Source organism: Panthera pardus, unplaced genomic scaffold (assembly GCF_024362965.1).
Source record: "Panthera pardus isolate Hobbes unplaced genomic scaffold, ASM2436296v1 HiC_scaffold_3, whole genome shotgun sequence".
Classification (NCBI taxonomy): Eukaryota; Metazoa; Chordata; class Mammalia; order Carnivora; family Felidae; genus Panthera; species Panthera pardus.
In genome coordinates this window covers 53269870-53800457 of record NW_026526876.1, presented here as the reverse complement: position 1 = coordinate 53800457, position 530588 = coordinate 53269870, and the positions used below count along the sequence as shown (strand labels likewise).

At 45.8% G+C, this 530588-nt stretch overlaps 17 protein-coding genes across 50 annotated transcripts; 4 read left to right on the top strand and 13 right to left on the bottom strand.

Annotated features, from left to right (window-relative positions):
* Positions 1–1709: 1709 nt before the first annotated feature.
* SPATA22 (spermatogenesis associated 22) lies at positions 1710–60743 on the bottom strand. 2 transcript variants are annotated; one of them, XM_019429535.2, is made up of 9 exons: positions 60080–60743; positions 58569–58683; positions 56783–56911; positions 54578–54638; positions 54352–54447; positions 52597–52939; positions 50326–50455; positions 48409–48506; positions 1710–2106 (listed from the first exon to the last, which is right to left on the bottom strand). In XM_019429535.2, the coding sequence occupies exons 2-9, from the start codon at positions 58609–58611 to the stop codon at positions 1885–1887; spliced, it is 1122 nt and encodes a 373-aa protein (XP_019285080.1). In that variant the 5' UTR covers positions 58612–58683; positions 60080–60743; the 3' UTR covers positions 1710–1884. The 2 variants fall into 2 exon arrangements, with proteins under 2 accessions (XP_019285080.1, XP_053748150.1); XM_053892175.1 differs by lacking the exon at positions 1710–2106 and adding an exon at positions 45218–45539 and having other exon boundaries at positions 58569–60580.
* LOC109255110 (olfactory receptor-like protein DTMT) lies at positions 11682–14663 on the bottom strand. The gene has a single exon (XM_019429541.2). The coding sequence runs from the start codon at positions 14173–14175 to the stop codon at positions 13231–13233; it is 945 nt and encodes a 314-aa protein (XP_019285086.2). The 5' UTR covers positions 14176–14663; the 3' UTR covers positions 11682–13230.
* LOC109255111 (olfactory receptor-like protein DTMT) lies at positions 38406–39743 on the bottom strand. The gene has a single exon (XM_019429542.2). It carries the CDS (start codon positions 39366–39368, stop codon positions 38424–38426), a length of 945 nt encoding a protein of 314 aa, XP_019285087.2. The 5' UTR covers positions 39369–39743; the 3' UTR covers positions 38406–38423.
* Positions 60744–65360: 4617 nt separating the features above from the next.
* On the top strand, positions 65361–83958 carry ASPA (aspartoacylase). Of its 2 annotated transcripts, none has more exons than XM_019429544.2 (6): positions 65361–65755; positions 69436–69631; positions 71327–71420; positions 74537–74638; positions 78639–78748; positions 82421–83958. In XM_019429544.2, exons 1-6 carry the CDS (start codon positions 65520–65522, stop codon positions 82616–82618), a joined length of 936 nt encoding a protein of 311 aa, XP_019285089.1. In that variant the 5' UTR covers positions 65361–65519; the 3' UTR covers positions 82619–83958. The 2 variants fall into 2 exon arrangements, with proteins under 2 accessions (XP_019285089.1, XP_019285088.1); XM_019429543.2 differs by having other exon boundaries at positions 74531–74638.
* Positions 83959–86264: 2306 nt separating this feature from the next.
* TRPV3 (transient receptor potential cation channel subfamily V member 3) lies at positions 86265–122854 on the bottom strand. 5 transcript variants are annotated; one of them, XM_053892172.1, is made up of 18 exons: positions 122646–122854; positions 120084–120204; positions 113589–113693; positions 113329–113415; positions 112213–112367; positions 111292–111468; positions 106386–106526; positions 104333–104613; positions 102049–102225; positions 100940–101098; positions 100161–100262; positions 98166–98239; positions 95823–95988; positions 94280–94346; positions 92699–92973; positions 91550–91680; positions 90342–90421; positions 86265–86408 (listed from the first exon to the last, which is right to left on the bottom strand). In XM_053892172.1, the coding sequence occupies exons 2-18, from the start codon at positions 120200–120202 to the stop codon at positions 86395–86397; spliced, it is 2310 nt and encodes a 769-aa protein (XP_053748147.1). In that variant the 5' UTR covers positions 120203–120204; positions 122646–122854; the 3' UTR covers positions 86265–86394. The 5 variants fall into 5 exon arrangements, 4 of the variants coding, with proteins under 4 accessions (XP_053748147.1, XP_053748145.1, XP_053748146.1 ...); XM_053892170.1 differs by lacking the exon at positions 86265–86408 and adding an exon at positions 89345–89837 and having other exon boundaries at positions 122646–122853; XM_053892171.1 differs by lacking the exon at positions 86265–86408 and adding an exon at positions 89345–89837 and having other exon boundaries at positions 91550–91662; positions 122646–122851.
* A 3574-nt stretch (positions 122855–126428) lies between these two features.
* TRPV1 (transient receptor potential cation channel subfamily V member 1) lies at positions 126429–163644 on the bottom strand. 7 transcript variants are annotated; one of them, XM_019429525.2, is made up of 19 exons: positions 163317–163644; positions 162528–162602; positions 162064–162170; positions 154330–154406; positions 150151–150555; positions 149180–149346; positions 148950–149102; positions 148321–148461; positions 147875–148173; positions 147116–147295; positions 144972–145130; positions 143429–143524; positions 141658–141728; positions 137373–137538; positions 136876–136942; positions 134113–134435; positions 132562–132689; positions 131906–132021; positions 126429–127372 (listed from the first exon to the last, which is right to left on the bottom strand). In XM_019429525.2, exons 5-19 carry the CDS (start codon positions 150435–150437, stop codon positions 127200–127202), a joined length of 2526 nt encoding a protein of 841 aa, XP_019285070.1. In that variant the 5' UTR covers positions 150438–150555; positions 154330–154406; positions 162064–162170; positions 162528–162602; positions 163317–163644; the 3' UTR covers positions 126429–127199. The 7 variants fall into 7 exon arrangements, with proteins under 7 accessions (XP_019285070.1, XP_019285069.1, XP_019285068.1 ...); XM_019429524.2 differs by lacking the exon at positions 162528–162602; XM_019429523.2 differs by having other exon boundaries at positions 150151–150470; positions 162064–163644.
* Positions 163645–164278: 634 nt separating this feature from the next.
* Positions 164279–189851, bottom strand: SHPK (sedoheptulokinase). Of its 2 annotated transcripts, none has more exons than XM_019429532.2 (7): positions 189594–189851; positions 182938–183079; positions 174750–174933; positions 174060–174212; positions 172900–173075; positions 168897–169097; positions 164279–164708 (listed from the first exon to the last, which is right to left on the bottom strand). In XM_019429532.2, the coding sequence occupies exons 2-7, from the start codon at positions 182969–182971 to the stop codon at positions 164296–164298; spliced, it is 1161 nt and encodes a 386-aa protein (XP_019285077.1). In that variant the 5' UTR covers positions 182972–183079; positions 189594–189851; the 3' UTR covers positions 164279–164295. The 2 variants fall into 2 exon arrangements, with proteins under 2 accessions (XP_019285077.1, XP_019285076.1); XM_019429531.2 differs by lacking the exon at positions 189594–189851 and adding an exon at positions 188642–188920.
* CTNS (cystinosin, lysosomal cystine transporter) lies at positions 189097–207201 on the top strand. 2 transcript variants are annotated; one of them, XM_019429536.2, is made up of 12 exons: positions 189101–189452; positions 191980–192059; positions 195978–196056; positions 197633–197717; positions 200862–200965; positions 201080–201211; positions 201981–202080; positions 202164–202283; positions 203326–203496; positions 205344–205461; positions 205744–205858; positions 206197–207201. In XM_019429536.2, exons 2-12 carry the CDS (start codon positions 191999–192001, stop codon positions 206243–206245), a joined length of 1134 nt encoding a protein of 377 aa, XP_019285081.1. In that variant the 5' UTR covers positions 189101–189452; positions 191980–191998; the 3' UTR covers positions 206246–207201. The 2 variants fall into 2 exon arrangements, with proteins under 2 accessions (XP_019285083.1, XP_019285081.1); XM_019429538.2 differs by lacking the exon at positions 205744–205858 and having other exon boundaries at positions 189097–189452.
* A 974-nt stretch (positions 207202–208175) lies between these two features.
* On the bottom strand, positions 208176–213267 carry TAX1BP3 (Tax1 binding protein 3). Of its 3 annotated transcripts, none has more exons than XM_019429546.2 (4): positions 213041–213174; positions 209972–210091; positions 209496–209573; positions 208176–209186 (listed from the first exon to the last, which is right to left on the bottom strand). In XM_019429546.2, exons 1-4 carry the CDS (start codon positions 213077–213079, stop codon positions 209049–209051), a joined length of 375 nt encoding a protein of 124 aa, XP_019285091.1. In that variant the 5' UTR covers positions 213080–213174; the 3' UTR covers positions 208176–209048. The 3 variants fall into 3 exon arrangements, with proteins under 3 accessions (XP_019285091.1, XP_019285093.1, XP_053748543.1); XM_019429548.2 differs by lacking the exon at positions 213041–213174 and adding an exon at positions 210507–210911; XM_053892568.1 differs by lacking the exons at positions 208176–209186; positions 209496–209573; positions 209972–210091 and adding exons at positions 210951–211382; positions 212662–212874 and having other exon boundaries at positions 212986–213267.
* Positions 213268–213320: 53 nt separating this feature from the next.
* Positions 213321–214758, top strand: EMC6 (ER membrane protein complex subunit 6). 2 transcript variants are annotated; one of them, XM_019429549.2, is made up of 2 exons: positions 213321–213456; positions 213629–214758. In XM_019429549.2, exon 2 carries the CDS (start codon positions 213667–213669, stop codon positions 213997–213999), a length of 333 nt encoding a protein of 110 aa, XP_019285094.1. In that variant the 5' UTR covers positions 213321–213456; positions 213629–213666; the 3' UTR covers positions 214000–214758. The 2 variants fall into 2 exon arrangements, with proteins under 2 accessions (XP_019285094.1, XP_019285095.1); XM_019429550.2 differs by having other exon boundaries at positions 213364–213518.
* A 1335-nt stretch (positions 214759–216093) lies between these two features.
* On the bottom strand, positions 216094–244418 carry P2RX5 (purinergic receptor P2X 5). 10 transcript variants are annotated; one of them, XM_053892559.1, is made up of 13 exons: positions 243400–244418; positions 231591–232135; positions 227887–228037; positions 227166–227237; positions 226802–226877; positions 226618–226714; positions 226261–226341; positions 225791–225929; positions 225097–225233; positions 224548–224641; positions 224360–224425; positions 222314–222396; positions 216094–218761 (listed from the first exon to the last, which is right to left on the bottom strand). In XM_053892559.1, exons 2-13 carry the CDS (start codon positions 231725–231727, stop codon positions 218554–218556), a joined length of 1341 nt encoding a protein of 446 aa, XP_053748534.1. In that variant the 5' UTR covers positions 231728–232135; positions 243400–244418; the 3' UTR covers positions 216094–218553. The 10 variants fall into 10 exon arrangements, with proteins under 10 accessions (XP_053748534.1, XP_053748535.1, XP_053748533.1 ...); XM_053892560.1 differs by lacking the exon at positions 243400–244418 and having other exon boundaries at positions 216094–218246; positions 218513–218761; positions 231591–232587; XM_053892558.1 differs by lacking the exon at positions 243400–244418 and adding an exon at positions 232318–232585.
* A 3118-nt stretch (positions 244419–247536) lies between these two features.
* Positions 247537–320154, bottom strand: ITGAE (integrin subunit alpha E). 2 transcript variants are annotated; one of them, XM_053892556.1, is made up of 31 exons: positions 320057–320154; positions 294957–295077; positions 285018–285109; positions 283621–283688; positions 283105–283222; positions 282753–282884; positions 282226–282341; positions 281432–281583; positions 280305–280458; positions 279589–279733; positions 279042–279109; positions 278120–278255; positions 277394–277536; positions 276899–277039; positions 276002–276226; positions 274865–274995; positions 273139–273269; positions 271720–271886; positions 270211–270339; positions 266591–266664; positions 263077–263209; positions 261594–261692; positions 260971–261050; positions 260190–260267; positions 259620–259683; positions 259429–259536; positions 256000–256056; positions 255593–255688; positions 253740–253835; positions 249269–249373; positions 247537–247866 (listed from the first exon to the last, which is right to left on the bottom strand). In XM_053892556.1, the coding sequence occupies exons 1-31, from the start codon at positions 320091–320093 to the stop codon at positions 247771–247773; spliced, it is 3492 nt and encodes a 1163-aa protein (XP_053748531.1). In that variant the 5' UTR covers positions 320094–320154; the 3' UTR covers positions 247537–247770. The 2 variants fall into 2 exon arrangements, with proteins under 2 accessions (XP_053748531.1, XP_053748532.1); XM_053892557.1 differs by lacking the exons at positions 283621–283688; positions 294957–295077; positions 320057–320154 and adding an exon at positions 282537–282590.
* On the top strand, positions 256186–258817 carry HASPIN (histone H3 associated protein kinase). Its single transcript, XM_019429517.2, has one exon. It carries the CDS (start codon positions 256255–256257, stop codon positions 258601–258603), a length of 2349 nt encoding a protein of 782 aa, XP_019285062.1. The 5' UTR covers positions 256186–256254; the 3' UTR covers positions 258604–258817.
* NCBP3 (nuclear cap binding subunit 3) lies at positions 319096–351817 on the bottom strand. The gene is made up of 14 exons (XM_019429519.2): positions 351601–351817; positions 349438–349503; positions 347471–347576; positions 334333–334458; positions 332227–332355; positions 331942–332018; positions 331090–331198; positions 327692–327791; positions 327295–327398; positions 325217–325514; positions 323544–323698; positions 321880–322041; positions 320685–320847; positions 319096–320219 (listed from the first exon to the last, which is right to left on the bottom strand). Exons 1-14 carry the CDS (start codon positions 351781–351783, stop codon positions 320111–320113), a joined length of 1887 nt encoding a protein of 628 aa, XP_019285064.1. The 5' UTR covers positions 351784–351817; the 3' UTR covers positions 319096–320110.
* An 8446-nt stretch (positions 351818–360263) lies between these two features.
* Positions 360264–388399, bottom strand: CAMKK1 (calcium/calmodulin dependent protein kinase kinase 1). 3 transcript variants are annotated; one of them, XM_019429554.2, is made up of 16 exons: positions 388256–388397; positions 380526–380927; positions 379535–379582; positions 379032–379085; positions 378583–378634; positions 378195–378328; positions 377724–377760; positions 376901–376922; positions 375617–375705; positions 372208–372407; positions 370209–370262; positions 369341–369414; positions 367515–367602; positions 367165–367293; positions 364933–365036; positions 360264–362312 (listed from the first exon to the last, which is right to left on the bottom strand). In XM_019429554.2, exons 2-16 carry the CDS (start codon positions 380883–380885, stop codon positions 362240–362242), a joined length of 1518 nt encoding a protein of 505 aa, XP_019285099.1. In that variant the 5' UTR covers positions 380886–380927; positions 388256–388397; the 3' UTR covers positions 360264–362239. The 3 variants fall into 3 exon arrangements, with proteins under 3 accessions (XP_019285099.1, XP_019285097.1, XP_019285098.1); XM_019429553.2 differs by lacking the exon at positions 360264–362312 and adding an exon at positions 363346–364265 and having other exon boundaries at positions 388256–388399; XM_019429552.2 differs by lacking the exons at positions 360264–362312; positions 372208–372407; positions 376901–376922 and adding an exon at positions 363336–364265 and having other exon boundaries at positions 388256–388361.
* Positions 388400–392114: 3715 nt separating this feature from the next.
* Positions 392115–408448, bottom strand: P2RX1 (purinergic receptor P2X 1). 2 transcript variants are annotated; one of them, XM_019429733.2, is made up of 12 exons: positions 407779–408420; positions 398758–398905; positions 398394–398465; positions 397882–397951; positions 397537–397633; positions 397156–397236; positions 396755–396896; positions 394889–395016; positions 394389–394479; positions 393896–393961; positions 393452–393553; positions 392115–393338 (listed from the first exon to the last, which is right to left on the bottom strand). In XM_019429733.2, exons 1-12 carry the CDS (start codon positions 407913–407915, stop codon positions 393273–393275), a joined length of 1200 nt encoding a protein of 399 aa, XP_019285278.2. In that variant the 5' UTR covers positions 407916–408420; the 3' UTR covers positions 392115–393272. The 2 variants fall into 2 exon arrangements, with proteins under 2 accessions (XP_019285278.2, XP_053748271.1); XM_053892296.1 differs by lacking the exon at positions 397156–397236 and having other exon boundaries at positions 407779–408448.
* Positions 408449–413697: 5249 nt separating this feature from the next.
* On the bottom strand, positions 413698–448287 carry ATP2A3 (ATPase sarcoplasmic/endoplasmic reticulum Ca2+ transporting 3). 4 transcript variants are annotated; one of them, XM_019429556.2, is made up of 21 exons: positions 447966–448285; positions 438081–438098; positions 437718–437800; positions 436088–436192; positions 435761–435899; positions 435378–435458; positions 435201–435286; positions 433117–433581; positions 431479–431567; positions 431201–431303; positions 429808–429939; positions 429289–429414; positions 427878–428096; positions 427427–427762; positions 425186–425406; positions 424064–424266; positions 423387–423472; positions 419419–419552; positions 418880–418997; positions 418258–418375; positions 413698–415198 (listed from the first exon to the last, which is right to left on the bottom strand). In XM_019429556.2, the coding sequence occupies exons 1-21, from the start codon at positions 448081–448083 to the stop codon at positions 415179–415181; spliced, it is 3000 nt and encodes a 999-aa protein (XP_019285101.2). In that variant the 5' UTR covers positions 448084–448285; the 3' UTR covers positions 413698–415178. The 4 variants fall into 4 exon arrangements, with proteins under 4 accessions (XP_019285101.2, XP_019285102.2, XP_019285106.2 ...); XM_019429557.2 differs by having other exon boundaries at positions 413698–415195; XM_019429561.2 differs by lacking the exon at positions 413698–415198 and adding an exon at positions 417746–417906 and having other exon boundaries at positions 447966–448286.
* Between the last annotated feature and the right edge of the window lie 82301 nt (positions 448288–530588).

Sequence of the window (530588 nt, the reverse complement as noted above, 5' to 3'; positions counted from 1 at the left end):
AGTGCAGTAAAATGACAAATTAATAACAAACATGTGATATACTTGGATATTAAGCCTCTACTAAATGATTTTTACATCAAAGAACAAAGTAACACTGCTCTATTGAGAAGGAACATACTACACACAGAGTCATCGTGGAAAAAGAAAAATCTATGCCTCATTTTTACTAATAAGCTAGGAAAAAATAAAGTATTAAGCTGAAAAGGATAGAAAAAAGAATGGCAAAAATTCAAATAAAAAGGATTAAGAAATTTATAAACTTAAAAGCGTATCTTAGCAAAATGGAAAACATAAAAGCAGTAAAATGATAAAATAATTTGAGAGCTTTGTTTTCAAAAGGTCAACACAATAGACAAAACTGGCCAATTAAAAAATAAGTATAGAAGATTAGGAATAAAAAAAAGGATACAGTTACAGAGACAAATTTTTAAGTTTTCCTAAAATGTCTGAAATAAATGTGAAAATCTGGATGAGACATTTGCTAAACAAAAACAAATTGAAAAATTGGCTCAATAATAAATATACATGATATCTGAAGAGACCATTAAAATAAACAGTCAAGAAGTCGAAAAAATCAAAGACCAACAAATATGAAACAAACTGAAAAAAATAAGTATAATAAATTTCTTTAAGCCAACAATAAGCATATAAAAAGATGCCCAACATTATTATTCAAATTAAGATCATAAGATAGTACTGTACACCCACTAGAATGGCTAAAATGAAAAAATTGACAATATCAAATTTTAGTAATTAATATTCTCATATATCCCAGATAAGGATATAAAATAGTAAAACCACTTAGCAAACTGTTTGCAGTTCTTAAAGGTTAACATTCACTCACCCTATAGTCCAGAAAATTCATTCCCGAAATATCCCAAATAAATGAAAACAAATGTCCTCAAAAGCATGTTTAATAGAATTTTCCAAAGAAGCTCAAGTCATAAGAGCTAAAACTGAGAAACCCAGTGTCCAGGAGAATAGATAAAAAAAACTGTGGCATATTCATTTTAATGGTGTACTATATAGCAATGAAAAAGAATGAACTATAATGATTCAAACAACAGAATGGATAAATATCAAAAACATTACGTTGAATTAAAAAATCCAGACTCAAAAAAATGTGGGTTGATTCCATTCATACGAAGTTCATGAGCTAGCAAATCTAATCTATGATGATAGAAACAAGAATAGTGGTTACCTCTGGACATGCATGGGTACTAACTAGGAGAGGGCATAGGAAAACTTCTGGGATAATAGAAATGTTCTGTATCTAGATCAGTGCAGTGGTTACATGGGTGTAAAATTCAGCGAGCTGTACACAGAGATTTGTGCACTACATGTAAATTATATTGCAATTAAAAAAAATCATTGGGCCAGGAAGCTTTTTGGATTTTTCAAACTCTCAAGGAACGATAATCCCCAGGCTCTACATAAAGCATTCCAGAGCCTAAAATTAAATAGAAAGCTACATAATTTACTGAAACAGAGGGGGAGAAAAGACATGAAAATAGAATTATAGAACAATTCCACCTATAGAAATGGATATGAAAAGCCTAAAACACTAATAATTCCAAATTTTCATATTTGAAAAAAAGCTAATGTTTAATTAAAAAAATTAGTATTAATGAACCACAGCCAAAAGGCAATTGAAAAATATCAATACCAATTCCTGATCAAAGCTCAGAATAAAATAAGAGATTACTTCCTTAATATAATGTGCTAGGATCTGCCAAAATTGGATTGTGTCCCCTCTCCAGATGTGAGCATACTTTCATTCTCTAGATCACAGTGAAATGGAAATCATAGGACTCCATCAAGAGATTTAATCCTATCAAAAGATTTTGTTCTCCTTTAATTCCCCATTAACTGTAATGCCAGGTCTCAACCACACTGCTCCCAGCAAGGCTTCTTCAACTGTTCAAATACTTTCAGGGCCTCGGAACTCAACAGTGGGTTGCTTGCCCTACGTTTACCATCAAGTTCTGCTGGCAACACTGGGTGACTGCTGGCATCGGCACAGACTGTTCTCATATCTTCAACAGCTTTACTCGGAGCGGACCATGAGGACATCAAACACACTCTCATCTTGCCCTGTTCCAGACACTGATGGGACAATATAGGAAGCAAGTACTGTATTATTTTTAAACCAAAGGGACTCTGAACAGATTTACAATCTCTGCATATTCTCCTACTTCATTGCAAATATGAAGCCTGTTTTTTTTTTTTTTTTGTAGGACACTTAAAGACACCAGTGCCCTTGCTTAAGAAAAAATAGTTGGTCAGTTTTGACTAATTTAAGAAGAAACACAACCATTAAGTAGGGTGTCTCAGGACACACATAGGGCATTTTTCTGAGAATTCCCAAAAATACATAATAAAAAGATCTAACTTATCGAGAGTCAACATCATACATAATGGTAGAAATTTTAAATCCTCAAGACTCTGGAGGCAATCAGAATGAAGCATGGTGGTTAATCTAAAGCAGCACTGTCCACTGGCAATAAAATATATGCCACAAATGTGAGCTTTTTAAATTTTATATTTTCAATATAATTTTAAATTTTCAATAAACACATTTAACTTTTCAATAAACACATTTAAAGTGGCAATTTTAATTAAAAACAGAACTACCCTATGACCCAGCAATTGCACTAAGAGGTATCTATCCAAGAAATACAGGTATGCTATTTCGAAGGGGCACATGCACCCCAATTTATAGCAGTGCTATCAACAATAGCCAAAGTATGGAAAGAGCCCAAATGTCCATCGACGGATGAATGGATAAAGAAGATAATGGAGTATTACTCGGCAATCAAAAAGAATGAAATCAAGGGGAGCCTGGGTGGCTCAGTCAGTTGAGCCTCCGACTTCCGCTCAGGTCATGATCTCATGGTTTGTGGGTTCAAGCCCCATATGGGGCTCTGTGCTGACAGCTCGGAGCTTGGGGCCTGCTTCAGATTCTGTGTCTCCCTCTTTCTCTCTGCCCCTCCCCTGGTCATGCTCTGTTTCTCTCTCTCTCTCTCTCTCTCTCTCAAAAATAAGTAAACATTAAAAAAAAAGAATGAAATCTTGCCATTTGCAACTATGTGGATGGAACTAGAAGGTATTATGCTAAGCGAAATTAGAGAAAGACAAATATCATATGACTTCTATCATTTGAGGACTTTAAGACACAGAACAGATCAACATAAGGGAAGGGAAGCAAAAATAATATAAAAATGGGGAGGGGAACAAAACATAAGAGACTCTTAAATAAAGAGAACAAACAGAGGGTTGCTGGAGGGGTTGTGGGAGGTGGGATGGGCTAAATGGGTAAGGGGCATTAAGGAATCTACTCCTGAAATCATTGTTGCACTATATGCTAACTAACTTGGATGTAAATTAAAAATAAATTTAAAAAAATAAAAATAAAATGGCAATTTTAAATTTTCAATAAACACGTTTTATTTTTATTTATTTTTAATTTTTTTAACATTTATTTATTTTTGAGAGAGAGAGAGAGAATGGGAGCAGGGGAGGGGCAGAGAGGGAGACACAGAACCTGAAGCAGGCTCCAGGCTCTGAGCTGTCAGTGCAGAGCCTGATGTGGGGTTCGAACCCACAAACAGTGAGATCATGACCTGAGCCAAAGTTGGACACTCAACTGACTGAGCCACCCTGGCGCCCCTCAATAAACACAATTTAAAAGGCAAAAAGCAGGGTGCCTGGGTGGCTCAGTTGGTTAAGCGTCTGACTTCAGCTCAAGTCATGATCTCATGATTCATGGGTTCGGGCCCTGACTCGGACTCTGTGCTGACAATTCAGAGCCTGGAGCCTGCTTCAGATTTTGTGTCTCCCTCTCTCTCTGTCCCACCCCTGCTCATGCTCTGCCTCTCTCTGTCTCTCAAAGCTAAATAAAACATTTAAAAAATTATATGTAAAAAAATAAAAGAAAATAAAAAGGCAAAAAGAAACAGGTGAAGTTAATCTTTGTTACATATTTTATTAACGTCAAGATATCCAAGATACCATCATTTCAACACATAATCAATACCTGTACGCTAAAAACTCACACATCTATTTTCTTCGAAATCCAGTGTGGATTTTGTACATACAGCACATCTCAATTGGAACTAGCCACACTTAACTGCTCAATAGCAACATGTGGCTAGTGGTTACCAGATTGAACAATACAGATCTAAAGTATAGCTTCTCTATGGCATACTCTGTAGCCAATTACAACAAAATGTAAAAAACAAAACAAAACAAAACAAAAAAAAGTGAGTAGGAGTGCTGGAAAATGGTGTCTTGGCATGCCAGAAGTTTTGAGAACTGGATCATATGAATCAGTGGGAATCAGACTGAGGAAAAGTTCATCAGAGTAACTGACTCTCATGTAACACAAGCTATGGAGAGACCCGCCTAGAAAATAAATGGTCCATTTCTCCCAGAAGCACTAGAAAACTCTCAAATTCGTAGAAGAAAAAATTAGATCACAGGGACATTGGGAGGGTGGAAGGGAGTGTAAACAACAAATTCTGAGGAACACAGATGGGTCCCGGATATTAAGATATGAAGCACTTAGGGGTGCCTGGGTGGCTCAGTCAGTTAAGCATCTGACTTCAGCTCAGGTCATGATCTCACAGTTCTCGAGTTCGAGCCCCGTGTCGGGCTCTGTGCTGACAGCTCAGAGCCTGGAGCCTGCTTCGGATTCTGTGTCTCCCTCTCTTTCTGCCCCTCCCCCACTCATTCTCTCTCTCTCTCTCTCTCTCTCTCTCTCTCTCTCTCTCTCAAAATAAATAAACATTTAAAAAAATTTAAAAAAAGACATGAAACACTTGATCACAACCCAAACCTAGACATCATCCCAGGCATGCTGGCCTATTAAGTAACTGGGAGACTTTGCTGAGGCAGTCTCCTAATGAAGCCAATGGGGCCAGACACAGGGGGAGATAAAACTCTAGCAAAGGTCTGGTCACCACAGCAAGCACAGCAGTGAAGTCCCCTAATCTGAGCCTCCCCACAATGCTTTCTCCTTCACCTTCATGGGGTCTGTGCCCCTTGTGAGTCCACCATTGAGGCTGAAGAAGATTGTAGCCAGGGAGCAGTTGGGACGTAAACAGATCAAAGGGCCACCAGAACCCTGAGCACTCAGCTGTTCTCCTGAGCTTCCCCTCCACAAGCTTTACTTGGAAGAAGGCGTGTACAAAACCAAGTGGCGGCTCTACCCCCACCTACCCGTCAGCAGCCTCATCCGTCTCGCTGGTCGCACCCAGCACTCCTACTCCAAAGGAAAACCCATTTGTTTGTCCGCCTACCTGGCTTACACACCCTCTCAGCCACCCACCTCAGTGGGTGTAGGGAAAGAAATGATGAGCCCAGACTGATCTGAGCCCGTGTTGCATACCCGTCTCAGCCTGGGGGCTGTTTAGAACCAGGGGTCTGCCCAAACTGCAGAATGACACAAAGGTCTGAGTTGCTTCAGATTAGAAGTCAATAGATGTTCTCTCATCATCTGCAGGCGCTAGACCCCAACACTGTAGTTCCTAACACTGGAACTACTAGAAAAATGGCTACCCCAACCCACGTGAAAAGCTTGTCTCTTTTCCCTTTTAAGACTTGATTGACTCAGGAGACATTAGTCAGGGAAGCAAGAGTTAGAAGAGAGTAAGAACGAAATGGACATTCTGGGGACAGCAGCTGACGTGGCTGAGGCTGGGAGGACCCCAGTGTGTGTTTACAGTATTTAAGTGGTTGGCCCTGGAGCCAGGCAGCATGGGGTCACCTTACTACCCCCATACCTGCTTTGTGACCTTGGCCAAGAAGCTTAATCTCCCTTAGTCTGAATTCCCTAATCAGCTTAATAGAAACACAGCAGTACCTAATTTATCATGCCAAGGTAAGTTGAGACGAAGTGTGGTATTAGTAAGACCACTGTCATCATCAAGTTCTGTGATGAGGATGCAGTGTTTTCCCAAGTACCCCTGCCCTCATCTCCCTTTCACCCATGAGCCCAGCATGTTGGTACAGGTAGAGAAAAGGTAAAGGAGCACTGTGGGATAGAAGAAGCTACTGGCCCAGAAGGGACAAATATTTGGAACCCAATAGTGAGGATTTCCTCTCAAGTTATGAGCTAAAGATATTAATATTAGGATAACTCTGTGGAGAGTGAGGAAAGCCAGCTTCATGGAGAGGCGTTCCCCAAATGGTCTCTTATACCCTGTTTACCTCAGTCCCAAGCAAGATATTTAGGAACCAACAGAAGTCAGACTCCATCATTACAGGCTAGTAACCTTGGCAAACTGCTGAACTTTTGCAACCTTACACTCCATCATCAGTGAATCTTACACACCTTACAGAACTGTGGGTTTGGAATGACTGGCACTTGCAAAGGATAAAGGACTCCACAAACATACGATTTATTTTTTCCCATTAACAACAGCTCTGGTGATTCCCAGTTACATTTGGAGACGGGAATCACTGTTGAGAGAGGAAAACAATGAAGCTGACGACTTCTAAATCATCCTGCAAGAACTGCACTACAGAATTATGGAATCTTAACATCTGTTGCACGGGATTTTAAAGTAACTACCTCTTCTGAACTCCCTCCCAGCTTACCCAGCTTCTCTGAGTGTGGCTCCAGAACCTGCTTCCTGTTTGTTACTTCTCCATCATACATGTTAGGCTGGAGTCTCTGCCATTGTCTCCTGACTCTCTTCTATAATGGCCTGACTCCTGGGATCCCCGGGTCCCAAAGAAACTTATTAGTATCAAACCCAGTGCTTGCCCCCACCCTTGCGTCTGCATTTTTCTAAACCCTGAGACAGAACTCTGGGTTCACTCTAAGTCTGATCTTCTCAGGAAAGTTTTCCCCAACCATTAAAGCCCACACTAATATCTCCCTTCTCTATCTTTTGCAGGATCTGGCCTTCTACAATAGTTATCAGAGTCAAATACTGTGGCATCTGGCCACCGCTATTAGATGTTGTCCAATGACCGCTTCCATTTATACCAACCTTCTCTTCTCAGGTGGGCTTTAAACTCCATGATAGCAAGCATTGTGTTGACCCACCCAGGAAATACTTAATCTATTACATCATTAATGCATTCCTTCTAAAAATATTTACTGGGTAACTACCATGTGCAACGCTCTGAGCCACGTATTTCTCTTTGCCTGCCCTCAAAGTGCTTATAGTCTAGCCGGCAGACATGCAACTAAACAAGCTCCAACCAAGCATTACAAATGTCCTCACAGGGGAAATAAAAGATGTGATAAGAGCGCATATCAAGGACACCTTTATCTGTTAGGTCAGAGGAGACATGTTTTATTTTGTTTTGTTTTGTATTTTAAGGAAATTCAAGCGAATCTGAGGAGTTTTCCAGAAAAAGAAAATAAAAGTATCTAGAGAGGAAATAGTATATGGAAAAACTCAGGTGAGAGAGCCTGGAGCTTTTTAAAAATAAAGGAAGTTCAGTGTGGCTGAGGTATAGTGCATGCTCTGGGAGGAGGGTAGAAGATGGGGGTCATTGGGAAGGAGGAAGGCGAGTGGTACAGTCTGGTGATTCCTCAAAAAAGTTAAGCGTACAATTGCCATATGATCCAGCAATTCCACCCCTTGTGTTTACCAAAAACAAACAAATAAACAGAAGTTATAAAAAAAAATACTTGTATATGAATGTTCATAGCAGCACTATTCACAATAGACCCAATGTGGAAACTGCCATCATCTGATGACTGGATAAAGAGAATGTGATATATCCATACAATGGAATAGTATTCACCAATAAAGTACTGATACATACACAATATGGATAAACCTTGAAAACATTATGCCAATTAAAAGAAGCCAATCGCAAAAGCCACATATTATATGATTCTATTTATATGAAATATCAAGACTAGGCAAATCTATAGAGACATAAATGGATTGGTGATTTCTAGGGAAAAATGGGTAGTGATTGTTAATGGGATTTGGGGGGGTGGGTGATGAAAACGTTCTAAAATTAATTATGATGATGGTTGCACAATTCTGTGAATACATAAAAAATAGTTAATTGTATATTTTAAATGGGTGAATGGTATAGTATGTGAATTGTATGTTAACAAATCTCTAATAAAAAACAAGTCTTTTTCATTGGGAAATTTGTATGTAGATTGTATTAAATATATGTATATTAATGTTAAATTTCTTAAGTGTGATAATGTAACTATGTATGAAAATGTTCTTGTTTCTAGGAGATCCTGAATGCGGAATATAGTGGCTATGTGCTTTGATGTCTGAAAATTATCTCAAATATATCAGCCATTTTATTTTTTAAGTTTTTATTTTAATTCCAGTTAGTTAACATACAGTGTGATAGTAGCTTCAGGTGCACAACATAGTGATTCAACACAGATCAGTCATTTTAAAAAGAAGAAGGAAGGAAAGGAAAAGGGAAGAGAGACAGGCCTAAAGGTGCGGTGACGAGAGAATTACAAAGCAGGGGGCTAAGACTCCCCAGGAACAGAAGCACCGGTCCCCTGGCTCAAGCATATTTTTGCAATTTGTCTGATAACAGTGAGCACATACAACATGGTATTTGGCATCTGGACAGGTCATGCACCTGCAGTGTATTCCATACTGGGTCAGGAGTATGTCTGGCACCAGACAAAACATTCTTATCCCTGGCTTGGTGCCCATATGATGTCCTCCTGGAGGGGATGAGCAGTCCCTGTGGCTTTCCACCTGGGAATGAAACTGCTTTCAGTTCCTTGCTGTTCTGTCCTTTTCCTTCAGGACATTCTTACGGTGCCCCCGGCTTCTTGTTTTCCAACAGAAAAGAAAAAGGAGAGGGAGAGGGGGGAGGGAGTGAGGAAGAGAGAGTTTGATATTGGATGTAAATATGAACAAATGAAATATGAACAAATTTGAGCAATGGATGGAGTATAAGAAAAACAAACTAATTTGAAATTAAGCCTGGAGCTTTTGTTTTGAATGTCACAGGTGTAATGACATAGGATTTCATCTTTAAAATCTCTATCCCTGCATCTTGTTATAAAAATAGAAATTTAAAAAAATAAAATAGAAATTCAGTCATTTATAAATTTATCAATTATGTTTATTCTTTTTATTATGAATCAGCAGTTATTTAGTAAAATTATAACACAACATGTGTTTTTACCATGCTTTAGGACACAAGATGAGGTTGAGACTTGGAACAAGTATATATGGTAGACTAACTATATATGTGTGTTTTTCAATGTTTATTCATTTATTTTTGAGAGAGAGAAAGCACACACAGCAGGAGAGGGGCAGAGAGAGAGAGGACGAAAGAGAATTCCAAGCAGTCTCCAGGCCATCAGCGCAGAGCCCAACCAAGGGCTCATGAACTGTGAGATCATGACCTGAGCTGAAACCAAGAGTCAGCCACTCAACCAACCAAGCCACCCAGGCTCCCCTGTATGTTTGTTTGTTTGCTTTTTAAAGAAAAATCAAGATCTGAAACAAACTTGACAAATATTTGAAAATGCATAATGTTGGCACAGAGTTGGTCACTGTATTATCCTTTATAATTTTCAATATAATTGAATATTTTCATACTCATACTGTTTGTTCTTTATGAATTTTCTGTTAATATTTTTTATTTATTAAGTTTTTCTTTTAATTCCAGTAGGTAGAGTTAACATACAGTGTCATATTAGTTTCAGGTATATAATATAATGATTCAACAATTTCATACATCACCCAGTGCACATCATGACAAGTACACTCCTTAATCCCCATCACCTATTACCCCCATCCCTCTGTTCACCATCAGTTTATTCTCTATAGTTAAGAGACTGAATAATATTCCATTGTGTTTATACACCACGTCTTCTTTAACCATTCATCTATCAATGGACACTTGGGTTGCCTCCATATCTTGGCTGTTGTAAATAATGCTGCTTTAAACAAAGGTACATGTGTATCCCTTTGAATTAGTGTTTTGTATTTTGGGGGGAAATACCAGTACTGCAATTACTGGATCATAGAATACTTCTATTTTTATCTTTTTGAGGAACACTGATTTTGTTTTCCAGAGTGGCTGTACCAGTTTGCATTCCCACTAACAGTGCACAAATGTGGGGGCACTGGGTGGCTCAGTTGGTTAAGTGTCCGACTTTCGGCTCAGGTCATGATCTCACAGTTTGTGGATTTGAGCCCCATGTCAGGCTCTGTGCTGACAGCTCAGAGCCTGGGGCCTGCTTCAGATTCTGTGTCTCCCTCTCTCTCTTCCCTCCCCAGGTCATGCTCTCTCTGTCAAAAATAAATAAACATTAAAAAATTTAAAAAAAAAAACACAAAACAGTGCACAAATGTGCCTCTTTCTCCACACCCTCACCAACTCTTGTTTCTTGTGTTTCTGATTTTAGCCATTCTTACAGGTGTGAGGTGATATCTCATTGTAGTTTCAATTTGCATTTCCCTCATGATGAGTGATGTTGAGCATCTTTGCATGTGTCTGTTAGCCACCTGTACGTCTTCTTTGGAGAAATGTCTGTTCACGTCTTCTGCCCATTTTTTAACTGGATTATTTGCATTTTTGTGTTTTGGGGATTTTTTGGATCATCTGTTTCTTGGGTGTTGAGTTGTATCAATTCTTTATATATTTTGGATACTAACCCTCTATCAGGTATGTCACTTGCAAATATCTTCCCCCATTTAGTTTTGTTGATTGTTTCCTTCGCTGTGCAGAAGCGTTTTATTTTAAAGTAGTCCCAATAGCTTATTTTTTATTTTATTATCCTAGCCTCAGGAGGCATACTGCAGAAAAACGTTGCTATGGCAGATGTCAGAGAAATTACTGCCCACGCTCTCTTCTAGGATTTTTATGGATTCAGGTCTCACATTTAGGTCTTTAATTGATGTTGAATTTATTTTTGGGCATGATGTATGAAAGTGGTCCAGTTTCATTCTTTTGCATGTTGCCATCCAGTTTTCCCAATACCATTTGTGGGAAAAGACTGTATGTATTTTTCCCACTGTATATTATTTCCTCTTTTATTGAAGATTAATTGACTATATAATTGTGGGTTTATTTATAGGTTTTCTGTTCTATTCCATTGACTTGACTATCTATTTTTGTGCTAATACTATACTGTTTTGATCACTACAGCTTTGTAATATAACTCGAAATCTAGAATTGTGATGCCTCCAGTTTTATTTTCCTTTTTCAAGATTGCTTTGGTTATTTGAGGTATTCGGTTTATTTTATTCTTATATTACTTGTAGGTGTTCTTTGTATATTCTGAATTTTAATATTGTGTCTGTTAGACATGTAACTGTCACGTCTCTTTCAAGTTTGTTTGTGTTATCTTTTCTCCTAGATAAGTTTCTTATTTTTATGTGGTCAAATATGTCAAACACACATCAATATAAACTTGTCAGTTTCCACTAAAATAATTCCTTTGAGAATTTGATTTAGATTGTATTGAATGTATATGAGGAGAACTGATATTGTTAAAATATTGACATTTCAAAACTCATCAAAATGCACAATTTTAAATGGATTGATTTTAGTATATAAAATTTACTCCTCAAAAGCTGTTTAAAATGAGGCATCCTGGGTCACTGTAAATGTCCACTTATTGTGGTATTCTTTTATATCTTTCAGTAAAGTTTTAAAGTTTTCTTCTTATGTTCTTGCACATAATTCCCATTGCTATTGAGAACAGGATCTATTTTTCATTGTCTTTTTTAATGAAATTTTTGTTACGGATGGAAGTGCATTAATTTAATCTTTTTCTTGCCACTATATATTTGTTGTATGATGGCAATGAGATTTCAGAATTTATCCAGTATAGCAACTAGTGTTACCTTAGCTAGCTACCTCATAAATATAATAAAATATTTCAAGAAATGAAATATTAAATGAAAATGTATAATGCAAGATTATATAAACTATAATCGACTTTTATGAACATATATACATATACATAGGTGGCTGTTAAGGTAACTGGGTAGAAGGTGACATCAGAAATCAAGATGTAGAATAAAGGACAAAGAGCAGACCTGAGGGAACATAAAGAGTTTAATAATGTGCATGTTGAGCTTGAAGTGTTCATAAACCCTCAAGTAGAGACATCCAATGGATAGATGAGAATAATGGTCTGGAACTCTTGAGAAGAGTCTTGGCTTCAGATAGAGATGTGGAAGTCACCAGAACATACCTGAGGATCAAAGTGGTGGGTTTGGATGCCATAACTTAAGGGGACAGCTGAGGATACATATGGACCAAGGTTGGAAAACTAGTCCATACCATAAATGAAGCTAAGAGAGGTTTGTTTTGTCTTGTTTTTAATGGCTGCTCCCCTTCTTTCTAAAGTGAAAGAATATGAGAAGAAATTATAGAATTACTTAGTCTAGGATCTTCCATAGATTCAACAGTTGACATACTGTGTGACTTGGCAAGTAATTGAATGCTATATTTTTCAGTCTGTGAAACAGTAATAATATCTACCCCAATCCTTGGAATTGTCATGAGGGTGATGGTAGTGTAAACATACAGATATAAAGTTCTTTTATAAGGTCCAAAATATCAAACAGAAAAGAGGTATCCTTAAACTCTGAATTTGTCTACTAGCTTCCAGCTTCTTTCGCCATTCCTGGGGAAATCAGTTTTAGGTCCCCTGGGTATTAGTTATTCCCAGGTAAAGACAAAATACACTCCTGTAGCAAAGGGCTAGAAAACTCCATTTCAGGTCAGGCCAGGTCAGAAAACAGAGTAGACATGAAAATAAGTAAGAGGGGGAAAAGGTTGAGAGATAAAGTGATGTGAATCTTGTGCAGAGAGAGGTAAGTAGGAGATGTTTAGAGGGAAGCTGGGAGGTGGATATGGTGGAGCTTATTTAGTCTTGACCTAAGAATATAGAGAATTATTTTTAAATTATACCATAATCAAAGCAGAGTTCAGGCTTAAAAAAAACATAGTCTCCTATGATAAATTAGTTAAAGACTATAAGGCATGAAGATCATTTAAAACAGGAGTTTTTAAAGTACACTTTTTCAGGATCACTGAGGAAACACAAAGAGAAGGCTTAGCCAGCAGGTCACCAAGACCTCTCTTCCCTCCTTCAACTATACACCTCCACTTCATCTCTTTTACATATTGAATTTAGTATGTGATTTTAGCAGAAAGTTTCCATGGTAAGGGAAAAAAATCTGGGATAATATTCCAATATTATTATATCTACTAGATAGAAATATGTAAAAATACCAAATGTTACCATCATACAGAGAAGGGAATTTTCTTTCCACAAAAGACTCTTCCCAGGGCTCCCTTCATGTCTCTGTTCCTCAGGCTGTAGATGAAGGGATTCAGCATAGGGGTGACCACAGTGTACATCACGGCCATCACAGTCTCCTTAACAGCAGAATTATTAGCTGAAGGGCACAAGTAGAGGCCGATAACTGTCCCATAGAAAAGAGACAGCACAGAGAGGTGGGAGCCACAGGTGGAGAAGGCCTTGCGGATGCCCCTGGCAGAAGGGACCCTGAGGATGGAGGACACAATCCGTGCATAAGACATGACAATGAGTAGGAATGGGATGATGAGAATGAGCCCTCCCATGATAAATATCACCAACTCATTGACTCGAGTGTCAGAGCAGGCCAGCTTCAGCAGAGCAGACATGTCACAGAAAAAGTGGGGGATTATGTTGTCGGCACAGAAGGACAACTTGGCCATGAGCAGGGTGTGCAACATGGCATGGGCAGCAGTCAGCACCCAGGACAGCACCACCAAGGAGAGACAGAGCTTGGGGCTCATGATGGTGGTGTAGTGCAGGGGGAAACAGATGGCCATATAGCGGTCATAGGCCATGGCCACCAGGAGGAAGCTCTCCAGGTCTCCAAAAAATAGGAAGAAGTACATCTGGGTCAGGCAGCCGGCATAGGGGATGGACGGGACCTGGCTCTGCATGTTCTGCAGCAGATTGGGCATTGTGACAGAGGAGAAGCAGAGGTCAGAGAAGGACAAATTGCTGAGAAACAAATACATGGGCGTGTGGAGGCGGGAGTCCAGGCGAATGAGGACGATGATGAGCAGGTTCCCCAGGATGGTGGTAACATACATGAGCAGGAACAGGGCATAGAACTGGTCTCGCAGCTCTGACTTGATGGGCAGGCCCAGGAGGAGGAATTCTAAGACAACAGTTTGATTCTTTCCTGTCATGCTCTGTCTTCAGCATTTTAGGAAGAAATTATAGTGTCCATTAAAACCTGAATTTAAAAATGAACATATTTCTATGATACATGGCCTGCTGGGTGCTCTGCAAAGATACTTTACATCACTCTCATCACAATAATTACCATTCCTATACTCCAAATCTCTACAGTCAGAATGTCTATGATTGGAAATGACTTTTCTTCACTTCTCTTTAACATGTAACAATATCTCAACTTTTATAAAACAATCTTATCCATTACCTTCTGAGACACATATATTCATTTTCCTCATATCTACCTGACCAGGCATCCTCCGTAACTCTGATTTCTGTTTTGTCAATCTCTTCATGTTGATGTTCCAGGGCTTTCTCCTAAACACTATTCTCTTACAGTGCTACATATACCACCAAGAAAAACTCATCTACTCTAATGGATTTGATAACCATTTAATCCTCAGGTGTAGGTGACTTTGTAACCTAGTTACTTAATGATTATCTTCCCTGAGACTTATCACATGCATTTAAAGCTCAGCAGATCCCAAAAGAAACATGATGTTACCCTGGCCATCTCCCAGTCCCAATTCCCTCCCCCTGTAGGTCCCCATAGCTCACCAAAAAGGAATCCAGGTATACCAGTCGTACACCTGAGTTCTCTTTCATTCCCTCCTTTCTCTCATTATCAGTATCCAATCTGTCAACACATCCTTAAGATGCTGCCATGTAAATCTCTTTCTCATTCATCCACTCCTTATCTCCACCATCACTACCCTGGCTGGGCTAACATCATGTCTGCAATATTGGAACAGCCTCTTCACTCATCTCCCTGCATCCATGCTTGAATAATCTCCTTTAATATCCTTTGTTTGCACTGTGGCATTATAAGATGAAAATCTGATCATCATTCTCCCTAAAGTCTTCATAGATTCTCATTGCTCTTAAGATAAAGGCAAAATTCCTTTCAAAGGCACGAAAGGTGCTTCATGACCTGACCCTGGCCTACTTCCACCAGCTTCACCTGGCCCCGCTGTGGCACTCACACTCACCTCTCCAAAAATGCTGCACTTGAAAGTCACAATTTCTTGCCTCCAGACTTTTGCACTTGCTGTCCCCCCTGCCTAGCATCTTCCTCCCCCTGCTCCCTCTTCACCTGGTTTTCCCTACTTATCCTTCAGACATATTACATGTCACTTACTCAGCTATACCTCTCCTGTGCCCTCCAGACCAAGTGAGAACCTGCTGCTATGTTTCCACAGCATCCTGTGCTTGTCCCCAAAGCACTAAATGCCCAGGGGATTGTGTATAGCTGTCCTCCCCAGTGGACTGTAAACTTCATGCAGGAAAGGTCATGTCTGCCTTCATGACTTCATGACCACCTTCAGTGGTATTGCCATAAAAAAAATCTCATGTATAGACAGGTTTAGTAATTTGTGGAGGAAAGGAAAAAATAAAGGTAATTTCTACCCTTGAGACCTCATTCCAGTGCTTCTCCAGACACCCACACCTCAGAGAGTCCCTCAAAGCTAAGAAAGCTCAGTAGGAGCATTAAGGAATATTAAAAGTTCCCTCCCTAAAGAAGCATAACTGAGTCCAATGGCTAGAATTTTCACCCTGCTGATGCTGTTTGAGCCACATTAAAATTTTTTATACGTGGACATATGTGCTGGTGTTGCAGCAGATAATGACATCAAGTGAAGTTTCATACACCTCATTTATCAGAATTTTTCTCCTCTGGAAAATGAGCGGGCACCATCCCTGGTGCGAACGTCTCATTAGGAAGCACAGACCAGAGAGCTAGCAGACACTGCCACGGATCAGGCGTAGGAGCTTCAGCTGCTCCATTAATGATGCCTCTCATCTTGTTCACATGGCCAATCAATGGTTCTCAGTCTGGGAGGCCTAAGAGGCAGTGCTTCTAAAAATCTACATATGAACTGCCTAGGGGTCCTGTGAAATGCTAATTTTGATGTTGTAGATTTGCAGTGGTGCCTAAAATTCTACATTTTTTTAGGCACTAAATTTTATATTTTCTGATGCCAAGTCTGCTGGTCTGTGGACCACTTTAAGTAGTAAGGACGCACATTTTTAAAATACTGATTACTGTACCAGTAAATGTAATCAGATTCGTGAGGGGAGAGGGCTATCCAAAGTATTTTAAAGCTCCTAATGTAATTCAAATATATATTCCAGCGTTAAGAACCTGTGTATTAAATGCTTGCCTCAGGGGCGCCTGGGTGGCTCAGTCAGTTAAGTGTCCGACTTCGGCTCAGGTCATGATCTCGCGGTTCGTGAGTTCAAGCCCCACGTCAGGCTCTGTGCTGATGGCTCAGAGCCTGGAGTCTGCTTCCGATTCTGTGTCTCCCTCTCTCTCTGACCCTCCCCCGTTCATGCTGTGTCTCTCTCTGTCTCAAAAATAAATAAACGTTAAAAAAAAAATAAATGCTTGCCTCAGAGATCCATTAAAATGATACAATCTTGTGAGATGCATTATGTAGTAATATTTACGAATGCTATAATTAATAAAAAGACTCAATGTAACTGTGAACATCAATCAAAATAGTTCTAGAATGTGGGGAAGTCTTGGGAGCCAGGGAGGTAAAGAAAAGGAGGGTTATCATATCCGAAGCACCATCCTACAGAACATCATACAACCTGGGAAAGCAAGACCCTCAGGTTGAAAGGACCCTAAAAGACCAGCTCATTCACCCTCTGCCCAACTTACTTAGTGTGTCTGAGCACTCCAGGAGACTAACCTAAGGTCCTGTTTACCTTTATTTACAAAGATATGTAAAGTGACAGCCTCTGTAGTTGTCACTTGTGTCTGCAACATCCCTTCTCACATCTCCCGTTCTACACATCCCTGGGACTAAGGGGCTCTGGATCCCAAAGGAGTCTAGATCCTAAAGGAACTCATTAAAGACACAGAAATTACCCAGGACTCCTTAAGATAAATGCTCTCAGAGTCTTGGAGTGGTGATTGACTACATCACTGACCACACCTGACTAAAGGTGGCAATGGAGAGCAGCTCATATATGGATGAGTAGTCACTGCCTGTTTAGGGAATGGGCAGTAGTCCTGTGGGGCTGGAGCCTACAATTTGGGAGGTGAAGAAGGATGGTTGGAGAAGCCATGGAAATTAAGGGATCAGACTGAATAGCCTGAAACATCTTACAATGTAAGAGGCTTTATCCTATGGCCAAGAAGATGTCATCAGTGGTCTTTGAACAAAGTGCCATGAAAGACAAGTATTTTTGAAAGATTCCCAGGGTGGCATACTCTCTCACTACAACCTAGTTCCTCATAAACATTCTCAAGGGGAGAGTTAAACCTGCAGCTAACAAAAATTAGATCTCTATGACGCAACCATATGCAGGTACATAGAAAGTACTGGAATAAGAGAAAATCTAAACTCTCCCAGATTATGTTCAATTCTTCCTCATGCAGAGATAGAAAAAGAAACTCAGATCTGAATCCCACTGAGGTACTTCTACTTCATTACCTCTCTTGGAAAATCTCCATAGAACTCTGTCACCACCATCATCTCTACCACTCTTCCTATGTGTCAGATTACCTCTTATTTTCCAGTTCTTCCTTGTACTGTGATTGATCACAAGGCCATAGGTGACATTTATAAATCCTTCTTTCACTAACACATTCTATGTTCTCATTCGCCATTATCTCTGTCTGGATGGGAGTTTTTTCCATAGCAGTATCATGCAAACCTTCATTCCTAGGAAATCTGTACCCTCATTGGTCTTGCCTTTATTAGGTTGTTATAGTTTCCATTAAGATTTATTATTAGACAAAATCTTAAGTGGCACCCAAAGAATTCCCCAGAATTTCAGACATGATCCTAGCTGCACCTTTTGTGTACAGCAACCCAGATTCTCCTTAGTAATCAACATCACCACCTCAGGCAGAATGGCAACTCTTCTCTTTGTGCATCAGTTCACATAAGAACAGCAAAATGTCCAGATGGTGGGCTCAATTTCTAATTCAGTGAAACCATCGTTATGGAAAGCCACCCCCTGATAGAATCACTCCTCTCTTCAGAACTATATAAGACACTGCTTGTGCACCATTTTCAATTCTTCAGTTTCATTTTTTATTTTAGCCACAGCTTCAGTAACTGCACTGACTTCAATGAGCTTTATCAGAAGCTACCTGACAGCACGTTACCTCAATTCTGCTGCACATGCTCCTTGTTTTCTGCCCTGGGACTTCTCTTACCTCACGAAACAGGATGCTATGGGGGAACTTTCTCAGTACTCATATTTGTATGAGTGCATGATCCATTTTGAGTGAATTGTTGTAGAGATTGTGAGGTATGCATTGAGGTTCATTTTTATTTTTTGCATATGGAAATCTGATTTTTCCAGCACCGCTCATTGAAAAGATAATTTTCCATAAATTATCTTTGCATCTTTGTCAATAATCAGTGGACAACACTTGAGTGGATCTATTTCTGGACTCTATGTACTATCCTATACTGTTACACTCATCAATAGTTCTATATTTTCTCCAATACCATAGTTTCCTGATTATTTTAATTAACAGTAAGTCTGGAAACCAGGCAACATGAGTCCTTTTAGTTTGTTTACTTTTCCAAAATCAGTTTTAATTTTTAGTTTCTTTGCCTTTACATATGAATATTATAATCATATTGTTAATTTGTATCAAAAAACTGGGAATTTTGATTGGAATTGTGTTCAATTTCTAAATCAGTTTTGGAAGAGTTGACATCTTAACAATATTGAGTTTTCTATCCATGACCATTTTACATCTACCCATTTTTTTATTTGACTTCTTTAGTCAGTGTTTGGTAGTTTTCAAGATATAGTTCATTCATATATTGTGTAAGATTTATACCTAAGTATTACATGTTTTGCTGTTAGTGTAAATAGTACTTTAAAGAGTTTTTCTTCCACTTTACACATGTTTATTTCTAGGTGATATAAATATAATTTTAATATATTAATATTATAGTTATACACAGAAATGAAACTTAATATACTGACCTTGTATCCTATGTTATTACTAAACTCACTAATTCTAGAACGATTTTTTATGTTCTTTGGGACTTTCTAAATAGACAATCATGTTGTTTATGAACAGAGATGGTTTAATTTCTTACTTTCCACTCTATATACTTTTTATTTGTTTTCCTTGCCCTTTCTCACTGCTTAGAACTTCAAATACAATACTGAATAACAAGGGTGAGAGCAAACATTTTTACTTTGTCCCTGAACTTAGGGAGAAAGTATTCAATCTCTCACCATCAACTATGATATTAGCTATAGTTTTTTAGAAGTTGCTCTTCCATTAGGTGGAAGAAGTTTCCTCTATTTCCAGTTTGCTGAGAGTTTTAATCACAAACTGGTTACATTAATGTTGAATTTTTTGTCAAAGGCTTTTTCTGCATTTGTTCAGATGATTCTTTTTCCCAGGTAAATCTCCCTTTTTAATAACAAAGGGTCACTTGGTAACAACTGTACAATACACTTACCCACAGAATTATACTTTGGGACACAGCCTTAATTAAATGGTTTCTTTGAGGTTTAACACCATGCTGATTTTAAAATCATATGGCTTTTCCCATTTGCTTTATTGATTGATCATTTAGATTGATTGGTTTTTGAATGTTGAATGAACAGCTTTTCATTCCCATGATAAACCCCATTTGATAGTGATATATAACCCTTTTCATGTATGGTTAGATTCTGTTTGCATTAATGAGGATTTTAGTGTGTATGTTCGTGAGGAATATTGGTCTATAGTTTCCTTATAATTTCTTTATCTGGTCTTGATATCAAGGCTTCATAAAATGACTTGAGAAGTATTTCCTCCTCTTCTAAATATGGGGAGAATTGCATAGAAAGTATCCTTTTTCCTTCATATAATTGATCAGTAAAGCCATCTGAAGTTTTCTTTGTCAGAAGGCTTTTACCTACAAACTCTATTTCTTTAATAGAAACAATGATTCAGGTTATCTATTCTTTGTGAGTAGGCTTTGGAAATTGTGTTTTTCAACAAATTTGCCCATTTTATCTGAGCTGTAGCATTTATGGGCATAAGATTATTCATAGTATTCCATTATTATTCTTTGAATGACTATAGGGCTTTGTAGTGACATCTTATATATCTTTCCTAATATTTATGCTTTGTGCCTTTTCTTTTTTCTCCTCTTAATCATTCTGACTAAAAGTGTATTTAGTTTAGCTAGTTTTTCAAAGAACCAACTTTTGTTTTCAATTTTTCTGTCTCATTTTTCTGTTTGCAATTCATTGATTTCTGTTCTTTTTGTTATTTCTTTTCTTGTGCTTGCTCTAATTTCCTCTTTTCCTCCTTACATCTTTAGGTTGGAAGCTCAGATCATTTATTTGAGAACTTCATTCATTTGTAATATAAGCATTCAGTGCCATAGATTTTCCTTTAAGCACTGAGTTAGCTGTATCCTACTAATTTTGATATGCATCTTTCACTTTATTTTAATTCAAAATATTTTCTAATTTCCCTTGTGGTTTCCTACTCTACCTATAGGTTGTTTAGAAATGTGTTGCTTACTTTCCAAGTATTTGGATATGCCTATTCATACCAAATACAAAAATCATTTCCAGGTATATTGTAGATGCAAATATGAAAGATTTTCAAAATAGAATGGAACAGGGGCACTTGGGTGGCTCAGTTGGTTGAGTGTCCAACTTCAGCTCAGGTCATGATCTCCCCATGAGATCTTGCTGCTGTCAGCCTGTCAGCGCGCAGCCCGCTTCAGATCCTCTGCACACCCCACCCGCCCTCCCCACTTGCACTCTCCCAAAAATAAATAAATATTTTAAAAATAGAATAGAACATAAAATCTTCTAGAAGACAGTATAGAGTATCTTTAGTGTCTTGGATTTAAAATAATTTTGTTTGTAAAGAATTAAAATTATAAAGAGGATTGATTAAAAGCTCTACATTTAACAATTTTAAAAAATTCTGTCATCAAAAGACACCATTAAGACATCAAAAGATACCATTAAGGATAAAATTCAAGTCACAAATTGCAAGATATTTGTGGAGTGGTGTCATCAAGATAGCAACATAAATCATTCCCAACTTCAGTTCTCTCACCAGAAGACCAAACTTTCCATTGACAAGACACCATGTGAAAATATCAGGACATGAAGTTGAGGCTAAAGTACCACAGAGACCAAGAAGGACTGCATTAGAAGAAGAGGAATAGATGAATTCACTATTATAGTTGGAGACTTCAAAATCCATCCCTCGGAAATGTACAGATCCAACAGGTAGAAAATCAGTAGAAATACAGTTGAACTCAACACCACCACCTATCGACTGGATATAATGGACATCTACTGACTACTTCATTCAACAATAGCACAATACATATTCTTCTCAAGCTCATCAGGCATTCTGCCCACAAAACAGACCTTAACAAATTTAAAAGAATAGACATCATACAACGTCTGCTGTCAGACCACAATGGAATTAAACTAGACATCAATAACAAAGATAGCTGGAAAAAAATCCCAAAATAGTGACTAAGCAACACTTGTAAATAAAATATAGGTCAGAGAATAAATCTCAAATTTATTTTTAAAATAGTTTAAAAATTAAAACACAACTTATCAAAAGCAGTGCTGAATGGGAACTTTACCACATTGAAAGCATGTGAGAATCATAAAATGGAAATCAACTTACATCCACATTTGTTACAACAGACTTCTCAGACTCTAGCCTCAGCATAGACAAGAAAACAATTCATGCAATGCCACATCTTGTCTTAAACTGAGCATGTCACCACTCCTCACCTCTCTTGTGTTTTGTCAGGTTTTCCCAACTCTAACCTTCCTTATACAAAGAACCTACTGTCTACTCTCATTAAAATGTACTTAAGGCTCACTTATCCTATATATGCACAAACTTTTTATATCCTATTAGAAGGTGTGCAAAGGGGAAAGAGAACACTGGGATAGCAAAAGATTGACACCATGTCTTAAAGGAATCAGCCAGACTTAAATAAAATTGAGTTAAGCCTAGGTGTGATTTAGATTCTAAAGGTAGCATGTTAGAGAAACTTCACATATTCAAACTTACCTTGAAAATTCCCTTTCAACTTTTAATACCCCACTTACATCAGTAGACAGGTCATTATCCAAACAGAAAACCAAAAAGGAAACAATGGCTTTGAATGACACACTGAACCAGATGGATTTAACAGATTTATGCCATCCTAAAACAGCAGAATATACATTCTTTTCAAGTGCCCACAGAACATTCTCCAGAATAGATCATATATTAGCCCAGAAAGTAAGTCTCAACAAATTAAAAGACTGAAGTCATACCATGCATCTTTTCTGACCACAGTGTTATGAACTAGAAATCAGCCACAAGAAAAAATCTAGAAAGACCACAAATACATGAAGGTTACAACAACATGCTACTAAACATGAATGGGTCAACCAAGATCTCAAAGAAGAAATCAAAAAGACATGGAAATAAATGACATGAAAACACAATCATCCAAAACCTTTGGGTTGCAGCAAAAGAGGTTCTAAGAGGGAAGTTTGTAGCAATACAGGCTTACCTCAAGAAGCAAGAAAAATCTCAAATAAACAACTCAACCTTATACCTAAAGGAGTTAGAAAAAGAAGAATAAACATGAGAAGGAAGAAAATAATAAAGATTAGAGCAGAAATAGCTGATATAGTAACTAAAAAAACAATAGAACAGATCAGTGAAATCAGGAGCTGGTTCTTTGAAAAGAATTGATAAACAAAATTGATAAACCTCTAGCCAGACTCATAAAAAAAAAAAAAAAGAGAGAAGACTCAAATCCACAACTATAAGGCTAATAAATCTTTAGAAATCATGAAAGAACATCCAACGGGAAAAAGACAGTCTCTTCCAAAATGGTGCTGGGAAAACTGGACAGCAACATGAAAAGGATGAAACTGGACCACTTTCTTAAACCACACACAAAAATAAATTCAAAATGGATGAAAGACCTAAATGTGAGACAGGAAACCATTAAAATCCTAGAGGAGAACACAGGCATTAACCTCTGACATAGGCCATAGCAACTTTTTTTAAATGTTTAATTATTTTTGAGAGAGAAAGAGAGGCAAAGAGAGAGGGACAGATCCAAAGAGGGCTCTGTGCTAACAGTAGAGAGTCCAACGTGGGGTTCAAACTCACGAAATGCAAGATCATGACCTGAGCCAAAGTCGGACACTGAACCAACTGAGCCATCCATGCACTCCTGGCCATAGCAACTTCTTACTAGATATGTCTCCTGAGGCAAGGGAAACAAAGTCACAAATAAACTATTGGGACTACATCAAAATAAAAAGCTTCTGCACAGTGAAGGAAAAAAACCAACAAAACTAAAAGGCAACCTACTGAATGGGAGAAGATATTTGCAAATGACATATCTGATAAAGGGTTCATATTCAAAACATATAAAGAACTGATACAACTCAACACTCAAAAACCAAATAATCCAATTTAAAAATAGGCAGAACACATGAATAGACATTTCTCAAAAAAAAGACATACACAGGGCTAACAGACACATTAAAAGATGCTCAACATCAATCATCATCAGGGAAACACAAATCAAAACTACAATAAGATATCACTCACACCTGTCAAAATGGCTAAAATCAACAATGCAAGAAACAACAGGTATTAGTGAGGATGTGGAGAAAAGGGAACCCTGTTGCATTGTTGGTGGGAATGCAAACTGTGCAGCCACTCTGGAAAGCAGTAGGGAGGTTCCTCAAAGTTAAAAATAGAACTTCCTATGATCTAGCAATTGCAGTAGTAGGTATTTACCCAAAGAATAAAAAAATACTAATTCGGGGCTCCTGGGTGGCTCAGTCGGTTGGGCAGCCGACTTTGGCTCAGGTCATGATCTCGCAGTCCATGAGTTCGAGCCCCGCATCGGGCTCTGTGCCGACAGCTCGGAGCCTGGAGCCTGTTTCAGATTCTGTGTCTCCCTCTCTCTGACCCTCCCCCGTTCATGCTCTGTCTCTCTCTGTCTCAAAAATAAATAAACATTAAAAAAAATTTTTAAAAAAATACTAATTCAAAGGGATACATGCACCCAATGTTTATAGCAGCATTATCTACTATAGGCAATTATGGAAATAGGCCAAATGTTCACGGACTGATGAATGGATAAGGAAGATGTGGTATATATAACCAATAGAATATTATTCAGCTATAAAAAAGAATGAAATTTTGCCATTTGTAACAATATAAATGGAGCTACGGAGTATTATGCTAAGAGAAATAAGCCAATTAGAAAAAGACAAATACCATATGATTTCACTCATATGTGGGATTTAAGAAACAAAACAAACAAGTGGGCGCGTGGGTGGCTCAGTTGGTTAAGCAACTGACTTTGGCTCAGGTCATGATCTCACAGTGGGTGGGTTTGAGGCCCGCATCAGGCTTCATACTATTAGTGTGGACCCTGTTTGGCTCTCTTCTTCTCCCTCTTTCCTCTCTCTGCCCCTCCTCTGCTCACACTTTCTCTCTCTCTCAAAAATAAGTAAATAACCTTTAAAAAAATGAAACAAAGCAAACAACCATAGAGGAAAAAAAGAGAGAGAGGAAAACGAAGAAGCAGGCTCTTAACTGTAGAGAACAAACTGATGGTTACCAGAGGGGGGATGGGTTAAATAGGTGATGGCGATTAAGGAGGGCACTTGTTGTGATGAGCACAGGGTGTTGTATGGAAGTGTTGAATTACTAAATTGTACACCAGAAACGATATTACACTGCATGTTAACTAAATGGAATTTAAATAAAAACTTAAAAAAAGAAAATAAAAGAAAAGCTGGAGGAAAAAACAAAATAACCAAATTTAAAAATGGGCAAAGGAGACATATAAATGGCCCATAGGCATATGAAAAAAAAATGCTCAACATGACTAATCATCAGGGAAGTACAAATCAAAACCACAATGAAGTAACACTTCACATCTGTTAGGATGGCCATTATCAACAAACAAACAAACAAACAAACCAGAAAATAGAAAGTATTTGTATGGAAATGGAGAAATTGTAGCCTTTGTGCACTGTTGGTAGAAATATAAAATAGTGGAGCCACTATGGAAAACAGTGTGGAATTTCCTCAAAAATTATAAATATAATTCTCAAATGATCCAACAATCCCACTTCTAGGTATTTATTCAAAAGAAATGAAAACAGGATCCTGAAAAGATATGTGTGCTCCCGTATTCATTGCAGCATTATTCAGATTAGCCAAGAGACAGAAACACCCTAAACATTTATCAGTGGATGAATGGATAAAGAAACTGCAGTATATACATAAAACAATATTATTCAGCCTTAAAACAGAAAGAAATCTGTCATATGCTACAAAACATAAATTTGGAGGACATATTATGCTAATGTCAGTTACAGAGACATTACAGTTAGAGAGAGATAATTACTGCATGATTCCACTTACATGAGGTTTCTAAAGTAGTCAAACCCATAGAAGCACAAAGTGGAATACTGGTTGCTCAGGGCTGGGGAAGAGGGAAATGAAGAGTTGCTGTTCAGTGGGTATAGAGTTTCAATCATGCAAGATGCAAAAGTCCTAGAGATCTGCCCTACTACAAAGTGCATAGAGTTAATAGTGCTCTACTGTGCAATTACAAATTCACTAATAAGGTAGATCTCATATTATGTGGGGTTTTTTGCCAAAATAAAAAAAAAAAGAAAGAAAGAAAGAAAAAGAGAAGAAAGAAAAAAAGCTGGCTGGCTCCTGGAGCTAAGATGGCAGAGGAGTAGGGAAACCCTAAGCTTGTTTCATCCCTTAACACAGCTAGTTTTATCGAATCATTCTGAACACCAAAAAAAATCAGGGGTCTGAGAGAATGAAAGCTGCAAGACTAGAACAGAAAAGCAACCACCTTTTGGAAGGGAGAAAGTGCGAAGAGTTTACAGGAGGAGATATTGCTCTGGGTACAGCAGTAGGAGGGAGCTGGCTCACAGAAGCTACTGCAAAGTAATATAAGCAGGGGAGCACAAAATCTGAACTTTTAGCAGTCTGCTACCAGTGAGGGAAGTGCCTGGCTTAAAGGCGCTCAAGTGGTACAGCAGGAGAGAATCCCGGGAGTGACAGCATGGTCTGACGATCCCTTGGGTCACAAGGAAGATGGGTTGTGCAAATGGGCTGTGCAATTTCCAGGCATAAGAGAGGGGACTCCCTCAGGTTGAGGGCAGTACGCAGGGGTGCTGGCTTTCTGTTCTGACATAAAGTCCGAACAGCTGCACTGTCATGCCACTGCTTTTTTTGCACAGACCAGCAAAAGTCAAAAGCATGGTAAGACCCTCCCCTAGAGGAAGAGCATGGGTCTGTGCTGCAGGAATCCTTAAATTTGGAGTTTTGAAGCTCAGTCACGAACCTGAGATTAAAAAGTTGGACACAGGCAGGGGGAACGCAGGGTTCTGATGGAAATGACGTGTGATTAATTGCTCCTCTGTGAAGTTTTCCTGAAGAGGAAGGGGTGCAAACTTTCAGCTCCAGGGCTATAGAACTGGGACGCAGATATCAAAATACAAGGAGCACTGAGAAAACTCCCATTAAATTCAACAAAAGCCAACTATCACCAAGGCATATCATAGTCAAATTCACAAAATACACAGGAAAAAAAAATCATGAAAGCAGCAAGGGTAAAAAAAGTACTCAAACTACAAGTGAAGACAGATCTGTAAAGATCTGCCCACAGAAACTTGCCAGGCCAGAAAGGAATGGCAGGATATATTCAACGTGCTGAATGGGAAAAATATGTAGCCACCAATTCTTTATCCAGCATGCCTGTCATTCAGAATAGAAGGAGAGATAAAGAGTTTCCCAGACAGACAAAAAATAAGGATGTTGTGACCACTAAACCAGCCCTGCAAGAAATTTTAAGGGGAAACTCTTTGAGTGGAGAAAAAAAAAGACAAAAAAAGACCAAATGCAACAAAGACTAAAAAGGAACAGAAAACATCACCAGAAACACCAGCTCTACAGGCAACACAATGACAGTAAATTCATATCTTTCAATAACCACTCTGAATGTAAATGGACTAAATGTTCCAATCAAAATACACAGGGTATCAAAATGGATTAAAAAAAAAAGAGCCAACTATGCTGCCTACAAGAGACTCATTTTAGACCTAGAGACACCAGTAGATTGAAAGCGAGGGGATGGAGAACCATCTGTCATGCTAATAGATGTCAAATGAGAGCTGGAGTAGCCATACTTACATCAGACAAACTATATTTTAAAGCAAAGACTGTAACAAGAGATGAAGAAGGGCATTATATCATAATTGAGGGGTCAATCCATCAAGAAGATCTAACAATTAAATATATTTATGCCCCAGCTTGGAAGCACCCAAATATATAAATCAATTATTCATAAACATAAATAAACTCACTGATAATAATACCATAATAGTAGGGGACTTTAATATCCCACTTCCAACAATGGACAGATTGTCAAAGCAGAAAATCAACAAGGAAACAATGGCTTTGAATGACACACTGGACTGGAAGGACTTAACATATATTCAGAACATTTCATCCGAAAGCAGTAGAATACACATTCTTCTCAAGTGCACATGAAACATTCTCCAGAATAGATCACATACTGTTCACAAATCAGCCCTCAACAAGTACAAAAAGTTGAGATCATACAGTGCATATTTTTGGATCATGCTGTGAAACTTGAAGTCAACCACAAGAAACAATGAAAGCCCTCCAATACATGGGGGTTAAGGAATATCATACTAAAGAATAATGGGTGAACCAGGAAATTAAAGAAGAATTTTTTTTTAAATACACGGAGGCCAGGGGCACCTGGGTGACTCAGTCAGTTAGGCGTCCGACTTCAGCTCAGGTCATGATCTCACAGTTCGTGAGTTCAAGCCCCGCATCGGGCTCTGTGCTGACAGCTCAGAGCCTGGAGCTTGCTTCGGATTCTGTGCCTCCCTCTCTCTCTCTGCCCCTCCCCCACTCACGCTCTGTCTCCCTCCATCTCTCAAAAAATGAATAAACGTTAAAAAAAAATTTTAAATACATGGAGGCCAATGACAATGAAAACATGAGAGTCCAAACCCTTTGGGATGCAACAGTCCTATGAGGAAAGTATATTACAATTCAGGCCTATCTCAAGAAGCAAGAAATGTCCCAAATACACAGCCTAACTTTACACCAAAAGGAGCTTGAAAAGGAACAGCAAACAAAACCTAAACCCAGTAGAAGAAGGGAAATCATAAACATTGGAGCAGAAATAAACAATATACACACAGACAAACAAAAAACAGTGGAACAGATCAACAAAACTAAGAGCTGGTTCTTTGAAAGAATAAGCAAAATTGATAAACACCTAGCCACAGATATCAAAAAGAAATGAGAAAGGACCCAAATAGATAAAACCATGAATGAAAAAGGAGAGATCACAACCAGCACCACAGAAATAAAACAATTATAAGAGAATACTATGAAAAATTATATGCCAACAAATTGGAAATCTGGAAGAAATGGAAACATTCCTAGAAACTCACAAACTACCAAAACTGAAAGAGGAAGAAATAGAAAAATTCAAAGATCCATATCCAGAAAAGAAATTGAATCAGTAATAAAAAAATCTCCCGCCAAACAAGAATCCTGGGCCAGATGGTTTCTCAAGGGAATTCTACTAGACATTTCATGAAGAGATACTACCTATTCTCAAACTCTTCCAAAAAACAGAGATGGAAGGAAGATTTCCCAACGCATTCTATGAAGCCAGCATTACCTTAATTCTAAAGCCAGACAAAGACCCCATTAAAAATGAGAATTACAGGCTAATATCACTGATGAACATGGATGCAAAAATCCTCAACAAAATACCAGCAAATATAATTTAACAGGACATCAAAAAAATTGTTCACCATGAAGCTCAGAGCCTGGAGCCTGCTTCAGATTCTGTGTCTCCCTCTCTCTCTGTGGCTCCCCTGATTGCTCTCTCTCTCTCTCAAAAATAAATAAACATTAAAAAAATTAAAAATTAAAAAAGAATTGTTCACCATGATCAAATAAGATTTGTTCCTGTGCTGCAAGTATGATTCAATATTTGCAAATTAATCAATATGATACACCACATTAATAAAAGAAGGATAAGAACCATATGATCTTGTCAAAGATACGGAAAAAGAATTTGACAAAATATAGCATTCCTTCTTGATAAAAACCCTCAAGAAAGAAGGGACAGATGCAACATACCTCAACATCAAAAAGGCCATATACAAAAGAACCACAGCTAATATCATTCCTCAACGGAGGAAAACTGAGAGCATTTCCCCTACCATCAGGAACAAGACAAGGCTGTCCACTCTCACCATTACTATTTAACATAGTACTAAAAGTCTTAGCCTCAGCAATCAGACAACAAAAAGAAATAAATTGCAGACAAATCAGCAAGGAAGAAGTCAAACATTCACTGTTTGCAAATAACATGATACTCTATGTAGAAAACCCAAAAGACTCCACCAAAAAATTGCTAGAACTTGTACATGAATTCAGCAAAGTCGCAGGATATAAAATTAGCATGCAGAAATCTGTTGCATTTCTATACACCAGTAACAAAGCAGCAGGAAAAGAAATCAAGGAATCAATCCCATTTGCAATCGCACCAAAACCAATACGATATCTAGGAATAAAACTAACTAAAGAAGAAAAGACCTGTAGTCTGAAAACTAGAGAACACTTAGGAAAGAAATTGAAGAGGACACAAAGAAATGAAAAAGCATTCAATTCTCATGGGTTGGAAGAACAAACATTGTTAAAATGTCTATACTACCCAAAGCAATCTACACATTTAATGCAATACCTATCAAATACAATCAGTATTTTTCACAGATCTAGAACAAACAATCTTAAAATCTGTATGGAAGCACAAAAGATCTTGTTAGTCAAAGTAAAATCCTGAAAAAGAAAAACAAAACTGGAGGCATCACGATTTCAAGTTTCAAGCTATACTACACCTGTAGTCATCAAGACAGTCTGGTGCTGGCACAAAAAGAGACACACAGATCAATGGAGCAGAGTAGAAAATCCAGAAACAGACCCACAACTACATGCCAACTAATCTTCCACAAAGCAGGAAAGAATATACAATGGGAAAAGGTCCCTTCAGCAAATGGTGTTGGGAAAACTGGCGACATGCAGAAGAATGAAACTGGATTACTTTCTTACACATTACACAAAAATTCATTCAAAATGGATGAAAGACCTAAATGTGAGACAGAAAACCATTAAAAGTCCTGGAAGGGAACACAAGCAGAACATCTTTGACCTGGGCCAGAGCAACATCTTACAAGATACCGCCAAAGGCAAGGGAAATAAAAGCAAACATGAACTAATCGGACTTCATCAAGATAAAAAGCTTCTGCACAGCAAAGGAAACAATCAACAAAACTAAAAGGCAGCCTGTGGAATAGGAGACAATATTTGCAAACAACATATCTGATAAAGGATTAGTATCCAAAATCTATAAAGAACTTATCAAACTCAACACCCTCCAAAAAAAGTGTCTAAAGAAGACATCCAGATGGCTAACAGATGCATGAAAAGATGCTCAACAAAACTCATCATCAGGGAAATACAAATCAAAACCATGATGAGATACCACCTCGCACATGTCAGAATGGCTAAAATTAGTTAACACAAAAAACAACAGGTTTTGGTGAGGATGTGGAGAAAAAGGAGCACTTGTGCACTTTTGGTGGGAATGCAAACTGGTGCAGCCACTCTGGAAAGCAGTAGGGAGGTCTTCAAAAAACCAAAAATAGAATTACTCTACAATCCAGCAACTGCACTACTAGATATTTACCCAAAGAACACAAAAGTGCTGATTTGAAGCAACACATGCATCCTGATGTTTATAGCAGTATTATCAACAATAGCCAAACTATAGGGAGAGCCCAAATGTTCAACAACTGATGAATGGATAAAGAAGATGTGGTGTAGATATACAATGGAATATTACTCAGACACCAAAAAGAATGAAATCTTGCCATTTGCGATGACATGGATGGAGTTTGAATGTATTATGCTAAGTGAAATAAGTCAATCAGGGAAAGACAAATACCATACGATTTCATTCATACATGGAATTTAAGAAACAAAACAGGCTGATGTATGGGAAGCAGTGGGGCCAGGGGTGGGGGGGGGGGTGGGGAGAAGAGAGGAAACAAACCACAAGAGACTCTTGATGACACAGAACAAACTGAGGGTTGATGAAGGGAGGTGCGTGGGAGGTGGGCTAGATGGGTGATGGGTATGAAGGAGGGCACTTGTTGTGATGAGCACTGAGTGTTGTGTGTAAGTGATGAATCACTGAATTCTACTCCTGAAACCAATATTGTACTGTATGTTAACCAGCCAAACTTTAAATTAAAAAAAAAAGTTATTTCCAAAGAAAAGCTGGAGGCATCACAATTCCAGACCTCAAGTATATTACAAAACTATATTAATAAAAACAGTATGGTACTGGCATAAACATAGACACATAGACTAAGAGAACAGAATAGAAAACCAAGACATAAACCCACAATTATATGGTCAATTAGTCTTCAACAAAGGAGAAATTGAATGTACAATAGAAAAATACAGTCTCTTCAACAAATGTTATAGGAAAAACTGGACAGCACCATGCAAAAGAATGAAACTGGACCATTTTCTAACACCATACACAAAAATAAATTCAAAATGGATTAAAGACCTAAAGGTGAGGCCTGAAGCCACAAAAATCCTAGAAGAGAGCACAGGCAATAATGTCTCTGACTTTGGCCACAGCAACATTTTTTTAGATATGTCTCTGGAGGCAAAGGAAATAAAATTAAAAGCAAACCATTGGGACTACCTCAAAATGAAAACTTCTGCAAAGAAAAGGAAAAAAATCAACAGAATTAAAAGGCAACCTACAGAATGGGAGAAGATATTTCCAAACGACATATCTGATAAAGGGTTAATATCCAAAATATATAAAGAACTGATACAACTCAACACTCAAAAAACAAATAATCCAATTAAAAAATGAGCAGAAGACATGAACAGACATTTCTCCAAAGAAGACATACAGATAGCCAACAGAGACATAAAAAAACACTCAACATCAGGAAAACACAAATCAAAACCACAAGGAGACATCACCTCACACCTGTCAAATGGTTAAAATCTACAATACAGGAAACAACAAGAGTTGGCAAATGTGAAGAAAGGGGAACCTTCTTGCACTACTGGTGGGAATGCAAACTGGTGCAGCCACTCTGGAGAACAGTATGGAGGTTCCTCAACAAGTTAAAAATAGAACTATCCTATGATCCAGTAATTGCACTACTAGGTATTTACCCCCAAAATACAAAACATTAATTCAAAGGGATTCATGCACCCTAGTGGTTATAGCAGCATTATCTACAATAGCCAAATTATGGAAGCAGTCCATGTGTCCATAGACTGATGAATGGATAAAGAAATACACACACACACACACACACACACACACTGGAATATTATTCAGCCATACAAAAAAGTCATGAAATCTTGCCATTTGAACAACATGGATGGAGCTAGAGAGTATTATGGTGAGCGAAATAAGTCAGTCAGAGAAAGACAAAGCCATATGATTTCACTCATATGTGGAATTTAAGAAACAAAGCAGAGAAGAAAGCAAGAGAGAAACCAAGAAATAGACTCAACTACAGAGAACAAAGTGATGGTTACCAGTGGGGAGGCAGGTGAGGGGGATCAGGATAGCACTGTGTAATGTAAAGAATTGTTGAATCACTATATTGTACACCTGAAACTAATATAATACTGTATGTTAACTATATTGAAATTAAAAAAGAAAATCCCCCAGCAAGGGACCCCATTTTATAGTAATATTGTCTATCAGTAGGTCAAATGTAGCCAGTTTTTCCTTTCATTTTTTAAACAGCTAATACTTCTTTAGTACAGCACCAATGAAATGCATACCTGTATTTACACAAAGGGAAAAGATATGTATCTCTACACACTAGACTCTTACATGGCATGTGAGGTACTCATCATTCATTTATTTTCCCTTTTTCTCTCTCTCTCTCTGCCCTCTGTTGCTTTTTGAACATCTATGATCCCATTTATATAAACTAAAATTAAGATTATCATATATACCTGTGTTTCCTGTACAGTCCCATTATAGTCCCAGACCCCTTTTACTCTCAAAATATACTACAGTTTGAAGTATGAAGATGTAACACAGCAGACATCCTCTGTGGTGAGACAACAGTTCTGGAGTTTGATTTTGATGGTTATATGAATCCATATATGTAATAAATTATCATAAACTACACACAAAGACATCATCATCATCATCATCATAATCTTCATAAAAGAATGAGTGCAGCAAAACTGGTAGAATCCAAGTTTGTGGTCCAGTTCATTGTGATGTGCTAGTCAATTTCCTAGTTTTGTTAACGTGTTCTACTTATATACAATGGTACCACTGAAGGAACCTAGATGAGGTACAAATTATCTTTCTGTACTATTTTTTTAAATTTCTTGTGACACTGTAATTATTTCAAAATAATATCTATCTATCTAACTATCTATCTACATGGCAGTCTAGGAGGAAGCAATTTCTCACCACATCCCCTTATCCACCTTTTATCTAAGTTGAGCTATGTGGCTGAGTCCTGGAGAACAAAATGTAGGTCAAAGTGATGTATGCCATTTCTGGTTCCAGTTCATTGAACTCTTCACTGTCGTCCTCTACCCACTGTCTTCCTCGGGGCTGAATGTCAACACCTGAGGTGACTATGGAGCCTCCATCAACCTGATGACATGAAACATAGGGCTCTCCATGTGTCAATGCCAACTCAATTTTACATGAGCAAGAAAAAACATTCACTGTATCACACCACTGAAATTTCAGGGTTTATTTGTTACACCAACTACTGTACCTTAGGTAACACATGGAGAATATTAAAATAAATCAGCAAGCATAATAGTAAATGGAAAAAGAAAAACTGAATAATAACCCATTTTCATAAATACATAGACACACAAACAGTTCTTTGGGTAACTGGATGGAAGATAATATGAATCAAGAAATGAAATATCAGGGGCGCCTGGGTGGCTCAGTCGGTTGAGCGTCCGACTTCAGCTCAGGTCATGATCTCACGGTCCGTGAGTTCGAGCCCCACGTTGGGCTCTGTGCTGACAGCTCAGAGCCTGGAGCCTGCTTCGGATTCTGTGTCTCCCTCTCTCTCTGACCCTCCCCCGTTCATGCTCTGTCTCTCTCTGTCTCAAAAATAAATAAAAAAAACATTTAAAAAATTAAAAAAAAAAGAAATGAAATATCATTTGATGCAGTCCCACTTGTCTATGTTTAGGTTTGCTACCTAGGCTTTTGGTGTCAAATCTAAGAAATCACTGCCAAGATCAATGTCAAGAAATTTTCCCTATATATTTTCTTCAAAAAGTTTTACAGTTTTAGGTCTTCTGTTTAACCCCTTACTATTTAACCCCTTACTCTATTTTGAGTTGATTTTGGTGTATGGTGTAAGATAAGATATCCAACTGAATTCTTTTTTCATGTGGATATCCAGTTTTCACAACACCACTTGTTGAAGAGACTATCATTGCCCCATTGCATGTTCATGGTGCCCTATTTGAAAATCAGTTGATTGTATATTACATGAATTTATATCTGGGTCCTCTACTCTGTTCCATTGGACTGTATGTCTATCTTTACACCACTACCTTACTGTTTTGATTTCTGTGGCTTTGTAATATATTTTGAAATTAGGAACTATGATGCCTCTAGCTTTGTTCTTTTTGCTCAAGATTTCTTTGGTTTTGCAGAGTCTGATATAGTTTCATATGAATTGTAGGATTTTTTCTATAAAACACGCGATTGGGATTTTAATAAGGATTACTGTGAGGCACTGGGTGTCATACGTAAGAGATGAATCACATGGTTCTACTCCTGAAGCCAAGACTACACTGTATGTTAATTAGCTTGAATTTAAATTAAAAAAAATATTTTTTAATGTTTATTCATTTGGGGGAGATAGAAAGACAGAGACAGAGTATGAGTGGGGGAGGGGCAAAGAGAGCAGGAGACACAGAATCTGAAGCAGGCTCCAGGCTCTGAGCTGTCAGCCCAGAGCCCGACGCAGGGCTCTAACCCATGAACTGTGAGATTATGACCTGAGTTAAAACTGGAGGCTTAACCAACTGAGCCACCCAGGGGCCCCTAAAATAATTAATTAAAAAAGAGGAAAAAAATAAGGATTGCAGTGAATCTGTATATTGGGAAATATGGACATCTTAACAATATTAATTCTTCCAATCCATGAACAAGGGCTGTCTTTCCATTAATGTATCTGCTTTAAATTTTTTTACCAGTGTTTTATAGTCTTAATATACAAGTGTTCCACCTCTTGGTTAAGTTTATTCCTAAGTACTTGATACCTTCTGATGAGACATCAAACTTAAAAGCTTCTGCACAGCAAAGGAAACAATATGAAAATGCATCCTATTGGATGGGAGAAAATATTTGCAAATATCTAATTAAGGGTTAATATACAAACTATGTAAGATTCTCCTACAACTCAACAGCAAAATAAAAATAAATAACCTCATTAACAAATGAGTAAAAGACTTGAATAGACATTTCTCCAAAGAAGATGTACAAACGGCCATTAGGTATATGAAAAAGTTGCTCAATATCACTAATACACCAGGGAAATGCAGATCAAAAACCACAATGAGATATCACCTCATATCTGTTAGGATGGATATTACTTTTTTAAGATAACAAGTGGTCAAAAAGGAGAACCCTTTTTTTTTTAAATTTTTAATGTTTATTTATTTTTTGGAGAGAAAGACAGAACACGAGTGGAGGAAGGGCAGAGAGAAAGGGAGACATAGAATCCAAAGCAGGCTCCAGGCTCGAAGCTTCACAGCTTCAGCACAGAGCAGCATCAGCACAGAGCCCGACGCGGGGCTACAACCCAAGAACCGTGAGATCATGACCTGAGCCGAAGTCAGATGCTTCAAAGACTGCGCCAACCAGGTATCCCCGAAAAAGAGAACTCTTACGTATAGTTGAGTTCTATACGTTCTATAGTTGGTGGGAATGTACAGCCACAATGGGAAATTGTAAGGAGTCTCCTCAAAATAACTAAAAATAGAACTACCATGTGATCCAGCAGTCCAATGTGGGTATATATCCAAAGGAAATGATACCAGGATCTCAAAAAGGCATTTGCACTTCTGTGTTCATTGCAGCATTATTTATAAAAGCCAAGATATGTAAACAACCCAAATGCCCATCAACAGATAAATGGATAAAGAAAATGTAGTACATACATACAGTGGCTTATCATTCATCTTTTTTAAAAAAAGAGAAAGAAGTCTTAAAATTCATGACAACGTGGATGAAACTAGAGGATGTTATGCTAAGTGAAACAACCACAAACTGAAGGACAAATACTGCATGATTTTATTCTGGATAAGAGGTGTCTAAAATGGTCATAACCACATACAAGGAGAATTGAATAGTGTTTGTTGGGGGCAGAGGGACGAAGAAATGCAGAATTGGTTTTTCAATGGGTATACCTTTCTGTTACATAAGATGACTAAGTTCTAAAGATCTGCTGTACAATATAATACCTACAGTTAATAATATGGCATTGTGCACTCCAAAATATGTGAAGAGGATAGATTCCATGTAAAGTATTCTTATCAAAAAAGAAAAAAACACAAAAGAACACATGGAAATTCTTGGATATTATGGATATATTTAATATCTTGGTTGTGGTGATAGTATCATGGGTGTATGCATAAGTCTAAATTCATCAAGATGTCTACATTAAATGTGTGCAATTTTTATCAATTATACTTCTGTAAAGCTAAAAACAAATGGAGTTTAAGCAAAGTGGAAGTTTGGGGGGAAATATAAAAATTCAATTTTTTGTAGGTTAAGATTGAAGTGCTCATAGAGCATCAAGGGGAGAGGTCTACTGTGAAGATGAAAACAAAAATTGAGAACTTGTAAAAGATTTAGACTTCAGATAGATATGTGGAGGTAGGCAGTATTTTTGAGAGGATTAAAATAATGGATTTAGATGCTATCAGAGATAACAGGAAATGAACAGTCCAAAGTTAGAATTCTAGACAATGCTATACATGGGGCTGACTGAAAAATCAATGGCTTTTCCCTTATTTCTGAGGTGGGGGAAATGAGAAGAAATTCTAAAATTAGATAGTCTGAGATCTTAGGCTCAATATTGACCAATTCTGGGACTTTGGCAAGTTATCAAATTCCACATTTTCAATCTTTAAGATGGTAATAAGATTCCTTTGTGGAGTAATCATAAGAGTAGCATAAGTTCATGGATGTACTATTTGTTGAAAAAATTCAAAATACTAAGTAGGAGGAAGACAGCCTTAAACAGTAAGGCTTTAACCAGGCTCTGGCTTTCCCATACCTGTGTGAGTAACTTATAGAGTTCCAAGTATGGGTTAGCTCCCAGGCAAAAACAAACTATTGTAGCAAATGAGATAGAAAGTTCATTTTAGGTTCAGATCAGGTCAAAAAGACAATGTAGACATGAAAATAAATCAGAGGAGAAGAGGAGACAAAATAACGCGAACACTTGTTCAGGAAGAGGTACGTAAAAATCTGCGTTCAATAATGAAAGTCCAGTTTAGTGAAAGTAAGCAGAGGAGTGAGAGGCTTGAGTTTTAGTCAATATTGACCTGGGAGAGCAGGGCATTACTTAAAGCAGAGTTTTAGTTAAAAAACAAACAAAACATATAATATAAACTAATTTAATATACATAATATATTATAATAAAAATAAAATAAAATAAATAATAAAAATATATATAATATATAATTATATATAATATAATAAAAACTAATAACATATTAGTTGTTTCACAACTGGAAACAGAAAGCTCAATTAAAAGTTTAAAAATAATGTTTCTTCAGGGTCACCTGGGAAGAGCAAATAGAAAGAACCTGCTAGCAGGTCATTGGGATCCCCTTTCTGAGTGCAACCACATAACCCCACTTCATTTGTATTATGTACTGAACAATTATTTAGTAGGTCTTTTTAATAGAAAAATTCATGGTGAGAGAAAAAAAAGAAGCCTGGGTCAACATCAGTGTATCTACTTGATAAAATTATGTAAAAATCCTCAGCTTTACCATTATACAGAGAAGGAAATTTTCTTTTTGAAAAGGAGTCTTCCCAGAGCTCCCATCATGTCTCTGTTCCTCAGGCTGTAGATGAAGGGATTCAGCATGGGGGTGACCACAGTGTACATCACGGCCATGACGGTCTCCTTAACAGCAGAATTATTAGCTGAAGGGCACAAGTAGAGACCGATAACTGTCCCATAGAAAAGAGACAGCACAGAGAGGTGGGAGCCACAGGTGGAGAAGGCCTTGCGGATGCCCCTGGCAGAAGGGACCCTGAGGATGGAGATCACAATCCGTGCATAAGACATGACAATGAGTAGGAATGGGATGACGAGAATGAGCCCTCCCATGATAAATATCACCAACTCATTGACTCGAGTGTCAGAGCAGGCCAGCTTCAGCAGAGCAGACATGTCACAGAAAAAGTGGGGGATTATGTTGTCGGCACAGAAACACAATCTGGCCATGAGGAGAGTGTGTAACATAGCATGGAACATGGTCAGCACCCAGGACAGCACAACCAGGGAGAGACAGAGCTTGGAGCTCATGATAATGGTGTAGTGGAGGGGGAAGCAGATGGCCACATAGCGGTCATAGGCCATGGCCACTAGGAGGAAACTCTCCAGGTCTGCAAAAAACAGAAAGAAGTACATTTGGGTCAGGCAGCCAGCAAAAGGGATGGATGAGTCTTGGCTCTGCATGGTTTGCAACAATTTCGGGATGGTCACAGAAGAGAAGCAGATATCAGAGAAAGACAAATTGCTGAGAAACAAATACATGGGTGTGTGCAGGTGGGAGTCCAGGCAAATCAGGAAAATTATCAGGAGATTCCCCAGTATGGTGATAAGATACATGGCCAGGAACAGGACATAAAACGGATTTTGTTGCTCTGGCTCAATTGGCAGGCCCAGAAGGAGGAAGTCTGAGACAATAGTTTGATTTCTTCTTGTCATGGTCTGTGTCCTTTAGGAGGAAATAATGGTGTCCATTAAAAAACTGAATAAAAATGAAAATATTTCTAAGATACATGGTCTGTAAGCTGTTCTGCAACAGATTGATTTCATCCTTGTTATCCACAACACTCTATAACCACAAATATAACAATTCACTTAACCTAATCATTTTCTGGCTCAATTTTTTTTCTAGTTAATTAGCATTTAATAATATTGACTCTTCCATACCTTCTGAAACATTCTGATCCCTTCTGTGCAATCATCCTGTTTCTTAGCTCTTCTTTCTCAATAACTGTGATTGGTGTCTTCCATAACAGAATTTTATATATTGGTGTTTTCTTGGGCTTTTTTTCCTAAATCCTATTCTCTTATAATGCTACATAGACAGCCCTAAAAGAGTTGCTTACTCCCATGGCATAAATTACCATCTAAACCTCATGGATAGACCTCTATCACTGTCAGAACTGTATTCCCAACTGTGTAGTGATTATCTCATCATAGAATATCACAAGCATTTTCAGCTCCACAGACCGCAAATAAAGCTCATGATCTCACCCTGCTCCTCTCCTAATCTGTGCCTCCAAGTCTCTCATATCTCAGTAAAAGAAATCCAGGTTCAAGTCATACACCTGAGAGTTTTCTTTTACTCCCTCCTTTCTGTCATTATCAACATCCAGTCTATGAAGTCCTATATATTCTGACACGATAAATCTCTTTCTCATTTATCCACTCCTTATCTCAACCATCACTATCCTGGCTGGGCTGACATCATGTCTTGTCTGCACTATTGAAACAGCCTCTTTACTCATCTCCTTGTGTCCATGCTTGAATACTCTCCTTTAATATCCTTCGTTCACACTGCAGTATTCTAAGATGAAAATCTGATCATCATTCTCCCTAAAGTCTTCATAGATTCTCACTGCTCTTAAGATAAAGGCAAAATTCCTTTCAAGGGCACAAAATTGCTTCCTGACCTGACCCTGGCCTACCTCCACAGCTTCACCTGGCCCCATAGTGACATACACTCACCTCTCCAGAAATGCTGGACTTGAAAGTCACAATTTCTTGCCTCCAGACTTTTCCACTTGCTGGCCCCCATGCCTAGCATCTTCCTCCCCCTGCTCCCTCTTCACCTGGGTTTGCCCTACTTACCCTTCAGGCATATTAAACATCACTTTCAGCTACACCTCTCCTGTCCCCTCCAGACCAAGTGTGAACCTGCTGCTATGTTTCCATGGGATCCTGGGCTTTTCCCTAATACTGCCCAAGGTATTGTGTATAACTGTCCTCCCTAATGGACTGTAAACTTCATGCAGGAAAGGCCGTGTCTGCCTTCATGACTACAGAAGTGCCAGCACCTGGCATGGTGCCTGGATGTAGCCAGTGTTTCGTAAATATTTATTGGCTGTTCTTCAGGCTGAGACATGCATTCCTTCAACTTTACAGACAGCAAACTCCTATTAGAATATCTACTCCTACTAAATACTCTCAGAACAAGAACTTACTAGTTTTTGACATTTTATTATAGAATTCCCTGACATAATCTCTAACTCATGGAAAATTTGGACTACTTCAAGCACACTGCTCTTTAACTAAAACAGACAACCCAGTATACACATCCACACCATCACTTTTTCCTTGTGTTGTATCCATAGGATTCAGTGGTATTGCCATAAAAAAAATCTCATGTATAGACAGGTTTAGTAATTTGTGGAGGAAAGGAAAAAATAAAGGTAATTTCTACCCTTGAGACTTCATTCCAGTGCTTCTCCAGACACCCACACCTCAGAGAGTCCCTCAAAGCTAAGAAAGCTCAGTAGGAGCATTAAGGAATATTAAAAGTTCCCTCCCTAAAGAAGCATAACTGAGTCCAATGGCTAGAATTTTCACCCTGCTGATGCTGTTTGAGCCACATTAAAATTTTTTATACGTGGACATATGTGCTGGTGTTGCAGCAGATAATGACATCAAGTGAAGTTTCATACACCTCATTTATCAGAATTTTTCTCCTCTGGAAAATGAGCGGGCACCATCCCTGGTGCGAACGTCTCATTAGGAAGCACAGACCAGAGAGCTAGCAGACACTGCCACGGATCAGGCGTAGGAGCTTCAGCTGCTCCATTAATGATGCCTCTCATCTTGTTCACATGGCCAATCAATGGTTCTCAGTCTGGGAGGCCCAAGAGGCAGTGCTTCTAAAAATCTACATATGAACTGCCTAGGGGTCCTGTGAAATGCTAATTTTGATGTTGTAGATTTGCAGTGGTGCCTAAAATTCTACATTTTTTTAGGCACTAAATTTTTTATTTTCTGATGCCAAGTCTGCTGGTCTGTGGACCATTTTAAGTAGTAAGGACACACATTTTTAAAATACTGATTACTGTACCAGTAAATGTAATCAGATTCCTGAGGGGAGAGGGCTATCCAAAGTATTTTAAAGCTCCTAATGTAATTCAAATATATATTCCAGGGTTAAGAACCTGTGTATTAAATGCTTGCCTCAGGGGCGCCTGGGTGGCTCAGTCGGTTAAGCATCCGACTTCAGCTCAGGTCATGATCTCGCGGTCCGTGAGTTTGAGCCCCGTGTCAGGCTGTGGGCTGATGGCTCAGAGCTTGGAGCCTGCTTCCGATTCTGTGTCTCCCTCTCTCTCTGCCCCTCCCCTGTTCATGCTGTGTCTCTCTCTGTCTCAAAAATAAATAAACGTTAAAAAAATTAAAAAAAAATAAATGCTTGCCTCAGAGATCCGTTAAAATGATACAATCTTGTGAGATGCATTATGTAGTAATATTTACGAATGCTATAATTAATAAAAAGACTCAATGTAACTGTGAACATCAATCAAAATAGTTCTAGAATGTGGGGGAAGTCTTGGGAGCCAGGGAGGTAAAGAAAAGGAGGGTTATCATACCCGAAGCACCATCCTACAGAACATCATACAACCTGGGAAAGCAAGACCCTCAGGTTGGAAGGATCCTAAGAGATCAGCTCATTCACCCTCTGCCCAACTTACTTAGTGTGTCTGAGCACTCCAGGAGACTAACCTAAGTTCCTGTTTACCTTTATTTACAAAGAAATGTAAAGTGACAGCCTCTGTAGTTGTCACTTGTGTCTGCAACATCCCTTCTCACATCTCCCGTTCTACACATCCCTGGGACTAAGGGGCTCTGGATCCCAAAGGAGTCTAGATCCTAAAGGAACTCATTAAAGACACAGAAATTACCCAGGACCCCTTAGGACAAATGCTCTCAGAGTTTTGGAGCAGTGATTGACTACATCACCCATCATACCTGATCATGCTTTGGTGGGGGGGGGGGGGGGGGCGGTGAGGATAGACAGAAGCTCATATATGGATGCTCAATCACTGCCTGTTTAGGGAATGGACAGTAGTCCTGTGGGGCTGGAGCCTACATTTTGGGAGGTGAAGGAGGATGGTTGGAGAAGTCATAGAAACGAAGAGGGACCAGACTGAATATCCTAAAAGATCTTACAGTGTAAAAAGCTTTATCTTGTAGGCAACAAAATGTCATCAGTTGTCTTTGAGCAAAATGTCATGAAAGACATATTTTGGAAAGATTCCCAGGGTGGCATGATCTCTCACTACAACCTAGTTCCTCATAAACATACTCGAAGGGAGAGAGAAACCTGCAGCTAATAAAAATTAGAGCTCTATGACCCAACCATATGCAGATACAGAGAAAGTACTAGAGTAAAAGAGACCTCTCCCAGAGTATGTTCAAGTCAGCTTTGCACAAAGATAGAAACCTAGATTTTTCATTCCTTTGAGGTATGTCTAGCTTCTCACCTCCGTAGGAAACTTTAATAGCACCCCACCACCACTATCAACTCTATCATTCTCCATATGTGTCAGATTATCTCCTAGTTTCCAGCTCTTTCTTACACTGCATTGATCACAAAGCCACAGCTAGTATTTATAACTCCTTCTTCTATACTTCCTCTATATGTATGACTTCAGCTGGATGGTTTCTTTATATTCAACCTTCATTCCTTGGGAGTCCGAATCCTCAGTGTTATTGCCTTTATTGGGTTGCTGTAGTTTTCCATTATATTTTACTAAGTGGTACTCCAAAGAATCTCCTGGGTATCAGACAGTGCTTCCTCAATGTGTAGAGAAATTCATTTTTCTACTGTTAATTTGGATTGAATTACTCCAGACAGTATGGTAACTCCTTTGTTTGACTGTTGGTTCAGTAACATAAAGAACTTAAAATGGCCAAGTGGCAGTCTCAGCTTCTAGTAGAATAAAACCATTAAAGCACTCCTTGGGAACTGCACCAGACACTTCTTGTGCACCACTTCAGATTCTCTTCAGACGGTCTTTTATTCCAGCTACAGCTGCAGTAACCAGTTCTGCAGACTCCAACCAGCTCTATGGAGACACAATCTAACTGCATTACCTCAGGCCTGCTCCACCTGCTTATTGCGTCCTGTCATAGGGTTTTCCTGCTTCCATGGAGTAGAATACCATGGGAAGCCAGTTTAATATTCATCTGTACACAACCCGAAAGTGTAAGGAAGTTTAGGATCCGTGGGCCAACCCTTAAAAAACAAGTGGTCGCAGGGCACCTGGATGGCTCAGTTGGTTGAGCATCCAACTTTGGCTCAGGTCATGATCTTGCAGTTCATGGGTTCGAGCCCCACATCAGGCTCGCTGCTGCCAGCTGTCAGATCCCCTGTCCCCCTCTCTCTATCCCTCCCCAACTTGCACTTTCCCAAAAAATAAATATTAAAAAAAAAAAGTAGTGGGAGCTGATGAATATATGCTTCCCCCGTTTTCATTAAGGTGGATGATCCTATGATGCATTTCATCAAGTCTTATTCACCCCAGTAGTGGCCAACTTAAATAAGCCACCCCGGTTACTGGTTTTCCCTTCTTTGCTTCTGTCTCTTCCCCTGTGAGGTAACAGTCCCAAATAAACTACTAGTGAATAATAAGACTTCGTCTCAGTGTCTGCATTTGGGGCAAACCAGACTACAACAGAACATAAGATCTCTAAATTAGCAACCCAAAATTGTGGGGGTGGGAAGCAAAAATTTTGTGAGTACATTATTTGGTCTAATAATAACAAAAGTCAGTCCTGCTACCATCCTTTGATTCCTGGACCCATGAATCAAAGCTATGGAAGAAACAGCACCACATATAGGTTCCTGGTTCAAAGTATATACCATATTTTAAAGGAGCGTACACGAATCTTTCTGGATGTGATCTCCCAACTGGCATCACAACTGAATCTTTGGTATAAAGCAGTAACTACAAAGCTAGAAAGGAACTTGCTATCATCTTCTGTATCCTCCTTTCATGCACCTTCTGAGGGATTCCTCCACCCTGATTATTTTTAAAGCTGGAGATTATCACTCCCCTCCACTTGTTTGCTTCATAGACAGGTAAACAATAGAGATCCAAAAAATGAGGGCAGGGAGAGGATGTAGAGAGGAAAGACCAGAGTGCAAATGTATTTTAGAAAGACAGATATAAGAAGTAGAGAGAGAAATGCAAATTATATATATATATATAATTGTATGTATAATACATGCTTACTAAAGCATTTTATTACTTTAAAGTAATAAAATGAACTTCATAGACTAACAGCTCCAGTATAATGCCTGGTAACAGTACTGATAGTGGGCACCCTTGTCTTATTCCTGACTTTAGAGGGAATGTCTCTTTATTTCCCCGTTAGGCTTGATGTTGGCTTTTGTGCTGACTCAAATGCATTATTACTTCATGTTAAATAAGTATCTATTCCTATTATATTGAACATTTTTATCCAAAATGGTTAATTTTAGCAAATGCACCACTGTCATAAAAAAAAAAAAAACTCTTCCCACATTTAAAAGGACTGAAGTATTTTAATTCAACAAATGAAATACAGAAAAACAGTAGCTATAAAACCATGGAGATGATAACTTAATAACAAAAATGCTTTAAATTATACTATTTAAACTTCCTTCATCACTATTTAAATTTCACTCATTATATTAGTATAATACCTCATCTCAGCATCTGCAATTTTAACAAATGCTTGGAAAGTTTTTTGTTCAGAAACAGATGCTGGTCTGACAGAAACACATTTGAAAATATTCTTTTTCTGGTCATAATTTCCAACACACCTATGAACTCGGCCTCTAATCAGTCTTGGAAGTTCACGATCCTGTTTTTAAAAAAATAAATATCAATAGTTATTTTTTTACTTCATCTGAATTTCAATTTTTTGAAACTAAAAATATAATCAACTAAATATCAATCACCTCAAAATGCTGTAATTCCCTCAGCTGACTTAGAGCCCCACGGCTGACAAGACCATAATAGCTGGGCATATAGGGGTGCCCTGTCACAGAGGAAAGACCTTCACTTGCGTAGGGCTCCTTACAAGCTGGTGAGCTATTGCTTCTTAAAAGACTGAATAATTCCCACTGTAATGGCACATGAATTATTCACTTCTATTAGACTGCTAGAGTTCCACTTTTAGTAGATGGTAGACCAGGTAGTTTAGGCCAAGTCTCTAGCTAAGAACAACTAGAATAGCTGGATGAAATATTTATATCTTCTTGTAGACATTAGAGAGATACCAACGCAGTGGGGGAATACGGAGACACCCATTTGGGAGAAGACAGGGGTCCAGAATGCGGCCTGACATTTACGGATGTTTCTCACTGAGGTTCTGTATCAAGTATAGTCAAGGCAGTTAAGAGTCTAAAAAACTGAGCAGAGTTTCTGACAGGCTCCCAGGACCGGGAGATAAAAAACAGAGTCAGAGGTCCACAAGGAAAAGAGATTCTGGTCACTACCTCCACCATCACCCCCAGCTTAGAGTTAGGACCCAAAAGGACCCATGCCTTAATGGGACTAGTAAAACAGGAAAAAAAAAAACAGTAACAGGAAAAACACAGCCAGCATCAATTCCTTTTAACCATGAATAAAATTATTCTGGAATTGCTTTCACCAAATGGTCATAAAAAGCACTAGCTATAAGGGGTAATATTGATAATTGCTAAAAGGACTATATTAAAATGAAGAATTTCTGTTCCTCAAAAGCTACCATTAAGAAAAAGCAAACTATAGAGTATGAGAAAATATTTGCAAGACAAATAATGGACAAAAAACTTGTACCCAGAATAGTTACAAAAACAAAAACAAAAAAACAAAACCAAAACCAACTCCTCTAAATAAAGAAGGACAAAACAATAACTCAATAGAAAAAAAGAACAAGAGGCCTGAACAGACTTTATAGAAGGTATCTAAGTGGCCAGTGAACATATATAAGGTGTTCAACCTCATTAGTCACCCGGGAATGTAAAGAAGTAAGACAGCACTAAACACCCACTAGAATAGCTGAAACAAAAAAGACTGACAGTACTAAGTCTTGATAAGAATACAGAAAAACTAAAACTCACCTACACTGACTGTGAGTGTGTAAACTGGTACAACCCTTTGGAAAATTCTTTGGTGAATAACTACTATACTGGAATATACAGATACACAATGATGCAGTGATTTTACTTCTAGGTAGATGCTCAGCAGAAATGCGTGCATATGCATGAAAAACACAGAGAAGAATATTCCCAGAGCATTATTCCTAACAGCAAAAAATCTGGAAACAACTCAGATGCCACCAACAGCAGGAGAGAAAATTAAATTGTTTTACAACAGAATACTGTACATAGAAATATAAATAAATGGGCTATAGCTACATGCAACAACACAGATGAATTTTACAAACATTGTGTTGAGGGAAAGACATAAAAGATGTACCATATAATATTATTTATATAAAGTTCAAAACTAAGCAGAATTAATTTGTGATATTAAAAGTCAGGACAATAGTTACTTTTAGGTAGAGACAGGAGATAGTGTGAGGAGACACAAGGATACATAGGGTGACAATAATATTCTATTTCTTAACCTTGGTAATGTTCACTTTGTGACACTTCACAGATACTTCATAGAACTGCACAATTATGATTTTTACACTTTTAGGTATATATTATACTTCAATAAAAAATTTTAAGCTTATCAGACTAGAGAAAACTATTAAAAATATTACAGAAATTAATAACATAATTACTATTTCTTGATCATCTACTCTATGTCAAATGCTATACATTCATGTTTTATCATCTTATCTCCAAAATAACCTTTCAAAGTAGGAATTAGTCTCCCCATTTCACAGATTAAAAAACTCATAAAGTTGAAGTAGCTTTACTCAAGGTCATAAAACTAGTAAATGGTGGGAGTAAAAACTGGAATCCAAGTCTGATTTTGGAATCAAGGACAAGTTCAGAATTAATACCCAACTCTTCTATAATGTATGTAAGTTAAAAGTCTGCAGCCTCCTTTGTGATCTCCACCCTCCTTTGTCACCCTCAGCCTTCTTTGTCACAAAGAGTCTTTCCTATATCCCAGCCCACTCTTTGCCTTCCTTCAATTTTAAAGCCACTATCCTCACCCCCATCACTTACTGACTCCAGGCTCTGGTAATTATAAACTACTTGCAGTTTCCTCTACAATCCATGCTCTCTCTTAGCATATGCTGCCCTCCCATCTTAGAGTGCACTCCTCATGCTTCTCCCCTCCCCCAACACACTCTGGCTTTACGAGTCTTTAAATATATAAGATAAGATAGGTTACTACATTCTTCAAAAATCTTTCTGATCTGCCCCATCCTTCCTATCTACTTCTATAGCACACTGCACATTCCTCTATCATACCATTTATCATGCCACGGTTTAACATTTATGTAAGTCTCTCTACCTGAGATTGTAATAAACTCTTTGAAAGAAAGCTATTTAGCACTTATATTCCATTTTGTATCCTTTGTATCTACCACAGCACCTGGCAGGTGCAGGTAGTTTCTCTAGATTAGCTAAACAAATAAACTTTAATGTCAGAACTGAAACCAAACAAAATGCTGAAAGTACTACTAAATTGTTAACAGAATTTCTACCGCAATGGAATTACAGCCTACATTTGTATGTTTTGTTGGCACAGGCTTTGCAAAGAATATTTAAACAAATACTCACGATTTCGTAAAATACACAAGGCAGAGTATTTTTCCCATCTCTCATAAGGAAAGTCTTTGAATAATATGGACCAGGTGTAACAGCTGAATCAAGAACAGCTAAGCAACATTAAAATGGGGGAGGGGGGAGAAACAGCGTTGGTAAATGTAAATAAAACTTAACAGTGAGAAGTGACTTTTAAATACTATTCCTACACCAAGCTCTCCTACTTTTATTTATACAATAATAAAGACAACACTTTAAGAGGGAATGACATTTCTGAAACTGCTTTATACCAAGGAAAGCAAAATTTTTGGCCTTGTCTAACTCAGGAACAGGTTATGTGCCAAAGTTCATACCATGGACAATATTTGGCCATTTGATGCTTTTTTCTTACAGTGTGTTCTATAGAGTGGTTAAATCCTCAGACCATTCTATATTATAATAATAAAATACAAAAACATAATGAATAAGCATCATGGTTTAATGAAGGAAAAAACACTGAGTTAGAATCAGAAATCATTTATTTGCATTCCAGTTCAACTTAACTAAATTGAGCAAATTGTTTAACCTCTTTCAAATCTGTTTCATATATAAAATGCAAATAATATTTCATGTTTATTTCAATAAATTATCAAATGAGAGCATTATTCATTCTTTAATAACCACCTGTTGAGTACTGACAGTGAACATTTGTTATTTTGAGGTCTCCATTCCCCCTAATAATACCCAGATTTTCCTTTAGGAAACCTCTGCTATGTCATTCTTAGCCATATGATTTGGATAGGATCTGACGGACCCACAGATCCAGGAGACTAATTTAACCCATCAGCATATCCCATTCCCAGCTAGAGTTCAAGATTGGCTAGTCATTTGCTAGTTTCTGGAAAACACAATGAGAAGGAACTATCAACAAATGTGACAGTGTGGTATAAGCATGTGTGGTACAGAAAATTTTGATAGTCATCTTAATACCAAAAGGAAAGAGTCAGAAGTGCTGGAGAGACCACATTTGGAGCTTCAGGATGAAGCCAACACTGTGATAGGACAGAAAGATGGCTAAAATCAAAAACATAATTCTAGATGAATATGAATATGTGTATTTTAAAACACATAGAGCAAAAAATATAAATTGTGAAATCAAATGTGCATAGTAAAATTATAAAAGCATGGACAGGAAAGATACCACAGGGATTATCTCTAGAGAAGAAGAAACAAGGATGGGGGCTTCAAATAGATCTCTAACATAGGTATGTGGATATTTATATTCTCTATTTTTCTATATATTTAGAATATTAAATAATTTAAACAGTATTAAATATTTATTTTATTTGAATTAAAAGAAATATGTTTTGAGTCTCTACTTCTTGTTTATCTCTTCATTCTAGGTAAAATCAAATTCTGGAAACATTCTAAAAACTTTTAAGTAATAATTTAAGAAACAGATTAATCATAGGGTGTTTTCTCCTATCACTAAAGGATTCTTCATAGATGTTCTATTAGAGTATTTAAAATATGATTTAACTATATACGAAATTACTACTGGATTTAGTATAATATAGTACAAAGAACACCAGATTGAGAATAAAGGAGATTTGGTTTTTAGATCCATTTCTGCAGCTAACTTGCTTTGTTATAGTCAAATGTACTCTAATGAATTGCCCCATTTCTTCACCTACCTCAAGGATTAACTTAGAGCTCTTGTAACAATCTTTCCAGTTTTAACATTATAAATCAGAAGGATATTACCATAAATAACCAAATACATCTTAAGTCACCCAAATCAATGACAAATTCAGGAATTGAAGAAAATCCTAATAAAACATAATCTCCTTTTGCAAATTTTATTTTTCTTTAAGGTTCCCTAGGTATTCCTATTGACATTCAAAACTATCGTCCAAATAGTACTACTGAGGTTTTTTGAAGTACGATACCTACCCAATATTTCAAAAAGAAGTACAGTTTTCTGTGCATGTTCACACCAGTACTTCATGCTTTCAATAACTGCAGATATAATTCTTAAAGAATTATCTTTTTCCTTAAGCTTTAACTGATACAATGAGTCTTCCTTTTGAAAAAATAAAAACACAGCATTAGAAAATCCTTTCATTTTTTTTTTCATCATACTCTTTCACTTTCCATGTTAAAGATTCTAGGTCCCCAGGCATAAAATGTGTAATATATGCAACAAAACCCACTACTGATAATTTTAGTAGTTATTCCCCCAAATTAAAGACATCATTAGCACTTTATAGCAGGAGAAACTAGGATTACTTAGAGACCATTAATCAAGAAGAGAATTATTTATATGAACATTCATCACTCATTTATTCACTGAGTATTTTTAAAGCAAAGAATTATTCATGTGGACATTGATTCGTTTACTTGTTTTTAAAGAATCGTGTGCCAATCCTGTGATAAACACAGGTGAGTAAAACACAATTCCTTTCCCTAACGTGTTAATACTCTAAGAGGGGAGCCAGACACATTCACTCATTCATTACAAAAGTACTCATTGGCAGTTACTATGCACCAAATATTGTTAATGAGGAAACAACACTGAACAAAACAGACAAGATATCTACCCTCACAGATTCTGCCATCTAATGGACGATCCAGAAAATAAACAAATAAATACATAATTGAATGTCAGGAGTTGATATATCCTATGCATTTTTTAAAAACAGGGTAAAAGGATAAAGACAGACAGGAATTATTAAATACATTGATGAAATGAGAACTGAGGAACACTAAAGTATAAAGGCCCTGAGATGGGAATTGTGTTTGGCATTTTAAAAAATCAACTAAGAATACAGTGTGTTAAGTTATTAATTGGGGGGGGGAGGGTACTTTCCTTTGTGAGGCTGGGGACACATCAAAGAACAACTGATGGGACTTTTTTTCCAACTACAATTACCTTCTTTCTCCTTCTCTTCGTAACCAAAATACCAATGCCTGCCATTGAGAGCTACTGCCATAATGAACAACTGTTACTAAGGTAAACTATGTCATATCATTCTTGTATACAAGGAAACATAAGGTTGAAAGCCACTGTGATATATGCTATATTAGTCAGACTTCTAGCAAAAAAAAAAACAAACTTTCTGTTGAAAAGACTTCTTACGAGTGTATGTACAGAACAAGCACAGGGTACTTAAGCCCTCAAAGACTAATAACAATAAGAAACTACTGTCACTCCTAGGCTGAAAGGACAAAGGGAGGAAGTAAAATTACCACACCTGTGAAAGCTGGACTCATGGAGGGGCTGTATCATTTAGGATCAGCTACTGACTATGACACAACATTTAAACAGGGAGAAAATGGGAAACCCTAAACTTTCTCCCCACCCTCTAATTTCCTGCCAGTGACCCCAACTGGCTGATCCCTAACAGGAGCTAGCCTAGGGACCTCAGGATGCTGTACTGTGTAGGACAATTCAGCCTTCCAAAACACAGACAAGAGTAGAGTGTAAAGAATCTACTGAGCCAGGGCACAAGGGAAGGTAGTGAACAACCAGCACATAGAATATATTAAAGATATTTACAAAGAACAATTAGAGCAAAGAGTGGTGATAGGAGGAAATAAGGCTGAGGTACAGATATAGAGAAAAATATACAGAGTGCATATCATGGTCAGAGAATTGTGAAGGGTCTGAAATGGTTAGTGTATTGGAGAATTAGTAGATTATGGAATACGAAACTGGAAAGGTACAATAAATTCTGACTTGCAGTCCAAATCTATCCTGCTATTTTTGTAAATTTTCATTGGAACACAGCCAAGCCTATTCATTTATGTATTGTCTATGGCTGCTTGCAAGCTACAAAGGCAGAGTTGAGTGGTATAGCTAAGAGACTATATGACCCATAAAGTAAAAAATATTTACTATCTGGCCCTTTACAGAAGAACTTTGAGAATTTCTATACGTAATGGATAAACTCATCATCCCAACAATCAATAAACAGTGAAATTCAGAACCCGGTAGGATACTCTAAAGCAACCATGAACAGGAGCAGCCATTCACAACCTCTAAGAAAATATTTTGGAAATGAACATTCATCCACTCCAAGGGAACTAGATATTTGTGTTAACCAAGAAATGCATGCCATGGGATTGATTTTAAATGCTCTTATCGCTGTAAACTTCTAAATGTTTATCTCATTTTTTAAATGTAAATACAAAAATGTAAATAATTCATATTTAAAAGTTTACCTTGAGAGTGCTTTCTTCTGGAATATAATCCAACATTTTCTTCTTAAATTGGTTTTGTTGAAAATTAGACTTAAATGCCTGTAATGCACTGTTTTTGTCTAGACCTCTCATTGTGGAGCCAGGTATTTTTGATGAATGTGTTTGTCTGAGTACTTCAGTTTCTCTTTGATGAGATGAGTTAGGAGGTTCGGATATTTTCAACTGTTTCTGTTGTTGAGCTCCCCAACTCTTTGGACAAGAATTTATTCCATCATTTGCCACTAAGTTTGTCCTTTCACATTGAGGCCTAAAATCATTTCTATCCCAAGTTTTCCAGCTAGTATTTTTGTTGTCATCTCTGTAGCTGTAATAGTTTAAAATTAATATTAGTTTTTATTTCTATATACTTTTCCTTTTAAAAAATTAATAGTGAAAAATTGTGGTTTATAAAGTACCTTGTAACTACTGACTAGTTGGAAATTCCAAATGCATTATCATAACAACTCTACAATATATTATACCTCTCTTTTTAGGTGAGGAAACGGAGGGACAAAACAACTTGCGTGAAGTTATATAGCAAGTTACTATCAATCTGGAACCCAGAGAATCCTACTCTCCCCACGCAGATTCCAGTGCTATAAAGTATATTTTTAAACCATATAAGCCTTCATATGACAGTGGTTGTCTCTGAGTGTAAGATTTTAAGGACATTTTATTGCTTCTTTATACATTTATTTTTAAATTTTCTACAAAGTAAAATTTTTACAAGTTAAACTATGGCTTATAGATGATTCTAAATAACGAGAATAAATATAGGCAGTATAGGTAACTATTTAATTAGAAATTTTGTACTTTTACTACATAGCTTAAAAGCCCAATTTATGAATCTGTTGCAGGATTGTATTATATTAATCTAAGGGAGTTGGATTAATTTAATCTATAAGGAGATCAGAACTGATGAGAACATAATGTTAATGAGGCCAAAATCAAAAGTATAATTTCTGAGCATACTAGTTAAGAGTTCCACAAGGAGAAACTAGTCCAGGTCACAAATTCTCATTTCTGAATAATTTTTCTGAAAATATCACCAGGATCACAAGGGGGCAAATAACACAACTCATCCCTCGTTAGGGAAAATAATCCAAGAAAAGGTCCTGGTTTCCTAGAGACCAGGCACAAGTCCAGACTGTATGGGGCCTGAAGCTTGTATGATGTGAAGAGGCTTCTCAAGTAAATTAGGTGCAAAAGTAGGTATGAAAATAACGAGAAAAGAAATCACAAATAATTACAAAATTTTCAAAGGTGATAAATATCACAAACATCACAATATCCAGGAAAAAATGTTACTGGCATTTTTATTAATTAATTGTCTGATACACCTCTATAAAACTTTTCCTACATCGATCACCTCCTCATATGACAGCAATTTTATTTCCAATAGTGAGAACAGAAACATAATTTTGTCTTTCCATGACTATAGGATAACTTGTATTACTCAGTTTAGAAAAGTTTCTTTCAGCTTCCCAACTCCTTACTGGTAAACAACACATCTGCAACCTGCTCCAATGCTTTTGTCTAGGAGGTGCTCCTGGCCTGGGGACAAGCCCTGGAAAAACTACAGTCCTAGGTGAGCCCACACAGTTGGTTATTATTAAGTATAAAAATGTTCTAAATGTAATTTTGTCTAGGCAAGGACAAAGAGATGAAGGAGGAGGGAAAGAAGGGGAGGAGGAGAAGGGAAGGAGAAAAAGAAAGAGAAATCTTAAGTAAACTCACCTCCAACTACTCTTGCTTCTTTCAGTATTTGATTGAATAGACTTAGACATAGAATCTTGACTTCTCAGGGGAGGAGAAACTGAATGTGGCATTTGCCTTTAAAGGAAACATGTCTTATAAATATTAGTAGTTTGTTTCCAAATTGAGAAATGTAAAATGTACACAGAAAAATGACATCAGTCAATAACAGACACACACAGTCACTGGTGTCCATTTTTCCACATACCCTGTGTTCAGTGTTTTCATTAAAGGAGGCAACTCTGGATTCACAGCTTCCCAGGCCCAATCTCAAAAGATATAAATAACATAGATAAAAGTAAGATAGGTAACATTTTTAAAAAATAATTATTTCATACTTATTTAATTCGTGGGAAACTAAAAGCCTGAATAAGCAGTGGACTCGAAGATATGTATGTGTTCTTTAATAGCATTGTTGTGGAATTTGTCACAGCCTGCCTTATTAATTTTTATAGATGTCTTTCTTCTCCACTGTATTTTAAACAAGGATAATAGTTTAATCTGCATCTTTTCCACAATCAATCCTAGTATATACAGTACCTTGTATTTTGTAACATGAATTCAGCGTAATCAATGTTTCTTAAACTTTTTTGACCCCAACCCACAGCAAAAAATGCATTATAGCCCAGGGGCACCTGGGTGGCTCAGTAGGTTAACCTCCAAACTCTTGATTTCAGCTCAGGTCATGATCTCATGGTTCATTAGTTTGAGCCCCGCATCAGGCTCTGGGCTGACAGTGTGGAGCCTGCTTGGGGTTCTCTCTCCCGCTCTCTCTGCCCCTCCCCTGCTTGTGCGTGCTCTCTCTCTCTCTCAAAATAAATAAATAACTTGAAATAAAACTACATCATAGCCCAGAACATATATATATCTATATATATATACACACACACAAACACACACACACACACACACACACACACACACACGGTATGCATGTGTGTGCATGAGAGAAAGGAGAGAGAACATAAAACTGCACCATCAACTTGTATCCTTACTATCTGTGATGCACTCTCATATTTTTTATTCTACTTTATTCTCTTCTATTTCCTTCTTTAAAGATTAACTTTTTCCCAATCGGACTAACGGATCAAGACACAAATTTGAAAATCACTGATCTAGTCCCATCTTTTACCCAGTATAAGAATCTTATAGATCTCTGACAGATTGTAATCCTGGTCAGAGTTTGGACAGTTCAGTACTTCAGGAGGATGAACATTTCCCTATGGAGTAGCTCCAAATGTTGTTATTTTTCAAGTCCAACATTCATGCTATTTGTAAAAATATTTTAAACGTCAGAGAAATTTTTTAGATGGCAGAGGATGACCAGATAAATGCCCATTTATGTATATCCATGTGAATTTTTATCTTTTATCCATAAAAATGAGAGTAATATAAAATTCCTATTTTAAATTCCTCAAACGTGAAAGAAAATAATTACAGCTTAGAAGCAGACTAAGTAAGGTCTATGATAGCACATTGGATGAAATTAACAAATATATATATTTTATATTTATATGTGGCTACATATATAGATTTTAAAATTCCAGTTGCAAAAGAGCCTATTTAAGATTTTTAAAGTATCCTCAAAATTATATAAATGTATATAACCAGTATATACCAAGTATATTTCAGAATACCTGCCTATCCATGCCTTCTTCTTAAGAGAAATAAAAAGTCAGCAAACATTAAGACCTCTCTGCACCCACCACCACAGCTAATTGTTACAGAGATGAGAGGCCTAATCATAAAGCTAAACCAGAATTTTAATGACCTCTCTGAAAAAGATGTGCTGAACCAAAGGCTCTCTGTCTCTAGAATTTAATCAGAAGATACAGAAGGCAGTCAACAGTAGACTCTGAAAACTAGAACTAAAAAGGCTATGTTAACTCCCAGCAAGGGCAATTTAGTTCATGGGCTAGTTGAAGCTATAAGGAAGCCAACTGGATGAGAGAAATGAAGCATCAAATGAAGAAAGGCAAAAATGCTAAGAGAAGAGAAAAAAGCCAAGCAGCAGAAATGTTAGGCTTCTACCCTGCTACCCCCATTTTTCCTGTGTTCACATGCATACTTATCCCTATTCCTGACGCAACTTGAGTTTCTCCATTCTTTATCACCACATGCCTAAGTCACAATATCCATGTATCTTGAAAAAGAAAAACACAAATCTTTACAATGTGGGTTACAACTTCATTAGAACAAAGGCTCCAGATCTAAGATACTCCATTTAAATGCTAAGCCATCCTTGTAGACAAGGAAACTCAAACTACTGTACTGGAATGTTCAGAAAGAGCCAAGTAATCCCTGTATTTGGATGGTGGAAAGAAGAAAAAGTAAACTTTCTATTTCCATTATAATAAAATAAAAATGGTAATTTTCTATAATCTTCATTCTTATTTTCACCTTATTTTCTTACCTGTTGGTAAAGGAGGGAAGTCATAACTGTCAGAAGCAGTACTGATACTTGGATCATTTGTAAGTGGATTAGAGGTTAATGGCTGTCTATTCCTCTTTTTCTGATTGAACAATGGTACAGGCAAACAGCCTAAATTAAATATATCAATAAATTAGTACATAATAGGCAAATAGTCGATCTAGTTATAGAGTAACTGTATAATATACAACTTGAATTTGTCTACTTCTGTATGTTAATTTTATATTATAGATATATTTCTACATCTTTGGATTGATTTTTACATTCTTTTTAAGATCCCAAATAGCCTCATTTGTCTCTACAAAAACTCCTTTCTTGTTCTACATTAACACTGACTTAATTCCTCTTGTTTGGAAGTAATTCCCATCTCCTTCCTTACCCCCTGACCCTTTCTAAATCCACTTTTTGTTTTCCTTATTTCCCTCCTGTGCTTGCTTATTACCATGTCAACCTGCTTTCCAAAACCCTAACCACTCTTTAGACTATGATAGCACACTCTTTAGGGCCACAGTTCTCATTTGACTAAGATTTACACAGACTTGTGCTTAACATGCCAGCTCCTAGACCCCACTGTCATAGATTTTATTTCAGCAGATTTAGTTTGGAATCCAAAACTCTACAATTTTAACAAGCACTCCAGTTGTCTCTAATGCATATTGTCTGTGGGTCACTTTTAGAACGCCTTAAAGTGATAATATCCAGTCCACATAAGAATAAATAAATATCACCTCCAAGCTATCCAGATGGGAGGCCTGGGATCTCAAGTCAAGCCAAGAGTTAGAATTTATAAACACTAAAACTAGAAGGGATCTCAGAGCAAAAAAGGGATCCAAAAAGCTTGCACAGTGCCACAACGGAACTAAGGTTCCCAAATCTCAATTCAGGTATCTTGCCACTAGACCATACTCTAGCTGGTCCATCAACATGTACTATGGGAGAATATAGTCTCTGTGATAACTATCTGATGAAAAGCTGGTAAAATTATGTGAGCTCTGAAATCAGACTGCATGGGTTTGAATCACAACTTCAAAATATAAACTTGGGCAATTTCCTTAAACTCGTTGTGCTAATATGACATACATAGAGGCAGGATAATATAGTGATTAAGAGCACGGATGCTAGAGCCTAGCATCTAGAGCTAGATTCAAATGCTGGTTCTGCCACTTCATAAGTTACTGATTTAACCCTTCTGTGCCTTAGTTTCTCATCTGGAAAACAGGGATGTTAATAATAATGCCTATCCCAGAGAGCCAGTGTAAAAATTAAATAAAATAATACATATAATGGCCAGAATACAGTACATCCAACAGCTATTACTATCTTCACTATGCATTATCACCATTTCCCTGGTTCTCTTCATTTTTACCATCTGTCCTTTTACTAACTAATAAATTGGGAAAGAAGAAATGGTAAGGGAAGTTGTTACGGAGACAGAAGTGCTTCTGGAAATATTTTAAATAAGTAGGTCACAAATACAAATAGAAGTAAGCCTATTTTTTTGTTTTCAGTTTAAAAGTGCAGAACAACTCAAACACATAAGGTTGGTAGAAAGAACACTAGAGTAAATCCAGGAAAGTTTCATTTTACTCCCACTTCTGTCACTATTTTGCCTTGAGTAAGTTATCTTACTTCTCTGCACCTAAAAGAGGTTAGACTATATGTTCAGTCTTCCTTAAAGTTCCTTCCAAAATGTTCCCTCTATAAACTACACAAGATTTACATGGAATATAAAAATATAGAAAATTTAAAAATAAAAGTTGTTCAATACCTGCTGTACTTCGAGTTGAATTTTCATTTAGGTTTCTCTTCATTTCCTTCAATATTAAAATCTGTAACTTTGTCTTTAGCACTCCAAATTTACAAATGAAGTTGTCTGACTAAACCTTCCAAGAAATATGCAATTCACATTATATCAACAAAAAAATCAAATTCTCAGCCTACTAATTACTGAAATTTTGATTTAACACTATGGCTTCAAAATAAGGTAAACACTTTACAGAACCCTGCTTCCCGAATAAGAATTTACAACATGATCCATTTTTCCAATTCTGTTCAAAATTGGTTGGGACTGAGGTGGCTATAACCTTGCTGCCTAAACATACATTTTTTTTTTTCCACACAGTCCACATAACATGTTTCACAACCAAAAACCCACAATGAAGATTCTGAACCAGATTTATAAAAGAGGGAAATGGCTACAACACTGGCAAACTGATAGGCTCGCAGGGCCAGGGAGGAAACCTACACAAGTGAACTAACCACGTGAGAACACGCTCCAACTCACTTTAAAACACTGTGCAGATCACTTGCTTTGGCCATTAACTGGAGACCCCTGTATTACAGAATACCAAAGACTAAGGCCTCAATATCCAGATTAATTGCAATAATAAATATCTACTCAATCTATATAATTTCAACAAGTGAAACAAGGTTTTTCTTTGTTTTTTCTTCTACAACAAAATTTTTTGCAATTTTTTTCCATGTTTAGCCTCCTCCTAATATATTTCAATCCCAATTTAATGCAACAAACACCTATTACATGAAAAGGCAAAATACAAACCTAAATAAGGTAACCTCTGCTCCCAAATTCATTATCCAGTGAGGAAACAACTAAGTAACACCGCAAATCATACTGAGGTAAACACTAATTTCCAAATATCACTTAAAGAAATAAAAATGGGGAAACATAAGGGCAGGGACTGCCTCTGCTTTGTTTCCAAATCTTGGGCTTGAAACCGGATATCGCGGGCCCTTTAGAAAATATTCTTGATGTCATTCTAGGAAGCAAAACTGAGGTTATACGACGTTTTCTCCGCACAGAAATACCAACGCAACTCACACCATGAACCTAGAGCGGGGCTTACAAGGGTCATTACGTTTCTGAGTGCCAGCAAACAAAATCAACAAAAATGAGACATCCTCTCCCAGACCGGAGGGCCGGGGGCCCTGAGGTGCCCCCACCCCAGCTTCTAACTGGACTCTAACGGCAGTTAGGTGGTTGGCAGCGTCGACGTGCAAAAAGTTTGTTCAGTCAACACACACACACACGCACACACAGCCCCCAAAGGCCACTAGCTCAAATGGAGGCAAGGAGGGCCTATTTTGGCCACTCCTGGGCGGTCCAGTCAGGCCTACATTCTCTTTCCAACCACCTCTCCTGACCCAGGGACTGGGGCAGTTTGGTAACTAGAGACAATACACTCTTTCATTTCTTGGCCCTCGGGCCAACACGACACGCAACTTTAACCCTCAGGCTCCCAACCCTCCAACAACTGTCACCCGTTCTCTTCGCTCCGTCGTCGTCGACGTCGCCAACACAGCCCAGTCAGCTACCGCTGACTTCCCGGCCTCTGAAGAAGCGCGAGAAGTCGAGCTTTGCGCAAGCGCACCTGCACCCGCGCCGCCCACTGCGCAGGCGCAGGAGCCACCTGCCTCTGGGGCTCGGGTGCTGTGGCATAATCCTTTCAGTGGACGGTGAGAAAAAGATGTTCACGCGCCTGTCCTCCCTGTTCACTACTGTGAGGTACGAGGCGCCGGATGGCTCTAGGGACGAGCCGTACTATTCACCGCCGAGACGTACCCACGACTGGTGGCCCAACACTCCTCTTTACCCTTTCCCCAGCGCACACATTTTTTTAGGTTCTAAAACCTAAAACGTTTTTAAGACATTGGAGGTTCACCTAGAAGAGAATAACAAGGCCTTGGGCCTGAAAAGCAGGTCATAAGGTTTGTTTGACTTTGCTTCGTGTGGGCTGGGAATTAGTCATCTGGCGGCTGGCTGGCTGGAGAGCTGAGGCCCCGGTTAAGAGGAGGGCCCTGCAACTCTAAGAGCAGGGACTGCACTGTGCGAGAGCTCAGTGGAGGGAAAGGGCGTTCAAGGCCCGGGAGAGGAAATGGAATGCCGCAATGACCCGGAACTCTGGCGCTGGCCAGACACCTCTGATCTTGGGCAAGTTATTTACCCCCTCTACACCTACACTTCTCTTCTCAGTAAAGCAGGTATAACTATTTACTCAGTTCCCCTAAAACTATTAAAAGAGAAAAATGAACAGCCCTGGGGCACAGTAAATGCTCGGTAAATGTTAGCCCGTAATTAATAACAGTAGCTACCATCTACTGAGTCCTTACTATAGGCCAGGAATAGTAATTCTAGCTCTGTCTGAAGTCAAAGGCCATGCTATGTTGTTACTATATCTTCTGGCCATTTGAAGCCTGGGAGAGGTGAACAGAAATGTGCGGAGGGTCTACAGATGGAGGGAAGTTTGTTAGTACAGGCCTAGGACTATGAGACCATGAAACCTATTAGTACGGTTGACCCTTGAACGGTACAGTTTTCAACTGTACAGGTCCACTTATAGCTGGTTTTTTAGAGTGCTGTACTGTACATGTATTTTCTCTATGATTTTCTTAGTAACATTTTCTTTTCTGGAGGTTACTTTATTGTAAGGATACGATATTTAATACATATGTAAATTATGTGTTAATTGACTAGCGGTAAGGCTTCTAGTTAACAGCAGTCTATTAGTAATTTAAGTTTTAGGGAGTAAAAAGTTAGAAGGGATTTTCTGCTGCTTGGGGGTCAGCGCTCCTAACCCCTGCATTGTTCCAGGGTAATCTCTAGTTTCTTATAAGATTAGGTCAAAAGAAGGAGAATGAGTATGAATGCCAAACTCAGGAATAAGTTTGAAGTAATTGTGTCTTCATTTAATTTGGAAAAGAGAAGACTTCACAGCATAAGATGTCTGAAAAGACTTGTTAGTTGTCATGGTTCCAAAGGGAAGACTTTTATTTTTTATTTTATTATTATTATTATTATTATTATTACTATTACTATTAGAGTAAGAGAGAGAGTGCCAAGAAGTGGAGAGGGGCAGAGGGAGAGAGAATCCTAAGCAGGCTCCGGCTCAGTGTGGAGCCGGATGTGGGGCTCCATCCCACTACCCTGGAATCATGACCTGAGCTGAAATCAAGAATCAGATGCTCAATCAACTGAGCCACCCAGGTGCCCCCCTCAAAGAGGAGACTATTAGAAAATGAATAAAAGCTTTAGGGAAGCAGATTTTGACCTAACATATACATGCATGCATATATACATACACACACACATACACACATATATAACACCCACCCATGTGCCCCCCAAATGGATTTCTCATTTAAAGAAAATATTTTAAGCCCACTATGGACAACATGCTGTGCTAAATCTGCCAGAACTGCAGAATGAGCAATGTGGAATCTTTACTAGTTGTGTATAAACTTATCTATTTTATCCCTATCTTGTTTTTGGTGACATTTATTTATTACCATCTGGAAAGTTGGTCCGGATGGGTGACAGCAAGAGGTCCATGGGGGAAGGAAAAAATTTAAATAGAGTAGTTTGAATACATGACTGCTGGACAACCACATTATGTATGAGATACCTTATATGTAATATTGAGAGAAGATCTTCCTTATCCCTCAGCCATACTATTTTGGAAACAACATCTTAAATGCATCTGCCACAAAATTTCTTGCGTGGATTTATTGGACATCCAAGACTATGAAAAATTTATTCTCCCTTTGTTTTATACTACATTATTTTACTAATAATCAGGCACCGCTATCCCTACAAAACATTTATAGTGCTGGAAATTATTAGGTTTATTCTTTTAAATACTTCAAAACATTAAATATTCAACATGATAATGAGACAGTGATGAGGGAGCATGGGACAAGCTGACAGCAATCCCCACCGCCCGCCCCTCCACCCCCCAGGTGGAATATGTGTGATATTCCTTGTTCACTTCTGGCTACCCAAGAACAAAGGAAAGGGGTTTAAGTGCTTGCCATGGTGATGTGGGAAACTAAGACAAATGAAAAATTGAATTCCCTTACTGCCTACAGTCCATTGGCAAGTCCTTGAAACCGGCAGAGTAACCTCCCTCTAGGATCTCAGCTGCCTGAATGATGACACTTTGCTGGGGGCAAAAGGGAATCTTGGCTTAACATTATCCCAACCTTGAGGATCCTGTAAGTCTACTTTAGCATATAAAAATTCCTTTGGAAACTTCTTTCTCTCAACTCCCCCAAGATATGCTGGCAATCATACTCCAAGCTTATGGCCCCCTGATAGAATCTGAAGGGTCTCATGACTGAGGTTTTACTAAATGGTAATAAATGGCATTTCCCTAGCAACAGCTAGCCCCTCAAGGTCCTGGAAACTTTGCTTCCAAAATTCCTTAGAGAATTACTCTAACCCTGACCCCCTCCCAACCTGAAGGTATATAATGAGTTACCTGTCACTACCCGAAGTGCAACTAACTCTTTCCCCCCACAGGTCCTGTCCCCGTGCTTTAATAAAATCACGTTTTTGCACCAAAGGCGTCTTCAAGAATTCTTTCTTGGCCGTCAGCTCTGCCCCACCCCCACCCTGTCACCCCAAAACTTCATCAATAGTGATAACTAGAAACGGTTCTACTTTATACACCATCAGTTCTCTGAACTCTCAAAAAAGAATTAGACTAGTGAAAATGTGTAGTTTTTGTAGGGCTCAAAAATTTAGTGTGCTTTGGGAAACAGGGAGTTAAAAATCTTTCGGAAGTTAACTTGGTATAAGAGTATGAAAAGCCTCTGTTGCTCTAGTTCTAAGGAAATGCTCTCTTTTTTTTCTAATAAAGCTTTCCGCAGAAGACAAACTCTGTACACAATAAACAAGGTAAGTATAGGACAGAATTACTGCAATTCACTAGCTCGCAAAAAAAGTTATTCATTTTGACATGTAAGGGAAACTTTATTTCTGAATGTTAAATGTGCTTCAAAGTGCTGATCTGTTAAAATTCCATAAAACAAGCCTCGAAATGCAAGTCATTTGTGCCAGCTACGAGTAAATAACCAAAGCAGCATTTCCAGAGAGACTGGGCAAAGGACAGAACTAACCACAAATCAGAAAAGAAACAAAACCTAATCAAGTGTTAATAATTCACCATAGTTACAGTTTTTAAGACCAAAGTAAAAAATACAACCATAATTTGTTTACATTTGCTTTTGTTTTGAGCATCTCTACATTAGTGTTCAGTGTACATTGATGTGGATAGAAAAATCAAATGCTACATGGGCTTTTTCTTAGGTTAGAACAGTAATTTTAACGTGTAAATTTGGATTTTATTATTTTGCTTTCTCTATCTCTGCATTATAATCTCCTAAGGAAGAACATAGGGATTGGTTTATTAAACATTATGAAACATTCACATCTTACACTCTAGCATCTGTTTTGTTTGTATGCTTTTTGTTTCCTGAGCACGCTGTAGTAACTGTTTATGCGAATTCCAAAAGAGCAAAATTAGAACTTTGGGGAAGTCCAAAAATAACAGGAAGCACCCTGTTCTGTTAAAAACACTGGGCTTAGAATCAGAAAACCTGGGTCCCCGGCCCAGTTTTCTCCTGGTAGCTGAGGGACTTTTCCTTTAGCACTACAATGGCCATGTCAGTGCCTAACCCACCCTGTCTTATAATGTAAATATATGAATAAACTGAGGTAATGTGGGAAATTTAATTACAAATTAAACTTCTCTGAGGTTGTGAGGAATTACTCTTGTATCCCTATCAAACAATCTGGCGCTACTAGTACATGGTATTTCCAGAACTTGAACATATTTGTCTTTCTGGATGATCAAGCATGAAATCAAATCTGATTTGGTTCAGAGTCATTTCTCCAAAGGGATGTAATCATCTTAGTATTCTGAATAGTTTCCCCTAATAAGACCCCCCTGCTTGAGTAACACATTCCAGTGAAGAGTCTGGGCTTCTAGTAAATTAGACTGTATATTATAATAAACTCATAATTCGGTTAGTATATATAGCATGCCCCAAGACATTTTCAGGCATTATGAAGACTTGAAAATTATTCACAGTTGCTTTTCCTTTAATAGTAAGGCAAAACGTGGGAAAGATTCCTAAAGAAATTGACAGAGAATTACCGAAAACTTCATGAGAAGGAAATTAAGACATATTTCAAAGTAGCTTTTTACGTCCTAGTGATCATTTATTTGGTTCTTGTGTCTCTGACTATGAATAAGCATACTGAAAGAAATGGTGCTGGCTCCACAGGAGATCTCTCAGGATCTCTCCGCCTTTGGCTGTTTATGGAGGTGAGATTCAAATGTGCTCAGATAATGAAAAGGCTCTGAACTCATTTCAGAGAAGAAATGTTTTGAAATGTGAGTGGAAACATAAATAGCAAATCATAGCATGCATATTATGAGCCCCTTCTTTATTTTTTATAGATTTTTAATTTTTTTTCATATTTTTGAGGATTAGAAAGGTATAAACTATTTTTACTATTACAGATAGTCATGGAAGCACCATTAGGTGACATTGGCTATAGGTGAAAGGAAACCAGAATTTTTGTATTAGTATGAGAGGCTAATTTATTATTGCATTTAGATCTACTGACCATGTGAGGGAGTAAGAAGTTAAACAGCTGTATCTAGTTCATCTCTGCATATTTTAATCCAAATATGGTAAAGGGCAGGGCTAAAGGAAGGGAGTGTCCCTATAATAAACAGGGCTCAGAACTTGTAACAGAATATTAAATTATACTCCGCTCAAGAGAACTCTGCACTTTGCACTTTGGTTAAAGTACCATTTAGATTTAAATCTCTAAACTTTTCTTGAGAAATTAAGTTCTATTTGATTTCTTCTTTTCTGAATTGCAGAAATCAGGTAAAACTACTTGACAAAAATGACTTCTTGTCATGTTACTGAAGATCCTATAAAAAAGGTTGCTATCTTTGGAGGAACTCATGGCAATGAGTTAACAGGAGTATTTCTAGTTAAGCGCTGGCTGGAGAATGGCACTGAGATTCAGAGAACAGGGCTGGAGGTAAAACCATTTATTACCAACCCAAGAGCAGTGAAGAAGTGTACCAGATATATTGACTGTGACCTGAATCGAGTTTTTGACCCTGAAAATCTTGGGTAAGACTACATTTTGTGTTGTAGCATGTGTGCGTGTGTGTGTGTGTGTGTGTGTGTGTGTGTGTGAGAGAGAGAGAGAGAGAGAACACGTATATGTAGCACATGATATACGTATCCGTACGTATAGTCGCTGTTGTGAAACAGATCACTTTCACTTTTAATCATACTCCGCTATGAAGTACTCAATTACCTAAACTGGGCCTCCACATGCTCTTTTATAAACTTTTAAAAGTATCAGACTGTTCTTAACTGATTTTCTTTTTAAATGCATTCTGTACAGACTAAGACAATAACAATGGTTTTTATTTTTAAATCATATCTTTAAAAAAACAGATTTAATAGTCTTTTGTATTATATTAGTTTTGGCCTGTATGCTTGCATACATATTTGTTAGCTTCCTAGGTGGTTTGCTACTATGTTTTTATACAACTATATTCATGGCAGTAATAAAGTTCTAGTCAAAAAAATTGTAATATTTCAATTAATATTTGTTGAATATGAAAAAGTGAATAAATACCCATCATCAAAAACCATCACACCACCTTGTGAAATGAGGAGTAGATGTACTGGCTTCAGTGGTGGATCCCTGAGAGATAAAAGCACTTCACTTGCATATTCTGAATTTAAATTGCAGCTGGTTCATAATACATTGCATGCAGTGTATGCAATAGTAACACTCTAGGTATTACAATATAATACATAATATAAATAATGCTAATTGTTTTTGCCTTTGTTTACATCCTTATAGCTCCTAGTATAGATATATAGGCCTCTTAGTATTTATTTTTCACCACTTTCTTTTATTTACCTAAAAATATTATTAAACACCTACTCTTCACGGGGCACTGTGCCAGGTACTGTGGGAGTACTATGAACAAAATGGTTTCTATCCACAACGAGTTGGAAAACAACTAACTGAGATGGAACATGTGCAAAGGAACAACTCACACAGCAGCCACTGCCCTGTGTACTCATGTTCTAATGAAGGCTAACTTGAGTTTACAGAGTTACTTAAATTTAATCTCACAACAGATCAAATACAGTTACTACCTTTAGTACAAATATGCCTCACTTTATGAAGTAGATGTTTTAGGGAGAATTATACATGAGTCACATTTTGTGTATCAAAGCATATTTTTACTAGCATACATTTTAATTTCAGGAATGCTTTATCTTCATGACTGAGGTTTATGGTGATATAATTAAGATTTTATCTATTCAACTAGGGGTGCCTGGATGGCTCAGTCGGTTAAGCTTCTGACTTGGGCTCAGGTCATGATCTCGCAGTTCGTGGGTTGGAGCCCCATGTCGGGCTGTGTGCTGACAGCTCAGAGCCTGGAGCCTGCTTCGGATTCTGTGTCTCCTTCTCTCTCTGCCCCTTCCCCGCTCATTCTCTCAATCTCTCTCTCTCTCTCTCTCTCTCTCTCTCTCTCTCTCTCTCTCCCCCTCTCCAAAAATAAATAAAACGTTAAAAAAATCTTTTTAAAGATTTATCTATTCACCTAAAATAGCTTTTAACTAACTCTTATAAGAATTTGTTGAAGAATAATGCTTTTAGTCGGCATGTTAACTTCTTAAATAACTCTGAAATGGACTGGGGTGGGTTTTCCTATTATGACCATCAGTAGTATGCATTGTCCGTGAGAGCAGTCTTTAAAATTAAATTCGCTTTCTGCTTCTTATACTTTAACGCTATTCAGAAGCTAGGCAGTTCTCTCTCAGGGTAGTTATCACACTTATAAAATTTAATTACCTTCTCCTGACTTCCCTCTCCCAAATTTGCTCCTTTTCCTATATTCCCCATCTCAGTAATGTCACCATTACCCATCAAATCTTCTATGGAAATCAACTTAGAATCTTCCCTGTTCCTCAAGCCCCATGTCTACCAAGTTACTAAATCTTCCCGTTTATTCAAGCATTGAATATTTTGCAATCCAATACTCCTCTCCATTTTCGCTACCTTATTTCATTTCATCTGTGGACTGAGTAGCCTCCTAAAGAATCTTTCTTCATCTAGCCTTACTCCAATCCTTCCTGCCATTGACTCAGTTTAATAGCAGCCATAGGGATCATCCTGACAGACAAATCTTATTATGTCCTTCCCCAGCTGAAAATTCTTCAAAAATCTATCTGGCATAGATTTAAGTAACTTAGTGTGATTAAAGTGCCTTTTAGGATCTTGCCCCTGCCCATTCCTTCTGCTTCATCCCTTGAGACTCTTCCTATGAGACCTGGGCCACGGGCATGAGAACTCAAAGTGTCCATTATCTTTCAAGACTTCAAGCCTTGGCTCTGAGCAACTGGGTGGTTAGTGATGCCATTACCAACATGGGGGAGAATTAGAAGCAAATCACTTGGGTGTAGAGGAACCTCACTGAGTTGTTTCATGAATTAACGTTTAAATATTTATTTTGAGAGAGAGACAGAGCATGCAAGCAGGGGAGGGGCAGAGAGAGAGGAAGAGAGAGAATCCCAAGCCGGCTCCCGGCTGTTAGCACTGAGCCCTATGCGGGGCTCCATCTCATGAACTGTGAGATCGTGACCTGGGCCAAAATCAAGGGTCTGATGCTTAACCAACTGAACCACCCAGGGGCCCCCCATGAATTAACTTTTAAAATGCATACCTATCCATTAGGAACTATGGTTGCATATAATAAAAACCTGAAAACAGTGGCTTAAGTAAAGGTTTCTTTTTCACAAATCAATCTGGAGCTTGGCGGTCGAGGGCTGGTTGTAGTGGTTCAATAATAACATAAGCGCCACAGGTCTCTTCTGTCTTCCCACTGCACCTTCCTTAGTATGCAGCTTTTGTCCTCATTCTTTTTGCTTTATGGTCAAAAAATGGCTGCTCCACCTTCTTGATTGCATTTTAGGCAGGAATTACCCAGGTTCCAACTGTAGGTCCCTTGAAGACACTAGCAAAAATAGTCAGGGAACAGAAATAGATGGAAGTATAGAGAAGTGGTTGAGTTAAACCATTGTTTAATGAGGAAAAATAAACTTAAATTGTCAACATATACAGTAAGGGGGAAAAAAATATCCTAAAGAGTGAGGAGAGGTAGAGACTGATTTGAGAATTCAATAAAAACCTCATCCCAGAAAAAAAATATGTATGCATATGCCTGCAAAATTTTGCATTTTTGTGGAGTTTACAGACTTTGTAAAGCTTACCCTGGACCATAATGGTTCCTAGGACCTCAATTAGAATCCCTAATTAGGTAACATGATCACCTAAGTTTACTATTTTTGTGGACTAGAATTAGCTAGAGGACAAAAAAAATTTGTGTGTGTGTTTGATAGTCTAGCCCCAATAAATAGCCCAGTGCACATAACTATTTAAAAAAAAAAAACAAAACCAAACTATTGATTAAATTAATGAATACATTTTGTTAAACATTGAAGTCAAATGGTGAATTCTGTTTGAAATGTCCTCCCTGGGATCAGCCACATGAATGAACTACTGTTTGTGAGCATGCCGATGCACCATTACGTAAAATCAAATGGAGAAAAAAGAAGGAAGTCTTTATTTATGAAATTTTGAAATAAGTTTCCACTTGACTTACAGATTTTTCATATTAAAGGTTTGGCAACTGTTTCCTTATACACTGTGTTCTTATTGTATGTTTAATGTTATCTTAGCCACAGATGTTGTTAAATCTTTTTCTTTCTGCTAATAACAGCAAAAAAATGTCAAAGGATTTGCCATATGAAGTGAGAAGGGCTCAAGAAATCAATCATTTATTTGGTCCAAAAGACAATGAATATTCCTATGACATTATTTTTGACCTTCACAACACTACTTCTAACATGGGGTGCACTCTTATTCTTGAAGATTCCAGGAATGACTTTTTAATTCAGATGTGTCATTATATTAAGGTAATGTCAATGTTATTAATTAAAATTCTTTTTTTTAATATTTACTTATTTGGGGGAGAGCTCAAGCAGGGAGGGACAGAAAGAAGGGGACAGAGGATCTGAAGTGGGCTCTGTGCTGACAAGCTGACAGCAGCGAGCCCCATGTGGGGCTCAAACTTATGAACCGTGAGATCATGACCTCAGCCGTAGTCAGATGCTCAACCAACTGAGCCACCCAGGTGCCCCAGTGTTATTAATTTATAAGTTAGCATGGTACCTGTACTTTTAAGTCAATTGTAGATGTAGAGCCACCAGAAAAGGGTTGGAAGAGGGGGTCCAAGAGAGATGAGGGAGTGGGAGGAGCGCACCAGAATAGAGGTGGTGTTGACGGCAGGAGAAAAGTTGAGGAAATGAGTAAAATAATAAACACAGTGAACAAAATAATCAAACAGTTGCGGATTCTTGTGTTTATAAAATTATAACTCACTTATCCAGACAGCCACTAAACCATAAGCTGTTTGGTAAAATCAATACCCACACTTAAAATGGTGTAGTTGACATAGCTCAATGCTAGTTTTAGAAAACTTGAGAAATAGTCATTTAATATGACCAAAGACCAGTGATAAAAAGGCTGGCTCTTTTTAGTTCTGCCCTTGTCTCCATTTGACTCAGATACCCCAACACATGTCTGTTCTTTCAGTACTTGTATAGCTAATCATTTTAAGGCTCAGAAATTTACAAGATGAAAAATTCAGCAATCCAGGGCTGACAGCTAGAGGAAAATTGCTAGAAAGTAACAACAAAGCAAAAAACACAAATAATGAACTATGTGTTTATTTCTGTATAATAGCTACTCTTCCCGTCCAGAGGGCCAATATGCTTAAGTGGAAGGAGTTTGACCTATGTATCCAGGAGAACCTGGGCTTATATCCTCGCTTTCTCATTCACTAACCTTGGACAAGATACTCCACACCCCAAACCTTGCTCTCCTTGTATGCAATTGGCATAATAACACTTACCCATAGGAGTGTTAAAAGCCTTAAATGAGATACAGCATTGAGCCTTATACCTAGCAGACAGTAAAGATTAATTGTTAACTTCTGTTTCCCTTGAGCTTTTGACAATAACTGGCTAGCAGTTCTGGTGGGAGATCATAATGCAATGATTCTTTTTGCTCATTGAAGGGAGAGTTGAATGCTCTGGTTACCGGGCATAGAAGCAGCATGGCTGACAATGTTATCAAAATCCAGAGGCCTTATCTTGAATTCTCATTCAGATAAGTCGAGGTGGGGGGGGGGGGGTTACCTAACATCTGTACGGACCTGGACCATAAGGGTAGAAACGGAATTCTTTATGAGACCTATACTAAACTAAATAGGAAGTGTCACCAGTGGTGAAAACAAAAATAGCCAAATCCATTGAGAAGCAAAATTTATTTCATACATTTTTTATCATGGTTCTGGAGAATTGTTTAATGTACTTTTTGCCCAGAAAGCTATGTATAATTCAATTTTATATGTAATTCATTGATGTGTTTTCAAAGCTATAATAATAACACTGAATTTTAGAGTGTTTCATAAAGCTGTCTTACCTTTGTATTCTATTACTTAATTGATGGAGTAAAGCATATTGAAGACATTATTGACTCTCTAGTGGCAAAGAGAACAAAGCATATGGTCTTTACATAATAAGAAAGATGTTTTAAATTCTTTTCAGACTTCTTTGGCTCCATTACCCTGCTATGTTTATCTTATTGAGCATCCTTCCCTCAAATATGCGACCACTCGTTCTATAGCCAAGTATCCTGTTGGTAAGTCATATTTCCCATTGTCACAACTGCACAAAATATGTCCTGGATGAAACTCTGAGACAATTATTTTCTGGAGAATATTTATAGCTACCTTGCTTATCATTATGGCTTATAATTGTCAAGTAAAAGCAAACTAACTAACTCCAGGCAGGCTCTAACTATATCAAATGTCCTCAGTTTCATTGAGCAGTTTCTGCATTCCAGGAGAGAAACAGTGAACTGAGGGAACTCTAATCTTTTATAATATGCAGTAAACATGCCTGCCCTTGTGCCTAGAAAGAGATCATCTCTATCTTCCAAGACTGTTCACTGTAAAAACATTCTTGAAAAATAATCTGGAACCAAGGCAGTCAGTGTCTTACTGGCAAGACATGCAGAAACACCAGAGACCCATAAAAAATCTTTTCCCAACTTTCCTCTTAGCACCTGTTTTGTACTCATGTCTCCCAAGAGTTGTTTGCTATCTATCCACTCACTCGTTTCCGTGTCAGTTACTGAGCTGTGAATGCATCTTTACCCTCTGGCAAGTTCCAATATGGAGGCTTGCACACTCAGTCTCTTTTTTTCTATATTCCACTCTCTTTCCTGAATGACCTGCTAGCATAATTGTTTGCACAACTTAAAATCCTTTTTTGTGAGATCTAAGATGGTTTTAACCAAGAGTAATTTAATTTCAAAACAAGTTGTCAAACAGTATCAGCAAATTTAAAGTTATCTTGGTTATTTAATTGTTGGTAATTTTGGTGCATAATCGGGGATCTGTTGGGGCAAAGGTAAATATCTAAGTATAGGTAATTATTTGAAATAAACCAAATGCTTAACAATGAATGATAGAGATCCTGTTTTTCTGGGACACCAAATAAAGCTGAAGATTTCCACACTTTGAAAAAGCATTCTTGTTCTATGATATTTATGGGGAAATGCTGCTCTTAACTAGAACAAATATCTACCAATATATTTGCCCCTTTTATAGGGCCAAGCCTTTCAAATATTTCAATATGATAGAGTACTAAGATCATCATAAACAATTAGAAATACTGTATGTTATCCTGCCAACTTCATTAATTTGGAATATTTTTATACCATCCACTCACTGGGGGGAAAATACTTAAGCTCAGACAGAAACTATCTCCAACCCAACGTTTTACAATATATCTCTATTGTCTCATAGAAATTTGCTCTAGCTTCTACTAGCCCCCAAAAGGACCACCTTTGTATTCTATTACCAAGGCAGCTGAAATGTGGCAGGATCATTCTAAGTAAACTTTATTGTGGAAAGAAGCTGTTTTCTGCAGCCAGCCTTATGATCATTCACAGAATCTTCTTCATTTTCTGTCTCTGTTTCTCTGTCTCTCTCTCATGTGTGTGCATGCACACACATACACACACACCTACACATGTGCACACACACACAGAATACTCTAGACAGAATCTTCTCCTAAGTTAACTTTCCCAGATCAACCATGGCCTCATTTGAAACTCAGAAGATTTAAGTTTATGACCACTACTTCTTCAGCTCCACTTGGGACTATGCTGTGGCTATTTCCTAAAACTTTAAACATTCTTCTCTGACACAGGATCTTGTGTCAAGGGTAATTGTTGGTTTAGAAAATATGGCCACCCTGTTATCTTCCACTCACAATCAGGAAGGAAAAAATCCTTCAGTAACTGACTCTTCTGACTCAGACACCCTCTTCTACCAATCACAGCTGCTCTCCACACCTTCCATCTCCTCTCCAAACAAGAATATGTACAATCTTTTTGGCCGCACAAAGCTCAAATGGCTTAAACAATAAAACAGATTTATTATTTTACATTACAGCTCAGCACATCGTGAGGGGCCAGGTTCTTCTTATCTTTTTAGTATACCATCTTTAGTGGAGTTTTTTAGCAGCCCCCATGGCCACAAGATGTCCACTGTAGTTTTAAGCATCATATGCCAATAATACAATATCTAATGGGTGAAAGAAAAGTCTTAGGAACTCCCTGCAGACCTCTGTTATAATCACTTGTTCAGAACTGGATCACATATCCATTCTTAAATCAATCACTAGGATAATGGGAGTACTATAAACGACTTAAACTATTCCATATTTACACCTGGGCTGGAGAAAAGTTCACTTGCCTGGAAGACTGGATATCGAACCAAAATGAGGACTCTTATCAGTAAGGAAGAAGTGGAATGGCTTTTGGATGGGCAACCAATAATGTCTTCTACAACACACATATAGACATATCCTTGAACATGTTTTAACACATGTGTACAAATCATTTATACACAAAATGCATACATTAACCACATTTATACCACATACTTAAATGTGTGTCCAGACGTATATGCAAAAAAGCTAAGCACAACAAATAAAAAATAAATGTCAAATACAGAAAGATTTTGTGAATCAAGAAATAAGAGAACTGGGTAAAAATAGAATGGGTGAAAAAGAATGTATATGAATGGATATGAATTGGTTAGAAAAGAATGAATGATATTATTTTTGATAAATGGGGGATAACTGTATGGGAGACTGGAACAGGAGGGAGGTAACTAGATATTTGGTTTAGAGAGACTGTTTTGTAGGTGTGAGGATGGATTGTATTGGGGTGAGAATAAATGAATACAAATTAATCCTAGGGAAAACTAAAACTATTGCACTATCACATTAGAATTAGTTGTTATGTTAAGGGCAAGAATGTTGCTCTAGGGTCACCTAGATGGTCATGTTAACCATCCATGGCACCAAATCTCTGTGACTCAAATAGATGCATTTCCTCCTGTCAAGACTAAATGTTGACAATGTTGATAATATGGCAATATTGAAGGATATTTAAGCAAAAAATGACCCCAAGATCTTACTACTCTAATACAATTCTTTGATATTTTTTCATGTTTTCTCTCAGTTTTTATTCACTATGCTTATAATGTGTACATGTAAATCTTCTGCTTTTATGTTTTGCCTAACATTGTCTCAAATATTTTCCATGATGCTACATGGTCTACCTTTTTAATCATTTTAATGATGAGATTCTAGGTCTTAATATATGAACGTGCTCAGTTGTCTAATATATTGTAATATTTGTATAAATATTATATATACCCCTTCTGTACCGAGGTGTAGAAGTTGGTCCCCAGCCTCAAGGAGTTCTGAGAGCCGATATTTTGGATCAAATGAGAAAAATGATCAAACATGCTCTTGATTTTATACATAATTTCAATGAAGGTAAGTAGGAGGCAGGAATTATTTCCTTGTTAGTGTGTGTGTGTGTGTGTGTGTGTGTGTGTGTAAATCAGAAAAGTAGGATGAAATGAACACACATAGTGACCTAACCACTAAACGCTGATATAGCAATTGTCAAATTTGCCATGCTCATGATATTAGATGTTTTTAAAAATGTTATTCACTTCAGCCATTCCTCAATGACCAGAGTAGACACATTTAAGCAAAGCAGCTACTAACAAATCTCCCCAAATAAAATCCTCATTTTCTGCTAATCTACACCGTAAACAGCAAAGAACCACTAAGAAATACAAATATCCAATAAGCGCATGAAAAGATGTCCAACATTACTACTAATCAGAGAAACACCAGTTAAAGTGAGAAAATATTTTCTCCCACCAGAGTGGGCAGATATTAAAACCTGATAACATTAACTGATGGTAAGTGTAGGAAAAGAGGGTGCTCTCATTCCCTGCTGGTATAAATCCAGTAAGGACACTTTAGAGAATAATTTTTATAGTATCCACTCCTGAAAATGCACAAATCCTGTGACCCAGCAAGTCCATACCTCAGAGACATGCAAAAGCACAGGCACACCCGCTGTGTTGTCACATGCAAGGGTGGTCATCAGCATCATTGTAACAGCAAGACAATCGAAATGACCTGAATATTGATCCATTGGTAAACAATTAAATAAATTAATGTGAAAAGATCTTCAAAATACATTGTTAATTACAGAAAGCAAGCTACAAACCAAAACATACAGCACTATACCAGTTTGCTTCAGAATAATAATAATAAACACTTGCTAGAATACACATACATATATATGAGGAAAAAACAGGTTAATTTTATTTTAATTGTTTTCAAGGTGAACGATGTATTTGCATATTATTTGTGTAATTAAAAACAATTAAATGGGGCTGGTGGCAGGATGATATATGGAAGTCTACTATCTGCTCATTTATTTGATAAACCTAAAACAGCAAAAAAATAAAGCCTATTGATTATTAAAAAATAAATGTACTTGAAATTTAAAACTAAAGTATAATTGAAATAAAATCAAAGAAAGCTGAAACTAATATAACACTCTATGTTAACTATACTGGAATTAAAATTTAAAGAGTTAATAAAATTTGTAAAAATTTAAGAATTCCTGAGAGAGAGAGAGAGAGAGAGAGAGAGAAAGGGACATCCTACATAAATAATTACTCCAGCAGGCTTAATTGGAATTGTCGTTGAGGAATGAGTCATTATAGTGACAAAGCTGGAGAATAGTTCAGTGTCATGGGGGAGTATAATTCCTTAACCTCAGATTGTGCACCCTACTGCAGTCACAGGAATTTCTTCTGTGCTTGGGAATCCTTTGACTCCAGAGTCATAAAGACTGAAGATCAGCTTTTTACCACCTATGTCTGAGAACCGGTTCTATAACTGTCTCATGCACCTGGTATTGGGAAGGTCACCACTAATTGATAAGAAACCCTTCCAATAGTAAGTGGGGACTACCTTACATTAAGGAACAGTGAACCCAGGTACAAGACCACAGACATGAGAGGAAAGACATGTTTTTCAAATCATAGTCCATAGATTCCTATCCCCAGGGGTGGGGATCTCATGGCTGTCTTGTAGCTCCAGGACAGACACCCCTACCTCTGCTCCTACCAGACCAGTTCTTCTGTTTTATTGCTCTTCCGTGTAACGTTTTCTTTAAGCAAAGGATCCCGAAATTCAAAAATTTTAAACCACTATTAATCTTGACTTTCCAGTTTGGTGGATTTCTAACTAACATGGAAAGAACACCATTATCCAAAGAATGCTGACAAAGAGATAACCACCTAGAGAAAAACTCTCTAGAAATGTGCAGAAGAGCTCCATCCTTGGCTTTGTGCTACTCAAAATTATTACTAGTAAGTTGGATGAGGATATATGTGACATGCTTATATATAAATGAAAGGTGGCAGGAAGCTTGCAGGAAAATATCTGTGGTTAGAAGGTAGATCTAAAAAGTGCTGACAACCTTTAACAATTGTGTGAGGCAAATATTTTAGGTTAACTACATTTCAGGTTCAAAATTTGCTTTTATGTTTAAAAAAAAAAAATCCCAGAATAAGGGAAGTGATGGTCTCTTTTCTGCATTGAATAAACACCACTTGGAGAATGTGAATAAATTCTGAGTTCGTATTTCAGGAGGAACCTGTATGAAGTAGAGGTTAGCCAAGGAGAGAATTGAGAAGGCTGAAGAGTTTAAAAACCATAATATAAGAGCCATCCCTAAGATGCACGTAGAACTTCAGTTTACAAAGTATCTTCACATATAACCTCACGAATGTGACATATGTAAGTAGAGAAGAAGAATTCTTAGGCCAGCAAAAGGAGACTTTTTATATTAGAGTTTTAGACGTGTCATACTGGAAAGCAGCAATTAGACATGTTTTCTGTGACTCTGAGGACAGAATAGAATCAGTGGGATGAAGTCACCTAGAGACATAAATGTCTGATTAACAAAGCTGACTGACAGTGGAATGGACCACACTTTGTGAGGCCATCCAAGCAGGAGTAAGATGATCACTTGGCCAGAAAGACGTGGAGAATTCTCAAGCACTGATGAGGTTAGCCATTTGAGGCTTCTTCCAACTGTGAGATTCTAAGTAGCAAACTTAGAATGCTTCTTTACGTTCTACCACTTTTTTCTGTCCTTCTAATAGACCTTCTGCTTTAAAGAGATGACACCTGATAAGTTTCTATCTTCCCTTTGGAAGATGGAGTAGATTGTAAAAATGCCCACAAATTCTTCCCTTCCCTGTGTCCGTGTTCTCACAATGTGGTGTTTTAGATCCTTCTGCCAAGAAATGGAGTTTATTTCCCTACCTCCTGAATCTGGCTTGGCCACGTTACTTGTTTTGTGCCGCAGAAGAAACTCAAAAAGGACTTGCACACTGGAGCTTGCTCTCTGCTCCTCCTAGGAACCCTGTACTGCCAGTATGTGGATCAGCCTAGCCTAGCCTGCTGAATAATGAGAGGTTATGAGGCGGAGAACTCAGACACCCCAGCTCCAGCTGCCAGCCTGGCAAATGCCAGACATGAGAGTAAGACCATCTTAGATCATCCAGCCTCCAGCTGACCTACCAGCTCACCACAAATGCATGAGCAAGCCAGTCAGAAATCAGAAAGCCAGCCTACACCGGGGGAACTGCCCAAACATTCCACAGAATCATGAGCTAAACTGGGGGTGGTTGTTTCACACCACTCAGTTCTCGGGTAGTGTGTTAAGCAGCAAAAGCTAACTGATACAGAAGTGATCACAGGCTATCCACATTCCAACCCGGGCTGCACTTTCTGTTCTAAGGACAAAGGAAGAGCTTCCTTTGAGTTGCAACCATAGCACACTAAGGATCCTCTCTTGGATGAAAATTCATCCGGTTTACACAGAGCTGCCTGGTGTACATGTAAACTACTCCCTTTACACGTTTCTGGGCATTGGGTTAATGTTGCCTCATCTTTGGAAGTCAGGCTGCCTGCATCCTAAGGTCTCACATACTTAGTTAAGAGAAGGAGCACCATGCTGAAGTCACCTAACCTGCCGGAAGTCCCCCTGAGGATGTGCGGTCATAGAATGTCAGAGCTGGAAGGGCCCTCCGAGATATTGTCAAAACCTTCGTTTGACAAGTAAAGAAAGTGAGCCTCCAGAAGTTAAGCATCTTGCTCAAGATTACACAGCTAGACTGAAGCCCAGGTGTCCTGACTCCCAGCCTATCGTGGCTTTTCAAGTTCTGCTTTCTGCCTCTCCCCATTAGTGTACTTGTGGATGGTGTACCAATAGGAATAATTTGAGAACCTCTTTTGGCTGAATGTTGGTTAAGAATATCCTTAACTTAAAATGGTATGTTCTCCCTGTAACTGTCTTCCTTTTTGGGGTGTTGTTCTTCCCTTAAAGTTTCAACTTCCTTTTTTTCAAGAGATTCTTCTTAATCACTATTCATACACGTTGTTTTCACCATAGGAGAAGAATTCCCCCCCTGTGCTATTGAAGTCTATAAAATAATGGAGAAAGTTGATTATCCTAGGAATGAAAATGGAGATATTGCCGCTATTATCCACCCTGACCTGCAGGTAACATTTGCTGTTTCTTTAAAGTATTCAAATTAATGATGTCTCACTTTCAAATAGAACTTTACAATTCATAAACCATTTTACATACATTAGCTCGTTTACCTGCATTACCTACATTTACCCACATTAGCAGTGTAGGTAAGGTATTCAGACCTTCGTTCAATAAATATTATTGAGTATATCCTCTGCTGGCTCTGGGGATACATCAGTGAATATGGTCTATACTCTCATGAGATTTATAGATGTACTAAACTCTAAACTGTGGTTTAGAAATCAAGATAACCAGATGCCATAAAAGAATAATGAAGTGGGGAGGAAGAGGTCAGACAAGGCCTCTCAGGGAAGGTGAAATTCCTGCCCAAGTGCAATGGACAGGAATTATTGTATCTATTTTATCATAAGAAAACAGGCTCACACAGGTTTCTAGTTATGGAATGATTAAGTCACAGAGTAAAAAGGCACAGCATAGGGAATATAGTCAATGGTATTATAATAGCGTTGTAACTACACTTGTGGTGAGCACAGGTAAGGTATAAACTTGTCGAATCACTATGTTGCACACCTGAAATTAATGTAACATTGTGTCAACTACACTCAAAAAAAAAAGTTGTTTAAAGAAAATAAAATTTAGATCTTCCCCATAGTCTTACAGCTATCAATGGCACATCCAGAACTAATGTTCTTTGCAGTTGACCACATTGCTGCCACCTCCCTGTGATCACCACTGAATAAGTTAGAGCAAAACACTCAGAACCTCCTTCTCTGCGGTGTTTTCTACCACCACTCCCTGACTCTCCTCAGAACCCCAGTATCTGCTCCTTCTCTGGTTTGATCAATAATGGCATAGTTAAGGGGGAGAAAAGGCTCTTGGGAGAGCATAGGAGATTGAAATCTAGAAAAGGCAAAGGCAAAAGCAAGGAGAAGCAAATACTCCAAAAAGCTAAAATATCCATATCAATTGTGAGAACCCTATGCACCCTCAGACAGATGGAAAAGACTTGGCAGATTATCTAGTCTGGGGCTTTCAACTCTGGTCATACATTGCCTAGAGAGACTTTGAAACATAACAATGCCAGGATCCCACTTTGAGATAATCTAATCTTACTGGCCTGGGTAATCAGAGTGGAAAACTACTGAGGCAGTTCAGACTCCGATCTAATGACCCTAGTAATAGTCATCCAGACTTACAACTTAATAAAATAAGCTGTCTGTAGACAAGTGGAGCAAATCCTGCTTTCTGCCTTAGTGGGATCTGGGTGGAAACCAGAAGAAGGAGCCTTAGGCAATGTTTTAAAGGAAAGAAATATAAAGATTGAGGGAGAGAGGAAAGCACTACAGGTAACAAAAATAGCAAGTACAAGAAACAGAGGCCAAGGTGATGATGTCATAACTGGCTACAACACAGGATTTTTTTTAAGATTTGTATTCCTCAAGGATCCTTGAAGAGTACAAACATCATCCCGGTGAAGCAGAGAAGTGAGGTTAATGAGATCAGTAACAAACAGGGTTTGTGGTAGGTCTTGAAAGGAAGGACAGTATTGATTTGGTTGCTCAGTATTTACAAGGAGTGAGTGATTCACTAATTATTGCAATAAATATATTTGAGAGGCACCTGGGTGGCTCAGTCTGTAAAGCGTCTGACTTGGGCTAAGGTTGTGATCTCACTGTTTGTGGGTTCGAGCCCCACGTAGGGCTCTGTGCTGACAGCTCAGAGCCTGGAGCCTGCTTCGGATTCTGTGTCTCCCTCACTCTCTGCCCCTCCCCCCCTCGTGCTCTGTCTCTGTCAAAAATAAATAAATAAATATTTTTTTTAAAAAATACATATATTTGAATGACTACTAAGCCTATCCTGGGCCCTGAGGTTCAAGATAGACAAGATCCCTCACGGAGCTTCCATAGTAATCAGGGGATAATGGACCATGAATAAGTAAACAATACATAAACCAGATCATTTCAAATTGTAATGAGTACTATAAAAGAAATGAACAGAATAATAGAGGCTAACAGAGGGTTCCTATCAGATGGAATGGTCTGAAAGAGTCATCTCTTAGATGATGGCATTGAAGCTGGAGCCTGGGCAATGAGAAGTCATCCACGTGGAAAACAAGTCCAAAGGCCCTGAGGCTAGAACAAACTTGGAGTGTTTGAGGAATAGCAAGACCAGTGTCCATGGAGATCAGGGAGCGAACACTGAGGATAGTTGATCCTGGAGAGAGAGACATGGACAGACACCTGCTTGTGAGTCCAGGTTTTATTCAAAGAGAGACAGTTCTTGGTCATGGATGCTCACTGGAATGACCTAGAGGATGTACTCCCAAATGCCCGAAGCCTATTACAAAAGCACTAAAGTGGTGCTTCTCAAACTCAGGCCACAGGAGAATCACCTGAGGAGCTTTTAAAAAATCTTGATTCCCAGGCCCCTTCCCCAGGGATTCTGATTTAGTTCCTCAGGGTGCACACAGGAAATCAGTTAGGTTTACCAGGTGATTTTCATGTGGCTCAGGTTTGGGTATAGTTATATCTATAGTTATATATTTAGATATCTATAGATATAGATATAGAAAGTTTATTTATTTATTTTGACAGAGAAAGAGCACAAGCAGGGGAGGGACAGAGAGAGAGAAAGGGAGAATCTCAAGCAGGCTCTATGTTGTCAGCGCAGAGCCCGACTCGGGGCTGGAACCCATGAACCGTGAGATGAAACCATGAGATGACCTGAGCTGAAATCAAAAGTCTGATGCTTAAACAACTGAACCACCCAGGTGCCTCATACTCATCTATATTTTTTAAATAGCCCAGTCAATTATAGCGTGCAGGTAGGGTTGAGAAACTTACTGTAATGCAGAGCTTCCCAAACTTTAATACTATGCATGTGAATCTCTGGGGACTTGTTAACATGAAGGCACGTCTGCAGCGGGGAAAGAAATTGTGCTTTAATAATAAATTCCCAGGTGCTGCTGAGAAATGTTAGAAGTGCAGAATCACAGAACCCAAGACCTCTAGAATCAGAATCTGCATTTTAACAAAATCTGTACACAGTCTGAAAACATATCAAAGTGTGGGAAGAGCTGCTTTAGGGTTCTTGTGATGTGACAGCACTGGTATTTGAGGGCTCATGGTCTGGATCAGATAACTCCGTTGTTATCATGGAGAACATTCACCTTATCCTAAGACAGGCCCCAGCCCATCCCCACTTTGTCTCACTAAGCCCCATCAGAATAGAGTCCCTTGGTGGGCAGGCACAAGGACTCATTTTTTACATCCCTATAGTACAATGTCTTGCACACTGTTATTTCTTAAACTTTGCTGAACAAGATTTAACTTCTGCTAGCAACAGGTAGAACATACACTTAGGGAGACATGCATTTATTTGGCCCTTTAATATTCTGAATCTCTTTGGCAACATTCAAGGCAAACTTGGTATTGAAACAAACTCCAGTCACATGTATGCGGTATAAAAACTAAATGGGGAACTCTTAAAACTGCCGCCCAAATTAATGGTTCAGTCTCAGTTTGGCCAGATCACTCATGGGCCTCCCAACACATCTCTCAAGTATCTCTTTTGTTAGACACTGCTATAATTTGTTAGTTGTCTAGAGAGCCCGACATAAAACTTTTAAGGTGGGGAAAAAGTCTAAATGTAACTTACGTATTTTAATTGTTTCCTGAGAGGATCAAGACTGGAAACCGCTGCACCCCGGGGATCCTGTGTTTTTAACTCTTGATGGAAAGATTATTCCGTTGGGCGGAGGCAGTACTGTGTACCCAGTGTTTGTAAACGAGGCCGCGTATTATGAAAAGAAAGAAGCTTTTGCAAAGGCAACCAAACTAACACTCAACGCAAGAAGTATTCGCTCCTCGTTACCTTAAGAATCACTTCTAGCCCACCTGTGACACAGTATCTTGACAAACTCCACTAGGTTGTAACCTCTTGAAGGGCAGGGCTGTGGCTTCTTCGACTTCATATCCTAGTACCTAGTCCAGTGCCTTACCACAGTGGGCATTCAGGCAAGTTTTTGAATGAATGAATAAATTAATGCGTATCTTCTCAAAGTATCATAGTGGACACGTAGCTTATTCAAAGAAGTGCATTTCTTATTTCTGTATAACTTTTTATATATTATACTTTGAGAGTTTAACATTCTTAACAAACAGACTTTAAATTCAAATTTCAAAACTGAAATGGATACTATACCTTAAAAGTTATTAACTTGAGCCTAGAATTAAATGTGTTTTCAAGTAATGTATAAATGCTACTCGAAACTCATGATGCAGACTTGTGATTTTTAAATTTTTCATACCTGAATTAATGATAATATATTAAGCATCCCATCTGTAACTTTAGCAATAGTTGTGATATCCATAGGAGATTTGTAACTGCCCTTTTGAAGATGAAATGTGAACAGGAAATGAGGGCTGATTATAAAGGTGACACTAGGAATAAATCAAGGACCTGAATGGCCCTTTGTCTGCAGACAGTCGCCCACACAGCACAGCTGCCCCGACATGGCCCCTTGTTCTGCACTGACCTCGGGGAGCGGGGAGCCTCCTCCAGACATCTCATACTCCCCTTGGGAAGCTAACGTTCCTTCCCAACTTGGGAAAACCTGGAAGAGGCATATTCCTTCCAACAGTCGCTTCTCATTTTGAAAGAATGCGCTTGCCCTTGTTCCCAGCCAACACGTGAGGAAGTCTTTGGGCTCCGGCAGCAAAGGCGGTAAAGACAGAAATAGCAGACAGCAGCGGACACTAATGTGACCCAAAACCATGTCTCTGGTTCACAGATGCATTCTTTCAAAAAAGTGCCCGTGATCTAAATGCCCAAAATGCCTCCACACCCACGATTCTTCCCCTCAAAGGTCTTTGGGCTGAAATGCTGCCTCCCTCTCTCCCTCCAGCCCCTGCAGGAGCCTCCCTGCCTCCTCTTTTAGGCCCCAGCAGCCAAGTAAAGAGTGTTTTTATCCTGTGATTTGGACCCCAAGGAACCCATGTTTATGGTTTCAAATGTATGTACCAACCATCATACTGTTATCTGAAACAAAGATGTATGTAAATATCTCATTCTCCAGAGTAAACCCCATTAAACTAATTTCATTTTCATATTCAGTGTTTTATAAAGCACAAATAAACTGTTTCTAAATTTTTCTGCACCAATATTTTCGTACTTTGCCAAAATGATTTTTATTGGAATAAACTCTCTTCCTTCTGAATTCTGAGTGAAAGTTCAATTTATCAATCTTCCTTCTTCCACTGTGAAAGTTCCTTTGTGTTTTATGTCTGAGTCCAGTTTTTCTGGGTCAGTTTTTTCCAGATGTAAATTTTGGCAAGAGTACTTTATTCTTCTATCAAACTTTCGTTACCTATAAAATTTACAATGTAAATGTAAAGTCTTATTTCCTCTGACTCAATATTTACAGTATTCAGAGTTTCTAATTAAATGATTTTTTTAAAACCTAGAGCTATAGCCACTTTCAGTTACAGAATTGATGTTTGCATTTGTAAAATGGGGGTCATCATAATAGTGTCCCTTTCTTGGGATTACTGTGGAGAATAAGTGGGCTGATGCAGCTGAGCTCTTAGCACAGTGCCCAGGACAGAATAACAAGTCATTGAAGTTCAAATTCCTAACACAAGGGCCCTTTGTGATTTGCCCCTCCCTCCCCTACAACCTTTCTAAATGCATCGCCCTTCAGGTCCTCTCTGTTCTGGTCCGCTTCACATTGTTTTATTCCTATATGCCTTCACACAGACTGGTCCTCCCACCCAGAATTCTCTCCCTCCTTCCTCTGCTCCTTTCCCCCATTCAGCCCTCACTCTAGCTAATTCCTACTTCTCGTTCAAAATGCTCCTCAACTCTCATTTAATCTGTAAAGCCTTCTTGGCCTCTGCCTCTTTGCCCCTTCTGCTTCCATCCCATTTTGAAGATACTACCGATGTCTTTTCAGTATCTGCAATCTAATAAGTGCCCAATAAGTGTGCTCAAACATCCCTTCTCTGCTGAAGCATCTTCATAATCCACCAATATCCCTATCTTCTCTTTGCCTCCTCTCCTTCTTTCCCAGCCACATCCTCAGTATTCCCATCATTCCCAAGTGAAATTTACTTTTCTACACTCTTCAGATGTCACTACGTCCCAAAGGATGACACAGGGAAAAATACACCTTTTTAGCCTGCAACCCCATTGCAAAAACAGGGAAATGTTCACATGTAATAATTCTCCTGTGTAAAACCTTTTAGTAGCTTCCCCTAACCCTTGATATGAAATCTCAAAGCCTCACGACAGCTGGACAAGTCCTCTGCCTACCACTCCACCCCTATTTCATGTCACTTGTCCCCTTGCTCCCAGAAACTTGACCACACGGACTTCTCCATCCTCAGCTGCATCAAGCTCCCTAGTAACTTGAGGTCTCTGCCCACATTGTTCCCTCTTCTTGAAACCCTATCCCACCCCCATAGTCCCTTTACCTGGATGAGACCTATTCTGAAATGTGACTGAGGCCACTCTGTTATTCAAACTCATTGGCACTACTGACTCGCACTAATTACTAAACCTCAGGGAGCCTGGATCCTTGGCCCAGGAAAAAGCATCATGACCTTTATGTGTCCTTCTACCTCTCTCCAAGTCTCAATTTCTCTGCTTATTAAATGGGGATATAATACTTATCAACTCTATAAAACTGTGTCATTAAAACAATCAATGTGATTGGAAAAGCTTTATAAATAGGAAACATACACTCTTAAAGGCTTAAGTTACAAAATACCTTTTGGAAGGTAATTCTTCACAATATCAAGAGCCATAAAACTGTTCATACCGATTGACCGAGGCATCCCACTCCCAGAACATATCCTATGACAGGGGTCTCCACCTTTTTTTTCTATCAGTCCACCCAGTATGCTCCTGTGGATAGCACATTCCTAGATTACAGGCCGAAGCTTGTTTGAGCTAGGATGTAGATTATGTATAATTCTCATTTCTTTGCCACTCAAAAAGACCCATCCCAGGAAAGGGTGTTACTCTAGGAGTCATTTGAAGGAAGTAAAAAATTCACCAAATGCAGCGAATCACTTATTAATAGATTGTTTGCAAGTTTTGCAACCCATCAAGACCCAGCGGTGTCTTGGCATTCAAGTTAAAAACTGCCATCCTTATGAAGTAAAAGAATTTTAAACATGCATATACATTGGAGTTGGCGAATAACTATAGTAACATCATTGCCTCCTCACAAAGTTCCTGTGAGGTGGACAGAAGGGACTTACACTTTCTGGTCTCCACGTGGAGCCATGGTTTTGTAACCATGCAAAATAAGTGGAGAGCCAGTAGGGCATGATGGATAGATCACTGCTTGGGGGTCATTTGGCCTAACCCGCTAACATTTTCTGGCTGTGATTCCTTGAGCGTGTCATTTCAACTCCCTTGGTCTCCCTTTACTCAAACTGACCCCAGACTTGTCGAGTGGTTCAGATGGAATACTGGACATTCAGTGTACTGGGAGATATAAACACTGGGAGATGTACAAGGGTGACCTGTCTCAGCATACTGACTCTATCCCTGAGCTGGAACCAATAATAATGCTTCAGGTCCAAAAAGTGGGCGGGCTCCCCTTTATCCCTAGAGAAAGCAACTCTCCAGGATTCCCAGCTGGTCTTCATATTGGCATACCTAAGACAAGGATAAATCATGATCATGACAAGGCAAAATAAATATTTATTAGAAATAGTAAAAGCATTTCTTCATTGGCACTAAAACGTTCTCTATGACTTCTTTCTTAATTTAACACAGAGTTACACACATAACACTAAAATCAAGTATGTGAATTAAAATTTACAAGGATCAGGCACATTCAGTGAGAAGAAGGTAACAATTCTATGTTTGGGACCAAGATCACAGTATAAACATGTAAATCAATGCAAAAATCAAGTATGGCTTACAGGCCCGGATGAAGGCCCATCGACCTGGGCCCCGCCCAGAGCAAAAGGCCACAGTTCACCAGGCTTTGAGGAAGGAAAGGAACTTCAATAATACTGGGCTCTCTCAGGCAGGGGCCTTCTAAGAGCTTAATTACTTCACAGTACAACCTCATACCTTCTGCTACAACCCAGAGGGGAAGGTAAGCACCATTTTCATTCCAAACAGATACATCACATGATGTCTAGAATAATAGATTCCTCCTGAGGCAGTTTAGCTCAAGGAAAATTTCTAGCCAAAACCATTATCCAAGCATGGGAGATTCCATGCCTGGAAAATGCCTACCCCTTAAATTACTGAAATGTAAATCATGAAGTTTTAAGATGTCCTTATATGCCCATGGATTCAATGTGGCACGGTATGTGTGTGTGTGTGTGTGTGTGTGTGTGTGTGGTTTGGACACACCTATGTGCACACTTGAGTTTTAAATCTGTCATAGGGATCATTGGGACAATGCAGACTGCCATCATGAATCATCTGAGCAAAACCCCAGCCCTCCCTGACATAACATATGTGGCAACCACAAAGGCAGACTCAAGTTTACTGAATAACTGTGCTAAAAAAAAAAAAACAGAACAAAACAAAACAAAAAAAACGGAGCTGGGAGAGACCAGGAGTCAGAAACTCCAGCTCCAACAGCTCTGGTATGACTTCCTGCCTGGCTTTAAACAAATCCACTTTCCTTTCTGGGGTGTAGTTTCCAGGTGTAAAATAGGGGAACTGATCTTTTTAAACCAATGATCTCTGCTCTGACTCATTGCTTCCTTTTGCTTTGGTAAACCTACCGAGGCTCAGATGATCTAGGCTGAAAGCTTTTTAAGGGATGAATATCCAGGACAGAAAATGGTCCTGCCAACAAATTCCATTCAGACCCACAGAGAACAGCTCTCCATATGTGTGAGAAGACCAAGATCCCATTACTGATTTCCATTTGCCTCACTTCCCAGGTTTTGTTCAAGTGGGAAATGGAGAGCCATGTGGCTCTGTCCATTCATATCCAAACAAAAACAATTTTGGAATGACCAGACCGTGGCACCATGGATCCAAATGGCTGTACTTCAGATCAGGGCACCTGTTCGGGATGTATGCAAGTAGGGAACTCCAGATATAGGATGCTGATCTCCAGGCTAAAAGGACCTCGAAGTCCATCTGACCGTGATCTTTAACAACATCTCTAAAAAGTTCTGCGTAAACATCTCAAATATCTGGAGTAGTTGCTGGATGAATGGAACCAAAATCTTTGTCCTTGAAATTTCCAACCTTTGGCACCGGTTCTGCCCATCTGGAACACACGTGCTCCACCTACCTCCGTGACAACCCTCCTCCCCCAGCCTCCCCTTTCCAGAGGACATGTCAAGTGCCTGCTACTCCTGCCCACACAGAAACTTGACCCGAGCGCGGCTTAGAGCCCTGTTTGGCATCTGCTGGGAATACAGGGGCTGCCGCAGACTTTGCAGGTCTCAGGCTCGCCCTCGACCTCCTCTCTCAGCCCTGGCCCATCAGGGACACAAAGGCCAAGTGTCCACTCACCCAGGGTAGTTGCCACGCAGAGCAGCCCCAAGTGGAGAAATGTCCCCAGAGTGGACTGCTCGGCCTGCACTCCTCAGTTTACCTCAGCTCAGATCCACTAGCCAACTGCTAAGTTGTCTAAAAGCCAAATTTATTTTTATGCCCTTTAAAAATAAATTCATGATTAATATCACTGTAAGTCCACCCTCCAAGATTCCCACATGAATCCTTTTACCAGACACATAAGGCAGAGTAGATTTTCTGGCTGTCTAGGCTCCAGTGATCGGGAACAAGTCTTCTGTCTCCACTGCACCTCTGCCCCAGATGACCTTGTGTAATTTCTGGGGGAGGAAATTGGAGGACGAGGCTCTAAATACAAGCCCTGTGCCTTGGCAAACACTCCTTTCTCACACTCCTTCTCCTCAGCTTCAAAATTCACAGTTAACAAAAATATTAAATGCCAGAGCATTTCAGGTATTTTGTTAAATTCCTCCAACGAGAAATACTGTTGTATAATAGTAACCTCTGAGATTTAAGACCGTATAAACAGAACAGCTGCTATTTCTGTTTCAGATGAAGCCACGATCCCAGCTGGGAGGCATGCGTGACTGCAGGCCCAGGACAAGGACAAGGGCCAAGCTCTTCCCCCAGGTCGCAGCAGCCCACACGGGCCCTGCCTGGCATGTCTCATGTGGACTTTTGTGTGTGTGAAGAAAAGCCTTTTGTCCCTGCTCTGGCCACCCTGAGGCCAAGTATATAATACTTATAGCTGCCCCAAATCCCAAAATCTATTTTAAAACCACACACTTCATCTGAAGTAATTTTCAAAACTGAAATGTCTTTTCTCTATTGAAAATAAAAACCCTGTGTTAATTACTAAAAGTGTCTCTCAGTGTGAGACAGTTCGAGCCTTGCCGTGCCAAGGCTCTCATTCCAAGAGTAGTTTCCTGTTCCCTGAAGGGTCCAAAAAGGCATTTCCAGAGCTCAGTCCCCTCCTCCCCCAGGATGTCCCACTGAGTTCAGTCCCCTGTTTGTGCTGGGATGGGATCAAGAATCCCTTCAATTCTGGAGCCCAGTCACAGTGAGGGAGCCGGTGGAATGTGTGGGCCGGGATTGGGGCCGGGGGAGGGGGGGAGCGCGTCAAGGAGATGTTGGCAGGAAGGAAGTTCTGCTCCTCAGGCCTCTGTCCCTTCCCTGCCACGCTTCTCTCCCAGCCAAGATGACCTCCAGTTGGTGAGCCCAGAGACTTCACCCTGGATTTCAGGGACTCCCAGGCTCAGGACTGCCCACCATGGATTTACACAAACTCTTTGCTGAGTAAAAAAAGAAATCCAGGGTGTTTCCCACTCAGACTGACAGCAGCCTCTCTCAGTTCAGTCAGCCGCTCAGCGTGAGGATGCTTTCTGCTTGTAGGCACACAGAGCCAGGCTCCTCCACTCTGCAAAGCCTTCAGCACCAAGTCCAGGGCCAGCCAGCAGCCTCAGACGGCCCATGCCCACACCAGCTCTGCATTCTGCTCCTACACCGAAGTTTCCGGAAATTCATCTATTTCATCAAAGGCGTTCAGGGTGGTTTTGCTGTTGCTCCTGGAAGAATCTTGGATTTTGTTGAAATCTGCTTTCAAAAGAACCCCAAAATCCCTATTTTAGAAAGGCAGCGCTCTGTAACATGGGCTTCCATGTCCCAATGCACCACCTAATTCTTTTTTCACCACCTGATTTTTAAAAGTTATTCCAGGTAGGGTTATAAAATGTCACAGCTGAGGGGCATCTGGGTGGCTCAGTGAGTTAAGCATTTGACTTCAGCTCAGGTCATGAGCTCACGGTTTGTGAGTTTGAGCCCCACATCGGGCTCTGTGCTGACAGCTCGGAGCCTGGAGCCTGCTTCGGATTCTGTCTCCCTCTCTCTCTGCCCCTCCCCCACTCTCACTCTGTCTCTCTCAAAAATAAATAAACATTAAAAAAAAATTTGCTGCCACAGCTGAAGGGGACCTGAGAACCAATTTGCTTCAACCCTCCCATTTTGCAGATGGGGAAAATCGGGGCCCTCACACACGATTTGCCTAAGATCACATGGTCAGACAGGTGTGGTGGCCACACTTTCTGACAGCAACAGTACCTGTCCGTCTTACAGGCCCTGGATCTTCATTGAGGAAGGAGACATGCGTTTTCCATTCCGTCCACTTCACCTCATTGATCCTGCAAGTGTGATAGTCATCCTATTTCTCAACTGCACCTCATTAGGTGCAAACAAATAGCATGGCTTTTGCGGTGCCCTAGACAGCCCTCCTCTGCCCACCCCAGGGATCTGGGACTCCTACCTCACATGGTCATGTCAGCATTTTTAGGGTTTGAAATCTACCCAAGTCCCCATTTTCCCAGGCCTCAAGGGATTGGTCTCCTCCCAGTGTGTGGGGCCCCAAAACTCAGAGAGGTGTCAAGGGGACATCTTTAGACAGCTACAGCTGCTCCTTACTGGTCTATGGGGAAGGAGGGGAGGAGGGCCCAGGCCGAGATATGACAGTGTGAGGAGTAAACTTGTGGAAGTTTAGAAGTTTAGGGTTAAACTAGGGTTAAGGTCTCACTAGGTGAAGGTGGTTAGGGTTCAAACCCCAGTAAGAGTGGGCAGAGTCTAAGGTGCTAGATTATAAATGGAGGCAGTGGTTTGGCTGAAGTTCACATTCAGAGAACATCTCTAGAATGAGGGTGTCAAAATGAGAGACACTTGTTAGGCTAAGGATGACAGCCAGAAACGGTGGTTTCCGCGGTGTGGGATTCTCAGTCAGAGAAGCTGTTTCCGGTAAGGTGATACACAGAGGGCAGTGTGTAAGGTCAGGCAGTCAGACGGGGGTAGGATCGTCAGAAAAGTTGGTCACGGCATGAACAAGCACTTTCTAAAAACCAGACAGCCTGATATCTGTCGAAAGTAGCTGTCTCACTTTCCACTTGCCAGTGACGAAATGTGCCTCGGGTCCCCTGGTGTCACATGAACCCACACAGGATAGAGAGGAAGACAAAGAGTGCCAGGCCAGCAAATGTTTCCTAAACCAGACAGTGTCAGGGAGAGGCCATGGAGGCCCCTGCAGGGGGCAGAGAGGGGAACTGCAACCAGCAGTCTCCTTTCCTCTCCCTTCGGAAGCTCGAGAAACCTCATCCCAGGGCCAGCAACCCCACGAGAGCAAATTCCCTGTTCCAAGGAGGTCAGAACCGACGGTAGCTGTGGTTTGGGAAGCAAGCGGTGGCACCGTTTCTCCAACGTTCACCGCCTCATCTCTCTCTCCCCGCCCAAAGACCACCACCACCCGGGGGCCCCTCTCCCTTTGTTACCGCAGACACAGCCGGAAATCTTCCTCCGCTACCTTACACAGCTCTCCCATCCGGAACCTGCTTCTCAGCCATTCTGGTAACATTTTCTCAAACTCCAGAATCGTCCTGGCTCTCTGGGGACATAAATGAGCCTAAGCACATCAGTGAGGAGCCAGCCCAGGAAGACAGCTCCACAGGGATGTGCACCCACGCGCACGTGCACACGCGCACACAAGTACACGCACACACACCACCAAACAGCCAGCTCTCCCTCCACTGGGCGCTTAACGCATAGATCCTGAGGGTTCAGCTAATCCACAGATTTCAAAAATGAAAAACCAGTAAGTTTGGGGAAAGTGTTCAAATTGCTTTAAACATAACGTAAACAATGTTTCTGGAAGTCGAGCAGCTTCCTAAATGAAAATGTTAGGATCCTGGGATCCCACAGGGAAGAGAGGGGCAGACATCACGTAGTCCCACCTCCATGCCAGCCTTGGACTACCCCTCAGCAGTTTTCCTGTCAATAATTTGTCAAATCTATCCTGAATATAATCAACGAACCAATTAAGAAGGCCGTAATAATTAGAAACTTCCTGGTCATTGCCCCCAACACCTCAGTTCTGCCTTCTGGGGCCACAGAAGGAAACTGTCCTTCCACAAGTAGCTCTGCAGATATCTGAGGGAACCCTCACCTTCTTGAACTCTAGTTCCAATACCTTCTCTTGTGAGGCACAGGTTCCAGTCCTCTCTCAGGCCTGGTAACCGGTTCTGGACCATCCTGTGGGGTAGTGTCCTCAGTGTATAAGGCCCACAGCGTGTAAGAGGTGGCAGCCAGGGTCGAGGACAGCAGAATTGTCCTAGGCCCTATGCTGCTCCTCTCAATGCAGTCTAAGGTCACAGTTCAACATCCACATATCACATCATTAACTCTGAGCAGTACATGTCCATAAGCCTGGGTTTGCATCACATGTGCCGCTGTCCAGTCACACTGCCTAGACCCTCTACCCAGGGAACCTGGACTAAGACTTCCTCAAACCTGGCTGATCGCAGAGCGCTTATGCAGATTCCCAGGCCTCCACCCCAGATCCACTGGTAAAGACAGTTGTCAATACCGTGTGCTGAGCTTGGTCCCCGTGAAGGCCCCCGTGCCAGGGCCTCTGCCAGGCTCACCTGTAGACGCCAGATGCGCTCACTCTCCTTGGAGACGTTCTCCACGGTCTCTCCCATCAGGGCGATGAGCATGTTGAGGAGGAGGACGAAGGTGAGGATGACGTAGGTGATGAGCAGGAACAGAAAGAGGATGGGGTACTTGGAGTTCTGTTGTATGTTCAGGTCGCCCAGGCCTATAGTGAGCTTAAAGAGTTCCAGCACCGAATCGCTGAAGCTGCCATAGGAGCTACAGTCCTTGTTGTCACTGGAACACTTCTCGATCAATGAAGCCAGGGCTGGGAGGACATAACAGGGTGTTCTCCTCTGGCTCTGTGCCTGGCTAATTACCCAACAAGCTCATGCATACTTGCACGTAGACACATGCCCCCCCCCGCCACATACACACTGCAGCCCTACTGCCTCATTCTCTCTGGCCATTTAGATTCCACCTCCAGCCTCAGCTCCCGGAAGCTTCATCAGGCTGGTTCTTTGCCCTGACCTCCTGCAGAAAGCTCTTCCTGCCCAACAAAACAGGCTCCTCTACCCTGCCATTTGGCCCTTGATCACTCACAGACTTGCAGAGTTGTGAATTATAATCCACATGTATCCCTGGTTCCCCAACCAGGCTTTGGACTCCCAACTTCCTATAGCCTGGGCCATCCTCCAAGACTGTAAGGTCCTGAGTCTCTTTCTAATGCTCTGTAGGGAGACCCCCTGGCCAAGACCTGGCTTCTTTCTTCTCTTCTCTCCAACACACCATACTAGTGGCTCATTGTTGGATGGATGGATGGATGGATGGATGGATGGATGGATGGATGGATGGTCAAATTAATGAGTAAATGGATGGATGAATAAATAAACAAGTGAAGGAGGAAATAAATAAGCACATTGTGGTCCAGCAAAGATACCAGAAGATGGGAATGGCTGCCTAATTTCAAATGCCAATGATCCCTGGGGGTGGGGGGGGGGGGGCTGGTGGATGGGAGGAGGAGAACTGGCATGGGAAAATACAATGATATCTTTCTCTGCAGGAGTTGTAAATAAAATAAAAATAAAATCAGGTTGTACAAATGAAGAGATTTTAAGTGGGGCCTCCCTATCTCCAGTCCCCAGCAGACCAGAGGCTCTCATAGATATATCCGAAGTAAACAAGTAACACGATGCGTGGGGCCAAAGGAGGTTATCTCCATGCATTAATTTACTCCTATTTTTCAAAGACCATTGATGAGTCAAATTTCTGCAAACTTTAGTTTTCCTGTTTGTAAAATGGGGCCAAAACCACCTGCCCAGCCTACCTCAGGTTGTGGGGCCACATAACATGCTGGATGTGAATGTGGGTGGCATACCCCACAGTGTGGATGGACAAGAGTGACGGGTCTGCTTCTTAGCCTCAGTTACCTTATGATCAGGGATGATGACTCCCCCTTAGTCGAGATATTGGGAGAAGTAAAAAGACAATGCTTGGAAAATGCTAAGCATGGCAAGTGCTCCACTGGTAGGTGACATAAGTGTTGCTGAGGCTGCTCCTGTGCCTTATCATTTTGACATCTATAGAAGGTGCTTTACAAATGTGGGAGTTCCTATTATTTATAAATCAATTACCTACTCCAAATCCAAGTAAGAACACAATATATACAAACAAGAACTTCAGAACATCATGCAAAATGACCTATAAAGAAAGAAACATGATTCAAGGGTAAGGTTTGAGCACATATTCACTAGACCCTGATCTCCTTACTGCTTCCCCTCACCAGGCCCCTCACCCTAACCATGCCTTCCCTCAGGCTGTCCTCCCTTCCCCTAGACAAATCCCCCTGATGCTCCAAAGTTCAGCTCTAGGCCGACCTCCTCCAAGAAGCCTTCCTTCCCTTCCCTTCCCTTCCTGCTCACCTCCCTCCTCCCTCCTGGAACACAGTCTGTCTCAGTCCCTGATGATTCAGCCTGTATGGGAGCACCTTTCTTCACAGACTCACATCTGAAATCCTCATACTTCCTGGGGGCAGTGGTGTGCTGGAGCCAGCACATACACGCTCGTAAGAGCTGACGGTTACGTTTTCATGAATTTTGTAAGCTGGTGTTTAAACACAACCATTATTAAAAATTAAATCGCATAAGCTTATAATTAAGTAAATTATGTTCAAAACAAAGATAATATTCAACACCCATCACTTAGTTATTTTACAATTACCTATGCTCTTAAGGTTATTTACATCTACAGCAGTCATACGGTGTGCGTGTACTACATAATGTGTTACTGCACATCTCTTCCCGACTCTGTTTGATGATGTCATATTGGTAGCTGGAAATCAGCCATGGTAGGATTTACACCATGGAAATTGGTAAATGGTACAAATCAGAGACATTATTCTGCTGATTGTCTAGGTCTGGAATTAAGACAATGATAGAGAAAATGTTACGGCAGATTAAACTTCCGAATGTATCCTATCTGTAGCTGCTGTATGGTAAATTACACAATAACATTAATGAAACAGTCTTCCAGCATTTGAAAATTATCATCCGATTCAGCAAATAAGTGGCTCACATCATTGACAAACAAGGGAAGATCCCACATAGGGCTTCATCTCACACCTTCAAGTCAAGAAAAATACCAACCAGCATTTATGCTTGCAACAATACTTTTGTCAGTTGCAACCACAGATTGGCAACAGATGGAAGAGCTCAACAAAATCAACAAATCATTCTGCTGGATTCAACTTGCTATGTGGAATTTACAATAAAGAGCATAATTTATTTTATTATTTGTAAATGGTGTACTACTCATCCTTTGCATAGTAAAATTTATAATAAACATAATGTGTGTGTGTGTGTGTGTGTGTGTGTGTGTTTCCCAGAGAGCTGGTCGTTAAATATTTACCAGCACACCACTGCCTGGGTGTGAGCACACTTCATAAAGCGTTATTCCTTCCCTGTGTCCAACAAGCCAGGTGTTTTCGGGTCTGGACACTTAAAGCCTGACCAAAGGCAAAGAGAGACAGTGGGGTTTGGGAGAAAGAGCAGAGGCTGGCCCATGAAACAAGGCCCTTTTGTTCTCCAGACCTGTCTCCCCACCTGAAAATGGACATTCTCTGAGGGCTCCCCCGCTGCAGAGCCTGCCTGTCTGCGATGCTCAAAAGCTCCAACGCACCTTCTGGATCATGACGCTGTACATGCCCATGGACTGGAATCCCCGCGTGTAGTAGAGCATGTTGGCCCAGCCCAGGGCCATGGCCAGCACAAGGCAGGCGAGGTACTCTTTGTAGGCAAACAAGTACAAGAAGACAGACAGTATCACAAGCACAGCTTGGACAAAACTGTTCAGGAGACACAGGAGACAAGGGCCTTACTTACTCCTCCTCAGCATACGGGTAGATACTCAAACCCCCAACCTCCCGCACCCTGTGGGCTAATGCCAAAGAGACAGGCGAGGCTGCCCTGGCCCCACTCAACCATGTCTAAAATCCAGCCTTGCAGGAGCCATCAGCAGATGCGAGTCAGAGCCAACAGTGGGCTGGCTGCAGCTGACAGGGACTTGTTAAAAATACAGATCCCCAGGACTCAAGGAGATTCTGGTTCAAAAGCCCTGCAGAGCAGCCCAAGCGGTTGGATGTTTTTTAAATCACCCACGTGATTCCACGTGATTTCTGAGCCCCACATAGGTCAGGAAACCACTGGGGTAGACAGGATACAGTGAATAATTGCATTTTTAACAAAAATGACAAAAACTGACCATGTCTATACTTAAAAGCCATTCATAACAAAAGTCTCCCACGACCTACTTTTAAACATCTTTTTTGGGGTGCCTGGGTGGCTCAGTCGGTTAAGTGTCTGACTTCGGCTCAGGTCGTGATCTCACCGTTTGTGGGTTCAAGCCCTGCGTCAGGGTCTGTGCCGATAGCTCAGAGCCTGGAGCCTGCTTCGGGTTCTGTGTCTCCCTCTCTCTCTCTGACCCTCCCCTGCTCACACACACTCTCTCTCTCAAAAATAAATAAATATTAAAAATAAATAAATAAGTAAAATCTTTTTAAAAGCTATAACACATGCTAAACGATAGATACGCTAAACAGAGACTGGATGCACAACAAAATGAATATACTTAACGCTGTTGAACTGTACACTTATAATGGTTAAGATGGTAACTTTCATGTTACGTGTATTTTACCACAATTAAAATTATTAGGGTATAATATATAACAAACACACAGGATCAAAATTACTCCTAAACATCGCTAACCATCAGCTATGCAGACATCTGGATAAAAAGCTCTCTTGCTTATAACATCACAGTCTCCACGGTTATAAAATATCTAACTAGCCAAAGTAGGACACAGGCAACCTTGTTTTTCTCATGCAGTGAAAAGCAAATGTTTGGGTAATCGATACATTTTGGACTGAAGTGAGGAAGCGTGTATACACCCTCCTCATCACTGTCAAAGCACCTAGGAAGCAGAAGAGAAGGACAGTGCATCGGTGCCTTTTGTCTGCACTAAAGCCAGTGGCTGTATAAATGAATTCTTCTCTGGAATTATCTTATTTTCTCAAAGGGAAAAAGACTCCCATGTGGCTCCCATCATGGGGCAGTCCTGCACCTGGCCTACCACTCACTGAAGTATCTGGGCACCCCACCTGCCCGCAGGGATGAAGAATTCCGTTCGTGCCTCTAGAAGGCAGGTACATAGGTAACAAAACACCTAGGTATTTGGAAACATTGGGCCAAGATTCAAGGTCCTATAGAGACCCAGCTTCCCAAATGCTCAAAAGAGGGGACCTACAGAGCTATAGAGCCAAACATTCTTCGTCCCATGCTGCAAATCCTGCTCCATTCACAGGCAGCAATACCGAATCAGCCTCTGTTCATTTAGAGACAAGGGTCACGTAAGCCTCTGATGTCATCTGCATGTGACCTCATTCAGAAAGGCTGCTGGGCTGGGTTTTCTGGCTAGGGCCCTAAGGCAGCCAACCCTCCTCTAGCATAAGATGAAGATGACTGGGAGGCTGGGGTTGAGGCTCTGCATGACTCACTTCCATGCTCTGGGCTTTGGTTTTTCATGCTACAGATGAGACTCTATGATTTCTCCAGTGCTTTCCAGCCCTGATCTGCCGGAGTCCGACATGGTAACCTTGGACCCCCACACAACTAGAAGGAACTGGCCCAGACCATCCATCTCTTCATAAAGAAGTAAACAACACTACTAAGCCTCCTCCTGCCTTCTCTGCCCCATCTGCTGCCCAGGGCTCTATGTCAGGGTGAAGTCAGTCATCACTGCAGCCTGATGGTGGGCACTGTGGTAGGGTCTTCTGGTCCTCTCCATGGGCATCCATGGGCCTCTCTTACTAGAGGGGAGAAAGGAGGTCCCTGGCCACGAGACTATGGCAGGATGACTGAGACATGGTGACGTGGGAGGATGGTCATTCCAGAGGACACAGCACCCACAACACAGGACTTGAGCCCTGCCTGTGCGGTGCTGACCAATGGGATAGACCTACTTACAAGACAAAGTGAAACCAGGCATCAGAGAGAATGGACTGCAGATCTGAGGGTCTCAGCAGGAAGATCGCCATGCCCTGAGGCCAAAAAGGAAAGAAAAGTTGCACCCTCTTCATGCCTCTCACTGGAGGATCTGAGGAAGGCAGTGTCTCCCCAGGACTGAGACTCAGTGAGGGGGAGGGTGTGAAGGCCAAGCCGGAGCCCAAGTGAGGGATACGGAAGGGGATCTGTGCTGGCACGCAGAGGCAGCCCCAGGGTAAGCATGGCTGCACCCCCAAACTTCTCACACCTCTCACTACCCCCTTATCCCCACCCAGACTCTGCAAAGCAGTACAGCCACACAGCTCCCTGCCATTCTGCAAATGTGGCCCAGCTTCTAAAATCAACAACACAAGAAACAACGGGTACTGGCGAGGATGTGGACAAAAAGGAACCCTTGTGCACTGTTGGTGGAAATACAAGCTCGTGCAGCCACTGTGGAAGACAGCATGGAGGCTCCTCAAAAAGTTAAAAATAGAACTATCCTACAATCCAGTAATTGCGCTATTGGGTATTTACCCAAAAAATACAAAAACGCTAATTCAAAGGGATACGTGTACCTCAAAGTTTATTGCAGGATTATTTACAATCACCAAACTATGGAAGCAGCCCAAGTGTCCCATGATAGGTGGATGGATAAAGAAAATGCAAGATATATAGCTATATATCACAATGTGTATATATATATATATGTGTGTGTGTGTATATATATATATATATATATATATATATATATATATATATATAATGGAATATTATTCAGCCATAAAAAAGAATGAAATCTTGCCATTTGAAATGACATGGATGGAGCTAGAGAGTATTATGGTGAGCGAAATAAGTCAGTCAGAGAAAGACAAATACCATACGATTTCACTCACATGTGGAATTTAAGAAACAAAACAAATAAGCAAGGAGAAAAAAAAAAGAGACACACAAAGAGACAAACCAAGAAACAGACTCTTAACTACAGAGAACATACTGATGGTTACTAGAGGGGAGGTGAGTGGGAGAATGGGTGAAATAGGTGATGAAGATTAAGGAGTATACTTATACTGATGAGCACTGAGTAATGTACAGAATTGTTGAATCGCTATATTGTACACCTAAAACTAATAGAACACTATGTTAACTGCACTGAAATCAAAATTAAAAATTTAATTAAAAAAAAAAGACAAAAAAATTATACGGCCTTGCTTTGCCGCCTCTGAGCCTTTTTTGTATGCTGTTCCCCATGCCCACCCTGTAATGGCCTCCTCCCCAGTGTCCTCATGCCCAATCCTACCCTCGCACACTAAAGGCCATCTCTGCTTTCAAGCCTTCCCTCCCTCTCGTATCCCCAGATAAAAGTCATCTCTTTTCCTCTGAGCACTTGTCTGGACCCCACACAGGGCCCTTTTCGTAGCCTATTTTAAAGTGCAGATATTTATGTCTATCTGAAATCCCCTACAAGACTGTGAGCTCAAAGAGGACAAATTCCCTCCCTCCCTATCACCTCCCCCCAGGGCCCCACATACAGAAGGTGTTCAGCATGTATCTATTGATTCACTAGTTAGATGGATGGATTGATAAGTGATCAATTGATAAACAGATGGAAAGATGGAAAATGGATGAAGGATAGAAGGACAGTGGGGAGAAATGCTGTGAATTCAGATGAATGACAGGGTCAGTGACAGGTGACCGAATGTGTGGATGGAGGGACAGGAAGATGGGTCACTGAGTGGCTGGGAGGGTAGATAAATGGCTGATAGATGGGCAGGGGGGTGGAGAGGTGGAAAGTAGGTAGGACAGACCTGCTGATCTATTTATTCTCATTTTGTAACTAAGAATCCAAAGCTTAGAAAGGAAACGCCTCCCCAAAGCCGTTCAGTAGTAAGGCAGAGCAGGCTGGATCAAAGGCAGGCCTGCTGTCACTCTGCCTGCCTTTCAGGCAAGTCCAAACGGGCTCTGCGGCCCACTCACCTCTTTCACAGAAATGCACGTGGCCCAGATGAGCACGAACATCCTTCCCAAGAGCTGCAGCCACCCCATCTTGTGCGTCAGGGCCAAGGGGTGTGGGAGGGCCTGGGAGGAAGGGAAGGAATGGATGGGTGCAGAATGGGGAATGAGGAAGGCAGGGGTCATGCCAACTCTGGAGGGACCATGCACATACACATGCCTAACCCTCAAGTTGAGCCAGAGGCCAGCACGAAGCCTGATCTCTGTAGGGTGTGAGAGAAAGAAGGGCAGCTCCCTACCCCTGCCCCACTCACAGTGGGAGCCCGGAACTCTACAGTGAGGACACAATCCAGTCCATGTTAGCCCCTCACACCTCATGGCATTCGTTCGTTTCAGAACCCATCCGTATCCCGATACTCACAGCACAGGACACTCACAGCTGAAACTCTGGGCCCTGTGTAATGAATGGGAAACTGAGCCCCAGAGCGATGGGAAAGCTTGTTCAAAGTGACCTCCCCCTCCTCCCATTTCCTGTGGCCCTCACAGCAGAAACACCCAATCAGCTCTAGATTTAGATGGAGCCTGGGCAGGGTCTGGGTCTCCCAGCTCTCCAGATCTCCCCATAATAGCTAAGCACTGGAGACATATTCAGTTCCCTAGAAACTGTGAAGGATGACCCTTGGGGAATGCCATGCAAATGTCTTCGTCATTCTGGGCCTCAGTTTCCCCATCTGCACATGGGACTGCTCCCAGGTCTTGAAGCTCTGACCATCGCACCACCCTCCCTCCAGGCGCAAACGTACCTCCTCCTCCCGGGGGCGGTAGTAGGAAACGAGAGTCAAGGTGATGTTGTAGAAGAAATAAAAGCAGAAGGACAAGAAGAACATGTACTTGGCAAACTTCTTCCACTTCATATGCAGCAGCGTGTGCAGGGGCTCCAGGGTCAGCATCTCATGCCGGTTCTGGGGGTGGAACACCACTACCATTTTCAAAGGGCCTTCATTCCAGAGGGAGCTCTGAGTCAGCACCACCCCTGGCAGAAGGGCCAGTCATTGTGTCCCATGACTGGTTGGTCTGGGAATGTTGGGAAGGTAATTTCTGACTCTGTAGGCTCTTTCCCAGAGCCCCCAGGCAGCGGCCGAACCCCACAGGAGCCAGGTTTCCAGCAGGAGAACCTGCTGCTCAGTGGGAAGCAAGGGCTATGAGGGGGAAGGGCCATGACTGGGGTTATGGCCCCAACTTGGCCCCCTTCACTGTACGACCTTAGGAAAACCCCTGACCCTCCCAGGGCCTCAGTTTCCTCATCCATAAAGTTGATAGCAATCAAACTGCCCTACCTGTCAGGCTGCCATGAGGATTCCAGGGAGACCCCAGACAAAGCAGGCTCTGGGGAGCATGACTTTTGGTAACACGTGGAGGATGAAGATCCAGCCTGCTGCCTCACTTCCCCCAAAAGCCAAAAACCTCTCACTGCTGATCCTCTCTCTTCCCCTCCAGCTTTACAGATCTCCCCCCTCTTGCCTACTCCAGGAAGCCCTCCCTGATTGCTCCAGCTATGCCTTCCCAGAGGGTAAGGGGGTTTTTGGAACCATTAGGGAAGAGGGGGAGAAACAGGATAGATAAGATCAACACCAGTCATCCCACCCTCGCACCCCCACTCTCACACTGCCCAGGCCAAGATTCTGGGCCCAGGAGACCCCCACCACAAAAGTTTACAACCCAAGGTCAGCTGGGAACAGGCAAATACAGCACCTGCCCTACCCCTCCCCTTTCTGTGTCAACTCTGCCTGCTAAGGCAAAAGACTACAGACATGTCCAGCTAGTGGCATGGGTCTTCCCAGTGCCCCCTGAGCCCCCGGCCAGAGGCCAGCCTCCCGCCCCTACTCTTCCCCAGCCCTCCCAGGAGACCCACATCAATGTTGGTGTTGTAGACAATGATTTCCAGCACTGAGTTGTCTGTTGTAGTGTCCACGTTGGTGAGGTCATAGAGGGAGGACGACACAGGCCCATACGCCCAGTCAGTAAACTTCCTGGACAGACTCCGGAGTGGCTTCTCCTTGATCTCACGGCTAAGGATGTACTTCAAGATCTGGGGACAGGAAGAGAAACAGCAGTAGAGGAGGGCTGGGAAGATGCTCCCACCTGGATGGATTGAATCCTGCCCGTGCGTCTGCCACCAAGACCCCTGGGCTCAGCTTTATCTGTGGAATGGGTATGAAACTTGCTGCTCAGTCTGCTTCCAGGGACTGTGAATACCAGGGACGAAAGGTGTGGAGGCCCTTTGCACGATGCAGAAAGCTGCACAATCAGCTCGTAAATCCTCGTACCAGTTGGGGACCCCATTCAGTGAAGAGTCTGGGAATTGACAATTCTGAGAACTAATTTCTGTTTGACCCGGATGTGAGAAGATACTAGAAGTTTTTCTGGCTTCCCTATCCCTCAGTCAAGACCATGCCCATTGAGGCTCACTCGCTCACTGACTGTGGGCCAGATAAGGGGTGATACAAGAGTGCCAGCCTGGCAGAGAGGCCTCGGAAACCCACTCTCCAGGTAGTGATCCTCAAACCCCACTGCATGGTAGAGTCATGAGGAACACTCAACAATCCCTTACCACCAGCTGATTCGGTCCGAATCTCTGGAGGGGGGATGCAGAGATCTGTGTTTTGTAAAGCTCCATGGGCAGTTCCAAAGCGCAGGCAAAGTGGAGAGCCACTGCTCTCCAGCTCACTGCTTCCCAAGACAGGGGCCAGGGCTTCCTGGGGCACCAACCCAAGGCCCAGGAAGAGGGTCCTGCTGGGGAGAACAGCATCAGAGCCGTGATCTCACATATTCCCATGTCATCTCATATGGGAGCCTTGTCCCCACAGCCCAGGCAGAGAGCTCCCAGGGACAGGCAGGTCTCCCCATCCTGAGCCCCCAGCCTCGAAAAGCCTCAAGGAACAGGGTGTGTCTTAAGTGTCTCTGCACCCTCCACTCCTAGCATGGCGGCCACCTTGGGCATCGTCCAGAAAAGTTTTCCAAAAACACTGAATGAAGAAGAGAAGGGACCAGGAATGAGGGGGCCCCATCCCCAGGACTGGCCACAGGGGAGCACATTGTCCTCTAGAGAATCAAGGGGACATGGGGCCATGCTCCATGCGGACACAGCACTTGCCTCAGCGGCTGGCAGGGAGGGGGCCTCAGAGGAAGCTCCACTTGCAGCCCTAATCTGACTCTCCTCAAAGCCTCCCACAAACTGTGTCCCAGCTATGGGTAGGAGACAGTGGGGAGGGTGGGGACGCACACAATTCCTCCTCTGTCGAAGCCAATCTCCAACACCTCCTTCCCCCACAAGAGAATGAAAAGGTCCCTTGTGAGCCCCAGGCCTGACCACTGGGTCTAGACCCAAGGCCCTCGGGGCACCCACCTCCCTTGTCAGCTGCCCCGAGGCTGGCACAGCTGTGATTGTTCAACAGCCCCTGCACCCACCCAGTCCTCCCACAGCCTCCCGGGAGCCTCAGTTCCCTCCCAAGGATCAGACACCATGGAGGCTGAGGAGCAAGCTTCTCTGAGCCTTGCCCCCCACCAGAATCCTGACCTTGATCTCAGACCAGGCTGTGACTCCAGCCAGCCACAGAGATGGGAGCCCACCCCAGATCGATTCTTCACCAAGGCTAAGCCTTGAGTTCCTCAGCCACACCACCAGGGCACAAAGGGCCGCAAGCAGTCACACTCTCTGCTGGGGACTCGGCTCAGAGGTTCAACATGAGAGACTGAGGTCTCTCCAGATCCAGAGCAGCCATTCCAGGACTCCTATCCTCATGAGAGGCTGAAGGCCCAGAGGGTCAGGCCCAGCCTCCGCTTGGGTGCCTCGCCACCTGGGAATCCTCAGCCACAAAGCACATGAGGTATTGTGTCACTGTGGTCTTAAAGCTCCCTCACTCTGACCCCAGACAAAGGGTTCCAGAGCAGGGGATAGAAACAGAGTGTTAGGGACTGAAGTCCAGAGCAGGGGCCCCACACGCCGCACCTCAGTGGTCCTGTGTGGTCACTCACTCAGAACAAACCCAACTCAGGCCAAAATGCACTTCAAGACCTAAGGCCAAGATCTTCCCCAGGCCAAGGTGTAATCTGTGGAGTCCCCAGAAAGGCCCATGAGCTGGCAGAGTGGCAGTGAGCCTCCCCGCTCTCCTTCCTGCCCCCTCACCAGGCCCCACCTCGGCCTTGCCCATCTTGGCAGCCAGCTGCAGCGGCGTGAGGCCATCATTGTTGCACATGGTCTCCAGCTCCCAGGTGCCACTCCTCAGCAGGATCATGTCATACATGCGCTTCACAAAGTCATTCTGCGTCTTGAAGTCCTCAGCCACTGTCACCAGCGCGTGTAGGATGTTATTTCCCCGCGAGTCCTGCGAGGTGATGTCTGTCTGCTCGTTCTCCATCAGCAACTGCACAATCTCAGGCTGGTTGGTACATGCTGCCAGGGCCAGGGGTGTCTCTCCTGGAGGGTGGTAGGGGGAGCGCCAGAGCTCAGTTCCCTCTTAGACCAGAAGAGTGTTCCCCAAGCCCTAGGACTGAAGCCCATATCCTTAGCAGGACTGATCCCTCAGATTCCCTGTGACCTCTCCCCACACCTGCCCTGTATAGGGGAGGCTAAAGCTACATCACTTCTATAACCTAACTGGTCTCTCTTCTACCACTCTGGCCCTCCAACACTACCTTCAGCCTTCAGTACAGCAGCCAGATTGACCCTAGTAACACATGAGACTCACCTCACCCAAAATAAAAGCTCAGGTTAGAACAATAGCCCACAAGGCCCTACATGTTCTGACATCATCTTCTCTCTTACCCTCATAATTCCCCTCCAGGCACAACGACCTTCTTCCTTTTCCTAGAACATACCGGGCATTTTCCTACCTCAGGGCCTCTGCACAGGCCACCCGCTCTGCTGGTAGTGCTGTTTCTCAGTATCTACATTGTTCATTCCCTCACCTCCTCCAAATCTTTTGTGCAAGTGTCATCTTTTCAATTAATTACCCTAACCACACTATTTAAAATAGGAATCCACCTCCTTCCTGCTCTGGAACTCCCAATTCCCCTTCCCCTGCCTTACTTTTTATTTTTTCAATAGCACTTAGCATTTTCTAACATATTTTATGGTGTTCTTATTTATTATGTTTATTGTTGATGGTTTTCCTCCAGTGTAGAATATAAGTTCCATGAGGGTAGGGATCTTTGTTTTGTTCACTGATACATTTCCGACACCTAGAACACTGCCTGGTATATATAGTAAGTGATCAATAAATGCTTGTTAAAAAAAGAGAAGGCAGGTGACTCACACATGGTCACACAGCAAGCCTGGGATAGAACCAGGACTGGACAACAGGTCTCCTGCTGTTTTCTTTCCAATCTCCCTCCTGTTCCCTCTCTTCATCCCTCCTTACAGACATTTCCCAACACTGTCTCCAACGGGGTCTGATGCTGGGCAATGGACTGGACAAGACCCTGTCCTCCTGGCTGCTCAGACCCAGGCTGTCCTTATTGAAAAACCACTCAGAAGAGAAAATAGGCCAGAGGTTGTCAGTCAAGGGCTGGAGTGGGAAGACAGGTTGACAAAGTTGTGTGGGAAATTTTCGGGTGTGATGGAACTATTTATGTCCTGTCCTAATCGTGGTGGTGGTTACACAACTGTATGCATTTGTGGAGCTGAACAGAACGGTCCGTTAAAACTGTGAATTTCACTGTATCTAAAGGATATGTAATGATCTTTTCTTCACCCAGAGTTTCTTGACCCCAATTGCTTTTGGATTCTCTAACTTGTGAGTCAGGAAATTTTCCCCTCTTACTTTTGACTTCCTAGGTGCATTCCTGGAAGGCACTGGGCCCAGTGCCTGCATCAGCTCCTTACTACACGGGCAAATCATTCCCCTTCTGGGGACCTGTCTTTGCGCCTATAAAATAGGGCTTTGTCCCCCAAGTCTCGGTTCCCTACACAGGGCTGCTCAACTGGATGCCCAAGTGCCCTCTAAGATCACAGCTGACGCCCCCAGAATGCAGCTCTCCCATTCTCTCCCCACCTCTCCAGCCCCTCCCTCTCTGGTCCACCCTGGATGTCCGGTTCAGAAAGGTTTGCCCCTTGCGGCCTCCCCGGTCCCGGCTCTATACTGCTGGGCCTTGGACATGTTGAGCAGGCAGGGATCAGCAGTGGGGGCTCCAGGCCCTGTCCCCCAGCGCCGGTTGGGGCAGCCCGTGCCGGGCGGGGGCGGTACCCACCAAAGTAGAAGCCCTCGTGCTGGTACTTGGGGTTGAAGAAGACCCCCCTGGCGTGGGCGTTGACGTCGGCGCCAGCAGCGATGAGCAACGCAGTGACGTCTCCCTGCCGCCGCTCAATGGCGATGTTCAGTGCCGTCTGCCCTGCGGACAGGGTGGGGATGGGGGAGGGTCGCTCAGCGGCTGGGCCCTGGGTGACGCCTCCTCTGGGGCCTCCACACCCTCCACAGAGCCACAGCTAAACACTAGCTGCCTGTCTGGTCTTTGTCGCCCAGCTGTCAAGAATCCCAGCTTCATTCTTTGCTCCATTCATTCGCATGGACGCAAGGAATATTGATGGAGTGACTGTTCTGTGCTCCCGTGCCAGGCGCTGGGGACAGGGAAGTACATGGGGTGTGGTTTTGATTCTTTTCCTCGAGAAGCTCACGGTCTCACTGGGAATTAAGTGCTATGATACTGGGAGGGGCAAGGGCTGTGGTACCTAGAGCAGGAACTCTTAACATAGCCGGAGGGGGGCAGGGCCACGGTTCCCAGAAGTGACCTCTATGCTGAGACCGCTCAAGTTTATCAAGGCTGGGTGGGCTGGCTCAAGACTTCGTAGGCCAGGTTAAGAGGTTGGAACTTTATCCTGAGCACTGTGGGAAGTCATAAGGCATTGAAGCAGGCAAGTGACACGACCAGAGTTTGGGGTTTTCTACCTGTGTATTTTCCCATCACTCTGGGTGCAGAATTGGAGGATGCATTAGATTCAGCCCAGATTTGTGAGGAACTGTCGCTCCAGAGGAGAAAGAAATGCTGAGGCCCAAAGACCCTTAGGAGAAAGAGTCCTCAGCATGGCCTGAGGGAGTGATTGGGAGAGAAGGGGTGACTAGCCTAGGAGCTGGGAGAATGGTGCCCCAGGGACTGAGGAACAGAACAGGGGAGCAGTAGCAGGAAGGGGCTGGAGGGACCTTAACCCTGTTGGTGGAGGCTGTGGAGCCTCCAGATGGAAGGGACTGGAAGGCTGGGGGTGGGGAAGGGTCTCGGAATGCCCCACCAGAAACAGCATTTTCCAGAGAGAGGCCACCGTGCCATGCCATACACAAAATAAAGTCCTGGTGGATTAAAGAACTTGGCGTTTAAAAAAAATGGAAAGTTCATTTATAACTAATCTTTTGGCAGGGAAGACCTTCTTAAGCAAGTTATAAAATGCAGAAACAACCACAAAAGAAAAACAAACATGTTTGATAAGATAAAAACTAAAGCTTTCTGTATTTCAAAAGACATCTTAAAGAAGGTTAAAAGGCAACTGATAGGCTGGGGAAAATATCTGACATATAGAGACAGTATGTTTTTAAAAGTTTCTGATATATTAGCCAATAGACAAGCAACCTGATAGAAAACTGAGAAAAAAATTATTAACAAGCACCTCACAGAGAAGAAAATTCACAAGGCCAATGAAGAAAGTGAAACCTGTTTGGAATCACCGATAATCAAGAAAATGAAAGTTAGAATCTAACAAGTTAACACTTTTCCACTTTTCACCAGCCAGACTGGCAAAAACCCAAACCAAAACCAAACAAAAGGATAATTTCCAATATTAGTGAAGGGTGAGGGAAAGAGTATTTGGGGGAGAATAAAGCAGTACTTTTTGGAGGCAAATTTGGCAATTATCATTATACATTTCCTCGAACCCAGAAAATCCAAATCAAAGTATTTTCCTAGAAATGTGCACACTGAGCACAGGGTCATAGACAAGAATGTGCACTGTGAGATATTGGCGAGAATGCGGAAAAAGGGGAACACTTTTGCACTGCTGGTGGGGATGCAAACTGGGGCAGCCACTCTGGAAAACAGTATGGAGGTTCCTCAAAAAATTATAAATAGAGCTAACCCTATGACCCAGCAATTGCATTACTAGGTATTTATCTAAAGGATACAAAAATGCTGATTCGAAGGGGCACATATATTCCAATATTTATAGCAGTGCTATCAACAACAGCCAAATTATGGAAAGAGCCCAAATGTCTATTGACTGATGAATGGATCAAGAAGATGGGGTACATATATACAATAGAATATTACTAGGCTATCAAAAGAATGAAACCTTGCCATTCGCAACAATGTGGATGGAACTAGAGTGTATTATGCCAAGCAAAATAAGTCAGTCAGAGAAAGATAAATATCATTTGATTTCACTCATATGTGGAATTTAATAAACACAGCAGATGAACATAGGGAAAGGGAAGGAAAAATAAGATAAAAACAGAGAAGGAGGCAAACTGTAAATACACAAAACAAACTAAGGGTTGCTGGACGGGTGTTGGGTGGGGGTGGGGGATGGGTTGAATGGGTGATGGGCATTAAGGAGGGCACTTGTTGGGCTGAGCACTGGGTGTTATATGTAAGTGATTACTCACTGAATTTTCTCCTGAAATCATTATTACACTATATGTTAACTAACTTGAATTAAAAAAAAAAAAAAAAAGAATGTGCACTGTGCTATTGTCATCGTGAAAAATTAGAAAACATTCAGATAGCCATCAACAGGGGAATAGTGAAATTAGCCACAGGACAGCCATCCTCAGACTAAGCAGGTAAAAGGAGGCAGATGCTTCGGATTCTGTGTCTCCGTTTCTCTCTGCCCCTACCCGCCTCTTTCTCTCTCTCAAAAGTAGATATTAAAAAAAAATTTTTTTTTAAGTAGACAGACTTTCATACAGACTCATATTCTGAGATGGGAAGGTGTCTGAGGCATATAGTTAAAAAAAAAAAAAAGGCAAGTCGTAGAACAATGCAAACAGCACCATACTATTCTATGTTAAGGAGGTAAGTGAATAAATAAAACCATCTACTTCTATGTGCGCATAGACACATGTGTAGAAAGCCTAGGAAAGTCTTCCAAGTCTACACACCATAATAATCAGTTCTGGATTGGACCATAGGAAATAGGCAAAGGATTTTTTTTAACTTAATTTAAATATTTAAATGTTTGACAATGAAACTCTCTTCATGTGTTATTTATGTAATTAAAAATAGTTATGTTGAATCTCAACAATGGATATATAATGGTTCATTAAGCTAATATCTCAAATATATGGTTAAAACTTTTAATAATAAATGTTTTAACTACATAAATTGCCTTGGAAAAGGCACGTTTCTGAAGGCCTCTAATAAAATGCTAAAAATTATAATATTTTAAAAGTGGTCTTTGGATCGTCTTAGCAGCATATGGAGGAAATATTAGTTATCTTTGGATCCTCTTAGCAGCATATGGAGGAAACATTAGCCTCTGCCTGCCGGGGGAACTGAGACTCAGAAAGAAAAGCAAAGTAACATGCCCAGAGTGAGGAAAAAGAGGACACTGGTGGTGCTGGAGCCCCTTAGCCCCAGGCGGCAGGCAGCACCCAGGACTGAAGGAAAGGTGCCAGAAGATACCATCAGAGGGGAAAAAAATGGGGTGGGGTTGGTTTCTGGGAAGACAGAAATAAACGGCTCTTCCCACCATGCGGAGAGAGAGTGGGTGCTCACAGCCCCCAACAAGCCCACCAACAAAGAAGGAAGGGGTGAGGGGAGGCTGAGAAAGGACAGAAGTCAGGGGTTGCAGCTGGGACAGCAAAGCCTTAATACACTAATCTTCATTTATTCACCCATTCGAAAAGCATTTATTAAGGACATCTTATGTGAGACGCCAAGCATCCCAGGGAATCCACTATGGGCAAGATAGACCCCATCCCCACCCTCAAGGGGAACATGCTACTAGAAAAGGGAGTATGTAAGTCCCTGTAATGCTGACAGGAAGAAAGGGGGACAGAAGGGGACTGAAAGGGAGAAGAATCAGGACAGATAAGCCTGAGGCACTGGCCTAAACCTCCCTGGCTACAAGACTACTATCAACTCCCTGGTGGCAGGCTGAGAACATTTTATAGCTCATCCAGTTTCTCTCTTTGCTTTGGCCACCAGGGAGCTCAGTGTGCAGCTCAGCACTCAGTGGCAGCAGTCTTCCCTGGGTTTCCTCTCTTCTGATCAACAATGTGGAGTTTTCACAATCTTTGACTTTTTCCTGCATGTAACGAAAACCCTTTAGAGAGTCTGTAGTTTAAATAAATAAATGAATAAAAATTAAAATGACTTTCTCCCATGAGAAAAGTTGAGGGCCCGAGCTAGACCATCACCTGCAAAGAGCAATGGTTAGCGCCCCATGGCATATCAGCAGGATGGCATCCAGTAATTCCTGAGCCCAGCATCTCTGTACCTCATTAGACCCTAATGGGATGTGTACTGAATCCAAAAACTCCAGGGAGGACACATCTTACAGATTATTCACAACAGATTTGCTGGGCAGCGAAACACCATCTCAGATTTGATCTCCCTGCCCCTCTCCAGCCCATTTAAGAGAGAAACCACAACACTGAGACCCAAATGGGGTGGTTCATGGTAGCGATGACGACAGTTGCCATGTGTTGGCCTCACCCAGCTGTCTGACAGATTCTCTGGCCTTCTTTCCATTGCTCCAGTGTGTCGAACTCATTTCCATCTCAGGCTTTTGCCCTTGCCCTGCTCCAAATCTTTTGTCACCACGTAGACCGCAGGTCAAAGGTTACCTCCCCGCTTATCCACTCTGAAGTTGCCTGTCCCCAGTCACTTTTGATCCAATTACCTTCTTCTATTTTATTTTCATAGCATTTTCCATCTAAAATTACCTTATTTGGAGCATTGGCCTACATCTGTCTTGTTCACCACTGTACCCTGGTGCCAAAGGCAATGCCTGGCATGTGGTCTGTGCTCAAAGCTATCTGCAGAACAAAGGAACAGAGGCGTGCTTGCTATGTGGTGCTAATGCTAAGTGCTTTCTGCGGTGACAGCAGTGTCCCTGCGTGGCCTGGCTCCCACCGGACCCTCTGCAATCCCTGTCTGCACGGCAGCATACCTTCGTAGGCCTCCTCTGTGTATGCAGCGTTGATGAACCTGTCCAGGATGTCGTTCTCTTCAGCAAAAGCCAGCAGGATCCGCACGATCTCCTTGGTGTTGGGGTTGATGTTTAACAAGGCCTTCATCAGGCAGGTCTTCCCCGTGTCAGAGGCCGTCAGCTTGTGCATAAGGAAGTCTGCAGGGAGGGAAACAGAATGAGCTGCAGGAGGGGCCTGTCTGCTCCTGGTGGGGTTGGGGGGGGGTGGGCAGGGTGTGGGGGCTGCAGGCTCAAACCTCTAGACCCTGCTCCAGGCCCTCCCCTGCTGCACACTCCCCTCCTCCCTCTCCAGCTACTCCTCCCCCAAGGCCCCGGAGAGCCTTATCTGAGGCCTTTTGCTCTTTGCTTTCTGTACCCTCTCCCTTATAGGGGACAACCTCACCCACTGCGTGGCTTTCCACTGTCCACTTCAGTGCTGACACCCTGAAATCTCCAGCCTGCCTCCTCCTGGTAGCCTACAAATAAAGCTCATCACCTCCCCCTAACAAGCTACTCCCCAAGCTAACAGCTTGGGCCCCACCATCCACCAAGTCACCAATGGCACCACCCTAGACTCCTCCCTTTCTCTCGCCCTCCTTGTCCTTGAGTCCAGCCAATTCCACTGCTGAAGAGCTGGTCACCTTCCCCCACTCAGATGCTGCGGTCCCCACCTCGCCTGAATAGCTTCCTTCCCATCTGCCATGCAGGAGCCAGACCACGACCTTTACCTGTTTAAGCCCTTTCATGGCTCCCCATTGCCCCAGAGTCAGGTTTAAAGTCCCCAGCCCAGCATTCTGGGCTCCTCACACGCCCTCCTCACGGGCTGTCATGGGGGAAGGTTGACAGCAGGAAGCATGCAGGGCCCCCAGCCCTGTACCGTCTCTGCCGGAGCCAGGCACTGACCAGCCACTTCCAGGCCACGACGTCGCTTGCAAAGCTCCTGCAACTCCACCAGCAGCTCCAGCAGCTCCTCCACGCTGCCCTCTGACACGGCTGCAAAGATGCGCTTCTTCAGCCGCCTCTTTTTTCGCCTCTGCTCTTCCTTGGCCAGGTTTGCACTGAGGCCAGAAAGTGTTTCCAACTCACCACACATGCACCCCCACCCCCACTCACGCCCCTTCCCCCACCAGAGCCACGATGCCTGCAGGGTGCTGCAAAGCCCAGAACCCCCTCCATTAGTGCTCCGGGCCCCTGGGATCCGTGTCGCCCTATGCAGGCTTCCCTCCTAATCCAAATGCAATCACATTTTTTCAGAATATACGCTTGGGGGCTCCCGGGTGGCTCAGTTGGTTAAATATCTGACACTTGATTTGGGCTCAGTCATGATCTCACGGTTCATGGGATGGAGCCCTGCATCCAGCTCTGCACTGACGGTGTGGTACCTGCTTCAGATTCTGTGTCTCCCTCTCTCTCTGCCCCTCCCCCACACACTCTCTATTTCTCTCTCTCTCTCAAAATAAGTAAGCTTTTAAATACACACACACACACACACACACACACACACACACACATATTTAGATACACATAGTAAAGGTGATTAGGAAGAACTATTAATGGTGATTACCTAAAAAAGTATGAGAGTAGAGGAAGGAAAATCCCACTTTCATCTTTTGTGGTGTCTGAATTGTTTAAATCTATCTCTCTGGGCCCCCATACTCCGAATAGGCAACCATGGTAACGCACATTCTTTTGTTTGTGTGTGTTCTTGCGGAAATGCATATGATGTTTCATGGTTTATATGCATATATTTTTAAGTTACGTAGACGGGATTGTGTTAAAGTTCTCATTCTGCTTCATACTGTGGCTTGAATTCTTCACAATGAATGGGTAATACTTTTTATAGTTTATAAAATGTAGTACTCCCCTCCCCCCACAAAAATGCCTACATGCCACAGCCATAGGCCCAGACATTCGTCCCAGCCCCCGGGAAGGGAGGCTTCTTTCTCCTGGGTCCTGGTGCCCATGTCCCTGACACCCACCTGGTGGACACCGTGGGATGAGAGGAAGGGCCAGGCTCACCTGGGACTGTTGGGATTGGACGGCGTCTCTGTCACGTCGTCCTGAGGGGACTGCGGAGAGTCCATGTCATCACAGTTGCCAGAGAGGCTGGAGGGTGGGGGAAAGGAAGAGGGACACAGGAGTTTAAAACTGGACAATGGTAGCATGCCGCAACCGGGCCTGGCCACGTGGCCCAGAATGAGTCACCGCCCCCGCCCCCTGGAACTCAGGGCTGGGTTGGCAGGGGGTGGGGACGGCCGGGCAGGGGGGCCGGGACTCACCACTGCCGGATGTTGGAGTCCATAGGCTTGGAGAAGACGGGGGGAGAGGTCTTGGAGACTGTGGGGTTGGGATCAAACCCTTCTATCTCCAGGAAGAAGTGTGCACTGTGGGGACACCCAAGCAAGGCCATCAGAGCTGGGGCAGAGATTGTCCACCTGTGTGTCCTGCAACCCTGCTTCCAAGAGTGCCCAGCCACACAGAGCACTCGCTCTCAGCCGGCTCTGTGCTGGACCCCGTCCCTCGTGGCCTCACTCTTCCCTCACAGCAGCCCTTGAGGATGGGTACCATCCCAATCATCTACATTCCACAGGGGGCCTGAGGAGGCTCTGAGGTCAAGCGACTTGCCCAAGCTCACACAGCAGGCAGGCAGCAGAGCCAAGATTCAAAGCTGGGTTTGGGTGACTCTTGTCACTAAAAATACTGAGTAGATGAACACAGGGGTCTCAACCGGGGTGGCCTAACATCTTAGGGGACTTGCCTGTCTGCAGGTGCAAAGGACCCACCAGCGATGGTGAACGTGGCAACAAGAACCACAATTTCCCATCATGCCCCCCAACTGCCCCTCTGGCCTCAGATCTGAAGAGCCCTGCCAGGGAGAGGTCCCTAGATGCTGACATCTACAAGGGCCTTTCCTGGTTGCCAGGGCACAGTCCCCACCCCCACATTCAACCCCCTTTGACCACCTCTCATATTGTTTTGTTGGCACAGAAAATAGATCTAGAGCAGTGAGTGGATATAAAAATTCCGGGTATAGGGCTAAGAACCCCTTGTGGAGAAGGAAAACTCAGGAAAGCACTTTGGACAGTGGAGGCAAGGAGCAGTAGAGGGGCAAGTGAAGAGCATGCTTTCCCCCAGGGCCGGAAGAGAGACTTGGGCGCAGGGTCTGTGACCTGGATAAGCCCCAAGGAAAGGGACAGACTTACTGCCCCATGAGAGGCAAGACACAGACCTAAGATAGGACTCCCCAACCAGACATAGACCGGCCTCACCTTTAGACACGCCCACAAACACAGACACGCCCACTCTCGGAACCCACAGTCACACACTCAGGGACAAGCCTTCTCATGACATCCAGAGTAGTGAGGATCAGGCTGGCGGTCAGTTGTTGCAATACTCCCCACGCCGTGGCTGCTGCAGCACACCTGCCGGCTCGGTGACCTCACCTGGGAACGATGGCCTTCTGCCACCTGGCCTCTCTCCTCAGTGCCTTTGCTGCCTGCCTCTTTCAGGCCCAGAAGGATCAACACACTCCCTCCTTTTCTCACAAGACCACAGAAGAGCTCCCAAGGTATGATTCCAGCCATATCAAGTTCAGAAGGAAGGGCATCAGGGAAGGGATCATGGCCCCATTCTACAGATGAGGGAACTGAGGCTCAGGCTGGAGCAGCAGCTCATCCATAGTCACCCCACCAGGCTGGAAGCCAAGTTGGTCAGAGAACCTGACTCCTGATTCCAGCCTCAAAGTTTATACCAGTATCCATACTGCTCTCCCCTCAGCCCTCTGGATCTTCCAGCCAAAGCAGCTCTAGGGATTAGCTGCAGGTGGAAACTGCCCAACATAGGCACTTCCCAGGATGGGGCAGACAGGAGGGAGACTTGGGTCTTGCCTGGGGAATTCCTCTCCTCTCCAGGTACACACAAACCTGGAAGTCTCAGAACAAATCCAGTACTTGGGTGGGGACAGAAATGCGGTGGGAGACAGGGCTGGCTAGCACATTGGGCCTCACCCTCCTATCTTCTGCCCATCAGAGGAACGTTCTGATCTGACCTGAAATCAAATCCTTCTTCCAAAAGAGAAGTAAACCCCTGATGGGGAGCCCAAAATCTGGGTTCTAGTCTGCCTCGGTCTCTGCTTCTACCTCCTGTATGCCCCCAGGATGGAGAATAGTTGGGCCAGATAATCCCTAAGGCCTGGACTCTGGAGCCAGGACAGCTCTAAAATCATCCACGAATGGACTGTGCAGCTGAAGTGGGCATCAGAGGTCATCCAGTCTGATCACCACTCTTGGCATCCCTGGAGTGCCCCAGAAATGCCACCCTAAAGCTGTCCCTGCTTGCCTGGGCTCCTCAGTAGTGCATCTACTCAATAAACATTTATTGAGCACCCACAGTGTATCAGGCACTGTTCTAGGAGCTGGAGATTAAATGGTGCACAAATGGGCAAAGATCGCTCTGAAGAGCTACCGTTCTAGTGAATCGGTCAGAACTGGCCCCACGGATCGGACCAGGGCATAGCACAATGCGGCCATTTCTTTTCCTGCTCCAGACAACACACTGACCTTCAGCTGTAAGATCCTCAGTGGAAGGAACTATAACTGCAATGTCCTTGATTCTCCAGAACCCAGCACTAGCTTTGACACTCAGAAGACTTAACAGAGGAGCAGAACATGGACAGGTAACGTATGAAAGATAAATGCGAGGAAGGAAAAATGGCTGGTCAGATAGATGGACAGATTAGTTGGATGGGTGAATAAGGTGGATAGATGAGTAGATGGTGCACGAATGCATGAATACATGGAAGGCTAGATGAATGGATACATGGATGGCTGAGGAATGAGTACTTGGGTGGGCAGATCAGTGGGTAGATGCAGAGACTGGTAGACTGGCCCAATAAGCAGGTAGGATTAAACTTTAAACTTTAAATGTTGGGAGGTTGCATCCCTCAAGTGACTCCTGTTGGGCTCTCATTGCCCAAAGCTTTCTTCTCTTTTTCTCGGTCTTGCACATGAAGCTAAGGAAGGGTCCCCTGCCTCTCCTCTACCTCTCCTCCTTCTCAGGGCCTCCTCCCAGAGTCCAAAGGGGCCTCAAGGATGGAGCAGAAAATCAGATCATGACAGCATCTCTCTACTCCAGGCCTGGAAAACAAGGCCCCCAGGGAGGGGAAGAAATATTTCCTTATCTTACTGTGAAGTGTCCTCCCTCATGCCGAGGAACTGTGCTAAGCCACCAGGACACTTAATCATCAACTTACCCCCTCTGTCTCTTGTTGTCTCACCTGCTCCTTCACTGACTCACCCACTTACTTAAAAACTACTAGGGGCGCCTGGGTGGCTCAGTCGGTTACGTGGCCATCTTTGGCTCAGGTCATGATCTCACGGTTCGTGAGTTCGAGCCCCACATCGGGCTCTGTGCTGACAGCTCAGAACCTGGAGCTGCTTTGATTCTGTGTCTCCTTCTCTCTCTGCCCCTCTGCCTCTGGAGCTGTGTCTGTGTCTCTGTCTCTCTCTCTCAAAAATAAATAAACATTAAAACAAATTAAAAAAAAAAACTACTAATATGCTCAGTGTAGGAAACCTGGGGAGCAGGGAAGGAAGAGATGACCCTTCTATGGATCCTGTCCTCAGAGATTTCAACCAAAGCTAGGACATCATCCCAATAGGCACCTCAGTCTCTTTAGAGAGGAGCTGGGCTATGGGATCTCAGGGGAAGAGAAGGTTCTTCAGTTGAGGGCAGGGACAAGAATGGGCTTTGTGCTCTGTCACTGTGGGACTTGCTCTGGATCTTGGAGCAGATCTGTGGCTTAGAAAAATCCCCAGAAGCAGAGAGCACAACATGAGAAAAGCTTCCATGGCAGGAAGGCAAGGACTATGTCTGAGGAAGGAAGTCTTTGGTGGCAGGGAACAAAAGTGTTGAGAGCTGGGCTGCAAAGATTATTGACTGTGAGCAAGGACCCAATTCCTGGGATGGGGAGCTGCTAGATCATGAGGGCCATCCCACACCTGCCCTATTTGCCACTGCACATGCCACATCTCACCTGCCATCATGACAGATGGTGAAGTCTTGGCCATGTGCCATCCTAGCTCCTAATATGCAGCATATGCTGTTTGTTTGTTCCTACCTTTGATCCAGACCAGAGGGCACCACAAGTATGTTGTTAACTCAGGTGAGCATACAGCTCTGCACCATGTCTCCTGCATTTCTGTCCCTTTTGAAGATAATGAACTGCCCCTGAGCTGGGAAGGAGCCTGTGTGGCCAACCACTTTGTCCCAAGAAATGCCCAAGGGCCCTGGTCTCCAAAAGACCCGTTCCTCCATACCCTTCAACAGCCTGGGCCTCTATCCCAGGGTGTCACCTTGCCCAGGATTCAGTAAGGAGGCCATAGTGGTAGCTGTTCATGAGAAATAGCATGATGGTTGAGGAAAAGCTCCAGGTCCAAAAAAATTTCTCCCCACCTAGACCTCTTGGTGTCTTCAATCCCACCATTAGTACAGATTCACTTACTAATCAAACTGGCCTTCTTTATTTACATAGAATTTTTATTTTTCTTTCTAGGCTGAGTCTTATACTCAGTTTTGAGGGAGATGCTCAAACCTTTGGGGTATGGGGGGAAATAGGCACATGAGGGCCCTCAAAGAGCTCTTGGGAAGAAGGGGCTACCATTTCAGGAGACAACAGCCACACCTCACACCCAGGCCTTTGGCTTTTGAGGCCATAGGTAGAGCTGAGTCTACAGCTAAGTCATGAACAGGGATAGGCTCAGAAAAGGCAGTTTGGCTGTGGAAAGATCCTGGGATTTTCCTGAAACCCTGTCTGAAATCCTTCCCTGAGGTCCAAACCTCCCCTAGGAATGTGAGAGGGGGAAAGGGAAAGAGGCAGGAGGGTGGTATTTGGTGGCTTAGCTCAGGGATACCTCCGCCCTTACCTAGACAAGCAAGCCCACCCAGGTCCAGGCTGTCCCCACAGTCCCGCCAATACCTGTCTGAACTCAGTGTCCACTCAGTTTTCTCTCCTACAGTCCAGGATGGAGCCTCCACCTGGATGTCCCTCGGACACTTCTCAGCCAAAATTCACATCTGAATTTGGCTTGTCTCTCCTCATCTTGCTCTTTCTCCTGACATGAGCATGTCAGAGATGGCCCCATCATCCCTGCAGGTCCCCCCACCAGATGAAGGGGATGTCTCTTGGTCCTCCTTGTCCCCGACTTCTTATAGCTGATCCTGCAGACCCCATGATCCTGATACCTTTCTGACCCGACCCCCTCTTCTCCATCCCTGATCACCCAGGTTCAGACCTCACCACCTGTCACTCAGGCTTCCCAAGAGCTTTGTCATCTCCCTGCTCCCAGCCTCTCCTCCAAACCATCATCCACACAGATCACCCAGAGTATCGTTTCCAAAATGAAAATCTCACCATGCCCTCCCTCTCACACAAAATCCCTTTAGGCTCCCCACCGCCCTCAGGTTTGTCTAAATTTCTTAACCAATCCCCAAGACCCAGCTCCAATGAGACTCATGTTCCCCAAAATTCCTCCACCCACAAAGCACTTCAGCTATACAGTCCCTCACTGGTCTCCGCCCCTAGCCTCTTTCTGGGATGCTCTTTCCTTTCTTCTCCACCTGCCATCACCCATTTCAAACCACTTCATCCAGGAAGTGCCCTGAGACTTTCCACAGGATCAGAACGACCCACCCCTTCTCAGACCCCATCCTGCCTGGTTGTCAGGACACTTCCCACATTCTTCTGGGTGCCTTTCTCACCAGACTATGAGCAGGGATGGCATTCTTTCTGTCTCCCCAGCCTGGGCCCTGGTGCATAAAAAACTTCAGTGATTATTACTCAAAACAACAGACAAAAAGGAAAGCACCAACTTCACATCTGGCCCAAGAGGGGGCCTGGGATGGACACAGAGGAGGCAGGATGAATGAGCTGAACTAGACCTGGAGCTCACCGGCGTCTAGTGAAAGCACAGCTTGTGGGGAGGAGGGCCATTCGGGCTTGAGGGGCACCAAATCAGCTGAGGGTGTGGGGGACTGCCATGGAGGCATCTCAGGGGCCAGGGATGACCCTGGAGAAGTACTTTTCTTGCTCCTGCTTCTTCCACATCCCCATCTGGGAAGTAGTCATAGCCATCCCAGCCCCATCCGGTTCCCAGGGGTTCTTTGGAATAATAATAACAATGACAATGATGAAGATGAATCTCCAAGTAACAAAAACACTATCAACACTAGCATGTGCAGGGCACTGACTATGTGCCAGGCACAGAGCATTATGCCAACAACCTCAATTAACCATCATCCTATGAGCTGGTGCCTTTGCTGGTGTCCCCATTACACAGGTGGCATTAAAGGGCTTGAATAAGCTGTGGCTCAGCACCCACTGGACAGGAAAGTAGTTGGTGTATGTAAAAAAAGTACCCACTTGGGGGCCCAGACTACCTGAAATTTCCATGTGCTTTCTTGCTCCTTGTTTCAAGGATGGCTCCAGAAATCCCTTGCTTCACCCAGAAGCCTTCCTGAATATTTCTGCATCAGTGCCTCTGATACCTCCAGGGAGACCTCCCTGATTATTCTGGTTGTACTGACTTCCCCAGCTCAGCCCCCTGAGTATGCAGTGCTATTTCCCCACCCTCCCCCCATTTATACCTAGTTGGACACCAAGTCACCCCAGATGAACTGAGAGTCTTAGGTCTACCCCAGGCAAGTGATCCCTGAGGATGGACACCAGGATCCTTCCTGTGCCTTTACAACACAGTGACCAAGCCCTCCAGCCCTACCTCTTCTTGGTTGGCGTAATCTCTGCTGACCTCTTCTCCTGCAGGATGGCAGGGTTCCCACTGGGGACAGCAGCTCTTCTGCCCATGAGGGGCACCATTTCCTTAGTGTGGACATTCATGACTGGAACACAATCACAGGACAGATGCTTAGGTTGAGTAGGCATGGAGGAGCTTCAGGGGGCTTCAGACCCCCATGTGTCACCATGTGGCCCCTGATCATACCCCAGGATAAGGATCTCACTCTCCACCTTCCCAGGCTGCCAACTCTTCCCAGGGACAGGGAGATTGTCCCCACAATTTCTCCTGCTCCCTACTCCAGCATCCCTGCTCCTGTGCAGCCTAGGAGAGCCCAACAGAGCTTCTAGGTAGAGACCACCATGCCCTTAGCTTCTCTCAAGACATCATCTCCAGCCACCAATATTCAGGTGGACTCCCAAGAATTAGCTCTGCTTTTTCTAATGTCCTTATCAGATTTTGTGTTCAGAGCTATCCTCAACAGAATAAGACTATCACATCCTTTACTCCAGACACTATGCTCATAGTAATACAGCCTCCAGCCTCTCTGGTGTTTTGGATTTCTTAGCACCCTGGTAGTCTCTGCAGCTAACACACTGATTATCTTTGTGTCATCCACCCAGAGCTGAGTGCAACCGGCCTTGTAGCTATCTGTCCATTGGACTCCCTTCTCACCTGAAGGGAGCAGTGGAGCCCCCTCCCCAATGCAGAGGAGGCAGCCCCTCAGTCTTGAACTGTTTTACTGATGTTCATACTGATGGAGCTGGATGCCATGTTGGCATCCCTCTGAGGGATATGCTAAAGAGAGGGACTGACGTGTCTTTTGAGGACACTAAGGGGACCTTAGAGGTTTCTCTGTATAGGAAAGCCTGAATAAAGACCAGGGCTCAAGAAAGTTAGCAAGTGGCAAGAAGCTGGTGTGGTTGCAGAACCTGGGGAGTTCATGGGGACCACTGGCAGGGAAAGGCTCAGAAGTAGGTGGGGCCATGTTGTATGGGCCTGGAACATCAGTCAGGAGCTGCAGCTGGTCCCAAGGGCAGTGGGGCATGGGAGGGCCCTGGGTTACATAGGAGACAGCCATTTTAGAGGAAGGTGGAGTGGAGGATGGAGGAGACCAGGCCATGGGGCTGGGAGGAGGCTGCCGTGGAGGCCATTGGCATGGGTAAGCGTAGGCTGGCCATGTAGGATGAGATGGACAGGGCAAAGGGTTGTGTGGACAGGAGGTGACTGTACAGTAGATGGGGGGTCATTCTCAACTTGAACAGCCCCCAGAGAACTCCCTCAGAGTCATGGAGGTGGGGGCAGAGGACAAATTTCTATAGGAAGAGTCCAGGTGGGTGGGATGGAGCCAGGGCCACTGGTAACCTTGGTCCAAATAGGAAAAGTTCCTGGAAAAAGTGTCCGGAGCAGTTTGCCATCAGACCGCAGTGAGGTTGGGAAATGGGTCAGGCGTCCTCCCCCAAAATTAGCAGCCCTGGGAAAGGAGGAGTTATCCAGGGGAGGGCTTTGGTGTTGGAATGCAGGTACCTTGGGGCAAGGACCTTTGAAGAGGGGCCTTAAGGCCAGGTGGGTGGAGTATCCTACTGAGAGAGAATCATGATCATGTGAGTCCCTGACTATATCCACAGTTACAGGATGAGGCTGGGTGGCCTTTACCACCTTCCTCAGCCCACAGTGGCTTATGGCCAGATACGGCTAAAAGGTTGAGCTAAACCAAGAGTGAAGGAGAGGGATGCAGGGCATGTCTCTTACCCCTCTCTGGGCCTCTGTTTTCTCTTCTGATAAATGGACTGAATGGACCCAAGGACCCTATGGCTCTCACCTATGACAGCTGGCTGCTCCCTCCTCCCTGCCCTGGGCCCATGAGTTGGGGCAATTCTGGGAAGGTGGGCAGGAGAGGGTCAAGAAAACTCTGGTCTGAAGCTATAATTAGCAGTGATAATTAACTCCCTGAGTCACCCCACAAACCCTGCATTCTCACCTGTGGGACTCTCTCGCTGCCTTGCCCTCGCTGTCTCTGGGATTGGGCTTCCTCACCTGGGAAGTGCCTCCCAAGTCCTGATACTGACTGGAATGGCCTTCCCTGGAAGACAGACCAGGCCTGGGGGCCACGGGGAGCCCCTGCAGCTGCTGGCTCAGCACCTGTGAGTTGCATGGGCCTTGTCTCTCTCAAGCTCTGGGCTACCTCATCTCATCCTTACCCCCTTACACTCCTGCCCCAGAGAGCCACATCCCTGGGGCCTGCTGGTGGGGACAAGAACCTCACTTCTGCCCCTTGGAGGGTGTGAGCCCTTCCCCCTCTTCAAGATCTCCAAACCTCAGGGAAGTTTCCTGGGTCCATCAGAACCTGTGCTCTGGCACACTCCCTGGGCCAAGAGCTCACGTCTAACTTTGTTTCTCCTGCTAGAGATCCAAGCTTCTTCCCAACCCCTCCCCCAAGGCCTATCAGCAAAGGGTGGATGTGACCTAAAGGACCCCTTAGGTCTTTGCCCTAGGGTCCCCTAGGACCTTGGAGGGCACTGGTTGCCATGTGTGGTGAGGACTCACCTGGTAAGGTCCGGGTGGTGGTGGCTGCCCTTGCTCTGAGATCACCGCATGTCCCAGGCCCAAGGACCCCCAGAGGGACTATGGCTGAGGCGGCGGGAGGCTCTCATCATAGGCAGGGAGATGGCTGAAATGAGGCGTCGGAGGCAGAACTGGCTGGGCCACCTGCCCTAGGCGCCAAGCAGGCCACACCCACCAGCCATAGCTGCAGCGCCCGCCCACCCACATGCCTTGCCTGAGTCACCCCCACACCCACACAGCAGCCCAACCTGGAAGAAGGCAGGGGAGGCAGCAGGTGCCAAGGCTGAAGTTCTGGACCCAACTCTTTTCTCTCTTGTATTTGATGTATCATGAGCCTCAGTTTCCACAACTGAGAAATGGGAATTATAATACCTACTTCCCATGGATGCTGTGAAGAGTCAAAGAGATCATGCTGGTGAGAGAGCCTAATGAATGGTCAAGTGCTCTGCCCTGAGCTCTGGGAGGAAAGGCCACAGCCAAGCACTGGCCTGGTTGATCCAAAGGTGGCCAGCCCCGAGACTTGGTATCTGTCCGTCAAAGTCTGGGATCAGACCTTTCCAAAGACAAAGGAAGTCTCCCACTCAAAGCTTACAACCAGATATTATGTACTTCAGACCTTGGGGCCAGACAGCCTCACCCCTTTCTGGCTATATGACCTTGAGCCAGTCATTCCTCCCGTTTCCCACCTGTGAAATGTGCATAATAAATCCACCTTGCAGAATTACTTGAGAAAACACACAGAAAGGACTTGAACAAGGCCCAGAGCACAGAAAGGACTCAAGAAACAGTAACAGCTATTAATTCATATTGGCTTTATCATCCCAGTTGATTCTCCTGGACCACCTGGGCCACCTGCCAAGAGGCCAGACCATGGGGAAGACTCTGCCCCCCTCCTCACCCAGGCTGCAGCTGTGAAGGGGGTGGAGCTAAGGCTGGGGCAGCCATGCCTGTCTCTTGTCACTCAGGAATTGCATACCTGTTCCCGCTGGCAAGACAGGACTGGGAGGGAACAGGAAGTGTTGCCGACAGGGATGTAGCACCCATGACTGATGCAGCAGGGATTTTCCCAACTGTCATCTGGGGCAAGTCCCTCTGGCTCTCATCACCACAAATGGCCAGGCCTAGAGAGAGGCAGGAAGCAGGCTCAGGCTTCTGACCATGGGGCAGCAGGACCTGTGGCCGGTAAGGGGCAGGAAATCTGGCTTTGGGGCCAAGAGGCTTTAGTGTGGGTGAAGTAGGGTCCCCGCTCTTGCAGTTTGACATCAAGGGGGGCCCGGTTCCCACAAACATTGCCTGAAACTCCTTCATGAAAGCCTGATCTTGGATCAATCATCGTCTTCCCTCTAAGATTCAATTAATTGCCCCTCTGACTAGCCCCTTGTCCCTTTTAGCTTGCTTCTCACTGCCTCAGAACCCTAGGGGTGAAGCTGTTGCCAAATTTCTATGTTTACATTTTGCCTGGTGTTAGCACTTTTTCTCAAATACCAGGCTAGAGCTGCTCTAAAAGGCCCCTGTCCTCCACCCAAATACACTTACTCTGCCCAGCAAGGAGTAAGGGGAGCCTCCGCTGCTGTGCATGGAGCAGGGAGCAGGTCAACGACAGAGTCAGAGCCACTACCCCCCACCCTCCTACCCCAGATACAAGGAAACAGCAGCTCCTGCCATCTGAGCTGGTTTGCATTCAATCCCGTTTAAACCAACACATTGTGAGAGCCCACAGTAGGAGATAAGGCAGGGAAACAGGGGCCAGTGTAGGATTCAGAACTGGAGAAAGCAGTCTCCACCCTCAAGAAACTGTGGGCCACACAGGAGACAGGCTCAGGCAGGAACCATGGCCCCACTAGGCAGGTCATAAGGACAAAAAGGGCTGAGGTCACTGAGGGGGAAGGAAATCCCTCCCATGGGGAAGTCAGGGATGGGCTCAGGGAAGCGAGAGCATTTGGGCTGAACTTGGAAGGAGGGAGGACTGCCTACACAGGAAGAACAATAGGAGCAGGACTGGGAGGCAAGAGATCCAGGCACTTTCAAGGAGTGGTAATGAGCTTGGGTGACACACAAGCTCGGTGGGGTAGCAGACAGGAGCTGCAAGTCAGGCCCCAAGCCGCTGAGTCAGCCCTGACCCCTTAATCACAGAAGGCTGCGCTGGTCCAGCCTCAAGGGGGAAGGAGCCCTGTTGGGGATGTTGTCACCAGTGCGGTCAGGCAGGGAACTGACCCAGCTCAGCTGAGTCAGCACCCCAGACCAAAGACAACACCTCCACCAGTGGAACCCCAGGCTGCACTTGCTGGGGCTGCAGGTGAGACGGATTCCCACCCGTGTTTGGGGCCCTCATAGCACAGTGGAGCCAGGAGTCCTGCCTTCTTCTGCCAAGCCTGGAGCCCCGCAGAACCCAGTATTGCGCACTCAGCCTTGGACACCACATGGGTGACTTTTAGCACTCAGTCACTGCAGCACCGGGGCCTGGGAAACTGGAAGGACCAATAAACTGCCCTCCGCAATCCAGCTCCTCATTCCTCATAGCAGCCATGAGCCATGCTGTGCCCACCCTTTATCAGTGACTTCAGCTCCTTCTGTGACAGTGCGTGAAACAAGCAGAGCCTAAAAAAAAGAAAACAGTGACCAAAGGAACCTCCCAGATGCGCTGTGTGTGCGGAACAAAACACAAAGGGGAAATGCAGCCCGTGGCCCGGATGGGATGGGGCAGCAAGAGGGAAAAGGGCAGCCATTAGATATTCCTGCCCTAATCTCGCTCCCCAGAGGTCTGAATTTTAGGCAGCCCCTGGACATTTGCCCTACGTGGGGCCCCATCTCACCAGACTGGGGTCAGCGTCTGTCTGCCCTGAACTGTAAAACGACCACAAAGGACATACTGGGCAGGAATCAAGCACAACCTCACCTCCTCCCTACACCCCCCAAGCCCTGCAGACATCAGGCTCTGGTGGCAGGCACACAAGCTCTCCCCTGAAGAAAGAAGTGGAAGAGAAAGGGTGAGTGCACACAGGGATGGGCCAAGGCCTTGACCTGGTCTAGGAAATACACCATTTGGTATAGTGAAGAAGGAGGAAGGACTGAGAGCCAGGCAGAGCTCCATCAACTGCCTCAGGCCTGAACAGATCCACCCTGACAGTGGTCAGGAGAAGCCCTGTCTGCATCCTAGCAGGCCACAGATATCTCTAGGCTAGGAGAGCTCAGCAGCCTCCCCATTGGGGATTCTGGCTTGTGGCTCATCCTGCCTCCAGGTGATGGAGGGAGGGACACAGGGACAGAGAGAAATAAGGAGACAGTGACCACTACAAAGGGGAAAGAATGGGCTAGTTGCATGTGTCCTTCTTTAAACAACGCAGGTTTACACAAAAGGTTATGATCATTCATTTTACAAAAGGACACCCACAAGCTTCCTTCTAGCTCTGAGTAAGTCTGAAAGTTGCAAATATCTGACATCTACATGACACCTTCAGAGAAAGGCTTACAGATAAAGCGAGGGGTCTCAGGCCCACAAGAGGAAGCACGTCTCCCTTCCCCAGGGATGGACTGGCATGCCCCAGCACCTTCTCAGCCAGGTTGCCTGGCACCGCAGGCAAGTTCCAGGCTTTGGAGTCACACTGCCTGGGGTCAGACCCAGGCAATGCTCTTTGTTGACTGTGTAACCTTACTAACTGTCCCAGCCTCGGTAGTATGCACACACACACACACACACACACACACAGACCACAGAGCCAACTCGCTATGCTAGCCCAGTGACTGGCACAAAGTTCACAGTTGATATGATATTTACCTATTTATTTATTTACTTGCTTACTTACTTATGTATTTGATGGACAACAGGATGGATGGAGGTGGAGATACATACCACTGCAGGGGAGCAGGACGATGGTCACAACAAATAGAAGATCATTAAAAAACTCTTGCCACATGCTTTTGAGACAGGGTTCCATACTTTCATCTGAACAGCAATAGAGCTAAAATTTTTGGAACTGTGATGGATCACACAGAAGGAGGAAGTCACTCTGGAAAAACCTGATTCCACCAGAGCTGGGAATAGGGCCAGCCTCCCCCACCTTCTCTGAGGAATAAACGACATCACCCCCAGACCACTTTGTTCAAGGAAGGTATTAAACCCAATACTGAGAACAGCTTCGGCATTTTACATTGAAGGACATGTTCTAAGAGGTGTTTTCCTGGGCCTCATTCACTTTTAGTCCTAGTGATAGAAAATAAAATAAAATAGGGGCATCACATACGTCCACATAAAGATACATCATTCATGATACTTAACAAAGTCTGTAAAAAAAAAAAAAAAAGAGAGAGACAGAGAGCGAGCAAAATCCTTTCCTTTTAGGAGACTCACTTGGGGACAGTGAGGGTTGGATGGCTATCTCTTCCCAGGCATCCAACAATGCTTCACACAGCTTGTCCAGGGCAGGCGAGGAAAGTGCCGAGGCAGGCACAGACCAGGCCAGGCTGCTGAGAGTGCCGTATGGCAGCAGTGGCATATCCTGAGGCCCAATAGTGTTAAGAGAACCCTGTAGGGGTCACTCATTTCTCCCCTAAAGCAGCAGGATCCTTGACGACCTCAGCATCTTCTGGCTTGAGGGAACCTGCAAAGTGCCTCAGATGAACCTCCTCCGGCTGGCCAGGGTGCCTTTCTCTTGTACTTGTGTCTCTTAAGAGGGGAACCAGGGCAAAATTCTTCCAGTTTCTTCCTGAAACTGAAGGGTAAAACATCATTACTGCCTTGGATGCTGCAAGCAGCAATAAACACTTATTTGTTGGCCTTACCAATCTCCAGATGAAAGGAGACCCAGACATTTCGGTGCTTCCTGAGACACATGGATACATGCCATTGCCTCTTTCCTTACCCGCTTAAGGAGCCTCATCTTCTCTGGCACTTCCTAAATTCTCTTCCTTCAGGTTAACCTGACTTGCAGGGGCCTCATGAGAGCCCATTGCTTGCCTTTCCCAGCTTCCACTTCCCCCCTGCCCACATGGGAGGGAGACCAGGTCTCCACAGAGCAACACTGGGACCTGCCCCATGGTGGCTCCACATCACATCAGCTATAGGGTGATGGACACCAGCCAAAGAATCAGGATTTGGGGACCGGGCCCCACCAGGGCACAGCAAATTGGGAATAGTGCCCAGGAAACCATGATGATACCAGGCCTTAAATGGGGCTCTCATATATGGGCAGGAAGCTCCCGAAGGGGGTCCAGTTGTTTCCCCCATAGCCATCTCCAGGTTCCCAGCCACCTAGGCAAAATGACAGTGAAGAGGGAAAGCTGTACATGTTCTCCTCCCACTGCCAGAGCCCTGGTCAGCCAAGGCCTCTGGTTGGCCACCCTGGGTCTAATCTCTCTGGAAAATCAGCCTAAATTTATACCTCCCACTCTTAGGTCACAATTCAGGCTCCTTTGCTAATGTCAAAGGTGTCAGGAATATGGGAGGCTGGTCCATCATGACCACTCCAGCTGAAGTCTCCAGGTCTCAGTATTTACCCCAGGCCTGCAGGCTGACACTGGCCTGCCCCCAAACACAATCTAATACCAAGCATCAACTCCTGAAGGATGATCCCTTGGGGAACGCAGGCATAGAAGCTGGGTTCATGGGGATACAGGCCAGGTCTCATTGAGACACAATCTTCTGGTTGGCCTCACAGACTGCTTGGCCCAGCTCCAGCTCAAAGGCTCTCAAAGGAGGCAGGGGCTCCCAGTGCCCACTTCCCACAGTCCTAATGCCAAGACTCCCACACATGCCCTCCCTAGTGCCCTCCTTAGTGCTCAGCTACTAACCACTTTTCTTCCCTGGCCTTTCTCTTATACATTCCTTTACCCCTTCCCAATCACAACACACTTTGTGGGTGGGAGAGTTCCTTGTTATCTGAATTATATGACTATTCATTACTAAAGTGTCCATGTTACAAGGTTGTACAGGAAAGCAAAATCCTCAGGAAATATTCACTAATTAATTATAAATGTAAAATCAGGGAACCTCTAACCATCTCTGGCCCCAACCCCAAGTAACATGAATGAATAAGTGTGTCCCTGCCACTTAGCCAATATAATATCTCAGTGAATGTGTAATGTTAGAAGCAGCCAACAATGTCATGCAAACACAATGTAAATCAACTGCAAAGTGAAACACCAAGTCTCTTAAAGATGTGGGGTTTCACAAAATCAATAGGAGTGATGTCGGACACCTGCTCAAATTACAGACAAAGCCATCTTTGAAAAGTTAGACCAGGTAACAATTGAAGAGATAATCAATAAGTATTATGGCATGACACAGGAAGTGCTTCCAGTGAAATTCGTGGGAAAATTACGGGATTGCAGGAGGCTCTTGGGAAAACTGATTACGCCCTTAAGTAGTTTTCCAAAGTAAGCCTCTTGTTAAAATAGATTTCTACTTCCAGCTCTGATGGAGTGTCTAGTACTAGGCTAGCCACTCTGCTGTAAACAACCATAAAACAGGATAAAATACTTGCAATAAATGTTTCCAGACATAGGACACAGACTGGAAACTGTGATTGCTGAGAGAAGTGAAACTGACAAAGTGAGCCCCATGATTGCGCTGATACTTTGCTTAGGGACAATTTCTCTGACCATGGTGCAGCACACAGGAGTCCAAACAGAGTATGGCAGTGCCTCTGAGCTAAGGAAGAAGAGATCAGGGTTTGGAGCAGCCAAAGCAGCTAGAATCTGTGGGACAGGGTGCAGGAGAAGAGGAAGAAGGGAGCTGTAGGGGTGGAGGTCCAGAAGTCTCTGGGATGGGTTGCTGGATCATACCTGCACAGTGTGAGACCACATAAGGCTCACTAGGCAGTGGTCACTATGGGGCTGAAAGTGGGACAGAAACACTAGAAGCTGAGCAGTACTGAGTGGAGAGACCACCACATTAACACTTTTTTTTTTTCCTACTATGAGGATCAAGCTAAAATACCAGAAATACCCTATTTACTCTACATGCCTTAGAGTAAGGTCTACTCAAGACCCACCCACCCTAACAAAGTCTAAAACTAAGCCCTGACAAGATCCTCAGGGGAAACAGTTGGGAGGTTGAGTCCCACAAGTTTTATGGGATTGGCAAATAACTTGGCATTTCACATATCTACCATAATAAAGTTTAAAATTAAGTGTATACAAGTTCAGGGTGATTCATCATCAATAATTGAACTGCCAATTAAAACAAAAATTCGGGGCACCTGTATGGCTCAGTCGGTCGAGCGTCCAACTTCGGCCTAGGTCATGATCTCACGGTTTGTGAGTTCGAGCCCCACATCGGGCTCTGTGCTGACAGCTCAGAGCCTGGAGCCTGCTTCAGATTCTGTGTCTCCCTCTCTCTCTGCCCCTCCCCCACTCATGTCTCTCTCTCTCTCTCTCTCTCTCTCTCTCTCTCTCTCTTTCTCTGTCAAAAATAAACATTAAAAAAAATTGTTAAAAAAAAATTCAACCCAGAGTCTCTACAACATATTATCCATAATTCCCAGTATACAATTAAAAGTCACTAGACATGCAAAGAAACAAGGAAATGTGACTCACAGTAAGGGGGAAGAAAAAGCAGTCAATAGAAACTGACTCCAAGATGGCCCAGATGTTGGATTTAGCAGGCAGATAACTTAAATCAGCTATTATGAGTATGTTCAAAAAAAAAAAAAACAAAGGAAAATATGGTCTTGATGAGAGGACACTAGAGAATCTCAGAAAAGAAATGAAAACTACAAAAAAAAAAATAACCAAATAGAAATTTAAAAACCAATAGCACAATACTTGAAATGTAATAGTCACTGGATGAGCTTAATAGCGGTTTGGAGATGGCTGAGTATAGTATCAGTAAACTTGAAGAAAGATCAATAAAACTTATCAAATTTGAGAAACAGAAAAAATTAAGGAAACATGACCAAAATCTCAGAAACCTATGGGGTAATGTCAAGTAATCAAAAATACATGCAACTGGGGTCCCCAAAAAAGAAGACAGGGAGAGTGAAGCAAAATATATATGGTTTCCCAATTTGATGAAACACTGACATACAGATTGAAGAATCTCAGGCAAACACCAAACAGGATAAAACCAAAGGAAACCAAACCTGAGCACGTCTTAGTCAAACTGCTGAAAACCAAAGATGAAGAGAATATTTTGAAAACAGCCAGAGAAAAAAAGGCATATTACATATAGTAATGCAAATAATGAGCTACTTTCCATCAGAAACAATGGAGATCAGTGGAGAAAAATAGTGTTGGAAAAAACTTTTTTAAAAAAAGAGGAAAAATATCTGTTAACCCAGAATTCTTTATTCAATGAAGATAGTCTTCAAACATGAGAATGAAATGGACATTTTGACTACTTCACATCCATTAAGTGGCGAGGACAACCAATACACCACCACAAAAACCCAGAAAATAGCAAGTGTTGGTGAGGATGTGGAACCCTCATGTATTGCTGGTGGGAATGTACAATAATGCAGCTGCTATAGAACATAGTTTGGCATTCCTTAAAAAGCTAAACACAGAATTACCATATGACCCAGCAGTTTAATTCCAAAAGAATTGAAGGCAGGGAGTCAAACAGAATCTTGGACACCAATGTTCACAGCATTATTCACAATAGCCAAAAATGTGGAAACGATCCTAATGTCAATCAACAGATGAGTGGATAAATAAAACATGGTATATACATACAATGGAATATTACTGAGACAGAAAGTAGAATAGAGACAGAGGGAAAAATAGGAGTAATTGTTCAATAGGTAAAGAGTTTCTGTTTGAAATAATGAAAAGGTTTTGGAAATAGTGGTGAAGTCTGCACAAATTGTGGATGTAATTAACACCAATGAATTGAACACTTAAAAATGGTAACTTTTGTGTTACGTATATTTTACCGCAATTTTCTAAAATCTAAAAACAAAGAGTTAGTGCAAAATTGTAGTTATAACTCAAAATGTGTTCAATAAAAACTAGGTTTGCTTCATTCTTTTTTTTTTAAAATGTTTATTTACTTTTGAGAGAGAGAGAGAGAGAGAGAGAGAGACAGTGTGAACAGGAGAGGGTGACAGAGAGAGAGGAGGGAGACACAGAATCTGAAGTGGGCTCCAGGCTCTGAGCTCAAACTCACAAACAGTGAGATCAGACCTGAGCCGAAGGGGCTCAGGTTGCGGGGCGAAGAAGGCCTCCAAGGAACAAGGAACCCCAAGGCTTCACCTGCCCATCATCAGGCCACCTCTGTGCTACAGCACCCTTCCCTCACACCTCACCTCTGCCTGAGCGCAGAGAGAAGCTCAGGGTGCGCTTGATGCCCTCACAGTTGCCCGGGTCTTCATTGATGATGCCCACATTGGTGTTCCAGGTGGTCCAGTTGACCTCATCCACCCTGCAGGGCAAGGAGACAAGGGAGTTGGGAGCTGATGGCCTAAAAGCCATGCCTATCTTCCCGGTTGAGGGCTTGGTGCCACAGGCCAATCCCAAGAAGCCCATAGAGCAGGATAGGGAGACATAGCCGGTAAGGGGAAGGCTGCAAAGGGCCTGCGTTTTGGACACCACCCCCAAAGCTGTATTCTCTGACCATATCATGGGGCCCAAGGACTTTAAATATTGGATTCCTGGTTCTGACTCTGATCATTGGATGACCCCTTTTGGACACCTCATTTTCCAGTAGGTCTCCTATGCTCACAGCTCAGCCTTGGGATAGCCCTTTACCTAACTACAGATGGCCTTGGGAGAGTCCCCTATGCACATGACTGGTCCCAAGAGGCCCTGAGGAAGGCTTCTGTATCCACAGCTGGCTGCAGTGAGTCCCCTATGCCCACAAAGCCCTAGAATGGCCTCTGTGCCCATAGCTGGCTCTGGGTGGATCCCTGATATCTAGCTAAGCCCTTGAGCTCCCTAAGTTTGATTCCTGCCTGAACATTACCTGAAACACCACCTGTAGTCATCCTTGCCATCAGGTGTGTACCCCACTTGCAACAGCTTGCCTGAGCGGAAGGCCTTCCTCATACACTTAAGGAAGCTCTTCTCCGTGTCCAGGATGGTGATGGCTCTCTGTGGGAAGACACAAAGGGCTGAAGGGCAGAGGCTTGTCCAGGGGCTAGCTTCCAAGACCAACCTCTCCAGAGTTTCTCCCAGCCCCAGTGCCCCCAAGCTGGACCTCTAGTGCCTTCCATACCAGGCTTGTTTCCATAGCCCAACAGGTGCACACTCCAAGCTCAGCGCATCCGGCCCGGACCTGCTCAGGCACTGAGGTGCCTGCCAGGTTGGGGTTAGGGCAGGGCCTCCCATGAGTGATGTAGAGTGTCTCACCCCAGACTTCCCTACTCACAGAGGGGCAGATAGTGTAGTAAAGAACAGGGCCTCAAGATGAGACAGCTTGACTTGAATCCTAACTGCTACTTACTACAGACAGTCCCCAACTTATGATGGTTCAACTTAATGATCTTCAACTTTATGATGGTGCAAAAGCAGTGTGCATTCAGTAGAAGCCATACTTGGAGTTTTGAGCGTGCATCTTTTCCCAGGCTAGCAATAAATGATACAATCCTCTCTTGTGATGCTGGGAGTTCCCGGTCAGCAATGGGATCACAGGGGCTAACAACCAGTACACTTACAATCACTCTGTACCCATACAACCATTCTGTTTCTCACTTTTATTATAGTAGTCAACAAATTTCATGAGATAGCCAACACTTTATTATAAAATAGGTTTTGTGTTAGATGATTTTGCCCGACGGTAGGCTAATGTTAAGTGTTCTAAGCACATTTAAGGTAGGCTGGGCTAAGCTGTGACGTTCAGTAGGTTAGGTGTAATAAATGCATTTTCAAATTACAGTGGGTTTATTGGGACGTAATTCCACTATAAGTTGAGGAAGATCGTAGTTACCTTGGACACAGATGCCTAAGTGCTCAATGCCTCAGTGCCTTTATACAAAAATGGAGATAGTAATTGTAGCCACTTGACAGCATTGCTGTGAGGATTAACTGAGAGCATATAAAACACTTAGAACAGTACCTGGTATAGAGTCAATGCTACTTAATAATTAGAACGATGCTTTTATTATTAGGTGGGAAGGCAGATTAAGAACCAGGTGGCTCAAAAACGTAGCTGTCAGGATCAACCCCATTTTAGCTGCTCCCCCCCAAGTCTGGTGTCTGGGGCCCACCCTAGACCAAGCTCTTGTGAGGTGGGCATCCCATGGGGCTGAGCCTTCCGTTTCCTTCTCCTGGGCACTGCCCAGTCACAGTAAACACAGTGTCTGTGAATACCAGCTGGTGATGCGTAGCAGGGAAACCCTGAAGGAGGGGCCAGAAAGGAGTCAACTGGGAGAGATGCTTCTGCTTGATCCCCCAGGCCTGGCTGGGCTCTCTGCCCTTCCTCAAACCCTGCAGGGGCTCATACACCCCCGCTGTGTTAAGCAGCGACAGAACAGCCAGTGCCCTCCTGCTGTGCACACCCCACCCACCAACCCACCTGTAGCTTCCAGATGTTTTTGCTCTCCTGCGCGATCTTGTTGACGGTCTCACCCATGAGGGCGATGAGCATGTTGAGCAGGAGGATATAGGTGAGAATCACGTAGGCCAGCAGCAAGATGATGAAGACAGCCTTGAAGTCATAGTTCTCGGTGAACTCCAGGTCGCCCATACCAATGGTGAACTTGAAGAGCTCCAGACACGTGGAGTAGAGGCTGTTGTAGGAGCTGTCGGGTGGCCGACAGCCAGGCCCTCGCCACCTGTGCAATGTGGACTCAGCCGGCACAGAATTATTCTTCCCATCCTCAATCAGTGTCACCACCGCTACAGGGCAGGGGCAGGGACAGGTGCAACTGGATGGAAGCCAAGACAGACCCCCCCCAACAGACACGCCCCATCTCCCAGGATGTGTCTGCAGTAAGAATGCTGCTCGCCATATGGCACTTTTGTGTGAATTAAAAAAGAAAAAAAAACCCTCTTCTTCAGAACTATCAGCAAACCGTCATAGTACAGTTGACCATTGAACAACATAGGTTTGAACCGCAAGAGTCCACTTATACACAGGTTTTTTTCTGATAAATTCAGCATAGTTGTAAATGTATTTTCTGTATGATTTCCTTGATAACATTTTCTTTTCTCTAGCTTACTTTATTATAAGAATACAGTATATAATACATATACAAGATATGTGGTAAGGCTTCTGGTCAACAGTAGGCTATTAGTAGTTAAGTTTTGGGGAAGTCAAAAGTTATTTGCAGATTTTTGACTATGCAGGGAATTGGTGCCCCTAGCTCCCATTTTGTTCAGGGGTCAACTGTATACTGTTTTGTTACAGTAAGAACTTTATCATCATCTGCTAGGGGAAAAAAAATGTTTTAAAAAATATGCAAATGTACATATACAATGTGAATCTAGCTGCCTTTGTACAGTGCACAACCTGTCTAACTTTACGTATCAGTCCTGGATCCACACCCAGCTTCTCAGTCACCCTTGTCTTCCTGTCCCCCTTAGAAGGTGCCCCAAAGCCAGCACATTCCAGAATGATGGAGACTAAGCAGCTCAGAGCAGAATGGTCTCTTGCTGCATTCTACACTTTTCTTTGCAAAATGTAGTCTGGAGCCTGAGAGCTTCTGTAGTTGTTGTGCCCATGGTTACTGCACATCCAGTATCCATTAACCCATTTGGCCAAATCCCTTCCTGTGGGTACTGATAGACCAGGACCTTCACACAGGGTGCCAGAGCTCACACGCATCCCTATCAATCAAAGCTCCTAGTAAAAGCTGTCCATAACTCCAAGACAGAGATTCCAAAACAGGCTGTGGGGAGGGGGAAGGAGAGGGTATACATGTGAACCATGTAATTGCAGAACTCAGACGAGGATCAAAGCAGAGCCAGGTGCCCAGAAATTCTGTGGATGTGTCAGAAGGGCACAGGAGCCAGCTTGAAGAGGCTCCCAAAGATGATTTCTCAGACAATCTCAGCATCAAGATGGTGACAGTAAGATTATAACCCATTTAACAAAGTGAGATTCCACGAAAAATGAAACAAAAACAGAAAAGAATCTGTGAGGCCACACTGACATAAATAATAAATGAGTGTAAGAGAATGGAAAGCTCTTCCCTATAATAGAATGCCAGTGAATAAATGTAGAAGGAATGACAGGGTTAGAAAATCATCATTTGACAACCATTAGGATTAAGTGATTCAGGTGAGAATCATCAGTGGATGCTAAAATTACCGGTTGAAAGTGTGATGAGAAACAGGATATTTACCTAGTCTCAAAACATCTCCTCACAAATTACTTATCACACCCATCAAAACCAAGTAATTAAAGTTAACACCACCAGACAAGGGCTAAACAAACGTTACGGAAGCCCTGATACAATGCACTGAGGAAGACACACATTACTTCCTCCATAGTCTGACCAAAAATGCACACCTGGATCTAATTTTGAGGAAACATCAGACAAACCCAAATTGAGAGACATTGTAAAAACTAGCCTTTACTCATTAAAAATGCTGAGGTCAAAAAAACAAGGAAAGATTGAGGAAGCACTCCAGATTAAAGGAAACTAAAGAGGCATGACAACTGAATATAATGCATGATCTGGGATTTTTATTTCTACAAAAGACATTATTAGGACAATTGGTGAAATCTGAATAAGGCTGGTAGATTAGTTAATAGTACTGTATTGATGTTTATTTCCTTATTCTGATCATTATACATTGTTTATGTAAGAAAATATCCTTGTTTTTAGGAAATGCAGGCTTTATCCAGTGGTAAAGGGTTGATCATGTCTGTAGCTTACTCTTTTTTTTTAAGTGTGGTGTGTGTGTGTAGAAGGGAAAGTGATTTTAAAATGTGATAAAATTTGGGGATTGTGGGTAATATGTACAGAAAAGTTATTTGTACTATTCTTGCAATTTTTCTGAAAATCTGAAATAATATCAAAATAAAAACTTAAAAAAACTAAAAAAACCCTAAATAAATAAATAAATAAAATAAAAATAAAATGAAAACTAAGCCAAAATGCAGCTATACTGTAGGCAAGCAGCACTTCATACCTCTAAAATTGTTTACAATATTTTATGAATCACATTTCCAGGTTCTCCTGCTCATTTCTGTGCGTTCTTTATCCATCCACTCTGTCACCTGCAGATACACACCCCAGTGGGCCTCTCCCCACCCAGCCCCTGCAGAGACCTCAGGAAGCTGAGGGTAGCCGGAGCTCTGCCCGCCACCAGCCCTGACCAAGCCCATTACCTGTGGAAAACCCGAACAAGAAAACAAGGTAGACAAACATGAAGCGACACAGGTCTCTCAGGATCATCTGCAGGAGAGAGCAGGCTTGTCAGAACCAAGTCCAGTCCCCAGGCCGGCCAAGGGAAATGTCACGACTATGTCAGCCTGGGATTAATCTTGAGCCTAAGTAGAACTGGAGAACATGCAGAAGGGTCTGGTTTGGTGGTTTTCAGCTCCAGTGTCATAAGGAAGTCATCCACAGCTTCTCCCACCATGGCCTTTGTTCTGGTGGGAGAGCAGGGCCTGGTATGTAGGGGGTCAAGTTTCAGGGGAGCCCCCAAACCCAGGTCAAGACCAGATGGCCTGAATCTTGAGGAATTATCTGGGAAAGTGGGTGCTGAACTAAACCAGCACCTCTCCAGACATTACAGAGGATGGACAGAGTTTGTAGACCATGTCCCACATACCCATGAGGTAAACAGGTACTACGGATAACCTGCTTGGATGCTGGCACCCACCTTCTCAATCATAACAGCATAGATGCCCATCTGCTGGAAGCCGCGGGTGTAGTAGAGCATGTTGGTCCAGCCTATGGCCAGGGAGAACACCATGGAGGCCACGTACTCCTTGTGGTGGCAGAAGTACAGCACCACGGTCCCCAGCATGAACAGTGACTGCACAAAGCTGAGGGTGGAGGGATAGGAAGCTCTGTCTAAGAGCACCCAGGAGGCCTGGCACCCCCTCAGAAGCACAGACAACAGGCTGTTGCGGGAGCTAGGGTTGACTGTCCTGTCTCCTTTAGCCCGTGATTCTCAGTAGGAGTAATAGCATCCCCAAGGGGGAAAAAGTTGGTTATGGGAGTACAAAATCTTACTCTCTTTTTGTAGAAAGCACAAATAGAAATACATTGCATGGACAACTCTACAGTATATTTGTGGTATTAGATTTCATGGGAGGGGCAATTAGGAAAAAATGTCTAAAAAGGCAATAATGAAAAAAGTCTGGGAAACATTGCTTTAGCAGTGAGGAGGTACAGGCCATGCTCTCCTGAAAAATCACAGGTGGAGTCTGCTGGCCATACCATCAAACTCAGGAGGAGAGCCAGGAAAGATGTTCCTCAGCAACTTGGTCTGGTGGGGGCTGCCCAAGTAGGATCCATGGATAAGGTGTAGTAAATCTGATGATCCTATGACAGAGTCTGCCCAGTGGTCCTTTCTTTACATATTCACCCCAGGTCTCCTTGTTCATCATAGCCTCCTCTCGAAAGTACCCCCAGTTACATTTATACTGTCGACCACGCTGACAACCTCACTTCCCATTTCTGTGAAAGAACCAAGCAAAAAAACACCACTGTGATGATGTGAGTCTACTGAAAACTGATGTCAATAAACTGGCTCATCAATTGGAATTCTGCTGCGAAGGAAAACTATTCCTCTGTATTTTCAGAACCTTGGCGAAAATAAGAACTGACACCAGTTGAAATAGGTAAAGAGTTACCTTGGGTGGCAAATGGAGCCCCCACATATGCATTTGGGAAGCAGCAGACAAACAGAAACTGACTTAGCAGACCCAAATCCAAATCTGTACTGGGGAAAGCTGAGAATCGGCTCTTTTAACCAAGGAGCCTCAAAAGGGTTAGAGACCTCCAGAAAGGAGATGAAGAGACCTAAAATAAGGAAGAGTGGAGGTTTTGTCTCTGAAGAAGACAAAGGAGAGGATCTTTGGACCCACTTTCATCAAACAACAGTGAAAGCATTGGTATTTTACCAAAAGCAGATTATGTGATTTTTATATAATACAGATTACAGAAAGCCCTCTTCTCCACTCAGTTCTCAGAAAGCTAGCAGCCAGACTTCTTTCCTCCAGGCAGAAGACTGAAAAGATGCAATCGACTAACTTTGGATGTTTGCCAATAAATAGCTTAACCTAGACTAGTTTATAGTGAAGCTCAAAATTGATAAGCCCCATTCATACATTAAGAGCTCCCAGCAAGCTTTTCAGTCCTCCACTCTTACTCATGAGCAGATATAAAAAATTTCCAGAAAACAAAAAATTCCCAGGTATCTTCTAATATGAAAGATAGAGCAAAACAAGAAAATGGGAAACAACAACTTAGAGAAAATAAAGCCTATGCAAAAAGAAGAAAATTTATTTTATTTTAAAATTTTATTTCAATAGTCTTAGAGAGATAAAAGAAGATATTGCATCAATGAAACAAGAATAGAGTGCTATAGATAAGGAACACACAGAAATTAAAATGTGGTATCAAAAGTAATAAACTCAATAGAAGGGGTAGAAATTAAAGTTGATTTGAACTTCCCAGAAAGAATAGCCAAAGATAAAGAGAACACAAGTGAGAAGATATAAGAACTGGTTCAGGACTAAGTCAGGAGGTTCAATATACATATCATAAGAAATAATTCAAGAAAATATCCCCAAAATAAAGGACATAAATTTCCAGATTGAAAGAGCCCACCAAGTGCCCAGAACATTGGATAAAAACAAATCCAATCAAGACATATCATTAAGTTTCAGAACACTAGAAACAAACAGAAGATACCACAGATTTACAAAGAGAAAAACCAAACCAGGTATTAAGAGGATCCAGAATCAGAATAGTTTTGGACTTGTCATCTATAATACTGGAAGCAGGGAAACAATGGAGAAATATCTTCAATTTTTAAAAAATTTTTTATACCCAATCAAGATATCAATAAAATGTGAAGGTATAGTAGAAATATTCTCAGGCATGCCAGATTTCAAATAAATTTTACTCCCCCCTTCCCTACTATGTGCCTTTTTTCTTTAGCTGAGGATGTTTTTCCCTCAAAAAGGGAGTGAATCAGTAAAAAGGAAGACTTGGGGTTCAGAAAATAAGAGATCCAAATCAGGAGAGAAGTGAAAGGGACCTCTAAGGTGCTAGTGAAGGGATGACACCTCGGGTGCACATGTGGGAGAATGAGACTCAAGAACCAGACACAATAAAAGTTGTCATCACTGTGCCCTTCACCAGGAGACAATCCTTTTCACCAAATGACAATACTGAAGGAGGATAAAGGAGGAAAACCAAGAAAGAGACAGGAAGTCTAGCCCAGAATGAAAGCAGTGAGCATCCCAAAGATGGCAACAAAGAGGAGTCCCAGGATGATGGCTAAGCAGCAGGCCCAGAGAGCAACCAGCCCAGTAAGAAAGAGAGGACAGCACTCTAGGAGGAGATCTCTCAAGGAAAAAACTAGGAGCAGGGATTCCAATCATATAATTTATGTGATTGACTTTGAGAAAAATTTTACTGAGAGGCTTTGAGATGTGTGGGACAAGTTAACAACAGGTACAAAGAAAACTAAACAAGTAACAACAAGATAATTACAAATTTTAGGAGAAACAAACAAAAAAAGAAGTACAGTATATTATGAAGCTCAACTGTGAATACTACTTGTAGAGACATAACATAAATTACTCAATACCAACTAAAACAAAAATTACTTCAAACTATATTGGGAGGCTAGAGGAGCAGAAGCAGAGAGGAAGGAAGTAAAAGGATGCTAAATCCTCATCCACCAGGTGAGAAAACATCAGAAGAAAGAGCTGCAAGAATGAAAAGTGATTGTCCCTGGGAAGGAGAATTACAAGATGGGAAGGTTTAAGATGAGGAATTCATATACTGGCTGTAAGCGTTTTAGTTCTCTTCAATGTTTACCCATGGGCATGAGTAGCTTTGAAAAAGTAAAATAAAATCTATTTCTAACCTGCCTGCAGTAAGTCCTCCTAGGAATAGAATCAAGTTTATTGGCACAATGCTATGTAGGAGAACATTGTTTCTCTTAGTAAAGCAAACCAGCATTGCACTAACCCTATAGACCCAGCCCTTTGGAGTTAAAGTGCAAGTATCTGAAGATTATGGTAAACACATGGGACAAGCTAGCTACAATAGGATAAGAAATCAACTCCTTTCATTTGCCAGGAATAGAGAGGCCTCAGGAATGAAGGAAATTTGGGGATCAGAGTTAAGTCCTTAGTATAAATCCCAGGAGAACCCATCCCCATCTGAAAGCCCCCTTTGTGTATCCTGGGTCCTCCAAGGAAATTTCGTAAGGTTCCAGCTTATTTTGTGAAGGAAGGAGGGTCCTGGTGACATCCATGTTGTTCTATAACTATGGTTTTTGCTTATCTGTCTCCCCCTAAAGCAATGATTCTCAGTCTTGGGTGACTTTGTGCCTCCCCAAGTCGGGGACATTTGGCAATATCTAGATACATTTTTGGTCATCAAGAATGGGGGACAGAGAGAGTGCTATTGGCAGCTAGCAGGTAGAGGCCCGGGATGCTGCTAAACATTCTACAATGCATAGGACAGCCCCCATAGCAAAGAATCACCCAGTCCAAAATGTCCATGGTACCAAGGTTGAGAAACACTACCCCAAGGATCGGAAACTCCTTGAAGACAGGAGTCATATCTATTTCATCTCAGTATTCCAATGCCAACTCAGTAACTACCAGATGGTTGGACAAACGCATGAAAAAAAGTGACCAAGGGTATTCAGACTGTAACTCAGACTATAAGCCACATGAGCCCATGTATGTCATTTCCTAGCACCTGGTGCGTATATGACACAGAGTAGAGATTCAGTATTCATCCACACATGTATTGAGGGCCTTCTGTCATTCATTCAACACATTTGTGAGGTCCTACTATGTTCCAGGCTTAGCATAGGTGAGAGGATGGGTGAGAACTGATGGCTATAACTTTAGGACTGGGCCAAAAGATACCATCTGCTATCAAGTCATAAGAGTCAAAGCAACACTTACAAAAGCATCTCACTGTAGCTGTCCACAAACAAGGTCTTCAGAGACGGCCGCCTCTGCAGGAAATATTGAATCTGCAAACAAACAGACAGAGTAAGAAGCCAGGAAAGGTGAAATGGTGAGTGTACTTGCAATGCTCCTAAATGGCCGACGATGGAACAAATGCATCAAAGCAGAGGTTCTGAAAAGGGTAGAACATCGAGGGTCAGGTTCACAGGGTAACATTATGTGACTCAGTCAGGAGAGACTGTTAAAAATAGAGAGTGGAATTACGACTCTAGGTAGAAATAAAGACAGGAAGGAAAAGCACCAAAATATTATTAATTGCTGTGTTTGAATGATGAGATTGAGCAATTTCTTTTCTTCTTTCTAATTTGTGCATTTTCCCCTAGTTTTCTTCAAGAACTATGCATTATAGTAAAAATTCTTTAAGCAGCCTCCACTGCACTAAGTCACCAGATTAGCCAGTGCTGTCTACTCCCTGAAAACATTCTGACTGATGCCCACAGTGAGGGCTGGTGGCTAGGAGACCCTCTCCAGGATACCCACACACTTTGCTCCCTCCCACAGTTAATCCTTGTCATCAAGACTGCACTTGTTACTGTGGCTTTGTATCTTATTATAATATAAAATATGAGTACAAAAATAAAAAGACAGTTGTTTCTGTGAAGACAGCATCCAATGATTTGGAAAGATTCCTTAAAGGTAAGTCACTAAAAAAAAAAAAAAAAATCAGGTGTAGCTTAGATCAAAAAGATTAAGGGAGGGGCGCCTGGGTGGCTCAGTTGGTTGAGCATCCAACTGCAGCTCAGGTCATGATCTCACAGTTCATGGGTTCAAGCCCTGCATCGGGCTCTGTGCTGACAGGAGACTGCTTTGAATTCTGTGTCTCCCCTGTTCTCTGTCCCTCCCCTGCTCACATTCTGTCTCTCTATCTCTCTCTCTCAGAAAATAAAACATTAAAAAAAAATTTTAATAAAAAAAATGTTAAGGGGGAAAATCACCATAATCTCCAATTACTTGTATATGTAACAGTGGTTCCAATTTCAAAGAAAAGAGACTGTTCATATATTAGAAAAACAGCCAAGGAATGTACATGTATGAGTTTTCAGGCAAAATAAAATGATTCCAGTATATGTGTAGATTTCTTTCATTGTTTTGAGCTTTAACAGATGGTTTTAATTAAATAACCACCAGTCATGATCCTGTCACTTAAGAGACTTCCACTCTACTTCATAATTAAACATTACAGTTGACCCTTGAACAACATAGCTTTGAGCTGTGAGGGTCCACTTATATGCAGTTTTTTATATAAATACAGTACAGTACTGTAAATGTATTTTCTCTTCCTTATGATTTTCTTATTTTCTCTTACTTTATGGTAAGAATATAGTGTGCAATACATGTATCATACAAAATATGTGTTAATTGACTGTTTATGTTATCAGTAAGGCTTCCAATCAACAGTAGGCTACTGGTAGTTAAATTTGGGGGCAGTCAAATGTTATAAGCAGACTTTCAATTGTGTGAGAAGTTGGTGCTCCTAACCCCTGCAGTGTTCAAGGGTCAACTGTATGTCCGGTGGAAAGTCCTGACTATCTGTCTTCGAACACTTCGAACTGTCCTGAGTCTGCGGAAACCCACTGGGCACGAATGCCTCATCTTCACCTGGGCATCTCTCCCCTGAAGTCAAGAATGAGTGAGCAATGAGTGAGTCTCTTGGCTTTTTGTTTTGGTGATAATGGAAACTCACAGTGTGGGAAGGAATGCTTACCCCTCGGAAAAAAAAGTAGACTCCTCCTGATACAGAAAGAATCTCGCCAGTGACTCGGAAATAGTCCCCAACAGTGTGTTTCAGCTTATAGGGAGGCTGCAAGGTGCAGAGAAGTTAGTGACTCAATTCACTCATTCATTCACTCAACAAGCATTTACCAAGCCCTGTGATTAAGAGCCCACCCCTGGGGGCATGTGGGTGGCTCAGTTGGTTAAGTGTCCGGCTTTGGCTCAGGTCATGACATCACGGTTCATGAGTTCAAGCCCCACATCCAGCTCTCTGCTGTCAGCAGAGTCTGCTTCAGATCCTCTGTCTCCTTCTCTCTCTGCCCCTCCCCCACTCACACACTCACTTTATGTCAAAAATAAATAAACATTAAAAAAAAAAAAAAAGAGCTGGGCTGCCCAAGAGGCCCAGCCTCCATCAGGAGAGAGGCATCATTAAAGACAGTGCATTATTGGGGACACCTGCAAGGAGGCCCTTCTGTGGGAGCTGATTCCCAAAGTGGCATCTTTTAGGTGCCAAGCAGAGCATCCTTACAGTGCTGTGCTCCTTCCCAGATACTGTCCAGCCAGGAGCACCTATGGGAGGAGGTAGATGGCATAGGTGGAGACACTCATAGACGCTAATGCCATATGCTTCCTGCTGCTCCCACAGCCCATGGTGAACCCCTGGTGTCCCATGACTGTTGGGGTTTCCCCTGGATGGTGGGAGGTGAGATGTTCCACACACGTGTGTGTCATCCTTGTGTCTCAGATACATTCCTGGGGTGGGTTTCCTTTCTGCTTGCCATTGATGTTTGATAAACACTGCCTCACTAGCTTGTCTTATTAGCACATTTCTCTTTTCTCATAAAATGAAATGGTTAAATGGCCTTACTAGGTGGATAGAAGTCAGGTTTCACCTAACTAGGAAGTGGGGTTTTAAATCACATTTATAAGCAAGGCACCCTGGAAACAAAGGCAGCAAATTAAGTGCTTGCGTATTGAATGGAAAGGATTCAGTTTAGTAACTCAAAGGAGTCCATGGCTCTTGGTAGAGGAAGAAGTCTGGTCTCAAGCCGATTTGATGGATGGCCCAGGGCCTAGCACAGAAGAAATGCTCAAAAGTAGATGTCCAGGGAACAAACAATGAGCGAGTGAATGAACAAAAGTGGGCAGGCCAGTGGGATGGCAATAGGCTCAGGGCTCACGCCAACTCATGACCCTACAGACAGCCAACCGAGGGAAGAGCTGCTTCTAGAGCCCTAGTTCCTGCATCTTTTCTAACCCGTTGCCCCTCCTCAGCCATCAGGGACCTCATAGACCACACACTCAGCCTCACAGAACCAGGAGACCACAGGAAGGACTGAGAAGGGGGAGGGAGTGTTGCCAGGACAGCCTGAGACATGGAGGGTTGTGTACAGGGACATGAGGAGCTCCGGCTGATCCTTCCATGTCTCCAGTGAGCTGGGAAGGAGTCCAGGGCCTGGCCTGGGCCTGGGTCTCGGGGGTCTTCTAGAAATGCCCATCCCTCTCCCCAGTCCCCAAGCCTCAGGCCGCACCAAGCCATCCACAGGCCTGTAGTAGGCTGCTGTGGTGAAGATGATCATATACAAGCAGTAGACGAAGAAGTTGAAGTAGAAGATGCGCTTGACAAATCTGTCCCACTTGTCCTGCAGGAGTCGGTTCAGCGGTTCCACCAAAAGCATGTCGTGGCGATTCTAAGGGGAGCAGAGAGAGGTGAGGCTCACTCCCCAGCCAGGAATGACAAAGTCTCATATCCAAGAGATCTCTGTTGAAGTTCCAGTATATTCCTAAGATGGACAAGCCAAAATCATCCTCTTTTGCAGGTCATCGACCCAACCCCCAGCCCAAGCTCTCGCTCCCCCAGTAAGGTCCCGGTTCAATGTTTTCTTCAGTGCCTTTGGGATGGGAAGCTCCTCGCTGCCTCGAGCAGCCTGGGGAGAAATGCTAACTGTCAGGAAGATCAATTCTCTGGAGTAAAGTTGGTCTTACTTCTCTGCTTTCCACCAGTTGTCCCAGTTCTGCACTCAGGGACCCCAGTATTGCATTTCTGCCTGAGAGAGCCTTCCAAGACATGAAAATGGCAGCGTGGCCCCAGAGCCCTCTCCTCTCTAGGCCAAACACCTCAGCCTTTTTGAAGCTGTTTCCTACATGAGCCAGCTCTCTGGGGACACTCCATTCGGGATTCTGAATCCAATGCCCTGATCCAGCATGGCAGCCCAGGTGAAGGCTGGCGGGGCACAGCAAAACAGTCTAGACCTCTCTCCCCCACTAGACTTTGCCCCTGTAAACACAGCCTCTGCCCTCTAAGATACTGTGGTAGCCTCCTCACCAGCACAAACTCCAGTCTAGCCCCTGGGGCTGCCTCGGGGGCAGGTATACCTTAGAAAGAACAGACAGGGAAAGTAGCCTTTCAAAGCAGTGGGGGTAGGACAGGCTTTTCATTTAGTGGCCCTGGGACCCTCATGTGGAAACAAAATAATTAAGTAAGATGCCTACCTCACCCCTACACAAAAATAAATTCTAGACAAATTAAAGAGACAAACGTAAAATACCTACAAAGGAGCTAAACAAAAATATTGAAGGATATTGTATAACCTTATAGTGGAAAAGGACTTACAAAGCAAGATAAAAGTCACAGAAGTTATAAAAGAAAAAGACTAATTTGGCTCTCAAACTAAAAACCTTTCATAAGCAAACGATGCATTGACTGAAGTTACAAGAGGCAGACGAAGAAAATAAAATATTTGCAATATATGCAATAGAGAAAGGATGGATTCACTCCATACTAAGAGAACCTAGAAACAAAGAGGAATGGGGCAAACAGTTCAGCAGAAGAGATGGCCAAGGACAATGAATAGGAAATCTACCAAGGAAATATGAATGGCCAGGTAAATATATGAGAAAATTATTCACCTCATATTAGCCAAGAAAATGAGAATTAAGACATCAATAAGATAGCATTTCAGGCCCCAAGAACTTAAACCAGTTTTTGAGAAAAGACTGATAATACCCAGGGTGGCAAGGGCATGGGCAGATTTTCCCACTGGTGGGGGCAAATGCACTGATGGAGTCTGTGGAGGACAACTTGGATGTAGCTATTAAAATACTAAAACATACATACTTTTTGATTTAGCAATTCCATTTCCAGGCATCCTAGAAACATTCTCAAACCCATGCTAAGTGGCCCGCAGTACTGTAAGAGCGGAAAACTGGATATAACTCAAATGTCCTCCAATGGGCATTTTCCCCAGCCCTCCTACAGAACACTGCGGGGTTTTTTTTTAATGAAGCAGATCCATACCTACTCTGATATAAAATTATCTACAAGATACACCAGTAAGTAAAAAAACTGGTTGTTTTACATTTTGCATAGTTTGATCCCATTTATATAAACAAAATAAAGCTACATGTTTTTATATGGTATAAAAAGAAGGTTGTTTTTGTCTGTGTATATCTGAAATATTTACGCTTTTATGGGAATATCATTGTACACTGTATGATGAAGGAAAACATTCAGTGGGAACAAATGGGGAGATGAAGCTTCTGGGCCTAGACCCCACGCAGCAGGTTTTCAGTGATGAGAAGACAGGCAGAGCTGGATCGAGGGGCTGGAGTGGAGGCTGGGGGTGCAGTGAGACAAGAAGCCCACCCTGGCTGAGTCCCACCCCGGCCCACTCACAGGGGTGTCACTGCTGCTGTAGGCGATCACTTCTAGCACCGAGTTCTTCTCGCAAGTGTCGACGCAGGACAGGTCGTAGAGTGAGGAGTGCACAGGCCCGTAGGCCCACTCGGTGAACTTCCTGGACAGGTGCCTGCACTCAGGCTCCTGGATCTCCCTCTGAAGAATATAGGCCAAGACCTGCCATGGGGATATGAGAGCCTGTTAGAGACCATCCTGGAGCCCCAACCACAAGATGTGTCTCTACCAGGCTACCAACTCTGCCTCAGGAATAAGTCTGCTTCCCAGCTCAGTTGGAGACTCTACCCAAGCCCTAGGAGAGTCCTCACCTCTATGAGGCAGCCTCCCGACCACCATCAAGATCAACCCACCCATTGCCTCAGACCCCAAATGCGGCCACATCAGACCCATTGCCTGATCACACCTGGCTGATCACACTTGATCACATCAATTTCACCCTTGACTCAACATACTCCTATCCCCAGGCCCTAGCAGCCCCCATCCCCCCTACTCTGTGTCTGGCTAGTGCTGCTCACACGTAGAAATGAGAAACAGTCAGGTGTGATGCTGGCTTCTGCCCAGCATCTCACAATTCCTCTGGCTTCCTCTAACAGCCCCCTGCCCTACCCCTACAGGCTAGTGTCACAGTAGCAGGGCTCTGCGTGATGGTGATGCCAGGCATGCAGCAAGGCAGACCGTCCCTCCAACACCACCATCTAAAGTCACACTCCCTGCCCAGGCCCGAAGCCTCCCCCCTACCCCAATCTTCCCACTCCTGGCAGCCAGAGCCAGTGGCGTCAGCCCCTTCTTGTTGGTGAGCTCCTCCAGCTTCAGTGTAGGGTGGAGCTTGGCCCCCAGGATCAGAATCTCGTTGTACATGCTCGTCACAAACTTAGTGTTGTCGGCTGTGTTGTCGGCCACCTCCACCAGCGCATGCAGCACTGTGTTGCCCACCGAGTCCCGGGCACTGATGTCTGCTGGCTGCCAAGAGTTCTGCAGCAGGAACTTCACGATGCCCAGCTGGTTGGTACATGCAGCCAAGGAGAGGGGCAGCTCACCTGTGGCCAACACAGGCATATGATGGGCCTCAGGAATAGATTGGCTTGGTCCCTGGACCACCCGGCCTCCAAATCCCTCTCTCTCCACCCGATACCTCCCCTTGGCAATTGTCAAAAATCCAAGGGTCTACCCCATGGTCTCCCTACCAAAGTAGAAGCCGGGCCGCCCTTTGGTTTTCTTAAAGAAGTCCCCGTTGGCTGCAGCCTGGACGTCTGCCCCGTTCTCCACTAGGAGGGTCACTAGTGCCATGTTCCGCCTCTCAATGGCAATGTGCAGGGCCGTCTGGCCTGTGGAGGGTGTGTGCTGTTGGCTTTGTACTCACAGTCCTGTGGGGGTGCTTAGATAGGTGCAGGGGGAAGACCTGGGCAGAAAATGCCAGATGACTCCCCCATACAAGAGGGGAGCAGGCCAGAATGCCCAAAGGGGGCCTAGAGAGTCCCTGAGGCAGAAGTAGAGACCCCCAGGGAACACCAGACCATGACGACCATGACCTGGAATAGTCAAAACTGCCCAAGGTCAAGGAACAGTAGCAGGGAGAGTAGCCATGGCTTCTGGAAGCAAAGAACACCGAGTCCACAGAGGGGAGGATGGGACCCTCAGCACCAGGAAAAAACAAGTCCAGCAGGTGGGGGAGGCAAGGACCCCCCAGGACCAGGAGATGCCAACGCAGTGGCTGGTGCAGGGAGTACGAAGCTCAGAGGCTTGCCCAGGCATGCCACCTGGCTCCAGCTGTGCTTGTGCACAGAGTCATGCCAAACCCCGTCCCCCTCCTCACCCTTGTAGTAGCTGTCTGTGTAACTGGCGTTGACAAACTCCTTCAGGCTGTCCGTCTGCCGGGCAATCTCCAGGAGCAGGGGAATGGTATCATTCTGCCCATCGTGCAGGTTGAGCATGGCTTTCAGCAGACAGGTCTTCCCGGTCTCTGGGTCTGCAAGACAAAGTGAGGGTCAGAGCAGCGCATGACAGCTGGGGCCCGACCCAGGAGCCCGGCCCTGCAGGGGCCACCTTTGAACTCGCTGTCCATGAGGTGCTTCTGGCTCTTCTGCAGGAAGAGCAGCAGACTCTGCAGCTCCTCACAGTTATTCTGAGCGACAGCTTCAAAGATCTTCCTGCGATCATACAGCTTGAGGTTCTTCTCAGACCCAGCAGGAGCAGAGTTCTGGGAAGACTGCCTGCAGGCCAGAAAACACCTTCATCTCCTGCTCTGACTTCCCTTCAGCCCTGGGGCCTCCAGAGCTTGTCAGGGAGTATGACTAAATCCCAGGGCAAACCAAAAGGTGAAAAAACATGATATAAAACCCATCCCTCAGTCTAGATGACCGTCCAGGAAACTGATGTAACAGGGAACGATGGGGTGCATGTGTCCACACTCTGTCCCCTCCCTGCCTGTAGGCACCATCTAGAAAGTCTTTGCTGCCACCGCTTCCCCCAACACCCAAGCCACTCACTTCTCTGCCTACTCAGGAGCTGGGGCTCTGGGGGCAGTAGCCCGGAGGGGGCTGAAGGCGGGGAGTTGCAGCAGTTTGGACGGTTCCTGTTAAGTGAAAAAGTGTCTTCACACTGGCCTGGAGGTCAGCCGGCCCATGTACCTCCCTCACCTGCCTTGGAGGAAGTGAGAGGGCCCTTGGGCTTGTCACTGGAACTGTTCTGCGCTCTCTAAAAAGCATCCTGGCCCTGAGGTTTTCAACTTAAGAGTCTAAGTGTTTGGGGCTGGTGAGCATTTGAGGCCTGGAAACCTAGAGATCAGCCTGCAGCTAAGATCAGCAGACAGGCCAGCATCCATGACCATGTGTCCTGAGGCTCCTAGGAGTGCAGATGCTGGACCAGACAATTTGTGAAGCCTCCCCAGTTCCCTGGCTCTATGACCTTCAGCCCATAAGCTAGAGGAACACATGGTATCTCCATAGCTGGGGCCTCAGCTGGCAGAGCCAGTGGGCTCCTGGTGGGGAGGGGCTCAGGCTCCAGATGCAGCTTACCTGTCACAGGTGGGGCCATCCTCATGCTTCTGGATGATGACAACAGGGCTGACGGTGATGGCTGGGCAGGAGGCTAGCTGGCCTTCCTCGTAAGAGCAGTCCATAGGAGAAGCTTCCTCCGAGTCGCATTTCCCAAAAAGCCGACTGCGGCTCTTGGCCGTGGGGAAGATGTGGGGTTTGGCTGGAGCTGGCCTGGAGTTAGGGTCTCCATCCAGGGGGTCTGAGCAGGAGTCTTCTTGGGGTGGCTCCTCAGACTCCCCTGAGTCTGAGCTCCCCCATTTCTTCATCCTTGTCAGATCCGTTGTGGCCTGAGAGGCAGCCTGCAGGCAGCCACCAAGATCAGGTGTGTGCCCAGCTTGAGGACTCCACAACTCTAGCCCCCATCTGCCCTCCTTGCAAAAGCCCCTGTGAAGCAGGACACCCCAGAGATCCAACAGCTGCTGGCCCTAGCCCCCCAGAACTAAAGCTTCTAGGGGTGCTATACCTCCTACCTCAGAGGCCCCAGGGGTGAGCAGGCCTAGCAACCCCATGGGCATTGGGCTCAAGGGTGGATGTGTCCCCCAGCTTGAAGCCATAAGCTCTGAAAGACTTGAATGGATTGCTCTCCTCTCTGGGCCTCAGTTGCCTCATCTGTAAAGTGGGATCATAACTACTGCTCTGCCTCCCTCCAAGATCAGAATAAAGGAAACAATGGGAGTGGCTGTCAATGGCTGGGCATTCAGGGAGGGACTCGGGTGATGAGAATGGCTCAGCCTCAAAGAGCAGAACAGGCTGTGTCTCTGTGAACAGGGTGAGCGGCAGAGACTGACACGCTCACACTCCATGCTGCACAGGCCTTCTTGTGCCACGTGTCCCCGTCACCAGCCACGTGCTTGCCTGCTTTTGCTCTTCGACCTGGCAGCTGCAACTATTGAGTTGGTGGGGACTTTTTGCACTTTTTTGTCATTTTTGTGAAATTTCAAGCATCCCTGAATTTTTAAACTTTAAGAGATTAGAGGCTGGTGCAGGCCTTCCAGGCCTGAACATGTGGTGTTCAGCTGGCACTAGCACTAGCACATATGGCCGTGAACTTGTTTTGATAGTGTCTTCCACCCCCTTCCTAACCTTCTGTCCCACTCCTCCCTCCATCCAGCAGGGCATCCCCACTCCCTGGTACCCAGGGCTGTCCCACATCTCAGAGGCCTTTGCCTCTGCAGTGTTTCCACTTGGGGGGCATTTTCCTTCTCCTCTTCATGCCCAAATCCTATCACTTTTCAGAGGCCACCTCCCTTTGGGGTCCAACACTAATGCTGCCTCCTCCACACCCCCAGGCTCTGCACTGGCTGTGCTCCCTTCCAGTCCAGAGTGGCCCAGTTGGTTGTCCATCATCCTTCGTGGCCCTGTTAGCACCATCCATTTTGCAGTCTAGCAATTTCTATCTGGCACTGCCTTATCTCCCCCACATCCTATGACCTCTTCCTGAGCAGGGCACTTGCCTGATCCCCCTCTCTATGAAATAAAGCTGTGGTCACTGTCGGGGACATGAAAGAGATCAGATATAGACCCTTCTTGTTCCAATTTCCAAAGAAAGTTAGTGAGATTCATGTTCCAGCAGTGGTTGGATTCCAAAAAATAGCCAGTCAAGAAATGGGAAGCTGCTCACAACCTGCATTTTCAAGTGCAAGTTCAGGCAGTGAACACTCAGAGCACACAGCTGGGCCTCGGCAATAAATCAGCTATTATCTGATGCCCAGGTCCTTGGGGAAAAAATAAATGAGGCAGCCTCACCACTCTGCACCCTGCGAAGAAGACAGACAGCTGACTGCCGGCCCATTTTCCATCCTGCCTGCTGTTCCTCTCAGGGGGGCTTGACTCTCAGGGGGGCTCGAGTCTTTCTCTGGGTTATCCCTCAGATGGAAACCCTGTAGCAGGAAGTGTTCCTGGCCACAGGGAATCCTCCTTCCAACCACTCACCCATTTGTTCATCCCATCACTCAACAGCCATCTACTGAATCCTACTGGGTACCCAGGCCTGTGCTGGGGGCACAGAGAGGACTCGGCCCCATCTGAGACAGAAACCAGGTGCTGGCTGGGGCAGGGGTATCACAGGAGGGGCCAGGGTCCTGAAGAAGGCCTCATGGAGAAGGTGACAGAGGATCTGGGCCTAGAAAGAGATGAGGGTTGATCTGGGGCCAGGGGAGAGGATGGGGATCCCAAAGTAGCTGGTGAAGAGGAAGCCAGTGGGCCTGGAGGACAGGCAGCAGGGCAGAACCAGATGGCTATTGTCCTTGAACATCAAGGAACAGGATTTGGACTTTATTGTGTGGATGGTAGGAAGCCATGAGAAGCTTCAGAAGCATAAACACCAACACTCATCTGCGCTTTCGGAAGAGAACGTCTTATTATGTTCATACTATGTGGAGCCTGCTACCATTAAAAGGCACAGGAGGCTAGTAAGAACAAAAGTAACTAACGTGCTTGAGCACGTACTGTGCGAGGGTGGGTACCATTCTAACACTTCACATGTGCTCACTTCATTCTCACATCTCCAAGAAGTAAATATTTGACAGATGAGGAAACTCAGGCACAGTGGTTGCTGGAGGCCACAGTTAGGACGAGGTGGAACCTGGATTTGATACCCGGAAGCCTGACTGCAGAGTATCTCTAGCACTCCACCACAGGGGTCTTCTCAGCCATTAAACTCAGCCCCGGACTTCACACCAGGGTGAGGAACTGATCAGCCCAAAGTCCCCTAGCCCTGGGGCCAGGCAGGCAGGGACAACCCCCTTCTGCTCAGAAGCCCCAACCTGTAACACCTTCCTGCTCAAACAAGCATCCCAGGAAGCTCAAAGGCCAAAATGAAGTACAAGTAGGAACCAGGCCATCTGCCAGGGCCTGACTCTCGCAGGGCATCTCCCCTTGGTAGGACTAGCCACAAAACCAAGAATAAACCTGATGCCTGACTCACAGTTCTTAATATCCCAACCAGAGCACCCATTAGCAGGGGCCCCCACAAATCATTCCACAGTGTCACCTTTTGCCTCTCCCTCTGACTGGTCCAAATCTAACCAAACCCAATAAACATGAAGCAGCCCACACAGTACCATCATTCGGTCAGTCAACAAACCCCAAATCTGCACTGCATGCCTCACACTTGATTCCCTACTGGAAACTAAGCTTCTTCCAGAGCAGAGGGCAGGACAGGGACTGAGAGGCCATTTGCTCTGGGCTGCAGGGTGGACAGGGACAAGATAGTCTGCCACTGCCAGGCCCGGGTGTGTCTAGCACATGAGCCCCGTGGCAAGGTACCTATCACAGTTGAATGCCCTACGATGATGGGGGAAATTTCCAACTATGACTTGGGGTGTCTGATGGAGATGGCGGTTCTGGTTTAGGCAAGATTCACAAACCCACCAATGGAGACTAAAGGACTGTCCTGAAAAAAATGACCCTGCTCAGCAAAACTTGGTTTGGCCTCTGGATCTTTCTCAACTCCAGAGCCAGGAAGGAAACTTCCCACCACCTGGGCGAAGCCCCCTTTTTCTCCCTAATCTGGGATGTGACACATCCCGGGGCGCAGCTCTCCTGCCCCCTCTCTGCTCAAAGCATCTGTCTGCCTCCAGCTTCCCTACAGGCTCTTGGGAACTGGTCCAGGATCCACCCCTGATCATTCCTAAAGAGAAATTCCTACCTGAGCATTTCCTAAAGAGGGACGGAGATCCGGGGGCTACCCAGCCTATGGATGAAGAGCCACAGGAACCCTATCTAAAACAGAGAGCGAGTGGAGCCTGGGTGAGAACCCAGGACTCCTGCCACCCCACCCAGCACCCCTTCAGCCTGGAAGGAGCTATGTGGCGAAACCTCCGGCCACAAACCACTGGCCTCTTTGCTCCAGGAGAAGGGTCCAGGATGACCCTGATGCAACTCATACACAATGACAATAGCAACCTCCACAGTCACTTGCCAAGTGTTTACGATTAACCAGGCTAAGTGCACCACCGCTATAGTTTCACTTCAGCGTCACCATGACCTTTGAGGCAGCCACTGTTATTATCCCCAGTTTTCAGATGGGGTAACTAAGGTGCTGAGAGGCTAGTTGAACTGCTCATAGTCACGCAAGCGGACAGAGGCAGGGCTCAGTTTTTGACAGCTCCCTGTGCTAGCATTGGCACCGGCCAGCAAACAACAGAAAGGACTCACCAGTTAGGTGCAGCACACCCCGGACACAGCAGGTGCCGGCGAGCTCCAAGGCTTTGTTACTTGAAGGGAGAGCTGGACTGGTGTGGGGAGAAGAGTTGCCTCTGTGAGGGTCCGTGGCCCCTCCCTGGGCCGCGGTCACTCAGCACTGGCAGGGATGGGCTGTGGGTACACTCTGGCACTCAAGGAAAATGTTTCCAGCAATGGCAGCAGCTGCTGTTGCCGTGGTTCTGATTCCCAGAGGATCCCAGAGCTTTTCCCATCATTTTTTCCCTTTTTCAGAAACCACTTAGCTGCTGCCCCTCCTCCCACCATGCCAGGGCTGCAGTGCACTTAGCCACACACAGCCCAGAGCCAGCCAGAGCTGTGACCTCAGCTCTCAAGAAAAAGGAGGCCACTGCTCAGGCCTCTCAAACCCACCACTCTTACAGATAGGGTGGTCTGGGGAAAAAAACTCAACAACCAGAGAAGTAAAACCCAGCATCATGAAACTGCTCCAGTTTGAAAATGTGGAAGGAATGTAAAGGGTCACATCACCCATCACACAGTCCTGGCCTGACATTCAGGGACCTGGTTTTGAATGACAGCTTTGCCAACTCTGTGCAACCTTGGACGAATGCCTGCCTCTCTTGGGCCTCTCATTCTCTGTGGAGCCTCATGTAGGATTGAGGTGGAGGCTTCTGGGTCTGCCAGGTCCCAGCCTTACTCAACTGGGATTCCTCATGGAACCACAAAACACAGAAAATTATTTCCGTGTCTATTTTCTTATTTCTCCTAGTATGATTGTAAAAGCATAGGAGGAAAGTCAATACTGTAAGGCATAATTCCCTCCTGGAACATGGCTGAGAAAGGCTGCAAAGTCCTTCTGAGTGTGTATACAGTCTGCAACCTGAAATGCCCTGCAGAACCCATCCTGGCAGCAGCTGCCCGTAGGAACCCTACAGGACTCCAAAAAGCCGGGAGCCCTACATGGCCTGAAATGAGCAGCTATGTGCCAGAAAAGTCCCATCGTAGCCCTCCTTGGAGTAGCTCACAAGGTTGACCCCTGAGTCAAGACACTGAAGTGCAGACACTTCGTGGACTCTGCACGACATTTTACAGTTTACAGAGAAGCTGCACAAACCCACTCTCCCATGCCACACAACAACCCTGGGCATACTCATTTTACATATGAGAAATCTGTGCTGGGTGCCTGGGTGGCTCAGTTGGCTAAATGTCTGACTTTGGCTCAGGTCATGATCTCACAGTTCGTGGGTTCGAGCCCCACGTTGGACTCTGTGCTGACAGCTCAGAGCCCGGAGCCTGCTTCGGATTGTGTCTTCCTCTCTCTCTCTGCCCCTCTCCCATTCGCACTCTGTCTCTTTCTCTCAAAAAGAAACATTTTTTATTTTTCTTTAAAAAAATTTTTTTTAATATTTATTCATATTTGAGAGACAGAGAGAGACAGAGCACAAGCTGGGGGTGGGGGCAGAGAGAGAAGGAGACACAGAACCTGAAGCAGGCTCCGAGCTGTCAGCACGGGGCCCGATGCAGGACTCGAACCCATGAACCACGAGATCGTGACCTGAGCTGAAGTCAGATGTTTAACCGACTGAGCCACCCAGGCGCCCCCAAAATAAATAAACATGAAAGAAAAAAAGAAAGAAAGAAAGAAAGAAAGAAAGAAAGAAAGAAAGAAAGAAAGAAAGAAAGAAAGAAAGAAAGAAAGAAAGAAAGAAAGAAAAAAAGAAATCTGTGCAATTAGATGACTGCCCAGGTGAAGCTTCTGGCCTGGGCACACAGGAGCCACCATTTCAGCATGCCATACCATGTCCCTTGCTTGGACACTTTTTTATATGTGTGCCATTTTAGCTTCAATTAAAATGAACCTTGGGGGGTGCCTGGGTGGCTCAGTCGGTTAAGCGGCCGACTTTGGCTCAGGTCATGATCTCACGGTCCATGAGTTCGAGCCCTGCATCGGGCTCTGTGCTGACAGCTCAGAGCCTGGAGCCTGCTTCAGATTCTGTGTCTCCCTCTCTCTCTGACCCTCCCCCGTTCATGCTCTGTCTCTGTCTCAAAAATAAAAATAAATGTTAAAAAAAAAATTTTAAATGAACCTTGGAATTCATCCTTTTTTGAGAAATTTTGGTAAAATACCTATAACATGAAAAAATACCATTTCAACCACTTTTCAGTGTACAATTCAGGAGCATTAAGTACATTTATAATGTCACCACCATCCATCTCCGGAACTGTTTTCATCTTGTGAAACTGAAACCCTATACCTATTAAACACTAATTCCCCATTCTTCCCTTCCCCCAGCCTCTGGCAACCAGTCTACATTCTGTCTCTATGAATTTGATTATTCTAAGACCATCATGGAAGTGAATTTGTGCAGTATTTATCTTTTTATGACTGGCTTGTTTCACTTAGCATAATGTCCTCAAGATTCATCCATCTTGTAGCATACTACAGAATTTCCTCCCTTTATAAGGTTGTACGATATTCCATTGTATGTGTAGACCATGTTTTGTTTAGCCCTTCATCGGTCAATGGACACTTGGGTTGCTTCCAACTTTTGCCTGTGGAATATCGCTCTGAACATGGGTGTACAAATATCTCTTTGAGTCACAGCTTTCGATTCTTTTGGGCATATACCCAGAAGTGGGATTGCTGGACCATGGAATTCATTCTTAATCATGCATAACCATCTGTTACACATATTTTAAAAACTCACCAGCAGTGACCCTTCAACCTACAAGTTCTCTAGGGTCACTGTTCCTTCTAACCATGTGTGTGGGCCAGAGGTGCTGCAGAGAACACCTCTGTGTGGAGACCAACATGCTGATGCTGTGTTAGGGACAGCCTCTGGCTCACACACTGGCTGGGCCTGGTCCGGATCTCAGCCACAGCAGCCCTGGGGCATGGGTGGGAGACATCTGAGAAAGGCACTGAGAGAACTGGCCAGCCCAGAGCAACGTCCAAGAAAGGGGAGGGTTATACTTCTCTACCAGAGGTGTCCCCTTAGCTTCCAAGGTGATTTCTGCCTCCAGTGAGGACAACACATGTCACTAAATGTGTCCCCTTTGTAACATAGCCATTGGGCACTGACAACATCTCCCAGAGTCTACGTGGCACCATGCACGCTGCGAGGGCTACAGGGAAATCCTGGCCCTTCTCCTCCTTCCCTGACAACTTTTCCTCAATATAGGAAAAGGACCCTTATCTCCTCCTACCCCTTTCTGAGACCCCCCACTCCTCCAAGGACCCATCTGACATGCCCAAGCCAGGGACTCCCTCATCCAGGGATCCAGCCCCATCCTTTCCCCTGAGCTCTCCTGGTAACTCCAGGTAAAGACCACAAACCCCTTCCCATCAGCATGTCCCAAGATGAACCCCTCTGCCCTCCACACTCCCTCCCCTCAACATTACTGCCTATCAGACAGCAACATTTTAAAAAATTTGTTTTACATTTATTTATTTTTGATAGAGAGAGACAGCATACAAGTGGGGGAGGGGAAGAGAGAGAAGGAAACACAGAATCCGAAGCAGGCTCCAGGCTCCGAGCTGTCAGCACAGAGCCCGTCGTGGGGCTTGTACTCACAAACCGCGAGATCATGACCTGAGCTGAAGTTGGACGCTTAACCGACTGAGCCACCCAGGCGCCCCTAAGGCACCAACTTTCTTATGTCAAAGTCTGACATACTTTGTCATCTCCAGCCTCTCCTTCTCTGTTCTGTCCAGGCTACGTTTCTGTGGCTCATATGGATCCTCTGCGGCTGGCAGCTACTTCCTCTCACCTGAGGCACCAGAAGTGCCCAGCACCCTGACTCATGACCTCCCAATCCCCAGACCTAGAATATCCTCCTGACTGCGCCCCCTTACAGAATAAGGCCCTACCCCTTGGCTTGGTACCCTGAGCCGACAACCCCAGTCTCCACTCCCACTGTGGCCCAGCCCCTCCTGTTACCTGGACACATCTCCTCCCAAGCCATACTAACTGTGCTTGCCTCCACCCCCTTCCCCTGTCCTCTTTCTGCCCAACGTGTTTGCACTATGCATCCGCTTAACCTGTCTTTTAAGGACCAGGTGGCAGGTGGGACCTTTGGATGCTTAGGCTCTATCATTCAACTCCCACCTCTTCCAAAAAGCCTCTCCACCAAGGGCCCAGCCAAAGTGCTCACCTCTAAACCCTACAGAAATCTAGACCCGCACCTTCCTGCAGCAACCAGTGCATGTGATCACAAAGACAACGATAATAGCAGTGGATGCTTATTAAGACCATGCAGTGTGCCAGGTTCTGGGATAAGCACTTTATGCATTAGCTCATCAGGCTCTCACAAAGTTTCATGAGGAGAGTCTGATTTTGTCCCCCATTTTATGGATGAGGAAATGAAGTATAGACAGGCTATGTTACCTGCCCAAGGACAGTGACAACCATACTAGTCTTGTCTGAAGCTTCCTAAAGCTTGTATTGAGCTTTAACTGCTCTGAGGTTTGTGTCTTATTTGGCAGATTTTCATGGCTCCAGAGTGACAGGGCTCTTGCACCCTCAATTCTCCTTCTCTAAGCCTACCTAGCTCCACAACTTGCCCAAAGGAGCACAACATATACATTTATTGGCATGGTTTTATCTGAGCCAAACCTGCGCTGAGTGGTTCTACTAAGACTCAAGAAATGGCAGCAGACACAAGACCTTAGGGTTGAGCACTGCTGCCATCAGCCTGGTTTTCTGGGTGGTATTTTGCCAACAAGGTGTTCTTGAATCTATGTAATGATGTATCCATTAAAACTCTTTGTAAGTAGATCACGTTTCAGTGATGAATTCTGGGAGGGGGCACGTACCCCAAGCTCAGGTCTGATGGGAACAAGAGGCAGTGCAGCAAAGTGCTAGGGGCCACACCAGCACGTGGGTGGGCCAAGTGGGCTGGGCCCCAGGTCATCAATGGCTGCAGTTCTTTAGCATCACCACCAGGGGGGGCACATTGACTTAAACTCAGCCCTTGACCCTGGCAATGTGATCCTCATTTATTTTCTTCATCCATCTGGGTCCCTCATGGATTTGAAGCCAAACTTTCTGGTACAGCTAGAAACCAGCAAACTGTCGTGTGCTAATAAAAGCCTGATTACCCAAATCAGGAACCGTCAGCCCCTCATTTCTGGGAGGACCCAAGTAGGAATAAGCAGAGCTAGTTCCGGCCCCAGAGAAGGTGGTTAAAGCACCATCGCGAGTACCTGTAACCCACCCAAGGACAGTGCCAACTCTACCGGTCTTATCTTGGGATTGCTAAATCTTGTGTGGATTTTTAACTTCCTGACTTTTGTGTCTTGCTTCCCAGATTTTAAACGGCTTCAGGGATCCGGATACAAATGGCAAACAGCAGACTTAGAAGAAAACTACTTTCCTTTCTGCATTTGGTCTGTGCATTAGTGTCACCAGGTACCCACCTGAGTCAGTTCCCATGGAGGGCAGGGCTCTGTGAGAGGGGACAGCGCACTCCAGAAGTGGATGGAGCTGGCCATCTAAGCTGGGGAGGGATGAGGCATCCACTCAGCACCCGACAGCTGAGCCCCGCTCTGCAGAGCTGGGACCCAGGGTGGGTACTGGCAACAAGACAGAGAAGAGATTGGAGGGTCAGGAGCATGGGCAGAGAATAGAGGCAGGAGAGGAGACCCAGACGGGCCCAGCAGACACCCCGCTCCATAAATTTGGGCTGATAGCTGAAGCTCTGGGTCCTTATCCCCAAAATGGGTGAAAGCACCTGCCCTGCCTGCTTTATGAGGCTTTTCTGGGGATTAATAAGAATACTGGATGTGAATGAATGGTCTCTGTGAGCTGGTAAAGCTCTAGGCAAGCATGAGGGGTTACTGTGCTCATCATTTCAGAAGAGAACCGCATCTGCTGATTGTTGAGCTATCTCCGGCCATTAGCTCGAGGTTGTGACTAATTGTTTTTTAATGAAAAAAAAACAAGATTTGCTTAATGTTTCATGAGTCACACAGTGAACATCTCTAAACCCAGAATCTCTCAATTTCAAAGATGGGCTATCTGTCCATCTAATCGTGGCTGAGAGGTCAGGTGCAAACCACCCTCTTCCTTGAAGCCCCACCAAGCACTAGCAAACCACAGCAAGTGAGTAGGATGAATAAGATGGGTCTCTGACCTCGAGAAGGCCAGGACACATGAGGAAAAACTGCTAGGCTCTCTCTGACGCTTTACTGGGTGGGGCATGCTGTAACAGGCACAAGCCAGGAGCCAACAGGCCATGCCAACAGCAAACACTGAGTTGGGTCCCAGATGCCAGCTGCAATTATAATCCAGTCACAGATATGCTTCCAGGGAGACTGTGCAGCAGGAAGATAGCATCTGAGCTGGGCCTTGGACAAGGTATTGTGTTCTTCCCTGGGAGAAGGACATTCAAACATGGGCATCAGCCCAAGATTAAGGAGAAGGGCAGGGCAGAGAACACCTAAGAGGAAGCCTACCCTCAAGCAGCTTTCAGTCAGTTGAGAAGAATAAAGAACATGAAAGCCACATAAACATTATATGCATCTAGGCATAGTCAAGGGCCAAAAGAAGGGTATGTGTGGCAGGCTCTGCCCCCACATTGGTTCAGGCCTACTGTCTCTCACAAGCTGTTTTCTAGGCCCCTCCAATTGGGCCCCCACCTCCTGTAACACCCATTCTCCACTCTAAAGTCCCCATGGCTGACAGTTACACTCCTAAAGCTCATGAAGTCTGTCCTCCACTCTGCTGCCCACAGGAGAAAGTCTAAACCCCTCAGTCTGGCATCTAGGACCCTTCACAGTTTGGCCAACACGTCCAGCCACAAGTTCTATCACACCCTTTCATAAGCCCCGTGACCAAGTTACACCAGACAGTTCATCACACCCTGCTCATGCCAGTCACTTTCATGTGAATACACCTGCTCTCTCAGCCTACAATGCTAAAGAAAATGGGCTCTGGGGTTGAATCTTAGAGTTGTGATCTTAGGTAGGTTACTTAACTTGTGTCTCGGTTTCTTCATCTGAGAAATGAAGATAATAGTACCCACCTTCTAGGGTTACCATATAGATCAAATAGGTCCAAACAAGTATAGATTAGCTCTTACTACATAGCTCAAAAAATGTTAACTGCTGTTGGTATTGATGGACTGAAACTCTCCAAGGTTTAGCTTAATGTCACTTACATAAAGAATGAATTGTTCCTTCTTCTGCACACATGTGTTAATCTGTCCTAGTGTTGGCAATTTAGCCCTGTCCTGACAGAACACCCAGCTCCTAGTGGGTGCTCAATAAATGTCTGGGTCTGTGCTGGGTGCAGCTGAGACTTCTTAGACACAGTCTCTACTGTGGTTGTAGTGGTCAGGATAAACTAAGTTATGCTGTGGCAACAACCCCAAATCTCAGTGGCTTCAAACATCAAAGGTTTATTTCTCAGTCACATTTCATGTTGCACATTTGTTGGTGAGGGTTCTACACCATAGTGCCCTAACATGGAACACAGGCTGACAGAGCCTCCATTCTCTGGGACACCACCAGTCACTCCTGGCAAAGGGAACGGAGTGTGGAAAATCACACACTGGCTCCTAAGGGCCTCTGCTTAGAAGTAGAACACTTCTGGTCACATTTTGCTGGCCGAAGCAAATCTGGGGAGAAAGTGCAAGTCTACCACCTGCTCGTAAGATCAGGATATGGGCAAACAGTCCTAAAGGCCAGTTCCTCATCTGAGGATCACACTGGTATCAAACACTTACTGGTACCTCCAGGGAATGACGGCAAAAGCAGTGAGTGGTTTATGATTTCAGGCTGAAGAAATGAGGCCCTGGAAGCTGTGCTCAACCCCACTGCAGAGGCTCCAGGCCTGTGCAATAAAAACAGTAACAGAGCTTTTAGCTGGCAAGCTTGGACTGCGCAAGGCTCGGCCCTCAGAGATAGAGTGGACATGTGGAAAGGGAACAGAGAGTTCCAGCACCGCACTGGGCACTGGTATGGGCTACCTGGCCTTCCATCCAGTTCCTAATCTTACATTTACAGGCTCCATCCATAGCACCGTGAGAATACAAGACAGGCTGCCTCCCAGGAGTCAGAGGGCCAACTCCTCCTGATGGACAGGCTATCTGTTATCCTTTGGCCTATCCCAAGTTGACCTCTCTCACAGGCTTTCCATAGGGGCTCCAGAATAATGGTGTCAACTCATCTTGGCTGAGAGAAAACTCACATGACTTTCCTGAGTGATCTTCAGCTATTTGTCCTGGTACAATCATGGAGCAGGTGGGGTTTTCTGCAGAACAACCTACAAATGATCCTTATGTCCAACCTGCCAAACCAAGCCCTACAGCTATGCCATAATTTACAGTGTTCCCAAAGCAGACAGGGGTGTCTTATTAAAGGGACAAAGCTCTGAAAGAATGAGCTTTAGTATCTGAAATCCAATCAGCATGGCAAGGCAGATTAATCTAAGAGCTCAGACAACCACATAATTCATAAAGTGACCTTTACAAAGAAACAACATGGCCACTTCCCAAACTCATAGTTGCCTAGGAGTCTCAGAGTCAGGCCTGCCTGAACCTTGGGATCACTCTTAGGAGTCTGGAACTAGATGCAGGAATGACAGCCTTTTCCTGGAGCCATTCCATGGTCATCCCTACCAACTACAGAAAGGTTTAAGATGCTCTGGGACCCCCACATGGATGCTGACTCTAGTGGGATGTTTCTGCAGGCCAGAAACACATGGTAGGCCAGCAAGGCCGACACCAAGAGAAAGAAAATCTAGGGCCTGCAGGATAAGGGGTCCTCTCTGATTAAACTGACCATCCTCTCTGACAGGAGTATGCCCAGCTGCATCCCTTCCCTTGGGAAGGCCTCCCAAGAATGTGCAGGAGAAAAATACACTGCTGCCCAGACACACCTCCGAAAAAGGGTCCTGCCTGGTCAGACTATTGGGAACAATGTGCTTGAATGGTGGGGCCACATAGCATCCGTCCCCCTTGCTGGTCATGCCACCCACCTTTCCTTCCCTGTTCTGTGCCTTCGAGCCAGTTGTGTTAAGGATCTGGAGCAGCTCCAGTGCAGCAGGCTGTCCTTGGAGGGGAAGTGCATGGTGAGAAGGCAGCATGGATCCCTGCATCTTCATCTCAGCCAGTCTGCTTTACTGCCCTGGGTGACCCCCTGCCTCAGCTATAACCAGCTGTGGCCAAGGGAGAACAAGAGTGAGAAAGGGACCTCAGGGTCACATGGGACAATCCAGTAGGGAAGGACTTTTCCAACAGTGCATGGGACCCAAGCCTGGGTTTCATGTCCTTTTAAAAACAATCCAAAAAGCTGGATTGGGGGGGGGGGGGTCTTCTTTTCTTACTTTGAGCGCACAGTCACCAGACTTTTTGGTGCCTAAAGTCCATATTTATTTTCTGTTTGTCTACAGGTGAGTCATAGATGAGTCTGCTGACCGGGATGCTGGGGTACTGTTCCTTTTCTTTCTCTCTCTCTTCTCTTCACCATATTTATATTTGGGACCAGTTCCCAGGTGAGTCTCTTTTGGAAAGTACTGATTTGGGATCCAGTTGATGAGTCCTGGCTGCATTATTAGAGTATGCCCTGAAGGTAGGTTCTTGGTCAAGATGGTGCCCTGAGAACAAGCTTTGCTTAAAAGCTGCCCACAGGGGCACCTGGGTGGCTCAGTCGGTTAAGCAGCCGACTTCAGCTCGGGTCATGATCTCGCGGTCCGTGAGTTCAAGCCCCGCGTCGGGCTCTGTGCTGACAGCTCAGAGCCTGGAGCCTGTTTCGGATTCTGTCTCCCTGTCTCTGACCCTCCCCCATTCATGCTCTGTCTCACTCTGTCTCAAAAATAAATAAACGTTAAAAAAAAAAAAAAAATTAAAAAAAAAAAAAAAGCTGCCCACAAACGTGTCCAGGAAAAGGATGACCCCAAGGTCATGTGAGAATCGCTAATTAGATAAAATTTGCAAGTCCTTTGGCCAAAGAATGTATTAAGACTCCTTCTGGTTAAGGTTCCTCCGAAGCATGACCAGAGCTGCCCCCACAGCTGCGTCCACATCCTGCCCAAAGGACACTGGGAAAGGGAACGCCCTCTGCACCTCCTGCTTCAGAACCTCGTTCCTGGACAGCGCACTCCCACTGCCAATCACCCGCTCCACACCCCACTCCTTGAGCTGTTGAAATGGAAGCATGGAGTGCAGGTTTTGAACAATGCCTCGGCACAGGGCCCGGGTCACATGACCCAGGGAGAGGTCAGAGGAGGAGATTCTGGTCACTGAGGCCAGTTGGTCCGGCAGGTGCCTCTCGCCCCACACCGTTGGAGTGATAGTTAGGCAGGTGTCTCTCTGCTGTGCAGCTGCCTGGATCATGCACGAATATACAGTGGGTTCTTCGACCTCCAGACCTTCCAGGAACAGAAAAGACCTGTGTCAGTTCATGCACCCCACCTGTTGCTGCAGGCTGAGACAGTTTGGAATTCCCAGAGGGCAGGGATAGATCTACTTGCTGCTTCTCACTGAGGCTAGATGTTTCCTGGCTCAGGGACTCACATAGTCTGGCTAGCTGTGCTCTGCCCCAGACCCCAGACTAGACTTAAAGGAGAGATCTCATAAGTGTTGCTGTAAGCGCTAACCATCCTACAACTAATCATCCTACAACAATGCTCCCAAGGAGGACAAATGAATACACAGATCAAAAAGCATCGTCATGGGGCACCTGGGTGGCTCAGTCTTAAGCATCCAACTCATGATTTTGGCTCAGGTCATGATCTCATGGTTTGTGAGTTCAAGCCCCACATGGGACTCAGCTTGGGATTCTCTCTCTCCCTGTCTCTCTGCCCCTCCCCCACTTTCTCTCTCCCAAAAATAAACTTAAAAAAAAAAAAAAAAAGCATCATCACAGCTGCTACTAGACTTATTAGCAGTGTCATTGAAACCCCAGGATCACAGTGCTGATCACAATCCAGCCCAGCCTCAGCAGAGGTTGAAAACCACCAGTCTAGACCAATGCTTCTCACATTTGAATATGTATATGAATCACTTAGGGATCTTATTAAAATGCAGTTTCTGACTCAGTATGGCTGGGGCAGGCCCTAAGATTCTGTATTTGTTATTCACTTCTAAAAGCCAGTACTGCTGGCCCAAGGACCACGCTTTTGAAGTAGAATCACCTGAGGAACTTCTATAAAATGCCTGCCCCATCCCACCCCACAGCCAAATCACCAGCATTCTACAGGCAGGATGAAGACATCAGCATTGTTTTAAAAACTCCACAAGCATGGGCACCTGGGTGGCTCAGTTGGTTAAGCGTCCGACTCTTGATTTCAGCTCAAGTCATGATCTCCTGGTCATGAAATTGAGCCCAGTGTCAGTTCCACACTGCCCATGGAGCCTACTTGGGATTCTCTCTGTCTCTCTCTGCTCCTTCCCGGGCAGTGCTAAGTAAATAAATAAACCTTAGAAAAAAATTTTTTTAGAGAGCTTGGGTGGCTCAGTCAGTTAAGTGTCCAACTTTGGCTCAGGTCATGATCTCACAGTTCGTGGGTTCGAGCCCCGCGTCAGGCTGTATGCTGACAGCTCAGAGCCTGGAGCCTGCTTCAGATTCTGTGTCTCCCTCTCTCTCTGCCCCTCCCCCACGCATGCTCTGTCTCTCTCTCAAGAATGAATAAATGTTTTAAAAAAAATTTTTTTTAAAGAAAATTAAAAAAAACAACTTTTTTTTAATTCCACAAGTGGTTCCAGTGTGCAGGCCAGTGCTGACAGCCACCACCCCAGAGTCGCCATGGAGTCTCATTGGCAGCACATTTAACTTGTACAAATTCAACCATAGACACTCAGGAATGAAACAAAGAGGGAGAGAGAAATAATTAAATATTATAGCCAAAATGTGATCAGCAGGACTTTGGTTAAATATGTCAGAATGGGGACACCTGGCTGCCTCGGTCAGTAGAACATGCGACTCTTGATCTCAGGGTTGTGAGTTCAAGCACCACGCTGGGCATGGAGCCTACTTTAAACAAACAAAAAAAAAAACCCAGAATAAATGTCTTTCCTCTCCCTCTAAAAATTCTACTAAAATCTCAGAAAAATCATGTGCTTGGTGAATAACCTAGCATGTGTGTACAAGTGTATAAATATGTAGGACCGAGTCCTTGGAAGAGAACTTCTGGTTCAAAAGTTATGCACATCATACTTGCCCCTTAGAAGCAGGCCTGGTTTACACCAGCACTGCAATATGCAGGAGGGATTACCTCTCCATATCCTAGGAAACACAGTGTGTTAGAAACTTCTAAAAGAATAGATGAAGAATATAAAACCATGAAACTGATGGGAAGAAAAGGAAGGGAGATGAAATAGAAAAAAACAGATCAATCAAGTAGAAAGCAGAGAGGGGCGCCCAGCTGGCTCAGTCAGAGGAGCATGTGACTCTTGATCTCGGGGTCATGAGTTTGAGCCCCAGGTTGGGTGTAGAAATTACTTAAATAAATAAAAACTTTAAAAAAAAGAAAGAAAGAAAACAGAGAGACTAAGGAGATCGGATGATGAAATGCAATGTGGTATCCTGAAGTAGATCATGGAACAGAAAAACGACATGAGTGGAAAACTTTCAAAAGAAAAGAAAGTCTATAGTTAAAAAGAAAAAAAAACAATGAACCATGTGCTTGTATATCCTTAATAATGTTAAGAAAATGTTAAAATAAAGTGTTCTTCCTCACTGGGAAACACTTGGGCCACAACCCCAGCCTTGAGAAGCACCTGAAGGAAGGTCTATACCAGCTGGAGACTGGAAAGACCCGGCTTCTAGCCCTGTTTCTGCATCCCTTGGCTTACCACCTCATCAGAATCTAAATACTGAGTTGCCACATGTTCACATCATGGGCTTAGAAACACAGACCATCGGAACTGAAAAAACACAGAAGGGGAAAGGACTTGCCAAGGCCACATAATGACTTAGGACAGAGCTGAGAACTGAGGCCACTCTCCTGGGCAGCACCACCACACAAGCATTTGTATCACACTTATTATGCGCCAGACATCATTCTAAGCGCTTTGCAGTATAACTCATTTGATCCTTGCTGTCCTCTGAGGTAGGTACTAGCACCTCTTTTCAGATGAGGAAAGTGAAGAACAGACGGGATAAGGAACCTGCCCAAGGGCACAAGGAAGTGGTGGGGCTGGGATTCAAACCCAGGCCACCTGGCTCCAGAGTCCCTGCTCTAAACCACAGGAGGGTGGAACTGCCTGTTTTCCAACTTCTGGAAAACAATGCAAACCTAGGGTATTCTGAATAGAGAGAGAGAGTTTAATTTTTACACCTTATGCTTTAATATTTCCATTTCTGGTTAACAGATGTGATGTCTTTTATCTGAATAAACCTGTTGTATTTGCATCTATATACTTTTTAATCAAATGGCACAGTGTAGAAATTTCATAAAAGGTTAAGCTACCTATAATACTAACCTTCAAAGTACTCAGTTTCATGAAAATAAGAACCATGAAAATGCAAAAGACTTTTCTTCTTGAAAAGATCTTACAGAGAAATCAAGTATTACCATCTCTTTCAGGGGTAAAAATAACAGTCACTTCCGTATAAAGAGAAATACCAGTCAATAATTGATAGAGTCATCCAGTTAAACCAGTATCTAAATATAGGGCTTGCCTGAAGGTTCTGATGACTGGTTCTTGAAAACCTTTTCTGATGCAAGGGAAGACAAAATCCGAGTTCTGTTCTTTTAATGAAACATTCCTGAGGGGATCCGAGCCAAGGGGGCAGAATTCCCCTGAAATCCTGACATCCCTGGGCAGCCTGAGAGAGGACTGACACGGGTCAGTGACGCTTGTCTACACAACCAGTATGAGCTTCCTATGGGCTCCCTGCTGCTCTGCCTCACTTTGTTACTATGCTGAAAGTTCCCCAGAATGACCTGATTCAGAGCTCCTACAGGTGGACCAGTGCACCTGATGAACACGATTTCCCCAGATCTGCATGGCTGACCAGAAATTTCATTTCTACCTTAAGTGCTTGGAAAGGGAACCTCTTCTGAAAGAAGGAGGTTGCAGGTTTCCCTGCAAATGAAGAGCAGAGAGAGGTCTGATCGGTTCTATCCTGAAGAAAGCAGGAGGGCATCAGAGTTTCCAGGGATCCTTCTAAGAAAGGGAGTCAGGAACTACTTGCCAGGAATAAGTGCTATGAGGATTTTATAATACTGTCAAATACCATCCACATTTGATCATTTTATTTTCAGCTGTCTGAAGTCATTAGAAGGAAGACTTCAAATGCAAGGGACCCAGAGACTACTTGACAGAGAAGGTGACCAAGTGGGGCAGGGGAGAGCTAAGACACTATTATGATATTCCATAGTCAAGGTTAGGGGAGAAGATGCCCCCTCAAAAAAAAACCATAGGTGATGGCAGCTCAGAAGATGAGAGGAAGGAAGGCTATACATCCAGATCCCTAAGGAAGGAAGGAATGTGTTGGAGCCTGGCTGGGTCTGACACATGAATCTAGAAGCTTAAATAACACACTCAGCAGCAAGACACTGCTACATAGAAAGGACAAGCAGGAACACATCACTGTATGGGCAACACCTTACCTAGATCGGCCATCCACTGTACCAGCATGTGGACAAACGCGGCCAGCACATTGCCCCCATTGAGCGACGCTGCCACCGCCAGGTAGGTCCTGTCAAAGTATGGGAAGTAGGTGACTGGAGCTGTTGGGTCTGGAGTCTGTGCCGGCTGGAATCCTGGAGGCATGGAGGTTGCCAACTGAACAGAGGTGCTGATGTTGAGAACTAGGGTCCAAAGAAAGCAGAAGTTAGGCCTGTCAGGCTGACCCAGAGGTCACAAGTCACAAAAGGGCAAGGGGGAGAGTGTGTTGGTACACAAATTCTTTGGTACTCCTCCTTTCAGGATGTAGAGCCTAATTCCTGCGCACCCCACCCCCCCCATCACAACCCCCTGAGTGTGGGCTGGACTCGGTGACTTGCTTCTAGTGAAGAGAATAAAGCAGAAGTGACCATGTGTGACTTTGGAGATCAGGTCATAAAAAGGCACTGCAGCTTCTGTGTTGGATCACTTCTTCTGGGGAAAGGCAGGCACCATGTCATGAGCAGCCCTGTGCAGAAGCCCATGTGGCAAAAAACTGAGGCCTCCTGCCAAGAACCACATGAATGAGCTAAGAAGTAGATCCGCCAAGCTTGGTCAAGCCTTTGGATGACCGCAGTCCCAGGGGGCCAACAGCTTGATTGCAGTTTCATGAGAGACCTTGAGCCAAACCATCCAGCCACATGCAGACTCCTGACTCTCAGAAACTTTGAGAGATAATAAATGTTTGCTGTTTTAGGCCACTGAATATTGGGGTGATTTGTTACGCAGCAATAGAGAAATATTTGCAGGGAGAAAGAGCTCAGCCCAAGTATTTAACTCTCTGGTGAGGCTTCATTCATTTTTGGCAAGCACCACCTCCTTCCCATTTCCATGGCTCTCTTAACCTTCCTCTACCAGTGGGGGAAAAGGTCCCAGACCCAGCACGGAGGGGATGATTTTCTCCTCTGGATTGAGGCCAGGGCCTGTGGACTGTTCTAGGAGTCTCTTCTCTTCCACTTCTCACAAGACTTGGCCAAAAAGCCTGTGCTTCTCAGTCTATTGGGGTCTGAAATAACTGAGGTCAACGTTTAACTTTCCCATCTAGTGGGGGTTTGGAAGCAAGGAGACCAGAAACAAATCGCAGAAAGTCAATATCCTTTACCTTCTGCCACATCAAGCCTTTCCCCGTGACTCTTTACCAGAAGCAACATGCCCTCTACCTGTCCCCCGAAGTGGAGGTGTCAAGGATGGAGGCCAACCAACCTTGCCCTTAGACACAGCACAACTGACTACAGCCAGCAGCCACAATCTGGAACCAGAGACTACAGCCAGCTCACTGAAGAGGGAGCCTAATTCTTAGCTTCTTCCCACTTGACTAGCCCCTCACTTACTATGTAGGACACACATTTACATCCAGGCACAGGAGAGCCCTCTGTCGAGGGAACAGCCTATGATTTAAAAACCACCAGAGTAGTAAGAAAGAACCAAGCTCTTTACAGGCACCAGCCCACTGTGTCACCATAACCACCCCATGAGAAAGGTGTTGTCACCCTCATTTTAGATGATGACAAGGGCTCAGGAAGAAAAGCCACCTGCCTAAGGCCACACCAGAAGAAGGAGAGGGGCTAAATTCTAACCCAGGCCTGGGGACTGACTCCAAAGCCCACATGAGTTCCCTGACATTCACACTTTGAGATGAAATGATACAAGGCAAGAGCTGGTGTATTGGGAAAATTAAAAGCCACAGAACAAACTTAACATATTCCCAGAGCATTGATTTTAGATGAAAATTTGGGAGAAAAGAAGGTTTTGAAAAACTTCTGACCTTAAAAGACTTTATCACATATAAGTGCCAACAAAATGGGCAGAATTTCACTTTTCCCTCTCAGCTAATCTTGAATGAGGAATTGCTACCCCAAACAAAACAATAACAGTCCTTGAAATGTTATTTCTTAGGAATACCACAAAATAGGGGTGCCTGGGTGGCTCAGTCGGTTAAGCGTCTGACTTCCACTCAAGTCATGATCTCATGGTTTGTGGGCTTGAGCCCTGCCTCTCGGGCTCTGTACTGACAGCTCAGAGCCCGGAGCCTGCTTCAGATTCTGTGTCTCCCCCTCTCTCTCTGTCCCTCCCCTGCTCGTGCTCTGTCTCTCTCTCAAAAATAAATAAACATTAGAAAGAAAGAAAGAAAGAAAGAAAGAAAGAAAGAAAGAAAGAAAGAAAGAAAGAAAGAAGGAAAGAAAGAGGAAAGAAGAAAGAGAAAGAAAGAAAGAAAGAAAGAAAGAAAGAAAGAAAGAAAAAGAGAAAAGAAAAGAAAAGAAAAGAAAAGAAAAGAAAAGAAAAGAAAAGAAATGAAATGAAATGAAATGAAATAGGAAAAAACTACATAGAGAAGGCTGGTCAGACTTTTTAAAGTCAGGGTTGAAGTGTAATAGTTCTATCTGATGGATGAAAGAAGACGTGACTACAAAGAGAATTCAGGTAAGATGAATGAATTCTCCATTCCCCTTAGTAACAAGGAGGGGCTCCCAGAGTGGACTCACTTGGCCAAGCTGCCATGAGGGTCAAATGAAACCACCATCCTGCAACCACCTAGCTGGGCAGGTAGGCCCCAATTCTCCCCCTAGCCCGGGGAGGGGCAAACAACAGCCCACAGGCCATACCCACTCAGCCATGTGTTTTTGTATGGTCTGAGAGCTAAGAATGGCTTTCACTTTTTTTTAAAATAATAGCTTTATTGAGATATAATTCACATCAATTCACCATAAAAAACAACTTTTTAAAGGGTATAATTCAGTGGTTTTTAGTATATTCACAGTTGTGCAACCATCACCACTATCTAATTTTAAAACATTTTTATCACTCCAAAAAGAAACTGTACCCATCAGCAATCACTGCTTCCCCCGGCCCCTGGCAACCATTCATCTGCTGTCTGTCTCTATGGATTTGCCTGTTCTAGACTTTTCACAGGAATGGAAACATACGATACACGGCCTTTTGGAACTGGTTTCTTTCATTCCTCCCTTTCACTCCCATGTTGTGGCATTTCAGCTGTGTGGATATAGCACACTTTCTAAATGCATTTATCAGTTGGTGGGAGTTTGGATTATTTCTACTTTTTGAATTATAAGTTGTTATGAACAATGCTGCTAGGGACATCTGGGTGAAGTGTGGACACTTGTTTGTGTGGACACGTGCTTCCAGTTCTCTTCAGCGTGTGCACCTGGGAGTGGAATTGCTGGGTCATGTTTAACTTTTAAGGAACTGCCAGGCTGTTTTCCAAAGGGGCTGCAGCATTTTACAATCATAGTGGCATGTTCTTACATTTTTAAATGGTTGAAAAGAAATCAAAAGGAGAAGAAAATTTCATGACACGTGAAAATTCTATGGAATTCACATTTCAGTGTCTATAAATGAAGTTTTATTAGAACACAGCGGCACCCATTCATTTATGTATTGGCTATGGCTGCTTTCAGGCTCTAACAGCAGAGTTACATAGTTATGATAGAAACGACATGGCCTACAAAGCCTAATATATTTATTATCCGATCCTTTACAGGAAAAGTCGACCAAGCTCTGCCCTAGACCGCAGCCTCCATCTCACTGTGACTCTCTTACACTGAATACAGAAAAGACTCTGCACTTCTAATCAGATGAGATGGAACTTTCATTGAGAAACACAATAACAAAAACCCTAATCTACTAATCTATTTTCTTGGTCATGGAGTTACACAGCAATCAGCCAGCTAGAAACAGTCATTTCCCTTACCTGGCCATGGAAAGGAAAAGCACAGACTGTGGTCAGGGACAGAACTTGCCCTATAGGATTGCAAGCTCCCAGGGGAGGGGCTTCAGAACCTGTAGGAATGAGGCTGTTTTTCATGTTTACAGAATAAAGATCAACAGGATGCCGAGGCTTTGGTACATGTTCCCCTTGTACCCTCACACAGACCTGGAGCTTAGAAGGCACCAGTAGAAGTCTGAGGAAGGAAAAGAAGAAAGACTTACCCGCATCTGTCCTTTGGGCCATACAGGAATAGACGGAGGCCTGTAAATCACCCAAGGCCACGCCCACCCGCGTCCCCTTTGGGACTCCAAACCAGGCACGGGAAGTTCTGCCCGCCAAGCTGCCGGCCTCAGCGATGTCTGGGAGCAGGTGGATGGGAAAGCCTGAGGTCCTCAATCTGCAATCCAAAAATGGACAGTGTATTTACCTGGTGCTGGGTTTTTTTGGTCTTTGTTGTTTCCAGGAAACTCAACAAAGGAAAGCACTAGAGGATAACACATACAGGAAGGGAGGGCAGAATCCAGTGTTTTCAGAGAGGGCCTCTTTGGCTTTTTTTAAAACCATGAGAAGTAGACTTGTACTTTTTAAAGAATGAACACTGGCTTTCAAAAGCTTAGGATTAGCCTTCCAGGAAAGAAAACAACCAGTGTAAGCAGGGGTGATCAGGAAGGATTACACAAGAGCCAGATATCATCCCCACTCAGCCTCCTATGTTTGAAGGGAACACAAATACTCTGCAAAGGGAGATAGAGTTCCAACACAAAGTCACAATCAGTTAGCACAGGCCAAACCAAAGTCAAATCCATCAGTCTCCTGAATACCAAACGCATTCATCACTCGGGGTTAGTGAACACGGGCTGTCAATTTTATAAAACATGCTGGAAAGTCCTTTACCTGAACTACCAGGTGCTTTTTGTTTTATTACAGAGCTCAGAATTTGGACCCTGAAGGAAGTGAACTTACAGGGCACTGGATTTCTGGATCTGAAAAGGCAAAAGATTGCTTAAAAAGAACTTTTAAAAGACATCTCTCAAGACTGCTACTTCCATTTTTTAACCTTATTTTAAACTTTATTACAGTGAAAGTTATTCTTTGAAATCTATAGGCTAGGGCTGAGTCACAGAGAACTGGGGAAGCCAACCTAGGTCTGGGCAATTGTGGAAGAGCAGGACAGCATGGCGTACAGGGTAATCCCCTGCAAGGGTTCACTGACAGCTAGGCCCACCCATGCCTGGTGACTGAAACGGGCTGAAGGACATTGGAACTTGATTCCTGGCCTCTTGGAATCCTCCACTCTTCTTGAATGGGAAAGTCCCACTGAAGCTCTCACATTAGAGATTCTGACCTTTAGCCTGGAGCCGGCCTGCAAGGATATACTCACATCTCCAAGTTCCAGCTTTGGCTCTGAGTGTTGAAATATCCCCAGCTAGCAGCATTCTGGTCGCACATCAGGGATCTTGGCAAGCCACACAACATGGCAACCACATAGTCATGGATGGTGCCCACTGCATCATAGGACTTCAGGAACTCTGGGCTAGTTTTCATATCAAAAACAATTCAACATGGTCTAATAGCAACTTGAAAGCATGCACCATACCTAGCTGCAGGCAGTAGACTAGACATGGCATAGCTGGGTGGCAACCAGCACCCCACAAACAGCTCCCTGACAAGTAAACCTCCCGGGGTGAGGACCTCCCAGCCACTCAAAACACAGCTGGCTGGGGTCAGCCTTAGGGGAGTGGTCTCAGGGGAGAACGCTTGGGAAAACCGGACATTGGCCGTTCTCAGCAGCCCTGACCCTACCATTAACTCAGCACGTGACCCTTGGCAAGTCCCTTGTCCTCTCTGCCCCTTTCTTTCCGCCCCTGGTTAGAATCAGATAACCAAAACTTCTGAGAAATGAAGCAGCTCTGGACCAAGTCTAGGTCCTGTGACCACACTCTGTGCCAGGCCATCTCACTGAGGAACACTCCAGCATGTGGAGTGATGCTGACCAGCTGGAGGTATAGCCCTCTGGCCACTCTCATTTCCCCGGAAACCCAGAATCCAATTCAAAAACAGTTGTCCGTACCTATTCTTCGAAAGCCAGAAGATGGTTGCACAGCCAAACCCTGAGGCCACACTGAGATGGGACTCTGGCCGGGGCAAAGAAGCCAGGAACTCGCTGCTACACCGGCCATCCTGCCATGTGACCAGGTGGCTCACAGCTCTGGGCTCAAACACGGGGGAGGCCCCTCCCTCTGTCCATTCACAGCCTGAAACAAAGGAGATTACCAAACACAGAGAAAAGAGCCACTGACCAGCAGCAGCATGTCCGTGAGACCATTCTGCTAGTGAGGTTAAAGCACAACTTTATCACCCCTGATAATGCTTCACTCACACACCTGGGTTCTGATATAAGAGCACCTGGGTTTAATACCTGGCTCCATCACCAATGGCTGTGTGGCCCTGGGCAAGTCACCTACTCCCTCCATTTATCCCACTTCTTCTATATTCCTTTTTATTCATTTTTTACAGTTGATATTATATCCCCTTTCACCCTGTAAGGAAAGAAACTTAGCACACTCTCAAGTCCCCTAGTCTCCATCCTTCCAACTCTTACCATGAGGATACTACCTAGACTGGATTCTGGATGATGATGGATATATTTTCTCTTTGACTTTGGTCTTAGCTAACTGATTTTTAGGCATCAAACTTTATTCAGGAATCTAGCCATCTTTACTTCATTTATGTCATTTATCTCTTGAAATCTTCTGGATCTTTCTCTGCTCTTATTTAAATTGCTCAAAACTAGTTTCAGTATAGTTCGTTCTGTGGCAAAGCATCTAAAGGCCTATATGGCTCCAAATATCTTTTCATATCCTCATAATTGAAGGACAGTTGTAATATTCCAGGTCCTAAGTTCCTTTTCTTCAATACTTAAAAACACTTTGTAGATTTGTGATAGATTGCCACAAATTCCTTTCTACTCCTCCCATTAAGGGGCAGAATCTAAATCCTCTTTCCTTGAATCTAGGCTGGACTTGATGATTTGCTTGACCAAGAGAATGTGGGGGTAGTGACATCCTAGGACCCCCAAAGCTAGGTCATAGAAGTCTTGCGGCTCCCACCAGAGCCTTTTGGAGCACTCACTCTGGGGAAAGCCAGCCACCATGTAAGAAGTCCCACTACCTGGGGCACTTGGGTGGCTCAGTCAGTTAAGCATCTGACTCTTGATTTCGGCTCAGGTCATGGTCTCATGGTTCATGACATTGAGCCCCACATCGGGCTCCATGCTGACAATGTGGAGCCTACTTGGAATTCTCTCTCTCTGCCCCTCCCCCCACCAAAATAAATAAATAAACTTAAGAAAAAAAAAAAAGAAGTCCTAAGGCCACCATGCTGGAGAAACTACATGGAGAAGTCACATGTAGGCATCTAGAGGCCATCCTCCAGGCTGACTCCAGCCTTCCAGCCTTCCCTACCAAGGCATCAAGCATTGAGTAGAGCCACTCTTGAACCCTCCAGACCCATCTGTCCACTACACAAATACTTCCAAGCAACCTCCATCAACTCCATGTACAGTAGCTCTATCTGATATGCAGAAGTAAATTGTACAAGATATAATAAAATGTTTGCTGTTTTAAGTAACTGAGTTTGGAGGTAGTTTGCTATACACCAGTAGGTAACCAAAATACTATTCCATTGCACTTTTACATAGAATGTTGCTATTGAAAAATGTCTAGTCAATCTGCTTGTAATTCTTTTATATAGGATCTGGTCTTTCACTGTGTACGCTTTTGGTATTTTCTTTGTCTGAAATCCTTGAAAGTTCACTATATCTGGCTGTGAGGTTTTCCTTCTCTCCCTTCTTTGACATTCTATGCACCCCTTCAGTCTGGTGCATATTATTTTGTCAATTATGGTAAATTTTCTCCGTTAGTTCTTCAAATATTTCCTCCTCTACCACTTTTATTTTTCCTTTTCTAGATCTCCTATTATTCAGATGCTAGTGTTTCTATTTGTATCTTCAATATCTCTTACCTTTTCTTTTATATTTTCTACTTCTTTGTCCTTTTCTTCTTCCTTCTGAGAGATTTTCTAAATTTGCATCTTTTATTTTCAAATTTGTCCTGAAGTTCTATCCATTTTGTTATTAATCCCGTCTATTACATTCTTTATTTCAACCATTATATTTTTTCAGACCTAATAATTCTCCTTGGTCCTTTTTATGTTTTCTTGCTAATATTCTCCTTTCATACATTTTAGTAGGTATGTCAAGCTAATTTTAAATTAGACTGACCGTTCTAACAGTTGTTTCTCAAAGAATCTCCATCAAATCACCTGGCACAATGTTTTTCTTGTGAAACAGCTGTGCTCTTCAAATGTCTTATTGTCCTGGCCCATGAACTCATTTTGTGCTGGGACTATTGGCTACTCTGTCAGTCAGTGTAAACGGGCCAGATCTCCATCCCTGCCAGCCTCCAAGCGGCTGGAAAGGATGAATGAATCCTGGGGTAAATCTGCAGCTAATCCATCCCACCGTGCAAAACATCTCCTCAGGTCAGTACTTCCACTCTGCCTCCCAGGAAAAAACAATGTTTTGAGGATCCTTAGATTACAATGTCACCAGCCCTGGGATTTGGAAAGAGACTCCTGCTTTTCTCCACTGCCTTGATTTTATTCCTGAAGACACCTGAGCTGCTGAGGGTATGCGGACAATGCTGCTTGTCCCACAGCCATGGCAGTCCAGGGGACCAGCTGTTCCCCTCCTGATTTATCCTCTCACAGGCAAGGCTGGTTGCCTCTTGCCCCAGACCCAAGCCACTGTCAACCCACACATCCCAAATCAAAGCAGCCCCATCACCCCAGGCTCTCTCACAATGTTCTCCCCTTTCCTTGGTGTTTTTCTCTTATGATTCCTCTAAAACTGACCTTGGCAGACACAGCCAGCTGTCAAACTAGTTCAGCATCTTGGTGGCAACTGTATCCGGAAGCCCAGAGGTAAAGGACACTTATAATTCTTTCCTGGGTCCTGGTAGCTCTTCCTGCCATGTGTCGACTTCACTCTCAGACTAGTGGCAAGGGGAAGGATTAGAGTTAGGGTTAGGGTATGTAGTGTGTGTTGTGTGTGTAGGGTTGTAAGTATTAAATGAGTTAACACATGTAAAGCATTTAGAACAGTACCTGACACAGTCAGTACTCAATTAATGTTAGTGATGATAATGGTGATGCAAATGAATCTTTACCTTCTAAACTCTGTGTGTGGTCTAAGATTTGCAGCGGCCTTCAAGAAAGACAATACACATCCCTACATATGTTTTGTTTTCTCCTCTTCTCATATAAGGAATATATCTCACACTTCCACAGAATATAAATACAACCACTGTAGCAGAATGGGAAAAGAATCTTGAGTGCCAGCTGAGAAAGGTTATCAGTAACAAGAACATTCCGGATCTAATGGACAGAGATGAGAATTTGTTCTCCATATGTCCTGAGATGGCCTCCAGATGAGAACAATGCCTACCATAAAGCAAAGCAGGGCAAAGCCTCACATGCAGCTATTTTGTGGCTATGTCTGATCTCAGGCCCCAGATTTGGGAGCCAAAATCATTACATTTTCCTATAAATTTTTTTCATTAAGAACCAAAGAAAGAAACTTAACTGCCTCTCCCCTCTTTGTTCCAGACCATGAAACATCCATTTGTTCATTCATACGTGGGTGATTGAATGACATGTTTATTAAGTATCTAATATGTATTAGGCACGGGTTCTAGTCCCTGAGAATGCAGCAATCAACAAGAAAAAGTCACTGCTGTCATGAAGCTTCTACGCTAGGTATATAGAATATACACAAGCAAGTATATAATATCTGATACTTTTCATTGCTGTGAAGAAATAAACAGCAGTGATAGATTTTTGAAGGGTGATCAGGGAAGTCTTCTCTGAGGTGACGTGTGAGGAGGGACCTGGATGAAAGAAGAGAGTGAGCCATAAGAATGTCTGGGGAGGGGGCGCCTGGGTGGCTCAGATGGTTAAGCATCTGACTTTGGCTCAGGTCATGTTCTCACGGTTTGTGAGTTCAAGCCCCGCATCAGGCTCTGTGCTGACAGCTGGGAGCCTGGAGCCTGCTTCGGATTCTGTGTCTCCCCCTCTCTCTGCTCCTACCCTGCTCTCTGTCTCTGTCTCTCTCAAAAATAAATAAACATTAAAAAAAAATTTTTTTTAAAAGAATGTCTGGGGATACATGCTGCAGGTAGATGGGTCAGGGCAAAGGCTCTGAGACAGCTTGTCAAACTCTGGTTGGTATCCCCAGCCAGTAACCAGAAGAGCAGGGAGGTGCCTTACAGATCATGCACCTGAAGTGTATGAAGTTTCACTTGGGGTAGGGGTCAGGGCAAAGCAGTGCACCTCCACAACTACATACTGTATTTGTACCTACACTTAAAGCTGGAATTCTTTTTTTTAAAACATATATTTCTTACTTTTTAAAAATTCTTTTATTTTTTAGAGAGAGAAAGAGAGAGCAAGTGAGTGGGAGGGGGCAGAGAGAGGGAGAGAAAGAGAGAGGGTGGCAGGAGGGAGAAGGCTCCGTGCTCAGTGCAATGGAGTCCCATGACCCTGGGATCATGACCTGAACCAAAACCAAGAGTCAGATGCTCAACTGACTGAGCCACCCAGGTGTCCCTAAAGTTGGGATTCTTATTCCAGCCCTAAAGCCAGATTTCTACAGCTTTTTTTCAACCCCTTTATCTGCTTCCAAAACTCTTTGATCCTTTAAAAAAAATTTTTTTTGACTAACAGTTTTATTTTGTTTGTATGAGAAAACAAATATGGAATCCTTACTATGTACCAGGTATTCTTCAAAGCACTTCAAAAATAATTCATTTAATCTATATAACAGCCTTATAATATAGGCATGATAATTCTTCCCTTTTTACAAGAAAAATGAAGCAGAGAGAAGTTAAGAAAAATTTGCCAAAGGTCACATAGCTATTAAATGGTAGAACCAAGATTCAAATCCACTGTTTCAGAATTTGGTCTGATATTTGTTAACTTTTTTCTTTCTTCCTTCTCTCTCTCTCTCTCTCTCTCTCTCTCTCTCTCTCTCTCTCGGCAAAGAATTGATATGTTTTTAATTTTTTAATTACAGAAGTGACAAGTGAATGCATTCTCGGTATGAGATGTTCAGCTATTACAGATAAAGCCAGAGGTCCGCTTATACCCCTACCCGAGTCCTGGCCCCACTCCTGTCCCTGTTAGCACTTGTGGGGAACTATCTCAAGTTTTCACACTCACACAACATATTTTGTTTGGCTTGATTGACTTTATTTTGTTTTTGTCTATTTTTTTTTTTAAGCAAACAGCATTGTACTATATTTCTTCTTCTAGGGGTTGTTTTTAACATCCAGCAAATGTTCTAGAGGCCTTTCCATGTGAATGTATGTGAATGCACCTTATTCTTTTAGACTACACTGCATATCCTCCTACAGCCTGGGCATACCACCATTTATGCATCCATTCCCCAGAGCTTAAACGCCAGTTTTCGCTACCATAACAAGGTAATGAACGACCGTGATTACACCTCCTTATGCACATACATGGTAAAGTAATTTTCCTGAGCAGATACCAAGTAGCAAAGCTGCTGAGTCACAGCAGCCCCCTTGTTTGGAACAGGCCCCCGCCAAACTGCCCTCCAAACCGCCATGCTAATTTATACTACCACCGGCCATATTTAAAAATATCAATTTTCCACCCCATTTCCCAACCTTGACATTTTCAGACTTTGATTTCTTACAACTCAGTGGGTGGAAATGATTTCTCATTGTTGTTTTCATCTGCCCTGCCCTAATTACTAATGACATTGAGCCTCTTTTTATATGCTTATTAGCCACTTGTATTTCCTCTTCTAGGAACTGCCTATAGGTATCCTTTGCCCATTTTCCACAGGACCATTTGTCCTTTCTCTGTCCTTATTTCTTTATATGTACCCATATTATTCACACAAGCAAACATTTTCTCCCAGTCAGCCGCTTGCCTTTTAGCTTGGTCTTATCATGCCCACTTCTCTCCTGCTATTACTGACCCTCGAAATGGAGTCTACAGGCATAACCACAGGCCTCTCAGAAGACACTCTCACTGTTTTTCCTCTCCCTGCTGGCTGGCCTGTGCCCTCATGGAAGCAATTAGCTCTCCGCTCGGCTTACTGGTGCCTGTCTGTGTTGACTGCCTTGAGTGTGCCCTGGAAGGTGAGGGCTTCGTCTGCTAGTTTCTACGTCTCCCGTGGGGTCAAGTACTGAGCCTTATTCACTGTAGGTACTGAAGCTAAACTGATTTATGGCCACCATTAAAAACACAATGTCTTGATCCCAAGTACGATTTCACTCAACTCTGCTAAGCAAGTATTACCATCGTCAAATAGCGGTTTCCCTCCTTCCCAGAAGCAGAAAACAAAGCAAGGAGGCATGTGGGCTGACTCAATGAAATATTAAGCAGCTCTCTCTCCAACAATGTGGGCAATGGTTTGTGTGGTTGTTACAGAGTCCAGGAAATGGGCAGAAAGGGAGGCAGATGACCAGACCACAATCATTAGATCTCTGCTGTCCTCTTTGGGACAGGTTTTAGTATTAAAAGGACATTTATTCTCGTTAATGCAAAATTAAGGAGTTTAAAAAGTTTTTACAACCTAGACTCCCTCTGAGAGGTCAGCTCTAACATCCTAATTGGCCTTCTCCTCCTGCTACTGATTGGAGCCAAGCAGCTCCTGTGGTCCCAGCCAGCCTGACAACAGGCAGATGAGGAAGAGGGAAGAAGCAAGAGGTCCTACACTGGCTTCTACAGTCACCCAGCCCCTCCTGGGAACTGATCAAAGGATGCATCACTAGACACCAGTCATGCTGCTGAGAAGCAGGTCACCACTCACTTGGCCCCGGGGAACTGGAATCACTGACTCTCCAGGCAAAAAGGGGTGAATCTGGTGTTCAAATCCCCTTAACTACAGCCCCCAAAGTAGCCATCCATCCTCTACTTAAAATACCTACAGTAGGGGGTGCCTGGGTGGCTCAGTCTGCTAAATGTCTGACTCTTGATTTCAGGTCAGGTCATGATCTCCCGGTTCGTGAGATCAAGCCCTGAATCCAGCTCTACACTGACAGTGCAGAGCCTGCTTGGGTTTCTCTCTCTCTCCCTCTCTCTCTGCCCCTCCCCAGCTCGTGCATGCTCTCTCTCTCTCTCAAAATAAATTTTTTAAACCTTAATAAAAAAAACCCTGCAGTAAAGTAGCTGGGTAATGGGTGTGTGTTGGTCCATAATACTCCCTACTTTTATGTCTGTATAGAACTTTTTAGTTAAAAAAGTTTTTTAATGCTTGCTGTAATAGGAGCTCATAATATCCTAATCCTTCCTCAGACATTCTGTTGGGAAGTTCCTGGCTTCATTGAACTGTTGCACCCTCGTGCAGCTTTGGTTCTCCAAGAGGCCTTTAAAAGCTTAGTGTCTGAAGTCACACCAACCTGGGTTCAAAAGCTGGAGTCCCCACTTGCTGCCATATGAGCCCAGGCATATTAACTTCAGAACCTCCACTTCTCATCTGCACAATGGGGACAATAATGTAACCTATATCATGAAGATGTCAGGAATGTTCAATGTGATCATGCAGGTAACATCCTTAGCCCAACATCTGGCATGTAAATTACTCATCATTATTTTGCTGGCTTAATAAGTCTCTTCCTAGAGGCCAAAAAGAACAGGTCACCTGCACTGTGGCATTTAAGATATAAGGCAACCAACTAAATAATTCTTAGCCCTTGAGCCCATAAAAAGGACAAGCCCTGGAATTCAAAAATCACAAATGTCTGTGATTATGACAAACAACAAAAATTATGCCCAAATTCAAAAGTATTTCCACTGTGTCTTGGCATCTCCTATAACCACACTAATCTCTTAGTTGTCTACTTTGATGCTCTGAGACCCTGACACAAAAGAGAAAGCTGTGGAAAATCCACTCCACTGAATCCTACAGAGAATCAGAGACAAGTCACTCTTTTCCCTCACCCTGCTGATGGACGGTGTGTGAGTGGACAGTTCACTTACTCATTACACATTTGTACAAGATAGGAGGTACACAACATACAGGACGTACACAAAATACAAGAGACAATATGTGCCATTCCATTCCTACTGCAGGGTGACCCGATCCTTCAGAGAGAGCCTTCCTGCAGCACTTTGCTGTTCCACAGTGGTTGCTAGAAGCACATGATCATCCCTGGAGCCCAGCGTACCTTGGCCTGTTTTCCAAAACATGACTCCATGCATCTGTCCTGATACTCCAATGCCACAGACTTCCTGGAGCAACTGCTGAGGAAGGGCAGCAAGGCACTCATTTAGGGCTTGGATGATTCTACTTACATCCTGCTCCCGCCCCTGGAAACAGAACAGGAGGCGTCAGGCAGTGGCACACAGACAGGAGGGGGGGGGGGGGGAGGGGGGAAGGGCAGAGGCCCCAAGGGATTTCCTGGGTAGCGGCTGCCCAGCTAATTCCACTAGGGTCACTTCCAGGACCTGCTGACTAGGCTCACGGATGACATGTGGGACTGAGGGTTCTCCACCACCTCCAGCAGCACCTAGAGTAGGAATGTGGTGGACGAGATTCCACTCCCTCCCCGCACAGGTGAGGTGCTGGGGCAGATGAGGTTCCAAAATGGCTAAGACTCTGCCCTCTACTGTGGGCAAGTCTGAGCTGAGAAAAGCACTGCCTCTGCCCTATAGGAACTGACAGTCTAACATTAAGGATAGGAAAACACAAGACCAAGATGTAAGGAGAAATTAAGGGTCTATCTCAAGGGACACAGAGGATTGGGATAAGGGCAGGATGGAACACAGCAGGAAGGAACCTGGAAGGAAAGGTGTAGCCAGGAAAGGCCTCGTGGACAAGCCCTAGTGTTTGCTTCTACTTGGGACTTTAGTTCATCCATCCGACAAACGTTTCCTCAGTGCCTTTAGGGCCAGGCCTTAGACTTGGAAACAAAACACCAACGGGGCGGGGCGGGGGGGGGGGGGGGGGGAGGGGGCGGAGGGGCAGGGGCGCACCTGGGTGGTTCAGTCAGTTAACTGTCCAACTCTTGATTTTGGCTCAGGTCATGATCTCACGGTTCCTGAGATCAAGCCCTGCATCAGGCTCTGTGCTGACAGCGTAAAGCCCACATGGGATTATCTTTCTCCCTTTCTCTCTGCCCCTCCCTGGCTCTCACACACGAGCCTTCACCCTGGGCCACTTGCGCACGTGTTTTCTCTCTCTCAAAATAAATAAATAAACTTACCAAAAAAAAAAAAAAAAAAAAAGAATAAAACATCCACTAGGGGAGGCAGGCAAGAAGAAAGCCCAGAGAATACCTGGGCACAGCAACAGTGAGATGGTCCATGCAAGGGTGTGGTGGGAAATGAAGCTATAAAAGAGAGGCTGAGCCCAATGGCAGACCTTGAGCCCCAGAGTAAGGGGCTCCTCCTAAAGCCAATGGGGAGCCCTTGGGGCTTTCTGAATGGGACAGTATCATCATCAGAGCAGTGTTTTCAGAATATTAATTAGGCAATGAGATAAGATACCCAGAACGAGACTGATAGTATAGAAAGATTTTTAGGGGTGGAAATGAGATTCAAGAAAGTCAGGACCATCTTCTCCTGATTTGCCTTTTCCCCTGATTTGCCTCCTTACAAACTTGTCTAGGCAAAATAACCTTGAAAAACAAAGTCATGAGAGTTAAGAACATAATCAAATAGCATGCTAATATCTCTGGGTCCAGTGGTCTTAAGAGACAAGAATATGAATAGAATGCAGGATTTGAAAAAAGTTAGAGATGTCTGGAATCAGATGGGAAAACACATTTAGGGATCTTAGAGATAATGAAATGCCAAATCCAATCAAGCAGTACATCCAGATGGGTGGGAGGTAGAAACTAATATAACTTCAAAAGTAGGTGACTCACACCAAAAAATTTAGGTTTCCATGACCATCTCTTCTTCTAAATTATGAAGTCTCTGTTAAAGGCTAGAAATCAGACTCCAAGATCCCATCCCATCCCAGGAGATGCCTCTAATCAGTAAGAAGTCTCAGTAAGCTAAGGAGACCACCAAAATATATAGACTTGGAAAAGCAACCCAGATGACAGAACTGCTTCCTTGATCAAGAATTAAACATGCATGTTTAAAAGAGTCATACCTATGTGATTAACATTTGTGCTTAAGGAAATCTGAGCATTTGGTATTTTAGGTAAATTTATATGTTTAAGAGAATTTGGCCTAGGTTACCTCCGCAACTCCAAGTTAAAATGTGAAATTGAGTAACTGATCTAGATTTGTAATTATAAGTTCAAATCTCATTACTGTATATTTATAAAAGGATTTTAAACATATAAGAGCATTTAAAGTTTATGTAGTTATCCATTTAACTTATTAGATTTATAAGAATTATTTAAGTATTCTGAAAAGCTGTGGGTCAGGCAACTACAGTACCTAAATATATATATAGATAGATAGGTTTATAAATATATATAAATATAAATATATATAAATATAATATTTATAAATTTATAAATTTATTTATAAAAAATATAAATATAAATCTATATATAGATAAATATACATTTATCTAGTGTATATAGTGTATCTTAGTTATACACTAGATAAATATATATTTACCTATATATATAAATATATATATTTATATACTGTATAACTAAGATACTTAACTGAAATAGCATTAAGTATTATTCAAAGGCCCTCAAAAATGATAGTGACATGTTAGACTTATAAATGGAACCAGCTTTATAACCTAAATTTAAAAGTTTAAGAACCAGGGTTCTGAATTTAGTAAACTGAATACTTACTTTGATTTCAACCAAAGTGCAATGTTTCTGGCACACAAAAATCACCTCAAGGTATAATAAGCTTAACAACTAGAAGGACCCCTGGAAAACTCAGAAGAGAAATGTGGCTCCGTTCTTAATAAACGTCTGGTCTCTGGGGAACTGAGAAAGCTTCCGGTCTTGGAAAAGCATCTGAAGACTGAGCCCTCAAGCCCTAGGCTATCCTGCCCAGGGCAGAACACAGCCCTCCCCCTCCTTGGGACGACCCCTCACTTGTCCGTCAGCCTGCTGGCCTTGGGCAGGGGCAGTTCCAGGCTCCAAACAAGCGTGAACAAAGAAACAGAAAAAAAGGAAGGTGAGGATGAGTAGAATGGGGAAAAGAGTGCAGAGGGAACACAAATCATTTTCCTGAGGAGGCAGCCCCAGACCCTAAAGAGACTGTATATGGAAGAGACTACAGCAGAACTGGCTGGGCAGTGAGAGCCCAGCAGAGAGGAGGTGCATGGCTGGCACTGAATTGAGATGTGTTGCAAGTGTAAAATACATACCAGACTTCAGATTTAGTATGAAAAATGCACAATACCTTATTAATAAATTTATATTCATTATTATATATTGAAATGATAGTTTGTTGGATACAGGGAGCTAAATAAAATATGCAGTTAAAATTAATTTCAGCTGTTACTTTTTACTTTAATACTAGAGAACTGGAAATTCCAGGTGTGGGTCAGCTTCATAGCTAGAGTTTCTACAGGACAGTGCTAGTTTAAAGAGTTCCCACATGGCCAGCTGGTATATCAACCCAGGACAGAGGAGCCACTGTTTAAAATGGGCCCACTGGTGTGTGAGTTGTGTGGGTGGGACGGTGAAGGAGGGAAATGGGCCAGGTGGGAGCGAAGACAAGGAGGCAGTCAGTGTTCAGCAATTAGTTCGAGTTTCAGTGGTGAGTATGATGAGGGAGCAGCTCTCGAACAATGGGCATACCCACAAGGTAACAGGAAAGGCGCTGCCTCCATTTCTTGGTTCAGACTATCAATCACTCTATCCAGATCAAATCCTAGAACTTTAGATTTGAGAACAGAACTTAGAAACTCAAGTCAACCCTCCTCCTCCACACCCCTCTTTACAGATGAAGAAACTGAGGCCCAGAAAGGAAAAACTAACTCCGAAAGGGTCACAGAGATTCACTCAAAAATCCTGGTATTTTAAGGTTGCAAACACCTAAAAGCCTGACTTTCTATACAGCTGCCAAGCTTGGCCTTGTTCTACACAATACTTCTTAAGAATGAAAAGTATGGACATAGAGAGAACACAGGGACACCAGGTGTTTCTGTCCCCTAGGGTACATTTGGCAATATGGAGACATTTGGGGGTGTCAGAACTGGGTAGGAAGGGTCTACGGGCATGTAGTAGGTAGGGGTGCTGAACATCCTACAATGCACAGGACAGCTCCCCACAACGAAGAATCATCTGACCCAAGTATCAACAGTGCCAGGGTGGAGAAATTCTGCTAAAGATTAAATTACAGCAATGCCGTTTGTCCCAGAGCACAAAGCACACATGGAAGATGCAAGGGGGGTATTACTGGCCTCTCCGAAACCCCTCATTAGGCAGGTGTGGCACACTGTGTGCCTGTAAACGCGGAACAGCCTGCTGAACGCTGGGGGAAGCTGAGAAAGCAGTTTTCAAGAAGTGGCCCTATTGCAAGAGAAAGGGCACTGCCTAAACTCACATCCTCTAATCCCAGCTGCTCACCCCCACAGGGTCGGAGCTGAATTTGCCGTTTCACAGTCCATGAGGTGAAATAATCATTCTAAAGTACCCTGATGCCCCAACCAAACTAATTTTGAAAGTCTCTATGAAAATGCAAATGCAAAGGGCTATAAGAGACTCTTAAAAAATGAGAACAAACTGAGGGCTGATGGGGGGTGGGAGGGAGGGGAGGGTAGGTGATGGGTATTGAAGAGGACATCTTTTGGGATGAGCACTGGGTGTTGTATGGAAACCAATTTGATAATAAATTTCATATATTTAAAAAAAAATGAAAATGCAAAGTGCTCCTGTAATCTTTATCCTCTGAAATGTTTCTGAGCAAGACAGACTCTGAACTGTAAACAACTGAGTCCAGATAACTGGCAAGAGATTGTGAAAAACAAGCTCTTGGGAGTATGGCCCAGAAAAATCGGAGTTTGTGGCTGGAAGGGGCCTTAGAGGCCTCCTATTACAACTAGGAGAACAAGCAGAGATCCAGGAAAAAAAGTCCAAAGGTTACACAGAAAGTTCCTACATATTAATTTCTATTGTCAATTAACTGAACACAGGGAATTAATGGAATCCAGTTTTAGATTAAAGGTAGATTAGATTCCAGGTAGATTAATGGAATCTACCTTTTTCAGGGAATTAATGGAATCCAGTTCTAAGAACTGATGATGTTACTGAACCCAGAGCTCTCATTGTGGTGAAATTCTCCCCCATTTCTACCTTGTAACTCTCACAAGACACTAGTTTTGAGTATAATGATGAATCCAATCTTTTTCTAACATTTTAATCGGCTTCTCTCTCCTGTCTTTCTGTCTCTGCAGTCCTTCCTCCAAGGTGTCTCAGCTTTTGGAACCTGGTGTCTTTTTCTGACCAAGTGTTTCAAATCCCCAGTCCACATTCCACCCCTGCAGAATGAGAAGAGCCTCTTTCGCCCTGATTCTTCCTCTTAGTTCCTGAGGAAAATCCAGATTCTGCCCTGGGGAACAAACTGAATCCTAAACTTGACACCGGCAGGTGTGAGGTGCAGAGACAGCAAGAACAAGAGAGGCCTGAGGTCACTCCACAGACACAAGGAGAGAAATTTCCCGCAGGTCAAGTGGAGGGCTGAGAGCACGGGGATACAGCGCCATAAGCAAGGACACCAGAGGCCAGAGAGTGAGGAAGGAGATCGGTGCCAGCAGGTGGGAAAGCTACCGGGAAGAAACCTAACGGATCAGAGGGAGCTGCAGCAGACAGGCAGAGGTCAGGCAGGCTGGAGAAATCGGGGAGACTTCCTTGCAGAAAAGGGGTGGGGGGGGAGGCCTCCTTTGAGGAGCAAGAGAGTGGCTCCCCGAGGCGGTGCAACTCCAGGACGCTGCCTCACCTGGGGCCCTGCCGCAGCGCTCTGGGCCGCTGCCTCGGCCCGCGCAGCCCGGGCACAGCTCGCCAGTACCAAGAACCCGGATGGGTCGCCGGGCGCGGACTCCACCAGGGCCGCTTTCACAGACGTAGTGCCCAGGTCGATACCGAGAATGACCGACCGTGCAGCCATAGTCGGAGGGCGAAGCTGCCAAAGCTTCAAAGCGCGACACAGCTGACGTCGGAGGAGTAGCGCCCCCTCCCGCACCCTCCACCCGGCTTCAAGGCTCCGACGCGAGGCCTCTCCTGCCAATCCTTCAGCCACACCAACATGGAGGCCTCTCGCCTTCCCATTGGTCAAGAAAAGCGGAGCCCCGCGCCACCCCTCATGGCAGGCCCTGGCTATAGGCGGAGAGGCTATGGAAGGCGGGACCTAGAAGGCCCGTCCTGCAAGGCAGCAGTTCCAGGGCAGTGCAGCGCTGCCCGGGCTTCGTTTACCGAACTAGCGCAGGGCACGCCGACAGGCACTGGGCGCTCCAGGGGTCTCTGTGTCGTAAAAGGGGCTTAATCTTCCCTCACACCCGAGCCCTCATCCCTCCCCAGACGCCTGCGCCCCTCTGCTCCGCCCCCAACCCTTCCTGATGGTCGGGCTACGACTAAACTACAGTTCCCAGAGTGCATAGCGCCGAAATCTGTACCCGGAGAATCAGGTGGCTGGAGTCCGGTGACTTCTGGTCCGCCCTCACCCCAAGTCAAGCCGGCCGGGGGAAGCGGGTGCAGTCACAAACGGCTCCTGCGTGCCGTGTGTTGGGTTCCCCGGGCCTAGAGGATCTCAGGTGAGAGCCGGCGTGGCCCCAACAGCCTCCCCCCATTTCCCAGACGGAACCCCAGAGGGCTAAAGACTGGTACAGTAAGTCGGTTGAGATCTTGCAGCGCATCTAGTTTCCCCCCAGCCGCGCCAGGGCTCCACCACCTACCAGCAGTCCCGGCCTCGAGACACCGGACAGTCTCGAGGTTGAAAGGCCCGCTTGGTGGTGAGCAGAGGCAGGGGACGTTGGGCTGATGAGGCGGTGTGGGTGGCTCTATCCCAGTGCAAGTCTGAACCCCTTCCCCGCCTTCTGGTTAGTTGCCGCCTGAATCCAGGTCGCGGAGTTTGCAGTCTACTTTGGAGAGAGGAGATGCTGAGAAGGCCCTTCCAGAAACTCCAGTTGATGTGCTGAGCGCGGGTCTGGGCTCTGGGGAACTGGGTATGATGAGACCCTGCCCTGCATTCCGGGGCTTTCAGGCTGGAGGAAAGGATGACAAATGACTGGGCCCTGCCTTTTCAACAGAATTGAGAAAAAGTAACACCTATGCTTTATGAGAGCTTTCTAGGCGCCCTAGGCAACAGCAGTAATCATTTTACAACTTTGTTTCTCAGTCTTTTTTCCTAATCAGACCGTCCCCACCACCATGAAATTTTAATACCACGAATTAACTCTGTTTGTGAACTGTGGCTCTTTGGAAGGCCACAAGCCATGCTTTACTTTTCATTTCCTTTAAAAGTCGTATGATGTAGTCTCACTGTCCCTGTTTTACATTAGGAAATTGAAACTTGAGGAGGTTAAATAGCACCCCAAAGTAATACGGCTAATAAGTGGGGAGCTCAGGTTCAAACCTGTGCAGTCTGTCTGTAGGGTACACGTTCCTTGCCACTTTCTGTATTCTTCAAGAGGAGACGCAAGAAATTCCAGGTTATAAAACAGTTGACAGGACTAAATCAGATACCTGACAGGAGTTGGAGACCCCTAGCCACAGGTTTCTTCTGGAATGGATGGTTTGGGAGTGAGAGACCTCTTAAAGTGGTATCTGAGTGAGGCCTGGAAGATAGACCTTAACACAGGAAGAGGGGCATGCCTGACTGAGCCCATTGTCATGAAATTCTCCATTTCTACCTTGCAGCATTCACAAGACATAGTTTTAGTGTGTAGCTATGAATCTGACCTTTTTCTCACATTTTAATCGACTTACCTCTTAATGTCTATCTGTCCTGATGTCTTTCCTCCAAGGTATCTCAGCCTCTGAGCCTGGGAGACCTTTGCTAACCAAATATTTGAGTTTTTCAGCCCACATTCCATTCCTGCAGGATGAGAGAAGAGTTGGTTAGGCCTGATTTGTATCTGATTTCCAGAGGAAAATCTAGACTCTACCCTGAGGGACATTCTTAATCCTGAACTTGAGGACACAGGCAGGTGTGAGGAGCAGAGAGTGGCAAGAGTGAATGGGAGATGCATGGTCATTCCAGACACAGGAGAGCAATTCCCTACAGGTCACAGTACAGAAAGTGGGTGGTAGAGGGCACAGGGATGCCAAAGGCGAGGCCTCCAGAGAAGGCTAGAGAGAGGAGGTCAGTGCCAGCAAGGGGAAAAGCTCCGGAGATAAGACCTAACAGTCAAAGGGAGCTGCATCAGGCAGAGAGGCCCCTGGAGGAGGCAAGGACAAGCAGAAGTCAGGCAGGCTGGAGCAGTGAGGAAGACTTATTTGAAGGGAGGGGTGTATCAGGAGGCTCCTTGAGGCCTTTTGGGAAAACTGAAACCAAAGGGATGTTTCCACACAGACCTCTCCTAGCTGTCCCCACAGGGATCCCCAGAGGCTGTCAAGTGGGAAGGCCTGGGCTCTGTGTGCCAAGGCAACATGTATAGACCAAGTTACAGATATCCATGCTGACCTGCCCCATCTTGACACATGGTTCACCTGCTGTGCGTCGGGGATTATGGGTATTATGCAGTGCATCTCCCTCGCTTCACCAGTGAGTTTCTCCTGGGCTAATCAGGGCCTTGTCCCTCACTGGCTCCCCATCATGAGTGATCCCTGCTAGTCCTGGAGGGACTTAACCAAATGTCAGTTGGTGGCATTAGCCCCTTAGGCTTTTGTCTCCGGACGGGGAATGAAATTAATTTCCTTAAGGGTTTTAGGTTCGCAAAGTCAAATATCTGACTACAGTGTGAATAACTTTTTGAAAAAAAGGACCCTCAACCGGGAAGAGTGCATTCTTTCTTTTCGTTAACTAGGTTGCGAGAAGCAGTTGAAGAGGGGAAAAATTCAGTGTTTGTCTACTTCCTCAGAGTGGAACCTTACACAACACGCTTAGCCTCTCTGAGCCCATTTCCCCACATATCAAACAAAACTAAGTCTCCTCACACCCACTCACCCTAGAGTCTCCTCCTCTAAGCTGGTGATACAAAGCCCATGAGGTCACAGGTGTGAGGTGAAAGTCCTTTATGAACTGTCTATGCCATGGTTCCAAATGGCATATTGTCCACTTGTTGCTGAGCTGCTCCAACTTTAACCTGAACTTCTCTTGCTGTGTGTTCTTTTTCCTAGTTCTTTGAAATTGAAGAACATGATAAACAGTTGGCTGATGATTTCTATCCTTCTTCCCCTGAAGTTCATAGAGAAATGTGGTAAGTTTAGAAATGGGCCTCTTTGTAAAGAGGGAGATGGTGCTATAGAGTAAGTGGCCTGACCTGTTTGTAGCCAGTGGCTTAGGATTGTCCAGACTGCATGCGCCTGCCTGCCCGTGGCCAAACGACCACTCGGTGATGGAGCAGACCCAGGTCTGGAGTCCAGGAGTTTGACAGGGAGCCAGACGGTTCCAAGATAATTGGCCTTTTTCACAGGGTCCCTGTTACTTTTCCATGTCACCAAAGTCAAACTGTGGAACTCCGACAACTTCTTGCCCTGTAGACCTCACAGAGGAATTATGTGGGTCCTGGGAGATGCGCAGAAGCAAATGAGGTGGCCACCTTTTTGTACCTGGTTCTTCTCTCAGGTTCAGATACCTGAGGAGTCTGCCTGGCATCCCCTGGTAAGATGAAAAGACCTTCTCTTAGGAACCGAGGAACAGGGTGCCGCAGCCCAGGAAGGGGTAGGGCCTCACAGAACGCAGGCTGGTCGTCGAAAGATGCCTTAGGGTTTGTGCATCTTTGTGAAGCTTGATCTTCAGAGCAGGGCCCTTAGAGGGCTGCATCATTCTGTCAGTTCTCCTACTGCCTGAAACATTGCTGAGATTCCTTCATGAAAAGAAAAGAAAGTGTTTAGCACTCCTAAGATGGCAGGCCAGTTATTTTGATCATCAGCTTGGCTATCGTCAAGGGACAATAGCAAGGCTATTTAAGGGATATCTTCAAATCCCTAACAATTTCAAATGAACCTTATACAAGCAATACAAATCCTGCAGAGGCTTCCCAACCGTACACAGTGGCTGTACCATTACAGTTATCTGGCCTCTTGAAGGCTCTTCCAGGTTTATTAAACAATCAGTCATGTTACTTTGCAGTCACACCTTGTGGATAAACAATTTCCAAGAAAGGGAAGATTGCACCATCCTGGTGTTCCTCAATACGGATTCCAGAATCCCGCCCCAGACCTGTGGGATCATATTCTCGGGGCCTAAAAGGCTGAAGTGTATGTCACACCCGCATTAGCAGGCTTTAGATAAAGCCTTAGGAGAGAAGAGCATATCCAGCCACCACCATCTCAATTAAACAGAGGGGAAACTTAGGCCCAGGAGGGGGTAAAAGTCTTCCCCAAAGTCACAGAGCTAGAAAACAGCAAAGGTGGAACCTGCCTAGTATCCCTGCTCCATTTTATTACTTCACCTCCTTTCCTGAATCTCATTGAAAAAGAATGGTGGAAGCCACCATAAAATCAAGTGAGTGAAATTGGGTTTCTGACCTCATTCTGCCTTGCCTGTCTGCTCTTTACTTTGGGCGTCGGTCGTCCAGGACTGGATGAGATGATTGGCCTTCAGAGTTTGTGGTGTCTGACTTCTCCGGGTGGAATCTTGAGGTACTACAACCTAGTGGCAAGAACCTGGGCTTGAAACTTGGGTTTGAATCCTGCCTCCATCACTGAGCCGTGTGGGCAAGACACTCCCTCTTGGGATTCTCAGTTTCCTTATATCTGAATTGGAAATGAGAATACCCACCTCTCACTGTTACAATAATTAGAGAATGGGTTAACAGTGTTAGCAGAGTGGGTGGGGTGGGGAGCACAGTGGGCGGTGCCAACAAGTATTTCTTAAAAAAAAAAAACCCAGGTTTTTCTCAGGGGAAACTTGGGGTGGTTTCATTAAGACTTATTTGGTAATTCTGATGTGTCCAGAGACTCTTCCTCCAGGGCAAACTGTAAAATATGCTTTCCCTGGATATGATGCCTGCTTTGTAACTGCCTTCCATCTTGGGCTTAAAAATGCTCTGCAGTGTTTAAATGATGACGAGAATGGTCACCAGCAATTATTTAGCACTCAGGCCATGTGGAGGGTGGGTCGCAAACACCAGTGTTACATGTAGTGCCATTCTCCCCATTTTATGGGTGAGGAAAGACAGACCCATAGAGGCTCAGAACCTTACCCATTGTCACACAGCGAGGACGTGACAAAGCCAGGATGAACCGTGTGACTTCAGAGCCCAGTCTGTCAGCTGCTAAGTGCCACTGTCTTCCCTCGCTCTAAGTGAGGGGAGAGTAAACATTCCCTGATGTGGTTCTATGAGAGTTCACAGCCTCCTCTTTTAAAATGCAAAGACTGTGGATGAGCAAAGGCATGTTGATCTCTCACTCACCCTGACCACAGCCCAGCAGAACCCTAGGGCACCAGAGCTTATGGGTGGACCCAGAGGTGTGGGTAGCTGCCTGGCCTCACTTTCAGTATCCCTGTCCTGGGCACTGTCTCGTCAGTGGTTTTGCTTGTCTAGTGTGGCCCTCAACTCTAGACAGAAAGTAACATCAGGGACTTACACACTACTGCCCCACCCCGCTCCACCCCACCCCCAGCTGTGCAAGCCCAGAACAAGCCCAGAACAAAGCTTCGCGTTGACATCAGAGTGTGGAAAAGGGGCAGAGTTGCCAAAGCCGCCTCCAGGCCCTGAGGCTACACTTAAGGGAGGGATCATCTTACTCAGCTCTGAGAAGCTTGGCCTCTGAAAGGGCCAGCATGGGGACAGACCTACTCAGCGGCAGTCAGCCAGGCAGCTGTACTGAGAGCATGGAACTAGAGACCTCAGACTGTGGGAGTCTCAGCTTGGAGGCTTGCAGATGCAGGTGACAGAGCCTGGGTCTGCATTCATGTGTGCAGGGCTAATGTGGGCCCCTCAGGGGCCCCAGGCAGCAGAGCCAGGCCCGGGAGTACAAGTTCCAGGCTAGCCAATTCCTTTGCAGGAGATGAGGTTACTATTCCTAGAGATGTTCAGGCAGAGGAAGAGCACCTTCCAGGTAGGAGTCATGAAAAATGGGATCAGACAGTGGAGGTTAAATTAGGGAACTTTTATGTTCCCTTCCAATCTGAACACCTAAAAATCTCAGATCTCAGTTCCTCATCTTCTGCCCAGAGGGGAGTGGGGAGAGAGAAACCTGGGGCTGCCTACAGCTGCTCCCTCTTTAATCAAGTTGAGCTCCTTCTTTCCCCTGTGGACTCCCTTTCCTGCCCAGTCTAGATTAGTGACCACTCCTTAGCCCTTGCATAACCGTGAAGGCCTCGAGGTAAGGGAGGTGAGGTGGACAGGTGCCTGGGGCTTTGAGCACACCTGGGAGTAGGGGTGGGGTGTGAGTGTGGGCTGCCCAAAGAACACTGGAAGAGGTCGGGGAGAGGCTGGCTCACTCTGGTTCTATAGCCAGGTTGCTCTAGGGTATTTGGCCTTCCCAACCTGCTTCCGCCCTCACTCCCAAGGCCTATTTGTCTACTTTATCCTGCATCAACACCTTAATGCCAAGAAGAAATCCCTATGTGAGACTGTGGTGTTCACCATTCTCCAGCCCCCAGAGTCAGCCTCAGGAAGGGGATCAGTGAATGGGTTTAGCTAAGTTAGTATGGAGCCCAAAGGGGTTCTTTAGAAACAGGATAGCTGAGCCCTGTGTGTCTCTGAGAGTACAGGAAGGGGCTGGAGCAGTTCTACAGGGCCATTTTAGCTCCATGAACAGAGGAGACCCCTGTGCTTTCCCATCTGAAGAGGTGGTTCAAGTCCACATTTTCCAGTCCCGGATCGATCCTTGAATTCCTGCGTGACAGTTTTTGGGGCTCCTATCTCTGGGTAACTCAGCCCCAGAGCTTCTTGGTGTGGGAAAGAGGAAGCTACACTGTTTCCTGCTCAGGCCTGTGTCTGCCTCTGTCTCTCTGGTGTCAGAGGGAAAAGAATGTAATGAAGGCTCAGGTTTCCAGGTCCATCACTTATGCCCCCCAGGACGTCCACATCTTCTCCTAGAACATGGGGGTTGCCGTGAGTCAGCGCTCATGAGTTCAGATGTCAGGGATCCTTGTCTCAGCTTTTTCTTGTGGGCCTGAGTTCTCTGACCTGATGGCTTGTCATTGGTTTGGGCCCTTCCAGAGTCGACAGTCGATCTCACTGTTCCTCCCACTGTGAAGCTGGAAAATGGAAGTTCGGCCAACATCAGCATCACCCTTCAGTAAGTTCCCGGGCTCAACTCTACCATCAGCTGAGTTCATTCACCCTGTGGCTGGGTCAGAGCTGACCCCTGGCTCCATTCATATTTCAAGTGTGATGCCTTTGCCTCTTCACTTTAAGACAAACTATGGGGTGCCTGGGTGGCTCAGTCAGTTAAGCGTCCAACTTAGGCTCAGGTCGTGATCTCCCAGTTCACAAGTTCAAACCCCACATCGGGCTTTATGCTGACAGCTCAGAGCCTGGAGCTTGCTTCGGATTGTGTGTCTCCCTGTCTCTCTGCCCCTCCCCTGCTCATGCTCTGTCCTCACCACCCAAAAATAAGTAAACATTCAAAATAAAAATTAGAAAAAGACAAGCCAGAGAAGGGTCAGTGGATATGCTATATGGTATTCTATATGGTATTATCAAGTCCCTTCTCTCTTGAAAAAATAAAATTTTAAAAACAAAAACCAAAAGACAAGCCAGAGAAAGAGAGGCGATAGCAGGTGGTCTGCAGATTGAGGTCCTAGAGTCTTTCCCCACCAGCCGCTGAATCCTTGTTTCTGGTCAGAAGAGGAGGAAGGGGGATTCTCCATAGAGACGTGAACCTTTTCCCCTTCTGAGAGATGTCCTTAAGTGACCAGCAGTTGATGTCAGACCTCAGGGTGGTCCTTCCCAAGGCTCTGAGCATTTGATGACAGCCCTGAAGATCAGGGGGCAAGTTGCTGAGCTGCTCACCAACACTTCTGAGATCCCTCCTGAAAGCAGAAGTGAACATACTGGGTGAATCCCATTCATGGCAACCCTCATGCTTAGCCTTGTCTGAGAGTGTTCCTTGCTGACCTTTGCTGGTTTAGGGGTGAGGTGCTGGCTGAGTACAGACTGCCAGAGAGCCTGCCTCCTCTTCCATATTCTTCACTGCTTCTCTCTACTCTTGCCTCCCAGCCAGGAGGATTCCCCAGGATGAAGGTCTAGAACCCTGTCCTTTACTCTTTGCCCTTCTGCCTTTTCTTTACCTCTCCTGGGCAGTCTGATCTCAGACCAAAGCTTTGGTAGCAAGGCTCCCTAACAGACCTGCATTCCGTCCCAATTCCTGCCACCTCTCTATGTGGATACCTTATAAATCTGACAGGCCATCCCCTCACCACATCGTCCCTCTCCAGAATCCTTGAGTGGCATTCCATAGCCTTCCAAATTAACTCCAGGCCTGTACATCCACACTTGAGGACACCACCGACTACTCCCATCAGACACATCTCATGGCTTTCTAGGGACACACCTATCCCTGCTCACAATTGAGTCCTTGGAAGCCTTCTCCACCAGAGCAAATGGCATGGTCCTGTTGGCCTCTGGCAGTCACAGCCAGTTCCCCACCTTCTCAGGGTCTCACCTGGCCCCCATGGGCTTCTTGTCTCCTAATACAGATAGAAAGCTCCTAAGGAGCAAGGACCCCACCTGTCTGAGACTCAGGACCTAGCACATAGCACATTTAATGCTAATTGCTTGAGAAGTGACAGGCCTATGTGAAATCGAGAGGGTTGGTTGAGATCTCACAGTGTCCGGCTTCTCAGTAGTAATCAGACTCTTGTCCTCCACAGGCATCCGTTAAATGCAACTTTGGTGATCACTTTTCAAATCACATTTCGTTCAAAAAATGTTACTATCCTTGAGCTCCCTGATGAAGTAAGTAATGAATTTTAACTGATGGGTGGAGAACTGCTGGGTAACAAAATAGTCTTTAAGTGCGTACCTGTAGAAATAGGCCACCTTGTTTTTATACTGTGGGCCGCCCCTGTTCCATCATTCTCGAAATCTCTGATTTTGGCTTTGTTGGTCTCTTTGACGATGGGCATTTTATGCCACATAGATGGAATTAGGAAAGTGATGGTAAGAAATTTGAGGCAAAAATGGTCCTGGGAACGTAGAAGAAATTCATATGATGATTTTCTAAAATTGTGCTACTTAGAGGGTATTGGTGGACCAATACTATTGTCCCTTCTTGAAAACCTTTTAGAAATGCAGAATCATGGGCCCCATCCTAGACCTACTGATTCAAAACCTGCGTATGAGCAAGATCCCCAGATTATTTAGGTCCACACTGAAGTTTGCAAAGCATTATTCTGAGATTCCATTGGTTGAGTGTTATTTCCAAAAATCAGTGCCAAATGCTGTCTAATGATCACGATTCATAGCCCTTATGCATTTATATGTTAATATACACACTGCTTCTACCTTACCAACATTTGAGCCAATTACAAATTGACTAAGTAAAAAATACCAATAGGGGAGAATAATGTAGAGAATAAACAGTGGTTTAAAAAAAAAGACAAAATAAATGCAGGGATAACTCTGAGGCATGTCACAGGCCCTGTGTGGTTGTAGAAATGGGCTGCAAGTTGGCTCTGAGGCCCCTGGCAAGAAAACGGCACTAAAGCATGAGATCAGATAAAGCCTGTCAACCCAGAAGGGCCTTGTGTGGGAAGGGAGTCCCCTCTCACCCTTTGGTGAGCACCACGCCTCATTAGACTGAGCCACTTCTCACCACTTCCTCCTGCCCTGGGGTATGAAGCCTGCTGCAGGGTAAGAAAAGCCTGGTGGTTCTTACAGCAGGTTGTGGCACCCAGCTGACGTCTGGCGTGATCCACAGATCAAATTTAGACTCTGAGGAATGACATTGATCGCCTAGTTTCAGGTCAGACTGCTAAGTAAAAGTATCATCTTTTCGAAATCCGTGAAAGTCAAACATCATTTTAAGCAAAAGAAGCCTGACACAGTAAAGTAGACTGTATGCTTCTTTGTGCATAAAGTGCACACCCAGTCAAGGCAAATCTGTGGTGTTGGTCAGCATAGTGGTTTCCCCTTGGGGCTTAGGTGTGACTGGAAAAGAGCCGAATAGGGCTTCTGAATGCTGGAAGTGTTCCATTTCTTGACCCGAGTGCTTGATCTTGGTTTGTGGATATTATTTCATCAAGCTGTGATGTGTAAACTTTTCTGCACATATGTTATAATTCACTTTCATAAAAATGTTAATGGTGGATAACATTGTATGTCAACTATAATTAAAAAAAAAAAAAATCGGGGCGCCTGGGTGGCGCAGTCGGTTAAGCGTCCGACTTCAGCCAGGTCACGATCTCGCGGTCCGTGAGTTCGAGCCCCGCGTCGGGCTCTGGGCTGATGGCTCGGAGCCTGGAGCCTGTTTCCGATTCTGTGTCTCCCTCTCTCTCTGCCCCTCCCCCGTTCATGCTCTGTCTCTCTCTGTCCCAAAAATAAATAAAAAACGTTGAAAAAAAAAAATTAAAAAAAAAAATTAAAAAAAATAAAAAAAAGATAAATAAAAAAAAAAATCAATGGTGGGAGTCAAATCCAGTTTTAGAGTGATCCATATGAGTACCAACCCACTTTCCAGGAGCCAACCTATATGGCCCCTCCCATCCAACTCTAGCCAGTCCTGTCTCCTGCCTTTGGAAACTACTGGTTAGAACTAGGGGCCTGACCTATGAGCCTTGGACAAGGTACCCCACCCAGCACATCACAGATTCCTCACTTGTAGACATAAGGTTAATAATGTCTGCTTGACAAGGGTTATGAGGATTAAAAGCCATAGCGAGTATAAAATGTCTAGGATTGTACCTGGCATGCAGAAAAAAAGCACAGAGTGAAAGATAGTGGTAAATTTTGTGGACCTAAAACTGCTCTTAAAAATAAAGTTTATTAATTAAAAAAAAAAAAAAAAAGTGGTAGTTATGATTTCCTTCTGCCCTGTACCAGTTGATTTCCAGTTGACCAGTTTTCTTCCTTCCTAGTTCCTGAAGGGACGTAGTGGCCCACTTACAAATATACAAACAACATTGCCAAGAAAACCTGTTAAGAATAAGAAAAAAATAGCCAAAAGTAGTATGCATCATGAGGACGTGGCTTGCAAGAGGTGGGCCATGAATTAGACTCTGGGCTTTGCGGCAGCTGCTCATACCATTTTATTTGTTCCGCCAAAGCCCCCTGATTTCTAATGCTAAAAACATAAAGTCCTTCCAGGGTCCTCATAAAGAAGCCACTGAATTCTAATGACTGCATCCTCACAACGCCTGTGATATGGGTGGAGGTGTGGGGCCCAGAGCATTACCCAAGGAGCAAAGAGGGGGAGACAGTTTGGGTCAGCAAAGGTATCATCCTGCTCCCTGCCACATTCGGGGGATTTGAGAGTATCCAAGGAAATGACTGGGAGATCAGATGTTGCAGGCAAGCCTCTCTCTTTCTTGGAGAGAACTTTTGATAAACATAAAATGTTTATCAGAAATGAGGGTGGGAATGTTCTCCCTGACAAGTGTCTGTTGATTGTACCTCTTCTGTTTTGTCACTTGGCAGCCGCACTGGGCGTGGGGCAGATGTTGTTTGTGGATATTGAGGAGCCTTCCATAATAGCAGAAGTAGAAGTAATAACAGACATAGTATTTATGGACTTTATGTCATTCATAGCAACCCTGAAAGGTAGACACTTCTGTTATCCACTTGTACAGGTGAGCAAACTGAGGTTGAATAACTTGCCTGAGATCACATGGTTAGTGAGAGGAGAGCTGTCCCACCTTCCCTGGGAGTTGAGGCCTGAGGGCAGGGCTATTGTTCTGCTCAGAAAGTCTAACACACAGGTGGGGGGAGGGGGTTCTTGGGGGAGGGGTAGTTGGTCCAATGTTTCTCCCTTTTGTTAGTAAGCTCTTGGAAGGTCCGAACTGTGTGTGATCCGTCCCACTATTTCCTAGAGTGGAGCCTGGAGCTGGACACTCAGGTCCCAATAACTATGTAGCACTGGATCGAATTCAGTTTTCCTAACAGGTTGTGGTGCCTCCCGGCGTGACAGATTCCTCTTTTCAAGTGACGTCTCAAAATGTTGGACAACTTACTGCTTATCTGCACGGAAACCATTCCAACCAGACCGGGTAGGCTGGCCTCAGCCCACATAGGCTTAAATGATGAGATGGGAGGCGGGCATCGTTGGGCACATGGGGGCTTCCTTCGAGCCCAGCCTCCGCTCATCCCCAAATTCTTTCTAGCCCGAGGATCCGCTTCTTGGTCGTCCACAGCAATATCGTTAGCATCATAAACCAGGTGATTGGCTGGATTTACTTTGTGGCCTGGTCCATTTCCTTCTACCCTCAGGTGATCACCAACTGGAGGCGGAAAAGGTAACCAACTCACTGAGCTTTACTTGCAGTCACTTGGGGCTGGTAAGATGGGAGGCATCCCAGCGAGGCTGTAGGCAGCATGGGTTCAGACTTTCTTCCTCGGCTCTTCTCTCTTCCTGCCCTTTCTAGAAAGTTGTCCAGTATGAAAGCTCTAAGAGCCTGTGGCAGGACTTGCAGTGCTAGGCATTTGGTCTGTGGCCCAGTTCAGCCCCTCCCTGTGAAAGCAACGAATTGGGGCTTCTCAGGGAAGCAGAGAATGTGCTGGGAGGGAGGAGTCCACCACATCTGCGGTTCTTGGTCCATCCAGCCCTGCAGGAATTAGTGTCAAGTCCTGCTGCAGTGCTAGAGCTGGGTCCTTCAGCCTTGGAGGTTAAGCGACCCCACCCTGACTTTAAAGACAAAGTGGGCCTGGAGTTGTGTCTTTGCATAGCAAGGACCCAAGCTGTCCTGCAGTTACCCCAGCCACATGGGCCTCATAGGGCTGCTAAGCTGGGAGCCAGGGACGGAGATGCTTTCTCTCTGAAGGAGGCCTCCAGACTTCCCTCCGGGCCAGGACTTATGGAGGCAGAGACAGGGGAAGGAGGGAGGACACTGGTTCCCAAGAGGGTGGGATAGTGTGGCATCGATTGCGGTGTGCAAAGGGGCCTGAGGACAGTGCTCTCCTTGGGAGAGCTGGGCCCTCCTCCCCATGTGTTGGGAGCTCTGTCCCCTCCCATCTTTCCAGTCTCACCTTTTACCCTGCTTTGTCTCTTTGTCGCTCCCATGCCAGTGTCATTGGTCTAAGCTTTGACTTCGTGGCGCTGAACCTGACAGGCTTCGTGGCCTACAGTGTGTTCAACATTGGCCTCTTCTGGGTGCCCTACATCAAGGTAATGCCCACTGCAGCTTGGCCCCGGTTGTTTGGTAGCTTGGCTGCACCTCACCCCCAGGCTTCTCCCAACCCCTCAAACAGGAGCAGTTTTTCCTCAAGTACCCCAATGGAGTGAACCCCGTGGATAGTAACGACGTCTTCTTCAGCCTGCACGCAGTTGCCCTCACCCTGGTTATCATCGTGCAGTGCTTCCTGTACGAGGTGAGAGATGAGCTGGTGCCCACCCCACCTCAGGTGCCAACACCCACCACCACCAGCCGCCACCCATACCTCCTATTTTATAGAAGACACAGAAACTCGGCATCTGCTTACTGGGGCCGAGATAAGAGGCCCGGCCCCATGCTGGACACAGGGAACACCCATGAGCCCAAGCCCTCAGGACCCCCAGGTGTGGGGTGAGAGACACAGAGGCAGTGATGACCCAGCGGGTTGAGAGTTGAGTAGGACGGGAGGACACGGGCAGCTCATGGAGGCCCTGACACAACCAGAGAGGAGGGGGAGGGCGTCAAGGAAGTGGCTCTGAGTTGTGGTCCATAGTATAAGTGATGTTGCCGTGGTGGTGGGGCGGCCCCAGTGGGAGGACAGAACTCTGAAGGCCAGGGGGCAGTGAGAGGAACTATGACCAGATGTTTGTGGCTGGGGTTCAGGGTCCCGGTGAGGGGAGCAGGCTCCTGAGGGGTCCAAGGGTCTGGAGTGCCAGGCTGAGGAGAATGGCCTCCGCTGCACTGCTGGGGGCTGTTGAGTGCCTCAGCAAAGAAGGCACCATAAGGCCGGTTTTCAGGGGATCACTGACCTGCACGTCTTCTCTCACTTCCCTGTGGGTGCAGTGTTTCCTTCAGGGAGTTCCCTTTGCACATGCAAGGTCAGCCGGGGACTGCTTGGTTCCCACTGTCACGGACCTTCTAGGTTACCTTTCTGTGAAGCCTGGTGAAGGAGACCTGCTTTGGGGAAAGGTAGGGGTGAGGGATAGATTCCAGAGATGATCAGGCTCCACCTGGATCATGGAACAAGTCTGGGCTGGAATGGGGCACCAGGCCTCCAGTGTGTTGGGGGCCACGTTCCCAGCCCTTGGTGGCCTCTGAGAGGTACCCGTTCTGCAGTGTGGGAACAAGAAGCAAACGGGCTCTGGAAAGTCCAAGAATGACTGAACTAGAGATCCTGATAGCGACAGTGGTGTGCTTGGCACTGGACTCTCAACCCCCACCACCTATCCCCTTCCCTTCCCTCTCTCCATCATCCTCAGCGAGGCAGCCAGCACGTGTCCTGGCCTGCCATCAGCTTCCTGGTGCTCTCGTGGCTCTTTGTGCTCATCACCATGATTTTGGCTGCAGTCGGGGTAACCACGTGGCTGCGGTTTCTCTTCTGCTTCTCCTACATCAAGCTCGCGGTGACGCTGGTCAAGTATTTTCCACAGGTACCTCCAGGGCCCTCCTTACTTTGCACATGGCCATTAGAGTGAGAGGGATGAGATACAGACCCCAGGTCCTCCCACGGGGCAGCCCGTAGCCAGGGTGAGGAGGCATGAATGGAAGGTTGCAGTGGAAGCCACGAGCGCAGCCAGAGCAGGGCCAGGCAGAAAGCCGGCCGTAAGTACTGCTGCTCCTCCCTGGAGCCAGGAATCGCCTGAGGAAGTCAGTGGAGACTTCTCTGAGCTCATGCTCCACTCTGAGAGTCAGGTTGTGCAGGTCACTTCTCTCGCCATCCCAGTCTTTCCTAATGACTTCGTCTGCCCCCTACTCTCGCCCCCTGTTAGCACAACTGATGACCCTGAAGAGCAGCAGCCGGATACTTGGAAAAGATTAAGTGAGAGGAAGTGGCCCGGGGCTGCGACCTCTGACCTCCATCTCCCATCCAGAGATGCCTTCCTCAGAGGTCTCATCCAGGGTCCACTTTAGGGGCCTTCAGCATGCTCCCTCAAGTACTAAGGCCTGTTCAGATGCAGAGACCTAGAGTCAAACACATCTTGCCCCATAGCCCAATGGCCCAGGACAGGGGAAGGTGTGAAATAGCTGCTAATGGTGGGCTCCACCCCTGAATCTAGGGCCTCCTTTAACCTACCCCATTTCCAGTGCAAAAGCCCCCTTTTCAGTCTCCCTGGTGCAGAGAGGCTTGTATTTCCTGAGCTCAGGAAGGATAGCATTTTGCCAGAGTCAAGGTCCATCCTCTGGAGGGCACGGAAACAGATCAAGAGCCTTAAGGATGAGCAGGACTTAACTGTGTGGATGAGAGAGGAGGGGGCATTTGGGGAGGGGGGGGGTGGCAGCAAGGAGACCTTGCTGGCTGAGCAGTGTTGAAACTAAGAGGGCCCTAGGGGGCTGGGGAAGAAGGCTTCGCAGTTGAGGGGGATAGGTCTTGAGGGAACCGGGGCCACAGTTCCTGAGTGTGGGAAGGCTTGGGCCTGGTCAGTCTAGGAGGCAGGAGCCCCACCTGGAGACGCTTGGAATTGTCCCAAAACTGGAGAGGTGGCCGCAAGCATAAAAGAGGGTGGGAGAGGACAAAGGGGAACTCACAGGTGGCTGGCTGAGAGAAGACCACCACAGGGGCCATGCCCTCCCTCTTGGATGATAGGGAGGTTGCCCCAGTCAGAGAAGTCCAGAGGGTTCTGGTGTTGGAGGAAGGATGTGGGGCAGCGGCGGCAGGAAGTGGGGGGATGTCCACGTAGACCCACCCACTAGACCTAGGAAGCGGAGTCCCCAGAGCCCAGCCAGAGCTGTGGTGGAAGTCCAGTCCACTCTACCGATGGGGAAAACTGAGGTTAAGAGAACTCCAGTAACTCTCCCGAGATAACCTCCTTCCCGGGGTGGAGCTGGGGTACCAGACCAGACAATCAGACTCCTAGCCTATGTTGATAAGCACAACATGAAGTCCAGGCTGAGTTTAGGAAGACCCTTCAATGGAGATGAGAAGAAAAATCAGTTGCTAGAAAACCAGGGCAGGGTTTTGTCACAGAACAGGAAAGGATGAAGACTATGGAGAAGCAACATCCCCCACTCCTTTGCAGTTGCTAGGTGCAGGGATGGGAGGAGGAGGGCTGTTGGCCGTGCACCCAGATGAGACCCCCTGGACCCGCCCATACTGCTTCCTCTGCTGGCAGAGATTGTCAGAGCCCAAAGGTCACTGTGTTCTTTGGAGCTGAGGCCCAAGCACATGAGTGGGAGGAATTAGAGCTGCTCTTGTTTAGAGTGGCGGTCACAAGGTGCATGAGGCAGCCACTCAGCCCCCTCACTGCCGACCTTATGTCTGCCCATGTGTCTGACTCAGGCCTACATGAACTTTTACTACAAAAGCACCGAGGGCTGGAGCATTGGTAACGTGCTTCTGGACTTCACCGGGGGCAGCTTCAGCCTCCTCCAGATGTTCCTCCAGTCCTACAACAATGGTGAGTCAGCCAGCAGGCTTCCTGCCCGTTCAGCGGGCTGGAGGCACAGGGTGGGGGCCAGGCTTCCTGGGACACCCCTCCATCTGACCCCCAGTCCTTCAGCCTGGGAATCCAAGCCAATCCCAACACCCAAGGTGAGACTTACCTAGGGGCCTTGGCAGCTGGAGGATTTGTGGTTTCCTGGGCAGATGAGGACCCCCCACCCCCACAGCCCCATATGCTCCAGCTGCTTCAGGAGCTGCCAACTTAAAGCCAAACTCTGTCCCCTGTGGCTATTAACAGACCAGTGGACACTGATCTTTGGAGACCCAACCAAGTTTGGACTCGGCGTCTTCTCCATCTTCTTCGATATTATCTTCTTCATTCAGCACTTCTGCTTATACAGAAAGAAACCAGGGTATGACCAACTGAACTAGCACCCAGGGACCCAGCATAAATGGCCCAGGCCCTGCGCCCGCCACGAAGGCTGGGGCAGAGTCTGGAGTGCAGGGCTGGCGCCTTGTGCTGACAGTGTTGAAGCGCTCTCTTCCTCGGGGCCAAACGCCTTATGCGCAAACCAGCCTGCCTTCAGCCAGGATTCTCCCAGGCCGGGCTGGGGAGGAACCTCTCTCTGAGACAGACACCAGATTCTGCTCTGATACGGAAAACCACACTGCTGACGGCCCTTCCCAGGCCTTGCCGGCCAGGCATCTGGCCCTCCTGCATCTTGATGCCACCGTCTTTATTTTCTTTAAGGCTTCAGGCAGCACACACGGGTTCTGACAGCCGTCCCAGGCAGGATTGAGTGCTGAGCTTGGAGCTGAAGGCCTTGACCTAAACAACCAGTGTTTCTGGGAGCAGCTTGAAGGACTGACCCTGCAGTTGTGAACCAAGGGCGCTTTGCTGCCACTGCCGTGTTCCCAGAGACCAAGCAGCCTGGTGACGTGGCCAGTGGACTCAGAGGTGCTGGTGCTGGTGGCAGAGGGGATAGGATATTGGGGTCAGGCCTTTGGGGTCCCTTCTCTGAAGGCCACAATCTCTGAGCACTCACCGTCCTGACACTCCTACGTAATTCAACTCCCACAACTTAATCGCAGGTGGCCCCGGCCAAGGTCTGGCAAAGAAACTGTATTTCTGAGCCTTGAAGTGCCCAACAGATTGGTTCTGAGCTAGGCTTATGCCCAATCCCTCTGGATCTTTATCACACTAACCCCTTTTGGATTTTTTTGAGGGATGTTTTGGAAGTAAGTAGCTTAAATTTCTTCACCTTCTGCCTACCTCCACTTTCCCAGAGTCTGGGGCCCCACGTAATCCCCTCCAACTGCTCCTCATCCTGCATCTGGAGTATGGGATGGACGCGCGCGCGCGCACACACACATATACACACACACACACACACACACACACCTGTGCCTTAGAGGCCTGTAAGACCTGCCAATTGGTGAGTGTAGCTCCCCTACAGGGGAAAACTGGCCCCCTTCCCTCACTTCCCCCAGATTCCTACCTGAGCCTCACCAATTTTTTGGCTGTTCAGGAGCCTGAGCCTGACATACGGACTTGAAACCACCTCACACAATCCTCATGGGCCCAACCTTTATTCCAAACCCCCTTCTCTTCTATCCCAGGCAGCTCTCCTTCCTGTGGCAGGAGGGGAGTGTCCCAGGATGTGCCTTGTCAGTTCACTCTCAAGACTTTTTTACTACGAGATCAATGTGAGGTGCCTGTATCCTTAATTAAAACCTGATTTGTTTCCTTTCTGCACACTGAGCCTTTGCCAGATGCAGAAGGCAGGTGTGTTGGCTTCAGAAACAATCCTTAGGGCTTAGGGAGACAGCCCTACTCAACCCGTGAAAGGAAACGCCAGGGGTTGCAAAGTACACTGATCCCGAGGTAGCTGCATGCCGATCCTGCACTTCATCGGGGAGCCCTCGTGGGTAGTGCAAGATGCCTGCCTGCTCAGGGCCAGGTAGGTCCCACAGGTACCATGTCTCTCTATGACACTTAGACTGTGGTTGTGAGCACAGGTTGGGTGGGTTAAGTGTATACTCTTCATGTTGGCGGGGGTGGGGGTGGGGTCTTATCTTCCAGATTCTTCCTCTATCCAAATATCAAAGAATTTCAGATCTTGTTTCCCCAAAAGCAGAGATTGCAGGCTGACCAAGCCCACAGACCTGTTTTATTGGGTGCCACCCTGCAAAAATAGGAGATACCAAATTTCCAGTTTGAAAATTTGGAAAACTGGATTTGACGCTTGTAGGCAGATCCATGAATGACAGTAATCCCCAGAGCCGGTAGCACAGCAACACTGGGCCAGGCAGAGGCCCCAGTGTTGTCCAGCTTACCTCCATCTCCTCGGAGGACAGCCTCTGGAATGTGGAGCTGCACTCCTGCCTGCAGGAAACTGCATGCTCCCAAGAGTCTTGGCGGGGGGTGGGAGGGGTTCCCATGAACACCTCGGTGCCCATGAGTCCTCCCCCACCCCCCCACCCCCGCAAGGTGCAGCAGCACATAAATGACACATGGGAAGTTCGGAATTCCCTGCCCCCAGTTCCAGTGAAGGTGCTTCCAGACGTTCCCACAGAGGCAGCCCTGACCAGACAGCAACAGGCAGGCCTGGGAATAGCTGGGCTTCGTCTCAGAAGTGGACGGGGACCAAGCTAAGCCAGCCCGACGACCAGAGCTCTAGTTGTCATCCATCCCCAGATGTCCCTACCCCACGCCTCAGCGAAAACCCCTTATGAATTCCAGCACTTTATTTGGGCACAAGATGTCAGGTATGGGCAGCTTCATACTGCCCCATTTCCACAGGAACCAGAGCAATGCTTGTTCCCAGATGTGAATTAGTAAGCTAAATTCAGAAGTAGAATTGGCACCTCCAAACAGTAAGATAAAAATGCTTTTGTATCAAAGTTGTGATTAAAAAAATATAAAGTTAAACGCACAGGCATAGAGATGGCAATCCTCAGAACTGCCCTGAAATGTCAGCCTCAAATTTCGTCTAAGTCTCGTAAGCAGGTGAATCCTGGGGAGGTCAGCGCCCCTTGGGGAAATGGGGTGTAATGGGGTGAACTGTGAGCCTGCCTGGCTTCCACATGGGCAAACCTCTGTAGCACCTCTGGTAGTGTGTCGAGTCCCTGCCGGGGAAGGCAGGGAAAAACATGGGGCACGGTCACTGCAGAGCTGAGACACAGGGACAAGGCCAAGCCCTACAGTTGGGACTGAGTGTGGGAAAGGCCGGCCCCACCTGGCATCCTCCGACTTTGTGGTGGCTCTCATGAAGTGGGGCCTCTGCCCATCTGGTCACTGTTGAGGCCATGCAGCAGCAGAGTCTGCGGGCCAAACCTGTGGTCACTACAGACTGAATACAATTCAACTCCAGGCCCTTACTTTCCATCAGTGTCTGCAGGAGAGAGCTGGTCCCAGACGCTCAAGCCAGTGGTGGGAGAGGGGAAGGAAGGCCGAGTCAGGCCAGGGACAGGCCTCTGGGACCAGCTCTGGCCTTTCAGAGCTGGGGCCCAGCACACATCAGAAGCCAAGATGAGGGGCAAACAGAGCGTGGTGGCGTCAATGCAGGCAGGCAGGCACAAGTCAGGGACCGCAGCAGGCTGCTAGGACAGCATGGACTGCTGCACTGCCTTCTGCAGCGACTGCCGCGTCACCAGCAGACGCACCACCTCCTCCGAGCGCTTGGTGAGCCGCTTCCGGGCTTGGTCGTGCGTGACCATGGTCATGTCCCAGCCATTCACCTGGCCCAAGGAGAAAATAGAGCCTACCTCAGTTTTCTGCCCTCTCGGATCTGGAAGCAGGTTGGGTTTTGGGGTCCTGGGTCACCCAAGCAGGCTCCCAAGCTGATGTCTCTTGGCTGAGGGATCACCAAGTACCACAGTTGAGGCACACAGAGGAGAGAGCCAACTTCCTCTGGGGGCAACACCAGCAGGGGCTCCAAACAGTTTCAGGGAGCCTCCCAGGTGCCCCAGGAAGCAGGGGCAGCCCCCAACCCAAGTGCTTCAGACCCTGACCCAAGCGTTATTTTCCTCGTCTGGGACATGTGTTACCTGCATAATCTTGTCTCCAATCTGCAGCCCAGCAATTTCAGCAGGGCCTCCTTCAGATACCCGTGTGACATAAATGCCCTGGAAAGAGACAGCCTAGGTCATTAGACTGGTCCCTTACCCAGAAAGCAAAGCCCAACATGGCAAACTCCCAGCCAACTCTGCACAAGCCTGCCCCCAGCACAGGCTGTGCCAAGACAGCCTAGGGGAGAGCGGGGCTGCCCCACCATGCTCTGGCACCTCCTGCCGGCCTCTTCCTGTTCCTCCTGGACTCCTGAGTGAGTCTTCCTAGGGCTGGGAGGTCCACTCCCCCACCTCCATCCCTATGTATTCCCACCAGATCATTTCTTAAACCTTCTTAGGGAGGACTATTTGAAAGACAGAGGTCTGCTCCCTCTGTGAAGGCCCTGGAAGCAGAGACCCACCATCTCAGGCCTCTGAGCCCAATGGAGAGATCCCAGGCCCCTGGTCTCTCTCACCTTATCTGTCTTGTCTTCTGAGAAAGGATTCTGGGAGGGATCCTGGTCAATTCCACCTCCAATGCTGAAGCCCAGTATTAAATTCTCACCTTGACGCAGCTTGTGAATTTCAACTCTTTGCTGGCAAAGGGAAAAACATGTTGGAGGCAGGTGGGTATGTGGACAACAAATCTGATCTGTGTCCAGCAGTAGCCTCAGGCTGCTAAGCCAGCTCAGAGCCATGCCAAGGGGGTGGGGCCCAGGGCCCTCTTCAAGATTCCAGCTGGTCACCAGCCTGGGAGACGGGGGTGAGACTCAGAACTCAGCCACAACAATCCACCTACGCAAGCTGTCGGAGCCTTGTTCCCCTTCCTATTAGTCTCAGGCACCAACCTTAGTCAACATGCGCTTTAAGCCCCTCCTGGCCCAAGAGCCAGCATGCTATGGCTGCTATGGATTGGGAGGGGAGAGGAAGGGGGCTATGTCCCAGGGGAAGGAACACACAGGGCAGAAGGGGTCAGGCCCTGTGGGGGGAGGGGGGAGGGAATGTAGGTACCTTGCTGAGGCAGCTCATTGCTGAGCCAACGCTATCAAGGGCAAGACTGGAGATGCTCCAGAAAAGCAGAGAAGTTCAAACTTGCACAGAAAGGAGAGGAAGGGCTGTCCTGGCCAAGGGACAAGAGCATAGACTTGAAAGTGGTACAGATACATGTCCATGAGATGAGTGTATAGCATAGGTCTGGAACTGGGTGCTGAGGTAAGGCTGGGGCCAGATCAGAAAAGCTGCGGAGTGCGGGCCCAAGAGGCTAGCCCTGAAGGAAGGAGTTTCTCCCTAAGCCCCAGACCTTGCTGTTCATGCAGTGTAGGAGGCAGAAGAGGGTTCTAGGTCTGTGATCCCCAAACTGCCAAGCTCCTTTCAAAGCCCTCAGCAGGCACCCTTCAATCACCAAATAGTAGGGGTGGGACAAGATCACTGCCCGCCCCCGCCCCCTCCCCACCACTCCCCCTCACCCAAAGTTGAGTTCTAACAGGAAGGAAAAAAAACCAAAGTGACTTGATCTGGACGGAGGAAGGATCATTTGCAGCAGGCCTTGAAGGAGTGACAGGAGTCTGGACACCTGATTTTGATTCTGGGCCCACTAGGGCTCCCAGGAGTAAGGTTGGTCATGGTCAGGTTTGAGGCTAGAATGACCACTTGGGTAGTCAGGAGGGCAACGGGTGTATCCCAGAGGTGGGATGTGGAGGCCAGGGAACACGGCTACTTGGAAAATGAGGTCAACAGACTTGGGGACTGCCCATGGTGGAGAGGAGTCAAGGGAAACACGCAGCCACCTGGCCTGGCTGAACACAACCATCTCTCAGCTGGTGACCCTGAAGAAGCATTTTGGAGTTCCAGGAGCCACCCAGGCAAGTGTCCAGAAGGCAGAAGGACCTATGGAACCAGAGTTCAGAGGAGAAGCGAAAATGGTTTTAACATTCGCAAAATGGTAACTACATGGGAGGAAGCAGGAAGGAAGCCTCCTCTACCCCTTCCCCAATCCAAAACACAAGAGGGAGAGGCCAGACCCCCACCATGTTCAGACATGATCCTAGTGTTCCCAAGAATTGGAAGGTCATGGTCTTACAGTTTTGAGGAAGGCCTGCGGACCTGCCAGAATAGGAGAGAGGGGAAGCAGGAAGTATAACTAGGCCCACTAGACCTAGGTCCTTGTGCCCAAAAGTGTGAGCTCCTCCAGGCTTGCTCCCCCTCCTCCAAAACAGAACTTTGCACACCATTGACCCACCCTCAAGGTCAGAAGGGAGTACAGGCCCTTGGGCTGGAAGACAAGGCCCTGTCACTGACCCACTAGGTGAAGTCAGGAAGGTTACGGCCCCTTTCTGGTGCCTCCCGTACACCCCCTTTTTTCCATAAGAAGCAAACCTGGCCCCTTCTCTCTGAGGCAGCTAGGGATCTAGAAAGCCAAGGTTGGTGCGGCCAGGGTGAAGCTTAGGACAGCTGTCCCCAGATCCAGAAATGTACTTTCCCAGGCCACAGCTCGTTCTCTAAGCTCAAACTCACATGCCACCTTTATCAGCAGCTTCACACCCTGCCAACTTCTGACTGCAGGAGCTCCGCTGTACACCCATCTGAGATTCTGCGGCAAGTCCCATGGCCTCAGGACTGGGACTTCCATCTGACCCAATGCTGCCTGGCAGGCATTTCTTCTCAGAGATCTGGGTTTTTCCTGAGGACTTCCTTTAGGCGTGGACATGACTAGACTTCTCTCTGGGACTCAGTTTCCCCACCTCCGCCTTGGAGTTTGCCTCCAGGCTTCATTCAGCTTTGGCACTGGCTTCTGAGTCTAATGTCCCAGCCTGCCTTCTTCCCTCTGCCTAGTCTAATAGCATCTGGCACCCAAGACAAGGCAATGGGGTGGGGGTGGGGGGGGGGCTGTAGGCAGGGCCCTGAGCTAGCCCGAAGTGCCAGGCGAGGAACCTGGACTTTGCCCCAGGGCTAGGGATCCGGGGAAAGTTTGGAGCAGGAGCGAGCCAACTGCATGAGCCTTCACTCTGGAGTGGGCGGCGGAAGGTCCGAACAAGCAAGCCTGGATGGGAAGGATACTGGGCTGCTACTCAGGCTCAGGCCATCTCCACCCCCCAAGTTTCCTTCTGGGCGGCGGCGTCGGCTGCAGCGGAGGAAGCACTTCCTCATTCCAGAGGCTGCGACTCACGGACGTCGGGCCCGGTGCCCGCCCCCCTCGGCTGCTCAGCTGGGGACTCAGGCCTGGGAAGGGGGCGCTCTCCCGGTATTCCCACAGCTGGGGACTTTCTCCTCAGTCCTTCCCGCAGGAAGGAGTCCGACGCAGCGGCGGTAACGTGCGGGGTCCGGCCTCGGTTCAGGGTCTTCAGGAGGCGCTTGGGTCCCAGCCATCTCTGTTGCCTGGCTGGGGAAGACCGCGGTCCCGCTCAGGCAGAGCCGGGACCAGAGCCCTGGCGCCGGTTTGCAAGAGCCCTGGGTTCAACGCTTTGTCAACCTGTCTGGGGCGTCAGTTTACCTATCTGCAAAGTGGGGACAAGCCAAGACGAGGAGGAGCCCGCGAGCGCACTCACCACCACAGCGGTGACCGGCTGGCCGGGGATGTAGGACATCTCGACCGCAATCTGGCAACCAAGCTCAGCTCAGTGAAGCCCGCAGCGAAAATCCCAGCGGCCGCGCCCTCCTTGGTTAACAAAGGCAACCCAACTCGGCCCGCCCCCTCATGAATAGTTAGCAGATCCCCAGCCAGTCACCGGTCGGAGCGCTGTCCAGCTTTCGGAAGTCCCTGTGCGTGCGCAGAAGGACGGGGAGGGGGTGGAGCGTGCTCGGGGAGCCCGCCGCGTACGCGTCAGGGGGCGGGAGCGAGGTTTTGGCGCATGCGCAACCTGGGTCCTCCCAGCAACCTCCAGCGCAAGATGGCGTGGGGAGGTTGTCTGCCGCTGGCCGTCTGAGGGAACGCTAAGTGTCTGTGTCCGCCGCCGTGTTGCAGGTACCTGGGCGAAACTGGGCAGGGCCGGTCCGAACCCTCAGCCTCCTCTGCGTCTCGCGAAGGTCCGAGATCCGCGAATGGTGGGAGGTCTTGGAAGTCCCGGGGGGGAGGGGCGGCGTGAGCGCAACTCGCCAGGCTCCCGGGGCCACTTGTAACTTGGTTCCCTCTGCAGCTCCGCGAGAAAGCAGAGGCTGAGCCCCGGCGGGTGCGATGGCCGCTGTGGTGGCCAAGCGGGAAGGGCCGCCGTTCATCAGCGAGGCAGCTGTGCGAGGCAACGCCGCTGTCCTGGATTACTGCCGGACCTCAGTGTCAGCGCTGTCGGGGGCCACGGCCGGCATCCTCGGCCTCACCGGCCTCTACGGCTTCATCTTCTACCTGCTTGCCTCCGTCCTGCTCTCCCTGCTCTTAATTCTCAAAGCGGGAAGGAGGTGGAACAAATACTTCAAATCACGAAGACCGCTCTTTACAGGAGGTCTCATCGGAGGCCTCTTCACCTACGTCCTGTTTTGGACATTCCTCTATGGCATGGTGCACGTCTACTGAATGGGGGCAGGGATGACTTTTTTAAAAAACCAGATTGGGAGGACTGTCGCCAGGATTTAACACCGTGTACACTTAGTTTTTAAATTGTTGAATTCGCTGCTTGTTCTGTAACGTTATAACTTATATCTGAAGACGAAGAGTCTGTAATATTCTTCAGATTAAATGAAGCGTGAGACACTTCGTGGAGTTTTTTGCCTACCTTAACTCATACCCCATGTGTGCCGTGGGTGCAAAATTGGAGAGCTGGGACTGGCTTCTGTAATTTCCCTGCATTTACACATAGGCCACCCAGAGAGGGCCAGTAGGGCCTAAATAAAAAGAAAACTTACTGTTAACATCCTGAGAAGTAATAACAGTTAATATTTATTGTGTTTTCTATATGCCAAGCATTGTGCCTTGTACCTTTTACACCCATTATCTCGCTTAATTCTAGCAATATCCTTATGGGGTAGATACGTTATCCCTCGTTGATGAAGCTGGGGCTCTGGTTAAATATACCTCTGCCATTAGAGGCACAGCTAGAAAGAGGCAGAGCCAAATTTCAAATACAGGTCTTTTAATTCCTCTTGCTGTACTGGCGAGTGTACCTTTTCAGATTCCAGCCTTCCTTCCCAGTAACCACTGCTTTCAGGTATGAATGGTGCCATTTTAGTTCCATTTCACCTGGTTACAGCTGGCTGTCATTTCCATTTTAAATAAGTTCAAGCTCTTTTCTAGAATATGTCTAATGGAGATTAAACAGACAACATTGAAGCTAAACTTTGGGCTTGTTTAGAGTGTCTGTCTATATGCTAATCTACGATCCCTTCTTGTCGGGGTTGAGGGGTTACATCAGAATAAAGTGCATATACTTAATTGAGAAATATGTATTGCGTTAGAGTTATAGTAGCAAACGTGTTGCTCAAGGAATTTATAGTTAACTAGGAAGACCAGTATTACCTAATTTCACAAATATTTAAATTATGGTAAGTGCTGTGAAGAGAGCACATAGGAGCCCCAAACTGAGCTCAGGTTGGGGAGTGGGGATCAAGAAAGCCTTGAGGAGATAACATTACATTTGAGACCTCAGAGTTGAAGAACAGTGTTGAGGAACAAAGTTGAAGAGGCTTCTTGCAAGAAAGCACATGTGTGGGGGCCATTGGGCAGGAGGGAGTTTGACATGTATCTGGAGTTAGAGAAGAGGCCATGACCGGGACCTGGAAGGCTACGGTGGGGATTTTTTGGTCTTGGTCCTAAGAGCAGTTTGGGGGAGCCTTTGGAAGTTTTAGCCAGGAGTGATGTGACATTTGGATTTTCAAAAAAGATCAGATTTAGATCAGAAGATGATCTGAGAGCTTGAGTCCAAGTCTCCTTTGACACATGGTGTATGGTCTATGGCCAATAACGTAAATGGATCTGGGACCCAGGCCTCCTGAATCCCATTTGGGGCTCTGGACCACATGCTTGCACATGAAGGGAAGAAGCCGGTGAGGCCACAGCTTTGCCTCCCCCTCCCAAAGACCTCTAAACCCTTTCTCAGACCCCGACTAAAGAGGCTCACATTCATGATTTGCATACTCCCCCTTCTTAAACTCCCCCGTCCCCTCAGGGCCTTCTCTGGAGAAGGGAAGATTCACTCCTGATGTGGAGTAAAGGGAGAGTCCTACTGGATATGGGGGCGGGTGAGGGGGTGGAATAAGTGAACTGATTCACTTAACTATTTCTCTATCTCTAGGCAGTTAAGGTTGTTTGAAATGTTAACTGTTAGAAAAAAAATACTGCAAAGAATATCAATGTCTGTATTGTTTTCAGGGAACTTAATAAGCTCCTAAAACAAGATAAAAGCTTGATTCCAAATGCTTTCCTGAGTTTTATCAAATTACACTCATTGAATGAAAATTACCAGTTTTATCAGTGCCTTCCTAGTCCTTTAATGTTTGCTCATTTAAAGAGTTTCCTTATTTGCATTTGAATTTCTTTGCAAGAGAATAAGGAACATAATATATTGCTTACTAATTGTTTGTGTCTGCCTCTTTAGGGCTCACTTTCTCCTTAACATTTTCCTCTAAAACACGGGGTGACTAAGACTTGAAGGGAAAAAAAAATCAAGACATGTTTACAGTTAAAACTTTTTATTGTTTTATAACCAAATAAAAATATCAGAATACATTTATGGGGCAGGTCTCAGATATTGGCTGCCATCTTTCCTCCTTTAATTCTGTGCACTGGCCTGAGGGGAAACAAAGAGCTGGGAGAAAGGTGTGCCTTTTGGAGACGGTGCTCTTGGGTCCACTGGAGAGTATGCTCTGAGAAAAGTTGTGTCATCTGGGTGGAGGGGAGTGGGTAGCAACCAGGTGGAGTCCTTTTCCGGACATGCAAGATGCCATTCCAAGTGGGGTGATTTAGGGACTCTGCAGGGCACTGTCGTCCATAGCTGGGGTGCTTAGACACCTGGAGGAAGTCATGTTCCCCCTTTACAACTGGTCCCCCAGTAGGGCAGCAAGCCACGGAGAAAGAGCTGATGGGATGGTGGCAAAAAGGCAGCCATGACTGGGCAGTCCTGGTGACCCCTGCATCAGGAGTAGAGGGCGCTTCGCTCTTTCATGGCTGGTCCTCTTGATGGCACATTGGTAGCACCCAGTTTTCAAATCCCGTTAGCCAGCATCATGGCACTCCCAAGGCATGGAATTAATCATTAGGAAACTACTAGGTAGATAGCTTTAGGCCACAGCCTGAATGTGAGCATAGGCGACGGTTCAGGTGATCCTGTAATGTCAGCACAGACAGGAGCTCTGTAGAGGCTGGCGTGCTCATCTACCTGGTGAGGCAACTGGTGTCCTGAGAGAAAGGGACTCTCCCAAACAGCTCGAGTTCCCACTTCACTTGCCATTTCAAAGCCAGTTTCTGTAAGATTTATGAACCTCCCATTCATGCACCAAGATTATGCAAAGAAAGAGGGGGTAGTGGGGAGCTGTGCAAAAGCAAGGAAACTGGCAGTGTGCAGCACTATCCAGAAGCTGTAATGGGGTCACTGGCTTTTCTGAGCACAGACCCATGACATGTAGGGGAGGCCACCTGGAAAGCTTGGCTGGACTTGAAACCATTAGGTTAGGTCCTCTGTGGCAGTGAAGTTTAATGGGGCAGCCCTTAAGATTAAAGAGAGTTGATGGAAAGAAAGCCTCATAAAACCGGCTTCAGTCACACTATCTCCATCCAGCTCCTCAATTACTCCTCATGTCAAAGCATTTATTTTACACATGTGGTTCCCTTACCTGGAATGCTTCCCCCATCAACTAGACTGCTTTCAGATTTCGGCTTATATGTCACGTCCTGGGGGAAACCTCTGGCTACTCCACTGAAAATTCGGTCTGTGATTCTATGTGTGACCACTGATTAAGGCTCACCTCCTAGACTGTAAGCACTTGGGCAGGGACAGTTTCTGTGTTTCTCACAACTGTTACCAGATTTAGTCCATCACCTGACAACAGGTACTCAATAAATATTTACCAACTGAATGAAAACTGTAGGGAGACATTTTCATTCCAGTGTAAAACGAATAGTACAATTTCCCCCAGGTTATATGGCTGCCGCAAAGCAATTCCAAAAACAGGCTAAAAGAAATCAGACCAACTCCTAAGCAGTCATGACCCCTGCCCTTTCTGCTTCCTCCCAAATGTAAAAGTATATCAAATCCTAGGGTTTGCTTTAGTGAGGAAGTGAAACACCATAGTAGATCACCCAGATTTTTCACTTTCTATTCAGAGAGCAGGTGGGTTGTTGACAGGTTACCAGTCCAGAGTGAAGGAGCCACTTGCTCCAGAAGGAGCAAGCTTCCCGTTTCGGGGACCATGCCCTGCTCCAGTGGCAAAGCCTTTTGCAAGCCCCTCTGTCCCTCTCCAAAGGCCCCGGTCGGTGGAAGGATGCTTCCCGCCTCCTCTGTGTGCAGAGGAGAACCAAACCCTTCTGGCCTGAGGGAGGCCCAGAGAGAGCACTTCCAAAGAGGACACTCCTTAGCATCCGGGGAGCTGTGCAAACCAACCATGGAGCTTGCTGAGCCACAGGCAGCCCCACAGGCCTTTGCTACCGAGCAGACCAGACAACAGTTAGTGATGAGCTATAGGTCTCTCCCCTTGGGTTTACACGAGGACTCCTCAGACGGTGGGAGAGGGAGAAGGGAGCTAGCCCGGTACTTCACTGTATTCCATCGTGTCCCTTCGTGACAGAGGAGACTTGATGGGACGTTGCAGCCATCAGGAAAAGTTCATTTGCTGAGCGAGGGCACAAGCAACCAAGCAGATTCTCAGCAAAACAGTAGAGCCTCTTGGCATCAGTAACGTCGCCTTGGGGAACAGGGGTGGGAGGCAGGCTTTTCACTGTCTATTCTTTTGTACCTTTTGTTTGGTTTTTGAATCATATAAGTATTATCTAGTCAAAATATTTTACTTTAAATGCATTGAGCATAATGTCACCTTCCCGGGGGTGGGGGTGGGGTGGAATCCTCTTGCTCTCAAAGTAGAACGTGTGTAAGTCTGACCTGAAATCCGCAGCGGCTGCCAAAGCTGGCCTTCTCCTCCCTCAGAACCAGGCGCTGCGTATCTCCTTAACCAGTGCTCTCACACGGGAACGTTCGTACAAATCACCCGAAGTCTTGTTGAAACACAGGTTCTGATTTCGGAGGACGACGGAGGGGGCAGAGACTGCCGTTCCAACAAGCTCCCAGGTGATGCTGATGCTGCTGGTCCACAGGCCACACCTCTGAGTGAGTAGCGAGGCTCTGCAGCCACTAAATGGGGGAAGCAGCATAGTTCAGCAGTGTGGGGCTGGGAAGGAGGAGGGTAGGGAGAGAGGCTGGGGTGAGGGGCGAGGGCCTCCCTGTTAACAACTGCTTCCACCTGCCAAGTGAGCTCCACCTATTCTTATCTCCTTAGCCCTTCAGACCCCGCCTATGAGGAGAAAGGGAGGGAAGGCGGATAGGGACACTCAGCCCCACAGAACCACAAGGGAGAAACGACCCAGGCAGCTGGTCTCCCGTTTGGGGGAGACACTATGCCCAGAGCTTCCTGAGGCTAGGCAGGAGGACTGGAGCAGAAGCCTCCCTGCCTCCCCTTCCCCACCTTACCTGGAAACCCTCAGAGGCTGCCTCTCCCCTCAAGGGCTAGCTGCCTCTTTCCAAGGCCCAGTCCTTCCCTGGTTGCTTCCTTGGCCACCTATTATTTTATCCCTGAGGGCAAGGCCAAACGTCCCCTTGGATGCCGGCCAAAGTCTTTCTCTGAGGAGCCATCATTCTCAACAGGGATTTGTGAAAGTCTCAGCTAGAGGCTGGAGGAAGGCCAGAGTGGCTGAGCCGGGCTGTGACGTCTGTTGGCTCTGGAAGGAATTACACGTGTGCTCCCCGCACCCGGGGGCCAGGTCAGCATCTCATTTAAGCATCTCTTGGATAGAGCACAGCCCACAGCACATAGCATTCACTGTGTGAATGAATGAATGAACGGAGTTCTCGGAAAAATGACAACATTCGAGTACCACTCAGGCCCCTGGCCTTCCCCACTTCCCTCTCCAAGTCCTCCTCTTCTAGATCCGAGCCACACTGGCCACTAGGAGGCTTCCCTCCCCTGACACACAACGAAAAGCTTGCAGTAAGATCCCAAGGTGCAGAAGAGATGGCTGTGACCGGAAGCACCTCTCCCACGCAAACACAAAGAGTTTTCAGAGCTGCAGGCGGTTCTGCCGCAACATCTTCACCAAATCTGCTCTCAGCGAACACCTCTGGCTATGCCTCCGCTGTCTGCAGGTTCTGTAGCTGCTCCACATTCACCTTTCCATTCCCCGGGTGGCCAGACCTGTGTGGGGGGAGTAGGGGGCACACAGAGGACAACTGGGGACCCTGTGAAGAGGGCAGGCCTCCCTAAGGGCAGACTCCACCCGTGGCAGCCTCTCGCTGGTGGCACTGCAGACAGAGAGTTTGCAGAGACGGGCAGACTGGCGGAGTCCCTGGCCACAGCCCAGGTCTGTGTAGGTGCTCGGGCCGGGGCCTCCGGAGCTGTACCAGCAATGAGCAGCTGCCCTGTGGTGGCACCCTGAGGGCACTGGGGCCTCCCAGAGCAACAGGCAAAGCTGGTCCCACAGCCAACACCAGCGGGGTGGTCATTCTTCCCTCTCACAGGCTGAGGAGCTCAGGGAGCACATTGGGAACTGCTGCTGGGACCCCAGCCTCCCTGCCTCCATGCCCCAGCCCCGTCTCTGTCTTCCTCACTTCTCTCCCTCCTTTGCCTGCGTCTCCTTCCCAGTCCATTTCTCACTCCTGCCCTGCACAGGCCCAGCTCCCCACTGGAAGCTGCCAGTCCCTGAGTCAACAAAGAATGAAAGCTGGGAACCAGAGGAAAGTCCCCCAGTCCAGGCCAGTAAATGGATATGGTTTACAAAAGGAGAGTTAGCAGCCCAGCCTGACTGAGCAAGAGGATCCCCTGTGTGCAGCCCCCAGTTGGGGAAATAAAGGGCGTTTACAGGCCCAAAACGGACCACGTACCTGTTCAAGGACACACAGGCAGAAGGAGAGGCCTAAGGCCAGCCTCCTGACCCAGCCCAGGGCCACCTCCTGCACCAGGCTGAGGTCGCATCTGCAGATATGGCCAGGCTCCCCAGGGAAGGGCAGCCTGCAGGCCCACCTGTCAACATACCACCACCCTCCTAAGGCGAGGGCAGCTCCAGACTTTCTGGAAGGCATCTGATGAGGAGTAGGGGAATGGGGGGCTTGATAAGGCAGAAAAGCATCATGGAGAAGAACTGGATTCTAGAGACATACTGACTAGGTTCAAATCCCAGCTCTGCCATTTATTAGCTGTGTGACTTGAGCAAGCCACAACCTTTCTTGCCTCGGTTTCCTCATTAGAACAGGGACTGTGAGTGTCCACCTCATTAAGTTGCTGAAATGGGTTCATACAAACAAAGAGCTCAGAGAGGAGAGGTGCCAGGCAGAGGAAGCCTGAGGAAATGACATCGTACTCTTGTCTTAATTCTGGGATAGCACGGCAAGCAGACTGCTTTGTGGTAACTTAGGGGTGTTGAGGAAATAATGGGGATCACAAAGGAGCTAAAGCACCCCTGTCCCCCACAAAGTCCAGCTTGGGTGGGTGCTCCTGCGTCCCGGATGTCCTGCCTTGTGTCCAGGTCACCCTGGAGCAGGGAGGAGAGGAGAGGGCCAGGCCGTCTCTGCAAGGCTTGTTCTCGGGTCCTCAGCCCAGCAGCCCCTCACCTGGCGGGCAGCCATTCTCCTTCTGGCTGCCGCCTCCGTGCTGTGCCTCCGGCTGCTCGGCCAACCCAGGCCCCGCCGCCGCCTCCTCTGCCTCTGGGGTCCTGTCCTGTTGCGAGGACTCAGCCAGGACCCGTAGGACACTGGGCAGGACAGGACCCAGTTAACCCTGGCCTGCAGAGCCCAGCCCACCTTCCCCAGACTGGCGGGGTGGGGGCGTGGGGCAGGCCCTGTAGAGCCCCTCGCCCTGTGGGGGGCACCCCTCTTCCTCCAGCAGCTCAGCCAGGAGGCATGGGCAATGAGGGCTCCGTCTGCGACCAGGATCAGGGCTGAGGGCTCAGCCTGCATCAGGGCTGAGTTCAGTCCAGGCAAGTGATGTGGGCTGACCCTCCACCTGCTGTCCCAGGCTGCGGTGGGGTGGAGGGAGTGCCCAGGTGCCCATCTGGAGCCCACCATCTGCAATTGCCCATTCTGATCCCAGCTCCTCCAGAATGGCTGGGTCAGAACCCCTTTCCCCTTCCAGTATGCCCACAGACATCAGGATTTCCCACTCATACTATGTTCTGCTGCTATGAATACACGCATACACACCACCATGCTCAGGGCCCGAGAGAGCCTGGAAATGGCCCCCACAGGAAAAAACAAGAAATCTATCGTTTTCTTCCGTTACCACTCCAGCTACCCTCAACCCCAGCCAACCAGGACTACAAGTCCAAGAATCCTAAAACATAAGTGCTAGCATGCTCACGGAGAGAGAAACTGAGGCCCAAGGAGGCCTCGGACTTGTCTGAAGTCACATGGCAGATAGCGGCAGAGTCAGGCCTGGAAACCACGTCCCCTGCCCATGGCCTCTGGAGGCCTTTTCTTCTGCCAGCTGCTCTGAGGCTGTATCCAGCTCTGTAAAGCATGTTCTCAGAACATTCCACCTTCCGCGGCCCTTCCAGGGGGGCTCCCAATGGCCCTGCTGCCACACACCAAGCATTACCATCCAACCAGGGTAAAGTTTCTAGGCCAGGGAGGGGAGCTCTGATCAAGGGGGCCCCCACAAAGGTCCCCCCAGGCTGCAGGGGAAGAAGCATAACTGACCTCACTTCCTCGTACTTCTTGTCTCGGTAAAAGTGGCTCTTCTTGATTAAGTAGATAAGTACCAAGTCACAGAAGAAAGCCCCCTGCAGCAAAAGAGTTAGGGTTCCTGACTCAGAATCCTAGGTTTCCAGAAAGCACCCTGCCATTTGACACACAGTACCTTCCGTCGGACCCTATAACGACCCCTAAAGAGCACCATTATCCCCAATCAATAGATAGGAAACTGGGCTCAGAAAGAGGCACCTTTGTCCAAGGCCACAAAGTTTGTCCGTGGTACAGCCAAAGTTAGCCCAGAGTTAGCAGATGGACTCCATCTGCTCTATCAGGCCAGGCACTCCTGCGTTGCCCTGACCCCATCCAATCATGTCTTCAACAAATGTCTACTGAGCACAGGCATTGCAGAGGGAGCAAAGGAAATTCCAGAGGGCCCGTGTTGCAAAAGCAAGAGACACTTCTGGAGATGGGGATGGGGACATGGGGACCAGCCTGAAAATTTTCTTATAATGCCTTTGAGGCCTTGGTCTTAATCCCTCAGGGGGAGGCCTTGAATAGGGGCAGACACAGAACTGTGGCATTCTAGAAATTTCTAACTTTCTTTCTGGTAGTCAGTGTGAGAGACGGGTTGGAGAGGATCTGAAGAACAAGAACGACAGGGGTGGTCAGGGATGGGGCGAACGACAGGATGAGGTTGAGGACGGAGCTAACTCAGGGGAACCCACCCACACCTGTTCACAGGGGCTTCGGACCAGAGTGCATGGTGCACACGCCCGTCTCGTCCACCAGAGGGCCACTCCAGCCCATCACGGAGGGGATGAAGCAGGGGGGTGGGCCAAGGGAGACCTAGGCCTCTGACAGGGCACTGCACAACTCTTCCCCCGCCCCTGCCCAGATGCCCCAAATGTTATTTATCAACTCCTCCTTCCACAGAGAACACTCCACCCAACCCAGCCTCCGCCACCACCTTTCCCATTACCTTGATTTCACAGGTATGTACCCCATGCCCTCGTGTTCCGATTTACCCACATCATAAGAAAGTAATGACTGACAGTGGCCCCTCTCTAAGAAAGTTACATAAGCAAACACAGGATTCCCTAACAATGGTTGTTTGCAGTGAAGAGGAATCCTTTGGGGCTCACTGTCACCCACCACCTCTCAGGAGAACAGCCTTGCTGAATCCTGTGACTTGTTGATACTGTTACACGGTTTTCCTGGCCTCAATAAAAAGTCCATCCTAGGTCCTGCCAGAGGCCTCCAGTGGGGCCAAGAGGACGAGGCTGCCGGAAACCCTGGCAAGGAGCTTGCCAGGATGGGCAGGGGCCACCCACGGACAGCTCCCATGTCTTTAAAAAAAACTTCCAGAAGAAAAAAGGGGCATGACAAGAGATTCGGGGGAAAGCATTGCCCACCCTCCAGCAACTACTTTCCCTCCTGTGCGTCCCTCTGGGCCTAGCTGGACAGATCTGAGGAAGGACCACAGCCTGACTCCCTCGATGCTCATCTTTTTAGCCCCCGGATTTCCAACCGGGGGTGATTTTGTTCCCCGGGGGACATGTGGCAATTTCTGGAGACATTTCTGGCTTTCACAAGGGGGAGAGAAAGCACTGTGGGCATCTAGCGGGGAGGTAGTGCGATGCTGTTAATCATCTCACAGCACACAGGGTGGCCCCACACAGAAAAGCATTAGCAGTAGGGCCACAGCTGAGCAGCCCTGCATATAGCTGGATCCTGCTTCTTTTTAGCAGCAGTGGAGATGAAGCTTAGACGTTCGGGGTTGACCCAGGATCCCAGAGAACCCCAGCCCCGCCCCCAGCTCCAGAGCTCCAGGCAGATACCTCTCTGGCTCTGGAAAGAGAAAGTCAGTCAGTCAGTCACTGCCACCTGGGGGCTGTTGGCAGGTTTCAAGTCCCAGAAAGCCCTCTTTACCCGCATCCCACTGACCTCGCCCGTTCTTATTCTTTCTGAAGCATAAGGACAGCACCTCTGGAGCAGTGTCCCCCTCCCCGGCCAGTGCTCAGAGGGTGAAGGTGAGGGGAAGGAGGTACTCACAGCACCCATGAGCGCCACCCCAGAGCCAATGTTGATGATTGTGGGGATGATGTTGAACTTCCCTGCCTGTAGCACAGAGAAACACAGCAGGGTGAACAAGGAAGGGCGGACAGCAAGATTCCTAGGTACTCCCAACATGCCCCACTCCAGACCTGCCCGGCCTCAGGATGGGAGATACACCCACACACCTTGCCATTCACCATCACATCAAAGCGGATCCCATAGGCCTTCATGAGGGTGCGGAACTCCACTCCAGCTCCATCTCGGTAATATTTGGCGAACCTAGGGGAGACATGGCCCAGGGGAGACCTTCTGTGCTTGGCAACACATACCAGGCCGCTTTGGAGATTTATGAGCACCCCCGGGGAGGTTGGAGACCCTCTTGCTAACGTTATGGTAAAGACTCATCCAGATCTTTGAAATCCTTACAGACATCCCCCAAGAGGCAAGGGCTTTCCCACGACACACTGGGCCAACCCAGGGCCACTAAAGCACTGATGGAAGTGACCGAGCTAAGAAGCTAAGCCTCAGCTTCCTGGCGAACCCACAGGGTGACAGGAACTTCTCTCCTCTCCCAGTGATGCTCCCAGCTGGCACCCCTCACCTCTCCTCAGCTCCTTCTCCCTACACCTCCCACTCTGACAACCTCCCCCGAGTAAGGGGTGTCATAGTGCTGGCACCCAGAAAAGGACAAAATGTGGCCAGGATCACAAGACAGCAAGTCTAGCCCCAGTTACCTGAAGTTGTACCCAGAGGAGATTGAGTTTTCTGAAAATTTGTTGTCCAGACGGCTAAAAGAATAGCGAGGGTTGCATTCAGAAGAAGCTTTATCAAGATCACAATCCCATTCAATCTGAATTCCTATCACACCACCCTTGATGAAGAAGAGACAAGAATTAGTGCACAGAACTTTGTGGAGATGGGCAGAAGTCACAGACCGGCTCTTCACCGAGAGCTGGACAAGACGGGGAAAGTGCTCAGGCCACGGGTCAGCCCCGCCGGAGCATCCTCCCAGGAGGAAGGCAGAAGCTCCAGGTCCCTTTGGAGAGGCTGAGAAAAGCACTTTGTGACAGCCCCCACCCCCCAAGTCCCCTGTTTCATGCTTCCAAGGAGAAGGGAACTACTGGAGCCAGCACCTTACATGAGAGCCAGACGCACCAGTGGGGCTCCTTCGGGCTCAGTTTCAACTGATGCCCCCAAGGACTACGAACCAAACAGCAGGTGCTCGCTGTGCGTTTCACTGAGTGCCTGGGTTCTGACAGGCTGTGCGTCAGAGCTAATCCTGAAGACAGTGAGTCCCTGGGGCAGGGGACTCTGCACTACTACCCAACCCCAGGGGTCCCCCTCCTCACCACCCTCTTCCTGGGCCCAGGCCCAGAGCTCTTGGGCCCGCGAGCCCCCAGGCAGGGCTCCTGAGTGCACGCTACCCACCTGCAGGGCTATCTCCTGGAAGTTGCTCCCTGTCCAGCTGACCACAGACCCCAGTCGGAAGATGGGGCAGTAGGGGTTCTCGGGGCCAAAGTGACAGGACTTCAGGAAAGCCTTGTCTTTGGTGTCCAGCACATTGGTCCTGGATGGAGGCCACGAACAGACAGTGAAATGAAGCCGAGACTGGCTGTTCCCAGGCCAGACACAGCCTGACTGACGCAGGAGTCCCAGGGCCTTTACTTGGTCCAGGCTGAGTCCCCAACTTCAGCCCCTACTCAAGTCCTGGCTACTCCCCCTCAGCACCCTCCTCCATTCAAGGACAGAACGCCCCTCCCACAGCAGAGGGGAGGCGTGCCCCAGCATCACCCAGTGGTTCGTTCACATGCAGATGTCGCACACGCCCATGCACACGGGCCCACGCACAGTGAACAAGGAGGCAGGCCCTAGATCCCCAGGAACCAAGTCCCACATACTTGGAGAAGTTGAATTTGGGGAAACGGATGAAGTTCTTTATGTAAATGGTGAAGTCTTCAGCCTTGCCCAGGAGTGGCTTCCTGCAAATCAAGCCAGGACAGTCTGTCCAGGAGGCCCTGGCCCTGCTCCCTCTATACATCCCCCCAGGCCTGTGGCACGGCTGAAGCCTGCCTGCTCCCTGGGTCCCCTGGAGCCTTTGCCGAGGACCACCAATTTGTTCATGTTGGGGTGATCCTCAGGCCTTTGTGGGGCATCCTCAGAAAGAGGATCTCAGAGTACACATGTCTCCACCATCAGGCTGAGACCCGCTCACTGCCCGGGTAGTTCTTCAGGGTCCCCAGGCCATAGCCACTCACTCTGGCCTGGACTTTGTCTCCACTGGGCACCAGGCGAAGATCTCGCAGGTGCCCCTTTGCATGTTCCCCACCCGAAGGCAGCGGCCAGTCCGCACTCCTGCGAGATTGGGACAGGAACAATGCTATAAGCCTCCTGGCTCCAATCTCCCCGCTTTGCTCCCAAACCCGCCATTCCAGGCCTCACCATTTCCAGCCACAACGGGCTCCCCAGGAGGGCAGTCACTGTCTCTGTAACACAAGGCATCCGGAATGCTTTCACTCTGCCGGAAGAGAAGGGGCACCTGGCTGGGCGTTCCCCTGCAGGGGCTCCAGTTCATAACCAAGGCCCCACCCCAGGTGTTGGGACGGGGGTTCCTCCCCTGAGTGGGGCCACACACACCCTGGGAAACCTGCTTCTCTCCCCCAAAGCGATGCAGGTCTGTGCTCCAGTGTACATATCCTCCGGGCATTGGAAGGGGGCAGAAACCCCTACTTCAGGAGAAGGGTAGACCCCAACCACTGATGGAGGCTCACCCCCCCCACCCCCAGCTTTCTGCACCAAATCAAACCTCAGCACAGGTTTTCTGCTGCTGGTTGGGGGTCACGATCAAGTTGGTGATGACAAAGAAGACGTTCTCTCCCTGAGAAGCCAGAGAGGGGTTGAGGGATATCCTCTTACCCTCTCGGGGACCCTCCTTCCCAGGATTCCTGGCAGGGGTTGTTGAGGACAATGGGGCCACAAAATCAGTGGATCCCACCCATTTGCCCACTGACTCTGAAGTCCTTGAGTAGATGTCCTTCGATAGGTCCCTTTCAGGCCCACAACCCCAAACTGGCCCCATCCACGGATCCCTATTCTGACCTCAGCCCCTGGGATCTAAGCCCAGATCTGGGAGAAGAGGTACTGACAGGGTGGCCAAGGCCCTGGCCCGGGCCAGTTGTGAATAGGCCAGGGAGCCATTCCCAAGGGCAGCAGCTAATGTATGGGAGCAGTTCTCTGTGCCAGGCCACCTGACTCACACTGATCTGGAACTCCTTGGGGCCCCATTTGGTCTCTATAGGCTCAGGGTTTGTTGGGAAGGGAGCGGTCCCATAGGTGCAGTCAAGGAGGACAAGGGGTTGGTGTTGGGGGAAGGATCTGTGCAGGGTCTCCATCTGCAAACCCTGGCAGCTGTCCCGGGCCAAGGGAGAAAATCGATGAAGTCCCTGGGTACCTCAGCAGCTTCCTATGTGACCCACCCCGAGCCAAGCCCTACTAGCTGAGGTCCCAGTGCTGGGTGGGGCTCAGACCTGGGGTGGGATGACGTAGTCCGCAACATCCCAAAGTCGCTCTCCGAGCTCAGAGGTGTTGGTGAAGGTCACGCCCTTGACTTTCGTGATGATACTGCTCTGCAGGGAGGTGTCGGTGTCTTGGTAACCCTTCTTCACCAGGAACACCCACCTGTGGGAAGAGGGCCCGGCAGGTGGGCATCAGCGTCACTGCTACCCTCTGGGAATTTTCCCCGGGGTATTCACCTTTCCCCAGCTCCTGAGCAGGGGCCACGACGGCACTGCTGCCTGAGACCCGGTCCTGCAAGCAGCAGAGGCGACAAGCAACCCCGAGAGCAGGAAGATGGCTGCCCTCAGGGGCTAAGGCCTTGAAGCTGGCCCAGGCTGTGCCAGCCCGCTCACCCCTGCGCTGGTGATGTGACCTCGGGAGGGCTGATGAACTCCGGGGGTCAGCACAGGGACAACAGTGCCTCCCTCCAGGGGTGTGAAGACAGTTAAAGGAAATGGGGCACAACCTGAAACTAATCATGAGGACACCTCAGACAAATCCAACCTGGGGCATTCTACAAAACAAGAGTACAAAATCCTATACTCTTTGACACCCAAAACACATGCAATGAAAGAAAAAATAGATGAGTGGAACTTCACCAACATTAAAAACTTTTGTGCATCAAAGGACACTGTCGAGCAAATGAAAAGATAACCCACAGAAGGGGAGAAATATTTGCGAATCAGATAGCTGGTCAGGGTCTGGTACCCAGAACATATAAAGAACTCTTACAACTCAGCAATAAAAAACACAAATAACCCAGTTAAAAAAAAAAGGAAAATAACGAGTGTTGGTGAGGCTGCAGAGAAACGGGTACCTGCCACGGTACAGCTGCTGTGGCAAAGTCTGACCATTCCTCAAAAGGTAATGATCTGTCCTCGCAACTTCACTCCAAAATATACACCCCAGAGAACTGGAAACCCACGTGCACACAAAAACTTGCACACGAATGGTCTCGGCAATGTTGTCTGTGACAGCCAAAAGGGAGAAACAACCCAAATGTCTGTCCACACAGAACAGATAAACAAAATGCGGTTTATCCATACAGTGGGATCGTGTTCAGCCATAAAAGGAATGAATGACTGATATACGCGACAGCATAGGTAAACCTTGGAAACATTCTGTTAAGTGAAGTAAGGGAGAATGCCAACCCACTGCTAGCAGTTAGTTACGGGTTTCCTCCTGGGGTGATGGAAAGGTTCTGAAACAAGATAGCGGTGACAGTTGTAAACATGGTGAGTATTCTAAAAGCCACTGAATCGGATAATTTTAAATGCTTGAAACAGTGCGTTACATACTATGTGAATTTTACTTCAATTTAAAAACTGTAATAAAGTAAAAATCCTGCACTCTTCAAAAAACATCAGTGTCATGAAATACAAAGACAGTCTCAGGTACAATTACAGATTAAAGGAGACTAAGGAGATAAGACAAATGAATGCAAGGCAGGATTTGATTTTTTTTTTTTTTTTTTTTTTGTTATTAAAGGTAATTATTAGGGGTGCCTGGGTGGCTCAGTCGGTTGAGCGTCCAACTTCAGCTCAGGTCATGATCTCGCGGTCTGTGAGTTCGAGCCCTGCGTCGGGTCTGTGCTGACAGCTCGGAGCCTGGAGCCTGCCTGGGATTCTGTGTCTCCCTCTCTCTGCCGCTCCCCCACTCATGCTCGCTCTCTCTCTCTCTCTCTCTCTCTCTGTCAAAAATAAACTTAATAAAAACTTTTTTTTAATAAAATATAAATAAAGGTAATTATTGGAACCATTTACAAAAGGTCTGTAGGTTAGAAAATAATATTGATTCAATGTTAATTATCTAATTTCCGTAGCTGTACTTGGTTAAATAAGAGAATTCCTTGGTTTTAAGAAATACACACCAAAGTATTTAGTGGTAAAGGGGCATAATGTCTGCAACTTCCTCTTAAACAGAAAAAATTGCATATATACACACACATCACATGTGTGGAGAGAAAAAGGGAAAAGGACAACACAAACGTAGTAAAATGTTAACATCTGAGCAATCTAGGTGAAGGACGTTTCAAAAAGTTTATGCTACTCTTGTAACCTTTCTGTAAATCTAAAATTATTTCAAAATATCAAAAAAAATTTTGTTTTTTCAATGAGATGGCACATGTAAATTGCTTAGCACAGTGCCTGCCAGGCCAGGGAAGAGCTCAATAAATACAATTCATCAACTTACTGATGACATGACAGTTAAGGTTAGAGACTATACAGCTTGACCGCTTGGGAAAGTTGGGAGGCCAGGAGAGGGCAGGAAGCTGCCTGCCTGAGGTCATGCAGGAGTAATGGGGGATGGCCTTCACTTCCCATGATGCCAGTAAGGGGGATGGCCTTCACTTCCCATGATGCCAGTAAGGGTTCTTTGCATAGCAGGTGCCAACCAAAATGTGCCCACCCTCTTCATCTCTGGAGGCAGACCTGCTATGCCCTAAGCCCTAGATTCTCCTTGTCTCCAAGGAACCCTGAGAGGGCTGGGACAGTGAGCCAACATTAGTAGGCACAAACTGGGCCCAGCCTGGACAGAAACATTGAGCAAATTCTCAGGGAACAACACTCATTCATTCACTCATTCATTCATTCATTTCACACCTACTTCCTAGCAGTTAGGTGATGCCAGGCCCTGCCTGCCTTCATAGTGTCTCCAGAATGGACGGGAGTCAGGCATTAAGCAAACGATCCCTATGGAATGCATCAGTTATTCGAGAACGTGGGTCTGAAGCATGAGCGGGCGCTAACCAAGGAGAGGCGTAAAGGCGCACGTGGCTGAGGAACAGCGTGTCCAAAGGCCCTCAGGTGGGAGGCATGCAGGTGCCTTGGGATGAAGCTCCACGGGCAGTTGGGGCAGTGGGGGCATTTGGCCTCCTAGTGAGGTCAGGGTGGCGCTCCCAGGAGGAGCATCTGTTCCTCCCCCAGTCAGGAAATAGTAGGGACTCAACAGCATTTACTGAAGCAGCAAAAGAGGCACACCAGCCTCCCAGACATCTGGTATCATTTCCTCCCTCCACCTGTTCTCTCCCTCCTTGGGGGCGAGGGTACTGAACAGTGCCTGGCCCAGCAACTCCAAGGAGCTGCCCCCTCTGCCCATGGTGCCAGCTCCCGCCAGGTGGGAGGGGGGAAAGGTAGAGGCAGAAGGTCCGGCTGGGTGCCCGGTAGAGGGCCTCAGGGCAGGACCCCCAGCGGGACACCAGAGAGGCCGCCTGCCCGGGGTGTGCTGAGTTGACCAGAAGGGAGTGCTGGGACATACCAGGCTGCTGAGTTGTCCCGGCCAGGAGCTTGCCACTGAGCTCAGTGATTATAAATAACCCACCCGGTGCCTGGGCCTGCACCAAAGAGACCAGGGAGGCTCCCAGAGAGACAGCTGGAGCCAGGCCCCTGCGTCTTTGCCCCTTTCGAGTGGCCCCGACCCCAGGGCCCCGGCCCAGAGGAAGGAGCTGCCCACGGAGAGGCTGATAAATGAAGGAACGCAGATTTCCCTGCTCGCATCTCATCACCTCCAGAGCCGGTGGGGGAAGAGGGCTCTCTCCTTACCTGCCACCCTTAGACCTAAGAGCCCCTGGCCGAGCCCGAGGAACGCTCGTCCAGGTTCCAGGTCCCAGGTCCCTGGAGGGGGCAGCCGCGGCCCCGCGCCTCCCCCACCCCCCGACAGCCCCCGGAGAACTCACACCACCAGGTAGGTCAGGATGGAGACCTGCAGCAGCCGGTAGAGCAGGCCCACCTTCTTGTTCTTGGCGATGACATATTTCTCGGTCTTGTAGTCCAACAGCGACTGGGAGAGCCCCTTGCAGCCCGCCTGCCCCATGGCGCTGCCTCACCTGCGCCTGCGGCCCGGGCCTCCGCTCGGGTGCCGCATGGGAGTCGCCTCTCGCCGCTGCTCCCCGCGGGTCCTAGGAGGCTCGGCACTGCGGCTCCCGAGGGCGCGACTCCAAGCAGCGGGGTCGCCGGCCGGGCGTGCAGGGCGAGGAGCGCGCGGGGGCACCGGCCGCTGCGGGCGAGGCTGCGGAAGCCGCGGCCGGGGCCCGGGGGGTGGGGGTGGGGTGGGGGTGGGAATGGGGACGGGGGCGGCGCCGGGCCGCGACCTTGCTGCCACCTCGCCCTCTTCCTCCTCTGCTGACGGCGACACCCCGACCATCTGCCGGGCCACCGGCCGGCGAGGGCACTCCTGAGGCGCAGGACCGCACGTGCGGCGCAGGAAATCGGAAATCCGGCGCTGCAGGGGCGAGGAGAGGAGAGTAGGCAGGGCCGCTTTTCAAACCCACCTTTCTCTACTCCCAAAGAAATCCCAGGGGGCGTTGAATAGATGGAATAGATAGGGAAACTGAGGCCAGGGGAGGAGGGACCTACAGCGCAGGAAGTGAGGAGGGGTTGAAAAAAAGTTGGAGGCAAACACACCAGGTTTCTTGATTTTTCCTGCTCTCTGGGGAACCTTGATTCTCACCACTCAGGCTGAAAACACTGAAGACAGGCCCGACCCACGGCTCCCGTGTCCTCTGTGTTTAAGTGGGTGTTCCTGCTGCCGCAGCTGCCTCTCTTTTAAAACCCCACGTTCCCAGGGGGTCAGTTGGCAAGCAGGCCCCAGCCAGCGCCCACAGCATGAACTCCCCACCACATCTAGGACAGACGGATGGGCTGGGGGTGTGGAGATGCAGGCAACCGAGACCTAGGATCATAAAATATGCCAGGGGGGTGTTCAGACCAACTGTTTGAAAGGTTCCCCAAAGCAAGAGATGGGCCTAGTCTAGGGTGCTAACCCTGCACCCCTCTTCACAAGAGGTGAAATGAAATGAGAGGGTGTGAGCCCTGGGATGAAGGAGGGCATGTCCGAGATCAGTTTTAGAAGTTACGACAGCCACGGAGAGGCAGGCCCCTGGGGGAGCTATGTGTGCGCCCCCCTCCACCCCCTGCCTTGAGCTAACACAGTACGCCCACTCACTTTCTACATCCTGCCACCTGACCAGAAACAGTTTGGCTCCTCTCTCTACCCTGGCCTTTCATATACCTGTGAGAAGTTCCCTTCCCTGAACCACAGGCTGCAGGAGTTGGAAGGTTCCCGAAAGCTCACCAAATGTGCCTCTAAAAGTAAAAACTACAGGGGCGCCTGGTGGCTCAGTGGGTTAAGCATCTGACTCTTGATTTGGGCTCAGGTCATGATCTTGACGTTCGTGAGATGGAGCCCCACGTAGGGCTCTGTGTTGACCCAAGCACGAGACCTGCTTGGGATTCTATGTCTCCCTCTCTCTCTCTGCCCCTCCTTCCTAGGTTCCCCACCCCAGTCACTTTCTGTTCTATTACCCCTTCTTATTCCCTGAAAGCACTTGTCATTCTTGGATAGGATCTTGCTTACTTATTGACTGTGTCCCCCACTAAGACCAGAAAGCTCCTGGAGGATGGGGACCTTGCCTTTGACAGCTTTGTATACTATGCTCACTGCTGTATCTGCCATATATTAGTTCAATATATATATGTTGAGTGAGTGAACAAAATCAGGCCTGGTTTTTTTAAATAGGGAGGAGATTTGGAGCTGCCACCCTGTCCCAGTCATGACTAAGGATTTTAGAAGCTGATGTCATCCTGGGGGGGAGGCTTGGGAATTGTCACCAGACCTCCCTTCCACTCTCCTACAGGCCTCTTCCTCAGCCCTCCTCTCACATGGATCTCCCAATAGTCAGGGGAGAGGCAGCCTCAATGGAGTGACACCACATCTGTGAAGATTCCCATTAACCTGAGCCCACGAGGAGGGCTTTCAAGACGTCAAGATCTGGCCTGAAGAGTTCGAGGCTGGAAAGCATCACCCCCCACAGAGCCCCCTCACCCTTGCATAAGCCGCGTATAGGATGTGCCCCACTGGGTCTCTCCCCCCCACAAAGGGAGTTCCAGGCTTTGTGGCATGGCCTGCGTGTTCTCCTGAGAGATCCTAGAGGCCACGGCCTTCATTTTGCAGGTTGGATCACTGAGGCCCCAGGTCATAGGGCACAGCCTAGCACTAGCCCCAGTCCAGTGCACTCTCCCCTGTTCTCGCTATACCGAGTACCTACTGTGCGCTGCGGCAGAGGCTGAAATGCAAGGCTCCCTGCCCTCTGTGGCTCATATAACTGCCACTCTAGACCCTTCTAGAGAAGGGTCTCTGCACTTATTCGCCCACCAGTGTGGGCAGCTGCTCTCGAACCACCCCATGACTCAGCCAAGACCAGGCTGCGGTTTCTGACACAACTATCCTAAAGCTTTAGGGACCACATGAGGGAAGACTGAAGGGGAAAGGGCCACTCTTGGGGCCGGGCCAGACCCTTCCTGTGGATTCCCTTATGGCGCAGCTCCTTAAGACTGCTAGATCCAGACCCATCAGTGGGTCATGGTATCGATTTACAGGGTTACAACCAAGCACATTCAAAAAGAGAGAGAGAGAGACATTTCAAGAGTTGAAGAGTTCAAGAGCAAAAGCAAAAATGAGAGCGAAAATACCAGTGTAGAGTAGGTATAGTTTTCGTGAAACTTTTGTTTTTAGTATGAGTGTGTCCACGTGATGTGGAATGTATTTCTTCCTGGGGCTCATGGCCACAACACTGTGAAAAATGCTTCTAGAAAGCTGCAAACCCAAGTATCTTCAATCTGCCTCCGTATGGGGGAGGCCAGCTCCCCACTCCCACCAGTTCAGCCAAACACCCAATATACCCAAGGCAGGAGAAGGGGCCTATGCACTTTACATCTCCATCATTCAAATTCTAAGGGATGTTTCCAGATCCAAGATGAATTCTCCACTTGAAAGAAAATTGCCTACTGCTTTTGATTGATAGTTTTTCCAGCTTCTACCTAACCCTATCTCGTCTTACAAGCCCCAAGGCACCCTGCTCCAGTATCGTCACCATTACCAGATGTCTTAGCACTCACTACTTGCCGAGCACTCTTCTAAATGCACTATGTGTGTGGGCTCACTTAATCATCACCACCCTAACCACCTATGTGGTTGGTACAATCATTATCTTTATTTTTCCCTAAGAGGCTAGATGAGTCTACGAGTAAGCATCTGAGCCAGAATTTGAATCCAGGTGATCTGGCTCTCCAACCCCAGCGGTCATCTCCGTTTGTCACCATGAGCACAGTGCTTTACAGTTTCCACATCAATTCACTTGACTCATTCTGTGAACCCAGCCAGAGAGGTAGCTGTCAATCCCATTACACATTTGATGGAACAAGGTCCCAGGTCACCTAAAAAGCTAAAATTAGTCCTAGGTCTCCCAGCCATCCACTCAGGGCTCAGCCCTCTGGAACTGTGGCTTCCTCTGGATGACCTTTAATATGTAGCTCACACGTTTGCCCTGCTGCTGTGGAGGGAAGCCACTGCCAAGGCCCAGAAGTATAGAGCTCCGCAGAGGGCAATGGATTCTCTCATGATGCCATATTGGAGTGAGGGGTCCGTCAAGAGAATGGGCACCTTCTGCAGGAGCTCCCACTGCTGCGGGGGGTGGAGCGCATTCTGGCATGCCAAGAACTGACCGCGTGCCTTGAAACTTCACTTCCGGGGTCAGGGGTCAGGGGTGAATGGCCTGTCTTCAAAGTAGTGAAAACCCCTCCCTGGCTCACCACCACATCCCTTCCCTCCCCTCTCCCAGAGACGTCTACATGATGCTTCATTATAATGAGTGTTGGCAGTGAGTGAAGCATTCTCATCTGGTTCACAAGACTTTGTCCAGCTGAAAGAGTTAAGGCACCAGCAGTAAAGTGATAGGGAATTATAAGATGAATTTCTTTTTTTTTTTTTTTTTTTTTGGAAAATGAATTTCTAAAGGGCCTTTTTTTTTTTTCTTTTTATATCATCTCACTTGCTCCTAAGACTTGCCAACATTTTAAGCTTATTGTTCTGTGTGGTCTGGACCCCCTGCTGTGGCCATCTTGGTCTCCTCCGGGTCCTGGGATAATTTCTAGTTAAAAACATGATGGAGCCTCAAATGTTGAAGTTGACACAGACAGAGCCCTCACATGTCTCCCCCAAAGAAATGTGCTGGACTCTTTATTTAAGGGGAAACAGACCCTCATGATTCTGACTCCAACCTTTTCTCTATACCATTCTCTCTTCTTATTCCCACGAATTTTGTAGATCATAAGGGAGGGGGTATGGTGCAATAGAGTGGGCCCTGGAGGCAGGAGAATTATAAGGACATCACCCCTTTATAATCTTTTTTTTAAATGTTTAGTATCTTTGAGAGAGAGAGAATGAGACAGAGCATGAGCAGGGGAGGGGCAAGGAGAGAGGGGGCCACAGAATCTGAAGCAGGCTCCGTGCTTGTCAGCACAGAGCCCAACGTAGGGCTCAAACTCACAGTGCAGAGCCTGACGTGAGGATCGAACTCACGAACTGTGAGAGCATGCCCTGAGCCGAAGTCAGACGCTTAGCCGATTGAGCCAACCCAGGTGCCCCAGAAATCACCCCTTTAATCAAGAAAAACTCCCAATCTCTAGGAGATGAGGAGCTTCTAAGAGGGAAACCACTCTGCCTGCAGGTGGGTGGCTCCACAGGAGTAGCCAATAGCATCACTGCGTTTCCATCAGAGGCTTGGAGGTAGCACTTGGTCACCCTGTGGCCTCAGAAGACATACTTTTCCCTATAGCCCTAGCAAGGGTGGAAATTCCCCTAGGTACTAAAGCTTTCCCTTTAGCCCAAGGAGGCCAACAAAAACTGTTCTCCAAAACATTAAAGGAAGACAAAAAGAAATTTAAAAACCACAAATTCCATATAATAATATGGTTCTTGCAGCAGAGGTGCAGATATTACTTACACACAGCGAATGTGTTTCTATTTCCCACCCCTAAGAGAGGAGGGTTCACGCAAGGCCTAGAGGTAGATTTGAGTCTGTGCTGGGGCACAAGAGGAGGTCACCACAACATAAGGCCTTAGAGGGCCATCGGCAGACCTGGGTTTCCTTCTGAGTCCTGAGTATCCTGGATGGCCCAGAAGGGACAAGAGTGGGAAAGGTCTCACAATAAGAGTGGGTGTGGGAAGGGTTTCACAATAAAAGACCTTGCAAAGTAATCTGTCCTTTAGCTTTTCTTTTCCTCCGACAGTCCTTCTATGATAAACACATTCCATTAATAGACATTACTTGTCCATTTAAGAAATAGCAGATGCATTATTAATGCCATTTCAGTACAGTCAACAGGAAAAGGTGGCTCCTCTCTGTGGGAAGCATTTCTGAGTCCATCAGTGGCTTGTGTGACCCATCTTAATTGATGGGTTATTATTCATTACTTAGTTCTCAAAATGCAACCTGGGGAAAAACTCTACGGAGATATCAAGTACTTAAAAAGGGCAGAGTCAAGTGATGGTCTGCCGAGCACTAAAAAGGCTAAAGATTCACTCAAGTCAACCAAACCCTCAGAGTAGCGACATCTCTCACAAGGTGTGCCTTAGGGCAATCTCATCTTTTCCTTCCTCCTGCTCCCTGCACTGCTTTCTCACGTAACCTTCACGAAATTCCTCACAGCCATCCCTTCCACTCCCCTCCACTCTCCAGTTCACGTAACTGAGGTAGTAATGAAATGAGAACGTGCAGGAAATCCTCGTATGAAAAATACACCATGAGTAGTTGTGCTTCACGTAGTTCCTGTACACAAGGTGATTCCTTAGGTGATTCTTGATCGTACTTACTGTCCCCGCCTGCCTTTCCAGCTCACACGCCACATCATGCACACTCGGCTTCAGCCGAATTGGCTCACATGCTTTACCACATCTGTCATTTTCCAACCTCTGTGCCTTTGCCACGGCTGGTCTCCCCTCAGTCCTCCATGGCTTCAAGGCTCACCTTACAGGGGTCTGTCTCCTTCATGAAGGCTTCCAGGACCCCCTCTTCTTCCCTAAATACCCAAAGGACAGGATCTGTACAATTTAGGCGGTTACCATTGGATACATATCTGTCATATAGGACTATGAGTGCAGGAAAGGGATTTACCTTACTTTGTACCACGGGGCCTTCATCGAGTAGGTGGTCACGGAGGCTTGTAGAATGATAAGAGATGGGGAGGGGGACAGAAAGGAAGGAAGGAAGGAAGAAACGGAGGGAGGGAGGATGGACTGATTCCTGATCACCATGCCTCTGGCCATTAGCTGGCATATTTGAAGCGTCTGAGGACAGAGTGACTAAGCCTGTGCATATTCATAGATTTCAGAGATAATTCTGCCAGAGCATTAAGTTAAATTTGTCTTCTGAAGCAACTTCTAGGTCACCAAGGCTCCAAGTCTGTGCTAAGGCCTATCCATTGACAGAAGTGTAATCAGATGAACACATTTGATCTCATAATTAGCATCTCCCAGGGGGTGACCCTTGCATGAAAATCATCTGGAGGGCTTGCCAAAAAAGCAGATTTTTTCAGGCCCAAGCTGGGCCAGAGCATCACAGCCCTTAGTGGGCAAGGCCAAGGAACCTGAAGAACTGAGCCACCTGCAACTGTTGTGCCAGCAAAGTCTGAAAACCGCCACTCTGCCCAGGGCTGTCAGCTCCGTCTTGCCAAGCCGACGGGAAGCTTTTGTGGAAAAAAACCATTCGATTTGGAGATCCAAAAATCTGCTGTTGTTCCAACAGCTCTGCTATAACTAGACCTGTGGGGTTGTTTCTTCCTTCAGAAAACAGAGCTAAAACTCTCTGGAATGATCATTAAGATTAGCTGCAAAAGTACAAAGCCCAGGGTAGGACACTGCTTTTTTTTTTTCTTTAAGTTTATTTATTTATTTGGAGAGACAGCCCAAGCAGGGGAGGGGGAGGGAGAGAGAGAGGGGGAGAGAGAGAGAGAGAGGTGGGGAGAGAGAGAATCCCAAGCAGGCTTCATGTTGTCAGCACAAAACCTGATGCAGGGCTTGAACTTACAACCTGTGAGATCATGACCTGAGCCAAAATCAAAAGTCAGACACTTACCAACTGAGCCACCTGGGTGCCCCTAGGACACTGCGTTTATTAAATGCACCAGAACATATGAAGTAGGAGGTCTCTATATGTTACATTTTTTTTTTTACCACTCTTTGACTGAAATGTAACATTTCCTTTAATTATGAATGTAGGCAACAAAACATGGCCATGTTAGCAGTATCTGTATCTTCACACCAATAGAAATTACAGATATTTTCCCACATTACAGTTATTGCAGATATCTCAAAATACATTTTAAGCTCACCACTACTTTAAAAGATGGGTAGTTAAGGGGCGCCTGGGTGGCCCAGTCAGTTAAATGTCTGACATCAGCTCAGGTCATGATCTCACGGTTTGGGAGTTTGAGCCCCGTGTCGTGCTCTGTGCTGACAGCTCAGAGCCTAGATCCTGCTTCGGATTCTGTGTGTCCCTCTCTCTCTCTCTCTGCTCCTCCCCTGCTTGCACTCTGTCTCTTTCTCTCTCTCGAAAATAAACATTAAAAAATAAATAAAAGAAGGGTAGTTATTAGACCTGTTGCTTTAAAAAAGAAGCACATGAGTCTCCATAAGAATTTTTCAATATTCTGATTATTGTATTTCAATATAATTGGTTCTTTGTAAACTTTTTTTTTAATTTTTTTAAAAAAGAGAGAAAGACAGAGCATGCGCCGGTGAGGGGCAAAGAAAGAGGGAGACACAGAATCGGAAGCAGTTTCCAGGCTCTGAGCTGTCAGCACAGAGCCCGACATGGGACTCAAACCATGAACTACAAGATCATGACCCTATAGGCTAAGTCGGATGGACTCTTAACCACCTGAGCCACCCAGGTGTCCCTGTAAACTTTTATTTTTATGTACTTGAAAACAAGCTGATGGATGGACAGATGGGAAAATATGTGATAAAGCAAGCATAGTATAAAATGTTAATGGAAGAAACTAGATGGTGGGAAGACAGCTGTTCGCAACGCAGAATTCAACTTTTCATAATACAATGTTGGGAGAAATCTGAAAAGGGGTGCCTAGGTTTCACCAGACCACCAGAGGGGTTTATGGCCTAGGAAAAAAGTTAGAAACCCCTGACCTAGTGGTACTAGTGTCCTTTACTGGCTAGCCAGTCTTCACTCACTCACTAGGTGAGTTCTTCATCATTGGACAAAGCACCCCAAGCCCCAGTGTCGAATTCCAGGAGTTAGGCTGGTAACCTTTTCCTAGACTAGGAAATCTCAAAGTTTTGCAGAATCAAAGTGGGTCAGTGGTGTTTTCTCCCACCTCAGCCTTCCAACCTTAATCTTACACCTCACTCACAGCTCTGAAGAGAGAAAAGATTACCCCAAAGTAGGACAGTAGTCAAATCCCAGAAACCAAAGCCAAGATCACGAGAACATCTGCCGGCACACCAGGCAGGGCAAGTCCGGGCCCCTTTCCCAGGCCCTAGACAGAAGAGAAGACATTCCCAGAGACACGCCTTCAATCACCAGCCACTCGCCCCCCAACTCTGCCCTCAGGACTGCAACTGGCTATGGGGTCCCAGAACTTCTTTCAGGGAGGAGGGAGGGGGGAGGAACAGAGCCTCCAACTGGCTCCCCTGGACATTGGAACCATGGTCCTGGCTCCTTTGTGGTACTTGGGAAGAGTTCTTCTTTCAGACAGACCACCAGGAAGGACTAGTGCTTCCTGATGCCCACCGGTAAATCTGCACAACTCAGTTCTCCCATTTCTGGAGGTCACGCTGCTCCAATTCTATCTGAATCAAAGCATCCTTACTCACCCAGAGGCTCCAAAGTTCAGAGGGAGAAATACACCTCTTACTTCTATCCCAGAAGACGGTGCAGTCCAGAAGAGCTAATGAGAAGGAACCAGGGCCACATTTGAACTGGACAAGAAAGTAAAGCACAGAGGGCACAAAAAAGTCATCTTTTTTGTGGTTGTTGTTGTTTACTTATTTTTGAGAGAGAGAGAGAGGCAGGGGCAGAGAGTGGGTGGACAGAGGAGCCGAAGTGGGCTCTACACTGACAGCAGAGAGCCTGATGCAGGGCTCAAGCCCAGGAACCGCGAGATCATGACCTGAGCCGAAGTCAGATGCTTAACCGATTTAGCCCCGGGCGTCCCCCCCAAAAAACGTCTTCTTATTTCATGGGAAAGTACGTGGTCTTGCCGACAAAGTGAGGTAAACTAAAGCTATGATTATATATCCATTAAGCAAATAAGTCAAGTAAAAACAGAGATCCCAGGACATGTTCATGCTGCTGATACCATGTAACATGGCTCAGTCCTTCTGGAAAGCTATTTGGCATCCTATAGCAATTACAAAAATGTCTTTAATTCCACTTTTGGAAATGTTGAAAGGGTCTCTTTATAAACTGTAAAGAGCTCTGCACAGTTATTAATTCCCCAAAGACACACTAGACCAAGGTGTCACTTCTACCCATCCCCTCCACCTACATTTGTCAGCAGCATTTTTTTCTCTGACACTGGTTCCTTGAAAATGGTCACAAATTCTCACAAATGGCAAAATATATGGTTCTATTTATGTAAAAGAAAACAGGGGCGCCTGGGTGGCTCAGTCAGTTAGGCATCCAACTTTGCCTCAGGTCACGATCTCACAGTTCATGGTTCGAGCCCCACATCAGGCTCTGTGCTCAGAGCCTGGAGCCTGCATTGGATTCTGTGTCTCCCTCTCTGTCCCTGCCCCCTTGTGCTCTGTCTCTCCCAAAAATAAACATTAAAAAAATTATATAATGCTATTTAAAAAAAAAAAGAAGGAAAACAAAACAAAACCCCAAACCTATGTACTATATACGTATTTATGTGAATATTTACAAGTGCACAGGATAAAGCCTGGAAGGATGTACACCACACCAGTTCACCTCAGCTTCTAAGGAGGGCCACAGGGTGGGGCAGGGTGTGACAAAGGCAGTTTTTCACTTTTCACTGTGATCTTACTGTGAGAGTGTTATTAGTTATGTACTTTCCAAAATATACTTCCACTAATCAAAGTCAAGTTAACTGAAGTTGGAAATTGTCTATTTAGGTGCGTCCAGCTACTTCCTGACCTCTGATACTAGAACTACTCTTCCTAAAGTGATTAAATGTTTCCCTTGATTCCATTTACTAAATCTGTTTTGTTTTTTTTAATTTTTTTTAAGGTTTATTTATTTTTGAGAGACAGAGAGAGACAGAGCATGAGCAGGGGAGGGGCACAGAGAGAAAGGGAGACACAATCCGAAGCAGGCTCCAGGCTCTGAGCTGTCAGCACAGAGCCCGCTGTTGGGCTCGAATTCACAGACAGCAAGATTATGACCTGAGCCGAAGTAGGAGGCTTAACCAACTGAGCCACCCAGACGCCCCACTAAATCTGTTCTTAAAATAATGGTAGGGGTGGCTGGCTGGCTCAGTCGGTGGGTGGAGCATGCAACTACTGATCTTGTGGTTGTGAGTTCAGGCCCCACGTGGGGTGTAGAGATTTCTTAAAAATAAAATCTTTTTTTAAAAAAAAAGTAATGGTAAAATTCTGGCACTATTACAAGGCTTACCATTACTAATTATAGCTAGGAGACCCCAAAATACCTATATCCCTAAAATACCTAATTTCCCTTCTTGTAAGGGTACAGAAGATGTGCACAGACCTTTCACTATATACGGATAATGTAAGACTGCTGAGCTTTGCCATACGAAGCATCCTTTCTCAAAATTTAATTAGGCCTAACAAGCTTGCCAGATTAAGGTTTTCACATCTGCTTGATGTCATGCCTTCTTCAACAACCAAAGTTCAGATGTTTTCAGAAGAGAAAAAGGTTATTTGAATCTGTGCTCACTAGGTGTTAAACGGGGGAAATGAAAACAGAGAAATCACAAAGGGCATTTTCCCCATGCTAGTGTCAAGCTGACTTCATCTTGGTCCTTATCTGGTCAAGACAGCAGCCATAACCCATTGTCCTTGTATCTATACAAGCTTTGGCACTTCCTGTTCTCAGGGAGAGGACAATGAACAGGAAATGGAAAATGCCTGGCACTAGAAAAGCATCTTTTAGAATAAAGGCCTTGGCCCAAGCTATAGCAGATGAATTTGTAAAATCTAATCATGTCTCTGTTTATAATAGTCCTTTCCCTTCTCAGACTGGTCCCTTACACAGTCTCTTGACTACAAGTGCATTGGTTTAACTCCAATCAGATCAGCACAGCTCAGTCAATAGCTCATAGGTGGTCAATATAAGGCTTGACTGTTATAATGGGAGTAGGATCTTATTTGTAATAATAATTTTTTTTAATTTTTTCTTAATGTTTATTTATTTTTGAGACAGAGAGAGACAGAGCATGAACGGGGGAGGGCCAGAGAGAGAGGGAGACACAGAATCTGAAACAGGCTCCAGGCTCTGAGCGGTCGGCACAGAGCCTGATGCGGGGCTCGAACTCACGGACCGTGAGATCATGACCTGAGCCGAAGTCGGACGCTTAACCGACTGAGCCCCATAATAATAATTGTTTAAAAAAATATAAATCCAAGGGGTGCAACTCACCTAAAACACTGCAAACTTGGACATAACTCCTGGATCCAACAATAGGAAAATATCTAAGCAAACTTACCTCTTTCTTTGCCTTCAAAGACAAATCCTCTGAAGTAACTCAAGAAGTGTAAAGAGGGAAGAAGTCCATGGTAGCACTGGAAATTGAGAATGATACAATAAAGGAACCAAAAATATGAAGGAATTCTTGGAAGAAGTGATGCAGATGGAATCAGATCAGCAGAAAAGCTGATCACGCTAAAGAGCCAGTGATTTAACACAGGTAACATAAGAGGCTCCATGAGAAGTGGATGGGTTCTCCAATCAAGCCCCAGAAATTGCCAAAGGCAGAGTGGCAGGGAGTGAGACCATGGGCAGGCTGTGAGGCAGACAGTGGAGGGTACACACAGCAATCCCCTTAACATCAGGCAAAGTTAACTTCCCAGAGCTCTACAAGTTCTAGTCAAAGAAATAAGGGTGAAAAAGAGTACAAATACAAGAAAGACTCCACATCACCATTATTTCTTTTTTTTAACATTTATTTATTTTTGAGAGAGAGAGAGAGCACATGCATGAGTGGAGGAGGGGCACAGAGAGAGGGGGACAGAGTATCTGAAGCAGGCTCTAGGCTCCGAGATGTCAGCACGGAGCCTGATGTGGGGCTCAAACTCGTAAACTGCGAGATCATGACCTGAGCCAAAGTTGGACACTTAACCGACTGAGTCACCCAGGCGTCCCCCAAATCACCATTATTTCCAGACAGGATTTTCTCCTTTGAAAATCCAAGAGAATCAACTAAAAAGCTATTTAAAAAACAGAGTTCAGTAAGATGGCCAGATAAAATATTCAAAAGAACAAATTTTCTAAATACAAGCTCTATAATCAGCCAGGGGAAAAAGACATTTTTCACAGTAGCAATAAAAAATATAATATAGGGGAGCCTGGGTGGCTCAGTCGGTTAAGCATCTGACTCTTGGCTCATGTCCTAATCTCACAGTTGGGAATTCAAGTCCTACATCGGGCTCTGTGCTGACAGTGCAGAGCCTGCTTGGGATTTTCTCTCTCTCTCTCTCTCTCTCTCTCTCTCTCTGCCCCTCCACTGCTGGCATGTATGCACATGCGCTCTCTCTCTCAAAAATAAACTTAAAAAAAAAAAAAACAACAATACAGCTGAAAATAAAAGTCTTCATAAATTAAGATCTCTGAAAGAAATTATAAAACCTTGCTGCAGGGTGTTTTCAAAAATCTCAGCGAGTGGAGAAATATCTTATTTCTGAGTAAGAAAATAATGCTGTAAAGAAAGCAGTTCTCCTCAACGTAATCTGTACATTTATTTATTTAAAAAAATTTTTTTTAACGTTTATTTATTTTTGAGACAGAGAGAGACAGAGCATTAACGGGGTAGGGGCAGAGAGAGAGGGAGACACAGAATCGGAAGCAGGCTCCAGGCTCCGAGCCATCAGCCCAGAGCCCGACGTGGGGCTCGACCCACGGACCGCGAGATCGTGACCTGAACTGAAGTCAGACGCTTAACCGACTGAGCCACCCAGGTGCCCCAACCTAATCTGTACATTTAAATTAAAACCTCAAAGGTTTTCTTTTAGGAATCTGAAACACTGATATTAAGAATTATCTGAAAGAATAGAAGCAGTAGTTTTTCTTAAGAATGAAAATGTCCTATCAGGTATCACAGTTTACTGCAAAGTTATAATGAAAACTGGTATCAAAAACAGAATCCCATTTTCCACAATGATCAGGTTGGCAAAATAGTGAAAATGTGATGATGTCCAGCTGGTGGCAATGGACACGGTGGCACTTTGATATTCTCTGAGTGGGGGTGTCAACTGGTAGAAACCTTTTGGAGGTTGTGATCATCTATCAAAAACAACTGAATTGAAGTGTAGCTGACAATGTCATATTCGTTTCAGGCGTACAACGGTGATTCAACAACTCTACATGTTCTGCTGTGCTCACCACAAGTGTAGCTACCTGTGTCACCATACAGTGTTGTCACAATGCCACTGGTTACAATCCCCGTTCTGTACCTTTCGTTCCCATGACTTATTTCGTCTATCAAAATTTTAAATGCACGTCATCTCGGAGCCAGTGATTGTGCTGGGAACTTACCCATCGACATACTTGAAAAGCACACCAGGGAGGATACGTGTTTAGAGATGTTCATCACACCTTTTCTTTGTAATAAAAAGAAGGAAAGAAATAGAAACAACCTAAATATCCACTTGTAGGGATTTGTTAGGTAAATACAATGCAGTGTATCACGGAACTGTTAAAAAGGATGGGGTAGATCTGCAGAGGTTGCTACCGAAAGGTGCCTAAAATCCATTAGATGAAAAAGTAGGAGGGAGAACAATCTATACAATCTAATTCCTATATCCATACATGGATATGCATATGCTGGTATATGCAGAGGAATATTTTTAAAGAATATCTAAAAATGTATTAACAGTGGTTGCTTTTGGAAAGAGATTGGAGGTGGAGAGGAGAGGGAGACTAACTTTTTATTTTTTAGATACCTTTGTGCTGTTTAGAATTTATCGTTTGCATAATGCTAAAAAGTGTTCCTTCAATTGTGGTACTGGTACAGTAACAAACACATCAGTGAAACAAAATTAAATTTCCAGAATTTATATGTATTCATAGGAATTTCACGAGTAGTAACAGCAGAATTTTAATTTATTAAAAAAATTTTTTTTTTAACGTTTTATTTATTTTTGAGACAGAGAGAGACAGAGCATGAACAGGGGAGTGGCAGAGAGAGAGGGAGACACAGAATCGGAAGCAGGCTCCAGGCTCTGAGCCATCAGCCCAGAGCCCGACGCGGGGCTCGAACCCACGGACCACAAGATTGTGACCTGAGCTGAAGTCGGACGCCCAACCAACTGAGCCACCCAGGCGCCCCAGAATTTTAATTTATTAATGGACATTTCATTAATGACATAGAGACAGCTGTTATTCACTGGAAATAAAATAGTTGGACTCAAGGTCAACAGGAAAACAGAAACCACTCTAGATATTTCAAGCAGAAAGGGATTTACTAATAAGAGTTATGTTTCAAATCTGTTGGGAGGGCTGGGAGATAAAAACGGGAGAGTTGGTATCACCCAGAGGTCGGGAGTTGCAGGGAGGGGCCGCGCTGTCGCACTGCCGCTCAGGGGTCTGTACTCACCTGCCTCCACCACTGCTGCTGCAACCAAAAGAAAGACCTCCTATCTTTCCACCTTCCATCTCATTCAAGTGCCTCTCACTGGCAAAATCGAAATTAGAAACCCACCTCAAAGGAGTCTGGGAGATGTTTGAAGCCTTTTAGCCCCTGCGAAACGGGAGAGCGTGAATAAGCCAAAAGGAGGTGGTTATTTCAGTTAATGGTGCTGTGAAAGTTAGTTATGCTTCTGGGAGAAAAACAAAACAAAAAGCAAAACTCAGTCCCTAATTTGCACTTTATACATACACACATTTCAGAAAAAATTAAAAATTAAAAAAATAACGAAAGCATCTGAATTAGATCAAGAAGACAAGGATATCTTTCTACATTATATACTGATACACCGTTTAATTTATTGCAATGACTTTTATGATCCATGAAAACAAAGACTGTTCCATTGCAGGGTTAAAAGTGGGGAGATGGGGCCAAGTTTTGACAGCAAGGGATATAAAAATAAAATAAGATACTAAGAGCGAAGCCGGCCTGTAACTAGGCCCTCATCTCTGTGCCCCCAACTCCCAGGCCAGGTTCCATCTCCTCCTGTGGAAGAATGCTCTCTCCTGGTGACAGTATTTACCAAGGAACAGAAGTCTCCCTGAGCAATCCACTGATCAGGAAGCTGGGTAAGGATTAGCACAGTGCATGAAATAGATGTATTCATACATACAACAGAAATGAAACTACAGAACAGTGTTGCTTTTCTCCTCACCTCCTAGTTCCTGTTTTGGTGACCTCTGTTTTTCTACTTTTTACATTTGTTCCAGGCGTGCTTTTTTTGTGTTTTGATTTGAAGTAATAGGCCACATCTTAGGATCTTGAAAATGCCAGGATCACTTGACCACTGTCCCCCAAGATGTACTTTGTAGAACACTATGTTGGGAGACATCAATGGAAATGCCAAGAAAAAAGCATTCTTAGGCAAATAAGGTTGGAAATTGCTATACCTCCTCTTGGAGAAAAAAAATATCACAAAGTAGATTTCTGTATTAAAGGCACTTCTTTAAAGAAAAATTTAATTTTATTTAATTTCAAATGTTTCCCAAGTTTATTTTCTGCACAATACACAGACACTCTGGGGACAGTGTATGGTTAAAAAACAATGTTCCATTAACAATTTGTTAGATTCTGCTCTAGATCATCTTAAAAAAAAAAAAAAAAAGTAACGACACCAAGTCTCTAGAACTTGAAGGACTGGCTGATGTTCTCTCCCAATGGATGAGGAAGCTGGTCCTAATTTTCTTCTGTGAGCAGATTCTCTGATTTCAGCGAGGCCTTCCGTGTGCTGTCCAAGTTCAGATGCTGGTATTTTCTTTTAAAAAAGCCAAACTAAAACAAAGGAGGGGAAGTCCCATTATAGGCCTAAGATACCCATCTGTTTTAGAAAACCGTCATCTAGTTCTCTAGAACTTCTCACACCTCCTCTGAATTTCTCCCTGATAATCCAATCCTTCAAGATCAGTCTTAAAATGCTACCTTTCCACAAGTCTTTTCATTCTCCAGTCAGAAGTGATTTTCCACCTTCCTCTGAAACCCCAAACCTCCTTAACCTTTTTTTTAAAATTTGAGTGAGAGAGCATGTTTGAGTAGAGAAGAAACAGAGGAAGAGAAAGAGAAAGAGAAAGAGAAAGAGAAAGAGAAAGAGAAAGAGAAAGAGAAAAAGAGAGAGAGACACAGAATCTCAAGCAGGCTCCAAGCTCAGTGAGGAGCCCAATGCAAGCCTTGACCCCATGACCTAGGATCATGACCTGAGCCAAAATCAAGAGTCAGGCACTTAATGGGGCGCCTGGGTGGTTCAGTCAGTTAAGTGTCCAACTTCGGCTCAAGTCATGATCTTGTGGTTCACAAGTTTGAGCCCCGTATCAGGCTCTGCACTGACAGCTCAGAGCCTAAAGCCTACTTTGGATTCTGTGTCTCCCTCTGTCTCTCCCCCTGCCCCACCCCAGGTCACAGTCTGTCTCTCTCTCTCTCTCTCTCAAATAAATAAACATTAAAAAAAAAAAAGTCAGACACTTAACCCATTGAGCCACTCAGGTGCGCTGCTCCTTAACCTTTTTTTAACTTAACTAATTCTGCAAAATATTATAATTTTGGCTATAATGGATCTTAGTTATATAAAAATACTCAACCTACTACAGACAGTATGGCCTCCTACAGCAAGAAATGCACAATCTAGGGGCAGCTGGCTGGTTCAGTTGGTAAAGCATGAGACTCTTGATCTCAGGGTTGTTAAGTTCAAGCCCCATGTTAGGTGTAGAGATTACTTAATTATAAAAAAAAAAAATTGAGGAAAAAAATAAAAGGGAAACTCACAATCTACTAGGAACAGAAATAATTATAATACGGTGTGATGACTGACACTTGGAAGGGTTTCCAGAAAGTAGCTCACAGGAAAAGCACATAGCTCAGAGGACTGAGGAATCTCTGGGCTGGGTCTTAAGGAAAGAGTGTGAGCAAGGTGGGAAAGGGCATCGGGGTGGGGGGACGGCAGTATAGACAGCAAGCACACAGACACAAACCTATTTAGTTACACGTGTTTGGAGGAAAAAGCAAGACTTAAGAGTTGAGAAGGGTAAAGGCTGGAGAGTGAGGATCTTGAAAGCAGTAAAAAAAATGTCTGAACGTTAAAACAGGGGAAGGAAAGTAAAGGATTTAAAATAGGGGAATGACCATCAGATCCGTTTTAGGAAAATCTCTCTGTATCTTAATACTTCACATGAGTAGAACTGACCTTGAAAAGGGTGATTATAATCACAATCAAAACCAGAAGGCCACCAGCACTGCTTATAAAGATGAGGTGCAAATACTCCTTCTCTTTCAGGAAGATGATAGTGATCTAGAACAAGATACAGAGATCATCCAATAAGTCTCCTAAAGCAGATGAGAAAAAAATTCCACATGTTATTTTAAGGAGCAAAATATGAGAACTTGGCAACACTCTGTATATTGACCAAGACTGATGACAGTAAGGGAAAAAACTAAAGTTTCCTGATGCAGCATCTAAAATTACCTAACGAGGCTTTCAGTTTCTGGTTCTACATGTAGAGAGCGTGGTACGTGCCACTCTGTACTAACAAGTAAAAAGCTGAACAGACTGAAAAAGCAACAACTCTTCTTGGCGCCCTAAGAGAGGGGAGGATACTTGGCAAACTGCTGCCCCCAAGATTAGCGAGACAGATAGACAAATACAGGCAGTACAGGCTTCCCAGCGCTGGGGTAGGAAAACCCAATCTGTAATTCATGAATTAATCATAAGAAGTTCAGTACTGACAACTCTCAGACTTAAAACCTCCAGGGAACCCAGTCGTATGGGAGCCTCCACAACACTATAAGGTTTTCCTCTAGGAGCTTGACCAGATCCCTACGGTAAATGCTCGACAAAAATCCCTTGATGCTTCTGGCAAGGGGAGAAGAAAAGGAACCATTTTGAAATAGGCCAGAGCACTCTGGCCTGCCATCGGGGAAACTAGTTAATTGGAACGTAACCTGCTAAGAGCCTAACTGACCCAGGGTAAGAGAAATACCCAACTCTAGGTATCCTGTCCCACCTAAGGGGACTGAAAAAAAAATGAGAAATACTTCTGAGGTTCACAGCCCAGAGGTGTAGGTTCACAGCACAGGAGCATGGGCTCACTAAAAGACTGAAATCTGATCACAGGATGGTAGAGCACATAAGCACTTCCTCCTTCCCCTCCCCCACACCTCACCACCACATCACTGAAGACCTATTTACAACAGTTCCTTTACCTGGTCCATCGTATCTGGTTATCAGGAAAAAAAAAATTACCAAGAAAAAAGAAACAAATAAAAAATCATAAAACATATCCAGATGCAAAAAACATCTTGAAGAGACAAAGCAAGCCTCAGAAGCAGACACGGAAAGGTGTTTGAATTATCATCAGACTTGGAATTTACAACAACTATGATTAACATGCTAAGGGCTCTAACAGATAAAGTAGACAGCATGCAAGAACAAAGACAAAGAACAGATAGGCAATGAAAGTAGAGAGATGGAAATCCCAGGAAAGAACCAAAAAGAAATGCTAGAGATAAAAAAAAAAAACACTGTAACAGAAATGAAGAAAGCCTTTGATGGGCTCATTAAAAAAAAAAGACTGGACATGGCCAAAGAAAGAATCTCTGAGCCAGATGTACCAAAAACAAAAAAAAAAATCCTCGAAAACCAAAGAGAACAAAAACTGGAGGAAAAAAAATAACAACCCCCCCCCCCAAAAAAAAACAAAACAAAAACAAAAAACCAACAGCACAACAAAATTATGTAAAGAACAAAACACTTTACACTATTTTGGTCAGTCAGGAGATCTGCTAAGGATTATCTGACAGTTTAACAGAGGTCCCAAGGGACTGGTCTCTAGGTTTGAGAGAACACTGAAAGAAAATCAGTTTTACATCCAGCTCTGCCACTCTGTGTCCTTGGGCCCCCAGCTCATCATCTTCAAAATGAGACCTATTTTAAATGATCTCTAAGTCCTTTCCAACTCTGTTCTGACATCATTCTGACAGCTCTTTTTGACCTTGCACAAACCCCTAAAGTCTGATAACACGTTTGTCCCACATGAAATATGACAAAGACACTGGTCTGCTCTTCACCAAACTAAAGTATATGTTAAGATATGATAATGAATGCAATATGGCATCCATGTATACTACAGTTGACCCTTCAACAACACAGGCTTGAACAGTGTAGGTCCACTTATATGCAGATTTATTTGTGATATAGTACTATAAATGTATCTTTTATGACTTTAACATTTTCTTTTCTCTAGCTTACTTCATTATAAGAATACAGTATATAATAGAATAATATAATAAGACATCCAGTCAACGGTATACTATTAGTAGTTAAGTCTTTGGGGAGTCAAAAGTTATACATGGATTTTCGACTATGTGGGGAGCCGGCACTTCTAATCCTCAGGTTGTTCAAGGGTCAAGTGTACTTACAGAGTTCTTGTATTAGAAGCATCCCCAGCATTGTCGTCTAAAGGCTGTCTCAATCTCAAGAGTCTAAGCTCTCTTCTCACTAACAGGACTCAGCTGGAAAGCTCAGCGGATGTTGCTTCCTGAGACCCATTTATGGCCCTCCCAAGCTGTAGCCAGCATACAGACCATGCCCAGAGCATGTTCCCAGGACTTAAGTGGGGCCAGAAGGCCATGAAGACTTCTCTGCCTGCCCAAACACTGAGTCCTTTCATGCAAGTGTATAAGCAACAAGGTCAGGGATAACTGCTGTATGAGTTGGAAAGATGGACAAATATACTCCTTTAAGGCCTCCTCAATTAAGTTATAAATGCTGGTTACTTCCTAGGGTTGACCCTCCAGGCAACTATTTAATTCAGACGGAGCTGAGCTTAATAGGTGTAAGTTCTGGGCCTTGACAATAGAGAGGGAGCAAAGCAACAGACTGGGAGGAAGAACAGGAAGAGAGCTGGTTTTTCTTCTATGTAAGAGTGAATGGGGGGGGGGGGGGGGTAGCAGGGGGAAGGACTTGAGAGTATGGGTTTAGGAAAATAATGAAAGGAAATCCCAAGGTCATAGTGGTATAACAGGCCAGATCTGAGTAAAAGAAATGCTCCTCTTTCTCAAAGCCTCTTCCCCTTTTCCTCTTCTAAACCCACAGGTTCCAAAGGTACCCCAAAGCTACCCTGGTAAAAGTGAAGGAGAAGCGGGACACAGGGTACCTACTGCTTGCAGCTGAACACTGAATTTTTTAATTTTCTATCAGAAATCATGGCTGATCTAAGCTAATCATGACAGAGCTATTCCCCTTTGCCAGTGACTGACATGAGATCCAGTTCTCACTGACAAGATGTAAGGAGACAGCTGTTGGGAGTTTTTAGGAAAATTTCCCTTCCTACAAAGGGAAGTTTTGCTACTGATCTCTTGCTTCTTATTTTGTATCCTGACACATGAAAACACAGCACTTGGAGAGGTGGTAGCTTTGTGCTGGCCACAAGGGAAGGTATCACCAACACAGATGGAAGGGCACAAGATTCAAAGGAGCCAGGCCGTTGACCAGAGAAACAACAGATGCCCTTATGGTACCTTAGTGAGAGTTTTCCCTTACTTGCAAATGAAACGCACTTGGATACATAGGTATTTATACTCACAGGTTCATTCTACCCTTGTTGCTTATTGTCAGGAACAACTTAACACTTTGCTTAGAGTATTGAATTTAAAGAAAGGAAAATAATTATAAGGAATCTATGTATAGAAATAAAAGCCATCAGCAAGAGGAAGAAATAAATAATTTACAAATGTGCATATAAGAAACTGTTAACCATAACACCCTTTGGGAAGAAGGAGCTGGGGGCATGGGAAAGGGGGGGGAATGAAGGAACCATTATTTTTCATTTGATATTTTTCTGTAAGGCTTGGATTTTCTTGCTCTTCTATTTTTTTTTTTTAATCTAGGCAGTGGGACAATGGGGCACTTCTCTTTCCCCCATATAATTTTCTGTATTAGAAATAGTTAAAAAGAAAAGTGTTATTTCTGACATGTCTAGAGAACTGTTCGTTTCTCATACCCCAGGAAGGAAATCAGAGAGCCTAACATTTAGCAATCCAGCTCATTTTCTTGACATCCCCTCCAGTAATGATCGTGCCTGACTAAAGGGCCCACAGATGGATTCTCTCTCAAGCCAGGAGCACATCTAGGTTAAGTGTCAACAAGAATGACAGCTCAGAGTAGCACACACAGCATTGAGCCCATAGATCACAGACATTAGTATGATTTGTAGTCACACTTTTGCAAAAGAAACCACAAGTGTTCCAGTATTTAGTTTAAGATTTATAAAAGAATTATGCATTCCTGAGTATTGTAACTGGTTAATACCATAACTAAACAATACTACACACGAGGAAGGCAATTAATGTATACAAAAAAATAATTTCTCACTTGGCAAATTTTAAAAATACAATACACTCTCAAATCAAAGTATACATAGCTGTTGATTTCAACCTAGTTATTTCAGCTTAAGCCTCTTACTCAATTGCTTCATTTCACAGATGGAAAAATGGAGGTTGATGCTGGCTAATTCAAGGTCACAGAGGCAGCTCGTGGTAGAGGCAAGATCAGAGGTGTTAAGACTGAAAACAGGAAGAGTGCTGGTACAGGGGCTCTAAGGCTAGGCACAGTTTCCCCAGGATTCTGTCCAGAACAACAGAAAACAGCCAGGGATTACCTTAGTTCTGTGGTTCTCTGCATTCAGCCCCTCATACAGAGATTTGTTGAAAGTTATTTCACCAAGGATCTGCAGTTCATTTACATCTCTCTGTAACTATAAGATAGAGGGTAGATAAAACATATTTTAGACATGGACTTACTATTTTTGAACAGCATCTTTTCCTTTATATGTGTTCCTTCTCCTGTATTCCTTTGTCTAGTTAGTGGTCTTGGCAACCACAGTTACCCAAGCAAGTATCCTGCAATCGTTCCCCAACTGCTTTTCCTTTGCACTTTACCTCATGTCACAACACCATTCACCAGCCCCAAATCAGTTCCTGATAATTCTTTTTGTTCTTTCTCTCATCTGTCTGTTTTCTCCAACCCTCATTGCTACTCCTTCAGTTCAGATCTCATCATTCTCATCTGGATCACTGTGAGGTGTTACACTCGATCCTCCTATTTCCCACTTTAGAGTGAGTGATCAGGGAAGGCCTCCCTAAGGTAATGCCTGAGCTTACCTCATGCACATAAAGATACAGGGAAAAAGCACTGTCATGCAGAAGGGACAGCAAGTACAAAGATCATGTGGCCAGAACAATATTGGAGAAAGGACAATATCTGGAGTATAAGAAGTGGGGAGTGGCAAGGGGAGTGCCCCTGGGTGGCTCAGTTAAGCATCTGACTTCAGCTCAAGTCATGATTTCACAGTTTTGTTGAGTTTGAGCCCTGCTTTGGGCTCTCTCCTGTAAGCACAGAGCCCACTTCAGATCGTCTGTCCCCCTCTCTCTTCACCCTTCCCATGCTCGCTCTCTCTCTCAAAAATAAATATTAAAAAAAGGGGGCTGGGTGGCTCAGTTGGTTGGGCATCCAACCATTTCAGCTTGGGTCATGTTCTCAGAATTTGTGAATTCAGGCCCCGCATCAGGCTCTATGCTGACTGACAGTGTGGAGCCAGCTTTGGATTCTCTCCCTCGCTCTTTGCCCCTCCTCCTCCCTCCCTCCCTCTCTCTCTCTCTCTCTCTCTCAAAATAAATGAAAAAAATTTTTTTTAAAAAGTGGGAAAGAGGAGAGTACTAGGAGATAAAGTTGAAGTAGCAAAGACTTGATCACGCAGTACCTTGCAGGCCACTGAAAAAGTATGTGTTTTAGTCTAGAAGTATTCATTTTTTAATTAATTTGTTAAAAAATATTTTGGAGAGAGCACACGCACAAGTTGGGGAGAGGGGCAGAGGGAAGGAAAGAATCTTAAGCAGGCTCTATGCTCTGCGCAGAGCCCAACATGGGGCTCAATCCCACGACCCTGGGATCATGACCTGAGCTGAAATCAAGAGTCAGACCTTCAACTGACTGAGCCATCCAGGCGGCCCTAGTCTAGGTGTATTCAAATGTCACTTTTTTTGTTTTTGGAGAGGCGTGGCACAATGTTTACTTTTAAAATAGCTGTTATGTGAAGAAAGATTTGTAGAGGCCATGGCAAGAGCGCAGACAAGAGGAAAAGGCAGGTTACTGTAATAGCCGGGGCAAAAGATGGTGGCCAGAACTACAATAGTAGCAGTGGAGATGGAAAGAAGTGAATGGATTTAGAATGCATTTTTGGAGGTGGAATGATAGAGCTTGCTGCTGTAATATGGGGATGTAGGAAAGGAAGGAGAGAGTCACAAGTATTTCCTAAAATAAATAACTAGAGTAAGTTACCCTACTAAGTTACCCCAAGTAATTGAGTAAAGAACAGATTGAGGCAAAAAGTAGATCGAGACACCTGTTTTGGACATGTTACATTTGAGATGCCCTTAATTTTTCTCCGAAAGATAGGAGATGCACGTGAGGAACAAGTGAGTCAAATCTGGAGCATTTCACCATCTCAAGTACCTGCTGAAATTGACTCAAGTAGAGCTCTGCAGCCACCGTTACATTTTCCTTATTTGAAGTGATGACACAGCTCACTGAATGCCATTTCTTCCCATGCTGAAAAGGAAACTCTGGTTGTAATTAGCACAATCCCTTTTTGAGTGCAAAAGATGAAAGCTTTAACACTTAGCACGCAGGGCACCTTAAGATACCAGAATAGACGTGTATACAGTTTCAGCCCTCACCTTGGCTCAAGCAAAGCCACAGATATGGCTAACGTTACCCAGGGAAGAGGCTAAGGAGCGACTTGAGGCCGCCCTGCATACGTTTTCAGGAGTAAACGTCGGGGAAAGGAGCATCGGACCTCTCACGTCACCCGCTTCAAGCACTTCTTCCCTCCCTCGGCCTCTCGGGAAGGCCGCGCTCACCTGAACAGGATCGCTCCCGCACCTTTCCACCTGAGTCTGGCTGCACAGAGTGTGGTCCTGAAACGAGAGCCATTCCACGGCGGATATGAGGACGCCAAAGTATCAGTTATCCGCCCTCTCCCAGCCCCGGCGAGACCCATCGTGATGCGCATGCGCATGGCCGGACGCTAGGACCCAGCAGTCTAGCTGGCGAGCGCTTCTGCCTTCAGGAAGTCTCGCGGTGTTTGCATTTGAACCTCTGGGCGGGTGCCGACGATGGCGGCGTCGCTCCCGCGACCTGGGAATCGGCTCTTCCGAACGTATGGGGCTGCGGGCGGCGGGGGGCCGCGGCGGCGACCCGGCAGGGCAGCGGCGCAGTGGTTCCCGCCGAAAGACCGGAAGCGTTTATTCAGCAGCAGCAGTAGCAGCGACGCCAGCAGCGGCGGCCCCTCGCGCTCTATCGCTTCCGACGATCCCGACGACCCAGACTTCCTCGGCTTTCCGGTGGGTCGACGGCGGAGGGGCCCTGGCGGTCGAGTCTCCGAGGACCGGCCGAGTTTGATCGTGACCCCAAGACGCCTGAGGCTGCGAGCTCGGCCTCCGCAGAACTGCAGCACCCCCTGCGGGCCGCTCGAACCGCCGCCCTTCTCTAACGGCAACCCGTGCCTACTGAGCCCGGACCTCAGTGCATGCAGCCGGCCCGGGGACGGCGGCGAGCTGGGCACCAGTGCCTCCCTGTTCAGCAGTCTGGCCTCTCCTGGCCCCGGCCTCCCAGCGCCAGGAGACAGTGTCCTCGGGACCGGCCCGGCCGCCTCTTTGGATGCAGCCTCTGAAGTTCCGAGTGGCTTACACCTCCCAGCAGCCTCCCTGGACCCAGCATCCCTCCACCGCCTCCAGGAGGCAGCAACAGGAGGAGGCAGGTTCACTAGGTTGGCCCACCAAGCCCATGCCAACCTCAGGTCAGCTCTCTTTAGTGTCACGGACTCTGGAAACCCTGAGGATTCTGAGAGTGGGGCAGTTGGGAGGAATATGAGGGAGTCTTGCTGTGAAATGGAACAGAGGGGGGAGAGGCTGGAGAGGCCAGGTTTTTCAAGCATGGGTAAGAAGAGGGTCACAGACCAGGACTGTTGTCAACAGATTGGGTCTCAAGGGGCTGCCCAGATAGACTCCAAGGAGGCGGATGGTTGCAAGGGCTGTATTGTACCTGGGGAAATCAACAGGCCTGAGAGAACTGGGCCTAGTCGAAAAAGGAAACTGCAGGAAACAGTAGAAACCTCCCTTCTCCATTACCACCAGTTTAAGAGAGACCAAAAGAGGGAAAAAGACTCATCCCTCACCCAGGACCTGACTCATTTACAGAATGCCTCTTGGACCAAAGCCAGGGCTTCCTTCAGTTTCCACAAGAAGAAGATGGTGACCGCCGTGTCGGAAGTATGCAGTAGCTACACCGTTGCCAGTTCTCTCTCTGAGTCCCTCATCTCTGAATATCCAAACCCTCCTGTTACGAACAGAACAAATAGTGCTGTGTCTCCTTGGAACTGTTCTTCCATGTATTTGCTAACCCCGTTTAAGACACTAGGTGTCACAGACAAAAAGGTATCAGATGCTGAAAAGGTTTACGGGGAATGCAATCAGGAGGGCCCTATCCCCTTTAGCAATTGCCTTTCCACAGAAAAATTGGAATGCTGTCAGAAGATTGGAGAAGGGGTGTTTGGTGAAGTGTTTCAAACAGTTGTTAATCACACACCTGTTGCCCTAAAAATCATTGCTATTGAAGGACCAGATTTGGTCAACGGAGCCCATCAGAAAACTTTTGAGGAAATTCTGCCGGAGATCATCATCTCCAAAGAGTTGAGCCTTTTGTCTGATGAGGTACACAACCGTACAGAAGGCTTTATTGGTTTGAATTCGGTGCACTGTGTTCAAGGATCTTACCCTCCCTTGCTCCTCAGAGCCTGGGACCATTATAACTCAACTAAAGGGTCTGCAAATGACCGGCCTGACTTTTTTGAGGAAGACCAGCTCTTCATTGTGCTGGAATTTGAGTTTGGAGGGATTGACTTAGAGCAAATGAGAACGAAGTTGTCCTCCATGGCTACTGCAAAGAGCATTCTACACCAGATCACAGCATCTCTCGCAGTGGCCGAGGCATCACTGCACTTTGAGCACCGAGACTTACACTGGGGGAATGTGCTCTTAAAGAAAACCAGCCTCAAAGAGCTCCAGTATACCCTCAACGGGAACACGAGCACTATCCCCACCCGTGGACTACAAGTCAATATCATTGACTACACCCTGTCACGGTTGGAACGGGATGGGATCGTGGTGTTCTGTGACATTTCCATGGATGAGGACCTATTTACAGGTGAAGGTGACTACCAGTTTGAGATCTACAGGCTAATGAGGAAGGAGAACAACAACTGCTGGGGTGAATATCACCCTTATAATAATGTGCTCTGGCTCCATTACCTCACAGATAAGATTCTGAAACAGATGACCTTCAAGATTAAATGTAACACCCCCGCCATGAAGCAAATGAAGAGAAAGATCCAGCATTTCTATAGGACAATGCTGAATTTCAGGTCTGCCACTGACCTGCTCTGCCAACACAGTCTATTTAAGTAAGCCAGACATGCCTTACAGGCCCAAACTGAGAGGGTACTGGTCTTAAAGCCCTTGATGCTGTTTTCAGCCTTCATCCCCAGAGCAGGGTGGATTTCCCATTCTAAATGTTTCTAATCAACTTTTGAAACAAGAATTTTGTTTCCTAGTAGAAACTAAAATGTTTCTGAAGTTAACAAATGTTCTTTAAAAATAAACTATACATGGGAACAAGTGATTACAATTTAGAAGTCCTCTTTCTGTCAGCAGAGTCCATTCTATAAATGCCTTTCCATATATTCATTTCTGAGCCTTGACATTTCATGTACCTTGAGCTAAATAAATAAATAAGTAACTAAGGAAAGCCAAAGACCTCAACTTTCATACTGATGAGAGCCTGTGGCTGTAGGTACCATAAGGGAACCATACTACAGATGAAGAGTCAACTGAGAGTAAAGAGGCTGTAGCAAAGCAGAAATAGACTGGAGGGAGGAAAGGAAGATGGTAAATTTATAGGGAGAAGTGCAAGAAATATCTCATGTTTATCAAGCTCATTTGCCAGTCACAAAGAGAAACAGAATTTATCAGTTTCAGAGGGAAAGTAAGTATCTCCATGGGTATTAAAAAGGTTTGAATTTTTGCTTATTTTTCATCAAGGGGAGGAAAACAGAAGTGTTGCTTTAAGAGCTGAATGGTTGATATTTCTTGTGAACATGACTTTGGCAATGTGTTCCCAGGCCAACTAAACATGTTTTTACTCCTTTTCTAGAACTCTGGTTTCATACCTTTGAGAATCCATAGTCACTTTGAAAAGACGTGTGATCATGATAAAGAAATGCCTCTAAGTACCTGAATTTTTGTCAGGCTTTTCACTCTTATAATCTGGAGATCTTGTAATTTGATTGGAACACAAATTTGCAGCTGGAATTCGGCTCCAAAGAGATTTTCCCCATGTATCTGCAAAATAAAATCAGAGCGTGGGAAATCAAACTGGTGTTTTGCCACCTGTAACTTTGCAATTATAGGCACTAAGCACTTACACTGAAGAAGAATTCTTTGTAGACGGAAAGCCCCTGGCTTGTGTTCATGTATATCACTGACGGTCTGCAATTGAGACGATATTTGTTAGGCCTCAAGGCCCCCTTCTTTCAAAGGAGCCTGAATGCTACCAACTGTATACACTAAGAAAGAGGGTACCAGATCCTTAAGATGAATCAAAGCTGAATATCAAAATGTAGAGTGTCGGTAGGGCAGCTGGGATCAGGTAGGATATTTGAATTCTGTATATTAGGGCTGGTTCTGTGTGTGTCTAATTATCATTCCTCAGAGTGGCCTTACTTTTCTCTTTCCTTATTTCTCAATGCCACAGCTCCTCTCTTCCCTCCTTAGCATTACGTCAATAACGTTTGTAGCAAGACCAGCAGGCACTGCTCCCCCTTTGGTTACTACCATGGTGTTTCTAGGACCCAACTGTTAGTGCCCCAGAGATCAGTGGGAGCCTGGGCTTTAAGCAGCCTCCTATCAGTGAAAGACAAGGCCCACATCCACCCCGACCACCAGTTCCCACAAGAGAGAATTCCTGCAGGTGTTGGCCCCTCGGAAGTACTTACTTGGGAAGAACTGCAATGAAGGCATGCTTGAACTGAAGGCTCTGGGTCTTTGTGACCAAAGACTGTTTTCCATTGAAACTAGGAAATAAGAGTGTCAGTTGACAGCACACCTGCTTTGTACACAGCTACTTAACATACCTTGGCTTCTCCGGGTCAGTGAGGGTCAGGTAAGAAAAGACTCTTGAAGATAAGTAATTAGAGTGCAGAAGACCATACTTGGAGAAACACTGATTTTAAAAGAGTTTCTCAACCTTGACAATATTGACATTTTGGGCCAGACAGTTTTTTGTGAGAAGCTATCCTCTTGTATGATGTTTAGCAGCATCCCTGGCCTCTCTCCACTAGACAGCAGTAGCACCCTCCACCCCCTACTCCAGGTTGTGGCAACCAGAAATGTTTTCAGGCACTGCCCCTGAGGGGCAGAATCATCCCCATTTGCGAACCCTTCCCTAACACTATACCCTACACCCCCAAACATAGAAGTTTTGCAGATGACAGAACTTCTCCAAAGTTAAGTGAACCAGAATTAGAACTTGCGTCCAAGGCTCATTTACCAGACTGTACCATAGTTTTGCTTTGTGTGTCACTAAAAGAAGGTTTTCAGTGTTTCTGATAGCAAGAAGGGAAAGCCAGGTCACTGCAGCAGCATAGGTTCTTTTTGTGGGTTCACTGAGGCTCTTCCTGAGCAGTGAGGGAGCCATAACTCTTAACACACATGCACGGGATGGAGACTTCTTCCAGGGCCACAGCCTGGACCTGCTCTGACACAGACAGTACTTACTTGGTGGCTGTCACAGTGATACTGGCTGTCCTGTTTGGAAAGGCATTCTCTTCTAGCTGCCAAATTACTGAAAAGATTGCCTATTAAAAAAAAAAAAAAAAAAAAGTCACGTGGTTCCTCTCTATACCACCCTCAATTCTGATTGCTTCCTACTAACTAAACAGACCTGGGAAGCAATTCATATTCCTCACATTTTTGTAGCACAGGATGCTTCCACATCTATTATTCCATGTAAGCCTCACAATGTCAATATGGAATAAGCTGGGCAGACAGCATTATTCCTTCTGTACAGGTGAGGAAACCACTTCAGAGCTTGCCCACGGCACAAAGATCATCAGTGGCAGATCAGGGACTCCCTTCACAATAATAACGCTGGGTCTGCCGCTCCCCCCATACTACTCCCAACTTCACTCTGCTGTAATGGGGGTGAACCAGCAGTTTGCGGCTATATCTCCCACCCCACCACTCCCTACTTTGAGAGCAAACTTGGCAGCTCTAAGCTCTGCTGAAGGGATTGATTACAGTACAGTGTGGAGACCACAACTAAGAGATTCAGATGAGACCGGGAACGTGAGAGACACCAAGTCCAAGTTAGAAGAGTCAGCTGACCAAAACAGACTCACAGACGACCTCCTGAGTATAGGGTGACCAATCTTGCAGTTCATGACCAGCACAGAAGCAGTTGGCTTAGGGTCATCACACCAAATGTCTGGAGAAGGAGGCTGTTAACACAGAAAAGACCCTGTTCTTAAAGAGCAAAAAAGGAAGCAGTTGCCTCATACCAATTCACATATTCACTGATTTTCTACATGCCAGAGCTCAGGCTTTATCTGCCAGGAGCTCAGGACACAAATCAGATTTGGTCTCTGTCTTCCTCACAAGCTGGGCAAAAGGGATCAGTAGTAGGTAGTTGAGGAATTTAAATACAAGGCCCAGGGAGTGGTTCTGTAAAGCTGTGAAGGGAGTCCCTGATCTGCCACTGAAAAACAGTATCAAAGAGGTGAAATCCAACGAGGAGGAAGGAATCTGTGAAGTCTTCATTGGTAGCGAGGCATTTGAACTGGGCCTTGGACCAATGCAAACTTAATATCCTGAGATGGGCTGGAAGGCTAGCATGAGCCAAGCACTGCCACGGAGCCTTTCTCAACCATGGATCTTCATCTAGACCACTGAATACAGAAGGTGATTTCATGGACAATTTTCTTAATTCTCCCAAGGATAGTGCAACACCACTTCCACTCAAGAAGCTTATGAGATAATTTCATTATTTTCAGGTAATTGATGCTATCCTAGCTCAAATAGTCTAAGACCCCCGGGACAAACCTGTAGTTTGACAAAGGCAGGTTTAATGATTGCTTACAATGAGGAAAACTGCACCAGGGTATGTCTGTCTCACCAAACAAAAGCAAAGACAGTTAAAGGATTCCAGGAAAGGGTACAGTTCAGGTGAAATATAAGTAAAGCAGAGGTTTGACAGGCTCTACTAAGTGAAGTAGGGCCAGACCCAGGGACCCCTTCCTTGGAAACTATTAGGGTGGATTTGTAAAGTTGTGTCCAGAATGCTTTGTCTGAAGCGCTGTACCTCAGATGAAAGCTTCTCTTCAAAGTGACATATCCAATCAAGAGTGAGATGGTTTCATAATTACAGATATAACTTCAAGCAGCAAATTCTCTGATTGCCTATGATTTTAGAGAACACTTTTCAGCGTTACTTCACAGCTGCAGGATGTCCTTGGGAGAATTATTGTTTCCTAGTATCTTGCAGCTGGCTTTGAGTCTGTGATCCCAGGTTGATGAATGGCAGGGCAGACTTTTACTTTCCCAGCTAACTTAGAAAATATTTTCCTCTCAGAACCCTGGTTAAGAAAGGCTGCAGGCAAGGAGTGACTGCAGAACGGCATCACTGGTGGCTCTTTAGGCAGAGAATAGCACGACTGAACCCATAGCACAGCATGCGGTTGGACTGGAGGGGATCCATCTAGTTTATTGGATGGGCCTGGATGAGACTGGAGGCAGGGAGACCAGTTCAGAGGTTGCCATAAAAAAGCAGGTGTACAGGAAGGGACAGCCATGAGTGTATGTTTCCAAAACTGCCATCGTAGTTACCTTCTGTATCCTCTTAAACTGTAAGTTTCTGGGGTAATTCAAAGCCATGCTCGTCATGTAGGAATCTTCCCCAGAGTTAGTTAGGTTAATGTTCAGAGTCAGCTCCTTTGTGAGACCCACCACCAGTTCCTGCCTGCACAGCAGTAGGCAAATAGATACATGTTACCAATTTATTTGATCTGTAAAAACCTCAATGCAATACAATAGCACAATCTTAACTAACTTCTTAAATTGCCTAAAGGATACATTTAGCCTAGATTTTCTTCCCCCTCAACATAAGCAAACACCTGGACTGCTATACCCCCTCAGTTGCTATGTGAGACGGTGATAATGCTTCCCATTATTTGGTGCTTACTATATGGCAGGGACTGTGCTCGATGCTTCACATCATCAATTAATCCTCGTAATAACTGTATAAAATAGTATGGTTACTGCCCATTTCATAGAAAAGGAAACAGAAGCCAAGAGAGTCTAATTTGCCTGAGGTCTAACAGTCTCAAAAGGGGGTTGGGAAAATTATAATACTCTTTCTACTGCTAATTCACTGCAACCCTAAGCAAGGTACTTCATTACACAAATTCATCCATTTCATATATACTATGGAGTACTTTCTCTGTGCCAGATACTCTGCTCAATACTGGGGCGTCTAGGTGGCTCAGTTGGTTAAATGTATGGTTTAAAACAGTCTGTTCAGACTTGAGAAGACTTGGGATTTGTGAGAGCTTCCTTCAGCCCACTGAGGTGCTGTGGGGCCCCAGAGTATAGAACCACTATCCATAACCAAGATCTGCAGGAGAACACATTAGCAATATAAGGAAAATTTCCTAGCCACCTGGGAAATCTGTTCAAAAACAGAATATGAAGCTCTGGGAAGTATTGTGACATGTGTTTTGTTGTTGTGGTAGTATTCTTTTTGTTTTATCAGAACTGAGAAGAGGATAGATTGATTAGCAGGAGAGAGGGTGTGGAGACAACTAGAGCCTGCTGTGGAAATTCATTGAAGAGATGGCAAATGCCTGGGACACCTGGGCGCCCCAGATGGTTAAGCATCCAACTTCGGTTCAGGTCATGATCTCCTGGTTCATGGGTTGGAGCCCCACGTCGGGCTCTGTGCTGACAGCTCAGAGCCTGGAACTTGCTTCGGATTCTGTGTCTCCCTCACTCTCTGCCCCTCTCCCACTCACACTCTGCCTCTCTCCTTCAAAGATAAACATTTTACAAAATTAAAAAAAAAAAAAAAAGATGGCAAATGCCTGATGTAATACAGTAGTAGCGGGGATAGAGAGAAGGGATAGAAACCAGATATGGTAAGGCCACGCTTGTAACCAGAGCAGCAGAGAGAGGAGTCAAGGATGACCCCTGAATTTTCACACTGGATGACCAAGTGGTCCTATTCGTGAGGGAGAGAACACTGGAGGAAGACCAGAGGGTGGCAGCTGACAGATGAGTTCAGGCAGGGATATAAAGAGAGGTGCCTATGGCATAACAAGGTAGAGATGTTGAAACATCAGTTGGCTATACTGTTCTAGAGCCCACGAGAGAGATCTGAGAGCCACTGTTCTATTTCACAGGGGTTCTTAACCTGAGGGCCAGAGGCAGTTTCAGAGGGCCCCAAATGCAAACACTTATGTTTTATGCCCATGTCATCTTCTAGCTTTTTCCTTCGATTCTTTAAGAGATCCATGTCCATAAAAAGGTTGAAACCCCTGAAACATTTGGATGCTAACTAAGGATTAGACTCAATCATACTTTTTGAAAAAAGAAAAGACTGCTTACTATTTACACTAGGGGGTGATGTAGGGCCAGCTGTGTGTGCTATATATATCCCAAGGAGTTGGCTGGGAGGGAAGTTCTTGGCTGTAATTAATTCCTGTTGGAAACAGCTGCATCTGTTTATTAGGCTGGATTCCAAAACACTCAGAAGTCTTGAACTGGATCCTTAGCAATTGGGATGGGCCGCGCTAAGCCATCCACAATTCCTACAAATGTCTATGAAAAGGCTTACCAGGACTCAGGCAACAGCGTTCTTCCACCCAGATGCCAACTCCGGCCAATGGGCCATCAGTGCCATGTTATGTGTGCAGCACTACTAGCCAGGAAGGGCATTTTAAGACCGTCACGTGTCCAAAGTCAAACTCCTTATCCCTTTCTCTCCATCCTGCCTTCCAAAATCAGTCTTCTAAAGGCTTCCCCAGTTCAGTTCTTGGCATCGCCATTATTGTGGAGTTCAGTGTGATCCAAGGGAACTTTCGCAGTAATGGAAATAGTCTATATCTGTGCTATTCAATATCACTGGCCATATGTGGGTGTTGAGCCCTTGAAATGTGCCTAGTTCAACTGAGGAACTAAAATTTTAATTTTACTTAATTTTAATTAATTTAACTAGTTAAATGTGACTAGTGGCTACTGTATTGGACAGCACAAATCTAGATGTTCAGGATGAAACCATGGAAGCTGCCGTAGACCCTTCTTTTTCTCTTACTCCCCTGATCCAATCTGTCATCAAGTCCTGTGGGCTCTAACTTCAAAATATAGGCACTTTCCTGCTACCACTTTGGCCCAAGTCACCATCGCTTCTCACCTGAGTTATTATAATAGATCCTTACTATCTCCCTGCTTACACCTTTGTTCCTGCAGTCTACCACACAGCAGCAAGAATGAGCCTGTTAAAATGCAAGATCCTGTCATTCGTCTGGCTTCCCAGTTCACAATAAAAGCCCTTATGCAGGGCCTCAGAAGTCCCATATAACCTTTCTCCCTGCCCCCACATTACCTCTCCCTCATTCTACTGCAACCACACTGGTGTCCTGGCCATTCCTCCCACCTCCAGGTATGCTCCCATCTCAGGGAATTTGCAGCTGCTCTCCCTGCAGACACCCACAGAGTTCATTCCCCAATCTCCTCCTGTGTGTACCAAAATGTCACCACAGTGAGCCTTTTCCTGACCACTCCAAAACTTCAATCCACCCCCACCCGGCACTTTCTCCCGCCTTCCCTGCCTTTTCTTCATAGTACATCTCATCAACATAAAATGTACCTACTATCTTCTCCCCCTAAAACACCAGGAGGGCAAGGCTGTTTTGTCTATGTTGTTTGCTGACGTATCTCCAGCATGTAGAGTGCCTGGCACAGAGGAGATCCTCCATAAATATTTAATGAATTAGTTAAGTAATTGGGTTAAGAGGTGAGCCAAGGAAGAGGCTACCTCTACCTGGGGTAGTCCTAGGAGCAAGAAACACTAGGGTATGAAAATAGCAGTGTCCAGGGTGTCAGAGACCTGGGTTCAAGTCCACCAAATGAGCTCTGTGATCCCACACAGTCCCTCAGCTACTGAGTCTGTTCCATAATCTATAAGACAGAAATACAAATCTCTTGCCTCCCTCATGGTGTGGCTGAGGACCCAATGAGGTAATAGATTCAAAGCCCTTTGTGGGTCATGAGGAAAAGTCAAATTTTGATGAGGGGTTTGCCGGGTACACCTTCAGGAGAAAGTTAGTTGCAGTTGACAACTCACTGAGAGGTGGTGATGGCCATCTGTAAGTCAGCAACACAAAACAGCTTATTCATGCAGTTCTTCTCATAGGGCAGCTATAACCAAACAGAGAGAGGCAGGGGTCAGACCAGGGACACCACCATCCCTGGGAGCTTTGCCTCTTAATCTTCTCCATAGGACATACCTCTCCTTCCTTAGACTCTGAGAAGTGCAGGTAGAAGGACGTGAAGGCCAACAGACTGGGGTTGTACCCACTTGGCCAAGAGAGCTGTGACTGTGACGTTCCTTGACCTGTCAGGGGTACGGAGTGTGCTTGGTCTTACAACAAAGGTACACCGGGATTTAGGCCTCTGGCCAAGGTGAAAAATGGGGGGACCTTCATGGAATGGGGGGGTGCCTGTCACATTTATATCATGGGAATTAAGCAGCAGGCTTGCTCACAACTCACTAATCTGAACATTTTAGGGAGGAAAACCTAAGAGAAAAAAAGCTTCCTTAGTCCTTTTAAGTAGAGGCAGGAACAGCAGGAGCAGGAATGGGGGGACACCTAACCCAAATATTGTGAGGTCCAGTCCTGTGAGGTTCTTGTCCCCATGACTAGTCTTCTCTGTAGGATAAATATTCCCCTTGTAATTTTGCCTATACTAAAACAAAATCATTTGGAAAGTTACCTAATTTGCCTGGGTCCAAAAGGCCCAGGCAAGGCGAACAGCCCTAGTTAAGTTAAAAAATCAAATTTTCTAAAGGAGCTGGATCTATTTTTTTATTATGAAGGAAACAGCCAGCTCCTTAACTGGAGAATCTCTGTGTTTATCTCCCCAGCAGCCAGTGACCACCTCAGTAGCTTTCTGCAAGGAATGTTACCATGGCCTGGAGCTGGAATGGGAGCCCGAAGCTAGAAAGGGAACTTACTTCCCAGAGGAGGGAGATGTGGTTTGAAGAAGTCAGATCTTGGAGTTCTATCTGGCTAGCTTAACAGTCTGAGGCAGGTTTTTTTTAGTTTTGCTTTTAATATAGCCAAGTAGCCTGCTTTTTCACCCAGCCCCAGTGAGAGAGAGCAGGATTAAAGCATCTAAGCTCCCAGCTAGAACTCATTCTTTGGAAACATCTATGTGCCTAAGCTAACACCAAATAATTTCTCCTCACCCATTTCATTAGTGGAATAAATTTTTTTTTAAAAATCTCTTTGTTAGGGGCGCCTGGATGGCTCAGTCAGTTAAGCGTCTGACTTCAGCTCAGGTCATGATCTCACAGTTCGTGGGTTCGAGCCCTGCATTGGGCTCTGCGCTGACAGCTCAGAGCCTAGAGCCTGCTTCAGATTCTGTGTTCTCCCTCTCTCTCTGCCCCTCCCCCACTCACTCTCTGTCTCTCTCTTTCTCAAAAGTAAATAAACGTTAAAAAAAAAAAAGTTTAAAGATACTTATTAATTACAAAGGGAAATAGTACCAGAAAGGGACAGATCAACATGTTGTACCTCCTATGCTGTGCACTTAGGACACAACTTCACTTCTGTGATACTCCTGTCAAAAATGCATAACCTGAATGTAATCATGAGGAAACATATTCTACAAAATAATTGGCCTGTACCATTGAAAAATGGTGAGACAGACCGAGAAACTATTGCAGAGGAGGAGACTAAAAAAAGATGAGTAATAAAAAAATGTAATGAATGATTTTGGGCCAGAAAAAAAAAAAAATTGTTTTCTTTTGCCATATAGGACACTAATAGGACAACTGGTGATATCTGAATAAGTTTATACATTACATAAGAGCATTTTATCATTGTTAGTTTCCTGATTTTGATCTTCATACTGTGGTTTTATAAGAGAATGTCCTTGTTTTTTAGGAAATATATACTGAAGTATTGGGGTTTAAGAGGCATCCTATCTGTAACTTTGTAACTTACTCTCAAATGGTTACAAAATATAAACGTGTGATATATATACATACACATACATATATGGAATGTGTGATATGTATATATACACATATATGTATATGTGATATGTATACATTGTATATATGCACACATATATGGATGTGTGACACGTATATATTCACATATATATGTATATGTATGTGTGTATATATGTATATGTGTGTGTGTGTGTGTGTGTGTGTGTATATATATATATATATATATATATATATATATAATAAGAGAATGATAAAGCAAATACGATAAAATATCAAAATGGTAACTTTGGGGGAATCTAGATAAAGAATGCATGGGAATTTTTTGGACTATTCTTTCATTTTTTAGCAAGCCAAATATTTCAAAATAAAAAGGTTTTGAAAAACAGAATGTATATAATTAATTATAATCTACTTATTCATGAAATTTTGTTACATTAGTTCTCCTAATCTTTTCTGAATCATCTATTCTGTCAATACCAAAATTTTAAAAATTATTTACAAAATAAATATACTATTATAAATTTAAGATAAAATTTCTTGCCTGAAAGAATTAAGATGACAATCTTTGCTCATAGGGAGGCTGATTCTCCTTCCTGGGCAGAAGAGCAATGGAAAGAGTCACCCTAGTTATATTATCCTCTTATTTCTATTCACTGTTTGTGACTGATTCATTGGATACTGGCCAAAACTTAAGCCAAATATTTATTTAATTTATATAGAGCATTGTTGTAAAAATATTAGACAGTCATGAGTGTCCTATGATTACCTGGAAATATATGTATGCTACCTGAAGATTTTCTATGTCAGTATGAACTGCTTTTGGCGGCTTTTCCTTTTCATTCCAACTGACTGTAATTATTATTTTAAATGTGTATGTTGTCACTTTGATCTTGCTGATTTTTCTATATGCCATAAGACCCTCTAAATGAAGACTGACAGAATACCAATGGGGGCCAGGGTATGGAGAACCAAATCACCCTATATATCAAAGAATCAAGAAATTTGAGGGGTGCCTGGGTGGCTCAGTCAGTTAAGCATCCAACTCTTGGTTTCAGCTCAGGTCATGATCTCACGGTTTGTGAGATCGAGCCCCAGGGTGGGGACTGCGCTGCTAGCCCAGACCCTGCTTGGGATTCTCTCTCTCCCTTTCTCTCTGCCCCTCCACCACTTGTACTTTCTCTCTCTCTCTCAAAATAAATAAATAAATATATAAAAAAAAGAAATTTGTTTCTTTTTCCCTCTGACTTCTCTGAGTTATGAGAGAAGCTTCTTGTGACAGACACTCACCAAGTTTCTGGGTAGATCAGACATTCAGCCTGAAGGCCGAGGTCAGGGCCTGGGTAGGCAGATGCACTAAAGAGCATCCTATCTACAGGAAGGAGCAGGTTGGCCCAGTCCAGACTCCACACAGGACCCCCACCACACTATCACCAGAGACCCTTGCCTAGTCGGACAACAAATTCCTATGCATCATTAAATATGTAGCAAGCATGTTTTCTGTGAACATAAAGGAACTGACCTTGCATGTGGTTTGGAGACTTGTGTTACCCACCAGTAAGGCCCTGGGCAAATGAACACCATCTCAGGAACTCAGTTTCCCCCGTTTAAACAGCAATGGGCCCAAATACTGTCTGAGGGTACTCCTAACTTTAACATTCTTTAAAGTTAGAGGAACAGGTACTTTTTGGGGGATGGCTCCCAGGAGTCTCGCCTCGCTGCATCACCTGGAAGATGGTGAAGGGCTCAGTGTAGAGGTCCAAAACAGGGTGGGGATGGTCCCTCTGGCTCTCTGAGGTCTGGAGTTGGTAGCTGACCTTGACGCTGATGCTGGAGAAGCAGTCCTCCTCACAGAGCTACCACAGAGTCACCAAGTAATACAGGATTGGAGTGGCATGTGGGGGAAAAATGACAAGGAGAATACTTTTAAGTCTGATGTAGTCATAATAAGAAATAAACAATGAAAGTGTTGAGTCAGAAGTCATAAGCCTCTTCCACATAAGCCAAGCTGAAGGGAAACTTCCTTCAACCAAGCTGCCTAGAGCTTTGGAAAAATCTCACTTGATCTGCTACAACCTCAGGCCTGAAAACTCATGATGGTTCCCATCCCAAACACAAAGGGATTTGGCCATCAAGAGTTACAAACCAACTTGAATATTTTTTGGAGGGCAAATGGAAGCCACAGAAGGGAAGAATTGTGGTCACATCTATGTTCATAAAGGTCTTTCTCAAAGCAACCTGGAGGACTTATTAGAAAGGTAAAACCTGGGGCGCCTGGGTGGCCCAGTCGGTTAAGCGTCCGACTTCAGCTCAGGTCATGATCTCACAGTCCGTGAGTTCAAGCCCCGCGTCGGGCTCTGGGCTGACAGCTCAGAGCCTGGAGCCTGCTTCAGATTCTGTGTCTCCCTCTCTCTCTGACCCTCCCCCGTTCATGCTCTGTCTCTCTCTGTCTCAAAAAATAAATAAACATTAAAAAAAAAAAAAAAGAAAGGTAAAACCTAAAGATGAGGAGATTACCTAGGGTGCCATTGGCCTTAAGTGAGCCTTTCAGTGATGGTAGGAGCTTTGAACACCTGAGAGTAGGTGAGCATGATCCCTGGGTAGAAAATGTAGTTTTTATTTAAGGAAGGCATAGACTTGCTACAAACACTTTCTTAATCCAATTAACACCCTGAACAGATATGGGAACAGATACGTAGTGAGAAGCATAACTTATAAGTTTATTGGAATAAATGATCCTTATAGGTCCTTCTAAGGCTGAGTCCTGACAAACGCATGTCTTTTATGTCTCCAGGCACCTCTGTCAGGAGTAAACCTTTGTAAATGATACCTTTTGTCTTTATTTTATTTTCTCTCATTCAATGTTTCTGATGTTTACTCATATAAGGGCACTCAGCCCCACTGCTAGGTGAGATGACATGAGGCTGGGGTGGGGGGATCCACCGTTATTCCCGATTTGTTGCCAAGAAGAATGTCAGCCATTAGAGCATTTCCCTTTGTGTCCAGTTTCTAGGAAGCTCAGAGACATAGTGTTCAATTTCAGTAGATTTCTTTACTTTGGAGTTCTAGTATAGTTAACTCCATCTCCCATGCCATTATATGGTTCTTGATCTGCTAGGATTATTATAATTGTCTAGTTTGTTTTGGGTATATATCCTTCATGGCAAGCATCTCAAATCTTTTTTCTCAAGAAAACCCAGACCCATCATGACTCTCTTCTAAACTCCTCCACTTACCTTTCCCTCTGTGGGAATGAGCAGGAGGGGCTCACAAAGACGGGACACACTGCCATCCCATTCCCTAAGGTGGCTCTGACAAATATTCTTGTCTGAACACTGCAGTCTTTTCCTCTGCTTCATCACATCCACGTCCAATGTGAAGTTCAGAACCGTGTCTTTGAGGCCTGGGAATGAAGACCAGACCTTCCTGATAAGACTGGGATGGGTAAGCCCTAGACAGAGGGCCCCTAGCCTGCCTGCAGTTTTTATGAGCCCTTCCTGAGTGGTGTCCCCACCTAGTCCCTTGTGTTGGAATCCCAAGTTTCTTCATTTCAAAAGTACTTTTCTCATGGTCTTCTGGCACCTGGTTCTAGTCCCTCAGTGCCCCAGCCCCAAACCCAAAGCAGCACATTCCCAGGGCTATGATTGAAAGAGAAAACTATGAGGAAGAACAATTCAGAGACTGGAGAGAGAAACCAGAGTAAAACCTGAGGATAGCGGAGCTGGAAGCACCTTACAGACTACCTGGGCCAACTCTCTTACTGTACAGAATAGAAACCAGGGCCCAGAGAATGAAAGACACTTGCCCAGTGTCACACAGCCACTCAGAAGCTGCTATTCAAGCAATGTGACCTGAATCTTTCATCCTATACAGCTGGAACTGATAGGTCTGTCATTTTCTACCCCCAGATTTGATGAAGGCCTCCTTCTACAGGAAAGCCACTCCCACCTGGGAGAATGCTTTCTGACCTGCAAGAGGCAAAGAGACATCTTAGGTATTGTTCTGGAGAGATTAAACCTTGGGGACTGAGGGATTATTCTGGAGGGGAGCTCTTGGGTTAGCAATAAGTACCTGGGCTATGAAAACCATGCCCATCCTCTGCCTTCTGGAAAGGCACCCAACCAATGCCAAGTATGGGGATGGAAAAAGAGGCCAGGCTTCCAGCAGGTTATCTAATCCCACCTGCCTAGGGAGACACAGTGAGGAGGGAAGGAGGGAAGATGTGATCAGAGAGTAAGAGGAAAGGCACTTCTCAGGAGCCCCTACAAACACATGCACACACACACGGGCACAGGATAGGGGGATGGAGGCGTGGCTGCCTTTTTTCTGAGTCTTCTTTCAGAAACTCAATCCTTCAGCCTTGAGGAAGGGATCCAAAATCCTTCTGCCCAACAAGGGTCAGATAAATCCCTTCATAGTATGGATTTAACAGCAGACCGCTCTTTTCTGGGACAGTTCCCATTGGGCAGAACCTAACCTCAAGGGAACTAAGCTCTAATAGAGGGATTTCAAGTACCAGGACTTCATAACACTCCCGGCACACCACCACCCTCCCAGTCTTCTTTCTCTGTCCCCTACAGAAGCCAACAAGGAATGACCACAACACTGGGTGGGGGGGGGGGAGGGGGAGGGTGGTCAGCCAGGCTGTCTATTACCTTTCTCAGCAGCTGTAGTCACAGAGCTGATTTCAAAACACAAAAAAGCATTCACACTGCTGTTGAAGCCAATGGGCAGTGCCATGGGGGTGAAGGTCATGGACACATTCAGGTAAACCACAGGTCTTGAGCTAAACAAGATAGCAAAGAGAACCATGAGGAGTGACCACAAGACTTCAGTGCTTGGCTCATTCAATTATTCAATGAATATTTATTGAACATCTCCAGTATACCAAGTGCTGTTCTGCATCCTCAGGATGTAGTAGTTGGAAAAGAGACAAGTCCCTTCTCTAGTGAGAAAATAGACAACAAGCAAATAAGAAGAGACAGGAAAATCCTATGTACAGGTAATGCTATGATAAAAGTAAAATAGGGGGCACCTGCGTGGCTCAGTCAGTTAAGGGTCTGACTGTGGCTCAGGTCATGATCTCAGAGTTTGTGAGTTCAGGCCCTGTGTCAGGCTCTGCAGTGACAGCTTGGGGCCTGAAGCCTGCTTTGGATTCTCTCTCTCTCTCTCTCTCTCTCTCTCTCTCTCTCTCTCTCTCTCTCAAATATAAACATTAAAAAATTTTAAGAAAATAAAACAGGTTAGGGTAATAGAGATTGGGGGCTACTTAGTTGGGTGATCAGGGATGGCCTCCCTGATGAGACATTTGAGATGTGTCAACAAGAGCTAGCTGTGTGAAGAGAAGGGGAACCTCCTTCCAGGCAGAAAGCACAGCTAGTGCAAAGGGCATGTGGTAGCAATGAACTTGTAAGGAACACAAAGGTCAGCACGACTGGAGCACAATTAGTGAGACAGAAGGTAGTAAGAGGAGATGGGGATGGAGGGATGAGCAGAGACAAGCCATGGAGATGGTGAGCCACGGTAAAGAATTTGGATTTTACTCTCTAAGTGGGAGCCACTGAGGGGTTTTAAGCAGCAGGAGAAAGGGACTCCTCTGGCAGCCGTGTGGAGAACAGAGCACGGGGAGTGGAAGCAGGGAAGAACACCATGGCAGTGGTGCAGGTGAGAGATGCCAGCGTCTTATACCGGGAGGCATTGTGGAGGCAGAGCCAACAAAATCTTGTTGATGGGGTGGTGGGAGAAAGAAAAGAGAGGAATCAAGGATGACTCCTGGGTATTTGTCCTGAACAAATGGTGCCATTTACTTAGCTGGCAAGCCTGGGGAAGGGCAGCTTGGGGAGAATGAGGAGTGGGTGAGAATACGAAGTCCATTTTTAGACATGTTAACTTTGAGATGCCAGACAGCAACAGCCAAGAGGGGCGTTAAATAGGCAGCCAAGTTGGAGCTTAGTGGAGCGCACAGGACAGATAGGTGCTCTGCCAGATTATTTATAGCCACGGGATTTGATAATTCCCTCAGGGATGGAACACAGAAGTTCTGAAAATCATCATATCATCAAAATAATAGCTTTCAATGAGTACTGTACCAAATCTTTGCAAAGATTCTCTCAATCTTTATAACTCTGTGAGGGAGGTGCTGTTGTTATTCCCATTTACAGATCAGAAAACTGGGACTCAGAATACAAGAACCTGCCCAAGGGCAAATGGTTAATTGAGAGCTGAGGGTCAAACCCAGATGGGCAGATTCGAGAGCCAGTGCCCTCAACAACCACATTTACTCTCTCCCATCAGTGCCTGGTGTCTTCATGGGGTCACTGAAGACAGGGCAACTAGGTGAGGCTGGGACTTGGGACCCCAGGAGGCAGGACGAATCCCTACCGGAGCACAGCTGCCCGGCCCAGAGTGCCCACGGTGATGTCAGCAAGGCCGTCACCAGTGAAATCTAAGCCACCAGCCACTGACATGCCAAAGTAGTGGAGTCCTGAGGCCACCTCTGAGGCTCTGATCCGCTGTGGAGAGAAAAGCACAAGGCATGGAGGAGGAGAAGGGGAGCCCTTTTGGGTTTTATTCAAATCAGCATGATAAGCCTTGATCCCCACCCCAGTGAGCCCTCAACTGAGGAACTGAAAAGAGAAGGGCAAGGTTTTCCAGGGGGAATGGCAATTGAATGGAGCCCTGAAGGGCAGGTGGGACTTGACATGGCAAGTGATGAAAGCTGGGGTTGGGGAAGAGCAGGACATCTGAGGACATAGCTAGGGGTCACTGCAGTGGGAACAGAGGGGGTTTGGGTGCAAGGAGGCTTGATGAGGGGCTGGAGAATGAGGTGGGCCTGACTAATCAGACACAGGGTGGAAGATAGCGAGTAGGAGCAGCCAGGCCAGGGGTGGTAGGGATGGAGAGAGACAGGAGCCAGGCCAGGGCTGGAAATGGGAGAGAACCATTAGGATATGTGTGGGGGATAGGAGAAGGGGTCCAGAGGAGCAGCAGGTCTGGGAGGAGAGGATGCTTTGGGTTAGGCAGCATGAGACTGAGATGCCTGGGGGGCCATCCAGCAAGGTGCTCGGGACACAGCTGGACATACAAAACTGAAGTTAGGAGAACAACCTTGGTCTGAGATGAGTGAAAGTGCCCACAAACTATGTAACATGAGAGGCTGGCAATGGAGTCTTGGGAGATGAGGGTTAAGGCATGGATGGGGTTGGGTGGGGGGGCAGGAGCCAGAGAAGGGACAGAAAGTGAGGAAGGAGAATCTGAGGCAGGTCCATGGTCAGGAATGCCAAAAAAGGAAGATACAGGTCAAGAAACAGATGTTGCCACAACCTCTTACCCCACTGGAAGGGTCTGGGGTGAGGTCCTGGCCTGGAACCTCCAAGTGACTTCTGTCCTTCACTGGGCACTACTGACCCTTTGGGACTCGCCTGACACTTAGAACTGGAGCTGACTTGGGGCTCAGGCTATCACATCTAGGGAGGTCAGAATCTCATAGTAAAGGCTGGAGAGAGCCCTGCAGGTTACCTGAGAGGGGGTGGTAGAAAGGCCATCCCAGCGTCCATTGTAGATGTACACGCTGCCGAAGCTGGTACCATCATCTGCCCCAAAACCCTCCAGGGGGGCCCCAATGGCCACATCTGTGAGCTTATCCTGACTGATATCCCCCACTGTTGCCATGGCAAAGCCAAATCGGACATCGGTGAATCCAGGGTACCCACTCAGCGTGTGTGCCAAAGAGAAGGAACCATTCTGTAAAGCAAACAGGTAGCTCAGCCCTCAAGAGAGGGATGCAGGGTGCACAACCACAGCCATCCCAGAAGGCATGCTCACTGGACTTGTTTCTGATTCTCTAGCAGGGAGGCTTAGGCTCAGAAAAGGCAACGGACCTCCCCAAGGCTACACAGCAAGCGAATGGTAAGGCTAAGATCCTCCTGCCCAGAGCCTGCTAGGACCCAGAGCCTTCTCCCTCTACTCCCACAGTTAGGGGTACCGCACTGGCAATTGGGAGGCCCGGGTTCTAGTCTTGGCTCTACCACACACTCGCTATGTAAACCTTAGCAAGTCTCAACATCGTTGAGCCTCAGCTTCCTCATCTGTAAAATGGAAGTGACACAGTTAGTATGAGAAATCACAGTTACAGTTAGAAACAAGCGAGATCATAGACAAAACATGCTTTGTCGAGCGTGCAGCTATTTGGGATGTTATCATCATCAACATGGGATGATGGGGTGGGGAAAGTGAGAAGGTGGAGCAGGGGAACAAATGAAACAGCCGCCCCAGCTGTCCACCATCCACCCTGCGCACCTCCCCAGCACTGTCCTTCCAAGCAAGGCAGGGCCAGGGCGCTCCCAGCCTCCATCACCTCTGCAGCAGGCTAAGCACCCACAAGCTCAGCAAGTTTGCGAAGATGGAGACTCCCACCTGCTTGTTCAGATGGTACACGTAGACTCTGCCTTCCTCTCCGTAAATGTGGTAGAAAGGAGCAGCCACGAGCAAGAAGTCCGTGGTCCCATCCATGTCAACGTCCACAGGGCACAGCTCAGAGCCAAAATAGGATCCCATCTACAGCCCAGGAGGAGCTCAGCTCACAAGGATGCTGGGGAGGCCTCCTCTGATACCCCTCAGCAAGCCTAGACTCCTGATCCTGTTCTTCCTGGACTGCCAATTTGGGTCATTCCAGATCAATCTGTTCACCAGAGAAACCTAGAAGCCTGGGTGAGCGGCCATATGCCCCACAGCGGAGGAAGCCAGTTGATAACCAGACATGCAGAGCTGGGGCAGTGGCACTGCATTCTGTCTGAGTTCTGTCCAGGCTGAGGTGATGCCCCTCGGTGTGCCTTGGAGCCTGTCCCATTCCCTCTGGGACTTCCAGATCCTCCATCTATAATAATGGGGGCATCCTTCTCCAGCAAGTACCTGCTCTCCCTCCAGCACTGGCACGAAGTTGGTCTCTTTGCCCTCCTTCTGAAGCTCAAACACGGCCCCCCGCTGCTTGTACCGTGGAGCCCCTGCCACATAGGAGAGGCCACAGGCCTTGTGCAGCAGGGCCACTGAGTAACCTAGGAGGGAGGAGGTGGTGGTTGTCGTTGGGAGCTCCCAGGCCACTCCTTAGAACCCCCACTTTCCCAGCCAATCCTTCAAAGTAGCCTGGGCAGAGGGGAGCAGATCTGGAGAAACTGTCTTTCTCATCCTTTTAAAACTTGGCATCAGGGAGTGCTCCCACTTAACCACCGTGGCTGGTCACACACATGTGCCCCATCACACAGAAGTGATACACACACATTATCATATATACAGCTTCACTCCAAATATACTCCTTCACACACATTCACCACCCATGTTCATCATACACATGGTATATGAGGACCAAGGAGAGGGGTGAAGGGTTACCCACCACTACCGTTAGTGGCAAGGCCCCACATCCTCAGGGCCACCCTGAGCTTCAGTACCAAGGAGGCCTTGTCCTCATCCAAAAGGCCCTAATTCTCAGCCTCGAGCGTCCCTAACCAAGGCCCATCCCTCAGTCCATGTGACTGACCAGAGCCTGCCCTAACTGGGAAGCCTAGTGCAGGCTAATGCACAGCCTCAGTGTCCCTGTGTAGGCCCCACCCTCACTCAGGTAGTCTCCAGGCCCCGCCTCACCTAGATAGCTGTACTGTGCAGTCTTGGTATCTGCTGCAGTCTGGTTCAGGAAGCGACCCCGGCGGCTGTGCAAGTTGTAGAGCAGTGCTCCCCCTGACCAGTTAAAGGCCCCGACGGCACCGAGCAGCACCTGCCCCTATAGGGGATGAGGGTTGGAGGTCATCTGAGAGGGAGGGGCCGGGGCCAGCCACAGCAGCCATGGGCCTACCAGCCAGTGTCACAAACCTTGGGTTGGGGGTGGGGGATGTTCGGTGATCCCTGACCACCTGGCTGGAAACGCAGAAGGAAGGTGAAATGGCAAATACCCAGTTCCTACCTTGTACCCATGACCCTATCGGGGCAACTGTCTCTCCAGTGAGTGCCTCTCCAGATTTCCAGGGTGGAAATTTGACCCGGGCCAAAGACGTTGAGCATTAAAACAAAGTATGGTTGAGCAAGACAGAGCTCATCTCCTTCTGCACAGGTTGCTCAGCCTGTGCCTGACACCCAAGGCCTACCTGTGTTGAGTAATTTGCTAACCCCAATTCCACCTCCGTGCAGGGCTGATGTCCTCACCATGCCTGCATCTTTCCCCATCTGGGAGGAATAGTGCCTCCGGTGAGGAGTACTCAGCTTGGTAGGCAAGTGACCCGAGCCAAAGCTTGTGTTAGTAGCGTATATTAAGAGGGAACTGCTCAATCTTTGAGCACACAGAACAAAACTGACCCCCGTAATAAATATGGCCATTCTTTTGTCTACCTCAAAGGTCCAGATTAGGGCAAGCAAGTACAAGAGTTTTCTTTTATCCTAAACGGGCTCCTTCAGAGTCCTCATTACAGGAGGACAGAGCCCTGCACTGTGAGCCAGGGGTCCCTGAGTCCCTGGGTGTCACTGAGGCCCTTCCTCTATGGTGATCCTGCCTGGTGCTGAGTTCACCACATACCTCATCCAGGATCTGGGCACTGAACCCGATCTGTGCCAGTTGGTAGTGGAGGGCCTCTCCAACAGTGCCTAGAAGCCAAGAAGCCCAGTGAGATGCTGCTGTGGGCTGAGGTGAAGGGAGAAACTAAGTCAGGGAAGGGCCCAGTTTGACCTCATACCCAGAGGGAACGATGTTCGGAATAATAGGACATATACCAGGCTGAGAGTGGAGACCTGATCCTGCTTTAGTATCTACCCGCAGAGTAAGCTTGGGCAGCTTACTTCCTCTTTCTGGGCCTCAGTTTCCTCATCTGTGAGCTCCTGAGAGTGGGATCCATGTCCCAGTCATTCTTTCTCCAGCACTTAAGCTTCTCATCAGAGGTTCAGGTAATTCTGGGGAAGCGATGAGAGCTGGGGATATTGTTACCTTTTTAGAGATGGAACAGCTGAGGCTCAGAGAGGTCATAGGAGTTGCCCAGAGAACCATATGGAGGTAGGACAGGGGTGGGGCTGACACACAGGGCTTGGCCTCCTGCCAGAGGCTAAGTGGACCACACTGGAGCCCTCACCTTCCGTGTGAATGATATTCTGCTGCAATTTGCTCAGCAGTCCATCCAGGGCTGAATAATTGGTCACTGTGAATGCATGTCTCTCAAATGGGTCTGAGGCAATCAGCTTCAGTTCCTTGAGGGTCTTAGTACTCTCATTTCCCACCTGCACAGAAGCCCCGGGTCAGTGGGTCAGCACTGTGAGGGCTGGCTGGTTCCCAAGCCCAGGGAGCTCTCTAGGCTAGGAGAGGGCTGAATCTCTCTGCTGGCCTTCAGGGCCCTTCACCACCTGCCTCCTTTCCCTGCTCCCTGTTCTCCCACACATACCCCTTCCTTCTCACACCAGGTTCATTCTCACCTCTGCACATGCTGTGCCCTTTGCCTGCAGAGCCCTTCTACCTTCCCTGCACCCTAGGCCAGCTACTCCTGCTTGTCCTCCAACACTTAGCTTAGCACCATCTCCTCCAGGAACCTTCCCTGATGTTCTTCTTTTGGGATCCCTGAGTGTCCACTGCTCTCCCCATCACTGCTGGGTGAGTGAGCTGTGACCACAGTTGGGAAACAAGCCCTCTGTGTGAGGACCCGATATGGGATGGGGTAAGTACAGGACATAGGGACTGGGAGAAGTTGGTGAGAGTCTGTGAATAGAGCAAGCCCCTATCGGGAACCCTGGCTCCTCCCCACCCCAGGCTGAACAGGGTCAGAAGGTGCCCCCCGACCCAACTCCCAGCTCTTACCCTGATGGCAAAGCGCTCAACACCTTGCATCTTTGGGGAACTGATGACAGTTGTGAGGTTGAGTGGATCCCCAAATATGTCCCCATCAGTGATTACCACTATGACCTTGGGTGCATTTTTTCTGGAGCCGTGGCTTGGCGTGAAGATGTTGTCTCTAAGTAGGGGAGAGTGAATAAAGAGGAGAACTTTGCCAGAGGGATACTGAGCTCCGGGGAGATTTTACTCACTGACCTGTTTCAGAATTGGAGAGGATTAAGGAGCCCTCCAAAATGGGGGAACAAAAGCCAGAAGAGGGGTGGTGATGCCCCTGTGGCACACAGCAGGGCCAGGTGGAGGGGAGGCTGAGACATACCTAGCCCCTCACCTCCTCCCATAGAAAGGTGCTGGATAGCAGAGTCTATTCTGTGTGTATGTGTAGGAATGACAATGATATTAATAAAGAGTGGCTAATATTTACATAGTACTTATGTGCCAAGCACTGTTGTAAGTGCTGTGCATATTTTAACCCATTTAATCCTCACAAAATCCTATAGAACAAATAATATTATTTTTTCAAGTTTATTTATTTATTTTGAGAGACAAAGGGAGCATGCAGAAGGAGAGAAAATCCCAAGCAGCCTCCACCTGTCAGCGCAGAACCTGACGTGGGGCTGGAGCTTACAAACTGTGAGATCATGACCTGAGCTGAAATCAAGAGTCAGATGCTTAACTGACTGAGCCACCCAGGTGCCCCTGACAAGCATTATTATTATTCTCACTTTAAACGTGAGGCAACTGAAGCATTGACAGGTTAGGCAACTTACCCAAGGTGAGTACAAAGTAGAGATTGAACCCACGCAGCCTGGCCACGAAGCCCATCCCTGTAAGTAACGTGCTCTCCTGATGCTCACAGCAGGAGTCTTTGGAAGACTTTTTGGAGGATGTCTTGGGATGTCAGCCATTAACAAAGACTGGGTTGAAAGACCTCACACATTTCCCTCAGCCAAAGAAGAGCTAGAACCTGATCCTCTCCTCTTCACAACTCCATCCAGCCATCTCTCCAGGCATGAGGCCTCAGAACCTCTGGGCAGGGCCGTGAGCTGGCACCCAGTAGGTGCTCAGGTAATTCCCACTGCCCTCATACTTACAGGACATGCTGTATGGCAGAAGCAGTCTTGGTGACACTCTTCACTTGAGTGATATTCTGGACTCTGGCGAGGGAGGTCACCGCATCCTGGCTGTCCCGAAGATCAAACTCAGTCTGTATCACTTCCCCATATTGCACAAGGGCAAAGTTGCACTATAGAGGAGGAGCCGAGGTGGGGAGGAGGTTGGCAGAGTCGCCATGCCCAAAGCCGCCCCTGCCCCCTAGACGGTTCCTCCTGGAAGCAGTGGAAGAATCCACTCATTTCTCCTTGCCTCCAGGCAGGAGGAGATGTTAAGGCAGAGGGAAATCTCTAAGCAAGGAGAAGTGGAGGAAGGTATAATAGTACTGGATCACAGTGAATCATAGACTTGCCCCTGAAACCATGTCTTTGTGTAGTCCCCCTCCCACATACTGACTATGGGGTTGGTCATGTGACTAGCTTTGGTCAATGGAACATGAGCAAATGCGATACAGTCAGAAACTTGAAAAGTACATGCATGCGCTGGTTCTTGCCCTCTTGGAACACTGCAGCCATGAAAAAGTTAAGCTGGCCTGCTGGAGGCACATGGCCCAGACAAGTAAGGCCATCTTAGGCCATCCAGTCAAACAACAGGATGTCTGCAGCTGCAGGAGTAACCCCAGGCAAGGCCAGCAGAAGGACCACCCAGCTGAATCCAGCCCAAATAGCTGACCCACAGAACTGTGAGCAAATAAATGGTTGTTGTTTTGAGGTAGTTTGTTCATGGCAATAGAGAACTAATAGACTGTGTGAGTCTAGCTCTTAGGGAAGCCCACCTCAAAGCACTTGGCATAGAAGTTCTTCATCATGTTGGAGATGAAGTCTTTGGCTTTCTGGAAGTCAGGGGGATCAATGCTTCCTGAGCCATCTAGGATGATGGCAATCTCAGTGCCTGGCCAAAACAGGGAGCAGGTTAGAAGTGGACACGGAATTTGACACAGGAGTGAGGGCAGCATGTGCTGCCCTGCAGGGCACCCACCCCATTCAAGCCCTGAGGGCTCAGTTCAGGGAGGAAGCTGGTAAAGTTCCCAAGAGTGAAGCCTTTGTCTCGGAGGCATAGATAGCCACGGCCTACTCAGGCTCTGACCTGCTGAGTGAATCACTCCCATAGCTCCTGCTCCTCGGGCCTCAGTTTCCCCATCTGTAATATGGAGGGGGCGCAGAGCTGGGACTAACTAGGCCTATAGAATCCAGCCACTGCTTCCCATCTTCCGGCCCTCGGCACACCTCACCCCTGGAGGTCGCCAGCCTAGGGGTCAGCTCTGACAGCCTCTGGGAACAACCCAGATCTGCCGCTTCTCACCAGCTGCTTCGTCATCCTGCCCCTCTTGTGTCTTCAGAGCCCGGCGCCACCTGGCTGTCTTCTCTAGGCTGCCATTCTTGTTCCTATAGCAGTCTCTGGCATCCACATGTACATTGGGATCAAGGAGATTTTCTTTAAAAACACATACAGAAGAACTCAGAGTCAGATAGCCTCCTTGTTCACCTCCAGGCAGGCCCACACTTGTCTCTGCTCTGATTTTCTTCACAGGGCCTTAGGCTTGCCTTGCCCTCTCTGGGCTTCTGTGTCCCTCTAACATCTGCCACGCCTCTTCCTGGAGACCCAAGGAGATCTCTTTAGAGCTGTCTAAGGTCAGTCAGTGTCCAACCCTTACCAAGGTCAGAGAAGTAGACCTGAGCCTGGGGTTGGAAGTTGTTGGCTAATAGGCTGCAGGTGCCTGTGAGTTCTGGGCTGAGGCTGTGGGGCTTCCGGGACATCACTTGAATACAGACCTAGGAGACAGGGGGAGAGAAGAAGGGGAAAGCCTAGGTCATCTCCAGCACAGGCCCCCTAATCACAGCCACATCATCACCCCCATTACAGAATCCATCACCTCCATTACAGAATCAAGTGCCACGACCAAGTAGAAGATGCAGGAATAGTTTGCTCACCCCTCATCAGGGGTAGGAGTCAGTGCTGGGGCCAAAGCTGAAGTTAAGCACTTAGGTCAGTGTGCTGGGTCATGGAGTACCCAGGTCAGAGCCATGGTTAGCCCTGGGTTTGGTACCAGGGAGGCAGCTGGGCTCAGCCCTGAGAATATGCCAGTCAGACTGTTATCAACACCGGTCAACTACAGGGTAAGCTCCACCTTCCCTGAAGCCCTCCATCATCCCGCCTCATGCATACTCACCAAAACACTGTGGTGGTTCCGGACAACTGTCACTCCCGGTTGCCTTCCCTTTGGGATGGGGGCATGCTCTGAAACAGTTAAGCCTAGGTAAGGAGGGAAGGATGCTGGGAGGCAACCCTACAGCCAACATCAGAGGTCACATGATGGTCAGGGCCCCATAAAGAACAATCGGCCACTCAGAGCAGCCTCTAGAAGCTGGTTGGGGGGCCTTCAAGCACAGGCCTGGACATGTTCAAGGCAAAGTGCCTATTCCCTGGGCTTATTCACTGACTCATTCAACAAATGCCCTGTGATGTCTGCTCTGTGCCTAGCCTCATGGCAGATGGTGATAGGGATCTAGACATAACTGAGACCTGGTACTTTACTTACAGGGGATCCCAGTTTGGAAGGGCAGGAGGGTAGAGAAGAACTAGCCGGTGGTTGTGTGCAGCACTGGGGACGGGTGAAAGATGCTAAAGAACTGACTACATGGACCAATGAACTCTCCACTCTCCACGTTCTATTTCTGGGGACTCTTAATGCCTCAAGACCCCAGGGTGAAAGTGTAGCTCATTCCTCTCCCTCCACAAGGTGGGCCTCAGGAGACTCATTTTTGAGCCATAGAATCACCCGCTTATGCTGCCAGCCTGCATCCCCTTCTGAAGCAGAGACTGAGGCTGATCAACACCATGCCTTTCACAGAGACAAGAACCCTACCATACACAGCTGAGGGTTCATCAGCAAATGTGGGCCTTGAGTTGAACTGGATGGAATGAGTAGAGTTGGTTAATGTGTGAATTAGGTCCATTCACTTGTTCATTCATTCATTCAAACAGCATTTATTGAGTGCCAATCCCCATGCTAGATGCTAGGATGGCCACAGGTCGGGAGGGGTAAAGTTAGATGAAATGGAGGTGTGATGAATTGGGACATGTTGGGTTCTGGAATCAGATAGAGTCGGGTTTGCCAGCTGGAATCAGATAGAGTCGGGTTTGCCAGCTGTAGTACTGCCAACACTAGATGCATGCCCTTAGTCGTATTGGCAATTAAAGGACTGCTCTGAACTGTAGCTTCCTTTTCTATAAAATGGGAGTGAATTTGAGAATTAAAAGTGAACAAAGCACTTAGCAGAGTGACAGGCACTCTGCTACATTTTAGGTATCATTTAGGTAGCACTCGATACATTTTAGGTATCATTTTTGTTAGGACCAGATATGGAAAGGTGGGCTGGGGATTTGGGTTGGGTTGGGTTGGGATGGGATTGGGCTTTGGGATAGAAGGCCTACTGTGGGTGGTGGTGGAATTTAGGGTCGAGGAACTGGACTAAGTGCATCTGGGTTCAAATGGTTTCAGCCAGATAAGTGGGATTCCTCAAAAGGAGGTCCAGGGAACATTCCCTGGAGTGGTGGTTGACTTACCTACTGGTTGGCAAAGAATCTCATCCTGGATGAGGGAACAACGATGTAGGAGGCCTGCTGTCCCGTTGGTTTGAGGACTGGTGACCAGGAGCCTGAGTAGGAAGGTAGACAGCAAAGCTGAGCTGGCCAATGATTCCCTCCTCCTTTCTGCCTGCCCAGGCACAGTCTTCCCACTCCAGGCCCCACTCCAGGCCCCACTCCAGACTCACAGGCTCCCTATCTGGAAAACTAATGGAAGAGGTCCAGACTTGGGTCCCAGCCCAAAATGGCAGACTTTGCATTATGTGAAAAGCATTTGCTCAGCATTTACATTTACACAGCTCCAGGGGAGAAATAGTTAAATGCATCTGCTCTCTGCCTGCTGACCTACCCTGACAGAAATGGGAGTGGTATTGATGGTAAATAAAGACTCTCTGCTCTTTGGGGAGAGGGTGGGTAGATGCTAGGAAGCCATCAACAGGACAGCTGGTTCTGTCAGGGGCACTGCTGGCTTCCTAGTGGCTGCCAGGGGGACTGACCCACCTGGCCTCAGTGATGGTATTTCTTGAGAAGAGCATCCTGGCACTGCTATGCAATGGGTCAGTCAGAAATGGAGGTTTGATTCCAAACTCATTCTATGAAGCCAGCATTGCCTTGATTCCAAAACCAGTCAAAGACCCCACTAAAAAGGAGAATTACAGGCCAATATCCCTGATGAACCTGGATGCAAAAAATTCTCAGCAGTGTACTAGCAAAGCAAATTCAATAGTACATCAAAAGAATTATTCACCATGATCAAGTTGGGTTTATTCCTGGGCTGCAGGGCTGATTCAATATTTGCAAATCGATCAACGTGATACACCACATTAATAAAAGAAAGGATAAGAACCATATGATCCTTTCAATAGATGCAAAAAAAGCATATAACAAAATACAGCATCTTTTCTTGACAAAAACCCTCAAGAAAGTGGAGATAGAAAGAACATACCTTAATATCATAAAAACCATATATGAAAGGCTTACAGATAATATCATTCTTGATGGGAAAAAACTGAGAGCTTTGCCCCTAAGGTCAGGAACACGACAGGGATGTCCACTCTCACTAGCCTCAGCAAGTGAGGCTAGCAAGTCCTAGCCTCAGCAATCAGACAACAAAAAGAGATAAAAGGCATCCAAATTGGCAAGGAATAAGTCAAATTCTCACTCTTCACAGATGACATGATACTCTACATGGGAAATCTGAAAGACCACCAAAAAACTGCTAGAGCTGATACATGAATTCAGCAATGTCGCAGGATATAAAAACGATATACAGAAATTAGCTGCATTTCTTTACACCAATAATGAAGTAGCAGAAAGAGATATCAAGGAACTGATCTCATTTACAATTGCACCAAAAACCATAAGATACCTAGGAATAAACCTAACCAAAGAGGTAAAAGATCTATACACTGAAAACTATAGAATACTTATAAAAGAAAGTAAAGAAAACACAAAGAAATGGAAAAACATTCTGTGCTCATGGATTGGAAGAACAAATATTGTTAAAATGTCAATACTACCCAAGGAAATCCACACATTCAATGCAATCCCTATCAAAATAATACCAACATTCTTCACAGAGCTAGAACAAACAATCCTAAAATTTGTGTGGAATGAGAAAAGACCCAGAATAGCCATGTAATGTTGAAAAAGAAAACCAAAGCTGGAAGCATCACAATTCTGGACTTTTTAGCTACATTACAAAGCTGTAATCATCAAGACAGTATGGTACTGGCACAAAAACAGATACATAGATCAATGGAACAGAATAGAGGACCCAGAGATTGACCCACAAATATAGGGCTAACTAATCTTTGACAAAGCAAGAAACAGTATCCAATGAAAAAAAGACAATCTCTTCAGCAAATGGTGCTGGGAAAACTGGACAGTGACATGTGGAAGAATGAACCTGGACCATTTTCACCATACACAACAATAAATCAAAATGAATAAAAGACCTAAATGTGAGACAGGAAACCATCAAAATCCTACAAGAGAAAACAAGCAAAAACCTCTTTGATCTCAGCTGCAGTGACTTCCTACTTGACATATCTCTGGAGGCAAGGGAAATAAAAGCAAAAGTGAACTATTGGGACATCATCAAGATAAAAAGCTTCTGCACAACAAAGGCAACAATCAATGAAATAAAAGGCAACCAATAGAATGAGAGAAGATATTTGCAAATTACATATCAGATTAAAGGGTTAGTATCCAAAATCTATAAGGAATTTACCAAACTCAACACCCAAAAAATAAATAATCCAGTGAAGAAATGGGCAAGAGACATCAATAGACACTTTTCCAAAGAAGACATCCACATGGCTCACAGACACACGAAAAGATGCTCAACATCACTCATCATCAGGGAAATACAAATCAAAACCACAATGAGATCTCGCTTCACACCTGTCAGAATGACTAAAATGAACAACTCGGGAAACAACAGATATTGGTGAGGATGCCGAGAAAGGGGAACCCTTTTACACTTTGGTGGGAATGCAAACTGGTACAGCCACTGTGGAAAACAGTATAGAGGTTCCTCAAAAAGTTAAAAATAGAGCTACCCCACGACCCAGCAATTGCACTACTAGGTATTTATCCAAAGGATACAAAAATGCTGATTTGAAGGGGCACATGCACCCCAATGTTTATAGCAGCACTATCAACCATAATCAAATTGTGGAAAGAGACCAAATGTCCATTGACTGATGATTGGAGTAAGAAGACGTAGTGTGTATGTGTGTGTACATATATATATATATATATATATATATATGTATAAAACAGAATATATATATATATTGTTTGAAATATAAATGAAATATAAAATGAAATCTTGCCATTTGCAACAACGTGAATGGAACTAGAAGGTATTATGCTAGTGAAATAAGTCAGTCAGAGAAAGACAGATATATGATTTCACTCATATTTGGAATTTGAGAAACTCAATAGATGAACATAAGGGAAGGGAAGGAAAAATAAGAAAAAAAACAGAGGGAGGCAGACCATAAGAGACTCTTCTTAAAAAAAATTTTTTTAATCTTTATTTTTGAGAGAGAGAGCGAGAGCACATGCATGCATGAGCAGGGGAGGGGCAGAGAGAGAGGGAGACACAGAACTTGAAGCAGGCTCCAGGCTCTGTGCTGTGAGCACAGAGCCCAATGTGGGGTTCAAACCCATGAACTATGAGCCAAAGTGGGACGCTTAACCAACTGAGCCACCCACACACTCCACCATAAGAGACTCTTAAATACAGAGAACTGAGGGCTGCTGGAGGGGAGGTGGGTGGGGGTATGGGTTAAATGGGTGATGGGCATTAAGGAGGGCATTTTTTGGGATGAGCACTGGGTGTCATATGTAAAAGATGAATCACTGGGTTCCACTCCTGAAGCCAAGACTACACTGTATGTTAACTAACTTGAATTTTTTTTTAAAAGAAAGAAATGGAGGTTTGAGGGGTGAGCACCTCAGCCTCATTAAAGCAGCCTCCAGAAATAGTTCCAATGGCAAACTTTACCCCTTAGTCCAAGCCCAGAGAGACAGCAGAGTCCAGTGTTAACCTAAGCAATCTCCCTATCCACGCTGCCCAGGGATAACTGGTTTACCTCAAAACAGGGCTTTTGAGTAGGGGGTATTGAGGAAGTGACCCTGAGGCTGGGCTTGGTAACAGTGAACTACGTCCAAGATCTTTGTGCTGAGGGCATTAAGGGAGTCATGGAGGATTTGATAAAGGGGATTAGTCTGTACTTTCAAAAAGGTCAAGATGTAGCTATGGTGAATCAGGTGGCAGGAATGAGGTACCATCTCCACTTCCTTGCTTCCCATCACTCTATTGTAATTATAAAATAGATCATTTACTTACCTCCATGATTAATAATGATAATAATAATAATAATAATAATAATAATAAAGCCTATACCCCAACCCTCGTTTAACCCACCCCAAGCTGATTCCACAAGCTCTTGTCAAGGTCATCAGTGGTCTCCACCTTGCCAAATCCAATGGACACCTTTCCGTCCTCATCTTCTTCAACTTCTCAGCAGCCCTGGACATGTGACCATCTCCTCCTTGAAACACTTTCTTCTTGATTTTCCCCTAACTCTCTCAATACTCCTTCTGAGACTCTTATTGGCTTCTTCACTGTCTAACTTCTAAATGTTGTTGGAACCTTGGGGCTTGGTCCTTGTTTTCCTTGCCAGCACATTCTCCCTAGTGATCCCCTCCAATCCCATGGCTTCAATACACCTATAAATGCTGAACTTCTGTGGCCCTAGAATCCCTCCACCAGAAGTCAGACCAGCATAGCTGTAAGAAATAGAATAATGCCTCCACCACAGATGTCCATGTCCTAATCCCCAGAACCTGTGGATGTGCTTTTTATGGGTAAAGGGATGTTGTAGACTTAATTAAGTTAAGGATCTTGAGATGAAGGAAATAATCCTGGATTATCCAGGTAGACCCCATGTAATCACAAGGGTCCTTATAAGATGGAGGCAAGAGGGTCAGAGTCAGAGAAAGATCTGAAGATGCGACACTGCTGATTTTCAAGATGGAGGAAGAGGCCAAAAGCCAAAGAATGCAGGTAGCCTCCAGAAACTGAAAACAGTGAGGAAACAGATTCTCCCCTTGGGCCGCCAGAAGAAACACAGCCTTGCTAACACCTTGATTTTAGCCCATTAAGACCCATTTTGGGCTAACCTCCAGAACTGTGAGACAATATATTTGTGTTGTTTTAAGCCATAAATTTTGTAGTTGTTACAGCAGCAACAAGAAACAAACACAATAACCAACCCCCCACTGTCTAACAGGCATCTCAAACTTTAGAATGTTCAAACTGAGCTTGGGGTCTTGTCCTCCCAAGCCTGTGTTTCTCCATCTTCCCCAAGGCTATTAATAAATGGTAAAACCAACCACTACATTCTAAAGCCTGAATCCTGAGGGCATCTTTGCTTCATCTTTTCACTCATCCCTGCATCAAGTCCATCACTAAACCCTGTGGGGATCCTTCCTCCAAACTATTATCTATGGAGCATCTCTTCTCTCCATTTCCCCATCACCATCCTGGCCACCACCATCTTGCCTGGTCTATGGTAATAGCCTCCTGACTGGTAGCATTTGTTTTTGAAACTTACCCTTGTAGTTTACACCCTGTCACTCCCCTGCTTCAGTAGCTTCCCATGCGCTTAGAAAGAGTCCATACTCCTGGATACAGCCCACAGGGCCTTGCGGTCTGACCCCTCCCTGCTCTGAGACCTCCCCTCCCGTCTCCTTTGCTCTCCAAGCTCCAGCTCCAGATGGTTTCTGTTCCTTCACAGCCCCAGTTCTTTCCTACCTCAAGCCCTCTGCCTTGCTGTGTCCTTTGCCTGGAAACCCTGCCTTTCACTCCCCAAGGCTGGGTCACTTTCATCCCCTGGCTCTGCTTAACTGTCACTTCCTGATAAATGCTTTCTCCAGCCAGCCCCACCTCACAACATAGCTACTGTTTCATGTCACCCTGTTTTATTTCCTTTTCAGAACTCGTCATCATGTCTGATAATATCTTCTTTCCTTGCTTGTGTGCTTGTTATCTGTCTCCCCCACTAGACTGTAAGTTCCTCAAGGATCATGTCTACCTTGTTCACCATGGTATTTCCAGGGCATGGAAGAATGCCTGGCACAGAGCTAGGGCTCGGTAAATATGGTTAAATGAAGACTGAATGACAGCCCAGGCAGCAGGTAAGGGGGCTCATGTGGGGCAGGGCTGAAGAGCGGAGGGCAGGTGTAAATGAGCTCTGTGGGCTCTGCAGCTGAGCTCCCAAAATAGGTCACCTGCTCAGCAACCCTGTCTCTGCTCCAGACCCTTCCCCAGCCTGAGCCACAGCCCTCATCCCCTGTCTCCAACAAAGATGGGCTCAGAACTAGTCTCCACCCCAGATCATGTTTTGGTGGGTTAAGTCCAGGCCGGGAATAGCTTCGGCTCTCCTTCCTCCTTCATGCTGTTACCCAAGCTATTTCCTTTGCCTATAATTCCTTCCCACCTCCTTTTCCTGCCAAAGTCATTCTAAACACCAGCTCCTCAGGAAGTCTTCCCAAAAGGAGCAACTTGACCCCCTCCAAGCCCTCCAGGTAGCCTTGACTACTGGAACCCACTTCCATACTCACCTAGACTGTGAGTTCCCAAGAGACTACCATACGCAGCTGTCTGGGCTGTGCAAGGTTGCCATTCATGTCACAGTCATGAAGTGCTGTGGCCTGGGGCCCAGTATGAGCTGTCTCTGTTGTCTCCCATTTAATCCCTGCCCCGCCCCCCCATGGTGGGTAGTTTCTTGATCTCCAGGTTTGTTGACTGAATGATTGACTAACTAAACAATAATCAAACTATCATCAGCTCACAGCCTCAGGGACCCTATTATATGCTGGGCTGGAAGCAATCCATTTCCTGCCTTGACCCGCCTCCAACCTGTCTTCGTTCAGAGTCTATTCCCATACCTCGCAGGGGAAGGCCTTCTTTTTTTTTTTTTCCAAGTTTTATCATGTTTTTTTTTTTTTAGTTTGCTTTTTATGGTTTTATTTGCATTTTTATTGAAGTACAATTAACATACAATGTTATATTATTTTCAGGTGTGGAAGGCCTTCTTTATGTTCCACTTATCTCACCCTACAGCAACCAAACCCATGATGCGATGAGCCCTGGCTGTTATATTTTAAGGAGAAACAGGACAAGGGAGTGAGAGGGACATGCCACCCTCTCACAGGGCTTTCTGGCTGCTTTCTGTGGCCCTGGGGCAGCCAGCAGTGCATTTCCTGCCCTGCACAAGCCCGTGGTCTTAGGCTTCACCATTTGTGGCAGGAACCAAGAAGTGCCTCCCACCACATCCTCCCATGAGCCCTCTCTTCAGCAGGTATTCAGGGAGGTTTTCATGAGCCCAACTGGGCTCTTCCTGCAAGCCCGGGGTGGACTCAGAGCCTTCTGCTCCAGGAGCTTCAAGCTCCTCTCATCCACCATGTCCTCTCAGCTTGGCTTCTAAGAGGCAGGGCCCTGCTGAGGTACTGGTGGAAGGGGAATGGGCAAAAGATGGTCACAGATAACTGGGACTGACTCCTGACCTTCACGAACATATGGAGCAACCAGAACGCTCGTGCACTGCAAGTTCGCAAAACTGAATGTTGGCCCAGTGCGTATAATGCCTGATAAAAGGAAGTACACCTGCCTCTTGAAAGAAAGTGCACAGCAGCAAAATTTGTCCAAGGAAACTGGCCAAATGCTCATCATCAGCACCGTTCACATGATGGAAAACTCTACCAATGAGAATAAGTATCACTGTCTCAGGCAATACCACATTCAAAATTCACAGACTGTATATTGAGGGAGAGGAGCCTGACATAAGAGACCACATACGGCACACCTCGTTTATAAGTTCAAGAACAGGCAAAACTAATCCAGGGAGATGGAGGTCAGAGCACTGGTTATCTCTTGGCAGGGGATGTACCTGGAAGGGAGCACCAGGCTACAGAGGGCTTAGGTGAGGCTGGTAATGTTCTGCTTCTTCATCTGGGTGCTACTTACATAGGTGGTTCACTTTGCCAACATTCACTGGCCTACAGGCTTATGATGGGTGCATTTTTCTGTGTGGCAAATGTCCATAAAATTTTACCAAAACAAAAGACAACAAACAGCAACCTTTAATTCATCTTCCTGCAGCCAAAAACTTGCTAACAACCTTCTCACCTCCCCTCCCTGCTTCAAAGCTTCCTGGCTCCTCAAACCCTTGATGCCCAGGCAACAAGGCACTACCCACTTCTCCCAACCTAATGCTCATTACACTCAGCTTCAACCACCTGCCATTTTCTGTTCCTTGACTTTGCTCAGGCTAATTTCCAGGCTTCTGGCCACACTGCTCTCAGTTGGGATATCCCCCTCCCCAGCCTTCTCACACTAATTCCTACTCATCCCCTCGGTCCCAGTGTTGATGCACACCCTGTGGCTGAAGGGTACGCCTGCCTCTATGTCTCCAAAGCGTCCTGGACATCTCCACCAGAGCAGCCATCACACCCCTTGTCACTGCCTGCCTTGTCTGTCTCCTCCAGGAGCCAGGGAGTTCCATGAGAGCAGGGACTATGCCTGTTTCACTATCTTATCCTCACACTTGGCCTGTCATTGAGTAGATGCTCCATAAATACTTGCTGAATGAATGAATGAATGAATGAACGAACAAAATGTCCCTGCCTTCACCATTTACATGGTCACCAGCCTCTTTGCTGTACAATGAGGAAACTACAGTCCAGCAAGCGGTCCAAGCCTGCTAGGCTGGCAGGGTCATGGCCCAAGTCCCAGGGCTATAAGGCCACCTCAAGAGTTGCTACTGCCCACCCACGCTCCACCAAACAGAGCTTCTGCTCTGCTCAGCTCAGGAAGATGGGGAGCTCTGCTCAGCCAGAAACCTTGAGCACCTCATCTGGCTCTGCCCCAAGCCCATCTAGATGCGAGGCTCAAGGTTCATGTGTGCTGTGCAAGAAGGAAACCCTTGACCAATGACTAGAAGCAAAGCAGAGGGGAGGGGGAAGGGACTCGCCTGAGGCAGGGCATGAGCATGGCTGGGTCACAGAGCAAGCACAGAGAAAGCCATATAACCATTATGAACAAAAAGGAAAGGAAAAATTGCCCTAGATTAAAAGAATAAAGAGACACAACAGTATGTGACACGGGAACCTTGACTGGATCCTGGCTTCAAAACAAAGCAGCTCTAAAGGTCATTTTGGTGACAATAAGGGAAAAAACTAAAGACATGCTTCTACATTACCATCTCACCACTATCACCATCCGATACAACACGTATTTTGCTTGCTTGTTTATTGTCTATCTTCCCCGAGCCAAAGAATTTTTGTCTACTTTGCTCACTGCTGTGAGCTTTCAGGGCCTCTTTAGGGCTAGGCACATAGTAGGTGCTCCATACGAATATTTGCTGAGTAAATGACCATGGTATATATAATCCCACAACTTGCCTTTTTTTATCTTATGTTTCAGGGTTGATTCAACCACTATGCTCATTTCATTCATTTGACCTACTTCTAATATTGCATTGTATATGATTCATAACTTATTTCTTCCATTTACCTAATGAGGAACATTTCCAGTCTTTCACTATTCCAAGAAATGCTACGATAAATACCCTTACATGTGCCCGTTCATATCTTTAAGGTTGGTGTCTGTGAGTGGAATGGCCGGGTCAAAGGCATCTTCAACATTACTAGATATGGTAAAACTATTCTCCAGGTTGGTTATATCAATTTACAGTCCCACACGTCCCCACATCCTCACCAGTAGAATTTTCTCATGTTTAAAATTGGTGGCTTATCTACTGGGTGGGTATAGATGAGATTTTAAAAAAACATAAAGCAATGTTTAGTGAGCTTGATTTCGGCCAGAAACTGTGCTAAACCCTTTATGTGCATTAATGCAAATAGTCTTTGCAACAACCCTGTAAGGTAGAGAAATCTCTACCCCCGTAAAGATAAGAAACTGAGGCTATGGGTTGAGCACCTTGCTACAAATACAGAGAAAAGTTGTCACTGACCCATGGCTGAGATTCACAGCCTGCCCCTGAACCACGTTCCCTGCTGCCTCATATTTTCCATTTTTTCTTTGATATTTTTGTCACTGTCCAAAGTTTATATACTGAGCATGTGTTACTTCTGTAAGAGATAAAAGAGCCTTAAGAAATTTTATTTTAAACTAGTTTTGAGGTCATTCTCCCACCCCCGGCAGTGAAGAGGGCAAGGATTGGTCTGGTGCTCACAGCCTCTCTCCTGCACACCCTCTGTAGGTGAAGGGAGGTTGTCCCTAAACTGGGGGAGGGATGCCAAGGCCTCCTCGGCAGCTTTTTCAGGCTCCCCAGAGGCCCCCTCAATTATGCCTCCCATCTGCCAGGCCCTGCTCACCAGGTCCGGTTGGTGCTGGAGTCTTGGTGCAGAAGGGCGTTGAGCACGTAGGGTACGCCTCCCTCAGGAGTCACCCAGGTCCGGGCCACATCCACATTGAAGGCCACCAGAGGAACAAGGCCTGTGGAGAACAGAGGGACATTTTTTTTTTTTAATTTTTAACGTTTATTTATTATTGAGAGACAGACACAGAGCATGAGCAGGGGAGGGGCAGAAAGAGGAGGAGACCTAGAATCTGAAGCAGGCTCCGGGCTCTGAGCTGTCAGCACAGAGCCTGACATGGGGCTCGAACTCACAAACTGTGAGATCATGACCTGAGCTGAAGTCAGACGCTTAACTGACTGAGCCACTCAGGCGCCCCTAGAGGGACATTTAAGAGATGTCTGTTAAAGCCATGGCTGGCCCTTTGACTCCCATCATTCTGTCACATCTGGTGGTGTCATCATCCCCATTTTACAGATGAGAAAAATGAGATTCCCCAGGACCTTTTCCCTATGGGAATAGGACAGGAGTGCAGGCATGTCTGACCCAGAGCTCCTGATCCTCCTACTATGTCAGCACCAAGGCCCCTCCTGCAGCAAGCCTTCCCTGGTTCTCTCCTAGAAGTACTTCCCACCTTCTCACACCTCCCACTGTGCACTTTCTGTACCTGTCAGATAGCATATACTCATGACAGTGTCTTGTACCAAAGTTCAAATAGACTATGAGCCCTAGGGCTAGGATATACATTCATTCTGTCTATGAGGCCCCATCAGATGACCCAGGAGAAAACATGTCCTCAAACATGTACAAGAATGTTTACAGAAGCTTTACGTGTAATAGTTCCCGAGTGGAAACAACCCAAATGTCCATCAACTGGGGAAGGGATAAACTAACTGGTAGAGTCACACAATGGAATACTACTCAGGAGTAAAAAGAAATGAGCGATTGACACACACGACAAGATGGGTGAATCACAAAAATCATTATGCTGACTGAAAGAAGCTTTACATAAAAGAGTACTGTCTAATTCCATTTACATGATGTTCTAGAACCAGCAAAGCTAATCTATAATAAAAAATATTTCCTGGGGGTAAAGGGATGTGGCTTAACTGGGAAGGGACAGGAAGAAACTCTGTAGGCTTATGGAAACACCCTAGGTCTTGATAAGAATTTGGATGACGAAGGTGTGTGCGTTTGTCAAAAACACACTGAATGGTCAACTTAAAACTTGTGACTTTCACCGAATATAAATTTTCCCTCAAAAAAGAACGAGAAACAAACATTGACCTCTGGTTGATAGGTATGCGGAAGCATTTAGGGATGAAGTGTACCAACCTCTGCAATTTACTTTGGAATGCATCAAAATGTAACGTGGCTTGATGGATGGATAGATGGATATATGCAGATGGATATATAGATATATGTTTACATATGTGTCTGTGTGATGTTGCAAATATAACGAAATGTTGACAACTGTAAAATCTAAGTGTGGCATATAGTTTTCCACCGTACAATTATTTCAACTTTTCTGTATACTTGAAATTTTTCACTAAAAAGTTTTGGGGAAAAACTGATATTCACAGATTGCCCCCAACCTCAGAGGTTGTGCCAATTCATACCACAACAACAGAAGAGGAGAAGGCCTGTTTCCTCACAGCACTGCTTGAGGTGTGTGCAGACCATCCTTGTTTTGAAAGAGTTTCTTATCATTTTGTTCCAAAATATCTTTTTTTAATTCTGAATGAGGCCGAGTCCCTTATTTTAAGTTGTTTACTGCCTATTCATATACATTATCCATTTGTAGGACATATTGCTTTCTTATTAATTTGCAAGAGCGTTTTGAATCAGAAAAAATTACCAATGTGTTCAAGATAATACTTCACACTTAGCTATTTGATGTAGGTATCTTTTCCCACATCTAGAATTTATACGTAGTCAAGTTATTTTTCTTTTATGACTCTTCAGTTTTATGTCATGCTTCCCCATTCAGCGATTATTTTTTTTTAAGTTCACTCATGTTTTTGTCTGTATTTTGGAGGGTTTTGTTTCACTTCTTATACTTGAATCTTTGATTGATCTGCACTCTATTTTTGTGTACAGAGTGAAAGAGGGATCCAGCTTTTACCCTTTCTCCCCACAATTGAAATTGTCTCAACATTTTTCCTTGAATGGCTCGTCTTATCCCCACAGATCTGCAGTATCACCTTTATCATTCTCAGAATTCCCATATGCATTTGGGCCTCAGCTGGGACTCAGTTCTGCCCTACTGACCACATTGTCTCCCGCTTGGATATGTTCATTAGTCTCCTGACCTTTCTTTTCCAAGTCTTGTCCCTCTGGATACAACCTCCCCATATCAACTGCCAGAGAGATTTTAAAAGTATGTCCTGACTATGACACTCCACCGTAAAAACTCTAATGTATATTTACAGAGAAAAAGGGCAAGGTGAAGTTGAGTGTACAGAACTTATCTGTTCAATTACTGTTCAATGAACAACGTTTTGGGGGAAAAAAAGCTTTTTGGAAAACACTCTTTTTTAATGATGGCATAACGACTTTTTCATTCCTAAATATACCACATAAACATGCCATAAGAATGATGTTCTGACATCACACATTCATGCAAAAACATACTCACTAATTTACTTAGTAAAGCAGTTTTTAGCCCCACAATTCATAGGAAACAAATGTGAACTGCTCATCTTGTTTGGATAAATTCAAAATGTCTTGTTTAGCATGTACAAGCCAACTGAGACGGCTGAAGGGGTGTAGCTTCTGTGATTCTGCAGTCTGTTAAAATGTACAAACTATGCCATGTATTTTGAAGTGCTTTCAGGTTTAGCATTTATTTTTCCCTCAAGGTATGTTTTCTGTGCTATAACTATATTTAAACATTTTTTTAATGTTTATTTCTTTTTGAGAGAGAGAGACAGAGACAGAGAGAGAGACAGAGCATGAGTAGGGAAGGGTCAGAGAGAGAGGGAGACACAGAATCCGAAGCAGGTTCCAGGCTCAGAGCTGTCAGCACAGACCCCGATGTTGGGCTTGAACTCACGAACCACAAGATCATGACCTAAGCCGAAGCTGGACGCTTAACCGACTGAGCCACCCAGGTGCCCCAATGTGCTATAACTTTATTTTTAAAGGTAGTTTGAATGCAAGATAACCACGAGTACCCAAAAGACTGAAGAAACAGTGAAGAAATGGTGAATGAGAAATGTACCTTCTCAATAATGACTCCCTCACAATTATCCTCCACTACTCATCAAGTCTTCATTTCCTCTCTTAATGAGGACAGTAAACTTTTATTACAGTAAGTTGTATATGTAAATTATATTTTATATTCAAATTAATTTTTTTGGTATAAACTTGTTTTATCGGCCAGCTAATAAATTTTTCCATCAGTAAAAACTGTTTGGGTATATTGAGCTAGATGGAATGAACCACAGTTTTTCCAATGAAATTGATGGAAATAGTTTTTCCAATTAATGACTTTTCACTTAGCAGCACAGACGTTAAAAACAAATAAAAATCATTAGGCAAAGGATACGTTAACGGACTTTTAAGTAAGGAAGAGAAAGAAATATATACATATAAATATGCTGTTCTTCATTCACCAAGAAGATATAAATTTAAAATCTATATGTCTCCATTAACATCACTTCAAAATATATTTTAAAAATTGACTGAATGGGGCGCCTGGGTGGCTCAGTCGGTTAAGCGGCCGACTTCAGCTCAGGTCACGATCTCGCGGTCCGTGAGTTCGAGCCCCGCGTCGGCCTCTGGGCTGATGGCTCAGAGCCTGGAGCCTGCTTCCGATTCTGTGTCTCCCTCTCTCTCTGCCCCTCCCCCGTTCATGCTCTGCCTCTCTCTGTCTCAAAAATAAATAAAAAACGTTAAAAAAAATTAAAAAAAAAATTAAAAAAAATTGACTGAATTAAAAATACAAAAATCCACAACCAAAATGGGAGACTTTAATGCTTTAACAAATCTTTCATCAAGCTACAAAAGCACATTAAAGTATCAATAATGATATAGAAGATCTGAATATCACAACTAACAGAACACTGTACCTAACAATGGTAAAAGAAACATTTTTTCAAATGCACATGAAACATTTACCCAAATCAAATATATATGAAAGGTCAAAAAGCAAGCCTCAATAAATTTCAATGCATTGAAGTAATTCAGAATAGGTTCTCTGACTACACTGGAATTAAACTAGAAGCCAATAACAAAAGAAAACTATAATAACTTGAACTTCTCAGAAATCAAGCAATGCACGTCTGCATAAGTCAAAAATGAAATCGCCATGGATATTTTTTAGTGATAATTAAGATATGACAAATCAAAACTTGTGGGAAACAGTTAAGGCAGTGCTCAGAGGAAATGTGCAGCCTTAAGTGCCAATGTTAAAAAAGACAAAAAGCTAAAATCAATGATCTACACTTCCATCTCAAAAAGGTAAAAGAATAGTAAATCAAACCCAAAGAAAGTACAGGAATAAAGATATGAGTATGTATCAATGAAATAGAAAACTAACTTAGAGTAGAGAAATCAACAAAGCAAAAGTTTACTTTTAAAAAAGCTTAATGAAACCGATAAACTCTTAGCAACATTGTCAAGAAAAAAAGAGAGAACACACAAGTTACCAACATGAATGAAAAAGAAGCCATCAGAATAGATCCTAAGACATTAAGAAATAATGAGGATAGTATACACAACTTTATGCCACTATACTTCACAATTTTGTTGTAATAGACAAATTCCTTGAGATAAAGATTTACCACAACTGATGAAAGAAATGCAAGCTGAATAATCTTGTATCAAAAAAAGTAAATCCCATTATTAAAAATCTTAGGAAGAATTCCAACCCAGATAGCTTCACTGTGAACTCTTCCAAACATTTAGAGAAGAAATACCAAACTTACACAAACTATTCCAAAGAAAAGAATTGAGGGAATACTTTCCAATCATTTTACAGGACGAGAATAACATTGATATATGTTTTAAATGTTTATTTATTTATTTATTTTGAGTGAGGACAGAGAGAGAATCCCAAGCAGACTCTGCACTCTCAGTGCAGAGCCTGACACGGGGCTCTATCCCACAAACTGTGAGATCATGACCTGAGCCAAAATCAAGAGTCGGATGCTTAACCGACTGAGCCACCCAGGTGCCCTAACATTGATATTAAAACCTGACAAGAGCAAAGACTTAAAAAACAAACAAACAAAAATCAGAAAAAGTCTGACAGGAGCCGTACAAGGAAGGACAATTGATGATCTCTCTTGAACACAGATGTAGGAATCCTAACCAAATATTAGCAAATCAAATCCGGTGACATATAAAAATCATAATACATCACAACCGAGTGGAGTTTTTTCAGGAATGCAAGGGTGGTTTGACATTTGATAATAATTTATTTCTTTTTCACATTAACAGGAAAAAAATCATATGATCATTATGATAGAAGCAAGAAAAAGGCATTTGATAAAATCCAATACTGCTCTGTGATTTACAAAAATCATAGTAAATCAGAATAGAAGGAATTTATATAATCTTATCAAGAATATCCACAAAAAACCGTCAGCAAACATCATTCTTATTGGTGTGTTATTAAAATCTTTCCCTAAAATCAGGATTGAGACAGGGATGACTACTCTCACCACTTTTACTCAACATTTTACTGGAGGACTTAGAGCAGTGAGAAAAGGGGGAAAAAATGGAGCATAGAGATTAAAAAGGAAAAAATAAAACTGTCATTATTGGCAGGTGAAACTATTAAGTACACTGAGAAATCCAACAGATCTACAAACACTGAGAATTAACAAGAGCCTTTTTAGCAAGGTTACTGGATACAGAGGCAATATATGAAGAACCACTGTACTTCTATACACTATCAATGATCAAATAAAGAGTGAACAATTTTTAAAGATGTCATTAACAAAAGATAGAAATATCAAATGCTTAAAAATAAGTCTACTTAAAGATATGTAAAACCTCCATGCTGAAAACTATAAAAGATTAGGAGATATTAAAGATCTAGATACATGGAGGAATAGATCATGTTCATGAAGTTAAGACTCAATAATTGTTGTCAGTTACCACTCTATTGATCTATAGCTTCAATAGAATCCTAATCAAAATCTCAGCAAATTATTGGGGGGGGGGTGTTAACAAGCCAATTAAAAATTTATATGAAATTGCACAAGGCAAGAATAGTCTGGCACTCTTAAGGGAGAATAACAAACTTGTAGGACTTGATAACATTACACTATTATTCATCAAGACATTACAAAGTTATAGTCAAGACAGAATTATACTAGCACCAGACAGGCAGATAGACCAGTGGAACAGAGAGTACAAACACATATGATCACCTGTTTTATGACAAAAGTGACAGTGAAGAACAGAGAGGAAAGAATGATCTTTTAAATAAAAGGTGCTGGGTCACTGGAATATCAATATTGAAAAAAATTCATCTTGACTATTCTCACACGATCACACACACACAAAAGTTCTTGATGGGCTGAAATGTGAATTTAGATAGACTGTATATCTAAATGTGAAAAATGAAACAATAAAGTTTTTAAGGGAAAATGAAGGACCCTGGGGTAGACAAATATTTTTTTCAACAGGACACAAAACACACTAATGTAAAGGAAATAACTGATAGACAGATCTTCATTAAACTTAAGAACTTCTGTTTATCAAAAGACACCATTAAGGGAATAGAGGCAAGACAGAGTGAGAAGAGATATTTGCAACACAAATATCTGACAAAAGATTATCAGAATATGTATAAGATTCCTATAGATCAATAAGGAAAATGCATGTAAGCTAACAGAAAGACGTTTCACAAGAGATTATCCAATGGCTAGTAATCAAATGAAAAGGCACTCATTAGACTTCAGAGAAAGGCAAATTAGAACCACCATATAATACCACCACACAACTACCAGAATGGTTAAATGAAAAAAAACAAAATAAAACAAAACAAAACCCAATACCAAGAGTTGACACTGATTGGGAGCAACTAGAACTCTACTGGTGAGATACTGCTGGTAAGAATGTAAGTCAGTACAACCCCTTTAGGAAACCATTTGAGAGCATCAACTCAAGTTGAGCATAAACTGAATAGTCACCAATGGAATACTCTACAGCAGTGAAAATAACCTACAACAAGGTGGCTGCATTTCAAAAAACACAGTGTTGGGTGAAAGACTAGGAACAAACCAGATCGTATCGTATAATTCCAGTTATACAAAGTTGAAAACAGGCAAACTAATCTATGCTATTGAAAGTTAGGAGAGTGTTACCCTTGGGGGTAAGGTAATGAATGACCGGAGGGAGTGATAAAGGGTATTTCTGGGCTGTTAGTCATACTCTGTTTCTTGAAATGGGTGTTAGTGGCATGGATTTGGTTTAATTTGAAAATTCACTAATCTGAATTTGTCCATTGTATTGTGTAATTCAAAAAAGTTTATATAAAAAAATAATCGCAAGTTTCTGAAACACACGAATATATAAACATTCTATACGTTAATAATAATATTTTGGAGAGAGAAAAAAAACCAAAAATTTTAAAACTGCATTGGTTAGCATTGGAAGTAATGAGGGCAACCATCCCTTTACTCTGAAAATTGTTTACTAAAAGGAAAATATTAAGTAGTTTTCTTGTCTTCCCTATATAAATTGAATTTCAGGATCACCAAATAGTTCTAGTTGATGTGGGAAGAATAATAGAATCATAAAAACACAACTTGGCAAGCCATTATACAATAATTAATTCAGGCCATGACCATCAATGGATGAAACTAGTAGAAGAAAGTTTGGTAGAAAACTTTACAATTAGACTGACACCACCTGAGCCCACCAGTCAATCTTAATGTCCCCAGGAATACTGGGTCCTCAGACATATGTCCCTCTGAGTGTGATACCACAGGAAGATTATAGGAGCCCTAGACTCTGTGTTCCTAACAAGCTCCCAAGTGATGCCCACGCTGCTGGTCCTCAGACCACATTTTGAGTAGCAAGTCTTTAAAATACTTTGGCAAAAGAAACAAAAAGGGGGGAGTGAGATAAATCCAGGAAGGAAGTATGTCACAACCCCCCGAAAGTTTTAGAGTGTGTTTGCCAAAACAGTTAAACCTGAATTTAATGAAGTCATTGCCACCAACATCCAGGTTTTGGGAAATTCAGGGGATAGAAGACAAACTGCACCAAAAGGAGGAAACACACAAACCCTGAATGAAGCTGTTCTATAAGAAAAGTGACCAAGATCTGCAGTAAAGGAAAGACTTCAAAAAGACACACAAACCAAAAAATTGGCAAGGGGGCCACTCTAGACTAAGAGAGGCACAACAACCAAATGTAATGTGGACCTCGTTTGGATCTTGACTTGAACAAACTTATTGTTAATAAAAAGATAAATGGAGACAGGAAGATTTGAATGTGGACTGGGCATTAGATAATACCTCAAAATTATTTTTAACTTTGTTAGGTGATTAAAAAAACATTGTGGCTATGTGAGAAAATAACCACACAGCTCAGAAACCTGCACTGAAGTACTTAGGGGTGAAACGACACAATGGTTTTTTGGGTTTGCCTTAAAATAATGTTTCGGAAACATTAAAGTGCTAGTGAATCACCCAAGTTTCTTATTAAAATACAGATTCTGATTCAGTGGATCAGGAGTGGGACTGAGAGCCTCGTCTAATGAGATCCTCAGTGATGCCAGACTGCTGGTCACAACACCAAGTTTGAGCAGCACAGCTTTCAAGGAAACCAAAAGGGATAGTGAAATAATGCAGCCAGTGTGACGGTCTATCTGGGCAATGGTATATTGAGTTTGTGACTGTTATTTCCTCTGCTTTTGTACATGCTTCAAATTTTGTTCAAAAGTCACCTTCCAGAGGCTCAAGTAGGTGGCACAATGTGAGAGGGCAGTGTTTGAGCTCTCATTTCTCAATTCCCAGGCCCTCTCCCTGAACCCGCACAAAGCAGCCATCTGTACTTTATTTCGTTCCCTTTATACCTCGGCCTTGCCCAGAATGATTTGTGGCAACTCATAAAAGCATACAATGCATTAAGATAAAACTAATTTTGGGGCGCCTGGGTGGCTCAGTCGGTTAAGCGTCCGACTTCGGCTCAGGTCATGATCTCACAGTTCGTGGGTTCGAGCCCCGCGTCGGGCTCTGTGCTGACAGCTCAGAGCCTGGAGCCTGTTTCAGATTCTGTGTCTCCCTCTCTCTCTGCCCCTCCCCTGTTCATGCTCTGTCTCTCTCTGTCTCAAAAATAAATAAACGTTAAAAAAAAATAAAAATAAATAAAAATAAAAATAAAATGATTTCTTGAAAAACTGTATAAATGGATAAACTTCCTTGAAGCCAAAGTAAGGATGAAGATGATAAGCTATATTACTCACAGTGTCCACAAAATCAGAGGGAAAAACTTATCCCGGGGAAGCAGAAAAAAAAACAAAACAAAAAATTTCCCTGAGGATTCTCTTCATGAGACCACTGAATGAATGGGGGCAGAGTGGGGTTAAAAAAAAACAGCAGCAGCAGTGAATGAACAAACCTACATCCCAAGTTACCCGCAGCTGTTATTCGTGTCCTCCCTGCCATCACCCAAAGTACAATGCATAAAACACGACCAGACTGCAAGCTGTTCCCTGTCTGGGGGCCATGGATCACTTTGAGAATGGGATGAGAGCATCAGAGCCTTCCCCACCCACCCAGCTGTATCTATGCCCAAGTCTTAGCTCTGCTCTACTCCGAGGTGATCTCCTGCCTTGCCATCTTCACCATTCAACTCCTCCAAGAGGCCTTCCTGACCTCCAGACCCCTATCTGGGCCCTCTGTACCCCTGCAAACCTTCGATCACAAACTGAAACTCTCCTGCTTATCTCCTTGTTTATTTATTGCCTGTGACTCTTTCTCCCACCACCGGTGAGCCCCTCTGAGGGCAAAGACTGGGCGTCAGCCTTGTTCATCATGTCATCCCAGGGCCTGGTAGGTGGCCTACACCTAGTGCGTGCTAGATGAGTGAACAGGGCTCACAGGCACCTCTGTAGCCAACCCATGGATCCTCAAGGGTTCTAGATCAAGACCCTACGTGGGGAATGGGGAGCACTGTTCTCTGTGAATACAGGAGGATTGGGCTCAGGCTCCTTGGCTCATTTTACACCAAGCCCTGTGTTTGTTGGTCAGGCAGGTTAGGGTAAGCAAACTGAGTAGGAGAGAATTAAAAAGTAAGAACGAGCAGCTTCTTCTTGCAAGGAGTGATTAGGAGGCTTTCTTTCCCGTTTTACCGTGTAACTGATAGACATGGTTTGAAACCCCTGAGGTAAGTCCAGTCTCCTCACCTGGGCATCTGCGGCATCTCCCTGCCCAGCCCAGTGCCCCTTCTGCCAGGTCTGCTCTCCAGCCGCTTCAAGCTCCTCTACACCTCACTCCCTGAACACCATCCCCATACCTCCCACCTCTGGGCCTTTGCACAAGCAGTTCCCTCTGCCCGCATGCCTTCCTTGCTCTCACCTCTGCCCCGTCTTTGGGGACCTGCTCAGGCACTAATCCAGATCCTCAGCCAGAGTAACTCACTGGTCCCTGAGCCCCCACCACATCCCACAGTGTCTCTGTCTGGCTCTGACTAAGTCCTGTCTAGGTCAGAGTGATCTGTGATTAAGTCTGTCTCCCCCCAAAATGTGACCTAATCTGAGTCATCCATGACAACCCCCTAACCACAAAGCCCGGTTCAGCACAGGGCCGGGCCCAGAAGAGGTGTCCTGGAACTGTCAGAGTAGGTCAGAGATTCCTGTTCCCCACCCCACCCCTGTCCCCATTTTTGCTGTTTTCAACTGAGGGATCGTGGAGCAAGAACCCTGAGGGGTGGGAAAGGGGAGGAGACCAATCACAGCTACCCTCCCGGAGCACCTGATTCCTTCCAGGCACCACACTGGGTGCTGAGGCTCAGAGAAGTTGAATTATTTGCTTGTGGCCCATCAGCAGATTGAATACTTGTGTCTAGGGCCCAGGTCTGCCTAATTCCAAAAGCTTTAGTAAAAGCTGGAGGCACTGAGGGGTTGTTAAACAGACAAGAGGGTCACAAATGGTCCCAGAAGCTGGGCACAGCTCCCAGCTGTGCCAGCAGCTCACTGAGCCTGGGCAGAGCTCTGGGTTAGACAGTTGGTAATGAGGTCAGCGAGAACCTCCTGTGCAGGCACAGTGGCACGAGAACGTGTGTGGAGGGCAGCACCATATTCACTGAGCTTTCCCAGTTACCAGCACCCACCCTGAGAGCTGGCTGGTGCCTAGGATCTGCCAGCCGTAGGCCACCTTGCTAGAGCAGACTCCCTCCAGGCCCCTGGCATTTTACTTTTGCTTGGGCTGTCCCTAGATCAGGCAACTGCTTCCTTTCCTACTGAAACAGAAAAAATAGCATGGGTCCCAGAGGGAGACGGTCCTGTGTTCAAATCTTGCTTTGCCACCGAGTTACTTAAGGACCTTGGGCTTGTCACCTCACCTGCTTCCCCATCTGTGATAGAGGGCTGTGCTGTGCAGAGCAAATAGGGCAATGCCTGCCCAGTGTCTGACACACCGGAGGCCCAGTGTGGGCGCTGACGTCAGCGTAAAGCCACAAGGGAGGGCCTGTCATGCTCCCTCTGACAGCCTTACCCTCCATCTCAAGCCCCTCTTGTGTGCTGTCAGACATGAGAGCCCAGCCAAACCAGTGTCTGTCACCACACTACCCACAAGGCTGCCTCCCCTGAGCTGTCTCCAGCCACATAGGCCTTCTGAGTCAGAATAAGACCCTCCCTCCATCCTGTCAGCCAGCATCGCTTCCCCCTCAACCATCTATCTTCCCCCAACACACTGGGCATTTTAAATACACATTCTCACGCCACTAGTCTCTGTTTAGCAAACTCAGGCCCAGGGGGAATGATTTGCCCAAATTTATACTAGGAGCTGGCTGTAGAACTGGGACTAGAGTCAGGTGTCCTGACCCGCCACTCAGGACACCCAGAAGGGCCTTGGGGAAGCTCTTGCCTCAGAGCCGCCTGCAAGGTGCCTGTCCCACAGAGGAGCTCACTTTCAACCCACCCACCCACACCAGTCTTTCACACAGGAGCCTCATCGTCTCGCCTTTCTCCAGGACTCCACCTCCCAACGTGCAAGTCTCACTGTTGCCACCCTGCTCAAGATCTGCTGTGGCTTCCCGTTCCCCTCTGGGTGAGGTCTAAGCTCCCTTAGCCTGGTACTCTGGCCCTCCACACTGCCCACCAGCACCCTGGACCTCTCCAGCCTGACTGCCCCACATGCCCCCCATATATACCCTATAAGCCGACCTCCCAGCCAACGTTGGAGACATCTGGTTCCCAAGTGGCCTACAGTCCACACCTGGCTTGTCCACAAACACCGCACTTCGCAGATGTTTTTCCTCTGCTTGCAATGCCCTTTACCCATCCCCCACGCGGGAGACCTGAAGGAATCCTCAATGGATCTGCTGGCTGGGGCTAGAGGTTTCTCTGTGTGTGAGTGCAGCCGACTCTCTCTTCACACAGGGGACCCAGGACAGGGATTGGTACACGCTCACCCCCAGGGCTCAGCATGTTCTGGCTAGGGGTAGGGGGTGCAGGATAGACAATGTCAGAGCAGAGAGCCTTCTGCTCTCACTCAAGCCTTGCCCTGCATCTTCCTGAACAGACTCCTCACACTCCCCATCTTTGTCCATACTGTTTCTACACAGAAACACCCCCCGCCTCACTCCAGCACTCTATACTTGCCAAAGACCTCCTCCATCCTCAGGGCCACATTGGACACCGCGGTCCCCCATCCCTAACAACCAAGGTTTGTCATTATGTAATTGCACACAAATATAGGGGTGTTCCTGGGGCAGAACCAGGACTGACACCTTCCCAACCCCCCACAAAGGCCCAGCAGGGCCACAGGCCTCAGCCTGAAGTTGGTGCGACAGCACAGCGGGCCCTAGACTTCTGGCTCCTTCTTCACCATTGTAAGGTGACCCAGGGAAGAGAAGTTAAGTGGCTGGGGTCACAGAATGGCTCAAGTGTAAAAACTAACCTGGGGATAGCAGGCTGCATGGTAGCAGGATGAGATGGGGCTAGGGGTGTGGGTATGGGTAGCTCCAGCATCACAGTGTGTCTGTGTATCTGTTCCTGACTAGAAAACTCTTTGATAACTGATACTATCTCATCTGCTCCCACAGATGAGAAGTGGACACCACTGTGGGTGGCTTGGGAAGGGTGGAAGGTCAGGGTCAGGCCAGGAACAGTCTGGATTCTCCCCAGCCTAGAGAGGCCCAGCCTGGACCTGGAGTCATAGTCTGAGGGGTCCCTCCCACCTTCGCTGCATCTCCTCGTCAATTTCTCAGACTCTCCCCAGCCCTTAAGACTCAGCACCAGTCTCACCTCCTCCAGGAAGCTCTTCAGGATTGGTCCATCCCTCCATCCCACCTCACAGCTCAGAGCAGAACTGTCACAGCTTTATTTCTCCCACTCAGACTGGAGCCACTGGGGCCTTGCTCTTACACCCTTTCCTTAGCTTAGCCAAGCTGAGGGCTCAGTGACCTCATTGCAAGCCTGCTCCATCTTGCTCTCTGCTGTCCATTGGCCTGGAGACTGTCTAGGCCCCAGAAGGGCTTTGATAAATGTCTCCTGGATTGACATTACTGAAAAAGGTGCTGGGGCAATGGCTGGTCATGCCTTAGGCCACAGGAAACAGAGACTAGCAGGAGCCCCAAATGATGCCAGGGTTAGCATCCCAGGCCATTGGGTAGTCTAGAATTTGGGAGGCAGGACAGAGGCCTGAGCTTGAGCCCCATTTCTACTGGTACTTGCTTGTAACCCCCGACAGTCACTGCACCTCTCTGGGACCCAGAGTCTAGTCTAAGCACCTTTTTCAGACGTACTTGGTGATGGGGCATCAAAGCCATATGCCATAAAAAGTGTGAGATTTTCTCCGCACTATGTGACTGAAAATAAAGAGAAGTCTAAACTGTAAAATAAGGAAACGGAAGTTCAACAAAGTTTCGACCTTTTCATAATGACTATTTTGAACATCAAATATGAAAATGTGTCCAAAAATGTACGCTTTGCTGGTGCCGTGCCCTACATGTTTGGCCTGCCTCCTGGTGACCTGGCCCCCGGCTAGATGCTAATTTTGAGCTCCCTCCAACAACGGATTCAGCTTTCTCAGACACTGTCTAGTACTCACTTGCTTGCCCCTGCCCATCCTTCAGGGAGAACTCAGGCTCCCAAGAGCCTTGAAACTGTATCTGCCTGATGTCCATCTCATTCTTCTGTCAAGTTTCTGCCCAATGCAGGAGACCCCTGGGGAAGCTTGTCCAGATCACTAGGCTGGACCACCCTGGCTTGATCTGAGCGGCCTCCAGGGGCTCACTGACCATGTTGAATCTCAACCGAGGCCATCTGGGCAGTTGCCGGCTCATGGCTTGGCTTGCCCCAAGTGGTTTCCATGGTCTCCTAGAAATGGGACCCCCAATCCGGGAGAAAAGGAAGTGGCCCCCTCTGTCCACACACAGGTTCTCATACCGGCCCTAACATCAGAAACAGGAAGCAGACTCTCCCAGTACATTCGCCTTCTGCCACACAGACACCTGCCCCCGTCTCTCCTCCATGCTCACCTTCTCACAGGGCCCTCACCCTCCTCAGCTGAACCCATCTGTGATGGAAGAGGGTGCTCTACTGGGCAGGATGGGCATCATCAACCTCCATGCTCAGAACAAACTCACACAGACCCAGGGACCCACCCGTAAGGGGTGCTGTAGAGAGAAAGCCCAGGGCAGGGAGGGGAGGCTGGCTGGAGGAGGAACAGGGCGGCAGAGCTCTGGAATCTGAAGCCACAGGCTGTTGGCACCGTCAATAGCTTCAGAAGCCCTTCTGAGCAAGGCTGGGGATCCAGCAAGCAAGAGTACCTCCCTGAGGGATTCCCCACTTTCTCTGACTTCTGGCTCTGAGTGAGCCCCATTTAGACACACAGGCTGTGCTGAGGGCACAGCAGTCTCTCAGGGCAGGGGGTGAGGCTGACTTACTGGTCATGTAGAGCAGAGTGTGGAAGAGCCACATCCTAGCTGGAGCAGAGGCAGCAGTGTGGACCTCGGCCTATTCAGCTTCCCCTCTTCAGCTTGGGTAGCCAGAAGGCGGGGTCAGAGACACACAAAAGCAAGGACCCACAAGCAGATAAGCACTTTAAAGTAGACACGGAGGTTCCCACTTGTACACAGCTAGCTGTGTGGCTTCCTCAGCAGTTGTGGGCTGGGTTCTGGAAGCTTAGAGACATTCGTCAGCCCTGCTCCATCAGGCACGCTTCTGTGAACGATGAGCCCGAGGTTTGGCCTAGGAACATAGTTCTGGATATCCTCGTCAACAGATGTTTGAGTGTAGGAGTATTAACCTGGCCATTGTTTACCATTCATGTGTGAGAGTCCCAGTCCCCTCCCCTGTCCTAGTACCTACCACCAGATGCCTCAGCCCAACACCCAGCCTATGGTCCTTGGTGGTGTTTGCCTCAGCAGAGAGAATGAGGTCCCCTTCCCACTGCAAGTGCTCCCACAGCTAGAAACTGGGCTCTTGCACCTGGCTCCCACACTCAAGGCCCTGAGACTATGGAGGGCCTGGTAAGTTGAAAGACCCAATGCACTGACTGAAAACACTGGCTCAGTGAATTCAGCTTTGGCTACATTCTCTTTAAAACCTGACTACAGTACCATACTGTGGGGAGTAATTTAAAAGAGCTCTGAGGTGGGGTGCCTGGGTGGCTCAGTCGGTTAAGCATCTGACTCTCAGTTTCAGCTCAGGTCATGATCTCACGGTTTCGTGAGTTCGAGCCCCACATCAGGCTGTGCACTGATGGTGTGGAGCCTGCTTGGGATTCTCTATCTCTCTCTCTTTCCCTCTCTCTCTCTCTGCCCCTCCCCTAGTCACACTATCTCTGCGTCTCTCAAAATAAACTTTAAAAGAAATAATAAAATAAAATAAAATAAAATAAAATAAAATAAAATAAAATAAAATAAAATAAAACAAAACAAAATAAAACAGCTCTAAGGTACCAGGACAACAGATGAGGTAAAATTCCATAAGTCTTACCAGCATACCTCTGATCCAATCCAGCACCCCAACTGCCAATAGTCTGCAACCATATTTAAAAGCTAACTTCACAATTTGTCAGTTTTCCATGTGTGAGCACGTCTGTCGCTTAAGGAAGTGTCGCCTGCACCCCTACTTCCCAGTTGTTGGAAGTGCAGAGCATTGTCCAGCAGAACTATGATGTTCTAGATCTGCATTGTCCAACACAGCAGTCAAGAGCCACATGTGGCTACTAAGCCCTTGAAATGTTGCCAGTGCAACTGAGGAGCTGAATTTTTAATTTAATTTTAATTAAGTTACATTCAAAAAGGCAGGACATTCTGTCTCTCACATGTTTGCATCCCCGGGAAGAGCACTCAAGTGTTAATGTTAAGTGTTAAGGCAGACAAGGGTGTTGGCTTAATGACTATATAGATGAAAATCAATTTTATTTTGTTTCTCACACTGAAAGCTTACTTGGCCAAAGTCTTGTGGAGATCAATGACACTTAAAACATTTTTGCATTGTCTGCTTTGGTCTGACAAAATACCTATAACCTAATGCAATAGTTCCCCGATGCTATATGGTTGCTTGAACAGAGATTACAATGTATTCATTATTTGGCCTGCTAAAAAAGAAAAAGAAACAACAAAAAAAATGAAATTCTAGGTCTGATGCTCTGCCTGCCAGATCACAATGAAAACCATCCAAATTGGCTTAACCTTGTCACAGGTCAGAGGCCTGGCTGGTCTTCCTACCACTCCAGGGTTCAGTAACTCTCCCCCTATTCCACACTTGTTTGGAGTGCCAGGGGCACATGGCAGAGCCAGGAGAGGCTCCTCTCCCCACCGCTGGCCCAGAGCGGGGAGAGAGAGTAGCCCCAGGCCACGGAGTAGATCAGCGGTAGGGACAGGTTGGAACCCAGGACTGCAGCTTGCTCAAGATTTCTAAGAGCAGGACTTCATGTCTGGAGTGTAAACTTCAGGACACCTCAGGAGGCCAAGCCAAGGTGATGACCGGAGGAGGGTGGACAGGGCGCAGGGCCACTTCTGCATCTTTGGAGACTCCTAGAATGCAGACTCATCCTGCATCCCTCAAAGATGTTATTTATCCAAGCTTGGTGGTATCAGCATGGCAGACTCCTAATCATGAGCACACAAAGGCCCTTCAAGCCCATTTGACAGTAACTGCTGTCCCCACACATAAAAACTTAAGATCCCAAACAAAGAGCCAGACTGTGCTGTACAATGCTTCCACTCACACAGCCTCATACAGGCTTTAGACAAATGTTAAGGGACCAACTTGAGGGACATTCCACAACATAACTGGACAGAACTCTTCAAAAACATATCATAAGACAAAGGTTAAGAAATTGTTCCAGGTTAAAGAAGACTAAGGAGAGGACCCAAAATGCAGTGTGATCCTGGATTGGATCCCAGAGTAGGAAAAAAAAAAGAAAATGCTTTAAAAAACCTTATTGGGATAATTGGCAAAATTGAAACATGAACTAAAGATTAGATATCACTGTACTGACCAGATAAAATAACGTATTTCCTGAATTTGATAACTATATCATGGTCATATGAGAGATTATCCTTATTCTTAGGAAATGTATACTAAAATATTTAGGGGTAAAGGGGCAGGATGTATGCAAATAATTCTCAAATAGTTCATGTTTTAGAGGTGGGGAGCTATGGAGTGGGGGGAAGGTGGAAGGCACAGAGACAGAGGGGAGAAGGGAAAGAAGGAATGATAAAATATGGCAAAATATTCTTTGTCCTACCCTCGAAACTTTTCTGTAATTTTGGAATAATTTCAAAATAAAGTCTTAAAGGTTAAGAGAATAGAGAAGATCTGTTCAGCAAGAGGTAAAAAAACTAACTGCTCTGCCTTGAGAGCGAGTCAAAAGCTCCTGATGTCTGCACTCACCAGTGGATGCGGGGCTGTTCCTCATAGCCTCTAGGCACAGGTTTCTAACTACCCATTGGCCTTCTTGAGTTCTGGGAAGCTAGGAAGAGGGAATTTGGAAGTGAGGACTTATTAAGACAGGACTGCAGTAGAGGACAGAGCTGGCAAAGGGAGCTAGGGGAAGTCTGAAGAGCAGTAGGAATCACTACCATTTGAGTGCTAAGGAGGGAGTGCCAGACTCAATGCCAAGGGCCTTCCATGCAAGGCCCTCAGCTTATCCTAACAGCCACCCTACTTGGCTATCCTGATTTCCCAAATGAGGATGATGGATCGGAGAGGTTAAGTGACTTGCCCAAGGCCATATGGCTAGTAAGTGGAGAGTTGGGACTCAAGACAGGTGTATGTCCTCCAGAGCCAGGACTCTGAACCACTACAACCCTATTACCCTCACATCCATTGGTCTAAATCCTTCCCAGTTTGTGAGCTTTTAAAAGCAGAGACCTCATTTCACAAACATTTCACAAACCTGGGTTTTTTGCATTACTGGGTGTCATGGACTAAATTGTGTACCACCCACCTCCCAGCTGCCAAATTCACATGTTGAAGCCATACGCCCCAATGTGAGTAAGTACATTCGAGATAGAGCCTAAAGATCCTAAAGGAGATAATTAAGGCCATAAAGATAGGGCTTTAATCAATAGGCTTAGTGGCCTTAGAAAAGGAAGAGAGATCTCTCTCTCCACGTGCATGTACCAAGGAAAGGCCATGTGAAGACACCATGTCTGTCTACAAGCCGAGAAGAGACCTCACCAGATCCTGACCTATGCTAGCATCCTGATCTTGGCTTTTCAGCCTCTAGACTGTGAGAAAATAAATTTCTGTTGTTTAAGCCACTCAGTCTATGATATTTTGTTATGGCAGCCCAACCTAATACAGTGGACTACCTCCTAAAAAAACCAAAACACTGAATGGTGTGTGTGTGTGTGTGTGTGTGTGTGTGTGTGTGTGTGTTGGGGAAGGTGGGCTTAATGGGGAGGGAGCATGGAGGAGGATCCTCTTGGTTTTCCCTGAGGGGTTGGTTTACAGACCAAGGGTCCAAGGACTTGGGCCTCTTGCTCGCCCCTACCTCCTTCCTGTTCAACTTAGGTTCCTAATGGTCTTTGGAAAACTAGAGCAAAGATCCTAGAACACAACATTAGCACTACAAGGAAACCAGGAGACAATCCCAGTTGAGCCCTTCATCTGACAGAGAAACTGATATCCAGAGAGGTGAAGGGATTTGTTCAGTCTTTTCCAGTTTGTATGGGAGACAAAATGAGTCCCCAGGGCTTCAGGCCCAGCCTCTGGCACTCTATTTGACCCTCCCCAAAAGACACCCTACTTGAGCTAAAAGTGCTGCCTACTGCTCATAGGCCCTCTAATCCTTGCCAATGACAAGAGGGGATGTGTCACACAGGTAAACACACAACACCCAGGAAGGGACAGAAAGGTCATGTCTCCTCTCCTGCCAATGGTGTGGGCCTCCTGCCTTCACTAACTAACCTACACCAGTCAGGGGTGAGGGTGACAGACAACTGGAGATAACACAAAGTTTCAGCTACTGAAGAATCTGGTCATGCAGAGAGGGCCTCTAGAATTGCTCAAACAAAAACAGGTAAGAAGCCTAGGGCAGGTTACTGGTTTTGGCAGGTTAGTACCACCCATACTCTAGAGTTTTATTTATAGCACAGGAAAGTCCCACTTTAGTGCTCACAATCTGAAATAGGCTTTTGAGCCAGCATTTCCGTAAATGTTCCCAGGAACATCAAAGTCCTTTCAAATGTTCATAGAATTTCATTTTTAAAAAACGCTACCATATTTTTTCTTCTAAGATTTATTTAATAAACATGTAAGAAAAGTTCTGGATTTCTGTTGGTCAGATTATGCAATAACAATCTGCCTTGAGGCAAGTGTGATTTTCTCAAAATTATCAAAAACATTCTGTACTTTTAGTTCTTAAAGGAAAAAAAATGGTTTAACTTCTCATTTGTTTCCCATTATATAAAGTTTAAAAGCAACTACTCGTACACCAAATTTCTTTGTGCAGCGATGAATTGATCCGTGAAGCCATGATCTGCTGTTAATATGAATCCAAACTGCCCACTGGCACTTCAGCATAACTCTCAGAATGCCCAGACTGAGAGGTGGAGGGCTGCTGGAGGCAAAAGAGCTACTGCCCGAAAAGGGGTTCCTCTTCACCTTCTCTGGACTGATGTCACTTTCCTCTCCAACAGGACCCACCTAAGACCTGGCTCAGCAATCCCTCTTTGGGGCCTCTCATCCACCGGCCAGCTTCCTTTCCTGCTCTCCTGGGGCAGATGAATGCTTTCTAAAAAATATCCTCCACGATTCTCTAACAAATTCTTTACACAGCAAGTAAGCTTCAGCTCAGATATGGCCAGATCATCAAAATTTGAATTTTATGGAGATCGAATTAATGAGGTTTTTTTCCCTTATACAAGTACAGTTTATGCACTACTGGATCATCTTCCTCTTTTTGAATCTGGTAGTCTTACCTAGAATTTGACCAGCTTGCAGACAAAGGAGCCAGAGCTGGGTTGTTACCGTAATTCACTCATTTACCAACCACTCTTTAAGTACTATTTACTCTGAACTGGCATGGTGGGAGGACACAGAGATAACAACATGAAGACACCTGCTCGTTAGGAGCTCACAGGCTAACAGGGAAAATAAAACATGAACATCAAGTATTATGTGTACAGGGCAGAAAACAAGGACTAGCCTGTAATAGGACCCCAGGGCCTCAGAAAATGGAGCTGTTCCTGCAGCTGAAGGATTTATACATTCACCACATGTTTCCGGACGACCTACCAGGTGCCAGACATGTTCTAAGACTGGAGAAACCCCCATGAACAAACCAGACATGGTCTCTGCTCTCACGGAGCTTACAATCTAGCAAAAAAGACAAAGTAGGATCAGGGTATTACAATTCAGCATATAGGTGTGCTGACTCGGGGCGGGGGGTGGGGATGGGTACAGAGATTTGGCATCATACACACATTTCACTTAGGCAAACACAATGGTGTATTTTTCTGAAAAGTTAAAAAAAAAAGACAAGGAAAAAGGAAAACAATGTTAAGTCATTTGCGCCATTTCACCGGCGCCTCCACTCACTGAACAGACCGGCTGGAGGGCCTAAGGCAAGCTTGTGCCCCTGCCACTCCTTGTGGCCTGTTACAGTTCCCAAGAGCCCTTTCAAAAGTGAGCTGCTTGCCTAAGTGTAAGTCCAACACCTAAAAATATGTGGGTATTTTTGCACAATATGGCCCTAATTGCAGGCCAACCATTTTATCTGGAGCTCAACCAAAGAAACTCTGATGTATTCCCACACAGGAAGGAACCAACTGTGCTGGATCTTTCGATGCCGGTTTTCAACATGGCACCTTACTCAGGGTTTCCAAGAGGAATTTTGATTACACTCCATTTTTATCTTAGGTGTGACTGTATAACCCAACCGTGGAATGAGCCGAGTCTCGTCCAAGGCAGTACTGTGGGATACATAGCAGGGGCCCATAATCTGGCTCTGGAAGTTGGGAGGTAGCCTCCTGGAGGGGTCTCTAAGTCCTTGAAGATGAGCAAAAGAGAAGGCAAGGCTCAGATGGGAGAGAGAAAGGTCCGGGGGGAGCGCGTCACTGCTAGAGAAGAACAGCACCGAGCAGAGTTTGAAAGGCTGGTGAGATCAAGGTGGGTCCAGGGAACTTGTGGGCACAAGGGCAGGGGAGGATGAGAACACGAGCCTTGTGAGCTACCACAGTAGTTTGGAATTTATTCCAAGTGCAACAGTGAAGTCTGGAAAGGTTTTAAGCAGAGGAATAACAGGAATAACTTTAAGAAAGTTCATTCCGAAGTGCATGAAAAGATGCCCAACATCATTAGTCATCAGGGAAATGCAAATCAAAACCACAATGAGACACCAATTCACACTGCAAAATAACAAGTGTTGATGAAGATGCGGAAAAACTGGAACCTTTATACGCTAATGGGAAAAATGGAAAATGATGGAGCCACTTGGGAAAACAGTCTGGCAATTCTTCAAAAGGTGAAGACGGAGTTACCATATGACCCAGCAATTCTACTCCTAGGTATATAACCCAAGAGTAATGAAAACATCACCACGTAAAACTTGAACATAAATGTTCCATAGCAGCATTAGTCATATCAGCCAAAAATGGAAATAACTCAAATGACCATCGACTGGTGAACGGATAAATAAAATGTACTGTTCATACAATGGAATATCATTCGTTAATAAAAAGAAGTACTGACACATACTACAATACACCATGATCCTCGAAAATATGTTTAGTGAAAGAAGCCAATCACACATCACCACAAAGTGTATGATTCCATTTATATGAATGTTCAGAATAGGCAAATCCATACAGACAACAAGTAGTGGTTGCCAGGGTGGGAAAAGGGACTGGAGAGTGACTGCTAATGGGTACTGGGTTTCTTTAGGGTGATGAAAATGTTCTAAAATTGACTATGGTGATGGTTGCACAATTCTGTGAATAGACTAAAAGCCACTGAAGTGTATACTGTTTTTTTAAAGGTATTTTTAAGTAACCTAACATCCAACGTGGGGCTCGAACTCACAACCCTAAGATCAAAGTCACATGCTCTACCAACTAAGCTGGCTAGGCGCCCCTGAAGTGTATACTATAGAAGAGGGAACTGTATGCTATGTAAATAATATCTCAGTAAAGCTGCAAAAGACAACGAAAGTTCATCCCAGCTGCAGTGCACATAACAGAGGAAGGGATGGGGTACGGGCCAGAGACCGGGGAGGAGGCTGCTACAGGGATAGAGCAGGAGAAGATAGTGACTGAACTAAGGGGAAGATTTCATGGGACCAGACTAGAGGCCAGAGGAGCGCTTGTCACGGGCTCCACAAGTTCTCCTGGGTAGCTGGTGTGTCTCCCAAGAGGGAGAGTGGGGGCACAGAAATGAGGTATCTGCAATTACTATCAAGCAGCAAAACGTATTTGAAATCTCATGTGTAAAGACTAAGAAGAATACAGAAAAATGTGTAGCTCTCCTGCCCACATGCATAAGGAGCACCCAGGCACGCTGAGCTGCCACTAGGGGACCATCCTGACTATCCACCCCCACTCCCAAACTCCAAAGAGAGGGCCTGGGCATTCAAAGCTCCTGTAAGATGTTTCAAGATCTGAGTGCCTGAGTGTAGGCTGGAGAGTGAGACAGGAGGTGACCAACCATAACTTGGGGAAATAAAATCTTTAAGATACTTTTCTGGTTCTGTGTATTTGTAAGGATTGCAAGGCTGCTCAAGCGGGCATTTTTCTTGGTTAGATCAAAAGTCCAGTTTTCACTATACACCACCACCAACCTCCCAGAAAGCCTTCCCTGATCTCTAAAAGGAGACTGTCAAGGGCTTAAGGTCATGGGACAGATGGGCCTGAACTACTGGTGGAAAAGGTCATGACTGGGAAACACAGAAGCATAAAGAAGGGCATTTCTTGAACACTGCTGAGACCACATCAGTTAGGACCCTGACCACAAGGACATCTTTGTCATGCTTGAAGACCCACAGACTGTAATGGAAAAGGGATGGGGGTGAATCCTTGTCCACAACCTCATGGTGTCACAACCCTCAACTGTCTCTCTGACCTACCCCACACCTGTAACAGAAACCAGGGCTGGCCAGCCCACCACAACCATTGCTTCAGGAAGAGTAAAAACACCACAGAGATGCACCGATGAAGTCAGAAGCTGTGGTACCAGCCCATTCAGTTGCTAGATGGGAAAACTGAGGCCCAGGCCCGTGGACAGAACCAGGAGTTGGCACCCGGGTCTCTGACTCTCAGGTCCTTGTCCTTCTCATTCTACCAACTCCCTAAACCTTGCCCCTTCTCAAGAACCTGGCTTTCAGCTGTGTGCTTCACAGGACCAAAATAGCTGAGAAACTTCAGAAACATTAGGTCTCAACTGGCAGAGAACCATCTCTTTCCCAGAATCCTATCAGGAAGCAGAAACATACAATAGTTACAGGCTCCGATCTTTCTAAAGGGAGTGAAAAAAGCAGGTTAACCAACAAAACATGGTACAGTACAACTGTTGCAGCTCTTAAGTCCCACAGCCCTTTATTTTCTTTATTAGCAGCAGCATTCTGCATTCAATCATACCATACTGTAATCAACTATCAATGCGACCATCAGCTCAGCCACAAGTAAAGATCTCTAGAATCCAGGGCTACACTAGGTACTGAAACACGCCAGACAGGTGAAGAGCTGTGACATCACAAAGGGACAAAGGTTTATAATCTCTAACTCCTAAATTCTAGTGAATTGAAGAGAAACACTATTTTTAAGCCTGCAAAGGAATATAAACATTAAATACTTCAAGATAGAGATCAAACAGGAAGACAAAATAATCTACTGCCTTTAAAACAATCTGAAAGGAGTTTAGAAATAAACAAGAAATAAACAAACTAAAATTTCCATAACTATGATCTTATTAGCCAGTTTTAAAGATAACTTCAGGTGCCAGAACTTGGAAATAGAATAAATACCAACGTATCACTTCTGAAGTGATAATAAACAACAGGACCCCATCTCTGATGGATGGATTTTTTTTTCCTACAGTGGCCAAAAAACAAGTTGAATTCTATATACAACAGACAGACTATACAATTAGGATCATTTAAAAATAATGAGACTCCTCTCTTTGCCTTCTTCCAAAGTATATAATATATATTTAACAGCACACATAAGACACCACTTGAGCTTCCCTTGTAGCCAACAGGAAGTATTTTCACATATAAAAATTAAAAATTTTAACTTTTAAATCATTAATATTTTTAAACATAATACAGACTTAAAAATTGTTCAACATTAACCCATGACCCCACCCCTAGCACAAAAGTCCACCCCAAATCCAGAAGTCACAGTTTTTTGTTCCTAAAAATCCCACAGCACTGAACTTGATCTTCACTTCAAGCTGATTGCTACGAAGAGGCCCCTAACAGAAATCCCCAGGAAGGAATGGAAGCACGATCGACGCTGCATCTCTTATCTACCTGGGCGGCACTGGTGCACCTCTGTAGTCAGGTCCATGAGATTCGGCCCCGACACTAGGGTCCTGGAAGGGTGAGCTGGCAGCTTCCCTCATCTTCCCCCTCGAAGGCTGTCCAATAAGCACCTGGGAATTGACTTTTCTTGGGAAAAGGGTGCTGGTAACAGCTGTCAGGGCCAAGGCAATAGTGAGAAGTTCAGTTCTCTGCTCTTTGGATGAACTGTGTAAAACATTTCTTTAAAAGACACAATGTTAAAAATATTAAGAAAAACTTCTACAAAATCTGGAGGGCTGCCTTTCCTCAAAGGGTAAAGCTTGTGGGATAGTGGGAAAAAAGTTGAGGGCCCAGAACTCTAACTCTGCAGCAAAAGATAGATGCCCTTCAAAACACGTCACATTCTTAATATGTCTTGCTGAAGTAGCAAGAGCTGAGGGTGACTGTGTAAGAGCAGGAGAGGCGCCAACTCCTGCAGGGGGAGGGAGGGAAGGTTCCTACTGTGCACCCCACCCTGCACGAGAATGTCAGACTTTAGGGCAGCTGCCATTGGCCCCAAGGGCATCAGGACTCTGCCTCTGAACCAGAGCTGCTTTCCCGACTAACTTCAATCTGGAGAGATGGTAAGTTATCTAACCGGCTCTTCTTTTGACGAGACTGTTCTTTCTCCTTTATCAGAGCCCCCCATGCCCTTTGCAGCTCAGAGTCGTCTTCCTCAGTGCCCGGTGTTCTGTGATCCACCTTCTTCGTGTTCTTTTCTTTGGTCTTGGGTGCAGATCCTAAGCGAGTCCATAAACTACCTGTTTGGGTGAGAAGGCATTTCAGTTTTGGTGGTCAATGCTGAGAAGCAGGGGCACTGCCAACAACCTAATGTGCAAGAAACACGGGGGAGGGGGTCTGTGGCTCTTGGAACCTTTGTGCAGTGCTGGGAAGGTTATCTCCTTTCCCTGGCTATAGTCCCCTGCCTGCAAAGTGAGGGATCTGGACCCAATGGGAGACTCTCACAGCTAGGGACATGTGCCTCCCATATGCGTATCAGAATCACCTGCAAGGCTACTTATGCTACATCTCCCCTCCCTGGTGAGACTCACCATTCAGTGTAGAGCTTCATTCTGCCGGGAGCGGGCCATTCCCAGATCATTCCCAGCTATAAATTCTGCAAAGTGAGGGACCTGCTACACTGTAAACTTTCAGAGATTTGGCCCAATATCTATTCATTTTTAAAATATACTTTATTAATATCTCACAATAGAGAAATATGCGTTTAGAATTTCATAGCATACTATAAGGCAATTAAACATTTTATTTATAAAGAATTTTAACAACATGTGGGGCACCGGGGTGGCTCGGTCAGTTAAGCCTCTGACTTCGGCTCAGGTCGTGATCTCACGGTTCATGAGTTCCAGCCCTGCATCAGGCTCTCTGCTGTCAGCACAGCTGTCCCCCTCTCTCTGTCCCTCCCCTGCTCACGCTCTCTCTCAAAAATGAACATTAAAAATATTAAAAAAAAAAAAAAGAACTTAACAATGTGGAAAAATGATCACAATAAAATGAAGAAAGCAGGTTATGTATATGGACAAAGACTTTAATGGAGACTTAAGACTAAAAAGTATTTGTGCTAAACACAAAGAACCAAGGCTGGTTTTGTTTTTTTCTATTTTCTACATTTCCTATACTGTTATTATTACAATTATGACAATGACTATAACAGAAGAGGAAAAATAATTTAATTTTGACATATGCTATTTCCTGCCTTCAACTAACAAAGTATTTCTATGCTATAGTCTGCTCTTACCCAATTCCTATCTCCTTCAGTTTTAAGTGTTACCAACCTGATTTCTTCTCCCGAGTATCAGAGTAGAGGCCTTTAACATCTTGCCTGGGAACACCCAGTCTACTATGTACATCAGAAAAAGGCTCTCTCCGAAAGACTGGGTTACTACTAAAAGCCTTTTCTGGAGAATATGGTCTTTTTCCTAACCGCTGGCGTATATCTAGAAGAAGAAAAAAAAGTATTACTGTGACCAAGCTTGTGTGCTTTGTTATTCATACTGTCAACCTGAGATCTCGACAGGACCTAGTGCCAAATCTCCCCAAAGGAGGACAAAGAGCCTGACAAAATCAAGCTTCTAAAATTCTTCTGTGTAATCAGTCTGGATTCCCCTAGGAAAGTGCAGACATAGGGGCTTTCAATGGAAAAAAAGCCTCTCAGCTGACTGCTCCAGAAAGGAATTTCTGAGGCAGAATCAGCTGTTTGGTTTTTTTGGTTTTTTTGTTTTTGTTTTTTTGTTTTTAGTAGAACCAAGTATACCAAAGAATTTCCAAACATCTCAGCTAACAATACTATAAGTTCCCTGAGGGCAGAAGCCACAGTCTTTGAACATATAAGGAATTTTTAATAAACTTATTACATTTAACAATAAATGTAACAAGATGGCTAAAACCCAAAGGATCGAGAGAAGATATTCCAAATCAAATTTGCTTTTCCTCCCTCCCATCCCTCCGAAGTCTGTCCTGTTGAGTTCCCTCTAACAATATGCAGCAGCAGCAGCAGCAGCAGCAGCAGCAACAATAGGTTTATTCGCAAGTCATTGGGGTTTTTACCCATCCTGCTAATTGTCTCACAGAGCAGCATTCCCAACTTTCTGGTTCCTCAGGGCTGAGCCCTTTGGCTCCTTTCCCTTTGCTCCCTTCTTCCCAATGCTGAGTCTTCTATCTTCACAAAGTTTGATGTTCTCATCCATTCCGTCTCTACTTTCCCTGATCTAGTTCAGGTCCTTGTTACTTACTTAAATCTCTACCCTACCCTACCTGGCCACAAAATTATCTTTCTAAAATAGATATAAGATTAGGTTATCTCCCACATCAAAAAACTAGGTTTGCCAACTGAGATCCCACACCACCGCTACCAAGGCCTTGCACTAAAGCCACTTCCTCTGAGAAGCCTTCCACAATTCCCTCAGTAGACTCCCTCCCTCCGTGTGCCCACTGCCCACTGCTTACAGACCTATGAGAATACTTACACTCTGCTGTGGGGTGGGATTACCTGAATATGCACACTCACGTTACTACATCTGAGTCCTAGGATGACTCGGCAGACCCTCCAAAGATTCTAACACTCCCAGCACCTATCCCTGGCACACAGCAGGCATGCCCAAGTACCCACTCTATGTGTATTTGCACATATATACTATCTAGTTCAAATTCTTAACCATTTACACAACAACCCAATTTCTATTATCCTTATGTATGAAGTATATCAATGACATTCAGAGCAAAATAATTGTTTGGGACAAAAATATTGAAAGCCAGTATTGTAAAAGTATGATTATGTTCCATGTCTTAAGGTTCCAATGCCTAACCAAAAATTTAGAAGTGATGAAGCAGGATAACTAAATCAGTTCACTAATGGCAATGTTTTAACCAAGGACTTATCTCTGCCTGAATTCACTTTCTGGAGCTCAGAATGAAGCTGAGAAATGCAAATGAATACTACCTGATTTAGTATTGCTGCCTGGTGGCCGTGGACGTGTGTGCTGACGTTTTTCATCTAACAGATGTCGGACATCTACAAATTTCTCAGTCGGTAACTTGTTACCGATTCGGTTTTTGATATTGCTTGTGGATACAGTATCTGCCCTCATGGAGTTCCTTTAAAAAAAAAAAAAGGCACAATTAACCAACTTCAACTGTGGGACAACGCCTATGCAACAATCTCATATACTTTGGAGAAAACTTAAGATACCCAATTTAATATACCAAATATTCACTCACAAATACCATACACCAATAATTATTTGCTTATAAAAATCATGATCAGCTTGCTACAGAGAGACTAGTCAGGGCAAATAGGTTCCTGAGTTTTCCAGGGTGGTTTCCACAAATGATACCTGTAAACTATCACAGAATGTATAATTACAAGTTCCCTCCCTTCTGAGACAAACATTAAGTAAGGCCTGCAAAGCGCTCAGGGATCTCTGTTCATGCAGGCTGTGATTTCACAGTAGTCAAGATACAAGAGGATCTATAATCTCTTTCTTTAAAGAGCAGACTTCTCTGTCAAAGACATCTGCTACCATGCACCAGCATTATTCTGACAGCATTCAACACTGGAAAGTTCTCTAAAAACTAAAAATAAGGATGTGAACAAAGTCATACAAACAAACCAGATTGAACTGTTTTTCCTTTCCCCAAACACACCACCAAGTACACTTAGGGAGAGCAACTCTAGACCCCAACCAACCCTTTGAGCTGTACATCTGCCCTCAGGAATCTGCTCATCCCCACTAGTCATCAAAGAAATACACATTAAAATAAAATTTTTTTTTTTTTTTTTTTTGGCCCACAAAATTAGCAAAAAGTAGAGAGTGATAAGTTTGGCAAGTATATAAGTAATAGGTTATAAAGTGAGTAAAACCCTTCTGGAAAGATATTTAGCAACACCACATTTTTAAACACACATATTGTTTTGTACAATAACTGGAATTCAAGAAATTTAATTAGTGCAACAGTAAGAAAATAGAAACCTAAATGTCCATCAATAAGGGACCGGTTAAATAAATCATGCTCCTTTCAAACAATGGACTACATCTGGGTGAAAAATAACAGAGGTGTATATATAATATATGAAATGGAAAAAGCACACTGTAAAACAATATAAATCCAACTTCATTTTTGAAGAAATATATTTCTCCGTGTGTTATGTATACACATAAAATTATTCATTCAATTGCTTAGTCGCTATTTTAGGAGAGATTGAAACCATGGGTGATTTTCACTTAATATACTAACATTTTTATAACAAGGAATCAATTGTGTATTTAAAGAAACAAATGGATGCTTTTATTCAAATTCTTCATAAGACTGAAATTAGAACAGATAAAAGTGACTATAAAATTAAGAGGAGCTAAGAGGAAGTTAGGAATTAGTATTTAAAATCAAATTAAAAGCGAATGGCTCAGTCAGCTGAGTGTCTGACTTCAGCTCAGGTCATGATCTCGCGGTTTGTGAGTTCGAGCCCCACATCGGTCTCTGTGCTATCAGTGCAGAGCCTGTCTCAGATCCTCTGTCTCCCTCTCTCTCTCTCAAAAATAAATAAACATAAAAAAAAATTTTTAATTAAAAAAATCAAATTAAAAGCTCGCATTGATAAAAAGAAAAGGCTTTTACCTAATATTTTTCAACTGAGATTCCACTTCATCAGCGTACATGGTCATTTTCATGCTTTTCTTTGGTGAAGGAGTGGAAATCATTTTCAGTTCTAGATCATAGTCCATTTCATCGGAGTCTGAACTGCTGGCACTGGACTGCCTCGATGTGCTCCGCTCCCGGGTCTGCTTGAGAGCTGGGAGCTCCTCGTGGTACTCTACCACCACTCTGTCATCTGCATCCATGTCCTGGTCTTCCTCCTCCTCCTCCTCCTCCTCTTCCTCCTCTTCAATGGGTTCCTCCGGAACATTTACTAGTCCTAAGAAATTTAACCAAGAAACATTAGGAAAAGTATTAAAACTAACAAATCTGATTTTCTGCTCTACACTGGTGGCCTTTTTTAAAAAGGTGGGGTTCCCACGCCTGAGATCTTACTGGAGCATTATCTACATTAGTGCCAACCCAGTTGCCATTCCGATATCTACAACAGAAAAATGGCTAGGTAAAGTATGATCTAGCAAGCTGACGGATATTATAAAATTACCTACAATCTAGTCGACTGTCGTTATTCATGAGTTCTATATTTGCAAATCTGCCAAATTTATTTGTAACTCCAAAATCCACACTCACAGTGCTTTCATGATCATTTGTGGACATATGCAGAATGGCAAAAAAACCAGACAGGCATATTCCCAGCTGAGGTCAAACGAGGCAACACTCTGCCTTCATGGTTCAGGTCTCATACTATACACAAGTATCCTTTTTGCAGACTATTAAGTGTCATGTTTTTCATATTTTTGAGGCTTTTGTTGGTGATTTCACTGTTGAAAAGGGCTTCCAAGTGTAGTTCCAAAGCTGTCTAGTGTTTCTAAGCTCAAGAAAGCTGTGATATGCCTTATAGAGAAAATACGTGTTAAATAAGCTTTGTTCAAGCATGAGTTAAAGTGCTGTTGGCCGTGAGCCCAATGTTAATGAATCAATAATATGTATTAAATGTCTTTAAACAGAAACACACATCAGACAAGGTTATATATTGATCAGCTGATGGAAATGGTGTGACCAGAGTCTCTGAATGGTTTAGTATTCACTATATCAATTGTCACAGTGACTTTATAGCACATAACCACTGTGAACAATGAAAATGAATTCTAACTTCAAAGTTCATGAGAAGATGCTCATAAGTGGAGGACTATAAAATATATGTTCGTAGCGATTATATTTATTATGAAGAGACAAATAGGAAAAATGTAAAATTAAATCAGTTGTTATATTAGAGTGCTAGAATTATGGGCAATTTGCTTTTTAATTTCTTTAGTAATATATACATAAAGATTATAAAAATATCTTAGAGTAACTGAAATTAGAAGCCTATAACTGTGTAATAGAAAAGTATGTGCATTTTTAAGATGCAGATTTCAAATATACAATTTTGGATATACACATAAAATAAAAACGATAGACTTCACCTCTCCTTGTCCCTGTCACAATGATAAACATGTATGCATGTTATCCCATGTTTGTATGCTAACTTAGTTCTCAAAGCATGTAGAAGATTTCACATCTTTAGATTCAAAATAAAAACAAATCTTTATAAAACATAATGAAAATGGTTCTTCTATAATAAGCACCAAAGAAAGAAAGGAAGGAACAAACGAACAAACGAAATGAAACCCAGGTCACGATATCTCATTTAGCTGAGGCATTCGTGTGCATGAGCCAATAAGCATAAAACACCAGACACAGCAGCCTATTTTCATCATCAGACAAAAAAATAAAATCAAGTCATCTGATAAATTTTTTTCATTCAGCTTTTGATATTAATAGTAGAAAAATTAGATTCTTACAAAAAATTTTCACTTTTTCCTATGTCACATTTGGCCTTTTTTTGTTAGAACAGCTTTCATAAAATCATTTGACCTCTTTTGTATGGGCAATTTAAAATTAATTGTGACTTGACTTACTTTCCTATATGTTGGCAGAGGGTGAGGGCAAGGAAGAGAGGATGATAAAGTTTGGAACCTTAAAAGACTGTATTAAGAATAAGAATATGATTTCGGGAGCCAAACATGTGTCTACCCAAGAGCTGAGCAGGCAACTACCGGAATGTCGGTGTTTATAGGACGTCAAGCCAACGTCATCCCCAATCAGGGCTCTCTTCTTGATCACATCCCGCTGAATGCGACGGGAATGATACCTTCGCTTCCTGCAACGTTCCAAAATAAGCACATGATCAAAAACCAACAAGAAGGACTCTGAAATCCACTAATTGAATTCAACTATACACTGATGAAATGTTAGGTACTGAAACAGAGACATTTTACATGAAACTGTAACTCAGCCTTTCATACCATTTACCACAGTTAAGAATCCTGACTCCTTCTTGTCTTCCTTCAAGTCCACACATGGCACTGACACTGCACTGCAGAAGACCAACTGAAGGATTAAGGAAACCTTAAGTACTATTTAAACTACTGTATTTTAAAGTTTTGGACTCACCAAGAATTACTAAGAATTCCTTTCATGCCTCCGTAATTTGGATTCCCGTATTTCATGTAATACTGACTTCTTCTGGCTGCTCCAAGTTCCTTTTTGTCATCTAAAATTAATTACAACAGTTACCCAGGATTTCCCACTGGTGTGAAGACAATGTTGAATGGTTTAAAAAAATGTCTGCCGGGGAGCCTGGGTGGCTCAGTTGGTTGAGCGTCTGACTTCGGCTCAGGTCATGATCTCACGGTTTGTGAGTTCGGGCTCCACGTCTGGCTCTATGCTAACAGCTCAGAGCCTGGAGCCTGCTTTGGATTCTGTGTCTCCCTCTTCCACCCCTTCCCCCGCTCGCTCGCACTTGCTCTCTCTCTCTCAAAAATAAATAAAGGTAAAAAAAATGTTTTCTGTAGCTGGGATCACATCAGCACAATTTGCCAATAAAAGGGAAAGATGCACTACAAACATTCACTCTCAGTGCCTATAAAAGCACTGCAGTGTTCAGGGGGTGGGGCAAAAAACAGAGATGAATGAGGTTAAGCTGTTGTTAAGGAGCTGACTGACCTCACAGAGAAAATACTATTAAAAACAACAACACAGCATACAAGGTTCCAAGAAGCATAGGAGAACTTCAGTCATTAGAGCTGTTCAAAAACTAAAAGGCTTTCTAGATGAGGTAGCTTTTTTACTGGTCCCCTGAAAGGTATTTGTTTCTGAATGACAACACCGTAACACAGAATCTAAGTATTAAAGAAACAGATTATACATAATTCCATATATTTGGTAAACCAGTTTTTCCAATTTATTGTTATGTTCCTCAAAATGGCTTAAAGAAAATAGCCTAGCACCATTTATCTAGAATGCACTCCAATAAGCCACTCAAATGAACACAGAAAAGATCACTTCTGTCAAGTTAAAATGCCAGTTAACAGAAAGAAAAAGTGGGCAGTGATCTTTCATAACATAAACATCTCTGATGGCTTTCATAACATAAACATCTCTGATGTTTTCATCATAAACATAACATAACATAACTTTCATAACATAAACATCTCTGATGGCTCCTAGGGCACTCACTGACTGCAAAGGATGAAAACCAGTGCGAATGTATCCATCCAGTACTACAAGTAAACAGTGGCACAAGCTAGTATGTACACCCTTCAGAAAGACATGCCCACCAGCTCCTTGGAGAAATGGCTGATTCCAGATCTGGGACAGGAAAAGTACAAGTTGAGTCTGGGAAAACAACATGTTTCACTGGGCCACAAAGTAAGAAATTGCTCAAAGAATCATGGAGGCATGTCAAAATAATGTAACTTGAAGGGACTCCTCTGGCCCAATTCAAGAACATTTGTAAATCAAACAAATGATACGAATGAATGATAAACCACTGAATAAGACTCATGAGTCTAACTGATGTAAGTAAATAAACAAATGGGTACAAAAAGAAAGTTCTTCCTTGTAGCAGAATGCCAACTCATAAAGAAATGTAGAATTAAAAAGTCCTCAATGGGTGATAATTGGAAGTATGATGAGCAGAAAGAAGTTCACATAATCTCAAAGTACCTCCCTACAAATTTTAGATTTACAAATGGAAAAACAGGAGAAACCTGACAATCATTACTTTAACCAAGTGAGAAAAGTTAACACCTCCAGAAATGGGACAAATAAATATCATGTGCCTCCTGACACGATGCACTGAAAATGATAACAGCAGCACTTCTGTGGTACTCTTGCGAACACGCACAACCTGATTTAATCATGAGGAGGTAACAGACAAATCAACACTGAGGCAGAGTCGATAAAATAATGAGCCAATACTTTTTTTTTTAATTTTTTTGTTTTTACATTTATTTTTTTTTTTCAGAGACAGACAGAGACAGCGTGAGCAGGGGAGGGGCAGAGAGAGAGGGAGACACAGAATCAGAAGCAAGCTCCAGGCTCTGAGCTGTCAGCACAGAGCCCGATGCGGGGCTCAAACCCACAAACCGTGAGATCATGACCTGAGCCGAAGTCGGATGCTTAACCAACTGAGCCACCCAGGTGCCCCATTTTTTTTTTTTTTTTAAACTAGGCTCCATATCCAGTGCAGAGCCCAACATGGGGCTTGAACTCACGACCCTGAGATCAAGACCTGAGGTGAGATCAAGAGTCGGATTCTTAACTGACTGAGCCACCCAGGCACTCCAAGCCTATACTCTTAAAATATGTCTCAGTCAAGAAAAACAAACCAGAGTACTCCATATTCAAAATTCTTACATATTTTAATGTACACCAAAATCACTGTGCATAAAGAGACTTGCAAACTTAAAAGGCTTGGCGCGACTGAGTGGCTTAGTTGGTTAAGCACCTAACTTCGGCTGAGGTCATGATCTTGCAGTTGGTGAGTTCGAGTCCCACATCAGGTTCTCGGCTGTCCATGCAGAGCCCGCTTTGGATCCTCCATCTTCCTCTCTCTACCCCTCGCCCCCACATGCTCACATGCACACTCTCTTTCTCTCTCTCAAAAATAAATAAAAACATTAAAAAATTTACGAGGCTTTTAATTGGACTCCTTAGAGAATTAGAGCTGAATGGCACTATTAGCAATGTCCAGGAGGACACTGCTGTGATAAATTTAAAAGTATAATTTAAAAATGTTTTCAGGGGGGCGCCTGGGTGGCTCAGTTGGTTAAACCTCCAACTCCATCTCAGGTCATGATCTCACAGTTCATGAGTTCCAGCCCCACATCGGGCTCTGTGCTGACAGCTCGGAGCCTGGAGCCGGCTTCAGATTCTGTGTCTCCCTCTCTCTCTGCCCCTCACTCACTCACGCCCTGTCTCTGTCTCTGAGAAATGAATAAACCTTAAAAAATAAATAGATAGATAGATAGATAGATAGATAGATAGACAGATAGATAGATAATGTTTTCAGGGACGCCTGGGTGGCTCAGTCAGTTAAGCATCCGACTCTTCATTTTGGCTCAGGTCATGCATGATCTCATGGTTCATGAGTTCAAGCCCTACATTGGGCTCTGCACTGACAGCATGGAGCCTGCTTGGGATTCTCTTTCCCTCTCTTTCTGCCTCTCCCCTGCTCACTCTCTTTCTCTCTCAAAAATAAATAGAAACTTAAAAAAAATGTTTTCATAGTTCAGATGATAATTTGGCTGAAAAACACAGAGGGCAAAGTAGCTTTAACAGAAAATAACTTCCTTTAGGCAAAAATCACAAAAGTATACAAATAGCTAACATTCACTTTCAAAGTCTGAAATTTAACTTAGGCAGCAAGCCATCATTTTACAAGTACAGAATATTATACAGTTTGAATGGACTTTGAGATTACTTGACCGAACTTCCTATTCAAAAGAGAAGGATGTCACTGAAAAATAAATGACTTTGATTAAAACTATGCCAAGAATCACATTTACCTTTTGTAGCAAATCTCATGAATAACCTATTTCCTTTAGCAAGTTTGTTAGCTGGACGAAGATCGTTTCTTAGCAGAGACTCTTCTTCTACTTGAGACAATGTGTCCAACTTAAGAAAAAAGAGCATTTTCAATATAAACATTAAAGCTTCTTTAATATTTATTCAACAGCAAAGTCACCATTGATTGAGAAAGCATTCTTCAACAATTCTCAAAGCATGACAGCACTGTTCCTCTGAAGCATTGCTAAGTCAGATGTTCTCCCTGAACATTCTAAGAGTCTCCATCATTCTCTATCTGCTCACCCTTCTTTACTTTCCTCCATAGCACTCCTCACTTCCTGACATTATATTACATATCTGTGTATCTGTGCATTCTCTGTCTTCTCCACTAGAATGTATGTTCCAACAGGGGAAGGACTTTGGCTTGATCTATATCCATAGCACCTAGAATTTGGTATATAGCAGGTACTCAATAAATGTTCTTTAAATGAATACACTTTGATATTTCCAACAAAATACATGCTCCATCAGGAAGTAGTCCATCACTTGCTTCTTCTTAATTTTACGGATTAGACAAGTAACACTTCAAAGTATTTGTCAATAAAACCATTTTCTTTTATACAGAAGTATGAGTACAATTCTATGATCTCAAGAAGAATCACTCATTACAGCCACATGAACTGAAAGGCCAGGCACCTGGTGCACCCTCCAAAGGTCTAAAAGTGAAAGCCAGAGGAAGAATGCAACGCACTAAGTCTTTAAGACTTATATAAAAAGACAGCTTTTGCTGTCATATAAAAAGACAGCCTTTTGCACTCAAACCTTTAATATATCTTTGCCCTATTACTAACCTCTATATCACTGGAGTTCTCATCTTCAACTTCTCCTTCTTCGGCCTCATCATCATCTGAACTGTCTTCCTGCTTGTCTAAAACATAATGCAAGCGACAAGATGAACCTTAACATAACTCCATCTCATGTAATTTAAAAGTTCAAGATTTTCTCCCTCTTTGGATTATCATAGCTTATTTTAGAAACAACTGACAATGAAATGCTATATAATGCTCTGCACAGAAACCCAAACTAACTGTGTAAATAACAGGACTTTTAGCCCAAAAGTCCCTCCTTTGTGTTACCTTTTTTACTTTTCTCAGATGACCTGTCCTCATTGGCATCCCTGCTTCTTATCTTATCCAGGGCTGGCAAAGAGCTCATATTGATAAGGGCTCGTGTGGCTGTCATTTCATCCAGCCAGACAACATTACCTGAAACAAAATGTAAAAAACCTGACATCGCATCTAAATGGTAAGTTTTTTAAAAACAAAGACTGCAACATGTTCCTTGCTATGGCCTCATCTAGCTACAGATCAGCATCAGTAAATGTACAAACCAACTAATGAAAGAAGTACAGAAAGTGGTAGTAAAACCTCCTTGATAAAATCAGCCTAGAGCTGCATTCCCAAATGGGGTTCCACAAAATAACTGTCAAGTATTCGATGAAAATGGGTTCTGTGTATTAAACCTGCCTGGCTCAGCGAGTGTTACGTAGCGTTAGCAGTTCTGATGATGATGATGATGACGATGATGATGACGACAAGATGATAACATCAAAACAAATTTGGATTATCCTTCATACTACTGTCCCCTACAGGGAAGCCATCTGCTGTTCCTTATCACTCAAATGTGCTGAATGACTGTTTCCCACTGTAAAGTATGAGTGATGATGGCATCCACAGAATATACAATGGAGGCATGACAGTCACTTGGCTTTGTAGCAACTACTTTAATCTGCTTCTTTAAGCAAGAGAATTTAGCAAGAAAAAGGTGTTGAAAAGTCTTGTAGAAAAGAAATCTGTTTAATTTTGTTTAAAACAGCATTTCTCAAACTAAAGTTACCCTTACATCTTACTTACATCTCAGTTTGGGAAATGAAAGGCTACAGATTCTTTCTCACTTTTGTTATAAATATGCCATGTGGCCTTGGGTAAACAATTTCCCTTCTCTGTTTTTCAGTTCTGATGTACAACATGAGTTAGCAAAACTGTAAATCTAATAAGGGTCCCTCCAACTCTAATATCCCTTAGCTATAGTTTTAGTGACTTAGATCAGGAGTTAGCAAACTACAACCTGTAGGCCAAATCCAGTCCACCACCCGTTCATTTATTTATTTGTATTAGTACCAGCTTTATATAGGTATAATTAATGTAAAATAAAGTATACATCCCCCATGTTTTTGTAAAAAAAAATTTCTATGGAAAACAGCCAGGCTCGTTCAATAACATATTGTCTATGGCTGCTTTCATGCTACAATAGCAGAGCTGAACCAACACAACAAAACAAAGACTGTATGGCCTACAAAACCTAAAATATTTACTGTCTAGCTCTTTATAAAAAAAGGTGTGTCAACCTTTTATTTAGATGGTTAAATAAGTTAAGCAAACGGAAAAATGGAGAAAACTCTTCAATCATGTTTCTTCTTTCAATGAAAACACTGAATCAACATCTTTAAAAGCTTTTTTTTTTTTTTTTTTTAATGTTTTATTTATTTTGGAGAGAGAGAGAGGGGCACAGAGGATCCGAAGCAGGCTCTGTGCTGATAGCAGTGAGCTCAATGTGGGGTTTGATCCCAAAACTGGGAGATCATGACCTGAGCCAAAGTCAGACACTCAACCAACTGAGCCACCCAGGTGCCCCTGAATCAACATCTTCTAAAGAAAGCAGCTGGGAAACCCAGGCAGCTATCCAGGGTACCACCTAGCAGATCAGCAAGCTGATAGTTAAGTAAAGCCAGACTAGAAGTGAGTTAAGACAAGAAGCTGGCAGAGTGGTTACCACAGGTCCTGCCAGGCTTGGAGTGGGCAAGCAAGTAAAAATTACAGCTAGTTCACAAGTTAGAGCAAGCAGGTGAAGTTCCAAAGCAAGTACGGGTGAGAGGTCTGATACAGTGTCAGAAGGTTCTGGTTCAGTTCTAGCTCAGATACTAAGGCAGAACCAGACATGTGAGTAGCTACATGGGAAGGTGCACTGACAAAAGCTAAAGCCCTGAACACACAGCCCAAGTCTATACAGTTGGATCCACCCTTTTATTGGGAAATTGTGGGAGTTAAGGAGGCCTCGGTCATGTACATATGACTTAGATGCCAGCAAGTAGTCTGAACCATAATCATTCACCATCTGACATGGCAAGAACTCCTAAAATCATAAACAAAAGCATATTCAAAAAAAAACTTGCATGTACTTACAGGAGGTATCATCCAACCATTCAATGTGAGCTGGAGGATATTCTTTAAAATAGGAAAAGATATCCTGGGTACTCATCTCATCTACTCCGCAAATGTAGATTGTCTCCAATCTCACTTTGGGGATTGCTAGAAAAACAAGACACAAAAGAGATGATAGAATTTTCCCACCCACTATTGTACATCCCACAAGTAGTCATTTATGACAGTTCAGATAACATATATTTAGAAAAGAAATATGTTAAAAGAGATGACAATTATTTCAAAAGAAAGGAAATATGACAGAAAGGTAAACTATTTTAATTTTCATCACAAAGCAAGAGCATTAAACAAATGATCTAATTCAGAACAGGCATATTAGGCTGAAAAAGATGAAACAAATGGTGTTGGTAAAATACATGATACCGCTCCCCAGATTAACCTGTAATAATTAAAGCAATACCAAATTCAGCAGGATTACTCCTTGAACTTGACAAGCTGATTCTATAATTTTTAAATGCTTGTCAAAGAGAGATGTGCAATAATAAAGACAATTCCAAAGAGATGTTGCCTCTGAATATAAAGCAAAGTATCAAACTAAAGAAATCTTACAAACAATAATAAAATGACAGCCCAAGATAAACATGGACATGAACAGACATTTCACACAAAAGGAAATATAAGTGGTCAATAAACATATAAAAAGGTTGATCTCACTAATGATCAGGAAAATGCACATTAAAAGAATACACCAGCTTTCATGGCCCATCTATTGTTTGGTGTAGTCACCTTCATTAATTATCTTAGCTAGATCTTCTGGATTATCTGCTGCAGCTTCTACATGCTTGCTGCTTCACTTTGTGCTTTTAGATTACAGAATTGGATGGCTTCTTTCCTTAAACCTCATGACCCAACCGCTGCTGCCTTCGAACTTTTCTTCTGCAGTTTCCTCACCTCTCTCAGCTTCACAGAATAGAAGAGAGTCAGGGCCTTCCTTGCTCTGGATTAGGCCTTGGCTTAAGGGAATAGGCTGGTTTGATCTTCTATGCAGACCACAAAACTCTCTTCATATCAGCAATAAGGCTGTTTCACTTATCATTTGTGTGTTCCCTGGAGTAGTACTTTTAATTTCTTTGAGAACTTTTCCTTTGCATTCACAACTTGGCTGTTTGGCACAAGAGCTCTAGTTTTGGCCTGTCTTGGCTTTGGACATGCCTTCCTCACTAAGCTTAATCACATCTAGCTTTTGATTGAAAGTGAGGGAAGTGGATCCTCCTTTCACTTAGACACTTAGAGGCCATTGTAAGGGTCATTAATTGGCCTAATTTCAATACTGTTGTGTCTCAGGGAATGGGGACTCAAGGACAGGGAGAGAAACAAGAGACCAGCCAGTTGGTGGAGCACTCAGAATACACACAACACTTACCAAAGTTCTCCATCTTATAAGGGAGTGGTTCGTGGCATCCCCAAACAATTACGACAGTAACATCAAGATCACTGATCAGGGATCACCAAAACAAATACAATAATAATGAAAAAGTTTGAAATATTGCAAGAATTATCAAAATGTGACACAGAGATACAAAGTGAGAAACCACTATTGGAAAAATGGCACCAACAGACCTGCTCGACACAGGGTTGCTACAAACCTTTAATTTGTTTAAAAAAAAAAAAAAAAAAAAGAGCAACATCTGCAAAGTGCAATAAAGTGAAGTGCGATGAAACGAGGTATGCCTTGCAATGTGACGACATGAAAAAATTAAAATATAAACACCATCATACACTTTCTAAGGGTATGTATTTGTGAACACAAAGACCTAGAAAAAGGCTGGTATAATTCACACTGATAACAGCTGTTACTGCTGGGGAAGAAGAAAGGCTGACGGCTATAGTCAAGAAGGAACCTAAAGACCTGTATTCTGAAAACTGTAAAACACTAAGGAAAGAAATTCAAGATGGCATAAAGAAATGGAAAGACATTCCATGCTCATGAGTTGGAAGAACAAATACTGCTAAAATGTCTATTAGCCAAAGCAATCTACAAATTTAAAGCAATTCCTATCAAAATAACAACATAATTTTTCACAGAACTAGAACAAACAATCCTAAAATTTGTATGGAACCACAAAAGACCTCAAATACCCAGAGCAATCTTGAAAAGCTAAAAAACAAGAAGTATCACAATTCCAGATTCATTTACATTACAAAGCAGTAGTAATTAAAACAGTATAGTACCAGGCACCTGGGTGGCTCAGGCTCTTGATTTCCACTCAGGTCATGATTTCATGGTCGTGAGATCGAGCCCCACGTTGGGCTCCATGCTCGTTGGGGATTCTCTCTCTCCTTCTCTCTGCCCTTCCCCCGCTAGTGTGTGCACGCTCTCTCTCTCTCTCAAATAAACAAACATTTAAAAAAAAAAAAAAAAAAAGAGGGGTGCCTGCGTGGCTCAGTTGGTTAAACATTCAACTCTTGATTTTAGCTCAGGTCATGATCTCACAGTTCATGAGTCTGAGCTCTGCATCCAGCTCTGCACAGGCAGGGCAGAGCCTGCTTGGGATTCTTTCTCTCTTTCCCTCTCTCTCTGCCCCTCCCCTGCTCATGCGCTCTCTCTTCTCTCTCTCAAAATAAATAAACATTATAAAAAAAAAAAAGAGTACACGTATCATGATGAGATAAAATAAATTAAAAGCCAGAACCCCCTCCCCCCCCCCGCAAAAAGGAATCTCAGCTTTACCAGGATGTTAATTTTTTACTAAATACTTTAAACACTTAATCTTCATAGTTGTGAAATACACAAACATATCAATAAAAATTTTTTAAATACCTGTACATCTACCACCTAACCTTATGCTTAATTTCCTAAAAAGATGAGGCACATAAAACATTACATATAAAATTGGGGCCTGTGTAACTCCTCACCCTTCTCTCCCTCCCATCTTTGAAGTAATTCGTCAAGAATTCAATGTCCATTACTCCCAAGTACGTTTTCATGTCAATTTATTTATTTATTTATTTTTTTGAGAAAGAGAGGATGCAAGGGAGAGTGGCAGCGAGTGGGGGAGAGAATCCCAAGCAGGCTCCATGCTGCCAGCACAGGGCTGGATCTCATGAACCATGAGATCATGACCTGAGCAGAAATCAAAAGTAGGATACTTAATTGACTAAGCCACCAAGACCCCCCCCCCCCCCCATATGTCTGTTTAAAACAAATGAACTTAGGGGCACCTGGGTGGCTCAGTCGGTTAAGCGTCTGACTTCGGCTCAGGTCATGATCTCGCGGTCCGTGAGTTCAAGCCCCACGTCGGGCTCTGTGCTGACAGCTCAGAGCCTGGAGCCTGTTTCAGATTCTGTGTCTCCCTCTCTCTCTGACCCTCCCCCGTTCATGTTCTGTCTCTCTCTGTCTCAAAAGTAAATAAACGTTAAAAAAACAAAACAAAAAAAACAAAAAAAAAACAAATGAACTTAAATACTTAAAAGTAGGTGAACACTTTCAGATTAAAAAATAAAATGTTTAAATACTTGTTGTTCTGTCATTTTGGTCTTGTTTGTTTTTTAAATGTTTACTGATTTTTGAGAAAGAGAGACAGACAGAACATAAGCATGGAAGGGGTAGAGAGAGGAGACACAGAATCCGAAGCAGGCTCCAGGCTCTGAGCTGTCAGCATAGTGTCCGACGTGGGGCTCAAACTCACGAACCATGAGATCACGACCTGAGAGGAAGTCAGGCACTTAACCGACTGAGCCACCCAGGCGCTCCTATTGTTCTGTCCATTTGAAGAGTACAAGCCAGGTTTAACTAGAAATCATGTAGATATGGCCAAACTAAATCAGGTGAGTGCTTTCCTGCCAGCCAGATTCAGGAAGACAGAGATATCAAGACTTATAAACTCTGGCAAGTCCTTATTAGTGACCAGCAGTTCAATAGTAAACAGAGGCGCCAGGATTACCTTGATTCCAAAACCAAAGACCCCACAAAAAGGAGAATTACAGACCAATCTCCCTGATGAACATGGATGCAAAAATTCTCAACAAGATACCAGCAAACCAAATCCAACAATACATTAAAAGAATTATTCACCATGATCAAGTGGAATTTATTCCTGGGCTGCAGGGCTGGTTCAACATCCGCAAATCAATCAATGTGATATATCACATTAATAAAAGAAAGGGTAAGAACCACATGATCCTCTCAGTAGATGACAGAAAAAGCATTTGACAAAATACAGCATCCTTTCTTGATAAAAACCCTCAATAATGTAGGAACAGAAGGAACATACCTCAGGATCATAAACGTCATATACGAAAGATCCACAGCTAATATCCTCAATGGGGAAAAACTGAGAGCTTTCTCCCTAAGGTCAGGAACATGACAGGGATGTCTACACTCTCACCACTGTTGTTCAATGCTGTGTTAAGTCCTAGCCTCCGCAATCAGACAACAAAAAGAAATAAAAGGTATCCAAATCGCCAAGGAAGAAGTCAAACTTTCACTCTTCACAGACCACATGATAGTCTATGAGGAATACCTAAAAGACTACACCAAAAAACTGCTAAAACTGATATATGAATTCGCCAGAGTTGCAGGATATAAAATCAATGTACAGAAATCATTTCATTTCTATACACCAATAATGAAGTAGCAGAAGGAGAAATCAAGGAATCAATCCCATTTATAACTGCATCAAAAACCATAAAATACCTAGGAATAAATTTTAGCAAAGAGGCCAAAGATCTGTATGCTGAAAACTACAGAAAGTTTATGAAAGAAATTGAAGAAGATACAAAGAAATGGAAAAACGTTCCATGCTCATGGATTGGAAAAACAAATATTGACTTTTTTTTTAAGTTTACTTATTTTGAGAGAGAGAAAATGCATGAGCAGGGGAGGGGCAGAGAGAGAGAGAGAGAGAGAGAGAGAGAGACAGAATCCGGAGCAGGTTCCGTACTGTCAGCACAGAGTCCGATGCAGGGCTCTAACTCACAAAACACGAGATCATGACCTGAGCTGAAGTCAGACGCTTACCTGACTAAGCCACCCAGGCACCCCAGAACAAATACTGTTCAGTGTTGATACGACTTAAAGCAATCTATACATTCAATGTCAATCCCTATCAAAATAACACCAGCATTCTTCACAGAGCTAAACAACTCTAAAATGTGTATGAATCCAGAAAAGACCCTGAACAGCCAAAGCAATCCTGAAAAAGAAAACCAAAGCTGGAGGCATTACAATTCCAGACTTCAAGCTGCATTACAAAGCTGTAATCATCAAAACAGTACTGGCACAAAAACAGACCTACAGATCAATGGAACAGAATAGAGGACCCAGAAATGGACCCACAAATATATGGCCAACTAATCTTTGACAAAGCAGGAAAGAATATCCAATGGAAAAACGACAGTCTCTTTAACAAATGGTGTTGGGAAAACTGGACAGCAACATGCAGAAGAATGGAACAAGTCCACTTTCTTACACCATACACAAAAATAAATTCAAAATGGATGAAAGACCTAAACATAAGACAGAAAACCATCAAAATCCTACAGAAGAAAACAGGCAGCAACCTCTTTGACCTTGGCCAGAGCAACTTCTTACTAAACAAGTCTCCAGAGACAAGGAAAATAAAAACAAAAATGAACTATTGGGACCTCATCAAGATAAAAAGCTTCTGCACAGCAAAGGAAACAAACCCCAAACTAAAAGGCAACTGACAGGATGGGAGAAGATATTTGCAAATGATATATCAAATAAAGGGTTATATCCAAAATCTGTAAAGAACTTATCAAACTCAACATCCAAAACACAAATAATCCAGTGAAGAAATGGGCAACAGACATGAAAAAACACTTTTACAAGGAAGACATCCACATGACTAACAGACATGAAAAGATGCTCAACATCACTCACCATCAGGGAAATACAAATCAAAACCACAACGAGATACCACTTCACACCTGTCAGAATGGCTAAAATGAACAACTTGGAAAACAACAGATGTTGCCGAGGATGCAGAGATAGGGGAACACTTTTGCACTGCTGGTGGGAATGCAAACTGGTGCAGCCACTCTGGAAAACAGTATGGAGGTTCCTCAAAAAGTTAAAAATGCCCTATGACCCAGAATTGCACTACTAGATATTTATCCAAAGGATACAAAAATGCTGATTTTAAGGGGCACATGCACCCCAGTGTTTATAGTGGCTCTAGCAACAATAGCCAAATTATGGAAAAAGCCCAAATGTCCATTGACTGATGAATGGAGTAAGAAGATGTGGTATATATACACAATGGAATACTATTCAGTGACCAAAAAGAATGAAATCTTGCCATTTGCAATATGGATGGAACTAGAATGTATTAGGATAAGAGAAATAAGTCATTCAGAGAAAGATAAATACCTTATGATTTCACTCCTATGTGGAATTTAAGAAACAAAACAGATGAACATAGGGAAAGGGAAAAAAATATGATAAAGACAGAGAGGGAGACAAATCATAAGAGACTCAATACAGAGAACAAATACGGTTGCTGGAGGGGTGTTGTGTAGGGGGATGGGCTAAATGGATGATGGGTATTAAGGAGGGCACTTGTTGGGATGAGCACTGGTTTTATATGTAAGTGATGAATCACTAAATTCTACTTCTGAAACCATTATTACACTATATGTTAACTTTGATTTAAATAAAACTTTTTTTAATTAAAAAAATTAGTGAACAGCAGCCAAATGCAAATGAGATGGATGTGCACATTGGACAGGAGCTTTCTCAGTTCTTTAAGCTAAATCATGACTTTGAAGAAACAATCCTGAGAAACACAGACATGGTTCTGAAGAAGGTAATGAACAACCAGGAGATCTCCTGGTGATGACAGAGGGAAAAGCATTAAGATCAGGGAGAAAATACCTTGTAGGAGACTTGTTGATCTGGTAATAAGGATTTAATCACAAATGAGACAATCAGAAAAAATAAAGACCAAAAAAATGACAAAAATAAACATCAAGAGTATCACAGCACTGTTCTATCAAAACCTTAACATTAAAAAAAAAAAAAAACAACCCTACATGTGAGGAGAAAATAGCTTAAAAATGAAAGGAAAAGAACATAAAGAACAAAGCTTCTAGCCTCAGATGTTTGTATTTTAAAAAAATTTTTTAACACTTTTTATTTATTATTTTTGAGAGACAAAGAGAGACAGAGCATGAGTGGGGAGGGGCAGAGAGAGAGGGAGACACAGTATCTGAGGCAGGCTCCAGTATCTGAAGCACGCTCCAGGCTCTGAGCCGTCCGCACAGATGCTACATGGGGCTCAAACCCACCAACTGTGAGATCATGACCTCAGCCAAAGTTGGACACTTAACCGAATGAACCCCCCAGGCACCCCCAGATATTTTAAAATAGAGAGAATGATATACAAATCTAGAAATGGACAGTGGACAATCTTGCTCAAAAGAAGCAGGTAAAGATGCAAAAAAAAAAAAAAAGATGCAAAGTCGTATCATTGCAGAGAAAAACTACTCTTAGTCATCTGGAGGATAAGAAAGGTTCATTCTCAAAAGAGAACCAAACTGACTGACAGTGGGAAGACCCACTGGAAATGGAAACCTTAAGCTCAAGAGTTGACGGAAGACTGCCAAAGGAGAATGCTCAATACTCCCTCACCTTGCTGACAAGGTCACTGCTTAAAATAAAACAACAAAAAGGCGCCTAGATTTATGCCCAACCTATGAGAAAGGGCTAACTGCTGAAGTGGCAGTGAACAGATGCACTGGGGAATGAGGACTGGACACGTTGAGTGCTAACTATAAGCAAGGTGGCGAGGGGCATCACCTTGGATTTTCTAACAGGAAATAAGACAATGAATGACAGACAGTAGGACACAAAACTCAAGGAAAATCCAGAGAAAAAGTATCCAATTCTAAGACCTCAGATAAAAATGATTAAAAACTCTGGAAGACACTAAATACAGTAACTTGGGAGTATGAGAGAGGCAATCTCCAAAAAACAAAAGGCAGTGGAGCTTAGGTGAGCACAAGTTGCCAAACAACAAACATGGAAAACAGATAAAGAGTAAATTACTAATGATTAATGTAAGAGAATGAACATCAAAAATATAAAAATCTAGAAGACTAACATCAGGCATGGAAAATGTCGATGATCAGCTATCAAGCAAAAAGGAAAAAATCAATATGACTACAAAGGGAATAACAAAAATAAAGTCCCTACCCAGAAAGGATTAGAAGAAAATACACAAAATGTCAAAAATGACTGAGTTTAGGTGGTAGACTGTGGGCAACCTCTTTTCTTACTCTACTTGGCTAATTTTCTTTGGTGAATATAAATTGTATAAAATCTAATGAAGGAAAGGTTAAAGTCCAGAGTAAACGGGCTTATCAAAAATGCTAATGGCTTTGTTTTTAAGTGTTTGGAGCAACACTGCTTTGGGAAGAGAAGCAAGAAAAAGGACAGAACTGTTGCTCTTTTGTGCTATTCTAATAACTGACAGTAGAGCAGCTATTATTACATAAGAACTAAAACCCAAGAGGGCACCTGCGTGGCTCAGTCAGTTGACAGCTCAGAGCCTGGAGCCTGATTCAGATTCTGTGTCTCCCTGGCTCCCTGCCCCTCCCCCACTCACACTGTCTCTCTCAGTCTCTCAAAAATAAATACACATTAAAAAAAATTAAAAAAAACAAAAACAAAAACCTAAAACCTAAAACCCAAGATAGATGACAACAGCGAGAATCAGTTTTAATAGACTTAAATCTTCTAGTCCAAAATTACACCTGGTTGCACTGGACTCATACTCAGCTATGAGTTCACACTTAAACAATAATCTCTAAATCAGGTAAGCTCTAGAAAATTGCAGGGGAGTAAAGTTCCTTAAAGTCTTGAGAGGGACTAATCCTGTGCTGATTTTATAAGAGGAAAAGAGAATTTCCAAACCACAGATTAAAAAGATCAATGTTGGGGTGCCTGGGTGGTTCAGTCGTTAAGTGTCCAACTCTCGATTTCAGCTCAGGTCATGATCTCACAGTTCAATTCGTGAGATTGAGCCCTGCATCAGGCTCTGCACTGACAGCACAGAGCCTGCTTGGGATTCTCTCTCTCCTGCTCTCTCTGCCTCTTCCCAGCTTGCATGCACATGCTCTTTCTCTCTCTCTCAAAATATAAATAAACTAAAAAAAAAAAAAAAAAAAAAAGGAAAGAAAGAGGAAAAGATGATCAATGTCATTCTCTGAAATTAAAAACAAAAACCAAAAAACTTCTCAGAATCTATGATCTTTTAAGAAACTAAGTCTTTCCCATAAGAAATGACAAGAGCTTACACTAATCTCTTTCTTTTTTAATAGGGTCACCAGACCAAGAAATTCAAAGAATACCACAGACGGTGTTCTACCTCAAGTTTATTTATTAAAGCATATAATCTAGTTTCTCATGACAACAAAATTAAATGTGGACCTGAAAACAGAATAAGACTAATAATTCATGGATTTTAAGATTTACCAACAAGATAAGGATGCAGAAGCCATGCATACCGAAGTGAGGAGTATAGCTAAAATGTTTAAAGGCAGAGTTAAGATAAAATCAACTCAACAGGCTGAAATAGTCTTGAAACCAACAGGATGTAAACTGATAGGGACAAATAAAAAGGTAACTTCTTTAAAGTGCCTCAAGTACAAGATGAGAAAGATTGTTTTGACGGGTGCAGTTCGTAGGAAAAAGCCCCGGATAGTTAGGTTGACTAGAAGAGTAATACAATACTATGAAATAGCTAGAACAGAGACTAGAGTAACAGTCCTGCCATACTCTCCATCTGGAATCTACACCTCACCTTATGTAGGGCATTTTGAGACTGGAAAGAATCTAGAGGACGAAGACCAGAAAGTCATGACACATAAAGAAAGTGGGCATAGGCTGCCCATCCCTTCACCAGAAGGTTCACTGTGTGAATAAGGAAAGGACTTAATGTTGTTCTAAGAGGTACACAGTAACCAACAGAAATTACTAGAAAGCACTTTCTGCTCAACATGAGGAAATATTCAAACACAAGACCGACCACTTCATAAATAGTTCTTGTGCCATCACTAGGAAATGTTCAGGCAGAGCCAAATGACCATTGGAAACTTTGCCAAAAGGCCTGCAGCACTGGGCAGGAGGTTGGTCTAGATAACCTCTAAGGTCCTCCTTCCAACCACAAGAGCTTTGAACTTGGGAATAAGGAGACTGAAGCTGCTTACGCTGAATCACTCAAGAATAGCAAGAATTCTTACTGAAGAATGGTCTAGTACAGCATATCCCAAACTATGTTCTTGAATGCTGGCAGAGGGATTAGGAACACAGGCCTCAGTTAGACTGGCCTTCAAATCCCAGCCTTGCTGCTTACCTAGCTGTGGGACCCTGGGCAAGCTTCTCAACCTCTCAGCACCTTAGTTTCCTCATCAGTAAAACAAACGATGAATATTCTTCCCTCACAGCATTGTTCAAAGGGTAAACTGACTACCTAACAGAATGACCAGCACATAATAAGCATTTATCAAGTGATATCTTTTATTACTGTTGGTATTAAGAAGAAATAACTTGACACCTGGTATAGCTCCAGGAGTTAAGATGCTTATTACGATGTGCCCATTCTCCCAAGAGGCTAGGCCACTTAGATGACTACCTGGAATATGGAGAACACCAGATAATGATAACAACACATTTATTGGGCACTTAACTATATGTCAGTCATACCACTCTAAGAACTGTAACATTTTAATAAAGCTTCTCAATAACCCTGTAAGAAGTACTGTTATATGCCTTTCCAGAAGACGAAACGGAGGGTTAGAGGCTAAATAACTTGCCCAAGGTCACGCTTCAGAAAGTAACAGGTCAGGCTTCAGAACCCATGCTCTTAACCATGACTATAACAGCTCTCAATCCTGACTGTACATGTTTAGAATTACCTGCAGAGACACAAAAGAAAGAATGATCTCTGGGACCTTTATAACCCCCCCTCCCATTCTGACTTCAATTCATCTGGGATAGGCAGCAGGGTTCTCCAGAGTTCAGCAACACTATCCTAGGGCATGCCACCTCCTAGAGGAAAAACAAGTTGTAATGAACAACTTGCTCCGGCTGACATCCCAAGCAGATCGACTGCTTTTTAGAAATATCTTTAGAACCATGAGATCAGGACTGCTTTTCCAAAAACAAACAAACAAACAAGACAAACAAAAAACAAAAACCACCCACGGGGCACCTGGGTGGCTTAGTCAGTTAAGTGTCCGACTTCAGCTCAGGTCATGATTTCACGTTCATGGTTCGAGCCCCACATCAGGCTCCGTGCTGACAGCTCAGAGCCTGGAGCCTGCTTCAGATTCTGTGTCTCCCTCTCTCTCTGCTCCTCCCCCACTCATGTTCTGTCCCTCTCTCTCTTTCTCTCTCTCTTTGTCTCAAAAATAAACATTAAAAAAATTTAAAAAAAAAAAAAAAAAAAAAACTACCTACAACTTTTTATTTATTTATTTAAAACTTAACCCTGAAAGTGATCCTTTTCAGGTAGGTGTCATTTTCCTACTTTATAGACAAGGAGACAGACATAAAAAGATTCAGTAACTTGACCACATTCACAAGGAAATGAATACTGAATTCTAGGAGGGCTTAGGACCCTAAAGAGCTCCAACAGAGTTGGGAGAGAAATTTGAGTGGATGATTAGGGCTGCTTTACGGAGGAAGTGACATCTGAGCTGGACAAAGCATGGCATAAGAAAGGGTTAATCAGCAGAGTGAAAAGCATGAATAAGAGACAAGATATCACAAGAAATGTTCACAGGACTATAAGTAAACAGGTGGTGAAACTATGGTGCTTAAAGGTGGAATTGTGAGAGCAGCCGCAGAGCTCTACTTCAGCCCAGACTGTACATGCACATGAATTCCAGGCTGCACAGCTGTCCTTGGCCTTCAAAGGAGTTTTCCTAAAACAGAAATCCACTCAAGCGGATGCCTGGAAACCCAGTCGACAAGGGAAGCAAGGTCATATTTCCAACTTGAACTCATGATGCAGAAAAAGCGTAAAGCAGTATCCAAAGTTGAGCTCTGCATCCAAGCTACGGTGTCCACTGGGATGGACTCAGGAGGTTTGAGTTTATGGCATCATACATATTATAAGGCAAAAGAGCAGAGTAATTAAGAGCAAGGCTTTAGAGTCAGAGAAACCTGGATTCATACCCTGATTCCACTTATCACTAGCTGCGTAAGCCTGGGAATTTATTAAATTTCTTTGAGCCTGTTACCTTCTTTGTAAAATAGGGATAAAAATATATTCCTTAGAAGGTTGTTGTGAGAAACAAATAAGAAAGGAGTATGTAATATGCTAATTAACATAGTGCCTGGTAAGAGAGCAAGCTCCCAAAAAATAGTAGCTATTCTTTCATTCATTCAACATGCTTTTATTAACCAAATAAACCTAGAGAAACTCTCAGCCAAGTGGTGAACTTTAAAATGCATCCAGAGGGATGTCTATTAAGCCCTTCACAAATACCCAAATTTGCAAATACAAGAGAGGGAAACTTTCTGCATTGAGTGGAATAATACAGGTTGCGAACTAAAAAAGTAGTACTTTTTCCTGTTATTCATAAATTGCTTTGGAAGACTGGGGCAGATTACTATATATAATTCATGGTGAGTTTTAGGAAGCAAAATATTTACCCTAACAAAACATAAAAATAGAATTACAAGCCTGTATCAACAGATGTATTAATGGCTTTCCCTACCAATCCCAGTATCCCTCTGACTCCCCTAAAAAAAAAGTGGCACTGTGATACACTTCCACTACATTTACAGGCAAGGAGAAGTTAACACTTCTAGGATAAAAGCAGAAAATCAGTAAGAGTCTGTAGAAGTGTAGGTTCTAATCTCAGCTCTGCCATTAACTGGGTGACCTTCACTGGGCTTTCTCAAACAAGATCATCTTTTTTTTCCAGCTATAACATCTGAGACATAGCTAACAGCAACTCAACTTTAAACAGGTCACTTCAGACACGGAGCTTTCACAAGTCCCTTCCTTTGGGAGTGTTTGGATGAGGACTGGGCATGCAAGGCAAGGCCAGAAGCACAAGGCCATGACAGGGAAAGGTCATTCTCTGGGGAAATGCAGAAAAATGCCCCCCAAACACCGTGTACCTTTCTTCATCATGTCTCGGTCCAAGGCTACATTTCTTTGGGCAAGATTTACTTCTGATCGAAAATGGAAGCGCTTGGCTCGCTGTTCTTTCTTTTCAATTGCTTCCTACAAGGTACAGAAAAGGCCAAAAAAGTGACACGTGGAGAAGGAAAGTTAAATCACAAATGCAACATAACGATTCAGTGACAACCCTGAAGTAAATCAGAAGAAATAAGCAACATCATGCCTTTAATAATTTTTGCAGAGAACTGGTTATTGACAATGACTGGGAGAGTGTACGCTACCACTGCTATAATTTGCAATCACCTCCATGATTCAGTGCCTATCACTATGTCTGGGGCATAGTAGGAATTCAGTGAATATTTGACTCAATGAGTAATGAATGTTTTAGTTCTCTGACATTTTATTTATTATTTGGAATCATGCAAACAAATTACAACTGAACAATCTCCCTCCAATCTTCCAGGTGCAGAAACTGAGGTATAAAAAAGTCAAAAGGTTTGTTGGAGATACTTTGGCTAGTGGGGGGAATAGATCTGATGTTGGTTCTATTTCTAGAGGCCCCACAACCACCACCCCCATTTCACATCATCTGTGAGCATGGTAATCACACCTATCACATTATGTCTGCCTGAGCAGTGCACTCCCTAAAGCATTTTCCCTGTTTAAAAATAACACCAAAGCAAAGAAACTCTCTCCTCTATTCTAGGCTTGTGTCCATGGAATTGCCAGTTTTCATCTGTAAGTGACAAGCAGCACTGATACTTCACTGAAAAGCAAAATAATCAGCTTCATAAATTTTTCTCCAAGAGCTAAAATAAATCCAGATCCAGGAACTCTTCACTCATTGTATATTGACTTTGCCACCCTGGCTGAAGGTCTGACTACAAGAAAGCTTGTGGGGATTGGTGAAGCAGCAACACTTTGTTACTCCCCAATAGTTATGCTAATTTTCTTCAAGGGCTGCAAACAACTAACCTATCTTCCCTTAGTAACCTTAAGTACCAATTCTGGGGCTACCATCTTTTCCCCCACACGTTTCACATAATGGCAAACTGTACAGGAGCAAGAAGAGCACAGTCTACCGCTTTTTCAGTTACAGTAAGAAAACACTTTAGTCTATTTTCTTGCCTGTCTAAAAGATGATCAGTTCCTTCTTTTGGCCTTTAAGCAATCTGAAACAGATTGAGACCCAGATAAAATATAAAAAGGTGAGCATGACATATTTATTTTTATTTTTTGTTTTTATACAGCAAATATAGTTAAATAGTACTATTATTTAGAATTACAATTCAAAATTCTATTCTAAACTTAATTGCACACATTAAAATCAGAAAGAATGTCTAAGTTGGACGTCACTAATTAAAGTGACAGATGTGTACTGTTTATAATAAGGAAAATAATAGGTTTGGCTCGGTGAGGAGTTATAGGAAAGCTGGTAATCTAGTAATAGTAATCACCAGATAAAAGGCAATACTCCCAGGTACTGAGTAATTCGGCTGACTTGGCCTTCAAAATTTAGACAGCCACATAATCAGGAAATCCTATTTTTCTAAGCCTGCAACCAGTGAAAGAATAAAGACATTTACTAACGGCCTACTATATGCCAGGTACTTTTCATGTTTGTTTCATATAAAGTGGAATCAGTATACACATTTTTAAAGAGTGGACAAAACACAAAAAAAGCATTCCCAGAGCAGAACTTTTTCCAGACATGGTTAAGCATGGGCAACTAGGTACATGGATTTTATCTTGTCATAAATGCCAGAACACAAATGCTACCTGGATGTTTTCAGGAGGCATGAAGGCATCATTGTGCAACACAAAATTTAAGTTAAAGAAATGTTTTAATCCACCAACAAAAGAAAAAAGGAGGTAAAGAATAACTGCTGTTCTACAAGTCCTGGGGACCAAGCTCATGGAGTTCACTTGCTTAGCAAAATGAATAAATTATGGTCTGTCTTACCTTGGAGGTGACATCAATTCCAGTGATGAAGCTGCCAGCCTTGTTTTCGTATCTTCTGCTTGTGTCCTAACACGAGGGGGAAGGGTGAGAAATGCTAACAGCAATTGAGGAAAAACTCATGATAAAAGATAGTTCCGTGGGGCGCCTGGGTGGCTCAGTCGGTTGAATGTCTGACTTCGGCTCAGGTCACGATCTCGCGGTTCGTGAGTTCGAGCCCCACGTCAGGCTCTGTGCTGACAGCTCAGAGCCTGGAACCTGCTTCGGATTCTGTGTCTCCCTCTCTCTCTGCTCCTCCCCAGCTCACACTCTCTCTCAAAAATAAATAAAGATTTAAAAAAAAATTTTTTTAATTAAAAATTTTTTAAAAACACCAGTTCCGCAACAGATTCCTTTGGGATAGTCATTCCTTTCAGCAATCCTTCCTCACCCTGACAACCCTTTATTATGAGGAAGCCTGTCTCAGCGACTCTGGGTAGTAAGCAATCAACCCCTCTAACAAGAAGTCTTTTCTAGACCAGATCCTGTCCCAAACCTTAACTAAGTCTATCAGCTGAAGGTATTTAGGTTAAAAAAAAAAAAAAAAATCTACAGGCTTCCATGAAAAATGTCCAAGATAAGTTAAGGCATACTCATTCATCTCCCCAACCCACACAGGACAAATTCATCATGTCATGCCACCAGGTGGAGCACAACTCCTCACCAAAATGCAGAAAGTCCAGACTCCCCTAGATGTCCTGGGAAAACAGTACAGTGCAATGAAAAGAGGATGGGACATCAAAGCCAAAGACTCAAGTCACAGCTCTGACATTCACTGATTACATGACACTGTACAACTCCTTTGGTCTCTCTGGGCTGGGTTTCCTCCATGGTATCTGCCAACCTTCCTGAACTCTTTAACTGCTCTCCCATTTGCTCTACAGAACTTAACGTTTCTCCAACAAAACAATCTTGTTCCCATCTCAGAGCCTTTGCACCTACTGTTGCCCCTGCTGGGAACACTTTCTTCCAAATCTGCACACGGTAGGTTCCTTTTTTGTCATTTAGGCTTCAGCTTAAATATCACTATCTCAGAGGAATTCCCTGACCATCCTATCCCGTTGGCTTCCCACACTGCACACCCTCCCTGTCTTCTGTATACTCTGTCCCATTAATATGTTTTACTCTCTTCATAGCACTTACCACTGCTAGAAATTCTTTGTGTCCTCCAACTGAAACATAAAGTCCAGTAGAGAGTTTAATAGGGACACAAGAATTGCATGTTGCACTGAATGAGTAAAGGGATGATACCTACTTCACAACTGCAGTAATATTTAAACAATACGATATAGTAAATGGTAAAATGCCACTACGTTGTTACTAGAGTCATCATCATTTGCTGTCTTTAGTGATTTCTATCTTCACCTTTTTCCATAATTTCAGTTTAAAAGCCAGACTTGCTGACATGTGGTAAAAAGTAGTTCATGTTAGATGAGAAATTAAGTACAAGAGCCATGCAGGACTGAGACCAGCCCTAAGAACCAGACCCACCAAATCAAAAGCAAAACGCCTCTCACCAACCCCTTTGTGATAAAAGACGGACCACTGCTGGTTCGTTTACGTTTTGGTCTCACTAAGGGTCATATGCTGGGGCCACGGTGAAGGTGTTATACAGAGCAGCTGGAATGAGGACAAGATGCCTCTGAAGTCACAAAAGAAACACTGAGTTTCTGCTGCTAACAAGTCCAGCCCTCCAAGAGAAACCGCGAGTGCTATGTTTAACAAATATCAGCTCCACCGGAGCTGAACTCAAGGGAGACCTGGACACCGGCGTCACTCGACAGTTCCTTCTGTTCCCGCCTGCCCGCCCCCCCCCCCCCTTTATCTCAAGCCCTCAGACAACCCCAGCCCCTCCTCACTCACCCCTTTGCACAGCCTGCCTCAGAGAAGCAGCAAAGGGGGTGTCCTCAACTACCCCCCTCCGCTCCCCCATCTTCTCCAGCCCCCTCAACACCCATTTCCGGGCGCCCTGGGGTCCCTTCTCCCGCTGCCCGTCTCTCCTCGAGCTTGGCGCCTCCGTCCCCTGAGCGCTCGCTCCCGGTGACTCCCCCAGCCCAGGCGCCGGCCGCCTCCCCCGCGGGACACTAGCTTGGCGACCTCCTCCTCACCCCCGCCCCCCGCCCGTACCGGGATCAGTTCTTTCAGTGAGCGCCGCACCGGCACAATCTCCAGCTCGCCCTCCTCCACCTCCATGGGCTCCGGCTCGCCACGCTCCAAACTGGAGTCCGTCTCAGGCGACGGGAGGCCCAGGGCCGGCCCCGCTGGGGCCTCTGCTTTCACCGACACTCGCAGGCCCCGTACGGCCGCCATAGCCGCCCGCCGGCCGCACCACCGAGAGCCCGCCTCACACACCCGCCGGCTAGAGCGCCGCCGCCACTGGCCATAGAGCAGCCGCTGCTGCTCCCTAGAGTGTCACCTGCTTCGGCTAGAAGCCCCCCCCACTCAGCGCTGCCGCCCCCTGGTGGCGGGAGAAACCCAGGACAGATGGAGCGGGACCTGGTGAAGAGAAGGCGGGCTCGAATGAAGACGTGGGCGGGGCCTGCTTGAGGGGGCGGGGCCTGAAGGAGATTGGTGTAGTCCACTCTGAGAGAATAGCTATGCCTTGAGCAGTAAACCTGTTAGAAAAGGCAATTTTACTGAGAGAGCATTACATGTCAGTGTTCCAAGTGCTTGAAATCATACAACTCTGTTGAATAGGTGCTATTATTACCATTTCACATATGAGGAAAGTGAGGCATAGAAATTTACCCAAGGGTTTATTTAAGGAATAAAACCTGAACCTGAGCCTACCGAGTCTGGCTCCAGAGCCCAGAGTGAGCCTTGGTCTATCACTTCTGGGCAATATGTAGGTTTACAACATACTTGTCTTGAGAACTTTTGTCTCTTTCAAGTCTCCCAATAATTGGTCCATTTTACATGCATAAAAATTGAGACTCCAAGAGGGCAGTGAACTGCCCAAAGCCCAGAGCTTGACCCCCAATTTCTTGACTCCCCAGGGCTCAGTCCACTGTAAATTCCTGAGCATGGTTTCTTGCAACATTTCTAACAGCCTGGTCGGGAGACAGGGAGAGTCCTCTAGGCTTCCAGAGGGCACCACTGGTCAGTTTTTGCTTTGAGTCCTGATTTTTCACCTTTCTCCCTGTGTTACCTTGGTCTAGTTCTGGCCCCTAACTGGGCCCTATCTTCCCATCTGAAGAGGGCGTAGGTGGACTCCTATGGTCTCCCAGGCCCTACCAGCTCTGACGGTGGAGGAACAAATAATTATAAACCAAGGGAGAATATGATCAGCATCAGACACACCTGGGTTCCAAACTGACTGGCTCTGCCCCTTGCACCATGTGTGACTTTGGCCAAGCCACTTAACCCTTCAAAAATCTTCAGTAAAATGGGACAATATTTCTTACCTCCCCTCAAAGGAGATTGTGAGGGTTAAATGATGTATGTAGATGCAGGACCCAACGGAAGGGGTACACACATCAAAGTTTTTCTTAAATGTGGGCTGTATCGCAGCACGAACACAAGGTGGGGCTCTTTAGAGGGCTAGTTTTGCTTGGTGACAATAGTTACAACATTGGATTGAATGCATGGAATGCATATGCATGCATTTTTAAGAACATTTCAAAGACATTTTTTGCTTGGAGTGGCCAGCTTTGGATGACAGTTACAGACCCCACCGTTACACTTATTTTTAGGCCTGAAGGGGAGAGGGATGGGGAGAGGAGAAAGCAATCCTTCCTCAACTTTGGCCTCAGGAGGCCAGCACATAAAGCTGGGTAAGCCCTCCCCCCTCAGCATAGGAGTCTTCTTGCTTGAGGATCCAGGCATTGCAGTTCAGCACAGTTCAGAGGAAAACCAGTCCCCTGGCAGAGCTCTAGCTGGCAGGAGAATTAGGAATCCAGAGCAAGCCAGGACATCAGGTAAACATCAAGTTCCTAGACTCCTACCAGGAAAGCCCTTTGTGCCTATCCTTTTTGGGTTCACATAATTTATCCCCACCTCACCACCTTCACTTCGGTCCTCAGTGTTAGCCTGCTGTGGTGGAGCCACAGAATTAGGAGGGGTAAAGAATAATTTTCAAAACAGTCAAAAAACATGACTTACGTATAAAATGAACACATGTCAAAGTTTTTATTCACTGGTTAATGAATGAGGACATCAATAAGATATTAAAACTAGTTCAAAAGAGAATTTGAGAATGAATACAGAGTTGGTCAAAGGAATACTGAAATGAACTTAACAAGACAGGTTAATGCCCCACAAGGCAAGAAAGTGCAACCTTTGCGGTTCCATTTTCTACCAGGCAGAAAATATCTATATTGCTATTGGACAAGAATTATTTACTCATTATAAGTCTCCTATAAATTAGCCTCTACACTTACAGAGTTGTAAAATACCCTAATCAAAAGTAAGTCAGAAGTCAAGCAAAGATACACATCCCTAGAAAATCAGATGCTCGCCAGCTGGAACTGGCAGGTTGGACAACACCTGACACTACACTGAGAGGACATCAGCGTAGTTCTTTTTCCTATTCCTTTTTCCTATGTCCAAGTCTGGATGATTTTTTATTGACAGAGGAAACCAGGGAAGTGGGACATTGGGACAGACAGGATAGGGAGTTCCACGAAGGAAGTGATCAAGTGGCAAATGTGGTGGAACTTGGCTTGGGTCTAGAGGTTTGTTGACTGTTGGTGACCTTGAGGAGACCAATGTCCATGAAGGGGAAGGTAGATTAATGGCGCAATGTGAGAAGTTATGGACGACTCTTTTGAAAAGTTTGTCAAGATGGAGGCTAGGAGACAAGGGAGGATATTAACAGGGTCTTCTATGGAATTCACGTTCTTTTTTTTCTTTGACTGAAGTTGGCCACACCCTTTCCTTTCTTTCTCTCCCATTCAGGGATGAGGGGAATAAAAATAATAGAAGCATACCTCTCCTAGGGTAACAAAAGGAAGAGCCATTAAAAGGCAATATAAGCTTCTAAGGTGAAGTCAAATGCTACCCGAGAACTGGTAACATGGCCCACTGACCTGATGTGATGCCTATTCAGAGATGTTCTTTAATGCTGTTTTAAATTGGGCAAACATAACCTCATGCTCCACACCCCCAAGTTCATGTCTATCCTTGGAACATGTACAGGTCGTTAGTTAAGGAAAAATTTCCACGGTTAAAAGAAAGGTCATGAGGCAGCTGACCCTGGTGACAGGGTTGTATCCATGTCCCCCAACCTGCTACACAGCTAAAGTCTTGAAAGGACTATCATCCCTCATTTTCTCCATCTGACTTGACCATTCAGCCTCATGGACACTGATGGCAACTCCCTAGTTCTTGAAACTGCACACACTCTTTCATTATAAAGCCACACTTGGTTTTTCTTTTTCACCTTCCCTGCCCCTCCTGCTCCAATGCCTTTTTGGGTTCTTCCTCTGTTTCCAGTCCTCCATGGGTCAATCCTAGACCCTCTTTCTTCTCACCCCATGCTCACACTCTAGGCCATCTTATCACATCCATGGCTTCCAATTCCACTGCCAACCATACTCCAAGGACACCCACATCTCCATCTCTGGTTCTCCCCTCTCCTCCAAGCTCCAGATCCACATGTCTAACTACCTACCGCACATCTTCCCTTGAATATCTTAAGGCACCTCTGCTTCCTACGTCTCCCTCACGTCCGTCTGCTTCTTTGCATCCTCTTGGCTACTGCTCCTCAGCTTATTTCCATCCCAGCTATCATTGTATCCTATCTTGTCTGGACACTGCAGTGGCCTTCCCCCCTCACCCCCCCTCGATTTCTCCGTTTTTCTGATTTCTTCACCCTCATGCCTCCTCTACACTGTAGCCAGACTGATCCTTTCGATACACATTATCCAGGTCTGCCTCCCCTCCAGCTTCACTTTGCACTGTTCTCCTCACTCCTAACATCTCCACTTCAGTTGGTAAGCACCATGCTCCCTCTTACCACAGGATTCTTGCACAACCGGATCTCTGTTTGGAGCTTTCTTTCCTCCCCCTTGGCCTAGTTAGTTCTTCCTCAACTTCAGATCTCAGCTGGAACCTCCTTTTCTCTGGGAAACCTCCCTAACTACTCTTAGAAAGCCACCACCACAAGCCTTTCCTATACAGCACTCATGTCAGTTCAAAATCATCCACACACATGCGTGGCAACTTGATTAATGTCTGTTGCCTGCAACAGACTGTGAGAGCCATGAGAGCAGGAATAGTGTTGATTTAGCTGAGTGTCTAAGTCAGTGTCTAGTTATAGAAGGCCCTGGACATATACTGAAACGATGGATGGATTGATAGATGGATGGATGGGTGAATGGATGGACATACCTAAAGAAAATGAGACTTTTGTCCACATTATATTTAGAAGCATGGAGCAACAGATCTACTACCCATCTTTACCAAATTCTAGACCAGGGCTATCCATGTGAACCATCACTGTTTGTTAAAATCACCTAGGTAAGGATAGATACTTGCAACTGGTAGATAAATAAGTGTTGGAGATGTAATACACGGTACAGTGATTATAGAAAACAAAACTATTATAAATATTAAACTTTCTAAGAGACTAGATCTTAATTGTTCCCACCACTAGAAGAAATGATAAGTATGTGAAGAGACAGAGGTGTCAGCTAATGCTACAATGGCAATCGTATTGTAGTACAAATGTATCAAATCAATACGTTGTACACCTTAAACATACTATATTAAATGGCAATTACATCTCAATTAAAACTGATGAAGAAACTTAAAAATCAACTGAAAAGATTGGAAGCTAGGAAGCTGAAAAGATTACATACTGTATGATTCCAACTCTCTGACATTCTGGAAAAAGCAAAAGTATGGATACAGTAAAAAGACAGTGGTTGCCAGGGGTTGGGGATTTGTAAGGGGTGACGGTGGGGGGAGGGAGGGATAGACAGGTGGAACATGGGGGATTCTTAGGGCAGTGAAACTATTCTGTACCAAACTGTAAGGATGGAGACATGATATTATACATTTGTCAAAACTCATACAATGTACAACACAAAGAGTAAACTCTCAACTGTGGTCTTTAGCTAATGATGATGTGTCCGTACTGCCTCACCATTTGTAACAAATGTACCACACTAAAGCAAGATGTTACTAACAGGGGAAACTGGGAGGCCAGAGAGGAGGTTGAGAGGGTATAACAGGGGACTCTGTACTTTCCTTTCAAAGTTTCTGTAAGCCTAAAACTGTTCCAAAAAATAAAGTCTATTAATTAAAAAAAAAAAAAATCGTGACTCCCAGACCAGTTAAATCAGATCTCTGAGGGTTGAGCCCAGGCATCAGGGTGTTTTCAAAGCTCCCTAGGAGATCCTGGCATGTAGGCATGTTGATAACTACTATCTAGACTGAATTGGGAATGGGAGGGGGAGACGGCAGCTGGGAGCCCTCTCTCAGCTCTGAGGCAGGTTTCCCAGGAAGGTGGGTGGATATTGGCACGCCTTGCCTAAAAGGAGATGGGAGCGGGGAGGGGATCCTCTTTTGTGAAGGCCCCAGAGCCTTAGGGATGGTCCCTGGACTCTGCGGGAGACCAAGTGTACAGGTTTAACCAGCTTCTTCCTGTGTTGCAGCTCCCCATTGTTCCCTTTCTGTTCCTTCAGCATAGAGCCCTGTCCAGGCCATGGGGGGTGGGGGGGGGGTGGGGGTGGCTCTTGAGGAGACCAAAGGTCTGCGGGCGGGGGGCAGGGAGGGGAATGTCACAAGATCCTCAATGCAGACAGCAGCAGCCAATTGCAAGGACCACGGCTAGGAAAGTGACTGATCTTGCAGGGGATGGGGCAGAGTGAGCCAGTCAGTAACAGGAAAGAAAGAGCCACAGCAGAGGGCATCTGAGAGAGAAAGCAGGAGGGGCTTCCTCCCACATGTCCTGGAGAGTGGGGCAGTAGCCTTTGGAAAGCCAAAGGGGTGGAAATCTGGGTTATAGCTACAGGGGAGTCCTGAGCTAGTTTGCTAGGCTGAGGAGCAGGAACAGGGAACTGGAAAAAGCCAGAGATATACAGGCCAGAGAAAGGCCTCATTACAGATCAGGTGGAGAGAATGGGGCTCCCAGAGGGAAGGCCCCATCTTGTGATTCAGCTGAGAGATGCTTTTTGAACGATCTTCATCATGGTGAAACAGTCAATGGGCAGATATAAGTTGAGAAAGTGACTCAGCCAGTGGGTGAGGTTGCAGTTCCTGGGCCCCGATTCCAGTCTTGTGGGAGAAGGACTGGACACCAGACCACATACCAAGGGTGTCTCAGGGGCTATGGACCAGGGATGGATTCCTAGAGGAGGTGACTTGGAGATGGTGGGGGCCCAGGCAGTGGGGAGGGCAGGGAGGCTGACCACAAAGCTGGGATGGGCTAATGACAAACTGGTCAGCTTAACCTGGGAGGGGATTGGCAGCTGCCCTGGAGAATGAGAGGATACGGACTTTGTTGCCTGGGTTGTCCTAGCTGGAGAAATAAATGGGTCTGAGATCCCAGAGGGCAAAGCCAGGTCTGTGTATGTATGGGGGAGGGGACCTGGGAAGAAGATGGTCATTTAAGCCATGGCCACCCAGTCCACTAGGGGGCTGGAGTGGTGCAGGGAGTCCTTGCAGACCAGGGCTCTGTACTGCCGGTGAGATGGAGAACAAGCCTTTCTCCAGACCCTTCTGGGCCTCAGTTGATCCCCAGAGTCCAGTGCCACCCACTGCATGGCTCCCCTGGCCACTCTCGGCAGGGTCCCAATGGCCCAGGAAGCAGGCCTGCTTGTTTGCCCAAGGGGTGTGCAGGCATGTGTGTGTTTGTGTGTAAGAGACTCCATTATCTGTGGGGTGTTTATATGGGTCCCAGTATATGTCTGGGTGTCCCCCTGGGAAAATTCGAACCCGCAGTAGCCTTGAGCACCTCTCCCTCTTCTACCTTAGACTGAGACCACTTAGGATAATAAGTATTGGGGAGATCAGATACCAAACAAAGTGCTCATGGGTTCCAGAGCCCAAAGAGATTCTCTGCAAGTAATCAGGGCACTCCAAGGGCAAACCCCAGACTGGCCCCGAGCCTTCAGTTGGACACCACTGGCCTCAGCTCAGCTCCCCTGTGTTTAGGCTTGGAAGTACAGCCTCTGTCTCTGGTTTTCCTAGATGTCCTTACCCTGTGCAGCGTTCTCCATTTTCCTGGCAGCTGATGTGGGAAGACCTGGGTGGGGTAGGTGGGCTGGGGACCTGGGCTCTAGTCTGGCTCTTCCCTAGCTTGCCATGTGACGGAGCGAGACACTATTTCCTGAGCCTCAGTTTCCCTACCACGGTGTGCCTCCTAGAGTGGTTGTCCTTGTGGGGAAATGGTGTCATGCAACCTGTGGTCCTATTCAAAGCTCTTATGCATGATTTGGCCTGTCATACCCAGGCCCAGGGCTTGGTGACCAATGCCAGGGATGAACCAACACCTTGAAGGTGGGACTGACTTTGACAAGCAAAGGCAGGGATGAGGGAAGGCAGTGTTCTAGAGGAGTGGGTGGGTCTGGAGAGCTGTGGGGAGTAAGGACTCAATGGAGTGTAGGGCATGGCTAGGAAACCATCCAGAGAGGGTAGCAGGGTTGATGGCAGGGGCCTCAAACTGGAGGAGCATGGTAGGATTCTGAGAGGGAGGAGTATGGCCAGGTTGGTGCCTGAAGATTGCTCTGGCAGGCAGTGAGAGGATGGATTGGAGTCCTAAGGACCAAGGCCAGATCAGTGAGGAAGTGAGAGATGGTGGGGAAGAACTGGGAACAGATCTACTTACTGGTCTCGGCATTTGGGAAACTTCTGCCTGGCTACCAGTGTCCCTCTTGTAGAGGGCTTGGTACAGTCAGTCTCTCATGGGACCTTCACAGGATGACCAGGAAACATGCAGGAGAAACTTTGGTATCCATTTCTCAGACGGAAAAACTGATCCCCAGGCTGGGTAGCCTTTGGCTTGGTCTCCTGGTGGGGCTCCAGTTTTACCCAGCTGGGAACTCCACAGATGGGTAAATACCAATCATGCAGGATATGCTGAGCCCATAGTCATTAAGGCTGGTTCTGGGCAGCTCCAGAGACAGAAAGTTCTTTTTAAGACCCTCCCTTGCTGAGTCCTTACTAGATACACAGCACTGTATCAGATGCTTGGCACCAGGACTTCATTTAATGTCACAAGAACCCCCCGAGGAGGTGCAGCTGTTATCCACATTCTACCAATAAGACAACCGAGACTCCTCTCCTCCGATGGCTTGCCAAAGGTCACACAGAGCTATTAAAACAAAAGCTTGGATTCAAGCTCAAGGCTGTCTGGCCTCAATGATGACTGTTCATGATGGCCATGGGGGGCCTACTATGAGCAGGGGGCTGCAGGGTCCAGAGAGCCCATAGCAGTGCTCAAGGCCAAGGGGCCAGAGTAAAGACACTAGGCTCATGTCACAGAGACTCCGTGATGCTCCACTGGGACTTTTGCCCTATGAGGAGTGGGATGGCTCCCAAGGACCCGACCTTGGGCTCCCTGGGCCCCTGTGAAACATGGGCAGCCCATTGGCTCCTAAACATCGTGTTCTTCCCAAGGAGGGGCCGCAGAACCTGCTCCAGAGCCTGAGCCACATCCTGGACTGTAGCTCCTCACCCTCCAGAGCCAGTCTTTCTCCCTCCCTCTCCCTCCTTTCCTCTTTCTCGCCTCCCTCCAGAGCTCCTCTCACCACTGTCCTGTTCAGACCCTTGCAGAAAAACTAGAAAGCCAGCGATCCAGCTGGTGAGAAAGAGCACACATCCCAATGTTGAAAATGTACACACAGTTTGTTGTTGTTGTTGTTGTTTAACTCAAGAAAGGGCTTTTATTGTTTTTAACTCACTTCCTGGGAAGTTAATTTTTTAAACACTCTTATGGAGTTTGTTCATCATTTGTGCTACATTCAAAAGCAGTAATGCCAACCCAAACCTTCAGTGATGCGGTAAGCACCCCATCCAGGCTCACGTGGGCAATGAAGCCAGGCCCACCTTTGAGGTCTGCGAGGGCAGGTCCAATCGATGTAGGCCCCTGAAACTCCCACCCTCCGGGCCCCAGTGTAGAGATGCTCAAGGAAACTTGTGGATCTGTGATTAGCCTCCCATGAACTCTGAAAAAGTGTTCTTAAAAACAGTATCGAATTATTGTTTAAGCCCTGGGTTACAATGCCTTAGTGCAGAGGGGCCAGGGAGAAATGTGGGCCCATTGACAATGGGCCACATTCTGCTCATAGCCTTAAAGACACATAGAAACTATATTACAGATGCACGTGCCAGTGCAAGACATGCAGGTGTGCTGTGTGCAGCAGATGGGCACGCACATGCGTGTGTGCGTGGAGGCGCGACACATACCCACAGGCACAAAGATGAACAGGACACAGACACTCCTCCAGCCCAGCCTCCCTTTCCTTCTCAGTGCCCGCCTTCCTGCAGTAGGAACCCCACAGAGGCAACTGAAATCCCGTGTTTAGCCCATGTTTTCAGGGGAGGTATCTGAGTCCTGCTTTATTTTCCTTTGGGGTCAATCTCTTGAGCCATTTGGTCAGTAAGTGCCAAGCCAACCAGGCACAGATCCCAGGGAGAAGATAAAGTCTGCCCCAGCATGGCCAGGTCCACACACATGCTCCAGCGCACCAGCTCTGAGCAGGCCGAATGTCAACCGTCTTTGGGGTGAGGCAGTGGCAGGAGGCCCACCTCTCTGTGGCCACTTGCCAGCATGCACACCCCACCAGGGTCCTGCTTCCAGTGCTGCCTCCAACCTGGGCAGTTTGTCCTTCATTGTAGGAACGTGAGGGCAGCTTCTGGGGCCAGATGGGTAGGCCAGTGTAGGGTCGGAGATTGGATTCCAGTTACATCAGCATCTGCAAGGCCACAGCCCTGTGAGTCCAGGGCCTTTGGTCGGCCAGCCCCTGGTGTCTCTCCTACAGGGGAGCCACACGGGGAGGGAGTAAAGTGGGCAGGGAAGGTGGGTGCTCCTGGCTCAGGCCCCTGCCGGAAGCTTTCATTTAACCCATTCTCCCGGTGGCGCCGAGTGTGACAAAATCAAGGAAGGTCAGTCCATCCCACCTGGCTGCCAAATAATGAGGAGTGTGCCGGGAACCACCCAAAGCTGTAGGAGAGCTTTCTAGGTGTTCCCAAGCAGGCCTTTACACCACTCCACTCCTGACATTAAAAACAAAAGTAAAAGACAGCAAAAAAGGAATCTGAATTCTCCAATGCTGGCCCCTGCCTCCCTGAGGCCTAGGAATACCCACTGAGGGCTCAGAGCCTCCATGTCAGCATTCTCAGTAGACAAGAGCTCCGGCAGGACCCCCTCTGAGGTGGGCAAGGTACAGCTCTCCATGCGCATGAGGCAGTGAGCCAGGCCCGCCTGGCTCCCCGTGGGCGGTCTCTGCTATGGTGGTAAGCCAGGACTCCACCTGCTACCTTGGTTTCCTACCTCCTGCCTTGCCAAGCAGCCAGGTGGCGTTTCTAAGGCACCATGGGTACCTCTCTTTCCCATAGGATGGATCCCATCAGGGAGAGCCAGGACAAGGAGAAAGGCCTTATGGGAGCCCTGCCCCCCAAACCCCAGATGACAAACATTCCAGTCCTGTCCCTGGACTTGCGCGCTGAGGTCATGCAGCATGATAGAAGGAGGAGGGCCGGAAGAGGGGCCACAGTCCTCAGCCCCCTGCCCGCAGGGGCGACTGTCGGCATGAGGGCAGTGGGCCTTTGGAGGCGTGGGATGAGCGTGCTGCCGGCGGCCCTGGGCGCATGCAGGGGCTCAGGATGCAGCCTCATCTTCTTGAACGCCGGGGAGCTCCAGGCTCTTGCCCCCTTCGCCACACCTGTCTTTCCTGTTCAGGGGACACCACGGGCAGAGGGACCTCAGGGGTCAGAACACGCACTCAGGAAGACACTCTCACACATACTCACACAGCCATTCCTTTTCACAATTTCTCAGCCACGTCCCCCTACCCATTTCCCCAAGCTCACCTCAGCCTCACCCCCCCCCCCCTCCCGCCACCGCACTGTGGCCCCTTGCTAGTCTCCCTACCCCTAGCGTCGGCCCACAACCTTCCACCATTCCTTGTCGCCTGGAGATGAAGTCCACACTTCCCAGCCCGGCTTTCAGAGCTTCTCACAACCTGACCCGGCTGGCTCACAACTTGACCCAGGTCACAGGCTCTCCATGTTGACCTAGCTCAGCCCCCATGGTCCTGGGTAGAGGAGCTTTGGTTTTGAATTTCCTTTGCTTTCACAGGGAAAGGTCATGATCTCACGGTTCAAGGTAAATTTAAGTCCTGCGTCGGGCTCTATGCTGACAGCTCAGAGCCTGGAGCCTGCTTTGGATTCTATATCTGCCTCTCTCTCTTAAAAATAAAAATAAAATAGGGGCACCTGGGTGGCTCAGTTGGTTGAGCGTCCAACTTCAGCTCAGGTCATGATCTCACAGTCCGTGGGTTAGAGCCCCGCATTGGGCTCTGTGCTGACAGCTCAGAGCCTGGAGCCTGCTTTGGATTCTGTGTCTCTATCTCTCTCTGCCCCTGCCCCGCTCATACTCGTGTCTCTCTCTCTGCCTCTCAAAAGGAATAAATGTTAAAAACATTTTTTTACATAAAATAAAACATTAAAAACAAAAACAAAAAAAACACGAGTCGGGGCACCTGGGTGGCTCAGTCGGTTAAGCGTGCAACTCTTGATTTCAGCTCAGGTCATGATCTCACTCACAGTTAATGAGTTCGAGCCCCACATTGGGCTCTGCACTGACAGAGCCTGCTTGGGATTCAATCTCTCCCTTCTCTCTGACCCTACCCCACTTGCTCTCTCTCAAGATAAACTTAAAAATAAAAAAATAATAAACTTAAAAATTAAAAAAGAAAAAAAACCCAGAGTCTGTCAAGGATAAATGTTGGGACTCTATGATGAAGTAAAACCTACTTTTCAAAATTCAACTTGGGTCACAGAATTATAGAATTTTATAGCTGAAAAGGATTAAGCCCAATCCTCTCACAGTCCAGATGAGGAAACGGGCCTTTCTCCCCATTAACGTGTCCATAAAAGGACAATGATTAGTACAACGTTGCTCGGTTGTATTCCTGGGTCCCAGTTCTGTGCCAGATATAGACTAGATGTCTTTAGCCTGTGACTGCCTTTTCACACCCCTAGGGGGCACTGAATCACAGGCACTGAGCTAGAGTTACCAGACGTCCAGGTTTGTTCATTACGGTCGTACTTATGCCTTTTGTCCTGCCATAATTAGTAACAGATTCCTCTTTCACTCTCAAAAGTGGCTCCATTTAGATGTTAAATATGTGATCCCCTACACTAAACCCAATTCCAGCCTCGAGGCCTGCAGACTTAGAGGAACCCAGGGAACCCCTTCTTCCAGTCCTGCCCACCTCACTGAAGAGACAGGGAACTGAAAATAAGCTCAGTACCGTCAAGGCCTCTCCAAAGCCCCCCCAACCTCAACTTCCATTGGCCAGGAAATTTGTCAGCTGGAGGGCAAGAAGTTGGTATATGGACATTACTGAGTGCAAGCAACCTCTGGCTGGAGCAGACCCCAGCTCACCCACTGTGATGGGACTTGACACTTCTGAAGAGCCCACTTACAAAAGGGTGGCCTCACACGAAGCCAGTGTGTGGGCCCCTGCACAGCACAAGTGGTGCTACTCTTTCCGGACAGGCTGAGGTACGTAGACAACATCTGGCACTCACCTCTCTAGGGAGCACGCCTTTTCCACACAGCAGGTGGAAGGGGCGGAAGATGGGGGTGGGGGTGCACAACGTCTCCTCCCTGCAGCATCCTTCATGGGCCAGAGGAAAGCAACCAATGTCCCAGGACCACCTTCTGGTCTAGGACCCCTCAGGGTTTTCTCTCTGCAGGTCTGCGCACAAACTCCAGCAGGCCTTGTTGGCATCCCAAACTGACTTTTATTTTAATGGAAGAAGGCGGAAAAGCTGAGGACGAGGCTCACAGAGGTTTGGGGAATTGCTTCTCTGACCTCTCCTAGGAGGTGGTGAATGCACATGCCTGGGTCACAGTAGGGAGCCTTCAACAAACGGGAATCTCTTCCCTGGCCCTATCAGCCAACCCATCCATACTTGCGGGACAAGCATTTACAAAGTGATGACTGAGCACATGGCCTCAGCAATGGCTGGAGGTAGCATGAGCCACTCAGGAAGGCAGCTAACAATCCCCCCGGGCCAGGAAGAGTCAGCAGAAGTGCCCCTCCTTCCACAGACAGGCAACCTTCTACAAGGAGCAGATACGAGGCCTATCCGCAAACCTCTACCAGGCTGCCATGGGCTGAGGACAGAGGTGTAAACAGGGCCTTCCTCTGGGACCTGGCGAGTCCCCAGGCTCCAGGCTCAGCCTGCACAGCCCAGTGACAGTGAGAGTCTCGGGGATATAACACAGCCCCCACCCTACCCCAGGGAGCACCCTGCAGGCCTCAGCCCACAGATACTTACGACAGTAAGTTTCCTGGAGCAGACATAGATCGCTCTTCCCTCCGAGCTTGGGGCTCAAATGGGTTCCCAAAGGAACGCTTTCTCAGCATGGACTTAACCAGGATCTGGGGAGGACACACATGTCAGAGTGAGGAACACAGAAACCCAGGCTCCCAGACACATTGGCAGCCTCTACTCTGATTCCCTAAGGGCACAGCTTCCAGGTGGCCCTGCCTAGGCTCCCTTTCAGTCAGCAGAGAAAGGAAGAGAATTCCAAGCAGAGGAAATGGCAAGAGCACGAGCGGTGATGTTGAAAGGTGAATTCTGGGAATGGTGAGGAGCTTGGCACAACTGGTGGGGGTGCCCAGAGGCCAGGAACAGACTACGAAGGGTCTGGAATGCCAGGCTGAAAGGGGGCTTTATCTTGAAGACATGGGGCGTGCAATCAGGAAATGCTTTAGAGCTAAGGTGGGGAGCATGGAGTGAAGGAGAGGTTGTGCCAGGCAGAGCAGAGAGGAGGCGCACAGCAGCCTGGGGGAGATGCCTGGACAGGTAGAGGCTGCTGCACCCCAGCTCTCTGACTTTGTCCCTCCTCCTGCAGCAAGGACAGTTCTAGGCTGCTGCCTACACACACACACACACACACACACACACACACACACACTCACAAACACATGCCTGGCATGGGGGTGCATTCGTTTACTTCATTCATTCATTCATTCATTCATTCAATCAACAACTATTTATCAAGTGCCTAGCATATTCCAGACACTATTCTAGGTGCAGGGGCCACACTGAGGCAAAAATTCTTGCCCTTTATGGAGCTTATGTTCTAGTTAGGGGGACAAGTAGTAAATAAGACAAATCAGTAAAATACATGAGTTAGTGATACGGGCTGAGGAGAAAACAGTAAAACAAGGCAGGAGGATATGGAAGGACAAAGAGGAGATGGGAACTTTTGATAAGGGGCCAGGGAAGGCCCACTTCTCACTGAGGTGACTTTGGAGTAAAGGTCTGAAGGGAGTGAGGAAGCGAGCCCTGCAGATTTCTGGGCAGGAGCACCCCCCAGGAGGAAAGGGAAGTGCAAAGGTTCTGGAGCAGCAGCTTATGCAGCACATGGTTGGAGCTGAGCAAATGGAGAGAGGAGAGGAGAGACGAGGTCCACAGGGAGATGGGGGCGGAAGGTACGCGGACTGCGCAGGCAGTCAAGGTTGTGGCTCCTACTCCGAGTGACATGGGAGCCTACGTGAGCAGGGTAGACATGAAAAGTGACATGAACAGTCACTGGGACCCACCCTGGCTGCTGAGCTGAGCACTAACTGTCATGCGGGTGACGGTGGAAGCAGGGGACAACTTGGGAGGCTATTCCAGTGGTTAATGGTGGCTAAGACAAAGGAAGAAGCAGAGACCCTATGGGAGCTGACTGGTTCCAGAGACCACAGAGCCCTGGAGCACAGGAATAAGCAGGACTCTGGCCACCTGTCCCTAGCCGGGCCTGGACCAAGCAGGGAGGGCTAATGCACACAGGCCTGATGTACCCACAGCACAGGTACCAGCTCTCTCTTTGCCTCGTGCTTACTCTGACTCGCTGTGATATCTCAGTGCAGGGAAGGTCATGGTTCTCAGTGTCCTCCACAAAACCCCATGTGGCCACGAGGGGCTACATGAATAACTTCCAACAGTTAACATGGAAGATGTCCAGAGAAAGATGAGAAAAAGTAAAATGTGAGAGGAGAGTGGAGGGAGCACATGGGTGCGGTCCAAAGAGCTCAGGGCCACCTCTCCAATTCAAACGCTTCCTATGCCTTCTTAGCGTCATGTCCTTGACACAAAGTACAGTGCTTGGAAGCAAGGAGGGAAGGAGGGAGGGAGGGAGGGAGGGAGGAAAGGAAGGAAGGAAGAAAGGAAGGAAGGAAGGAAGGAAGGAAGGAAGGAAGGAAGGAAGGAAGGAAGGGGGAAGGAAGAAAATATTTCTTCTAGTCATGGTGAAAGATACTCGGTGAGGGCAGTATATTTCTTTAAATCAGTCACTCTCCTCACCAAGTCTCCTGTTCTCCCTACTGTGAGGCTGAATAACATGGCCTCTTTCCCCACTGCCTTTCAGCAGCGCCCCAGTAGATCAGCATTGGGGATGACTGACCAGATGGCCCTCTGTCCCCTGACAGGGCCCGCATAGAGCTAGTCTCAGGCAATGACCATGCCCTCCTCAGGCCCTCCCAGGATAAGGGAGTCTTTGGCCCATCACCCTCTTACCACCGTGGTCCAGCTGGGGATGAGCTTGACCGAGTTCTTCACTTCCTCCTCGGTCACCTCCACCACACTGCAGTGTTCCTCCTCTGAGGGAAGGGGCTCCTCCCCACTCTTGGTCACCCAGGGGTGCAACTGTGGTGTGGGAGGACAGAGAGAGGTCAGACAGACACCCAGTCAGCAAAGAATACCACGGGCATTCTATCAGCAATCGCCTTGAGGGGACCCAACGCCCATAAACCCCCAATCCAAACCCAATATATATATGACTTGGTGTAGGGCTCTCTAGAAGGAGATACTGAGGCCTGTTTGCTGTGTCCAAGGCCAGCCCAGCTCAAGACCTCTGGTTCCCCAACCTTGATGTCTGGCACCCCAATCCTTGTTTCAGGATTCTTGTCTAGCATCTTCAGAATTAGGTCCTTGAGCTCCTCACTGATGTTTGGCCTAAAAGTGGGGAAGGAAGGAGATGAGGGAGAGACAGTCAGTGAGGCTTCTTTCTTGCCCACCTCTCCATCCCCACCTGCTCTGGGATTCCCTGAATAGTACATGCCAGGTCAGAGACACACCCAACCCTCACTTCTCAGAGAGCAGGAAGGTATTGAGGCAGAAGGAAGGAGTTTCAGAACAAGTAGATGGATATCCTTCTTTCCTGAATAGGAAGTAAAGCCATCTCCTCCAGAGGCAGGGGCCACAAATACAAATGCGGTCCAGGGGTACTGGAGACCCTCTCAGTGCAGAGATGGTGAGGATAGTGAGAAAAGTCATTTTATGGGACACCAGGGGCCTTCACCCCGCTCACCATCTTATCCTCTCCTCTGCCTGGGAGGTAGCCAGGAAATACTCTCATTTGACAGAGGAGGAAACTTAGGCCCAGAGAGGTTAGCGGGTTGGCACATTGCTACCCACAAGAGTGAGGGCAGGGATGAGAGATTCAGGGGAAGGGGGAGCAGGACACTCAGCCCCACATTAGCCTGACTGTTTCTGCCCAAACTCCAGGCTTCTTTGCTACAACATTTTTGGGGAGCCCATCCATCCAAGCCTGCAGAGAAGGAACTCACTCTTGGGACTGTTGACCTTGGTTCCCTCTGCTGTCCTAGATATTTAATCCCATTTACAACTCTTGGGATGGGAAGAAAGAGGGAAGAAAGAGACCTCCGGCAGGGGGTACAGCAGGAGGAAAGGTACAGAGACAGGCAAAAAGGGGTGGAGTCTAGTTGGCTAGTGCTGTGGGGGAACAGGTGGTAGAACCCAGATGTCCTTGAATGCCAGGGTCAGGGAATGGCCTCTTCATGCAGGCTTTTGGGAAGCCTTGGAAAAACTTTAAGCAGGAGATATGGTGAGATTTGTTGTGCTTCATCAGGGTCACCCTGGCCTGACTGGCGGCTGGACTGGAGGGAGGCTGGCAGCAGGGAGACCAAAGAGAAGGTAGCTAGATAAATCCAAGGACAGAACCAGTCAGGGGCGCAGGTGGCAATGGAGTCAAGAGATACAGAAGAGGTGGACTCAACAGGGCTCGGGGACCAGACAGGGAGTGGGAACGAGGGAGCAGGAATCATTGAGGACAATGCCCAGTTTGGTTTCTGACCTTCCCAGGGCACTTTGATCAGATGGCAGAAGGGCCTGATAAATAAGGAGCCATGGTAGCCAATATCATAACCAGAAGAACCACAGATGAGCAGGGAGACCTCTCCAAATAGTCCCTCTCGGCTCAGAGACCCCAGTTACAAATGAATGGATGGGGAGGAGGGAGTGGCTTCAAATCCCAGACCCACTGATAACTCTCCTCTGGAGCCTCCACTTTTCCATCTATGAAATGGGGAAGCAAACTGGGATCTTGAAGGCCTCCTACCCCATGTGGGGAAGATAGGGGTTCCCCATGATTCCAGGGTCCGTGTAAAGTTGATGCCCATTGACCCCACACAGGCTTTTAGTGAAGGAGTAGTGTGAATGTGTGACCTGGCGTCATTCTTGCCCAACTCCCAGCCTCAGAGTTCCATTTGTACAGTGGAATCCGATTAGATGTCTCTGAGACAGTCCCACCCCTCCATCTGCTCAGGAGCCCCTCCCAGGGAACAGCACCCCCAGAAAGTTGGGGTGGGGCCTTCAAAAGGCAAATGCTCTGCTATAACTCAGACATGCCTCCCTGGGGGTGGGCAGGAGCCCCCTTTCATGGGCAACTCACTCCTCGGGAAACACCACGGCCTCATTCTTGATCTTCCTATGCAGGGCCAGGATGTAATCATCGATGAACGGGCACTGTGGGGTGTAAAAACAGACAAAGGATGCAGGCCCAGTGCCTCAACTTGCCGTGGGGGACTGACCCCATTTCTCGGTGTGGCCAGAAGTGGGGGGCAGCTCTGGGCTCCTTAGTAGAAGGGAAGAACCCTGTCTAACTTGTTCAGGGCTCAGCATACAGTAGGTGCTCAAGAAACACTAACTGAACAAATGAGTCATTGAGGGAACTATGAGGCTGGGTGTACCCACTGGCCATAGAGCCACCTGCAGAAAGGCTTCCACTCCCAGGGCTTGGAGTTTGCGAACATGTTCACTGAGATTCCCTCCTGGCTCTCAGTGCAGTCACTAGAGTAGGAGCACCTGTGGACAGGGATTTTGGCTAAGTCAATGTTTAGTGTTCCCAAGGCCCATCCTGACCCAGAGCAAGAGTCAAGGACAATTTGCAGAATGAATGAATGAATGAATGAATGAGTGAACATGTGAATGAACAAAAGAATGAATGGCATCAGGGCCAGAAGGACAGGGAGCACTCTGGTGGGAAGATGGCAATACCGCCATCTACACCTCCCATTGGGATGTCTGCTGTCCGGGACTCCTTCATATGGATCTCCTTCCAAGGGTCAGGAGAAAAAAGAAAAAAGCCTCTTTTCCCTCAGTCTTCTCTGGGTCAGGTGGCTCCTTTCAAAAGTCACTTTACTTTAGGACACAAAGGAAATGACAGCCTGCAGCTATCATTCATCCTGGTTCAGCTTGGCCCCGCCCATGGCACCAAGGGGCTGGGCCCACCCAGCTCTGCCAGCCCACCCAACACTCACCTTGCCATAGACAAAGCAGTATAATGTGACCCCAGTGGCCCACACGTCCAAGGCCTAGGAAGAAACAGCTCGCATCAGTTCCCCAAAAGGAACCAACACCCCTTGCTCACCTAGCTCCCATGGGCTATGGGAGAGGGCATGCTGGGAACCTCCTTCCTCAGTCATACATTCACTCAACAAACACTCCCAGGCACTCGTTCCATGCCTGACCTGTGCTGAGCACTAGGGACACAGGGCTGACAAGAACAAGGTCCCGGCCTCTCAGGGTTTCCATGTCCCCTTGTCACAGACCCAAACCAGATACAGTTCCAACTCAATAGGTGCAAAACTTCCTTCACCTACAGGGTCACATTGCTATACCTGTGACACAGATGCACCCCAGAAACCATGCTATGTATTGACCTTATACTCACTAAATTAGCTCGTCATCCCTTTTCCCGATATTCCATTGGAGAAGCCACCATCCACCTTCCTTCTGACACCAGAAACAGCCCCTGCCCACCCCAAGGCCCTGGCCCTTGGCCACCTCCACAGCTCCTCACGGCTCCCCCATATCCTGGGTTCTAACATGTGCTCTCTCTACATCTTCCCCCTCTGGAACCCCACCTCCTCTCCTGGTTTCCACTTTCTCTCCTATGTGAATGATTCTCAAATGTCTACCTACATATTCCTGCCACAGATGATTCAATCTGAATCCAACCAGGGAACGCCAGACGAATGCAAACTGATATCATTCTGCAAAGTAACAGGACTGTTCTCTTCAAAAATGTCAAGGTCAGAATAGACAAAGAAAGGCTGAGGAACTCTTCCAGATGAAGGGACCCCAAAGAGATGTGACAAGTGAACGCAGTGACTAACTTTGAATCAGATCTTAGACCAGAAAAAAAAAAAAAGGCATTAAAGAACAGTATCCAGACAACTGATGAAATCTGAATAAGGTCGATTAGATAACAGTCTTTTATCAATGATTAGTTTCCTAATTTTAATAATTGTACTGAGGTTATGTAAGAGAATGTCCTTGTTCTTAGAAAATACCTGCCAAACTATACTGTGATAAAGGAGGGTAAGGTCTCCAACTTAACTCTCGTGCAGTTCAGAAAAATGCAATACGTGTATAACAAATATAGGGAGAGACGGTGAAAAGGTAAATGGGATAAAATGTCAATAATTGGTGACATAGGTAAAAAGATACATGGGAGGGTTTTTTTTGTATTATTGTTGTAATTTTTTGTAAATTTGGAATTACATCAAAATTAGAAATTCTTGAAAACAATCTCTATCTACATCCCTGACCTCTCTTGAGCTCCACACCCACACACATGTCCAAATGCCTCCTGACCATCGGCTCCCTGGCAGAGGCACAGTGAGGCAGCCAGCACTCCACAGGTGGGAACAGGCATGTGGCCAGGGGAACAGACGGAACCGCAGCCCTCTGCTCAGAAAGCTTTGCCCACCGCCTCTGTCAGTTAGGAGGAAGCACAAACTTCCAGGCCTTCTAAACTCTGCCCAAGACCCATCATGCCCCCTTCCCAATGCTCCTCAGTGCTCTTGTACATTCTGTGGTCTCCATCTCATGCTCAAATCCTCCCCATTCTTCAAGGCCTAGTTCAAACCCTGCCGTCTCCAAAAAGTCTGAGAGGAAGCTCCAACTTCTTCCCAAACATGAGCTCTCCTGTTCTTTTCACCATCTCCAGAAGGACAGAGAACTGGGCCATCTGGGCTCTGTCTGTTCCACAGCCCAGCCCGGTGCTCCGTACAGAGAAGCTGGCAGGAAATATCTGCAGTGGAGACCCGGGGCCATCCTGCTGGAAAATGACAGGAAGCCAAAGATGGGGAGTTTCTCAGACTTCAGGAGGCAAACAGGAAGGAGAGGACTGTGTTCAGTGTTCGCGCCTGAGACATAAGGACTCTGATACCCTCAGGTTGGAAATGAGGCTCCACTGCAAACCATTCCACCCCTCCACCTGAATGCCAACTCAGCCTAGGTCCTAGAAGCCACCTTCCCACTGAAGCTCTGGCCGGAATCAGAAATGGCTTCGGGGGCCATGAACGCTGGAGTCCCAGCAGTGCTGGACAGCTGAGCGTCGTTCCCCTCAAACTGGTTGCTGACGCCAAAGTCGGCAATTTTCACATGCCCATCATCGCCCAGGAGCAGGTTGGACGGCTTGATGTCCCGGTGGATGATCTTCTGGCAGTGCACTGCAGAAAGAGGCAGCTTGAGTGCTGGCCTGGGGGGCCACTGCCTGGAACCCCCCCCCACCTGCCCTCGCCTGGCCAGGGAAGCCCATCTTAAACTCTAGGTGAGAAGGAGCGGGGCTATCCTAGCCCATGCACACACTCATCTCGTGAGGACCTCAAAAGAATTCAGGGCCCTCTGCTCCACTATGCAGTAGTGACATCACAGCCAGTCCAGGCTGTCAGAAGCAGAGCTAGGACTGGAATCTTTGGACTCCAAGTGCAGTGCTCCCTGTGGCAATCAAGACACCTTGTTGCTGAAGGGGCTGTCAGAGGAAATTGGGAAGGGAGCCTCTCCAGAGGCCATCTCTGGCCCTCCCCATGTTGTCTGCAGTCCCAAAGCCTGTCAAAACCTTTTCTCAGTCTCTTCTCCCACCCAGCCAGGTCGGAAATGTTCCTCCTCCTCGGACTTAGGGTGGAATAGTGGGGTATCCTGCAGAAGTACTGCCTCGGGCTTAGGGATTCTGGGCTGAAGAGCATCAGGGGGAGAGGGCATCCCAAGCCTTGGGACTGCTGGGATGAACATGGCTGGGGTAAGGGTCAGCCTTCTCCAGTGGACTGAGAGCTCACCTTGCTTCCTGGGTTCAGCAGTGCCAGGAAAAGATGGGAAGCTCAGGCTGAGATGGCCAGAGACATCCCAGCTTAGAGAAGGCACTGACTCTACCCCACAGTCACCCACTTATGGGCTCTACCTCAGCAAATACTTTCCTCTGGATCAGCAGTCCCCAAGATGTTGGAGAGGAGGGAAGATGGAAAGGGCAGGAGGAAAGAAGAGAGGAGAGGCGGAGATGAACGGCAAAGGGAGTGAGTGTCACACAACAATAACTACGAAACCAATGTTCCTCTAGTGACTGCCTCTTATGTGCCTGATGCACTCAAGAGATTTGACACATACCCATCAGAGTCCAGAGGCTCAAGAGACTGTGTATTTGACCACGGAAAGTGGTCTCAAATTCTTATCTCAAACCCTGGCCTCTCCCCTGAACTCCGGGATATTTATCCACATGGATATCCGGCAGACATGTAATATATTTCTCAAAATTTCTCAACAACACATCTAATTCAGAACTTGATTGCACTGTCTGCAACCCCCTCCCCATCCCTCACCAAACAAACAAAACAGAAGACCTCTGCTTCTCCTCTAGTCTTTCCTATCGGGTTAATGGCACATTACCAGTTGCTCAGGCCAAAAACCTCAGGATCATCTCCAACTCCTCTCTCTTTCAGACACCACATCCTATTCAATCAACAAGTCCTATGGGCTCAACTTCTAAGATATATTCCAGATGTGACTGCTTCTCATACCTGCATTGCTATACTTGCCCCATCTACAAGAATCAGGTCTGGGCCCCCTGACCATGGAGCCTTCCCCAGGCAGCCTTCATCTTCCCTTCTGAGGACCAGAATGACAAGGAAGGTCTTCAGCACCTGACGCCTCCATTCATCTGCCTGTCCAACCTGTGGTTCTGACCAGTGGGCTCTGGGAAGCCCTTCACTGTGATTAGCTGGGTCTTGACAAGACTTTACTCCAAAGCCAGATGGATTAGCTTGTTTTGGGATGGGGGAAACAGAGGATGGGAAACAAAAGGCACTGAGCTGAAGAGAAGGGCCCAGGACAGGAAGGGGTGGAAGCCAACCTGGTACAGGGTTGTGCCCACCACTCATCACACCCAGGGTGAAATGCCCCCTTCCCATAACTCTAAACCCTTGATAGAGAGTTTCTGCAAAGCCCTCCTCTCTGTGTGCCTCAGTTTCCCCATATGTGCAAAGAGAGTATTAGAGGGCAGTGGAGTGGCTCAAATGAGATAAAGACAATCCTGGTATCTGATACCTCAGATAGGTCCTCACCCTGTTCCCCTAGGAAGAGAATATGCTCCTGATAAATCCAGCTAAGATTTGAGAGAGATGGGCACCACTCCTGTTCCCCAAACCAGGCCAGAACCCTCAATGTCTGAGGAACCTCCCCTCCCCATGACCAGCCAGTCATCCAGTGCTGCCCCCCCTCACCTCCTTCATGTCTCCTCCCCACTGCCACTGCCCTAATCCAGGCCTCACCATCTGTCGCTTGGGCTGTAGAAAAAGCCTCCTTCCTCACCTCTTGCCCTTCATTCAGCCACTACACAGCTGCCGAGCTTTCTGAGATGCAAATCCTATCATGCCCCTCCCTTCTCAAAGCCCTCATCGGTTTACAATGCTGACAGAATGAAGTCATGAAAGTCCTCTGTGGAGGTATTCCCAGCCCTCCTGGTATGGCCTGAGTAGCTTTCCAGCTTTGTGTTTCACCACTCTCCACCCCATGCTTCAACCAGATTTTACGTCTCCCCATTCTTAAATAGAACATGTCCACTCCCCTCTGTGCCCCTGCTATGCAGTTCTCTCTGCTTGACATACTCTCTCCTATCCATCCCTCAAGCCTGGCCGATGAACTCCTACTTATCCTTAAGGACCCTGGTCACAAATGGTCTCCTCTGGGAAGCCTCCCTTCAGTATCTGACAGCCCTGTGCCACCCCAGCCTTAGCCAGCACTGCACTGTATCTGCCTGCTTAGGTTCCTGTTCCTTCTGCTACACTGAGATTCTCGAGGTCACATTTGGGTCTTTGTCAATCTCCTGGCGTCTAGCTGGCGCTTAGTAGGTACTCATATATGAAAGAAGCAAGTGAAAAAAAAGAAGTAAATGAATGAGTAAATAAGTGAATTCCAGGGACAGAGGCTAAGCTAACATCCTCCCTCCTGAGCTCTCATCACCTTTGAGCCCTCACAGTAAACCCACCCTTCCTCATCTACAGGACGCATGACATGACAGACTATTCTTCAAGCAGCTGGACATAAATCTCTTCCTTCCTACATCTCTTGAGGCCCTGCGGAAAGGTTAAGCTTGACTAATAACTCAGCAGAAGAGATACAGAGAACACCCAAGGCGCAGCTCCACTTGAACAACCTGGTGCAAACCCAGCGAAACCGGCCACCACTCCGTTCCCTTTTCCAATCCGGGAGGTTCTGGCCCCTCCCACAGTCCACACCACGCCCCCAAACGAAGCTGATTGGTAGATCAGCGCTGACTGATAGGACTGCTAAGAGCTAGCTCAGCCCGGGCTCTACCCTTCCGGTGCCCGCCACCCCCCCGCCCCCAACCCCGTCCCCCGTTCCAAGGGGCAAGCAGACCCTCGCTCACAGTACTCAAGGCCCAAGATGACGTCCCGCAAGTAGAGGCGAGCTTGCTCTTCGGGGAAGGGCTTGTCGCTGGGCACCTCCATGACCGGCCTACAGAAAGGGAGGGGAGGAGGGGTGTTCAGCTGAATCATAACGAGTAAAAGCAGACAGCTGGTAGGACAGGGGCTGGGCCATTTAGGCCCCTCAGGACTTCCCGGGAGCCCTCTATGCTCAAACACCTCCCCAGAACTCAAGACATTAGCTTTTTCTCCCATATGATGAAACATTGAAAACACATAGACACAAATATCCCCTTACAATCATTATAATTTCAAATTAGCTTTATCTTAATTTCTGATTGGCTTGGTATTCCTTCTACTAAGTACTTCTCTATAACCAAACTGTTGCAAAGATGCCATTTACCGCAGTGTTTTTCAAACTGTAGGTCCAGACCTAATAGAGGGTTATGAAATTAATTTAGTGGTTGGCTAATGCTTTTTTAAAAATTTCTAATGAAGTAGAATTTATCAGAGTACATCATATGTGATAAAGACATGTAATGTTTTGTAAAACTTTGGTTTCAATTACAGAGATGGATGACAATGTGAAACTTATATTGCTTACTTCGATGAAGGTCAAAAACGTTTGAAAAGCTCTGAGTCTTAAAGGGATACTACTCCCAGCCCCCTCCTCCCGGCAGAGAGGCAATCACAAGCCATACCCTGTATTTAAGGTCTTGACAGTTAGGGCCTATGGTCCACCCAGGCCTATGCCCACTACCCCAAGTCTGCTGCTTTGCTAATACTGTGAGAAGGCCAAATAGAGCAGACATGAATTAGACTCAGTGTGTGACCTTGGACAAGCCACTTACCCCCTCTGAACCTCAGCTTCCCCTCTTGTAAATGGGAGCAAATGGAGTCCCACCCACCCAACTCATAAACTTGTAAAGCTGAAAGAACTCTTTGTGATTTGAATCCAGGTGAGAGCCCCATCTCTACATATTTGCTTGAGAAACACTCCTTTCTTCTCCCACTCCTCCCTCAAAATCTTTCCAGTTCTTCAAGGCCTGGCTCAAAACCCACCCCCTCTTCCAGAGAACTCTGAATATTCCAGCCTCACTGACCCCCAGCAGACTTCAAAGAATTGCCCTATTTGTCTCTCATTTCCCCCCAGATCAGAGCTCCCCAAGGGCAGGGCCTGGGTCTCCGCTTTCTCCTAGAGTAGCTGACCCTGGGACTAAGGGCACAGGGAGGGAAAAGAAGGCCTGGATTAGACTTGACCTGCCTGATTGGGATGGGGAACTCACCCCTTTCTCAGGAGGTCAAACACTGAAAGAAAAGAAAAGAAAAGTAAAGTAAGTAAGATGCAGCCAGGCTTGCAAAGCAGGTGATGCCAAGGTCCCTCCCTGTTCTGGAAAGTAGGAGAGGGTCAGGCATCCAGGCATACTTGCAGGATGGATGGGACAAGGGTCCCAGGGTATCAGAGGAAATAAATGGGTGAAAGTATGGTCTACTTTGGTCTACTATGGATCTGCCTCATCCTGATTCACCATGGATTCCTTTCTTGGGAAGGAGGTGGGTAACTGAGGCTTGCAGAAGGGGCAGGAATTTCCCTGAGGGTCACAGCAGATAGGCAAGTAGGACAGGGAGTGAAGACTAAAGCCTTGACCTTAATTTCTAAGCCCAGTGTTTTTTCTGTCCCGTTTCTGGAGGGCCTCTAAACTCATGAATCAGGCACCGTGAACTTAAATAATAACAACATTAATAACAATCTTGTATATAATGACTCATTTACTCCTCATATCAACCCTATGAGTTAGATATATTATCCCCCATTTTACAGGTGAGGAAACTGAGGCACAGAGCTATCATACAGGGTCTGGGAACCCATATCACATAGCCTGCTTCCTGCACGTACTTGATCCACTGTCTCTCTGATCAGTGGAGTGGGAGCTTGGGAATATTTATTGAATCTATGTGGGTATTCTAAGTTTGGATTGGCAGGGCTGGGCAAGGGAATCCAGGGCTTGAGAACATGCTCATACAGCCCATTTGAAGGTCACATGTGTCCCTGGGGAGCCCTTGGACTGACCCTAGGTAAGCTGCTTTGGGAAGAGCTGGGTCACTCACCTAAATAGAGATTGTCCTCAGCTGGGTCATCCAAAACCTAGTCAGAGGGAACAGACATGGTGGTAGGGTTTGAGGACCCCCAGTATGCTGTGCAGCCTCCCTGGACAATGGAGCAGGAACTATGTAGGCCCCAGACAGATGAGGCCTCGAAAATCACTGACCCCCAACCCTGGCCCACCAAGTGACATCCAGCTGTTCTCTCCTCCTGCCATGACTGGGGGCTCACTTCTTGCTTCTGGGCAGCCCCTTATCCTCACTGAGACCTTGAGAATATTGCAGACCAGCCTGAACTGAACCCTAAAGCCTCCCTATAGCTGCCACCCCAAGTCTAGCTCTGTCTTTGGAGGCCTTAGCCACAGATACTTTGGGAGGAGTATCTGGTGGGAACCCTAGGTCTGTGCTGAGTGTCCCCAAGCACCACAGGTTTCTTCACAGGACTTGAGTTCCCACCCACTCACCACTGCCTCCTACCTCAATCAGCTTGACCACATTCACATGGTCCAGCTTCTTCAAGATGGCAATCTCCTGGTACACTCGCTCCAGTGGCAGCAGCTGCTTGGCTGGTCCTCCTTGGGTAGCTTGGGACCCCCTTGGGGGAGGGCGACCTGTGACCAGGAAGGGGAGTCGAGCCTCTATTGCAGGAGGCTGGGCCTCACCTTGGCCCCACAACCAGCCTCAAGCAAGAATCTTGCAATGGTCTTGTCCCCAACCCACCAAACACATCCCCACTACCAAGCCTTTGCTCATGCTTTCCCCACCTCTACCCCCAGTCCTAACAAAAATAGTGAGGGACTGAAGTGTCCTCCTCTTCTGCCCCCAAGCAGGGAGCTCCCAAGCATAGGACCCAATAGATACATACGTGGAAAGCCATACTGCTTCAGTAACTTCTTTTTGGAAAGAACTTTCATTGCCTGAGGAGGGAGGGGTAGAAATGTCATTTGTGTGCAGCCACCAGGAGCTAGAACAGGCTGGTTACATGTGGATGGAGGTCCAATCACTAGTGGGTGACTGCCACCAGAACTGAAAGTATGGCCTAGGTGTGGTTAAGCTGGGTTAGGAGGTGGCCATATCTGAGTCTAAGCCTTACCCTATTTCCCCAACAAGCCTTTCTGGAGCTCTCCTCTCAGAAGGTCCAGCCTCTGCTTGCATATTCTCAAGAAGCTTACTCCGTTTTCATTCCCTCAGGGACAGGAGCCCACTCCCTCTAGAGGCAGCCTTGTCCTCTGTCTTCCCAGCACAGCCACTGCCCACCTCCCAGGCTTCTGGGGCCTGGCTGGGGCAACAACTCCCTCCCCTCCCCAGACTCACATAGTGCCTGTCTTCACTTTCGTTGTAGGCCAGTCTCACCACGCCGTAGGCACCCTGGAAATAGGCACCAGTCAGCCCTGCCTGGACAGGGCAACCTCCTCCAGGACTAGCTCAGGGAATGGGGAGCCTGAACAGCTCCGGCTCCCTCCCCCCTCATCCCATCTCCACCCCCACCAGCTGGCCACCAGCAGGCATACATTTCAGGCAGACAGAAAGAGGGCTGCTGTTCCTGGTAATTGCCTCTGCTTGGCTCAATGCAGCTCTATGCTGCCTCAGACCCTCTTTGTCTTCCATCAAAAACTAAGGAATCAGGAATGGAGAATCATTTCCCACCCCACCTTAGGTATTTCCTAGAGGACAAAACTTTCTTCATTTCTAAGCTGGGGCCTTCCCGGCTCTGCCTTACATTCCCAGGGGAGAAAGAACTGCCAAGCAGAGGATCCTGATAGGCTGCCTACCCAAAGCCTCAAAGGAACAGTCCCCACTGCCTGTCCCAGTCCTACCTTGCCAATCTCACTCTGTAGCTTGTATTGGTTCAGCTGCACACAGTCCTGGGGGGGGGGGGGGGGCAGGGAGGGGAAAGGGAAGCATCAGATGAAGCTTAATCCAGAGGCAGTATTGATCCCACCTCAGCAGCCTGCTCAGGGTCCAATCCTGGCTCTGGGCCCCTCAATCCCAGACCCCCCCCCCCCCCCATCTCATCAAGCTTTCATGTTTGGATGGGGAAACTTGGTGGTCTCTATGCCACGAAAAAGGACAAGAGGCCTTGCACGCTCATGTCTGCAAACATGAATGGTGAGCCATGGCTGTACTTTACTCCCTAGGAAGTGGTGAAGGAAAAATACACTGATTCCTGCCTGGATGCTGGGGTCTGGGAGACCTAAATCTGTGAGAAATGCATAAGCAAGTATTTATAGAAGTAGCTGAATGCAAGGTCTTGGCTGCATGGACAAGAAAGATGAAGAGAGCCTTGGGGACAGGAGACCACAGCCCTGGCTCAGGCATAAGAAGCTCAGCCTGTGCAATCAGTAGATTGCTCGGTACTAGGGTTCACTGTCAGATCTAAGTGGAAAACAGAGCCAGTGGGATAGAGGCGCAGAAGTAAGAACAGAGACTGGAAGCGTGCTGGCAGCTTCTGAGTCAGAGGAGACTCTAAGAAGCAGGATTAGAAGTGGGGGCTAAAGCTAGGTTTGACTTGTTATGGGGAGGGTGGACATACTATCGATCTTCAAATTTCTAAGAGAACTTCTTGGGGGACAAGGGGAGGGCCTATTTCTGAGGCCTGGCCTAGGGACAGGAATGGAACTTAACAGTGATTGGCTCAGAAGGAGCTCCCTGGTGGGAAGAGCCATATTGTGAGGTAGCAGGCTCCTCAACTCTGGGGGTATGCAAAGCAAAGGCTAAACAGCTGTGCAGCAGGGGCACAGAAAGAAAAACATCTTCATTTAGGACTATTAAAAGCTTGTGAGCACCCCCTAGCTCTGCCCCACCAACCTCTGTATCTGAGATAGCCACATGGTGGGACTCAATGGTGGGCCTCCTCCAGACCCGTGGGGAGATGTGGCTGGCAGGCCCTGTGGCATAAGGCCCAGCCTGGGCCTCCAGGCAGCTTCCTGCTGGCCGCTCTTGCAGGGAGAACTTCCTGGCTGAAAGGCTGGGCCGGGCTAGTGGGGGTCTTGAAGCACCACCAGGGATCACAGAGGCAGCTCTGGTCCTTGGCGGAGGGTCCACGCCATTCCTGGCAGGCTCTGGACCACCACCTGCCTCCTCCAAGTGGGCCACATCAATGGCTGCCACTCGTTCCACCAACTCTGCCCGAGGGTCCTGGCAGCAGACTGCTGGGCCCCCTTCCATTGCCACAGTTAAGGGGGTCCTCTGTGCAGCCTTACTGGGAACCTGAAAAAAGAGGACAGAGAAGGCTTCAATCCTGAGCATGGACTAAGGAGGTCAGATTTCCAGGCCCTTTGGTCCCACCTTCATGACTTTGCCCTCCCTGTTTCCCCTGCCTGAGTTGCCAGCATCCGAAGTCAGGTCTGCCCCTGCTAACTGAAGGAGTTCCAGGAACTCATGTGGCTCTGCTGCACAGCAGCCCTCTAGACCTCAGTATCCCCATTGGTGAAATGGGCATAGTCACATCTGCCTTGCTGGCTTCACAGGGAAGCAGGGAGAATCCGAGATTCTGGAGTCAGGACAGACTGACATGGGCAGAATACTGGAGGCCCAGCAGCAATGGGAGAAACAGAGTCCAGGGTCAGCTCAGGCCCCTTCCAGCAGACGGTCCAGTGAGTCACCAGCCCCACCCTGGACTGCAGAGCATTCCAGTGCTGCTGCCTGGAAGCTGAGCTGGGCACTGGTAATGCACAGGCCTCCCTGATACTCCAAACCAGTCACTTACCCTCCAGGAAGGCCTCTCCAGGACCACAGAGCGAGTTTCCCATCCCCCATTACTCCCTTCCCTGCCTCAGCAGAGCCTGAAGCCTAGGAGAGGGTCCTTTAGGGGAGGGGCTGCTGCTTTGGTGGCTGTCAAGAGAGAATTCACTAAACTAAAAGGTCACTCCCGGGGTGCCTGGGTGGCTCAGTTGATTAAGTGTCCAACTTTGGCTCAGGTCATAATCTCACAGTTTGTGAGTCCGAGCCCCACTTGGGGCTCTGTGCTAACAGTGAGGAGCCTACTTGGGATTCTCTCTCTGCCCCTTCCTTGCTCATGTGCACACACTCTCTTTTTCTCTCTCTCTCAAAAATAAATATTTAAAAGGTCACTCCTTATTTTTCCTGGTTTTTCCTTCCAGTTTATTTGTGTGCCCCAAATATTTGTCACAGCTACTCAGACTGAGATGTTCTCCATGGCCTGACCTTACACCCACCCTGACCCCACTACATTCTGAGCCCCAAACCAGGCTCGGGGCCAAAGGCTGACCCCAGCTTGAACCCCAAATTGACCTCTAACCCAGCCCTCACCTTCTACCACAACCCTGGGCTGAACCCTGACCCCAGGCTAAACCCTGACCCTCAGACTGGGCCTCCATCTCTGATCTGCTCTAGGCTGAGCAGTGGCCCCAATCCAGCCCAGTGCCCTTCCCCCTTCCTGGGCCAGACTCAGCATCTTCTCAGGAAAAGGAAGTGAGTGGACTCCTGACCCTCTGCCCTTCCTGTTTGGTGGTAACCTCCTCTCTACCCACACAGTGACTTTAAGAACATAAGTCACCCCTTGTGCCCCCATCATCTTGCTTTGAGAGATGTCAAGCAGGTAGGGCTCACTGGAGCCCACTGGCCACAGAGGAGCCTGGGCTGGGTTCTAATCCTGCCTGTCAGCCTACTGTGGCATCCTGGGTGGGCTCCTTCCTGAGTCTGAGCCTCAGCCTCTCCATCTGTACCATGGACGCAGGATCTTCCCAGATTCCCTAGGGCCAATGCAAGGCTTAGAGATGGACTGTGGGCAAGGGTGTCATCCAGAAGCCCTGTGCTTGGTACGGTGCGCTGAATGAGTGGAAACCCAGAGGTGGTATCACTGATGCTGACATGCAGAAAGGAAGGGGGAAGGGAATCCAGACTGGCAATAGGAAAAGACATGAAGGTTGGACCTAGAGGAATGAGGAAGCAGTTGGTGAGCCCAGAGAATCAAGGATGCCTCCCTGGAAGAAGTGAGAGAATGAGTAGGACTGGAACATCAGGGAGACTTCCCTGGAGGAGGTGAGGGAGGCAGGTAGCACTGGAACATCAGGAAGGCCTCTCTGAAGGAGGTGAGGAAGGTGAGTAGGGATGAAGCGTTAAGGGGTCCTCCCTGGAAAAGATGAGAGGGACAGTGTATGCAATTGAAGGAAGTATCAGGGAGGCTTCAGGAACCAGGCCACTTGTGGGAAGGAGGAAGCCAAGGATGAAAGGAGCCCTCCAAGCTTGGCTGGCCTAGCCCACTCCGTGTAGATGGCCCACTCTGTTGCCCGTCACCCTCACCCTGTAGGCCTCTTTCCTCCTACTAGAATATAAAGTCCATAGATGAGGGCTCTTGTCTGCCTCATCTCCATGAGATCATCGGGATCTGCAGCAGTGCCTGGCACATGGTAGAAGCTCAATAAATGTGTGTTGAATGAACGAGGGGTAGCCATAGGGATCATTAGAGCGCTGTCCCCAGTCGACACGGGAAAGCAGCGTCAGAAACGGGACCCCAACAAGCCCGGGGCCCCAGTCTGTCGTAGGGAATGAATCAATGTCAGGAGCTCAGGCTCTAGGTCTGCAGCCCCCTGAAGAGCAGCGGCCACAGGTGGCCCGGGCCCATAAAATTTGCATATGATTTCCCTGAGGCTGTTATCCCAGCAGGAAGCCAGCTTCCTCTAATGCCCTTCCTTTTCTTTTCTCGAGGGGAAAGTGAGGTCCAGCAAGGGCCAGGGAAGGGCTCACACAGAAAGCCAAGGCAGAAGTCTTTCTGCTCCACCCTGGGGCCCTATTACCTGGTTAAGGGTCCAGGCTCTGATGCCAGGCTGCTGGCCCCATCTCTTCCTGGTCTGGGTCCACAGGCAGGTGACTTCACCTCTGTGCCCCAGTTTTCCTCATCTACAGAATGGGGCTAATAGCAGTCTCACCTCCCTGGGTAGTTGTGAGGCATAAACGTGTGAATCCTGTCCGTACCGGTCTCAGAACTGAGCCTGTCACTGCGGAAGCTCCGTAAAAGTGAGTTGTTGTGCTGCTGTTGTTGTGATTGCCTAGGACACGCTGTGGCCCAGATGGATGTGCAGGCGGCACAAGGCGGCTATGAGGGCTGACGTCAGGCCCTCCACCCTCCCTCCTCCCTGGATCAAATTCAGGTGACTAAGCATGTCTGTGCAGGAGGCACTGGGGAGGCCCCAGGTTCCAGCCTCATGTCCGGGCAATGGCGCCTGGCACCTGAGGCTATGCATCTGAGGGCATGTGTCCACACGTGAGAGAATGTGCGGCCACATGTGAGAGAACTTGTACGGGCAGGGATGTGGGCTGGGGTCATGTGTATGTCTGGGGTGGGTGGGGAGGGAGTCCACACATAGAAGCACATCTGGATGGAGATAGAACTCTACACAGGTGGATAAATGTGTTAATGTGCACTGGGTGCCTTTAGGTCCTCGTGTACGCGTGCTCCAGAATTGGGGTGGGGGGCGGTGGCTGCACGGGGACCATGGGAACCTGATCTTAGAAGGTCAAGTCTGAACTTCCCACACGGTCACCTGTCCACCAGGCTGGGCTGTGTGTCCTGGGCAGGCACCACCCCTCTCTGAGGGGCCACCGAGAAGGTCTCTCAAGGCCCTCCCCAAGCTGAGGCCTCAGTAGTCACTTTATTGCAACTGACTGTGGAGGCAAATGGGGGCTATGTGGGCAAATAGAAGGACAGACATGGGCGCCTGGGTGTCTCAGTTGTTAAGTGTCTGACTTGGGCTCAGGTCATGATCTCCCAGTTCGTGAGTTTGAGCCCCATGTCGGTCTCTGTGCTGACAGTACAGAGCCTGCTTGGGATTCTCTCTCTCCCCCTCTCGCTCTCTGCCCCTCCCCCACTTCTGTGTGAGCACAAGCACACCCATGCTCGCTTGTCTCTCTGTCAAAATAAACTTAAAACAAAACAAAACAAAAGGACAGACAGGCTAGGACTGAGGTCCAAGGCCCAGCAAGGACTCTATGGGCATGGAGAGTCCCCCAGGAACCAGCTTAGTCTGGTAGCCAAGAGTGACTAAACTCAGGCCCTCTCTCACTGGGAAAAGCTACTGTAATCCTGTCCTCCCAGACTTGGGTCATGTTGCCTTGGAAAAGTCATTGAGACTCTTGGAGCCTCAGTTTCCTCATATGTGAATCAGACAAGAGGCTGCCATCCTGCCAACTCCCAGGGCTATAGAAATAGATGAGATTGTGGCTAGAGAAGCAATTTGTGCCTGAAGATGTATCTACATGTAGAAGCCGCTGAGAGAGAGCCTTGATGTACAATGTACAACCCCATATCTGCCCCCTGGCTCCAGGGGGGCCTGGCACATAAACCCCTCAGGGAATCCCCCCACCCCCAGGCATCTGGCTACTTCCAACATGCAGACCCTGGCCCCAGATGCCTACTTGGCCTGGCTTCCTCCTCAGGATGTTCCCCGTCCACCTGGGTCTCTCAGACGAGACCCAGAGTACCAGAGAACGGGCAGATCCCGCCTTTGTCCAAATGTTCGAGCAGCCCCTCTTGGGATGACTTCAGGCACCACTCAGACCTCACTGTGAGTTCTGGAAGGCTGCTGAGAATCTCAGGGCTAGGTTGAGCAGCCACCATGCAGGCAGAGAAGACACGGCCCTGGCCATCCAAACACTGCCCAGAAAGGAAAGCTGCAAGGAGGTGGTCAGGCCACCCAGGCCAGACTCAGAAGGTGGCCCTGACATCGCCAGGCTGCCTCATAGGAGCCGTGTTTATGCTCCTGACAAGTGTCTGGATGGCCCTGGCAACGGGTGCCCTCTGCAGTTCCTGCCTCCGCCCGGGATGACTCAGTCCTCCTTGAGGGAGGCCCAGGCATCTAGTGCCAAGTCATGCTTGAGGATGCCTACCGTGAGGATGCCCCCTCCCATCATCCCCGGAGAAGCCCCAAGCACTGAGGTGGGACCTGCACCCAATTTCGCACGGCAACCCTCAGTGCTTCCTCAGCACATCTTGGCTGATGGTCTCCAGGCATCACCTTCTATCTCTGCCCCTCCTCATCTTCCACACCAGGTCTGTACCTCCAGCCCCACTCTTTCCAGCCAGCTGCCTCCTTCCTGCAATGTTCCTGGGCGTTTCAGACCCACAGAGTCCCCATTGCACTTGGCACTTCCCCCAAGTCTGCTCTTCCTCTGTGCCTGTCGCAGAGGTGGATGCCATCATCCTCCCAATTCTCCAGAAACCCGGGAGCCCTCCGTATCACCCATCTTCTCCCTTTTGCTCATCCTTGCTCCCTTAGCCCCACACTTACTCTCTCCTCTGGCTTCACCACACCACTCGCGGCTTCCCAAACTGCAGACTCTGTTCCGCTGCCAGGGCTTTGTACAAGTTGTGCCTTCTGCCAGGAACACACCTCCCTCTATTTTGCTGCTGGAGGATAGCTCAGATATCTCCTCCTCCGGGAGCCCTCCTTCATCTCCCCACTGCTGGGTGAGGTTACTAAGTCGGACCCCTTACAAAATCAGGATTTAGATCTCTGCTTTTCTTTCCCACTGCTTCTGCCACACAGTCTCCCCACCTCCAGGCTCATACCCTGAACCCACCCCAAGCCCTCCTCCACATCAGTCGCTAGAGGGAAGATTTCTAACATGCAAATATGGTCACAGTTCTCCCACACCTGGCCTTCCAGGAACTTGGAATCTGGAGGACAGAAGAGGAGGAGACCTAGCCTCATACTGGGGGCTCAAAGGCTAGGGAACAGCCAGAGACACAGACTTCTGGGATCCAAATCCAGAGTCACTCATTCATGCAACAAATATTCAATAAGTACCTGCTATATATGTGTCCAGGGACTGTGCTAGGTGTTGGGAGATAAAGCAGTGAACCATAAAGTCCATGCTTTCATGCAGTTTAATTTCTAGTTAGGACAAGAAGCAACAAACCAGAAAGGCAATAATTAACAGATGATATGTCAAGTGGTATGTGCAATGGAGAAAAATACAGTCATGTAAGGGGGATCAAGAGTGAGGGGCTGGGGGGGGGTACTATTTACAGTGTGGTCAGAAAGGCCTTTCTGCAGGATTTGAGTAGAATCTGAAGAAAGTGAGGGAGCAAGAAGTGTGCACATCTGGGAAGGGCATTTCTGGCAGAGAGACCGGCCACTGCAAAGGCTGTGAGGTGGGATGGTGCTCGCACTGTCTGAGGAACAGCAAGAAGGCTAATGTTGCTGGACCGGGATTCTGCATGTGAGAGGTACCCAGGCGAGCAGAGTTACACCCAGAGGAGAGGGCCCAGCCATTTGCCGTGCCTGGTCCCAGGGATGGCTTCCTGGAGGAGGTGGCATGTAAGCTCTTTCATGACCACTGAGTAAGGATTTCAGAGGGGGAGTGGATGGAAGTTCTCACTATGCATGACAGAAAGCCATTTTCTGGCTGAGACTCAGGGCTTGGCCTTGGAGGGGTTCGTGGACAGAGACCAGGAGGCCTCAAAAACCGGAAGATGCTTTTGAGCAGGGGAATGACTCAGTTGGATGAGGTTTAAAATGATCCCCCTGCCTGCTGTGGGTACTGAGAGAGAGAGGCGAAGGAGGAGGCAGAGGTCCCCAGAGTCTGTGGGCCTAGGACACAGTCTGACACACAGTGGGTGTTCAATCTGTATCTGCTGAATGAGGAGTGAGGGCCGTGTGGGGGCCAGTGCATCCTCAAGGACACAAGCTGCGTGCTCCTCCCAACTCCCCAGCCCATTTGGCAGATACACAGCCGCATATGCACCCACCAAGACATAGTCCTGTGACCTGGGACACAACCTTTTCTACACACCTCTGTACCCTCAAGGCACACACAGACGCCTCCCCAGATAGGCGCACGCCGACGTCCACGTCCATGTGATCGGCCCTCACACACCACTCCATCCAGTCATGCACTCCCCTCACACACACAGGCACACTCGTGTCCACGTGACACACACACCCACCTCCAAACACCACACACAGGTCCCTGCGCACGTGTGCACCCTTCCAGCCACCAGTTCTGTGCCTATCAGGCCCCTGAGGCCGCAGCGCCCGCTTTCGCCGCTCCCCTCCACCCCGCTCCATCCAGGGGAGGACTGCGCAGCTAAAGCCACCCGCCACATCTGTCCCATTCATCCACCCCCTCTCCGCCTCTCCCCAGCTCTTGCAGGAAGACTCGGCGGAGGGCCGTGTAGGAGGAGCACTCAGCGCAGATCCACACGTGGGTGCACAGATCTGGGCCCACTCCGCATAGATACGGCCTCCCACCCACAGCTGGGGCGGGGGTGGGTAGTGCGCCGGGTTATGAACGCAGTCCCGCAGACTAGAGCTGGGGAAGGGACGCAGACGGCGGGGCGCCCGCATAGATGCGGTCCCGGCTGCCGGCGCCGACAGAAGCAGGCTCCGGAAAGCACCCAGTAGATCCGGCCCCCCAAAAGGGGGAAGGATCCCCGCACCGATGCGGTCCCAGCTGCCCTCGTTAGACGCGGCCTCACAGACCGTCCCTCTTCCCTGCAGGCTCCGCCGAGCAGACGTTCAGGTGTTCGTCCCCTCCCGCTCCCTGCCCCTGGTCCCCTCCCCACCGACCCCTACCTCGGCGCCCGGCGACAGTCTCCGCGGCCCGGCGGGCGACCAGGCTCGCTCCCGCGGCTCGCGCCCCGCCCCACCCGCCTCGCCAGGGCTGGGATCGCGGAGCTCAGACTGCCGGCGCCGCTCCTCCAGACAGCGCTCCCTCCCTCGCTCGCCGCCGCGCCCGGCCCTCGCTCATTGGTCCGGCTCCGCCGCCCGCGGCGCCGCCCAATCAGTGCCGGGGACTCCTGCCCGGCTCCTGGAGGGGAGGGGCCACGGCGGGCAAGGGCTCCGGAGGGGCCCCTCCCCCTGCGGCGGGGCTGGACCTCCTCACGCCCCCGTCGCCCCAATTAAGGCCGCCTGGGCTCCCCCCAAATCCCTCCAAGCTGCGGTCTGGGCCTCTCAGCCGGGCCTGCGAGGTCCGAGTGCTTACCTCCCCAAACCTTTTGTCTCCTCCCGTCTCGGCCTGGCTGGGGCATGGGCGCTTCGCGGGTGGGGAGTTGGGGGTGGAGATGCGCGGTGCTTACTAGGTGAGGAGCAAAGTGAGATCCGCGACTGAGGGATGCGGCAGAGGTTGGGCGCCAGGGAAAAAGGCCAAGAATGGGAGACTCAGGACTTGAGCCTTCTGCTGGGTGGGGGGTAGGGGAAACGCGAAGTGGTTTATCACAGAGTGTTGGGGTCATAGTTGGATTCATGTTTGGGGAAGGGATCTATGAACAGGCGGCAGGAATGGCCTAGTTGAAGCAGACGGGATGGAAAGAACTCACCAGGACGTCCTGACCTTCACAGGGGCAATTCCTGGGGATTCCGTCCACCCCCATACCTCTCCTCGGGATTGCTCAACAATTCTTGGTTCAATTATGCAAAGTTCCCTTGTGAATCCTCTGGCACCTCACCCCACCACCTGCCCAAAACAGAGCCCCATGTCACTCCCCCAAACCTGGCCTCTTGTGTCCCTGTCTCAGTCGGGAGCCAGAAAGCTGGGAGTCCCCCTAGCCTACCCCTCCCCGCAACCAGTCCTGTTGAGGATACCTCTTAAACGTGGCTGGAAACCATCCACTTCTCACCGGCTCTCTGCCTCTATGTTAGCTCAGGCCACCATCTTGCTGCACCTGGATTGCTGCAGCAGCCTCTTTGGCCTCCGGTCTCACTCCTCCTACTAGCCTTTCTCCATTCAGCTCCTGCTTAGGAATCTTCTGTGGCTCACCGGTATTCTAAGAATAGGTCTCAACAAGACCTCCATGACCTCAGTCCTAACCACCTGCCTGTCTAACTCCTTTCAGGGCTTGGTTCAATGTCCCTTCTGCCAGGAGCTCTTCCCTATGACCTCCTCACTGCCCAGCATGGCTTAGCAGCCCCTCCTAGGGACTTCCCTGTACTCAGCATTCGTTTACCTGCCTATTCCCCCTCTGGACAGGGTCTGTGTCTGATTCACCCAGCATACAGTCTGACACATCGTGAGCATGTAGGTGCTCAAAAGATGTTTGTCTAATGAATAATTAGATATGGCACTTGGGTTGGATATGTGAGAGTAGCGTTTAGGAAAGAGGGCTGGACCAGAAAGACACTTTTGGAAGTTGTCAGAAAAGACCCCTCATGGTAAGTAGAACCATGGAAAAGGGTGAGATAACTCAGAGCAAATAAAGCAGAGGCCAAGAATGGAACAGTTGCTTTTAAGGGGGAAAGATTTCTGTACCAAGTAGGATCAGTTTTGACTTAGGTAACAAAAATTCCCATATAAGCCTCAGAGAAGCGAGTCCAAGGCTAGTATGTCAGCTCTGTTCCACAAAGACCTTCCAGATGTGGCTCTTTCCACGCCCTTTCCACTCCAGCAACCCCTTGGTATGACTCTCGTCCTCATGGTTCAGGATAATGGCTAGAGCTCCAGTTGTCACATATGCATCCCTTGCAGTGGATGAAGACAAGGATGAAGAAGAGGGCAAAGGATCTGCACTAGCTCTCTTTTAAGGAAAGGTCCCAAAAGGTGTCACATGCTACTTCCACTTTTATCCCATTAGCTAAAACAGTCACATGGCCAGAGCCAGGTGCAAGAGGAGTCTGGGAAATGCAGTTTCCATTCTAGGCAGCCACATACCCAACTAAGAACCAAGGGTAGCATCACTGTAGACTAGATATCCAGGGACAACTAGTTGACCCCACTATTGAAAGAGAGGCTAGATGGAGAGGCAGAGCGCTACTGGTGTGCGAGGCTCTGTGCTAGGCACCTTACATATCTTATCTTACCTCAACCTGAGTAGAGGCTATTATTATCCCTGCCTTGTAGAGGAGCTTGGAGAGTGAAGCAACTTGCCTAAGGACAAACAGTGACCCTTGACAAAGCTGCAATTGAAAACTGTCTTTTCTTTGTGTACTGGTCTGGCTGGAAATTCAGGAGAGGGTGGGTCCTAGGAGCTGTTGGAAGGAAATCTTTTAACAAAGGAGGGCTTGGTCAACAGTGTCAGAGGCTGACAGGCCAAGCAGGATACGGGCTGAAGTGTCTGCTTGGATTTGGCAGCAAGGACGCTGTTGGTAACTTTGCCAAGGGCATTTAGGAGAAGTGGGGGTGGCCGCTGGAGACCAGCTGCACAGGGTGGGATGCAGAAGGAAGTGTAGAAATGTGGGTCTTTCTGGAACAGTGGCAGTGAAGGGAGAGCACGCAGAGCTGCAGAAGAACAAGGGTCCAGAGGAGGCAGAAAGGAGGAGTAAATGCAGGTATTGGCAGAAAGGAGAGGCAGCCTCTACCGGGAGGCCTCTGGGCTATATAGAAGGGTTGGATACAAAGGAGGAATCCTCTGCTCATTCAGGAGGGAAGAGGGCAGGAGTTGCAAAAGCAGGTAGGACTGGAGAAGGAATGAAGGGAAGAAGAAAGAGTTCCTGTCTTGTAAAATCTGAGGGATGGTTCTTGGTTGGGGAAGAGGGTAGAAAGCCAAGGGCCTGAAGGACGGGGAAGGGGCTAGCTTGTGCCATCCAATATCATTTCTTACTGCCGCTAGCCACGTGTGGTGATTTAAAGTAATTAAAAGTGAATAAAATGAGAGGCTCCTGGGTCGCTCAGTCGGTTAAGTGTCCAAATCCTGATTTCGTCTCAGGTCATGACCTTATGGTTCGTGAGATCAAGCCCACGTCTGGCTTGCGCTGACAGTGCAGAGCCTGCTTGGGATGTTCTCTCTCCCTTTCTCTCTGCGCCTCCCCCTGCTTGCATGCTCACGCGCACACTCTCTCAAAATAAATAAGTAAACTTAAAAAATAGTGAATACAATTAAAAATTAAGTTCCTTGGTTGTACTAGCCACGTTTTAAGTATCCCGTGGCCACATGTGGTTAGCGAATACTATTTTGGGCTGCACGATAATGTTTCCATCATTGCTATTGGACAGCATGGGTCTAGATAGAGCACGGTGATGGGGGGGTGGGGGGGCGGTTCCCAGAGATGCTGCCTGGCCATAAGTCTAGCGTGCAGGTCTTGCCACAGCAGAGCCCCTGGAGAATCCCTCCACACTACCTCCATTCAAGACCTTCCTCCTCTCTTTGGGATTCTCTCAGACCTCCCTCCTGGGACAGCCAGCCCCATTCTTATCCTTGCTGTCATGAGGCCACTTCTGAGGGTATCTGCTTGTCCGAGTGCCAGGCCTCTCAAAGCTGTGGGAGGGGCATACGGAGGACCAGGAAGAGCTCCAATGTTCGGGTACAGTGGCCCATGGACAGAGGTGAGCCGACCTCCAGTACTGCCCCTGCTGGACTGAAGACGTAAATATTGGCTCACCACTGTCTACCAAGAGATGCAGAGGACCTCAGAGATCTCTCAACTCGGCCCCCCACATTTCACAGACGGGGACACCTAGTTTCAGAGAGGGAAAAGTGGGGAAAAGTACAGAAGGCAGAGGTTTGTCCTCATTCCTTTTATTGTACTCCGCCCCTCACTTTCCCCAGACCTTGTGTTCAAACAGAACTGGGCAGGCCTTAGGCGCTGAGGCTGGGACAGGAGTAGGAAGCCCAGGATTTGGCCAGGTCTCCACCCCAACCCGAGGTAGCTGAGTAAGGATTCATGGCTAGAAGGGACGGTCTCAGCCTGACACACTTGGGGAGAAGCATATCCCCATGGAGGTGCTGTGGCATGGACCATGTGTCTGTACTCGAGGGCATAGGTATATTTAGATGGTTGTGTTTGCAGGGCTCTAGCTGTTCAAAAACAGAGTGTGGATGGGAATGGGGTGTGCATGTAGATGAGTGTGTGTATGGGGGTGTGTACGTGAGACACCACGTGGCTTATAAACACACCGCACACCTGCTCAGTACCTGCATCCGCGAGGCCATGCAGGCCCAGGCTGAATCTGATACCTAATCAGAGGCAGTTCTTGAACTTATATCCTGAAAATGGTCTGGAGTTTGCCATCCTTACAGATCTGTGGCCAGCCCTACAGATTCTGGTTGAGGAGGTCTGAGGTGGGCCCAGGTGCCTGCACTGTCGATAAGGTCCCTAGGCAAATCTGGGGCCAGTAAGAAATGGGGCTTACGCAGAGCTGTCCAATGGAACTTTCTGCAGTATTCTATGTGGTTCAATATGGCAGCCGCTAGACACATGTCTATTTAGCGGTTGTGATGTGGCTAGTTTTAGGAACTGAATTTTGTATTTTATTCAATTTAAGTTAATATAAATTTAAATTGTCATCATGGCTAGTGTCTGCCATATGGGAAAGCATGGATCTAGAGACGTGAGGCAGTGGGGTAGCGTGAGGGCCCAGAGAGAGAAGCACACTTCTCTGACACAGGAGTGTGAGAGGAGCCTTGCCCAGCCCCAGTTGCTCTAGACCAGGAGTGGCTGAGGCTGAGTGAAGCTCCCTTGGAGGTTGTGGAGTTGGGGCCAGAGCCCAGAATTGCACAGGTCTCTCCCAGTGTCCACGCTGAGCCGCAGGCAACCTAGTGTCTGCCTGGCTAAGAGGTTGGAGAGCTCCTGAGGAGACCTCTGTGTCCTGGCTGGGACCCCACCAGGGCCCCCGCCTGAAGCGTCATGCTGTGTCTGGTTAGGAGTCAGGGGCCGAGGGTCAGGATGTCTTCATGTTGTCCTGCAGGCCCAGGGTGGAGCTGGTGGCCGCGGGGTCATGCTCCCCCTGTGTAAGCATTGGAGGGGATAAAAAGTCAGCCCCAGGGAAGCAGCTGGCCCCCCCAACACAGACACGTGGGCCTAAGACCTCAGAAAGGCCCAACTCAGGAATTCTCTTACCGCCCCCGGCCCCATGTCCTCCGCATACTTGAACTTCTTCTGCTTGTAGTAGTGCCTCTTGGGCAGGATGTGGAGCAGCAGCAGGTCACAGAGAACCGTGGCCTGAGGGCAGCGAGATGGTGGATATAACATGGTGGCGAGGACCGAGCCCTCCGCAGCCCACATCGGTCCCTACTGGCTGTGGGGGCCTGGCTCAGTCCTGCCCTATCCACACCTTAGGTTTTGAAGGGGGTGGGGGGGATGATGCTCTGTTGTTCCCTCAGGGCATCAAGATCACCCCAGCCCACCTCTGTCCTGCCCCAGCTCTGGGCCTCAGTTTCTGCAGACATACTGTGGGTCTGAGGCAGTGGGGTAGGCACAGTAGGGGTGAGAGACTTGGCTGCCACCGAGATGTGGAGGAGGGACTAACCCCTGGCACAGTGGCCCCGTGATTCTAACACTTACCACTCCAAAGATGCCAATCCCAGAGCCGATGGTCGTCATCGTGGGGATGATGTCAAACTTCCCAGCCTGGTGGCAGGGCCCAGGGAGAGAAGAATTAACAGTCAGAAGGAGCCAGGTAGATGCGGCCTTTCTCAGAAACCCTAAGGCCAGACCTGGGGCAAGGGGCTCCCCATCTGCCCCCACCCCCGCCATCAGCTGGCCCCACAGACTGCTCCCCACAGCTCTAGCTCTACATGGGGACCCAGCTGCTGGTTAGAAGCACTGGGTTTTGACCTTGGCTCTGCCTCCCTGGATACAGGGAGGTAGTGGAGGAGGTGAGGTCACAGACTGGAAAGACCTGCCCTCAGCAGGTATCCGGGTCCATCTGTTATTAGAAGTAAAAGTACCGAATGAAGCCCAGTCAACTTCCCATTGTCCATAACCGTGGACACCTAACAAGCACTCACGGGAACTGAGACTGTGTCTCTGGCTGTCCCTCGCACCGGACACTCACCTTGCCATCCACGAGAATGTCAAAGCGAATCCCAAACACCTTGAAGAGGTGCCGGTGGTTGGTCCCATTTTCCACGAAGTGCCTGGCAAACCTTGGGGAAAGGGTGAGGTTGCAGAAATGAGTGATGGAGAACAGTTTCAGGTCCAGTGTTCTCAGAGCTCAGCAGGAGCCCTCAGAGGTTTGTGAGGACAGTCCCATGCCCCCCAACATTCATTCCAGGAATGCTGTGTTCCACCTTCACCCTAACTCCTGAGGTCGGCAATTTCCCCTGCCAGCCCTGGCCAGGCAGGCCTCAAAGGGCGGAGCTCAGGCTGCCAAGGTCCTGTTCCCTGTGGGCTCCCTGCTTGGCCAGTCCCAGGAGAATGGGAGCTGCCCGGCTTCCTCTGCTTCCTTCCTGGGCACACTTGCTTGGCCTCAAGGGGTTCTGGGACCCCAAGGAAGGGTGCACCGGTGGGGTCCTGCACCTGAAATTGTGTGCACCTGTTCAGGGGGACAGGCACCTGAAATTGAAGCCTGGAGACAGGTTTTTCTCCTCATACAGTCCGTGGAACTCGTAGATGGGCTTGCAGTGCTGTACCTGCCAGTCCAGGTCACAGTTCCAGTCAATGGTGATGCCTACCACGCCGCCCTGCAGGGACACGGGTGTTTAAGATCCAGGATTTCGGGATCAAGAAACTCCTGTCTTATGCCGATGCCAGCAATCTCTTGAGTGGGGCGGGGGGTGGGGGGAGCATTTTTTGTTTGTTCAGGAAGAGACTTCGAGAAGCTGCTTCAGGGTGAAGGTCCTGTCAGTTTCGCTGGCCCCACCTCCCATCCATCACACTTCAACTTTCCGATGGTTTCTAGAACACACCAAGTTCTTTCTACCTCAGGGCCTTTGCACATAAAGTTCCCTTAGTTCCAAAAGGCTGGCTCTTTCTTATCTTGTGGTCACCTTCTCTGAGGGGTCTTCCCTAACCACACCTTCCAGTCTCAAATGTGTGCCTGTTATTCCCTCTGTGTTTTCTCCTGGAACATTTGCCAGTTTGAAATCATATATTTATTTCGTGTGATTATTAGCCCATCTCCTCTAAGACTGTATGCTCCATGAAGGTGGGGCTGGCTGTCTCATTTGTCACTGACTCCTGAGTTCCTAGTGAAAGTCACAGCATGGAAGGCAATCGTGTTGAATAGTGAGTCTGTCAAGACCTGGGCTAGGAAGAGAAAACTTGAACAAGTAAAGCTCCTCTGGGCAAGGCAAGAATCAGGGACACGCGGGGTTAGGCTGAGCAACAGGAGTGCTGGGAAGGGGTCAGAGTGAGAGGAGAGCTGGGCAACTAAGCAGGAGGCAGGTACGCAGGCATCTGTAGATGATGGGGAAGGGTAAGAAGTGCAGGTGACGGGGAGATTTTAGGGACAGGGAGGTCCAACATTCAGCTTTCGGGTGGCATGTGTTGCTCCAGTGTAACCCCCTCCAGGGTTTGGCAAGCTGAGGCCAGAGGGCCGAGTCTGTCTGCGTATCATCCGTGGCTGCTTTTGCCCTACAGCAGCTGACTTGAGTGATTGCAACACGGTCCATACAGCTTGTGACGCTGAAAATACTTACTCTCTGGCCCTTTAAAGAAAAAGTTTGCTGGCCCCTGTGCTAGACGTGTTGTGTGTGTATGTGTGATATCACAGAAAATAAGCTGATTTCCTGCCCTAAATGGGCACCTGCAGGAGAAGGATGATAATGATCACGTGGGAACATGTACGGGGCGGGGGGGGAGGGGGTTGCCACATGCCAGGCAGCACTGAAGTGCTGTCCCACGTGTGAGCTCACTTGATCCTCAAGACAACCCCCCTGAGCCTGGTACTGTTATTGTACCCACTGTGTAGGTGCAAAAGCTCAGTCACACTCAAGGTAAAAGACTAGTCTGAGATCACATTGCTCGTTAGGGGCAGAGACAGGATTTGAACCCAGTCAGATAGGTCTGTGCTCCTTATAAGGTACTGCTTCTCTCGGAGCCCCAGGTGACTGTGCAAATTCCAGCTTCTGGAATTCCCAGGAATCCTGGGCAGGGTGCAGGATTTCTCAGGGCCATGGGTCATGGAATTCAAGCTGCTTTTATCTAATATTTAAAAAACAGTGTGACCTCAGCAAACATCCAGGTGATAAGATCTGCTCACATCCAATCATTCTGGGTGCCTCCTCCGTGTCAGGTCCATGCCAGGCTGGCTGAGGACTCAGGCCTGACCCTCAGGAGTGCCCAATATTAGGGAATAGATGCATATATATACTCAGCCCTCACCAGAGAGGCTGGAGGGGGGCACTACCTGGGACTTAAAAGCCTTCATTGACCTGATGATCCCAGGACCCAGCCTTCCTCACTCGCCTGGCACCATACCTTTTCAGCCAGGGTGCTAAAATTCTGTCCTGACTCTTGTACCACATAGCCAAGCTTGAAGACGGGGCACAGTGGGTGCAAGGCCTTGTGATAGAGGCAGGTCCTCATGTAGGCCGCATCCACCTCTTCCACCAGGTTGCGCCTATAATGGGAGTGGAGAGCATCAGTGGCCGCAGAACGCCAGCTGGGAGGTTGCCCACCATGCCCCAAAGCTCTGGGGATCCGTCACAAATTCCACTAAACCCCGCCCTTGGAGACTAAAAGCAGCCCACCCGAGGGGCCCAGCTCAGGCTTCTGTCTCCAGAGTGAAATCAGCAAGAGTAGAAGGTGACAGAGACAGTCAAGACCAGCTGGAACAGCCTCGAGGGGCTCCTGCATTTCTGCCCCCTTTTCCCACAAACCTGTTGACCTTGAAGCGTGGAAAGCTGATGCTGTTCTTGATGAAGAGAGTGAAGTTCTCGGCCTCTTGGAGAAGGGCAGGGCTGGAGGAGACTGCACTCACTCACTGCCCCCTCCCCAGGAGTCCCCCGTGCGCCCACCAGAGTTTGTCACGGGTGTGGGGGTGTGATAACCTATGGGATCTTCCTGTGGCCTTGGCTTTGTGGGAGATGGGTGTGCTGTAATGACCAGGGGCCAGGGGGATCATTGGCTTGGGCCATACAGATGGGGTAAGGGTGGGGTTGGAAGAAGGCAGGACAGATCGTTTCCAGAACTGGATCCGGATGCCCCTCTGTCTGGGTTAGGGAACCTGCTTCTAGCTCCCTGGATGGATAAGGCATTACCGTGGGACGTTGTCGTCCACCTCCACGGGACACCAGCCAAAGATCTCACATGTGTGCACGGTGTCGTTGAAGGCCACACACTTGCCTGTGCGGATACCTGGAACAAGGGAGGAACCCGTGGGTGCTCATCCCAAGCTGGGGATACAGAGGAGGCCCCTCATCCACAAGAGCCCCCAGTGATGGGACACCCAAGAGCAGAAACCTGAGGACAGAAATGTATCTGGGTCTGGGACAGGGTAGGCCAAGGCTAGGATGGCAGCAAGGGAGAGAGCAGGAAGGATCTGCTGGTGGAGGAAGCTTGGAGCTTCAGGGCTGTGCAGGGGGACAGGAGGAGGCTGAGCTTACCTTGGGCCTTCCTTTCTGCCTTCCCTGGGGTGCAGCCAGTGTCATTTGTGCATATGCCCCCTTCCGGGTGCTAAGGGAAGGGAGAGTTGCTGGTCCTAGGCCCCTTGGGTGGGTTCTAAGAAACTCTCCTCTCACCCCCAGGGCCCTAGGGAAGTCGTGGGGCAATCTTGGAGCACCTTGGGGTGAACTTTGCTTACAGCTTCCTCCTCCCCCCAGACCCCTCCCAGGACCCTTCTGGGCTCATGTCCAGCTGCCCTATTACCAGTGTCAGCTGGCAGGGAACAGGGACATTAGGGTTTGGGGATTGCGTGAGCACGGAGGCTCAGCACCTTGCTTGACACACAGCTGGGAGGGAAATCTCGGATTGTTACTTCGTGTGAGTCTATGCCTAAAATTTCACCACTGCAGTCTCCTTGGGAATCCTATCTTCAACCCCCAGGGGGACCTTCTCTTCCATGTTATTTTTCCCTGGGTCCAGGAAGCGGGGAGAGGGGATGGGTAGCAGTCCTCACCTCTGCACAGTAGCCTTGAACCTGCCGGGGGGTTGCAATGAAATTCGTCATGATCACAAAGGAGCTGTCCCCCTGGAAGTGAGGGGCAGGGGAGGGGAGACCAGGGCTCTGAGTTGGGAGAACAGCACCCCCCCAGAACCCAAGCACTGCCCCAACAAGCCCTCAGAATCCACATGATACCCAGCGGCCTCCATAACAGATGATGGCAGAGTGGGATGATATAACAACCTGTTTTTGGTGGTTAGGGAAGCTGAGGCCCAGAGGGAGATAGGAGCTGGACTGGTCCCATCTGTTATTGGACAGAGTCCAATCCTGCTCCGAGCCAGGCCCTGTGGGTGGAAGGTGTATCCCTGAGCCAGCTCACCTGGGCTGGGAAGACGTAGTCAGCTACATCCCAGACTTGGGGGCCCAGGCCTGGGAGCTGTGTCACGGCCAGACCCTTGAGTTTCACAGACACGCTGCTGATGAGGCCACTTGAGGTCTGGTAGCCTTTCTCGTAGACAAACACCCACCTGTGGAGTGTTTTGGGGGTTAAAACGACCAGAGCTGTGCAGAACCATTCAAAGATGGCATGAGGTTACATGGGCTGCTGCCCTTGCTGGCACCAGCTAGACATGTCAAATCCTTTGCCCTCCTGTCTCCAGAAGCATCTCTGAGCCACTCTTTGCTCCTAAAGCTAACATCTTGGGCTGGGGGCAGGAGAGCCTCACCTGCCTCCCTGAGCTGGCCTGTACCTGAAGTTCCACCCTGCTTTCCCCCCGGAAAATACTAATTCCCAGGGAGGAGAACTGCTGAAGGACTCTCTCAGATCCTTTTCCAAGAAGCAGGATTTTCTGGGGCCTGGAGGCCAAGCTTCTGAGACCATAATCCTTATGCCAGAGTTCTCCTTCCTTCCTAAGATTCTCCCACTGAGACCTAGCAGAGCATGATGGCTGAGAACCTGGTATTTGGTGCCCAAGAGCCTGCATTGGAACGCCAGCTACACTACCCATGGCTGTGTGATTTGGGATAAACTCTTCAATCCCTCTATGCCTCAGTTTCCTCATCTGTAAAATGGGAATAATAATAATAGTACCAATATTACTTGTGGCTTAATGCACATAGATCACTTAGAGTGGGGACTGGCAGGTGCGGTAAGTGCTGTAGAGACATTAGCTATGATTATCTCAGCCACTCTGGGAGCCCCTGGCAAGGGGGACTGGAAGAGAAACAGAGGGGGGCAAGTGGCCCTCCGAAGAGCTTGTGTTATCTGGCTCCATTTGAGGCCTTTGTGGGAGTAACTCAGGCTGGAGGCCTCCCAGCTGTCTTGGGACATTCTGGCCTTCCCTTCCAGCATGAAGAACCCCTGTTGTTTTAGGTTCTTCACTTTCCATCTGGGAGGTTCAATGAAATTTACCTCCGTCCTAACCTTGGGGGCTGGAGGGTGGGGCACACGACCAAGGCTTGCCAATCAATGTTCCATCGCCCTAGCAACAGTGATGGGTCTAAAGATGGACACACAACCTGGGGAGTTTCAGCAATGAGGCCAGGGTTTTTCTGGGAATTACTTGGAAAGAGACATCCTTTCTGCAGGATAGCAAAACAATGTAGCTATAAGACCAAAACTAAGGTTAGGCATTTTGCTACCTCACGGAGAGAGTAAACCTGATAATGAAGCCAACTTAGAGGAAAGTCAGGCCAGGAGATGGAGAGGGCAGCCTCCTGATAATGGTTGAGCTCCTGGATCTAGCCATACCTGAGGCATGTTAAAAAAAATTTACTTCTGGACTTTTCTGTTATATTAGCTAATAAATTCCCTTTATTTAAGCCAATTTGGGTTTGGTTTCTGTTACTTAACAACTGAGGATCCTGGGTATGCCCCATTTCCTTCAGGAGAGACTGCATGGAGATTCAGGGTAACTGTGTGTGTGTGTGTTTGTCCATGTGTGGTGCCCGTCAGAGTGTGTAGCTATGTATCTCCAGGGGAAATCTGTAAGCACACCTGTGGCTGTGTCTGACTGTAGGCAGGTATGTTTATATCCCCTTCATCCCTCACCTTACCCTCAGCCCACCTGTCCAAGCAGAGCTCAAAGCCTCTCTCCTGCGTCCCAGAGCTCAGGCCTGGTAGCAATTCTCTGGGCATCTTAGTCCCAGAGTCAGTGCTAGCTTTTTGGGGGCTGTCTTCCTGCCCCAGGGCCCAGAAGTCATCCCACCCGTCCGTCCCTCTCCGGTCCCATAGTCCATTCTTCATCTTCTCTAAGTCCCTCCCCCAGCCTGGCTCTGGAGGTGCCCCCAAGCCTAAGCATGGTCACTGCTGCCCCCTGCAGGTCCCAGATGGAAACAGGTGAGGCATGACAAAGGCCTCGAGTCCTCAGTGCTTCCAGCCTCATCAGGGAGAGTTGGGGACATCACCTACTGCTACCCTCCTTAACCTCTTTCCTCCAGGGACGATTCTGGATTAATGCCCAAGCTCAGAGGAGCTGTTGGGGGTGATGGGGAGCTGCTCCATGTCCTGATCCCCTATAAGAGGGTCACAGGTCTCCCTCTCTGCAGCCCCCATCCAACATCTCAATAGAATTTCTCTCTGGGTCCAATACCAACTCCTTACAGTATAGATGGGGAAACGGAGGTCTGAGGGAGTGTCCTTCCCAAGTCAGGGGCAGACCCCAGTCTTGAGGTCCCGGCCCAGGTCTCTGCCCCTCTCCACTGAACAGCCCAGCATCAGCATGTCTGCTAGGAGGCAGGAGAGTGGAGCCACACCACGGCTGTGTGCAGGGGCTGATACAGTCACTCTCGGCTATGCCCGCCCCCGTGGACTGTCAATCTTGGGGGTAAAATGGTAAAGTCAATCTGACATCAATGACCTCGGTTCTGATAATAATGGATTAACCGTGGCATCAGCCCCCCGCACCCATGCTTACCTTGACCTGGCCTAGCTGTCACCATCAAGGGGGTCTGATGTCAAAGACATGAACATCTTCAGAAGTCCCTCCTTTTCCAGACATTATCTTTCTCATTCTTTCCACCTCATCCTCAGCAATACCCTGTCCTGAGTCTTTTCTCCGACAGCCCCTCATGGAAGACGGCACATAGTGGACTGGCCAAGAGGGACTGGCCAAGTGCCCCCCCTACCCTCATCCCCACCCCACCCCCAGGGAATAGGAGCCAAGATTAGGGTATCGGCACTGCTGCTTGGCAGCTGTGTGACTTTAGCCTCACCAGGCTAAGGACAAAACCTCTCTGAGTCCTGGCTTTCTCAGTAAAAGAGTTGATGGCACCTACCTCAAAAATGCTGTTCATTCAACAAATATGAGCAAGGCCCTACCATGCACTCAACTGTGGGCTGGGCCCCAGGAAGAAAACAAGTCTAGGTGACTAGGGGATGTTCTCATGAGTTCTCTTTAAGGAAATGACCATGCAGTAGGCATGTGATAAATAATTCTCTTATTTTCACTGTCTCGAGTCAGTGATTTCTCTCTAAATGTCCATCTGCCCCCATGGCCCTGGCTGCCGTCCTCAGCCCAGACAGAACCTCGTGCGAGCTGTCACAGATACATTGTGTCCCCAGATTTTTATCCCTACTTCTGCACCTCTCCTGAGAGATCTAATTCCACACATTCATTTAGTGATTCAACAAATACTTATTTGTTATTTATTCACTGTTCTAGGCACTAAAAATACAGAAGTGAACAAAACAAACCAAAATTCTGCACTCAAGGAACTTACATACATGTCTACATGGCCCACTGCTTTGTGACACACATTCCTTCCCTGTTTCTTGGTCCCTCACCCCAGATATCACACAGGCACCTCAAACTCAAACTCAACCCTTTGCAAAACAGGCTGGCAGTTCCTCAAAAAGTTAAACATGGAATTACCCTTGACTCAGCAATCCCACCCCTAGGTATGTGCCCAACAGAACTGAAAATATGTCTGTATGAACACTTGTATACAAGTGTTCACAGCAACATTATTCATAAGAGGCAAAAGCGGAAACAACCCACATGACCATACACTGATGAATGAACAAACCAAATGGGGTATGTCCATACAGTGGAATATTATTCAGCCAGAAAAAGGAATGAGCTACTGATACATGTTACAACCAACATGGATGAACCTAGTAAATATTATGTTAAGTGAAAGAAGCCAGACGGGAAAGGCCACATATTATATGATTTTATTTATATGAAATGTCCGGAGTAGGCAAAATAGGCTGTAGAGAGAGACAGAATGGAGGGTGATTGCTAAGAAGTGTAGGCTTTCTTTTTTGGACTCGTGAATATTTTGTGGACCTAGATAGTGGTGGTTGTACAACTGTGTGATTATACTAAAACCACGGAGTTGTATATTTTTAAACGGTGAATGTTATGGCATTTGACTTCTATCTCAAAACAAAAATTCAGTGGGACCAACCTGAATGCCTCATGTCCCCACCGAACTTGCCCCTCTGGTGCCTTCATCTTGGAGGACGGCACCATACCTACTGTATCCCCCTCAAAGCCCAGGTATCATCCTCACACCCTCATTCTCCATTATCCCCACATTCTTTGGGGCAGATGCCAAGGGAACTTGGGCATGGGACGGGAGGGTAGGTTGTGGCTGGTGGGACACGAGGTGTACCCATGGACTGTAGGCAGCAGTTGACCAGCCCAGGCACATGCTATGGGGCACAGAAGCCTTGGGGAGGGCTAAGACCAGACTCCAGGCATGAGAAGGACTGAATTCACAGCTGGGACCCATGCTGAGTGTTCAGAGGTTAATCAACCTGCAGTCTGCAGATAAGTCAGGCTGACAATTTGTGTTTTTAAACAGTTTTAATGAGTCACCAACTTCTAAACACCAAGAGGTTCCTTTTGCCCATAAATTCCAATCTCCCCCTGCTCTTGAGAAGTCAAAAACTCTGGCTGATCTGGGCCCATGTCCCCCTGCAGCGATGATGTGCGGAAACTAAGCAGTGGGTGCTCCCTCCACACATACCTCCCTGGTGTGGGGCCCACTAGGGTGACCACTTCTGTCTTTCTGGTCACTGCTTCTGCGTGGGCATGGTGTAATCCTCTCCTCTTATCACTGTTGCCTCTTCACAGCTGCCCACTTCTGGCCTCCACCCCCACCCCAATACCTGCCTGCCCTAGGCCTTCCCCTGATAGACATCCTTCTATGGCTCCCCACTACCCTCTATGGCTCCCCATGTTCCTCAGCCTGGCGTTCAGAGGCCTGGATCAGTGGCTGTTCTCACCCTCCACTTCCTTTCCCTTCAGTTCTCTCATTATCCACAGCCTAATCCTAGTGACTCTTTTGCTGTTCCTTTCCTGCCCCAGGACCTTTGACCATACCTTGCTTTCCAGCATGAGTGCCTGGACCATGTAGTCACACAACCAGACTCTACTAATCAGAGTATCTCATTTCCTTGACCATAACAATTGGTTTTGTGGTAGGCCCTTGACCTAACCCCTGCCAGTAAGAGTTGGATCTGGGACTTTTGCTGGAACTCTGGAAAATGATACAGTCTTATGCCCCAGGGATGGCTAAGCTGGTGGGACATCAGCCTGGAGTTGTTGGGGGACATTTTGCCACCATGAGGACAGAGAGACTGCCTAAGAATGAAGCCCAGAGGATGGCAGAGTGGGGAAGGGGAGAAGATCCTGGCTTCTTTGGAGAACCTAAGTAGGACCAACCTGAACTCCCCACCATTTCCCTGTGGAACTTTCTCTTCCTGTGCTCTCATCATGGAGGATCCAGCCAGGCCTAAAGCCTGCTTTGATTTTTTTTTTTTCCAGTTATATAAACCACTCAATAGCCCCACTCTTCACTAGGAACCAAAGAAGTCCTGGCCAACTCATTCTTCACTCCTCATTTTTCCTTTGCCTACCCTGTACCCCACCTTTTTCTCATGGAGCCCAACACAGAAATAGGCACAGAGAAGATGCTGTAGAAATGTCCCTGAATGCATTTTTCCCAGCAATAATTTGTATCTATCCTAATCCCTGATTGGTGTGTTCCAGGATTCATATGAAAATCTTAGAAGCATGTGAAATTCTCAAGCACTCTGTGTGGAGGTGCACAGGGGGTTAGGAAAGCCAAGAACAGGCTTTCCTGGACTATAGCCCCTAGGCTTCTTTGCTCAAGGTGGTTCCACCACTGTGTTGTCTCTTTCAGGAAGTCTTCCCACACTCCTCTTACCAAGCAGCATTCACAAATCCCACTGGGACTCTCCTGTGAGCTGCAGCCAGACCTCTCTCTTCTCCAAACCAGAGCCCTCCAGGCAGGGACATATCCCAGTACACTCTTGTATGGGCCTGATAGGTCATAGATGACAGCCCACAGCCTATATGCTGAGTTCCAGAGAGCACATCACCACCCAGGAGATAGTTCTAACTGAAAATTAACCATTTAAAAATATTTTAATGTTTATTTATTTACTTTGTGTGTGTGTGTGTGTGTGTGTGTGTTTGAGAGAGAGAGAGAGGGAGAGAGAGAGAGAGAGAGAGAGAGAGACCACAGCAGGGGAGGGGCAGAGAGACAGGGAGAGAGAGAATCCCAAGCAGGCTCCACACTCAGTGCAGAGACCAACTCAGGGCTTGATCTCAGACTGCAAGATCATGACCTGAGTCAAAATCAAGAGTTGGATGCTTAACCAACTAAGTCACCCAGGCGCCCCACAAATTAACCATTTTAATTTGAGCCCAAAAGAGTAACAGCTTAGCTCAGCCCACTGGGGCCTCAGGCCCACTTGCTCGCTCCACTTGCCATGGATTTCCCAGAAGAGTGTGACTGATAGAGAACACAGCCTCAGTTTCCCTCCTCAGAGTCTGTTCGGGTTCTCAGCATCTCAGCCTCTCTGCCTCCATCTCAGTAATTCTCCATCTCTAAGTCTCAGGACCTGTCTCTTCATCAGAATGGTTGTGCTCCAATGTCTGTCCCTCTGTCCAGTTTTGTCTCTCTGTCCGTCCATCCCCCATCTTGTTTGTGCCCTTGTCTCTGGAATGCAGGAGTCTGGCTCTTCTCCCATGCTCCCTTTTGTACCCTGCAGCAACCACAGGACCAGACAGAGGCCTTGGGAAGGGGGGATAAGTAAAGAAAGGCCATTCCTCCTCAGGAATGCGCCTGTGTACAATATCTTTAGAGGGGATCTCCCCGCCCTTGTTTTGTGGAACAGCTGGGAACTTGAAACCTGAGATAGTAAGACCAAGTCCAGGCTGGTTTCCATCTCCAGCCGAGTGGTTAGCAAAGCAGTGGGCAGTGGCCAGATGAGGGTGCCAGAGACAGCAGGAGTCGGACGTCTGGGCTTGTGGGTGGGGTTGTGGGGGGTGGGTATCGTAGGACACCCTGCCTTCCTCTCTCTGCTATACGCTTGGGCAAGTCGGTACCCCTCTCTGAGGATGTTTCCTTTCCAGGATCTCAAGGCCAACTTTGGAAACTTGTAGCTGGATTCAGAGCTGGTTCAGCCTCTTTCTAGTTGTGAGATCCACACTAAATCACTCATTGTCTCTGAGCATCACCAACACTGAGGAGGCCACATCCATTTGTAAACTGAGTAGACTGTCCTTGGGAGGGAGGAAAGGAAGGAGGGAAGTAGGCAGGTCCCTGTTACTGGAAGTATGTGTTCAGGACTGAATGGTGTCTTGGGGCATATGGTGCAGCTAGGGGTGGGGTGGTGGGAGGGGAGGACTGTCCCTTTCCCTCTGACAGGCTGTGACCAACACACAAGAGGGTCCTGGCGCTGGTCCCAGTGCTGACCTGAAAGCAGAAATAGGGAGCCACGGGGGTCACAGTGAGGACAACTGTCTCCCATCTCTTTGGGTGAAGGATGGGCTGGGCCTGGGTGGGCAACCTCTCTTTTCCCTGGAGGATCAGGAGCGCAGCTAAGGATGAACTTTTAAGCCTGTCCTGTGCCTGGCATCATAGCATCAGTGCCTCACTGCAAAGTTCTCAGAGCCCGTGTGAGGTGGGAAAGGAGAAGGCAGCACCAAGTCTTGGGGGCAGGAGGTCTCAGTTCTAGCTGGGACCCACTGCTCCTTTCTGGAGGAGCTCACATGACATTGCAGATGTCAAACTGGTCTGTGAGCAGCAGGGAGGCAGAGGCTGAAGGTATCAGAGGCCTAGGTCCTGGCTCTGACTCCATCTGACCAGCTCTGAGACCTTGGGGGCCAGATGGGGGTAGAGGGAAGGCTGTTTTGGATAACAGAGGCCCTGGAGGGCCCAGAGAGATATGGTCACTGTTTGGCCTCCTGGTCAGCCTGCGCTGGGCTCCAGTCAGCAGTCCTGGTTTGGTCCCACAGCAAAAATGGGGATATGGAGAGCAGAGGGGCAGGGCCCTCAGAATCACAGAGCAAAATGATTCTGCCGGGCATCCCTCAACCCCTCAGCAGGAGCTGAAACCCTTTCAGTGGCCCTGGGGCCTTCAAGAACCCTTTGCAGCATCACTGTGAGTGGACATGATGATCTCCCCACCTCCACACACATGCAGGGACGAACACGTAAGGTACCTAGCCACTTCAGCCACAGGACATGCACATGTGGATACCCAACCCCAGGGACACACCCAGTAGGCACATGCCCAGACACATGAGAACACATGCATCCACACAGAGCTTTAGATACAACACAGATACATACACCACACACACACACACACACACACACACACACACACGTGCTCACACAAGCACACACATGGGTAAGCCCCTGCCAGGCCTGTCTTGGTTTCTGGGACAGCAAGACTGATTTTAAGAAGATGGCCTTTGCACGGTTCCCAGGACAGCCAGACTGCAGGGGACTCCCACCTTACTTCTGCCTCAGCGGGACAGGTCTCAAGATGCCCATAAAGGAGCAGTCATCCCTGCAACCTGACGTGACCTCCAACCTCTGCCTGACATGCCACCGTTTAGGTGCCAGGTGTTCTGAATTTGGAAGTTTCTTTGCTCTGGGGGTCTCAAATATTGCAGGATGCCTCTAATTTAGGCGGGGCAGGTGGAAGCAGGGCCTTTCCCTCTTTGGCCTATAAAATGGGGTGCGGCCTCCATCTCTTAGTAGTGGCCAGCTTGGCTGGGTGGTCAGAAGTAAGACTTGGATGTGGTTTGCTGGGGCCCTGGCCTCCAGCGCCACTCACCACTTGAAAGACTGTTAACAGTGAGTCAGTTCCTTAGAACCCAACGGCTTTGCTTCTTGTTCACCATATGACCCAGAGCAAGGCTTCCCTTCTCTACCTTAGTGTCCCCATCTTGACAGTGAGTTATCAGGCTTCCATTCTTTCCGAATAGCATTACAGTTTGTCACGGAGGATGACAACCGATGGAGAGAAAGAGGGGCTCGTTGGGATCCTGGGGGGCATCCCCGAGCCTGGAGAAAAGGCCCAGTTTGGGAGCTGGTGCAAGAGGGTGGCAGTTAGGGGGCCCAGACTCACCCGATGACGTAGACCAGAACCACGAACTGGATCAGGCGGAAGACGACGCCCACCTTCTTGTTGCGCACGAGCACCATTCGGGGAGTGTCATACTCAAAGAAGAAAGCAGACAGCTCATCCTGGAGCCGCTGTGCCATGGTGGGCCAGGCTAGGGGCTGAGAACTGAGCGCCTTGCACAGCCTTTGCTCTTGAGGTGAGACCACCGTCAACGCCCACGTCTACAGTGGAGCTTCTAGGGGTTTCCTGGTCCCTTAGGAAGGGTAGGGCAAGGCAGCTTGGGGCCAGAGGTCAGGAGTCAGGGGTTAGTTGGAGGCATTTGGATTGAGAAGGAGAATCCTTGGGTGGTCAGAGCAGCTCTTGGCCCCTGGCAGGCAATGGACTGTGGGCCAGCCCTGTCTGTGGACAAATAAATTCCCAAAGATGGATGGGGGCGGGGCTAGTGGGGCCACCCAGGCCCAGCCCCTCTGCCCCTCCTGGCTCCGCCTCGGCCCTGCTGAGCCTCCGGAAACAGAAGCTGTTGGCAGGAAAACCACAGGCCACTCATCACAAGGCAAAGATAAAGCTGTCAACCCCCAACGAACCTGGCAGAACAGAACAGAGCAGGGCCAAGGGCTTGGGTGGAGTGGCCTCAGGCTGAAGCCCTCCCCAAACCGGGGATCCATCCCCATATCCAAACATCCTTCTCACTCTACCTGTGCCCCCAGGTGGGGAGCTCAGTCCCTGGGAGATTTGCTGTCAGGAGAGCAGAAGAGGACGTAGGACATTTCTGGTCCAGCTACCTGATACTTCCAGAGCCTGTGACAGGACCCCCACCTCTGTCCTTGTAGACCACCTTCCATCCACCTGTCCGAGTCCAAGCCTGGCCTGTGCCCAATCAACCTTAGCATTGGGCTGGCATCTCTATAGATTACCTCTCCTCTCCCATCACCTGCCCTGTCCTGTCCTAGCCAGGCCTCCACCTCCCTGAAACAAGCGGAGGGAGGCAAGTGCCTAGAAGAGTCAAGGGCCACATCAGTTACACATTGCCATTGGGCTCCCTCAGATGCATCCGGGTAAGCCTAACAGCAGACGGCCTTGGTTAATATCCTTGGCTTTGCCACTAGCTACCTGTGAGGGCTTGGTTAATTTACCTCACCTGTCTGAGCTTGTGTCCTTATCTGTGAAATGGGGATGATAATGGATTTCTTTCATAGGTAGAGGCCCTAGCCAGGTGAGTCCCAATAATGCTGAGGACAAAAAAACAAAAACAAAAACAAAAACAAAAACCAGAGGCCACTATTGATCTTGGGGTACAGCCCCTCTGTACCCCTGTCTTCAACCCCAGCTCAGGGCAGGAATGCAAGGCCCCGGGGACTGGGATGGGGCAGAGGCCTCATGTTCGCTTTTGGAGCCAGAGGCCTCCTCCGACCCCATGCCTTGTTTTGCAGATGAAGAAATGAGCTCAGAGAAGAGAAATGAATTGCCCAAGCTCACCCTGGGTAGTACTGGAGGCTTCAGCTTGAAGCAGGAAGGCCTTGCTGGCTGCCCCTCAAACCAGGCCAGGTGTCCTTGGGACTTCCTCTAGAGGTGGGAGTTGGAGGCTGGGTGTCCCAGGGGTGTGGGGCGCTCCCCTGCAGTCCAAACTGCCTCACCCTGAGGGCTGATAAGAGTCTTCTCCATGGCTGGGAAATTAGCTGGGAAATTGCTCTAGTCAGGGAACCATACCCAAGGGCTGGAAATCCCAGGTGTGCCTGAGCAGAGCTGCTCTCTGGATGGCAAAGGCCCCAACCGAGGGCAGGTCCGTGGCCTCTTGCAGCACCCTGGGCCAATCCCCCTTTCAGACAGATCAGTCTCGCCAATCTCAGACTCAACTGTGTGTCCAATGCCACCGTCAAGCGGGGCAGGCCAGAACCATGTCCTGGGATTTTCTAAGCAAAAAATCCAGAGATGCTGGGAGCCAGACCTAAGGGGATCACATCCCCTCGGCCTGGTCTTGATCCCACATAAAAGGGCCTATTCTCTTTCCAGCTAATCCCGTGGCTCTTGGAATAGCAGGTCCCAGGACATGAATTGCTTGTGATGAAGAGCCGGGGTGGATGCTGGCATTACCCGAGCCATCTTTGTGTCCCTCTCCTCCCATGATTCCTGGATATTAAGGAGGGCAGCCGGCACTTAGGTGAGGGGAGGAGGAGGGGGCAAGGGAATTCAGGCAGTCATCCTCCAATCTGTATCTGCCCTTTGTATACCATCACCGTGACCTCCTCCACCTCCTCCTCCTTCTTCTCCCCTCTCCCCCGTTCCAAGGAGCCAGCCTTGCTGACAGACAGATGGACCAATGGACAGATGGCTTCCTTTGCCTGGCTAAATTTAGTGGCCGGTGGGGTGCAGAGGGGGCCTCTGCTCATCCTGGAGGCCAGCTCAGGCCCTCAAGGGGTTTCGGTACAAGGCTCCAATGGGTCTCCTTAGCTACTCAGACACCCTTGTTTGGAGCACACACATCTGCTCCTGTTAGAGCCTCAGTTCTGACCCTGACATTCAGAAAACAGACTGTCATGGAGAATTATTTCACTTGAGGTTTTCATATCTAGAGCACGCCCCAAAGAAAAAGAAGTAAAAGCAATTGCATTTCTCTTCCCAGATCTCTTTTTTCCTAGTAACTTTGCCAGAGTAAGAGAGGCAGCTGATAGGATCAATGCATCTTTCACTGGTTCTAAAATGCATCTTTCCATCCAGGATTATGTTTTCCTGCCCCTGCCCCCACTCCAGCATCCCCAGGGACAGACATCTGTGATTGTTCTAGGCATTGTGGGGAGCAGGGGTGGGCAGGGCAGGGGTCAGAGTTTACAGGGGACGTGGTGCTTTCACACTCCACAGATTTTATTTAAAACAGCCCTGTGATGTAAGCACCGAAACCCCCATTTTACAGATAAGGAAACTGAGGCTCTAGAATTGAGTGCCTTGGCTAAGTAGCTCCCATGCTGGCCAGTGGCTGGAGAGGAGGCTCCCCAAAGTCTGAGAGCTTGGCCCAGAGCCCACCCCGAGACTCCAGTATTTGAGAGCTGCCAGACCTTATAAGCCCAAAGGCCAAGTGGCTGGCTCTGGTATTGGGCCAGACCTTGTAGGGAGACAAAGCAGTGCTGCCAAGCCCTCAGCCCCAAGACAGCCTCCTCTGCCTGGCTAAATTTAGCCGCTCTATGGAGTGTAGAGGGGGCCTGTGTCCGTCCTGGAGGCCAGCCCAGGCCCTCAAGGGGGTCAGCACAGATTCCAATGGTCTCCTTAGCCATTCAGGGTCCCAGAGTTGCAGGGATAACACCTCTGCTTGAAGAGTTCAGGCCAGTCCCCCACACCGGGCCCGTCGGTGTCCCAGGGCTCGCTCAACGCCACTCGACTCCTTAGATGATGGCCAGAACAGGGCCCTGGGCCAGTGTACAGACACTGTCAAGCGGAGGTTGTAGGGGACACTGCCAGGCATTTATGGGGAGGCCACAGCAGGGGTCCTCATGGTTGGCCTCTCCCAGACCTTGCACTGCTTCTCTGGCCTCTTCTAACCTCCCCAGCTGTGGGCCATGACCTGGCCGGAGCCCCTTCTCCCCAGCATCTGAGGCATCACAACCCCCTGGTTCTCCTCCATCCTTTTGAGTCATTTCCTCTTGGTCCCCATCCACTTCCTGCCCCTGGAATATGGGGACTCCTTGGGCCGACCTAGGTCCCTGCCCCCTAAACACTGAGCGCTCCTCGGGAGGCTTGTCTCCTTGCCTCCTGATGTTGCTGAAACTTTTACACCCACATGGCAGCCACGTGCCCACCCACCTCCTCGGGCTCCTACCTCTATCTTTTCTTCTAAATCCAACTGTATTGAGGAGTAACTGACATACAATAAAATGTACCCATTTTAGGCACAGAGTTTGATGAGTTTTGACAAATGCATGTAACCCCCACCCCCACCCCTGTCATCTGTCACCTTAGAATGTTCCCTCCTGTTCTTTTGCTGTCAATCTCTCCCCAACCCCCAGCCAATTACTGATCTGTTTTGTCACTAGATTTGTTTTGCTTTTTCTAGAATTTCATGGAGGTGGAATTGCACAGTATGAGCTTCTTTCACTCAGCACAAGGGTTTTAAGCTTCATCCATGCTGTGGCATATATCAATAGCTTGCTCCTTTTTTTCACTGAGAAGTATTCTGTCGTATGGACATACCACAGCTTGTTGTCCTTCCCCCGTTGATGGTCATTTGGGTTGTGTTCGGTTTGGGGCTGTGATGAGTAAAGCTGCCACAGACAGTTGAGTTCAGTTCTTTGTGTGGACGTTAGGTCATTTTCTGATTTTGTACCTCCATTTCTTCCGGTACGGCCCCAACGAGGTCTCTCCTACCCCTGTGAGGGGTGTAGCATGGGAGGCATGGGAAGCACAACATGGGCCAATGGAGGGGGCAGGAAAAGGCCACGGACATTTTGGCAGCTGCCATCCCTGAGCCAGTGCAAAGTGAGCCGGGGCTTGCCCCAGAACTCCCTCTTGGGTGAGTGGCTGTGAGGTAGGAAACCTCTGTTTGCCTTGGCTGCTCCATCCTGACCTGCCAGGCTCCATGCTGTGGGCTGGCAAGGCTGGGTTTGTGCAGGCTTGGGTGGGGGCAGAGGTGAAGCCAGCCTGCCCATGACCTCCAGCAGCTGATGGAAGTCCTGGAGCTGCCCTGTCTCCTAAGCAAGCCCCCCAAGCCCATCTTAGCTCCACACTCTGCCTATACATCATGAGGAAATCAGCTACATAGTCAGGATCTCAGAGTCTTGGGGATCTTTTATCCGTAAAATGGAGCCCTAACCCCTGGCTTGGCCCATCTCAAGGAGCTGGCTGGGCACCCAGGGAGATGCAGAGTATGCAGAGGTTTGGGGATCTGAGAAGTCCTAGTGATGGACCACGCAGAAGGAAGCATCCTGCCCATCCTTGGCTCCAGCTGTGAGCCGTGTGCCAAATCTTGCCCTTCCCCCCACATAAAGTCTAGGAGCTCCTAAGGGCGAGTTCTGTCTCTTCCAGTCATGGCTGGCTTCATGGATGTGTGCTCTAGGCAGGTGCACTGGACCCCATGCTCAGAAAGGCCCTGGTCTTGGTTTTAATGCTCTGCTGTCACTGTTATGAAACTCTTACTTTTTAAACAAAGGGCTCCGCATTTTCATTTTGTACTCAGCTCGCAAATTCCAAAGTCAGTCCTGTCTCTGGCTCTGTGGGCAGGGCCTGATTTCCCTTCCCAAGGCAGCTGGGCAAAGGATTAGATACAGAAACTTCATGAATGAATCTTCCCTACAGAGGAAGGAAATCAGGGAGATGGGGACGCACAGCTAATTCCTTTTGCAGAGCCCCTGCTCCCAGAGGGCAGGGTCACTTGGGTGAGTCAGGAGTTAATATCAAGCAGCCTCTCAAAGGCTCTTGGACAATGTGAGCTGAAGGAAGCCATGGAGAGGTGCCTTTGAGCTGGGCTTGGAAGGGTCAGAAATTGAAGGCATCCTTGGGGTTCAAGGAGGGCAAGGAAGCAGAGCGAGAAACCTCAGGGAGAGATTCAGGACCCACAGAATAGTCAGGGCTGGAGGCCCCTGATATTTAGGTTCCAGGCCTAGCCCTGCCCCAGACCAAGTCATAAACCCCTCCCAGCCTGTTTCCTCACTGATGACATGTGAGTCTTAACATGTGCAGGGGGTTTGAACACATGCACCAACTATCAAGTGCTGTCCCTGTGAGGAGCAGAGTTGTGTCTCTGCCATTTGGGAGTGGCTGGGGAAGTCAGTGCCTTATCTCAGAGGAAGAGGGCAATCCCTGGCTGGCAATGTGGGAACCCCAGACCTTGACTCGTGTTCCCAGAGGTGAGGTGGGTATAGCTGGTGACAGCTCAGGTAGACCCATGGGCAGATGGTGGAGCCACTCATTAGGAAAACAGATGGTGATGATCCTCCATTGCCCCCGGCACTCAACCTTTATTTCTCTACCAGCTTCACGTCAACAGGTGGGTTCAGGGCCCTCCCACCGTCCCCCACCTCAAGATCTCCCTTCCCTTCAGCAGGACAGAAGCAGAGAATCTCTGTGGGCTAGTGCCCAGGGGAGCCCCGCCTGACTGAGAGAGGGGAGGGAAGAAAGGTGTGGTAAGAGGCCACAGAGCCTGGAGCCCATTTGTCTGCAAGGCAGGCTAAGGGCGCTTTTTGATTCTGGGGACCAGGACAGGGATGTGAGTCTTGATTTACACATAAAAGAATCACTTGGTATACTCTCCAGGAGGGGTGAGGATGTACATTGACCCACTGTTTTCTTCCATGCCTAATTTTTGCCAGAGGGGCAAGAGCCGAATTAAAAGAACATTTATGTCCATCAAACGCTCTTTTCCCATCATCCAACATGATCCACGATGGACACACATTCTTTCAGCAATGAGGGAGGGAGAGTAAGTGCTGTTGGGTAACTAGCCATTCTGAGTGACATCCTTTCAGCTCACGGATATGTGGGGTTGGAGGTGAAGAGTGAGGCCAAGAGTCTAGAAGACTCAGAATCACCCAGCCATGCAGACTGTGGGATGGTGCACACAGGGTTGAGCTGAGAGGGCACAGTGATCAGGTACCCAAGGATGTCTGGGGTCTTAGGCACCAGGGACATGGAGGGCAAATCCAGCCTCTGCTTGGCAGACTGGACAGCAACGACACTTGGCATGTCTCATTTGCTTAGGACAGGGAAATCTCAGTCTGGGAGTGTCCAGAACTGAGGCAGCCAAGCCAGCTGTCTCCTGGGAAGGGGATCCTCACCCAGCACCCCCGCGCACCCCCCCCCCCCCCCGCCCCACTACTACCATCTCCCTCCCACTGACCCTTCAACCCCCTGCACATATAAACAGTAAGAGGCTCAAACCCTCACGTGCCAACTTTGTGGGAAAAGAGCAGAGTGGAGGGGGGTTGTCTGCCCTCACTGTGCACAGCTGGGCCCAGATGTCCTCCCCTTCACCGCCCCCCATCCCGCTGACCAGGCCCCAGACCAGGCACTAAGTGAGAGGTCAGAGCTAGCAGGAACTCCAGGAGTCCTCCATCAGTACAGAAGCACCAGTGACCAAGTAAAATGCCCAGCCTCCAAGCAAGGGGGTGCCTGCTCCAGAATGTGCTCATAGATCTGGGGGTAGAGGCCTCTGCATGTCTGGATCTGCTTCCAGCTCTGGCTTCTGGGCAGGCCCCTCCTAGGCTGCTGCTCTGGAGCCGGAACGTCAGGGGTGAACTTCCCAGGAGAGTCCCAGAGGCATGAGTTGCACAGCCCCCATGCATATGGAAGCGAGGACAGAGACCCTCGGCAGGGCCCAGTGAGCAAGCGGTGAGCGTGATGGCAGTGTGGGGAGTAGGAGTGAACGCTTGGGCATCATCAGGCTGAGGTACGCACTGGAGACTCCACTCTGTTCCCAGCACTCACTTCTTGTCCTTTTCTTCTGGAAGAAAGACCCGAGAGTATGCTGAGATGTATGTGTGACGGTACACAGCCAGACTGGTTCTGTCTGGCCCCTCCCACCCTCCATTTCTCTCGGGACAGCTGCATTCTCCCGCGGTATCAGTCAGGGGACCCAGTTCCACTGAGTCTTCTGATGCCGCTCCACGTATCCAGCTGCTGCCCGGGCACATTTCCCTGATGCCCCCTGGGCCTCCTTCACTCCACATGTTCTATCAACACCTCCAGCCCACTCCAGGGCGTATTTTCCTCTCAGTTTTCAGTTTGGGGAACCACTACCTAGCATGACGACATCCAGAAACTGGTGGCATGAACTCTTTGTTCATCCCACAGACTCAGGCTTGCTGAGTTTACCACCGATGTCTCTCGAGTTCTCTTCCTCCTGCTGCCCCGTGCCTCAAGTCCTCTCAGCCCTGCTCTTAGCCCCCATCTTACCTCACCATCACCCTCCTGCCCCTGGCATCACGTTACAAATCCAGCCTGTCATCCCCTTTGATGGCTCTCCGTTGCCTTCAGAATAAAGTGCAAGCCCCCCTCGCATTCTGGACTCTCCCAGATCAGCTCCTCTAGGCCTCCCTTCCCCTCGGTCTGGCCCTTTGGCTTCTGCCTGACAGCTGCTCAGTCACACCTAGGTATGGCCAAGAGATGGGGCAAGAGGACCACCCCCCCTCGCCTACCCCCTGCGGATGACCCGGCATCCGCAATTCTCCCCAGGACACATCCCTCATAAATCATAGGGAAGCTTATAAGTATCAGGCCTCAGTAAAACTTCCCTAAAAGGCCACCAGGCTGGCTGGGAATGTAACAGGGTCCCCTCTCTCACCCCCGCCCCATCCGGCTTTAGAAGGCCCAAGGGACTCTGCAGCCACACAGGGCAGAGCTGTCTGGGCTTGTGGCAGGCACACACCAGGCCACCTCTCAGATGTGGCTGCAGGTGCCCAGCCTGAGTCTTTCCTGTGGGCCCCATAGCCACTCCCTACAGCAGGGTACCGCCCTTTCAAGCCAAGCCTCACCAGAACCGTAGTCAACATCTCAGGTTAATGGTGGAGGTGGAGGTGGAGGTGTTGCCCAGGACCAGTTCTCCCTGGGCTGGGACTCAGTGTCTCCCCCTAGACCAGCTCAACACAGCTCATCAGCCTCCCTGCTTTGACCCTCCCATCTGTCCTCCATGGTTACCCCAGTCCCTTCCATGCTTCTACCCTTCTGTGGCTCACACTGCCATGAGGATAATGCCCAGGGTCCTTACCTTGGCATTCGAGGCCCTTTCCACACTGTAGCCTCACTTCTCTACCCTGCACTCTGAGTCCCAGCCCCACTAGAGACGCCAAGCCATGCTAGCCCAGCCCTTTCACCCCCAAGTTCCATCCTCCCCGTTTGAACCTCTGCTTAGATCTTGTCTCTTCTGGAAATCACCTGCAACCCTTAGCCAGCAGGGATTGCTTCTTGCCTAGCCCTTCCAACCTGCCCTGTCCTGTTAGGTGCCTTCCCTCCTCTCAGGCCAGGAAGCTTCCACCATGTGCCAGCCAGTGCCGAACATAGGCTTTTCCCCATTGGCCGAGAAATTTTCTCACTTCTAAGTTTTCTCAAGAAAATGTGCTGAACTCCTTAGCAGATATGGCTGCTAGGGAAGGCTCTCAGGGAAGACAGAGAAACTGCCTGAGCTGCCAATGAGGCCTGACTTCCCAGGTGAGATAGCGTGATCAAGGCCGGCCAGCAGAATTCCTGGTAGGTCACCTCTGTGCTTCAGCCAGAAATGGAGAAGCCCTGGGCCCCCAAGGGTGGAGTTTTAGGTGACAGTCCTACTTCTCCTTCTTCAGCTCCCTAGGAGTGTCCACGGTGGGTGGGTCAGAAAGAACCGTACTGGGGGCAAAATGCTTTGTCTGGCTCCCGCTACCTCACCCGTGGGTCCCAACAAGGCCTTGCTTTGGCTGAGCACCTACTTCCACCTCTAAATGGTCTGGTCACACTATGGACAGACCTGTGGTGGGCCAGCTTCTCCAGAGAAAGAAGGCCAACTTGTTTTAGCCTCTTTAATAAGATAAAATGTTTACAGCGTCTAGGAGGGTTGGCCAGTGTGAGACAGAAGCCGATTGATCGCCTTGGCCCCTATGGAATGACAAGCACGTGATCTATTTATAGCCCTCCCCCCAACTCCAGGCTCCCTCCCCTGGGGCCGTGACACATTCCTGCCTGAGATGACCCTCAAGGACCCAGCTGCTCCAGTGCAGGCCTTGGGCTATAGCTGGGACTAATCCAGACCCTCCCTAGCAATCTGGCCACGGGGCTACTGCCTTGGCTCAAACTCCCAGGAACAGGGAGTTTCTCATCCCTGCCTTCTTCCATTTCTAGGCAGCTCTGGCAGTGAGAAGATGGTGCCTCCCTTGTCCTTGGGAGGTTAGAATCACCTACTCTCTCAGGCTCCTCCACCAGCAGAAGCTGGCAGATGGATGCCATGCCCCAGCCTCCTCCTCTAAACACTGCCTCCAATGCTGACCCTGCCATTCTTCCTCTATTACTGGATCAAGGCAGACCCAGAGCTGTGAGCTTAGAAACAGAGAACGCCCTCTTCCACCCTCCTACAAGGTAACACCAAAGAGGCCAATCCAGTGTGGTCTGGGATCCTGGAGGTGGTCAGTGGCTGCCCACTCCATGCCTGGGAGACTGCCCTGAGAATATCTGCATTAAGACAGGCTGGGTTCAGAGAAGTCAGAGGCCAAGGCCCAGAGAAGGGCACACTGGGCCTGGCCATGCAGGGTGGATGGCAAGTGAGGAGAGGGAGGCAGCATGGCCCTGACTAGTGATCCTGCTGGCTGTGCCCTTGTAGCACAAGACCCTGCAGGTATCATGAGTCATAGCCACCAGAGCAGAGCCCCTTCTTGTCCTCTACTTGGTGATCCAAGAATACTTCTTTCTCTGTATAGACAGGGAGGTTGAAGCTGGCACCAGCCCGTTGCCACCTGGGAGCAGAGGCAGGCAGGGAAGCGGGCAGGGAAACAGACTAGAGGCAAGCAGGGTGGGGAGGGTCTGGGGCTTCCTACTCACCATCCACATGGTTCCGGGACAGGTACTTGAGGGCCTCATCAAGCAGGATGACAGGCAGAGATATCTGGAGCACCACTACCCACTGGCGCCCACTCAGTGGGGTCACCTGGAAAATAAGCTGGGGAGTGGGAGGTTTGGTTAAGGGAAGGACTTCTCATGTCCCCGCAATCCACCTGCTTCATACACCTGGGCTGCAATGGACCCTACATGAGCAACTCCAAGATGCTCCTTGAGGTCCCACCTCCAGATCTTTGTCCACTCTGTTTCCCCTGCCAGAAGTGCCCTCCCCTGCCCTTAGCCAAGGACAAAATCCTGTTGGTCCTGTTGAGAAGTGGGAGGCATTCTGTACTGGGGAAGAGCATAGTGTTTCCTCCTGCCCTAGCCTTGGGAAATTTCCCAGAACAAGAAGTCTGGTCTCCACCTCTTCTGTTCCCCAAGTCTGAGGGCTCCTGAAGCACAGGCTGTGTGCACCAAGCACCTTCAGATCTCCCCACTCCCAGTCCTCCAGGCTTTCCATAGCAAAAGGGTCCACAGAGGCCCAGTGACCAACCCAGGGCCAGAAATGTTATAGGAAGGTTTGGACCCTGTTGCAGAAGGGGTTTGGAGTCGGGCAGAAACTCACGGGCAGGGGTGGCACCAGCAGGATGAGGAAGTGCAGGGCCATGGACATGGCCACAGCTGCCAGCAGCCAAGGGTTCAGCCAGGGTGGCATCCGCAGCAGCGACTGGTTCTCCGAGACGCTGCCAATGGTACAGGATACTCATCTTGGGCCCGGATGGGAGCAGGCCCTGCGGTGGGCACCCATCCACCCATGTGGAGGTGCAGGGAGTGGCCTGAGCCTCAGAATTTCCCTAATTGGGCCTGTAGGCTGGAGTGCTTCTGGGAGGCCAGTGCAGCTGGGAGGGATGTGTCACAGTTGTCTGCTCAGCCCCCCAGCAGCCTGTCCTTAGAGCTTGAACCTCCTTTCTCTGTCCCTCAGACCCAATCCTGGCCCCTCCATTTCTTTAGACCCCAGTCTTGGCCCTCATTGTTCCCTAGATCTCAATTCTGGCCCCACTCATCCTCAAAACCCTCTTCTGGACCCCTCTGATCCTCAGCCCCCACACTTAGGCCTCACCCCCCCATCCCTCAACCCGCTCCGGGCCCCTCAGCCCAGCCCACCTGTTGAGGGCATTGCACATTTCAATGGTCACCAGCACAGACAAGGCCATGGTTGTGGGGAAGCGTGACTCGAAGACCTCGCAGTCAATGTCAGCAAAGAGTGGGTTGTCCTCGGAGCACTTCAGGAAGTTCCTCTGAGGGCACCAAGGTGGGGTTGGGTGGGGTTGGGGAGAACAGTGGTCAGGGAGGGGCCAGTGTGGGGGAAGAGGGAAGCCTCACTCCATCCTCAGCCTATATCTGAGGACATAATACAACCAGTGGGCAGAGTGCTGCCATGGGGTGGGCCCAAGGAGGGGTGCCTACCCAGGATGGGGTCAGAGGTACTACACTGTTCCAGAGAAAGGAGAAGCTAGCATTAGGATGGGGAGGACAGCAGACGGCCCTGGGACCAGAGGGAGGATGCAGGCATTACCCTGAAGGTGCTTGGGGAGCCCTGAATACTGGGGATGCAGGACTGAGGGTTGTGATTACCTGAGACCACAGAATAAATAAATGCATATGAAAACCAATCAGCCAAATTGTTTGAATAGAATTCACCTTTGGTGGGTAGACAAAGGCTGCATGTACTCCTAATCACCATTAAATAAGACTCCACTCATACTTCCCTCCAATTCTGCCACTGAAATTGAGCTCTACCACACTTGCCTTTTGCTTACAACACGGATTAATGAATTGCTAGGTGCAGGCTTACTACACAGCTTCTTCATAATGAAGAAGAAGCTCTCGGGGCTTGATAAGGGAAGTGGCTCTTCCCCCTGCAGTCCCGGGGGAGAGTTTTCTTCCTGTTCATAAACTTTGCTCACAGATTCTTCTGTGATAAGATGCTGAGCTGAGGCCATGTATGAGAACTTCTGGCTTGTTCTCTTTTGCATTGCTGGGATGAGTGTGAATGTTCATAACTGTTAAACAGCTCTGTTCTCTAATAATATAAATTTGTTCTCTGGACTCTCCTCTGAACACAGAGATCTTTTAAGCTAAAGGTTTAGAAACTGGAATCACATGCTGTAAAAATAACCCTCAAAGAGAAGCCTGTAAAATGACCGGCTGTCTGAGCTCCTGTCCAGTAAATACATCCCTGTTTTCCCACACTGCATAAATATGGGTAAGGTGACTTTCAGCCAGAAGGGGCCGCTAGCACTTTCCTTTTCTCCCTCATGCAGGATAAAAAATTACAAAAGGCTAAGGCTTGGTCAGATTTCTTATTTTAACAAAGAGATGGAGGTTCTTATCTCATTTAAGTCAGCAGTGGGATTTTCTCCCCAAATCGAGCTACAGTATTTGGGACAAATGCATGTTTTTATTTGGCACTGATCATAGAGCAAGAAGACCAAATGCCCCTGCCTGTTGTGCCACTGTGGTCAGCACCCCCCCACTCCCCCACCTTTCCAGATCTCAATGGCCTGTGTACACATGTACATACAAATGCCGTATACACACCTCCCACTCAGGCATGTGCACGCCTAGATCCTTATGTATGTGCAGAGGGAAAAAATACAAAAAGGATCACACTAAGAGTTTCAATAGATAAATACACTGTCCAGTTTAAACCTTCTGGGTTTTACCTGTGTGCCTCTGCCACATGCGTACATTATGCCCCAGGTCATGGGTCATAGAGTGGCCTCCTGAATTGATTAGAAGGTACATCGGGCTGAAACCTCAGTCTCCTAGTTTCATCATGAGCCTTGTGGTGGTGGGGGCCTGTTTCTTTGGGTGAAGCCAGTGTTCTGCCTATTCCTTCCCTTTGCCTCTCTGGCTATTTCCTATTTACCTTATGCTGCAAGGCCTCCTCTGTGTTTCATTAACTTAATTCATCCGTACATAGCTCTTACTATGTGCCAGATGTTGGTCTAAGCACTTTACAAGCATTGACTCAGTTAATCCTCCTGATAGCCTTATGAGGCTGAGGCAGATCTGTTATTATTATCCATTTTGTAGATAAGGAAACTAACACAGAGAGGTTAAGTAGCCTGTCCAGAGTTACACAGCTGGTGTGTGGTGGAACTAGGGTTTGAACCCCGGGCAGCCTGGATCCAGGCTCCATACTCTGTGCTCTTAGTCACTGCTGCGTTTTTGGCAGCTTTCTTCAGGAACCAAGCAGGTGGGGGAGGGGGAGAAGGCTCTAGTCACTTCTGCTGAAACCAGCATCTGAAGCTGAAAGTTCTACCTTAGGTCTAACCTTTGACCACCTCCAAGTCTCAGAGACACCTGCATTCTCTGCTGCAGCACTTCTCACCTTAAAATGTGAACGCCCACTGCCATGCTCTTCCCAGCTCTTTCCAGAGACTTTGCCTGCTTGGTCACTACTAATTTGTGCCTGGCATACAGTTGGTGCTTAATAGCCATTTCTTAACCAGATGGATAAATGAGAAATGGAATGACCTGAGGACAGTTGGGAAGTTGGCACCAAGGGGACTGGCGACTAATTCGTAGTGGGCGTGGGGTATGTGTCTACCACGACCCCCAGCTGTCTGGCTGGCATGGGTGACCAGGGAGGCAGTAGAACTGAGGTGGGGATGAAGGAAAGGGATTATCTGGGGAAAGGTGATAGATCTGATCTTGGACTTAGTGAATACAATGGGCCTGTGGGACACCTCAGAGGAGGTATCCAGCTGGAATTTTGGGACTGGGGCTCAGAAGAAACATTGAGAGCACAGCGGCGGGGGGATCCTGGGAGATTTGAGATGTATAGATAAAGGAGGTTAATTGAGACAATGCTGGAAGAAGGCAGCAGCGGGATGGTGAGCACGCCCTTGCTCTGCATCTTGCTGCTCCCACAGGAGCTAAATGAGCAGAGGTGCCTGAGGCTGGCCCGAGCCTTCTGCCAAGGGCTTGGGGGCACGAGCCTTTGGGATGAGGGCATGGGCCTATGCTCTGCACTGCTGCAAGAAAGGAGAGCCCATGAGCTTCAGGGCTGGTGGGTACAAGAAAAGCGTCCCTGAGCTGACTGCACCTAGATATGAACACTGCGAGAATGCCTGAAATCATCACAGAGCCTCCCCAGGGAGGATGGGGCAATGAGTCAGGTCCCTCTTTTGAGCTCTTCTATCTACAAGAAGGTAATGAAGACAGACACTCTCAGAGGAAAAAGATCCCAAATCCCTGCAGCTCTCAGCTTTACATGAGAATTCCAAAGCTGACATTGCCAGATTCACTGCAAAGGTTCTTTCAAGCAAAGGAGATGCCCAGACAGAGGGTCAGATTGACAGACAGAGCTGAGGGGTCTCCTTGCTTGCTCAGTTCAGAGCTGTGCTGAGCTAAGCCAGCCCTGTGGTGGGCATGTACCAGCTAGGTGACTTCAAGAGGTCAGTGGACCCCTTTCTTGAGAAGCATGTTGTTATAGGGGTGGGGTGGGGAGGGAGAGCCTGGCAGATTCTTCCCTCCATTCTTAATCTCCTTATTTAAAAAGAAAAAGTTAATGTATATTTATTTCTGAAGGGGGGGGAGGGGCGGTGAAGGGGGAGACACAGAATCCAAAGCAGGCTCCAATCTCTGAGGTGTCAGCACAGAGCCCAACGCAGGGCCTGAACTCACGAACCGTGAGATCATGACCTGAGCCAAAGTCGGACACTTAACCAACTGAGCCACCCAGGTGCCCGTCTTAACTCCTTATTGACCCTCCACCTGAAGTTCTACATATCTCTGAACCCTCAATGTTTTGGGGGTTCCCTGATAAAGGCAAGATACTTCTGGGCATTTATGCCCCTTGGCAGCCCCCTAACCAAATGACTGGGAGAAGCAGTAACCGCTTCTCTGGCTCTGGGGCCGGGCTGCTATCTCTAAGTTTCCAGTGGCTTCTGAGCTTGGCTCCTTAGATGGTGGATGTCTATGTATGTGTATGGGGGTAGGGAGGGACAGCCATTGGCCAACCGTGGAGTTCCAGATCCCTTTCCCCTGGAGCTCCAACAACTTGGGCAGTGAGTTCTACCTCAGAAATAACCCCAACAGAGTCCCTGGCCATCCTTGCTTACCAGCTGGTAGAAGGTGACGTGAGGTCCCTCGGCATCATATAGGAACCACCAGGTGGCGGCAGCCACCGTGGCCAGGCCTACGTACACTGCAAGGAGGGCAGGAGGAAGCTGGCTATAGTGGATAGCTGTGGTTTTCTGGCATCCATTTCCCCTTCCTAAAAATGCCCTGAGTTTCTGTCAGGAAACCGCCCTCTCCCTCTCTGAGCCATGTGGTTTATAGCACCTACCCTTAGTGACAGTGGTGGGCCCTGATTGGCAATCAACATCTGCCACACCCCTGGCCATGGTGACTGGCTAGGAGATAAGCAGGTGGCCCAATGTGGGCCAAGAACAGACCTGAGACTTTGATTATATTACTGACGGATACTCTCTCTTCTGCTGAATTGGGGGTTGTAAGAGAGTAAACATGAGGGCTACAGCTGCAGCAGCCATCTTTCCATCTCAAGGAGCACCTGTCCGAGAATGGAGCTGAGGCAGAGCCAAAATAGGCCAGTGATACTGAGGCCTGGATCCAGCCATGCCTGAGGAATGCTCTAGTATTTTCCATTAGATGAGCCCACACAGCTTCCTTTGGCCTATGCCAGGCTGAGTCATACTGTCTGCAGTTTGCAAGGATCCCTGATAGAAGCCTCTCAGGAAGCTCCTGAAACCCCACTGAGGGCTGGGGCCCCACTCACCTCCAATAGCCAGATATCGAAAAAAGAGCCAGCCACTGATGAGGGCCTCACGAGGGTTCCGGGGCAGCTTCTCCATGATGTCCAGGTCTGGTGGGTTGAAACCCAGGGCTGTGGCAGGTAAGCCATCCGTCACCAGGTTCACCCAGAGCAGCTGCACAGGGATCAGGGCTTCCGGCAGGCCCAGAATTGCCGTGAGGAAGATGCTGGAACCAGGGTCAGAGGCTCTAGGGCCCAGCAACTGAAGAGCCCAGCTCCTACTCACACTCTAGACTGGGAAGCTCACCTACTGTCTTCACAGGAGCCCCACCTCACTTTTCTAGTTCTTATGTGTGCACACAAGTGAGACTTGCATATACATGGCTCTGCTTCACACTGGACCACTCGTGCCTCCTAATCTCAGCTCTGGAGGCTGGATGATTCTGCTCTTTAGGCCTCTCTTGTTTAGGCCAGAGCTCCTCTCTAGGGCATGTACACATGTGGACAATGCATGCCTGAGCACATACAATTTGTTCGCAGACAGAAGTAAAAACAGCACAGGCCATACAATCGCACAAACACAAGCAAACACCTACATGCTTGCCCGGACAAGCAGAGGTGACAGAAGTCACATGTGTCCAAGCAAACATGTGCTCACCATCCCCCACAGGCATCTCTTACACGTGAACCTAAATGTGTACAAATTAGATGCTGGCACAAATCCTCCGTGCTTCTGCTTATGCCTCAAGATGCACAAGAGCACACATGCACATGGCTGCCCACACCTTTCATTCGGGTACACACGCCATGTTTGCACACACCTGTGTGCACACACTCACACACACACGTGAACACGTTACTGCCCCAGAGCAGCGCTAGTTCTCCCATCTTGGCAACTGTGAGTGTGGGGATTATGGCTAGAGGGATGACAGGGACTTTTTAGGTATCTCCTTGGGGGCCGGGATGCACCAAGGCCTCTGGAAGAATGACAAGGCCCTGCCCTCCTTGAGATGAGGTCCTAGAAGGCCGCCTCCAGGGCAGGGCACGTGTTCCTCTATCCCTGCAGCCCCATCCGAGGAACAGGCATTTCCCTTAGTGACCTAGAGCTGGTCCAGAGGGCTGGGAACAAGAAATGCAGGGCCTCACCAGACAACCTCGCCGACATTGGAGGAGATGAGGTAGCGGATGAATTGCTTCATGTTGTTGTAGATGGCCCGGCCCTCCTCCACTGCAGCCACAATTGAGGCAAAGTTGTCATCTGACAGCACCATCTCAGCTGCCGACTTGGCCACAGCTGTGCCGGAGCCCATGGCAATGCCAATCTCTGCTTTCTTCAGAGCCGGGGCATCATTCACCCCGTCTCCAGTCTAGGGGCCAAGGTAGGTAGGACCATGCCTGAGAAACTTCTCTTCCACCTCCTTGACTCCTCTCAACTAAGCCTATCCCTAAGCTCAGGGGATGTCCCCAAGGAAGCAGACAGCTGAACAAAACAAATGGTGAGGTTGAGAATGAGCTCAGAGATTGGGCTGGGGTATGAGGCTGAGGGGGAAGCCAAGCGTTGCAGACAAGGACAAATTTGAAGAGAAGGTCAATTCTAAGGTCAGAGAAGATGGTGAGGATGGACTTGGGGATGACAGTGGGTCACTGATGAGGATAGAGATGAAATTCAGGTTGGATGTGGTATAAAATACAAAGCTGAGGTTAAGGGCAAAGTTAAGGTTAAGTCAGGGATGAGGTCAAGGTTGTGACCCAGGCAAAGGATCAGGTGGGTGTTATAGTTAAGGTAAAGGCTGGAGCCAAGGTGAAGGTCAGGGTCACACTGGACTCAGACTCAAAATTAAAAACTAGACTAAGGCAAAGGTCAAGTCAAAGTCAAAGGCCAAATCAAGGTTATGGCCCACATCAGGAGTGATGTCACAGACAAGGTTGGAGTTGCAGTCAAGGTGAAGATTAGAGGCCACATAAAGTTGAGGTCTACAAAAAGTATTGGGTTGGAGGTCAAGGTCAATGTCAAGGATCAGGTGAGGGTGCAGGTCAAGACTGCAGCCCATTTAGGGCTGACCCAAAGTAAAAATCAGATTAAGATGGTCAAGGGGCGCCTGGGTGGCTCAGTTGGTTAAGCCTCCGGCTTCGGCTCAGGTCGTGATCTCCTGGTTTGTGAGTTCGAGCCCCACGTCGGGCTCTGTGCTGACAGCTCAGAGCCTGGAGCCTGCTTCGGATTCTTTGTCTCCCTCTCTCTCTGCCCATCCCCCGCTCATGCTCTGTCTCTCTGTCTCTCAAAAATAAATAAACATTTTTAAAAAATTAAAAAAAAAAAAAAGATTAAGATGGTCAAGTTCAAGGTCAGGGACCAAGTCAATATGAAGGTCAAAAATAAAGTCAAGAACCAGATTATAATTATGGTCAAGTCAAGATTGGTGCCCAGCTCAGTATCAAGGTCAAGACTGGATCACAGGTCAGCATTAAAGTAAAGAACTGGGGGCTGGAGGTCAACAGAGGCCAGGTCAGGGGTGAGACTGGGTTCAAGAGTCAGCTGAGTGTTGATGAATAGGTTAGTAATCAAGAATGAGACAAAACAAAAACTGGGCCCAAACAAAATGTCCATCGAAAGGTGAATGGATAAGTAAACTGACTCACAGTGGAATGCTACTCAATGCTTAAAAAAAAAAAAAAAAGCAATCATCTACTGATACCCAAAGCCACATGGATATATTTCAAAACAAAGAAGCCACACACAAGAATACATACTATATGATTCCATTCATGTGAAAATCTAGGACAGACAATCTATGGTGGAGAAATGACCTGTTGTGGGACAGGGTCCTGATGGGGAAGGTGCATGAGGGAACTTCATGTCTCCATGGTAATATTCCTTATCTTGATAAGAGTTTGGATGACACCCAAAGGTGTGTCTGCATTTATCAAAACATGTCAAATGAATGCTATGCTTAAGACTTGTGCATTTCATTGCATGTTAGTTTTACCTCAAAAAGGAAAAAAAATAGAACCACAAAGAAATGCTGCTCTCTAGATAGAGTATGCATTCTAAATTATGTGAGGGTGAAGTGTACTGATGCCTGCAATTTACTTTGAAATTTACTTAAGAAAAGCTGGATTGAGGATGGATAGATGGATAGGTATGTGCAAAGCAAATATAACAGAACGTTACTTGTAGAATCTAGATCGCGGATATTATAGATGTTTACTAAAAAACTATTTTAATTTCTTTTTGTGTTTGAGACTTTTTGTAATAAAATGCCAAAAAAATAAGAATGAAGCAGGGGCAGATGTTGTACGGGTTGCTCTTTCCAAGCTCTATGGTCAGTGACCCTCCTCCCCCTCCCAACTCCTCACTACCTCCACTAGGCTCCCATCTTGTGGCCTCACCATGGCGGTGATCTCATTGAAGGACTGTAGGTTCTCTACAATTCGGGACTTGTGTGCAGGTTCCACACGGGCAAAGCAGCACGCTGTGCGGCAGGCCTGGCGTTGCTGCTCAGGGCTGAGGTCATCGAATTCGCGACCCGTGTAGGCCTTGCCCACCACATCCTCTGTGTCCTTGAAGATGCCAAGCCGGCGGCAGATGGCCACAGCTGTGCCTTTGTTGTCCCCTGTGATCATGACCACACGGATGCCGGCCTGGTGGCAGCGTGCGATGCAAGCAGCCACCTCGGGCCTTGGAGGGTCCAGCATGCCCACGCAGCCCACAAAAGTCAGGTCCATCTGTAGGGAGGGCGCAGATGCAAGTGGGGCCTGGGCCCACGCTCAAGCTGCTACCTGCCCGGCCCTGGCAGGGAGACACGTGGCTCCCAGCCCTGGGCCCTGCCCTGGCACGCACCTCGTACTGCGCAAATTTGCTGCAGTCATCCAGCTGCATGTCCTCCTTCCTTGGGGGTGCATCCCGAGTGGCCAGTGCCAGGCAACGCAGCGTGTCTGAGCCGGAGCCCCAATCCCGGATCTTGGCGAGGATCTGCTCCCTGGAGGTGGCGTTCAGGGGTACTGTGCGGCTTCCCACTCGGACTGAGCTGCAGCGCTCGATCACACTCTCAGGAGCCCCCTGCGTCACGGGGGAGGGGAGAGGTAACTCTGTCAGTTAGGACCCCTCCTTTCCCTCTTGCCCAACAGAGGAAGTTGAGGCCCAGAAATGGGAAAAGGCCATCCAAGGGGACATACAGCAAGGCATGGACCAGAATCCATTCTCTGGAAGCTCAGATTGGAAACCAAGGGGGCCCCACTGGGAGAAACCCAAAAGAAATGGGGGGTAGTGGCTGCCCGTGGGGAGGCCCCCTCCCCCCACCAATCCAGAGCTGAGAAGGTCTGCTACAGCATCTGGGGCAGGGGGTGGGAATAGGATTGGCAGTCCTCCTACATGCCCTGTTTCCCTGCCAACCTGGTGCTACCAGGATCCCAATTCTGTAGGGGGGTTCAGCAACGGGAAGCAGGCTGAGCCCTGCCTGGGGACCAGAGACACAGCCACGCTGAGGGGTGGTGGGTGTGGCCCTGGGAAAATGTGACAGGGGTGACAGGCTCCTCAGTAGCCTTGGGGTCTCACCTTGGGTCTCACCCCGGGCCTGGGAATAGCTTCTGGGCCCTTCGTCATGCCTTCTCCCTCTCCCCAAAGGAGAGGAGAGTTTTCAAAGTGGCTAAGTTTTCAAAGTAGCCTGAGATCCCAATACAGAAGCCTTTTCATTTCAAAAGAAGTTAAAACTTCCACTTCAGCATGAAGTTAGGGCTGTGATTCCTACGTCAGGTTGAAAAGCAGTGACAGTAACAGTGCTATGGGCAGAAGTCTGGATGGGAGACTTCCCTCTCTAGGACTCAGCTGCCAAAACATGAAGCACCAAAGATGGGCACCAACTACCTCAATGCCCCTCATCAGAGGTGAAAGGCTTCCGAGACCTTCCAGCTTGATCCTGCCATTTGGATGGGGAGACTGAGGCCCATGGAAGAGCAAAGGTGACCCCAAGGTCATGTGGTGAGGCAGTGCCTCTCAGCCCAGAGCTGCGACCATGGTGAGGGGCAGGCCTTGGTGCCTAGCCCCGCCTTTATCTCCACCAAGACCAGATCCTGCTCCCAGTGCCCCACGGCAGGCTGACCACCCTCGTTCTGGATCCGCTGCTTTGACCGTGGGCCTCACAGCTCCCTTGGTCTCCCACAGCTGCAGTCACTGGCTCTTTAGAACACTGGAGATCGGATCTCCCAGGGACTCCACATGGGCAGCGGCCCTAGGCCAGTTAGGCAGGCCCCACCTTCACAAACATCTTGCTGCCCTGGGCTGCCAGGCCAGGGCGAGTGGGCGTGCAGTACACTGACATGGACTTCCGGTCCCGGGAGAACTCCAAAGTAAACTCCTTCCGCATCAGCTGCTTGATGACCTACGGGGCCCAGGAGGGTCAGGATGTGAGAGGCAGAGCCAGCAAGTCTCACTGCTTTCTTTCCAGCTGCTCGATCCTACGAAGAGCCTCCTGCTCCCTGTGGGATGGTGCCTATCCTCCTCTGAGCCTGGCATTGGAAGCCCCCATCTCCCTCTCCAGCCTGAGAAATGCCAAAAGGTTGCCACTTCCTGACCATGCTGTGTATGTCCCAACTCTGAATCCTCGCCCACACTCAGTCTTTTCCTCTCTTTTCTTCCTAGCGAAGTCTTACTAGCGTCTGAAGTCCCTCCTCCTCCCAGAAGCCTCCCAAGATTTTGCCTTCCTCTCTCCCTTCTCTAGATGCCCAGAAGCCCCCACTATGAGGCCTGTGGCCAGAGCTCTCACTCTACTCACCGCATTGCAGGCACTGGCTCGTTCCACTCGGGACAGGGCCTGGAGGTTGGTGTCAAACACGTTCATTTTCTCCACCAGGCAAGTCAGGGCTGTCTCCGTGGCCTCTCCCACCTTCTCATATACGCCCTTAGCCTGGTGGGGCCCAGAGTACAGGGCGTGAAGAGCAGGAAAGCCTCCAGTGGACCCCCAAGCCTCACCTCCCACTCACTCCCTGACCCCTAGAGCTCCCTTGGCCAGTTACCTTAAACCTCCTTTGCATCAGGCCTCTGGACCCTTCCCAGCCCAGCTGACATGAGGTCTGAGTAGCATCCGACACTGATGCTTCCCTTCCCTTCTGACCCTTCCCTGACATCAGTGAACATGTGTTCTCCCGGCCGTCTACCTCATGCTCTGCATGCTCCCAGCCTCCTTCCCCAGATTCCTCTTTCTAAACCCTGCTGTCCGGTCCCTGCTTCTCCCCTCCCATCTTCTCTCCCTGAGGCCTCCTACGCTCCCTGCTGCCCCCATCTTTCATGTGCTTGACTTCCAGTGCCCAGCCTGGCAGCGACCTTTCCCCTGAACTCCAAGCTGCCTGTTGGACTTGGTTCCTTACTGACCCTCAGGCCACCTCCCCTTCCCCCTGTATTTGCCATTCCAGTGACATTCCCAGCCCGGACACCAACCAGGAGCTATCCTCCGACTCGTTCACCTAACCAGTCACCAAGTCCCAGGAGTTTCGTTCCTAATTCTCTCTCCAACCTATGCCTTCTCCCCTTTCCCTGAAGCCCCAGCCAGCAACTCTCCGACCTGGAGGACCACACAGGACTTCCTGAATCCAGTCTTGCCCTATCTGTTCCATCCTTCACATAGAAGCCTGATCTTTCGTAAATGCAGACCTGACCATTATCACTCTCCTGCTCAAAACCCTTTGGTGGCTCACTATTGTCCTCAGCTCGTTATGGGACCTGACTTGGTGTGGTCAAGTCCTTCCCTCAGGTAGGAGTGTCTTCCTGCATGTTCCATTCTACTGCTCCAGCTGCAGTCAAGGGCATTCAATGCCTGCATCACATCAGGCTGCTCCTGACCTATGGGCCTTTTTCGGGCTGTGCCTTCTACTTTAAACACCCTCCCTAGCCCTGCTCCCCTAATTTCTTCCTCTAGGCACCCTGGCACTACAGTCCCTTACATTACAGTCCCCCACAGTCCAAGAGCCCTAAGGCACTTAGGGCACTGGTTCTAAAGCCAGTCTGAGGAAGGAATGGCAGTGGGGGGTTGTGCAGGGGTGGCAGTGCCCCTGGGGTGTGGCACTCCAAAGGGTAAGGGACTGCCAATCCTGGGAGTTCTGAGACTCAGAGAAGCGTCTGTCCTGGGCACCTGGATACTAGGGAGGTCACGAAAGGGAGCTGGGGCCCACCTCATTGTAGTCCAGCGCTGAGTCGTTGCACAGGGCACAGATTGTCGCCAGCTCCACCAGCCCATCGAACTGCCCACAGCGCACGAGCTGCTCCGCCTGCCTCCTGTGGGGCTGGGTCTCAGTACCGGGGCATTTAGCCCGGCCCCTGGGAGGCGCACAGCTTCTTGATCCCGCCCCCAGGAAGCCTCGCCCACTGACGACTCTCGGAGCCGACTGTCCGGTGTAGCCCAGCTCACCAGGAAACCACGCCCACCCACTCTCCCTCGCCCAGCACTCACACTTCGCCCTCCGGGGCGTAAGTGGTGCCGGAGATGGTGAACTCGTGCAAACGGCAGGAGCTTGCTTCAGCTTCGGCTACCACGAACATCTGGGGAGCGGAGAAGCATGCTCAGGCAAGCCCTCACCTCTCTCCTCCTTGGGCAACCGGTCTGAATAAAGCCTGATACCAGGGTGGGGTTCTCTGGGCCCCCAGAAAAGCCACTGGCCTTCCCTCTTGCCAAGGTCTGAGATACAGTGTTAAGGGTAGGGTTCAGGCTGAGGCAGGGCCTCTGCTCTGGACCCCTGACGGGTTTATGGCTGGTTCCTCAATGTTCTGGAAGGAGCGGCAGAAAGCCTGGGTCCTTGCCCATTTTGTTATGCGATTCCTGGCTGAGAACCTGAGCATTAGTTTCTCCACCGGTAACATGAGAAGAGAGTGGGGTCACACTAGAGCTGCCCCTCTCTTCCCTTTGAAAGGATGAGTTCCTGGCCCCCGAGGGAGGAAACCCACGGCCTGCTCTGAGGCAGAGACCCTCCTGCCCAAAGGTGTTCCCAGAGAGTGTGCTCTTAGGCCTGCCGGGTCACCCAGCCCCTACCTGTGCACTTCAGGGTCAGGGGGTTCACCCCTCCCAGGGCAGCGCATTTTTTTGTCTGTCAGCCAGCTCTGCCAGGGAGAGCTCTTGCTTTCTGGAAACTGCTTTGCCGTACATTCCCAAGCCAATGGCCAGCTCAGCACCCAGGAGGTGCTCACTAAATGCCCCTTCCTTTGAGCTCTCCTCCCTGCTCCTAGGGGGCAGCCCTCCAGCCAGCATAACTCTTGAGAAGTCATTTCTCAGCTCCTTGTCCAGCATGTACGGCCTCTACAACTTCCCCATAGTGTGTTTTTCAAATCTTTATTTCAGTTAAGGAACCCTCTGTTCAAATGAAGTCCTACTAGAGATTTTAAAGGTCAGGGGCCTCAGGATATAAAGCGTGCTGGTGCCCCTTCCCCTGTGACAACCTCTGACGGGCTTCAAGTTCTCGGATACAGAGCCTGAGTTTCCCAGTGGGCAGATTATGGAGCAGAGGTGAGAGAAGGGGGATGGGAGAATCTGAGAGGGGTGGGAAGCCCACAACCTGCACCATTACCCCACCCACCCCTCTGCCCCATGGGCCTGCTGGAGTCTCAGCCAGAATCCCTGGAGCATGCAGGCAGCAGGCCCAGGATCTGGGACTGAGTGCCAGGAAATGAATAATTCCTGCCCCGGCCCTTCCCAGGTCACTGGAGCTGACATATCTGGTGACAGGCGTTGACTGCAGAGTCACAGTGGAGCAGGACAGAACCTGGCTCAGATGCCAAGGCTGTACTTGACCCCCTCCCGTGTCCTTTATGGTTGTCTACCAAAGCTTGCAAACCCAAACTGCAGGTGAAGAAACTGAGCTTCATAGGCAATGACCTGCCACAGTGATATGTGGGTCCTAGTGACACGTGTCCAGCCAGACTTAGCTGCTCTGCCCCGGGAAAACCTGGATCTGCTCCCCACCATGGGGCAGCCCACAGGCTCTCTCCTCCATCCGCTGCCAAAGAGCAGTCAAGGGGCAGCCCAAAGAGGGAATTCGGCCAGCTGAACGCCACACGGCAACACCGGTGGGGCCCCAAGCTGGCCGCAACCACTCACCCGGCAGACAGACATCTGATTGGTGGTGAGTGTGCCTGTCTTGTCGGAGCAGATGACCGAGGTGCAGCCCAGCGTCTCCACAGAGGGCAGACTCCGCACAATGGCATTCTTGCGTGCCATGCGCCGTGTGCCCAGAGCCAGGCATGTAGTGATAACAGCTGGGAGGCCCTCAGGGATGGCAGCCACAGCCAGAGCCACGGCAATCTTGAAGTAGTAGACGGCACCACGAAGCCAGGAGCCACCATGGGCTGGGTCAGCGAAGTGGCTGATGTTGATGACCCACACGGCCACACAGATCACAGAGATGGCACGGGACAGCTGCCGCCCGAACTCATCCAGCTTGTGCTGCAGCGGTGTCCGCTCTGGCTCCACTGCCGCCATCTGACTCCGGATCTTACCCAGCTCTGTGTGCAGGCCTGTGGCCACTGCCACCCCCAGTGCCTTGCCCGATGCGATGTTGGTACCCTGGCCAAGGGAGAGGTGAGAAGGGCTGCTTAGCACCCTGGTTAGGGCTGAGGACCCCTGACTCCTTCGGGCTGGCGTAAGGTGCTTACCCCCCTACTAGGCTTTTTGTCTCCGTGTCACTTAGTGCTCTCAGACTTATGCAGCTATGTAGGACCAAGCTATCGCTGTCATCTTGATGACAGTGTCAGCTCTATGAAGGCAAGGGCTTGGTTCAGCACCACGTCCCCAGTGACTAGCATGGGGAAGCACCAGGCCAATATTGACGATAGAATCAACCAGCACAGCACAACATCAATCCCCCAAAATGTGATTCATAAAAAGCCAATGTGGCCATGTAGGAGTGCCAAAGCTGACTGTGATCCTAGGTAAATAATCTGTAAATATTTACTGAAGAACCCAGAAAACAAGTTTACGTCCATCCACTCCCAGGGCCCTGGTAAAATCCTTAAGTCCTGATGTAAAGGCTAGCTAGCCTTGAGCTTCTGTGTCCTCTTTGATAAAATGGTCCCACAAAGGAGCTTCTCTGAGGGGGCTAATAACCCGGTACCCTTTCAGACAGGTGTCCTGGGCTGAGGCTTGAGAAAAGGTAGGTGCCAGTAGCAACCTCAGTTTCTTTTCTCTTGTCCTGAGCAATGCAGCTTCTACTCTCCCATCCCCCTGTCCCCACAGTTTGCAGGCCCTTCAGCTAAGGAAATGACCTGCAGTTAGCCAGAGCGTGCACCTCAGAAGGCTGCTTAGTGACAGCTGCTGATGCTGGAGCATGCCTTGTAAAGTCCCTCCCCACCTCAAAGCAGCTTGTCCAAGGCTTCCATGCATCTAGGCAGGCAGTTCTTAAGAAGAACTCAGAGCAAATGTTGTGTTCTCCATTTCTGTTCACTTCTGGGGAAGTCTTCTAGCCCTATAACTTGGTGCCTTGGGACATGGCCAAATGGCCTGACCTATCGTGGCTTCTGTGTTCAGCTTCTGGCTGTTTCTGGGCGGCCTGTAACCTTCGCTGGTTAAGTACCTCTGAGGCCACAGGGCCATATCATTCCCACCATGGCTGAACCCACCACCCTCCCTGAAAAGAACCACCGGGCCCTGGCATCTTGCCTTAGGGGGTCAGTTTTCCCATCTGAGATATGAACTGTTTCTGCCATACTCCACCACTTTGGCAACCATCTTCGCTCTAGAGGTGTCTCCACTGGGAAATTATAGGCTAGCTCTGTCCCTCTATAGATTAAGGCAGGGTAAAGCCTAGCAGGTAGGAGGAAAATCTCTGGACTCCGAGCGTCTGAGTTCACATCCCAGCTCTGCCATTCACTGGCTGTGTGACCTTGGGCAATTTACTTACCCTCTTTATGCCTGTTTCCTTGCTGGAAAATGTGAAGAATAAGAGTACTCATTTCTTTTTTTTTTTTTTTTGAGTACTCATTTCAAAAGCAGTGTGAGGAATAAATACACATAAAGGGCTTAGAATAGTGCCAGGCACACAGCCTTCAGTAAACACAAGCTATCACTAATACCATAAATTTGTACATATGGTCAATAATCGATGAAGTTCTTTTTGTAGGGCTTTAACTGATTCATCTAAATGTTACTGTTTTTATTAGCAGTGTCCAGCCATCCCAGGGACTTACAGAGAATAGCATGTTCTTCTTGTCCTGGTTCACAGCTCTGGGATCCAGGATAGCATCTGTGTGTTTGGTCACAGACACGGATTCACCTGGTTGTGGAATCAGAAATGAGAAGCCTTATGTGAAGACACCCCCACCCCCTGACCTAGCCCCTGCTCAGCCCCAGCCTCCAGGCCTCACCTGTCAGGATGGACTGGTCCACTCTCAGAGTGGTGGACTTGATCTCGAGGAGGCGGAGGTCAGCGGGCACTTTGTCTCCCACTGTGGGGAGAGAGTTGGCTGAGTGTGGCTTTAGGCACCACCCCCTAGCAAAGCCAGGAGAGCTGCCAGGAACCAAGGCTGGGGCTGAGAGGCAAGGGCCTGAGTTGTGATCCCTGAGATAGGTGCTGCTCCCTGGCCTACAGTCTCCATATCTGTCCAAAACCCCATATCTGGGGTTTTGGCCAAAAAGCTTTGGAGGGATCCAGCAGCCACCCCGCTCTGTGTATACAGCCAGAAAGATGGGGACAAAGGGAGGGATGGGCTCGCCAGCATCACATAATGAAAAGAGGCCCCTAGTGTACCTGCTACTTCCACGATGTCTCCAGGGACGATGTCCCGGGCGCGGATCCTCTGCACGCCCTTGCGGTCCGAGCGGATCACCTTACCCATCTCAGGCTCATACTCTTTCAGGGCCTCAATGGCACTCTCAGCATTGCGTTCCTGCAGAATACGAGGCAGGTAGGTGGTCTGTCCCCACTGGCCCTACCTGGCTGACCCCTTGTAATGACACCCTTGGGGCCTGGGATACAGCTAGAAGCAGAAGGACCTGCAGCGGGACTCTAACACCAAGTGGCGGTCACATCCAGCAGCTGGGACACCCCAGGGTCCAGCCCACCTCTACCTCCCACCTGCCATACGCCCACGATGGCATTGGCCACGAGGATCAGCATGATGACCAGAGGCTCCACGAAGGCTGTTGTGGTCTCCTCGCCCTCCTCAAAACAGGCCAGGACCTATGGAGTGAGAGTTGGTGAGCTGGGGCTACGCTGTGTGCCGGGGTCTGCTCACCGTTTCCTTCACACCCCGGATCTCCTGTCTGCTCTCCTGCTTTGGGAGAGATCCCCCCAGGGCGCCCTGGGCTTGGAGAGGGCTGCTCTGAGGCTCTGGCTTAGAACACTCAGCTCTTGCAGTTAGTGACTGTCATGGCCCACATCCCACCCAGCCGACTTTCAGGACAAGGGGCGGTTATACAGCTGCCAGCCTGCCCAGCTGTGGTTCTCCAAGTGTGATGCCAGACTGGCGGCAGTAGCAGCATCTGGGAACTTGTTAGAAATGCAATTCTCAGGGTCCATCTCAGTTCCCCTGAGTCAGAAAGTCTGGGGTGAGGCCCCAACAGTCTATGTTTGAACAAACCCAGCTAATCCCATTGCGGACTAATGCCTGAAGTCCACTGGCCAGAGAAGCATAATTTCAGTCAGAGTCCAGGCCTGGAGGCAAAAGACCTGATTAAAGTCCCATTCCCACCTCTTGGCCCAAGTGGGTACTTGTTACTCCCCTCCACGGGTCTCAGTGTGTCCATCTGTACTATAGAGGAGTATCAGCACCCTTTTGGCTAAGCTGTTGTAGGCACCTGCATAGATAGGGTTTTTTTTCTATGGAGGAGTCCTCAGTTTCTACAAGGACAGTTGCCAGGAAGGCCAGATACAGCTGGCTGGGCCCCCGCTGCCCCGCACTCCATGTTACCTACATGAGGTCTCCTCCCCAGGCCCTGCTGGGCACAGGGCCAAGAGCAGGAACTGTGTCCACTCCCAGGGGGGCCATTTCCCTGCATTACCCTTAGGTTTCTGCTGCTCAGCCATCAGTGACAATCACCGTCCCCCCCCCCCCCCCACAGCTCCACCCTGGGCCCCTGATCCTACAGGTCCAGGAGGGTTTCAGGCAGTGAAAATAGCGGAAGAGTAAAGGGAGAAGCAGCCACAGAGAAGCTGTAAGAGGTTAAGGTCCAAATTCTTCTGTGGGGCATTGGGAACCATGGAAAGGGCTCTCCACCACCAGGGATAATTTGGCAACATAGGGAGGCTTTTTTTTTAATGTTTTATTTATTTATTTTGAGAGACAGCACATGTGTGCACTCATGCATGCGCATGAAGGGGGGAGGGGCAGAGAGAGATTGAGAGAGAGAGAGAGAGAAAGAATCCCAAGCAGGCTCTGTCCTGTCAGCACAGAGCCCAATGCGGGGCTTGATCCCATGAGCCTGTGACATCATGACTTGAGCTGAAACCAAGAGTCAGACGCTTAACCAACTGAGCCACCTAGGTACCGCGAGAGACATCTGATTGTCACAACTGGGGAGTACCACTGGGGAGGCAGGCTTTGAGGCAAGCTGAAGTCTGGCAAGGCAAGAGGTATGTAGGGGTCCAGGGATGCCCATGGCTAAGAAGACAGACCTGGGATTCAGAGCCTGGGCCTCTGAGCACTGCCCCAACCTGGCCTTCCCTTCCGGGAAGACTGATGCTGTGGGACGGGGGCCTTACTTACGAAGGAGACCAGGGCAGCCAACAGCAGGATGCGCACCAGGAGGTCTTCAAACTGCTCCAGCACCAGCTCCCACAGGGACTTCCCTGAGAACCGGAGTACTAGGTGAAGCCTGGATTCCTTACCAAGTGACTTGCCCCCATTCAGAGCTGGGACCGCCTCAGAGACCACCTGGCCCACTCCCTCCATACCACTTAAAGACTGAGATCCTGAGGCCCTACAGGCACAGGTGGGTGATACTGGGTGGGGGGGGGGGGGCTCGGCAAAGCCTCACTCTGTTGGGGAGAGGGAAGGCTACAACCTGACAGTGAATGGCCCAAGAATGTTGCCTGGTGGCCTTGCAGCCCACCCTGGCCCAAGCCTTACCTTCCTCAGTTGGGAGCTCTGTGGGATCCAGGCAGTCACAGGAGCCATGAGGAGACAAGAGATAATCGGGTTATGCAGTGGGGCCATGGAGGAGTCCCAGCAATCCCTCCCCACTATGCCTACCCAGACCACCATGATGGTCGAGAGATATCCCCACAGCTCTCTGAGGTCACAGAATGGATGGTCTGAGCACAGAGGCTTCCATTGCTCCCCTCGCTTCACCCCACTCTGGCTGAGGAAGATCTGGTATGGCATGGTATGGCATGGCTCACCTTGGGACATGGGTCCTTCTAGACCCTCCTCCACTGCACAGAGAAACTGAGCAAACTGTTGAAGAGAAGGGACCCCAAAGGTCACCAGTGAGTTGATAGCTCCCCTGCACTGCTCTTTCTCAGACGGCTGCCCAATCCTGTTCAATGTCCTCTATGGCCATGGCAAGGTAGCCCCTCCCTCAAATTTAAATGAATGAAAATTAAGTAAAATTTAAAATTTTACTTGATTTTAGCTCAGGCTACTTCTGACTTACCTGCTCCCCCGGGAGTACTTGGACAAGGTCTATAGCACAGCCAGCCTGCTGAGTCCCCCATACCTGGGGGTTCCCTTGGACACAACCTCAGCAGCCAGCACCCCAGGCACCCTGCCATGGTTAAGTTCCTAGAGGCCGAGTCTCACCTTGTCCCCCCCCCCCCCCCCAAACCCTCCACTCTGGGCAAACTCCATGAAGATCCATCCGACACGCCTGGTCTGTGACCCGTAGAACAGTTTGAGGAATGATGTTCCCAAATACCACCAGGACCTGCTGTCACTTTACAAGCTCTATTTTTATCTCCTCCATTTCCTGAAGGACCTTTTATTCCAGGCGAGCCGGCTGCCTCAGTACCTGGAGTCTTTGAATCTTCCCAACAGTCTAAAGGGAGACAGGGCAGGAATGCTCACCCTGTTCCGCAGGTACAAGAACTGAGATCCAGAGTGGAAAAGCGGCTTGAACAAGGTCACAGAGCAAGTAGGTAAGTCTAGGGGAAGGGACAGGAGCTGGGACTCAAAGGGTGGAGTCCAATGGGCTTCTCCCTCCAAGGGCTGAAGCCAGGCTCTGTTGAGGCCTGAGGCTCCTCCCAGACTGAGCCTCCCTGAGCCCTGCTACTCATTGGCCTGTCTCTGGACTAGCAGCGCTGGCATCACCTGGGAGCTTGTCAACAACGCGGACTCTGAGGCTCTAACCTAGGCTGGCTCTCCCTTCCTCTTCTTCCTTCTTGGCACAGGTCCTTGTATCTGTCCACCTGTTTTGAGCTCGAATACCCGCAACCATTCTCCCTGTGGGAGGCCTCTCCCCAGACCACCTGTTCGGAGGATCTGGGGCATCCGGCAGCTGAACCATGGAGAGTATCAAGCAGCCCACTGGGATGCAGAAATCCAGGAGGGAAACACATAACCTAAAAATACATTTTCTGGTCCTGTTTTAGGCAACGGCTGACATTTTCCGTGGAAAATGTAATCTCCAGTGTCCTGCGTTGAGATTAAAATCAAACAGACTTTTTCCTTCTGATCTATTTAGCTGAAGTGAACAGGAAAGGCAGGGGGAGGGCCAGGCCTAGTTTTCTGGGCCAGTTCTCCAATCCAGCGGGGTCCTTTAGAGGTCATGTCTGCCATGCCCCAGCCTTGGCACAGAATATTTCCAACCTCATGGCACACCTCAGCCTGCTTCAGCTGTGCTCTACTCAGGAGACTCCCGAACCCCCTGCCTCTGTGGGGATGTTCAGGGTTCCTGACCAATGGGACCTTATCCATAAGTCTCACTGAATCCCTCCTGCTGTCTCCCTAACCCCTCCCTAACCCCTGTCAGGCATGTAGCCCTTAGGCCACCATACTCCTTACGGCATTTTTTCTGGGCAGGGTCAAGGCCTGGGGTTGGGAAGCATTGTCACGGGGCACACGTACCAGCTCGAATTCCCCCCAAGCTGCCCTCTGCCTGCCTCGGTCACCTGTCAAGTTCTCCCCTTCTGCTCTCTGACCCAACATCCGACTCAGGATCCACTCTTTGGTGGCCGTTTGTTCTCCAAATGCTTCTGATTGTCCCCACCTTGCGGGCACATAGTATGACTGCACTTTCTGGCCCTTGTGCAAGTTACAAAAAGAAGGATGCATGTTAGTTCTGGGCGGGGGCATTAAATTGGTGGCAGGAGACTCTCTATTTAGAAGGGTACTGTCTAGTGGAACTTTCTGTGATGATGGAAGCGTCCTCTAGCTGCACTGTCCCATACAGTAGCCACTAACCACATGTAGCTATTGAGCATTGGGAATGTGGCTAGTGTGGCTGAGTAGGTGAATTTTAAATTTCACTTAATTTTCATTCATTTACATTTAAACAGCCAAACAAGGCTAGTGGCTATAGCATTGGACAGTGAAGATCCGGAGCTCTTTGTCCTTCTGCTACAACAACCAGCAACCCGTGAGACGTGTCTGCTCTGTGAATCAGAATCACAGAGTACAGGAGACACAAAGCCCCCAGACGACCTGCCACTGACATACAGATCTACAGCGTGAGCAAGAAATTACCTGTACTGTTTTCAGCCACTGAGATATGGGGTTTGTTACTGCAGCATAACCTAGCTGATCCTGACTGATACCTCCTTCTCCCCAGACCTGGCCTCTACCACAAGGTTCCCCTTCTAACCTACCCACTGCCCTTGGGGGAGGCTCAGCCAGCCACGAGGTCACAGAAGATGCCCTGCCCGTCCCTGTACATGCAGTGCACATGCTTCTAGTTTTGCCTGAGCAGCTGGCTCCCTGTGGGATCCTGAGCCTCTTTGGAAGATGGGGTACCCACTCCCACCCTGAAGGGCTGCTGTCATTATTAACATTAGTAAGAACCACATTTACTGAGCACCTATTATGTACCAAGCAGTGTGCCAAGTGCTTTATGGGGTGGGTACTATATGCTGAGCATATAAGAAGGTACTCCACAGCAGAATAATTATAGCAGAATTATTAGTGTTGGGCGTGCCAAATGCCATGCATCCTCTTGGGCATTAACTCTCTTGTGATGCTCAAACAACCTGAGAAGGAAGATACCATTATTATTCCCCTTTTACAGAGTAAATAACTGAAGCACGGAGAGGTTGAATGACTACTTTATGGTCATACAGCTGCGAAGTGGCAGCTTTAAACTTGGGTAGTCCAGGGGCGCCTGGGGGGCTCAGTCAGTTAAGCATCCGACTTCGACTCAGGTCATGATCTCGCGGTCCGTGAGTTCGAGCCCCACATCAGGCTCTGTGCTGACAGCTCAGGGCCTGGTGCCTGCTTCAGGTTCTGTGTCTCCCTCTCTCTCTGCCCCTCCCCTGCTCACGCTCTCTCTCTCTCTCTCAAAAATAAATAAGCCAAAAAATTTTAAACTCGGGTAGTCTGGCTCTTGACCCCCTGCTCAGCACCTCCTGCGCTGACTCCTAAGCTGCTCTGCCTTCCCATCCCTGTTGCACTGCCTTCGCTAGCCAAAGTCACCTGAAAAAACTTGGCATCCTATGTTCTGATTGTTAGGCTGGGTGCCCTGATTCCATCGGTTAGCTCACCCCTTCGTCGTGATCCCAGAGCCACTAGCCAAAATCGTCCCTGCCCATAAAGGCTCTGCTGTCCTCACAGGTGGTGTTTTGACGGTTACTAGGCTCCGTCTGCTCAGGCCTGGTCTACTTCAAATTCTAATCCTGCCAAGACCCCAGACAACCCTGGGGCTGTCCCTTCACGTGACCGGGTCCTAGGGCCACGGAGGGAACCCAGGGGCTAGGAAAGCACTGTCCCAGCCTCTCCCCAGGCATCTCTGGAAGATGCTGGTTCCCCCTTGCTATCCTCAGGCTGCATGTGGAGGGGGTGGTGCGCTGAGCCCTCAACAGTGTCAGATGCTCCATTTGTTAAATGGGGAGAATGCCCCAGCCCTGCCCACCTCTTGGTGCCATTCAGCAGGCTGCAGCCAAAGACAGTAACAGGAAGTGCTATTCCCTTCCGCATCCCAGCTGGGCCAGCCCGGTGGCATGCAGTCCCCCACTATTCTTCTGAAATAGTGTACGTGGTGGACTCTCCCAGCCAACCCCTTCCCTAGGTCACTACTGTCAGTGAGCTGGCCCACGCCCCCAGATGCCCAATGTGGGGCTGGCCTGAAGGGGCCTGGAAGTTAGCCTGTGGGCCCTGGAGGACAAAAGGGAGTATATGATCAGAGAAGCTTCATGGCTTGGGGCAAGGAGTCTGGTCCAGAGGGCTAAGTTCAAGTCATGCTCTATCTCTTGATAGTTCTTTGGCTATGGACAAGTCAATTAACCCCCTCTGTGCCTCAGTTTCCCCATCTGCAAAACGGGGATGATAGTAACCACTTCTGAAGTCACTGTGAAGATTAAACAACACGCACGGCACATGGTAAATGCTCAGTAAATATTAGCTATAATATTGGTTATTAAAACGTAAGCTCCATGCCAGTAGTAATTTGTCAAGTGCAGTGTCTTCAACACCTAGAGCAGTGCCTGGCACATAGAAGGTGCTCGATAAAGATTTGGAAATGAGTGAATGACCCTGCCTCTGTCCTGCTCACAGACCAATAGTGGCTCCCCTTGGCCTGAGGAATAAAGACTGACCTTAGCATGGCCTTCAGGGCCTTCCTGGATCTGCCCCAAGCTGACCTTTCAGAACCTCCTATATCCTGGACATCTGCCAGCCAAGTGAGATGCCTTAGAATTGCCACTACCTTCCCTGGTTTTGCTAAAGCTTCTTCCCCTCCAAAGTTTTGCTTGGGCCATTCTTTCTGTGCAGAGTACCTTTCCGCAGCTCCTCATCTAAACCCCAGCCTTCCAGGAAGCCTTCTTGGAAAAGCCCGTCCACCCATCCCTCCGCTCTTCTCTTACTAGTCATCAGTATTGCGGTCACCCCCACCTGATGGGAGCCCTTCCAGGGCGGGGAGGGAATGAGTCACCCCTGGGTCCATAAAGAGCCTCACAGAATTGTTTACTCAGTCGCCCCATTGTTCAGGTCAAGGCCCTGGGCCCACAGCCTGGAGCCCAGAAGAAGTGGGGTATACGGCCAAGGCTACCCCAGGCTGCATGCATCACCTGCTCCCCTGATCTTCCCTCTTGACTCCTTTTTCTCATCTCAAAACATTGGAAACTGGTATTTCAACTTCTAAATTGTTGATTCCAGCCTGGAGAGGCAAGAGCTCACCAAGGTCTTCCTCAAAAGTAAGTTTACAGGGCAATTAAGTTATCACTTGCAGAATCAGGGAGACGCCTTCACTGGGCAGACCGCACCCAGTTCACCTGGCCCTGTCCGGGTCTCTAGGACCTATCTAGAGTGGACAACATGGTCCTGCTCTCCAGGGGGCCTTGGGAAGCAGCTCCCCAAATGCAGAGGCCTACAGACTACCTGGCTGATCTGGCAGTAGAAAACCCTGGCAAAGGGTCTGCTTAACATCTATATGCCAGCATGGTGTGGACAGACTCGGTCCTGCCTCAGGGAGCTCCTGGTGTGAGGGGATGCTGTTCCTGGGGTGGGGGCGGGGGAGTGCCAAGGCTGCCCAAGAGGGCCAGTGGGCATGAAATCTAGGGTGGACCTAAGAGACCTGGAACTTCCCATGCCTGTAGGGAAACCACACTTTCCTCAGATCCAAGAATCGTTTCATATCCTGCAAGGCCTTCAGGGGAATCTCAGGATCCCACGTCTGCACTGAAGAGGGCACTGAGGCCAAGGAAGGACAAGTCTTCCTGAGGCCACCCAGCAAGGTGGACCACTCAGACCTCACCCCCTCCTCCTTCCTGGCCCCACACCCCTTGGCCAAGTTTCTTACGGCCACACACATGGGTTTCCTGAGTTCCAGCAGCCAACTGGGGCCCGGGCTGAAGGCAGGAGATAAGGTCACAGCCCAGACACGACTGGCAATAATCTAAATCTAGCCACCCCTCCCACCTGCAGCTCTGGGGCCGTTGTATCCAGTGTACAGATGGAAGGCTCCAGTTCCTGTTAGAGCCCTTTCCCTAGCTCCCTTGAACAGGAACCACCCCAGACCTTCTGGGATCTTGCCTGACTTCCAAATCACTGGGCTCTCCAGGGCCCTCAGGTGTTGGCCTGCTTGGTAAGACATGCCCAACACAGTCCTGCCTCTTGCCTTGGCTCACATCCAGCAAAGGTGATGGGCAGCCCATTCACGGACACAAGAAAATCAAATGGCTCCAAAATACATGGAAAAATGCCCAACATGACTGGTAACCAGAGAAATGCAAAGTAAAACTATGAGAGGACACTTTTCCATCAGATTGGCACAGATCAAAATGTCTGGTGATGCATGGCAATGGTGCAGGGGTGACGAAACAGGCAGGTCAACAGGTGCAACTTTATGGAGAACAATTCAGCAATAGCTGTCAAAATGTAAAGCACACATGCTGTTTTGCCCAGCAACTCCACTTCTAGGAATTTATCCTTTGGCAATATTGACAAGTGTGTGAAGTGATGCGGGGACAAGAATATGCCTTGTGACATGTGACAGGAGAGGCTATGAACAATCTGAGTGCCCTCCAAAAGCCAGGTGAAGAAATACCAGAAGAGCCACATGAAACCCTGCATAGCTACTAGGAAGCCCCAGGATGCTCCACAAGGCACCATCTCCAAGAGTGATTATCACACGGAAAGCAGGGGCAGAACAGCACTCACGATCCACTGCCTTTCGTGTGAAAAAGTTCATAAGGATCCAAAGGAGTATGTACACAGCATACCTTGGGAAGGAGACACAAGACCCTAGGAATACTGGGTGGCTGGACAGGTCTGGGGAGACTTTACTGTACCTTTTAACCCTTTGAATGTTGTACTGTGTGTACATTTTTATTCAAAAAATAAACTGAAAGGATGTAGAAAGCCCCCCAAAGAAATGGAGTCCTGGGCACCTCTGGGACCTGCTGGGAAGGGCACACTCTCGAGAGGTGCTGGGCCAGGGGCCTCCTGTGCACTCCCCTGTTGGGGTTTCAGAGGACACATCTGTTCACTGGGGTTGGGAGAGGCTGTGTTCTGTGTGTATGGGGCATTCCCAGCTGGCAGACTCACAGCACTGCTGAGGCCCCATCCCCCAGCTCTGAGGAGGGAGGAGTTAGAGAAGGTAGGAGGACAGGATCCCCAGCCCCTGCTTTCCAGCCTCCCTTCCTCTCTCTACCAGCAGAATTTGCAAACTTCAGGACTTAAGCAAATGACTTCCTTGTGGTTTCCAGCACTAACGACCTTGCAGGTGCACAGACTCCTGGGGCGGGGGAAGTCACTTGTCCCTGGGGTGTTTCCCTCCACCTGTAGGTCTAGCCCACCCCACCACCCAGCTGGCCCAGATCCTGGCCCAGACTCTTCTGCTACCAGGAGGGATGGCTTGGTGCACACAAACACTCGCAAGCAACTCCAAGACGTGGATCCTATTACGGCCTCACGAAGAAACCAAGGCACAGAGAGGAAAAGTGGCTTATTCAGGATTGCACAACTGTGAATGGGGCAGAGCTAAGGTTCAAAATTCTGTCAGCCCAATCCCAGACACGAGTAGACACCACTCCAGGTTACCCAAGAGGGAAAGACCCCCCCAGTGCCCACAGAGACTGCAGAACACAGATGACTCCTCCTCAGCTGGGGCTGGTTGGAGAGAGCATGATGCGGGAAGGGGCAGCTGGCTCCCCTCTCCTAACCTGAGGACTTCCAGAGTCCCGGAATGCTTCCTGAAGAAGAAGCCAATCAGTGATCTGAGGGATCTCTAGGGCCCTGTGAGGGCTGGGGGCATTGCTGGGAGAGCTCCTGCCTAATTGACCCACCTCCTAGCACAGCCACCATCAGGGGCCCAAGGCCTGTAGAACCAGTGACTCCCTTCTACAGACAGAAAAAGGGAGGCTAGAGAGGGACAGGTACCCAGGACCGGCTCCACCAAATATTATCTGACCTTGGGCAAGTTGTCTAACCTTCTGGTGACTCAGTTACCTCCTCTGCAAAATGGGAATGACAACAGCTGTTTTCACAGAATTGTTTTGGGGAAGAAATAAGAGATGAAAAGTGCTAATAGTGCCTGGCACATAGTAAGTGCTCGGTGAACATTACCTTTTATTATTACCACTATCAAAGCACAAGGGAACCAGGGACCCCATCAGTGCCCCCCCCAACTTTTCCTACTTACCACCCCCCAAAAGCACATCCACCTCTTTGTGGACCTACACACCACATCGACATCCTTATCTATCACTTCACACAGATGCTCAGTGGACTGGTCACCCCCAAAGCCCCTCACTAGACAAAATAATATGGGGGAGAACTAAGGCTCCCTCCTTCTTAAGCAGCCTCTCCTCTCCTGGATCAATGAACACATGGGAGCCAGAGAGAAGAGGGATGTAGGCTAGGGTCACACAGGGCTTCTGGAGGCAGAACCAAGGGCTAGGTCTCCAGTTTTCCTTGGGAATCAGGACTCCCAAGCTGGAGGCCACAGGGCACAAAAGAGGCTGTGAAACCCCAGACCTGCTGCCCTGACCCCCATCCCCACCCCCACCCCAGGGTTGGGGGAAAAGTCCTGCTGCCCTGTCCTCTTGCAGCAATGACACCCTCCCTGCCAAGTCACTAATGGAGGATATTAAATAATATTTATCTCCCTAGTTCCTCCCACAGCTCAACTAAATATAGCAACTAATTTTTTTGGAAAAGGATTTCTGCTCCAGAAAGATAATATTTATATAAGAGGTGGTTTTCATAAGCCAATACAAAACCCAAAGCTCCCTTTCTGACAGCTCTTTGTAATTTTCAAGCCATCCCTGAGCAGTAAGACACTCAGGCCAGAGCACCTTCCCCTCTGGCTGGCCGGGATCCCTGAAAGGGTGAGGCCCCAAGTCCTAAAACAAAGTGGGTCCAGGTTGCACTTGGGGGGGTGGGGGTATATTTCCATCTGGATCCCCAAAATTGTGCACAGTACCCAGGGGGTGAATGAAGAGGGTGGCAAGTCCTGACTGGAAGTGACTTGAGGAGGGGACCCCTCCATCTTCCACCTGTGTGCCTGGGCCACATCTGGGTAGTACCTGGTACTTGTGCCTTTTGGCAGATGGAGAATCCCAAACTCCTTAGAAGATAAGAAGAAATGATACCACTTCCACCCAAACAGCAACAGCATAAACTCTCCCTCCCTGCCCAGCGGCAGTCAGGTGCTGCTCCCGGTCACAGTCACGGTCACGCAGGAGGGAAAGGCCTATCCTGGCAACTCCCTGAGCCAGGCCTTGAATCTGCCACCCCCAGGGAGGTAGGTCTCCCGCCTAAGCAGTTCAAAGCCCCCACCGACTCCCTCCCGCCAGCCACATCCGCCTTGGGTTGCAGAAAGAGGAAGACCTGAAGGTGGGGGTGGGGGCACCAAGGCTGCCAGCTGACAAATTGCACCTTCTGGGTGTTTATTGAGCCCTCAGGGGAGACCCTCTGGGCCAGCTGGGAGGCTGGGTCTTAGAGTCCCTGTTGGTTCCTGGTCAGCTGAGGTCGGAGAATGCCTTTGCACAATGGGGGCAGGTTGCAGTGCAGGACCGGAACCCAGCGCTGACCGCGGATGGGGGTGGATTAAAGCTTGCGGGAGTGGATGGGGTGGGGAGTGGATGTGGAAAGCCTGTAAGGTCCGGACAGATCCCTGGGCCTGGGGAAGGGGAGCCAGGGGTCAGGTCTCTAAACCCGGAACCCGCCCTGCACCCCCATGCGAAGGTGGCCGCGCAGCCCGTCCGAGTGCCCCAAGAGCATCTGCAGAAGTTTCTGGAGCCCTCGCTTCCGGCCCGCCTGCGGTAACCGAGGGTTGGAACCGGAGAGGTCCGCTCCCCTTTGCGGCGCAGGGGAGTAAACTGAAACTGCGGGTCCCCGCTTCCCTGGCCAGGCCGACGCTCTCACCGTTGGGGCCGTAGCGCTCTCGCGCGCTAGTCACCTGCTCTGGCCTCAGGCCGCCCTCGACCGTCACCGAGAAGCGGCGCAGCACGTCGGCTGCCGAGAGCAGGTGCGCCGCCTCCATGCCGCCCGCCTGGTTTTCTGCGCGGTCTGCACCGTCCAGTCCGCCGCCTCTCCGCGGGGCTACTGCGCTGGGCGCCGGGAGCTCCCGCCCAGGAGAGCGGCGCGCGAGGTCATGTCCGCGCCGGGACCTTTCCCGACGGCAGTGGCTGCGGCGGCGGCGGAGGCCCGCGCCAGGATGCAGCGCCCCGGGCTCCCTCCCCGGGGCGGGGCGGCGTGGAGCCCGCCCCCGCACTCACACCCCTTCCGGCAGCCCTAGGAGCCCGCTGCCTCCCCGCCCCGCCCCCGCAGCGCCCCGGGGCGCAGAGGCTGGGCCGCCAGCCCATTCTGCGGAAGGGGGAACTGAGGCCTCCTGCGGGGAGCGCGCCTAGCGTGTCCGGGAGGGGCCGCAGCCCCTGTCCTGAGGGCTCTGGGCGCCACCAAGGGCCGAGAGCTGCGGCGGGCTGCGGAGCACGATTCTCAGGGCTGTCCTCTTTTGAGCCTTCCTGGGTCCTGGGGGGTTGCAAAACCGAGGTGTCCATAGAATGGCTTCCTATCCCCGAACTTGAATATGCAAAGGAGGACCTTGGGTCTAGAGAGAACCCAAAAGCCTGTGAATAAGCGCAACTACTGCGGAGATTACTTGATGTTTTCTTCTTTTGATGTCTGTGCTTTCTTTATCTCTTCCAAATGGTCAGCGATGCATGGTTATTCCTCATACAACCGAACCTCTAACAATGAACCAGTGTATGAGAAAGAAAATCAGTCTCATTACCTTAGACTCACAGTCTTACCCCAGCAGGAAATGTATCTGCCAAGGTGGGGGTGGGGCTCCCTAGAGGCCTGAGGGGCTGGGGTAGAGGCCTCTGGCCAGGGTCCCAGGGAGAGTGACCCTGAGTCAGGGATGGGGAGGGACCTAGGTACCCCCACTCCAGCGCTCCCTGAGTTCCAGCCTCTCTAAGGGGTGCCAAGAGAAGGAGTTGCAGGTCAGGGAATCGAGCTGTGGGAAGGCAGAAACCACTCACCCCATCAAAATAAGGAGCAGAGAGCAGTCTACTCCAGGCACCCCCTTCAGCTTAAGAGCCATCCAGTCTCATCCATCTGCCCTCTTACGCCCCACCCCCTCCCAAGCTGGCCTCTGCTGTCTTCAGCCTCTGGGATCCACCTTGGCTGCACAAGGTCATAGATTCCAGATTGAGCCCACCCAGCCAGCTGTTCAAACCCTAAACCCTACAGTGAGTTCCTGTGCAGCCAGAAAGCCTTTCCAGATACTGCAACTGCACACACAAGCCCAAGCTTTCAGCCTGGCCCTGGTTGCTGACCCCTATCCGACCGTGTGTACCCCCCAGCTCCTGATCTCTCCCTGCCAGGATAGAATGTGGTCCTCCTCCTCTGTCTGATCTTCACTATGCCTCCTTAAGCATTGAGACACTCAGTGAGTGTATGCTTTATCTGCACTTGGACAAACAGCTGGTGGCCAAAGTGACATGGTCACAGGCATGCTGTCCAAAGGGCAGGTCTATCCTCCCCACCTCCCAGCTGCCGGGTACTGAGAACTTCGGTCCTGGCATCTGGGCCCAGCTCTTTCGAACTCTCTCACAGGATAGATGGTTGGCAGAATTTACCGCCTCTCTGGCAACAGACATGCCTACCTCACTTCACCTGAGGAGACCAGGCTGGAGCATGGGGGAAAGGTAGGTCTTCCTTAGAAGGACTTAGACACATGAGAAAAAAAGGGTGTTGCAGTCAGAAAAAAACAGCCAGTGTTGAAGGTGGGACACCTCAGCTGTCTGCCAGGGGTAGTGATTCAATCCTTCAGCATGGCTGGATCATAAGGAGCATGAGCACCAGGATTAGGAAGGTAGGTCAGAGAGACAGGGCTATGATGCTGAGAACCTTGATTGTCCATATAATGGCCTGGATTTTGGACTGAAGGCTTTTTAAGCATTAAGAGATGGAGCTTTTGAAGGGGAGAGCAGAGGCTGAAGGGACCCTGCAATCCTCCTGACAAAAAGTGAGGCAGTGTGAATCAAGACAGACAAGGCTGCAATGGACTGAACCTAGTAATGGATTAGATTCAGTGATGAGAGATAGTGAGGAGTCCCAGCTAACCCCCAAGTTTCTGGCATCAGTAGCTGGGTGGGAGAGAGGTTCAGCCTTGAGGTAAGGGAGCAGCAGATTGATGTGGGGAGAGGAATCAATGGGTATATTTGGCGCCAAGTGGGGTACCAAGGGGTATGAGGGGTCTGGGAGACTCCAGGTAGAGATGTCTTAAGGCAGCTGTGGTTTGGGGCTGAAGAGGGATACCTGGGAGGCAGCCTGAACTGTTCATGTAATCCCCCTTCCCAGCTGAGTGACCAGGGGAGGGCTCTGAGCCAGGAGTCACTCAGCCATAGGCAGGTGAACTGAGCCAATCAAAGTCTCTCTCGAAGAGTTTAAATGTTGAGCCAGAGGTTATATCCAGACCTATGACCATAGGCGCTTGGACTACAGTTAGAGGGCAGGAGTTAATATCATGTGAAGTACAGCAGTGGGAGAGCGGAGGGAAAACCAAGTCTACACAAAGCAAGACATTGAGACAAGATACCATGTGGTGTCAGAGAGAGGGAGAGAGAGGCAGAGACGGAGACTGCTTAATGGCATCCAAGTTCCTCAGAGCCTCTACCGTACTTCTGCCCTTGGCTCCCCGAGATTCCACAAGGCACAATTCTGTGCACTTTGCATAGACCTGCCTTTATTTGTCACAGTTTGAGCAGGTTTTTGTCTACTGCAGCCAAAGGGCTGTGACTAGAGTCTGGTAGGCTCGGCTTTGAATCTGGGCTCTGCTTCTTGCAGGCTGTGTGGCCTTGGGCAAGGCACTTCACCCCTCTGAACCTCACCTTGTTCATCTGTAATTATTAGGGTAAGTCAACTACTGTAACAAGGTCACTCCAAAATGTGTAAAGACTTAAGCAACATGGAAGTTTATTTCTCGGTCATGTTAAGTCTGAAGCAGGTGTTCTGCTTGGTGGAGTGGCGACACTGAGGCCCAGGTTCCTTCTGCTCTGTGATTCTGCCATCTCCAATGTGGTTCCAAGGTTACCACACTCACGTGCATCCAGTCAGCAAAAGGAGAAAGAGGAAGGAGGGTGGTGATCAGTGTATGAGGCAGTCCGGGAGGTGAGGACCTCATTTTCTCTCAAGTTCCATTGATCAGAATTCAGTCATATGGCCACATCTAACTACAGGGAGAGCTGGGAAATGTAGTCTACCTGTGCTTAGAAAGAAGTGGGGGGGGGGGGGCCTGGGTGGCTCAGTTTGTTGAGCGTCCACCTCTTGATTTCCTGTCAGGTCATGATCCCAGGGTCGTGGGATGGAGCCCTGCATCAGGCTTGCGCTGGGCCTGCAGGCTGCTTATGATTCTCTCTATCTTCCTCTGCTCCTCTCCCCCACTCGTGTGTGCTCTCTCTCTCTCTTTCTCTCAAATAAAAAATATATATATTTAAGAAAGAAGAGAAAACTAGTCTGGTGAATAGGTAGTCTTAGCCATATATGGAGATAATAATGACCCACTTCCAGGATTGATGAAACCCAGCATCCATCCTCCTTTCTTGGTTTTCTTTATGAGAATCTTCCCTGCTCCTCCCTCATTCCTTGTGGTTCCCTTAGAACTGATCCCATTTCCTAGATCTAGGGGTGGCCTTTGACTCTGTTCTAGCCAAGGAGGGGCCTATAACTCCCTGGCCATAGAGACCGATTGGTTCAGGACAAGCATGTGACCAGAAGTCGGCCAATCAGAGCCATTGACTTGGATTTTTATTAGAATATTAGGGAAAATATTGTTATTATGTCCCTAAAGTGGTGGTGAATCTGGTGCACTGTAAGTTTGGTGTTGCTGGCAGCCATATTGCCACCATGAGAGTAGAGTTTTCCTGCCATGAAATTACCACAAAGAGAAGTAGAGAGATGGAGAAAGGCAAATTTCTGATGACATCTACCTGCAATCAGTCCATCCCTAGTTGGTTTTTTTGTTTGTTTGTTTTTTGTTTTTTGTTTTTTTTCAGTTGCGTGAGTCAGTAAATTCCTTTCTTAGTAAGGGCTTCTGCCATTTGGAAATGGCCTTAAAGAGCTGCTGTGGGAACTAACTGATGGATGTTGGTAAAATATGGTGTCCAGAAATAGTACGTGCTCAATAAATGGTTCCTAGCATTACTCTTACTCTTATAGCAGTGGGATAGGGACTTGCAGGGGAGATGGAGAAGGAGCAGCCAGAAACGAAGATGAAAAACATGGGACCAACAGAGGAAGGTTTCCCAGATGTCCCTCCTCTGGGCCTTGTCCTAGAGCCTCATTGGCTGGCCTGAGGTCTGTGCCCCAGCACTCTGATTTGCCTCTTGCCTGTCACCTGAGGTGAAGAGTCACCATGTGCCAGGCCCTGTGCTAAGTTCTTTTCCCATATCATCTCATTTAATTCCCACAACAACACTGGGGTAAGTACTACACAATTATTCCCGGCTACATGGGCATATAAAGTGTATGATTACGCAGGGTCTGGTGCTTGGTTAATGCTCTGCTATCATTGTCTCGTAATTCTGCATAATTTTATCTCTGAACTTACACTTTGTAAATGAAGTCAACAGAGCATGTATGTAAGCCGAGAGGCTATGCCAAATATGCTGTCACATTCAAATATAGAGTTTGTGATGCTCTATGAGCTCAGAATTCTGGTGGACTCATGATGCATGGGAGTTCAGTGAGACTCAAACTGGGTATAAAGCAAGCGTGTTATGTCTACAACTGAGTAAGTGGGAGTGCTGACCACCCTGATAGGCCATGCTTTGCCTTTGAACCAGAACTTGCTTCAAAAGCAAAAAGAAGGCAATAGTATCCTAAGAAACACTTCCTCACTCATGATACTTCCCAGCATTTGCCAGCCACTTAAATTAGAAAGGATGCCCTATTCCATGCTGATGGTGCAGAGCCTGCATGGGATTCTCTCTCTGCTCCTCCCCTGCTCACTCTTTCTCTCAAAATGAATAAAACAACTTGAAAGAAAGAAAGAAAGAAAGAAAGAAAGAAAGAAAGAAAGAAAGAAAGAAAGAAAGAAAGAGAAAGGATGTCATAGAAGAAAGGGGAAAGAGAGGGCAACCCAGAGTTCCCTTTTCTTTTAGTATATCCTTACTCATCTGTAAGCCCAAGGGCCAGGATTCACCCATGTCAAGAAGTGAAATAAAAACAGTGAGTAAGTATTGTGCAGCATTCCCGCTGTTCTGGTCCAAACCACATATATATGCATGCACGGCAGAGTTGCACAGTGGAAGTGTGCTGGACCCACATATGCACACACCAGCTATGAAATACAATTGGTGTCATTTTAGTGATTGAACATATGAGTGAAATGCTCTTAATTTTGCCTTTAAAACTGGCATTGCACAAAATAAAGATGAATGGTACAATTCAGGCTAATAATTTAAATTTTGCATTTTCCTTTACTTAGAAGAGTAAATAGCAAATTAAAAAAAAAAAAAACCCATCATGACCAGTAAAGCAGAGATTGCAGAAGGAAAAGCTTTGTACAATGTATAATGTACAATGGCACATTCCCCCCCCTCTTTTTTTTATAAAAAATTTTTCTTAATGTTTATTTATTTTTGAGAGAGAGAGAGAGCAAGGGGCAGAGAGAGAGGGAGACACAGAATCCAAAGCAGGCTCCAGGCTGTGAGGTATCAGCACAGAGCCCGACATGGGGCTCGAACTCACAAACCACGAGATCATGACCTGAGCTGAAGTTGGATGCTTAACCAACTGAGCCACCTAGGCGCCCCTTCACCCTCTTTTTTAGAGAGGGGCTCCACATTTCATTTTGCACTGGCCCTACAAATTATGTTGCCAGCCCTGTTCTCATTTCCTAGACAAAGAGATGCTCTGAGGGCCTAGGGGACTTGCCCAAGGGCACACAGCTGGATTTCAAACCTGGGCTACTCTAACTCCAGAGCCCAGGCTCCTAAACACCCCACCAGTCTACCTACCTGGAAGCCCCTCCCAAAGCACGAGGTGAATGGAGCTTTGACCAGTGGAGAAGGGTGGTCTCCTGCCTGCTCTATTCTTCCTGCCTCCCACTTTATTATCACTGCCTGAGCTCAAGCCCCACCTTCTCTCTCAAGCTTCCTCCCTGGTCTCCCCGCTTCCAGACCTACCTCTGCACATACAGATTGCCTGACTGAGCTGGTGGTTCCATGAGTTCATCCCTCTGCTTATGAACCTTTCTTAGCTCCCAATTACTTCAGGGTAAAGTCCAAACTCTTCAACCCAGCAATCACAGTCCTTTACCAGTTGGCATCTCTAGGTGAACTGGTCTCAAAATTCCTCAAACTGGCCTTGTGCATTCCAGCTCCACCTCTTTGTTCACGCTGTTCCCCTGGCCTGGACTGCTCTCCTAGGCTCCTCTCCCTAAAATCTCTCTCCACTTGGGAAACTCACTTCCTTAGCCACCTCAGTCCTGTGTATTTGCTCTCCTCCCTGCATACTTTTGATGGGCTCTGAATGAGGCCAGAATAAGGCCTCACTTTCTCCCTCCCTCCCTCTTTGTAAAATATTTAACAAGGACCCAGCATGTACCAGAGACAGTGCCAGGCCCTGGAGGGATGGCCCCTGTTCTCCCTGAGGTCGCTCCCTCAGTCATTAATCCCAACTAACCACACATAGAAACAGACTGTAGGGTGGCCATCAGAGTCTTGACACATGGTCAGGAGGGGGTTCTCTCAATCAGGGAGCTCAGGGAAGATCTCCCAGAGGAAGGAACAGGGGAAATCTGAAGGAACAGGGGAGGGAAAAGTGATCTGGGCTGAGGGACAGCCTGTGTAAAGTAGGCTTTTCTGTGAGGCCTTGGAGGTGCCTGCTGTCTCTGGGCCTCAGGCTCCCGTCTGTCGCATCAGTGCTGGCTGTGGGAGGGACTGAGGCAGTGCAGTCCTTTGAGAAGACAGAGAGGCCGGGGTTGCCCTGCCACTGCCCCACTTTGGTTTGTAAATGGTTTGACTGAAAATGCAAACAGCCCTAGAGACCTGGGAACCTCATTTCCTCTTCACCAGCGTCATCCAGGCCCAGCCAGCAGGTGTCCCAGGCTCCCTATGACCCTGCTGCTGAGCACCAATTCTAAGTCCACTGTCTTATCCTCCTACCTCCACCTACTTGAACAGTCCCCTCTGGAGGGGCAGGAAAGACTGGCTCCCAACTGTTCAGACCGGGAGATGCTCCTGTCTGCTATCTTCTCTCTGATGCCAAGTTCTTTTATTTTGATCTTTTGGGCTTGGGGACCCCATGTAAGCACGCCCACCAGTCCTCCTGGGCCGGAGCCCCACCTGGGCTGGAGCCACTTGTATAACCTCTCCCTTCAGCCTCTCCCTGTGCTCTAAGATGGGGACCTTCACCGTGTCATCTCCCCTCAACCTTGCCTCTAAGAGGGTATCTAGATTTCCCAGCCCACCATTCAGCCGCACTACTTCCTGCCTCCCATGGTTGCCACACGGGGGCCACATCTAGGTCATTGCACACAATAGGAAGTTTCTTGCTTCTGAATCTTTGTTTATTCAGTCGTCCCCTCTGCTTGGAACACCCGTCCATCTTTTAGTGCTGATCTCTACTAGTTCTTAAGGCTTGGAAGCCACTTCTCATCCGTGAGGCCAACAGGGCTCTGGTAGCCCACATGACCCCATCAGGCTCACAGCACCCTGGTGTCCATTGTCTGCTCTGCTCCCTGGCCTGTTGATACCCTTGAAGGCAGACGTCTGGTCTGACTCACCTTTGTTCCCAGGAGGTGTCAGGGAGGGTGTTTGCATGACAGAGTTGAGGTAGGAAAACTCCAGAACCTCTTCCTGGAACAGGAGCATACCTGGTCTTCAAGGGCATGGGAAGTGCAGGCCTGTCAGCAGCAGGACAGAGCAGGCACCCAAGGGCCCCTCAGCCTGCCCAGGACACCTGGATCGTTGCATTTTGGCCTGAGGGGCCTGGACTCCTTCCTCTGAATTTACCTCTACAAGGACACCCTGCACAGGGTGGGGGTGGGGGCTTTGGGCCAGGCTGCCAACTCCTCAGCTCCTTAAGACAACTTCCTGTCCTTGCCACCTTATCTCCCTGGCCAGGCTGAGGAGAGGAAGTTGTCCACTTTCTCCCAGTGGTGGGCAGAGACACCCCAGACCTCAGGAAATGGGGAGCATATCATGTGAGGGTATGCCTGCCTCCTTTTGCTGCTGCTACCAGATTTCTCTTCCTAAAAAAGTCATGCTAACTAACACTCTCCTGTTCAAGTGTCTTCCGTGGCTTCCTATGGTCTTTCCGCCAATAAGATCAACTCCTCAGCGGCGCCTGGGTGACCCAGTCAGTTGAGTGTCTAACTTTGCCTCAGGTTGTGATCTTGCGGCTCATGAGTTCAAGCCCCACATTGGGCCTGCTGCTGTGAGCCCAGAGCCCACTTGGGATCCTCTGTCTGCCCTTCCCCTGCTCATGCTCTTTCTCTCTCTCTCTCTCTCTCTCTCTCTCTCAGAAAGAAAGAAAGAAAGAAAGAAAGAAAGAAAGAAAGAGATCAACTCTTCAGCCTGCCAACCTTATCTTGTTTTCCTGTCCCCTCAACACCTTAAACTTAATCACATTGGTTTATTTTCTCCTTTCTTGCTCCAAGAATTCCTCTCTTTCTGCATTTGCCCATGCTGTTACCTGTTCTGGGAAACTAGCTCGTTCATCTTTACCTATCTGAACCCTCTTCACTCTTCAAATGCCTTTTCCAAGAACTCCTCCTTGACCCCTTGAGAGTCAGTGACCTTGTACCTGCTGAGTGACCTGTTTGTGTGCCCCTCCATGTTTGCCTGAATTCGCAGTTGCAGCATCCAGCTGTATCCCTCCAGAACAGGAGCTGTATCTGAATCATCTCAAGATCTCTAGAGAGTGGCCCAGTCCATGAAGGTCATTATAAAGTTGCCCTCTAGATTGAGAATCTCCTGAGGCCGAAGCTGAGTCTATGGCACTCATCATTGCATCTCAGTGTCTCGTACCTGGTTTGGTACCCACTAGACTTAAAAATGTATGGCAGTTAAATGAACAAGGTTCTAGCCAATGAAATAAGAGGTAAAAGTAATGAGGTACAAATACTGGAAAGTAAAAGAATGAATCCATGTAAAACAAAACAAGTTGAAAGTAAAAGAAAACATTCATGAGCTGTGATATTCTCACGGTGGGATGTATCAGAGTTAGCATTCCCATTGTATGGACAGGGGTTTAAGGCCCACCAGGGTCACATGGGGACTTGGGTTCCCGCCTAGCTGTATGCTTCCTTCCTTGCTCCACCGTCTGGCACAAATGCATAGTCTCTCAGCTAGTCTTTGGCAATGCCTATCAGCACCTTGGCCAATGAGGCAAGAGGACCTGCCTGGCAAGGAGGGGGCTCCAGCTGTTCCAGGCCACGTCTGACCAATCTGCCTGCAGGGACTCAGCTGGTAGTGGGTTGTAAGGAGATAAAACACAAAACCCTTATTTGCCTTGTAAATTGTTATACTCAACCAGGCTCATCAGCCTGAGGCACAAACTTGTAAAGGAATTTGGGGGGCACCTGGGTGGCTCAGTCAGTTAAGCATCCGACTTCAGCTCAGGTCATGATCTCTGCAGTTCATGGATTTGAGCCCCGCATCCCCGCGTTGGGTTCTGTGCTGACAGGCTCAGAGCCTGGAGCCTGCTGCGGATTCTGTGTCTCCCTCTCTGACCTTTTCCTGCTCGTGCTCTCTCTCTCTCTGTCTCTTAAAAATAAATATTTTTAAAAAGTTAAAAAAAAAGACAAAAGGAAAGGAATTTGGAAGCTGAGACCTGCTCCCTGGTATGGGGAAAGGGCGTTGGACTTAGAGCATCTGGGGGCAAGGCTTGTCTTAGTCAGTCCCTTAATCTGGAGTCCTGGCCTTGCTACTTGTGTGCAGAGAGCAGGGACTGCTGGTTTAGCCTCTCCCAGAGGGTATCCCCAGGCCTGGGGCTGAGCTGCGGGGCTAGCCAAGTCCTCAAGCAAGGCTGGGCCCTCCTCATATCATCCTGGCCATAGGAGTCTGAAAAGGCCTCTCTCCCTCAGGACCCTGGGTCTTTGTCCCAATGGGGGTGGGACAGATGATATCTGGAGCTCACAGGAACCCTGGTGGGAACTTGCTCACACTGCCTACCCAGGACCAAAATCAGGACAAAGTGGCAGGAGACTGGGTCCTGCCCTTGGTTCCCAGGCTAGGGGCTGAGGAGAAACTTAGGTCTTTATCTGTGGGCCCCTCACTGCCTGTAGCTGTGGTTTCCATTGCACTCCCAGCCTGTCCTTTACCCTCTCAGGGCCCAGCTGTCCTGGCTTTGTCTCCTCCGTGTGCTTTTTGGGCCTCTTGTCGGCAGTGCCAGCCTCCACCCCAGTGTTCCCTGTGTGGCAACCAGCCCAGCTCCCTGGGGATATCCTGTCATTGTGGCCCCAAGCCTAGGCATTGAATCCTGCCAAGTCAGCCCCAGTACTCTGGGTTCCTTCCAGATCCCCAGATGGGGACCACAAACCCAGAGAGGTTGGGGAAGTTGGCAAAGGCACCCAGATCTCCCGTGTGGCAGAACCGGGCACCGTGCCCAAGACACCTGACGCCTGGGCTGTGGCCAGCCTCCGGGCAGACACATGGGCAAGGCCCGCTGCCCTGTCGCCAGCCCTACAGGTGACCTTGGCGTGTCCTCTACTTCTCTGGGCTCCCTCCCAGACCCAGACCAGGCCCTGCAGACTAAGGGAATCTGTGTGAATTGTGAGTGCGGTTACTTCCAAAGGGGCTGGGTATGCTGGGCATACTCTCTGGATCTCGGGCTGACCCTCTGCACAGTGAAAGTGGGAGCATGGGAGGGGAGCTTCAGCTGGGCCCCATCTCTTGACCTCTAACAACCATTCTCCATGAAAATGACCACATTTGCAAGTGGGGTTCCATTTGCGTTTAATTCCCTGAAGTCACACCTGCCTCATTTGTGCAACCAAATCAGTCCAGGCCTTCCTGGGTCTTTCATTCACAGAGCCAGCTTCTGGGGCAGAGGGAAGGATGGGATTAGCTGGGGACCTTTGCCTGGGGCCCCTCACAGCACTGTCTGCACTGGGGCGGGGATAAAAGAACTACCTAACAAGAACTGGCTCGGTGCCAGGCACTGAGCTGAGGACACCATTTAATCTTTACAAGCTGCCTTTAGAGCAGGTTCTTTTTGCTCTTCTTATAAAATTTCACAATGGGGTGAGGGTCACAAAATTGGTACCTGGGAGAGCAGGAATGTGAACCCAGGCTGTCTGGCCCCAGAGCCCAGGCTTTTAACCACTGGACTATGGACAGAAAGAAAAAGGTAGTGTGTCGCCTGCCTAAAGTCCCTAGGCAGTGTAAGGCTGGGGTCCTAACCTGGCTCTTATTCAAAGTCCCTGCTTGTGACTACTGACTACTGGCCTGGTGAAAGCCCCGAGGATGGGCCAGGGACCTCCTTGGCCTCCAACAGCACTCTCTCTGGGGTGCCTGGGATAGTAGTCACTCTTGACTGCAGAACGGAACCCACCTAAGAAGTTCACGGGCTTTAGTTTTTAATCCAAGCTCCACTGTGTGACCTTGGGCAAGTGACCTAACCTCTCTGAGCCCCAGCTTTCTCAGCTGTAAAATGGGGAAGATAGTAGTCCTAAGCCCACAGGTCATTGGGAGTGCTAAGTGAGCCAGTGTATGTGGAGTGGCCAGCCTACTCCTTCTGGACTGCAGATGCTCGGGGCCCATCTTTTCTTGCATTCACTCCCAAGGACCCAGAGCCAGCCTGGTTCTGCCCTGTTCCCCAAGACACACCCCTCCAATCCAATTGTCTGTGACCTGACCAGGAAGCTGGCCAAGGGCAATACCCACCCAGATCCTGGAGGCAAGAGGCCAACAGGCGGGAACAAAGAATTTTCCATGGCTTCATAGTTAATGAGGAACTGACTCTCTTTAGGGCCTCAATTAGTCTTTCACCCTCCTCTCCTTCCCCTAAATTTCCATCATTGGTGATATTTACATTGGAATTCTTCCCGGGACTTCAGGAACCCAGTATGGGTAAATGGAAAACAATACAGAAGAAGAGATAGGTGTATTTTTTAAAGGTAGCATTGGCAAGTTTGCATTCTTGGTTTTAAAACACACGACAAAGCAGCAAGTATCAAAACAAAATAATTTTGTATTTAAATCAATTCAATTAAGCTTCTGTCAATTGTAAGACACTGCAGAAATGCAAAGATGAAGACATGGTCCCTTCCCTCAATAGGGTCATGGCCTAGGGTGATATATACCCAAGAAGCAGGTACCTAAGGGTATACAGTAGATAAGAGCGTGCTTTCAGGAGATAGACCTGGGATTGAACCCCGCTAGTTACCAGTTATGGGATCTTGGGCAAGTTACTAAATGGCTCTGAGTCTTAGTTACACTATTTGTAAAATGGGAACTTAAAAAAGGCCCACCACAATGGACTCCTGTGAGTTTCATTGAGAAGACACATGGCATTGTTAGCTACCCCACAAAGGTGTCCCCTTTTTGCTAACAGAGCCCTGACTTTGTTTCAGGTAGCAAAGTGGCCCAGTGTAGTGCGTGAATCATGAATGGTTTAAGCCAATCACAGTGATGTCCTTCTTCTTTGCCAGATACTGGTTTTCCCAGTTCCCTGGCAGCTGAGGATGGGTACGTGACTCATTTAAGGCCAATGAGGTGTAAGGGGAAGTCGGCAGGGGGCTTCCTGAAAAAATACAGAGGATGAAGCCTTTGCTTTTCCTGCTTCCTGCCTGTGAAGAGTTGGGATGCTTGGAACTGCAGCATCCATGACCATGAGGCATCTTGCTTGAGGATGTGAAGCCCACATATTGAGGATGGCTAAGTAGTAGGATATTGGCAGGGGAGGCATTATCGAGCTATAGAACAGCCTGAGATTAACCATCTACCTTTCTTGTTTTGAGAGATGATTTTAAGAGCCCTTATATAAAGCAGTTGGGAAATCTGTTATCTGCTCCTTTCAGCTGAAGGCACCCTTTGATACAGGATCTTAGCACCAAGCTTAGCACATGGTAAGCATTCAATAAATGCTATCTGTGACCTTACAGACAAGTCACAGCATATTCCACATTCACTTACACGTGCTCTGTAGACAGAGAGGGAAAGAGGAAGGAAGGGTGTAAATGGTGTGAGTGACTCCACTTGCCTTGCCATTCAGTGGGTGAATCTGCTGTCTCCTGAGTATCTCTCAGGACCTCAGGATGTAAAGATGGCCTTGGCTGTGGGATCCACTGGAGAAACCAAGATTATTCCAGGCCTGGCAGGAAAACTAGCAGGCAGGAATCACCAATGAGTGATGGCACCTGGCTCCCCACCCCTTCTAGAAGGGTTTCAAGGGTAATTTCACTCATCTTCAGTTTTTACCTTATGCTCCAACTTCGGAATGGTGGCCTTGTTTTTGAGTCAGAACTGATGGAGGTGCCTGTTACCCCAGCGGATGGAACAGCTGGAGAGAAGCCAGCAGACCTAGGAGCTGACTCCTTCTCCAGAGGTTTCCCAGGGAGAACAAAGAAAGGAAGAGGGAGAAAGACAGCTCACTTAGAACCTAAGTGATTAATTACAGTCTTAATTTATGAATGAATGCTGTACCCCACAACAGGCCTACCTGGGACTTTATGTGACATCCCAGTTTACACGGGATTTGGAGTGAAACAATTTGACATCTCAAGAGCTGGACTCCTTTCACATGAAATTTCTGTGACGATGGGGACGGTCTGGGACTTGTGATAATGGGTGGTACCCAAGTAAGATAAATCCCATTTGGTATCTTGGCCCCCAAACCTTTCTGGCTAGCTCCCTGGGTTGTAAATACTACAAACTGGGTTTTTTATTTCTATTTATTTTATTTATTTTTTAAATGTGTATTTATTTGTGGCTGTGTGTGTGTATGAGAGAGAGAGAGTGCACACGCGCACACGGGGGAGGGGCAGAGAGTCAGGGAGGAAAGAGTATTGGAAGCAGGCTTTATGCTGACAGCAGAGAGTCCGATGAGCCGCTCAAACTCACGAACTGTGAGCTCATGACCTGAGCAGAAATTGGACACTTAACCGACTGAGTCACCCATGTGCCCCAGGTTTTTATTTTTATTATTATTTTTTTAAACAGGAGGTGGTGCAGTGTAGAGGTTAAAAACACAGATTCTAGGGGCACCTGGGTAGCTCAGTAGGTTAAGCCTCCACTCTTGATTTTGGCTCAGGTCATTATCTCACTGTTCCTGAGATCAAGCCCTGTGTTGGGCTCTGTGCTGTTAGCTTGGAGCCTGCTTGGGACTCTCTCTCTCCCCCTCTCTCTGCCCTTTCTCTGCCTGTGCTCTCCTTCTCAATCTCTCTCTCAAAATAAATAAACATTTAAAAAAATCCACAGGCTCTGCTCTCTGTTTTTCTGTCTGAGAAATGGGAATAATACTAGAAAACCATCTCAGCTGGTGTTATGTAGCTCTGTGAAGTGAGGTGTCAGCCCTGAGCATAGGGCCCAGCATAAAGAACTGCACCAGGGGCCCCTGCAGGGTTCAGTCGGTTAAACGTCTGACTTTGGTTCAGTTCATGGTCTCGCAGTTCATGGGTTCGAGCCCTTCATCGGGCTTTGTGCTGACAACTCAGAGCCTGGACCCTGTTTGAATTCTGTGTCTCCTCCCCATGTCTGCCCCTCGCCCACTCGCACTCTGTCTCTCTCTCAAAAATAAATAAACGTTAAAAAATTTTTTTCAATTAAGAAAATAAAGAACTGCTCCAGATGTCTTAAGTGTTAGTGGTGTTGCCCTGCCATCATGCAGGAAAAGGCACTTTGAGCACAGATAAAGAAGGATGTCCTAGGCACCACACCTTCTCTGCAAGGTGTGCTGATGAATCGCTGCCTTAGGGAGGAGGGAAGGAGGCTGTGGCTCTGTCCTTGCCCCATAAATGACAAAACTGTACAACCCGGGATATCTGACCTGGAAAGAGCCTCTGAGTCATCTCTGCCCACCTCTGCCTTGCACAGGTGAGACATGAAGCCTGGAAAGGTCAGGGACTTTCCCAAGGTGAAATAGTGAGGCCAGGCAAAGGGGAAAGGAATCCAAGTATTGAAGAAAACAGGTAATGTTATCAGCAAGAAGATAAATGAGGGCAAATGAAAACAATGCACTTTGTGTGATGACGTTTTTGTTTTTGTTTTTGTTTTTTTTTGTCATAAATACCAAGAGAACAGCCACAGAACGGGAAGCACATGGGGTGGCAGCAGTTACACACTTTTGCTCACATATGGCAGTGTTGGGATCTGGCACCAGCTTGACCAGTGCCCATACTGGAGGGACAGCCCATACCCTCAGATGCATATGTTGCATGTGGTTATTGGGGGAAGTAGAGAATCTCCCTTGCAATAAAAATGCAATGTAAATCTATTCGTGCAGCTTGAACTGGTGACAGACACTCCCCCTTTGGACTGGATGCCCGATCGGGCCCAGAGTCTTCTCAAACAGCCAAGGCTCCCAGAGTTCTGTGGCCAGAGGTTATGCTAGACCATCCCACACTGTCCCACCCTCTTGAGGCTGACCAGATTCCTCCAGCTCTGCCCTCCGGGAGAACATGTTAATTTGCGTGAGTTAACGATGGGAATGAGGCAGATACCTTGTGCCCCTAACAACTTACCTGAGACCCCTGCCCTGTCCCTAGTTCCCTGACTCCCCTTAATTGTGCAGCCTGAGAGTGCACAGTTCGTACCTCTTCAGCAGGCTGAGGGGAGCTGGGGCCAGCCAGAGCCCTCCAAGCTGGTGGAGTCTTGAGTTGGTCCTGAACCACCTCCACCTGAGCACCCCCGACCCTGCCCAGGGCAGAAGGACACCTCCCCATAAAAATCTTTCTGAGAGGTACCTGGGTGGCTCAGTCAGTTAAGTGTCTGACTTCGGCTCAGGTCATGATCTCACAGCTCGTGAGTTCAAACCTCACATTGGGCTCTGTGCTGGCAGCTTGGAGCCTGGAGCCTGCTTCAGTTTCTGTCTGCCTTTCTCTCTGCCCCTCTGCCACTTGTTCACACACATTAAAAAATTTAAAAAAAAATCTTTCTGAGGTGACAGTCCCTAGTAGAACTGGCTGCCTTCCTGATGGGGTCTTAGGCTTACCAGGAATCAAAACTCCCAGATGTCTCTTAGTGCAGGATACCCTAGCAGCCACATAGGCCCCATCCAGGCAAGGCAGTGTAGACACCTCCAGCTTTACCTTGGGAGAAATATGCACGTTGGCGTAGAATAGGGTTTGGAATTAGGCAAGGGCCTTAGGCTGCCAAGGTCCAGCTCTCGTGGCCTGGTCTCTGGGCACACATGCCCTGTTCTGGGTCCCTGGCTACCTGTGCAGCTCAAGCATGTGCAATAGGCACCCTCCACCCTGTGTGGGGAAGCCGGGGCCCTCCAGGCCTGTGGAACTCTGGCAGGGCTGAACCATTTGGATAGCCTCCTGGGTGGAAGGATCCCATCTCCAAGGATCTTTCAGAGGTGGCACCTTGAATGTGGTGACAGTCAGTCCCCATTTGGACTGCCTGCCTAATGGGGTCCCTGGCTTCTCTAGCAGTTGACTCCCAGGAATCTCTTGCAAAGGGATACCTTGGCCAGCTGCCCCCTCCTGTCATTGCAAGGCAGTGTTGTTGCCTCCAGACTAGCATTCAGTGGGAATTTGTGCATTTTTATAGGCTGAAGGCTTCTAATGAGGCAGATGCCAGGTACCTCCAAACAGCCTACTCCTGTGACCCAGCCTCTCTGTATAGTTGCCCTGTCCCAGTCTCCCAGCTACTCTGAACAGATGTGTCACCTGTGCCTTATCAGTCCACATTTCTCCACTTCTTTCTTCTGGGACAGTATATACCTTTGTGCAGGTTTGGACTCAAATTAGGATGATGTCCTGTATCTCCGAGTGTCTGCTCCTGTGACCCTGCCTCTCCCTGCAGTTACCCTGATTTAGGTGCCTGGATCCCTTGGCCTACTGGGCCTGACTGCTCATTCTGACCCTGTCCGTCAACCCTGGATAGCCAGGGCACTCCAGATGTGTGGGGCTTGAGCTGAGACCCAACCACCTGCAGAGCTCTTGAGTTGGAGGGAGCTCACCTACCAAAAATCATTCTGACATGACAGCTTTAAACTTGTGACTGTCACTCACCATGTAGACAGGTTGCCTGATAGGTGGCAAGCTTCTTCAGAACTCAAGGCTCCCAGGTGTCTCCTTTGGCTGCTAACCAGGCCAGCGGTCAGGCCCTGACATGACAGGGCAGTTGGAGTCCTCCAGATCTGCCCTAAGGGGGAATAGGCCCAATAGTATAGGTGAAGTCCTGGAAAAATGTAGATGTCAGGTACCCCCAATAGTTTCCTCCTGTTACCCAGTCCCTCCCCACATTGCCCTGTTCCAGGTTCCTGGCTTCCCTGACCTGTGCAGCTTGTGCATGTGCAGTCTGTACCCTGTGAGCTGGCTGCAGGGGGACACTCCAGGCCTGTGGAGCCAGAGCCAATTTCCAACCACCTGCATGGCTTCAAGGGTGGAAAGAGCCACACTCTGAATAACTTTCTGTGGGCTATTTTACACCAGGGATTGTGAGGCCTCATTTGGACTGGCTGTCTCTATGGAGCCCAGGGCTTCTCCAGCAATCAAGGCTGCCTAGGTGTCTCTTCTTGGAGGTTACCCCTAACTGTCTCATGGGGTCCCACCCTGCGAAGGCAATCCAGATTCCACCAGCTTTGCCTTCAGGGAAAATATGCACATTTGTGTAGGTTAAGTCTTAGAATTAGGCATATGCTAGCTACACCCAGTTGCCTGCTACTGTGGCCTGGTCTCTCCTTACAGCTGCTCTGTTCTAGGTCCCTGGCTCCCCTGACCTATTCTGCCCATGCATGTGCCACTGCACTGTGTCAGCCAAGAGTTGAGCGAGGGCTTTCCAGTACTCAAGGCTCTGAAGTGTTTCCTTAGTAACCTTCTACTCTGACTATTCCTCTTCAGTCACTTGTCCTTTTCCATATCCATGGTTATCTAGACTTGGGGTACCCAGGTATGTGCAGTTAGCACCCTGTCAGTTGGCCTCAGGTTGCAGGTGCACTCTAGATCTGTGGAGTGCTAGCTTGACCCTAACCACTTGAATGGACTCAGGGCGCGGATATCTTTCTAAGTCTACTTTTTTTTAGTGTTTATTTTTATTTTTGAGAGTGAGACAGAGCATGAGTGGGGGAAGGGGAGAGAGAGAGAGAGAGAGAGAGAGAGAGAGAGAGAGAGAGAGAATCCAAGGCAGGCTCTAGGCTCCAAGCTGTCAGCACAGAACCCGATGTGGGGCTTGAACTCACCAACTGTGAGATCAAGACCTGAGCTGAAGTCAGATGCCCAACTCAATGAGCCACCCAGATGCCATTCTGAGTCTACTTTTTAAAATGGGCGTCTTTTATTGGATATGAGAAGTCTTGGAATTAGTCATATGCCGGGTACTTCGTATAGTTTGCTACTGTGACCCAGCCTCTCTCTACAATTACCCTGTGGGACCATGCTGCCCAATGATAGCTGACAATGTGTGCGTGTGTTGACCTCTTAAATTAGCTAGTCTAACTCAGGCCAGTCCCTGACTCTTTTGTGGCCTCTATGGTAGAGAGATCCCACCGCCAGAAAAATCCGAGGCTTTGTTTTAAATAGGGGACCATTGATTCCCCATTCAGACAGCTACCTGATGGGGTCCAGGCTTTTCCAGTAATTCAGGTTCCTAGGTAGCATGCAAAGGTGGCACAGGCCAGGGAAGCTAGGGAACCTGGAACAGGGCAGTTGAAGGGAGAGACCAGGTCTCACAACCTCTCTGGAGTGACTGGCATCTACCTAATTCTAAGTCTTAGCCTACATGAATGAAGATGCCCCCCTGAAGGCAGAGCTGGAGGAATCTGGACTGCCTTGTCAGCTTGGGGCCAGGAAAGATGGCCTGGGTAGCCTTTACTAAAAGACACTTAGGGACACTTGGTTGTTGGAGAAGTCTGAGAGCCCTTCAGGCAGCCAGTCCAAAAAGAGACAGACAGTCCTGTTTCAAATTTAGGCTCAGAAAGATTTCCTGGGAATGTCCTCTTTCCATCCTGGAGGTTCTGTACGAAATTGAGGACTGGCTTGAGCCCCACAAGCCTGGAGGGGCCCTGCCAGCCAAGCCCATCTGACAGAGTGTACTCTGTACATGCATGGTCTGTGCAGGTCATGGGAACCATGGACCTGGAACTGGCAACCTCTCAGGGAATCTAGGTTTCATGGGCAGGCTCTTGGGGGCCATGGAATCTGCCTAACCTATAAAAAATGCACATATTTACTGTGAAGGTAGAGATGGAGGTATCTGGGCCATCTTGCTACGGTGGCACCAGGCAGGCTGACAGGGGTGTCCTTCACTAAAAGGGACCTGAAAGCCTTAACGACCGGTAAGCCCAGGACCCCATCAGAGAATCAGTCCGAATTGGGACTGACTTCATGCTAGTTTGAAGCTGAAGCCTCAGAAAAAAATTTGGGGGCGGAATCTCTCCACACAGGAAGCTGTCCTAGTTGTTGAGGACAGGCTGAAGCTCCACAGGCCTTGAGGGCCCGAAATATCCAAGGCTGGCTTCAGGGCAAGGGCTATCCCAGGTCCTCCAGATCAGGGCATCAGAGGACCTGCAGCAGAGCAGCTGGAAGGGGAGGCTGACATATAGGAGCAAGCTGTGTGGGGCACCTGGCAACTGCCTCACTGCAAGTTTTATCCTGTTCCATAAGAGACACCCAGTTTGAAATGCTGCCTTAAAGAGGTACTTGGGGGGCACCTGGGTGGCTCAGTCAGTTAAGTGCCTGACTTCAGCTCAGGTCATGATCTCACAGTCTGAGTTTGAACCCCTCATGGGGCTCTGTGCTGACAGCTCAGAGCCTGGAGCCTGCTTCCGATTCTGTGTCTCTCGCTCTTTCTCTGCCCCTCTCCCACTCACACTCTGTCTCTCTCTCTCACACACACAAATAAATATTTTACAAATTAAAAAAAAGAGAGAGATTTTGGAGGTGTGCCCTGGAGGCTCTACAAAATTTGAGGACTGGTTTATGCTCCACCAGGTTGGAGGACCCAGGCAGACAAAGGCCAACTGATATAGCACAGACTACCCATGTCGGGGGGGCTAGGGTCTGGGAAGATGGGGACCTAGAACAGGGAAGCTGGAGTAAGAGGCTGGGTCACAGGAGCAGGTTCTTTGGGGGTACCTGATATCTGCCTCATTTGTAGCTTTGGTTGATACGAATGCACATATTCCCCCTGCAGGCCAATCTAGAGGCAACTGCACTGCCTTGTCAGCACTAGGGAGGAGAACTGACCTGAACAGGGCAAGTGTCCTGAAAAGATGGGTCTTGGGAGTGGGCTGTTGGGGGTACAAGGCACTTGCCTATTCCAAGCCCTATCCAACACAAAAATGCATATTCTCTTTAAAGGTACAGGTGGATGGATGAGTCTGGTCTGCCTTTCCAGGATGCAGCTTGTTGGGATACGTGCGTATCCTTCACTGAAAGATACCTGGGAGCCTTGATTATTGGTAAGCCCTGGACTCCTCAGGTAGCCGTTCAAAATGGGGACTGAGCTTGGCCAGTTGAAAGGTTCCATCTCAGAAAGATTTTTGGGTGGACAGCTCCCTCTGGCCTGGAGGCTATGCAGGTGGTTTGGGACCAGCCTAAGCTCCACAGGCTTGGAGGGCCTCCTAGATACTCTCAGCAGGTTGATAGGGTGTTTCTTGCCAATGCATGAGCCATGTAGGTGAGTGTAGCCAAGGGTGTGGTATAGGGCGAGTCTCTCTGGAGAGGCTGGTTCACAAGGAGTGAGCTAGTGGGGACACATGGCACATGCCTATTTACAGGTGCTAATCCACATAAATGTACATATCCTCCAAAGGCAGAGCTGGAGGAATTTAGAAGCCCTGCAAGTGCTGATTCTAGTGTGCTGACCATGGTATCCTTAATAGGAGACATCTGGGAACCTTCATTGATGCAAAAACCTGGGACTTCAGCAAACAGTAAGCACTGTTTGCGAACTGACTGCCACCCATCTCAGTGGCTGCCTCAAAGAGAATTTCAGGGGTGAGCACCCTTCACAGTTAAGGCAATGCAGGTAGTTGCAGATAGGCCCTATATCCGTAGGCCTGTAGGGCCCTGGCTGCTCATGGGCAGTTGACAGTGTGTGTCTGTACAGGTGTCAGTTTCACAGGTCAGAGTAGCCAGGGACCTGGAACAGGGCAACGTTAGATGAGGTCCGGGCATATAGTAGCAGACTCTTGGGAGTACCTGGCATATGCCTAAATCCAAGTCCTAACCTACACAGATGCACATATTTTGCCTGAAGTCTGGTTTTGGGGGGGGGCACCTAATGCTCAGACTGCTTATGTCATTGCCAACAGTGTCCTTAACACTGGTTCACTGTGGGAATTACTCCAACTGTTTTCTAACTAATATGAGTTTGCTCCTTGGTGAGTTACATGTAGAGACTGCACCAGGTGAAGTTGTCACACAAAGGAAACTTTATTTGCAACAAATAAAGACATCCCAGGGATAACCTCCAAAGCCATGACTCCCTGAGCAGGGGCGAGTGGGTTTCTTTTATTTAAGGTTATGGTGAATATTCAGAAAGGGGGCCTTGTCATCATATATAGAGGTAGGCATAAGGTTGCACATGCATCTTAAGGAAACATGCCTATACACACATTGTATGTTATGTTAAATTTTGGACAGAGATTTAAACATTATAATGAATAACAGGTAACTGACACTCCATGATCCACCCCTACAGGTGTGGGTTGGTGGCCAAGCTCAAACTGGTCTAGGCTTGCCAGAGCTCTTTCTGCTGTTTGCCTCTAAAATATAAGGTTAACATTCCTGTGAAGATGGGGAGTAAGTGGGGGTCTTCCTGGAGAACATTTTAACCTAATTAACCCTGAGGCATAGTTTCAGTCCTGCAAAAACAACTCAAGAATGTGCCTTAAGTCAATTTCTACTTTTGAAACAGCACTAGGAGTTTTTTAATTATAAGTTTTATTGATTTCCATTTTGTGTTTTATTAATTTTTTTCTAGTTTACAATTAATCTCTTCTGATTTCCTTTTTTGTTTGTTTGCTTTTAGAGAGAGAGAGGGAGGGAGGGAGAGGGGCAGAGGGAGAGAGACAGAATCCCAAGTAGGCTCCATGCTCAGTATGGACTCCAACATGGGGCTCCATTCCATGACCCTGGGATCATGACCTGAGCCAAAATCAAGAGTCAGATGCTCAACCGACTAAGCCACCCAGGAACCCCTATTTTTTTTTTTAAGTTTTTATCTAGGGGCACCTGGGTGGCTCAGTCGGTTAAGTATCCGACTTCAGCTCAGGACATGATCTCACGGTTCATGAGTTCAAGCCCTGCATCGGTCGGTCTCTGTGCTGACAGCTCAGAACCTGGATGTCTCCCTCTCCCTACCCACCCCCCACCCGACTCATGGTCTGTCTGTCTGTCTGTCTGTCTCTCTCTCTCAAAAATAAGTAAAGAGTAAAAAAAAATTTTTAAAGTTTTTATTTAAATTCCAATTGGTTAACATATAGTGTAATCTTAGCTGCAGATGGTGTATAATATAGTGAGTCAATACTTCCATGCATTACCTGCTGCTCCTCACACCAAACGCACTCCATAACCTATTTCACCCATCCCACCCCCCCACCTTCCCTCTGGTAACCATAGTTTTGTTCTCTACAGTTAAGAGTCTGTCTCTTGGGGCACCTGGGTGGTTCAGTCGGTTATGTATAAATATAATCTCCCACATCTTCTTTATACATTCATCAGTCAATGGACATTTGGGTTCTTTCCATAATCTGGCTATTATTGATAATGCTGTTATAAACATTGGGGTGCATGTATCCCTTGAATTGGTATTTTTGTATTCTTTGGGTAAATATCTAGCAGTGCAATTGCTGAATCACAGGGTAGTTCTATTTTTAACTTTTTGAGGAATCTCCATACTGTGTTGTAGAGTGGCTGCACCAGTTGGCATTCCCACCAACAGTGCAAGAAGGATACCCTTTCTCTACATCCTTGCCAACATCTGTTGTTTCTTTTTTTAATTTTTTTAACGTTTTATTTATTTTTGAGACAGGGAGAGACAGAGCATGAACAGGGGAGGGTCAGAGAGAAGGAGACACAGAATCCGAAATAGGCTCCAGGCTCTGAGCTGTCAGCGCAGAGCCCAATGCGGGGCTCAAACTCAGGGACCGCGAGATCATGACCTGAGCGGAAGCCAGCTGCTCAACCGACTGAGCCACCCAGGCGCCCCATCTGTTGTTTCTTATGTTGTTGGTTGTAGCCATTATGAAAGGTGTGGGTGATATCTAATTGTAGTTTTAAGTTGCATTTCCCTGATGATAAGTTATGATGAGCATATTTTCATGTATATGTTGGCCATCTGTATGTCTTCTCTGGAAAAATGTCTATTTAGGGGTGCCTGGGTGGCTCAGCTGGTTTAGTGTCCAACTCTTGATTTTGGATCAGGTCATGATCTCATGGTTCATGAGATCAAGTCCTGTGTCAGGCTCTGGGTGTGGAGCCTGCTTGGGATTCTCTCCCTCCCTCTCTCTCTCTTTGCCTCCCCCCATCAAAATAAATAAATACACATTTTTTAAAAGTTTTAAAAATGTCTACTTATGTCTTTTTTCCCATTTTTAACTGGACTATTTACTTTTTGGGTGTTGAGTTTGACAAGTTCTTTATATATTTTGGATACTAATCTTTTATCAAATATGTCATTTGCAAATATCTTCTATTCCATAGGTTGCCATTTAATTTTGTTGATTGTTTCCTTTTCTGTGCAAGAGCTTTTTATTTTGAAGTAGTCCCAATAGTTTACTTTTGCTTTTGTTTCCCTTGCCTCAGGAGGGAAGAAGTTTTATGGCCAATATCAAAGAAGTTACTGCCTGTGTCCTCTTCTAGGTTTTTTTTATGGTTTCAAGTCTCATATTTTGATCTTTAATCCATTTTTAATTTATTTTTGTGTATGGTGTAAGAAAGTTCAGTTTCATTCATTTGCATGTTGCTGTCCAGTTTTCCCTACACCATTTGTTGAAGAGACATTCTTTTTCCCACTGGAAATTATTTATAGCTTTTTCAAAGAGCAATTGACCATATAATTGTAGGTTTACCTCTGGATTTTCTCTTCTGTTCCACTGATCTGTGTCTATTTTTGTGCCAGTACCCTATGGTTTTCATTAATACAGGTTTGTAGTATATCTTGAAATTTGGGATTCCAATACCTCCAGCTTTGCTTTTCTTTTTCAAGGTTGCTTTGGCTATTCAGGGTTTTTGTGGTTCCATACAAATTTTAGGATTGTTTGTTCTAGCTCTGTGAGAAATGCTGTTGATATTTTCATAGAGATTGCATTAAATGTGTAGATTGCTTTGGATAGTATAGGCATTTTAAAAACACTTGTTCTTTCAACTCAAGCATGGAATGTCTTTTCATTTCTTTGTGTCATCTTCAATTTCTTGATCAGTGTTTTATAGTTTTCAGAGTACAGATACTTCATATCTTTGGATAGGTTTATTCCTAGGTATCTTTTTTTTTTTTTTTTTTGGTGCAAGTCTAAAAATGGTGGAACTACCCTATGATCTAGCAATTGCACTACGAGGTATTTACCCAAAGGATACAAAAATATAGATTCAAAGAGGTACATACACCCCAATATTCATAGCAGCATAATCAACAATAGCCAAACTTTGGAGAGAGCCCAAATGTCCATCGACTAATGAATGGATAAAGAAGATGTAGTAGATATATATACAATGGAATATTACTTAGCCATCATAAAAATGAAATCTTGCGATTTGCAGTGACATGGGTGGAGCTAGAGAGTATTATGCTAAGTGAAATAAGTTAGTCAGAGAAAGATAAATGCCATATGATTTCACTCATATGTGGAATTTATTTATTTTTTATTTTAAGTTGTTTTCTTTTTTCTTTTTTCTTTTTTTTTAAATTTACATCCAAATTAGTTAGCATATAGTGTAACAATGATTTCAGGAGTAGATTCCTTGGTGCCCCTTACCCATTTAGCCCATCCCTCCTCACACAACCCCTCCTGTAACCCTCTGTTTGTTCTCCATATTTATGAGTCTCTTCTGTTTTGTTACCCTCCCTGTTATATTATTTTTGTTTCCTTTCCCTTATGTTCATCTGTTTTGTCTCTTAAAGTCCTCATATGAGGGAAGTCATATGACTTTTGTCTTTCTCTGACTGACTAATTTCACTTAGCATAATACCCTCCAGTTCCATCCACGTAGTTGCAAATGGCAAGATTTCATTCTTTTTGATTGCTGAGTGTGTGTGTGTGTGTGTGTGTGTGTGTGTGTATATATATATATATATATATATATATATATATATATACATATATATATATATACCGCACCTTCTTTATCTATTCATCCATTGATGGACATTTGGGCTCTTTCCATATTTTGGCTATTGTTCATGGTGCTGCTCTAAACATGGGGGTGCATGTGTCCCTTCGAAACAGCACACCTGTATCCCTTGGATAAATGCCTAGTAATGCAACTGCTGGGTCGTAGGGTAGTTCTGTGTTTAGTTTTTTGAGGAACCTCCATACTGTTTTCCAGAGTGGCTCCACCAGCTTGCATTCCCACCAGCAGTGCAAAAGAGATCCTCTTTCTCTGCATCCTTGCCAACATCTGTTGTTGCCTGAGTTGTTAATGTTAACCATTCTGACAGGTGTAAGGTGGTATCTCATTGTGGTTTTGATTTGTATTTCCCTGATGATGAGTGATATTGAGCATTTTTTCATGTGTCAGTTGGCCACCTGGATGTCTTCTTTGGAGAAGTGTCTATTCATGTCTTTTGCCCATTTCTTCACTAGATTATTTGTTTTTGGGGTGTTGAGTTTGATAAGTTCTTTATAGGTTTTGGATAGTAACCCTTTATCTGATATGTCATTTGCAAATATCTTCTCCCATTCTGTCAGTTGCCTTTTAGTTTTGCTGATTGTTTCCTTCGCTGTGCAGAAGCTTTTCATTTTTATGAGGTCCCAGTAGTTCATTTTTGCTTTTGTTTCCCTTGCCTCTGGAGATGTGTTGAGTAAGAAGTTGCTGCAGCCAAGATCAAAGAGGTTTTTGCCTGCTTTCTCCTTGGGGATTTTGATGGCTTCCTGTCTTACATTGAGGTCTTTTATCCATTTTGAGTTTATTTTTGTGTATGGTGTAAGAAAGTGGTCAAGGTTCTTTCTTCTGCATGTCACTGTCCAGTTTTCCCAACACCACTTGCTGAAGAGACTGTCTTTATTCCATTGGATATTCTTTCCTGCTTTGTCAAAGATTAGTTGGCCATACGTTTGTGGGTCCATTTCTGGGTTCTCTATTCTGTTCCATTGATCTGAGTGTCTGTTTTTGTGCCAGTACCATACTGTCTTGATGATTACAGTTTTGTAGTATAGCTTGAAGTCTGGCATTGTGATGCCTCCAGCTTTGGTTTTCTTTTTCAAGATCGCTTTGGCTATTCGGGGTCTTTTCTAGTTCCATACAAATTTTAGGATTATTTGTTCTAGCTCTGTGAAGAATGATGGTGTCATTTTGATAGGGATTGCATTGAATATGTAGATTGCTTTGGGTAGTATCAACCTTTTAACAATATTTGTTCTTCCTATCCATGAACATGGAATATTTTCTTCTTTTTTGTGTGTGTCTTCTTCAATTTCTTTCATCTATAGTTTTCAGTGTATAGATTTTTCACCTCTTTGGTTAGATTTATTCCTAGGTATTTTATAGTTTTTTTGTGCAACTACAAATGGGATCGATTCCTTGATTTCTCTTTCTGTCACTTCATCGTTGGTGTATAGGAATGCAACTGATTTCTGTGCGTTGATTTTATACCCTGCAACTTTGCTGAATTCATGAATCAATTCCAGCAGTTTTCTGGTGAAATCTTTTTGGTTTTCCACATAGAGTATCATGTCACCTGCGAAGAGTGAAAGTTTGACCTCCTCCTAGCCAATTTTGATGCCTTTTATTTCTTTGTGTTGTCTGATTGCAGAGGCTAAGACTTCCAATACTATGTTGAATAACAGTCATGAGAGTGGACATCCCTGTCCTGTTCCTGACCTTAGGGGGAAAGCTGTCAGTTTTTCCCCATTGAGGATGATATTAGCGTTGGGTCATTCATATATGGCTTTTATGATCTCGAGGTATGCTCTTTCTATCCCTACTTTCTTGAGGGTTTTTATCAAGAAATGTTGCTGTATTTTGTCAAATGCTTTCTCTGCATCTATTGAGAGGATCATATGGTTCTTGTCCTTTCTTTTATTGATGTGATGAATCACGTTAATTGTTTTGCGGATATTGAACCAGCCCTGCATCCCAGGTATAAATCCTACGTGGTCGTGGTGAATAATTTTTTTAATGTATTGTTGGATCCAGTTGGCTAATATCTTGTTGAGGATTTTTGCATCCATGTTCATCAGGGAAATTGGTCTATAGTTCTTTTTAGTGGGGTCTCTGGTTTTGGAATCAAGGTAATGCTGTCTTCATAGAAAGAGTTTTGAAGGTTTCCTTCCATTTCTATTTTCTTGGAACACCTTCAAGAGAACAGGTGTTAACACTTCCTTAAATGTTTGATAGAATTCCCCTGGAAAGCTATCTGGCCCTGGACTCTTGTTTTTTGGCAGATTTTTGATTACTACTTCGATTTCCTTACTGGTTATGGGTCTGTTCAAATTTTCTATTTCTTCCTGTTTCAGTTTTGGTAGTGTATATGTTTCTAGGAATTTGTCCATTTCTTCCAGATTGCCCATTTTATTGGCATAAAATTGCTCATAATATTTTCTTATTATTGTTTTTATTTCTGTTGTGTTGGTTGTGATCTCTCCTCTTTCATTCTTGATTTTATTTATTTGGATCCTTTCCTTTTTCTTTTTGATCAAACTGGCTAGTGGTTTATCAATTGTGTGAATTCTTTCAAAGAACCAGTTTCTGGTTTCATTAATCTGTTCTACTGTTTTATTGGTTTTGATGGCATTAATTTCTGCTCTAATCTTTATTATTTACTGTCTTCTGCTGGCTTTGGGTTTTATTTGCTGTTCTTTTTCCAGCTCCTTAAGGCATAAGGTTAGGTTGTGTATCTGAGGTCTTTCTTCCTTCTTTAGGAAGGCATGGATTGCAATATACTTTCCTCCTATGACCGCCTTTGCTGTGTCCCAGAGGTTTTGGGTTGTGGTGTCATCATTTTCATTGACTTCCATATACTTTTTAATTTCCTCTTTAACTTCTTGGTTAGCCCATTCATTCTTTAGTTGGATGTTCTTCAGTCTCCAAGTATTTGTTACCTTTCCAAATTTTTTCTTGTGGTTGATTTCGAGTTTCATAGCGTTGTGGTCTGAAAATATGCACGGTATGATCTCAATCCTTTTGTACTTACTTAGGGCTGATTTGTGTCCCAGTATATGGTCTATTCTGGAGAATGTTCCATGTGCACTGGAGAAGAATGTATATTCTGCTGCTTTAGGATGAAATGTTCTGAATATATCTGCTAAGTCCATCTGGTCCAGTGTGTCATTCAAAGCTATTGTTTCCTTGTTGATTTTTTTTTAATTTTAATGTTTATTTTTGAGAGAGGGAGAGAGATGGAGAGTGAGTAGGGGGCAGGGGTGCAGAGAGAGAGGGAGACACAGAATCCAAAGCTGGCTTCAGGCTCTGAGCTGTTAGGACAGAGCCTGACGTGGGATTCGAACCCACAAGCTGTGAAATCGTGACCTGAGCTGAATTCAGACACTCAACTGACTGAGCCACCCAGGTGCCCCATCCTTGTTGAGTTTTTGATTAGATGATCTGTCCATTTCTATTAGTGGGGTGTTGAAGTCTCCTACTATTATGGTATTACTATCGATGAGTTTCTTTATGCTTGTGATTAATTGATTTATATATTTGGGTGCTTCCACATTTGGCGCATAAATGTTTACAATTGTTAGGTCTTCATGGTGGATAGACCCCTTGATTATGATATAATGCCCTTCTGCATCTCTTGATACAGTCTTTATTTTAAAGTCTACATTGTCTGATATAAGTATGGCTACTCCGGCTTTCTCTTGTTGACCATTAGCATGATAGATGTTTCTCCATCCCCTTATTTTCAGTCAGAATGTGTCTTTAGGTCTGAAGTGGGTCTCTTGTAAACAGCATATAGATGGATCTTGTTTTCATATCCATTCTGTTACCCTATGTCTTTTGATTGGAGCATTGAGTCCATTGATGTTTAGAGTGAGTACTGAAAGATATGAATTTATTGCCATTATGATGCTTGTAGAGTTGGAGTTTTTGGTGGTATTCTCTGGTCTTTTCTAATCTTTGTTGCTTTAGATATATGTATGTATATGGACATATATATAGCCATCTTTTCTCCCCTCAGAGAGTCCCCCTTAAAATTTCTTGCAGGGCTGGTTGAGTGGTCACAAACTCCTTTAATTTTTGTTTGTCTGGGAAGCTTTTTATCTCCTTCTATTCTGAATGACACCTTGCTGGATAAAGAATTTTTGGCTGCATATTTTTCTGATTCAGCACATTGAATATATCCTGCCACTCCTTTCTGGCCTGCCAAGTTTCTGTGGATAGGTCCGTTGCAAACCTTATCTGTCTTCCCTTGTAGGTTAGGGACTTTTTTTCCCCTTGCCACTTTCATGATTCTCTCCTTGCCCGAGTATTTTGTGAATTTGACTATGATATGCCTTGTTGATGGTCGGGTTTTGTTGGATCTAATGTGGATCCTCTGTGCTTCCTGGATTTTGATGTCTGTGTCTTTCCCCTGGTTAGGAAAGTTTTCTGCTATGATTTGATCACATAACCCTTCTACCCCTATTTCTCTCTCTTCTTCTTCTAGGACCCCTATGATTCTGATGTTGTTCCTTTTTAATGAGTTACTGATTTCTCTAATTCTTAAATCGTGCTCTTTTGCCTTAATCTCCCTCTTTTTTCTGCTTCATTATTCTCTATAACTTTGTCCTCCATATCGCTGATTCTCCATTCTGCCTCATCCTTCCTTGTCGCCGCTGCATCCATCCGTGATTGCAGCTCAATTATAGCATTTTTAATTTCATTCTATTTTTTACTTCTTTAATCTCTGCAGAAAGGGATTCTAATCAATTTTCAACTCCAGCTAGTATTCTTATTATCGTGATTCTAAATTCTGGTTCAGACATCTTGCTTGTATCTGTGTTGGTTAAATCCCTGGCTGTCGTTTCTTCATGCTCTTTATTTTGGGGTGAATTCCTTCCTTATGTCATTTTGAAGGGAGAAAAGGAATTAATGAGGTAGAAAAATTTAAATTAAAAAAATTAAAATTAAAAAAATATTAAAATTAAAAAATTAAAACACACACACACACAATCTAATAAATGATGCTAGATCCTAAGTGTGTTTTGGTCTGGGTGTTGACAGTGGTTTGATAGATTAGAGGAAAAAAAGTGGGGCAAAGGAAATCATTTGAGAATTTGAAAAAATGAATACACTGAAGTAGACTAAAATGAGGTGATGGGAGTAAAATAGACTTTGAAAAAAATACACAAAAGTAAAGAATATAGTAGAAAAAATTAAAGAAAAATATTTTTAATAAGAATTAAAAATAAAAATGAATTTTTTTCTCTTTCTGTATTCAAGAAAAAGAAAAGAAACAAAAAAGAAAAAAAGAGGAAAAAAATCATTTGAAAATTTGAAAAAGTGAATACACTGTAGTAGACTAAAATAAAATGATGGAAGTAAAATAGAATTTGAAAAAATTTACATAAGAGCAAAAAATAGAGTAAAAAAGTTAAAGAAAAATATTTTAATAGAAACTGAAAGTAAAAATGAAGTTGTCCTCTTTCTGCATTCAAGAAAAAGAAAAGAAATAAAAAAGAAAAAAGAAAAAGAAAAAAGAAAAAAAAGAAATCGTTAGAAAATTTGAAAAGGTGAATACACTTAAGTAGACTAAGATAAAATGATGGAAGTAAGATAGAATTTTTAAAAATTTACACAAAAGTAAAAAATATAGTAAAAAAATAAAGAAAAATATTTTTAATAAAAATGAATGTTTTCCTGATCCCATTCACAATTGCACCAAGAAGCATAAAATACCTAGGAATAAATCTAACCAAAGATGTACAAGATCTGTATGCTGAAAACTATAGAAAGCTTATGAAGCAAATTGAAGAAGATATAAAGACATGGAAAAACATTCCGTGCTCATGGATTGGAAGAATAAATATTGTCAAAATGTCAATACTACCAAAAGCTATCTACACATTCAATGCAATCCCAATCAAAATTGCACCAGCATTCTTCTCAAAACTAGAACAATCAATCCTAAAATTCATATGGAACCACAAAAGACCCTGAATAGCCAAAGTAATTTTGAAGAAGAAGACCAAAACGGGAGGCATCACAATCCCAGACTTTAGCCTCTACTACAAAGCTGTCATCATCAAGACAGCATGGTACTGGCACAAAAACAGACACATAGACCAATGGAATGGAATAGAAACCCCAGAACTAGACCCACAAACGTATGGCCAACTAATCTTTGACAAAGTAGGAAAGAATATCCAACGGAAAAAAGACAGTCTCTTTAACAAATGGTGCTGGGAGAACTGGACAGCAACATGCAGAAGATTGAAACTAGACCACTTTCTCACACCATTCACAAAAATAAACTCAAAATGGATAAAGGACCCGAATGTGAGACAGGAAACCATCAAAACCCTAGAGGAGAAAGCAGGAAAAAACCTCTCTGACCTCAGCCGTAGCAATTTCTTACTTGACACATCCCCAAAGGCAAGGGAATTAAAAGCAAAAATGAACTACTGGGACCTCATGAACATAAAAAGCTTCTGCACAGCAAAGGAAACAACCAATAAAACTAAAAGGCAACCAACAGAATGGGAAAAGATATTTGCAAATGACATATCGGACAAAGGGCTAGTATCCAAAATCTATAAAGAGCTCACCAAACTCCACACCCAAAAAACAAATAACCCAGTGAAGAAATGGGCAGAAAACATGAATAGACACTTCTCTAAAGAAGACATCCGGATGGCCAAAAAACAGGCACATGAAAAGATGTTCAACGTCGCTCCTCATCAGGGAAATACAAATCAAAACCACACTCAGATATCACCTCATGCCAGTCAGAGTGGCCAAAATGAACAAATCAGGAGACTATAGATGCTGGAGAGGATGTGGAGAAATGGGAACCCTCTTGCACTGTTGGTGGGAATGCAAATTGGTGCAGCCACTCTGGAAAACAGTGTGGAGGTTCCTCAAAAAATTAAAAATAGACCTACCCTATGACCCAGCAATAGCACTGTTAGGAATTTACCCAAGGGATACAGGAGTACTGATGCATAGGGGCACTTGTACCCCTATGTTTATAGCAGCACTCTCAACAATAGCCACATTATGGAAAGAGCCTAAATGTCCATCAACTGATGGATAAAAAAATTGTGGTTTATATACACAATGGAGTACTACGTGGCAATGAGAAAGAATGAAATATGGCCCTTTGTAGCAACATGGATGGAACTGGAGAGTGTGATGCTAAGTGAAATAAGCCATACAGAGAAAGACAGATACCATATGTTTTCACTCTTATGTGGATCCTGAGAAACTTAATAGAAACCCATGGGGGAGGGGAAGGAAAAAAAAAGAGGTTAGAGAGGAAGAGAGCCAAAGCATAAGAGACTCTTAAAAACTGAGAACAAACTGAGTGTTGATGGGGGGTGGGAGGGAGGGGATGGTGGGTGATGGGTATTGAGGAGGGCACCTTTTGGGATGAGCACTGTGTGTTGTACGGAAACCAATTTGACAATAAACTTCATATATTGAAAAAAAATAAATAAATAAAAATAAATAAATATGCAGTGTTTATGAGCCAAAAAAAGAATGTTTTCTCTTTCTGTATTCAAGAAAAAGAAAAGTACTGTAAAAGAGAAAAAGAAAAAAGAAAGAAAATTGAATAGATGGACTTGCTAACAGATTTAAATAGGACTGACATTACTTCGTTTTCCCCCAGAAGTCAGACTATGTAGCACTTTATAGTCCATAAACTAAGTAGGCGGTGAGACTTGTGTCCTTGAAGAGCGAGGTTGGCCCAGTTGGGTGGGGCTCAGTGTAATGGCTCCGTTCTCCATTAGATGGCGCTGCTAGCCTACTGGAGTGGATTGTTGCCGCGCTCATAGATGCTGTATGCGCATGCGTGGGAGTGGTGAAAATGGCATCAACCAGCTACCCAGTCTGTTCTCCTGGATCAGCAATCGAGCACCTGTCCTCTGTCTTCAGCCTTCGTCCACTCCCCGCTCTTTCACTCTCCGTGACCAGGCCTCAGGCAGTACCTCGCTCCCGAGTTTTGTCTCAGATGCGGCTGTTTTCCCTGGCCCCTTACTTCTGAAGGACTGCGGCTTTGACCCATTCTGCCCCTCTGCAGGAGGGTCTCACCGAGAAATGGCCAAGTGCCGGCTGCACCCAGGAATGCTTGCTGGACCCTGCTGCTGCCGGCGCCCTGAGACTGCGACCAGGTGCCAGCCTGGCCCAGAAAAAGTTCACGAGGTAGTGTAGCAGCAGCGTTTCAGGGATTGTGGAAAATTACAACACACATCTGCCACTAGGCTTCACCCTTTACGATCTTGTTCCAGCACCAGCAAATGTGGCTGTTTTCTGGGGTCTATTGGCACCAGGTGGCTTCAACAGTCTCTACCAAATGTTCTTCCAGCAGTGGAATCGCTTTTCCCCGTGTGGCCGAGAACCTCCCGGACCCCACTCTGTTCCTGGGGATTTGCCCTTCCCACCAGAGCACCACCAGGTATGGAGCTGCGGAGTTGCAGACTGCGCACCCCTTGTTTACAGTCTTAATGGAATTTAAATCCTCTCCTTTCTCCCTTTTTAGTTTAGTCCCTGTGGCAGTTTCCAATTTTCCACTTTCTCTCCAGCTGCTTTTGTGGAGGGGTGCTTTTCCCGTATTCTCCCCCCTCCCACAGTGTCTGTCCTCTCTCTGCCTGCAAAAGCAGCTCTCTGCCCACTGCCAGCTTCTCTCTCCCCAAGTTAACCTCTCCAGGCCACGTACCTGCTGAATTCTGTGGTTCAGGTTGTGCAGATTGTTGTGTTAATCCTCAAATCAGTTTTCTAGGTGTGTAGGATGGTTTAGTGTTGGTCTTGCTGTATTTCATGGATGTGAGACACACAAAAAACTTCCATGCTGTTCTGTCATCTTGGCTCCTCCTTATGTGGAATTTAAACAAGAAAAAAGATTAACACATGTGAGAGGGGAAAAAGAAGATAGAGGGAAACAAACCACAAGAGACTTTTAATGATAGAGGACAAACTGAGGGTTGATGGAGGGAGTTGGGTGGGAGATGAGCTAGATGGGTGATGGGTATTAAAGAGGACACTTGTTGTGATGAGCACTGGGTGTGTGTGTAAGTGGTGAATCAGTGAATTCTACTCCTGAAACCAATGTTGCACTATATGTTAACTAACTAGAATTTAGATTAAAATTTAAAATGAAGAAATAAAAGGTTGTTTTCTTAATTTCTCTGTCTGATATTTTATTAATTGGCGTATAGAAATGCAATAGATTTCTGTATCTTGATTTTGTATCCTGTGACTTTACTGAATCCATGTATTTATTCTAGCATTTTTTTGGTGGAGTCTTTCAGGTTTTCTACATTCAGTATCATGTCATCTGCAAATAGTGAAAGTTTTCTTTCTTCCTCGCTGATTTGGGTGAGTTTTATTTCCTTTTGTTTTCTGATTGCTGTGCCTAGGACTTCTAGTACTATTTTGAATAAAAATGAGAGTGAACATCCTTATCTTGTTCCTGACCTTAGGAGGAAAGATCTCAGTTTTTCCCCATTAAGAATTATGTTAGCTGTGTTTTTTCACATATGAATTTTGTTATGTTGAGATATGTTACCTCTAAACGTACTTTGCTGAGGTTTTTTATCATGGATGGATGCTGTCCTTCATCAAATGCTTTTTCTGCAGCTATTGAAATGATTGTATGCTTCTTATCCTTTCTCTTACTGACGTGATGTATCAGATTGACTAATTTATGAATATTGGACCACCTATGCAACCCAGGAACAAATCCCACTTAATTGTGGTGAATGATTTTTTTTTTTTGATTCAGTTTGCTAGTATTTTGTTGAGGATGTTTTGCCTCTATGTTTCTCAGGAATATTGGCCTGTAGTTCTCCTTTTTAGTAGAGTCTTTATCTGGTTTTGACATCAGTGTAATGCTGGCGTCATAAGATGAATTTGGAAGTTTTCCTCCCTTTTCTATTTTTTGGAATAGTTTGAGAAGAATAGGTATTAACTCTTCTGTATATATTTGGTAAGACTCACCTGTAAAGCTCTCTGGTCCTGGACTTTTGTTTGTTGGTAGTTTTTTTATTATTGACTCAATTTCTTTGCTGGTTATTGGTTTGTTAAAATGTTCTACATTTTCCTGTTGAAATTTTGGTATATTTTATGTTTGTAGGAATTTACCAATTTCTTCTAGGTTGTCCAATTTTTGGGGATATAGCTTTTTTATAATATTTTCTTATAATTGTATTTCTGTGGTGTTGTTATTTCTCCTCTCTCATTTCTGATTTGAGTCCTTTCTGCTTTTTGCTTGGTAAAAGTGGCTAGAGGTTTATCAATTTATTGATTGTTTCAAAGAACCAGCTCCTAGTTTTATTGATCTATTCTATTGTTTTTTAGTTTTTCTATCATTTATTTCTGCTCTAATCTATTATTTCCTTCCTCCTGCTGGTTTTTAGGTTGTGTTAGTTGCCTTTTTTCTACCTCCTTCAAGGTGCAAGGTAAGGTTGTTTTTTGAAATTATTTTGCTTCTTGAGGTAGACCTGTATTGCTATACACTTCCTTCTGAGAACCACTGCTGCTGCACCAGGAGGTTTGGGACCATTGTGTTTCATTTTTGTTTCCATGTTCTTTTAAAATTTCTTCTTTTTTTTAAAAGTTTTTATTTAAATTCTAGTTAGGTAACATATATTATAAAATTGGTTTCAGGTGTAGAATTTAGTGATTCATCACTTACATATAATACCCAGTGCTCAATCCAACAAGTGCCCTCCTTAATTCCCATCACCCATCTAGCCCATTCCCCACCCACATCCCTCCCTCCATTCAACCCTCAGTGTGTTCTCTATTGGTAAGAGTCTCTTATGGTTTATTTTCCTCTCTTTTTGTTCTCTTGCCATATGTTCATGTGTTTTGTTTTGTAAATTCCACATAAGAGTGAAGTCATATGGTATTTGTCTTTCTCTGACTTAGTTGTTCAGCATAATATACTCTAGCTCCAACCACGTCATTGCAAATGGCATGATTTCATTCTTTTTGATGGCTGAGTAGTATTCCAGTGTATATATATCTACCACATCTTCTTTATCCATTCATCAGTTGATAGACATTTGGGCTCTTTTCACAGTTTGGCTATGGTTGATAATACTGTTACAAACATTGGGGTGCATGTGCTCCTACAAACCTGTATTTTTGTATCCTGTGGGTAATTGCTGGGCCATAGGGTAGTTCTATTTTTAACTTTTTTGAGGAACCTCCATACTGTTTTCCACAGTGGCTGGCTACACAAGTTTGGATTCCCACCAACAGTGAAAGAGGGTGCCCATTTCTCCACATCCTCGCCAACATCTGTTGTTTCCTGTGTTGTTAATTTTAGTCATTCCGACAGGTGTCAGGTGGTATCTCATCATGGTTTTGATTTGTATTTCCCTGATGATGATTGATGTTGAGCATCTTTTCATGTGTCTGTTAGCTATCTGTATGTCCTCCTTGGAACAATTGCTGTTCATACCTTCGGTCCATTTTTTAGCTGGATTATTTTTGTGTGTGTGTGTTAAGTTTGATAAGTTATTTATAGATTTTGGATAATAATTATGTCAGACATGTCATTTGAAAATATATTCTCCCATTCTGTAGGTTGCCTTTTAGTTTTGTTGGTTATTTCTTTCACTGTGCAGAAGATTTTTATCTTGATAAAGTCTCAATAGTTCATTTCTGCTTTTGTTTTCCTTGCAGGCAGTGACATGTGTAGTAAGAAGTTGCTAAGACCAAGGTCAAAGAAGTTTCTGCCTGTGTTCTTCTCTAGGATTTTGATGGTTTGCTGTCTCACATTTAGGCCTTACATCCATTTTTAATTTATGTTTATGTATGCTATAAGAAAGAGGTCCAATTTCATTCTTCTGCATCTTGCTTTCCAGTTTTCCCAACAACCATTTGTTGAGAGACTGTCTTTTTTTTTCATTAGATATTCTTTCCTGCTTTGTCAAAGATTAGTTGGCCATATAGTTGTGGGTTCATTTTTGGATTCTCTATTCTGTTCCATTGATCTATTTGTGCCAGGACCATACTGTCTTGATGATTACAGCTTTGTAATACAGCATGAAGTCTAGAATTGTGATGTCTCAAGCTTTGCTTTTTTCTTTTTTTCAGAATTGCTTTGGCTATTTGGGGTCTTTGGTGATTCCATACAAATTTTAGGATTTTTTGTTCTAGTTCTGTGAAAAATACTGTTGGTATTTTGGTAGGGATTGAATTAAATGTGTAGATTGCTGTGGGTAGTATAGATATTTTAACAATATTTGTTCTTCCAACCCATGAGCATGGAACATCTTTCCTTTTCTTTGTATCCTCTTCACTTTCATTCATAAGTGTTCTATAGCTTTCAGCATACAGATCTTTTACCTCTTTGGTTGGTTTTATTCCTAGATATCTTATTGGTTTTAGTGCAATTGTAAATGGAACCAATTCCTTGATTTCTCTTTCTATACTTTAATATTGATGTATAGAAATGCAATAGATTTCTGTACAGTGATTTTTATATCCTATGACTGCTGAATTCATGTATTGGTTCTAGCAATTTTTTGGTGGAGTCTCAGGTTTTCTGCATAGAGTATCATGCTATCTGCAAATTGTGAAAGTTTGACTTTTTCCTTGCTGATTTGGATGCCTTTTATTTATTTTTGTTGTCTGATTGCTGAGGCTAGGACTTCCACTACGATGTTAAATAACAGTGGTGAGAGTGGACATCTCTGTCTTGTTCATGATTGTAGTAGAAAACTCTCAGCTTTTCCCCATTGAGGATATTAGCTGTGAGGCCATCACATATGGCCTTTATGATGTTGATGTATGTTTTCTCTGTTCCAATTTTTTGAGGGTTTTTACCAAGAAAGAATGCTATATGTTGTCAAATGCTTTTTCTGCATCTATTGAGAGGATCATATGGTTCTTATCCTTTCTTTTATTAATGTGAGGTATCATATTGTATGATTTGTGAATATTGAACCACCCTTTCTGTCCAGGAATAAATCCCACTTGTTCATGATGAGTAATTCTTTTAATGTACTGTTGGATTTGATTTGCTAGTATCTTGCTGAGGATTTTTGCATCTTGGTCCTTCAGGGATATTGGCCTGTAATTCTCCTTTTTAGTGGGGTCTTTGTCTGCCTTGGAATTAAGGTAATGCTGGCCTTGAGAATGAATTTGGAAGTTTTCCTTTCATTTTTATTTTTTGGAACCGTTTGAGATGAATAGGTATTAACTCTTCTTTAAATGTCTGGTAGAATCCCCTAGGAAGCCATTTAGCCCTGGACCTTTGTTTGTTGGGAGACTTTTGAGTACTGATTCAATTTCTTTGCTGGTAATGGGTCTGTTAAAATTCTCTATTTCTTTCTGTTTCAGTTTTGGTAGTTTGTATGTTTCTAGGGATTTATCCATTTCATCCAGATTGCCCAGTTTGTTGGCATATAATTTGTCACAATATTCCAATTGTTTGCATTTCTGGGGTGTTGGCTGTGATTTCTCCTCTTTCATTCATAATTTTATTTATTTATGTCCTTTATCTTTTCTTTTTGATAAGTCTGGTTAGGGGTATATCAATTTTATTAATTCTCTCATAGAACTAGCTTTTGGTTTCATTGATTTGTTCTACTGTTTTTTGTTTTGTTTTGCTTTGTTTCTGTATCATTTATTTCTTCTCTAATCTTATTATTTCCCTTCTATTGTTTTTAGCCTTTATTTGCTGTTATTTTTCTAGCTCCTTTAGGTGTAAGATTAGGTTGTGTATTTGGAGACTTTTCCTGCTTTTTGATGTACGTCTGTATTGCTACATCCCTCTCAGGACCACTTTTGCTGCATCCCAGAGGTTTTAGACTGTCGTGTTTTCATTTTCTTTTGCTTCCAAGTATTTTTTTATTTCTTCTTTAATTTCCTGGTTAACCCATTCATTCTTCAGTAGGATGTCCTTTAATTTCCATGTATTTGTGGTCTTTCTCAATTTTTTCTTGTGGTTAACTTCAAGTTTCATAGTTTTGTGGTCTAAAAATATGCATGATATGATCTCAATCTTTTTGTACTAGTTGAGGCCAGATTTGTGACCTAGTATGTGATCTATTCTGAAGAATTTCCATGTACGCTTGAGAAGAATTTGTATTCTGCTGCTTTAGGACGAAATGTTCTGAAATGTCTGTTAGGTCCATCTGGCCCAGTGTGTCATTCAAAGCCATTGTTTCCTTGTTGGTTTTCTGCTTATATAATCTTCCCATTGCCATAAGTGGGATGTTAAAATTTCTTACTATTGTATTATTATCAAGGGTTTCTTTATGTTTGTTGTTAATTGATTTATATATTTGGATGTTCAAGTTGGGGGGCATAAATATTTATAATTGTTAGATCTTCTTGATGGATAGACCCCTTAATTATGACATAGTGCCCTTCTTTATCTCTTGTTACTCTCTTTGTTTTAAAATGTAGTTTGTCTGATATAAGTACGGCTATTCTGGCTTTCTTTTGATGTCCATTAGCATGATAGATGGTTCTCCATCCCCTCATTTTCAATCTACAGGTGTCTTTAGGTCTAAAATGAGTCTCTTAGAGGCAGCATATAGATGGATTTTGTTTGTTTGTTTTTTAATCCATTCTGATACCCCAGGTCTTTTGATTGGGGCATTTAGTCCATTTACATTGAGTAATTATTGATAGATATGAATTTACTTGTAAAGTTGATGTTTCTGGTGATGTTTTCTGTTCCCTTCTAGTCTTTGTTGCTTTTGGTATTTCTTTCCCACACAAATAGTCCCCTTTAATATTTCTTGCAGGGCTGGTTTAGTGGTTACAAACTGCTTTAGTTTTGGTTTGGAAAACTATCTCTCCTTCTATTCTGAATAATAGCCTTTCTGGATAAAGTATTATTGGCGGCATATTTTTCCCCTTCAGCACATTGAATAGATCATGCCATTCCCTTCTAGCCTGCCAAGTTTCTGTGGTAATATCTGCTGCAAACCTGATTTGTGTCCCCTTGTAGGTTTAGGACTGTTTTCCATTTTTGCTTTCAGGATTCCTTCCTTGTCTATGTATTTTGTAAATTTTTCTATGATATGTGTTGGTGTTGGCTAGCTTTCAGTGATTCTCATGGGAATTCTCTGTGGCTCTTGGATTTCAATGTCTGTTTCTTTCTCCAGATTAGGGAAGTTTACAGCTCTAAATTGTTTAAGTAAACCTTCTTTCCTCTTTTTCCTCTCTTCTTCTTCTGAGACTCTTATGAAACAAATCTTGTGCTTTATGGAGTCACTTAGTTCCCTAATTATATATTCGTGATCCAATACCTTTCTTTCCCTCCTCTTTTTCAGCTTCATTATTTTCCATAATTTATCTTCTATATAATTGAATCATTTCTCTGCTTCATCCGTCCTTGTTGTCATATATCCAGTCAGTTTTGCATCTCGGCTATAACATTTTTTATTTTGGTCTGACAAGTTTTTAGTTCTTTTATCTCTGTGGTAATGGGTTGTCTAGTGTCTTTTATGCTCAATGCTTTCCTCAAGCCTGACTAGTATCCTTTTGATTGTTGTTTTAAATTCTGGTTCAGGCATATTACTTATATCTGTTTTGATTAAATCCCTGGCCATGACCTCCTCTTGTTCTTTCTTTTGGGGTGAATTCCTCCATCTTGTCATTTTGTCTAGGTCTCTATTTTGGTGTGTGTTAGGAAAGCCTGTTATGTTTCCTGCTACTGGGAGTAATGACTATATTAAGAAGAGGCCCTATACTGTACAGGGCCTGGCACTTCAGGAAATGTTTCAGTGTGTGCACTGTGTTGTGTTTCAGCTTTTCTTTCCCTCAGGTCAGTCCTCTGCAGAGTTTCTCCTTCCCTGAAGTGGAGAGTGTTTGGACCTGGTTCAGTGTGTGGAGTTTTAACTAGGTGTGTTTTGGTCTGCTTGTTAAAATAACTTTGATCCTATTTCCACTAGATCTGAAGCTTTGCAGCAGTTTACGATCAGTAGAATTGGTGCCTGCAAAGGGTTTGTGCTGGTCTTCTGGTGGAGGGTCCTGCTGCGCTGGTTCTCAAGCTGACTTGCCCTAGTGAAGATGCAGCTGCAGGCCACAGGGGTGTGAGGCTTGGTGTAAGTGGCTCCAGCCTCCACTGGGGGTGCTGTGTAGCTCACTGAGGTCTGTCAGTGTTGATGAGTGGGGGCAGGGACAATCCCATCACCCAGTTCTCTCTTCTCTGGAGCAGGGAGTTTGTGGCCAGCCACTGGTTGGGAAGCCCTCACAGAAGAGCAAACAGTCTCCCCTCTTGTGTCTCTGGCTTATGTCATATCCTTGTCTTTACCCTGACTGTGTCTGTGCTGTCTGCCTGCCAGGTGGGTGGCACAGTACATATGTTTTATCTCAGGTGCGGTGCTTGGTTTCAAAACTCATATTTTAGGGACCTTGTGTGGCATGGACCCATGCTAATCCTCTAGGGTATGGTCTTGCCAGGCTGCGGCTGGTGCCAGTTTATCCCAGAAAAGCAGTTGCGTGATCATACAAGTGCTCGGAGTTTATGGTAAAATGCAGTAAAAAGTTGACACCAAGGTTTGCTGCCCTCAGCAGGTGTCTCTCTCTCTCTCTTTTTTTTTAAATTTTTTTAACGTTTATTTATTTTTTTGAGACAGAGAGAGACAGAGCATGAACAGGGGAGGGTCAGAGAGAGAGAGACACACAGAATCTGAAACAGGCTCCAGGCTCTGAGCTGTCAGCACAGAGCCCGATGCGATGCGGGGCTCGAACTCATGGACCGCGAGATCACGACCTGAGCCGGAGTTGGATGCTCAACTGACTGAGCCACCCAGGCGCCCCTATCTCTTTCTATGCTAAGGAATGGGGAGCACATTGGCACCTGCTGGTTCTTTTGTTCCCTGAGAAACTGTGCCACCTCTCCAAAATGCACTCTAAGAAGGGGAACTGTCTCTCCCAGTGTGACCCAGGGAACCCTCAAACCACACTGTCTTCTCACGGGCCTCTTCCCTCCTTACCCACAGGAGCACCTCTAGGCCCACCAGCCTCCATCCAGCGGTGGCACAGATTTCTAAAACTTCAAACTTTCAGCTCCACTGCTTGTAAAATCTTGTGATAATCAGATGCTCTAGTTTTCCCAATCAATGGTTTTGGGGAAGTGTTTCTCTTGTATAATCCCTGTGTACTTCTTTCTCTCTGTTTCTCTCTCTCTTTCTGTTTCTCCTCTCTCAGATTAAAACTCCCTCCCCTCTGCAGCACCCACGATTCTTTTCTCCCCAGAATCTTGTTTCTGCAGCTCCTACATTCCATGATGTGGCTTCTTTTCTCCCTCTCATTCTGAGGTTTGTTCTCTCAGCATTCAGATCTTTGATATCCTGGTTGACCCATTTGTTGCTTAGTAGCATGTTATTTAAGCTCCATGTATTTGTGGTTTTCTAGTTTTGTTTTGTTTTGTGGTTGTTGATTCTAGTTTCATAGCACTGTGGTCAGAAAAGGTGCATGGTATGATTTCAGTCTTCTTGAATATGTTGAGGATTATTTTGTAGACTAATATGCGGTCTTTTCTGGAGAATGTTCTGTGTGCACTTAAAATGAATATTCTTCTGTTTTAGGATGGAATGTTCTGCATGTATCTGTTAAGTCCATCTGTCTCAGTGTATCATTCAAAGCCATTGTTTCCTTGTTGATTTTCTATTTAGATGATCTGTCCATTGATGTAAATGGGGTGCTAAAGTCTCCTACTATTATTGTATTATTTTCAATTGGTTCCTTTGTGTTTATCAATTATTTCATATATTTGGATTGTCCTATGTTGGGTGCATAAATATTTACAGTAGTTATATCTTTTTGTTGGGTTGTCCCCTTTATTATTATATAGTGCCCTTCTTTGTCTCCTGTTACAGTCTTTGTTTGTTTCAGTCTTTTTTAAAAGTCTGTTTTGCCTTATGTAAGTGTTGCTACTCTGGCTTTCTTTTGACATCCATTTGTATGATAGATGTTTCTCCATCTCCTCACTTTCAATCTGCAGGTGTCTTTAGGTCTAAAATGAGTCTCTTGTAGGCAGCATATAGATGGTCTTGTTTTTTAACCCATTCTGACACCCTATATATTTTTATTGGAGCATTTATTCCTTTTACATTCAAAGTAATTATTGATAGATATATATTATTGTCATTTTATTATTTGTTTTGTGGTTGTTTCTGAAGATTTTCTCTGATCCTTTCCTGTCTTTATTGCATGTTTTGCTGATTTCCTTTAGTGATATATTTGGATTTCTTTTTCATAATTCTTTGCACATTTATTAGTGGTTTTGATATTTGTTTACCATCAGGTTTGTAGATAACATCTTTTGCATATAGCAGTCTATATTGTTGATGGTTGTTTAAATTTGAACCCATTCTTTTCTCTTCTCACATTTTAGGTGTATGTTATGATATTTTATATCTTTTTTTGTGTGAGTTTCTGACTGATTTTTTTAAATAAGAATATTCATTTTTACTGCATATACATCACCCACAAACCACACATATGCCACATACACAAACACACATGAAAGTATATATACTTATAGCACACATATTCCACACACCACACACACACAATACAAATACACCACACAGGAAAACACTCCACACAAACACCACACACACTACATACACACAACGCACAGAACACACATACCACACAGATATCATCACACATGCACCAAAAACACCAAAAATATAACACACATACACCAACCACCAACCACTCATAACAAATGCACACACAACGCACAAAAATACACTGCATAGGCAGCATTCACACAAATACACCATTCAAACACCACACATATACCACATTCTGAAACACTCAACACCTACACAAGTGCATCACTCATATACAACATATACACCACACTTACACCACACACACACCTCATACATCACACATAAACCATACATATACCACACGAACACACCACAAACACAACTCATACGCCAAACACACATCATCACACAACACCACAAACACAACATACATACATTAAAATTACCACACATACACTACACACGGGTACACACCACTCATTCTGAACACACACAACAAACACCTAACACACACAAAACCACAAACACCACACACTGACCACACATACACCACATTATACCACACACACACACACACACACCACACCACAGACCTGACATACACCACAAACAGAAGTACCATAGATATGAACATATACCACACGTACACCACACACATAACACATATACTACACACATACTCATATATCATACACATAAACACAATACACATACACCACACACACAAATGCACACATCAAATTTATACCACTCAAATCACACACACACACACACACACACACACACACACACACACACACCACAACTCCCCCCAAACACCATACATAAAACAGATACAATACATGCACAAAACTCTTGCCACACATACATCACACACCTATACCACACACACCCTGCACTTACCATACCTGCCACATAAATACCACACTAGCTCCCAAACCACACATACAGCACATACAATACAAACATCACACATAATCACACATTCACCACTCCAAAAACATGTGTACCACACACCACACATAGAACATACACACTTCACACTCACAACACATACACCACTCATATACTGCACTGAAACCATACATACACCACACATCCATGTTGCTTATCTACACACATATACCACATGCACACCAAACACTTACATGTATTACACACACCACACACACCACAAAGATACCTCCCACACACCACAAACACCCCATATATACCACAGATACACATCACATATGCACTACCCAAAACATACTTATATCATATAGAAACACCAAACCCTAACCACACATACTTCACACACACCACATATACATACCATACACATACACCACACATACATGCCACACACACCACACACATCACACATATACCACGTATATATGACACATATATTACACACACTCATACCACACATACATACACCACAAACACACCAAACATATACCATACACATACTCCACAATATACCATACACTCACCACACATATAACACATACACACCACAAATATAGCATATATACCACATATACCACACACATCACACATATACCAAACATACACAATACACATACCACACATAACCACAAATACAGCACACAAAAAGGCATATCACATGCACACAAAACACATATTACATATATTAAATACACTCTGCACAGGCACCACACTGGGAAACACCACAAACACACACGGTACATACTCCATGTACGCAATACATAAACCACAAAGAACCACACATACCACTTACCTACAAGTATACCACAGACACCACACATACCACACACACATACACACCTACTACATGCAATATTTACACAACACATACACTACTTCCACACCACTCACATATTACACACATTATATATATATATATATATATATATATATATATATATATATGCTCACAGACCACAAATATACTACACACACATAGCACGCATACTCAACACATATACCACACAACCACTACATGTATAATACCAACACTCACCACACAACACAATTTGCACTCAACACATAAGCCACACACACACCACACACACACATACCTTAGATACACCACAAAATCTTCACATATACACCCCCCACAGACCACACATACACAATAAACTTACCACACATACCATACACTAACACAAAAAACACATCATATGTGGTATATATACACAAACACACATACCACATATACTCCAAACCCACATAATATATGAAATATACACCACGTACACACCCAGATACCAAACACATAAAGTACACATACACCACACATATTCCATGCAAATAAACATCACATATGCTCCACACACACACCATATATATACCACAAAGATACCGTGCCCACAAACTATAGGATATAACACATATATACCACACACATATGCATACACCACATAAACCACACATATAACACACACAACCAGAAATACACCTCACTCACACCACACACATAACACATACCACACATGCAGCACACACATCACATATATACCATATATATATATATATATATAAAATTACCATCATAAACTCCATATATACCTCACCCACAACACAGAAACCACACAGAAACCATACATTTGCCACACACACATCTCACAACACATGTATACAAAGCACTAAAAACACATGTACCACCCATACACCACATACACACCACACACAGCACATACACACCATATACATCACCAAAATACCAAACACATACACCACATATACCAAAAATACATAACATACAACCACACATACATATCACACACCACACAAAGACACATATACCAAATACACAACACACACACACACACACACACACACACACACATACAACACACACATCACAAACACACCTCAAATATACCACTAACAGATGCAACACAGGTACACCACAGACACCTTACATATGACAATTACATATACACCAAAGAAACCACACACACACATCACAGGTATAACAAATACACGCCACACATACACTGCACACATAAGCATACAACACAAACACGACACACATGCATACAATACAGACATAACACACATACATCACAGAGATAACACAAATTCCACACATATACCACACTCACAGCACACATTCACCACACACAGATATCAAACATATCACCACACTCTTAATATACACCCACACAATCACATATAGTCCTCACACACGTAAACCACAATACAGCACACATCACACACAGAAAACAGATACCAAACACACACCACAAACACACCACGCATGCAACACATACATATCACACACACCTGAAATATACTGCCAACACACACAACACAGATACACCGCAGGCACCAAACAACACTTACACAAATACCACATATACACCAGAGCAACACCACACACACACCACACAAATACCAAATACACACACACACACACCACACACACACAATACATTCAACACAGACACAGCACAATACAACATAGTGAAAATACACAAACTCCACACATACACCACACTGACCACATATTCATCATACATTCACCATATACATGCCATTCATACCAAACATCTGCAATACAAGCTCACACTCACCACAGATATACCAACACACACCAAACATATACCACACACAGACATCAAACATACACTGTATACATACCACACACACACTTCACATACACCAAAAACACAGCACAGATATAACGCACACAACTACCATACACAACACACATATACCACACAAACACCACACAGATACAAATACACATCACACACAACACACAATCACAAAACATATATCAAACATACATCACACATAACCACATGTACAACAAACTCACCACACATATAACGCATATGTACACCCTCCATGCAAACCACACATATCACACACCACACTTGACACACAAATACCACATACACACCCACATCACACATACATTGTACACACCATATGTACATTACACATACCTCATATACACCACACACTTACCATGCATATACAACAAACATGTCTAATATCTAACATGTCTAACATCACACATGCACCATACACCCACACTTACACCCCCTCACACAAACTTACCACATACAACGTGCATAAAACACACATATACCAAACAAAATACCATACATATACCACACAAATGCAATCAATATATATACCACACACACCAAACATATACCATACATACACCACATATACACTAAAACCACACCGCACCATACTTCACACATGCCATACATATGCCGTACACACACCACAATGCCACACAATACCATACAAACCAAAACACTACACACACACTGCACAAACACCATGCATACACCCCCAGAAACAATTAGCACACACAACACACATACAACATACGTATGCCAACAAAACACATACATGTGTATCACACGAACATACTTCACATATACACCATGCACACCATATATCACACACACAAACAACACATATACCATACATGCACCATACACTACATATAAACCAAATACATACCACAGTACTTCACATATTACCTCATACACACCACACATCTCACACAAACACTGCACATATACCATACACGAAAAACACACATACACCAAACACTGCACAACAAAACACACACTCTTTACACACATCACATAAACATACATGCCACAAAACACACAACACACACATACCCTACACATATAATGCACACACACACCTCTCATATACCAGATATATGATATTTTATAATTAAAGCATCCTACAAGTAACATCTTAGTTTCATGAAATTAGAGGCTTTTAAAATGTTATGAGTGTAGGGACACCTGGTTGGCTCACTCAGTTAAGCATCCGACTCTTGATTTCAGCTCAGGTGATCTCACCGTTCGTGAGCTCAAGCCCCACATGGTTCTCTGTGCTGACAGTGCCAAACTTGCTTGCTATTCTCGCTCTCTCCCTTTCTCTCTGTCCCTCCCCCACTTTCGCTGTCTCTCTCAAGATAAATAAATAAACTTAAAAAATAGAATTTTATGAGTATAAGCACTTGTAAGTCCATGTGCTTAAACCTTGAAAGTGGACTCTGTTTAAAGTGTTCTTCAAATAACACTTTTCATCCTTATATGTGTTTTTTTTAATTTGTAAATTTTATTTAAATCCAAGTTAGTTAACATATAGTGTAATAATGATTTCAGGAGTAGAATTTAGTGATTCATCACTTATATATAACTTCAAGTGCTGGGGTGCCTAGGTGACTCAGTCAGCTAAACATCCGACTTTGGCTCAGGTCACGATCTTACGGTTTGTGAGTTCAAGCCCCATGTTGGACTCTGTGCTGACAGCTCAGAGCCTGGAGCCTGCTTTGGATTCTGTGTCTCCCTCTCTATCTGCCCCTCCCTGGCTCATGCTCTATCTTTTTGTCTCTCTCAAAAATAAACAAACATTAATAAAAACCCACCAAGTGCTCATCCCAACAAGTACCCTCCTTAATGTCTGCCCATCATTTAGCCCATCTCCCCCTCTACCTCCCCCAAGAAACCTTCAGTTTGTTCACTGTATTTAAGAGACTCTAATGGGGGCACCTGGGTGGCTCAGTCGGTTAAGCGTCTGACTTCAGCTCAGGTCATGTTCTCACGGTTTGCAAGTTCAAGCCCCGCATTGGGCTCTGTGCTGACAGCTCAGAGCCTGGACCTGCTTCAGATTCTGTGTCTTCCTCTCTCTCTATCCCTCCCCCACTCATGCTCTGTCTCTCTCTCAAAAATAAATAAACATTAAAAAAATTTAAAAAAATAAGAGTCTCTTATGGCTTGCATTCCTTTCTCTTTTTATCTTAGTTTTCCTTCCCTTGTATTCATTTCTTTTGTTTCTTAAATTCCACATATGAGTGAAATCATATGATATTTATCTTTCTCTGACTGACTTATTTTGCTTAGCATAATACACTCAAGTTCCATCCACATTGTTGCAAATGGCAAGATTTCACCATTTTTGATTGCCGAGTAATATTCCATTGTATATTTATACCATATCTTCTTTAACCATTCATCAGTTGATGGACATTTGAGCTCTTTCCATAATTTGGCTGTTGTTGATAGTGCTGATATAAATATTGGGGTACATATGCCCCTTATAACCAGCATTTATGTAGCATTTGGATAAATACTAGTAGTGTAATTGCTGGGTCATATGGTAGTTCTATTTTTAATTTTGGGGAGGGAACCTCCATACTTTTTTCCAGAGTGACTGCACCAGTTTGCATTCCCACAAACAGTGCAAGTGTTCCCCTTTCCCACATCCTTGCCAACATCTATTGTTTCCTGAGTTGTTAATTTTAGCCATTCTGACAGGTGTGAGGTGGTATCTTGTTGTGGTTGATTTGTATTTCCCTGATGTTGAGTGATGTTGAGCATTTTTTCATGGGTCGGTTGGCCATCTTGATGTCTTCTTTGGAAAAGTGTCTATTCGTGTCTTTTGCCCATTTTTTCAGTGGATTATTTGATTTTTGGTGTTGAGTTTGATAAGTTCTATATAGATTTTGGATACTAATCCTTTATCTGATATGTCATTTACAAATATCTTTTCCCATTCCACCTGTTACTGGTTAGTTTTATTGTTTCCTTCACTGTGCAGAAGGTTTTTATCTTGATGAGGGCCCAATAGTTCATTTTTGCTTTTGCTTCCCTTGCCTCTGGGAACATATTTAGTAAGAAGTTGCTGGGGACATATCTAGTAAGAAGTGGTGAGGTCAAAGAGGTTTTTGCCTATTTTCTCCTGTAGGATTTTGATGGTTTCCTGTCTCACATTTAGGTCTTTCATCTAGTTTGATTTGTTTTTTTGTGTATGGTGTAAGAAAGTGGTCCAGGTTCATTCTTCTGTATGTCGCTGTCCAGTTTTCCAAACACCACATGCTGAAGAGATTGTCTTTTTTTCCATTGGATATTCTTTTCTGCATTATCAAGGATTGGTTGGCCATACATTTGTGGGTCCATTTCTGGGTTCTCTATTTGGTTCTATTGATCTATGTCTCTGTTTTTATGCAGTACCATACTGTCTTGATGATTACAGTTTTGTAATATAGCTTGAAGTCTGGAATTGTTATGCCTCCACCTTTGGTTTTCTTTTTCAATATTACTTTGGCTATTTAGGCCTCCTGGTTCCACACAAATTTCAGAATTATTTGTTCTAGCACTGTGAAAAATGCTGGTGTTATTTTGATACAGATTGCATTGATGGTGTAGATTGTTTCGGTAGTATAGACATTTTCACAATATTTCTTCTTCCATTTCATGAGCATGAAATATTTTTCCATTCCCTTGTGTCTTCTTCAATTTCTTTTATAAGTTTTCTATAGTTTTCAGTGTACAGATCTTTTACTTCTTTGGTTAAGTTTATTCCTAGGTATTTAATGGTTTTTGGTGAAATTATAAATGGGATAAATTCCTTGATTTTTCTTTCTACTGTTTCATTATTGATGTATAGAAATGCCACAGATTTCTGTATGTTGATTTTATATCCTGTGACTTTCCTGAATTCATGGTTCAGTTATAGCAGGGGTTTTTGTTTTTTTGTTTTTTTGTTTTTTTGTTTTTTGGAGTCTTTTGGGTTTTCCACATAGAGTATCATGTTGTCTGCAAAGAGTGAAAGTTTGGCTTCTTCCTTGACAATTTTGATGCCTTTTATTTCTTTTTGTTGTCTGATTGCTGAGGCTAGGACTTCCAACACTATGTTGAACAGCAGTGGTGAGGGTGGACATCCCTGCCATGTTCCTGAATTTAGGGAGAAAAAATCTCACATTTTCCCCATTGAGGATATTAGCTATGGGTCTTTCATATATGGCCTTTATGATCCTGAGGTATGTTCCTTCCATCCCTACTTTCTTGAGGGTTTTTGTCAGGAAAGGACACTGTGTTCTGTCAAATGCTTTTTCTACATCTATTGAGAGGATCGTGTGGTTCTTATCCTTTCTTTTATTAATGTGATGTATCACATTGTTTGATTTGTAGATATTGAACCAACCTTTCTGTCCAGGAATAAATCCCACTTGATCGTGGTCAATAATTCTTTGATGTATTGTTAGATTCAGTTTGCTAGTATCTCGTTGAGAACTTTTGCACCCATGTTCATCAGAGAAGTTGGTCTGTGGTTCTCCTTTTTAGTGGGGTCTTGTCTGGTTTTGGAATCAAGGTAATACTGCCTTCATAGAATGAGTTTGGAAGTTTTCCTTCAATTTCTATTTCTTGGCACAGTTTCAAAGAAATAGATACTAATTCTTCTATATGTGTTTGGTAGAAATCCCATGGGAAGCCATCTGGTGCTGGACTCTTGTTTGTTGTGAGATTTTTGATTACCGATTCAATTTCTTTACTGGTAATGGGTCTGTTAAATTTTTCTGTTCTTCCTGTTTCAGTTTTGGTAGTTTATATGTTTCTGGGAATTTATCCATTTCTTCCAGATTGCCCAATTTGTTGGCATATAATTACTCGTAATATTCTCTTATTATTGTTTGTATTTCTGTGGTGTTGGTTGTGATCTCTCCTCTTTCATTTGTGACTTTATTTGGGTCCTTTCCTTTTTCTTTTTGATAAATCTGGCTAGGGACTTAATGATTTTGTTAATTCTTTCAAAGAACCAGCTCCTAGTTTCATTGATTTGTTCTATTGGATTTTTTAAATTTAGATATCACTGATTTCTGCTCTAGTCTTTATTATTTTCCTTCTGCTGGTTTTGGGCTTTATTTGCTGTTCTTTATCCAGCCTCTCTAGGTGTAAGGTTAGGTTGTGTATTTGAGGCTTTTCTTCCTTCTTTAGGAAGGTCTGGATTGCTATATACTGCCCTCATATGGTTGCCTTTGCTGCATCCCAGAGGTTTTGAATTGTCGTGTTTTCATCTTCATTTGCTTCCATGTACTTTTTTATTTCCTCTGTAAGGAATCTGCTTTAATACAGACCTGCTGTGAACTGGATTTGTCTTCCATTGTAGGTTAAGAACTTTTTCCCTTCCCTTGCTGCTTTCAGGATTCTTTCCTTGTCTATGTATTTTGTGAATTTGACTCTGATATGCCTTGGTGATGGTCGGCTTTTAATGAAATTAATAGGATTTCTCTGTTCTTGGATTTTGATGTCTGTGTCTTTCCCCAGATTAGGGAAGTTTTCCATTATAATTTGCTCACAGAAATGAGCTGTCCCTGTTTCTCTGTCTTCAACTTTGGGACTTCTATAATATGAATGTTATTCCTATTTTATAAATTGCTGAATTCTCTAAGCCATGTATTGTGATCTTTTGCCTTTGTTTCTCTCTTCTGTTCAGTTCTATTATTTTCTTTAATTTTCTCTCTGTATCATTGATTCACTGCTCTGCTTCGTCCATCCTCACCGTCATGGTATGCATTTGAGATTACATGTTGGTTATAGCATTTTTTACTTCAACCTGACTAGATTTATCTCATTTATCTCTGCAGAAATGATTCTCTGCTGTCATCTATGATTTTTTTTCAACCCCAGCTAGTATTCTTATAATCAAGGCTTTAAATTCGAGTTCTGACATCTTACTTATATCTGCACTGATTAAATCGCTGGCTGTCATTTCTTCCCATTCTTTCCTTGGTGGTGAATTCTTCCATCTTTTCATTTCAGAGGAAGAAAAAAATAATAAAATAAAATATGAAAATTTAAAAATTTACAACAAAACAAGGGGCGCCTGGGTGGCTCAGTCAGTTGTGTCCGACTTCAGTTCAGATCATGATCTCACAATTCATGTGTTTGAGCCCTGTGTCAGGTCCTGTGGTCACAGCTCAGAGCCTGGAGACTGCTTAGAATTCTGTCTCTCCCTCTCTTTCTGGCCCTTCCCCCACCTTGCTGGTTCTCTCTTTCCCTCGCTCGCTCTCTTTCTCCCTCTCCCCCCCCCCTCAAAAATAAATAAACATTAGGAGTGCCTGGGTGGCTCAGTTGGTTAAGCATCTGACTTCAGCTCAGGTCATGATCTCATGGCTCGTGGGTTCGAGCCCCACATCAGGCTCTGTGCTGACAGCTCAGAGCCTGGAGCCTGCTTCGGATTCTGTGTCTCCCTCTCTCTCTCTGCCCCTCCCCCACTCACCCTCTGTCTCTGCCTCTCTCTCAAAAATAAATAAACATACAAATTTTTTTTGCATAAGTAAACATTTAAAAAATCAAATAAAAGAGCTAGATCCTAAGTGTATTTTGATCTGCTTGTTAAGACAATATTGATAGAAAAGAACAAAAAGAGAAAAGAAAAAAATTAAAAATATAAAAATTTTAAATAAATAAATAAAATGAAATAGAATTAAAAATTTGCTCTGGGTCCAGGAAAAAAAAAAAAAGAAAAGTGAGGGAAAAAACAGCAACATAAACAAAAACAGAAGCAAAGAAAGAAACAAATGATCAAACAAACAAAAAGAAACCCAAATGAAGCTAGATCCAGTTTCCCCTAGAGCTGAAACATTGCGAAACACTATGATCCTTAGACTGAGTGGGTGGAAGGGATTTGTGCTGGTGGTCTTGGGGCAGGGCCTACTGTGCTGACTCTCAAGCAGACTTGTTGGAAGTCTGGAACCTGGAAGCAGACTTCGTTGGAAATGCGCTTCCAGGTTGCAGGTGGGCAGGGTTTAATGTAAGTGACTCAGGAGAATGGTCATAACTTAAACAGTCTGAAATGGTACTGTGCTTAAAGCAGATATCAATTAGCATTTCAGATAAATATAGTAAGAAGTGTTCTTAACCTTTCTTCAAAGAACTAGGGAGGGGCTTAAGTGTCTGAAACTACGTTGTGCTTATAGCATCAGTTATGAAGCCCTCACATAAATATCATAGGAACTTTTATTGAAACAGTCTATGTTAGCAATAGAAAATGACCATTTGCTTAACTGCCTAAAACTTCACTGTGCCTCATGCATTCTTCATGTAGTCTTTTACATAATTCTCCTAGGAACTTTTGTTGAAACACTATTAGCAATGTAAAAGGTCCATATGCTTAAATACCTAAGACTGCACTGTGCTTCAAACAACTTTATGGAGACTTTCACATACATCTAATAAGACCTGTGTTTAAAAATTTCATACTAGCTATAAGAAATGACTAAGTGTTTATCTGCCTAAGTGTGCTGTGCTTCAAGCATGTTTCAAAGAGTTTGGGATACATACAGTCATAAGTGTCCTGAAATTCTTGTGTAGAATCACTAAGAAATGGCCTTGTTTTTAAGTATCTAAACTACATTGCTTACTACATCTTTCATATAGTTTGTAACTGACATCTAGTATAAACTTCTGTTTAAACCCTACGTGCTCATGAGCTTATTTGTAGATGAAACACTGTGCTTAAAGCATTTTGGGGTTAGCTTCTTAGATTTACCCAGTAAGAAGTATGGTTAAATCCTTTAGTTAAGCACTAGGGAATACCTATGTGCTTACCTACCAGAAACACCTGTGTTCTCAGTGAAACTATCCAATGCTTCTTAAACACATGTAGTAACAAGTATCCTTAAACTTGTTTATACCAGCACTAAGGAAGGGTCTTATGCTTAACTGCTTAAAACTACACTGGGCTTCAAGCATTCTTCATGTAGCTTTTCATATTTATCTCATAGGAAATTTTGTTGAAACACTATATATTATCAATAGGCAAGGGCCGTGTGCTTAACTGCCAAAACTATACTGTTTTTCATGCAGCGTTCACAGACGTCTTACACATTTAATAAGAAGTGTTTCTTAACTGTTTTCTATAAGCTTTCTTTTCACATCCATTGTCATGATAAATGTTTCTCCATCTCTCACTTTCAATTTGCATATGTCTTTAGGTCTGAAATGAGCCTTTTGTAGGAAGCATACAGATGGGTCTTGTTTTCTTATCCATCCCATCACCCTCTATCTTCATATTGGAGAATTTAGCCCATTTACATTCAAAGTAATTATTGAAATGTGCATTTATTACTATTTTATTACTTGTTTATTGTTGTTTTTGTTGTTCTCTGTTGCTTTTGTCCCTTGCTCTCTTCTCTCATGATAAGTTGGCTTACTTTAGTGACATATTTGTATTCCTTTCTCTTTATTTTTTGTATATCTATGACTAGTTTTGGATTTGTGGTTACCATTAAGTTTGTATATAACATCTTCTGCATACAGCAGTCTACATTAAGTTGATGGTCGCTTAAGTTTGAACACTTCTTAGGGTCTTCCTACTCTGTCACTTCCCCACAATCTTGGCTTTTCTTGTAACCTTTAATGTACATCTAAGGAACTTTTGTATAAACACTCTATATTAGGAGTAGGGAATGGTCATGTGCTCAGCTGCCTAAAACTCAAGTGTGCTTCAAGTGACCTTCATGCAGTCTTTAACATACAACTGAGAGAAACTTCTGTTAAAACATTCTATAAAAGCAATAAGGAATGGCTTTGTTCTAATTGGTTGAAAAGCAAAATGAGCTCATAGAGGATTTCAAGGAATCTCTGGGAAACATGAAGAAAGTTTTCTTAAACCTTTTTGTGTAAGCACTAGGAAATGACCATGTGCTGAACTGCATGAAACAGCTCTGTGCTCAATGAGGCCTTCAAAAACCTCTAAGTACATGTAGTAACAAGTGTCCTTAAACTTCTATTTATAAACACATGGGAAGGACACTGTGCTTGTCTTATTGAATCTAAACTGTGCTTAAAGCCTCCTTAATGTAGCCCTAATGTATACTCAGTATGAACTATCCATAAACACTCTATATAAGGTATTGAGATTTGCCATGTGCTAACTTCCTAGAACTAACTGCATTTCAATCCCCTGAATAGACTTATAAGATACATATTATAAGTGTTCTTCAATGGCTCTATATAAACACCCGGAAATGGCTTTGTGCTTAACTTTCTAAACATAAACTATTCTTCAAATGGCTTTCTTGGACATCTTAGACACAAAGTAAGAAGAGTTCCATGGGAGAAGTTAAGATGGTGGAGTAGTAGGGGGACCCTGAGCTTGCCTCATCCCTTGAACAGAGCTAGATCAACATCAAATCATCTTGAACGACTAGGAAATCTATCTGAGGATTAAGAAAACAATCTGCACAATTGGAGAAAGAAAAAGCAGCAGATGTGAATTTCAGCCATGAATTGGAAGGGAGAAAAGCCACAGTGCCAAGAAGGGAAGGGGACCCTCTTTGTGAAGAGTGATCAGGATGAAAAAGAGAGAACAGGGGTGGGGTAAGGGTGGAGGGAGCAGTGTGTAGTGTTAGCACAAGACTATGGTGTGGGGATCCCCTGGGTTGTACTGGGATAGATTCCTCCCCTTCATGGAGTACATTTTAAAGAGGGTATTTTGCTTCTCCAAGAACAAAAGGCCCACCAGGAGCCCTTGAGTGGCCATTCAACAGCAGGGAACAGAGGTGTGCACAGACATCAGATAACCTGATCACAAGTTTTCACTGTGCACCACAATAGACTATAGCCACTGTGCACGCAGTGTGTGACTGTTTTTCTGGGACAGAATGGAGCTAGGGAAAGAGGCACGTGCAGAAACCAAATAACCTGGTCACAGCTTTTCACTATATACCACAATAGACTCCAGCCACTGTGCACACACCATGTGACTGATTTTGTGGTACAGAACGGTGCCACAAGCCTCTCTGGAGGAGGAGGGGAGTGGGTCAAAGTGATGTGGGAAACAAAGGCAGAAGGAAATGGAAGATGAAATTAAATTTCCTTATAACCTGCAGCCCATTGCCAAATACTTGAGGCAGTCATCATATAACATTTCTCCAGGAACTCCCTACTGTCTCAATGTTAATGCTTTGCTAGAGGGAAAAACAACCTTAGCTTGACAATAGCTGTGAGCTTTCTTTAGCAAACAAAAATCTCTTTTGAAACTTCCTCTTGACTTTACTTCCCCCAACTCTCTTCATGGTCCTAGGGCAGCTCTTTCTGCCTACAAGTCCTGTCCCCATGCTTTAATAAAAATCACCTTTTTTGCACCAAAGATGTCACATGAATTCTTTCTTGACTGTCAACTCTGGACCCCACCACCACTCCAAAACCCTATCATGAATTTTGCCAGGCCACTGGCCAGAGATAAAACACAGAACTGTGGTATTGGGCATGCCAAATTCTGGGCACAGAGGTTAATAACAGGGTTCTGACTAAATCCTGGGACACTTTTCTGTCAGTACCTCCTGAACAGTCATGGTCCTGAGTTCTCTTCCCAGGGTACGAGAGGATGGGATGACATCATCTTCCACCACCACCTCTTCCTGCCCACCAGCAGGGTCAGACTACAGAGAGAAACACAGTGCCACCTAGTGGAGGCTGGGGTCACTTACACCAAAACTCACCCCCACTGCACCCTGGAGCAGCATTTCCTCTGAAACAAGTCAGCCTAAGAAATCAGGCCCCTCCTCCAGAAGACCATCACAAACAACACACTTGCGCCAAGCCAACTGATCATAGAGTGCTACAAAGTTTCAGCTCTAGGGGAAGTAAGATCTAACTTCCATTTTACTTTTAATCTTTTTTTCATTTATTTTCTTATTTTTTCCACTCTTTTAAATTTATTATTATATATATACATACACACACACACACACACACACACATATATATATATATATAGTTTTAGACATACATATTATTTAATTATTTAATTTTTTATTTTATTTTTTCTGTTTTCATTATATTTTATTTTTGGATCTAGATTCTTTTAACAAATAGACCAAACACACCAAGGATCTTGTGTTATTTTGTTTTGTTTTGCTCTTTGGAGTTTTTCTCTTTGCCTCGTTTTGTTTTCCTTTCTTCTTTTTGTTTCTGGCAAAATGACAAGGTGGAGAAATATGCCCCAAGAGAAAGAACAGGCAGTAAAATTCACCATCAGGGATTTAATCAATACAAATATAAGAAGATGTTTGCACTAGAATTTAAAAACGCAATTATAAGGATACTAGCTCTGCTTGAAAAAAGCATAAAAGACACAGAGAATACCTTTCTTCTTTTATCTAGAGATAAAAGAACTAAAATCTACTCAGGTCTAAATTAAAAATGCTATAAACAACACGCAAGCTTGAATGGCTGCCATGATGGTGAGGATGGATAAATCAGAGGAGCAAATCAGTGATATAGAAGATAAAATTACAGAAAATAGTGAAGTTTAAAAGAAGAGGAAAACAAAGGTAAAACATCACAAAGGCAGACGTAGGTAACTCAGTGACTTATTAGAAAGGAATAGCATTTATATCACAGGCATCCAGAAGATGAAGAGAGAGAAAAAGAGGCAGAAGTTTCATATGAGCAAATTATAATGGGAAAAAATCCTTAATATGGGGAAGGACACAGACATCAAAATCAAGAAGCACAGAGAAAACTCATTATATTCAACAAGAGCCAATCAGCACCAAGGCATATCACAGTCAAGTTCACAAAATACATAGACAAGGAAAGAATACTGAAAGCAGCAAGGGAAAAAAAGTCCTTAGCCTACAAGGGAAGACAGATCAAGTTCACAGATCTGCCCACAGAAACTTGGCAGTCCAGAAAGGAGTGGCAGGATACATTAAACATGCAGAATGGGAAAAATATGTATCCAAGAATGCTTTACCCAGCAAGGATTCATTCAGAATAGAAGGAGAGATAACAAGTTTCCCAAACAAAAACTGAAGGAGTTTGTGACCACTAAACCAGCCCTGCAAGAAATTTTAAAGGAGACTCTTTGAGTGGAGAAAACAAAACAAAACAAGATCAAAAGCAACAAAGACTAGAAAGGACAGGGGACATCACAAGAAACACCAACTCTACAGACAACACAATGGCACTGTGAGAAATAAGCCCACTGACCCAATCAAAGAAGGGACTCAGAGACTCAGAGCACAGTGAAGTGAGGCTTTACTCAATGTTCTTGCAAGAGTGGGTGTCTGATGGACAGGCACACTCAGGACAGTTACAACAGACAATTTATCTCCTAGCCTGCAAGTCCCTCTCTTGATTCCTCATTGGCCGAGTACAAGAGGTTACCGCCTTACCTGGATATTTCCTATGCCCCTCTAAGCCAAAAAGTACTCTGATTGGAACAAATGTACATTTCCTGAGGTGACATGGAGATTTTCTGTCCCTTTGTTCTTTGACACATGCTCATTGCAAAGCTCACAAAAATAAGCCCACGAAACGGAGAAGGGAAAAAGAACCAGAAGTGAAGTGTCCAAGGGTTTGGGACTCCATTATGGGAGAGGGGAGGTTGTATATATTTCCAAGAGGTTGTAAATCTATTGTTAACTAGATAACACAGTTTTGTTTTTTGTTTTTTTTTTTTTAGAATAAAAAATGGGCTTTTTTTTTTTATTTTTTAATATATGAAATTTACTGTCAAATTGGTTTCCATACAACACCCAGTGCTCATCCCAAAAGGTGCCCTCCTCAATACCCATCACCCACCCTGCCCTCCCTCCCACCCTGCCCTCCCTCCCACCCCCCATCAACCCTCAGTTTGTTCTCAGTTTTTAACAGTCTCTTATGCTTTGGCTCTCTCCCACTCTAACCTCTTTTTTTTTTTTTTTCCCTTCCCCTCCCCCATGGGTTTCTGTTATGTTTCTCAGGATCCACATAAGAGTGAAACCATATGGTATCTGTCTTTCTCTGTATGGCTTATTTCACTTAGCATCACACTCTCCAGTTCCATCCATGTTGCTACAAAAGGCCATATTTCATTTTTTCTCATTGCCACGTAGTATTCCATTGTGTATATAAACCACAATTTCTTTATCCATTCATCAGTTGATGGACATTTAGGCTCTTTCCATAATTTGGCTATTGGATAACACAGTTTTATATGGTATTTCTGAAAATGAATCATCTCCCTCACTTCTCACAATCCTTTCTCTTCTAAGTTGATTCCATTTTTATTTATATTTCCTTTATTTTTTGTGGCCTCACTCAATCATGTTCAGCAAAGTTGTCTCTCCTCTTCACAGTCAGGTGTATCTTCCAATAACAGGTTATTTTGGGCATAGGTACAGACATTTGTTTCTTAAGAGGAACCTTACACCCAAGGGGGTTTGCTGTAATCAGATGCTCTCAGTATTGTTTCAAAATATGTGGGGTTTTTTTTCCTACCCAGGGACCTCAGGTCCTAACCTTTCCCTCTTTGCCTACTGAATCCCATCTTTTCCTATCATATCCCCCCCCTTTGAACACATGACTCCTAACTGCCATTAAGAATTGGGATGATGACTCAGCTTAACTGCTTCCTGCTGAAAGAGGGCCACAACAGGAGTACAGCAGTCAGGGTAGGTTCAGAGGTCTATCCAGAGGTCTGAAATAATGAGAGGGTGTTTGGAAGGTCTAGGCTAGCAAAATTTTCTTGGATGTCTTATTTTTACGGTATATGAGATGGCTTCTACAAATGACATGCAAAAAGAATATTAGACTAGCAAGCATTAATATTCCCAATCTAATGCCTCCTAGGGAGGAAGTCACACCATGGAAAGGAAAGATGCATTGTAGCCACCCAAAAAGTCCCTGACATGTCTGGTCTTTTTTTTTTTTTTAACTATAGTTTTTCCTCCCTCTTCTTGGTATTTATTTGGATCTTGTGATATTGTTGCTTAGAATAATTACACATTTGAAGTAGCTTTTGGTTCTCAATGCTCCAATCTTCCTTTGGGCATCAATTTTTCCATAGGAACAATTCCATGAGGCATATTTAATGTTACAAGAAAAGATTGATCTTAGATATCCAGGTTACTATAAGTTTAGACAATTGTTTAACAGTCCTGGACCTAATAGCACTATAATCTGTAATTCAGTCAAAATGTCTCTTTCTAGAAAGGGAGTGGGGCCTCTCTGGCATTATCAAAAAAGAGAGAGAGAGAGAATGTGAAAAAAGTCTCCCCATATGCACCTCAGTGGCTGAGAGAAAATTTAGTAGTAACTTTTCTGGAGACACCACTAATTGTTATGCTGTGTTTGGATGGTTGCACAGGAGTGTAAAGGAGGACAGAAAACGTGGCTCTGATGTCAAGGAGGAAATTAACTGGTTTTCCTTCTATTTCTAGAGTTACCCAGGGCTCTGTATCTCTAATAGACAGTTGGTTCAGGGGAGCCACGATGAAGAGCCCCAGGACCCATTAGTTCTTTTCAGGGGCATGGTTATCTGAGCCCTTGCACACTGAGGTCCCCAAGGGCATTCAGATTTTTCAGTGACTATCTCCATACAAGGGGCATGCATGGCTTATGGGGTTTCAAATTCGGTTGTCCCCTCCGAGGACATTCTCATTTCATAAATGGTGCCAGGACCTCAGAAGTCTGGTCTGACATAGTAAGTAAGGCCATGACTAAGGCCTTAGTTGTTTGTTTGTTTTTTTTAAGACTCCTTTCCTGTTCCTTATTCTCCTCTTTATTTTGGTTGTGATATACCCAATTGGCAGCTCATAAAAATTCCTCCACGACCCCTTCTGGGCCAATAGCCAATTTTTGCAGTTTCCTTCAAATATCTGGGACCATTTGAGTGACAAATTTGTCCTTTAGTATTGTCTCAGCTTCAGAGAGTTCAGGGGAGATAGTCATGTATTTAACCTTAACCTTTCCAGGAAGGCCACCAGGCTGTCCTCCTGTGTCTGTAAAATAGTGGCTAATTTAGCATAATTTAAGGGTTTAACTGTAGACCTCCTTAGTTTTTCCAAAACACAAGTTTTGAAGTGGCAATGATACCATTCCCCAATGGGATTATCATACTCCCAATTAGGATCTTGGGGTGGAACTGCCTGAATCCCAGTAGGGAACTGGGAGTTTGCAAAGGATCCCCAGTCCCATGATAATTAATGAGTTGCTCATCCCCATATTTCTCAGCCACTGACAGAATACCACACTTCTCTGTCTCATTAAGACCCTGATTGAAGGGTGCCTGGGTGATTCGGTCGGTTGAATGTCCAACTTTGACTCCGGTCATGATCTCACGGCTCAAGAGTTTGAGCCCCACATTGGGCTCTGTGCTGACACCTTGGAGCCTGGGGCCTGTTTCAGATTCTGTGTCTCCCCCCCCCCCCCGCCCCTCCCCCACTCACACTCTGTCTGTCTCACTCTCAAAAATAAACATTAAAAATTTTTAAAAAGAGTTTGATTCAACAAAAGCATCATATATTTCCAGGTCAACTCAAAAACATACCTAATATTCTGGAAAGCCTCTATATACTTATCCGGATCATCAGAAAATTTATCTAGATTTTCTTTTACCTGTCTTAAATCTTGCAATGAGAAGGGTACTTGTAATCTTGGTGGTGCCTCCCTGTGTTTCTCCTTCTGACACTTTAGCTTCTTGTAGGGGAAACATGTCCGTTACATTACAGGGAGTACCTGGACAAGGTGGACAGCAAGGAGCAGAAGTGCACGGGGTATTTTTTTAATGATTTTTTAAAATTTACATCCAAATTAGTTAACATATAGTGTAATAATGATTTCAGGAATATAATTTAGTGATTCATCACTTACATATAATACCCAGTGCTCATCCCAAGTGTCTTCCTTAATGCCCCTTAATACCCATGTATCCCATCTCCCACCCAAAACCCCTCCAAAAACCCTCAGTTTTTTCTCTGTATTTAAGAGTCTCTTATGGTTTCTCTACCTCTCTGCTTTATACTATTTGTTGCTTCCTTTATGTTCATCTGTTTTGTAACTGAAATTCCACATGTAAGTGAAGTCATATATTGTCTTTCTCTGACTTCTTCCACTTGGCATAATACACTCTAGGTCCATCCATGTTGTTGCAAATGGCAAAATCTCATTCTTTTTGATCGTTCAGTAATATTCCATTGTATGTATGTGTGCATGTATGTATGTATGTATATATACACACCATATCTTCTTTATCCATTCTTCAGTCGATGGACATTGGACTCTTTCCATAATATGGCTGTCGTTGATATCGCTGCTATAAACATTGGGGTGCATGTGCCCCTTTGAGACAGCATACCTGTATCCCTTGGATAAATACTTAGTAGTGCAATTGCTGGGTTGTAGGGTAGTTCTATTTTTAATATTTTGAGGAACCTCCATACTGTTTTCCAGAGTGGCTCCACCAGCTTGCCTTCTACCAGCAGTGCAAAAGGGTTCCTCTTTCTCCACATCCTTGCCAACATCTGTGGTTGCCTGAGTTGTTAATGTTAGCCATTATGACAGGTGTGAGATGGTATCTCAATGTGGTTTTGATTTGTTTTTCCCTGATGATGAGTGATGTTGAGCATTTTTTCATGTGGCTGTTTGCCATCTGGATGTCTTTGGAAAAGTGTCTATTCATGTCTTTTGCCCATTTCTTCACTGGACTATTTGGTTTTGGGATGTTGATTTTGATAAGTTCTTTATAGATTTTGGATAGTAACCCTTTATCTGATATTTCATTTGCAAATATCTTCTCCCATTCCAATGGTTGCATTTTAGTTTCTTTGATTATTTCCTCCACTGTGTAGAAGCTTTTTATTTTAATGAGGTCCCAACAGTTAATTTTTGCTTTTGCTTCCCTTGCCTCTGAGTACATGTCTAGTAAGAAGTTGCTGTGGCTGAGGTCATAGAGGTTGTTGCCTATTTTCTCCTGTAAGATTTTGATGGTTTTCTGTCTCACATTTAGGTCTTTCATCTAGTTTGAGTTTATTTTTGTGTATGGTGTAAGAAAGTGGTCCAGGTTCATTCTTCTGCATGTCGCTGTCCAGTTTACCCAACACCATTTGCAGAAGAGATTGTCTTTCTTCCATTGGCTATTATTTCCTGGTTTGTCAAATATTAGTTGGCCATATGTTTGTGGGTCCATTTGTGGGTTCTCTATTCAGTTCTATTTGGTTCCCTCTATATGTCGGTGTTTGTGTCAGTACCATACTGTCATAATGATTACAGTTTTGTGATACAGCTTGAAATGAGGAATTGGACTTCAAAAACAGCTTTGATTTTCTTTTTTCAGGATTTCTTTGGCTATTCAGGGTCTTTTCTGGTTCCATACAAATTTTAAGATTGTTCTAGGGCTGTGAAGAATGCTGGTGTTATTCTGATAGAGATTGCAATGAATATTAGACTGCTTTGGGTAGTATTGACATTTTAACAATATTTGTTCTTCTAATCCATGAGCATGGAGTGTTTTTCCATTTCTTTGTGTCTTCTTCGATTTCTTTCATAAGCTTTCCATGGTCTTCAGTGTATAGATTTTTCACATCTTTGGTTAGGTATTTATTCCTAGGTATTTTATGGTGGTTGGTGCAATTGTAAATGGGTTGATTCCTTGATTTCTCTTTCTGCTGCCTCATTATTGGTGTATAGAAATGCAACCGATTTCTGTACATTGATTTTATATCCTGCAACTTTGCTGAATTCATGGATCAGTTCTAGTAGTTTTCTGGTGGAGTCTTTGGGTTTTTTACATGGAGTATCATATGTCACCTGTGAAGAGTGAAAGTTTGACGACCTCCTTCCTGATATGGATGCCTTTTATTTCTTTGTGTTGTCTGATTGCTGAGGCTATGATTTCCAACACCATGTTGAATAACAGTGGTGAGAGTGGACATCCTTGTCATGTTCTTGACCTTAGTGGGAAAGCTCTCAGTTTTTCCCCGTTGAGGATGATACTAGCAGTGAGTCTTTTGTATATGGCTTTTATGATCTATCCTACTTTCTTGAGGGTTTTTATCAAGAAAGGATTATGTATTTTGTAAAATGCTGTGTCTGCATCTATTTAAAGGATTATGTGGTTCTTATCCTTTCTTTTATTAATGTGATGTATCATATCAATTGATTTGTGGATATTGAATCAGCGCTGCATCCCAAGAATAAATCCTACTTGATTGTGGTAAATAATTCTTTTAATGTATTGTTGGATCCAGTTGGCTAGTGTCTTGTTGAGAATTTTTGCATCTAGATTTATCAGGGGTATTGGTCTGTAGTTCTCCTTTTTAGTGGAATCTTTGGTTTTGGAATCAAGGTAATGCTGCCTTCATCAAATGAGTTTGGAAGTTTCCTTCCCATTCTATTCCATAAAAACAAGGAGGGAACAAAACATAAGAAAATATAGAGAATAAACAGAGGGCTGCTGGAAGGGTTGTGAGAGGGGGGATAGGCTAAATGGGTAAGGGGCTTAAGGAATCTATTCCTGAAATCATTGTTGCACCATGTGCTAACTAACATGGATGTAAATTATATATATATATATATATATATATATATATATATATATATATATATACAAAAAAAATGATCATACCCTTTTTAAAAAGTAGGAATAGAAGGAACATATCTCAACATCAGAAAAGCCACATATGAAAGACCTACAACTAATATCATCCCCAGTGAGGAAAAACTGAGAACTTTCATCATAAGGTCAGGAACACAACAGGAATGTCCACTCTTACCACTGTTGTTCAACGCAGTATTGTAAGTCCTAGCCAGAGTGATTGAAAAACAAAAAGAAAAAAAGTCATGCAAATTGGTAAGGAAGAAGTCAATGAAACATGTTTACTGACAGAAGTGTCTTTAGTTTTTCTGAATAAGGCAAAAGACAAAAAACAAAACAAAATACACTGTGTTTAGTAATTCACCCTTTAGTATTTTATCTTATGTGAAAAAGACTTAGATGTCCGATGAATTTAACCCAATTTATCACTTAACTCAGCAAAGCTTTGAAGTCCCATGTTATCAAAGATCTGGGAAGCCATTTTAAAAGTTTACCTATAAACCTTTTTATGTATTTAACCTATATCCTCTCAACAATCACCCATGGACACTGTATGAGACAGACAAAATGGAACATCATTTGAAGTAATTTTCCCTGACATACTGCAACAGGTACTAGTTAACTAATAAAATTAAGTCACATAAAAGCTGATTAGGCTCCTCCCTCAGGGATGGATCCTGAAGTGAGTGTCAGGGTAGAACAAGGGTGTATTTGTTAAGGTTTTTTTTTTTTTATACCTCTTGTAAAACGAGGGATAAAACATGTTGTTTTGTTTATAACGGCCACAATTTTTGATAACCACAATTACAGACGGGCTCGGTATTGGGACAGAAGCAAGGCAATTCCACTGCCCACCCCAAAGGCTTGTAATGCAGAGAGTACCAAATTCAAGCGATGATTTTACAACAACAACAACAACAACAACAACAACAACAAAGAATAAAGCCTGATTATCTGTATTGTGTTTGATGTTGAAAGCTCCAAAAACATGTCTGTTTTAAATAAGCAACCAACCTTGAATGGGATTTAGTACTGAATATGTCACATCTGTGTCCGCTAAAAAGTCAAACGGTTCACTTCCCCTCCATCAGGCTCCTGTGGGAAAGTCTGAAGTGGGCAGTTGAAGCCCAGGGGACCTCTTGGCCCCCTTCTGCTGATTTGGTAGGTGCTCCAATTTGAACCTCATCAGGAAGTGGCCCAAAGTCGCCCTCACTGAAGGCCCCACCACTGGGGATGGCTGAGGAGATCACTGGAGCCACACCAAGTGATGCAGAAACAGGAGGAGTGGGGGAGGGAGGGGAAGGGAGAGGTAGCAAGGGAGCCACTGGCAAGGCCCCAGACAGATTTAAAGTTTTGGAATAACATTTTTCCATTTCTTTTATCTTTTTATTTCATCATTTTTTTTTGCACCTCAGCGTCAGCCACCTTCTTCCTCTTCTTCTTCTTCCTTCTCTTCTTCCTCCTCTTCATCCTCCTCTTCTTCCTCTTCCTCTTCCTCTTCCCCTTCCCCTTCTCCTTCTCCCATCTCCCATATCCCATCTCCCATCTCTGTCTGTCTTTCCCTCCTGCTAAAGTGGCTTTGTCCCTGGTTGCTTTTCAGCCCTGTGGAAGAGGTGAAGGAGCAGGCCATGGGGTGGGCACCAATTCTGGCACTTGTGCTTGGGGAGGGGGAGGGGTGGGTTTAGAATCACTAGCATCTGCCTGCCTTCCTCCTCTTCCTCATTCTTCTGACTATTGGGAAAGGGTGTGTGGGAGGGGGCAGGTGTGTTCAATTTTTATCTCTCCTTCTCTCTCTGGGCCATCAATTGTGTCCCATCCTGTGAGGCAACTTTCTTATTGGAGTAACATAAAACTCTGAATGTAGAGAATTTCACACACACACACACACACACACACACACACACACACACACACCATTCATGTGAATGTGAAAAACATTTGAGTTTGTTCTGATCTTCCTGAGTGTTAGAATGCCAAATGTTCACAAGAGCTTGCCTTGAAACACATTAACGGAGCTCGTTTACAAATTGGTGTTAGCAATAGCATCCAGAGGTAGAGAAAACATCTCACATGGATAACACCTGTGGCCATAGATCCACAAACAAGATGCAAACCAACATCAGCCTCTGTTTCACTCCTATTTGTGGAGAGGACGCGAAAGACCCAATGGTCAAATCTCCCCCTTTTATAAAAACAAATCCAATCGCACGAGAGCATTACCGTGGATGGATCCCATCGTGCAGGTAGTTTTCCATTTCCAATGAGAACACAGCCAATTTGGTGCAAAGAAGCCAAAAGCTGCAGCAACCCACAAACCAAATGTGGCCCGGGATATCTCCGTGAGCGTCCCTTCCTCCCCAAAAGCCGGGGCTTCGCTGATGGAACCAAAGGGCTTCCTAGTTTCTGGCTGCGTCGTCTCACGGCCAGCTTTCTCTAAGGGAGCACACAAGAAAACTCATTCAGACACCTCCAAAGAACCCCATCTGGGCCATCAGGGACTCAGGTGACCTTTCCATGTTCCCATGTAAGTAAGCACTTGCAAGTATAGGCTCCATATGTCCTATACGTGTAGCCTGCCGAAGTTTCCTTTTGGGGATGGGTGGTTGCTTTCTCCACACTTAGAGCAAGGTTATTAAATGGTGGCGGTCACGGTGGTGTTTTTTCCTCTTCCGTAAAGAGTTACAAGGCGGCCATTTCGTGGGAGCGAAGCGGTAGTTGGGCTGCTCCTGGATCCCTCGCCGCTTCGGGTTCCCTGTCAGGCTTCCTAGCAGCGGCCTAGCGGAGAAATAAGAGCAGGTGTCTGAATGTACTCGGGTGACCAAAGATGAGAATGACGAGCCCATCGAAATGCCATCGGAAGACGACGGGACAGTGCTGCTGTCCACAGTGACAGCCCAGTTTGTTGGGAGCATGTGGACTGCACTACCGGAATCCAGCATCTCAGTGTATGAGAGGTGTCCGGCTGGTCAAAGACATTCTGCACATCCCTGATGCTGGCTGGGGGAATCTGGTACCTGTCGTCAACTATCCCAAAGATAGCCACAGAAAAAGGGACGAGACAGATGCCTGCTTCTTCAGCAGTGAAAGTGAAGAGAGCTGCCCAGAAAACGTCTGATTTAATAGTGTTAGGTCTCCCATGGAAAACAACCAAACAGGATCTGAAAGAATATTTTGGTGGCTTTGGAGAGGTTTTATGGTTCAGGTCAGGAGAGATATTCACACTAGTCCTTCAAAGGGGTTTGGCTGTGTTTGTTTTACGGAATAGGAAACCCAGGTGAAAGTCATGTCACCTGTAGAGACATACGATCAAGGAACCATGGTGTGACTGCAAACTTCCTGAATCTCATCCAAGCCCAGACGAGCTTTTGAGAAGCAGGAAGGCGTTTGTCGGGTGCCTTACAGAGGGACGTGACTGCCTATAAGCTGCAGCAGTTCTTTTGCCAGGACTGAGAAGTGGTAGACGGCTTCATTCCCAAACAGTTCCCGGACTTTGCCCTTGTTACATTTGCAGAGGATCAAGTCCCGTCTATCTTTTTTTTTTTTTTTTTTTTTTTTAAATTTACATCCAAATTAGTTAGCATATAGTGCAACAATGATTTCAGGAGTAGATTCCTTAATGCCCCTTAATGTTTCAGCCCACTGCGCCTCCCACACCCCCTCCAGTAACCCTCTGTTCTCCATATTTAAGAGTCTCTTATATTTTGTCCTCCTCCCTGTTTCTATATTATTTTAGCTTCCATTCCCTTGTGTTAATCTGTTTTGTATCTTCAAGTCCTCATATGAGTAAAGTCATATGATATTTGTCTTTCTCTGACTAATTTCACCTAACATAATACCCTCTAGTTCCATCCACATATTTGCAAATGGCAAGATTTCATTCTCTCTGATAGCCAAGTAATACTCCATTGTAGATATACACCACATCTTTTTTTTTCTTTTCTAGTACTGAGTAGGCAGTGGAAGCTCAACTTGAACTCCTTATTTTAGTTTGAAAAATATAACATAGGTTATTCAGATAGCATATAGAACCCAGGAAGGTGGGGGAGTCATGGAGGGAGTGACTGTAAACCATGCATTTGACTCTTCCCTTCCCCACCCCTCCTAGAGCTGAGGTCCAGAAAGGCAGAGACCATTCTCCACCTCCCACCCCCATCCCTTCTGTGTCTTAAAGCCTCATAATCTGAGGCTCCCCTTACTGGTCCTACTTTTTAAAACCTTCCTGTAGGTGGAACTTATGAGAAACTAAGCTCAGTAGGATGTTAATGACTGAAAAAGGTTAATATACTGGTTTTCTAGGGGTATTTGAAATGTGGTAAATGCAGGAAGCCACAGCTTAAAAGAATAAATCTGTGAATTTTTAGGCCTCATTAGGCAGATGGAGACATAATTTTATGAGTGTGGGAGAGGCCTTCTTGTTGATCCTGAAATTACATCATGAAAACAGCTGCTAATACTCCCTGTTGTTGTTGGAACCTGCACTTTAGGGACTAGTCAAGATAAGACTGAGCTGTGGAATTCTACAACCTTTGAAAAATCTTTCATGTGAGGACAACATGGGACAAGCCTCCTACCGAAATAGCTCAGAAATCTGTGTCATGCCATTATGGTGAACACCCAAGAGCCTCCCCCTAAACCCCAGCAGCCTCCTGAGGACAGAGGGAGGAGAAAGAGAAATAGGGGTTATGGCCTTTGAAAAGAAAGGATATACATAGAGTGTGGAGTTATTTCTAGAGAATGTATTGTAAGCCTTGGGAAAGTGAATGGGGTAACTGCTGAAACGTCAGTGATGTTCTGGTCTCAAGGCTATGGAATGCCATAGCACTGTGAGATCAAGAGCCCCATGATCTCCCAGGAGCCAGTGAGGGAAGGGACCCACTGTCATTGCCTAGCAGTCCTTGAAACTGCACATCTTCCCTGCATGCTTTCACATAAACACCAGATGTGTGTTTGGTCTATGTCTGGAGGCTCCTTGTGTTTTCCTCCCATGCTCTAACATTCTTTCATATTTATACCTGGTGAACATGAAACAAAGACTATGTGTAGTTTGCTCCTGCCGCTATTTTTCTGGCAGAGGCAGCCCTGTACGTCTGCTCAGTCTAAGTGGGAACTTTTTCTTCAGTGTGCAGCTACAAAAGAGGCTATCCAGGCTGGGAGCCCAAGGATGGCAGCATTTTGGTGGGTCCAGCATGTTCTGAGCCTGTTCTTGAGTTGGTCAATTCCTCCAATTTACCTCACTGGTGTATCAGATTTGAGGGAGTCAATGGGGTCTGAAAAATCAGGTTATCTCAATTCAAAAGAGACTGTTGTACAACCAGATACAATTGTTTATTTTACAGAGACTATGCTTGGCAAGAGGACATGAATACTAATGGCAATTGGTCACTGCATTCTCTCACTGGAAGGAATTTCTTTGCAGGGGGCAGCATGATGTAACTTGTCATTCAGGAATTTGATTTTGGTGTCACAGAGCCAGAGAATCCCCGCTTTGCCAACCAGTGTCTATAAGACTTGGGGTATATCAATTACCTTCATGAGCTGCAGGCTTTCACCTATAAAATGGATCTAGAAAGAGTGGGTGAGAGAAGAAAATGAATATGTGGGTGCAAAGTAATCACCACATGATTGGCAACTAGCTAGGTATTTTTAAAAATCTATAATGAATCTGTAAGCAGACCCAAAGGAATTAGGTAGAGAACCTACATGGTGAGTTTCATTGTTTTTATAATCGACAGAATCAAGCCTTCCAAGGGAACTTTCTCCTGTCTGCTGGTCAAGTCCCCATCTTCTTTACAGTGTGCCTGCTCTTGACTTCCTTCTTTCTAGACCTTTGTGCAGACCACGACACATCCTTAAATTTGTTAGATTGTCCACTTGGTTGCAGGCCAGTTTAAGCCTGCAATAGAACCACATTGATTGGCCTTGACTGGCTCCAGATTACTGACAGACCAACACATTCACAAACCATCTGAAGCAGAATTATTTAAGCAGTTAGGTCTGGTCATGGTGTGCTCCTTCTTACTATTCTTACACACCATGTGTGGCTTCATCTTACGCTCTAGTGCTTTACGTTACTGATGGTGGGGCTTGGTATGTATTTCTGACAAATTCCATTTGGTTCAGAAGATGGGGGTTTCGTTACCGATAACAGAAATGGTTCCAGCTAGTTTGGGTGGAAAGGGACTTCATACAGGGAATTAGTTGACTACAACATTGTTTAAAATGCTGGAGAAACAGCAGTTAGGCTGAGCCTCTGGGAAGGACTGCAGAATAAGAGTCCCACCAAAATTGCTTTAGCCCTGTCACGGTTATAATCCCAGGAGGTCAGGGGGCTGCTATTCAAAATTCTGGCACCAGTTTCCTTCCATCTCGGCCATAACCCAGCAAGTCACTGCTGAATTTGTTGGCTCCAGCTGCATGTGTCTGCTGAAGTCTATACTACTAAGGGACGGTTCTAGGACTACTTTTATCTCCATTTAACACATTTCTAAAACAACTCTTCGGTTGTGCCAATTACATGCAAATACAAAGCCACACTGATAGCCAGATGAACAAGGGTGGCTGGGGGATGTTTTACTTTCTTGCAGAAAAGTACAAGGAGGTTGGAATAGATGTTGAGCAGGCCAGTCAGCTGGACACATGCTAGGCAAGTACCTGTGGAAAGTAATAGTTCTGGCTCTATGGAGAAAATAAAGACGAGGAAGCTGGATTCTCTCTTTGAGAGTCATAGTTTAATAGGGAGAGGAGACCAGTTCAGGGTCTTGATTATTATGGAATTGTTACCTTGAGAATAGGGGAGGATTTCCTTTCCAGGTACCCACAAAGCAGGTTTCTCCTAACACAACTTCCACACACAGGATGGTAATTGCTGGTTATCTCATCTGTGTACTCAGTGGGCTGTGAGCTGTAAAAGATAGGGGCCGTATGTGCCTTGCTTACTGTGAAATAGCCAATGTTTGATCCTATGCCATTAAATATATGTTAAATGATTGGGTAAATGAAAGAATATTTAAGTAGGAGTCAAAATGACAGCTCTAAGAATGTGTTAGCTTATTACAGCAAAAAGTGTTTTCTTCCTACCAGATCTCAGCCTTGTCTGTAGGTTATATCTGAAGACTTGAAACAATAAATTGAACACTGATGTTAGGAGAATATAATTCCTCATTATGGTTCACCAGTCCTAAATTCTCCCTAAAGGACAACTGTATATTTGTGGCTGGAGAAGCTACATTGAATTTCCTTTTGCTATTAGCATGAGAAGTGAACACGGTGCACCCTAAGTGATGCCACTTGCTGGTTGGTATAAAAAATGAGTATCACATTCAAGATTTCCTGCTCTTTAGTTACTTCTTGGGAATGGGCATTCCAAGGTGTTTCTGTATCTGGGATGATGCTCTGTTTATAAATAGTATTGGAAATACCACTTAATGCAGCTGCTACTACTAATTAACATTTGCAGTACATAATGAGTGTGAATCTTAGGGCTTGATGCTTTATACTCATGATTTCCTGTAACTTAAAATCATACCAGCTCATGAGGTGAGTTGCTATTTCACTCCATTTTACAGCTAACTGAGATTTGGAATTGAAATAACTTGTCCAATATTACCTGGTTAGTGATCTAGAAGGTTAGCTCTCAAAGTTAGGTCTGTGTGATCCTAGAGTCCACGTTCTTAACTCCTAAGTGAATTTCACTAATTATTCTGTAAGAAATTTCTTCTTATCACAAATATTAAGAATTTATAGGGATGTACAGCTCCCATGATGCTTTTCTGCATGGTAATGGTTATTAATCCTCACAATATCTGAGAAAAGTATTCTCCTCTCCACTTTACAGATCCTAACACAGAAACTTAGAATAGGTAGAGTTAAATTTTGAATTGAGGTATTTGGACTCTAAACGCTGCTGTTGGGGCTTTTCATGATGTTTCCTCCGGCAATGTGCAGTAAAGACCTGCAGGCTGCCATCTTTTCCATATGGCTCCGTGGGACCCTGGCGTGCCAGAGCTGATAAGGTGATTCTTGGTTACCGTGGTGCAGCCGTCATGGCATGGGGAGACTCAGAGAGGGACGTGTGCATTGAATTCCAATTTTTAAAAAGTCCTTCTCTAAAATGATTTGTTGTCTTTTTCATCCAGAGAGGACTCCTTCTGTTGTCTTTCCAGTGTAAAATTAAAAAAGCCATTACTTTAAAGGAAATTTCATTGAAATTCCTCCTATTACAATGGGAACCCTCCCCTACCTTTTTTAATCATTCATTTCTCATTGAAAATAGAGAATAACCAGTCACTTCCATTAGATCTAATGCTCTTGAAGATAACTACCAAACAGACCTTGTTCTCTGGGAATGATTTGTGGGGTAAAACCCACTATTGTCCCAGTACTTTTGAGGATGTTTGGTATATGATCCATCTTCAAAGATTTAGGGTAGGTGGTACTGGTTAGACTAATTGAGTTTTAAGGAGTTGAGGCTAACTCAAAATTTTCTCAGTCAGGGAACTTGTTATATGAGTATATAGGCATGGGACTTCAGAAAGAGCCAAACAAACTGAAAAGAGCAGGAGCCTGAGGGTGGTTCTGGGTTCCAGTGGCTTAAGTACCCCAGCAATTGGGATTGATGGCTTTTCATTCTAGGACTCCAACTTAATGTTATGCCCAAGACACAATGTGTCTTGGCTTTTTCATTATCTTACATTTTACTTTACCATTTACCTTACTCTTTGTATTTAACTTGTATTCCCATGAGTGGCAACATGAATTTCTTAAAGATAGACTTTATCCCAGGTCTGGGACAGATACTCCTCAGCTAAGAAGATGTCTTCTCCAGTATCCTGGACCTGATGGGTGGTGGGATTACATGGGCAAAATATGGTGGTCTCTTCAGCAGAGGTCATGAATGAAATTATTTCCATCAGACAGAGCTGAGGATTAAATGAGCTTTTAAATGAAATACATGTAGGGGCATCTGGGTGGCTCAGTTGGTTGGGCATCTGATTCAGTTCAGGTCATGATCTCACATTGGTAAGTTCGAGTCCCACATCAGGCTCTGTGCTGACAGCTCAAGATCCTGGTGCCTAGGGGCGCCTGGGTAGCTCAGTCAGTTAAGTGACCAACTTTGGCTCAGTTCATGATCTCACGGTTCATGAGTTCAAGCCCCACGTCAGGCTCTGTGTTGACAGCTCAGAGCCTGGAGCCTGCTTTGGATTCTCTTTCTCCCTCTCTCTCTGCCCCTTCCCTGCTCACACTCTGTCTGTCTGTCTGTCTGTCTGTCTCTCTCTCTCTCTCTCTCAAAAATAAATAAACATCAAAAAAATTTTAAAAAAAGATCCTGGTGCCTATTTCAGATTCTGTGTCTCCCACTTGCTCTGCCCCTCCCCTGCTTGCTCGTTCTCTCTCTCAAAAATAAATAAACATTGAAAAAACATTTTAATGAAATACCTGTAAAATGCTTATTACGGTGTCTGGTCCATATAGTAACTGTAAATGTTAACTGTCCTTTTGACATAGGTGTTTCTGGGCATATATGGTGAGTACGGGGGGTGGGTGTTTGATAGGCAAATGCTTGGATGTGCATGTGTTTGTACATGAACATTGTGTGGCCAGTGATTATTAGAAATAGATAAAATGTTCATTTGCTTGGGTTCATTCTCTCAGGTTATTAGAATTACGTTGTATGCCAGAGAAAGTCTATGAAGGAAGGGTATGGAGAGAGGTAAAGTAAGGGCTAAGAGAGAAGCTCCCTGAAATGAATTATTTGTATGACCTTTACTGGAGCCTCATGGATCCTTATTCCTGAAGATGGGCTCATGGTTTGTCTACATTTTTTTCTGAATAACCCAAGTTACAATATGGCATTTATGAAGATGGCAGTGTTTCTCTAAGTAACATTGACTTGTGCAATGTCTGTTACCAACACTATGAAATGGAACCTAAAATGTTTATTTTTTTTATGTTGTAATCTGACATCCTGAATGATTTTCCTTTGATATTAAAATGACATTTTCTTTTAGTGTTGTGGGAAATCATGAAATAGAAGGCTAAAATAATGTGGATTGCCAAGCAGAAATCAAAATTGATGAAGTGTCTTGCTGAATTTATCAAAGTGTTTGGGGGTTGTTACTTTTACCCCTATTAATTTTTAATCACCTAAATAGTGGTGGACCCCACTAAGAGATTGATGTGTTTGATTTTTATACTACCAGGTGTCATGGACTGAATGCTTATATCCTCCCAAAGTTCTTTTATTGAAACCCTAACCCCCAATGTGATGGTATTTGGAGGTGGTCCCTTTGGAATGGTGATCAGGTTTAGATGATATGATGAGGATGGGGCCCTGTGATGGGATCAGTGTCCTTAGAAGAAGAGGAAGAGATCAGAGTTCCTTCTCTTTCATCCAAGTGAGGACACAGGGAGAAGTCCTGCAAGCCAGGAGGTCCACCTTCCCCAGTGAACCGAATCAGCCAGCACCTTGGTCTTGGATTTCCGAGCCACCAAAACTGTGAGAAATTCCTGTTTGTTTGTTATTAATTAATTAATTAATTAATTAATTTGAGGGGGAGACAGAGAGCGAGCAAGGAAGGGACAGAGAGAGAGGGAGACAGAGAATCCCAAGCAGGGTCCACACTGTCAGCACAGAATCTGATGTGGGGCTAGAACTCATGAACCACGAGATCATGACCTGAGCCGAAATCAAGATTCAGGTGCTCAACCGACTGAGACACCTTGGTGCCCCAAGAAATTCCTGTGTTTTAAGCCAGCTAGCCTAGGGTATTTTGTTATTAGCAGCCTGAGTAGAATAAGACACAAAGGAAACGCCTATCAATTGTAAAAACAGTCTGGAAATTTATGATAACTAGTCTCTAGTAAGTTTTCTTAGTATATTAACCCATGTTGCTAGAATTTCCTATATCTACAAGGGTAAATGTTACCTAGTGATACAAGTGAAAGATTTTTCACTAGCCTTTATGGAGTCTATGTTATTACACAGTGTCTGTCTCTTATGTATTAAGCTGTAAGAAGTTAAGCTCTGAGCTCAACAGCATGTTTGCCCTTGTCACTAACACCTTTATCAGAATATTATGAGAAACTAACTTTTAGTTTGTGTACACTTTGGAATTTTAAGTTTACCACCTAGTCGGTGAGTTACTTCAATATGTTTACTTAAAAATTTCACTTAGTGATGCCTGGGTGGCTCAGTCCATTGGGCAACTGACTCTTGATTTCGGCTCAGGTCATGATCTCACAGTTCATAGGTTCAAGCCCCGTGTCAGGCTCCTCACTGAGAGTGCAGAGCCTGCGTGGGATTCTCTCTCTCTCTTTTTTCTGCCCCTCTCCTGCTCATGCTCTCTCTCTTTCAAAATAAATGAATAAACTTAATTTTTTTCATTTAAAAATATCAAGTTTTCTTTGTATAATGACAATGATTTTTTACAATCATTTCTGTTACCCTTAGGCCATTTAGAAGAGGATTTCTGGCAAGCTTTAGAATATGAATATGTCAGTTATATTCCCATCAAGGCTTGTAATACCTGGGCATTGGATGCATTTACTAAAATGGAAATTGGTCTTCTAGACAGGACAGCTACCTCTCACTTAGCTGATAGGATAGCCTCAGTGCAATCTGCAAATCTTATTGAATTGGATTGATTCCATTATCTTCCTCACAAACCTTTAATTAATCCTAGTTATGTAGCAGAAATGTAATTCTCCTACTTCTTACCACTTAAAAAACCAGTGATTTAAAAAGTGAAAATTTCTTACAGCAAAGAGGAACTAAAGAAGTGGACTTCACAAATACTAAATATAAGCTGTGTTCTATCTAACACAGAGCTGAATGCCTTCATTGTGATATTTATTTTCCAGAAGAACACTGTGCCATATGTGTTCTTATGTCCCTTTTGAAGATGAGCTTAGTAAGTGGCAGAGATGTTATTTGAGTGGGATTTTGATTCGGCTAAAAGCTCATATTGTAGAAAACAGTGGTTGAGATCAGTCATGTATTAGACAGCTACTATTCCTAATCAGTTAGATGCAGAACTAGGACCAAAGGTGGTCCTAGTATATATATATACACACACATATATACATATATATATATACATATATATATATATATATATATATATATATATGCACACGTGCACACACACACACACGTATATATATAACACATATATATTTATATTTCATAATTTGGTATCCTGCATCCAGCAACTGACAATCACGAGACAAATTCTACCTTTAGAATGAAAACAATGGGTACATCACAGGAGTGTTCAGAGAGCAAAAAGAAAGAATAACCAAAACCTTTTATTATGAACACAAGGCTCTTGAAATAATAGTTGGAGGTTGAGTTTGAATCTTTAAATTGCAATTTGAATTTTAGCCTAGAGTTAAGACTATAATTAGGTCTCCTTTTTTAAGGCATTCAACAAATCTTTACTATTTGTTATTTTTTAATAAATGTTTATTCATTTTTGAGAGAGAGAGTGCAAATGGGGGAAGAGCAGAGAGAGAGAGGGGAACAGAGAATCCAAAGTGGACTCTGCACTGACTGCAGCGAGCCCAATGCAGGGCTCAAAGTCACAAACTGTGAAATCATGACCTGAGCTGAAGTTGGACGCTCAACCAAATGAATCAGCCAGGTGCCCCTGTACTATTTTTTAATATGTGTTGGACTTCATAAACACTAGTTCTCTTTGGCTCCAGGAAGCTAAAGAGAATCTTTATGCAGAAGTTTAAAAAAAATACTTTAAGCATAGTATTGTGCCTCTCCCTTTTCCCACTTAACCTAATTTCATTACTCATTTCACTGTCTCATAAACAATAGAGCATATTTCAGCTGTCTGATGAAAGAAGTTTCATTGACCATCACAGAAGGCCTGATGAGGACTGCTGAATTTGCTCATGTGCAATGACAGTTAAGTGCAGAGGAAAGGGTATTGGACAGAAGCATGGAAAGCTCATTTTAATTCTTTGTTACTTAAGTCATGTAGCCTATCCGTGTCTACCTTCTGCTTCTACAAAGTCGGAACAGTAGCACTGATAGAGCATTTTGTTGCAGTTGACACATAAATTGTGCTCAGCAGATCATTGTTGTTGGGATTTTTTTTCTGCCCATAAAAAAGAGAGTGTTATTATTTTAAAAATTCAATTTTGAATTTTTAAAATAATAACACTATCTGCAGTAAATACCTTGTGAATTAATGAGCAATGCAAGCAGCTGATTCTACCTCCACCCAAATGAAAGAACAACAGGGCTAGAGGGAATGTCTTGGGGAATTTGCTATGAAGGGAGGGAAGAAGAGTGTCTGAGTCCATTTGGATTGCTATAACAAAAATACCACAGACCAGGTAACTTATACACAACAGAATCTTATTCCTCACAGTTTTAGAGGCTGGGAGTTCCAAGATCAAGGTGTTGGCAGATTCAGTGTCTAGCGAGGACCCATTTCCTGGCTCCTAGATGGCTGTCTTCTTGCCATGTCCTCACATACTGGAAGAGACAAGGATGCTCACCTTCTGTGGTCTCTTTTATAAGGACTCAAATCTCATTCATGAGGGTAGAGCCCTCCCAAAGGTCTCTAATCACCTCCTAAAAGTCCTGTATCCCAATATCATCACATTGGGGATTGAGTTTCAACATAGGAATATAGGGGGCCACAAACATTCAATCTATGGTAGACATTGATATTTACTGAATGCTTAATTTAGCTAGGTACCATGCTAAATTCTTATGTTTATTGATGTATCTTCAACAAATAATTATCACCTACTGTGTTCTACATACTAAGCTAGGCATTGGAGCATAGTAGTATGTAAGACAGGCATGGTCCATATTCTTTGGTGCTTATAAATTGAGCATTAGGGATAGATACTAAACAAATATACAGACAGTTAATTCTTTATTAATTAAAATTATGGCTATCACTAGAGAGATATAAAATTATTTAATCTTTTCAGCAGCCTTGTAAAATATTATTTGCCTTTTATAGAAGAATAAAATGAGGCTTGAAAGGGTTTAAGAAATTATCTGAGGTCACAAAGCTAATAGGTGGTGGACTTAACATTGCTCAGGCTTTATCCCTTCCAGAAGACTGCTTGTGGGGGTCTCAAGACTGCATGATCTTAAGGAAGTCCACAACTTGACCAACCCCTTTCACCCATTTATCCCTTAAAGGAAGGTTTCTTGAACACTTACCACATATCACCACCACAATGGACATGATACCTGCCTACATGGAGTTCACAGACTAATGAGGACGACAGAGATTAATCACTTCTCAAATACATAATTATAAGCTACCACAAAATGAGGAAAAATTACATAGTGTTATGATAGCCTGTGATAGAGACACCCACTTTAGGAATTCAGGAAGGCATCCATGAGGAGGTGACCTTAAAATAGAGATCTAAGGGATGAGAGGGAGCTAACTGGGTAGGAAGGATAATGGAAGCAGAGGATTTTATGCGGTGGGGTGAGGATCTGTAAAGGCCCTGAGTCAGAAAGGAACATAATGAAATTGGAACAAGTAAATGAAGATCACTGTTGTCAAACTGAAATAATGGAAGAGTAGCACAAGGTAAAGACAGGTAGGAGCTAGAACCTGGTGTTTTAGCCATTTTAAGGATTTTGGTCTTAATCATAGGAGCAAGGTGAAGTCATGGAAGGAAAATCACTTTATCAAATAATTCAGTGAAGAAATAGCAGAAGACATGAATAGATACTTTTCCAGAGAACACATCCAGATGTCCAATAGACAGACACATGAAAAAATCCTCAACATCACTCATCATCAGGGAAATGTCAGTCAAAACCACATTGAGATACCACCTCACACCTGTCAGAATAAAATTAGCAGAAGAAACAACTGATGTTGGTGAGGATATGGACAAAGGAGAACACTCCTGCACTGTTGGTGGGAATGTAAACTGGTGCAGATACTCTAGAAAACAGTGTGGAGGTTCCTCAAAAATTAGAAATAGAACTACCCTATGACCCAGCAATTGCACTACTAGGTACTTATCCAAAGGATATAAAGACGCCAATTCAAAGGGACACATGCACCCCAATATTTACAGCAGCAGTATTGGCAGTAGCCAAAATATGGAAGGGGCCCCAATGTCCATCGACTGATGAATGGATAAAAAAGATGTGATATATATATTCAATGGAATATTACTCGGCCATCAAAAAGAATGGAATCTTGCCTTTTGTGACAATGTGGATGGAACTAGAGTGTGTTATGTTAAATGAAATGTCAGAGAAAGACAAATATATAATTTCACTCATGTGGAATTTAAGAAACACAGATGAACATAGGGGAAGGGAAGCAAAAATAAAAACGGAGAGAGAGGCAAACTATGAGAGACTCTTACGTAGAAAGAACTGAGGGTTGCTGGAGGAAGGTGGGTGGGGGTGGGCTAGATGGGTGATGGGCATTAAGGAGGGTACTTGTGATGAGCACTGGGTGTCTTATATAAGTAATGAATCACTAAATTCTATTCCTGAAATCTTTAAAAAAATAAAGAATTTAAAAAATCACTTTCACAGTTGTGTGGGCATATATCTGAAGTGCAAAAGCAGAACATAAGGATATTATTGCCATCTTTCAAGTGAGAAATGGCAGTAGCATTACCTGGGCTAGCAGGTGTGTATGAGAGACTTGAGTCAATGATGGAAACCTGAAGAAAGCAGTTAATTTTGTCTACTTAATGGAAATACTTCCATAATTCATACAAATCACCTGCTGATCTGAATATGTTCTTGATTTGGCATTACGCAGGCTCATGGTGAGTTGATTCTTACAATGACTTTGATTTTGAAATGCAGTTTATATCTTATCGATGTTGACCTAGCTCTTGATAGAGATGTATATAATACAGTTTGACTCAGTCATAATTCTCTAAGCGTCTACTATGCTACACTCTATTAGCCCCTGCAGGACTTAAACCGATAACTAAGATATTATCCTTGCTTGCAAAAGTAAGTGACCTAATAATGTACATAGGATGATAACAAAGTACAAACACAAGTGACTGTGGTGTACAACGTGCCACAGCCAAGTTTTATTGCATTTCTTTAAGAAGCAAAGATCACATTCTACTTAAGGATTTAAAGGATTAGCAAAGATAGAGCATGAAAATGGACTTGGAACCATGTGACACATTTAACTCATGGAAGAGGGGTTGTGGAAGGCTTGTTTTCTAAACTATACTTAATCTGGGAGGATAAAAGATAATAATTATATTGATACCTGAGGCTATTAGGATTTATGGAAGTTAGATTATTTTCAAGAAACATATTTGTGATGAAACATTTTCATTTGATTCACTTGATTTCATTTGATTCACGGGCTTCACTATGCACTTCTTAAAAGAAGACTTAATATTTCTAGAGCAGTTTAAAGTTTACAGTAAAATGGAGAGTAAGGTACAGAAATTTCCCATATACTCCCTGGCCCATAGCTT

Coding starts and splice junctions, on each gene's coding strand:
- LOC109255110 (XM_019429541.2), bottom strand. CDS start 14,175: ATGACAGGAAAGAATCAAACTGTTGTCTTAGAATTCCTCCTCCTGGGC.
- LOC109255111 (XM_019429542.2), bottom strand. CDS start 39,368: ATGACAAGAAGAAATCAAACTATTGTCTCAGACTTCCTCCTTCTGGGC.
- SPATA22 (XM_019429535.2), bottom strand. CDS start 58,611: ATGAAGAGAAACCTAAATGAAAATTCAACTCGAAGTACAGCAG. Junction 56,912..58,568: donor TTCAACTCGAAGTACAGCAG/GTATTGAACAAC, acceptor TATTTAATTTAG/GCTGTTTGCCTGTACCATTG. Junction 50,456..52,596: donor CAGAAGAAAGCACTCTCAAG/GTAAACTTTTAA, acceptor TTTTTTCAAAAG/GAAGACTCATTGTATCAGTT.
- ASPA (XM_019429543.2), top strand. CDS start 65,520: ATGACTTCTTGTCATGTTACTGAAGATCCTATAAAAAAGGTTGCTATC. Junction 65,756..69,435: donor TTTGACCCTGAAAATCTTGG/GTAAGACTACAT, acceptor TGCTAATAACAG/CAAAAAAATGTCAAAGGATT. Junction 74,639..78,638: donor TATACATAATTTCAATGAAG/GTAAGTAGGAGG, acceptor TTTTCACCATAG/GAGAAGAATTCCCCCCCTGT.
- TRPV3 (XM_053892170.1), bottom strand. CDS start 120,202: ATGAATGTCCACACTAAGGAAATGGTGCCCCTCATGGGCAGAAGAGCT. Junction 90,422..91,549: donor GATTTCCGGCTGTGTCTGCG/GTAACAAAGGGA, acceptor TCACACTTGCAG/GATCAATGAGGTGAAGTGGA. Junction 89,838..90,341: donor AGGGCCTGTAAGACGGACAG/GTACTGTTGCTG, acceptor TTTTGAAAGCAG/ATTTCAACAAAATCCAAGAT.
- TRPV1 (XM_019429523.2), bottom strand. CDS start 150,437: ATGAAGAAATGGGGGAGCTCAGACTCAGGGGAGTCTGAGGAGCCACCC. Junction 145,131..147,115: donor ACAGCAGCAGTGACACCCCT/GTGAGTGGGCCG, acceptor TGCTCCCCTTAG/AATCGCCACGACATGCTTTT. Junction 127,373..131,905: donor CTCTCTGCGCTCAGGCAGAG/GTGAGGTGTGAG, acceptor TTTACCCTTCAG/TTTCAGGAAGAAACTGGAAG.
- SHPK (XM_019429531.2), bottom strand. CDS start 188,809: ATGGCTGCACGGTCGGTCATTCTCGGTATCGACCTGGGCACTACGTCT. Junction 174,934..182,937: donor GTTTTGGAAAACAGGCCAAG/GTACGCTGGGCT, acceptor CCTTTGTTTCAG/GCTGTGAATGGACAGAGGGA. Junction 169,098..172,899: donor GGCCCAAAGGACAGATGCGG/GTAAGTCTTTCT, acceptor TTTGGACCCTAG/TTCTCAACATCAGCACCTCT.
- CTNS (XM_019429536.2), top strand. CDS start 191,999: ATGATAAACAGTTGGCTGATGATTTCTATCCTTCTTCCCCTGAAGTTC. Junction 201,212..201,980: donor ACCAACTGGAGGCGGAAAAG/GTAACCAACTCA, acceptor CTCCCATGCCAG/TGTCATTGGTCTAAGCTTTG. Junction 205,462..205,743: donor CCTCCAGTCCTACAACAATG/GTGAGTCAGCCA, acceptor GGCTATTAACAG/ACCAGTGGACACTGATCTTT.
- TAX1BP3 (XM_053892568.1), bottom strand. CDS start 213,079: ATGTCCTACATCCCCGGCCAGCCGGTCACCGCTGTGGTGGTGAGTGCG. Junction 212,875..212,985: donor TGTCCCCACTTTGCAGATAG/GTAAACTGACGC, acceptor GGTCTTCCCCAG/CCAGGCAACAGAGATGGCTG. Junction 211,383..212,661: donor GGGCACCGGGCCCGACGTCC/GTGAGTCGCAGC, acceptor CTGGTTCCATAG/GTCCTTCTGCCTTCTGGACA.
- EMC6 (XM_019429549.2), top strand. CDS start 213,667: ATGGCCGCTGTGGTGGCCAAGCGGGAAGGGCCGCCGTTCATCAGCGAG.
- P2RX5 (XM_053892559.1), bottom strand. CDS start 231,727: ATGGGGCAGGCGGGCTGCAAGGGGCTCTCCCAGTCGCTGTTGGACTAC. Junction 228,038..231,590: donor ATCCTGACCTACCTGGTGGT/GTGAGTTCTCCG, acceptor CTCTTCCCACAG/GTGGGTGTTCCTGGTGAAGA. Junction 226,715..226,801: donor GCCCGTTGTGGCTGGAAATG/GTGAGGCCTGGA, acceptor CCAATCTCGCAG/GAGTGCGGACTGGCCGCTGC.
- HASPIN (XM_019429517.2), top strand. CDS start 256,255: ATGGCGGCGTCGCTCCCGCGACCTGGGAATCGGCTCTTCCGAACGTAT.
- ITGAE (XM_053892556.1), bottom strand. CDS start 320,093: ATGGACCTGACTACAGAGGTGCACCAGTGCCGCCCAG. Junction 282,885..283,104: donor GGTCTACTTCTCTGACCTTG/GTAAGGGTTGGA, acceptor GTGTTTTTAAAG/AAAATCTCCTTGATCCCAAT. Junction 277,537..278,119: donor TGCACAGTACAGCTATCTAG/GTGAGGCGGGGC, acceptor CCTCCCTCCTAG/GTTACTCAGTGGCCCTGCTG.
- NCBP3 (XM_019429519.2), bottom strand. CDS start 351,783: ATGGCGGCCGTACGGGGCCTGCGAGTGTCGGTGAAAGCAGAGGCCCCA. Junction 332,019..332,226: donor ATCTGAGAAAAGTAAAAAAG/GTAACACAAAGG, acceptor ATTATGTTTTAG/ACAAGCAGGAAGACAGTTCA. Junction 323,699..325,216: donor TCTCAGTTGAAAAATATTAG/GTAAAAGCCTTT, acceptor TTTTTTTTAAAG/GAACTCCATGAGGGCAGATA.
- CAMKK1 (XM_019429553.2), bottom strand. CDS start 380,885: ATGGAAGGGGGCCCAGCAGTCTGCTGCCAGGACCCTCGGGCAGAGTTG. Junction 376,923..377,723: donor TGAGGACAATCTCTATTTAG/GTGAGTGACCCA, acceptor CTTTTCTTTCAG/TGTTTGACCTCCTGAGAAAG. Junction 365,037..367,164: donor TCCCCAGCTGGACCACGGTG/GTAAGAGGGTGA, acceptor TGTCCTCCCCAG/ATCCTGGTTAAGTCCATGCT.
- P2RX1 (XM_019429733.2), bottom strand. CDS start 407,915: ATGGCACAGCGGCTCCAGGATGAGCTGTCTGCTTTCTTCTTTGAGTAT. Junction 398,466..398,757: donor ACTACGTCTTCCCAGCCCAG/GTGAGCTGGCTC, acceptor CCTCACTTCCAG/GGGGACAGCTCCTTTGTGAT. Junction 395,017..396,754: donor TTAGCACCCTGGCTGAAAAG/GTATGGTGCCAG, acceptor GTGTCCCTGCAG/GGCGGCGTGGTAGGCATCAC.
- ATP2A3 (XM_019429561.2), bottom strand. CDS start 448,083: ATGGAGGCGGCGCACCTGCTCTCGGCAGCCGACGTGCTGCGCCGCTTC. Junction 419,553..423,386: donor ACGTCACCTTCTACCAGCTG/GTAAGCAAGGAT, acceptor TGGTGCCCTCAG/AGGAACTTCCTGAAGTGCTC. Junction 418,376..418,879: donor TGCTGGTGCCACCCCTGCCC/GTGAGTTTCTGC, acceptor CCCACTCCCCAG/CTTATTTTCCAGGTGACCCC.